Raw genomic sequence first — 576,716 nt, 5'->3', positions numbered from 1 at the left:
TTTGTATAGTTTCAGGTCTTACAGTTGTCTTTAATCCATCTTTAGTTAATTTTTGTATACGGTGAGAAATATGGGTCCAGTTTCATTCTTCCGCATATAGCAATCCAATTTTCCTAGAACTATTTGTTGAATAGGGTGTCTTTTCCCCAGTGTATGTTTTTGTTAACTTTGTCATATATCATTTGGCTGTAAGTATGTGGCTTTATTTCCAGGTTCTCTATTCTTTCCATTGATCTATGTGTCTGTTTTTATACCATGTTGTTTTGGTTACTATAACTTGTTAGTATAATTTGAAGTCAGGTGATGTAATGCCTTCAGCTTTGTTCTTTTTGCTTAGGATTTCTTTGGCTATTTGTGCTCTTTTTTGGTTCCATATGAATTTTAGGATTTTTTTTCTAATTCTATGAAAAATGGTGTTGGTGTTTTGATAGGAATTGCATTGAATCTATAGATTGCTTTGGGCAGCATGGTTATTTTAACAATATTGATTCTTCCAATCCATGATCATGGGATGTTTTTCCATTTATTCGTGTAATCTAAAATTTCTTTCTTCAGTGTTTTGTAGTTTTTCTTGTAGACATTTTTTACCTCCTTGGTTACATATAATCCTAGGTATCATCAGAGACTACTATAAACAACTATGAATTCACAAATGAGAAAACCTTGAGGAAATGGATAAATTCCTGAAATATAAAATCTCCCAAGATTGTGCCAGGAACAAGTAGAAATGCTAAATAGACCAATACTGAGTAGTGAGATTGAATCATACAATCTCCCAACAACAACAACAACAACAACAAAAAGCTCAGGATCAGTTTAATTCACAGCTGAATTTCACCAAACATACAAAGAACTGGTATCAGTCTTCCTGAAACTCTTTCAAAAAATCAATAAGGAAGTGGAATCCTCCCTAATTCATTCTACAAAGCAAGTATCACCCGGATATTAAAGCTAGACAAGGACACAAAAAAAGAAAACTACAGACCAATATCCGTGGTGAAAATAGATGCAAAAATTCTCCATAAAATACTAGCAAACTGAATCCAACAGCACATCAAAAAGATAATACACCATAATCAAGTGGGTTTCTTTTGAGGAATACAAGGATAGTTAAATATACACAAATCAAAAAATGTGATTCACCACATAAACAATTTAAAATAAAAAACTTACAATCATCTCAATAGATACAGAAAAAGCAACCGATAAAATTCCACATCTCTTCATGATAAAAATGCTCAGCAAACTAGGCCTAGAAGGAATATACCTAAATATAATAAAAACCATATCTGACAAACCCATAGCCAGCATAATACTGAATGGGGGAAAGCTGAATGCATTCCCTCTAAGAACTAGAGAAAGACAAGGATGACTACTTTCTTTTCTGTTTTTTGAATTTTTATTTTTTAATTTTTTTTAAATTTTATTATTATTATACTTTAAGTTTTAGGGTATATGTGCACAATGTGCAGGTTTGTTACATATGTATACATGTGCCATGTTGGTGTGCTGCACCCATTAACTCGTCATTTAGCATTAGGTATATCTCCTAATGCTATCCTTCCCCCTCCCCTGACCCCACAAGAGTCCCCAGTGTGTGATGTTCCCCTTCCTGAGTCCGTGTGTTCTCATTGCTCAATTCCCACCTATGAGTGAGAACATGCAGTGTTTAGTTTTTTGTCCTTGTGATAGTTTGCTGGGAATGATGGTTTCCAGTTTAATCCTCGTCCCTACAAAGGACATGAACTCATCATTTTTTATGGCTGCATAGTATTCCATGGTGTATATGTGCCACATTTTCTTAATCCAGTCTATCATTGTTGGACATTTAGGTTGGTTCCAAGTCTTTGCTATTGTGAATAGTGCTGCTGTAAACATATGTGTGCATGTGTCTTTATAGCAGCATGTTTTATAATCCTTTGGGTACATACCCAGTAATGGGATGGCTGGGTCAAATGGTATTTCTAGTTCTAGATACCTGAGGAATCGCCACACTGACTTGCACAATGGTTGAACTAGTTTACAGTCCCACCAACAGTGTAAAAGTGTTCCTATTTCTCCACATCCTCTCCAGCACCTGTTGTTTCCTGACTTTTTAATGATCGCCATTCTAACTGGTATGAGATGGTATCTCATTGTGGTTTTGATTTGCATTTCTCTGATGGCCAGTGATGATGAGCATTTTTGCATGTGTTTTTTGGCTGCATAAATGTCTTCTTTTGAGAAGTGTCTGTTCATGTCCTTCGCCCACTTTTTGATGGGGTTGTTTGTTTTTTTCTTGTAAATTTGTTTGAGTTTATTGTAGATTCTGGATATTAGCCCTTTGTCAGATGAGTAGGTTGCAAAAATTTTCTCCCATTCTGTAGGTTGCCTGTTCACTCTGATGGTAGTCCCTTTTGCTGTGCAGAAGCTCTTTAGTTTAATTAGATCCCATTTGTCAATTTTGGCTTTTGTTGCCATTGCTTTTTGTGTTTTAGACATGAAGTCCTTGCCCATGCCTATGTCCTGAATGATATTGCCTAGGTTTTCTTCTGGGGTTTTTATGGTTTTAGGTCTAACATGTAAGTCTTTAATCCATCTTGAATTAATTCTTGTATAAGGTGTAAGGAAGGGATCCAGTTTCAGCTTTCTACATATGGCTAGCCAGTTTTCCCAGCACCATTTATTAGATAGGGAATCCTTTCCCCACTTCTTCTTTTTGTCAGGTTTGTCAAAGATCTGATAGTTGTAGATATGCGGCATTATTTCTGAGGGCTCTATTCTGTTCCATTGGTCTCTCTCTCTGTTTTGGTACCAGTACCACGCTGTTTTGGTTACTGTAGCCTTGTAGTATAGTTTGAAGTCAGGTAGCGTGATGCCTCCAGCTTTGTTCTTTTGGTTTAGGATTGACTTGGCAATGCGGGCTCTTTTTTGGTTCCATATGAACTTTAAAGTAGTTTTTTCCAATTCTATGAAGAAAGTCCTTGGTAGCTTGATGGGGATGGCATTGAATCTATAAATTACCTTGGGCAGTATGGCCATTTTCAGGATATTGATTCTTCCTACCCATGAGCATGGAATGTTCTTCCATTTGTTTTTATCCTGTTTTATTTCATTGAGCAGTGGTTTGTAGTTCTCCCTGAAGAGGTCCTTCACATCCCTTGTAAGTTGGATTCCTAGGTATTTTATTCTCTTTGAAGCAATTGTGAATGGTAGTTCACTCATGATTTGGCTCTCTGTTTGTCTGTTACTGGTGTATAAGAAGGCTTGTGATTTTTGCACATTGATTTTGTATCCTGAGACTTTGCTGAAGTTGCTTATCAGCTTGAGGAGATTTTGGGCTGAGACGATGGGGTTTTCTAGATATACAATCATGTCATCTGCAAACAGGGACAATTTGACTTCCTCTTTTCCTAATTGAATACACTTTATTTCCTTCTCCTGCCTAATTGCCCTGGCCAGAACTTCCAACACTATGTTGAATAGGAGTGGTGAGATAGGGAATCCTTGTCTTGTGCCAGTTTTCAAAGGGAATGCTTCCAGTTTTTGCCCATTCAGTATGATATTGGCTGTGGGTTTGTCATAGATAGCTCTTATTATTTTGAGATATGTCAATACCTAGTTTATTGAGAGCTTTTAGCATGGAGGGTTGTTGAATTTTGTCAAAGGCCTTTTCTGCATCTATTGAGTTAATCATGTGGTTTTTGTCTTTGGTTCTGTTTATATGTTGGATTACATTTATTGATTTGCGTATGTTGAACCAGACTTGCATCCCAGGGATGAAGCCCACTTGATGATGGTGGATAAGCTTTTTGATGTGCTGCTAGATTCGGTTTGCCAGTATTTTATTGAGGATTTTTGCATCGATGTTCATCAAGGATATTGGTCTAAAATTCTCTTTTTTGGTTGTGTCTCTGCCAGGCTTCAGTATCAGGATGATGCTGGCTTCATAAAATGAGTTAGGGAGGATTCCCTCTTTTTCTGTTGATTGGAATAGTTTCAGAAGGAATGGTACCAGCTCCTCTTTGTACCTCTGGTAGAATTCGGCTGTGAATCCATCTGGAGGATGACCACTTTCATCACTCCTATTCAACATGGTACTGGAAGTCTTAACTGGAAGTCCTTAACCAGAACAATCAGGAAAAGAAAAAAACGCCATCCAAATTGGAAAAAGGAAGTCAAAATATCTTTGTTTGCTGATGATATGATCTAATACCTAGAATATCTTAAAGATTCCTCCAAAAGACTCCTAGATTTGATAAAAGAATTGAGTAAAGTTTCATGATGCAAAATTAATGGACAAAAATCAGTAGCATTCCTACACACTAATAACAATCAAGCAGAGAACCAAATCAAGACCTCAATCCCATTTACAATAGCTACAAAAATTTTGATTATTTTAGACCTATGAAATTGCTTATGATTAAAACCAACAATGATACTGGAACAAAGCATAGTGGATAATAGCATGTACTCCAGAGTCATTACAGACCTAGGTGGGAATTCCACCCTCTCCATTTAATAGAATTAATTAAAATACAGTAGATATGAGTAGCTTTTTTTGAGCAGCTGCTTTGTATGAGGCACTGTGGCTGGTGTGCTTTATTTAGGTTGCATCATTAATTGAGTTTTGGAGTTTTTGAGGGTATTGTTTCCATTAGGATTATTCTCTGTAAGGAAATCACCAGCAGAAATAGTCATGTTATAGTTTATACTCCTGATTGCTTCTTCAGTGCAGTTTTACCTTGGGCATGGGGCAAGTGCTGAATTGCCTAATGCATATAGGCAGGAGTTCCCAGGTGACCTGCTAGTCAGGCTGAAGTGCACTGCATTGCCAGCAAGAGGCTTCAGAATCACATTCCTGAGACCCACATTTGAGAGTTTAACCCCTGGGAAAGAGAGGTCCTCAGCTCCCCTAGGATCCAGCCAGAGTTGGCTGGAGAACAAGCTGCACAATGACACTGAGGTCAGCCTTAATGAGCACATTGGGAGATGGTGTTCTAGGAGCCTTTATAACTTTAAGAGATATCCCTGTCTTCTTATGCCTGGGGAAGCTGAAATTGAGCCATACACTTCAGGTATTTCTAATAAACTCTGGACTCAACGGACCCCGACTTTATTGCTTCTGAGTCAGAAAGGTCTCAGAGAGTTTTTTATTATGAGTTATCCATCCAAGGAGGAGAAGTGGAGAATTTGAAGATGCCTACAACTGACCCATAATCTGACAGGTGAGGATTTGGAAGGGGTAGAACGTGCACACACACACACACACACACACACACACACCCCTTCCTTCCCAGTCCGATGACCAGGTGACCAGGCAAAAGATTCCTGGGAAAGTGCTGAGTCAGAAGCTTCTCTATGAACCAAAGAACAAACAGAGGACTAAAATAGTTACAAAAACTTCTAAGGCCAAACTTCCACAAGATCAATATGAAATGGTTTCTCCTACCAGCTCACTAGGGCAACAGAAAAACAGACTGGTTATTTTCAAGCCAAAAAGTCAGGGCGATACCTTTCACCTTCCCTCCCTCTGGTTAAAAGTAAATACTAGACAAATGTAGTACAAATGTAGGGGTGAAGGCGCAGGTGGACTAAAATATCAGTTCCCAGAGCAGATAGAGATGCATAGCAGCAAAAAAGGGAAGAGGACAGGGATAAAGGAGAGGAAGTGATGGAAGGGAGAGGTGGCTCCCTGTCCTATTTGTGTGTGTGTGTGGGAGGGAACATCCTAACAGTGGATGGGGGAGTACGACAGCAGACACCTACTGCCCTCAACTCACATATCCTTTGCCGCTAGTTAGGAAAGAGTACAGCACTGGTTTGAATGGGTGAGGTCAAATTCTAGGGACCAAAAGGCAAGTGGGGAGGAAGTTATCTTCTCTTAAAAGTCAATTTCAGCCCCCACAAAGAGGGCTTGAGTGTGTGTGTGTGTGTGTGTGTGTGTATGTGTATGTGTGTGTTGGAGGAGGGGTAGGAGTTTGATAGAGATCATGCACCTTCTTTCCAATTGACAATAACAAATGGCTTTTCTAATCTTGCCATCAAGCTATTCTCAATTCTCACTTCCTCTAAATAGCCCATGCCAATTTCTCTGGTCAAACAAATCTCTTTTCTTTGGATTCTGCTATAGCGTAGAAAGCACAATTGAGATTTGAATGGATATTATCTTAACTGTTCTCTAAATGTCTCTTGGGTATTTCCTTGCATTCCCAATGAGATTCAGAGATTCTTATTGGCAAAGACCATTTATTTTTCTTTTTTCTCCCAGCACAGTTCTGGCCACACAGATGCATATCTGTAAATTGATCTAATAAATAAATACTGACACATGGAAGGTTTTTATCTGCACAGGTAACACGAACTACCAGGGATGGGAAAACCAGGCAGAGTGAACCAAACCACTGTTTCAGACTTCCTCCTTCTAGGACTCTCTGAGCGGCCAGAGGAGCAGCCTCTTCTGTTTGGCATCTTCCTCGGCATGTACCTGGTTACCATGGTGGGGAACCTGCTCATCATCCTGGCCATCAGCTCTAACCCACACCTCCATACTCCTGTGTACTTGTTTCTGGCCAACTTGTCATTAACTGATGCCTGTTTCACTTCTGCCTCGATCCCCAAAATGCTGGCCAACATTCATACCCAGAGTCAGACCATCTCCTATTCTGGGTGTCTTGCACAGCTATATTTCCTCCTTATGTTTGGTGGCCTTGACAACAGCCTGCTGGCTGTGATGGCATATGACCGCTATGTGGCCATCTGCCAGCCATTCCATTACAGCACATCTATGAGTCCCCAGCTCTGTGCACTAATGCTGGGTGTGTGCTGGGTGCTAACCAACTGTCCTGCCCTGATGCACACACTGTTGCTGACCCGCATGGCTTTCTGTGCCCAGAAAGCCATCCCCCATTTCTACTGTGATCCCAGTGCTCTCCTGAAGCTTGCCTGCTCAGATACCCATGTAAATGAGCTGATGATCATCACCATGGGCTTGCTGTTCCTCACTGTTCCCCTCCTGCTGATCGTCTTCTCCTATGTCCGCATTTTCTGGGCTGTGTTTGGCATCTCATCTCCTGGAGGGAGATGGAAGGCCTTCTCTACCTGTGGTTCTCATCTCACGGTGGTTCTGCTCTTCTATGGGTCTCTTATGGGTGTGTATTTACTTCTTCCATCAACTTACTCTACAGGGAGGGAAAGTAGGGCTGCTGTTCTCTACATGGTGATTATGCCCATGCTAAACCCATTCATTTATAGCTTGAGGAACAGAGACATGAAGGAGGCTTTGGATAAACTTTTTGGCAGTGGGAAAACATTCTTTTTATGATTAGACATCTAGACAGTGATGTCTAATCTTGATCAACCCCTTCCTGTCTTCCATCACTTCAGTAATTCTACTACTGTCATGTTGATATTAGGGGAAGGTTATCCATTGACTCTGAGTTAGGGATGTAAAAAAAAAAAAAAAAGTGTTTCATTCTTTTATTAGGCTGTGGAATGAGATGTTCTGTCTCAGCCTCTTTCCTGACCCCAGTGAGGCAACCATTACTAACAGCAAAACTACTATTCCTCCTCACATCTCTAAAACCAGCATATTAGCCATAGTGAACAAGGCATTTGTTATGAGGCTCTGGAGCTGAGCAATTCTACCCCAGCAAGGCAGGCGTGGGATGAGGTGAAGGAACGAGAATACAAACAATTATTGACTATCCACAATGTTCCTCATTATTCCATACATCAGTTACTTTAGGTAGAATTGTGAAAACTGTGAATTAGGATGCTACGTAACTTAATAAGTCAATTTATCCCAGTATCGACTCCCTTTCTGTTTTACCACTTTGTGAGGATCATGACAAGGAAGGTGTGAGTGCACATCTAAGGTTAATATTGAATGATAACAATAGGAGAAAAAGAATTAAATTAATATGTTATGGTATTCTTTAACTTAAAAGCACTCTTCTGTTGTAGTAAATAGATTAAAAGTAATCAACATTTGTTGTACACCTACTAGTGCCAGATTTGTACTAACCACACCATCATTCTCTGAATTCTTTCATAAAAATATTCTAGAATAAAAAATGATAAATCAAGCATGCTGGAAATTTTTAGGGCAATAATTTGATGCAAAGCAGTCTGGTGGAAACTAATATTATGGGAAGTCACAAAGCTTAACAATGGTTTTCTCTTTGCAATGAAATTCTAGGTTATCAATTTCTTCTTTATAGCTACATGTTTTAAAACATGTAGATATTTTTCAAAAAAGGAAATGAAATTTGAGGGTTGGCACAAAAAAATTTCAGTGATAACTCACAGAGAAAAAGAAGCACTGAAACAGATCTCTGAGATCAAGTTCATCCTGGGCCAAATTTTTTAAAAAGGAAGGTATGCCCTTTTGGTGTTGTACAATAAATATTGCTTAAGGATCTTCCTTTAAGGAAGATCAGGCACAAGCACGCATTGCTCTTTGGTCCTTCTACCTCTCTCCTTCTGTCCCTTCTCTTTGGATAGAAGAGAGGAATAATGAGACAACTAGGGAAACCAGACAAGACCATCTTAGCCTTGAATTAGGTGACTTGGCCCTGACCACAGCAATCTACTGCTGCAATTTCTAGTACCAAAGCAAAGGTTGGAAAAGGCAAGTTTTGTGTTTGTGAATAGTATCTCTCCTTTTTGGGAACTAATTTCTGACCTCTAATATCCCCACCTTTGCCCTCCAGTCACCCAGCTACACCATGCCATTTACAGTCTAATTATATATAAAGATATCTACTTCAAGGAATTGGCTCATGCAATTGTAGAGGGTAGCAAGTTTGAAATTTGTAGGGCAGGCTGGAAACTCAGGCAGGCATGAACATTGCAATCTTTTTTTAATATATAGACTTTACTCTTTTAGAGCTGTTTTTGGTTTATAGAAAAATTGAGCAGAAAGTTCCCATATACCTTCTGCCCCAACACATGCACAATCTCCCGAACTAATCCTCACCAGAGTGGTACATTTATTACAATCCATTATCCTCCATTGACACATCATCACCCAAAGTCCACAGTTTACATTGGAGTTCATTCTTGGTGTTGTACATTCTGTGGGTTTTGACAAATGCTTAATGGCATGTATTCATCATTATAGTATCATACAGAGTAGTTTCACTGCCCTAAAAATCCTCTGTGCTTCATGTAGTTATTCCCCTCTCCCCATAACCCTGTGGTAACCACTGATCTTTTTACTGTCTCCATAGTTTTACCTTTTCCCAGAATGTTATGTAGTTGGAATCATACAGTATATTGCCTTTTTAGATTGGCTTCTTCCACTCACAATGTGTTTAAGATTTCTCCATGTCTTTTCATAGCTTGATAGTTCATTTCTTTCTGAGACTGAGTAATATTTCATTGTATGCAATGTTCAGGGAAAGGTGTAATGTCTGTGTCTAGATTCTTTTTTTTTCATGTGGATGTCTAGTTGTTTCAGCACTATTTGTTGAAGAGACTATGTTTTCTCCATTGCATTGTCTTTAATCCTTTGTCAAAAATCAGTTGACTCTACTTATGTGGGTCTATTTCTGGGCTCTTTATTCTGTTATATTGATCTATTTTTCTGTTCTTTTGTCAATGCCACACTATCTTAATTACTGCAGGCTTGCAGTAAGTAGTGTCTACCGGGGCCTAGTTGGAGGGTAGGGGGCAAGGGGAGGGAGAGCATTAGGACAAATAACTAATGCATGCGGGGTTTAAAACCTAGATGACAGATTGAAAGGTGCAGCAAACCACCATGGCACATGTACACCTATGTAACAAACCTACACATTCTGCACATGTATGCCAGAACTTAAAAAAAGTGAGTAGTGTCAGTCCTCCAAACCTGTTCTTCTATAATGTGTTAGCTATTCTGAGTCTTTTGCCTCTCTGCATTTTGTTGATATCCACAAAGTAACTTGCTGAGGTTTTGATTAAGGCTATGTTGAATCTATTAATCAAATTGGGAAGAATGACACCATGATAACACGGAGTTTTCCTATGCATGAACATGGAATATCTCTCCATTTATTTAATTCTTATTTGATTTCTGCTATCAGAGTTCTGCAGTTTTTCTCATATTAATCTTGTATACAGATTTATATCTAACAAATTGGGGGCTGCTAGTGTAAATGGTATTGTGTTTTTAATTTCAAATTCCATTTGTTCATTGCTGCTATATAAGAGAGCAATTGGCTTTTGTATATTAACCCTGTATCCTGAAACCTTGCTATAATTCCTTACTAGTTCCAGGAGAGATTTTTGGATGTTTTGGATTTTCTGTAAAAATCATGTCATCTGAAAATAAAGAATTTTATTTATTCCTTCAGAATCTGTACACTTTTCATTTTCTTGTCTTATGCATTACTAGGACTTTCAGTGTGATGTTCAAAAGCAGTAATGAGAGGGGACATTTTTTTGCCTTGTTCCTGATCTTAGTGCAGAGCTTTTAGTTTTTCATCAAGTATGATGTTAACTGTAGTTTTTAAAATAGATATCCTTTATCTCTCTATTCCTAGTTTTCTCAGAGTTTTTAATCATAAATGAGTGTTGGATTTTTGTCAAGTGCTTTTTCTGCATCTATTTATATTATTATGTAGTTGTTCTTTAGTGTATTGATGTGATCAACTAAATTAATCGATTTTCTTTTTTTCTTTTTTTATTATTATTATACTCAAGTTTTAGGGTACATGTGCACAATGTGCAGGTTTGTTACATATGTATCCATGTGCCATGTTGGTGTGCTGTACCCATTAACTCGTCATTTCGCATTAGGTATATCTCCTAATGCTGTCCCTCCCCGCTCCCCCCACACCACAACAGTCCCCAGAGAGTGATGTTCCCCTTCCTGTGTCCATGTGTTCTCATTGTTCAATTCCCACCTATGAGTGAGAACATGCAGTGTTTGGTTTTTTGTCCTTGCAATAGTTTACTGAGAATGATGGTTTCTAGTTTCATCCATGTCCCCACAAAGGGCATGAACTCATCATTTTTTATGGCTGCATAGTATTCCATGGTGTATATGTGCCACATTTTCTTAATCCAGTCTATCGTTGTTGAACATTTGGGTTGGTTCCAAGTCTTTGCTATTGTGAATAGTGCCACAGTAAACATACATGTGAATGTGTCTTTATAGCAGCATGATTTACAGTCCTTTGGGTATATACCCAGTAATGGGATGGCTGGGTCAAATGGTATTTCTAGTTCTAGATCCCTGAGGAATCACCACACTGACTTCCATAATGGTTGAACTAGTTTACAGTCCCACCAACAGTGTAAAAGTGTTCCTATTTCTCCACATCCTCTCCAGCACCTGTTGTTTCCTGACTTTTTAATGATCGCCATTCTAACTGGTATGAGATGGTATCTCATTGTGGTTTTGATTTGCATTTCTCTGATGGCCAGTGATGATGAGCATTTTTGCATGTGTTTTTTGGCTGCATAAATGTCTTCTTTTCAGAAGTGTATGTTCATGTCCTTTGCCCACTTTTTGATGGGGTTGTTTGTTTTTTCTTGTAAATTTGTTTGAGTTCATTGTAGATTCTGGATATTAGCCCTTTGTCAGATGAGTAGGTTGTGAAAATTTTCTCCCATTCTGTAGGTCACCTGTTCACTCTGATGGTAGTTTCTTTTGCTGTGCAGAAGCTCTTTAGTTTAATTAGATCCCATTTGTCAATTTTGGCTTTTGTTGCCATTGCTTTTGGTGTTTTTGACATGAAGTCCTTGCCCATGCCTATGTCCTGAATGGTATTGCCTAGGTTTTCTTCTAGGGTTTTTATGGTTTTAGGTCTAACATGTGTCTTTAATCCATCTTGAATTAATTTTTGTGTAAGGTGTAAGGAAGGGATCCAGTTTCAGCTTTCTACACATGGCTAGCCAGTTTTCCCAGCACCATTTATTAAATAGGGAATCCTTATCCCATTGCTTGTTTTTGTCAGGTTTGTCAAAGACCAGATAGTTGTAGATATGCGGCATTATTTCTGAGAGCTCTCTTCTGTTCCATTGGTTTATATCTCTGTTTTGGTAGCAGTACCATGCTGTTTTGGTTACTGTAGGCTTGTATTATAGTTTGAAGTCAGGTAGCATGATGCCTCCAGCTTTGTTCTTTTGGCTTAGGATTGACTTGGTGATGCGGGTTCTTTTTTGGTTCCATATGAACTTTAAAGTAGTTTTTTCCAATTCTGTGAAGAAAGTCATTGGTAGCTTGATGGGGATGGCATTGAATCTATAAATTACCTTGGGCAGTATGGCCATTTTCACGATATTGATTCTTCCTACCCATGAGCATGGAATGTTCTTCCATGTGTTTGTATCCTCTTTTATTTCATTGAGCAGTGGTTTGTAGTTCTCCTTGAAGAGGTCCTTCACATCTCTTGTAAGTGGGATTCCTAGGTATTTTATTCTCTTTGAAGCAATTGTGAATGGGAGTTCACTCATGATTTGGCTGTTTGTCTGTTATTGGTGTACAAGAATGCTTGTGATGTTTGCACATTGATTTTGTATCCTGAGACTTTGCTGAAGTTGCTAATCAGCTTGAGATTTTGGGCTGAGACAATGGGGTTTTCTAGATATACAATCATGTCATCTGCAAACGGGGACAATTTGACTTCCTCTTTTCCTAATTGAATGCCCTTTATTTCCTTCTCTTGCCTGATTGCCCTGGCCAGAACTTCCAACACTATGTTGAATAGGAGTGGTGAGAGAGGGCATCCCTGTCTTGTGCCAGTTTTCAAAGGGAATGCTTCCAGTTTTTGCCCATTCAGTGTGATATTGGCTGTGGGTTTTTCATAGATAGCTCTTATTATTTTGAGATACATCCCATCAATACCTAATTTATTGAGAGTTTTTAGCATGAAGGGTTGTTGAATTTTGTCAAAGGCCTTTTCTGCATCTATTGAGATAATCATGTGGTTTTTGTCTTTGGTTCTGTTTATATGCTGGATTACATTTATTGATTTGCATATGTTGAACCAGCCTTGCATCCCAGGGATGAAGCCCACTTGATCATGCTGGATAAGCTTTTGGATGTGCTGCTGGATTCGGTTTGCCAGTATTTTATTGAGGATTTTTGCATCAATGTTCATCAAGGATATTGGTCTGAAATTCTCTTTTTTGGTTGTGTCTCTGCCAGGCTTTGGTATCAGAATGATGCTGGCCTCATAAAATGTGTTAGGGAGGATTCCCTCTTTTTCTATTGATTGGAATAGTTTCAGAAGGAATGGTACCAGTTCCTCCTTGTACCTCTGGTAGAATTCAGCTGTGAATCCATCAGGTCCTGGACTCTGTTTGGTTGGTAAGCTATTGATTATTGCCACAATTTCAGAGCCTGTTATTGTTCTATTCAGAGATTCAACTTCTTCCTGGTTTAGTCTTGGGAGGGTGTATTTGTCGAGAAATTTATCACTTTCTTCTAGATTTTCTAGTTTATTTGCGTAGAGGTGTTTGTAGTATTCTCTGATGGTAGATTGTATTTCTGTGGGATTGGTGGTGATATCTCCTTTATCATTTTTTATTTCATCTATTTGATTCTTCTCTCTTCTTTATTAGTCTTGCTAGCGGTCTATCAATTTTGTTGATCTTTTCAAAACACCAGCTCCTGGATTCATTAATTTTTTGAAGGGTTTTTTGTGTCTCTATTTCCTTCAGTTCTGTTCTGATTTTAGTTATGTCTTGCCTTATGCTAGCTTTTGAATGTGTTTGCTCTTGCTTTTCTAGTTCTTTTAATTGTGATGTTAGGGTGTCAATTTTGGATCTTTCCTGCTTTCTCTTGTGGGCATTTAGTGTTATAAATTTCCCTCTACACACTGCTTTGAATGTGACCCAGAGATTCTGGTATGTTGTGTCTTTGTTCTCATTGGTTTCAAAGAACATCTTTATTTCTGCCTTCATTTCGTTATGTACCCACTAGTCATTCAGGAGCAGGTTGTTCAGTTTCCATGTAGTTGAGGGGTTTTGAGTGAGTTTCTTAATCCTGAGTTCTAGTTTGATTGCACTGTGGTCTGAGAGACAGTTTGTTATAATTTCTTTTCTTTTACATTTGCTGAGGAGAGCTTTACTTCCAACTATGTGGTCAATTTTGGAATAGGTGTGGTGTGGTGCTGAAAAAAATGTATATTCTGTTGATTTGGGGTGGAGAGTTCTGTAGATGTCTATTAGGTCCACTTTGTGCAGAGCTGAGTTCAATTCCTGGGTATCCTTGCTAACTTTCTGTCTCGTTTATCTGTCTAATATTGACAGTGGGGTGTTAAAATCTCCCATTATTATTGTGTGGGAGTCTAAGTCCCTTTGTAGGTCACTCAGGACTCGCTTTATGAATCTGGGTGCTCCTGTGTTGGGTGCATATATATTTAGGATAGTTAGCTCTTCTTGTTGAATTGATCCCTTTACCATTATGTAATGGCCTTCTTTGTCTCTTTTGATCTTTGTTGGTTTAAAGTCTATTTTATTAGAGACTAGGATTGCAACACCTGCCTTTTTTTGTTTTCCATTTGCTTGGTAGATCTTCCTCCATCCCTTTATTTTGAGTCTGTGTGTGTCTCTGCACGTGAGATGGGTTTCCTGAATACAGCACACTGATGGGTCTTGACTCCTTATCCAATTTGCCAGTCTGTGTCTTTTAATTGGAGCATTTAGGCCATTTACATTTAAAGTTAATATTGTTATGTGTGAATTTGATCTTGTCATTATGATGTTAGCTGGTTATTTTGCTCGTTAGTTGCTATAGTTTCTTCCTAGCCTTGATGGTCTTTACAATTTGGCATGTTTTTGCAGTGGCTGGTCCCGGTTGTTCCTTTCCATGTTTAGTGCTTCCTTCAGGAGCTCTTTTAGGGCAGGCCTGGTGGTGACAAAATCTCTCAGCATTTGCTTGTCTGTAAAGTATTTTATTTCTCCTTCACTTGTGAAGCTTAGTTTGGCTAGATATGAAATTCTGGGTTGAAAAATTCTTTTCTTTAAGAATGTTGAGTATCGGCCCCCACTCTCTTCTGGCTTGTAGAGTTTCTGCCAAGAGATCAGCTGTTAGTCTGATGGGCTTCCCTTTGTGGGTAAACCGACCTTTCTCTCTGGCCGCCCTTAACATTTTTTCCTTCATTTCAACTTTGGTGAATCTGACAATTATGTGTCTTGGAGTTGCTCTTCTCGAGGAGTATCTTTGTGGTGTTCTCTGTATTTCCTGAATCTGAATGTTGGCCTGCCTTGCTAGATTGGGGAAGTTCTCCTGGATAATATCTTGCAGAGTGTTTTCCAACTTGGTTCCATTTTCCCCGTCACTTTCAGGTACACCAATCAGACTTACACCAAGTTTGGTCTTTTCACATAGTCCCATATTTCTTGGAGGCCTTGTTTGTTTCTTTTTATTCTTTTTTCTGTAAACTTCCCTTCTCGCTTCATTTCATTCATTTCATCTTCCATCACTGATACCCTTTCTTCCAGTTGATCGCATCGGCTACTGAGGCTTCTGTATTCTTCGCGTAGTTCTCGAAACTTGGCTTTCAGCTCCATCAGCTCCTTTAAGTACTTCTCTGCATTGGTCATTTTAGTTATACATTTGTCTAATTTTTTTTCAAAGTTTTTAACTTCTTTGCCATTGGTTTGAATTTCCTCCTGTAGCTTGGAGTAGTTTGATCGTCTGAAGCCTTCTTCTCTCAACTCGTCAAAGTCATTCTCCATCCAGCTTTGTTCCATTGCTGGTGAGGAACTGCGTTCCTTTGGAGGAGGAGAGGCACTCTGCTTTTTAGAGTTTCCAGTTTTTTTGCTCTGTTTTCTCCCCATCTTTGTAGTTTTTTCTACTTTTGGTCTTTGATGATGGTGATATACAGATGGGTTTTTGGTGTGGGTGTCCTTTCTGTTTGTTAGTTTTCCTTCTAACAGAAAGGACCCTCAGCTGCAGGTCTGTTGGAGTTTGCTAGAGGTCCCCTCCAGACCCTGTTTGCCTGGGTGTCAGCAGTGGTGGCTGCAGAATAGCGGATTTTCATGAACCGCAAATTCAGCTGTCTGATCGTTCCTCTGGAAGTTTTGTCTCAGAGGAGTACCTGGCCGAGTGAGGTGTCAGTCTGTCCCTACTGGGGCGTGCCTCCCAGTTAGGCTGCTTGGGGGTCAGGGACCTACTTTAGGAGGCAGTCTGCCCGTTCTCAGATCTCCAGTTGTGTGCTGGGAGAACCACTACTCTCTTCAAAGCTGTCAGACAGGGACATTTAAGTCTGCAGAGGTTACTGCTGACTTTTTGTTTGTGCACTGCCCCCAGAGGTGGAGCCTACAGAGGCAGGCAGGCCTCCTTGAGCTCTGGTGGGCTCCACCCAGCAGCTTCCTGGCTGCTTTGTTTACCTAAGCAAGCCTGGGCAATGGCGGGCACCCCTTCCCCAGCCTCACTGCCGCCTTGCAGTTTGATCTCAGACTGCTGTGCTAGCAATCAGCGAGACTCCATGAGCGTAGGACCCTCCGAGCCAGGTGTGGGACACAGTCTCCTGGTGTGCCGTTTTCCAAGCCCATTGGAAAAGTGCAGTATTAGGGTGGGAGTGACCCGATTTTCCAGGTGCCATCTGTCACCCCTTTCTTTGACTAGGAAAGGGAACTCCATGACCCCTTGTGCTTCCCGAGTGAGACAATGCCTCACCCTGCTTCGACTCGGCTGGCACACGGTGTGCTAAACCGACTGTCCTGCACCCACTGTTTAGCACTCCCTAGTGAGATGAACCTGGTACCTCAGATGGAAATGCAGAAATCACCCATCTTCTGCGTCACTCACGCTGGGAGCTGTAGACCGGAGCTGTTCCTATTCGGCCATCTTGGCTTCACACCCAAATTAATTGATTTTCAAGTGCTAGAGTAGCCTTGCATTCCTGATATAAATCCCACTTGGATATGGTGTATAATTCTTTTTGTACATTCTTGGATTCTATTTGCTAAGTACTTTGTTAAGGATTTTTACATCCATATTCATGAGAGATATTGGTATGTAGTTTTCTTTTCTTGTAATTACCTTATCCACTTTTGGTATTAGAGTATTGCTGGCCTCGTAGAATGAGTTAAAAGTTCTTTTTTACTCTATTTCCATCTTCTGGAAGAGATTGCAGAGAATTGGCATACATTCTTCCTTAAATGTTTGATAGAATTCACCAGTGATCCCATCTAGGCCTGGTACTTTCTGTTTGGGAAGGTTATTAACTATTGAGTTAATTTCTTTAATAGAAATAGGCCTATTAATGTTCGTTTCTTCTTGTATGGGTTTTAGTGGATTGTGGCTTTCCAAGAATTGGTCCGTTGCATTTAAGTTATCATGTTTGTGGGCATAGATTTGTTCCTTTATTATCCTTTCAATGTTCATGGGATTTGTAGTGATGTTTTCTTATTCATTTCTGATATTAGTAACTTGTGTCTTCTTTCATTTTCCTTAGTTAGACTTATTAATGGTATATCAATTTTATTGATCTTTTCAAAGAACTAGCTTTTGGTTTTATTGATTTTCTTTAATAATGTCCTATTTTCAATTTCATTGATTTCTGTTTTCATTTTTATTATTTTTTTTCTTGTGCTTACTTTGGATTTAGTTTCCTAGGGGGGAAGCTTAGATTATTTATTTTGGATTTTAATTCAAGTGGTGTTTTATCTCTCACCTTTTGGATAGTTTGAGGGTATTTACTTCATTGTAAACCATAGCTCAGTTCCTGTTTTTTGTTTGTTTGTTTGTTTGTTTAAAGGTTTGACAAATGCTTTCTGGGCTAAAGTGGCTTTGAGTGCTGAACCTGTCTGTTTGAATTCATACTTTCTGCAATTAGAACTTTTCTAAGTAATTTCTTATTATTTTATGTTTGTGATGCATTCAAGAACATATTTAAAACATTTCATCTGAGTTTTATTAGTTTTCCCATTGGGAAGTTTGGTCCAAACTATTAGGTTTGCCATGACCAAAAAGTTTATAATAGATGGATAGATATATATATATATACACTCTAAGAATCCCTGGGCTTTTTTCACACAAATTTGTCCTTTAAGATTCATGTAATTATTAATATATTTGTAGTTGATTTTGATGTTCCATTTCCTTTTTCTTTGTTCCTATATATCATGCTTTTAAAATTTTTTCTTTTAATTTTCTCTTCTTGTCTTTGTTTCATTCTTTCCCTTATAATGTAGAAGTTTCATATCTTTTTAAAAGTTTTATCCTTAATTGACACAATGATCATACATATTTATAAGGTACAGGGTGATATTTCGATACCTGTATACATTGTGTAATAACCAAACCAGGATAATTAGCATATCCGTCATCTCAACATCTGTCATTTCTTTGAGGTGAGAACATTCACAATCCTCTCTTCTGGCTATGTTGAAATTACAATACATTTTTTTAACTATATTTATGCTTTTGCACAATAGAACACCAGAGCTTGTTAATCCTGTCTAAGTATAACATAGATCTGTTGACTAACCTGTCCCTGTTCCCCACTCCTCCTAAATCTTCAGCTTCTAGTAACCACTATTTTACTCTCTACTTCTATGAAGTCAACTTTTTGTTGTTGTTGTTTTTTCTATATGTAATATTTATTTTTTTTATTTTACTTTAAGTTCTAGGTTACATGTGCAGAATGTGCAGGTTTGTTACACAGGTATACGTGTGCCATAGTGCTTTGTTGCAACTATCAATTGGTCATCTAGGTTTTAAGTCCTGCATACATTAGGTATTTGTCCTAATGCTCTCCCTCCCCTTGCCTCCCACCCAACAGGCCACTGTGTGTGATGTTCTCTTCCCTGTGTCCATGTGTTCTCATTGTTCAACTCCCATTTATGAGTGAGAACATGTGGTGTTTGGTTTTCTGTTCCCGTGTTATTTTCCTGAGAATGATGGCTTCCAGCTTCATCCTTGTCCCTGCAAAGGACATGAACTCATTCTTTTTCATGGCTGCATAGTATTCCATGGTGTATATGTGCCACATTTTCTTTATCCAGTATATCATTGATATGGGCACTAAAACACCAAAAGCAATCACAATGAAAGCCAAAATAGACAAATGGGATGTAATTAAACTAAAGAGCTTCTGCACAGCAAAAGAAACTATCATCAGAGTGAATAGGCAACCTACAAAATGGGAGAAAATTTTTGCAATCTACTCAGCTGATGAAAGTCTTATATCCAGAATCTACAAAAGACATGATTTAAAACAATTTTTTTGAGACAAGGTCTCGCTCTGTCACCAAGTCCAGAGTGCAGTGATGCAAACACAGCTCACTGTAGCCTCAACTTCCTGGTCTCAAGTGATCCTCCTACCTCAGCTTCCCTAGTAGCTGGCACCACAGGTGTGTGCACCACCATGCCCAGCTAATTCCTTTTTATAGCAGCATAGTATTCAATGGTATATATGTACCATGTTTTCTTCATCCAGTTTATCACTGATGGGCATTTGGGTTGGTTCCATGTCTTTGCTATTGTAAATAGTGCTGCAATAAACATACATGTGCATGTTTTTATAGTAGAATGATTTATATTCTTTGGGTATATACCCACTAATGGGAATGGTGGGTCAAATGGTATTTCTGGTTCTAGATGCTTGAGGAATCACCACACTGTCTTCCACAATGGTTGAACTAATTTATATTCCCACCAACAGTGTAAAAGTGTTCCTATTTCTCCACAGCCTTGCATCTATTGTTTCTTGACGATTTAATAATCACCATTCTGACTGGCGTGAGATGGTATCTCATTGTGGTTTAGATTTGAATTTCTCTAATGATCAGTGATATTGAGCTTTTCTTCATATGTTTGTTAGTCGCATAAATGTCTTCTTTTTTTTTTTTTTTGAGACAGAGTCTTGCTCTGTTGCCCAGGCTGGAGTGCAGTGGCGCAATCTTGGCTCACTGCAAGCTCCACCTCCTGGGTTCACGCCATTCTTCTGCCTCAGCCTCCCAAGTAGCTGGGATTACAGGCGCCCACCACCACGCCCAGATAATTTTTTGTATTTTTAGTAGAGACGGGGTTTCACCGTGTTAGCCAGGATGGTCTCAATCTCCTGACATCGTGATCCGCCCGCCTCAGCCTCTCAAAGTGCTGGGATTACAGGCATGAGCCACCGCGCCTGGCCAAATGTCTTCTTTTGAGAAATATCTGTTCATATCCTTTGCTTACTTTTTGATGGGGTTGTTTTTTTCTTGTAAATTTGTTTAAGTTCCTTGTAGATTCTGGATATTAGACCTTTGTCAGATGGGTAGATTGCAAAAATTTTCTTCCATTCTGTAGGTTGCCTGTTCACTCTGATGATAGTTTCTTTTGCTATGCAGAAGCTCTTTAGTTTAATTAGATCCCATTTGTTAATTTCAGCTTTTGTTGCAATTGCTTTTGGCATTTTCATCATGAAATTTTTGCCCATGCCTATGTCCTGAATGGAATTGCCTAGCTTTTCTTTCCAGAGTTTTTATGGTTTTGGGTTTTACATTTAAGTCTTAAATCCATCTTGAGGTAATTTTTATATAAGGTGTAAGGAAAGGGTCCAGTTTCAGTTTTCTTCATATGGCTAGTCAGTTTTCCCCAGCATCATTTATTAAATAGGGAATCCTTTTCTGATTGCTTGTTTTTGTAAGGTTTGTTGAAGACCAGATGGTTGTAGATGTGTGGTGTTATTTCTGAGGCCTCTGTTCTATTCTATTGGTCTAAATGTCTGTTTTGGTACCAGTACCATGCTATTTTGGTTACTGTGGCCTTGTAGTATAGTTTGAAGTCAGGTAACATGATGCCTCCAGCTTTGTTCTTTTTGCTTAAGATTGTCTTGGCTATATGGGCTCTTTTTTGGTTCCATATGAAATTTAAAGTAATTTTTTTTCTGATGCTGTGAAGAGTGTCAATGGCAGTTCGATGGGAATAGCAATGAATCTATAAATTACCTTGGGCAGTATGGCCATTTTCACAATATTGATTCTTCCTATCCATGAGGATGTAATGTTTTTCCATTTGTTCATGGCCTCTCTTATTTCCTTGGGCAGTGGTTTGTAGTTCTCTTTGAAGAAGTCATTCATGTCCCTTTTTAGCTGTATTCCTAGGTATTTTATCCTCTTTGTAGCAATTGTGAATGGGAGTTCATTCATGATTTGGCTCTCTGCTTGTCCATTGTTGGTGTATAGGAATGCTTGTGATTTTTGCACATTGATTTTTTATCCTGAGATTTTACTGAAGTTGCTTATCAGCTTAAGGAGTTTTTGGGGTGAGACGATGGGGTTTTCTGAATATAGAATCACATTGCCTGCACACAGACAATTTGACTTCGTGTATTCTTATTTGAATACGGTTTATTTCTTTCCCTTACCTGATTGCTGTGGCCAGAACTTCCAATAGTATGTTGAATAGGAGTGGTTAGAGAGAGTATCCTTGTTTATGCCAGTTTTCAAAGATAATGCTTCCAGCTTTTTCCCATTCTGTATGATATTGGCTGTGGGTTTGTCATAAATAACTTATTATTTTGAGGTATGTTCCATGAATAACTAGTTGATTGAGTATTTTTAACATGAAGCGATGTTGAATTTTATCAAAAGCCTTTTCTGCATCTATTGAGATAATCATGTGGCTTTTGTCATTGACTCTGTTTATGTGGTGGACTACATTTATTGATTTGTGTATGTGGAACCAGCCTTGCATCCCAGGGATGAAGCCAACTTGATCATGGTGGATAAGGTTTTTGATGTGCTGCTGGATTCGGTTTGCCAGTATTTTATTGAGGATTTTTGTATTGATGTTCATCAGGGATATTGGCCTGAAGTGTTCTTTTTTTAAATTGTGTCTCTGCCAGGTTTTGGTATCAAGATGATGCTGGCCTCATAAAATGAGTTAGGGAGGAGTCCGTACTTTTCAATTGTTTGGAATAGTTTCAGAGGGAATGGGACCAGCTCCTCTTTGTACATCTGGTAGAATTCAGCTGTGAATCTGTCTGGTGCTGGGGTTTTTTGGTTGGTAGTCTATAAATTATTACCTTAATTTCAGAATTTGTTATTGGTCTATTCAGGGCTTTAACTTCTTCCTGGTTTCATCCTGGGAGGGTGTATGTGTCCAGGAATTTATCCATTTCTTTTAGATTTTCTAGTTTATTGGCTAGAGGTGTTTATAGTATCCTCTGATGGTAGTTTGTATTCCTGTGGGGTCAGTGGTGATATCCCATTTATCATTTTTTATTGTGTCTATTTGATTCTTCTCTCTTTTCTTCTTTATTAGTCTAGCTAGCAGTCTATTTTGTTAATTTAAAAAAAAAACAGCTTCTGGATTTATTTATTTTTTGGAGGGTTTTTCATATTTTTATCTCCTTCAATTCTGCTCTGATTTTAGTTATTTCTTGTTTCTGCTAGCTTTTGGATTAGTTTGCTTTTGCCTCTCTAGCTTTTTTAATTGTGATGTTAGAGTCTCAATTTGAAATCTTTCTAGCTTTCTGATGTGGGCATTTAGTGCTATAAATTTCCCTCTTAACACTATTTTAGCTGTGTCCCAGAGATTCTGGTACTTTGTCTCTTTGTTTTAATTGGATTCAAAGAACTTCTTGATTTCTGCCTTAATTTCATTATTTACCCAGTAGTCATTCAGGAGTAGGTTGTTCAGTTTCCATGTAGTTGTGTGGTTTTGAGTGGGTTTCTTAATCTTGAATTCTAATTTGATTTCACTGTGGTCTGAGAGACCATTTGTTATTATTTCAGTTCTTTTGCATTTGCTGAGGATGTGGTCAATTTTAGAATAAGTGCCGTGTGGCACTGAGAAGAATGTATATTCTGTTGATTTGGGGTGGAGAGTTCTGTTGATGTCTATTAGGTCTACTTGATCCAGAGCTGAGTTCAAGTCCTGAATATCGTTGTTAATTTTCTGTCTCATTGATCAGTCTAATATTGACAGTGGGGTTTTAAAGTCTCCCACTATTATTGTGTGGGTGTCTAAGTCTCTTTGTAGGTATCTAAGAACTTGCTTTATGAGTCTTGGTGCTCCTGTATTGGGTGCATATATATTTAAGATAGATAGCTCTTCTTGTTGCATTGTTCACTTTACCATTATATAATGCCCTTGTTTGTCTTTTTTAAATTTTTGTTGGTTTAAAGTCTGTTTTGTCAGAGACTAGGATCACAACCCCTCCTTTTTTTGCTTCTATTTGCTTGGTAATTTTTCTCCTGTCCTTTTATTTTGAGCCTATTTGTTTCTTTGCATGTGAGATGGATCTCCTGAATAAGCACACTGATAGGTCTTGACTCTTTATCCAATTTGCCAGTCTGTGCCTTTTAATTGAGGCATTTAGCCCATTTACATCTAAGGTTAATAGTTATGTGTGAATTTGATCCTGTCACCATGATGCTAGCTGGTTATTTTGCACACTAGTTGCTGCAATTTCTTCATAGTATCATTGGTCTTTATATTTTGGTGTTTTTGCAGTGGCTGGTACCGGTTTTTCCTTTTCATATTTAGTGCTTCCTTCAGGAGCTCTTGCAAGGCAGGCCTGGTGGTGACAAAATCCATCAGCATTTGTTTGTCTGGAAAGGATTTTATTTCTCCTTTACTTATGAAGCTTAGTTTGGCTGGGTGTGAAATTCCGGGTTGAAAATTCTTTTCTTTAAGATTGTTGAATATTGACCCCCACTGTCTTCTGGCTTGTAGGGTTTCTGCTGAGAGATCCTCTCTTAGTCTGATGGGCTTCCCTTTGTAGGTGACCAGGCCTTTCTGTCTGGCTGCCCTTAACATTTTTTCTTTCATTTCGACCTTGGAGAATTTGATGATTATGTGTCTTGGGGTTGACCTTCTCATGGAGTATCTTAGTGGGGTTCTCTGTATTTCCTGAATTTGAACGTTGGTCTCTCTTGCTAGGTTGGGGAATTCTCCTAGATAATATCCTGAAGTGTGTTTTCCATCTTGGTTCCATTCTTCCCATCTCTTTCAGGTACTCCTATCAATCATAGGTTCTGCCTTTTTACATGGTCCCATATTTCTCAGAGGTTTTGTTCACCCCTTTTCATTCTTTTTCCTTTAATCTTGCCTGCCTGCCTTATTTCAGCATCATGATCTTCAAACTCTGATATTCTTTCTTCTGTTTGATCGATTTAGCTATCGATACTTGCATATGCTTCTTGAAGTTCTTGTGCTGCGTTTTTCAGCTCCATCACATCATTTATGTTCCCCTCTAAACTGGTTGTTCTAGTTAGCAGCTCCTGTAACCTTTTATCAAGGTCCTTAGCTTCTTTGCATTGGGTTAGAACATGCCCCTTTAGCTCAGCAGAGTTTGTTATTATCCACCTTCTGAAGCCTGCTTCTGTCAGTTCATCTATTTCGTTCTCCATCCAGTTCTGCACCCTTGCTGGAGAGGTGTTGCGATCATTTGGAGGAGAAAAGGCACTCTGGCCTTTTGGATTTTCAGCGTTTCTTCATTGATTCTTTCTCATCTTCATGAGTTTGTCTAGTTTCCATCTTTGAGGCTGCTGATGCTTGTATGCGGTTTTCGTGGGGACTTTTTTTGTTGATGCTGTTGTTGTTTTCTGTTTGTTTTTCTTTCAGTGGTCAGGTCCCTCTTCTGTAGGGCTGCTGTGGTTTGCTGGGGGTTCACTTCAGGCCCTATTCATCTGGCTTGCTCCGGCACCTGAAGATGTCACTGGAGGAGGCTGGAGAACAGTAAAGATGGGTGCCTGCTCCTTCCACTAGGATCTCTGACCTCGAGGGGCACCGACTTAATGCCAGCAGGAATGCTCCTGTATAAAGTGTCTGACAACTCCTGTTGCAGGGTCTCACCCAGTTGGTGGCACTGGGAGAAGGACCCATTTAATGAAGCACTTTGGCTGTCCCTTGGTGGAGGGGGTATGCTGTGCTGGAGGGAAACTCAGTCGTCTGGGCTGCTCAGATTCCTCAGAACTAGCAGGAGGAAAGACTAAGTCCGCTCGTCTGTGGAGACTATGGCCACTCCTTCCACTAGCTGCTCAGGCCTAGGGAGATCAGAGTTCTGTCCCTGAGCCCCTGGCAGGAGTTGTTGGAGTTCCCGCAGGGAGGCCCTCCCAGTGAGGAGGGATGGGTCAGGGTCTCACCTGAAGAGACACTCTGGCTGCAGTCTGCCACAGCCGGTGTGTGTGGCTGTGGGAAATATTTCTTGCCACCGAGCCTCCCTGGCTCAGCAGGGGAAAACAGTGACCTGGAGCTATAGACATGGCTGCCGCCCTTCCCCGGCCATGGGAGCTTAGTGTGTTAGGCAGCTAGCAGTCCCATTGTTGGCTGCTGCCCCTCCCACAAGGAGCTCAGACAGCTTAGGCAGAAGGCAGTCGCAGCTGTGGTGATGGCTGCACCTCCTCCCAGGAAGTCAGCAGGCTTACGCAGATTCAACCTGAGTGGCTATTGAGAATCTGCGTAGCTCCGTGGTTGGGACCCTAGGCCCTGGTGGCAGGGGCTCTCGAGTGGGATCTTCTGATCCATGGGTTGCACAGTTCTGTGGAAAAAGCATGGTTTCCCAGGCTGGGTAGCACGCTCACTCACCGCATCCCTTGGCTGGCAGGTGGGGGCTCCCCTGCCCTGTGTGGCTCTCAGGTGGGCTGCCACACCACACTGCTCTTCCTTCCTCTCCGTGGGTCATACCAACTGCCTAGTCAGTCCTGGTGACAGCATCTGGATACCTTGGTTGCCGGTGCAGGGTTTGCATGCTGTTTTGGTTGTTTTCTGAATTCAACTTTTTAAAAATTCCACAAATAAGTGAGAATATGGGTATTGGTCCTTCTGTGTCTAGCTTATTTTATTTAACATAAAGTCGACTAGGTTCATCCATGCTGCCACAAAAGAATAAAAATGATTTTATTCTTTTTATGGCTGCATGGTGTTCCATTGTGCACATAGAGCACTTTAAAAAATCCATGTATCCACGGATGGACATTTTGGTTGATTCCGTATCTTGGCTGTTGTGAATAGTGCTGTAATAAACTTGAGGGTGCAGATGACTCTTTGACATACTTATTTCTTTTCCTTTGGATAACCAGTGGTGGGACTGCTGGATCATATGGTAGTTATATTTTAATTTTTTGAGGAATCTTGACACTGTTGACCATAATGGATGTACTAATTTATATTCTCACCAGCAGTGTGTAAGTGCTCCCCTTTCTCCACATCCTCACTAGCATTTTTTTTTTTTTTTTTGTCTCTTTGATAATAGCCATTCTAACTGGGATGAGGTGTTATCTCATTGTGGTTTTAAAAGGTTTGTTTTTATTTTTAAATTTTATGGATACATCATAGTGTAGTTAACACGCATGTTCTCACTCATAGGTGGGAATTGAACAATGAGAACACATGGACACAGGAAGGGGAACATCACACACCGGGGACTGTTGTGGGGTGGTGGGAGGGGGGAGGGAAAGCTTTAGGAGATATACCTAATGCTAAATGACGAGTTAATGGGTGCAACACACCAACATGGCACATGTATACATATGTAACAAACCTGCACGTTGTGCACATGTACCCTAAAACTTAAAGTATAATAATAATAAAAAAAGAATCAAAGTAAAATGCTAGAAATAAAAAAACCCAATAATTTATTATATATTTCATTGTGATTTTGATTTGCATTTCCCTAATGATTAGTGATATTGAGCATTTTTCCCTATATTTATTAACCATATAGATGTCTTCTTTTAAGAAATATCTATTAGGTCTTTTCTCCATTTTTAAAAATCATTTGTTTTTTGTTGTTGTTGTTATTGAGACATTTGAGTTTCTTATATATTCTACATATTAACCTCTTGACAGATGCATAGTTTGCAAATATTTTCTCCCATCCTGCAGGTTGTCTCTTTGCACTGTTGATTGTTTCCTCTGCTGTGCACATGCAGTTTAGTTTTACGTAAATCCATTTGTCTATTTTTGCTTTTGTTGTCTATGCTTTTAAGGTCTTATCCAATTAATCTTTAGCCAGATCAATGTCATGAAGCATTTCCCCTATGGCTTTGTCTAGTACTTTCATAGTTTCAGGTCTTACAGTGAAGCTGTTAATTTCTTTTGAGCTGAGTTTTATATGTGGTAAGAGATAGAGATCTAGTTATTCTTTTGCATACACATATTCAGTTTTTCTAACATCATATATTGAAGAAACTGTGCTTTTCCCAATGTGTATTCTTCACACCTTTGTCAAAAATCAGTTGGCTATAGACACATGATTTATTTTTGGGTTGTCTATTCTGTTTCATTATCCATATGTCTGTATTTATGACCATGCTGTTTCAGTTACTATAGCTTTATAGTATGTTTTGAAGTAAGGTAGTGTGATGCCTCCTGTCATTTCCCAAGGTAACTGTGCATTGGGGAAAAGGAAACGATCTGATCTTTTGGGGACTACTGGACACTGGCTCTCAACTGATGTCAATTCCAGGAGACCTGAAGCATCACTGTTGCTCTCCAGTGAGAGTAGGCATTTATGGGGGTCATGTGATTAATGAAATTTTAGCTCAGATCCAACTACGTTGTGTCCACTAGATCCCAAAACCCATCTTGTGGTTATTTCCTCAATTCTAACTGTGGTTATGTCCCCAGTGCAACTGTGGTTATTTCTCCAATTCTAATATGCATAATTAGAATAGACATACTTAGCACCTGGTAGAATCCCTACATTTGTTTCCTAACTTGTGGAGTTGGGGGTATTATGATGGGAAAGGCCAAATGGAAGCCATTAGAGCTGCCTCTACCTAGGGAAATAGTAAATGAAGAGTAGTGTTGTATCACTGGAGAAATTGCAGAGGTTCGTGCCACCATCAAGGACTTAAAAGATGCAGGGGTGGTGATCCCACCACATCCCTGCTCAACTTTCCTATTTGGCCTGTGCAGAAGATAGATGGATCCTGGAGAATGACAGTGGATTATCATAAGCTTCACCAAGCAGTGACTCCAGTTGCAGCTGCTGTACCAGATGTGGTTTCGCTGCTTGAGCAAATTAAGATTTCCTGGTACCTGGTGTGTAGCTATTGATCTGGCAAATGACTTTTTCTCCATCCCTGTCTATGATGCCCACCAGAAGCAGCTTGCTTTCAGCTGGCAGGGCCAGCAGTGCATCTTAACTGTCATACCTCAGGAGTATATCAATTCTGCAGCCCCATGTCATAATCAAGTTCACAGAATTCTCGATCACTTGTCCTTCCACAAGATGCCACGCTGGTCCATTATATTGGTAACATTGTGCCAATTAGACCTAGTAAGTGAGTCTGAACTCATTGGTAGGACATTTGTGTGTCAAAAAGTACAAATAAATCTGGCTAAAATTCAAGGGACTTATACTTCCTCAGTGAAATTTATAGAGGTCCAGTGGTGTGAGACCTGTCCAGATAGCCCTTTTAAGGTGAAGGATAGGTGTCTGGCCCCTCTTACACCCAAGAGACAGGCACTATGCCTGGTGCATCTATTTGGATTTTGGAGGAAACACATTCTGGGTGATCAGGGATTTGGAAGCAACATGATTGGAAAATTGATGACAAAGATACTTGGGGAAGAGGAATGTAAATAGACCTGTATGAATGGGCAAAGATATGAAGATTATCTGTGTCCCATGTAAATACTCACCAAAGCATGACCTCAGAAGGGGAGGTTTTAATAAGTGGATAGGATGACCCATTTTGTGGATACCAGTGAGTCTCTTTCCCTAGCCACCACTGTCATCGCCCAATGGGCTCATGAACGAAATGGCCATGGGGGCAGGGATGGAGGTTATGTATGGGTTCAGCAGCATGTACTTCCACTGACCAGGGCTGACCTGGCCACTGCCACCTTTGAGTGCCTAGTCTGCCAGCAGCAGAGACCAACGCTGAGCCCCCCAATGGCACCATTCCCAAGGGTGATTAGCCAATTACTTGGTGGTATGTTGATTACATTAGTCTGCTTCTATCGTAGAAGAAACAGCACTTCGTCTTTACTGGACTAGGCACTTACTCTGGATATGGATTTGCCATCCCTGAATGCAATGCTTCTGCCAAAACTACCATATGTGGACTTGTGGAATGCCTTATTCACCTTCATTATATTCCATACAGCATTGCTTCTACAAGGAACTCACTTTGCAGCCAGAGAAGTACAGCAGTGGGCTCATGCTCATGGAATTCGCTGGTCCTACCATGTTCCCCATTATCCTGAAGCAGCTGGCGTGATATAATGGTGGAATGTCCTTTTGAAATCACAGCTACAGTGCCAGCTAGGTGACAATACTTTGCAGGGATGGGGCAAAGTTCTTCAGAAGGCTGTATATGTTTTGAATCAGCATCCAATATATGGTACTGTTTTTCCCATAACCAAGATTCGTGGGTCCAGAAATCAAGGGGGTGGAAATAGTAGTGGCACCACTGACCATCACCCCTAGTGATCCACTAGCAACATTTTCGCTTCCTGTTCCTACAATATTATGTCCTGCTGGACTTACTTAAAGAAGGAGGAGTGCTTCTACCAGAAGACACAATAATTCCATTGAACTGGATATTAAGACTGCCACCCAGCCACTTTGGGTTCCTCATGTCTCTGAGTCAACATGGTAGGAAGGGGGTTATGGTGTGGTTGGGGCGATTGATTTGGATTACCAAGGGGAAATTGGACCACTACTCAACAATGAAGGTAAGGAACAGTATGTCTGGAATACAGGAGATCACTTAGACTGTCTCTTACTATTACCATGCCCAGTGATTAAGGTCAATAGGAAACTATAACAAGTCAATCCAGGTAGGACTATGAATGGCCTAGACTCTTCAGAAATAATCGTTTGGGTCACTCTGCCAGGTAAAGAACCATCCCCAGCTACTGTGCTTGCTGTAAGACAAAGGGAATACTGAATGGATAGTAGAAGAAGGTAGTTATAAATACAAGCTGTGACCCTGTGGCCAGTTACAGAAACGAGGACTGTAATTGTTATGAGTATTCCCTATTTTGCTAAGAATAGTTTGTAGATACACGTATATTAAGCAAATATCTTTGTTTTCTCTTTTATTCCTCTGTCACACAACATAGGCTTTATTGACTTCATATCAGTATTTAAGTATTGCTAATTTTACATCTCAGTATTTAAGAGATACCAGAAGAAAAGTAAATACCACTCAAGAATTCTACCTTTTTGGGGAATGAGATTAGTGTGCTTTTGGTTGTATATAAAATAGCTGTATTACATTAGGTGGAATCATGACCTTGTTATTGTTTTTATTTGGAGATTAAATATGGTTTAAGGAGAGGCAATCTTGCCAAGGTGACAAGGGTGGACTTTTGGTGGTTAATATTATATGTCAACTTCACTGGAATGAGGGATGCCTAGTGATATGGTTTGGCTGTGTCCCCACCCAAATCTCATCTTGAATTGTAGTTCCCATAATCCCCACGTGTTGTGGGAGGGACCTGATGGGAGGTAATTGAATCATGGGGGTGGTTACCTCCATGCTGTTCTCATGATAGTGCATGAGTTCTCACAAGATCTGATGATTTTATAAGGGGCTGTTTGCCACCTTTACTCTGCACTTCTCTTTGCTGCCGCGATGAAGAAGGATGTATTTGCTTCTCCTTCTGCCATGATTGTAAGTTTCCTGAGGCCTCCCCAGCCATGCTGAATTGTGAGTCAATTAAATCTCTTTCCCTTATAAATTACCCAGTCTCAGGTATGTCTTTATTAACAGCATGAGAACAGGCTAATACACCTAGAAAGCTAGTGAAGCATTTTTTTTTCTGGGTGTGTCTGTGAGGTTATTTCCAGAGGAGATTGACATATGAAACAGTAAACTGAAAGAGGAAGACTCATCCTCAATATGGGTGGACACCATCCAATCAGCTGGGGAAACAGCTAGGATAAAGCAATTGGAATAAGGGGGATATTCAGCTTACTCTTTTTTTTTTTTAATTTAACTTTTATTTTAAGTTCAGGGATACATGTGCAGGTTTGTTACACAGGTAAACTTGTATAACAGGGATTTGTTGTACAGATTATTTTGTTACCCAGGTACTAAGCCTAGTACCCATTATTTTTCCTGATGCTCTCCATCCTCCCACCCACCACCCTCCAATAGGCCCCAGTGTCTGCTGTTCCTCTGTATGTGTCTATGTGTTCTCATCATTTAGCTCCCACTTACAAGTGAGAACATGTGGTATTTGGTTTTCTGTTCCTGTGTTAGTTTGCTAAGGATAATGGCCTCCAGCTCAATCCTTGTTCCTTAAAAGAACATAATTTCATTCTTTTTTATGGCTGCATAGTATTCCATGATGTATATGTACCACATTTTCTTTATCCAGTCTACCATTTATGGGTATTTAGGTTGATTCCATGTCTTTGCTATAGTGAATTGTGCTGCAATGAACATATGCATGCATGTTTTTTTGTAAGAGAATGATTTACATTCCTTTGGGTATATACCCAGTAATGGGATTGCTGGGTCAAATGGTATTTCTGTTTTTAGGTCTTCGAGGAGTCACCACACTGTTTTCCACAGTGGTTGAACTAATTTACATTCCCACCAACAGTGTATAAGCTTTCCTTCTTCTCTACAGCCTCACCAGCATCTGTTATTTTTTGACTTTCAAATAATAGCCATTTTGACTGGTGTGAGATGGTGTCTCATTATGATTTTGATTTGCATTTCTCTAATGATCAGTGATGTTGAGCTTTTTTTCATATGCTTGTTGGCTGCACGTATGTATTCTTTTGAAAAGTGTTCATGTCCTTTGCTCACTTTTTAATGGGGTTGTTTGGGTTTTTTCTTGTAAATTTGTTTAAGTTTCTTACAGATGCTGGATATTCGATTTTTGTCAGATGCAGTTTGCAAAAATTTTCTGTCAGTCTGTAGGTTGTCTGTTTACTCTGTTGATAGTTTCTTTTGCTATGCAGAAGCTGAAAAAAAAAAACAAGCAATGGGGAAAGGACTGCCTACTCAATAAATGGTTCTGGGATAACTGGCTAGCCATATGCAGAAGATTGAAACTGTACCCCTTCCTTACACCATATACAAAAATTAACTCAAGATGGATTTAAGACTTAAATGTAAACTCCAAAAGTATAAAAACCTTGGAAGACAACCTAGGCAATACCATTCTGGACATAGGAACAGGCAAATATTTCATAATGAAGACACCAAAAGCAATGACAAGAAAAGCAAAAATTGACAAATGGGATCTAATTACAGTAAAGAGTTTCTGCTCAGCTTACTCTTGCTTCCTCTCTCTCTTCCTTTTAGATCAGATGTATTTTATTCCTCTTGCTCTTGCACCAGACTTCAGGTTCTTTGGCTTTTGGACTCTGAGAATTGCATCAGCCTCCTCCTGAGGTTCTCGGGTCTTTGGCTCCAGACCAGTCTATGCTGTCAGCCTCTCTAGTTCTGAGGCTCTAGGATTTGGACTGAGACATGCTACCAGCTTCTCTGGGCACCATGCTACCGATCTCTCTGGAAACCACACTACTGGCTTCTCTGGTCCTCCAATTTGCAGATGGCCTATTGTGGGACTTAACCTTTGTGATCATGTGAGCCAATTTCCCCTAAGTTTTCTATTACATATATCCTATTTGTTCTGACCTTCCAGAGAACCCTGACTAATACAATTGTATTAATGTGAAATATCAGGTTTATTTATTTGTGTATGTTGAAACATTCTTGCATCCCTGGGATGAATCCCACTTGATTACAGTAAATTATCTTTGTTATGTGATCTTGAATTCAATTTGCTAATATTTTGTTCAGGATTTTGGTGTCCATGTTCATCAGAGATATTGGCCCACAAATGCGTGTGTGTGTCTGTGTGTTTTTGTCTGGTTTTGGCATCAGGGTAATGCTGGCCTCAAATAATGAGTTTGGAAGAATTTTCTCTTTTTCAATTTTTTGAAATTATTTGTGACAAATTGGTATTAATTCTTCTTTAAATGTTTGATAAAATCCAGCAGCAATGCCATCAGGTCCTGGGCTTTTCTTTGATGTTAGATGTCTTATTGCTGATTCAATATTTTTACTCTACTCAATATTTTACTACCTGTTTAGGTTTTCTATTTCTTCATGATTCAGTCTTGGTAAGTTGCACGTACTCAAGAATTTATCCATTTCTTCTAAGTTTTCCAATTTGTTGTCAAACAGTTGTTCATAATAGTCTCTTATTATTCTTTTTATTTCTGTAGTATCACTGGCAATTTTCCTTTTTTGTCTGATTTTGTTTATTTGACTCCTCTATGTTTTTTAGTTAGTCTAGCTGAAAAGGCCATTGATTTTGTTTATCATTTCAAAAACCAATTCTTCATTTTGTTGGCATTTTGCATTATCTGGTCCCTATTTCTAATGTGATCTTTAGTTCCTTTCTTTTACTAATTTTGAATTTAGTTTGTTCTTGTTATCATTTCTTGACCTTTTGGCTAAAATCAAGTGTAGTTTTTTTCTCATTTTCCTAGGTCTTTGAGGTACAACCTTAGGTTTTTTTTACTTGAGAGCTTTCTGCTTTTTTATGTATTTATTGGCATAAACTCTCCCTTAGAACTGCTTTTGCTGTATCCCATAGGTTTTGGTGTGTTGTGTTTCCACTTTTATTCATCTCAAAAATTTTTCTAATCTTTTTTTAATTTCTTCATAAATTCGTTGGTTTTCCAGGAGCATGTTGTTTAATTCCCATGTATTTGTATGGGTTCCACAGTTCCTCCTGTTATTGATTTCTAGTTTTATTCCATTGTGATCAGAAAAAATACTTGATATGATTATGGTTTTTAAAAATTTGCCATTTAAAGAACATTACATAAATAGAATCACACATTATGTAGCCTTTTGGGGGATTGAATATTTTCACACAACATAATTACCTGTTACATTGTTGTGTGTATCAGTAGTTCATTTTTTAAATTGCTGAGTAATATCCTATGGTATGGATTGCCATAGTCTAACCATTCATTTGTTGAAGGACCTGGGCTTTTCTTTCCAGTTTTGGGCTGTTGCAAAAAATGTACATATTTGTGCACATTTTTATGGGAACATAAGTTTTCATATCTTTGGAATTAATGCAATTTCTGGATTGTAGGGTAGTTGCATGTTTAGTTTTTAAATAGACTTCCAAACTGTTTTCTGAGTGGCTATATCATTTTGTAGTTTCAACAGGCAAAGTATAAGTGGTTCAGTTTCTCTGCATCCTTATGAACATTTGATGTTGTCAATATTTTATATTTTAGCCATTCTGATATGTATGTAGTCAAATCTCATTGTCATTTTAATTTTCATTTCTCAAATGACTAATGATATTCTATATCTTTTTCTGTTCTTACTTGCCATCTGTGTATCTCCTTTGATGAAATGTCTCTTCATGTCTTTCTTTTAAAGTTCCAATTGGATTGTTTACTTTTTTGCTATTGAGTTTTGAGAGCTTTCTATACATTCTAGGTACTAGTCCTTTATTGAATATATGGTTTGCAAATATTTTCTCCCACTCTTCAACCTGTCTTTTCATTCTCTTAACAGTATCCTTTACAGAACAAGTTTTTAATTTTTAAATTTCAACTTTTATTTTAAATACAGGGGTACATGTGCAGATTTGTTACACGGGAATATTGTGTGATTCTGAGGTTTGAAGTATGGATCCCGTCACCCAGATAGTGAGCATAATACCCGACAGGTAGTTTTTAACTTACCTTCTCCCCACCTTCACCTTCTAGTAGTTTAATTTTATGAAGTTCAACTTTTAAATTTTTCCTTTTATGGATCATGCTCTTTGCTTTTGATTTCAACTCTAAGAACTGTTTGCAGCCAGGCGCGGTGGCTCACGCTTGTAATCCCAGCACTTTGGGAGGCCGAGGCAGGCGGATCACGAGGTCAAGAGATCGAGACCACAGTGAAACCCCGTCTCTACTAAAAATACAAAAAATTAGCTGGGCGTGGTGGCAGGCGCCTGTAGTCCCAGCTACTCGGGAGGCTGAGGCAGGAGAATGGCGTGAACCCGGGAGGCGGAGCTTGCAGTGAGCCGAGGTCGCGCCACTGCACTCCAGCCTGGGCGACACAGCGAGACTCCGTCTCAAAAAAAAAAAAAGAACTGTTTGCCTAGTATTTTATTTTTTACCTTTTTGTTACATGTTGACACCTATGAGAAAACACACAGTCAAGAACAATGACTGGGCTCCTAAACTCAGGCTTGGAGTAAAGGAGGTGGAATCAGTGTCTGGTCTTCCAAGGCCTAAGCAGTGGCAGCATAGCCATGTTCGGTGTCAGGGATCTATGGAGTATGATCCAATGAGAAGGAAATCATTACAAAGGAACACAAATTAGGGTGACCTCTCATTTATCACTGAAAACATCCAAGGCATTGGAATGATATAGATGTATCTTTAAAAGATCTGAAAGAAAAGCTTTGGACCTAGAATGCTATATCCTATCAAATTATCAAATTGTCTACTAAAGTAAAGGTGCCAAAATCGTGTTTGTAGATATGCATGCACTCAGAAAGTTTTTCTTCAACTGGTAATTTATGAAGTCTTTCACCATTGCATAGGTCATCTTGTTTATTAATAGTTTTCAATTCCATTGGCAATAAATGTTTATTTGAAGAAATTCAGACATTACAACTGTGTATAAAGAAGAGGAAATACTCTCCCTCCATGTTTCCCCCTGCTCTTCCATTCTTAACCCAGTGGCTACACACACATGTACATTCATATTCGTATAACTTTTTAATATAATGGATTCATACTTTTACATTTGTTCCACATCTTAATTTTCCTACTTAATGGCTTTTCAAGGAAGCAGTAAAGATATTTTTGATTCTTTGAACATGCTGCATATAGTTACACTTTATGGAATTAATCATAGCATGTTTCTCCATTTCACTATTGAAAAGGTTTTAGGTTGTTGCCATTTTTACCTATTACAAACTGGGATTTCCCTGAACATCTTTGGAGATTATATATACATATATCTCACGCTATTCAATACACATTGACAATAATATTACTCAATACAAATTTATAGTAATATTTCTATAGGCTAGAGTCCTAGAAATGAAAGTTTCTGGATGAAGTATTAAATCACACATTTTAAACACATAGTTTATGGGAAGGTGAACCAGAAGAAACGTTTCAACCTCCCCTGTGTGAAATGGATAATTTCCATGTTACCACTTGAGGTTTTTGTTCTTTCTGACCATTAGCATTTTTAAATTGTATGATAAAATATAAGAGGAAATTAAAAGTAAATAAAACTACAGCAATATAATAAAGGAAGGATAGATAAAAGTAAAAGCTTAAGATTTAAGCAATAAAACATCTTTAGAAGGAGAAAAATAAAAAATTATAAAAATCCTCAAGAAGAGAAAATTAGCTAAAATATATATCCTCCTCTTCCTTCATTCTTTCTCTTTTCAATTTTTTTTGCAAAAACATTCAATGGCTACAAATTACGCATTTTTCAGCAATATACTGAAATGTGAAGAATTTTGGAGCATCCGCCTTAATAAAAAGAGAGACATTTGTTTAGGAAATATTCGTGCGGAAAGGATTAGATTAAAGCAATTTTTGGAAAATGAGAAAGTGGAAAAAATAAATCTTTCCAAGAAAGAGAAGCCATAGACAGGAAACGATTGTGATTTAAGAGATACAGGCCGAATTGGTGGGTCATCATCAATGGATGTAAGTGCCCACAATAGCCTTGTCTCACAAGGGTCAGAAGTGCTAGCTTCCAACAGCTTGACCGTTCACCAGAAACCAGTAGAAAACAGGTCCAAGTTGAGCAGATTCCACTTACAAGTTTTTCAAGAGGGTGCTTCCTAAGATCTCTTGCTCATAAGCTTCCTCAGGCCCTGTTTCAGGTCTTTGTTTCTCAGGCTATAGATAAAAGGATTGAGCGTGGATGACAAAACTGTGTAGACAATTGTTGCCATGTGGTCCTTGACAGTGTAGGTGGATGGGGGCTGTAAGTAGACATAGAAGATGCTTCCATAAAAGAGTGTCACCACGGTGAGGTGAGAACCACAGGTGGAGAAGGCTTTGCGTTTCCCAGAAGTAGAGGGAATCTTGAGAACCGTAATGAGGATTCGTATATAAGAGAAAGCAATGCATAGAAATGGAGTCACCAAAACCATAGGTGCTTCTGTCATCTGCACAATTTCATTGACAAATATGGAAGAGCAGGACAATTTCAGCACAGGGCTGAGGTCACAGAGAAAGTGGTGGATAACATTGGAGTCACAGAAGGTGAGACGATTCAGCAGAAGTGTGTGCAGGAGTGAGTGGAGGTGAGGAAATGAGCAGGAGAAGGCCACCAGGAGGACACAGCGGTGGTGGCTCATGGTGGTGACATAGTGGAAGGGGTCACAGATGGCCACATAGCGGTCAAAGGCCATGACTGCCAGAAGGCAGCTGTCACTGTTGCCCAGGGCATAGAGAAAATACATCTGTGTCAGACACCCAGCATAGGAGATGGTCTTCTTTTCTGACAGGAAGTTCATCAGCATCTTGGGGACAACGCTTGTTGTAAAGCAAATATCAGTAAGAGACAGAAAACTCAAGAAGAAATACATAGGGGTCTGAAGATGGGGGTTGAAGCGAATGGCCAGGATGATGAGCAGGTTCCCTGTTATGGTGACCAGGTACACGATGAGGAAGAGAACAAAGAGTGGCTTTTGGTCCTCAGGCTGGGAGGAGAGTCCCAGGAGGATAAACTCAGAGACACTGCTGGTGTGGTTGATTCTTTCCATTGACTTGGACTCAGTTATAAACAAGAAGTTTTGTTACTTAACTTGCTCTGATTTCATAACACCAATCATGAGAACCTACAAGTCTTTGTTTCTTCTGGTCACAATTAGCTACTGTGCTAATTGTGGGATGGCTTGTTAACCTCATGGTCCTTGATGGGGTCCTCCCTTCCCAACTCTATGGGCTCCATAAGGGCATTATATTGAAATCTGGAGGGACAGAGGGAGAGTTTTCCTTTAGAAACTTTCAGAAGTGGACTTCTCTAATTCAGACTCAGTATTTCCTATTCTGTGAAAAGCACTGTTCACCTGCCTAGGACATAGCAATAGAGCAGACAGATTCCTGCTTATGTGGAGCTTACTTTCTAGTTGGGAAGGTAAATTATTATACTACAAAATATGTAGTACAGCATCAGTTAGGGATATATTTTGTGAACAAAATAAAACAGTATTAGAAGATGGAGGTTGATGGGGAGTCAGACTGGGGGTATTTTAGATGGAGAGGTTTCATGACCCTCTTTCCCTGTCAAAGCATACTCAGTTGTGTCACGCTGAAGTTTATATTTGCATTGTCTTGAAAAAATTAATGGTTTTTCACAACAGCCAACAGGGCAAATCTAAGATGAATGTTGAACCCAGTCAATAGAGTGATTTTTTTCTGCTCTGCTGACAGAATGAAAGGTGCATCCTCCCTAGCTCATGACATGCTATCATCATTAGTTTGCACATCTCCCTTTTTTTGTAAATTGTTTTTCCCTTCTTTAATTCTCTGTCCTAAGTCACATTTGTACAGAATAAGCACCCATTGTTATGTGTAAAATCTGTTTTTAATTTATCTTTTACATGTTTATTTAAAAATATCTATGAGAAACATGTTAATTTTTTGGTATATATATTTTTCATCCCGATCCAGTTACCTACCAATGGATATCAAAGTGGCCTCCATTTCTTGCTACTATAAAAAAAAATCTCTGCAATGAGAATTTTTGTATCAGCAAAATGTTGTCACAATTTTTTGTAATTAAAGTTTTTGTGTAAGCATATTCACTCATACCTTGTGAATAGGCATAGTACATAGAGATTTTCAAGCATTTTTAGATATTGGTTATTTATACATTTTTGGCTACCATAAAATCTCTACAATGAACGTATTTGCAACACCAAGATGTTTAAAACAACTTCTTTAGAGCAGTATATTCTTTTACACATTGTGAATGGACCTTAATACACCAGAATTTTCACATATTTTTAAATGTTGGCTATTTATATATTGATGTATTAAAAATTAAATGCTTTCATTTTTGTTGTAAGTTATTAAATGCCTTTAAACCTCAGGTTTTTCACGTATAAAATCAAACACAAATATCCATATTGTCATGAGGATTTGAGATAAGGCATTTGAAAGATGGGACAAGGGTATTGTAAAAACATTCAGGACGAGCTGTTCCCCAGCCACCTCAGTGTCATCATCCCTTATGTGATATTCCTGCATGTTCTCAAAACTAATTATCACACACGCTTAAAATATCATATCTCTCACTGTCGCTCAGATTAATTTCATAATATTGCAAGATTATAGAAGGAATATTTGCTGATATATTGAGTGAATCAGTAATTAAAGTCAATAGTATTAACAAATATTTATTGAAAATTTATTAGTATTAGGTACATGGTAAGCATCTCACTAAATTCCATAATAAGGAATTAAGAGGCATATGTTATTACTATTGCCATTTTTACATACAGGAGGCTTACAGAGGTGAAGTGATCTGTTCAAGATCAGTAAGGAAGTGAACAGTAGTAAGAATTTGAACCTTAAGCCTCTTCATGTTTTGGTAAAGCTATACATATCTTACAGTCATGCATTGTGCTATGTTTTCCTCACTCTGACAAATTTCTACAGAATTACGCACTTGCCACACAAATACACAACTGACCAACTTTCTTGTCGCATGTTCAGAATCCACTCTTGCAGCTGTAAGGGTGATGACCAATCTTTCTGTGTGGTACAGATGGTGGGATTTGAAAGCTTGAACACTCGTGCGGGACTGGCCACAATCAGGTGGGTAAAATTGGCCAGGCATGCCAGGCCCGGTGGCTCACACCTGTAATCCCAGCACTTTGGGAGGCTGAGGCAGGCAGATCACAAGGTCAGGAGATCAAGAGCATACTGGCCAACATGGTGAAACTCCGTCTCTACTAAAAATACAAAAATTAGCTGGGCATGGTGGTGGGGACCTGTAATCCCAGCTACTCGGTAGGCTGATGCAGGAGAATTGCTTGAGCCCAGGAGATGGAGGTTGCAGTGAGCTGAGATTTTGCCACTGCACTCCAGCCTGGCCGACAGATCCAGACTGTGTCTCAAAAAAAAAAAAAAAAATTAGCTGGGTATGGTGAGGCGCACCTGTAGTCCCAGCTACTCGGGAGGCTGAGGCAGAAGAATCGCTTGAATCCGGGAGGTAGAGGTTGCAGTGAGCTGATCTCGCACCACTGCACTCCAGCCTGGTGACAGCAAGACTCCATCTCAAAAAAAAAAAAAAAAAATTGACCATGCATAGTGGAGGTGGGTCTGGTGTGTAGGGTTGTGGTGGTGCAGTGGACGGGGCCTTGGACTTGAGGCAGAAGATGCAGGCTGGATTTGTCCTCTATCACCCGCTCATAGGCTGATTCCTGATGTTTTATGAAAGGTGTATTAGTCTGTTCTTACACTGCTATAAAGAAATACTCCAGACTGGGTCATTTTTAAAGTGAAGAGGTTCAATTGCCTCGCAGTTCTGCGGAGTGTACAGGAAGCCTTGCAGTTTCTGATTCTGGGGAGGCCTCAGGAAACTTGTATTCATGGTGGAAGGCAAAGCCGGAGCAGGCATCTTACTTGGCAGGAACGGGACAGAGGTGGGGGGAGGTGCCAGACACTTTTTAAACAACCAGATCTTGTGAAAACTCAGTCACTATCATGATAATAGCACCAGTGACAGTGCTAAACCATTCATGAAGGATCCATCACCATGATCACCTCCCACTAGGGCCCACCTTCAACGCTGGAGATTAAAATCCCACATGAGATTTGGGTGGGGTCACAGATCCAAACCATATCAAATAGCAAGTGAGATACCATGTCTGAAAAGCAGTTTGTGAAACACAGATCATTATTCAAAAAGCAGTCATTCATGAAAAGGCTGCCTTGGGAATACAGAATTTAAAAAATAGTGGAGATTTGGGTTAAGTGGGTTTGGATGCTCCAGACTGTAGACATGAGGATCACCCATGCTTATCACTAGGAAAAAGGAAGGTTTAGGATATGAAAATCAGGGAGAATGGTTCTAAAGCACAGGGTGAGTGTATGGGGCTGGGAATGCAATCAGTTTTGGTTTTTTTGGTTTTGGGTTTGTTTTTTTTCTACTGATAAGGTTTTTCTTCTCTCAAAACTTGTGGTATAGAGGGCCTCAAGGTCAAGCTCAATGAGTCTAAATGAGTCAGATGGAGGTTATGACTTCTTAATTCATGAAATATTTGAAACTATCAGAAAGGAAAGAGAAAGTGCCAAACTGGGTTGGCTAAGTAGGTGGTTAGCTCATTGAAGCTCACCTCTGTATCCAGGGGTTTTTCTTTGCTTCGATGTGTCTCCAGAAGTGGATCTTCTGCACATCTGTGATTTCCAACTCTGCTTCTTAGCCAAAGCTCAGCTTCCTCATGTCTCTCCTCTGAACTTCTGGACTGATTAGCAAGGAGGGAAGAACTGAAACGTTACTCTAAAGGAATACCACATTTCCCTTTTCTGACCTTAACTCCCTGTTGCTTTCCTAATCTGTGGTTCCTAACATAATGCTGCCTTTCTCAGCTGCACATTTCGGAAGGCAGGGATGCCCTGAGTCAAGTGGCAAGGACTCTTTTGATTGTGGAAGCCCAATGAGCTTTCCATGGGTTTGAGTTCTGCCCTCCTGGCCTATGGGATCCTTGTTAGGCTGGTATAGCTGTGGTGTGCTGACCCCTCAGGGGAGTTTGTCCTGTGATCTCCCTCAGCAAAGAAAGCAGAATGGAAATAACAGCAGAGCTGACTCCAAGGAGACAGGGACCCCTGAGGCTTCCCATTTAGATGTTGGGGCTAAACTCAGAGCAATATCCCAAGGGAATGCTTCTCTTTCCTCAAGTAATGGTTATCAAGAGTGGATAAATATTTACGTGAATGAATGTTTTTATGTTTAGGAGTGTTTATGTTTGGCCATTCTAATGGGTATACAGTGGTATGTCATTGTTGTTTTAATTTGAATTTCCCCGATGACATGAGATGGAGCATCTTTTCCAATACCTGTTTTCCATCTGTGTATCTTCTTTGCGGAGTGTCTGTTAAGACCTTTGGCCCATTTTTAATTGGGTTGTATATTTTCTTATTGTTGAGTTTTAAGAGTTATTTGTGTATTTTGAATTACAGTCTTTTATCAGATATGTTTTGCGCAAATATTTTCTCCCAGTATGTGCCTTATTTTTTTATTCTCTTGACAGTGACTTTTGCATAACAGAAAAGTTTAATTTTAATGAAGTCTGGCTTATGAATTCTCGTTTATGAATCATGCCTTTGGTGTTGTATCTAAAAAGTCACCTCTAAACCCTAGATCATCTAGATTTTCTCTTATGTTATCCTCTATGAGTTTCACAGTTTTGCATCTTACATTTAGGACTATGATCCATTGAGTTAATGTTTATAAAGGGTGAATTTATTTTTCTTTTTGGTATGTGGACGTCCAGATAATTTAGCACCATTTGTTGAAAAAAACTATCATCTTTGCTCCTTTATATGTCTTTGCTGTTTGTCAAAGATCAGTTGTGTGGGTCTATTTCTTGGTTCTCTGTTCTGTACCATTGATCTATTTGCCTATTCTTTTGCCAATACATATTATCTTGATTACTGTAGCTTTGAAGTCAGGTAGTGTCAGTCCTCCAGTTTGTTTTTCTCCTTTAATATTGACTTGGCTACTCTGGGTCTTTTGCCTCTACATATAAACTTTAGAATTAGTTTTCTGGTATGTGCAAAATAACTTGGGATTTTGATCGGTATTGCATGGAATTTATACATCAAATTCAGAAGAATTGACCTCGATAATATTGAGCCTTCTTATTCATGAACATGGAATTACTATTTAGTTCTTTTATCTTTCATCATGGTTTTGTAGTTACCCTTGTGTTCAAATTGTACTTATTTTGTTAGATTTATGCCACCATTTTATTTTGGGGGGTGCTAATGTAAATGATATTGTGTTCTTAATTTCAAATTCCACTTGTTTGTTGCTAATATTTAGGAGAACAGTTGGCTTTTGTATATTAATCTTGCATTTTGCACTCTTGCTGTAATTGCTTATTAGTTCCAGGATTTTTTTTGTCAATTCTTTTGTATTTTCTATATAGACAATGAAATCATCTGTGAACAAAGATAGTTTCATTTCTTTTCTTCAAATCTGTATATCTTTTATTACTATTCTTGTCTTATTGCATTAGGTAGGATTTCCAGTATGATGTTGAAAAGCCATGGTGAGAGGGGGCATTCTTATCTTGTTCCTGAATGTAATGGGAAAGCTCCTAGTTTCTCGCCATCATGTATAATGTTAGTTGTAGGATCTTTTTGGGGGTAGTTTTTTCTTATCAAGTTGAGGAATTTTCCTTCTATTCCTAGTTTACTGAGAGTTTTTAGAATCATAGATGGGTGTTGGAGTTTCTCAAATGATTTTTCTGCATCTATTTATGTATTCATGTGGCTTTTCTTTGTTAGTTTATTGATGTGATGCATTACAATAACTGATTTTGGAATGTTGAACCAGGCTTGCATACCTAGGATAAATTAAACTTGGTTGTGATGTATAAATCTTTTTATACATTGTTGGATTCAATTTGCAAACATTTTGTTTAGAGTTATACATGTATGTTTATGAGAGATACAGGTTTATACTTTTCTTATAATGTCTGGTTTTGGTATTAGGATATTATTGGCTTCATAGAATGAAATAGAAAGTATTTCCTCTGCTTCTATTGTCTGGAAGAGATTATAGATAATTAACATAAATTCTTCTTTAAATGTTTAGTAGAATTCACCAGTGAACCCATCTGGGCCTGGTGCTGTCTGCTTTGGGAGTTTATTAATTATTGAGTCAATTTCTTTTATAGACACAGGTCTATCAATTTCATCTATTTCTTTTTGTGTGCATTTTGACGTACTGTGTCTTTCAAAGAATTTGTCCATTCATTTAGGTTATCAAATTTGTGGGTACAGAGTTGTTCATAGTATTTCTTTATTATTCTTTTAATGTCCATGAGATCTGTAGTGATGTTCCCTTATTTATTTCTGACATTAATAATTTGTGTCCTCTGTCTTGTTTTCATAGTCAGCATGGTTAGAAGATTATCAATTTTTAAAAAGTAAATTTTATTGCTTATATTTGAGGTTTACAGCATGATGCTATGAGATACATATAGAGAGTAAAATGGTTATAATTATGAAGCAGATTAACATATCTACAATCTCACAGTTACTTTTTTGTGATAAGAGCAGCTAAAATCTACTTATTTAACAAAAATCCCTAATACAATACAATATTATTAACTGGTTCTCATGTTGTACATTAGATCTCTAACTTGTTCATGCTTCATGTCTATATCCTTTGATCTACATCTCTCAATTTTATCCCTCCCCCTACCTGTAGTAACTACTGTTTCATTCTCTATCCCTGTATATTTCTTTCTTTTTATTTCACATATACCTGAGAGAGTGCAATATTTTTATTTCTGTATCTGGTTTATTTCAGTTACCATAATGTCCTCCAGGTATATCTGTGTTGTGGCAAATGGAAAGATCTACTTCTTTTTTAAGGCTTAATAATATTGTAAGGCTGAATAAATATACATTGCTCCTTTTAAGAACAGATAATTCATTTGTTTGCTATTGACTTATAAGAGTACAGAAAGTGTATACATATATATGTATGTATGTCTACATGTAACTTTTTCTTTTTTACTTATTTTTTATTTTTTAAGACAGAGTCTTGCTCTGTCACCCAGACTGGAGTGCAGTGGCATGAGCTCGACCCACTGCAACCTCCATCTCCTGGGTTCAAGTGATTCTCCTGGCTCAGCCTCCAGAGTAGCTGGGATTACAGGTGTGAGCCACCATGCCTAGCTAACTTTTTTTTTTTGTATTTTTTAGTAGAGATGGGATTTCGCTACGTTGGCCAGGCTGGTCTTGAACTCCTGACCTCAGATGATCCACCCACCTTGGCCTCCCAAAGTGCTGGGATTACAGGCATGAGCCACCACACCCAGCCAACATTTTCTTTATATTCACTCATTGTTGGGCAGTTAGGTTGTTTCCATATCTTGGCCCTTATGAATACTGTATATCTTCACTGTGAGAACCAGGTAGAACTCTGGGAGGTAAAACTCACAACAGTGTGTGGGCCTTTCTATGACTGGGTCCCCCTAGAGATTTTAACTCTCAGACTTGTCTACACTGAGCCTCCAGCAATTCATCAATTACAGTTCAGGTTTTCCTACCTTAGCACTGATTCCTGCAGAGGCTTCTGTTTGTGGGTTTCTGCTCCAGTAAGCTGTGATTCTTTGTTTTTTCTTGTCTGTCTCTCCAATTTGGGGGGCAGTGGGTTGCCATGTGACCTCACTTCTCTGATGGATCTAAAAAGAATGTTGATTTTTCAGTTTGTTAGGCCTTTAACTCTTACAGAAGGAGTAACAACCTCCAAGATCCACACATGTTGGACCAGAAACTGGAAGTAACTCTGATGTATAATTGGGTTTTTAAATGACAATAATTGATTCTGGGTGGAGGCAGGAAAAGGAGATGCTTTCAACTGCTGCTAGTAGCGTGAATACGAAGTGGCATATGCTTCTAGGAAATAAATTGACAGCATGTGTTATAAACATTACAAATATTTGTTTCTATGACCTAGTCTTTTTTTTTAACCTCTAAAGAAGCATTTAATCTATTCATACATTGGTGCCCTAAATTTAGTCTTTTGGTATAAGCCCGTATAGACATAGACAGTGTCAAGCAATTTAGAAAAGTCTCCAAATTGGGTTGATACTATTATTGTAGACAGACTTCAAATTTAAGGGCTTACAATAACTTTACTTAGCCAAAAGTTTTCAGCAGTTTTACACCTATGACCTCCACATACAAAAACCGTTGTGATAGTCTGTGTTTAAATTTAAAAACAGAATTATAAAAGAAGCCAGACACCTCAATAAGAAAAAAGTGCAATGGACATGAACAGGCATTTCACAAAAGAATACAAGGGTTCAGTAAGCATGTGAACAAGTAATTAATGAAACTAGCAATAATGAAATACTGGATAAAATGATAAAATAACAGTGATACAATTTTTTCACCAATAATATTATCTATCAAAGATTGAAAAGAACCATAATACCTAGTATTAACACTGAGAGTGCAGGTGGGAATGTAAAGTATCACAATAACTCTGTAGAGAATTTGACAGTATTTATTTAAATATTTTTCACTTTAAGAAATTATCCAAGTCCAAAGGAAACAGTTGAAAGTGGTACAAACATATCTGAAGAAAAATGTTCATAATTACATTAAGCCATATACATTCTTGTTTTTGTTCCCCCTCACCTTCATATCATCAGTACCAAATATAGTGTTTGGCATAGAAATTCAATATGTGGTTAATTAATTATTTATATTGTCTATGACCTAGTCTTTCACTTTCAGGAATCTGATCATATAAATACTAAAAATATTGCCAAGTGTGGATGTGGTGAAAAGGAAAACACTTTTACACTGCTGGTGAGAATGTCAATTAGTACAACCACTATGGAAAACAGTGTGGAGATTCATTAAAGAACTAAAAGTAGATATACCATTTGATCCAGCAAGTAGATATACCATTTGATCCAGCAATCCCACTACTGGATATCCACTCAGAGGAAAGGAAGTCATTATATGAGGCTGAGTGTGGTGGCTGAGGCAGGTGAATCACGAGGTCAGGAGTTTGAGACCAGCCTGGCCTACATGGTGAAACCCTGTGTCTACTAAAAATACAAAAATTAGCTGGTCGTGGTGGCAGTCACCTGTAATCCCAGATACTCGGGAGGCTGAGGCAGGAGAATAGCTTGAACCTGGGAGGCGGAGATTGCAGTGAGTTGAGATCATGCCACTGCACTCCAGCCTGGGCGACAGAGCAAGACTCCATCTCAAAAAAAAAAAAAAAAAAGACGTCATTATACAAAAAAGATACTTGCACATGCATGTTTATAGCACCACAATTCACAATTGCAAAAATATGGAACCAGCCCAAGTGCCCCTCAATCAATGAGTGGATAAAGAAATCATGATATATATATATACCATGGAATACTATTTGGCCATAAAAAGGAACAAAATAATGGCATTCACAGCAACCTGGATGGAATTGGAGACAATTTTTCTAAGTAAAGTAACTCAGGAATGGAAAACCAAACATCGTATGTTCTTACTCATAAGTAGGAGCTGAGCTATGAGAACAAAAGGCATAAGAATGATACAATGAACTTTGGGGACTCAGGGGAAAGGGTAGGAGAAGGTGAAAAATAAAAGACTACACACTGGGTACAGTGTACACTGCTCAGGTGAACCAAAATGTCAGAAATCACCACTGACGAACTTAAACATGTAACCAAACACCACCTGTTCCCCAAAAACCTAAAATTAAAAAAAATTCTAAAAAAATCTCAGAAATTACCACTACAGAACTGATTCATGTCACCAAACACCATCTGTTCCCCAAAAACCTACTGAAATAAAAAAAATAGAAAGTCGTTAAAAAATAAAAAAGAAAAATACTGCCAAGAATATATGTACAAGGATAGTACAATTAAGAGAAACAGAAATCATCCAAGTTTTAGTCAGTGGGGCTTGGTTAATTAAATTATAATATGTTGATATAATGGACTATTGTGTGGACTTTCCAATTATTTGATAGCATATTTTGAATACAGAATAATTTAATAATTATAAATTTAAATTATAATTTTAATATTATAAATTTGAATACATTTTAATTGAATTATATTTAAATTTGAATACATTGTAATTGAATTTAAAAAATTGAATACATTAAAAAATTTTGCACTAACTTTTTAAGGCAATACCTATCCTTTAATTGTCTGGGATTGCTTTGGAGATAAAGTGGCTCTTTCTCTCCTTTAAGAGAGAATTGAAGTCATTTCCTTGTACTAGAGCAAAAGGCAGCTAGAAAATTTCAGGTTGTCAACTAATAGCTGCTGGATGAGATTCTTATACATTCTGTTACAAAGGGTACAATTAAGGGCTTCTTGGAGAAAATTAAGTACTTCAAAAACAGAATTCTTTCTTTTTTATTAGATATTAGTTGTGATGTTTACATTTGAGACTGAAGGAGTTTTCTATCTATATACATGAGCATAAGGGGTATGGTGTCATAATTATTTCAGGATTAAGCCTACATTTTATTATCTATTGTATTAGTCAAGATTTGTGTAGGGAAGAAAAAATTGTCATTGATGTTTTAAGCAGAAATGAAGTTAATCCAGGGAATTGAGTGCTTACAAAGTCATTGGAAATGTTATAGAATCACAGGCTGTAGGATGAATCTCTAGGAATAAAACTTAAGCGCAATAATAATCTGACCTACCTAGAGTACTTCTCTTACCCAATTAGGAAGGAGCGGAATCAGAAGGTCGCCATTGAAACTATTGAATTCAAGAGCTTATCGATGCAACTGCAGCCCAAGTATCAGGAATCAGCATCAAAACTACTTCCTGTCTCTCACTAGCTGGGTAATTGGTCACAAAAAGTGGACTCCAGCTGCCGCTCCTAAAGCAAATGCCTGTCAGCAATAATGTACCTAGTAACTGGACAATGAAACTCTGCAGAAAAAAAGAATGTTCCAAGAATATTTCTGACAGTAGAAAAAGCAAAAACATAGGACACCTTCCATGTCATTTCAATATTCTAAATTTCATATAAGTGCACCCAACTAATTCATATTGAGAACTCTAAAGAATTCTGGGAAATATATTTTTTTTATTTCTAGCCTTTGATGTACAGGATGGCACACTAGAATGAGGTCAGAATGAATGCCGAGTGCCAGCGATCATTTACGAATAAAACCATTGAATAATAACCTTTCTGTTTCCCTTAGTTGATAGGTCTGATCCATAATAATTTAAGTTTCCATATGGTCAAAGCAGAGGAACACCAGTGCTAAGATATATAGTACAGTCCGCATTTTTCAGGGCATATGACTGATGCTGAACGTCATACAATGCCAAGAAAACACAAGAATATGAGAAAGGAATTCCTAGAAAAAGAGCAAAGGTTTCAATGACTAAGCTAATTTTTTCTAAGTCTACTGATAACATACTCCCTACCCCATCCTCCATTAATAAAAGAATGGTTGTTGTATTGTATTATGAGGGAGTTAAAAGTGTAATAAGACTGTGCTGGTGTCAGGGTTTGTTTGTGTTGTATTTGTTTTTTGTTTTGGGGTTGTTCTAGCTGAAGCTACTACACTGTGGATCAATAAAACTACTAAAGTGTTCCAAGTAACTGCTATAATGCTAATTTGCTTTCTTTTAGTAATAAGAACACACCACAGCACAGCGGCAATAAAATAAAGTCCTAGAATAAGCAATAGGCCTTTTTTATAATATTAAGCAATACTCAGTGTCTAAGGCTGGCTCTAAAAAGAATTTGATTGAATATTAAATATAATGGTTTATATTTATTTCATAATAGTGACAAATATAAGCTGAGCACAGTGGCTCACACCTGTAATCCCAGCACTTTGGGAGGTTGAGGTAGGCAAATCACGACGTCAGGAGATCGAGACCATCCTAGCCAACACAGTGCAACCCTGTCTCTACTAAAAATACAAAAATTAGCTGGGTATGGTGACATGTACCTGTAATCCAGCTACTCGGGAGGCTGAGGCACAAGAATCTCTTGAACCCAGGAGGCGGAGGTTGCAGTGAGCCAAGATGGCGCCACTGCACTCCAGCCTGGCAACAGAGCAAGACTCCGTCTCAAAAAAAAAAAATAGTGACAAATATTATATTATGATCGTCAGTCAAAGCAATTACAGTTAAGTAAAAAGAGGTAGGTCATTATAACTAGACTTCCAAAAAATTTTCAAAAATCTTTGTAGGACTCCTGTTTCTAGCAATTAGGCAAACTAAATGCATAGAACACATTTTCATTTCAAAACTCCTAGATATATATACTTCCTAGTAAGAAAAATAAAATTTAGAAGTCTAGAAATACCAAGAAAACGTGAATTCACAGAGGTAAGTGAGTGCCAATCTTCTTTAAAAATAAAGACAGAGGCCGGGCACAGTGGCTCACGTCTGTAATCCCAGCACTTTGGGAGGCTGAGGAGGGTAGATCACCTGAGATCAGGAGTTTGAGACCAGCCTGGCCAACATGGTGAAACTCTGTCTTTACTAAAACTAGAAAAATCAGCAGGATGTGGTGGTGCACATCAATCACTTGAACCCAAAAGGTGGGCGTTGCAGTGAGCCGAGATCATGCCACCGCACTCCAGCCTGGGCAATAGAGTGAGACTCCATCTCAAAATAAATAAATAACTGAATAAATAAATAAAATAAAGACAGAACTTTATTTTTTAAAGCTTCACAAGAAACAAGAGACAAAGCACAGTGTCAAAGCATGGGGAGGAGATCCTGGTATCGGAGACCTTTACCTAAAGCTAGGACGACTGAAGGACTAAGCTCATAGTATAAGAATTAATTTTTTAAGTCTAATTTATTTTGGGAGAATTTCTTTTTCTGCATTTTTGACTTAACCATATTTTTTAAAACTTCTGAGAAGTGTTGCGTTTTTGACAAGTAAATATTTTTAAACTTCTGAGAAATATCAACATCTAATGAAAGACTGAGAATACACTCAAACTGCATCCATGGTTTAAAAATAATAAACTAAGAAGAATTTGGTTTACACTGGAATTAGGTAAAAGTAAACAAAAATCCTTTCTGGAAAATGGTGTAAGCCAAGACTTCAAAGACTTTCTAAAGTTCTAAAATTTATGAGTTTAAAAAATACAAACAAGGCTCGGTGCAGTGGCTCACGCTTATAATCCCAGCACTCTGGGAAGCCTAGGCAGGAGGATCACTTGAGTTCGGGAGTTTGAGGCCAGCATGGGCAACATAGTGAGACCTTATCTCTACACACATACAAAAAAAAATTAGCCGGGCATAGTGGTACACACCTGTAGTCCCAGCTATGCAGGAGGCTGACATGGAAGGATCACTTGAGTCCAGGAGTTCAAGCCTGCAGTAAGCTACATACCATTGCACTACAGCTGGGTTGACAGAGTGAGACCCTGTCTCTTAAAAAAAAAAATTTTGTTTAAGTTAAAGGAAAAAAAGACATAATGAGTAAGAGTTAGCAGAAATAACAACAGAATGAGACTTAACTTAGTAGCCACAATCTAAAAATAATCAGGAGTACATATATATGAGAACAAAATAAAAATCTCTAGAAATAAAATGTAATTAAAATGAAAACTAAAAGCAGCTCAACAGCAATTTAGACACAGCTCAAAAGAGAATTCATTAAACAAAAATAGAGCTAAATCATATAGATTATAGCAGAGAGAGAAATAAAATAATCCCATTTCCTTATTCTTTTATATTATTATATTATTTTAACATAAGAGACTCAATAAACAGGAATAGCAATATGTTTTGATGTGTAAATTTATAAATACTTTCCAAAAGAGGCAAAAGACCAATGTTCAGGGAAACTTCCATCTGAGACAACATGCAGTAAACAATAAATGGATACGCCCCTATTCACTCTAGTCTGATTTTGCAAAAGAATCAGGCAAATCCCAACTGAGAGACATTCTATAAAATACTTCACCAGTATTCCTTAAAACTGTCAGGGTCATCAAAAAAAAAAAAAAAAGTAAAATATGAGAAACTGTCACAGTCAAGAGAAGCCGAAGGAGACAGGATGACTGAATATAATATCCTCGATGGGATCCTGGAACACAAAAAAAGCATATTAGATTTTAAAAGTAAGGAAATAGGCTGAGCGCAGTGGCTCACACCTGTAATCCCAGAATTTTGGGAGGCCGAGGCTGGTGGATCACCTGAGGTCACGAGTTTGAGACCAGCCTAGCCAACATGGTGAAACCCCATCTCTACTAAAAATACAAAAAATTAGCCGGCCATGGTGGTGTGCACTTGTAATCTCAGCTACTTGGGAGGCTGAGGCAGGAGAATCACTTGAACCTGGGAGATGGAGATTGCAGTGAGCAGAGATCATGCCATTGCACTCCAGCCTGGGTGACAAGAGCAAGACTCTGCGTTAAAAAAAGGAAAAAAGAAAAAGTAAGGAACTAGGAATAAAGTGGGAACATTAGTTAGTAAATAAATAAATAAACATCAGGAAAGCTAGACAAAATGTACAAAACAAGTGATTTTAGATATTGAAAAAGGCAGCGTGGGGAGATAGAATTTTCAGAATGAAGTGTAAGGACTTCAGAAAATCTGTTCCTAAAAAAAACAACAAGAACTGGCATGTAATCCAGCACTCTAGGAGGCTGAGGTGGGAGGTTCACTTGAGCCCTGTCGTTTGAGACCAACCTGGGCCACAAAGTGAGACCTGATAACTAGTTAAAAAAAAAAAAAAAATACCTGGCAAATGTAGCCAGAAAGATAGAAACTGTTTCTGAGGAAGTCCAGATGTTGGAATTACTAAACAAAGACTTTAAATCAGCTATGTAAATGTATTTATAATAAACTAGGTAGTAAAATATATATTCATAAATTACAGAAATCAATCAATGTAATACACCATATTAAGAATAAAAATGCAAAAAATCATATGATCATTTTGATAGGTGAAGAAAAAGCATCAAACAAACTTCAACACCCTTTCATGATAAAACACGTAACAAGCTGGGAACACTTGAAAACTTTTTTAACCTGATAAAAGGTGTCTACGAAAACCTCACAGCTAACATCATACTCAAGGGTGAAATACTGAGTGCTTTCCCCCTAAGATCAAGAACTAGATAAAGATGACAGTACTTGCCACTTCTAGTCAACTGTGATGGTTAATAGTGAGTGTCAATGTGATTGGATTAAAGGATGCATAGTATTGCTCCTTGGTTTGTCTGTGAGGGTACTGATTCATGCTACAACATGGACAGACCTTGAAAACATTGGCTGGGCATGGTTGCTCACGCCTGTAATCCCAGTACTTTGGGAGGCCGAGGGGGTCGGATCTCTTGAGGCCAGGAGCTCGAGACCAGCCTGGCCAACATGGTGAAATGCCATCTTTACTAAAAATACAAAAATTAGCTGGGCATGGTGGTGCACACCTGCAGTTCCAGCTACTAGGAAAGCTGAGGCATGAGAATTGCTTGCTTGAACCCAAGAGGTGGAGGTTGCAGTGAGCCAAGATTGCACCACTGCACTACAGCCTTGGTGACAGAACAAGACTGTCTCAAAAAAAAAAAATATATATATATATATATGTGTGTATGTGTGTGTGTGTGTGTATGTGTGTGTATGTGTATATATATGCATATATATACACATATATATACAACATTATGCAAAATGAAAGTAGTATGAAAGGGCCACATTATGTGATTCCATTTACATGACATGTCTATAAGAGGCAAATCCATAGGGAAAGAAAGTAGATGCGTTGTTTCTAGGGGTTGGGGACAAGGTAGAATAATGACTTACTGCTAATGGGTACTAGATTTTGGGTTATGAAAATGTTTCAAAATCAGATAGTTGGGAGAATTTTATAACTGAATTAAATTTACTGAATTTACTGAAATTACACTGAATTTTATGGTATAGGAATTATATGAATAAAGCTGCTATTGTTAAAAGGCTATGCAAAACAGTTATCCTCAACAAGGTTGGAAACCCAGGGATGATCTTTCTTATTTTCAGTCCTACTATCTGGAGAGCATTTCCAGGCTTCAGTGAGAAAGGAAAAATCAAAAATATTCCAGCAAACTCTTTTAGTTGAGGAGACAATGTTTGAAGACCAGGGAAGCCTCAGCTTCCCGAGTAGCTGGGACTGCAGGTGTGCACAACCACGCCCAGCTAATTTTTGTATTTTTAGTGGAGACTGAGTTTCACCATGTTGGCCAGGGAACCCAAGAAAGCTAGCTAGAATTCTTGGGACAATACCAAAAGAAGGAAATTACGCAGAGAGAAATACCAGATATTTTCTGGTGGGCTTTCTTGGGCTTTTGACTGGGTTTAGATCTGAACATGTGTGTGAATAAACTACCTGAGGCTAGAGAAAGTATCACTAGAAAAGGCTGGGTGGAACATTCATTTTGATGTACCTCTAGTAGTTTCTAGCACCACGGGGAAAGTAAATGGGAGTGACTACTAATGGGTGCAGGGTTACTTTTTATGGTAATGAAAATATTCTAATGCTAAATAGTTGTGATGGTTGCACAATTCTGTGACTATACTAAAAACAACTAAATGGAACACTTTTTAAAGTGTTATGCTGTTATAAAGTAAATTTTATTGTATGTGAATTATATGTTAATAAAGTTATTTTTTAAATTCATAAAAAATTTTCTAGGTTTTCTTCTAGTATTTTTATAGTTTCAGGTATTACATTTAGGTCTTTAATCCATCTTGAGTTAATTTTTGTACAAAGTGAGAGATAGGAGTCTGGTTTCAATCAATAGAACTCCCATGTCCTAGCAATGAACAATAGAGAATTTAAATTTTTAACATGAAATTTATAACAGTATAAAAACTAAGAAATACATAAGGATAAATTTAACAATATGTGAACCATATTGTACATTAAAAACTATAAAGCATTAAAGAAGATTCAAATAAATGAAGAGATATACCTTGCATTTAGATTAGATTACTCAATATCATGGTGTCAGTTCTACCGAGATTAATCTATAGATTCAATGCAATCTATATCAAAATCATAGCAGGCTATTTTAGAAGCTAATTATTTTATATGGATATAAAAAGAAACCAGAAGAGCAAAAACAACTTAAAAGTGGAAAACAAAACCAGAGAACTTTATATAATTTTAAACTTCCTATAAATTCATAACAATGAAGATAATTTGATAATTGCATAAGGATAGGCATATATATAAATGAAAATCTTAAAATAGACCAATATGTGTATGGTCAATTAATATTTTACAAATGCACCAAGGCAATTCGACATGGAAATGATAGTTTTTCAACAAACGAGGCTAGAACAATCACTATCAATATATCTTAAATCAAATGAACATAGTCTCTTATGCAGTACCATATACAAAAAAAAAACTTGCAAGCCTGTAATCCCAGCACTTTGGGAGGCCGAGGCGGGCGGATCACGAGGTCAGGAGATCGAGACCATCCTGCTTAACACGGTGAAACCCCGTCTCTACTAAAAATACAAAAAATTAGCCGGGCCTGTTGGCGGGCACCTGTAGTCCCAGCTACTCAAGAGGCTGAGGCAGGAGAATGGCGTGAACCCAGGAGGTGGAGGTTGCGGTGAGCTGAGATCGCGCCACTGAACTCCAGCCTGGGGGACAGAGAAAGACTCCGTCTCAAAAAAAAAAAAAAAAAAAACTTGAAATAGGCCAAATATGTAAGAACTATAACTATAGAACTATTAGAAGAAGACATTGGAAAAAAAGTCCTGGCAAACTTGGGGTAGGCAAAAATTTTCTTAAATAGGACACAAAAATCATGAATGACAAAAGAAAAAATTATAATTTAGACTTCATAAAAATAAAATGCATTTGCTCTTCAAAAGACACTCAGGCTGGGCATAGTGGGTCACACCTGTAATCCCAGCACTTTGGGAGGCTGAGGCGGGCAGATCACCTGAGGTCAGGAGTTCAAGACCAGCCTGACCAACATAGTGAAACCCCATTTCTACTAAAAATACAAAAATTAGCTGGGCATGGTGGTGGACACCTGTAATCCCAGCTACTCAGGAGGCTGAGGCAGGAGAATCGCTTGAACCTGGGAGGTGGAGGTTGCAGTGGGTGAAGATTATATGCCATTGCACTCCAGCCTGGGTGACAGAGCGAGACTCCATCTTGGGGAAAAAAAAAAAAAGACAATAAAATAAAAAGCCATGCCTCAGACTGGCAGAAAATATTTGCAAAACATATCTCTAAGGAATTATTGAATGTATAGTATCTACAGTAGGAAAACAATCCAATTATTTAAAAAACTGTGTGCAAAAGATTTGAACAGATACTTCATCAAAGAAGATATATAGTACATCAGCATTTGTAAAGACACTCAGCATCTTTTGTAATTAGATAAATGGAAGTGAAAACCACAATGAAATACCATGACAAACCCATTAGAATGGCTAAAATTCAAATGACTGACAATCCCAGCTGGTAGTAAGGACGTGTAGAAATTAGAACTCTCAATCACTGGCTGTAGTAATGCATTATGTAGAGCCATTTTGGAAAGCAGTGTCAGTTTTTCATAAAGTTAAACATGCATTTGATCCAAGCAATTTCAGTCCTGTATATTTACCCAAGAGAAATAAAATCCTCTTCACATAAAGATTCGTATGCATAGATACTTTAATCATAACAAACAAAAACTAAAAACAACCCAAATGTCCATCAAGTAGTGAACAGATAAACTGTGTTATGTCTACACAGTGGAATACTAACCAGCAATGAAAGAGGAAAAAACTGTCAATACATACAACAGCATAGATAAATCTCAAAATTAGTATGCAAAGTGAAGGAAGTCAGGTGTAAAAAAATATACTGAATGATTCTATTAATATGAAATTCTGGAAAAGGCAAAACTATAGCAACAGAAAGAACATTGATGATTATTAGGAGCCTTGAGTAGGGGAGAGGATTGGTTACAAAGGAGCATGAGGGAGCTTTGGGGATGGTGGTGTTTTACATCCTGATTGTGTTGGTGGATCTGAAAGTGTTTATATTTATCAAAACTCATCAGATTTTACACTTCAAATGGTAGATTCTATTATATGTATTATGCCCAAATAAAGCTGAGAAGAGGACGAATTTTCAGATCCATCAAGCAAATGATCCTAAATAGCTTATATGAGGGAAATTTACATCTAAACACATTATAATGCAAATGAGGAAAATGAATATATAAAAAGCTAAAAGCAGCAAAAGAGAAAAGTAATTGTATGCAAAGGATCATTATTAAACTGGCAAACATCTTCTAATCACCAGCAATGGAAGTCATAATACAGGTGAATAATATCTTCAAAGACTGAGAGAAAATAATTTTCAACTTAGAATTGTAAATTCTTTTTTTGTTGTTTTTTTGAGACCAAGTCTTACTCTGTCACCAGGCTGGAGTGCAGTGGTGCAATCTCGGCTCACTGCAACCTCTGGCTCCCAGGTTCAAGCAATTCTCCTGCCTCAGCCTCCTGAGTAGTTGGGACTACAGCTGTGTGCCAAACATGCCCAGCTACTTTTTGTATTTTTAGTAGAGACGGGGTTTCACCATGTTGGCCAGGATGGTCTTGATCTCTTGACCTCGTGATCTGCCTGCCTCAGCTTCCCAAAGTGTTAGGATTACAGGCGTGAGCCACCATGCCTGGCTGAAATTTGTTTAAGGTTAAGAGTGAAATTAAAATATTATTAGAAAAGTGTAAGAGAAAACCAACACCAGGCTCTTCTAAATGAAGTGCTTCAGTAAAGGGAGAATAGTCCAAGAAGAAAGAATTGAGAATAGTTAAAGCATGCAAATAACTGTATTTTTTTTTTTTTTTTACAAAGAAGATAAAGTATTCACTAACCTTAAAATGTAAGTTAAATATGAGTAATAAATCTTCCATGTAAACAAAAATTAAATTACCTATTTTACAAAAACTGCTGAACCTACCAAAAGAAAACAAATTAAAAAAGAGAAAATTTGATCAATCCAAAAAAAACAAAGTAGAAAATAAATGAAACATGGAAAATGAAAAAAATAAAAAGTTCACATATTAAAATATGAATATATCAACAATTAAGTAAAATACAAAAGAACCAAAATCCCTAGTTAAAATAAAGATGGACATTTAACTTTCTTGGCTGTGGCAATTATTTTACTACATAGATGTATATCAAAACATCACATTGTAAACCTTAAATAAATGCAATTTTGTTTTAAAAATATGGCCTGGATTCTTAAAAATTTAGAACTATGCAATTAGTCATATTTTGACTAACTATAGACTAATTATCAAAGGCGATGACATCTTAAAGCACACTTTGATATAGCTATAATAGCTTTCTTTTGGTTAATGTTTGCATGGCGTATCATTTTACTATCAAATTTTCTGTGCTTTTATGAAGTTCTCAAATTTTGAGATGTGTATTTTTATATATCTTTTATGTATCTTTCATATATCTATGCATAAATGTTTTCATTTTGTCTTATGATTATTTGGCCCAAGACTTTTTTATGTGTCCACTTTAATTTTCAAATATATGGAAATTTGATTATCTTTTATAATTGATTTCTAACTGAATTACATTGTGACCACAGAATGGGATCTGTATGATCTTAATGTAATCTTTGAATCTTTCTTATAAGCTAATATATCATCCATTTTTATAATTGTTTAATCTGGGAGTGAATATTCCCATGATTTTGGAGGAAATGCTCTTGATATATTTCATTAGATCAAATGTGTTAATTATAAAACCTGCTATGTTGTCTTGTTGCCTAATTAAACCCCAATATTGTTGGAAATTAAAATCAAATCTATTTAAAAACACTTAGGTTTTCCAAATGGATATTCAACTGGCCCAGCAATTCCAAGTAAAATCCTGCCAGTATCTCTGTGTACCTGCATGCACATGTGCACGTATGCAGGGGTGTGTGTGTGTGTGTGTATGTGTGTGTGTGTGTCAGAGAGAGAGAACTGACAAAACTACTTTAAAAAATATTCATGAAAATACAGAGTCAGGCCAGGCACAGTGGCTCATGCCTGTAATCCAAGCACTTTGGGAGCCCGAGGCGGGTGGATCACCTGTGGTCAGGAGTTCAAGACCAGCCTGGCCAACATGACAAAACCCCGTCTCTACTAAAAAAAAAAATAAAATAAATTAGCCTGCGTGGTGGCAGGAGCCCATAATCCCAGCTACTTGGGAGGCTGAGGCAGGAGAATCGCTTGAACCCAGGAAGCAGAGGTTGCAGTGAGCTGAGATTGCGCCATTGCACTCCAGCCTGGGCAACAGGAGCGAAACTCCGTCTAAAAAAAAAAAAAGAAAATACAGAGTCAAGATAACCTCTTAAGAAGAACAAATTAGGAGGAATTACACTACTAGATGCTAAGGTTTATCATAAGTGTATTGTAATTACAGCAGTGTCGTATTGTCACATAAGGATAGACAAGCCAATAAAACAGAACAGACCCACATATGTACAATTGCCTCATATGTAACAAAAGTGATACTGCAATGCAGTGAGGAAAGAATGGCTTTTTCAATAATGATGATGGTGTATCGATCAAAATAGGAGGAAGATGAATTGTGACTCACACCACAAACAAAAATCACATCCAGAAGTATTGCAGATATAAAAGGTAAAAAAGCAAATGCTTTTTGGAAGGAACATAGGAAAATATCTTTATATATTTATATGGCAAGGTAAAAACAAAACACAAAGTACTAACCATAAAGGACTAAATAGACAAACTGTACTAAATTAAATGTAAGAACTATTATTCATCAAAATATATCATTTAGATAGTGAAAAGGCAATTCACAGAGTGGGAGATTCTATCTACCTATCTTCAACAAAGAAATCAAATCTGAATATACAAGCACTCTTCAAACCAAAGAAAAAAGAAAATGCAAAAGAAAAATAAGCAAAAGATTTGAATAGCTACTTCACACAAGAAGATATCCAAATAACCAATAGACATATTAAAAGATGTTCATATTCAGCTGATAGCAAAGAAATACAAATTAAAACCACCATGAGATACTATAACTTACCCACCAGTGTGACTAAAATTTAGAAGACTAACAACCTGTCTTGATAAGTATTTGCAGCAACTAAAACCTTCTTGTGCTACAAATAGGAGAATGTGTTGGTAAAAACCCTCTGGGATGCCACTGGGTAGTATCTGCTATTGTATTTCCCATGACTATACACATGTTCATATGTATATGAATTATAATACATTAAAAATGGTGGCATATTTGTATGATGGAATTCTAAACAGAATGACACTAAATAAATCAAATATATACTAAATGTTGAATCTCACAAAATGTTCAGCAAAGTAAATCAGACAAAACCGATAAATTGATTTACATTAAATTTGAGATTTTCTGTTTCACAAAAGACACCCTAATTGCATGTTAGAGGGAGAAAATTACACAGAACGGTGAGAATATTGGCCAAGACACCTGGGCTAAGGCAGGGGTGTCCAATCTTTTGGCTTCCCCAGGCCACATTGGAAGAAGAAAAATTGTCTTGGGCCACACATAAAATACACTAAGACTAATGATAGCTGATGAGCTAAAAAAAGAAAAAAAAAATCACTTAAAAATCTCGTAATGTTTTAAGACAGTTTACAAATTTGTGTCGGGTCGCATTCAAAGCTGTCCTGGGCCGCAGGTTGGACAAGCTTGGACTAAGGCAATGTCAAAATCAGATGCGGAAATAGGTGCCTTATCTCTACTATCTCCATCTGGACAATTTACCCAAGTTTTTCCATCTGATTCACAAATTGAGGTTAATAAGGTGGCCCTAGATGATGGACAAGAGAAACAATCTCTGAGAATCCACAAGTAAAACAGAAATCCCATTGGAAAATACTAGTGCGCCCTCCTTTCTTGAGGGATTTAGAAACAGTCTCTGTTCCCACTAATAAGAGCTCTGGGAACTCCAAATCTGGTAAATAGTCCCACAGGAGCCCCCTTAGGGCCTTCCACTGCCACTTATTCTAACTCCAGAAACCTAATCCACAGTTACCTACAGCCCTGAATGTCTTTTCCATTCTGTAAGAGGGAGAGGCTGAGCCTCAGATGGGGCTGTGAGGTGAATTTGCCGTTATCAAAGAGGAGCGTGTTGAGGCAGCAGAACCACAGCTGAATAACCTCTGAGCCTGGTTGATGTCAGCTGGGTAAGTGCTGAATTAGATAGACCAGAGTTTAAGTCTAGGGTTTTCTACCTACTAGCTGAGTCACCTTGGACAAATTACCTTATATCTTTATTCCTGTTTTCTTATCTGAAAAAATAGTTTATCTTATAAAACAGTGAATATCCAATGAGATGATAAGCACCTTTGGCAGAGTGCCTGGGCAGGATGTTAACAGTCAATACTTATTAACTCTTCTTGCTGCTGCTGTTGTGATCATTGAGATGTTTTGTAATTTTCCACTTAGGTAATAAGTGACAGGGGCAGGATTTACATCTAAGTCTGTCTTACCCTAGAATCTACAATCCTGGGCACAGGGTCATTCCACCTCTTTTTATAGGGAAATAAAAGACTCAAGAGAATGAAATTAAACTGGAAAATCAAGAAGCAGCTATTCTGTGTCTTTCTGGGATGTCAGACCTCTTGGCTGCTCCAAGTTTTTTCCAGTGTTCTCTCTGCAGATACATCTCAAAAGTTTATGCAAGGCTGTGGTGGCCAGAACGCTGCTTCTTTTCTCAAGTCTGCATGAATTTATATCGTCACAGCTCAAACTAACTGGCTAAATTAAATCAGTAATTGCAAGTTTTGAAAAGAAACTGACTCACTTTGATTCAGCTTATTCCATGGTTCATTCACCTGCGGCCAGACAGCCTGGGTCATACTGCATGTAATTCATCATCTTCTCACTACTCTCCAGCCACCCTGATCTTCCCATTCTGATCAGGCACTGTATTACCTTGAGATCTTCACGTGGCCTGGAAAGTTTGTAGCCTTGGTCTTCTTGCTTTTACTCTTGATATAGCTAATTACTACTTCAGATCCCAAATTATATTTAACTTTCTCAACGGTGTTTTCCTTGAACTCTAATCTAAATTAGGCCATCCAATTATACTTTTCTTTTTTTTTTTTTTGAGACAGAGTCTCGCTCTTCTGCCCAGGTGAAAGAATTATACTTTCTTTTTTAAAAAATTTAAAAAAATTATTTCCATAGGTTTTTGGGGAACAGGTAGTGTTTGGTTACATGGGTAAGTTCTCTAGCTGTGATTTGTGAGATTTTGGTGCACACATCACCAGAGCAGTATACGCAGAACTCAATTTGCAGTCCCCTATCCCTCACTCCTTTCCTATCCTTTCCCCCCGAGTCCCCAAAGTCCATTGTGTCATTCTTATGCCTTAGCATCCTTATAGGTTGGCTCCCCCTTATGAGGGAGAATGTGTGTTGTTTGGTTTTCCATTCCTGAGTTACTTCACTTCGAAAAATTGTCTCAAATCCCAGCCATGTTGCTGCAAATGCCATTAATTCATTCCTTTTTATGGCTGAGTAGTATTCCATCGTATATTCCATCCACAGGTTCTTTATCCACTGGTTTGTTGATGGGCATTTGGGTTGGTTACACATTTTTGCAACTGCAAATTCTCTGCTATAAACACGTGTGTGCAAGTATCTTTTCATATAATGACTTCTTTGTCTATGGGTAGATGCTCAGTAGTGGAATTGCTCGATCAATGGTATATCGACTTTTAGTTCTTTAAGGGATCTCCTCACTGTTTTCCATAGGGTTGTACTAGTTTACATTCGCAGCAGGAATGTAGACGTGTTCCCTTTTCACCACATCCATGCCAACATCTATTTTTTTTTAATTAAGGCCATCTAATTATACTTTCTTAATGGTACCTCCTTGTCAGTGCTAATCAAACTTTCTGTGTATTTCCTTGTTTAATTTCTTGCAGTCTCATCGAGTAGCCTGTAAGCATAGGAACTGTGCTTGTTTTGATTAAATATCCAGTGCCCACAAGTATTCTTGGCATTAGGTGGCCAATCAATAAACATTTGAACAGATGATGACAAATACAACAAAGTTCACTAGACCCACTGTGGAGACATTTTAAAGAATAGATCTATTCCATAAGGTTACATTCCCAAAATAGTTCACAAATATCTGTGGTACCCATCAGAAAAATGAGTCAGCCTGTCTCAAGAGCTGGGATTGCATCATGGGCTAACTTCCAAGAAGAAATATCTTAATTTGAATGTTGACTTATCCCCTCATTGGCTGGGTGATCTTAGGCTGGTCAGTTAGCCACTCTGAGCTCCTTGTTTCCTGGTCTGAAAATGTAAGGAAAAAATATGTAGCATATGGGTTATATGGATTAAGTGATATAAAATATTGGTGCACAGTAAACACATCATAATGATTTTTATAGCTCTGATCCTGCCAATTGCCCCTGAAGCCTTTGCCTTTTTCCTTGTCTTCCCTTCTGGGAATAAGTCAGAGTTATCCACATCTCTCACATCTTTCCTCTCAGTCTTTGTGTGTCCAGGACATTCCAGGTAATCTGCCATTTGAGAAGTATCCCAGAGATCATTTCTCAGATATTTTTAGCTATGTAATTTTTAAAGGTCCCCCCACTGATGGAGGAAATCACCTGAATCCTTTAACCTCAGAGAATTTTAATATTTGTACCCCCGAGGGTACAGCTGGAGAAGTGGAAAGTGTATTCTGGGGCCCAGATCTAACCCATATGGTTCCTTAAACAAGTTACTAACCTCTCTAAAACATAGCCCACACCACTCCACTTCACTTTGTCTCCCCACCTTCCACCCTGGGTCCTGGATGTGTTTCCTCGCTGGCTTCCCCGTTTGCAGTCTTGCTCCTACTATCCTTCTCTACAGAGCAGCAGAACAATCTTTCCATGTCATAAATCACACCATGGCCATCTGCTGCTTAACCACCCACACATCCCCACAGGGCTCTGACTGTCCTGAGAATAAAATCCAGACACGAATCTGCTCTCTATGGCCATATGCAACCTGCTCCCTGCCACTCCTTCAAACTCCTCTCCCACCATGAGCCTTTGCTTACCTTTCTTCAATCACATCTGCCTGTTCCTTCTCATCCAAATGCACGTGTTCATTCCCATGCTTGCACTTACTGTTCCTGCTTCCAAAACACTCTTCTAACCAATGCTTTATTTGACCAGCTCCTTTTTATCCATTCCCCCATCGTGAGTTACTTGTTCACCATTCAATTTAAAGTAATCTGCTAGCCATCACTATATTTGGTTTCATTTTAGCACTTTTTAAATGTGTTTTTTAATTACAACTCTCCTCTGACAAAAATATTAGCTACATGAGGGAAGGAACCTTGCTGTGTTCTTTGCCACTATCTCTCTGGCACCTAAAGCAGGTACACATAGTAAGTAATCAATGGACGTGGAGTGGATACATGATTTAGTTCTACTTGCCTTATCAGAAGCAGATTAATAGACAGGTTAAGATCAAAGACTCTAATATCAGAATTGCCAAGATTATAATTTGCCTCTGCCTCTTTCTAGGAGACACAGTTCCTTCATCAATCAAATGGGCACAACAATAAGCCTCATAAAGCCCTTTCAGGTTTCAATTAGATGATGCAGTTATTAATATTTTGTTGCTATCTTTTCTTTTGAGATGGAGTCTTTGTTGACCAGGCTGGAGTGCAGTGGCCTCATCACAGCTCACTGCAGTCTTGAACTCCTGGGCTCAAGTGATCATCCAGCCTCAGCCTCCCAAGTAGCTGGTACTATAGGTGCTCGGGTTTTTAGAGATGGGATTTGCTATGTTGCCTAGGCTGGTCTCAAACTCCTGGCCTCAAACAATCCTTCTGTCACAGTCTCCCGAGTGGCTGGGATTACAGGCTCATGCCAGGGCACCTGACCCTGCTGCCATCTTTATTTCATGCCTTTGTTTCCTTCGAGACAGTATTAGGGCAAGGAAAGTTTTTGAAATGTCATCCTTCATTTTATTCTTTAGTTACACTGTGACATGAAACCAGGAAACCACACCAGTGTCTCTGAATTCCTCCTCCTGGGCCTCTCTGAGAAGCAGGAACAGCAACCTTTCCTCTTTGGCATCTTTCTGTGCATATATCTGGTCACGATGGTGGGGAATAGTCTCGTCATCCTGGCCATTGGCTCTGATCCTCACCTCCACACCTCCAGGTACTTCTTCCTAGCCAACTTCTCCCTCACTGACCTGTGTTGATCATCTACCACTGTCCCCAGGATGCTGGTGAACATCCAGGCTCACAGGCATACCATCCCCTATGTTGGATGCGTGTCTCAGATCTATTTCTTCCTGTGGTTTATTGGTCTAGATGTTTTCCTTTTGGCGGTGATGGCATATGACCAGCTTGTGGCTATATGCTATCCCCTTCACTACACCTTGGTCATGAGTCCCAGATGCTGCATCCTGCTTCTGGTCACATCCCTAGTCTTTGCACTTGCCTACTTTCTGACCCACACCATTTTCCTAGCTCAGTTATCTTTCTGTGATGACAATGTCCTTCCCCACTTCTTTTGTGAACCTCTCCCCCTGTTGAAGCTCACTTGTTCCAATGCTTATGCCAACCGGTGTGTACTGATGTACTGGGGAAGAGCATTAACCATCTTGATCCCCCTGCTAATCACCATTTCGTATATTTGCATCGTGGCTGCCATTATGAGAATCCCATCAGCAAGTGGGAAGTGGAAGGCCTCCACCTGTGGCTCCCACCTCTCAGCAGTTTGTTTGTTCTATGTGTCTGCTATTGGAGTATACTTCATTCCCTCCAACTCTAGTGCTGATTCAGCCAGCAAGGACAAGATTGCCGCAGTGATGTATGCTATTGTGACTCCCATGCTGAACCCATTCATCTATAGTTTGCGAAATAAAGACATGAAGAGTGCCTTGTGGAGATTCCTGAGCAGGAGGGCACTGCAGTCTCCATGAGGCCAGAGACATCATTTTGGGAATTCAGGGGAAATCAACTTGTAGAGTTATCTTGGTATCCAAATTCAAATCCTAGATCTTCCACTTGCTAGCTTTCCAACCTAGGGTGAATTAAGTAACTTCATTGAGCTGCAACTTCCTCACTCATAAAAGGGTTACTTAAAAAAGACCTATTGTGCAGGGGTTTTGATACATACATGTAAATGTGCTTGTTCCAGGTCTTATGCTTAGATCTTTAATATGCACAGCAATATTCAACATGTTCCTTTGAGGCAAAATATTTTCATCTTTTTCATTATACTGAAAAGAAAACCAAGGCTCAGAGAGGTTAAATTAGTTGCCTAAAGTTACACAGCTGGTAGGTGGCAGAGCCAGAGATGGAACCCAGATACCTATTCCAGTGTGCATACTCTTAATGATTACAGTGTGCCTAAGTGTACAGGAAATCTACGTATTTTTATAAATTATTGGTTTTCCTTCTTTTCTTGTTTCCCTCACATTGTTCACATATATCACTCTAATCAATGATTTCTCTCAATATTAACAAATGATTTGAAGATGAGACAAAGCAAATAAGAACCTAGAGGACAGAAGTGTAAAACCCCTCAAATATTCTGATACTGCCTCAAGGGAGAATGTCCTCTGCTTCAGCATAAATTTCTAGTTAGATATTCTGAAATGACTTATGAGTCAAGCCACATGATCAGAGATAAGAGTACTTGAACCACGTTATTCTGGGCTCCCACTGAGTTTCTTGTACTGAACCATTCTTCAACTACATATTAACAGCGTATGTTTAGACGTCTTTTAAAATGTAACTATCCATTGTATTCATCTTCCCTAGAGATGCTGCTAAGGATATATTCTAACAACCTCCAGAGGATTTTTCAATAACACATAAGAGAAAGGTGGAAACTTGCACCACAGTCTGTCAATTTTTTCCTATATGATTGCCAGTCTACTGAGAGGTCACTGCTGAACTCAGATTTTTAAAATAATTTTTAAAATAAAAGTAAGTCTTACACTGAAGTCAGCAATACTACAAGACTACTGTAACCAAAACAGCATGGTACTGGTACAAAAACAGACACATAAACCAATGGAACAGAATAGAGACCCCAGAAATAAAGACACACAACTAAAACAATCTGATCTTTGACCAAGGCGACAATAACAAGCAGTGGGGAAATAATTTCCTATGCAATAAATGGTGCTGGAAAAACTGGCTAGCTGTATGCAGAAAAATGGACCTCTTCCTTAAACCACATACACAAATCAACTCAAGATAGATTCAAGAGTTAACCTAGGAAACACCATTCTAGATATAGGCCCTGGCAAAGATTTTATGATAAAGATGCCAAAAGCAATTGCAACAAAAAGAAAAATTGACAAATAGGACCTAATCAAACTAAAAAGTTTCTGTACAGCAAAGACACTATCAACAGAGTAAATAGACAACCCACAAAATGGGAGAAAATATTTTCAAACCATATATATGACAAAAGTCTAATATCCAGAATCTATAAGGAACTTAAACAAAGGAACAAGCAAAGAAACTCCATGAAAATGTGGCACATATACACCATGGAATACTATGCAGCCATAAAAAATGATGAGTTCATGTCCTTTGTAGGGACATGGATGAAACTGGAAAACATCATTCTCAGTAAACTATCGCAAGGACAAAAAACCAAACACCGCATGTTCTCACTCATAGGTGGGAATTGAACAATGAGAACTCATGGACACAGGAAGGGGAACATTACACTCCGGGGACTGTTGTGGGGTGGGGGGAGAGGGGAGGGACAGCATTAGGAGATATACCTAATGCTAAATGACGAGTTAATGGGTGCAGCAAAACAACATGGCACATGGATACATATGTAACAAACCTGCACATTGTGCACATGTACCCTAAAACCTAAAGTATAATAATAAAAAAAGAGCAATAAAAAAAAAGTGGGCAAAGGACATGTACAGACACTTCTCAAAAGAAGACATACAGGCAGCCAATAAGCATATGAAAAAATGCTCAACATCACTAATCATTAGAGAAATGCAAATCAAAACCACAATAAGATACCATCTCACACCAGTCAGAATGGCTATTATATAAAAGTCAAAAAATAACAAATGCTGGTAAGAAAAAGGAATGCTCATACACTGTTGGTGGGAGTGTAAATTAGTTCAACCATCGTGAAAGACAGTGTGGAGATTCCTCAAAGACCTAAAGATAGAAATACCCTTTGACTCAGCAATCCCATTACTGGGTATATACCCAAAGGAGTATAAATCATTCTGTTGTAAAGACACATGCACGTGTATGTTCATTGCAGCACTATTCACAATAGCAAAGACATGGAATCAACCTAAATGCCCCTCAGTGATAGACTAGATAAAGAAAATGTGGTACATATACACCATGGAATACTATGCAGCTACTAAAAGGAATGAGATCATGTTCTTTTAAGGAACATGGGTGGAGCTGGAAGCCATTATCCTTAGCAAACTAATGCAGGAACAGAAAACCAAATACTGCATGTTCTTACTTAGAAGAGGGAGCTAAATGATGAGAACACATGGGCACATAGAGGGGAACAGTACACAATGGAACCTATCAGAGGGTGGAGGTTGGGAGGAGGGAGATGATCAGGAAAAATAACCAATGAGTACTTAGGCTTAATATCTGGGTGACAAAATAATCAGTACAACAAACCTCCATGACACAAATTTACCTATATTAACAAACCTGCCCATGTACCCGTGAACTTAAAATAAAATTTAATAAAAAACAGTCACAGGGAAACTAGTGTGAAAGTAGCAAAAACAAAACTGAGAGCTGGTAGAAGTTGCAGTGTAAATATCACTACATCCTGACCTCTGATGGAGCTACTGTGAGTTTTATATTCAGTATGGTTTCTCAGAGCATCTCTAGAAAGATTGTATACAGTTGCTCACAACATAACCCACACGTTTGCATCCTTCATAGGCTTTCTTCCTTCCCTGTCTCATTTTGTATACTCTCTAATTTATGTTTCCTGGAATCATCTCTGAAAGAAACTACCTGTATCCAATTCTTTATCTTAATATCTACTTTAAAGAAACTCAAACTAAGGCACTGGATAACCAAATTGGCCCTTAGGGAAACAGATCTTCAGTATAAGGTTCTGAAATTGGACTCCCTGTTGTACAGATGGCAGCAAGGACCATGTTGCTGGGGATGAGTGGGGCAATATTAACATCAGCTGTGTGTACTATCACAATTACTAAGACTCTCCTTAGTAGTAGATTGGAAATAAGTAGAGGTAGAAGGGGAAGCACCTAATTCTCTCATAGCTCTAGCACATAAAACAACAAAGGGCAAGAGTAATTCTGGAGGGTGGAGCCAAGATGGCCGAACAGGAACAGCTCCGGTCTACAGCTCCCAGCGTGAGTGACGCAGAAGACGGGTGATTTCTGCATTTCCATCTGAGGTACTGGGTTCATCTCACTAGGGAGTGCCAAACAGTGGGTGCAGGACAGTCGGTGCAGCACACCGTGCGTGAGCCGAAGCAGGGCGAGGCATTGCCTCACTCGGGAAGTGCAAGGGGTCAGGGAGTTCCCTTTCCTAGTCAAAGAAAGGGGTAACAGACGGCACCTGGAAAATCGGGTCACTCCCACCCTAATACTGTGCTTTTCCAACGGACTTGGAAAACAGCACACCAGGAGATTGTGTCCAGCACCTGGGTCAGAGGGTCCTATGCCCACGGAGTCTCGTTGATTGCTAGCACAGCAGTCTGAGATCAAACTGCAAGGTGGCAGCGAGGCTGGGGGAGGGGCACCCACCATTGCCCAGGCTTGCTTAGGTAAACAAAGCAGCCAGGAAGCCCGAACTGGGTGGAGCCCACCACAACTCAAGGAGGCCTGCCTGCCTCTGTAGGCTCCACCTCTGGGGGCAGGGCACAGACAAATAAAAAGACAGCAAGAACCTCTGCAGTCTTAAATGTCCCTGTCTGACAGCTTTGAAGAGAGTAGTGGTTGTCCCAGCACACAGCTGGAGATCTGAGAATGGGCAGCCTGCCTCCTAAAGTGGGTCCCTGACCCCCGAGCAGCCTAACTGGGAGGCACCCCCCAGTAGGAACAGACTGACACCTCACTCGGCCAGGTACTCCTCTGAGACAAAACCTCCAGAGGAACAATCAGACAGCTGAATTTGTGGTCCACGAAAATACACTGTTCTGCAGCCACCGCTGCTGACACCCAGCAAAACAGGGTCTGGAGTGGACCTCTAGCAAACTCCAACAGACTTGCAGCTGAGGGTCCTGTCTGGTAGAAGGAAAACTAACAAACAGAAAGGACACCACACCAAAAACCCATCTGTACATCACCATCATCAAAGACCAAAAGTAGATAAAACCACAAAGATGGGGAAAAAAGAGAGCAGAAAAACTGGAAATTCTAAAAAGCAGAGCACCTTTCCTCCTCCAAAGGAACGCAGTTCCTCACCAGCAATGGAACAAAGCTGAATGGAGAATGACTTTGATGAGAGGAGAGAAGAAGGCTTCAGACGATCAAGCTACTCCGAGCTACAGGAGGAAATTGAAACCAATGGCAAAGAAGTTAAAAACTTCGAAAAAAAAATAGATGAATGTATAACTAAGATAACCAATGCCGAGAAGGGCTTAAAGGAGCTGATGGAGCTGAAAGCCAAGTTTCGAGAACTACGTGAAGATTGCAGAAGCCTTGGTAGCCGATGCGATCAACTGGAGGAAAGGGTATCAGTGATGGAAGATGAAATGAATGAAATGAAGCAAGAAGAGAAGTTTAGAGAAAAAAGAATAAAAAGAAATGAACAAAGCCTCCAAGAAATATGGGACTATGTGAAAAGACCAAACCTACGTCTGATTGGTGTACCTGAAAGTGACGGGGAAAATGGAACCAAGTTGGAAAACACTCTGAAAGATACTATCCAGGAGAACTTCCCCAATCTAGCAAGGCAGGCCAACATTCAGGTTCAGGAAATACAGAGAACACCACAAAGATACTCGTCGAGAAGAGCAACTCCAAGACACATAATTGTCAGATTCACCAAAGTTGAAATGAAGGAAAAAATGTTAAGGGTGGCCAGAGAGAAAGGTCGGGTTACCCACAAAGGGAAGCCCATCAGACTAACAGCTGATCTCTCAGCAGAAACTCTACAAGCCAGAAGAGAGTGAGGGCCGATATTCAACATTCTTAAAGAAAAGAATTTTCAACCCAGAATCTCATATCCAGCCAAACTAAGCTTCATAAGTGAAGAGGAAATAAAATACTTTACAGACAAGCAAATGCTGAGTGATTTTGTCATCACCAGGCCTGCCTTAAAAGAGCTCCTGAAGGAAGCACTAAACATGGAAAGGAACAAGCGGTAGCAGCCACTGCAAAAAAATGCCAAATTGTAAAGACCATCGAGGCTAGGAAGAAACTGCATCAAGTAATGAGCAAAATAAACAACTAACATCATAATGACAAGATCAAATTCACACATAACAATATTAACTTTAAATGTAAATGGGCTAAATGCTCCAATTAAAAGACACAGACTGGCAAATTGGATAAGGAGTCAAGACCCATCAGTGTGCTATATTCAGGAAACCCATCTCACATGCAGAGACACACATAGACTCAAAATAAAGGGATGGAGGAAGATCTATCAAGCAAATGGAAAACAAAAAAAGGCAGGGGTTGCAATCCTAGTCTCTCATAAAATAGACTTTAAACCAACAAAGATCAAAAGAGACAAAGAAGGCCATTACATAATGGTAAAGGGATCAATTCAACAAGAAGAGCTAACTATCCTAAATATATATGCACCCAACACAGGAGCACCCAGATTCATAAAGCAAGTCCTGAGTGACCTACAAAGAGAATTGAACTCCCATACAATAATAATGGGAGATTTTAACACCCCACTGTCAACATTAGACATATCAACAAGACAGAAAGTTGACAAGGATACCCAGGAATTGAACTCAGCTCTGCACAAAGTGGACCTAATAGACATCTACAGAACTCTCCGCCCCAAATCAACAGAATATACATTTTTTTTTAGCACCACACCACACCTATTCAAAAATTGACCACATAGTTGGAAGTAAAGCACTCCTCAGCAAATGTAAAGGAACAGAAATTATAACAAACTGTCTCTCAGACCACAGTGCAATCAAACTAGAACTCAGGATTAAGAAACTCACCCAAAAACGCTCAATTACATGGAAACTGAACAACCTGCTCCTGAATGACTACTGGGTACAAAAGAAAATGAAGGCAGAAATAAAGATGTTCTTCGAAACCAATGAGAACAAAGACACAACATACCAGCACTTCTGGGACACATTCAAATTAGTGTGTAGAGGGAAATTTATAGCACTAAATGCCCACAAGAGAAAGCAGGAAAGATCTAAAATTGACACCCTAACATCACAATTAAAAGAACTAGAGAAGCAAGAGCAAACACATTCAAAAGCTAGCAGAAGGCAATAACTAAAATCAGAGCAGAACTGAAGGAAATAGAGACACAAAAAACCCTTCAAAAAATTAATGAATCCAGGAGCTGGTTTTTGAAAAGATCAACAAAATTGATAGACCACTAGCAAGACTAATAAAGAAGAAAAGAGAGAAGAATCAAATAGACGCAATAAAAAATGATAAAGGGCATATCACCACCAATCCCACAGAAATACAATATACGATCAGACAATACTACAAACACCTCTACACAAATAAGCTAGAAAATCTAGAAGAAATGGATAAGTTCCTTGACAAATACACCCTCCCAAGACTAAACCAGGAAGAAGTTCAATCTCTGAATAGACCAATAACAGGCTCTGAAATTGTGGCAATAATCAATAGCTTACCAACTAAAAACAGTCCAGGACCTGACGGATTCACAGCCCAATTCTACCAGAGATACAAGGAGGAACTGGCACCATTCTTTCTGAAACTATTCCAATCAATAGAAAAAGAGGGAATCCTCCCTAACACATTTTATGAGGCCAGCATCATCCTGATACCAAAGCCTGGCAGAGACACAACCAAAAAAGAGAATTTCAGACCAATATCCTTGATGAACATTGATGCAAAAATCCTCAATAAAATACTGGCAAACCGAATCCAGCAGCACATCAAAAAGCTTATCCACCATGATCAAGTGGGCTTCATCCCTGAGATGCAAGGCTGGTTCAACATATGCAAATCAATAAATGTAATCCAGCATATAAACAGAACCAAAGACAAAAACCACATGATTATCTCAATAGATGCAGAAAAGTCCTTTGACAAAATTCAACAACCCTTCATGCTAAAAGCTCTCAATAAATTAGGTATTGATGGGATGTATCTCAAAATAATAAGAGCTATCTATGACAAACCCACAGCCAATATCATACTGAATGGGCAAAAACTGGAAACATTCCCTTTGAAAACTGGCACAAGACAGGGATGGCCTCTCTCACCACTCCTATTCAACATAGTGCTGGAAGTTCTGGCCAGGGCAATCAGGCAGGAGAAGGAAATAAAGGGTATTCAATTAGGAAAAGAGGAAGTCAAATTGTCCCTATTTGCAGATGACATGATTGTATATCTAGAAAACCCCATTGTCTCAGCCCAAAATCTCCTTAAGCTGATAAGCAACTTCAGCAAAGTCTCAGGATACAAAATCAATGTACAAAAATCACAAGCATTTCTATACACCAATAACAGACAAACAGAGAGCCAAATCATGAGTGAAGTCCCATTCACAATTGCTTCAAAGAGAATAAAATACCTAGGAATCCAACTTACAAGGGATGTGAAAGACCTCTTCAAGGAGAACTACAAACCACTGCTCAATGAAATAAAAGAGGATACAAACAAATGGAAGAACATTCCATGCTCATGGGTTGGAAGAATCAATATCGTGAAAATGGCCATACTGCCCAAGGTAATTTATAGATTCAATGCCATCTCCATCAAGCTACCAATGACTTTCTTCACAGAATTGGAAAAAGCTACTTTAAAGTTCATATGGAACCAAAAAAGAGCCGGCATAGCCAAGTCAATCCTAAGCCAAAAGAACAAAGCTGGAGGCATCACGCTACCTGACTTCAAACTATACTACAAGGCTACAGTAACCAAAACAGCATGGTACTGGTACCACAACAGAGACATACATCAATGGATCAGAACAGAGCCCTCAGAAACAATGCTGCATATCTACAACTATCTGATCTTTGACAAACCTGACAAAAACAAGAAATGGGGAAAGGATTCCCTATTTAATAAATGGTGCTGGGAGAACTGGCTAGCCATATGTAGAAAGCTGAAACTGGATCCCTTCCTTACACCTTATACAAAAATTAATTCGAGATGGATTAAAGACTTACATGTTAGACCTAAAACCATAAAAGCCCTAGAAGAAAACCTAGGCAATACCATTCAGGACATAGGCATGGGCAAGGACTTCATGTCTAAAACACAAAAAGCAATGGCAACAAAAGCCAAAATTGACAAATGGAATCTAATTAAACTAAAGAGCTGATAAAGGGGGTGGAGCCAAGATGGCGGAATAGGAACAGCTCCGGTCTCCAGCTCCCAGCCCCAGCGACACAGAGGACTGGTGATTTCTGCATTTCTGCTTGAGGTACCGGTTTCATCTCACTAGGGAGTGCCTAACAGTGGGTGCAGGACAGTCAGTGAAGCGCACTGTGCACGAGCCGAAGCAGGGCGAGGCATTGCCTCACTCGGGAAGCGCAAGGGGTCAGGGAGTTCCCTTTCCTAGTCAAAGAAAGGGGAAACAGACGGCACCTGGAATATCGGGTCAGTCCCATCATAATACTGCGCTTTTCCAACGGGCCTAGAAAACGGCACACTAGGAGATTGTGTCCCGCACCTGGCTCGGAGGGTCCTAAGCCCAGGGAGTCTCCCTGATTGCTAGCACAGCAGTCTGAGGTCAAGCTGCAAGGCGGCAGCGAGGCTGGGGGAGGGGCGCCCGCCATTGCCCCGGCTTGCTTAGGTAAACAAAGCAGCCAGGAAGCTCGAACTGGGTGGAGCCCACCACAGCTCAAGGAGGCCTGCCTGCCTCTGTAGGCTCCACCTCTGGGGGCAGGACACAGACAAACAAAAACCCAGCAAGAACCTCCACAGACTTAAATGTCCCTGTCTGACTGACAGCTTTGAAGAGAGTAGTGGTTCTCCCAGCACGCAGCTGGAGATCTGAGAACGGACAGACTGCCTCCTAAAGTGGGTCCCTCACCCCTGAGCAGCCTAACTGGGAGGCACCCCCCCAGTAGGGACAGACTGACACCTCATTCAACCGGGTACTCCTCTGAGACAAAACTTTCAGAGGAACTATCAGACAGCTGAATTTGTGGTCTCACGAAAATCCGCTGTTCTGCAGCCACCGCTGCTGACACCCAGCCAAACAGGGTCTGGAGTGGACCTCTAGTAAACTCCAACAGACCTGCAGCTGAGGGTCCTGTCTGGTAGAAGGAAAACTAACAAACAGAAAGGACATCCACACCAAAAATCCATCTGTACATCACCATCATCAACGACAAAAAGTAGATAAAACCACAAAGACGGGGAAAAAACAGACCAAAAAAACTGGAAACTCTAAAAAACAGAGCACCTCTCCTCCTCCAAAGGAACGCAGTTCCTCACCAGCAACGGAACAAAGCTGGATGGAGGATGACTTTGATGAGTTGAGAGAAGAAGGCTTCAGACGATCAAACTACTCTGAGCTACGAGAGGAAATTCAAAACAATAGCAAAGAAGTTAAAAACTTTGAAAAAAAATTAGAAGAATGGATAACTAGAATAACCAATGGAGAGAAGGGCTTCAAGGAGCTGATGGAGCTGAAAGCCAGGTTTCGAGAACTACGCGAAGATTGCAGAAGCCTCAGTAGCAGATGCGATCAACTGGAAGAAAGGGTATCGCTGATGGAAGATGAAATGAATGAAATGAAGAGAGAAGGAACGTTTAGAGAAAAAAGAATAAAAAGAAATGAACAAAGCCTCCAAGAAATTTGGGACTATGTGAAAAGACCAAACCTACATCTGATTGGTGTACCTGAAAATGATGGGGAGAATGGAACCAAGTTGGAAAACACTCTGCAAGATATTATCCAGGAGAACTTCCCCAATCTAGCAAGGCAGGCCAGCATTGAGATTCAGGAAATACAGAGAACGCCACAAAGATACTCCTCGAGAAGGGCAACTCCAAGACACATAATTGTCAGATTCACCAAAGTTGAAATGAAGGAAAAAATGTTAAGGGCAGCCAGAGAGAAAGGTCGGATTACCCACAAAGGGAAGCCCATCAGACTAACAGCTGATCTCTCAGCAGAAACTCTACAAGCCAGAAGACAGTGGGGGCCGATATTCAACATTCTTAAAGAAAAGAATTTTCAACCCAGAATTTCCTATCCCGCCAAACTAAGCTTCATAAGTGAAGGAGAAATAAAATACTTTACAGACAAGCAAACGCTGAGTGATGTTGTCACCACCAGGCCTGCCCTAAAAGAGCTCCTGAAGGAAGCACTAAACATGGAAAGGAACAACCGGTACCAGCCACTGCAAAAACATGCCAAACTGTAAAGACCATCAAGGCTAGGAAGAAACTATAGCATCTAATGAGCAAAATAACCAACTAACATCATAATGACAGGATCAGATTCACACATAACAATATTAACGTTAAATGTAAATGGGCTAAATGCTCCAATCAAAAGACACAGACTGGAAAACTGGATAAGGAGTCAGGACCCGTCAGTGTGCTGTATTCAGGAAACCCATCTCACATGCAGAGACACACATAGACTCAAAATAAAGGGATGGAGGAAGATCTATCAAGCAACTGGAAAACAAAAAAAGGCAGGGGTTGCAATCCTAGTCTCTGATAAAATAGACTTTAAACCAACAAAGATCAAAAGAGACAAAGAAGGCCATTACATAATGGTAAAGGGATCAATTCAACAAGAAGAGCTAACTATCCTAAATATATATGCACCCAACACAGGAGCACCCAGATTCATAAAGCAAGTCCTCAGTGACCTACAAAGGGACTTAAACTCCCATACAATAATAATGGGAGATTTTAACACCCCACTGTCAGCATTAGACAGATCAACGAGACAGAAAGTTAACAAGGATATCCAGGAATTGAACTCAGCTCTACATAAAGTGGACCTAATAGACATCTACAGAACTCTCCACCCCAAGTCAACAGAATATACATTTTTTTCAGCACCACACCACACCTATTCCAAAATTGACCACATAGTTGGAAGTAAAGCTCTCCTCAGCAAATGTAAAAGAACAGAAATTATAACAAACTGTCTCTCAGACCACAGTGCAATCAACCTAGAACTCAGGATTAAGAAACTCACTCAAAACCGCTCAACTACATGGAAACTGAACAACCTGCTCCTGAATGACTATTGGGTTCATAATGAAATGAAGGCAGAAATAAAGATGTTCTTTGAAAACAATGAGAACAAAGACACAACATACCAGAATCTCTGGGACACGTTCAAAGCAGTGTGTAGAGGGAAATTTATAGCACTAAATGCCCACAAGAGAAAGCAGGAAAGATCCAAAATTGACACCCTAACATCACAATTAAAAGAACTAGAAAAGCAAGAGCAAACACATTCAGAAGCTAGCAGAAGGCTAGAAATAACTAAAATCAGAGCAGAACTGAAGGAAATAGAGACACAAAAAACCCTTCAAAAAATTAATGAATCCAGGAGCTGGTTTTTTGAAAAGATCAACAAAATTGATGGACCGCTAGCAAGACTAATAAAGAAGAAAAGAGAGAAGAATCAAATAGATGCAATAAAAAATGAAAAAGGGGATATCACCACCGATCCCACAGAAATACAATCTACCATCAGAGAATACTACAAACACCTCTATGCAAATAAACTAGAAAATCTAGAAGAAATGGATAAATTCCTCGACAAATACACCCTCCCAAGACTAAACCAGGAAGAAGTTGAATCTCTGAATAGACCAATAACAGGTTCTGAAATTGTGGCAATAATCAATAGCTTACCAACCAAAAAGAGTCCAGGACCTGATGGATTCACAGCTGAATTCTACCAGAGGTACAAGGAGGAACTGGTACCATTCCTTCTGAAACTATTCCAATCGATAGAAAAAGAGGGAATCCTCCCTAACACATTTTACGAAGCCAGCATCGTCCTGATACCAAAACCTGGCAGAGACATAACCAAAAAAGAGAATTTCAGACCAATATCCTTGATGAACATTGATGCAAAAATCCTCAATAAAATACTGGCAAACCGAATCCAGCAGCACATCAAAAAGCTTATCCACCATGATCAAGTGGGCTTCATCCCTGGGATGCAAGGCTGGTTCAACATACGCAAATCAATAAATGTAATCCAGCATATAAACAGAACCAAAGACAAAAACCACATGATTATCTCAATAGATGCAGAAAAGGCCTTTGACAAAATTCAACAACCCTTCATGCTAAAAACTCTCAATAAATTAGGTATTGATGGGACGTATCTCAAAATAATAAGAGCTATCTACAACAAACCCACAGCCAATATCATACTGAATGGGCAAAAACTGGAAGCATTCCCTCTGAAAACTGGCACAAGGCAGGGATGCCCTCTCTCACCTTTCCTATTCAACATAGTGCTGGAAGTTCTGGCCAGAGCAATCAGGCAGGAGAAGGAAATAAAGGGTATTCAATTAGGAAAAGAGGAAGTCAAATTGTCCCTGTTTGCAGATGACATGATTGTATATCTAGAAAACCCCATTGTCTCAGCCCAAAATCTCCTTAAGCTGATTAGCAACTTCAGCAAAGTCTCAGGATACAAAATTAATGTACAAAAATCACAAGCATTCTTGTACACCAATAACAGACAAACAGAGAGCCAAATCATGAGTGAACTCCCATTCACAATTGCTTCAAAGAGAATAAAATACCTAGGAATCCAACTTACAAGGGATGTGAAGGACCTCCTCAAGGAGAACTACAAACCACTGCTCAATGAAATAAAAGAGGATACAAACAAATGGAAGAACATTCCATGCTCATGGGTTGGAAGAATCAATATCGTGAAAATGGCCATACTGCCCAAGGTAATTTATAGATTCAATGCCATCCCCATCAAGCTACCAGTGACTTTCTTCACAGAATTGGAAAAAACTACTTTAAAGTTCATATGGAACCAAAAAAGAGCCCGCATCGCCAAGTCAATCCTAAGCCAAAAGAACAAAGCTGGAGGCATCACGCTACCTGACTTTAAACTATACTACAAAGCTACAGTAGCCAAAACAGCATGGTACTGTTACCACAACAGAGACATAGATCAATGGAACAGAACAGAGCCCTCAGAAATGATGCCGCATAGCTACAACTATCTGATCTTTGACAAACCTGACAAAAACAAGAAATGGGGAAAGGATTCCCTATTTAATAAATGGTGCTGGGAAAACTGGCTAGCCATATGTAGAAAGCTGCAACTGGATCCCTTCCTTACACCTTATACAAAAATTAATTCAAGATGGATTAAAGACTTATATGTTAGACCTAAAACCATTAAAATCCTACAAGAAAACCTAGGCAATACCATTCAGGACATAGGCATGGGCAAGGACTTCATGTCTAAAACACCAAAAGCAATGGCAACAAAAGCCAAAATTGACAAATGGGATCTCATTAAACTAAAGAGCTTCTGCACAGCAAAAGAAACTATCATCAGAGTGAACAGACAACCTACAGAATGGGAGAAAATTTTTGCAACCTACTCATCTGACAAAGGGCTAATATCCAGAATCTACAATGAACTCAAACAAATTTACAAGAAAAAAACAAACAACCCCATCAAAAAGTGGGCAGAGGACATGAACAGACACTTCTCAAAAGAAGACATTTATGCAGCCAAAAAACACATGAAGAAATGCTCATCATCACTGGCCATCAGAGAAATGCCAATCAAAACCACAGTGAGATACCATCTCACACCAGTTAGAATGGCCATCATTAAAAAATCTGGAAACAACAGGTGCTGGAGAGGATGTGGAGACATAGGAACACTTTTACACTGTTGGTGGGACTGTAAACTAGTTCAACCATTGTGCAAGTCACTGTGGCGATTCCTCAGGGATCTAGAACTAGAAATACCATTTGACCCAGCCATCCCATTACTGGGTATATACCCAAAGGACTATAAATCATGCTGCTATAAAGACACATGCACACGTATGTTTATTGCGGCACTATTCACAATAGCAAAGAGTTGGAACCAACCCAAATGTCCAACAGCGATAGACTGGATTAAGAAAATGTGGCACATATACACCATGGAATACTATGCAGCCATAAAAAATGATGAGTTCGTGTCCTTTGTAGGGACATGGATGAAACTGGAAAACATCATTCTCAGTAAACTATCGCAAGGACAAAAAACCAAACACCGCATGTTCTCACTCATAGGTGGGAATTGAACAAAGAGAACTCATGGACACAGGAAGGGGAACATCACACTCCGGGGACTGTTGTGGGGTGGGGGGAGGGGGGAGGGACAGCATTAGGAGATACACCTAATGCTAAATGACGAGTTAATGGGTGCAGGAAATCAACATGGCACATGGATACATATGTAACAAATCTGCACATTGTGCACATGTACCCTAAAACCCTAAAGTATAATAAAAAAAAAAAAAGAAAAAAAAAAAGAACCATAAAAAAAAAAAAAAAAACTAAAGAGCTTCTGCACAGCAAAAGAAACTACCATCAGACTGAACAGGCAACCTACAAAATGGGAGAAAATTTTTGCAACCTACTCATCTGACAAAGGGCTAATATCCAGAATCTACAATGAACTCAAACAAATTTACAAGAAAAAAACAAACAACCCCATCAAAAAGTGGGCAAAGGACATGAACAGACACTTCTCAAAAGAAGACATTTATGCAGCCAAAAGACACATGAAAAAATGCTCATCATCACTGGCCATCAGAGAAATGCAAATGAAAACCACAATGAGATACCATCTCACACCAGTTAGAATGGTGATCATTCAAAAGTCAGGAAACAACAGGTGCTGGAGAGGATGTGGCTAAATATGAACACTTTTACACTGTTTGTGGGACTGTAAACTAGTTCAACCATTGTGGAAGTCAGTGTGGCGATTCCTCAGGGATCTAGAACTAGAAATACCATTTGACCCAGCCATCCCATTACTAGGTATATACCCAAAGGACTATAAATCATGCTGCTATAAAGAAACATGCACAGGTATGTTTATTGTGGCACTATTCACAATAGCTAAGACTTGGAACCAACCGAAATGTCCAACAACGATAGACTGGATTAAGAAAATGTGGCACATATACACCATGGAATACTATGCAGCCATAAAAAATGATGAGTTCATGTCCTTTGTAGGGACATGGATGAAAGTGGAAACCATCATTCTCAGTAAACTATCGCAAGGACAGAAAACCAAACACTGCATGTTCTCACTCATAGGTGGGAATTGAACAGTGAGAACACATGGACACAGGAAGGGGAACGTCACATTCAGGGGACTGTTGTGGGGTGGGGGGAGGGAGGAGGGACAGCATTAGGAGATATACCTAATGCTGAATGATGAGTTAATGGGTGCAGCACACCAACATGGCACATGGATACATATATAACAAACCTGCACGTTGTGCACATGTACCCTAAAACTTAAAGTATAATAATAATAATAAAGAAAAAAAAAAGAAATGCTCCCCAGATGGGCCAGGCACAGTGGCTCACGCCCGTAATCCCAGCACTTTGGGAGGCCAAGGTGGGTGGATCACGAGGTCATGAGTTCAAACCAGCCTGGCCAAGATGGTGAAACCCCATCTCTACTAAAAATACAAAAATTAGCTGGGCGTGGTGGCAGGCATCTGTAATCCAAGCTACTCAGGAGCCTGACGCAGAGAATTGCTTGAACTCGGGAGACAGAGGTTGCAGTGAGCCGACATTGCACCACTGCACTCCAGCCTGGGCAACAGAGCGAGACTCCATCTCAAAAAAAAAAAAAAAATGAAATGCTCCCCAGATGATTGTGAGACACACCTTCAGCTTAAACCCACTGACCAGGGTGTGACAGTATCTATCATCATAATAAAATTGAAACCAAATGACATACCTTTTCCCCAAAGTCAATTGTTTCAAGTTTTATTAGTTTACTTGCTTAGAATATCTGGATAATTCTGAGAACGTTAATTCATGTTAATAAAATTTTATTTGGAGTCAGTGTAATTGGGCTGCATGTTTTTATTAAATAATGAAATTCCTTTATTCATTATTTAATAAAAACTTGCAACCTGAAAGTGCGTATCCCTTGGGAAAAAAAAGTGTAAACTGGAATAAATGTTACTTGTTTCTAATTCTTACTGTAAAGATGATGTAAATAAATGAATATGACAAAAATTATCACTGTACATCTGCTATCTGCTTAGCTTCTGAATCTGGACTTGGTTGCAACTAGGGGGAGAGGAGCTAGAGATACCAGGAAGGAAGGAGTCTGTTGCATTCAGGATAGCTCCATCTCAGAGTACCAATCAAGTGTAAACACTGGATCTTGTCCAGACATTGGATTGGACCAAAGTAGACTAACTCACGTCAATCACGTTCACAAAAGATTGAGGCATAAGCCAAAAATATCCACATCTTCATTTGCTGTGAGAACTGCAACTGTCAAATTCAATGGATATTTAAATTCCCTGATGGTGCATTCGCTTCTTATAGAAAATATGCATGAGACTGAACTAGAGTCAGAAAATGATTTGGTGAATATTGAAAGGCAGTGTAGCACAGTGGTTTAGAACTTAAGCTTTTGACTCAGACAAACTTCACTTCAATACCTAGTACTGTGGACTTCAGCAATTACATCGCCACCCTGAACTTCAGTTTCTACATTTTTAAATAAAGATATTCACAGTGCTGGTGCACAGGGCTATCACTTCAGTGAATTGAGAACCAGGCAATGGCTAGTGCTCAGCCAGTATTAGCTATGATTATTACTCCAACTTTTTTCATAGTGTCAGAACCAGGGCTGTGGATTGGATAAAATTAATGTCCAGTATTATCTATTTAAGAGATCCTGATATATCCTCACTATGGCTCCTACGGGAAAAAAGGAAATTCAAGTCCCAAATCAAGGTATTATTTTCTCTGAGCAGCGCTAGAGACAAATTAAGTTGCAGCTTTGAGGGCAAGTGAAGGATTTGACACCTTCTATTTAGATTTAAAATATATAAATCTCATAGATAAATGAAATAAGGCAAAGAAGGGTTCAGGAGCTGGAATAGACTATCTAAAGTTTAGGTTTTTAAATCCAAGGGGCCAGAAGAAAAGCCAAACTGAGTGGAGGAGCACCTGTGAGTGAGGAGCACCTATCCTGTGAGTGAGGAGAACCTGTGAGGAGCACCTATCCTGTGAGTGAGGAGCACCTCGGAGTGAGGACCGCCTATCCTATGAGTGAGCAGTACCTGTGAGTGAGGAGCATCTCTGAGTGAGGAGCACCTGTGAGTGAGGAGCACCTATCCTATGAGTAAGGAGTACCTGTGAGTGAGGAGCACCTGTGAGTGAGGAGCCCCTGTCCTATGAGTGAGGAGCATCTCTGAGTGAGGAGCATCTGTGAATGAGAAGCACCTGTGAGTGAGGTGCACCTATCCTATGAGTGAGGAGCACCTCTGAGGAGCACCTATCTTATGAGTGACGAGCAGCTCTGAGTAAGGAGCACCTGTGAGGAGCACCTATCCCATGAGTGAGGAGCACCTGTGAGTGAGGAGCACCTGTGAGTGAGGAGCACCTATCCCATGAGTGAGGAACACCTATCCCATGAGTGAGAAGCACCTGTGAGTGAGGTGTATCAGAGGTGTTAGGGAAAGCATGTGTCATTCCCAGGCATGCTGGGGGATACTGGAGCAGAATTCAATGCGTTACCTGTAGCTTTTCTTAGGGAAAGCTCGAATATTACTCTAAGTGACGTGACTACGATGAAAGATTCTTGCTCTGTAACTTCAATTATTTTTCTTTGCACAAAATCAAATGATTTGATTTTTGTCCTACTTACTTGCCAGAGCTGCTTTTTAGAGATGACACCCTGGTTAACTTGTCAGAATTCTGGGTCCCCAAAATCTCCATATGGGCTTCTGGACCACCATTTAAATTAATTCAACCCATCACATCCATCACACTTAAAAATCTTTTACTTTCAAAAATAACACATGCTAGTAAAAAATTTGAGTCCTACAGAAGTTGACACCCACCATTCTTCCCCCCACACTCACTCCCCAGAAGCAAACATTATCCATCTTTTGCATGTGTTCTTCTAGACTGTGTTCTTATTCATACGCCAACATTTCTGTTTCATTTTTACTAAAGTGGAACTATGCAGATACACAGTTCTGGTATTTTACATTTTACATAATTATATTATTACTAAGAGAAAAGTACTAGTGTAAACAGATAGGATATGTACAATCCAAGGCACACTTTTATGTCGTGGCTGATATGTATCATACGGACAGCTGAAATAGTTCAAAGAAGCCTTAGATATCTTATCAAATACTGACACCAATCGATAACTTGACAAATGGTCTGACCCAAACTTTTTTTTTTTCTATTCTGCCTTTTTTTTTTTTATTATACTTTAGGTTTTAGGGTACATGTGCACAATGTGCAGGTTTGTTACATATGTATCCATGTGCCATGTTGGTTTGCTGCACCCATTAACTCATCATTTAGCATTAGGTATATCTCCTAATGCTGTCCCTCCCCACTACCCCCCACCCCACAACAGTCCCCAGAGTGTGATGTTCCCCTTCCTGTGTCCATGAGTTCTCATTGTTCAATTCCCACCTATGAGTGAGAACATGCGGTGTTTGGTTTTTTGTCCTTGCGATAGTTTACTGAGAATGTTTTCCAGTTTCATCCATGTCCCTACAAAGGACATGAACTCATCATTTTTTATGGCTGCATAGTATTCCATGGTGTATATGTGCCACATTTTCTTAATCCAGTCTATCGTTGTTGGACATTTGGGTTGGTTCCAAGTCTTTGCTATTGTGAATAGTGCCGCAATAAACATACGTGTGCATGTGTCTTTATAGCAGCATGATTTATAGTCCTTTGGGTATATACCCAGTAATGGGATGGCTGGGTCAAATGGTATTTCTAGTTCGAGATCCCTGAGGAATCGCCACACTGACTTCCACAATGGTTGAACTAGTTTACAGTCCCACCAACAGTGTAAAAGTGTTCCTATTTCTCCACATCCTCTCCAGCACCTGTTGTTTCCTGCTTTTTTAATGATGGCCATTCTAACTGGTGTGAGATGGTATTTCACTGTGGTTTTGATTGGCATTTCTCTGATGGCCAGTGATGATGAGCATTTCTTCATGTGTCTTTTGGCTGCATAAATGTCTTCTTTTGAGAAGTGTCTCTTCATGTCCTTTGCCCACTTTTTGATGGGGTTGTTTTTTTCTTGTAAATTTGTTTGAGTTCATTGTAGATTCTGGATATTAGCCCTTTGTCAGAAGAGTAGGTTGCAAAAATTTTCTCCCATTCTGTAGGTTGCCTGGGATTACAAGCGTGAGCCACCGCACCCGGCCTCGACCCAAACTTTTTAACTGCACAATAATAAATCCAAGCTTACTCAAAACAGAATTATTTAACCACAGAATTTTTTTAAACAGGAGTTTGAAGTACTTTTAACACAGCATTATTTTACTGTTTTGCTACTTATAACAAAATTTATTTCACACAGAATTTGAGACATGGACAGAAGAAACCAGACCTGCATCTATGAATTTCTTCTCATGGGCTTCTCTGAACACCTGGAGCAGCAGGCTCTTTTGTTTGGGCTTTCCCTGGTCATGTACTTGATCACTGTGTTGGGGAACCTGCTGATCATCCTGGCCATTGGCTCTGACCTGCATCTCCACACCCCTATGTACCTCTTCCTGGCCAACCTGTCCTTTTCGGATATTGGCTTTATCTCTACAATAATTCCCGAGATGCTAGATCATATTAGCTCAGGAATTAAGCTGATTTCTTATGGGGGGTATCTCACACAACTCTATTTCTTTGGCCTATTTGCAGATCTGGACAACTTTCTCCTGGCTGTGATGGCCCTTGACCGCTATGTGGCCATCAGCCATCCTCTCCATTATGCCCTAACCATGAACTCCCAATGTTGTGTCCTGTTGGTGGCTGTGTCATGGGTGATCACTATTTTACATGCCCTAGTGCATACCCTCCTAGTGACCAGGCTTTCCTTCTGTGGTCCAAATATTATCCCGCACTTTTTCTGTGATCTGGTCCCACTCCTGAAGCTGGCCTGCTCCAGTACTTATGTCAATGATCTGGTGCTCATCCTTGTGGCAGGAACACTGCTGATTGCACCCTTTGTCTGCATCCTTATGTCCTACTTTTACATTGCATTGGCCATCCTGAGAATTGATTCCCCAAGGGGTAAGCAAAGGGCCTTCTCCAGCTGCACTTCCCACCTCTCTGTGGTCTCTCTGTTCTACAGCACAGCCATCGGTGTCTATTTGTGTCCTCCATCATCCCACTCAGATGGAAAGGACAGAGTCTTCTCGGTCATGTACACGGTGGTGATTCCCATGTTGAACCCCTTCATCTACAGCCTGAGGAACAGGGATATGAAGGGGGCACTGGGAAAACTGCTTGGAATAAAAACATCCTAACACCCTTTCTCTAGACCTTAGATTCCTGACTCCAAGACTCACAGCTGAGAGTGGATCAGTCTCCTGAGAGCCCAACCACTGTAGTGTCTCTCAGCCCAAGACTTCATTGTTGCCATGTTTACATTTTGAAATAGATGAAGAGAGAACCAGTGATATCAGTCATCTTTAATCATCCTGACAAAATGTTTATGCCCTGACTAGTTCATTATCCACTCTCAGAATTGTTGTTTTTACCAAATGCCTAAGAGAAGTCTGCATGTGGGGGACTTGTATGCATATAAAATGAAAACAAAAGTCTAAATTTTTGTTTAGCTCAAATTATAAAGGAATTCCAGTAAGTGGCATGAGGGGGAAATGTGGAAATGTTTAGAACTTGTGGTACATCTAATATCCTCTGAAATGCCTTAAAAATAATGATGTAGGTCCCAGAGTGCTGTAGGAGGTCCACGATATATTGATGAGAGAAACAAAGAAAGCTCCAGAACAAATGATCCTATTTTTATAAAAACAAAATTTTATGTGTACATGTTCATATGTGCATAGAAATTGTCTAAATGGGTACATGTCACAATAATAGCAATTGCTCCTAGAGAGAAATCAGGTAGGGAGTGGTGAGAAACACTCTCAGTTTTTATTCAACATATGTCTTACTGCTAATTTTTTAAAAAATGTATGTACCACTAAAAAAAGCAAATAAGACGCTGCATCTCTAAGAAAGAACTAAGGGCAGGGAGACAGTCCCTCCCTGCCTTGACCATATCGAAGTTTCTGTGGGCTTCCTTCTCAAAGCCAGATTTTGGAGCACATGTAGTCAACCCCATGTCCAGACTGATCTCCCAGGCCCTGGCTGCTTTCCTGGGATCAGCTGAGCTGCCAAGCCACAGTCACTAATACTGACACCAGGAGCACTGTCTCATGGGCCTCACTCCCCAGAGAAGTCAGTGAGGTTGGACAATGACACATTTGGGACTCCATGCTAGTGAGAACCATGGAATCCATGCAGAAGCATGTGATAAAACATCAGCTCCCAGCACCTTCCCCAGCCAGGTCCTCCTACCCCTGAAGAGCAGAAGCACCACCAGGAGTCTGGCGGCTCTACCCCTACAGCCCCTCCCAGATGCTTTTCTTTCTTCTGTGCTTGGAAATTTCCTCTGTCTTCCCTGTGTGGTCAGCTCCATGCTGCTGTCAAAACAAGACACGATGACAGATGCTGCCTGAGGCGGATTGGGAGAGCCAGGGCCAGTACAGCTGAAAGGTAAATATCTGCACTTAGGAGCCTGCACACCAGAGCACAGAAGTTTCTGGACACCTCAGACAATTCCTGTGTAGGCTTTCAGTAATTTCTGGAGGGAGGACCATCTTTCTCAAAACTGATCCTTTGTACAATACTACTGAGTATTGCAAAGTTTGTCTTTGGCTTCCTAATCTTCTTGTGTTTTTCCCCCCTTCGTCATGCCTCCTCCTCACACCATCCTCAGACACTCTATGACTTTATGGACTCTCCCATTTCCCCTTATCAAAACCTATCCACAAAAGAGTATGAACGATTTATAGGTTGGTGCAAGAGTAATTGTGGTTTTTGCCATTATTTTCAATGGAAATAATTGGAAATTATTCGCTAATACATAGTGAAGAGTAAAATTTTCCCTGAGTCAGAGAAAATAGCTAATAGATTCCAGAGATTTCCAATTCATCAGGGAGGTGTTGAGAATAATCAGTTAGGTGACCCAGAAATCATCCGCCGGACATGGTTTTTCACTGCATCTTCTCTCAGCTGACCCAGATTTTCTTCCCATTTCTGGGAATTAAGCATCAGAGAAACCCAGAGAATTTATTAGGTCGTGTTGTCCCAGGGTCTCCTCTATTTACAAAGGGCAGTTTATGGATCCGATTGCTGGCAGTTATAGAAAGCTATTCTGGGATAGCAAAGGATAGGAAACCCAGGTTCCCACAGAAATTTAAAGTAAACAACTTCTCATTGTTTCATGGGACATTTAAAGGGCCTTCATGTCTATAGTCTCTTCTGATGTTCTTTTATATCAAGCTTCTGCATTGAAAGCAGTTATTATTCTTCCCATTCCTCAGATGAAGAAACTGAGGCTCCCGAGAAAGGAAGTGGTTTTCCCAGTGTTTCAGAACATTTTCATGGCAGACCCGGGACCAAAGCCTAGATAGAAAATGGAAATTTCCTGGGTCAAGCTCCATTCCTACACACTACATTACTGTTGTATTTTTAAATCCACATCTGTTTATAAAGTAATGTTCTCCTCTAGGAGTTCCCTATTCTTAGTCTCCTGCCTCCTTGTCCACACCACACTCCTCCCCTCCGCCATAAGGGGCTGATACGCTGCACTATAGGTCAGGCAGGATGATTTCTGCCAGCCATGAGGAAGACAAGGAGGACTCTAAGTTTCCAGGCAGCTCCCCGCCATCCACTTCTGGGACTCTCTCTAGCTTCTTGGGTAGCTGTGTCACAAGAGCTACATAGATATTCCCCGGGTAGCATCTGGGCACAGGCTACTGACTGTCAAGTTGAGCTCAGTGCACTCATAGGCCATTCCCAAGATCTGGAAAGAAGGATAAATCTTAACGTTTCCCAAACCGTAAACCCAGGGCCACCTGATGCCCAGCCCTGCAGGCTAGAGATGTGAATCTTCATTTGAAGAATCCAGTTACAATGCCACATTGATAAGAGAAAACCAGCACAGGGAAGGAATGGAGTGTGGGTGTTAAATCGGTGAGGTCAAAGAGGAAGAGCATTGCTTCTGAGTTAGACAGATTGATGATCAAAAGCTGGATCCAACTGTACTCTCTTTGACCTTGAGAAAGTTAATTCGTCTCCCTGGTCCTCGGTTTCATGATCTCAGTATGGGAATAATAATATCTATGCTTAGTTTTATAATGAGGATTAAACTAAAAAAAAATAGGCACTTATCATTGTCCAATGCACAGGATAGCACAGTAGAAAAGAAGGAAACAAAGAGGAAAATAGAAACTAGAATAGCGAGAGAAAACTTGAGAAGTAGCATAGCCTGATGGTTGAAAGCATAGGCTTTGAGGTCAGGCAGAGCTGAATCTAAATTTCATTTCTATCACTTATTAAATCTGTGACCTTGAGCATGTCACAGGACCCTTCCAAGCTCCAATTTCCTCATTGATAAAGTGGAGCTGATACCTATATCACAGAATTGCTGTGATCACATGAAAAACATATATACAGCTCTTAGAATAATTCCTGGAATATCGTAAGTGCGCAGTAAATGTGCACTTTTATTTCACATTCATCATCATGCCACATTGAAATCAATTCAGGATATTCAATATCATATTAGGAATTGCCACACTTTTATAGTTGAAAAACCTACTGTTTGTTCCCTTGAGCTGTACCATGGTGGCATCCTTTAATTTGAGGCATGAAAGCAGACAGACCAGGAATGATAAATTCTATTCTGTGAAGAAGCAGCTAAATAAGTGAAATGGGCCATCAGGCACGTATGAGCACTAGAGGTATCCAGACATAAGTGTGAAGTCGTTACCACTTACTACTAAGTTATACTGAGCAAATCACTTCACCTCCCTAAGCCTTGGTATTCTCATATGTAAAATAAGGATAATAAGTGATTGTGGCTGGGACACACAGCTAGACACATACTGAGATTGCTGTAAGGATTATCTGAGATATGTGTAAAAGTGCCTTACATAGGAACAGTTCTTAACTGCTGGCACTTTTTCCTCCCAACAACCAATTGCACAGTCTAAGAATTCTTATAGCCATAAACACATTTTATTTGTGGACTGCCAACTCTGATCTCCACCTCAAAAAGATTATTTGGTTTATTATTTATGACCAGATGAAATCATTATGACTAGCCTGTGATGAAAAACCAGACTCATAGAATATTGCTTAGTTCTGGAAATGACATTTTAAGGACAGAGGCAAAGTGAACAGCTTCACAGTAGAGAGACCTGGATGGCAGAAAAACCTGGAGACGCTATGTTTAACAAGACTGAAAAAAATGAAAGAAAAAATCACCAGCATTTACTGAATAGTTTCCAGAAACCAGGAACTTTTGTCTAATCCTTGTAACAACTTTAAGTGTAATAAACTATAAAAATCCCCATTTGACAGATGAGAAAATGAAGGCTGGGCTTTTAACCATTGCACGCTTAGATTTCTCAAGGGCTGTCACGGTGAATAATAACAGGCTTGTTGTGTGAGATCCCAGAGGACAAACCTCATTCTGTAAGGCAGAAATGAGAGGCAATTATACTTTAGCTTCTCCTGTAAAAAAAAAAAAAAAATCTGACAACTAGAGCTTCCTGCCACTAAAAGCATTCAAAAGGAGAAAGGATGATTATTTCCCCAGGATCCTATAAAAAGAGACAGAACATTGATTGAGAAGTTGGGTCAAGTTCTCAATCAATGAGTTTATAGTTTTCAATGAGTTTATAGTTTTTGCTCATATATGCTTTAATTAAGACCCATGCACTTTTAAAAAGAGGCATATAAAATTATTCATTTGATGTTTAAATAGCTATAAGTTTATAATACATGGAGTATTGTACTTTTAAAACAAAACTTTACATTATTTCTTAAAATGTACCCAATGACATCTAAACACAGAGTGATTTGATAATCACATCATTCATTTTTAAAATGCAAGAACAAAGTCATCCTGAAAAGGTGTATGTTTTACATTATTCCTTCTCCATTTAAACATGTATTTCCATTCTTCTCCTATACAAATTTTATCCTGTTGTAATAAATGTAATAAATAATTACATATATTACTTTTCACAATAAAAAAGTTTTTTGATTTCTTATGACCACAAAATTTTGTGTTAAAATAATTATGAAAAATCATCTACATTGAGTTATCACAATTATTACTAGTTTAAACAACTGACCAAAACTATGCAATTGTTAGCTTCAATTATATTAAGTTGCCAACATTCACCTATTTTGATCTACAAAAATGGTAATTTCATATGGTAATATATCACAAACTTTGAAAATAATTGTTATTTCTAAATAATAAGATTTTAATTAAAGGCATCTAGTAGGACTTTTTTTAGTTCATATGTCTAGAAATGAGTATTACTTATTACTAAAGTAAGTCAAAATCAACATCAATTATATTGCCATTTAGTTTTCATATGTTACATGGGAAACAAGATTATGCACTAGGTGATATCTTAAAGATAAGAAGAGTTTAGAAAAGAGAAATGTGGAAATTGAGGATCTAGACAATTATTTTCCTAAAACCATTATCTAGGAACTGAGAAGTCTCTGGAGATCAGCAAGAGTATGTGTCCCCCAAAGTGAAAATTGCTGAACCAAATGACCTCTGACCTCCCTTTCAGCAGGAAGATTCCTTGGTTATATAGCTCATCAACAGGTCTTATTACCTTGAATAAGATGGCTTGGTTTTAATCTGGGGAATCATGTTATATAGTGGCTAATAGTATAATCTTTGGCACCAGATAAATGTGACTTAAATTGATATTTTGCTCTTTATGAACTTAAACTTTCCATGCCTGTTTTCAAATTTGTAAAAGTGAAATAATAATAATAATAATAATAGTAGTAGTAGTAATAATAGCCTCATAGAGTTATTGATTTAAATGTGATAACACAGAAAAGTCCCCAGTTTAAGGTAAATGTTCGGTAAATGTTAGCTATGGGGCTATTAGGTTGCTGCAAAAGTAATTGCAGTTTTTAGCAGTACTTTTAATAATGATGATGTTAATGAAAAATCCGTATTATTTTGGAAAAGTCATAAGCACTTAATCCCTTTATCAGCACAGTGTGTAGTTTACACGGGGGCACAACAGTGACTATATGTCCAAGTCTATAGAACTAATTCTTTTTGTTCTTATGGCAACAGATGGACAATAGCAACTGCACCAGTGTGTCCCATTTTGTTCTCTTGGGCATTTCCACCCACCCAGAAGAGCAAATCCCACTCTTCCTTGTTTTTTCACTCATGTACACAATCAACATTTCTGGCAACTTGGCCATCATCATACTGATTCTCTCTGCTCCACGCCTCCGCATCCCCATGTACATCTTCCTCAGTAACTTGGCCTTGACAGACATCTGCTTCACCTCCACCACAGTCCCCAAGATGCTGCAGATTATTTTCTCCCCTACAAAGGTAATTTCCTACACAGGCTGTTTAGCCCAAACTTATTTCTTCATTTGCTTCGCCGTCATGGAAAACTTCATCCTGGCTGTGATGGCCTATGACAGGTACATCGCCATCTGCCACCCTTTCCACTATACTATGATCGTGACTAGAATGCTGTGTGTGAAGATGGTGGTCATGTGCCATGCCCTCTCCCACCTTCATGCCCTGCTGCATACCTTTCTCATGGGCCAACTAATCTTCTGTGCAGATAACAGAATCCCCCACTTCTTCTGTGACCTCTACGCTCTGATGAAGATCTCCTGCACCAGCACCTACCTCAACACCCTTATGATTCACACAGAAGGTGCTGTTGTAATCAGTGGAGCTCTGGCCTTCATTACTGCCTCCTATGCCTGCATCATCTTGGTGGTCCTCCGGATCCCCTCAGACAAGGGCAGGTGGAAAGCCTTTTCTACCTGCGGCTCCCACCTCACTGTGGTGGCCATATTCTATGGCACCCTCAGTTGGGTCTACTTCCGGCCCCTTTCCAACTATTCAGTGACCAAGGGTAGCATTGTAACAGTTGTGTACACAGTGGTGACTCCCATGCTAAACCCCTTCATCTACAGCCTGAGCAATGGGGATGTCAAAGGAGCCTTCATGAAATGGATGAGCAGAATGCAGACTTTTTTCTTTAGATAAAACCACACGTGTACCCCAAAACTTGAAGTATAATAATAATAAAATAAAAAAAAACCCAAACACAGTTCAGAGGTTTATCTATGATTCTGGAGAAATAATGTTGTGCCTCACAGATCTGCTTTCTTTAGAACTTTGCAGAAATATCTAAATTAGCTATATATCATGTATTTTCTCACTGGATACTGCACAGAGAAATCTATTAAATCCAAAGTACATAAAACAAAAAGGAACCACCATGTACTTAGTGTAAAACACTAGCATTTCTTTAACTATAATTAACAGTGTTCTCTGCAATTAAACACTAGGGTTGTAACTCTCAGAGTTCTTAGATATAGGCAATAGAAACCGATTCTGGCTTATGCATGGAGGAAATGAGTTTCTTGAAAAGATATGTGGAGCTCATGCATTTCCAAGGCTAGGGAACTAAACTCAAGAAAAATGGACAGGAATAATAAAGGTCATATCATCAGAACCACAGTGAAAATCATATCTAAGAACTAGTCTAATGAGGACACTATTGTAGCCACCAAACTCTATTCACTGCAGCTTGTATCTCCTCCTATACTACCAGCAGTAGTCACTGGACATAGTTCTTGGAGGTCTACAAACTGGTTATTACCACTTCAGAAAGAATTGTCCCCTTCTTATTCTTTTCACTACTATGTCTAGATTCAGAATAAGGTGGTGCATCTGACTGGTCAAGAATTTGGTCACCAACACATCCCCTAGCTGCCAGGAAAACTGGGAGAGCAATATTGATGCTTTTATTTTCTATAAGTTTATAGAAGTCAGGTGAAATGGGGTAACTACTTCAATATAAGAAGAGGAACATAATGATAATGTCTACTGTTTGGAGTCAGAAGTTATATATGCTCCAGAATGAAGCACTGTCATGCTTACCAATTTGCATTTTTCTTAACCTGCTTTACCTGCACTACCTCAGGGATAAATCAAACTCCTTTTGCCTAGAATGTTCCTGATCTCTTCTGTAGTTGATATGTGGAACTTGTCTAATAGTGGGTGAAAACTGATTTGTCTTCTGACCAATCAATACTGAGCATGAAGAACAGGTTCAAGCATCAAGAGTCTGTTAAAACGTTGATTCTTCAATATTATTAAAAGACTATACTGCCCAAAGAAATTGATAGATTCAATGCTATTCCTATGAAACTACCAATGACATTTGTCACATAATTAGAAAAAACTATTCTAAAATCCACATGGAACCAAAAAAGAGCCCAAATAGCCAAAGCAATCCTAAGCAACAGGGACAAAGCCAGAAGCATCACACTATCCAAATTCAAACTATACTACAAGGCTACAGCAACCAAAACAGACACATAGAGCAATGGAACAGAATAGAGAACCCAGAAGTAAACAACTACATGTTAGCTGGTTATGTTGCCCATTAATTGATGCAGTTTCTTCATGCATCGATGACCTTTAAAATTTGGCATGTTTTTTCAGTGGCTGGTACCGGTTGTTACCTTCTATGTTTAGTGCTTCCTTCAGGAGCTCTTGTAAGGCAGGCCTGGTGGTAATAAAATCTCTCAGCATTTGCATGTCTATAAAGGATTTTATTTCCCCTTCATTTATGAAGCTTAGTTTGGCTAGATATGGAATTCTATGTTGAAAATTCTTTTCTTTAAGAATGTTGAATATTGGCCCCCACTCTCTTCTGGCTTGTAGGGTTTCTGCAGAGAGATCCACTGTTAGTCTGATGGGCTTCCCTTTGTGGGTAACTCGACCTTTCTCTCTGGCTGCCCTTAACATTTTTTGCTTCATTTCAACCTTGGTGAATCTGACAATTATGTGTCTTGGGATTGCTCTTCTCGAGGAGTATCTTTGTGGTATTCTCTGTATTTCCTGAATTTGAAGGTTGGCCTGCCTTGCTAGGTTGGGGAAGTTCTCCTGGATAATATCCTGAAGAGTGTTTTCCAACTTGGATCCATTCTCCCCATCACTTTTAGGTACACCAATCCAATGTAGATTTGGTCTTTTCACATAGTCCCATATTTCTTGGAGGCTTTGTTCATTTCTTTTTACTCTAATCTTGTCTTCTCACTTTATTTCATTAATTTGATCTTCAATCACTTATATCCTTTCTTCCACTTGATCGAATCAGCTATTGAAGCTTGTGCATGCATCACGAAGTTCTCGTGCCATGGTTTTCAGCTCCATCAGGTCATTTAAGGTCTTCTCTACTCTTCTCTACACTGTTTATTCTAGTTAACCATTCACCTAACCTTTTTTCAAGGTTTTTAGCTTCCTTTTGATGGGTTAGAACATGCTCCTTTAGCTTGGAGAAGTTTGTTATTACCAACCTTCTGAAGCCTACTTCTGTCAACATGTCAAACTCATTCAGTTTTCTTCTCTTGCTGGCGAGGAGCTGTGATCCTTTGGAGGAGAAGAAGTGCTCTGGTTTTTGGAATTTTCAGCTTTTCTGCTCTGGTTTCTCCACATCTTTGTGTTTTCTTCTACCTTTGGTCTTTGATGTTGGTGACCTACAGATGAGGTTTTGGTGTGATGTCCTTTTTGTTGATGTTGATGCTATTATTTTCTGTTTGTTAGTTTTCCTTCTACCACTCATACCCCTCAGCTTCAGGTCTGTTGGAATTTGCTGGAGGTGCACTCCAGACCCTGTTTTCCTGGGTCTCACCACTGGAAGCTGCAGAACAGCAAATATTGCTGCCTGATCCTTCGTCCCAGAGGGGCACTGGCCTGTATGAGCTGTCTCCCAGTCAGGCTACATGGAGGTCGGGGACCCTCTTGAGGAGGCAGTCTGTCTGGTCTCAGAGCTTGAACACCACCCGGGGAGAAGCACTGCTCTTTATTGTATATATTCAAAAGCTGGAAGAGAGGATTTTGAATATCTCCAACACCAAGAAATGATGAATGTTTGTCATGATGAATATGTTATTTATCCTGATTTGATCATTATATATTGTATACATGTATCAACATATCACACTATACTCCATATATATGTACAACTATTATGTGTCAATCAAAATAATAATTTTTAAAATAAAACAAACATAAACACAGAAAAAAGATTAAAGATGCCTGGATCCCTGATGCCATGGAGTGCCTCTGTGGCCCTGGACTGACCAATTGCAAACTTTTTTGAACATTAAATGTAAATAAACGTCTATATTATTTAAAAAAAACAACAACAAAAGGAAACCAAAAAAGAATGTCTCACCAAAGAGAAAATATATATAAAGAGATAGAAATTATAAAAAGGAACCAAATGGAAATCTTCAAAAATGCACCCACACAAAATAAAACAAATAACCTCTTGCAATTAATAAATGAATAGAGCTAATAAACCAGCAAAGTTTCAGCATACAACATGAACATCAATAATCAACTGTATTTCTATATACTAGCAATGAATAACCTTCAAAAGAGATAAAATTTAATTTATAATAGTATCAAAAAGAATGAAACAGGAAAAAATTTAGCCGTGGATATGCAATACTTGTACACTGAAAACTACAAAACATTGCTGAAAGAAATTTAAAAGACCTAAATAAATAGAAAGACATTCATATAACGGACTGGAAGACTTAATATTCTTAAAAAGGCAATAATCCATAAATTGATCTACAGATTCAATGCAATTCCTGTAAAATCTTTATTGACTATTTTGTAGAAATGGAAGAGCCAATCCTGAAATTCAGATGAAATTGCCAGAAACAATGAGTAGCCAAAACTACCCGGAAAAAAAATGAACAAATTTGTAGAACCTACACTTTCCTATTTCCAAAATTATTACAAAGTTATGAAATAAAAGAAGATACAAACAAATGGAAAAACATTCCATGCTCATGCGTAGGAAGAATCAATATTGTGAAACACAGGTAAGACGTTTATCGGTCATTTGATTCACCCAATAAGCTGCTTTGCCTTGGAATGTTCAGGGCGCTATCAAAGCACAACATTGGCAAGAGCCAAATCTGGAGTTCCTTATCTAGGCCCTCCCCACAGCTCTGATCTCCCTCCCTCTGATCTCCCCAAAACCAGCTCTGCTCAGAATATACCCATGACTTCTCTCACCTATTCAATATGGCCCACAGCAGGCTAATCAGGGGTCTACCTTCCCCCATTCAAGCAGCCTACGGAGTCCACCCTTGACATCCTTATTGCGGAGGCTATACACAAATGGGTTGGCCAAAGGTGTAATGGCAGTATACATTACTGAAGCCACCATGTCCTGATGCTGAGAGTTCTGGGAAGGAGGCTGGAAGTAGACCCAAATGATGGTGCTGTAGAGGAAACCAACCATGGTGAGGTGGGATCCACAGGTGGAGACTGCTCGGCAGCGACCAGCAGCTGAAGGCAAACGTAGAACAATGGCCCCAATTCGGACGTAAGAGAGTACAATAAGGGCATAGGGGCCCAGCATAAGGAAGCCACCCTCAAAGAATAGGGCCAGCTCATTAGAATGTGTGTCAGAACAAGAGGCTCGCAGAAGTGGCCGGTGGTCACAAAAGAAGTGAAGAAGGTTAACGTTGCCCCCAGCATCCCCAGTCTAGCAAAGAGGCAGGATGAGTCCCACGTGCAACATGGTGTGCAGTATGGACACCACCCAGCTCAAGGCTAGTAAGCAGGCACAACGTTGGTGATTCATTACCAAAGCATATCGCAGGGGGTCACAGATGGCCACATAGCGATCCAGAGCCATGACAGCAATGACAAGTGTATCTGTAACCCCAAATGCATAGAAGAAAAAGAACTGAGCCAAGCAGCGGGCAGCAGGAATGGTTGGGTAATCAGAGACCAGATGGGCCAGCAACTGGGGCAGTGTAACTGTGGATAGCCCCATGTCTATCACAGAGAGGCCACGAAGCAGATAATACATGGGTGAGTGGAGTCTGGAGTCCCAGGAGATGAGCAGCACCAGTGTCACATTCCCCAATATGGTAGTCAGGTAAATAGCCAGGAACAGGAAGAAGAGGAGAGTGTGGGAGATGCTAGCTCTCGAGAACCCGAGGAGCAAGAAAACCGGAGAGTGTGAAGCATTAGGGGCACAGCTCATGATGAGTGACAGTCAGCCTGCCTGAAAGACAGTTTAGGTCAAAAAGAAAGTCATGGGTCTGATGTTAGGGAACATAACATTTCTATTTAATTCTAATACGTTACTGAAGATCGTTAAAGACCTAGATTCAACTTTGACCATCTACACTCCCTCCCTAAGGTCTAGGATTTCGCTTCCTTAATATGTATTTATTTTCTCCTTTATTTCTTCCTTTTCACCCACCCTAGTGACTTGTTCCATTTAATCCACAAGCCCTACTAAAGTCCCTCCCACAGTGAAAAACTCATTCATTCTTGTCTTTCTCCAGTGGCCAACTTCATGAAAGAATTATCTATATTCACTGTCTCCAGTTCCTTACCTTCCATTCACATCTCACCCAACTGCAATCCTCATGATTTCTTCTCTCTGAACCTGTATGGAAAATAACATACCATTAAAACACATAACATACAAAGAAACAATTCTTTCGACATAGTGACTTTTTTACATTTCCTCTAAGATCTGGAACAAGACAAGGATGTCCACTTTTACCACTCCTCTTCAACATAGTAATAGAAGTTCTAGCCAGAGCAATTAGACCAATGAAAGAAATAAAAGCCACCCAAATTGGAAAAGAGGAAGCCAAATTATCCATGTTTGCCGATAACATGATCTTATATTTAGAAAAACCTAAAAAGCCCACCAAAAAACTCTTAGATGAGATACTGCTTTAGAATGTCATGAAATTACTTGTTCTTTCTCTTTACTCCCTGTATTAGTTAATGGCATTATCATTACCATCTGTCTGATGCACAAACAAAAAACTGAAGGAATTACTGCATCATCTCCCACATCCAATCACTCCTTAACTTCTATGTTTTCCCTTATGTCCATTCTTTGCTGTTAGTCCACTATGACTATTTAAGTTTTAGCATCTCTAACCAATACTAATTTCTACAACCTCATTAATGGTTTCTCTACTTATCTCTCCTGATAGGTCTTCCATACTGATACTGGAATAAAACTTTCAATATGTGACTCCATGTTTAAATAGTCAGGGACTTCAGAATAAAATCCAAATGGCTTAATCTGTCTTGTATGGAACTTTCATTATTAGTACCTAACTTCTCTTCAAATTATACTGAGTCACCTATCCAATGTTTTGTTTTGTTTTGTTTTGTTTTAGACAGAGTCTCACTCTGTCACCCAGGCTGGAGTGCAGTGGCTTGATCTTGGCTCACTGCAACCTCCGCTTCCCAGGGTCAAGTGATTTTCCTGCCTCAGCCTCCCAAGTAGCTGAGACTGCAGGCATACATCACCACACTCGGCTCATTTTTGTATTTTTAGGAGAGACAGGGTTTCACCATGTTGGCCAGGCTGGTCTCGAACTCCTGACCTCGTGATCCAACCATCTTGGCCTCCCAAAGTCCTGGGATTACAGGCATGAGCCACCGTGCCCAGCCCCAATGTTTTAAACTAGACATTTTTTCTTAATTCTCAAACATGGTAAGCTCTCACACCCCTGTACATCTTCCCATTATTTTGAGAATTTGGGCTTTCTGAAATATGAGGTACTTAATACAACCATCCACACACACCCACTCAACACAGATAGAAATTTAGAGAAAATATAATAATCATACTTTTTTTTTTTTTTTTTGAGACGGAGTCTCGCTCTGTCACCCAGGCTGGAGTGCAGTGGCGCAATCTCGGCTCACTGCAAGCTCTGCCTTCTGAGTTCACGCCATTCTCCTGCCTCAGCCTCCAGAGTAGCTGGGAGGCCGAGGCAGGTGAATCACCTCAAGTCGGGAGTTTGAGACCAACCTGACCAACATGGAGAAACCCCGTCCTTACTAAAAGTACAAAATTAGCCAGGCGTGGTGGCACATACCTGTAATACCAGTTACTCAGGAGGCTGAGGCAGGAGAATCGCTTGAACTCGGGATGCGGATGTTGTGGTGAGCAGAGATCGTGTCATTGCACTCCAGCCTAGGCAACAAGAGTGAACTCCATCTCAAAAAAAAAAAAAAAAAAAAAGAAAAGAAATACCTGAGACTGGGTAATTTATAAAGGAAAGAGGTTTAATTGACTCACAGTTCCACACAGCTGGGAAGCCCTCAGGAAGCTTGCAATCATGGCAGAGGGCAAAGGAGAAGCAAGTACCTTCTTCACAAGGCAACAGGAGAGAGAAAATGCAGGGGGAACTGCTCCTTATAAAACCATAAGATCTCGTGAGAATGTACTATCACGAGAACAGCATGGGGGAAACCACCCCCATGATCCAATCACCTCCCACCAGGTCCCTCCCTTGAAATGTGGTGATTACAATTGGAGATGAGATTTGGGTGGGGACACAGGGCCAAACCATACCAGAACCTGAATAAATATTCCTCCAAAGATATACAAATGGCCATAGGTATATGAAAGTGTGCTTAACATCACTAATCATCAGGGAAATGAAAATCAAAATCACAATGAGATAGCACCTCACACCTGCTAGGCTGGTTATTATGCGGAATAACAAGAAGAAATAACAAGTGTTGGCAAGGAAGTGAAGGAAAGGGAACACTTGCACATTGTTAGTAGGAATGTAAATTGGTGCATCCATTATGGAAAACAGTACAGAGGGTCTTTAAAAACTTAAAAATAGCATGACCAGGCGACCCAACAATCCCCCTCCTGGGTATATACCCAAAGGAAAATAAATCAGCACCTCATAGAGATAGCTGTACTCCCATGTTCACTGCAGCATTATTCACAATAGCTAAAATATGGAAACAACTTAAGTGTCTTTTAATGAATGAATGGCTAAAGAAATTGTGGAATATTATTTAGCCTTTAAAAAGGAAGAGGTTCTGCTCTTTTTTGTGATAACATAAATGAACCTGGAGGATATTATGTTAAGTGAAATAAGCCAGGCACAGAAAAAAATACTGCATAATCTTACTTTTATGTAGAATCTTACGTTTTAAAAACTAAATACATAGAAACAGTGACTAGAAGGGTGATTAGCAGGAGTCGGGGAGGGGAAAAAATGAGTAGTTAGAGGTCAAAAGATACAAAGTTACAGTTTTGTAAGATGGATATCTAGAGGTATACTGTACAGCAAGAGGACATATTAATAATATTGCATTGTATACTTCTATCATGGAAATTTGCCAAGAGAGTAGATTTAAGGTGTTCTTACCATAAAAAAACAGGTAACTATGTGAGATAATGGATACATTAATTTGCTTGACTGTTGTAACCATTCCACTATGTATGTGTACATTAAAACATTATGTTGTACACATTAAATATACACAATAAAAAATAAGTCCAAGATTAAGTATATGAGAAAATAGAGGAGAGGCAATATTGAAGAGACACAAACTAAGAATTTGCCAGACTTAATGAAGGAAATGAATCCTCAGATTGAAGAATCACAGTAACTCCCAAACAAGATAAATTTTTTTAAATTCCATACATAGACACTATGTTAGGGAAACCACTGAATAGAAAATTCAAAGAGGTTATATTAAAAGCAACAAGAAAGAAAGACAAATAGACTGACAAAAGATTTATCAGCAACAAGAGATTCTAGAAAATTAGGAAATAATATTTCCAAAGTGCTGAGAGAAAATAATGACCAAACTCAAATTTTATATCCCTTTAAACTATTGAAAAAATAAAAAACATTTTTACACATGCTATTTTCTCTTTCATGGAACGTCCTCCCATCCTCTTAGGGCCCAAACTTAGGGCCACATGCCAACAAGTGAAAAGCTACTCATGTTGAAGGTCTCAGTCAGGCTTCATTTCTACTTGGAGACTTCACCAAGTTCCTGCACAGTCATTTTAGTAGAGCACTTTTCGCTTTTCGAGTAACTTCGTAAATATTGACTTGCTTATCTCCCAATGTACACTGTTAATATGTGTGTATACACACACATATATACATATGAACCTATGTAGATACACACACTATACATATGTATACATATATACTGGCCAGGAGCAGTGGTTCACACCTGTAATCCCAACAATTTGGGAGGCCAAGGCGGGTGGATCACCTGAGGTCAGGAGTTCAAGACCCGCCTGGCCAACACGGTGAAACACAGTCTCTACCAAAACTACAAAAAATTAGCCGAGCATGGTGGCAGGTGCCTGTAATCCCAGCTACTTGGGAGGCTGAGGCAAGAGAATTACTTGAACCCAGAAGGCAGAGGTTGCAGTGATCTGAGATCATGCCATTGCACTCCAGCCTAGGCAACAAGAATGAAACTCTGTCTCAAAAACAAATAAATAAATAAACAAACAAACAATGTACATTCGTCACTGACTTCCTAATACCTAACACAGAGCTGGGGAATGAGTGGGTGCTCGTTAAACATTTGTTAACTAAACAAAAGAGATTTTCTACTAAAGGGCCGTGGTCTAGAAGTTAATACAAAGGTTTTGGAGTCAGACTTACCTGGAGCTTCACTCCATATCTGCCATTTATTAACTGTGTGACCTTAAGCAAGCTATGTTTTCTCATCTGTCAAATAGTGACAAAATTTCTCATAAGGTAGAGAAGATTAAAGGAGAACATCTTCTGTTAAGAGACTATTTTTGGAAGAAGCTGAGCTTTACAGAGGCAAAGCAAGAGATAACTTTTTTCACACGACTGCTTTTTGAAAAGTCTCATTTTTAGGTACTAAAATTCCAACACATTAGAACATAAAAACTTCAATTCTCAAGCAATTTAAACTGTGCTTTCTTCCCCAGCAGGGTTTATATTTTCATCCAGAAACCTGCATTAGGGAAAGAGGGATGTGACTGTCTTCATCATTGCACCATCTTATACATCCTTTTCTGTCTCTGGCTATTGCAGTATTGATTTGAAGAAGGGAAACGGAAAGGTAAGGTCTCTTTGAATGATAGAGCTGGTAGAAGTTACAAATACTGACTCTTTTCTCTTGTGGAGCATCATATTGGCCCATTTGAGACCACCTATAGGTAACTATTACTGCATTCTTCCCAGATAAGACTAATTCGAACCCTGTCTGATCCCTTAGAGCCCCCTCCCTTACATTGGAAATCTGACTGCACCCTTCTAAGCTTCTTCTAGGATTGCCTTACTCTAGCAAGAAATTCTCTTAGGTGGAATGATTTTCAAGATGACACAGCTCATGTACCATATCCTTGGGTCCAAGGAAAGTTAGTCTAAGGAAAACTCGTACATTTTTTCCCAACAAATTTGGTAAATTCAGTCTTCTCTTTCTCCATGAACTGGCAGGAGTTGCACTTGGCCCTTCCCTCAAGCTTTCTTTAAGGCCTGAAGTAATATTTTGTATTTCATTCTTAGTTTGCAAACGTTTTCTTAAACTATCTTTTTGTTACCAGTTTCTATATTTAATGGCATTCTGGCCAGAGAATTTAATCTCTGTGAGGTTAGTTCTTTGAAGATTTTAAGATTCATTTTGTGGCCTAATATGTAGCTAAAAAATGGATTTACAGATACAGAAATGGACAGTCCCAAAAACAAACTCACAATTTGTAGAAATTGTGGTATATAACAGTGATGGCATTCTTCAGTGATGAAGAATAGGTAATTCAGTTAAATATTGTGCTATAACTGTACATACATATTTTAACTTGTGTTTTATTCACACTATACAGCATTTGAAATCAAAACAATATGCACGGAGTGTAAAACTCCAAGACATAATGTTAACTGGGAAAGGCCAGTTGCAAAATGATAGAAAAGTATAACAACAGATATAAAGTTGTAAAACATGCAAGAGAATTGTATAATTTTTATAAAACACATATAGTGAAATTCTAGAAACATGCATGAAAATAATGAATAGCTTATTTGGGATATAGGTTTCTTTAGGAAAATAGGAAAGAGAAGCAGTTTGGGCTTTAATTGTTATCTATAGCAGTCAATTTTTTCAAGGTAAGAACTGAAATAAAAAAGGCAAAATTTAAGTTTTGTTAAATTTGGGAGTTTAGTTTATGTAGTTCATTGTTTTGGTTCCTATGCATTTTTCTACACTGTGAAGCTAGAACTAGAAATACCATTTGACCCAGCCATCCCATTACTGGGTATATACCCAAAGGACTATCAATCATGCTGCTATAAAGACACATGCACACGTATGTTTATTGCGGCACTATTCACAATAGCAAAGACTTGGAACCAACCCAAATGTCCAACAACGATAGACTGGATTAAGAAAATGTGGCACATATACACCATGGAATACTATGCAGCCATAAAAAATGATGAGTTCATGTCCTTTGTATGGACATGGATGAAACTGGAAAACATCATTCTCAGTAAACTATCGCAAGGACAAAAAACCAAACACCGCATGTTCTCACTCATAGGTGGGAATTGAACAATGAGAACTCATGGACACAGGAAGGGGAACATCACACTCCGGGGACTGTTGTGGGGTGGGGGAGGGGGGAGGGACAGCATTAGGAGATATACCTAATGCTAAATGACGAGTTAATGGGTGCAGCAAACCAACATGGCACATGGATACATATGTAACAAACCTGCACATTGTGCACATGTACCCTAAAACCTAAAGTATAATAAGAAAAATAAAAAAAAAATGATAAAGTATGAAAAGTTGAACAGAAAAAAAAGCTTTTCCTATTAAAAGTATAAACAATAAAGTCAAGGGTAGCAATGAAGATATAAGGCCTTTTATTTTCTAGTAGTTTTTATTATCGATGCCTTCTAAGATTAAGTATACATTTCTAACTCAAAATAACATCCACATCACACATTCAGTACCAGGATACTCAAGCTAGTACATTATGGGGAACCCAGAATTAGGTAATATCTATCCGAGAACTAAGATAATCAGAGATTTATCTCCAAAACAATTTGCCAAGACTTTATGAAAAAAGAAAAGGTCACAATACTTGTGAATTATAATCATCAGGCCTGTGCACTTTCCCCTAGATGGTCTTTCCCTGACCCCAGGTAGGACCCATATTTCCAATTATCATTTCTAGTTCTTTGTCTCACTATAGCAAGTTCTACAGTGAGCTTCTCATGGCAGCTTTTAGTTTGAGCTGATTGAAGGGATCTAGAGCAGGAGAAAAGTTTACACAGAGCTCTGGAATAGAAGGGAGAAAACTTCAGCAAGACTAAGAGATGGAAGGCTAATAACTGACTATATTTCCCCAGCCTCAGAAGCCCAAAATTTAACTAATCATAAGCTTTGGTTTATGCTACACTACACTGGTTCGATTATAACCTGCTTGCCTGCTTACTCACTTGGTTTCAAACACACATCAACTTATTGTCCAACAAAGAAACAAGAACATTGATGATAATTCATATCTACTTAGATAGACCTTTTTCATCACCTCCCCCTGTTACCTCCTGCTTAAGGTAACCAACCTCTAGAATCTTGATTTAATCATCCTCTTATTCTTCTTAATATGTTTATATATTATATACATCTATTATTTTGATACATCTATAGATATTCCAAAAAGAATATTGTCAAGTTTGAGACAATCTTAAATGCATTAAAGGATAACAAGCTTTAAGTAACTTGAGGTGCACATGTCTTTAGATCTCAGCATCATATTACTTCACTGATATTATTGGATATAGCTTTGGTTCATTTATTTTTCACTGCTATATAATAGCCTTCTGCATGAACATATCACAATGTATTTATACATTCTCTGTGATATGTATTTGGGTTGTTTACTGATTTCCATTATACAAAGCATGGGTCTAAGCTTATATAAGTGTATGTTTCTGTGCTTTAAGTTGTTAACTTCCATATGTGAGTACGTTTTTTGACTTGTCTTTGAATCTCTGATTCCTCAACCATAAAGTGGACATGGGAACTACTTTCACAAAGTTGTTGGAAGAATTAAATAAAATGCCTATTATTGTTTAAAAATTATAATTTATACTTTGTAATCTATCAACAAATTCAGTACAGTTTCAGTATAAAGTAATTTACTCCATTTTTGCTTCCAAGGTTATAAATGAACAGTCTTCATCCATACACAATGATCTATAACAACAGGAGTAGTAGAATAAGAAGCTAACATTTTTTGAGCCCTTTTACTGTGCCACACACTGTACGAAGCACTCCATGTGCATGATTTCGTGAAACCTGCAGTTCTGTGAGGCAGGTGCCATTTCTGATTTTACAAATGGGGAAACTGAAGCATACAGAAATTAAGCAACTTGCTTACTATTGTAGAACTAGTCAGTGGCAGAACTGGAATTTTAACACAAAGAACTGGAAATCTTGATCACTACTTCTCTCAACCCTTCTTCATTTTCCTTCTTTACTATTATTACCCACTATCCCCCACCTTCTAGATATTTGCTTTTGTCTAATCTCTACAATATTATAAAATTATTAATTTTATCCTCCTCCCTCCAAGTGGTTATCTCTCTTCTATATATTTTCCTTACTTCCTCTCCCATTGCCTTCACCATGAAGCCTCCCCAAAAGCAAACCAGAAGAACATGTCCAGTTCTAGATCCTCGTTGATCAACTTAATGCCGATTATTCTACAGTTCTTGTTGAAAATACAATACCTAATGAAGCTGAGTAAATAATGGAAGGCTAATAATATAGTTGAAGGATTCAGAGAGAATAACAGGGACTGGAAAATAAAAGGAGACAGAAGAAAAGTCAGAGGAAAAGCAAGAAAGTTGGTGAAGGGGTATGGAGTGGGCGGGAAATGAAGATTTAGTCACCATGAATCAATCGTATTGTGGATTTCAAACAATTTATAAGAGCAATTGCCAATGACTATTTCCTCACAAAGCACAATTGTTATTTTAAATAGTGCTTGGCAACAGGAATCTATGCCTCTGGATATACAAGAGAGGAGATAAAAGAAGGCATGGAGAGAATTGTTCTGAATACCTGAATTTGCCTATGGTTCCCAGAAACTAATTTTGGCTAGATTAAGTACATTAGGTATTCACATGATCCAGAAGATAATTCATTTATTTATCCATACATTTATTGATTAATTAATATGTCCTACTAATATTTATTTCTTACCTGTGATGGGACATTAGGACACATCATACAAAGACCCTGCCATAAAGAAGTCGTAGCATGGAGAGAAAGAAGAATAAACATTAGATGCAAAACAGAACAATAAGTGATATAATAAATATAAGCAAAGAGGCTTGTGAATCTTATTTGGAGTTGATCCCATTTCAGCCTTAGGTGAGGTCAGGGATGGGATGAGGTCATGAAAATATTCCTCAGTAGGTAACAAAATCATAACAGGGTATAATACATCAAAGCACTTTGGGCCAATATCAAAACCTCCCTCCATGTTACTCAAAAAACAGTTGTTTTTCTGAATAATAATGGTGAATATGACATAATGTGTGTGTGCATCTATGTGTATATGTGTGAATAAGCTCTATATATGTGACAAATTTTCAAAAAATAATTATTGAAAGGTAGAATTTACTGTTCATCGAGTGTTTCTCCTAAACTTTCCTTTCTAAAGTTCCATGTTTCCAAAAATAATTTTGTGACTTTCTTCAAGAGATAACTGAAAGTCACGGCAAGGGTTACAGACATAGAAATGAAGACACAATGGGGGAAAGAACAAACACAGTAGCGAACAAAGAAGTCAAAGTGGTGGAGAAAGAGTAAGAATGGAAATGCAGGATGGAAGGAGAATGCACACTGAATGTGAGAATTCAAAGAGCATAAGGACCCATGGAAGCAGAGAATAGAATGCTGGTTCCCAGGGAGTGGGGTTGGGAAGAGGTCGTCAAAACATACAAAATTTCACTTAAATAAGAATAAGTTTGAGAGACCTTTTATAGAACATGGTGATTATAGTTAGCAACAATGTATCCTTGAAAATCACTGACAGTATATTTTGTAGTCTCACCACAAAAAAATAAGTACGTGAGATAATGCACATGTTAATTAGCTCAATTTAGCCATTTCACAATGTATGCAAATTCCAACATTATGTTGTATATTATAAATCTATACAAATTGTAATTGTCAATGAAAAATATAATTTTTTAAAAAAGAAAGATCTTTGAAATGACAAGAGAGAAGAGCATAATTGGGGATTAGAATAAAGAAAATGATTAGGGCAGAGATAATAAGCAGAAATAAAGATTTTCAGGAAAAGAAGAAGGGCGCACAGATGATGAGTGAGAGAAGGGTAGGAATGTGGACAGAGTAGAAGGAAAGCAGAAAAGAGATGGTTGGGAGTGGTGTAAAGGAAAGAGTAATGAAGGCAGGTATGAAAAATAGAACATCAAGAATGGGAACAGAAAGAAGAAAGGATAGAAAAAGAGAGGGTAGAGTGAGGAGAGAGAAGGGAATGGCTGTGAAGGCATAAAGGAGAAAAGATAGTGTTAAACAGGAATAGATCCAGAGTGAGAGACAGGTTATTGATAGAGAAAGACAATAATTTGTCAGGGAAAAACAGGATGGAGAATGAAGGCTAGTTCCCCACCCACACATTCACCTGGCAAGAAAGGACTGCTGTGACTCTGGATTGTGTGACTCCAGCCTCCTCTTAAACCTCAGAGATCTGGCCATGGTGCTGAAGGACAGATACTCAGCAGACAGAGCAGGAAATCAGGGCTGGTGAGGCTAGGTGAGATTTAGGAGTTGTGGGGCCCCAGAGATTTTTCCTCTAGAGCCACCTGGGGGGAGGTCAGGTACAATGCCTGCCACCTCACAGATCAGGCAAGCATTGCCATACTCTCAAGGGAAGGTTAAAGGTACCACGAGTCTCTGCCAATGTCTCCATGCCACTGATCCTATTGGGGTAGAGAAGACAACTGAATGCCCAGGTACCCCAGATGACAAACGCTTGTGTAACATTACCCTAATCACTCACACAGTCATCACTTTATCTTATTCCTATGATATAATAAGTAAATCATGATGTAATTACCTAAAGCAGAGCTTTGAAGACAAAATTGAATATAATTCTAGGCTATAACACTTACACATTCTGTGAATCTGGCAATTACTTAACATCTCTGACCTCTAGACTACTTATATGTAAAGTGCTAACAACATCTGATGTTTTATAAAAGATTTTTGTAAGGACTAGAATATTTTACCTAAAGTGTGGGTATAGTGCCTGGCATGTAGTAAAAGGCTCAAATAATAATTGTTTTTGTTGATAAAAGAATGGGAGTGTGGGGCAAGATGGCAGAATAGAAGCCTACACCGTTTGTTCCTCCCCCACCACCCTCACTGGAACACCTAATTTTAACAACTATCTGCACAGAGAAAAGCACTGATACAAGAACCAAAAATCAGGTGAGTAAGCACAGTAACTGGTTTTAACTCCATATCACAGAAGGCTATTGATAAGGTCAGAAGAGACAGTCTTGAATCCCTGATGCCACCCCTCCCTGACCCCCCAGCAGTGGTCATGCTGCAAGGAGAGAGAATAAGTGCACTGTGGGGAGGGAGAGCACAGCAACTGAGGGACTTTACACTGAACTCAGTGCTGCCCTGTCACAGCAGAGAATAAAGCCATGCTGGACTCCGCTAGTACCTGCACAGGAATGGAGTATTTGGACCAGCCCTCGCTGGAGGAGAATCACTCATCCCAGTGGTGAGAACCTGAGTTACTCGGCAAGCCTCGCCACTGTGGGCTGAAGTGTTCTCGGGTCCTAGGTAAACTTGAAAGGCAGTTTAGGACACAAGGACTGTAATTCCTAGGCAACTCCTAGTGCTAGCCTGGGCTTAAACCCAATGAACTAGGGTGGCACATGACCCAGGGAGAGATTAGCTGGCACAGCTAAGGGAAGGCTGGCGCCATACCTCTTCCAAACCCAGGCAGTGCAGTTTGTAGTAATGAGAGTGACTCCTTCCTTCTGCTTACGGAGAGGAGAATGAAGAGTAAAGAGGACTTTGTCTTGCATCTTGGATACCAACTCGGCCGCAGCAGGATAGGGCATTGGGCAGAATTGTAAGGCCCCCATTCCAGGCCCTAGCTCCGGGATGACATACCCTTGGCCAAAAGGGAACCCACTGTCTTGACGGGAAGAACCTAGTCCTGGCAGGATTCATCATCTGCTGACTAAAGAGCCCTTGGGTCATGAATAAGCACCAGCAATACCCAGGGAGGACACTGTGGGCCTTGGGGTCTGAGACATGCTGGCTTCAGAGGAGATCCAGCACATTCCCGACTGTGGTGGCTGTGATAAAAGGCCCCATCTGTTTGAGAAAATCAGAGAGGAAAACTAAATGGGCCTTTGTCTTGCACTCTAGGTACCAGTTTGGCCACAGTGGGGTAGGGCAATAAGCAGGCTCTTGGGGTCTCTGAGTCCAGGCCTAGGTTCTTGGATAGCATTTCTGGACCTGCTCTGGGCCAGTGTGGAGTTCACAGCCTTGAATGGTGAGTCTCAGGCCTAGCAGCGTTCACCACAAGCTGATAGAAGAGCCCTTGGGCTTTAAGCAAAACTTGGCAGTGGCCTGGCAGAAGCCCCATGGACCAGTGGTAGTGGTGGCCACAGGAAGAAACTCCTCTGCCTGCCATAAGGGGAGGAAGGGGCAGAAAGGACTTTGTATTGTGGTTTGAGTGCCAGCTTAGCCACAGTAGAATAGAACATTAGGTAAACTGCTAAGCTGTTGAACTCTAATCCTTGGCTTCTAGATAGCATATCTAGACATGCATGGGCCTGGGTAAACTTGTCACCCTGAAGGGAAGGCCCTTGGGCAAGGCCCAGTGCTGTGCTGGCTTCAGGTCTGAGCCAGCATAGTCCCAGTGGTGATGACCACAGTGGTGTTTGCATCACCACATCCCCAGTTCCAAGTGGCTCAGCAAGAATGAGAGATAGTCCATATGTTTGGGGAAAAGTAAGAGAAAAGAATAGAGTCTCTGCCTGGTAATCCAGAGAATTCTTGCAGATATTTTCCAAGACCACCAAGGTGATATCTTTATGAGTCTGCAAAAACCATACCATGATTGGCCTTAGGGCTCAAGTCCCTTCCCTGGAGAGCTTTCCCAAGGACAGACACACGCAAGCCCAGAATGTGAAAACTACAATGACTACCTGATTCTTCAATGCCGAGACACCAATGAACATCTATAAGCATCAACGTCATCCAAGAAAGCATGACCTCACCAAATAAATAAGGCACCAGGGACCAATCACAGAGACACAGAGATATATGAACTTTCAGACAAGAATTCAAAATAGCTGTTTTGAAGAAACTCAAAGAAATTCAAGAAAACACAGAAAAGGAATTCAGAATTATATAAGATAATTTTCACAAAGAGATTGAAATAATTTAAAAGAATCAAGCAGAAATTCTAGAGTTGAAGAATGCTGAAGATTCTAGAAATTCTAGAGTTGAAGAATGCTTCTTCACATGCTGAAGAATATATCAGAGTGTCTTAATAGCAGAATTGATCAAGCAGAAGAAAGAACTGGTGAGCTTGAAGATATGCTATTTGAAAATACAGTCAGAGGAGATAAAAGAAAAAAAAAACAGAATAAAGCATACTATAAGATCTAGAAAATAGCCTCAGGAGGGCCAGTTTAAAAGTTTTGCTCTTAAAGAGGAGGTAGAAAGACAGAAAGATATAGTAAGTTTATTCAAAAGGAAAATAACACAGAACTTCACAAACCTAGAGAAAAATATCAACATCCAAGTACGAGAAGGTTATAGAACACTAAGCAGATTTAACCCAAAGAAGACTACCCCCAAGGCATTTAATAATCAAACTTCCAAAGGTCAAGGATAAAGAAAGCATCCTAAAAGCAACAAGAGAAAAAAAATAACATACAATGAAGCTCCAATGCAACTGGCAGAAGACTTTTCAGTGGAAACCTCACAGGCCAGAAGAGAGTGGCATGATATTTTTAAAGTGCTGAAGGAAAAAAATTTACCCTAGAATAATATAGAATAGTATATCCAGTGAAAATATCCATTAAGCATGAAGGAGAAATAAAGATATTCCCAGACAAACAAAAGCTGAGAGATTTCATCAAAACTAGACCTGTCCTACAAGAAGTGCTAAAGGGAGTTCTTCAATCTGAAAGAAAAGAATATTAGTGAGTGAGAAGGAATCATCTGAAGGTACAAAACTCACTGGTAATAGTAAGCACCGAGGAAAAAACACAGATTAGTATAACACTATAACTGTGGTATGTAAACTTCTCTTAAGTAGAAAGACTGATGAACCCATCAAAAATAATAACAACAACAACTTTTCAGGAAATAGGCAGTACAATAAGACATAAAGAGAAACAACAAAAAGTTAAAAAGCAAGGGGAAAAGTTAAAGTGTAGAGTTTTTATTCATTTTCTTTTTGTGTGTTTGTTTGTGCAATCAGTATTAAGTTGTCATCAGTTTAAAATGATGGGTTATAAGATAGTATTTGCAAGCCTCACGGTAACCTCAAATCAAAAAACATACAATGGATATACAAAAAATGAAGAGCAAAAAATAAAAACATACCACCAGAGAAAACCACATTCACTGAAAGGAAGACACAGAGGAAGGAAAAAAGAAAGAGAAGACCACAAAACAACCAGAAAACAAATTTTAAAATGAAATAAGTCCCACATATCAATAATAACACTGAATGTAAATGGATTAAACTCTCCAATCAAAAGACATAAAGTGGCTGAATGGATGAAAAAAACACAAGACCCAATAATCTTCTGCCTATAAGAAGTATACTTCACCTAAAAGACACACCTAGGCTGAAAATAAAGGGATGGAAAAAGATATTCCATGTCAATGAAGACCAAAAAAAAAAAAAAGAGCAGGAGTAGCTGTACTTACATCAGACAAAATAGCCTTCAAGACAAAAACTGTAAGAAGAGACAAAGAATGTCATTATATAATGATAAAAGGATCAATCCAGCAAGAGGATATAACAATTATAAACATATATGCACCCAAAACTGGAGTACCCAGATATATAAAGCAAATATTATTAGAGCTAAAGAGAGAGATTCTACTGCAATAACAGCTGGAGAATTCAACACTCTATTTTCAGCACACTGCTATAATTGTGGTGTGTAAACTTCTCCTAAGTAGAAAGACTAAATGATAAACCAATCAAAAATAATAACTACAACAACTTTTCAGGACATAGCACAATAAGACATAAGGAGAAACAACAAAAAGTTAAAAGCAAGAGGACAAAGTTAAAGTGTAGAGTTTTTATTCATTTTCTTTTTGCACGTTTGTTTATGCGATCAGTGTTAGGTTGTCATAAGTTTAAAATGATGGATTATTGGACAGATCTCCCAGACAGAAAATTAACAAAGAAACACTGGACTTAATCTGCACTATAAAACTAATTGACCTAATAGATATTTACAAAACATTTCATCCAATGGCTGCAGAAGACACATTCTTCTCTTCAGCACATGGATCATTCTCAAGGGTAGACCATATGTTAGGTTGCAAAACAAGTCTTAAAACATTCAAAAAATCGAAATAATATCAAGCATCTTCTCTGGCCACAATGGAGTAAAACCAGAAATCATTAACAAGAGGAATTTTGGAAACTATACAAACACATGGAAATTAAACAATACGCTCCTGAATGACCAGTGGGTCAATGATAATGGAAACAGAACATACCAAAACCTATGGAATATAGTGAAAGCATTACTAAGAGGGAACTTTATGGCTATATGTGCATACATCAAAAAAGAGGAAAAACTTTAAATAAATAACCTAATGATGCATCTTAAAGAACTAGAAAAGCAAGAGCAAACTGAACCCAAAATTAGTAGAGGAAAATAAATAATAAAGATAAGAGCAGAAATAAATGAACTTGAAATAAAGAAAATAATACAAAAGATCAATGAAACAAATAATTGTTTTTGTTGCTGCCACTGTTACTGATACAGTAATTGTAGATATTATACAGTCAAAGTGAATCCAGGTTTTTCAGCTGTTGCTACAATGCACTGTGTGTAACTCAATCCCCATATTTGATTATGTGCTACAGGAGGGAAGAGGCTGTGATAAATTCACATCTGTACCCACTGACTAGCATGGTGCCCAAAGCAAGCACTAAAGAAAGAATGGCTGAATAAATGGACAGTGGGTGACAACCTTTATTTCATTAACCCTAATTCCCTAACAAAATGAAATGCTCTATTTTTCCTATCATTCTCCAACAGTGTTTATATATCAAGAGTAAATATGTATGAAATAAATCCATTTTTTTCTCCTTATGTCCTTTGTTTTCACAATCAGTTAGCTAATGCATTCCCCCAGCTCTGTACTAGGGTAATTAAATATCTATTATTCCTTAAAAAAAAATAGGGATCAATGTATTGTGTTCTGGCAGAGACACAACAAAAAAAGAAAATTTCAGAATAGGAACAGCTCCAGTTTACAGCTCCCAGCATGAGCAATGCAGAAGAGGAATGATTACTGCATTTCCAACTGAGGTACCAGGTTCATCTCACTGGGGATTGTTGGACACTGGGTGCAGGACAGTGGGTGCAGCACACCGAGCGTGAGCTGAAGCAGAGTGAGGCATCACCTCACCCGGGAAGCACAAGGGGTCAGGGACTTCCCTGTCCTAGCCAAGGAAATGGGTGACAGATGGCACCTGGAAACTTGGGTCACTCCCACTCTAATACTGCACTTTTCCAATGGTCTTAGCAAATGGCATACCAGGAGATTATATCCTGTGCCTGGCTCAGAGGGTCCTACACCCACGGAGCCTCACTCATTGCTAGCACAGCAGTCTAAGATCAAACTGCAAGGCAGCACAGATCCTAGGTGAGGGGCACCCACCATTGCCGAGGCTTGAGTAGGTAAACAAAGCAGTCGGGAACCTTGAACTTGGTGGAGCCCACCACAGCTCAAGAAGGCCTGCCTGCCTCAGTAGACTCCACCTGTGGGGGCAGGGCATAGCCAAACAAAAGGCAGCAGAAACCTCTGCAGACTAAAATGTCCCTGTCTGACAGCTTTGAAGAGAATAGTGGTTCTCCCAGCATGCAGCTCGAGATCTGAGAATGGACAGACTGCCCCCTCAAGTGGGTACCTGATCCCCGAGTAGCCTAACTGGGCGGCACCCCCCAGTAGGGGCAGACTGACACCTCACATGGCCAGGTACTCCTCTCAGACAAAACTTCCAGAGGAATGATCAGGAAGCAACATTTGCTGTTCACCAATATCTGCTGTTCTGCAGCCTCCACTGCTGATACCCAGGCAAACAGGGTCTGGAGTGGACCTCCAGGAAACTCCAACAGACCTGCAACTGAGGGCCCTGACTGTTACAAGGAAAACTAACAAACAGAAAGGACACCCACACCAAAACCCCATCTGTATGTCACCATCATCAAAAACCAAAGGTAGATAAAACCACAAAGATGGGGAAAAACAGAGATGAAAAATTGAAAATTCTAAAAATCAGAGCGCCTCTCCTCCTCCAAAGGAACACAGCTCCTCACCAGCAATGAAACAAAGCTGGACGGAGAATGACTTTGATGAGTTGAGAGAAGAAGGCTTCAGACGATCAAACTACTCCGAGTTAAAGGAGGAAGTTCGAACCCATGGCAAAGAAGTTAAAAACCTTGAAAAAAGATAGACGAATGGCTAACTAGAATAACCAATGCAGAGGAGTCCTTAAAGGACCTGATGGAGCTGAAAACCATGCATGAGAACTACGTGATGAATGCACAAGACTCAGAGCCAATTTGATCAACTGGAAGAAAGGGTATCAGTGATGGAAGATCAAATGAATGAAATGAAGTGAGAGGAGAAGTTCAGAGAAAAAAGAATAAAAAGAAATGAATAACACCTCCAAGAAATATGGGACTATGTGAAAAGACCAAATCTATGTCTGATTGGTGTACCTGAAAGTGACGGGGAGAATGGAACCAAGTTGGAAAACACTCTGCAGGATATTATCCAGGAGAACTTCCCCAATCTAGCAAGGCAGGCCAACATTCAGATTCAGGAAATACAGAGAACACCACAAAGATACTCCTCGAGAAGAGCAACTCCAAGACACATAATTGTCAGATTCACCAAAGTTGAAATGAAGGAAAAAATGTTAAGGGCAGCCAGAGAGAAAGGTTGGGTTACCCACAAAGGGAAGCCCATCAGACTAACAGCTGATCTCTTGGCAGAAATGCTACAAGCCAGAAGAGAGTGGGGGCCAATATTCAATATACTTAAAGAAAACAATTTTCAACTCAGAATTTCACATCCAGCCAAACTAAGCTTCGTAAGTGAAGAAGAAATAAAATACTTTACAGACAAACAAATGCTGAGAGATTTTGTCACCACCAGGCCTGCCCTAAAAGAGCTCCTGAAGGAAGCACTAAACATGAAAAGGAACAACCGGTACCAGCCACTGCAAAAACATGCCAAATTGTAAAGACCATGGAGGCTAGGAAGAAATGCATCAACTAATGAGCAAAATAACCAGCTAACATCATAATGACAGGATCAAATTCACACATAACAATATTAACCTTAAATGTAAATGGGCTAAATGCTCCAATTAAAAGACACAGACTGGCAAATTGGATAAAGAGTCAAGATCCATCAGTGTGCTATATTCAGGAAACCCATCTCATGTGCAGAGACACACATACACTCAAAAGGATGGAGGAAGATCTACCAAGCAAATGGAAAACACAAAAAGGCAGGTGTTGCAATCCTAGTCTCTGATAAAATGGACATTAAACCAACAAACATCAAAAGAGACAAAGAAGGCCATTACATAATGGTAAAGGGATCATTTCAACAAGAAGAGCTAACTATCCTAAGTATATAATGCACCCAATACAGGAGCACCCAGATTCATAAAGCAAGGCCTTAAAGACCTACAAAGAGACTTAGACTCCCACACAATAATAAGGGGAGATTTTAACACCCCACTGTCAACATTAGACAGATTAACGAGACAGAAAGTCAACAAGGATATCCAGGAATTGAACTCAGTTCTGCACCAAGCAGACCTAATAGACATCTACAGAACTCTCCACCCCAAATCAACAGAATATACATTCTTTTCAGCACCACATCACAACTATTCCAAAAGTGACCACATAGTTGGAAGTAAAGCACTCCTCAGCAAATGTAAAAGAACAGAAATTATAACAAACTGTCTCTCAGACCACAGTGCAATCAAATTAGAACTCAGGATTAAGAAACTCACTCAAAACCGCTCAACTACATGGAAACTGAACAACCTGCTCCTGAATGACTACTGGGTACATAATGAAATGAAGGCAGAAATAAAGATGTTCTTTGAAACCAACGAGAACAAAGACACAACATACCAGAATCTCTGGGATGCATTTAAAGCAGTGCGTAGAGGGAAATTTATAGCACTAAATGCCCACAAGAGAAAGCAGGAAAGATCTAAAATTGACACCCTAACATCACAATTAAAAGAACTAGAGAAGCAAGAGCAAACACATTCAAAAGCTAGCAGAAGGCAAGAAATAACTAAGATTGGAGAAGAACTGAAGGAAATAGAGACACAAAAAACCCTTCAAAAAATCAATGAATCCAGGAGCTGGTTTTTTGAAAAGATCAACAAAATTGATAGACCACTAGCAAGACTAATAAAAAAAGAAAAGAGAGAAGAATCAAATAGACACAATACAAAATGACAAAGGGGATATCACCACTGATCCCACAGAAATACAAACTACCATCAGAGAATACTATAAACACCTCTATGCAAATAAACTAGAAAATCTAGAAGAACTGGATAAATTCGTCGACACGTACACGCTCCCAAGACTAAACCAGGAAGAAGTTGAATCTCTGAATAGACCAGTAACAGGCTCTGAAATTGAGGCAAGAATAGCATACCAACCAAAAAAAGTTCAGGACCAAGAGGTATAAGGAGGATCTGGTACCATTCCTTCTGAAATTGTTCCAATCAATAGAAATAGAGGGAATCCTCCCTAACTCATTTTATGAGGCCAGCATCATCCTGATACCAAAGCCTGGCAGAGACACAACAAAAAAAGAGAATTTTAAACCAATATCCCTGATGAACATCCTCAATAAAATACTGGCAAACTGAATCCAGCAGCACACCAAAAAGCTTATCCACCATGATCAAGTGGGCTTCATCCCTGGGATGCAAGGCTGGTTCAACATATGCAAATCAATAAACATAATCCAGCATATAAACAGAACCAACGACAAAAACCACATGATTATCTCAATAGATGCAGAAAAGGCCTTTGACAAAATTCAACAACGCTTTATGCTAAAAACTCTCAATAAATTAGGTATTGATGGGACATATCTCAAAATAATAAGAGCTATCTATGACAAACCCACAGCCAATATCATACTGAATGGGCAAAAACTGGAAGCATTCCCTTTGAAAACTGGCACAAGACAGGGATGCCCTCTCTCACCACTCCTATCCAACATAATGTTGGAAGTTCTGGCCAGGGCAATCAGGCAGGAGAAGGAAATAAAGGGTATTCAATTAGGAAAAGAGGAAATCAAATTGTCCCTGTTTGCAGATGACATGATTGTATATCTAGAAAACCCCATTGTCTCAGCCCAAAATCTCCTTAAGCTGATAAGCAACTTCAGCAAAGTCTCAGGATACAAAATCAATGTACAAAAATCACAAGCATTCTTATACACCAATAACAGATAAACAGAGAGCCAAATCATGAGTGAACTCCCATTCACAATTGTTTCAAAGAGAATAAAATACCTAGGAATCCAACTTACAAGGGATGTGAAGGACCTCTTCAAGGAGAACTACAAACCACTGCTCAATGTAATAAAAGAGGATACAAACAAATGGAAGAACATTCCATGCTCATGGGTTGGAAGAATCAATATCATGAAAATGGCCATACTGCCCAAGGTAATTTATAGATTCAATGCCATCCCCATCAAGCTACCAAAGACTTTCTTCACAGAATTGGAAAAAACTACTTTAAAGTTCATATGGAACCAAAAAAGAACCCGCATCACCAAGTCAATCCTAAGCCAAAAGAACAAAGCTGGAGGCATCATGCTACCTGACTTCAAACTATACTAAAAGGCTACAGTAACCAAAACAGCATGGTACTGGTACCAAAACAAAGATATAGATCAATGGAACAGAACAGAGCCCTCAGAAATAACGCCGCATATCTACAACTATCTGATCTTTGACAAACGTAACAGAAACAAGAAATGGGGAAAGGATTCCCTATTTAATAAATGGTGCTGGGAAAACTGGCTAGCCATATGTAGAAAGCTGAAACTGGATCCCTTCCTTACACCTTATATGAAAATTAATTCAAGATGGATTAAAGACTTACATGTTAGACCTCAAACCATAAAAACCCTAGAAGAAAACCTAGGCATTACCATTCAGGACATAGGCATGGGCAAGGACTTCATGTCTAAAACACCAAAAGCAATGGCAACAAAAGCCAAAATTGACAAATGGGATCTAATTAAACTCAAGAGCTTCTGCACAGCAAAAGAAACTACCATCAGAGTGAACAGGCAACCTACAGAATGGGAGAAAATTTTTGCAATCTACTCATCTGGCAAAGGGCTAATATCCAGAATCTACAATGAACTCAAACAAATTTACAAGAAAAAAAACAAACAACCCCATCAAAAATTGGGCGAAGGACATGAACAGACACTTCTCAAAAGAAGACATTTATGCAGCCAAAAAACACATGAAGAAATGCTCATCATCACTGGCCATCAGAGAAATGCAAATCAAAACCACAATGAGATACCATCTCACACCAGTTAGAATGGCCATCATTAAAAAGTCAGGAAACAACAGGTGCTGGAGAGGATGTGGAGAAATAGGAACACTTTTACACTGTTGGTGGGACTGTAAACTAGTTCAACCATTGTTAAAATCAGTGTGGTGATTCCTCAGGGATCTAGAACTAGAAATACCATTTGACCCAGCCATCCCATTACTGGGTATATACTCAAAGGACTATCAATCATGCTGCTATAAAGACACATGCACATGTATGTTTATTGCGGCACTATTCACAATAGCAGACTTGGAACCAACCCAAATGTCCAACGATGATAGACTGGATTAAGAAAATGTGGCACATATACACCATGGAATACTATGCAGCCATAAAAAATGATGAGTTCATGTCCTTTGTAGGGACATGGATCAAACTGGAAAACATCATTCTCAGTAAACTATCACAAGGACAAAAAACCAAACACCGTATGTTCTCACTCACAGGTGGGAATTGAGTAATGAGAACTCATGGACACAGGAAGGGGAACATCACACTCTGGGGACTGTGGGGTGGGGGGTAAGGGGGAGGGACAGCATTAGGAGATATACCTAATGCTAAATGACTAGTTAATGAGTGCAGCAAACCAACATGGCACATGGATACATATGTAACAAACCTGCACATTGTGCACATGTACCCTAAAACCTAAAGTATAATAATAAAATAAAAAATAAAAAAAAGAAAGTTGCTTTAACAATAAAAATATTGATCTGGTTTGCTTAATGTTTGTGTGTTACAACTGTAATAAAATTAATAGCTAACTCTATATATATATGCCCTGGTGGCTTTCCTGAGTGAGAAGCGAGGGTCATACACAAGTAGACTTAAGGATGCTTCCGACAGAAGAGTAAAGTTTCAAGGCCTGGGGTCTGAAGTCTTAACCCTATTGCTTATTATATTTTAAAGTTCTAAGAACAGTGTCTAGCAAGGGACTGCTTCTAACACTGGGAGATGGGAAAGTGACTGGTGGCATAAGATGTTCTAGTTGTTTTAGCTTGATGATCAATGAATTCCGAGAAAACATTATCCAACCCCATATGCTGTCTTTCAATATAAGCAGCACAGCCATGAGGCTCAGGAAGTCTGTCACTTGAGCCAGCCTCACACAGGTGGGGTGTTTTTCACCAAAAGCAGTTAGGTCAGGAGGGTGATTTCCAAAAGAGAGAGAAGGCACTGACACTCCCCAGGCTCCTTGGGGAAGAAACTCCAAAACCCTAATAGTTCTTGGCTTGTTTTCTGCTGTCTTCTCCATCTGAACTCCAGGGACTTGATGATCTCAAAGGATGCTCCCTTGACAGAGACGGTGGGGTCTATGAGTGTCTTTAATCGCCTCAGCATGTGGGAGGCCCAGAGGAGGAAGAGAGGAAAATCTTCAGCTTCATGAGGGTTGAAACCTTGTCTAGAATCACGTGCCTTCTCTGTGTGGTTTTTTGGGGAAGCATATATATAACTGAGACTGGAATTGGGAAAAGAATTACACCAAAACAGACAAGCATGCACCAACAATGACAATTTTAGCATTCAGGGGCTGGGTAACAAAAATGAGATTTATGTTACATTAAAAGAAATGTTGGCCGGGCGCAGTGACTAATGCCTGTAATCCCAGCACTTTGGAAGGCCAAGGTGGGCGGATCACTTGAGATCAGGAGTTCGTGACCAGCCTGGCCAACATGGAGAAACCCGTCTCTACTAAAAATACAGAAATTAGCTGGCGTGGTGGCACAAGCCTGTAATCCCAGCTACTCAGGAGGCTAAGGTGGGAGAATCGCTTGAACCCAGGAGGCAGAGTTTGCAGTGAGCTAAGATTGTGCCACTGCACTCCAGCCTGGGCGACAAAGCAAGACCTTGTCACAAAAAAAAAAAAAAGGAAAAGAAATATTTTTACTATCCTGTTATTTCTGTCTATCTTTTGCCTCTTCATACCTATCCTTTCACTCGAATAAGGTTTCACTAAAAAATGAGGGAAATGGAATAACTGTTGGGTAATCTCATATTTCAATGTCTTTTTACATGATTGCCAGCCTCCAGAATAATTAATGCAGACAGAAATATTCAAACTAAGGGAAATCATTATTCAATCAGCTGGAAATTGAGAGATGAAACTTTTTTTAACCTGTCATAAATTAATTACTGAAAACCCCGAATACAATAAATATATATAGAAAAAGAAGAGAATAATTTATCCAGGATTCCCCTCCTCTCTTTCTGGGAATTCTCTTGCACTCAGTCCTTCCTCTTGCCCTATATCTCTTCTTTTCTCCTTTTCCCATTTCTGTTTCCCTGTAATTTTTTTCTTTATAGCAGGCAACTGAAAGGAGATTAAAATATATATTAATTTCTAAATACCCCATATTAATGGAAAGAAACCACAATCCAGGTAACTGTAATGTTTTAAAATTTTTAATTGCTGATAAGAAGAATAAAAGGAGAAATTTTGGACAGATTGTATCAGATGTTGGAAGAATCTGTTACAGTGTTAGTTTTTCTTTAAGTGAACCTACAACTATGGGAAGAAATAACCTAACAAGACCCTCTGAATTCATCCTCCTTGGACTCTCCTCTCAACCTGAGGATCAGAAGCCGCTCTTTGCTGTGTTTCTCCCCATCTACCTTATCACAGTGATAGGAAACCTGCTTGTCATCCTGGCCATCCACTCAGACACTCGTCTCCAGACACCCATGTACTTCTTTCTAAGCATCCTGTCTTTTGTTGACATTTGCTATGTGACAGTCATTATCCCTAAGATGCTGGTGAACTTCTTATCAGAGACAAAGACCATCTCTTATGGTGAGTGTCTGACCCAGATGTACTTTTTCTTAGCCTTTGGAAACACAGACAGTTACCTGCTAGCAGCCATGGCCATTGACCGCTACGTGGCCATATGTAATCCCTTCCACTACATCACCATTATGAGTCACAGATGCTGTGTCCTGCTTCTGGTTCTCTCCTTCTGCATTCCACATTTTCACTCCCTCCTGCACATTCTTCTGACTAATCAACTCATCTTCTGTGCCTCCAATGTCATCCATCACTTTTTCTGTGATGATCAACCAGTGCTAAAATTGTCCTGTTCCTCCCATTTTGTCAAAGAAATCACAGTAATGACAGAAGGCTTGGCTGTCATAATGACCCCGTTTTCATGCATCGTCATCTCTTATTTAAGAATCCTCATCACTGTTCTGAAGATTCCTTCAGCTGCTGGAAAGCGTAAAGCATTTTCTACCTGTGGCTCTCATCTCACAGTGGTGACCCTGTTTTATGGAAGCATTAGCTATGTCTATTTTCAGCCCCTCTCCAACTATACTGTCAAGGATCGAATAGCAACAATTATCTACACCATACTGACTCCTATGCTAAATCCATTTATCTATAGTCTGAGGAACAAAGACATGAAGCAGGGTTTGGGAAAGTTGATGCACGGGATGAAATGTCAGTAAAAGACCTAAAGTCTTAAGAGAATACCACAGATCTCTTGCCCTGGACTATAGGTTATTAATGGCTATGTGATTCTGAAATGATTATTAGATTCTGAAAGGATAGTACCTTCAATGATGGTGTTTCATTCCTTATAGAAGAATGTTTATTGCATGTATTGAAGCTACTTCTCAATATAATGCCTACAAACTAAGTTGGATCACTGTAATCTCCTGAGTATCCCTTTTCATGCAGCTGGGTTTTCTTGTATAGTAATGTAAAGCTGCTTGAATGTCTTTGAGCTACTCTGTGTGTGTGTGTGTGTGTGTGTGTGTCACTTCATCGTATTAGCCCAGGGGCTCCTCAATAACGAGGTCTCTCTCTTTCTCCCATTATAAATGTCAGAACTGTGACTCCTTCCTCTGCATTTCCTCAAAGATTAAAACCTGGCTTCTATAGTTGTCATAGTCTCAACAAATAAAATCATCCCACTAGATAATTCTTAGTGAATCAGTGTCAGGTCAGGTTCCTAAGAGTATGGCATCTCAGTATTCTTCCTGCTTCCCACCTGGCAAAGCTGACTGTACCTTAAATCTCTCATTAATTTCAATTGACCCAAACTCAACCACACCGTTTTCCCAGGAGGTGTGTGTTAAGTCCCAGTAACCTTAGTAGCAGATGCCTCCAACTGCTGGGGCAGTTCTCTTCCTTAACAGACTTAAGAGAGTCTTCTAACCAGAAAAACCAATTGGGTAGGAAAGAAACACTTTTGCTCATTTGTGAGTTCTGAGAAATATTAGTCACTGCTAGTCCATGAATTATCTTGCCACTCAGAGATTTGTGAATTCATTTGCTCTTTCAACAAATTTCTACTTCTGATACACCATGCACCAGCCTACTGGACTTAAAAACAAAGATAATATGCTACATGATTTAAGTCAATAATCTGAAGGCCAAAGATCAGCAGGGTCTAAGGAAACAAAATAACACAGGCCATACAAGTATTGGGAGGGCAATTTCCTATTAATTGGATTGTTTAAGGTTTGCAAGGTACAGAGAAAAACACATACTTTTAACTAACAGGTGTCAAATAAAAATCCAATCTGGTCTTAGGTAAGGAGAGATATTACTGCAAAAGGAGGGAAATGGTCTACAGCAATAATGCAAGGGAGACTATTACACTAGGGAGAATGTCTCAATTGTGAGACCAACAAAAGTGTCAAATGTCAGACAGAAAAGGAATTTTCTTTCATAAAGAGAAGTGAACATGAATGAGGCTAGAAAGAAACAGATATGCAGAAGTGGGATGAGCTAGTAACAGTAGCAGGACTGAAGAGTTGATCAACGAATGTATTTTATCAGTTGATGTTCCAGAGGGGTCATTAAGGAGGGGTTATATGTTAACTCAGATTGAGGGTGGGACAAAGTTCATTCTTTTCTAGAACACAAAAGAGTGGAGGGATTTCTTTAACTGTCACTGTTTTCCAGGAGCACAGGGCTCAGGTAAAATTCAACATTGGCACATGGATTTGCTGTAAGAATTCACAAGGTAAAAAGAAGACATAAATCTCAGCTGCGCAGCCAGATCTCACACAGGAATAAGAACCAAAGCATAGTTGGCCCCCACAGAGTTGGAAGGTAATTCATGCTCTGGAAGGCTACTCAGGGGAAAATGCAAGATTCATGAACATGTCATTTTGATGCCCTTCCACATTAAGTTCAAACAAGAAGGCCATGATCATGAGAATCACACAAAAGATAAGAAGCGTGTCTCCAAAACCCTCTCCAATACCCTCTAATGAGGATGTATGGGAGAGAAGAGTCAATCAGCTAGAGCAAATTGGAGATTACATGGTGATAAATTAAACATGGAAACTTCCCAGAGACATGTTTGTCAAGAGGATATTTACAACAGTTACAAATATGCCCTTCATGCAAGTATAAACTCCCCCCAAAATAAACAGCCAAACATACTCCAAACATCCTTAGTAAACCATACACCACACGGGGACTGCCTTATGTAAGTAACTGGAGAAGGACTCAGTTGCACATCTGGGTCAATGTGAAGAATAACAGAAGCAAAAGCTTGCAGACATTGATCACAAAAGATTATGAGCCTCTGGGATTTGCAGAAACATTGGCAAAGAACTTAAACTTCCACCAACCAGGCAATTGATAGGTTCCTGAATTCAATCTTACTTGAATGTTCAGCAGAGGGATGCTACTGATCTTTACACTATGTAATAACAGCCACCGAGCATTGACCTGTAAAAGGCACTCCAATGCAGCACTTTACATACATTATCATACTAACTTTCTACTAACTTTTTTATGAAAGTACAAATTTATTATGTCCATATAACAGATGTGATAAATGAGAATCAGAAAGTACAAATAACTTGTTGAATATCAAACTACTCTTAACATCAGATCTGAGAACTTAAACTTGTTCTGAAAATCGTATTTTTGGCTCTTAACCCCTCTTCTACCTCCCTAAAGGTACCTATGTGTCCATAAAGACAAATTTCTTCAACTTACTATTTTCTTTAAAAAAAAAAACAAAAAAAACGAGTCTAGGTCAGTGAGGTGGAACTTTATTTTCATTCTTAAAAGCAGAAACCCAGAGGCACAGATGACCACAAGGACATAAACTTCCTAAAACTGTGCAAAATTCTCCATAATAAGTTGAACTTCTGTATGTTGTGAAATGGGAACATTGAGTCACATTTACTTAGACCTCAAGGGGCAGAAAATCCCTCAATGATAGCTATATCTGTTGAGAGTTTTTACGTGCCAGAATTAAAATGTGTTTTAATTATAGAATAATACTATGATATAATATTATCATCTGATAGTAACACTATAATCATGGCCACTTCACAGATGAGGTTGCCAAGTTTCAGAGGGTTTAAAAGACTTTCCCAGCTATGACATAATCAATATGGCAGAATAGGAGATACCAGCCTTTATCTCCCAACCCCACCACCCAAAAAACAAATATAGACAGCAATACACAAACCAAAATAACCCAGAGAGTGCTCAAGGGCTCATTTAAGAATCCGCAGCAACACAGTGGTGCAAGAAGAAGAATAAAAAGAAGAAGAGGAATGTACGCACATAAAGGATGACTTGTGAGATCAGTGTACCTGAAATACCTAGAGATGGCTAGGTACAAAGATAAAAGCCAAGGTCATTGGTATCAGGCACGTTGAGGGAGACACTACGGTCCCTAGTGACCTGCTCTGCAGAAAACTTTGGCATTTTTGTCACTAAGGTAACCAAAAGCCATTCCTGCCAGGGAATCCCAGAGAGGAAGACTTGGCTTCACACATACACACCCTCAAGAAGTAGCCAGCGTTGTGCCACTCCAGAACCAGAGCCACCACTCCTCTCAACCCGACATATGTTCCTGACCACTGAACTGCAGCTTCTCCATGAATGCCTGCATTCCAGACCTTGGCTCTGTGGCTGTACTACATCTATCCATGCCTCAGATATCAGAGCCACCACCATAGCAAGTTAGTTTACACTCTGCACCCCAGAATTAAGGTCTGTCTGCATGTCTTCACACACCAGATATCAGCCCAGCCACCATAGAGAGCTAGCACGTGACCTGGAGCCTGGAGCTGCTATAGCTCTGCACAGGTCCATGGCTCCCTGCCTGCTTCATAAGCACCCATGCCTTGTACATCATTACCAACACAACAGCAGGGGTACCTGCACCCTGGGCACCAGTGCGTTTGCTGCCCTATACCTCAGAGCCATGGTCTTTCCACACATGCCTGTGCTCTAAGCCTTGGCTCACTGGCTACTCCACAGGTACTGCTCATCAGATACCAGTATTGCTGCCAGTGTGAGCAGGCCCATGAGTCAAATCCAGTGGCAAGAGACATCCCTTCGGTCATGGTTTCCCAAGTGGAAGAAAAAGATCTCAGGAGAAATTTTAGCAGCCATAAACACCAAACACATCAAAAGCCCTCGCTGCTGCTGCAGGCACTCACATCATTGATCACTGCTCTGTAAATTTTACCAACACTGACTGCAGCTGCAGGCACTCACATCATTGATCACTGCCCTGTAAATTTTACCAGCGCTGACTGCAGCTGACATAGCTGTACAGAGACTATGCTGCTGCACCCTCACCAGAGTCAGAATTGCTGCACCCTACATAGCCAGCACCTTTGCATGTTCCCATAGAAGAAGATCCTTCCCCACCAAAAGCATCCCAGAAATCAGACAGACAGAGAGGATTATTTCACAGCCTTGAAAACTTTGAGTGTATAGTCTGGGTTGCAAGCAAATTCAAGCATTAACAGAAGGCCACAAGAAACATGAAAAACAAGGGAAACATATCATCACAAAAAGAATATAATAATTTCCCAGTAGCTGACCCCAAAGGAATAGAAATTTCTGAACTGCCAGAGAATTCAAAATAATTGTATTTAAGGAATCCCAGCAAAGTTCAAAAGAAGACAGAGAAAAAAATTTTCAACAAAATCAGGAAAACAATAAATAAAAAATGAAAAAGCCACAGACTGAAATCCTAAACAATAAGATATTCTAGAGCTGAAGAATACATGAATGAAATAAAAATACAATGGAGAATACAGTGAATGGAATAAAAATGAAATAGTGGGCCGGGCGCGGTGGCTCACGCTTGTAATCCCAGCACTTTGGGAGGCCGAGGCGGGCGGATCACGAGGTCAGGAGATCGAGACCACGGTGAAACCCCGTCTCTACTAAAAATACAAAAAATTAGCCGGGCGCGGTGGCGGGCGCCTGTAGTCCCAGCTACTCGGAGAGGCTGAGGCAGGAGAATGGCGTGAACCCGGGAGGCGGAGCTTGCAGTGAGCCGAGATCGCGCCACTGCACTCTAGCCTGGGCGACAGAGCGAGACTCCGTCTCAAAAAAAAAAAAAAAAAAAAAAAAAAAAAAAAAAAAAAAAAAAAAAAAAAATGAAATAGTGTCAATGGCAGAATTAATCAAACAGCATAAAAACCTGTAAAATTGAGAACAGGTTATTTGAAATTATACACTCAGAGGAGAAAAGAAATGAAAAGAAATGAAGAAAGTGTATAGGATTTATAGGACAACATAATGATAGCTTTCATCTGCATTATAGAATTTAAATAATGTGTAGAGAAAGAGAAAGGGATAGAAAGGTTATATAAAGAATAATAGCTTAAAACTTCCAAATCTGGGAAAAGATATAAATATGCAAGGTCTTTAATCAGATTCAATCCAAATAAGACTACCACAAGGCATGAAATCAAATTATAAAACAAAACAATAAAGAGAGGATCCTAAAAGCAGCAAGGAAAAAGAAGCATATCACATTTAACTGATTTCCCATGAGGTTAGCAAGCACACTTCTCAGCAGAAAATTTGCAGACTGAGAGAGTGGGATGACATACTCAAAGTGATTTAAAAAAAAAAACTGTCAACTAAGAATATTGTGACCAGCAAAGCTATATTTTAGAACGAAGAAGATATAAATACTTTCCCAGAAAGATAAAAGATAATGGAGTTAAGCATCCCCAGAGCTGCCTAAAAGAAATGCTAAGAAGAGCTCTCTGAGCTGGAAAAAATGACACTAAATAGTAACATAAAAACATGAAAATATAAAACTCACAGGTAAAAGTAAGTACGTTTGTCAAATTCAGAATAGTCTAATTCTGTAATGTTTGCATAAACCAGTCATAACTTTAGTATAAATGTTTAAAGACAAAACTATTAAAAATAATAACAGCTACAATAATTTGTTAAATGATACACAATAAAAAATAAAAGATGTAAATTGTGACATCTGAAACATAAAATGGAAGGGGCAGGAGCTTGAAAGTGTAGTTTTTTTATGTAACTGAACTTAAGTTGTTATCAGCTAAAAATAGCTTGTTATAACTACAGAATGTTTTAAGTAAGCTTCATGGTAACTGCAAAACAGAAACCTATAGTAAATGCAAAAAATGAAAAAAGTAAGGAATCAAAAGATACTACAACAACAACAACAACAACAAATTACCAATTGAAGACACAGAAGAATGAAACTAGACCCCTATTTCTCACCATATACAAATATCAAATCAAAATGGATTAAAGACTTAAATCTAAGACCTCAAGAAAATATTGGGGAAAATGTTCAGGACATTGGTCTGAGCAAAAATTTCTTGAGCAATATCCCACAAGCACAGGCAACCAAAGCAAATATGGACAAATGGGATCACATCAAGTTAAAAAGCTTCCACACAGGAAAGGATACAATCAGCAAAGTGAAGAGACAACCCACAGAATGAGAGAAAATGTTTGCAAATGATACATCTGATAAGCAGTTAATATTAATATTCAAAATATATAAGGAACTCAAACGTTCAATAGTATGAAGGCAAATAATTTGGTTTTAAGGTAAGAAAAGGATCCGAATAGACATTTCTCAAAAGAAGATATACAAATGGCCAACAGGTATATTTTAAAATGCCCAACATTACTAATCATCAGAGAAATGTAAATTAAAACCACAATGAGATATTATTTCACACCTATTAGAATGGCTGTTAGCAAAAAGTATAAAGATAACAATTGCAAAGATGTAAAGAAAAGGGAACAGTTACATGCTGTTTGTGAGAATGTAAATTAACACAGCCATTATGGACAACAGTATGGGGGCTCCTCAAAAAACTGAAATTATTATTATTTTTTGTGACAGAGTCTCACTCTGTCACCCAGGCTGGAGTGCAGTGGTGCTATCTCGGCTCACTGCAAACTCTGCCTCCCTGGTTCAAGCAATTCTTCTGCCTCAGCCTCCCAAGTAGCTGGGACTACAGGTGTGCACCATCACACCTGGCTGATTTTTGTACTTTTAGTAGAGGCGGGGTTTCACCATATTGGCCAGGCTGGTCTCTAACTCCTGACCTCATGATCTGCCTGCCTCAGACTCCCAAAGTGCTGAGATTACAGGTGTGAGCCACTGCTCCCAGCCAAAAAACTGAAATTATTGTGTTGGATATAAAAATGCTCTAGGAAAAAATGCTTGGTGCTGCAAAGTGAAACCAGCACTCAGGCAAAAGTTGTCTCAGCAAGGCAATTCACTTCTGCACAAGGGTGCCACTTGTGTCAATCAAGATCGCAAGAGCACGGGGAACAAAGGAGAGCAGTGAGTTTTTATCTCTGATGATCATTCTTATCTCTGTGTCACTCTGCCATGGGCTGGGGTCAGGCTGCACAATCTGAGCTGACCCAATTGGCTACTTGCAAATATTTTCTAAATATGGAAGGGAAGGGGGAACATGAGGTACAGTGGTAAAACATGTGAGACGTCCAGTTTCAGGGGAACAATGGGTGCAGGTAACCAAAGGAATAGATGTGAGTTATTGATTAGAGCTGACGGGAAGTGGATAGGCTATTTACAGTAACTAGGGGCAAGGAGGAACAAGAAAGTTGAGTTTGAAAACAATGGACAAGGAAGCTGGCAGGCTAAATCTTTGAAGAGAAACTCAGAGAAATTCATTGTATCTTACAATTGATACAGGGGTTAAAAAGAAATTATTTAGGCAGTTAGTAAAGGTGAAAAAATTCTCAGTGGGAATTTTCCTTTAATAAAAAGCAGCCCCCAAATCATTTCTTTTCTAATAAAATCAGCGTGAAAAATCAAGTTGCAAGCATAGATAAGCAAGCTGGAAACTTGCATAGGTAAATGCCAGCAGCTATGCCAGACACCAGGTATATCCAACATGGCAATTCCCTCTTCCCTTTTCCTTGTTGCCATATGTGTGGGTGTCATGGCGCCAGCCAGGTGAAGGCTCCATTTGCATAATACAAGATAAAGTGGGACGGTCCGTTTCTTCACAGGCTATGTAAATGGCACACCTGGTCAAATCAATCCCGAGTCCTATGTAAATAAAACAGTGACTCCTCAAGCCCCTCTATAAAATCGACCACAACTTGCCCCAAACCTGGAAATCCACTTGGACACCCCCTTCCTCTGCATGAGGAAGCTCTCTTTCTCTCTCTCTCTTCTTTCTTATGCCTATTAAACTTTCCACTCTTAAACCCACTCCAGGTGTGTGTGTGTCCGTGTCTTTGTTCTCCTTAGTGTGAGACAATAAATGTCCAGTATTTCCCCAGACAATGAAACCTCTTCAATATAACTACCATAGAATTCAGCAATCTCATTTCTGGGTATATATCCAAATGAATTTAAATCAGTCTTTCAAAGAGATATCTGCACCTCATGTTCATTGCAATATTATTCACAGTAGCCAAGATATAGGATCAACCTAAGTATCTATCAACAGATGAAGGGATAAAGAAAATGAGGTGGCTAGGCACATTGACTCACATCTGTAATCTTCCCACTTTAGGAAACCAAGACCAGAGGATTGCTTGAGGCCAGGAGTTTGTGACTAGCCTGGGCCACATAGCAAGACACCATCTCTACAAAAAAGTTTTTCTGTAATTAGCTAGATGTGATGGCACATGCCTGTAGGTCTAGCTACTTGAGAGGTTGAGGTGGGAAGATTGCTCCAGCCCAGGAGTTCAAGGCTGCAGTGAGTTATGATTGCACCACTGCACTCCAGTATGGGCAACAGGGTGAGGAAAGAAAGAGAGAGAGAGAGAGAGAGAGACAGAGAGAGGAAGGAAGGGAGAGAAAGAGAAAGGAAAGAAAGAAAGAAAAGAGAGAGAGAGAGAGAGAAAGAAAAAGAAAGAAAAGAAAGAAAGAAAGAAAGAAAGAAAGAAAGAAAGAAAGAAAGAAAGAAAGAAAGAAAAGAAAAGGAAAGAAAGAAAGAAAAGAAAGAAGAGAGGGAAAGAGAGAAAGGAGGAAGGGAGAAAGGGAGAAATAGAGAGAAGGAAATTTTGCATATTCCGTGTGTGTGTGTGTGTATGTGTGTGTAATATTATTCAACCATAAAAAAGAAGGAAATCCTGACATTTGCAACAACATGGATGAACTTGTAAGACATTATGCTAAGTGCAATAAACCAGATACAGAAGACAAATACCTTATAATCTCACTTATCTGTAAAATCTTAAAAAGTTGAACTTATAAAAGCAGAGAGCACAATGGTGGATGCCAGGGACTGGGGGTGGAGGAAAGGGGGAGATGTTGGTCAAAGGTTACAAACTTTCAGTTATAAAATGAATAAGTTCTGGTGATCTGAAGTAAAGCATGGCAAATATAGTTAATAATATCATATGGTTTACTTGTTTATTAAAAGAGTAGATCACAAGTGTCCTCACCAAACACACACATACACTATGTGTGGTGATGGATGTGTTAATTAATTTGATTGTGGCAATCATTTCACAATGCATGCATATATCAAATCATCAATTGTATACCTTGAGTGTACACCGTTTTTATTTGCCAATTATAATGTAAACTTAAAATAAAATCCTAACCACCCCTATCCCACCAGCTAAATGGATGCCCAGGTAGCCAACAGGACTCCAGAAAAACCTTAAAACTGAGTTCCTGGCCATGTCAGGATGGTAGGTTAGACAGACTTCACTATATACCCTCTCTTTTATGATGTAGATACAACAACTGATCGGCATCATTGTTAAAAGAGACATCATAAGGTGAACAGAACAGACTCTTTGTGGCAATAAGATACCAAATTATAAATGGGACCTACAGCCATGCCAGGCAAGGTTTAAGTTACACATTCCTGCATTTAAAGAATAAACTGTGTTCTAACTGCCACAAGGCTTTTCTCTTTCTCTAGCAGCTAACCCAACCTTGGCCTCAAGATAAGCAATATTACAACAATTTTCAGCTCCACAGATGCTGACTAACTGAACTCCAGCCCTTGTTCCACCAGCCATAACTACAGCTTTGATTGGACAAGAGACTGATTTTAGTAAATTTCTCCTGATAAAAAGATCACTGACCATGAACTGGTTCTGTCCAGTTTACAGAGACTGCACTTACGTGCTTTCTTTTCCTGAAAAGATCTTTGATTTATAGGCCCTAATTGTAATATATTTAAATGTTAAGTCTCCATCCCAAAGTGAACATGAGTCAGTCATATGTTACATACATGTCGGTTCAATACTCATGTGTCAGGACTGTCTTCTTGAATATTCATAGCTCTTTCTGTAACCTGTTGAATATGTGTTTAGCCAACCTGTTCAGCATAAAGCTCCTATCTCAACTCTTCCTCCTTCAAAGTGCCTATCTCTGGGTTTGGCTTGAGGCATGCCTCCCGGCCTCTGGATGGCCACCTTGCAAGCTGTAACCTCATAAAAATTAAGTCTCCCCTCCTCTTCCAAATGTATAATCTTTTAAGTTAACAATACCTTAATACAGTTAGGAGAGGGAAAAAAAGAAAAAGAAATAAAGTGAGGTTCTTGAAATATAAGATGTAATCAGAAATCAATAAGTGACAGAAATTGACAATATGTAAAAGGCAGGGCATTTGGGGACTCTGATATATGGATTCTATGTGCTTACATGAATCAAGAAGAGTAGGAGATATGAAGGTGGTGACTTTCCCTAGTAGTGATAGCAAGGAAAGGGAATCAGATATATGAGCAGCAGACTTGGAGATTGCCTAATACAAGAAAGGTGACCTATGTTTGGGTTCAAAGGTTTTAACACTAGCTTTTGTTGGAAAATAGAATCATAAAGTCACCACTACTAAACGAGTAGCTGCGTCTAATCCTGGAAGGGTTTGGAAAGAAGGCACCAATGATGTTGGGGTACACTTGGGGTAGTTGTCCTTTGAAAAAATGGAGGCACTGAGGAGGAGGCCAAATTGATATTTTATAGGTTCCAGGGGGAATTGGACCCAGGTGTAAATGCCAGGTACTCTGTCCTCAGTGCTACTTGGGACATCTTCCAAGCAAGCCCTCAGAGAGCTTGGAAGAGCTGGGAAAAGAAAATTATTGTCCATCTGAGATACCTACATCAAGCTAAGCAGATCTTGATGGTTCAGAGCATAACTTCTGACGGTTCCAAGAGGAGAATGTGGCGCCACTTTCTGGGGGGAGCAGAGAAAACGTGCCATTCCTCTGGATCCCTGGAGACAATTCTGCACAAAGTTAATGAATGGTTGTTTTCTTACTGTCTCCCCTACCAAACACCAGAGACCTAGTGGCACAGTCTCAGAAGGTACTCCCATGAGGAAAACAGGGTCTATAACTATCTACAACTTGTGAATGACAGTAAGAATCCAGGGAAGGGAGCATCCAGAATCAAGAAGCACTGGGAGGTTTTCAGCAATTAGATGCCTTTTTGTATGCAGTTTCTTGGCAGATTTATCTTCTTTCTGACTAATTATTTCATGGAGCATAAATGAGAGGAATGAATACATAAGGCAAGACATTAATGTCCTTTCCAGGTAAGAAATCAACCTAGAGAGTGCCTGATGAGAAAGTGGAAACTGATCTCTGGGAAATAATTAGTCGTTACTGGACATTAAATAAGAGCTAATTTATGTTCACCCTAAGTGTAGATTATCTGTATTTATACTCTAAAGTCTGATCTTCCTTTACCCTAGTCAACTCCAGAATTACATTCCCCTGACCTCAGGATATGGATTATCAGCCAGAGAGTGGGAAAGCTTGGGAGAGAATTTTCTCATACAAGTACTCTGTCCCCCTCACTCTCTCATTCCCCATGTTTCTTTTCCCTATAACTGTTTACATTCAACTCAGTGTTCTTTAAGTGAGTTTCTTGCTTCCATTGTAAATGATGTGGAAAGAAACATCTTGACTTAAAAGAAAGGCTATTCATCAATTACAAGCTAGGTGAGATAACTATCTCATTACCTAGATGTGGTTTAGCCACTCATAATCCTTAATCAGAAGATAGCCTGAACTTGATTCAAAGTCTTTATCTGTGGTTCCTGTAATTATCAGCCACAGAGTAAGTAGGAGGAGAAAAGTATCAGCCATTTGCTCCCAATCTCTTTCTTTCTCTTTCTCTCTCTCTCCTTGTATCTGTTCTCTATAGATCTTGCTATGGGTTAAATGTTTATGTCCCCTCAGAAGTCACTTAATCCCTAATGTGATAGTATTTGGAGATGAATATTTGACAGGTAATTTAGGTCATGAGGGTTGGGGCCCTCCTGATGTGATTAATGCCCTTATAAGAAGAGCCTGCTTCCTCCCCCTGCTTTCTGCCATGCAAGACTACAAGGAGAAGACAGCCCTCTGAAAACCAAGAAACAAGCCCTCCGCAGACATTGGATCTGTTGGCAACTTGATCCTGGACTTCCCAGCCTCGTGAACTGTGAAAAGTAAATGTTGTTTAAGCCACTTATTCTATGATTTTTTTGTTTGTTTTTTTGAGACTGAGTCTTACTCTGTCACCCAGGCTGGAGTGCAGTGAGGCAATCTTGGCTCACTGCAACCTCTGCCTCCCAGGTTCAAGCAATTCTCTTGCCTCGGCCTCCCTAGTAGCTGGGACTACAGGCATGCACCACCAGTCCCAGCTAATTTTTTGTATTTTTAGTACAGACAGGATCTCACCATGTTGTCCAGCCTGATCTCGACCTCCTAGCCTCAAGTGATCCACCCACCTCAGCCTCCCAAAGTGCTGGGATTACAGGCATGAGCCACCGCATCTGACCTGGCTATGGTAATTTGTTATAGCAACCTGAACTGGTTAAGACAGGTATCTACCTCAAAGATCTTTTAAAAAGTGAAAACACACTTTCAGTTCTGATTTTTCCATGCTCACATAGAAAAATAAGCAACAGAGTAAATGCTCTATTAGTAACTATTCAGTGTAAGAACAACATGGAAAGATGCATGTTGTAGATGACATAAGAATTATGACATTAATTGACAGTGTTGCTTATCTTTAGGTGAGTACAAGTCCATGGGAATGTCCAACCTAACAAGACTCTCTGAATTTATCCTCTTGGGACTCTCCTCTCGGTCTGAAGACCAGAGGCCACTCTTTGCCCTCTTTCTTATCATATACCTGGTCACTTTGATGGGAAATCTGCTCATCATCTTGGCTATCCACTCTGATCCTCGACTTCAAAACCCTATGTATTTTTTCCTAAGCATCTTGTCCTTTGCTGATATTTGCTACACAACAGTCATAGTCCCGAAGATGCTCGTGAACTTCTTATCAGAGAAAAAGACCATTTCCTATGCTGAATGTCTGGCACAGATGTATTTCTTCCTGGTTTTTGGAAACATAGATAGTTATCTCCTGGCAGCTATGGCCATCGACCGCTGTGTAGCCATTTGTAACCCATTCCACTATGTCACTGTTATGAACTGCAGATGCTGTGTGTTGCTACTAGCCTTCCCCATCACTTTCTCCTATTTCCACTCTCTCCTACATGTCCTCCTCGTGAATCAGCTCACCTTTTGTGCATCAAATGTTATCCATCACTTTTTTTGTGATGTCAACCCTGTGCTGAAACTGTCCTGCTCCTCCACCTTTGTCAATGAAATTGTGGCCATGACAGAAGGGCTGGCCTCTGTGATGGCTCCATTTGTCTGTATCATCATCTCTTATCTAAGAATTCTCATCACTGTTCTCAAGATTCCCTCAGCAGCTGGAAAACACAAAGCCTTCTCCACCTGCAGCTCCCATCTCACTGTGGTGATTCTGTTTTATGGGAGTATTAGCTATGTCTACTTGCAGCCTTTGTCCAGCTACACTGTCAAGGACCGAATAGCAACAATCAACTACACTGTGTTGACATCAATGTTGAACCCATTTATCTACAGTTTAAGAAACAAAGACATGAAATGGGGCTTACAGAAATTGATAAACAAGGTTAAGTCTCAAATGGGTAGGTTTTCTACAAAGACCAATAAAATCTGTGGACCCTGATTACAAGGGGTGTGTGTGTGTGTGTGTGTGTGTGTGTGTTAGCACCTGATGCAACGCTTTTCTTGAAAAAACATTTCTTCATCTTCACCATTTGTAGCTTCACCTCGTGGTTTTCCACCCTGTGGTCTCTATCATCCTACGATTGAACAATTAGGATGTCTTGGTTTCAATGCTCCAATCACAGACTCACCTCATAACATATCTTAATTCCAGAAAATCACATTCCCTTTACTCTTTGCATGTTTATTTGGAGCCTCTCATATTTCTTTGTGTTTATAAATTCATCCAAGTTTGGTCATTCAATTATCAGAGAATTTTCCTATATACCAATGTAGAAATTTAAATATGTGCAATGATATTATACACACAGTCACTCTCTTCTATTTAAAGCTGTCAGAAATTTTTTGCAGGTGTGTGTGTATGTATGTGCAAGTCTCACCTGCCCATCAGACTACAGGCTATGGTTCCCGCCTCCACCTTTTTAGAGACAGGGTCGTAACCCCCTGTCACCCAGGTTAGAGTGCAGTGGCACTATCATAGCTCACTGTAACCTCAAACTCCTGGGCTCAAGCAATCCTCCTCCCTCAGCCTCTCAAGTAGCTAGGACTACAGGTGTGTACCACCACCCCTAGATAATTGTTTTAATTTTTTGTAGAGACAAGGTCTTGCTATGTTACCCAGGCTGGTCTCAGACTCCTGGCCTCAAGTGATCCTCCTGCTTCAGCCTCTCAAAGCACTGGGATTATAGGCGTGAGCTACCGTGCCCAGCTTTATGGTCCCTTTTTAAAATTATCACAAAAGCTGAATATCCTGGGCTCTGCAGTCATAGATTCTCAACAACTGATACCAATTATCTGATTGACTTTTTTTTTTTTTTTTTTTTTTTTTTTTTTTTTTTTTTGAGACAGAGTCTTGCTCTGTCACCCAGGCTGGAGTGCAGTGGTGCTATCTTGGCTCACTGCAATGTCTGCCTCCTGGCGTTCAAGCAATTCTGACCCCTCAGCCTCCCAAGTAGTTGTGATTATAGGCACCTGCCACCATGCCCAGCTAATTTTTGTATTTTTAGTAAAGATGAGGTTTCACCATGTTGGCCAGGCTGGTCTTGAACTCCTGACCTCAAGTGATCTGCCCACCTCAGCCTCCCAAAATGCTGGGATTACAGGCGTGAGCCACTACACCCAGCCTGATTGACTGTTAATAAGACAACTCTATGTCTCTACATGTGTTTGGGTCTCCACTCTTTCTTCTTTTCCTATACCCAAGGGGCATTCATCCCCTGACTCTTCCTGGGGCTTCTTGTCTGTTCGCTCTTCCATCTAGAGATGCATATATTTCTAGGCATCTCTAGGTGGTTAAATAAAACACTGAATTTAAAAATCTCCACCGTCTCCTCTATCTGTCTAGTTTTTTTGCTCAGAATAAAAAAGGTTTATTCCACGTAATCATAAATGTTTCCTATGGTCACTGGAGGCAGAGTCAAAAAATCAATAAATATAAACTACTAGCAAAGGTCTCTTGGGTCAGAGTGCCTGATATAAAGGAGCCTCTCAATATAGTTGGGGAATAAATTACATGACTTAGGAAAGCAGTCAGATGAATTATTTCCCACAATATTTTTTTAAATGCAGCAATTTAATGAGTTTCTCTTTCTTTCCTAGTATTTGTATTTTAGTAGATGGAAATGTCGAAGTCAAACAAATTAATCTCTCATGGTATTTTAGACAAGGAGCAGATGGATTATCTTAAAGTGTAAAATGATAGAATAAGGTTCTGGGGATCTATTACACAGCAGGTGACTACAGTTAATAATAATGTATATTTCTAACTAGCTAGAAGAATGAATTTTACATGTTCTCACAAGAAACAACATGTATTTGAAGTGATGGATATGTTAGCCTGATTTGGTGATTCCACAATGTATGTATGTATCAAAACATCACGCTGTATTCCACAAATATATACAGTTATTATTTGTCAATCAAAAAATAAAATAAAACTTTTTAAAAAGAGTCTTTAAATACCTTTATTTTTGCCCTTGTTAATCCCTAACCAAGGGTAAGGCAGAATCAAAATAAGGATGTACCGTTCGATTTCATTCCTTTTTTACATGTATTGCAAATTAATTTTAACTTCCGTGCCAACTGCAGACTCCTGCATTGCTAATGAGAAAACTTATGTGCCTACCACTGGGCTCAATGAAGAAGGATGAAGATTGAGTATGTCTACAATGGGCATGGGAGCAAGGAGCACCAGTACATATAACAAGTGAATTTTCACAGTCACCGCAGGCCTCAAGGCTTGGACATACTTTCATTCTATAGCATAACTTTTTAAATTTTTGTTTCCATAGGTTTTTGAGGAACAGGTGGTGTTTGGTTACATGAGTAAGTTCTTTAGCGGTGATTTGTGAGATTTTGGTGTACCCATCACCCGAGCAGTATACACTGCACCCTATTTGTAGTCTTTTATCCCTCACCCCCCTCCCACCCTTTCCCTCAAGTCCCCAAAGTCCATTATATCATTCTTATGACTTTACATCCTCATAGCTTAGCTCCTACTTATAAGTGAGAATATAAGATGTTTGGTTTCCATTCCTGAGTTACTTTACTTAAAATAATAGTCTTCAGTTCCATCCAGGTTGCTGTGAATGCCATTAATTTGTTCCTTTTTATGGCTAAATAGTATTCCATCATATATATACATATATATATATCACAAGTTCTTCATCCACTCATTGGATATGAGTGGATAAAGTATTATGGCTGAGAAGTAGTCCATCATATATATATATTATTATATATATTATATATATTATATATGTTATATTATATATAAAATATATATTTTATATATATATATATATGATGGACTACTACTCAGCCATAATGGATATATATGACTATATAGAGATGTATATATATATTATATATATATAATATATACATCCACTCAATGAGTGGATATAAACTCAATGAGTGGAAAGAAATCAATGTGCTGCTATAAACATGTGTGTGCAAGTATCTTTTTTTGTATAAATTTATAGATCATTCTATAGTTTAATTTGTATAGTTTAATTTTTTTTCTTTTTGCTTTGCCCAGTTGAAGCCCAATTCTGAGTTTCTCTTATCCCAATTCAATAATTTCTCCATCATCAGGGGAACCAGCCCCAATATTTCAATGTAGGTTCTTTTCTATTTTCCCTAAGTGTCGGCCAGTCTGAGAAATAAAGGGAAAGAGTACAAAAGAGAGAAATTTTAAAGCCGGGTGTCCAGGGCTGACATCATATGTCAGCAGGTTCCATGATGCCCCCTGAGCCACAAAACCAGCAAGTTTTTATTATGGATTTCAAAAGGGGAGGGGTGTATGTATAGGGTGTGGGTCACAGAGATCACATGCTTCAAAGGCAATAAAATATCACAAGGCAAATGGGCAGGGCAAGGTCACAAGGCCAGGGCAAAACTAGAATTGCTGATGAAGTCTCATGTCCCACTGTACACGCATTGTCATTGATAAACATCTTAACAGGAAACAGGGTTCAAGAGCAGAGAACCAGTCTGACTAGAATTCGCCAGGCTAGAATTTCCTAATCCTAGCAAGCCTGGGGGCGCTGCAAGAGACCAGGCTGTGTTTCATCTCTATCTACAACTGCATAAGGCAGACACCCCCAGAGTGGCCATTTTAGAGGCCTTCCCCTGGGAATGCATTCTTTTCCCAGGGCTATTAATTATTAATATTCCTTGCTGGGGAAAGAATTCAGCGATATTTCTCTTACCCGTTTTCGGTAATAAGAGAAATATGACTGTGTCCTGCCCGGCTCCCAGGCAGTCAGACCTAATGGTTATCTCCCTTGTTCCCTGAACATCGCTGTTATCCTGTTCTTTTTTCAAAGTGCCCAGATTTCATATTGTTCAAACACACAAGCTTTACAAACAATTTGTACAGTTAACGCAATCATCACAGGGTCCTGAGGCGACATACATCCTCAGCTTACGAAGATGACGGGATTAAGAGATTAAAGTAAAGACAGGCATAGGAAATTATAAGAGTACTGATTGGGGAACTGATAAATCTCCATGAAGTCTTCACAATTTGTGTTCAGAGATTGCAGTAAAGACAGGCATAAGAAATTATAAAAGTATTAATTTGGGGAACTAATAAATGTCCATGAAATCTTCACAATTTATGTTCTTCTGCCATGGCTTCAGCAGGTCCCTCCATTCGGGGTCCCTGACTTCCTGCAACACTCCATGACTTCTATTATAATTTAGCCCCATTTATTCATTTCATACCCCTCCTGGTTGTCATTGCTTCATCCACATTCTTTCTTTAAACTCTAAGGACTTATGCAGCTTACTCCTGATGTCCCTAATATAGGGCAGGAGTTTTTTTTAGTGTGGTCTCCTTTGGTTCTCTACTAGAATCTGTTGCTAATATCTGCCCTTGTTCCATCCATTTGTCACCATAGATGATCACTAGGGCTTGCTTTGGGATTGGCAACTGGCTTTCATTACTCCTTATACTCTCTAGGGATGACCCAGTGGAGACACCACCATTTGCCATCATGAAGTGGCTAAATAAAACACTGAATTTAAAAATCTCCATTTAAATATATAGCATATAGTAAATCCCAATATATGCTCAAATCTATTTCTGAACTTTTTATTCTGTTCCACTAACCCAATCATTTCTATTTGTGTCAAACTATAATGTTTGATGGTCATAGTTTTAAAAAATATATACTAAGGTAACTCTTCCTTCTTTGAACCCTACTTTTCAAAAAAGTTATTGACAATTCTCACACATTTATTTCTTCATGTGAAATTCTCAAAAGTGCCAAAGTCTTCTACCTTTTTATCAACTATGTTCACATGTGGTGTCAAACATGAATTAGGCTTGAATTGTGTCCTTAGCTGTAAGGTAAGATAGTTTAGATAGATGGATGGATAGATGGATGATAGATAGATAGATAGATAGATAGATAGATAGATAGATAGACAGACAGACAGACAGACAGACAGACAGATAATAGATTGCCTCAACCACTCTCATGCTGTACATATAGGCATATAACTACATAAATATATGGCAAAGTTGTACATGGAAATTGTTTTGATTGCTGTATATGTTTTCCAAAAACCTACTGGGGTTCTGATTGAAAATGTATATAATTTGTATTTTGGTTTGGATAAAACTGAAATTTTCATGATATTAAATCTTCCCATCCAAGAAATTCTATATCTTTCCATATGCTCAGATCCAGATTTAAGGACCAATCACTCTTGATTTTCAGATTCAGAGCATGCACTATAAATATTTAACCAGAAGATAACTTCTCTTTCATCTCTAGGTTGTTTCTAGGGCACCATTTCTGTTTCAGTCAGCCCTAAGTTCCTGGATATCCCCAAAATCTCACCTTAAACTTAATGATTAGTTTCCTATGAAAGTTATTTTCATTCTTATTATCTACCCATTTCTATACTTTGATTCTTCCTACAAACTGGACATACTCTGTAGTCACCTAGCATTTGTTTGACTTCCTCAAATGACAGGGAACTCACAACATAATGGGGTAACCTATCCAACTGTTGGACAGCTTCTATGTTGATCAGAATCTGCCTTCCTGCTATAATGCCTTCAAATATCTTGGTAACTTTCAATGTATAGAACTTTTCAATGTATAGAAACCACTGATTATTATGTTGTCAAGTTTGTCAAGCTTTTCCCTCTAAAAGAATATAGCTTCCTATGTTAACTTCAGTTCTATTCTATTCTTTAGTTTTAAATATTTTGTAGACAGATATATACTAACTATTTCATCTATATATCTAATTACTCTGATAACATTTATAATCACTAATTTGAAATGCTAAATGCCCATATATACATTTATCTCATTTATTTCTGTTTCACTGATATGTGTCTTATTCTGCTTTATGTTGCTATAATAGTATACCCATGACTGGGTAATTTATAAAGAAAAGAAATTTATTTCTTACCATTCTGGGGGCTGGGAAGTCCAAAGTCAAGGGGCCTGCATCTGGTGAAGGTCCTCTTGCTGTGCCACCTCATGGTATAAGGTGGAAGGGCAAAAAGCATGAGGGAGAGAGCAAGGAAGCGGATTGTACTCATCCTTTTATCAGAGACCCACTCCTGCAGTAACTAACTGACTCCTGAGATAAAAGCATTGAACCATTCATGAAGACAGAGCCCTCATGACCCAATCACCTCTTAAAGTTCCCACTTCTTAACGCTGTTACATTGGGGATTCGGTTTTTAACAAATGAACTTTGTGTGACACATTCAAACTATAGCAATATGTACATTTGTTCGTATGTTTTTTTTTTTTTTTTTTTTTTTTTTTTAAAGACAGAGTCTTGCTCTGTCGCCCAGGCTGGAGTGCAGTGGCACGATCTCAGCTCACTACAAGCTCTGCCTCCCAGGTTCACGCCATTCTCCTGCCTTTAATTGCTATAACTTAAGAGCCTTTTAAAAAATCTTTTAGGGCAAGATCTCCATCATTGTTATTTTTAATTTTTTTCTTGATCATTCTTTTTTTTTTCCGTTTTTTATTATTTTCCCCATTTTTTTTATTTTTTTTATTATACTTTAGGGTTTTAGGGTACATGTGCACAATGTGCAGGTTTGTTACATATGTATCCATGTGCCATGTTGATTTCCTGCACCCATTAACTCGTCATTTAGCATTAGGTGTATCTCCTAATGCTGTCCCTCCCCCCTCCCCCCTCCCCCCACCCCACAACAGTCCCCGGAGCGTGATGTTCCCCTTTCTGTGTCCATGAGTTCTCATTGTTCAATTCCCACCTATGAGTGAGAACATGCGGTGTTTGGTTTTTTGTCCTTGCGATAGTTTACTGAGAATGATGTTTTCCAGTTTCATCCATGTCCCTACAAAGGACACGAACTCATCATTTTTTATGGCTGCATAGTATTCCATAGTGTATATGTGCCACATTTTCTTAATCCAGTCTATCGTTGTTGGACATTTGGGTTGGTTCCAACTCTTTGCTATTGTGAATAGTGCCGCAACAAACATACGTGTGCATGTGTCTTTATAGCAGCATGATTTATAGTCCTTTGGGTATATACCCAGTAATGGGATGGCTGGGTCAAATGGTATTTCTAGATCATTCTTAAACAATTTCTTTTCTAGAGAAAATTTAACAATGGTTAATCAATTTCACAAAAATTTTCTTGAGATTTTGTATTGTATATATTGAAGGTGTACAACGTGATGTTCTGATATACGTATACATAGTGAAATTATTATAGTCAAGCAAATGAACATATCCATCATCTTACATAGTTAGCTTTTCTAGTGTACTAAAAAGTACCTAAAATCTATTCTCTTAGGAAATTTTCAGTAAGCAATATGGTATTGTTTAACCCATTTCCTGTTTGCCCCAAGAATACACTTGTCTCTAATCCTAATGTAACAGAAATGTTACATTGTTTTTTATCCATAAAATGGTTTCAACATTCAAGAATTACTGTGAAGATTAAATGTTTCATGTGCATAAAATGCTTAGACCAGTGCCTGGTTCATAGTAAGCATTTAGTCAATGTTGTTGTTGATGCTGTCACTCTCTTACCTGCTCCTTTCATAATTCCTAATGTGATAAGATGGAAGACCTGGATTTGAACATCCTAAGAAGATGAACTAAAGTTGCTTCATCCAGAGTATGAATTTAATTGAAAACAGAACAGTTTAGACAAGAAAGGGATTAAGAAGGCTGACTAGATGAAGGTAGTATGTTCCTCCTCCAGGGAGAGGAACCAGAATAGAAAGTAGGTACATTTCAAACAAACCATCTAAGAAGAGAATGCTAAGATTCACCAGAGAAAATACAAGAAGCACCAAAAATAAGTAAAGAGAGGGTTCAGGACACCTTGCCTAGCCAGGGACTGACTGAGAGCTGAGAGAGGCTCCTAGATATGGGGAAATAGTAAGAGAGAAACCCCCAGGTTTCTCTGGACTTTGGGAGAAACCTTTGACCATCTAGACCTTGGGCCTGACATACAGAGCTGCCTAAAGATTGCACAGAGATGTCATTCCAGAAAAGGAACCCACACGGAATCTCACAGGCATCCGAGCCTAGACCAGCCTCAGCCAGGTGCCATTTAGAGAGCCTAGATACTGGTAATCTACATACTTAGCTGCTGCCACTGTGCTGCTACAAGGAGAGATAGGAGAATCTGGGTACTCCCATGCGCCCCTGGGAGGATCTCTACCACTCTGGTTGGAATGCTGTTGATATTGAGATATAAGCAGACCACATTCCCCACAGCTTCTTGCCCATGGTGCTCACCTGAGAGGGGATCCATGCTCTCTGGTAATAAGCCCACAGCTGACACCATTTTAAGAGTTTAATCCTGGGATTTGCCTCACCCTTGAGCCAAGTTTGAGTTGCCATGGCTGCAGCCAGCACCCAGTCAAAAAGGGACAAGGAAACCAAGCTGTCCTACACATATGTAGGACAATACTCACTGCCCTGCTACAGGCTGCTGTGAGACTAAGACTTGAGCAGACCACACTCCCCATAGTTTCTTGCCCATACTGCTTGCCTTAGGGGGTCCTGCCCTCTCTGGTCACAAACACAGCTAGCTTCATTTTGAGAGTTTAACACTGAGCTGTGCCCCACACTTGGCCCAAATTCAAAGCAATACAGCTGCAGCTACTGCTCAGCTGGGAGAGAGATAGGGGAGGCAAAGCTCTCCTAAGCACACTAAGGGTAATACCCATCACCCTGCTAGAGTGGCTCTGGGACTGGGGACTAGCCTGCCCAACCCATCACAGCTAACAAGAACACCAATATGGACCACCCAGGTCCCTGTGGTTTGCTCAACCACTGATACTGCCATCACCCACATTACACCAGCTGCCACAGGATGAGAACCCACCCACACACCTGGTCTACCAATCCCACTGCTAGCTTCTAGTCAAGCCACTTGGGGCCCAAGAACCAGCCCTCTAGGACCCTTTAACACCAAAGTCACTGTAAGTTGCTCTGGGCTTAAACACAGGCACATTAACCCCACTGCTGCCACCACAGGGACCTGGAGACTGGCTCAGTCAGTGTCCCCAGCAAAATCTTGCCACAACCTCAACTAATAACTGTACCTTAAGCCACTGAGGAAATCACGGATACCACTGACTCTGTGTACTGCTAAAGAGTTCATGCAAAGATCACACTATTGCAGGCACCCATAATCCTAGCCAAAGTATCCTACTCAACCAACAACATACACACATCTTCAGGAAAGAAATTCCCCTACCAAAGCAATTTAAAAAAAAAATTGGAACTAGCAACTGCTTCACCAGATGCTCAGATATCAAAAGAAGGACACAGAAAACATGAAAAAGTGGGGAAATATAACACCATCAAAGGACCACAACTGTCCTGCAACAGATCCCAATCAAAAATAATTCCTCAAAATGCCAAGTAAAAGATTCAAAATATTGATTTTTAAAGGAGCTCAATGAGATGCAAGAGAAACCTAAAAACTAATACAAAGAAGTCCAAAAATCAACTTAGGATATGACTAAAAAATTACCAAGGAGATAGATACCTTTAGGAAAAAAAAAAGCAGAAATTCTAGAATGAAAAATTCATTCACTGTTGAGTACACTGGCTCATGCCTAGACACCCAGCATTTGGGGATGCCAAGGCAGGAGGATCACTTGAGGTCAGGAGTTCAAGTCCAGCCTGGGCAACATAACAAAACCCCATCCCTACAAAAAAAAAAATACAAAAATCACCCAGGCATAGTGGTGCATGAAAGTCCCAGTTACTTGGGAGGCTGAGGCTGGAAGATCACTTGAGCCCAAGAGTTCAAGGCTGCAGTGAGCTATGTTCACACCACTGCACTACAGCCTGGGCAACAGAGCAATACTGTCTCAAAAAAAAAATCATTGAAGGAAATAAAACATACATTTGAAAACTTCAATAATAGACTAGAAAGCAGAAGGAAGAATCTCAGAAATAGAAGACAAGTGTTTTGAAATAATACAGTTAGACAAAAGTAAAGAAAAAGAATGAATGAGCAAAGCCTTCTAGACACCTGGGACTACATAAGATGACCATACCTATGAATTATTGGTATTCCAAGGGGGAAGAGTGATCAAAAAGTTTAGAAAATCTATTTGAGGAAATAAATGATGAAAATTTCCCAAGCCTAGCAAGAGAGTCAGACATCCAGATATAGGAGGCCCAGCTATCCCCAGGAAAAAACATTGCAAAAAGACTTCAACATGACATGTATTATTCAGAATGTCTAAAGTCAAAGTAAATGAAATAATTTTAAAATTAGCAAGACAAAAGCAGCTAGTCATCTATAAAGGAAACCTCATCAGATTAACAGCAGACTTTTCAGCAGAAACCTTATAGGTCAGAAGAGAATGGGATGGCATTTTCAAAGCACTAGAAAGAAAATAAAAAACTGCCAGCCAAGAATTTTATATTCTACCAGAAAAAGCTTCATAAATGAAGGAGAAATGAAGTCTTTCTCAGACAAGCAAATGCTGAGTAAATTTGTCACCTCTAGACTGGCTATGCAGGAAATGTTCAGAGGAGTCTTAAACATGGAAATGAAAGGTCAGTATTCATTATGATGAAAACATGTGGAAAAATAAAACTAACAATTCTTATAAAACAATCACACAAAGGAGGAGGAGAAAGGAATCAAATGGCAACATGACATCATTTGTTCAAACCATAAAAAGAGAAAAAAAATTATAAAACAATTTGTAAAAATTAATAATATGACAGAAACAAAGCCTCACATATCAATAATAATCTTGAATGTAAATAAATGTTCCACTTAAAAGATAAAGATTGGCATAATGAATAAAATAAAATCAAGATCCAACTATATGCTGCTAACAAGAAACTCACTTTACCCATAGAGACACACATAGACTGAAAGTAAAAGAGTGGGAAAAGATAGTCCATGCAATTGGAAACCAAAAGCAAGTACGTGTAGCTATATTTCTATTAGATAAAACAGACTTTAAATCAAAAACAGCAATAGGCCCACACTCAGACCCCAGCCCTGGTAGGTGCCCCCAGCACACCTCAGCCACTGGGCTCCTTCCCTCAGCCTCTTCTCTGGTGCTCCCACCCACTCCCTTACTTCTCCCCCTTTCCCTCCTCCCCATCCGCTCTCCTTCCCTCACCTCTTTCCTCCCCACCTCCCCTCTTATTTCCTCCCCCATCCCCTTGACTCTCCCCTCCCTGCCCTCACTCTCTTGCTCACCCTCAGCCAAGCCCCCACCATGATGGAGGCAGGTGCCAGTGCCATTGTCACTGCTGCCATTGCAGAGTGGGAGTCACATTCCCAGAAAGCAGCTTGATGAGTGTCCAAAGTAGGAGTGGAAGTTTGGAGGGGCCACCATCTTGGTCCCAGCTCTCCACATCTCCAACTCCAGGCTCAGCAGCAAGCAGCAGCCAGGTCCCTGATGAATCACACACCACCATCCAGGAGGCCAAGGGAAGGTGCAATGGATGAGCTGTGTAGTCTGAATCCAAGAAGGCAAGAGTTATTGGAAGCTAGATTACTGGAGTTGTAAGTGGGAGCACTGGGAGTACCAGCAGTTGCAGTGTTGGAGCTAGAGCCTCAACAAATAATGAAAGCTCTTATCACAGTCATGGAAGCTTAGGATCTTTAAATGACGAAGAATCAGAGAAACGACTGGCAGGCAGCTGAAAGGACTATACAAGTGACTGGACTTTATCTGCAGTGGGTTCCCTTGAGAAGCCAGAGAAGAAACAATCAGAATCATCCAGGGGAAGATAGAGAAAAGCAGAAAACCAGAAGGAAAATTGTCAGGGAAAAAGTACTGGGGGGACGTGGCCACAAAGTAGTGACTATTTTGAATACCAGGGTGGAAATGGCTCAAGTCCAGTAAGAGGCATACCTCCCGCAATCAGTTCTCCTGAAAATTCACATTCACATTCCACTCCTTCCTCATCTCTTTGACCAAATAGCCCTTCTCCTACTGCATTAGCATTTGGGGACCATCCTATTATACAACCAAAGCAGTTATCCTTTAAAATTATTCAGACTGACCTCACAATCCTGAAATTAGCAGCATTAGGAAGTAATAAAATCCAGGACCTGGAAAAGAAGGAAGGATGTATAGATTATTTGCTCAGGGCTCACCACGATCTCAGATGGCAAATAGATGAACAACAAAAATTACTTGAAAAATACAAACAACGATTAAATAAGTGCATATAAATGAGCAAGAAACTTCTTTTGAAAACAGTATACAAGAAAAGCTGTCAGAGAGAAGAATATGCAAGATTGATTGTGTCTCAGGCACTTTACAAGAGTTAGACATGGCGCTTCATTTACTGAATAATGGACAGATGGTTTTGCATTTCAGAATCTTGTGAAGCAACAAGAATGGGTGAATTAGCAAAGGGAAGATATTGAAAGGCAAAGGAAAATTCTAGCCAAACGCAAACCTCCCACAGCTAATAATTCTCAGGCACCCTCTTCCAATTCTGAACCAAAAGAAAGGAAAAACAAAGCAGTCAATGGAGCAGAAAATGATCCCTTTGTTAGACCAAATTTACCACAACTGTTGACTTTGGCAGAATATCATGAACAGGAAGAAATTTTCAAACTTAGACTAGGATATCTCAGAAAAGAAGAGGCAGAAATCCAAGCAGAACTTGAACGTTTGGAAAGTGTCAGAAGATTTCTGACATGACATGAGCTGAGAAGAATAAACAATGAAGATAATTCACAATTCAAAGATCACCCAACGTTAAATGAAAGATATTTATTACTTCACCTGCTTGGTAGAGGTGGCTTTAGTGAAGTGTATGAGGCCTTTGACCTTTGTGAACAAAGATATGCTGCTGTGAAGCTACATCAGCTTAATAAAAGCTGGAGAGATGAGAAAAAAGAAAACTACTACAAACATGCCTACAGTATAGAATACACAAAGAACTGGGTCACCGCAGAATAGTTAAACTATAGATTATTTCTCCTTGGATACAGATACATTTTGTACAGTGTTAGAATATTGTGAAGGCAATGAATTGGATTTCCATCTGAAGCAACACAAGCTAATGTCAGAGAAACAAGCCGAGTCTATTGTAATGCAGATTGTAAATGCACTAAGATATCCCAATGAGATCAACCCCCCATTATACATTATGATCTTAAGCCAGGAAACATCCTTTTGGTAGATAGAACAGCATGTGGTGAAATCAAAATCACTGATTTTGGTCTGTCCAAGATTATGGGATGATGATAGCTATGGTGCAGATGGAATGAATCTACCTCCTGAGTGTTTTGTAGTTGGAAAAGAGGCAGCAAAGATTTCCGATTTCCAACAAGGTTTATGTGTGGTCAGTTGGAGTCATCTTCTTTCAGTGTCTTTATGGTAGAAAGCCATTTGGTCACAATCAATCTCAACAAGACATTCTTCAAGAAAATACAATATTAAAAGCCACAGAAGTCCAGTTCCCTGCAAAACCAGTTGGAAGCAGTGAACCCGAGGCCTTTATAAGACTCTGCTTAGCATATCGAAAAGATTGATTTGATGTGCACCAGCTGGCAAATGACCCATACCTCCTCCCACACATGCGAAGATCAAATTCTTCAGGAGACCTACAACATGGCTGAGCTGACAGCATCTCCTACACTGCTTTGTTCAAGCATAATTACTTACTGACTTTCCTCCGAGATTGACATGGTATCTTTGAATTGCTTCCAGATGCACACTTGTGTTTGAGAGCATTTGAGTGTTTTTTTGTTTTCTTTTTTTTACACAGGACATGGTTAAAAACTGTTTGTGAGCTGAAGTTCCTCATAGTGTCATTTGTATGAGACTGGATCATGGACAATGAATAAATGCACACTTCTGACTACAACTTTGAGCAGTGAAGGATGACTGCCTGTTATAAAGAAACAGGAATACCATGTTAAGATAGAAGAAAAACATTTTTGGTCTTTTATTTGGGGGAACACTGTAAATAACATTTATGATACTTAAATTCATTTGGTTGTTACCAGAGTTCTAATATGAAAGGTAGTTTTTCATCATTTAAGAACACATGGAAAAATATGAGACATATTTCTAACACACGAACTACAGTGCCTGGATACATTCTTCAGCATTTGGCAGTTAATCTGCTGAAGTGAAAGTAAGAACTGAATGAGAGTGAACAGTTGGGTTTTATAATAATAGAATGTGAGAGTTAGAATCTTTGGACAAAGTTAGGCTTTGTCATTTGCCTATTCTGACTTTTACCAAGTTGTACCCCGAAATCACACATCCATTTTCTTTTACTTGTTATATTAAAGGGAGAGCTATTATTTCTAAATACGTTACACCTTTGACAAAATGAGCTGCTTGTTTTGAAATCAGTTGAATTCACTAAATTGTAGTATTGCCAGTGTTTTCAACATGTTAGAATTGATAACAGGTATTTTTCTTTTGTTGCCAGGCCTTGTTCATCAAAACAGGTGACAGTATGTAACCAAATGCAGACTGGTTCTATGCAGGATAATGATAAATTCCCTTCTAGCTCTATTGTAAAGTGTTGTACAGATGTCGTATTTCAATTACTAAGTTTCAGCAGCTTATTCTTGTACAAATGTTTAAAATATGGCTTTTCTAATTGGATATTGTATTTTTTAAGTCTTCTTGAAGGTGCTCTAATTGCTGCTAAATGATGTCACTTCTTTGCTAAAAAATTAAATGACCCCCTAGAAGGTGCAAGTTGACTATACATCATTAGCAGACATTCATTAACAATCAAGACATGTAAAAATGATCCATGTTGGACATATTGAGTTCTTTAAATCAGTTATTGGGTTCTAGGGCTGTGGAGCACATAGATACTAGATTTATACATTGTTCATTGTTATTCTACATTTCTAGAAAGTTCTTATCAGCAAGATGATCCCATAAATATGTTTCTTGTAGTTTGTTCAAATTTGTTAAAATGTGAACATTTTCTAACTGCCTTGTAGGGTAGAAACCAGTATTTTTCAGGATGCTGTATTTCACTCTTGTAAGGACTTTTTCTTTATTGTCACATTAATAATGCTGATACTTACATGTAAGTTGTTCATGTTGCAGAAAAAGGAGGTTATACTTACCATTGACTCTCTTTAATATTGTACAGTTAAACTGTATTTCATTGTACGTAGACACATTGTCTCTTTAAAATGCTGCTGAAACTGTAGAGAATATAGCCAAAACAGTAATAAACAATGACAGCTAAAATGTAAAAAAAAAAAAAAAAAAAAAAGCAATAAAAGACAAAGAAGGACATTATGTGATGATAAAGGGATTCATTCAGCAAGAGGGTATAACAATCCTAAATATATATGTACCCAATGTTGGAGCACTCAAATTCACACAACAAATATTATGAGACCTAAAGAAAGAAATAGATAGCAATAAAATAATAATGGGAGACTTCAGCACCCCACTCACAGCACTAGACAGATCATCAAGACAAAAAAATTAACAAAGAAAGACGGGATTTAAATTGGACTTTAGACCAAATTTGCTTGACATTTAAAGAACATTCTACCCAATGACTACAGAATATACATTCTTTTGATTACCACATGGAACTTTCTCCAAGATAGACCACATATTAGTCCAAAAAATAAGTCTTAGCACATTTTAAAAATGTGAAATCATATCAAGTATCTTCTCAGATTACAGTGGATAAAAGCTAGAAATCAATACCAAGAGGAACTTTGGAAACTACACAAATACATGAAAATTAAACAGCATGCTCCTGAACAATTACTGGGTTAATAAAGAAATTAAGATAGAAATTTAAAATATTTTTGAAAGAAATGAAAATCGAAACAACATACCAAAACATGTTGGGTACAGTAAAAGTAGTGCTAAGAGGGAAGTACATAGCATTAAATGACTACAACAAAAAAGTAGAAAGATCACAAATTAACAACCTAACATTGCACCTCAAGGAAAGAAAAAAACAAGAACAAACAAAACCCGAAGTTAGCAGAAAAAAAGAAATAATAAAGAGCAAAGCAGAACTAAATGAAACTAAAACCAAAAAACACGGATCAACAAAACTAAAAGCTCTTCAAAAAGATAAAAGAAAATTGATAGACCATGAGGGCGGTTCCAAGATGGCCGAATAGTAACAGCTCCAGTCTACAGCTCCCAGCATGAGTGACACAGAAGACGGGTGATTTCTGCATTTCCAACTGAGGTACCGGGTTCATCTCACTGGGGCTCGTCAGGCAGTGGGTGCAGGACAGTTGATGCAGCGCACCGAGCATGAGCTGAAACAGGGTGAGGCATCACCTCACCAGGGAAGCACAAGGGGTCAGGGAATTCCCTTTCCTAGCCAAGCAAAGCTGTCACAAAAGGCACCGGGAAAATTGGGTTACTGCCACCCTAATACTGCACTTTTCCAATGGTCTTAGCAAACGGCACACCAGCAGATTATATGCCGTGCCTGGCTCGGAGGGTCCTATGCCCACGGAGCCCCGCTCATTGCTAGCACGGCAGTCTGAGATCAAGCTGCAAGGCTGCAGCCAGCCTGGCGGAGGGGCGCCTGCCATTGCCGAAGCTTGAGTAGGTAAACAAAGCGGCTGGGAATCTCGAACTGGGTGGAGCCCATCACAGCTCAAGGAGGCCTGCCTGCCTCTGTAGACTCCACCTCTGGGGGCAGGACATAGCCAAGCAAAAGGCAGCAGAATCCTCTGCAGACTTAAATGTCCCTGTCTGACAGCTTTGAAGAGGGTAGTGGTTCTCCCAGCACAGAGTTTGAGATCTGAGAAAGGACAGACTACCTCCTCAAGTGGGTCCCTGACCCTCAAGTAGCCTAACTGGGAGGCACCCCCCAGTAGGGGCAGACTGACACCTCACACGGCCAGGTAACCCTCTGAGACGAAACTTCCAGAGGAACGATCCGGCAGCATCATTCGTTGTTCAGCAATATTCGCTGTTCTGCAGCCTCTGCTGCTGATACCCAGGCAAACAGGGTCTGGAGTGGACCTCCAGCAAACTCCAACAGACCTGCAGCGGAGGATCCTGACTGTTAGAAGGAAAACTAACAAACAGATAGGACATGCACACCAAAACCCCATTTGTATGTCACCATCATCAAAGACCAAACGTAGATAAAACCACAAAGATGGGGGGAAAAAAAAAGGAGAAAAATTGAAAATTCTAAAAATCAGAGCACCTCTCCTTCTCCAAAGGAAGATAGCTCATCACCAGCAATGGAACAAAGCTGGACAGAGAATGACTTTGATGAGCTGAGAGAAGAAGGCTTCAGATGATCAAACTTCTCCCAGCTACAGGAGGAAGTTCGAACCCATCACAAAGAAGTTAAAAATCTTGAAAAAAGATTAGACGAATGGCTAACTAGAATAACCAATGCAGAGAAGTCCTTAAGGACCTGATGGAGCTGAAAACCATGGCAAAAGAAGTACGTGACAAATGAACAAGCTTCAGTAGCTGATTCAATCAACTGGAAGAAAGGGTATGAGTGATTGAAGATCAAATGAATGAAATGAAGTGTGAAGAGAAGTTTAGAGAAAAAGAATAAAAAGAAACGAACAAAGCCTCCAAGAAATATGGGACTATGTGAAAAGACCCAAACCTACGTCTGATTGGTGTACCTGACAGTGACAGGGAGAATGGAACCAAGCTGGAAAACACTCTGCAGGATATTATCCAGGAGAACTTCCCCAACCTAGCAAGGCAGGCCAACATTCAAATTCAAGAAATACAGAGAATGCCACAAAGATACTCCTCAAGAAGAGCAACTCCAAGACACATAATTGTCAGATTCACCAAAGTTGAAATGAAGGAAAAAATGTTAAGGGCAGGCAGAAAGAAAGGTCGGGTTACCCACAAAAGGAAGCCCATCAGACTAACAGCTGATCTCTCGGCACAAACTCTACAAGCCAGAAGATAGTGGAGGTCAATATTCAACATTCTTAAGAAAAGAATTTTCAATCCAGAATTTCATATCCAGCCAAACTAAGCTTCATAAGTGAAGAAGAAATAAAATCCTTTACAGACAAGGAAATGCAGAGATTTTGTCACCACCAGGCCTGCCCTAAAAGAGCTCCTGAAGGAAGCACTAAACATGGAAAGGAACAACCGGTATCAGCCACTGCAAAAACATGCCAAATTGTAAAGACCACTGATGCTAGGAAGAAGCTGCATCAACTACCAAGCAAAATAACGAGCTAACATCATAATGACAGGATCAAATTCACACATAACAATATTAACCTTAAATGTAAATGGGCTAAATGCTCCAATTAAAAGACATAGACTGGCAAATTGGATAAACAGTCAAGACCCATCAGTGTGCTATATTCAGGAAACCCATCTCACGTGCAGAGACACACATAGGCTCAAAATAAAGGGATGGAGGAAGACCTAGCAAGCAAATGGAAAACAAACCAAAAAAAAAAAAAAGCAGGGCTTGCAATCCTAGTCTCTGATAAAATAGACTTTAAACCACCAAAGATCAAAAGAGACAAAGAAGGCCATTACATAATGGTAAAGGGATCAATTCAACAAGAAGAGCTAACTATCCTAATATATATGCACCCAATACAGGAGCAACCAGATTCATAATGCAAGTCCTTAGAGACCTACAAAGAGACTTAGACTCCCATACAATAATAATGGGAGACTAACACCCCACTGTCAACATTAGACAGATCAATGAGACAGAAAGTTAACAAGGATATCCAGGAATTGAACTCAGCTCTGCACCAAGCAGACCTAATAGACAGCTACAGAACTCTGCACCCCAAATCAACAGAATATACATTCTTCTCAGCACCACACCACACTTATTCAAAAATTGACCACATAGTTGGCAGTAAAGCACTCCTCAGCAAATGTAAAAGAACAGAAATCATAACAAACTGTCTCTCAGACCACAGTGCAATCAACTAGAACTCAGGATTAAGAAACTCACTCAAAACCGCTCAACTACATGGAAACCGAACAACCTGATCCTGAATGACTACTGGGTACATAACAAAATGAAGGCAGAAATAAAGATGTTCTTTGAAACCAATGAGAACAAAGACACAACATACCAGAATCTCTGGGACGCATTTAAAGCAGTGCGTAGAGGGAAATTTATAGCACTAAATGCTCACAAGAGAAATCAGGAAAGATCTAAAATTGACACCCTAACATCACAATTAAAAGAACTAGACAAGCAAGAGCAAACAAATTCAAAAGCTAGCAGAAGGCAAGAAATAACTCAGATCAGAGCAGAAGTGAAGGAGATAGAGACACAAAAAACCCTTCAAAAAAATCAATGAATCCAGGAGCTGGTTTTTTGAAAAGACCAACAAAATTGATAGACCACTAGCAAGACTAATAAAGAAGAAAAGAGAGAAGAATCAAATAGATGCAATAAAAAACGAAAAAGGGGATATCACCACCAATCCCACAGAAATACAAACTACCATTACAGAATACTACAAAAACCTCTACTCAAATAAACTAGAAAATCCAGAAGAAATGGAAAAATTCCTTCGACACATACACCCTCCCAAGACTAAACCAGGAAGAAGTTGAATCTCTCAATAGACCAATAACAGGCTCTGAAATTGAGGCAAGAATTAATAGCTTACCAACCAAAAAAAGTCCAGGACCAGTAGGATTCACAGCCGAATTCTACCAGAGGTACAAAGAGGAGATGGTACCATTCCTTCTGAAACTATTCCAATCAATAGAAAAAGAGGGAATCCTCCCTAAGTCATTTTATGAGGCCAGCATCATCCTCATAACAAAGCCTGACAGAGACACAACAAAAAAAGAGAATTTTAGACCAATATCCCTGATGAACATCGATGCAAAAATCTTCAATAAAATACTGGCAAACCGAATCCAGCAGCACATCCAAAAGCTTATCCACCATGATCAAGTGGGCTTCATCCCTGGGATGTAAGACTGGTTCAACATATGCAAATCAATAAACATAATCCAGCATATAAACAGAACCAATGACAAAAAACACATGATTATCTTGATAGATGCAGAAAAGGCCTTTGACAAAATTCAACAGCCCTTCATGCTAAAAACTCTCAATAAATTAGGTATTGATGGGATGTATCTCAAAATAATAAGAGCTATCTATGACAAACCCACTGCCAATATCATACTGAATGGGCAAAAACTGGAAGCATTCCCTTTGAAAACTGGCACAAGACAGGGATGCCCTCTCTCACCACTCCTATTCAACATAATGCTGGAAGTTCTGGCCAGGGCAATCAGGCAGGAGAAGGAAATAAAGGGCATTCAATTAGGAAAAGAGGAAGTCAAATTGTCCCTGTTTGCAGATGACATGATTGTATATCTAGAAAACCCCATTGTCTCAGCCCAAAATCTCCTTAAGCTGATAGGCAACTTCAGCAAAGTCTCAGGATACAAAATCAACGTGCAAAAAATCACAAGCATTCTTATGCACAAATAACACACTAACAGAGAGCCAAATAATGAGTGAACTCCTATTCACAATTGCTTCAAAGAGAATAAAATACCTAGGAATCCAACTTACAAGGGATGTGAAGGACCTCTTCAAGGAGAACTACAAACCACTGCTCAACGAAATAAAAGAGGATACAAACAAATAGAAGAACATTCCATGCTCATGGGTAGGAAGAATTAATATCATGAAAATGGCCATACTGCCCAAGGTAATTTATAGATTCATCCCCATCAAGCTACCAATGACTTTCTTCACAGAATTGGAAAAAAACTACTTTAAAGTTCTTATGGACCCAAATTGCCAAATCAATCCTAAGCCAAAAGAACAAAGCTGGAGGCATCACGCTACCTGACTTCAAACTATACTAAAAGGCTACAGTAACCAAAACAGCATGGTACTGGTACCAAAACAGAGATATAGACCAATGGAACAGAACAGAGCCCTCAGAAATAATACCACACATCTACAACTATCTGATCTTTGACAAACCTGACAAAAACAAGAAATGGGGAAAGGATTCCCTATTCAACAAATGGTGCTGAGAAAACTGGCTAGCCATATGTAGAAAGCTGAAACTGGATCCTTTCCTTACACCTTATACAAAAATTAATTCAAGATGGATTAAAGCTTACATGTTAGACGTAAAACCATAAAAACCCAAGAAGAAAACCTAGGCAATACCATTCAGGACATAGGCATGGGCAAGGACTTCATGTCTAAAACACCAAAAGCAATGGCAACAAAAGCCAAAATTGACAAATGGGATCTAATTAAACTCAAGAGCTTCTGCACAGCAAAAGAAACTGCCATCAGAGTGAACAGGCAACCTACAGAGTGGGAGAAAATTTTTGCAATCTACTCATCTGACAAAGGGCTAATATCCAGAATCTACAAAGAACTTAAACAAATTTACAAGAAAAAAACAAACAACCCCATCAAAAAGTGGGCGAAAGATATGAACAGACACTTCTCAAAAGAAGATACTTATGCAGCCAAAAGACACATGAAAAAATGCTCATCATCACTGGCCATCAGAGGAATGCAAATCAAAACCACAATGAGATACCATCTCACACCAGTTAGAATGGTGATCATTAAAAAGTCAGGAAACAACAGGTGCTGGAAAGGATATGGAGAAATAGGAACACTTTTACACTGTTGGTGGGACTGTAAACTAGTTCAACCATTGTGGAAGACAGTGTGGCGATTCCTCAGGGATCTAGAACTAGAAATTCCATTTGACCCAGCCATCCCATTACTGGGTATATACCCAAAGGATTATAAATCATGCTGTTATAAAGACACATGCACACGTATGTTTACTGCAGCACTATTCACAATAGCAAAGACTTGGAACCAACCCAAATGTCCAATAATGATAGACCGGATAAAGAAAATGTGGCACATATACATGATGGAATACTATGCAGCCATAAAAAAGGATGAGTTCATGTCCTTTGTAGGGACATGGATGAAGCCGGAAACCATCATTCTCAGCAAACTGTCACAAGGACAGAAAACCAAACACTGTATGTTCTCACTCATAGGTGGGAACTGAACAATGAGAACACTTGGACACAGGAAGGGGAACATCACACACCGGGGCCTGTTGTGGGGTGGCGTAGCGGGGAGGGATAGCATTAGGAGATATACCTAATGTAAATGATGAGTTAATGGGTGGAGCACACCAACATGGCACATGGATACATATGTAACAAACCTGTGTGTTGTGCACTTGTACCCTAAAACTTAAAGTATAATAAAAAATATATTTAAAAAGAAAGTAATTTCATTATATGTTTTAAACTGAAACTTATGGTAAGATAACATTTCTCAGCTTAACCATTACTCTGTACACATAAGTGATGAAATAAAATTTAAATCTTACCTCAAAAAAAAAAAAGAAAATTGATAGACCAATAGCAAGAAAAGGTCCAAATAAACACTATCAGAAATGAAAAAAGAAACATTACAACTGATATCATAGAAATGCAAAAGATGATCAGAGACTATTATGAAGAACTATACACTTACAACATAGGAAACATAGAGGAAATGGATGAATTCCTGGAAGGATACAACGAGGAAGACCTGTTGTTCTTGAGATGAACAAGGAAGAAACAAAACTCCTGAACAGTCCAATAATCAGTGGTGAGATTGGATCAGTAACAAAAAACTCCTAACAACAACAATAACAAAAAGCCCAGGACTAGGTGAATTCATAGCCAAATGCTACCAAACATACAAAGAAGAATTAATATCAGTCCTCCTGAAACTATTTCAAGCCTGGAATTCTCCGTAATTCTACAAGACCAGTATCACACTGATACGAAAACCAGACAAGGACACAACAGAAAAATAAAACTACAGACCAATATCCCTGATGAACTTATATACAAAAATTCTCAACAAATTACTAGCAAATCAAATCCAACAGCACATTAAAAAGATAATACACCATGATCAGGTGAGATTTATCCCAGGGATGTAACATTAGTTCAACATATTCAAATCAATAAATGTGATACATCAACATAAACAGAAATAAAGACTGAAACCATATGATCGTCTCAATATATGCAGAAAAAGTATTCAATAAAATTTAGCAATACTTCATGATAAAAATCCTCAACAAATTAGGCATCACAGTAAAATAGCTCAACATAATAAAGGCAATATACAACAAACCCACAGCCAACATCAATGGGAAAAGGTTGAAATAATTCCCCTTAAGAACTGGAACAAGACAAGGATTCCCACTTTCACCACTCTAATTCAATATAGTACTGTAGGTCTCAGCAAAATCAATCAGGCAAGAGAAAAAACATAAAGGGCATTTATATTGGAAAAGAGATAGTCAGATTTTCCCTTTTTGCTGATGATACAATTTAATATCTAGAAAACCCTAAAGACTACACCAAAAAACCTCTTAGATTTCATTAATGAATTAAATAATGTTTCAGGATATAAAATTAATGTACAGAAATCAGTAGCATTTCTATATACCAATTATGATCTAGCTGAGGAACAAATAAAGAAGGCAATCCCATTCACAATAGCTACAAAAAATAAATAAAATACCTAGGAATATATTTAACCAAGGAAGTAAAAGATCTCTATAAGTAGAACTACAAAACACTGATGAAAGAAATCGTAGATGACACAAACAAATAGAAAAACATTCTATGCTCACGGATTGGAAGAATCAATATCGTGAAAATGACCACACTTCCCAAAGCAATTAACAGACTCAATGCAATCTCTATCAAATTACCAATGTAATTTTTTTAATTAGGGAAACAAATCCTAAAATGTATATGGAACCAAAATAAGCCTGAATAACCAAAGGAATCCTAAATAAAAAGAACAAAGTTAAAGGCATCACATTTTCTGACTTCAAATTATATTACAAGGCTATAGTGACCAAAACAGCATGGTACTGGTATAAAAATAGACACAAAGATCAATGGAGCAGAATAGAAAACCCAGAAATAAAACCACATACAGTCAACCAACTGATCTTTGGCAAAGTTGACACAAATATACACTGAAGAAAGGACACCCTATTCAATAAATGGTGGTGCAAAAATTGGATAGCCATATGCAGACAAATGAAACTGGGCCCGTTATATCAAAAAGATACCTGCATTCGTATGTTTATTGAAGAACTATTCATAATAGCAAGGATATAGAACCCACCTAAGTGTCCATCAGTGGAGAATTGAATAAAGAAAATATGAGATGGATAGATGGATAGATAGATAGATAGATAGATAGAATGTGTATACACACACACACACACACACACACACACACACACACTATGGAGTCCTACTCAACCATAATAAAAGAATGAAATCATGTGTCTTCTGCAGCAACATGGATAGAACTAGAGGCCATTATCCTAAGTGAAATAACTCAGAAAGTCAAATACCATAGGTTCTCACTTATAAGTGGGAGCTAAACAATGGGTACATGTGTATGTAAAGACAGAAACAATAGATACTGGGAACTTCAAAAGGGGGGATGCTGTGGGGTGCAGGTTGAAAAATTACCTATTGGGTACAATGTTCACTATTCAGATGATGGGTACACTAAAAGCCCAGGCTTCACCACTATGCAATAGTGTACATGTAAGAAATCTTCACTTGTATCCCCTAAAGATATAAAAGTTAAGAAGATAAAAATTAAAAATAAACATAACTAGTTTAGAAACATTGTAGCTTTACAGAATTCTCTGCATTGGGATGTAAGGCCCAAAGTCCAGGTAACAATAAAATGTTACTTTGCTTCAGTTTGTCATTATTCCTTGGGCAGCTTTTCTCTTAGCAATCTCATGGGAAGAAGTACCTGGATTTTAGAGTGGAATCCAGAGTTTCTTGAGTTCCCTTGCCATAATACTCTCTCATAGTTTTCACCACCTACTAAATAGGACACACTTCTTAATCACATAATTTTAACAAATTTAAAAATGTCAACCAATGTTCACTAGGTCATCATGATGAAGGAAATATAACTGCTGTGACTATTTCTCAATCCCAGGTGCCTACCCAAACACCATGGAGAGAAAGCAGTGATACTTGAGGCCAAACCTTAACCTGTGTGAGGCTAAGGTCACCAAGGACAGCTGTGACCTCCCCCAGAGTCCCCTTTTGCTCCTATTTCAGTAGAGTTCCAAACCAGATAAGCCAATGTTCTAATCAGGAGAGAAATACGTTTGCTCTCAAGGGAGAACGTGCTTCTCTGACTAGACAGTGGGATGGGTATGCCTGGGTAATCTTGGTTTCTCTGTACCAGAGAACTGTGTTGGGATCAGCTGAGGCCATGGTTACTCTGAGACTGACTTAATGTGCTAAGAGGTTCCAAGCTTAATTCCCAAGTACCCATTCACCAAGGAGAAGCCAAACTTTTACCTCTGGATTCCATTTAATTAGGCCATCGGTAGCCCCAACCCAAGTGGTTAATTAACATCAAAGAAAAGGAGCCTAATGGTTCAATAGTAAGTCCTCCCCAGAGTCTTGTTAGAAAAGCTGAGATTGGACCTGTCCCTCAGAGGCACCTTCTGCAGTGGATGGTGGCTCAGAAACTTTTCTGACACAGCATCACGAGTGAGGCCTCCCGACTTTTCCCTTGGGCTGCTCTCAAGGGGCCGTATTCTACTTTGATTTTAGAAAGGGGAAAGACGATGCCGTAACTCAGAGGCTTTGCCTGCTCCCATCTGAGGCCAGTCCTCCAGGGCAGCATTGGAGAGAGCTGCTGAGTAACGAGTTTGAGAGAGATAGCATATTTAAACCAGTTTTAGTCAGAGCCATTTTTTCATGTGTTCTTTGAATAACATCATTTTTGAGGGATACAAATCAGGTCCCCTACTCCTTTTGATCTCCTAGTTTAAAACCCTGGTAACGGTGTCTACTTTATCTAAGGCAGGGATTTTCAGCCTCCTCTGCCCATTTAGCCACCTGGGAAGCTTCACAAAAGATTCCGATGCCCAGGCCACACCCTAGACCAATTGAATCAGAATCTCTAAGGATGCAACCCAGGTATCAGTATTTCTAAAGCTCTCAGGTGATTCCAATGCATGGCCAAGGTTGGAATTTCTTTGGAGGGTCCATATTTGATTGTGTAATTTGATAGCGCCAATGCTGTGAGTTTAGGGTTAAGCAAATGAATGACCTCCTTCCCTTATCTCCTGGGTCTATTTTTATCTATCATAAGTTTTGGGGGTTTTCTTTTTGCTTTTTCTTAGATTTTATGAATCAATATTTGATACTGAGAAAGGACATAAAGAAAGCACTATGTTAAAAATAATTTAATTCAATTTTTCTGCTCTTACTTGTTTCTGTTTTCCTTTATTCTCCTAAGTCCACAGATAATACATGAATACAGTCTAGTTGTGAAATAATTCAAACAGAAGTTATAACGTAAAACCTAAAAGTATCTCTTGATTCCCACCCACAAACCCATTATGTATAAAAATATCTTTATACACGCAAATATAAACAGCCTTGAAATCACACAGTATAAATATATTATTTTGCAACTTGAATTTTCATCTAATAAGATGTCTTGCAGATGGTTCCAAGTCACTAGTATCTACAGTCTACACTGTTGTTTTTAACTGGATCCCAGGATTTTAACAATATTTTATAATATGAAGCTACTATAATTTATTTAAACATTCCTTTATTATTGGACATATCAATAATTTCTCTTTCTCTGTTACAAAGCTGCTGTGAACATCTTGTGTGTATATATATATATATATATATACACGTGTATACATATACACATACGTATATATATATATACACATATATATACACGTATGTGTATATGTATACACGTGTATATATATACGTATGTATACATATATACGTATATATGTATACATACGTATATATATATAGTTCAAATACATTCTATGCTTTATATACATACATAAAAGTAGAAGTTCCTAGATACTATAAAATTATCCTTCAGAAAAGGCATTTCTATGCCAATCTAGTGTGTGATAACACCTGTTTCCTCACAGTCAACACTCTATAGTATCAACATCTTTTGTGTTTTCCAATATACTGATCAAAAAATAATATTTCATTGTTCCTTTAATTTGCATATCATTATAAATGTTTATTGGTCATTTTTCTTTCTTCCACTGGGAATTATCTGTTTATGTTTTTTCTCATTTTTCTATTGAAGCATTAGCCAGACTAGACTATATATGCCGCAGTAGCAAATTAATCCTAAAATGTCAATATCTTAACACAATAAAACTTTATTTCTTGCTCACACTATGTGTCCACTGTGAGTAATCAGGGGTGCTCTATGGATAGTGACTCAGAGAAAGCCACATTGATAGAGGTCCACCACCACATATCCAAATCATACGGACTCCTTAGCAGAGAAAAACAGACTGGAGAATTGCATGTGGGTTTCTTTTGCCTTAACCCAGAAATAACACACATCACTTAAATTCATATTTCTTTGGACAGAAGTAGTTATGTATTCACTCCAAACTTCAGAAAGTGAGAAATGTAAGTTTTCATATGCAATATTTGGTAAACATTACTGTCTCTACCACAACTTGGAATATTAATAATTTCCATATTGACTTATTGAAATCCCTTGTATTATATGAATAGTAATCTTGTCTGCTGTGCATACAGCCCTCCATATCTGTGGGTTCCACATGTGTGGATTCAACCAATCATAGATTTAAAATATTGGAAAATAATATTGCAACAATAAGGAATACAAATAGTACAGTATAGCAATTATTTATACGATATTTATTTTACCTTAGGTATTATAAGTAATCCAGAATTATTTAAACTATACCAGAGGATGTGCATAGGTTATATATAAATACTATGCCATTCTATAAAAGGAACTTGAGTATCATGGATTTTGGTGCCCACAGGGGTCCTAAAACAATCCCCTATGGATACATCATACATATGTGTCAAATATTTTTTTTAATCCTTGTGCGTCTCTTTTAACTTTTTTCATGGCATCATTTGTCACACACATTTTCACTTTTACATAGTCAAATCTGTCAATCTTTTAATTTAGAGCACTGGGGATTCTATTTTGCTGAGGAAGGGTTATTTCATCCCCAAGATTACAAGAAGTATTCTCCTGTATTTTCTTGTTATAATTTTATGAATTTTTTCCTTTTAGATGTCCGAATACATTTGGAATTTATTTTTACAGATAGTATTAGGTAGAGATCTAAATTTATTTTCTTTCAGTTGAATATACAATTGCCCCACAATTTTCTTTCTTGTCACATTCAAAAAGCTAAATGTCTTTTGGTATAGGTTTGTGTCTAGATTCTGTTCTGTTCCATCAGATGAATTGTTTATTTCTGTACCAATACTATGCTATTTTAATTAACATAGCATTATTGCATATTTTTCTGACTGAGAAGGAAAATCCACTCTCATTGTTTTCTTTCGTTTTATTTTTCAAAATTATTTTATTACTTTTGCACATTTTCTCTCCTTGGCAAACTTTGTAATAGATTTGCAAATTATGCATTCAACAAAGATCTAATACCCAGAATCTACAAGGAACTCAAACAAGTCATCAAGAAAAAAAACAAATAATCCCATTAAATAGTGGGTAAATGAGATGAACATACTGTTAGGGTTTTTTGAGACAAGGTCTGGCTCTATGCAGTGGTGTGATCTTGGCTCACTGAAACCTTTGTCCCCCACGCTCAAGCCATCCGCCCACCTCAGCCTCCCAAATAGCTGAGACTACAAGCATGCGCCACCATGCCTGGCTACTTTTTTTTTTTTGTATTTTTTGTAGTGATTGGGTTTTGCTGTGTTGCCCAGACTGGTCTCAAATTCATGAGCTCCAGCAATCCACACAACTTGGCCTCCCAAAGTGCTAGGATTACAGATGTGAGCACCCATGCCAGGCCTATGAATAGACATTTCTCAAAATAAGATATACAAATGGCCAAAAAACATATGAAAAAGTGCTCAACATCACCAATCATCAGAGAAATGCGAATTAAAACCACAATGAGATACCACCTTACCCCAGCTGGAACGGCCAATATTAAAAAGTCAAAAAGTAGTAGATACTGGTGCAGATGTGGTAAAAACGGAATGCTTATACACTGCTGGTGGGAATGTAAATTAGTACAACCTCTGTGGAAAATAGTATGAATATTTCTCAAACAACTAAAGTAGATCTACCATTCAATCCAGCAATCCTACTACTAGGTATCTACCCAAAGCTGAACAAGTCAGCATATCCAAAAGACACCTGCACACATATGCTTATCACAGCACAATGTACAATTGCAAAGATATTGAATCAATCTAAGTGCCCATCAACTGATGAATGGATACAGAAAATTATATATATGTATATATATATAATATATACCCCATTAAATATTAGCCATAGAAAAGCATGAAATAATGTCTTTTGCAACAACTTGGATGGAACTGGAGGCCATTATTCTAACTGAAGTAACTCAGGAATCAAAAACCAAACACATGTTCTCACTTATAAGTGGGAGCTGAGCTACAGATTGTTATAATGAACATTGGAGACTCAGAAGTGGGAAGGATGGGAATGGGGTAAAGAATGAAAAACTACTTATTAAGTTTAATGTACACTACTCAGATGATGTGTGCACTAAAATCCCAGACTTCACTTCACCACTATACAATTCATTCATGTAACAAAAACCACTTGTGCCCCTAAAACTATTGAAATAAAAAATTAAAATAAATGAAAAATAAATAAAAATAATCCCACTTTTAAAAAAGCTGAATAGTATTCCTATTGACATTTTGTGAGGATATATGGAATATACATATTAATTTAGGGAGAATCAACCTTTTTTAAAAACATAGAGTTGGACATTTCACTGTGTTGTCCAGGCTGGTCTCCAATTTCTGGCTGCAAGTGATCCTCCTGTCTTGGCTTCCCAAAGGGCTAGGATTACAGGTGTTAGTCTCCTGTAAGTCACCTGGCCAAGAACCAACATTTCTTACTATACTATCTTCCTATCCAGGAATATTGGATTATGTGGCCAGTTGGTGATCTCTGCTAGAACCAAGCAATATACAGAACTGCGAAGAAGCACGAGATAAGGAACCAAGCTACCTGGGTTTGACTCCTCTTTCTGCCGTTAATACCAGCTCAACCTTGCACTAATTACCCAGCCTAAGTTTCCTCTTCTGTAAAAGGTTAATAATAAAAGTACCTATTTTGTTGGTTTGTTGTGAAGATCAAATGAGATAATTTATCTAAAGGACCTGCAAGGATGCTTGGAACACAGTACATTTTAATAAATGTTAGCCACTACCTTCCTTTATGTCTTTTAGTAAACATAAGTGGACAAATAGACTTCTTAAACTATCTTCGCAAATTAAAAAAATTTTTTACTTGATTCTGTTTTAGTAAACATAAAAGTTTAAGTAGGTTTTGTTTGTTTGTTTGTCTTTTTAAGATAGTCTCACTCCATTACCAGGCTGGAGTGCAATGGCCCGATCTCGGCTCACTGCAACCTCTGTCTCCCAGGTTCAAGCGATTCTCGTCCCTCAGCCTCCCAAGTAGCTGGGACTACAGGCACATACCACCACATCTGGCTAATTTTTGTATTTTTAGTAGAGATAGGGTTTCGCCCCATTGGCCAAGCTGGTCTAGAACTCCTGACCTCGAGTGATCTGCCCACCTCAGCCTCCCACATTGCTGGGATTACAGGCATGAGCCACAGCGCCTGGTCTAAATAAACTTCTTAAACTCTCCTAGCAAATTTAATAATATTTTACTTGATTCTGTTGGCTATTTTGGCAATCATATTATCTATAATAATAAGTGTTTTCCCTGCTTCTTTTTCAATAATTATGCCTTATTCTTTTTTAGTCCCTCTAAAAAGTGTGTATCGGGAGAGAAAAATACTACTCAATAAATAATTGGTGATTATATTGTATTGAATTATCTTGATGTATTAGACAACATTTCTGGTAAATGTTGAATAATTGCAATATATGGGCCATGTTTGTCTCTGACTTCAGTGAAATTTCTGTGGTATTTCACCATTACCTATGACGTTTGCTGTACTTTTTTTTTTAACCTCAAGTTTATCAAGTTTATCAAGTCTCACTATGTTTCTAACTTACTAAGAATTTTTAATGAGATATTGTATTAAATTAAATAATCTTTTAACATGTATTAAGAAGCCTTATGGTTTTTCTTCTGTAATCTGCTAATGTAGTAAAATTCAATAATAGATTTTCTAATGCTGACCTTTTCTTGAATTCTTAGAATAAACCCTAATTGGTCATGATATATTTTTTATTTCTTTAATAATTTATATTATATATGTAACATGTAATGTAAGTAATGTTAATGTTTATTGATATTATAGTAAAAATTTGCATATAATTTTCTAAGTGAGACAGTCTTATTGTTCTCTTTCTTAATGTTTTCCTTGTCTGCTGAATGGGTTAAGAAGTTCCCCTTCTTGTTCTATGCTGTGGAACAACTTATATGACATTAGAATTATCCATTTCTTGGTGTTTGCTGGAACTCACTGGTAAAACTATACAGGCATGGTGTCTTTATTTGTAAGTTTTTTATTGAGGTAAAATGTGCATCATATAAATTAGCCATATTGAAGTGTACAATTCAGCACATTCCCAACATACAGTCAGCATCTCTATCTAGTTCCATATTTTTATTACCCAAAAGGAAAACATCTTTCTCATTAAGTAGTCACCCTCTGGCCAGGCGCAGTGTCTCACGCCCGTAATCCCAGCACTTTGGGAGGCCGAGGCAGGCGGATAACCTGAGGTCAGGAGTTCGAGGAGAGCCTGGCCAACATGGCGAAACCCCGTCTCTACTAAAAATACAAAAAAATTAGCCAGGCGTGGTGACAGGCGCCTGTAATCCCAGCTACTCGGAAGGCTGAGGCACCAGAATTGATTGAACTCGGGAGGCGGAGGTTGCAGTGAGCCGAGATCGCGCCACCGCACTCCAGCCCGGGCGACAGAGAGAGACTCCATCTTTTTAAAAAAAAAAAAAAAAAAAAGTAGTCACCCTCCCAATTCCTCCTCCTCCTAGCCTCTGGCAAGCACTCTGATCGACTTTCTGTCTCTCTATTGATTTACCTATTCAGGATATTTCATATAAATGGAATTCTACAATATATGACCTTTTGTGTCTGACTTTTTTCACTTAGTTTACTGTTTTTGAGTATATTATGTATACTCATAATATATCATGGTATATTATGTATCAGTACTTTATTCCTCTTTATGACAAGTAATAGTCTATTGAAAGGATATAGTGCATTTTGTTTATCTAACTATCAGTTGATGGACATTTGGGTTGATAGCACTTTACAGCTCCCATGAATAGGGCTGATATAAACATTTGTGTACAAGTATTTGTTTGACCACCTGTTTTCGGTTCCTCTGAGTATATACTTAGAAATGGAATTGTGGGTCATATCGTAATTCTACATTTAACTCTTTGAAGAACCACCAGTCAGCCGCACAACTTTACACTCCTGCTAGCATTGTGTTAGGGTTCCACTTTCTCAACATCTATCTTCCTTTTTTAAAAAAATTATAGCCATCCTAGAGGGTGCAAAATGGTATCTCATGTGGTTTTGATTTGCATTTTCCTAATGATAGAGTATCTTTTCATGTGTATTTACAAAGAGCTTATGGTTACCATTTCAAAATTTAACTAATATTGAATAGTGAAAATTTTTAAACTAGCCAGTTAAAGCCTTGATAATTAACCAGACTCTCCAGATTTTCACCTTTTTTGACCATTTCAATTATTTATATTTTACTAGAAATTCATCAGGGAATTGTACACAGTTTTTTTTATCTTTTCTTCTTATCCTTAATATTTATTTTAGTCTTCTCTCATTTTTATGAATTCATACTTACTAAGGGCTTGACCACTCTACCGATCTTTTCAAAAAACAGCTTAGGTTTATTAATTGGATCCAACATTTTCTATTTCATTAATTTTGCATTTAAACATTAATTTCTTCTTACAATTTACTGGAGTTTATCTTATTGTTCATTCCTTGTTTCTTTAATTAAATGTTTGTTTTTATTGTTTTTATTTCCTAATAAGTATATGTCTTCTGAGTTCTACTTTATTCTTAATTACACAGTAGTGAGAATCAGCTGAATGTCAGAATCCCTACCAGCACCACTGGATATTGGAAGCAATGTCTTCAAAGTCTTCATAGAAAATTATTTTGAAACCAGAATATACAAAACAAAAATGAATAGGAAGGGAGGAGATATTAAACATCCCCATGATTATGGGAGACATTTTCTTTTTTCAGAAATCATTAAATGAAGTCAAACAAAATTAAGTAAATATGTAAAAATTTGAAGTATATTTAGTGTGTTTGATTTAATAAAAATAAAAATCTGTACTCAATAGAAATATGTTCTTTTCAAATACATGAGAAATATTTACAAAATTATTATGTTAAATTAGGTAATAAAGAAAATCTAAACAAATTCCAATCATGAATTCCAGAAATCATACAAGCCACATTCTCTGTCTACACTGTAATTACTTTAGAAACTAAAACAAAAGAATAACACAAAAGTAATTCAAGACAAATACTATATGATTGCACTCCCATAAAATATTTCAAGTACATAGTCAAATTCATGGAAACAGAAAATAAAATGGTGGTTTCCAGGGAAGAGGGAATTAGCTATTTTTACCTAGCATAATTCTCTGGAAAGTAATACAGGTTGTTGTATATATCAATAATGTGTTCCTTTTTATTGCTAAGTAGTAGCCCATGGTATATATGTACTACAATTTCATTAACCATTCCCCCATTAATGGACATCTGAGCTACTTCCAGTTTAGGAACAATATGAATAAAATTACTATAAGCATTTGTATATAGGTTTTTATATAAACATAAGTCTTTGTTTCTCTGGGATAAATGCTCATGAGTACAATCATTGGGTTGCATGATAGTTGCATGTCTAGTTTTTTTAAGAAACTGCCAAACTTCTTTCCAGAATAGTAGTTTTTAAAAATTTCCTTATGTTCACATTTTTCCTTATGTCCAAATTTTAAAAATTTCCTTATGTTCAATTTTTTCAAAATTGCACTAATTAGTGCAATCAACATCTATAAGTGCTATAGGCAACCCCAAAGGAGACACAAAGAAGAACAAAACAATCTTCATCCATCTGCACTGTGAGCATGTGTGCAGAGTATTACTTGTGTTATACTAAAATTTTAAATTAAATGATGGCTCCAGCCCTTCCATAATGCATAGGCTTCAGGGAAGATAGCAGTGTTCATCAGATTGCAACATGAGGCTCAGTGACTTATGGGGCTTTGCTGTTAATTTTCTTTTGGGAGAGACTATTCTAAGTGACACATTTTAACATCATCAAATTATAGTCTAGGCACAGTGGCTCACACCAGTAATCCCAGCACTTTGGGAGGCTGAGGCGGGTGGATCACCTGAGGTCAGGAGTTTGAGACTAGCCTGTCCAACATGGTGAAACCTTGTCTCTACTAAAAATATAAAAATTAGCCAGGCATGGTGGCAGGTGCCTATAATCCCAGCTACTCGGGAGGCTGAGGCAGGAGAATTGCTTGAACCTGGGAGGCAGAGGTTGCAGTGAGCTGAGATTGTGCCACTGCACTCCATCCTGGGCAACAGAGCAAGAATCCGTCAAAAAAAATTTACCAAATTATAAGTAGAATACCTCTTAATTGCTCTGTGATTCCTGAACCAGGAAATAATTACAGAGTTTCAGATTGAGATAGTATGCATTTTGTTAAATAATATAAATGACTGTTTTCACTGGATTGTGGCATCTCTAGAGAAATTATTGGTATTAGAACCTTTCCATGGTTGCTAAATCTGACAAATCTACAGTCCTTTAATGTGTCTAGAAATAGGTTGTTAGAGAATTGAACTTGAGAAAAGAAGACTATGGAAAAGAAAACTCTCCTCTGGGTGAGATCAATGTGCCTTAAGATTATCCTGCCAGGATAAGAAAAGATCAGAATGAGTTCCCTTTAATAAAGAGGGCACTGCCAGTGCACCTAGGGACAGTGAGAGCTGCTGTCTGCTTTTGTGTTCTCTGCATTGTGATTTCCTTGTGTTACCTTTAAGTCTTGGTAGAGTCTGTTAACAGGGGTCCCCAACACCTGGGCTATGGACCAGTACCAATCTGTGCTCTGTTAGGAACAGCAGGAGGCCACACAGCAGGAGGTGAGCGGCAGGCAAGTGAGCATTACTTCCTGATCTCTGCCTCCTGTCAGATCAGTGGCCACATTAGATCTCAAAGGAGCTGGAACCCTATTGCGAACGGTGCATGCAAGGGATCTAGGTTGCCTGCTCCTTATGAGAATCTAATGCCTGATGGTCTAATGTGGGACAGTTTCATCCAAAAACCATCTTCCTCCCACCATCCATGGAAAAATTTTCTTTCGCAAAACCAGTCCCTGGTGCCAAAAAGGTTGGAGACCACTGTGTTAACACACGGCCTTGATCAGGGTGTGTCTTGAGGAATAAAGGGAGGTGGCCTCAATCTCACTTTGTGGTGAAGCAAACTAAAAAGAACTGCAATAGCAGTAAAAAGACACACTCATGGGGAGACCAGTGGGGATATTCAGTCACAGAACCTGGGGGCTTGGCCCAGGAAAGTGGACATTTCAAGGGAGGAGCAACTCTACTGATGGATGAAGAACTTGTAAACATTTGGGTTATATATGTTCTGTCACTAAAATTCATGCAAAGTTCTCATTCCATGCCATAAATATAAGACAGTATTTCCCTTGTCTCTCTTTAAAAAATGAATAAAATTGACACTCCTCCATGTTAATTCTGAGCCATCACATACCATGACAATTTGCTTTGAAAACACAGGATGTCGACAAGGGAGAGAATTTGAAGGACATTGAGCAGAGAAGGGACCAAATTATAACAAAGTTTTTTGTAACTTAAAAAGACCACTCTTGTCACCAGATGGAAGATAGAATGGGGTTGACAGAATAGAGTCCATTTGTCCATTTACCCTGCTCTCCACTTGTGTCCGCCCTGCTCTGTGTTTCATAAGGTTGAGACATGTTTCAGAAGGCTCCCTTTCCCTCCAGGCAACGCAAGGTACTGGTAAGAGATCCTGAGGGAGGGAGGCGGGAACGATCACCGTCTTTATTCCATCAACTTCCTTTCTGCTGGTCACAGTGAGTTACCTGTATGCATCTAATGAAGGCCACAGCTTCCGTCAGGCAACTTTCTGCATATGGCCACCTTGTTCAGGTTCTGAGATCTACTCCCTGTGATTTTTCCCTTCAGGTCTAGGGGTGTAATGACTCTCTGTTGTTGCCAGCCCATGAGTACTACATTATCCCTTGAAAATTTCCTTATACCCTACTCCCACTTTTGAAAATAATCCCTTCATCAATCTTCTCATTTGGAATTTTCCATCTCTTTCTTGCTAGGACTGAATGACATATGGCAAAAGACACTAGAGGCAATTAGACCTATTAGGAGTTTGAGGTAATACACCAAAACAAAGACACTGAGTCCTGAGCTAGGGCAGTGGCAGTGGAGACATACAGGGGAGATAGATGTGAGAAATTTTAAGGAGGAAGTTCTGATCAGATTTAGTTATTAATTAAGTGGGGGGGGAGAAGCTACCAATGAGAAGTTAAGGGCAGCCTTGCACAGTGGCTCACGCCTGTAATCCCAGCACTTTGGGAGGTTGAAGCAGGCAGATCACTTGAGGTCGGGAGTTTGAGACCAGACTGGCCAACATGGTGAAACTCTGTCTCTACTAAAAATACAAAAATTAGCCAGGCATAGTGGTGGGCTGAGGCAGGAGAATCACTTGAACCCAGGAGGCAGTGATCTCAGTGCAGTGAGCTGAGATCGTGCCACTGCACTCAAGCCTGGTCAACAGAGGGAGATGCCATCTCAAAAAAAAAAAAAAAAAGAAGAAGAAAAAAGGAAAACAGTTAAAAGCTGTTTCCAACTTCCTGGTTTTGATGACCTGGCAGATGATAGTGCCAGTCAGGCCAAAAGAAAGGGGCCACAGACCCCATGCAAGCCTAAAACCAAGCAGGGCAGTCATTAAATCTTAAAGTTCCAAAATAATCTCTTTTGACTCCATGTCCCACATCGAGGGCACACTAATGAAAGGAGTGGGCCCCTAAGTCCTTGGGCAGCTCCACCCCTGTGGCTTTACTGGGTTCAGTCCCTGCAGCTGGCCTCAAGGACTGGCATTGAGTGCTTACAGCTTTTCAGGCACAGGGTGCAAGCTGCAGGTGAATCTACCATTCTGGGGTCTGGAGGCTGGTGGCCCTCTTCTCACCATTTCCACTAGCAGCGTTCCAGTGGGGACTCTGTCTTGGGGGCTCCAACCCCACATTTCACCTCTGCACTGCCCTAGTAGAGGTTCTCCATGAGGGCTCCGCCTCTGTAATAGGCTTCTGTCTAGACATCCAGGTTCTTTCATAAACATTCTCTGAAATGTAGGTGCAGGCTCCCAAGCCTCAACTCTTGCACTCTGTGCACCTGCAGGCTTAACACCATGTGGAAGCCACCAAAGCTTATGGCTTGCACCTTCCAAAGCAGTGGCTTGAGCTGTATGTACCTAGGAACCTTTGAGCCGTGACTGAAGCTGGAGTGGCTGAGATACAGGGAGCAGAGGATTTTCTGTATTAGTCCATTCTTTCATTGCTATAAAGAAATATCTGAGACAGGATAATTTATAAAGAAAAAAGGTTTAAATTGGCTCATGATTCCACAGCTGTACTAGAAGCATGGCAGCATATGCTTCTTGGGAGGCCTCAGGGAGCTTGTACTCATGGCAGAAGGTAAAGTGGAAGCAGGCCTCTTACATGGGAGGAGCAGGTCCAACAGAGAGCGAGGGGGGAGGCACTGCACACTTTTAAAAAACCCAATCTTGTGAGAACTCATTGTCACAAGAACAGCACCAAGAAGATGGTGCTTAACCATTCATGAGAAACCACCCCATGATCCAACCACCTCCCACCAGGCCCAGCTCCAACATTTGGGATTACAATTCAACATGAGATTTGGGTGGGGACATAAAACCAAACATATCAACACCTGTTCTCAAGATGCATCAGAGTCCCCATCAACTAACCCTATAGAACTCAGTATGTTGGAGTAGGGAATGCAAATGGGCAGGAAGGTAGGTACTGAATGGCATGGGGACATTCACACCATCATCATTATCATCATTAATGCTTATTAAGTGGCAACTATGTGCCAGGCAGGATTGGGTACATAACTTCCAGGACCCAAGGCAAAATGAAAATGTGAAGCCCATTCCCTGGTTCAAAGAGCATTAAGAGTTTTAAGACAGTGACAGCAGAGCATTAAACCAAGCTCTGGGCCCTTCTGAGCACAGGAAGCACACCCATAAATCTAGTGCTGATACCAGGCAATCTAACTGCTAAACTACAACTGCAACCTTATTTAATAAGATAATAAGATCAGGATTACTATTGCACCTATTTTATAAATGGGGAAACTGAGGCACGGAGCTATCTAGTGAATTGCCTAATGTCATACAACTAATAAGTGGCAGCTAGGGATTTGAACACAGGCATTAACTCCAAAGCCCATTCTCTTAACCCAACATTGCCTTTCTCCACTCTGTCCCAGTTTTCTGCCCCTGTAACAAACCCAAAATTCCACGCTTCCCACATCTTCACCAAACATCCTAACAACCTCAAGACCATTCCTATCTGCCTAGAGATCAGGGAACTCCCCCAAGGTTACACAGCTAGTGAGTGTAAGGCTGGGATACAAAGTGAGATAATGTGTCTCCAAAGCTCACCTCTTACCCTCTATACCAGAGTTCAGATCCTGACTTACCACTTACCTCACCATGAATACGTTCTTATATTTAGTCCCTTTTTATAAAAGTAAAAATAGAGGCTCTCCAAGAAATAGATCCATATAGATATTGTCAATTGATCAGGGGCAAAGGAGACAACACATTTGACAGCAGAGAAAATATAGTCTTTTCAACAAATGGTGCCAGAACAACTGGACATCCACATGCAAAAAGAAATGAATCTACACATAGGCTTTACACATTTCACAATAATTCATTCAAAATAGATAATAGATCCAAATGTAAACTATAAAATAATAAGATTCCTAGAAGAAAACCTAGATGATCTTGGGTATAGCAATAACTTTTTAGAAACAACACCAAAGACAACATCCACGAAAGAAATAATTGATAAGGTATGATTAATTAAAATTTAAAATTTCTACTCTGAGAAAGACACTTCCAAAAGAATGAGAATACAATCTACAGGCTAGGTGAAAATATTTGCAAAAGACATATCTGGTAAAGGACTATTATCAAAAATATACAAAGATCTCTTAAAACTCAACAATAAGAAAATGAGTAACCCAATTGAAAAATGGCCAGAAGACTTAAACAGGCACCACACCGAAGAAGATACACAGATGGCAAGTAAATATATGAAAAATGCTCCATACATATGTTGTTAGAAAAATGCAAATTAAAACAACAATGAAATACCACTACACAGCTATTAGAATGGCCCAAATCAAGAACACTGACAACACCAAATGCTGACAATAACGTAGAGCAACAAGACTATCTCATTCATTGCTAGTGAGAACACAAAGTTCTATAGTCACTTTGGAAGACAGTTGACAATTTCTCATGAAACTAAACATACTCTTACCATATGACCCAGAATCATCCTCTTTGGTATTTATGCAAATAAATTGAAAACTTATGTCCACACAAAAACTTGCAAAGACATTTGCAGCAGCTTTATTCATAGCTGCCAAAACTCGGAAGCAACAACGTTGTCCTTCAGTACGTAAGGGAATAAACTGTGGTACATGCAGACAACAGAATGTTATTCAGTGCTAAAAAGAAATGAGCTATCAAAACCATGAAAAGATGTGGAGGTACCTTAAATGCTTATTAGTAAGTGAAAGAAGTCAATCTGAGAAATCAATCATACTGTATAATTCCAACCATATGACATTCTGGAAAAGGCAAAACTAAGAATATCAGTGGTTGTCAGAGGTTTGGGGGAAGGGATGAACAGGTGAAGCACAGAGGATTTTTAGGATTTTTAGGATGATAGAGTTATTTTGTATAATGCTATAATAGTAGATACATGACATATATTTTTCAAAACCCATAGAATGGTCAGCACCAAGAGTAAATCCTAATGTAAACTACGGTGATAATGATGCGTTAAAATAAGTTCATCAGTTGTAACAAGTGCGTCACTCTGATGGCGGGCATTGATAGTAGGGGAAACTGTGCACGTGTGGGAGCAGGAGGTATGAGAACTCCCTGCACTTTCTGATCAATTTTTCTGTGACCTAAAATTTCTCAATAATAATAATAATAATGTACCATTCAAAGGAATAAAAACAGAAAAAAGAAATATCTATCTAAGTTATAATTGCTGTGCCATTTATACATAACGAGGACAATGTGGGCTAGTGAGGCTAAATACCTTACCCAAATTAATTTACAATTAATTCTTCATTTAGTAATTGAGGAAACCGGAATTCAAATATAAGCAGACTGGCTTAAGAAATTGAAGTAATAGGGAGGTTCCAAGATGGCTGACTAGGAACAGCTCTAGTCTATAGCTCCCAGCATGAGCGACGCAGGAGATGCGTGATTTCTGCATTTCCAACTGAGCCTCCGCTGGTGATACCCAGGCAAACAGGGTCTACAGTGGACCTCCAGCAAGCTCCAACAGACCTGCAGCTGAGGGTCCTGACTGTTAGAAGGAAAACTAACAAACAGAAAGGACATCCATACCAAAACCCCATCTGTACATCGCCATCATCAAAGACCAAAGGTAGATAAAACCACAAAGATGGGGAAAAAGCAGAGCAGAAAAGCTTAAAATTCTAAAAATCAGAGCACCTCTTCTCCTCCATCTCCTCGCCAGCAATGGAACAAAGCTGGATGGAGAATGACTTTGACAAGTTAAGAGAAGAAGGCTTCAGACGACTGGTAATAACAAATTTCTCCGAGCTAAAGGAGGATGTTTGAACCTATCGCAAAGAAGCTAAAAACCTTGAAAAAAGGTTAGAAGTATGGCTAACTAGAATAAACAGTGTAGAGAGACCTTAAATTACCTCATGGAGCTGAAAACCATGGCACCAGAACTACGTGACGCATTCACAAGCTTCAGTAGCCGATTTGATCAAGTGGAAGAAAGGGTATCAGTGATGGAAGATCAAATCAATGAAATGAAGCGAGAAGAGAAGTTTAGAGAAAAAAGAGTAAAAAGAAACGAACAAAGCCTCCAAGAAATATGGGACTATGTAAAAAGACCAAATCTACGTCTGATTGGTGTACCTGAAAGTGACGGGGAGAATGGAACCAAGTTGGAAAACACTCTGCAGGATATTATCCAGGAGAACTTCCCCAATCTAGCAAGGCAGGCCAACATTCAAATTCAGGAAATACAGAGAATGCCACAAAGATACACCTCAAGAAGAGTAACTCCAAGACACATAATTGTCAGATTCACCAAAGTTGAAATGAAGGAAAAAATGTTAAGGGCAGCCAGAGAGAAAGGTCAGGTTTACCCACAAAAGGAAGCCCATCAGACTAACAGCTGATCTCTCAGCAGAAACTCTACAAGCCAGAAGAGAGTGGGGCCAATACTCAACATTCTTAAAGAAAAGAATTTTCAATCCAGAATTTCATATCCAGCCAAACTAAGCTTCATAAGTGAAGGAGAAATAAAATACTTTACAGACAAACAAATGCTGAGAGATTTTGTCACCACCAGGCCTGCCCTAAAAGAGCTCCTGAAGGAAGCACTAAACATGGAAAGGAACAACCGGTATCAGCCACTGCAAAAACATGCCAAATTGTAAAGACCACTGATGATAGGAAGAAACTGCATCAACTAACGAGCAAAATAACCAGCTAACATCATAATGACAGGATCAAATTCACACATAACAATATTAACCTTAAATATAAATGGGCTAAATGCTCCAATTAGAAGACACAGACTGGCAAATTGGATAAAGAGTCAAGACCCATCAGCGTGCTGTATTCAGGAGACCCATCTCACGTGCAGAGACACACATAGGCTCAAAATAAAGGGATGGAGGAAGATCTAGCAAGCAAATGGAAAACAAACCAAAAAAAAAAGCAGGGCTTGCAATCCTAGTCTCTGATAAAACAGACTTTAAACCAACAAAGATCAAAAGAGACAAAGAGGGCCATTACATAATGGTAAAGGGATCAATTCAACAAGAAGAGCTAACTATCCTAAATCTGTATACACCCAATACGAGAGCACCCAGATTCATAAAGCAAGTCCTTAGAGACCTACAAAGAGACTTAGACTCCCATACAATAATAATGGGAGACTTTAACACCCCACTGTCAACATTAGACAGATCAATGAGATAGAAAATTAACAAGGATATCCAAGAATTGAACTCAGCTCTGCACCAAGCGGACCTAATAGACAGCTACAAAACTCTCCACTCCAAATCAACAGAATATGCATTCTTCTCAGCACCACATCACCCTTATTCCAAAATTGACCACACAGTTGGCAGTAAAGCACTCCTCAGCAAATGTAAAAAAACAGAAATTATAACAAACTGTCTCTCAGACCACAGTGCAATCAAACTAGAATTCAGAATTAAGAAACTCACTCAAAACCACTCAACTGCATGGAAACTGAACAACCTGCTCCTGCATGACTACTGGGTACATAATGAAATGAAGGCAGAAATAAAGATGTTGTTTGAAACCAGTGAGAACAAAGATACAACATACCAGAATCTCTGGGACACATGTAAGGTACTGTGTAGAGGGAAATTAATAGCACTAAATGCCCACAAGAGAAAGCAGGAAAGATCTAAAACTGACACTCTAACATCACAATTAAAAGAACTAGAGAAGCAAGAGCAAGTAATCAAAAGCTAGCAGAAGGCAAGAAATAACTAAGATCAGAGCAGAACTGAAGGAGATAGAGACACAAAAAACCCTTCAAAAAATCATTGAATCCAGGAGCTGGTTTTTTGAAAAGATCAACAAAATTGATAAACTGTTAGCAAGACTAACAAAGAAGAAAAGAGAGAAGAATCAAATAGATGCAATACAAAATGATAAAGGGGATATCACCACTGATCCCACAGAAATACAAACTACCATCAGAGAATACTATAAACACCTCTATGTAAATAAACTAGAAAATCTAGAAGAAATGGATAAATTTCTGGACACATATACCCTCCCAAGACTAAACCAGGAAGAAGTTCAATCTCTGAATAGACCAATAACAGGCTCTGAAATTGAGGCAAGAATTAATAGCTTACCAACCAAAAAAAGTCCAGGACCAGACGGATTCACAGCCGAATTCTACCAGAGGTACAAAGAAGAGCTGGTACCATTCCTTCTGAAACTATTCCAATCAATATAAAAAGAGGGAATCCTCCCTAACTCATTTTATGAGGCCAGCATCATCCTGATACCAAAGCCTAGCAGAGACGCAACAAAAAAAGAGAATTTTAGACCAATATCCCTGATGAACATCGATGCAGAAATCCTCAATAAAATACTGGCAAACTGAATCCAGCAGCACATCAAAAAGCTTATCCAACACAATCAAGTTGGCTTCATCCCTAGGATGCAAGGCTGGTACAACATAAGCAAATCAATAAATGTAATCCATCACATAAACAGAACCAAAGACAAAGACCACATGATTATCTCAATAGATGCAGAAAAGGCCCTTGACAAAATTCAACAGCCCTTCATGCTAAAAACTCACAATAAACTAGGTATTGATGGGACATATCTCAAAATAATAAGAGCTATTTATGACAAACCCACAGCCAGTATCATACAGAACGGGCAAAAACTGGAAGCATTCCCTTTGAAAACTGGCACAAGACAGGGATGCCCTCACTCACCACTCCTATTTAACATAGTGTTGGAAGTTCTGGACAGGGCAATTGGGCAGGAGAAAGAAATAAAGGGTATTCAATTAGGAAAAGAGGAAGTCAAATTGTCTCTGTTTGTAGATGACATGATTGTATATCTAGAAAACCCCATCGTCTCAGCCCAAAATCTCCTTAAGCTGATAAGCAACTTCAGCAAAGTCTCAGAATACAAAATCAATGTGCAAAAATCACAAGCATTCCTATACACCAATAACAGACAGAGAACCAAATCGCGAGTGAACTCCCATTCACAATTGCTTCAAACGGAATAAAATACCTAGGAATCCAACTTACAAGGGATGTGAAGGACCTCTTCAAGGAGAACTACAAACCATTGCTCAACAAAATAAAAGAGGACACAAACAAATGGAAGAACATTCCATGCTCATGGATAGGAAGAATCAATATCGTGAAAATGGCCATACTGCCTAAGGTAATTTATAGATTCAATGCCATCCCCATCAAGCTACCAACGACTTTCTTCACAGAATTGGAAAAAACTACTTTAAAGTTCACATGGAACCAAAAAAGAGCCCACATTGCCAAGACAATCCTAAACCAAAAGAACAAAGCTGGAGGCATCATGCTACCTGACTTCAAACTATACTACAAGACTACAGTAACCAAAACAGCATGGTACTGGTACCAAAACAGAGATATAGACCAATGGAACAGAACAGAGCCCTCAGAAATAATACCACACATCTACAACCATCTGATCTTTGACAAACCTGACAAAAACAAGAAATGGGGAAACGATTCCCTGTTTAATAAATGGTGCTAGGAAAACTGGCTAGCCATATGTAGAAAGCTGAAACTGGATCCCTTCCTTACACCTTATACAAAAATTAATTCAAGATGGATTAAAGACTTACATGTTAGACCTAAAACCATAAAAACCCTAGAAGAAAACCTAGGCAATACCATTCAGGACATAGGCATGGGCAAGGACTTCATGTCTAAAACACCAAAAGCAATGGCAACAAAAGCCAAAATTGACAAATGGGATCTAATTAAACTAAAGAGCTTCTGCACAGCAAAAGAAACTACCATCAGAGTGAACAGGCAACCTACAGAATGGGAGAAAATTTTTACAATCTACCCATCTGACAAAGGGCTAATATCCAGAATCTACAGAGAACTTAAACAAATTTACAAGAAAAAAAATAAAACAACCCCCAGTGGGCAAAGGATATGAACAGACACTTCTCAAAAGAAGATATTTATGGCCGGGGGCGGTGGCCCACGCCTGTAATCCCAGCACTTTGGGAGGCCGAGGCGGGTAGATCATGAGGTCAGGAGATCGAGACCATCCTGGCTAACACGGTGAAACCCCATCTCTACTAAAAATACAAAAAATTAGCTGGGCGAGGTGGCAGGTGCCTGTAGTCCCAGCTACTCGGGAGGCTGAGGCAAGAGAATGGCGTGAACCCCAGGGGGCGTAGCCTGCAGTGAGCCGAGCTTGTGCCACTGCACTCCAGCCTGGGTGACAGCGAGACTCCGTCTCAAAAACAAAACAAAACAAAGACATTTATACAGCCAAAAGACACATGAAAAAATGCTCATCATCACTGGCCATCAGAGAAATGCAAATCAAAACCACAATAAGATACCGTCTCACACCAGTAAGAATAGCGATCATTAAAAAGTCAGGAAACAACAGGTGCTGGAGAGGATGTGGAGAAATAGGAACACTTTTACACTGTTGGTGGGACTGTAAGCTAGTTCAACCACTGTGGAAGACAGTGTGGCAATTCCTCAAGGATCTAGAACTAGAAATTCCATTTGACCCAGCCATCCCATTACTGGGTATATACCCAAAGGATTATAAATCATGCTGTTATAAAGCACATACACACGTATGTTTACTGCAGCACTATTCACAATAGCAAAGACTTGGAACCAACCCAAATGTCCAACAATGATAGACTGGATTAAGAAAATGTGGCACATATACATGATGGAATACTATGCAGCCATAAAAAAGGATGAGTTCATGTCCTTTGTAGGGACATGGATGAAGCCGGAAACCATCATTCTCAGCAAACTGTCACAAGGACAGAAAACCAAACACTGTATGTTCTCACTCATAGGTAGGAATTGAACAATAAGAACACATGGACACAGGGCAGGGAACATCACACACCAGGGCCTGTTGTGGGGTGGGCGGAGGAGGGAAGGATAGCATTAGGAGATATACCTAATGTAAATGACGAGTTAATGGGTGCAGCACACCAACATGGCACATGTATACCTATGTAACAAACCTGCATGGTGTGCACATGTACCCTAGAACTTAAAGTATAATAATAAAAAAGAAAAAGAAAGACAAATATTAAAAAAAAGAAATTGAAGTAATAAAATGTTTAAGAAAGGCAAATGAAACCAAAATAATTGAGGCTCAGTAAGGTTAATTATTTGCAAAACTGCATAGATCATAAGATGCCGATCCCATATCAGAATATAGTCAGTCTGGCTCCCGCGCCTGTATCTTAACCCCTTCCCCACAACACTGCATGTGTATCTAGATGCAGTCACACATGCAAACACAGAACCTTAGGGATGTCAAAGGTCATCACTTCTCCTTCCAGGTAGGCACACATAAGTGTAAACCCAGAAGTGCACAAGAGTACAGGCATGTAGCTAGAGTAGGCACACACATGTACATAGAGTATACATGTGCATGAAAAAAACACCTTATATAGGATGCACACATGTGTATGGAAACACATGTGTATGGAAACACACATGTGCATAGGGTATACATATGTGCTTGAACAAACCTCTACCCCTGCTGCTGCATGGCTCTAATTCCCTTCCCAGGTGTAAGAGACTACACCTCTGGAACCTAGGTTCCCCATAGTAATGTTCTTCACCCCTGGGAAGACCACAGGGCCAATCCCCTCAGGGCTCTGGTATGCAGAGAGGACAGGCCCCTGGATCTCCCTTTCTATCACTAATTCTCACCGCAGGTGAAGCACTGTCACATTTCTGAGGCTGTATCTGCACTTCAAGAGGCTGCCTTCTTCAGAGATTCAGAGCCCAGTTGTAAGCCTCTGGCAGCCCCCAAGCCTGTTCAGGCCTCTGAATCTCCTGTCACGGCCACAGGTAGGCAGCCTGAGTAGTCTTTGGCAATGGGAACCCTGGGGTCAATATCTTCATACAATCTTCTTCCCTTTTCCTGATTTTTTTTCCTCCATCTCAAAAACCAGGAAATATTGTCTCTCTATATATTTTTCTTCTTGCTCCCTTTGATTAAATATCAGACATTTAAAGTACCTATTCTATGCAAGACACTGTTGTAGTCATTAGCCCCTGCCCTTAAAGGGTGCAGCCCACATTCTGCAACCTGAGATCCACTGGGCTATCTCCTCCAGGGAAACTGAGTTGGCAGAGGAACAAATAAACAAGAACGTTTGGACAATAAAGAGATTGAAAGCACACACTTGGAGCTGGAATCTACCACCATCTGGCTGCGTGTCCTTAGGCAAGTCACTTTGCTTCTCTGTACTTCACTTTTGGTACCTGTAAAATGAGTGTTGTAGAAACTAAATGACTTCCTGTATATAAGGTTCTTAAAGCAGTGCTTCCATGTGTAAGTGCTATTTAATTGCTACCCATTACATTACCATTTTTGAGAATATTCATGGGAAGGAGCTGTAATAAAGTGGGTATCTCTAGACCAGAAACAACCAGATGGGGCTTTCTCAGCTCAGCTGAGGAAGACAAGATTTGTTTTCAGCAAATCCCAGTTGAAGTACCTCTGGTGGATCTGATGGCTACCAAAGGTATGTTGAGACAGAGCAAAGGCAATTATTCACAAAAAGAATCTCAATAGGCTTATTTTAATCATTCATTTGCCTAGAATCTAGAATTTTAAATCTGGGAAGGGCAAGGTAATTCCTCTTAACAACCTGACATCACTAGCATAGAAATGAGGCAGATTGCTATGGGACAGTACTCCATGAACTCATGGCGGAGCTGAAACCAGAAATGTGTCCCCTGACTTTCAGCCCTGTGTTCAGTGAAATAGCCACAGCAAAACCCAGTTATGAGGTGCTCTGCTCACCATGGGAATCAGAAATGGTTGTGAGGGAATATGCCAGACTGGATTTAAGATCAGGGAGTGCCACAAGGCACAAAGGACCAGATGGGTAAGGAAAAAAACTATGTCAGTGAAGGAACATGGCGTCTCCAGCAGAGAAGATATTCAAGCAACTAGACAATTGCTTGGAGACTCTGAAACAGAGAATGACTAATCACTGGAGCAATGGGTGAATAAGATGACCTGGAGGTTCACATTTCACCCTCACATTTCTGTAGCACAGTTAATTTTGGAGATGTCTCATTTCTACTACCTTAAGGTATCAAAATAATTTCATCAACTGTAATAAATGTGCCAGTCTGGTGGGGGGTGTGGATAGTCATGGAGTTGTGTTTTGTTTTTTTCCTGCTAAACTAGGCAGGAAATTGGAAATTAAGCTGAGATACCACCTTCTATGGAGCCAACCTCATTGAAAAATCAATTTCCCAGATGTTTTTGCCTTCTTTGAAATGAATAAAACCAAGGCTCATAGATTAAGTAACTGTTTGAAAGTTGCTCAATAGCAAAGTCAGACCTAGAACACTGTTCTTCTGGCTCCCATTTCAGAGGTCGCACCACACCACCAGGCTGACCTTTAAAATGGACATTAGAGAGAGAAGAAGATATCCAGAATTTGGGGTAGCTTTAGGGTAACCTAAGACTATTTTATTCAAACCAAGTATTCCAAGGTTGCTGGAAAAGAGGAGATGGAAAACAATGCCTGCCTTCACAACGGTCAGTCTGTTTTGTAATCAGGAACTGGATGCTGCTTCTCTGCATCTCAGTTTTCTGTGTCCCACGGCTGACATTGTGGGCACCCCCTGGTCACTGGGCTCTTCAAAGATGTGATGAATCTTCCCATATATTGGAGATGAGGGTAAGAAAAATAGTAAGGAATGAGAGACCAGACAGCCTGTCCACACCATCTGAGGAGTATTTCATTAGGTGGTGTCCATAAGGAAGGGCAGGTTAGACTTATTGCATTATGTATTAACGGATGAGAATGGGACAATGAACCACAGTTATCACATAGCAAAAAATAGAAAGGCAAACTCGAGCCTTGATGAGGCTGGATGAGGAAAACATTTTCTATTAGGTTGGTGTAAAAGTAATTGCGGTTTTTGCCATTACTTTCAATGACAAAAACTGCAATAACTTTTGCACCAACCTAATAGATCTGTTCCATGAGGAACTAGGCCACTTCCGCATATTCTGAGCTCCCTATCTCTGGAATGCTGAAAAGGCAAAGGTGGAAGGCACAGGGATCTAAAGCCCTGTGACTCCAAAGCAAGCAAAGCTCCCTGAGAATCCATATTGCTAGACCCGTCCTTATGACCCAGGATACATAGCATGTCGTTTCTGTGTTTACAGCTGCACTGATGAATACTAACTAGTCACAGGTACGTGAGGCACCAGAAAACAAACCGACAACTTGAAATTTTAACTCATTAAATTATCGAGACAGACAGAGGCAGAGCCAGGCATCCCAGGAACTAGTGATTCCAAGAAGAAAGACAAAACCAACAATGGAGTGGAATCTAGCTGAGAACAGCCTGAGCCGGAGGAACTGGGTTCAATCCCGGATCTGAGGGACTTAAGGTGTCCAGAAGAGCTTTCAACCTAAACTGAGCAGGAAATGGGAAATTAGGCTGAGATACCACATTCTCTGGAGCCAAGAGACAGGAGGTAAAGCTCTAATCTAATAGAGGAGTAAAAACTAGGCAGAAAATAAAAGAGATTTCAGAGAACTGAAAAGAGAAAGACCTAGAATCCCTAAATGGGACATACCGCTGAAAGGGGCCTATGCACTCAACACTGCCAATCTGGGTGTCTTACAGATACCTTAAGGTATCAAGGTGTTCTCAGACTCCCAGTGAGGAGAGAGTAGAAAGGGAGAAGCTGGGTTTTCAAAAACATGGGCCCAGCTGGTCGTGGTGGCTCATGCCTGTAATCCCAGCACTTTGGGAGGCAGAGGCAGGCAGATCACCTGAGGTTGGGAGTTTGATCCCAGCCTGACCAACATGGAGAAACCCCTTCTCTACTAAAAATACAAAATTAGCCAGGCATGGTGGCACATGCCTGTAATCACAGCGACTTGGGAGGCTGAGGCAGAAGAATTGCTTGAACCCAGGAGATGGAGGTTGTGGTGAGCTGAAATTGTGCCATTGCACTCCAGCCTGGGCAGCAAGAGAAAAACTCCATCTCAAAAATAAAATAAAAGTAAAAACATGGGCCCAGGAGAGATCCTAAGGTCAGGTACTGGTGCTGCAAAATCAGAGAACTGTTGTTGATTCAAGATCTGACAGAGCTGGCCGGGCGCGGTGGCTCATGCTTGTAATCCCAGCACTTTGGGAGGCCGAGGCGGGTGGATCACGAGGTCAGGAGATCAAGACCACGGTGAAACCCCGTCTCTACTGAAAATACAAAAAAAAAGTTAGCCGGGCGTGGTGGCGGGCGCCTGTAGTCCCAGCTACTCGGAGAGGCTGAGGCAGGAGAATGGCGTGAACCTGGGAGGCGGAGCTTGCAGTGAGCCGAGATTGCGCCACTGCACTCCAGCCTGGGTGACAGAGCGAGACTCCGTCTCAAAAAAAAAAAAAAGATCTGACAGAGCTGAGGTCCAAAGTCCCCTATAGCCTGTCCTCTCTGAAGTCTAGGAGGAGAGGAGAGGATATGGCTTTGTGGAATGGGAGGCAGAAATGGGAGTAGGAAGGAAGGAAATCGAAAGGATTCCAATATGTAGGAGCGAAGGATAGAGTGGAAGGAGTGGGTCAGCAAGGAGGCTGAAGGCACTTGGCAATAAGACGACCTCTGTTGGCAGAGGACACACCAGCTTAGTTCCCTATTACACATGTACAGTTTGGGGAAGAGGTGTGATAGAGCAGTTTAAAACCTAATTTGCAGTCAGTGTGCCTGGGTTCGAATCCTAGAAACACCACTCACCAGCTCTGTGACTCTCTGAATTTCAGCCTCCTTTGTTATAAAGGGGGAAATAGTGGTACCTAAAACATAGTGTTATTGTGAGTATTAAATGAGACAAATGTTAAATACAGGCTCTGTCTAATAAATGTTAGCTGCATTTTTCCAGTTTAGTCACTTTCCAACTGTCTTTGCTCATTCAGAGAAGCAGAAGCATGGATAATGGGTAGCTTTCCACCAGCACACTGCCCGCCCAGCATTGTTATCCAATTTGGGAAGTGCATTCTTGCTGCCAGTGTGTATTCCCTGGTTTCATGTGGACCAGTGGCTAAGAGAAGGACACTACACAAATGATGAGGGAGCAAGGAAAGGAGAAATAACCTGACATGACAAATGTCCACAACGTGAAAATTCCAATAGAGAAAGATGAGAAGTATAGAAATAGTCCACATTTCCTGTCTATCAAGGAAAAGAGTAAATACGTTTTCGGGTGAGAAGATGTGATTTAAAAGGCTTAGAAAGACTCCCAGTCCCTTCTGGTTCTTCCCACCACTAACAAGACTCATCATTAAAATGTCATTTCTCTAGTTTATTGTGTGAGCAATAATACTAACCACGTGTATTAGGGTTTGACAAACTGTCACTCAACTGTCACTTGAGTCTCCAAATGACAGTGGCAGGCAGGGAAGAACAGCACACACACAAAAACCAGCCTCTACCCCACACACACATCCCAACTTACTAATAGATATACAGAACTGTAATGACTTGCCCAAGGCATGAGAAAATATACAATGTTGTCAGATTCAGTTAAACGGAAAGGGACTAAGCTACTACCTCTGAGGCAAACATCGCACTGATTTTAGAAACTCCAAGTTCAAGTCCAAAGGAAATCATAGCCCTTCACCCCCAGCAAACACAATGTCCCAGGAGTGAGGCTGAAAGACACAGAGAAGAAACTGGGGAAAGAGTCCAGAGAGTCAAATAGATACATTCCCCAGGAGTAGGATGAAGGATAGTTGTCTCAGGTTGTAAGTATCGATTAAGATTTTCAATGTTCATAAATTCCCACTTTGCATTTTGTATCTCAGAATCTATTCCATGCCTTAGAAATTCTCTCATGAGTGCAATACACACAAAAACATCCATTGTAACAGTCTGTGAGGGATAGTATGGCCCCAGTACAATATATGGTGTGTATATAGATCTATGGAGAGAAAAAAGTTGGCTGGGGGATGAAATTGTTCAGAACTTTCACCCTTTTAATTATAAAATTCATGTAAAAAAATCATATGTTCATTATTTTTAAATACGAGCAATATAATCTCACCACACCAAAAAAAGATAACTATATGAAAGAGAGAGAGCACACATGTTAAATAGCTCAACTTAGCCATTCCACAATGTATACATATTTCAGAACATGTTGTGCACTATAGATATATACAATTTTTGCCCATTAAATAAATATATATGTAATATAAAGTTAAATATGGAAGCTACTTCTCGCTCCAACCCACTTCAAGAGGCAGCCACATATGCATAAACACACACACCAAAATAAACACAACATATAAGAGTTATTTTTTGTGACAAAAATAGGATTATTCTATATACATTGTTCTACAACTTACTTTTGTCACTTAGTAAAACATCATAAACAGTGGTATAATAGCGATGGCATCACTCCGCAATAAATGGCTCCAGCTCTGCCATCAGACTGCCTGAATTCAAATTTCAGCTCTACCACTTACTCATGGCGGGATCTGGTAAGTCACTTAACTTGGCTAAACTCTAATTTTTAATCTATAAAATTGGAATAATTATAGTGCCTATCACTTAGGATTTGGGGAGAATACAATGATTTTTAAAAACAGGCAAAGCACCTAGCTGAGTATGTGGCATGTACTGAGTGCTAATAATTGTTGGCTAACATTAGCCATCTTATTTCTTTAGAGAGTGCATGCTATTGAGTAACAGAAACTGCACCATAAATTGTTTAGTCTTTCACCTACATGCGTGTATTGAGATTGTTCCCTCTATGGGTTGCTTTGTTTGGTTGGTTGGTTTGGTTGGTATTACAAGCAACACATACTGTGTACTACACAAATATGACTACTTCTGAAGGATAGAGTGGTATAAATAGAATCATTGGATAAAGAGATGCAGATTTCCAACTCTGATAGAGATGGTCAAAGGGCCTACACTGATTCACACTTTCAGTATATGTGAAGGTCTATTTTCCTTTGGATATGATCCCCAAAAATGTAGTGCCAATCTCATAACTTATTTTTTATTTATGGGTTACAAAGAAGTTTAGGCTTATTTTTTCCCAAATGTTCCAATTGTCATAAATAGCATAGATAGCTCTTATTATTTTGAGATACGTCCCATTAATACCTAATTTATTGAGAGTTTTTAGCATGAAGCCTTGTTGAATTTTGTCAAGGGCCTTTTCTGCATCTATTGAGATAATCATGTGGTTTTTGTCTTTGGTTCTGTTTATATGCTGGATTACATTTATTGATTTGCGTATGTTGAACCAGCCTTGCATCCCAGGGATGAAGCCCACTTGATCATGCTGGATAAGCTTTTTGATGTGCTGCTGGATTCGGTTTGCCAGTATTTTATTGAGGATTTTTGCATCAATGTTCATCAAGGATATTGGTCTGAAATTCTCTTTTTTGGTTGTGTCTCTGCCAGGCTTTGGTATCAAAATGATGCTGGCCTCATAAAACGTGTTAGGGAGGATTCCCTCTTTTTCTATCGATTGGAATAGTTTCAGAAGGAATGGTACCAGTTCCTCCTTGTACCTCTGGTAGAATTCGGCTGTGAATCCATCAGGTCCTGGACTCTTTTTGGTTGGTAAGCTATTGATTATTGCCACAATTTCAGAGCCTGTTATTGGTCTATTCAGAGATTCAACTTCTTCCTGGTTTAGTCTTGGGAGGGTGTATTTGTCGAGGAACTTATCCATTTCTTCTAGATTTTCTAGTTTATTTGCATAGAGGTGTTTGTAGTATTCTCTGATGGTAGTTTGTATTTCTGTGGGATCAGTGGTGATATCCCCTTTATCATTTATTGCGTCTATTTGATTCTTCTCTCTTTTCTTCTTTATTAGTATTGCTAGTGGTCTATCAATTTTGTTGGTCTTTTTAAAATACCAGCTCCTGGATTCATTAATTGTTTGAAGGGTGTTTTGTGTCTCTATTTCCTTCAGTTCTGCTCTGATTTTAGTTATCTCTTGCCTTCTGCTAGCTTTTGAATGTGTTTGCTCTTGCTTGTCTAGTTCTTTTAATTGTGATGTTAGGGTGTCAATTTTGGATCTTTCCTGCTTTCTCTTGTGGGCATTTAGTGCTATAAATTTCCCTCTACACACTGCTTTGAATGTGTCCCAGAGATTCTGGTATGTTGTGTCTTTGTTCTCATTGGTTTCAAAGAACATCTTTATTTCTGCCTTCATTTCGTTATGTACCCAGTAGTCATTCAGGAGCAAGTTGTTCAGTTTCCATGTAGTTGAGTGGTTTTGAGTGACTTTCTTAATCCTGAGTTCTAGTTTGATTGCACTGTGGTCTGAGAGACAGTTTGTTATAATTTCTGTTCTTTTACATTTGCTGAGGAGAGCTTTACTTCCAACTATGTGGTCAATTTTGGAATAGGTGTGGTGTGGTGCTGAAAAAAACGTATATTCTGTTGATTTGGGGTGGAGAGTTCTGTAGATGTCTATTAGGTCCACTTTGTGCAGAGCTGAGTTCAATTCCTGGGTATCCTTGTCAACTTTCTGTCTCGTTGATCTGTCTAATGCTGACAGTGGGGTGTTAAAATCTCCCATTATTATTGTGTGGGAGTTTAAGTCTCTTTGTAGGTCACTCAGGACTCGCTTTATGAATCTGGGTGCTCCTGTGTTGGGTGCATATATATTTAAGATAGTTAGCTTTTCTTGTTGAATTGATCCCTTTACCATTATGTAATGGCCTTCTTTGTCTCTTTTGATCTTTGTTGGTTTAAAAGTCTATTTTATCAGAGATTAGGATTGCAACCCCTGCCTTTTTTTGTTTTCCATTTGCTTGGTAGATCTTCCTCCATCCCTTTATTTTGAGTCTATGTGTGTCTCTGCACGTGAGATGGGTTTCCTGAATACAGCACACTGATGGGTCTTGACTCTTTATCCAATTTGCCAGTCTGTGTCTTTTAATTGGAGCATTTAGCCCATTTACATTTAAGGTTAATATTGTTATGTGTGAATTTGATCCTGTCATTGTGATGTTAGTTGGTTATTTTGCTCGTTAGTTGATGCAGTTTCTTCCTAGCCTTGATGGTCTTTACAGTTTGGCATGTTTTTGCAGTGGCTGGTCCCAGTTGTTCCTTTCCATGTTTAGTGCTTCCTTCAGGAGCTCTTTTAGGGCAGGCCTGGTCGTGACAAAATCACTCAGCATTTGTTTGTCTGTAAAGTATTTTATTTCTCCTTCACTTATGAAGCTTAGTTTGGCTAGATATGAAATTCTGGGTTGAAAATTCTTTTCTTTAAGAATGTTGAATATCAGCCCCCACTCACTTCTGGCTTGTAGAGTTTCTGCTGAGAGATCAGCTGTTAGTCTGATGGGCTTCCCTTTGTGAGTAACCCAACCTTTCTCTCTGGCTGCCCTTAACATTTTTTCCTTCATTTCAACTTTGCTGAATCTGACAATTATGTGTCTTGGAGTTGCTCTTCTCGAGGAGTATCTTTGTGGCATTCTCTGTATTTCCTGAATTTGAATGTTGGCCTGCCTTGCTAGAGTGGGGAAGTCCTCCTGGATAATATCTTGCAGTGTGTTTTCCAACTTGGTTGCATTCTCCCCGTCACTTTCAGGTACACCAGTCAGACGTAGGTTTGGGTCTTTTCACATAGTCCCATATTTCTTGGAGGCTTTGTTCATTTCTTTTTATTCTTTTTTCTCTAAACTTCCCTTCTCTCTTCATTTCATTCATTTCATCTTCCATCGCTGATACCCTTTCTTCCAGTTGATCGCATTGGCTACCGAGGCTTCTGCAATCTTCATGTAGTTCTCGAAACTTGGCTTTCATCTCCATCAGCTCCTTTAAGCACTTCTCTGCATTGGTTATCTTAGTTATACATTCATCTATTTTTTTTTCAAAGTTTTTAACTTCTTTGCCATTGGTTTGAATTTCCTCCCGTAGCTCAGAGTAGTTTGATCGTCTGAAGCCTTCTTCTCTCAACTCGTCAAAGTCATTCTCCATCCAGCTTTGTTCCATTGCTGGTGAGGAACTGTGTTCCTTTGGAGGAGGAGAGGTGCTCTGCTTTTTAGAGTTTCCAGTTTTTCTGCTCTGTTTTCTCCCCATCTTTGTAGGTTTTTCTACTTTTGGTCTTTGATGATGGTGATGTACAGATGGGTTTTTGGTGTGGGTGTCCTTTCTGTTTGTTAGTTTTCCTTCTAACAGAAAGGACCCTCAGCTGCAGGTCTGTTGGAGTTTGCTAGAGGTCCACTCCAGACCCTGTTTTGCTGGGTGTCAGCAGCGGTGGCTGCAGAACAGCGGATTTTCATGAGACCGCAAATTCAGCTGTCTGATCATTCCTCTAGAAGTTTTGTCTCAGAGGAGTACCTGGCTGAGTGAGGTGTCAGTCTGTCCTTACTGGGGGTTGCCTCCCAGTTAGGCTGCTCGGGGGTCAGACACCCACTTTAGGAGGCAGTCTGCCCATTCTCAGATCTCCAGCTGCATGCTGGGAGAACCACTACTCTCTTCAAAGCTGTCCAACAGGGACGTTTAAGTCTGCAGAGGTTCCTGCTGTCTTTTTGTTTGTCTGTGCCCTTCCCCCAGAGGTGGAGCCTACAGAGGCAGGCAGGCCTCCTTGAGCTGTGGTGGGCTCCACCCAGTTCGAGCTTCCTGGCTGCTTTGTTTACCTAAGCAAGCCTGGGCAATGGTGGGTGCCCCTCCCCCAGCCTCGCTGCCACTTTGCAGTTTGATCTCAGACTGCTGTGCTAGCAATCAGCGAGACTCCGTGGGTGTAGGACCCTCCAAGCCAGGTGCAGGACACAATCTCCTGGTGTGCCGTTTTCCAAGTCCGTTGGAAAAGCGCAGTATTAGGGTGGGAGTGACCCAATTTTCCAGGTGCCGTCTGTTACCCCTTTCTTTGACTAGGAAAGGGAACTCCCTGACCCCTTGTGCTTCCCAAGTGAAGCAATGCCTCACCCTGCTTCAAGGATTCATATTTTAAAATATGGTCTTCCTTTTCAGGAGTATAGTTCTCCACATATTCAGATATTCATTTTGTGTTCTATTATAGTTTCTTCTGATAGGTCTTACTCATTCTTTTATTTTGCCCCTCAGGTTAATTTCCAAGTATCACTTAAACTTTCTTGCCACTATCAGTTGAAACCTTTTCTTCATTACATTTGTCTAATACAGAAAGATAATTAATACTTTTAGTTTTATAATGCATCTGGCCACTGGTGAAATTGCCATAGGTTTTAAAAGATTTTCAAATTATCTTGAATTTTCTGGTACACAATCATGCCACCAAAAAAATGACATTTTCTTTTTTAATGCTTATGCCTCCTGATGCTTTAATTATGCTTTGTTACCCACTCAGTCAACCATCTCAGCAATGTAGCTTAATAGTGGTCATAGGGCTATCTTTGCCTTCTCTTTCCATGATATTTGTGGAAATAGTATGCTTACAGTCTATGTTTTATAGTCCTGCAATGTTTGAATGTTGAGAATGAGGACTTCATAGTGTTTTAATCAGAAAAATTAATATATTCAAAGAACTAATCTTGCTTACATAGGCTATTTCTGGGAGTACTCTAATTTTAACTGGTATCCTTGGACCAAAAGATGATAAAGTATCAGATCATATTAGCCAAAGAGAAACGCTTAAATAAACATTAGAAATGTTTGTTTCTGAAGATGAAAGGAAGTATTATCTGAATTCTCAAGTACCAAGGAGCCTTGAATAATTTTGTTGCTTAGTTTTGTTCTATCCCAACTACTACTACCGTCTGTGGACCTATGAGCAAGAGAGAAAGCTGAAAGAGATAACTTCATTCATAGGATTACTTGTATGACAGCATTCTGATTCTAAGTAGAACCTAGCAACCTCTTACCCTGGGACAAAAAAAAACAATAATAAGAATAAGGAGATGGTCAAGAAACAACCTCAGAATAATCTTTACAAAAGGAAAGGAGAAGAACTCAAAGTTCCTATGTGCACATGGAAAACATTTAGTTTCTAATTTAGAAGACAGCTTGGCATCCTTTAACTTTTCCCTTGTTGAATTTTACTATCTGTTTCCATGTAGTTTCAGAATTAAATGTTCTTTCAAAGTATAATAGCTGTAAGATTTTTTTAAATAGATTTGAGGTTGGGGAAGAAGCTGTCTTGGTCAAACTGCCCTTTACATCTCTCCCAATGCTTCTCTAAACCCTATCCAGGAAGTCCAGAGACATGGAGACAAAGAATTACAGCAGCAGCACCTCAGGCTTCATCCTCCTGGGCCTCTCTTCCAACCCGCAGCTGCAGAAACCTCTCTTTGCCATCTTCCTCATCATGTACCTGCTCACTGCGGTGGGGAATGTGCTCATCATCCTGGCCATCTACTCTGACCCCAGGCTCCACACCCCTATGTACTTTTTTCTCAGCAACTTGTCTTTCATGGATATCTGCTTCACAACAGTCATAGTGCCTAAGATGCTGGTGAATTTTCTATCAGAGACAAAGGTTATCTCTTATGTGGGCTGCCTGGTCCAGATGTACTTCTTTATGGCATTTGCGAACACTGACAGCTACCTGCTGGCCTCTATGGCCATAGACCGGCTGGTGGCCATCTGCAACCCCTTACACTATGATGTGGTTATGAAACCACGGCATTGCCTACTCATGCTATTGGGTTCTTGCAGCATCTCCCACCTACATTCCCTGTTCCGTGTGCTACTTATGTCTTGCTTGTCTTTCTGTGCCTCTCACATCATTAAGCACTTTTTCTGTGACACCCAGCCTGTGCTAAAGCTCTCCTGCTCTGACATATCCTCCAGCCAGATGGTGGTCATGACTGAGACCTTAGCTGTCATCGTGACCCCCTTCCTGTGTATCATCTTCTCCTACCTGCGAATCATCATCACTGTGCTCAGAATCCCCTCTGCAGGTGGGAAGTGGAAGGCCTTCTCTACCTGTGGCTCCCACCTCACTGTCGTGGTCCTGTTCTATGGCAGTGTCATCTATGTCTATTTTAGGCCTCTGTCCATGTACTCAGTCATGAAGGACCGGGTAGCCACAGTTATGTACACAGTAGTGACACCCATGCTGAACCCTTTCATCTACAGCCTGAGGAACAAAGATATGAAAAGGGGTTTGAAGAAATTAAGAGATAGAATTTACTCATAGAAAGAACAAAATGTTGGCATGTCAAAATCAGGACATGACCTAAAAGATTATTATCAGTTTATCCTCCTTCTTAACCCTTTTCCACATGGCACTCAAAGAGGTCATGAAAAGTGGTGTTGGATATCAGTAAAAGAATTAACCTGGGAGCAAAACACTCAGTTTCTTTATATGTATATATATATATATATATACACAGACACACACATATACACACACATATATATGTATATATATGTATGTATATATATATATATATATACACACACACACAAATATATACACACATAAAGTTCTGGGGTACATGTGCAGAATGTGCAGGTTCATTACGTAGGTATACAAGTGCCATGGTGGTTTGCTGCACCCATCAACCTGTCATCTACATTAGGTATTTCTCCTAATGCTATCCTTCTACTAGCTCCCCACCCCCTGGCAGGCCCCATTGTGTGATGTTCCCCTCCCTTTGTCCATGTGTTCTCATTGTTCAACTCCCACTTATGAATGAGAACATGCAGTGTTTGGTTTTCTGTTCTTGAGTTAGTTTGCTGAGAATGATGGCTTCCAGCATCATCCATGTCCCTGCAAAGGACATGAACTCATCCTTTTTTTAATGGCTGGATAGTATTCCATGGTGTATATGTGCCACATTTTCTTTATCCAGTCTATCATTGATGGACATTTGGGTTGGTTCCACGTCTTTGCTATTGTGAATAGTGCCACAATAAACATACGTGTGCATGTGTCTTTATAGTAGAATGATTTATAATCCTTTGGGTATATACCCAGTAATGGGATTGCTGGGTGAAATGGTATTTCTGGTTCTAGATCCCTGAGGAATCGCCACACTGTCTTCCACAATGGTTGAACTAATTTACACCCCCATCAACAGTGTAAAAGCATTCCTATTTCCCCACATCCTCTCCAGCATCTGTTGTTTCCTGACTTTTTAATGATCGCCATTCTAACTGGCATGAGATGGTATCTCAATGTGGTTTTGATTTGCATTTCTCTAATGACCAGTGATTATGAGCTTTTCTTTATATGTTGTTGGCCACATAAATGTCTTCTTTTGAGAAGTGTCCATTCCTATCTTTCACCCACTTTTTGATGGGGTTGTTTTTTTCTCTTAAATTTGTTTAAGATCCTTATAGATTCTGGATATTAGCCCTTTGTCAGATGGATAGATTGCAAAAATTTTTTCCCATTGTGGGCCAGGCACAGTGGCTCACACCTGTAATCCCAGCACTTTGGGAGGCTGAGGCGGGCAGATCATGAGGTCAGGAGATCAAGACCATCCTGGCTAACACGGTGAAACCCCGTCTCTACTAAAAATACAAAAAAAAAAAAATTAGCCAGGCATGGTGGCATGTGCCTGTAGTCCCAGCTACTCGGGAGGCTGAGGCAGGAGAACTGCTTGAACCCAGGAGGCCGAGGTTGCAGTGAGATGAGTTTGCACCACTGCACTCCAGCCTGGGCAACAGAGCGAGACACTGTCTCAAAAAAAAAAAAAATTCTCCCATTCTGTAGGTTGCCTGTTCACTCTGATGATGGTTTCTTTTGCTGTGCAAGAGCTCTTTAGTTTAATTAGATCCCGTTTGTCAATTTTGGCTTTTGTTGCCACCGGTTTTGAAAAACACTCAGTTTCTGTCCATGACTTTGACCAAATACATATTTAATCTCAGGCTAGGTACTGATAGGAATCCATATTTTAGGAAAACCACTTCAGCTATCCTCAATAGACTGGCTTCCATATGGTAGAACAAAGCTTTTCTACAAATACATCTTCTATATGCCTGACAATGGGTCCCAGTCAAGGAGTTATAAATCCTGTTAGTCTTCAGAAGTGGAAATCACATGGGTTTGGTAGGAAATTGGAAAGAACTTTTGGAAAGGTGACATAAGTTTATCCTTAAAATAGACTGAATTTTGACAAAGGAAGTTCCAAAGGATGAGGAAATGGGCAACACATTTCACATAGTAAAAACCAGCCAAGCACACAGAGGCAATACATTTTGGAATATTTTTTAGAAACAGTGAAAAACCCTGTGAGTCTTATTCAGTTTGAGGGTAAGGACAATCCAATCGAAAAGATAGAATGATCCAAAAAGAGTATTTACTCCACCCCCTAACACCAAAGTGTCATGACAGTATGAATTCTCGGTAGCCTACTCTTTTCCCCTTTTTTTTTTTTTTTGAGATGGAGTCTTGCTCTATCACCCAGTCTACAGTGCAGTGATGAGATCGCAGCTCACTGCAAACTCTGCCCACTGGGTTCAAACAATTCTCCTGCCTCAGCCTCCCTAGTAGCTGGAATTACAGGCATGCACTACCATGCCCAGCTAATTTTTGTACTTTCAGTAGAGATGGGGTTTTGCCATGTTGGCCAGGCTGGTTCCCTTCTGCTTTTTTAAGAGACAGGGTCTCACTATGTCACCCAAGCTGGAGTACAGTGACACAATCATAGCTCACTGTAGCCTCAAACTCCTGGACTGAGTGATCCCTCTTCCTTTTTAATTCCTCTGTTCTCCTTATGTCCAGCATCCTCACTAGGCTACCCTTTCTATCTTGGAAAAAGCCATGTTTGTCAGTCAGGATAAGCTAGGATATACTGTGGAAATAAACAATCTCCAGTTGGATCTTAAAACTAAAGATTTATTTATAATTTGCCCTAAATATCCACCATGGAAAAATATAAGGATGCTGCTCATTTTAACCAATCAGGGATCCAAAATGGTAGATCAGGCACCATTGTGAACATTGATCGTCATTCTGTCAGAAGCTGAGAAAGACACTGGAAGATTTTACATTGCCAACTAAATATTCTAGTACAGAAGTGACCCACGCCACTTCTGACCATAACTTATCATCCAAAACACATCCCATGACCCCACTCAAACACAAGGGAGCCAGAAGCACAATCCAACCAGGTGCCTCTAAGATGGAGAGGCAGAAGTATTTGATGAATAGCATTAATGACTACTACACAGCTATATTAACACACAAACACATCAATGTGCATCAGGTGCTTTTTTAATCCTCCCTAATGATGTCATTGTCAATAACAATAGTAATGTAGGACTTCTACACTCTCTGGGAAATTTCTGCCTCAATTATTTCAGCAAGTTTTCACAACCACCAGCTTTTCTGGGTCGCAGGCTTGTTAATGGCAGGACTTAAAGTTGAATACAAGTCTTTTGGCCTTAAAGATACAGCAAGAGGTGTGTAATGGTCTAATGGAACACAGGGACACCTAGGCTCCAACATCAGCATTCCATTCTCGTCACTGTTTTCACTAAATCCTCCTAATTATAAGGAAGTAACAAGCAAGCCAGAAAAGTAATCTAATTTGCAGTAGCCTCTGTATTCATTTAAGCACACCTGACTTTTACCACTATCTCCCACCAATCACTTGATTTTGAGATGCTGACCTAGAAGACATATTTACTTTCTATTTCCTTTATTTATATGTCATAGTTTTCTCATACTCAACTAAGTGCCATAGCTACTTTAGAATGTGAGAATTCCTGGCATATATTAATAAATAAATTCATTAATTACAGCCTACAGTAATTTTTAAAGCTAATTAAGCTCTTTGACCCCAAGAATCATAACTTATATTTTTCAGTCCTGAGATCAGCCTGACTTTTTTTCCTCAATAAACACATGGCCACTAAAAAAAATCACGATTTTTTTTTTTAATGAAAAACTTTAAGATTTTCCCAGAAATTCAAACTAAAAGAAATTATAAATAACAAGTGACCATGAGATAGCACTTTGGGATAAAAAAAAGTTTCTAGTCTACCCCTTTGGTAAATCCTAAACTTCTTAGTTGGAACTGGAGTGTTGTCTCTGTCAGGATATGACGCCAGTTTCCCCAAGTCACAATAAGGGACTGTCAGTGGGTAAGAAGCATCTGAAGACTTTAATAAGATTTTTTCTTTTCAAACATGGGAGCCCAGATGTTAACTCAGAAATGTGCTAACAAGCATCAGTAAGCGGAAAAAAAAATCTTTCTTGAAGGTAGATATAATCAGAAGAACGGTCTACGCAGACCTCTGTGCATCCTGCCACATCAGGTGGAATGCTGGAATAATAATACTATAAAGCCTGTCCTTTGTTAAAAGAATTATAAAGGTAAATGTATCAAGTCCTTTTAGTGCAAGTTCATTTCGAAAACATAAATATTAGAGATTTTGATCAATACTGAACTAAAAAAAATCCAACTCATTAAACACATGTTGCCTGTCTATTAGAGCAAGTGATATCAACTAGGAACACAGTGCAGCATGAGTTCTGAGGAGAATGTGAGGGAAGAATACAAAGTATTTCTGGCATTGAAAAGTTTGATAGAGAATATGTTATTGAGGGGGACTTAATAGGGGTAGTCATAGAATCCAAGAAAAGAGGAAGCTTCAAGAGGCAGGGGCTATTAATAAGCAACAAAATATGATGAGAGTTTAATAAGCAAAGTAAACCTTAAGATTGTCCATTGGCTTTAATGATATGGTGGTCATTGATGCCCTTGGTGAATTGGCAATGGAGAAATGGAAAAGGAGCCAGATTGGAGCGTGTTAAGGAATAAATGGAGGTGAGAATCTGGAGACAGTGATTATAATTTGTGTCAATGTTGTTCTATTGTTTTATGGCTTGCATTGCTTCTAAAGAGAAATCAGCTATCATTTTTATCTTTGTTTCCCCCATAGGTAAATTGTTTTTTTTGTCATGGCTGATTTTATTTTTGGTTTTTAACAATTTCAATATAGCTCAGCTGTATATGGAATTATTTATGTTTATCTGGCTGGGGTTTATTGAGCTTCTTGGATCTTGGAAAGATATTTTTCTTCACATTTGGAAAAATTTAGTACAATGTTTATTCAAATATCATTTTGCCCCAAACTCTCTCCTCTCTTTGTGGAGCTCTAATTATATGATTCTTAGACCTTAGAGGGCAGCTTAGATTTTTTAATCCCTCTAAGTAGCCGATGAAAATGGGACAACTGTAATACTGAAACAAGAACAACTTGAAGACACAAAGAATTCCCATAAATCCCCAAATACAGGAAGCTAGAGACAAATAACCAACAGTTACATGATCCATATGTTTTTAGAATCTGAACAGGAGAAAACATAGGAAACCAATAGTATCTACCTGAGCTGAGAATAGGAAAAACCCAGATATTAATTAGCAAGTACTCACCAAAATTCCTGGTGGGCCAATTTAGGAACAGAAGTTAAGGCTTAGAAGGGTTTTGCCCATTCAACAATAGTGAATGTCTGATGATGTCAGAGCAATCTAGGCCTTATGGAGGCCAGCATCCCAGAACCAGCAAGTACTCTGCCACAGCCAATGATCATGCACCCCGCCACATGCCACTGCTGCTGCTGCTGGCACATGCAGACAAGGATGGATCCCACTGCCACCACCCATGAAATGCTTTGGCTGGCACTATCCATAGAGATGTAGTGACCAGTGGTGCAGGAGCATCTCAGCCCTCAGTGCACTGGGTTCCTAACCTCAAGGAACTAAGAACAAAGTCAGGGTCCAATACCAGTCTCCCAGATTTAGAGCATGCAGTCCAGGAGTGGGGAGTTGAGCCTTGGTCCCCTAATATCTTCTAGAAACAAAGCCAGTCACAACTGAACCCACGTTATACCACTATCAAACCCTCAAGGTCATTAAATAAGGTAAAAGAAAAAAAAACCCATCCAAAGGAAAGCAGCTTCAAAGATTGAAGGAACATCAGCCTACAAAGATGAGAAAGAACCAGCAGAAGAATTCTGTCAATTTGAAAAGCCAGGGTGCCTTCTTCCCTCCAAACAACTACACTAGCTCTCCATCAAGGGTTCTGAACCAGACTAAGATGGCTGAAATGACACAAATAGAATTCAGAATATGGGTAGAAACGAAGATCACTGAGATGCAGGAGTGTACTGAAACTCAATCCAGGTAAACTAAGAATCGCAATAAAATGATACAGGAGCTGACAGACAAAATAGTCAGTATAGAAAAGAATATAACCAACCTGACAGAGCTGAAAAACACACTAAAAGAATTTTATAATGCAATCACAAGTATTAATAGCAGAATAGACCAAGCAGAGGAAAGAATGTCAGAACTTGAAGTCTAGCTTTCTGAAATAAGACAGGCAAGAATAGAGAAAAGAGAATGAAAATAAATGAACAAAACCTCTGAGAAATGTGGGACTATGTAAAGAGACCAAATCGACTACTCATCGGTTTCCCTGAAAGAGATGAGGAGAATGGAAGTAACTCAGAAAACATTTTTCAGGATACAATCCATGAGAACTTCTCAAACATAGCTAGAGAGGCCAACATTCAAATTCAGGAAATGCAGACAACCTCAGGAAGATACTTTACAAGAAGATCATCCCCAAGACACCTAATCATCAGATTCTCCAAGGTTGAAATGAAAGAAAAAATGTTAAAGGCAGCAAGAGAAAAAGGTCAGGTGACCAACAAAGGGAAGCCCATCAGACTAACAGAAGAATGCTCAGCAGAAATCCTATAAACCAGAAGAGATTGGGGGCAGTATTCGAAATTCTTAAAGAAAAGAAATTCCAACCAAGAATTTAATATCCAGCCAAATTAAGCTTCATAAGCAAAAGAGAAATAAGATCCTTTTCAGAAAAGCAAATGCTGAGGGAATTTATTATTACCCGACCTTCCTTCAAGCGTTTCTGAAGGAAGCACTAAATATGGAAAGACTGTTACCAGCCACACTACAAAAACACACTAATGTACACAGACCAGTGACACTATAAATCAAACACACAAACAAATCAGCATAACAACCAACTAACATCATGATGACAGGATCAAATCCACAAATATCAATACTAACCTTGAATGTCAATGGGCTAAATGCCCCAATTAAAAGGTGCAGAATGGCAAATTCAATAGAGTGAAGACCCTATGGTATGCTGTCTTCAAGAGACCCAGCTCACACACAATCACACTCATAGGCTCAAAATAAAGCGATGGAGAAAAATATACCAAGCAAATGGAAAACAGAAAAAAGCAGAGGCTACCATCCAAATTATGGATGAATCAGACTTAACCAACAAAGATTTTAAAAAGACAGAAAAGGCATTATATAATGGTAAAGGGTTCAATTGAACAGGAAGACCTAACTGTCCTAAATACATATGCACCCAACACAGGATCACCCAGATTCATTAAGTAAGTTCTTAGAGACCTTCCAAGAGACTTTGACTCCCACACAATAATAGCAGGAGATTTCAACAACCAACTGACAGTACTAGATAGATCATCAAAGCAGAAAATTAACAAAGATATTCAGGACCTGAACTCAGCACTGGATCAAATGGACCTAATAGACATCTACAGAACTCTCCACCCCAAAATAACAGAATACACATTCTTCTCATCACCACATGGCATATACTCTAAAATTGACCACAAAATTGGACATAAAACAATCCTCAGAAAATGCAAAAGAACTGAAATTATAACAACCACTCTTTCAGGCCACAGCACATTCAAATTAGAAATTGAGACTAAGAAAATTGCTCAAAACCATACAATTATATGGAAATTACATAACCTGTTCCTGAATGATTTTCAGGTAAATAGTGAAACTAAGGCAGAAATAAAGAGGTTCTTTGAAACTAATGAGAACAAATACACAATGTATCAGAATCTCTGGGAAGCAGCTAAAGCAGTGTTAAGAGGGAAGTTTATAGCACTAAATGCCCACATCAAAAAGCTGGAAAGGTCTCAAGTTAACAACCTAACATCACAACTAAAAGAGCTAGAGAACCAAGAATAAACCAACCCCAAAATTAGTAGAGGACAAGAAATAACCAAAATCAGAGCTGAACAAAAGGAGATTAAGACACGAAAAACCATTCAGAAGATCAACAAGTCCAAGAGTTGAGTTTTTGAAAAAAAAATTAAGAAAATAGATAAAGCACTAGCTGGGTTAATGAAGAAAAGAGAGAAGATTCAAATAAACATAATTAGGAAAGACAAATAGGATATTACCACTGATCCCACAGAAATACAAACAACCATCAGCAAATAGTGTAAACTGGTCTATACACATAAACTAGAAGAAATAAATTCCTGAACACATACACTGTCCCAAGACTGAACCAGGAAGAAATTGAATCTTTGAATAGACAAGTAATAAGCTCCAAAATTGAATCAGTAATAAATAGCCTACCAACTAAAAAAAAACTGAGGACCAGATGGATTCACAGCTGAATTCTACCAGATGTACAAAGAGTTTGTACATCTCAATAAACTAAGTATTAAAGGAACATGCCTCAAAATAATAAGATCCATCTATGATAAACCTATAGCAAACATCATACTGAATGGGCAAAAGCTGAAAGCATTCTCCTTGAAAACCAACACAAGACAAGGATGCCATCTCTCACCACTCCTATTCAACATAGTATTGCAAGTCCTAGCCAGAGCAATCAGGCAAGAGAAAGAAATAAAGGGCATCCAAGAAGGAACAGAAGAAGACTATTCCTGTTTGCAGACAATATGATTATGTATCTAGAAAACCCCACAGTCTTGGCCCAAAAGCTCCTTAAGCTGATAAACAACTTTGGTGAAGTCTCAGTATACAAAATCAACATACAAAAAATAATTTGTATTCCTATACACCAACAACAGTCAAGCTGAGAGCCAAATCAGGAATGCAGTCCCATTCACAATCACCCTAGAAAGAATAAGATACCTAGGAATACAGCTAACCAGGGAGGTGAAAGATCTCTATGATGAGAACTACAAAACACTACTCAAATCAGAGATGACACAAAAAATGCAACAACATTCCATGTTCATGGATGGAAAGAATCACCATTGTTTAAATGGCCACACTGTCCAAATCAATGTACAGATCCAAGGCTATTCCTATCAAACTACTGATGGCCTTCTTCACAGAACTAGGAAAAACTATTTTAAATCTCATATGGAACCAAAAAAGAGCCTAAATAGCCAAGGCTATCCTAAAACAAAAAGAACAAAGCTGGAGGCATTATGCTACTTGACTTCAAACTATACTACAGGACCACAGTAACCAAAAAAAACATGGTACAGGTACAAAAACAGACACACAGACCAATGGAATAGAATAGAGAGCCCAAAAATAAGATGGCATGCCTACAACCATCTGATCTTCAACAAAGCTGGCAAAAATAAGCAATGGGGAAAGCATGCCCTGTTCAATAAATAGTGCTGGGATAACTGGCTAGCCATATGCAGAAGGTTGAAACTGGACCCCTTCCTTACACTATATATAAAAATCAAGTCGAGATGAATGAAAGACTTAAATGTAAAACACAAAACTATAAAAGCCCTGGAAGACGACCTAGGTAATACCATTCTGGATATAGGAATGGGCAAAGAATTCATGATGAAGATGCCAAAAGCAATTGCAACAAAAGCAAAAACTGACAAATGGGATCTAATTTAACTAAGTCTCTTTTTCTGTGCAGAAGCTCTTATCAACAGAGTAAACAGACAACCTACAGAATGGCAGAAAATTTTTGCAAACTAGTCACTTGACAAAGTTCTAATATCCAGCATCTATAAGGAACTTAAACAAATTTACAAGGAAAAAAAACAGCCCCGTTAATAAGTGGGTAAAGAGCTAGCAGTTTACAGGGACTGCTGCTCTGGACAGCTACTGTTGCTGTACACTTCTGCTGCTGCTGCTACACTGGGCCACCCCACCTGTGGGATAGCCCTGATCTGTCTGTGGAACACCCATTCTGCCGTGCACTGCTACTCCAATAAACTTGCTTTATTTCAAAAAATAGAAGTGGGCAAAGAGCATGAAAAGACATTTTTAAAAGAAGACATACATGCAGCCAATAAACATATGGAAAAAGCTCAACATCACTGATCATTAGAGAAATGCAAATGAAAACCACAATGAGATACCATCTCACACAAGTCAGAATGGCTATTATTTAAAAGTCAAAAAATAACATGCTGGTGAGGTTGCAGAGAAAAAGGATGCTTATACACCATGGGTAGGAGTATAAATTGGTTCAACCATTGTGGAAAGAAGTGTGGTGATTCCTCAAAGACCTAAAAACAGAACTACCACTCAACCTAGCAATCCCGTTACTGAGTACACACCCAAAGGAATATAAATTGTTCTATTACAAAGACACATGCATGTGTATGTTCATTGCAGCACTATTCACAATAGCCAAGACATAGACTCAATCTAAATGCCCATGAATGACAGACTGGATAAAGAAAATGTGCACTTTGGGAGGCCGAGGCGGGCGGATCACGAGGTCAGGAGATCGAGACCACGGTGAAACCCCGTCTCTACTAAAAATATAAAAAAAATTAGCCGGGCGTGGTGGCGGGTGCCTGTAGTCACAGCTACTCGGAGAGGCTGAGGCAGGAGAATGGCGAGAACCCAGGAAGCGGAGCTTGCAGTGAGCCGAGATCGTGCCACTGCACTCCAGCCTGGGTGACAGAGCGAGACTCCGTCTCAAAAAAAAAAAAAAAAAAAAAGAAAATGTGGTACATATACACCATGGAATACTATGCAGTCATAAAAAAGAATGAGATCATGTCCTTTACAGGAACACAGGTAGAACTGGAGGTCATTATCCTTAGCAAACTAACACAGGAACAGAAAACCAATACTACATGTTCTCTTATAAGTGGGAGCTGAACTATGAGAACATATAGACACAAAAAGCGGGACAACAGACACTGTGGCCTACCTGAGGGTGGAGCCCAGGAGAAGAGAAAGGAGCAGAAAAAATAACTATTGGATATTAGGCTCAGTACTTGGGTCATGAAATAATCTGCACAAAAAACTCTCATGACTTGAGTTTACCTGTATAACAAACTTGCACATGTACCCCTGAACCTAAAATAAAAGTTTAAAAAAATTTTTTTTTTTGAGATGGAGTCTTTCTCTGTCACCCAGGCTGGAGTACAGTGGCAAGATCTTGGCTCACTGCAAGCTCCGCCTCAACAAACACTTCTCAAAAGAAGACATACAAGTGGCCAAAAAACATATAAAAAAATGCTCAATATCACCAATCATCAGAGAAATGCACATTAAAATCACAATGAGATATCATCTGACACCAGTTCAGAATGGCGATTATTAGAAAGTCAAAAAATAACAGATGCTGGCAAGGCTTCAGAGAAAAGGGAACGCTCATACATGGTTGGTGGAAATGTAAATTAATTCAGCCAATGTGGAAAACAGTCTGGGGATTTTTCAAAGAACTTGAAACAGAACTACCATTTAACTCAGCAAACCCGCTACTGGTTATATATCCACAGGAAAATAATTCATCCTGTTAGAAAGACACAGGTGCTCCTACGTTCATCATAACACTATTCACAATAGCAAAGACATGGAATCAACCTAGGGGCCCATCTTTCCCCTCATCCCATACCTCTACTTCCACTGCCTCATTTGTCCCCCATTGAACTATTCATATTCTTCAAGTACACTCCTTCAAACATTTGGTTTTAGTCTTCCTCTCCCCTCTTCCTTCAGAGTAATCCTGTCCTGTGATCTTCATTTTGATTCATTTTTTCATTGACTAAAATACTGACTGAGGTAGGCAGAATGATAACCATCCAAAGATGTCCACATCAGAATCCCTGGAACCTGGGAAGAGTGACCAGTGCCACTGCTGAGCAGCCATGTAGATAAGCCAGATTGTCTCACCCAGCCTCAGTTTTTCTCATCTGTACAATTGGGGAAGTAAAATCTACATCTCAGAGAGATTGTGAGGCTCAGAAAAGCTAATGGATTCAAAAGAATTTTGTGAGCTGTAAAGAGCTATACAGACACAGAAGACATGCATTGTGTATTTGATGTCCTTCAAGATGAAATCAAGTAATAAATTCTTTCTGTGATTTAGTTCCGGGAAAAAACTATCTCTGACAAAAAAAATTTTTTTAAGTGTCCATGTGGTCCCTACTCTCAGAAATGGAAGATGATAACTTTAATAGGCAGGGTTCTTTTACAGCAAATGATGAAGCCCTATGTTCAAATAATTTAAGACAAAAGGAGGATATATTGTCTCATGTGACTGGAATAGGTCTGGAGTGAGGCAGAACTTAAGAATGACTGGTACTGGGGGCCACCTCAGCCATTCTCTTCCCCCTAGTTGCTCCCCTTTGGGTCTCTTTGCATATTGGCTTGTTCTCTTCACCTGCACCTGCTTTCCCCACATGCAGAGGAACATGACTTTTACACTCTTCAAATTCTCTTCAGCTCAGTAGCCCCAGGAAAAAAGGAGTCTTCCCCTCCACTTTCACACTAAAACATCTTGGGGCATCTTTGAACTAAAACATCCTTTAGGCATAAGGATAGTCATAACATGGATCATATGTTAGGTCAGAAAGCAAGTCTCAATAAATTTCTAAAAATTTAAATCACACATATCTTCTCTGACTACAGCGGAATGAAGCTAGAAATCAACAACAGAATGAAAACTAGAAAATTCACAAATATATGGAAATCAAACAACACTCTTTTTTAGGGTTTGAATTTTTTATTATTATAAGTTCTAGGGTGCAGGTTTGTTACATAGGTATACATGTGCCATGTTGGTTTGCTGCATGCACCAACTCATCATTTACATTAGGTATTTCTCCTAATGCTATCCCTCCCCCAGCCCTCCACCCTCCAACAGGCCCCAGTGTGGTGTTTCCCTCCCTGTGTCCATGTTCAGCTCCCACTTATGAGTGAGAACATGCAGTGTTTGGTTCTCTGTCCTTGTAATATTTTGCTGAGAATGATGGTTTCCAGCTTCATCCATGTCCCTGCAAAGGACATGAACTCATCCTTTTTCATGGCTGCATAGTATTCCATGGTGTATATGTGCCACGTTTTCTTTATCCAGTCTATTACTGATGGACATTTGGGTTGGTTCCAAGTCTTTACTATTGTGAATACTATTGCAATAAAGGTACGCAAAAAACACACTCTTAACCAATAGGTCAAAGAAGGAATCACAAGAAAAATCAGAAAATGCTAAGAAATGAATAAAAACAAAAACACAACATACCAAAAGCAAACCATACCATATGGGATGTACTGAAAGCAGTGCTGAGAGTGAAATGTGTAGCAATAAACCCCTGCATTAAAAAAAGATGTCAAATTAATAACTGTACACCTTAAGAAACTAGAAAAAGAATAGCAAAATAGATCCAAAGCTCACAGAAAGAGATAATAAAGATAAGGCAGAAATAAATTAGATGGAGAACAGCAAAATGAATTTTTTAGCCAAGGAAATAATATTTGATGTGTGGTAGCATGCTAACTTTTTCCAATATCCATTTTCCCCTTCTTGCTGAAACCTCCATCTTTGAGCTGGGTATATTGCTGCCTAGCTAACAGCATTTCCCAGCCTCCTCTGCAACTAAATGTGGCCATGTGTCGTCCAAGTTCTGATCCATGAGATGTAAGCATAAGAGTTCTGAAGTGTTTCTGGAAACTATTAAAAGGGAGAGGCTGCTCTTTTCTCCTGGCCTTCCTCCTTTTTACTGCTTGGAATGTGGATGCAATGGCAAGAACTCCAGCAGTGATCTGTACTATGAAGCAGCTTTTGGGAATGGGAGCTACATATGGTAGAGGAACAAGACAGAGAGAGCCTGAGTCCCTGACACCATGTCTCTTCCTTACCAGCCTTGAACTTCCTCCTCCAGCCAGAGACAGACAGAGAGCAAAAGAGGGAATAAGAGAGCACCACAATGATGGAGAAGATTGAGAAGACAATCTGGGAGGAATTGGTTTTCAAATCTGTCCTGAACCTCTGAACTTTATTCATAGAAGTCAGAGCCAGACTTGATTATAAAAGTAGCAGTTAATGTAACTGTAGCCTCTGTCAGAGATTTCTTCAAACCCCTCAGCAGAGGAGCAGCTTATAGTGAAGATCAAGCCTGCCTTTATGTGGAATTGCTTTCTCTCCCTTTCTTGGTAGTTTTCAGGACCCAGTGCACAATGAAAATATGAGACCCATTCCCTGGTTCAAAGAGTGTTAAGAAATTTAGGACAGTAACAGAAGAGCATTAAACCAAGCCCTGGGCCCTTCTGAACGCAGGAAGAACACCCTTGAAGCTAATCCTGGTACCAGGCAGTCTAAGTACTGCAAAACTAAAACCTTATTTAATAAGATAAAGAAGCCAGGGTTATTATTAGCTCCATTTTATAAATGGGGAAACTGAGGCACAGTTATCTACCTAACGTCATACAACTAGTAAGTGGTAAGCAGAGATTTAAACTCAGGCACTAACTCCAAAGCCCATTATCTTAACCTAACATCCACCTTCTCCATTTTCTGCCCTGTAACAAACAAAAACTTCCATGCATTCCATGCCTTCACCAATCATCATACCAACCTCAAGACCATTCCTATCTGCCTAGAGGTTAAGGAACTTACCCAAAGTCACACAGCTGGTGAGCTAGAGCTGGGATACAATGTAAGATAATGTGTCTTCAAAGCTCACCTCTTAACCTCTACACCAGAGTTCAGATCCTGACTTACCACTTATCTCACCCTCACCCTCACCCTCTTACTTATATCTTTTTACAAAAGTAAAAATTGAAGCTCACCCAGAAATAGATCCAGGTCTTAATCTGTTTTCTGTTACTTATAACAGAATACCTGAAATTCAGTAATTTGCAAAGAAAATGAATTTATCTCTTACAGTTATGGAGGCTGAGAAGTCCAAGGTCGAGGGGCCACATCTGATGAGGGCTTTCTCACAGGTGGGGGCTATGCAGAGTCCTGAGGCAATGCAAGGCATCACAGGGCAAGGGAGCTGAGCATCCTACCTCAGGTGCCTCTTCCTCTTCTTAAAAAGCCACAAGTCCTACTCTTGCGATAACCCATCAATCAATTAGCCCACTGATCCATGAATGAATTAATTCATTTACCTTTTAAAGGCCACATTTCTCAATAGTGTCACATTGGGGATTAAATTTCAACATGAGTTGAAAGATTTAAACCATAGAAAACCACAAAAATATAGTCAACTAACCTTTGACAAAGAAGTAAAGGTAATACAATGGAGAAAAGATAGGCTTTTCAACAACTGGTTCTAGAACAACTGGACATCTACATACAAAACAAATGAATCTACACACAGACCTTACACTCTTCACAATAATTGACTTAAAAAGGATCATAGCCCTGATGCAAAATGTAAACCAATAAAACTCATAGAAGAGAACATAAGAGAAAACCTAGATGACCTTGAGTATGGCAATTACTCTTTAGATACAACACCAAAGGCAAGATTCATGAAAGAAATAATTAATACGGTATAATTAATTAAAATTAAAAACTTCTACTCTGAGAAAGACACTTTCAAGAGAATGAGAAGACAATCCACAGACTGGGTGAAATATTTGCAAAAGACATATCTGGTAAAGGACTATTATCTAAAATATGCTAAGATCTCTTAAAACTTGACAATAAGAAAATGAGTAATTCAATTGAGACCTAAACAGACACCATACCAAAGAAGATATACAGATGGTTATCAAACATATAAAAAATGTTCCACATCATGTGTTGTTAGGAAAATTCAAATGAAAACAACAATGAGATATCACTGCACAGCTATTAGAATGACCAAATCAGAACACTGATGACACCAAATGCTGATGAAGATGTGGAGCAACAGGAATTCTCCTTCATTGCTGGTGAGAATGCAAAATGATAAAGTCACTTTGGAAGACAGTTTGACAATTTCTCACCAAACTAAAGATACTCTTACCATATGATCCAGCAATCATGTTGCTTGGTATTTATGCAAATAAGGTGAAAATTTATGTCCACACAAAAACCTTCACAGACGTTTTAGCAGCTTTATTCATAGTCACCAAAACTTGGAAGCAACCAAGTTGTCCTTCGGCATGTAAGTGAACAAGTAAACTGTGGTACATCTAGACTATAAAATATGACTCAGTGCTAAAAAGAAATGAGCTATCAAGCATTGAAAAGATATGGAAGAACATTAAATGCATATTACTACATGAAAAAAGCCAAGGTGAAAACTCAATTATACTGCATGATTCCAACTAAATGACATTTTAGAAAAGGCAAAAATATGGAGACAGTAAAAAGATCAGTAGTTGCTAAGGGCTAGAGGGAGAGAAGGATGAACAGGTGAAGCACACAGGAATTTTAGGGCAGTAAAACTGTTCTATATGATACTATATAACAGTGGGTACATGTCATTATACATTTGTCAAGACCTGTAGAATGTATAACATTGAGTGAACCCTAATGTAAACTATGGACTTGTGTGATAATGATATGTCAATACTGATGCTCTTCCACTTATGGAGTTATACCCTGATAAGCCAATTGTAAACTGAGAATATCATATGTCAAAAATGCATTTAATATACCTAACCTACCAAACATCATAGCTTAGCCTAAACTACCTTAAATGTGCTAACACATACGTTAGCCTACAGTTGGCAAGATCATCTAACACAAAGCCTGCTTTATAATAAAATATTGAATATCTCATGTAATTAATTGAATGCTGTACTGAAAGTGGAAAAAGAGAATGGTTATATAGGTACTTGAAGTGTGGTTTCTACTGAACATGGATCATTCACAGTATCATAAAGAAAAATTTTAAGATGAACCATCGTAAGTTGGGGACCATTATATAAGCTTATAAATTGTAACAAATGTTATGTTCTAGCAGTGGGTATTGATGCTGGGAGAGGCTATGTGCGTCTGGGAGCAGGGAATAAATGAGAACTGTCTTTACTCTCTGATCAATTTTGTCATGAATCTAAAACTTCTAAAAAAATAAAATCTATTTGAAAGGAAAAAGCAGAAAAAAGAAAACATCTTTCTAAAGTTTATGATTACTGTGCCATTTATAGATGAGGACAATGTGGGTTAGTGAGGCTAAATAACTTGCCCAAATTCACCCATTTGGTAATTGGGGGAACTGGGATTCAAATATGACTACTCTGGCTTAAGACATTGAAGTAATGTTTAAGAAAGGCAGACACAACAAAACAAATTAAGGCTCAGAAACCTGTGTAGTATTTGCAAAAGCTACACAGCTTGTAAGATGCGAGTCAGCCTCAGAATCCAATCAGTCTGGCTCCTGGGTCTGCACCTCCGACCCCTTTCCAGTAACACTACAGGTGCACCTAGATACAGTCACACATGCAGACACAAAACCTCAGCGATATCAGAGGCCATTACCTCTCCTTCCAGGTAGGTGCACATAAGCATAAACACAGATATGCACAAGAGTACACATACGTACATCGAATACATACATATGCATAAACATATGTGCATACATATGTGCATGCACACATCACCCTTACTGCTACATGGCTCTAATTCCCTTCCCAGGTGTAAGAAGCTACATCTCCGGAGCCCAGTTGTCCCACAGAGCTCAGTGAGGGCATCAGTGATGTTCCTCCCCACCCCCGCCCCTGCAATTCTCCGGGAAGACCGCAGGGCCGATCCTCACAGGGCTCTGGCATGCAGAGAGGACAGGCGCCTGTGTCTCCCTTTTTATTACAATTCCCACCATAGATGAGGAAGAACCATCACATTTCTGAGGCTGGATCTGTACTTCAAGAAGCCTCCTCCAGAGATTCAGAGCCTGATCTTAACCCCATGGCAGATCCCAAAGTCTTTTCAGGCCCCTGAATCTCCTTTGTCAAGCCCACAGGTAGGCACACTGAGGGGTCTTGATAATGGGAACTGTGGAGTCAATATCTTCATGTGATCTTCTTCCCTTTTCCTTACCTGTTTTTCTCTCCTCCATCTCAAAAGCCAGGAAACATGGTCTTTATTTTTCCTCTCTCTCTTTTTGGTCAAATATCAAACATTTGAAATTGCTACTTTGTTCAAGACACTTTCTCCTGTCCTTAAAGGGCACAGCCAACATTCTGCAACTCAAGACCCACAGAGTTATCACCTCCAGGAAACCAGGTCAACAGAGGAACAAGTGAACAAGAGAGTTAGGGCAACGCAGAGGCTGAGAGCACATACTCTGGGGCTGTAATCCACCACCCTCTGGCTGTGTGTTCTTAGGCAAGTCACTTCAGTTCTGTACCTCATTTGTGTTATCTGTAAAATGGAGTTGTTGTAAAGACTAAATGACTTAGTGTATGTCAAGTTTGTAGAGCAGTACCTAGCAATAACAGAAAGGCAAACTTCCACTCGTGATGTGGAAGAATTTCCTAACCCAGATGTGTTCCACCCAAGGACTGGGCCACCTCCAGATATTGTGAGCTCCTTGTCTCTAGAATCGTGGAAATTGAACAGTCACTTTCCTAGGATGCTAAAATGATGAAGGTGAAAGTCAGAGGCGTCTAAAACCTCATGACATCTGAGCAAAACTCTCTGAGAATCCACAGCCCCTTCCTTAGGACTTGGGATACCTACTCTGTAATAGCTGTATTAGCAGTTGCATTATAAATACTGGCTGATCACAGGTAGGGGAGGCACCAGGAAGAACTAATAGGTGAGAGTTTAGTTCATTGAATTACTGAGAGAGAGAAGCAGAGACAGGCATCCGGAAAATCAGTGATTCCCAGGAGAAAAAAGACAGAAACAAAAGTGGGGCAGAAGCTAGCTGAGGACAACCTGAGCTGGATGAACTGGGTTCAATTACCGATCTGAGGGACCTACAGTGCCCAGAAGAACTTTCAACCTAAACTAAGTAGGAAATAAGAAATCAGGCAGAGATACCACCTTCTCTGAAGCAAGAGACATGAGGTAAACCTCTAATTTGAGAAAGAAGACATTTCAGAGAACTGAAAAGAGAAGAAGCCAGCCTAGAAAAGACCTGCAGAATCCCCAAGTGGAACATATCTCTGCAGGGGGCCTATGCAACCCAACACTGCCAATCTGCTTTCCTTACTGCTGGAAGAGAAAAGATCGTAAGCAAGAAGAGGCTGGAATTCCAAAACGTGGACCCAGAAGACATCTAGAGATCTTAAGGTCAGGTGTTGATGTTGCAAAATCAGAGAACTGTTCTTTATTCAAGAACTGACAAAGCTGTGGTCCAAAGTCATAGCCTGTCATCTCTGAAGGCAAGAAACAGAGGAAAGCACATGGCTTTGTGGAATGGGAGGCAGAAATGCATGTAGGAAGGAAGGAAATGGAAAGGATTCCAATATGTAGGAGCGAAGGATACAGTGGAAGGAGTGGGTCAGCAAGGAGGCTGAAGGCACTTGGCAGTAAGACGGCCTCCGTTGGCAGAGGACACACCAGCTTAGTTCTCTACTGCACATGTACAGTTTGGGGAAGAGGTGTGATAGAGCAGATTAAAACACATAATTTACAGTCAGTGTGCCCAGGTTTGAACCCTAGATACACCACTCACCAGCTCTGTGACTCTCTGAACTTCAGTCTCCTTTGTTGCAAAGGGCAAAATAATGCTACTTCAAACATAGTGTTATTGTGAGGATTAATGAGACAAGTAGTGAGCACAGACTCTGTCTAATAAATGTTAGCTGCATTTTTCCAGTTTAGTCAATTCTCTACTGACCTTGCTCATTCAGGGGAGTAGGTGCATGGATAATGAGTAGCTTTCCACCAGGGTACTGCCCACCTATCATCCCAATTTGGTAAGTGCATTGTGTGCTGACAATGTGTACTCACTGGTTTCATTTGGGATGACAATGTACACTCCCTGGTTTCATTTGGCCAAGAGAAGGACCCTGCATAAGTGATGAGTAAACAAGAAAAGGAAAAACAACCTGAGATGACAAATGTTCATAATGTAAAAATTTTAATAACGTTTAGAAGTATAGAAATAATCCACATTTCCTGTCTGTCAAGGAAGGGTGTAAATATCTTTTAAAGTGAAATGATGTGACTTAAAAGGCTTAGAAAGACTCCCAGTCTCTCCTGGTCCTTCCCAATCACCACCTGATAGCAAGACCCATCATTAAAATGTCATTTCTCTAGTTTATTGTATGAGCGGTTATGCTAATCGCTTGCAGTAGAGTTTGCCAAACACTCGCTCAAATGTCATTTGACAGCTCCTAGGCAAGGTAGAAAGTAGCACACACACAAACATACATGTGTGCACCATTATCTATATGGAAGTGAAATGACTTGCCCAAGGCATGAGGAAAATACATGATGCTGTCAAATCCAGCTAAATGGGAAGGAGCTAAGTTACTGCCCCTGAGAAAAATCTCATAAATTTGGAAAATTCCAAGTTCAAGTCAAGGGTGATGAGATAGCCTTTTACCACCAGGAAAAACTATGTCTCAGGGATGAAGCTAAAAGATACAGAGAAGGAAATGTGGAACAAACCCAGAAAGTTAAATAAGTACATTGCCCAAGAGTGAGATGAAAGCTATGTGTCTCATGTTGCTAATATCTATTGACATTTTCAAGATTTATAAAGTCTATTTTAGCATTCCAGATCTCAGGATCTATTCTACACTGTAAAAATTATCTCATGGGTAAAAAACATATATATATATATATATATATATATATATATATATATATATATATATACAAAAAAAAATCCATTGTAACATTCTTGGGGTAGCGGAAGCATAATGAACCTCATTCCTATATGTAGTGTATATAGATCTACGCAGAGAAAAAGATCTTTAAAATATGCACACAATTCCAGTGGAATTATAGGAAATTTAACTTTTAAATTATGAAATGTATATAAATAAACACACATTTTTAAATACAGACAATACGATATAAAGTTAAGTATGAAAATTCAGAAGGTAACCACATTACACATAAACACTTTTTAAGGACTCTTTCCACACCACCATAAACACAACATATTTTAAAAAATACTTTTCTTTATAAAAATGAGATTATTCTTTTTTTATTATTATACTTTAAGTCCTGGGATACATGTGCAGAATGTGCAGGTTTGTTATGTAGGTATACATGTGCCATGAGGGTTTCCTTACCCATCAACCTGTCATCTAGGTTTTAAGCCTGGCATGCATTAGATATTTGTCCTAATGCTCTCCCTCCCCTTGCCCTCCACTCCCCGACAGCCCTGGTGTGTGATGTTCCCCTCCCTGTGTCCGTGTATTCTCTTTGTTCAACTCAAAAATGGGATTATTCTTTAGGCATTGTTCTCTACCTTGTTTTTGTCACATAAATTGTCTATGACATTTTGTGCTGTCTGTGCTATCAGACTGCCTGAATTCAAATTCCAGCTCTACCACTTACTCCCTGCGGGATCTGGTAAGTTATTTAATTTTGCTACACTCTAAATTTTTATCTGTAAGTTATAATTATAATAATGTCTATGTCGTAGGATTTGGAGAAAATAAAATGATAAAAGCTTTGCAAAGCACTGAGCTCAGTGTGTAGCATATATCAGGTGTTAATAAATATTGGCTAACATTACCCATCTTATTTCTTTAGAGACTGCATGATGTTGAGTAATAAAAATACACTATAAACTATTTGATAAATCACCTATCTGTGAATGCTCCATTTCTTCTATGGTTGTTTTGTTATGTTGTATTATGTTTAGTTTGCTATTGTAAGCAACATTACAATAAAATGTGTGTACATATATTTTGATATGCAAATATTACTATTTTTAAAGGATAGCTTTTCGTAAGTAGAATTATTGGACAAAGAAGTGCCGATTTTCAGTTCTGATGGAGACTACCAAAGGGCCAACACTGATTTACTCTATTACTACTAGTATACGTGAGGGTCTAATTCCCTTTGCATATTGTCAAAAAAATTTGCATAAAACTGAAGAGTGAGAATTGAATTTCAGTCCACATTTTCTGATTATCAATTATGTTGATCATCTTGTCATATATTTTATTTGGTAACTGTGTTGCAGATGTTTTCATTGAGTCAACAGTTTCTATTTTAGCTTTGCCTATGATCTCTTTTGGTATAATTTTCAAATTTTTAAGTGGGTTATTTTGTCATTCTTGCTCTTCATTTCATTTCTTGCTTGGAATGACATTCCCATCCCGAGACTGTAAAAATGTACTCCTTTAGTTTTGGCTCAAACTTACTTTGTAGTTTGGATTTTTAACTTTTAGATTGTTCATTCATCTGGGTTTTATTTCTATGTGTGTGTTAAATAGAAATCTAGCCTTATACTTTCCAAGTGTTCAACCAATTGTCACAAATATCATTAATATTCCATTCTTTCTTTGATGCTAAATTTTACTATATATTAAGTTGCAGATAAATTACTGTCTCTATATGTCTACCTATATATATGTATGCATAAATATAGATCTACAAAATTCTTTATGGTGGTCCATTGATTTTTCTGTTTGTGCCATTATCTTATTTTCACTATTATGTAATTTGATTGGGGTTAGAAAAGTTCCCTGAAATTGTTCTAATTTTTTTCAAAATTATTTTGTCTGTTCTTAGCCATTTATTCATCTAGGTGAATTTTAGAAAAACTTTCACAAGTTTCATTAAAAATTCCCCTGGGGTCTTATTAGAGGTGCATTGAATTTTATTAATCTGAGAAGAATTAACATTTTTAAAATATTGATATGAATATATCTGTTTATTTAGATCTTCATTTTGTGTTCTGTTACAATTTCTTCAGACAAATCTTACTCATTTATTTTTATTACTCAGGTTTATTACTAAGTATTTTTTAGACTTTCTTACCACTGTCAATTGAAATGTTTTCCAAATTACATTTTTCTAATATAAGTATTAATATTCGTATATTTAATTTTATCTGGCTAATTTGGTAAAGACTTCATAGATTTTAAATTTTTTCAGATTATCATCTTGGATTTTCTAGGTGGACAGTTTCATCATGTCTAATGTTTATGTCTTTTAATTCTTACTTTTTCACCGATTGAGACCACCATATCAACAGTATAGCTTAATAGTGGTAACAGGAGCCATCCTTTTCTGCTCTTTTCATGATATTGGCAGAATAAGACTCTGAATGATCAAAGTTTTATAATCCTGTAATATTTGAATGTTTAGAAAAAGGATGTTATAATTTTATAATCAGAAAAGTTAACATATTTTAAAAACTAATCACAGTAACATAGGCTATTCCTAGTAGTACTCCTATTTTGAGTGACATCTTTGGACCAAACGCTTAAATTAAAGTATTCACATCATGTTAACCAAACAGAAAGGTTTAAACAGACATTAAGCAGGTTTTGCTCTGAAGACTTAAGGAAGGCTCATCTGAATTCTGTGGACAATAAGGAGCACTGATTAATTCTGATGTTCATGATTGTACTATCTCAACTATCACCACCACCTCCAGAACTACGAGCAAGAGAGGACCTTGAATGAAAGGGTCTCATTCGTGGAGATACCCTGAAAGTATCCTCATTCAAGGTGGAACCCAGAAACCACTTCCTCTGGAAAAAACGAAAAAAAGAAGCTAAGAAGTTGGCCAAGAGACAACCTAAAAAGAATCTTCAGATAGGGAAATGAGAAGAACTCAGGCAAATTAGGCCACGTAGAAGTTCTGGCAAAATCTTTATCTTTCATTTGTATAAGTTTATGGGGTACAAGTACAGTTTTGTTACATGAATACATTGTGCAGTGGTGAAGTTAGGGTTTTTAGGGTATCTACCATGCAAATAACATACATTGTACCCATCAGGCAATTTATCATCATTCATTCCCCTTTTACTCCTGACCCCCACTTCTTCTGAGTCTCCATTATCCATCATTCCACTCACAATGATCCTATATACATATTTGTGGCACCCACTTATGAGTGAGAACACAGGATATTAGTGTTTTGTGCTTTTATGTTTTTTTATTTGTATATTTGTATTTTTGTGCCTGGCTTGTTTCACTCAAAATAATGACCTCCAGTTCCATCCATAGTGCTACAAATGACACGATTTCATTATTTATCATGGCTAAACAGTATTCCATTGCGTGTGTGTGTGTACATGTATATGTACACACACCATTTATTTTATTCATTCATCCATTGATGGACACTTAGGTTGATCTTTGCTATTGTGAACAGTGCTGCAATAAACATATAAGTGCAGGTATCCCTTTGATATATTGATTTATTTCTTTCTGTATTCTGTTCCATTGATCTATGTGTCTGTTTTTATACAGCACCATGTTATTTTGGTTGCTATAGCCTTGTAATATATTTTGAAGTCAGGTAATGTGATGCCTCCAGCTTTGTTCTTTTTTCTTAAAATTGCTTTGGCTATTCTGGCTCTTTTGGTTCCATATGAATTTTAGAATTGCTTTTTTCTAATCTTGTGAAAAATGATATTTGTACCTTGATAGGGATTATGTTCAGTATGTAGATTGCTTTGGGCAGTATGGTCATTTTAACTGTATTAATCCTCCCGATTCGTGAGCATGGAATGGAAAATTGAAAATCTTTAGTTTCTAGTTTAGGAGGCAGCCTGGATAATTTTAACTCTTCCCTTGTTGGATTTTTACTACCTGTTTCTCCATAGTTTCTTAAGGTAAATATTCTTAAAAACCGTAACACGGTGAAACCCCGTCTCTACTAAAAATACAAAAAAAAATTAGCCGGGCGTGGTGACAGACGCCTGTAGTCCCAGCTACTTGGGAGGCTGAGGCAGGAGAATGGCATGAACCCGAGAGGTGGAGCTTGTGGTGAGCTGCGATCACGCCACTGCACTCCAGCCTGGGCGACAGAGCGAGACTGTCTCAAAGAAAAAAAAAAAAAACATAACAAAGGGCTATGAGCTATTTTTACAAGCTTAAGCTTATGAAAGAAGCTGTCTTGGTCAAACTGCCCCTTACATCTCTCCCAGTGCTTCTCCAAACCCTATCCAGGAAGTCCAGAGACATGGAGATAAAGAACTACAGCAGCAGCACCTCAGGCTTCATCCTCCTGGGCCTCTCTTCCAACCCTCAGCTGCAGAAACCTCTCTTTGCCATCTTCCTCATCATGTACCTCCTCACTGCGGTGGGGAATGTGCTCATCATCCTGGCCATCTACTCTGACCCCAGGCTCCACATCCCTATGTACTTTTTTCTCAGCAACTTGTCTTTCATGGATATCTGCTTCACAACAGTCATAGTGCCTAAGATGCTGGTGAATTTTCTATCAGAGACAAAGGTTGTCTCTTACGTGGGCTGCCTGGTCCAGATGTACTTCTTTATGGCATTTGGGAACACTGACAGCTACCTGCTGGCCTCTATGGCCATAGACCAGCTGGTGGCCATCTGCAACCCCTTACACTATGATGTGGTTATGAACCCACGGCATTGCCTACTCATGCTATTGGGTTCTTGCAGCATCTCCCACCTACATTCCCTGTTCTGTGTGCTACTTATGTCTTGCTTGTCTTTCTGTGCCTCTCACGTCATTAAGCACTTTTTCTGTGACACCCAGCCTGTGCTAAAGCTCTCCTGCTCTGACACATCCTCCAGCCAGATGGTGGTCACGACTGAGACCTTAGCTGTCATCGTGACCCCCTTCCTGTGTATCATCTTCTACCTGCGAATCATCATCACTGCGCTCAGAATCCCCTCTGCAGCTGGGAAGTGGAAGGCCTTCTCTATCTGTGGCTCCCACCTCATTGCAGTAGCCCTCTTCTATGGGAGTGTCATCTATGTCTATTTTAGGCCCCTGTCCATGTACTCAGTGGTTAGGGACTGGGTAGCCACAGTTATGTACACAGTAGTGACACCCATGCTGAACCCTTTCATCTACAGCCTGAGGAACAAAGATATGAAGAGGGGTTTGAAGAAATTACGGGACAGAATTTACCGGTAAAAGGAACAAAATGTTGGTGTGTCATAATTAAGACATGATCTAAGAGATTATCAGGTTATTCTTCCTTAGTAACTATTTTCCACATGGCACTCAAAGAGGTCATGAAAAGTGGTGTTGGATACCAATAAGAGAATTGACCTAGGAGCAAAACACTTGGTTTCTATGCATGATCTTAACCAAATATATATTCAGTCTCAGGCTAGGTACTGTTAGGAATCCCGATTTCAGGAAAAGGTTTCAGGTTTTGAAAGCTGAGTATTGCCTCCTCAATAGATTGGCAATCATGTAGAAAAATAAAGCTATCTCTATTAGATTTGCAACCATATAGAAAAATAAAGCTGTCTCCAAATAACTTGTCTATAAGCCTGACAACGGCTAGCAGTCAAGGAGTTTAAATCCTATTAGTTTTTTGTTTGGCAGCAGGGGGTTGCTCTTCTTGTGTGTGCATGACTTTTTTTTTTTTTTTTTTTTTTTAGAAACATAATCTCACCCTGTTGCTCAGGCTGGAGTACAATGGTGTGATTATAGCTCACTGCAGCCTCTAACTCCTGGGCTCAAGTGATTCTCCTGCCTTAGCCTCCCAAGTAGCTGGGACTACAGGAACATGCCACCACACTCGACTTTTTTTTTTTCTTTGTAGAGACAAGGTCATGTTATCTCACCCTGTTAGGTCTTGAACTCCTGGCTTCAAGGGATCCTCCTGCCTCAGCCTCCCAAAGTGCTGGGATTACAGGGGTGACCCACCATGACTTATAAAACTCATTAGTTTTAAGAAGAAGAAACTACATGGGGTTAATAGGTCATTGGGTAAGACTTCTTGAAGGAATGGCATCTTGAAGGATGGACTGAATTTTGAAAGAGTAAGTTTCAAAAGACGAAGAAATGGGCAAAGGATTTCAAATAGTGAAAACCACCCAAGCATGTGGAGACAATAAGCACTGCAATGTGTTTGAGGGACAATGAAAAGCTGAGGCTTCATCAGTTTGAGAGAAAGGAGAATACAGCTGGAAAGATAGAAGAATCTACAAAACGCATTTATTCTCCCCACCAACACTTAAGTTTCGTGACAGTGTGAAGCCTCAGTACCCAATTTATTTTCCCTTCCCTCTTAATTCTTCCCTTCTCCATACATCCAGCATCCTCACCAAGCTGCATTTTGTATCCTAGAAAAAGCTAAGGTATCAGTTAGGAAAAAGCTCAGTTGTGCTATGGAAACAATCAACCTCGAAGTCTTAGGACCTTAAAACCAAAGGTTTATTTCTCATTCACATTGTAGGTCCACCATAGAAAAGTATAAGTGTGCTACTTTTTTTCAACATGAAGAGACCCACGATCACGGAGCAGTCACCACTGAAAACATTAATCATCACTCTGCAAGAAGCTGAGAAAGGCTCTTGGAGGTTTCACACTGGCAGTTAAAAAACTCTGGCCCAGAAGTGACCCTCACCTCTTCTGACCATAACTTACTGTGTAAAACACCTCTCATGACCCCACCCAAATACAAGGCAGCCAGGAGGCACAATCCAACTATGTCCCTCTAAGATTTTAGAAAGCCAGAAGTATTTGATAAACAGCATTAATTACTACTACCCAACTATATTAACACACAAACACATCAGTGTGAATTAGTTGCTTCATCAGTTCTCCTGGATTGTGTTATTGTCAATAACAATAGTAATGTAAGACTTACACATTCTCTGGGATTTTTCTGCTTCAATTATTTCATCAAGTTCCCACAATCATCAGCTGTTCTAGGTCACAAGCTTGTGTGGCAGGACCTGATGAATACAAGTTTTTTGGCCTTAAAGATTTAGTGAGAGGTGAATGGTGTCCAAGGAAATACAGGGATGCCTAGGTTCCAACATCAAGGTCCCTGCTAGTGCTTTCACTATGTGCTCCTAATTATAAGGGAGTAACCAGAAAGCCAGGAAAGAAACCCAAAGCGATAACCTTCATGTTTGTACAGGCACACTTGGTTTTCACCACTATCTCTCACTGATCATTTGGTTTGTGGGATGCTGGCCTAGAAGATATGTACCATTTCCACTTAATTTATGTGCCATGGTTTTCTCATGCTCAACCAAGTTCAATTAGCTACTTCAGAATGTTAGAAGTATCTATAATACACCTATTCATAAATTATATATTACATATACATTAAATAAATTATGCCACCATTAACTTACAAATCCAATTAAGTTCTTTAGTCCTGAGAACACTAACTTTTTTTTTTTTTTTTTTAACTTATTTTAAGTTCCAGGATACATGTGCAGGACGTGTAGGTTTGTTACATAGGTAAACGTGTGCCGTGGTGGTTTCCTGCACCTATCAACCCATCACCTAGGTATTAAGCTCCACATGCATTAGCTATTTATCCTGATGCTCTCCCTCCCCACTCCCACCCAGACCCCACTGTGGGTTGTTCCCCTCCCTGTGTCCATGTGTTCTCATTGTCCAGCTCCCACTTATAAGTGAGAACATGCAGAGTTTGGTTTTCTGTTACTGTGTTAGTTTATAATAGATTCCAGCTCCATCCATGTCCCTGCAAAGGACATGATCTTGTTCCTTTTTATAGCTTCATAGTATTCCATGGTGTATATGTACCACCTTTTCTTTATCCAGTGTATCACTGATGGACATTTGGGTTGATACCATGCTTTGGCTATTGTGAATAGTGCTGCAATGAACATACAATGTGCATGTATCTTTATAATAGAATAATTTATATTCCTTTGGGTGTATACCCAGTAACGGGACTGCTGGGTTGAATGGTATTTCCAGTTCTAGGTCTTTGAAGAATTGCCACACTGTCTTCCACAATAGTTGAACTAATTTTACATTCCCACCAACAGTGTAAAAGTGTTCCTATTTCTCCAGTCTCACCAGCATCTGTTGTTTCTTGACTTTTTAATAATCACCATTCTGACTGTCATAAGATGGTATCTCATGGTGGTTATGATTTGCATTTCTCTAATAACCACGATGTTGAGCTTTCTTTCACGTTTGTTGGCTGCATAAATGTCTTCTTTTGAGAAGTGTCTGTTTATGTCTTTTGCCCACTTTTTAAGGGGGTTGTTTATTTTAAATTTTTTAAGTTCCTTGTAGATTGTGGATATTTGACCTTTGTCAGATGGATATTTCTGATCTCATATTGCCATCAGCCCCAGACTTCTTTTTCTCCACAAATGCATGGCAAAAAAATCATAAAAGATCTTTTATGAATAATCCTAGAAATATTACCAAAGGTGTAAAGAAAAGGAAATTCTAGACAACAATTAACCATGAGAGTGCACTTTGGGATGAAAGAGTTCCTATTCTGGCCCTCAGGTAAGTCCTAAACTTCTCAGTCAGAGCTGGTGTGTTTTCTCTGTCAAAATATGAAGCTACTTCCCACAACACATCCTGTCACTCTTCAGAAGGAATGAACTGCTGTGAGCAAGGAGTATCTACAAAGTGTAGTAAGATTTTTTCTGTCCAATCAAGAGAGTCCAGAAGTCAACCTAGAAAGTTGCTAATAAGCATAAGTAAGAGGAAATAGATTATGAAGGTAGATATAATCACAGGGAGGGATTTCAACAGGCCTCTGGACATCTTGCCACATTGTCTCAAATGCTGCTACATAGTCCTTGAGAGTAGACAAGGAATCTCCTTGCCAGTTCCTTGTTTCACCATATAGGTACCCAGAAGGCTGGCTGAATACAATAGAGAAATAACACCATAGGTCTCTCATTTGTTGACAAAACACAAAAAGTTTTTAAAAATGTATTGGGTTTTTCCAATGTAAGCTTATTACATATATACAAATATTTGAGATTTAGCTCAATACTGAAATAAGGGTAATTTAGTTAACTGAACATATTTTACCTGTTTATCAGAGTAAGTGATGACAATTAGGAAGAGTGTGTAGCATGAGACCCAAGAAAAAAGTAGGGAAGAGGGCAGAGTATTTCCGGCATTGAAGAATCTAATAGAGAAAACAATTATCAAAGAGGAATTAAAAGGAATAGTCATAGAATTCAAGAGAAGAGTAAATTTGAAGAGGCAGGAGCCATTAACTGGTATCAAAATATGAGAGTTTAACAAAATAAGGCTGAAGATTGTCCATTGGCTTTAGTGACATGGTGGCGATTCATAACTTTGGTGAATGTGCAATGGAGAAACAGAAAAGGAGCCAGATTTTGGTGTGTTAAGGAATGAGTGGAGGTGAGACTATGGAGAATGATTATAATCTGTGTCAATGTTGTTCCATTGTCTTATGACTTGCATTATTTTCAAAGAGAAATCAGTTGTAATTCTTATCTTTCGTCCTCCTATAGGTAATATGTCTTTTTGCTCTGACTGGTTTTATTTTTTGGTTTTTAGCAATTCGACTATGTATGGATTTCTTTGTGTTTATCCTACTTGGGGTTTATTAAGCCTTTTAAATCTATGGATAGATTTTTTTCTTCACACTTGATAACTTTTAGCCCAATATTTTTTAAATGTCTTTTTGCTCCAGTCCTTCTCTCCTCTCTACAATTAGTAGATCCTCAAACAAGCTATGAATTGTTTGATTGTTAGACTTCTGATAGTGGCTTAAATTTGAATCCCACTGAATAGCCTGATAAAAGAAAGGTAAAACTAGAATACTACAAGAGTAACAACAATTCTTAAGACACAAAACATCCCTACAATGCCCAAAATACAAGCAGGTAGCAACAGAAGACCAAAAGCTATATGACCCACATGGTGTCAGATCTGAGTAGGAAGAAACAGAGGCAACCAACACTATCTGCCTGAGCTGAAAATGGGAAAAAAAATTAATTGGTAACTTCTCACAGGAATTTTTGGTGAGCCAATTTGAGAACAGAAGCTAAGACTGAAAGGGTTTTGTCCATTCAACTGTCATTTCAATGGGGCCTTAGTAAGCCCTGGTGATGCTGGAGCAGTCTAGGCCTTATTACCTCCCAAAGCTACTCATTCAATAATCTCTTCCAACACAAATCCCACACCAAGGATAAAATCAGAAAATAGAGCCAAGGTTTACCAAGTTAAAAAAAAAATCTAGGAATAAAAGGAAAGGTAGAGACATAAATGGATAAGAGGAACAAATCCAGATATCTTAGAAAGTACAGTGCCTATCTTTAAACACATTATAAAAACAACAGCAAACAACAGAATAATATGTTAAGATCCTCAAGAAAAGAAGAGATGACTCAAGATTTCATATCCAACTAAAATTACTTTCAAATATAAGGGCCACTTTCACTATTCAAGAACTCTTAAGGAACTTACCATAGAACAAGCTTTAGACAACCAAAACAACTGGAGAGACATCAACTTAAGAACTGTTGATAAACAGTAAGCATATATTTAACTGTAGAACTAACATTAAATGATGGTTACAAGGTAAGAGAATACTGTTCATGGATAAATGCTCTGACTGTAGTTACATACAACAATAAACAAAATGTGGGAATAATGAGGAGGATATAAAAAATAAAATAAGCTTGCTTATTGCCTATTAATTATTAACTTGGAATTAAGAAGTATTATTTTAAGTCAGGTATTTTAAGAGAGGCAGAGAAGAGGTAGAGAATTGCCAGCTAATTTTAATATTACTAATAATAGGGTACCAATAAATAATAACCAAAAAGGTAGGGGGCTGGTATATATTTAAAAACACAATGACAAAAGCGTAACATGTGGACATTACTTGGAGTCTGATTTGAAAAGATCAACTGAAAAGAGTAATTTTTAAGACAAGAAAAATTGAATATGGTTTAGGCATTAGATGATATCAATGAGTTAATGTCACTATTTTCAGGGATAATGATGATATTTTTATTTTTAAATTCTCATTTCTGAAAGATGCATCCTGAAGTAGGTCAATGAATTTATGCGATATCTGTAATTTGCTTTAAAATAGTCACCAGCAAATAAATGGGAGGAGGCATATAGATCAAACAAGACTGGAAAAATTTTTTAAATTACTATGCTAGGTGATGTGTCATGGGGTTCAATTACACTATACTATTTTCTGTACTTTTATTTGAAATTGTTATAATAAAGTGTTTAATAAATCACACATCATATTAGCAATACATCTTACATCAAGACCACAAGTCTCTTGGCTCCTGATCTAGTACTCCTCTCCCATCTTTTTTTTTATTTTTTTTATTTTATTTTTTTTTTTTGAGATGGAGTTTCACTCTTGTTGCCCAGGCTGGAGTGCAATGGTGCAATCTCAGCTCACGGCAACCTCTGCTGCCCAGGTTCAAGCGATTGTCCTGCCTCAGCCCCCTGAGTAGCTAGGATTACAGGCAGTCGCCACCATGCTCAGCTAATTTTGTATTTTTAGTAGATACGGGGGTTTCTCCATGTTGGTCAGGCTGGTCTTGAACTCCCAACCTCAGGTGATCCATCCACCTCAGTCTCCCAAAGTGCTGGGATTACACACATGAGCCACCATGTCTAGCCTCTACTGTCATCTTTTCTCAGTGGGTAAAAAACTGATTGTAAACTCATCCTTATTCTATAAGGTCCTAGAAGTCCCCCATGCTTCCAAAAATCTATAACTAAAATTCTAATATTAGAGAATTCACTGAAGTCATCAATAACCTTTAAAATATGCAACCTAGGAAGAGGAGTCACTTGCCAAGTTATAAATCATACATGGTGGGAATGAATGATCTGAGACCAAGTTTTATATATAGGGAAGTGGGAGAAGAGCATGTGAAGGAGCCAAGGAGGTAAAGAGAAGTGGGGAGAAATGTGGAAGCCTGCAAGAAATAATTTTTACACGGAGACCAAGAAGAAACTCTCTAACAAAGGAACACTCCCCCCAGCTGTCCATCCAGGTATCAGTGACTCTGCATTCTTCCACAAACTGGAAGCATTTAACCTTTGGTCCCCCTGAAAAAGTAATCTATGCAAGTTTCAACATGGGCAAAATGCATCCTGGATGAAAGGTAGATAAAGAGTTGCTGGGAATTATGGAAGCTAGGAAGATAAAATGTCAGTTCTGATATAAAAAAAAATAGTCCTTTTATAGATATATTTTTTTTACCTTTGGCCCCTCTGTGAATATCCTAATTCAATTCACTGTAAGGAATAGTTTTGTAGAATCTTATCCATTGTGATTCTACCATATCAAGCTATTTTAAACTCACTGAATAGCAAACATTTTGGCCATCAGATAAGTGCTATTTTTTCGCATTTTTCCTTTCTTCATTATCATCATCAATAATAATAGCATTGTTTGAGTGCTTCTTAAGACATCAGGTTAAAGTTTACGTGCCCGATTGCATGTAATTCTCACAATAACACACTGAGAAACTCTGTGAAACTCTATTTCACAGATGAAGAAACTGAGTCTCCTTTCCCAGGATAACAAGTGGAAGAGCTAAGATTCAAACCCAGAGCTGGGTGATTCTAGTTTTGCTTGTGATCACTATGTAATACTGTATTTATATTATATAGGCAAATATTACACAAGGAGAGCCCTAGATGGTCAGTATCTAAATACTATATACCTACTGGGAACTTAGGAAGTACATTTCTCTTGTTTGTTTTGTTTTGTTTGTTTTGAGACTAAGTCTCACTCTGTCACCCAGGCTGGAGTGCAGTGGCACAATCTCTGCTCACTGCAAACTCCACCTCCCAGGTTCAAGCGATTCTTCTGCCTCAGCCTCTCTAGTAGCTGGGACTACAGGTGCACACCACCACACCCAGCTAATTTTTGTATCTTTATTTTTTTTTTAGTAGAGACAGGGTTACACCATATTGGCCAGGCTGGTCTCAAACTTCTGACCTTGCGATCTGACAATCTCAGCCTCCCAAAGTGCTGGGATTACAGGCATGAGCCACCGGTGGCATGATCTTGGCTCACTGCAACCTCCGTCTCCCAGGTTCACGTGATTCTTCTGCCTCAGCCTCCTGAGTAGCTAGGACTACAGGCACGTGCCACCATGCCTAGCCAATATTTGTATTTTTGGTAGAGACAGACTTTCACCATGTTGGCCAGGTTGGTCTCGAACTCCTGACATCAGGTGATCCATCCATCTCAGCCTCCCAAAGTGCTGGGATTACAGGCATGAGCCACTACACCTGGCCGGAAGCACATTTCTCATTTGATTTTCTTTTCCACTGAGGCTAGGACAGAGCTTAGAACATAGTTAGAACTTAATATATGCTGAGATAAACTCTTCTAGGAATAATAAAGGATAAGGATACAGAGGAGGTACTCTCAGCTTTCCCAAAATTACATCCTAATGAATTGACAGCATATAGAGTTCCATACAATGCTAAGAGAGCCTGCTGAATATGCATCAAGATACACAACACTGGGGGGTGGGGCCAACATGGCCGAATAGGAACAGCTGCAGTCTATAGCTCCCAGCATGAGCGACACAGAAGACAGGTGATTTCTGCATTTCCAACTGAGGTACCGGGTTCATCTCACTGGGGAGTGTTGGAAAGTGGGAACAGGACAGCGGGTGCAGTACACCGAGCATAAGCCGAAGCAGGGCAAGGCATTGCCTCACGTGGGAAGCACAAGGGGTCAGGGAATTCCCTTCCCTAGTCAAAGAAAGGGGTAACAGATGGCACCTGGAAAATCGGGTCACTCCCACCCTAACACTGCACTTTTCCAATGGTCTCAGCAAACGCCAACACCAGGAGATTATATCCCACGCCTGGCTCAGAGGGTCCTATGCCCACGGAGCCCCACTCATTGCTAGCACAGCAGTCTGAGATCAAGCTGCAAGGTGGCAGAGAGGCTGGGGGAGGGGCGCCCACCATTGCTGAGGCTTGAGTAGGTAAACAAAGCAGCCGGGAAGCTCGAACTGGGTGGAGCCCACCACAGATCAAGGAGGCCTGCCTGCCTCTGTAGGGTCCACCTCTGGGGGCAGGACATAGCCAAACAAAAGACAGCAGAATCCTCTGCAGACTTAAATGTCCCTGTCTGACAGCTTTGAAGAGAGTAGTGGTTCTCCCAGCATGCAGCATGAGATCTGAGAACGGAGAGACTGCCTCCTCAAGTGGGTCCCTGACCCCTGAGTAGCATAACTGGGAGGCACCCCCAAGTAGGGGCAGACTGATACCTCACATGGCCAGGTACTCCTCTGAGACAAAACTTCCAGAGGAACAATCAGGCAGCAACACTGGCTGTTCACCAATATCCGCTGTTCAGCAGCCTCCGCTGCTGATACCCAGGCAAACAGGGTCTGGAGTGGACCTCCAGCAAACGCCAACAGACCTGCAGCTGAGGGTCCTGACTGTTAGAAGGAAAACTAACAAAGAGAAAGGACATCCGCACCAAAACCCCACCTGTACATCACCATCATCAAAGACCAAAGGTAGATAAAACCACAAAGATGGGGTAAAAACAGAGCAGAAAAACTGGAAACTCTAAAAATCAGAGTGCCTCTCCTCCTCCAAAGGAACGCAGCTCCTAACCAGCAATGGAACAAAGCTGGATGGAGAATGACTTTGACGAGTTGAGAGAAGAAGGCTTCAGACGATCAGACTACTCCGAGCTAAAGGAGGAAGTTCGAACCCATGGCAAAGAAGTTAAAAACCTTGAAAAAAGATTAGGCGAATGGCTAACTAGAATAACCAATGCAGAGAAGTCCTTAAAGAACCTGATGAAGCTGAAAACCAAGGCACGAGAACTACGTGACGAACACACAAGCCTCAGTAGCTGATTCAATCAACTGGAATAAAGGGTGTCAATGATGGAAGATCAAATAAATGAAATGAAGCGAGAAGTTTAGAGAAAAAAATAAAAAGTAATGAACAAAGCCTCCAAGAAATATGGGACTATGTGAATAGACCAAATCTACGTCTGATTGGTATATCTGAAAGTGACAGGGAGAATGGAACCAAGTTGGAAAACACTCTGCAGGATATTATCCAGGAGAACTTCTCCAATCTAGCAAGGCAGGCCAACATTCAGATTCAGGAAATACAGAGAATGCCACAAAGATACTCCTCGAGAAGAGCAACTCCAAGACACATAATTGTCAGATTCACCAAAGTTGAAATGAAGGAAAAAATGTTAAGGGCAGCCAGAGAGACAGGTCAGGTGACCCACAAAGGGAAGCCCATCAGACTAACAGCTGATCTCTCAGCAGAAACTCTACAAGCCAGAAGAGAGTGGGGGACAATATTCAACATTCGTAAAAGAATTTTCAACACAGAATTTCATATCCAGCCAAACTAAGCTTCACAAGTGAAGGAGAAATAAAATACTTTACAGACAAGCAAATGCTGAGAGATTTTGTCACCACCAGGCCTACCCTAAAAGAGCTCCTGAAGGAAGCATTAAACATGGAAAGGAACAACTGGTACCAGCCACTGCAAAAACATGCCAAATTGTAAAGACCATCAAGGCTAGGAAGAAACTGCATCAACTAACGAGCAAAATAACCAGCTAACATCATAATGACAGGATCAAATTCACACATAACAATATTAACCTTAACTGTAAATGTGCTAAATTCTCCAATTAGAAGACACAGACTGGCAAACTGGATAAAGAGTCAAGACCCATCAGTGTGCTATATTCAGGAAACCCATTACACATGCAGAGACACACATAGGCTCAAAATAAAGGGATGGAGGAAGATCTACCAAGCAAATGGAAAACAAAAAAAGGCAGGGGTTATGATCCTAGTCTCTGATAAAACAGACTTTAAACCAACAAAGATTAAAAGAGACAAAGAGGGCCATTACATAATGGTAAAGGGATCAATTCAACAAGAAGAGCTAACTATCCTAAATATATATGAACTCAATACAGGAGCACCCATATTCATAAAGCAAGTCCTTAGAGACCTACAAAGAGACTTAGACTCCCACACAATAATAATGGGAGACTTTAACACCCCACTGTCAACATTAGACAGATCAACAAGACAGAAAGTTAACAAGGATATCCAGGAATTGAACTCAGCTCTGCACCAAGCGGACCTAATAGACAGCTACAGAACTCTCCACCCCAAATCAACAGAATAGACATTCTTTTCAGCACCACCACACCTATTCCAAAATTGACCACATAGTTGGAAGTAAAGCTCTCCTCAGCAAATGTAAAAACCACAGAAATTATAACAAACTGTTTCTCAGACCACAATGCAATCAAATTAGAACTCAGGATTAAGAAACTCACTCAAAACCGCTCAACTACATGGAAACTGAACAACCTGCTCCTGAATGACTACTAGGTACATAACAAAATGAAGGCAGAAATAAAGATGTTCTTTGAAACCAACGAGAACAAAGACACAACATACCAGAATCACTGGGACACATTTAAAGCAGTGTGTAGAGGGAAATTTATAGCACTAAATGCCCACAAGAGAAAGCAGGAAAGATCCAAAATTGACACCCTAATATCACAATTAAAAGAACTAGACAAGCAAGAACAAACACATTCAAAAGCTAGCAGAAGGCAAGAAATAGATCAGAGTAGAACTGAAGGAAATAGAGACACAAAAAACCCTTCAAAAAAATCAATGAATCCAGGAGCTGCTTTTTTGAAAAAATCAACAAAATTGATAGACTGCTAGAAAGACTAATAAAGAAGAGAGAAGACTCAAATAGATGCAATAAAAAATAATAAAGGGGATATCACCAACGATCTCACAGAAATACAAACTACCATCAGAGAATACTATAAACACCTCTATGCAAATAAACTTGAAAATCTAGAAGAAATGGATCCTCGACACATACACCCTCCGAAGACTAACCCAGGAAGAAGTTGAATCTCTGAATAGACCAATAACAGGCTCTGAAATTGAGGCAATAATTAATAGCTTACCAACCAAAAAAAGTCCAGGACCAGATGGATTTACAGCAAAATTCTACCAGAGGTACAACGAGGATCTGGTACCATTCCTTCTGAAACTATCCCAACCAATAGAAAAAGAGGGAATCATCCCTAAATCATTTTATGAGGCCAGCATCATCCTCATAACAAAGCCTGGCAGAGACACAACAAAAAAAGAGAATTTCAGACCAATATACCTGATAAACATCGATGCAAAAATCCTCAGTAAAATACTGGCAAACTGAATCCAGCAGCAGATCAAAAAGCTATCCACCATGATCAAGTGGGCTTCATCCCTGGGGTGCAAGGCTAGTTCAACATATGCAAATCAATAAATGTAATCCAGCATATAAACAGAACCAAAGACAAAACCACATGATTATCTCAATAGATGCAGAAAAGGCCTTTGACAAAATTCAACAACCCTTCATGCTAAAAACTCTCAATAAATTAGGTATTGATGGGACGTATCTCAAAATAATAAGAGCTATCTATGACAATCCCACAGCCAATATCATACTGAGTGGGCAAAAACTGGAAGCATTCCCTTTGAAAACTGGCACAAGACAGGGATGCCCTCTCTCACCACTCCTATTCAACATAGTGTTGGAAGTTCTGGCCAGGGCAATCAGGCAGGAGAAGGAAATAAAGGGCATTCAATTAGGAAAAGAGGAAGTCAAATTGTCCCTGTTTGCAGATGACATGATTGTATATTTAGAAAACCCCATTGTCTCAGCCCAAAATCTCCTTAAGCTGATAGGCAACTTCAGCAAAGTCTCAGGATACAAAATCAATGTGCAAAAATCACAAGCATTCCTACACACCAATAACAGACAGCCAAATCATGAGTGAACCCCCATTCATAATTGCTTCAAAGAGAATAAAATACCTAGGAATCCAACTTACAAGGGATGTGAAGGACCTCTTCAAAGAGAACTACAAACCACTGCTCAATGAAATAAAAGAGGATATAAACAAATGGAAGAACATTCCATGCTCATAGGTAGGAAGAATTAATATCATGAAAATGGCCATACTGCCCAAGGTAATTTATAGATTCATCCCCATCAAGCTACCAATGACTTTCTTCACAGAATTGGAAAAAACTACTTTAAAGTTCATATGGAACCAAAAAAGAGCCCACATTGCCAAGTCAATCCTAAGCCAAAAGAACAAAGCTGGAGGCATCACGCTACCTGACTTCAAACTATACTACAAGGCTACAGTAACCAAAACAGCATGGTACTGGTACTAAAACAGAGATATAGACCAATGGAACAGAACAGAGCCCTCAGAAATAATGCTGCATATCTACAACCATCTGATCTTTGACAAATCTGACAAAAACAAGAAATGGGGAAAGGATTCCCTATTTAATAAATGCTGCTGGGAAAACTGGCTAGCCATATGTAGAAAGCTGAAACTGGATCCCTTCCTTACACCTTACACAAAAATTAATTCAGGATAGATTAAAGACTTACATGTTAGACCTAAAACCATAAAAACCCTAGAAGAAAACCTAGGCAATACCATTCAGGACATAGGCATGGGCAAGGACTTCATGTCTAAAACACCAAAAGCAATGGCAACAAAAGCCAAAATTGACAAATGAGATCTAATTAAACTAAAGAGCTTCTGCACAGCAAAAGAAACTGCCATCAGAGTGAACAGGAAACCTACAGAATGGGAGAAAATTTTTGCAATCTACTCATCTAACAAAGGGCTAATATCCAGAATCTACAAGGAAATTAAACAAATTTACAAGAAAAAAACAAACAACCCCATCAAAAAGTGGGCAAAGGATATGAACAGACACTTCTCAAAAGAAGACATTTATGCAGCCAAAACACACATGAAAAAACCGTCATCACTGGCCATCCGAGAAATGCAAATCAAAACCACAATGAGACACCATCTCACACCAGTAAGAATAGCGATCATTAAAAAGTCAGGAAACAACAGGTGCTGCAGAGGATGTGGAGAAATAGGAACACTTTTACACTGTTGGTGGGACTTTAAACTAGTTTAACCATTGTGCAAGTCAGTGTGGCGATTCCTCAGGGATCTAGAACTAGAAATACCATTTGACCCAGCCATCCCATTACTGGGTATATACCCAAAGGATTACAAATCATGCTGCTATAAAGACACATGCACACGTATGTTTATTGTGGCACTATTCACAATAGCAAAGACTTGGAACCAAGATAAATGCCCAATGATAGACTGGATTAAGAAAATGTGGCACATATACACCATGGAATACTATGCAGCCATAAAAAATGATGAGTTCATGTCCTTTGTAGGGACACGGATGAAGATGGATGCCATCATTCTCAGCAAACTATCACAAGGACAAAAAACCAAACACTGCATGTTCTCACTCATAGGTGGGAATTGAACAATGAGAACACATGGACACAGGAACAGGAACATCACACACTGGGGCTTGTTGTGGGGTGAGGGGAGTGGGGAGGGATAGCATTAGAAGATATACTTAATGTTAAATGACTAGTTAATAGGTGCAGCACACCAACATGGCACACGTATACATATGTAACTAACCTTTCATGTTGTGCACAGGTACCCTAAAACTTACAGTATAATTAAAATAAATAAATAAATAAATAAAAGTAGAATTCAGCGATAACAAGTAAAAAAAAAAAAAAAAAAGCCAAATGAAAATTCTGAAGCTAAGGAACATGATAATCACTGAACTGAAAAATTTCATAAAGAGCTTTAATAGCAGACTCAATCAAGCAGAAGAAATAATTAGTAAGTTCAAAGACAGATCATTTGAAATTATCCAGATACTATCCTCTGAATTTATCCAGTCAGAAGAAAAATGATTTAAAAGAGGATGGAAGGCCTATGGGATTTAGAGCACACCAACAAGCAAACCAATACATGGCCTATGAGAATCACAAAAGGAGCAGAAAAAGAGAAAGGAGCAGAAAGTTTATGTAAAGAAACTGATGGAAATTTTCCCAAATCTGGAGTGGGAAAGAACATTCCAATCTGTGAAGCCCAAAGAATCTCATATAAATTAAATACAAAGAGATCTTCAGAGACACATTAGAATCAATTTATTAAAAGTCAAAGACAAATGGGGGTGAGGGATAAAAGACTACAAATTGGGTTTGGTGTATACTGCTCAGGTGATGGGTGAACCAAAATCTCACAAATCACCACTAAAGAACATACTCATGTAATCAAATACCACCTGTTCCCCAAAAACCTATGGAAATAATTTTAAAAAAAGTCAAAGACAAAGACAGTTTTGAAAAGGAGCAAAGCAAAGGAACTCATCACATACAAGGGAAACTCTATAAAACTATAAGTGAATTTCTCAGCAGAAATCTTTCTGGCTACAAGAAAATGGAATGATATATTTAAAGTGCACAGAGAAAAAAAAAACTGCCAATCAAGAATATGATACATGAAGCTGGTATATTCAGAAACAACGGAGAAATAAAGATATTCCCAGACAACAGAAGTTGTGGGCATTCTAGATTTATTCTACAAGAAATGCTAAAGGGAGTTCTTGAAGTTGAAATGAAAGAACACTAACAACATGAAAACATACGAAGACACAACGAACAGTAAGGTAAGAATATAGTCAAATCCAAGGTACACCAATACTATAATAGTAGTGCATAAATCACCTTTAACCTTAAATTTTTTTAAATGTTAAAAGACAAAAGTATTAAAAATAACCATAGCTGCAATAATTTGGTAATGAATACATAATGTATAAAAGATTTAAATTGTAGCATCAATAACATAATATGGGAAAACACCTTAGTTTGCACTGAGAGACCATTTGCAGTAGAACCCAAAAGTTTGCAAGAGGAAGAGAGCATGCAGCAAGTGAGCAAGCCAGGGACAGTGGCAGCGGTGCCAAGGACCATGGTGCTACTGGCACCACCTCCACAGGCATGAAAGCAGTGCTCCCACTCCCTCCTCAGACTCCACAGTGTCCCAGGAGATTTTGCTGACAATTCCAGTTTCTGAATGAAACATTTCAGCAATGGTGAGGGCTTCAATCCCTTCTCTGATTTCCTGTCAACCATGAATGGATGGATGGATGTGATGCCTGCAAGGGGAGCTCCCACCACCGGCCAAAGGCAACAGTGAGTGATTGTGTAACCCTACCCAAGAAACCACACTTTCCCCACGGATCTTTGCAGCCCACGCATCAGGAGATCCCCTTGTGAGCCCACACCAGCAGGGCCTTGGGTCTGAAGCAGAGCTGTGTAGACTCTTGGCAGCCACTCAGGCATGCATAAAGATGTGGGAGTTTTTGCATACTCCACCCAGGGAATTCCAGTGAGGCAGGAGATCCTTCCATTCCTGTAGGAAGGGGGCTGGAGCCAGGGAGCCAAGTGGAGTCATTCAGTGGGTCCCACTCCCATGGCACCTCACAAGTTAAGACCCACTGGCTTGGAATTCCTGCTAGCCAGTGGAAGCAGGCTGGGGACTGCCTGAGACAACCAAGTTCCTGGAGGGGAGGGACAACCATCATCTCTGTGCTCAAGTCACACGTCCTGGCCTTCCTGCTCCAGGGAGTTCTGGGCAGTCCAGACAGGGAGGAATTCCCCACAGTGCAGCACAGCTGCTGTGGCAGATCGTAGTCAGACTGCTTCTTTAAGTGGGATCCCAATCCATTTATCCTCACTAGGCAGGGCTTCTCTGGAATTTCAACAACTCCAGCCAGGGTTTTATGGACAGAAGTCTGATCTCCCTGGGACAGAGCTCTCGGGAGGAGAGTGGGCCACAGTCTCTCTGCAGTTCAGTGGATTTAGCCTTTTCTGCCTGCTGGCTCTGGAGAGCCTGGGTGGTCTCGAGGGGGGTTTCCCACAGTGCAGCACACCCACTCCACCAAGGACCAGAGTGCTTCTTTAAGCAGGTCCATGATCTCATTCCTCCTGACTAGATGAGACTTCCCAACAGGGGTCTCCAGACACCTCCTATAAGAGTGTTTGGGCCAGCATTGGGTTGGTGCCCTTCTGGGATGGAGCTTCCAGAGGAAGGAGCAGGTGGCCATCTTTGCTGTTTTGCAGCCTGGCAATTAGGGTCTGGAGTGGATCCCCAGCAAACCACAGCAGAAGAAGGGCCTGATTATTAAAAGAAAAACAAACAAACAAAAAGCAACAACAATATCAACAAAAAGACCCTACAAAAACCCCATTCGAAGGTCAGCAACCCAAAAATTGAAGGTAGATAAGCCCACAAAGATGAGAAAGAATGCAAAAATGTTGAAAACTCAAAAAGCAAGAGTGCCTCTTCTCCAAATGATCACAACACCTCTTCAGCAAGGGCACAGAACTGGGCTGAGGCTGAGATAGCTGAATTGACAGAAGTAGGCTTCAGAAGGTGGGTAATAATGAACTTCTCTGAACTAAAGGAGCACGTTCTAACCCATTGAAAAAAAAAAAAAAAAAAAAAAAAAAAAAAGCTAAGAATCATGATAAAACAATACAGGAGGTGCTAACCAGAATAGCCAGTTTAGAGAGGAGCATAACTGATATAATGGAACTGAACACCACAAAATGAGAACTTCACAATGCAATCACAAGTAACCATAACTGAATAGACCATGTGAAGGAAAGAATCCCAGAGCCTGAAGACTGTCTTTCTGAAACAAGACAGGCAGAAAAAATATAGGGGAAAAAATGAAAAGGAATGAACAAAACCTCCAAGCTGGGATTATGTAAAAAGACCAAATCTATGGTAGATTAACTTACCTGAAAGAAATGGGGAGAATGGAACCAAGTTGAAAAACATACTTCAGGATATTATCCAGGAGAACATCCTCAACCTAGCAAGACAGGCCAACATTCAAGTTCAGGAAATTAAGAGAACCCCAGTAAGATACTCCACAAGAAGATCAACCTGAAGACCCATAATCATCAGATTCTCCCAGGTCAAAATGAAAGAAAAAATATTAAGAGCAACCAGAGAGAAAGGCCAGGTCACCTACAAAGGACGCCCATTAGACTAACAGTGATCTTCTCAGTGGAAATCCTACAAGTCAGAAAAGACTGGGGGCCAATACTCTATATTTTTAAAGAAAACAATTTCAAACCCAGAATTTCATATCTGGCCAAACTAAGCTTCATATTCAAAGGAGAAATAAGATCCTTTCCAACAAGCAAATGCTGAGGGAATTTGCCACCACCAGGCCTGCCTAGCAGGAGCTCCTGAAGGAAGCACTAAATATGGAAAGGGAAAACCATTACCAGCCACTACAAAAACACACTGAAGTACACAGACCAGTGAAACTATGAAGCAACTACATAAACAAGTCTTCAAAATAACCAACTAGCATCATAATGACAGGATCAAATTCATGCATAAGAATATTAACCTTAAATGTAAATGGGCTAAATGCCCAAATTAAAAGACACAGAACAGCAAGCTGGATAGAGTCAAAACCAGTCAGTGTGCTGTATTCAAGAGACCCATCTCCTGTCCAAAGACACACATAGGCTCAAAATAAAGGAATGGAGGAAAATCTACCAAGTAAATGAAATACAGAAAAAAGCAGTGGTTGCAATCCTAGTTTCTGACAAAACAGACTTTAAATCAATAAAAGTCAGAAAAGACCAAGAAGGGCATGACATAATGGTAAAGGGTTCAATTCAACAAGAAGAGCTAACTACCCTAAATACATATGCACCCAATACAGCAGCACCCAATTCATAAAGCAAGTTCTTAGAGACCTACAAAGAGACTTAGCCTCCCACACAGTAGTAGTGGGAGACTTTAACAATCCCATTGACAATATTAGATCATCAAGACAAAAAATTAACAGAGATATTCAGGACCTGAACTTGCCTCTGGATTAAGTGGACCTGATAGATATCTACAGAACCCTCCACCCCAGAACAACAGAATATACATTCTTCTTATTGCCACATGGCACTTACTCTAAAATTGATCACCTAATTGGAAGTAAAACACTACTCAGCAAATGCAAAAGAACTGAAATCATAACAAACAGTCTCTCAGACCACAGCGCAATTAAATTAGAACTCAAGATTAAGAAACTCACCCAAAATCACACAACTACATGGAAATTGAACAATCTCTCCTAAATGACCCCTGGGTAAATAATGAAATTAAGGTAGAAATTAAGAAGTTATTCAAAACTAATGAGAAAAAAAGACAATGTACCAGAATCTCTGGGCTGCAGCTAAAGCAGTGTTAAGAGGGAAACTTATAGCACTAAATGCCCACATCAAAAAGCTAGAAAGATCTGAAATCAACAACCTAACATCACAACTGAAAGAACTAGAGAACCAAGATGAAACCAACCCCCAAGCTAGCAGAAGATGGGAAATAACCAAGATCAGAGTGGAACTGAAGGAGATAAAGACACAAAATCCCCTTCAAAAACTCAACGAGCCCAGGAGCTGATTTTTTGAAAAAAGTAATAAAATAGATAAGCCATTAGCTAGACTAATAAAGAAGAAAAGAGAAAAGACTCAAATAGACACAATCAGAAATGATATGGGGGATATCACCACTGGCCCCACAGAAATACAAGCAACCACTGGAGAATACTATAAACACCTCTATGTACATAAACCAGAAAATCTAGAAGAAATGGAAAAATTCCTGGAAGCAAAAACGCCAGTCAGAATGATGATTATTAAGAAGTCAATAAACAACAGATGCTAGTGAGGTTGCAGAGAAAAAGGAATGCTTTTACATTGTTCTTGGGAATGTAAATTAGTTCAACCATTGTGGAAGACAGTGTGGCAATTCCTCAAAGATCTAGAAGCAGAAATACCATTTTAGGCTGAGTGCAGTGGCTCACACCTGTAATCCCAGCACTTTGAGAGGCCAAGGTGGGTAGATCACTTGAGGTCAAGAGTTCAAGACCAGCTGGCCAACGTCGTAAAACCCCATCTCTACTAAAAATACAAAAAAAAAAAAAAAAAATTAGCCAGGCATGATGGCAGGCACTTGGAATCCCAGCTACTCTGGAGGCTGAGGCAGGAGAATCGCTTGAACCTGGGAGGCAGAAGTTGCAGTGAGCCAAAGTCTCACCACTGCACTCCAGCCTGGGCAACAGACTGAGACTCTGTCTCAAAAAAATAAAATAAAAATAAAGTAAAATAAAATAGAAATACCATTTGACCCAGTATATACCCAAAGGACTATAAATCATTCTGTTATACATGCATGCATATGTTCACTGCAGCACTATTCATAATAGCAAAGGCATGGAATCAACCCAAATGCCCATCAATGATAGACTGGATAAAGAAAATGTGGTACATATGCACCGTGGAATACTGTGCAGCCATAAACAAGAATGAGATCATGTCTTTTGCAAGAACATGGATGGAGCTGGAAGCTGTTATTCTCAGCAAACTAATGCAGGAACAGAAAACCAAACACTGCATATTCTCACTTATAAGTGGGAGCTGAACGATGAGAACATAAGGACACAGGGTGGAGAACAACACACACTGGGGCCTGTCAGGGGCTGCAGGGGAGAGAGAGTATCAGGAAGAATAGCTAATGCATCCTGGGCTTAATACCTAGGTGTTGGATTGATCTGTGCAGCAAACCACTACGGCACACGTTTACCTATGTAACAAACCTGCACATCCTGTATGTGTACCCTGGAACTTAATATAAGAATTGAAGAAAAAATAACATAGTATGGGAAGAAAAGATAAAGCGTAAAGTTTTCATATGTAGTAAAAGTTAAGTTGTCATAAGCTTCAAAATAGACTACTATAATTATAAAAGGTTTTGTGTAGCCTTGTGGTAACTACAAAGAAAAAATGTAGTCAATACACAAAAGAGAAAGAGAAAGGAATCAAAGCATACCACTACAAAAAAAAATCATTCTATCATAAAAGAAGAAAGCAGGAGATTAAGAAAGGAAGAAAGGAACTACAAAAGAGTAGAAAAACAATTAACAAAATGTCAGCAGTGATAAACGACTTTAGTAAAGTTTCAGGATATAAAATCAATATACAAAAAGGTAGCATTTTTATACACAAACAATGTCAAAGCTGAGAGCCAAATCAAGAGCACAATCCCATCCACAATCACCACACACACACACACACACACACACACACACACACACACAAAATACCTAGGAGCACAGCTGACCAGGGAGGTGAAAAATCTCTACAATGAGAACTACAAAACACTACTGAAAGAAATCAGAGACGACACAAACAAATGGAAAAACATTCCATGCTCATGGATAGAAAAAAATCAATATTGTTAAAATGGCCATCCTGCCCAAAGCAATTTATAGACTCAATGTTATTCCTATCAAATGGCCAATGACATTTTTCACATAATTAGAAAAAAACTATTCTAAATTCATACAGAACTAAAAAGAGCCTGAACAGCCAAAGCAATTCTAAACAAAAAGAACAATTCTGGAGACATCACACTACCTGACTTCAAACTATACTACAAGCCTACAGTAACCAAAAGAGCACAGTACTGGTACAAAAACGGATACAGAGACCAATGGAACAGAACAGAGAACCTAAAAATAAAGCCACACACCTACAACTATCTGATTTTTAACAAAGTTGACAAAAAACAAGCAATGGGGATAGGACTCCCTATTCAATAAATGGTGCTGGGAGAAGTGGCTAGCCATGTGCAGAAGATTGAAAATAGACCCCTTCCTTTCACTATATACAAAATCAACTCAAGATGGATTAGAGATTTAAACGTAAACTCCAAACTATGAAAACCCCAGAAGAAAATCTAGGAAATACCATTGTGGACATCAGCCCTGGCAAAGATTTCATGATGAAAACAACAAAAGCAATTACAACAAAAACAAAGATTGACAAATGAGACCTAGTTAAACTAAAGAGCTTCTGCACAGCAAAAGAAACTATCAACAGAGTAAGTACACACACTGCATAATGGGAGAAAATGTTTGCAAACTATGCATCTGGCAAAGGTCTAATACCCAGAATCTATAATGAACTTAAATCAGCAAGCAAAAAACAAACAACCCCATTAAAAATGGGCAAAGGATATGAACAGACACTTCTCAAAAGAAGATATATATGTGGCCAATGAACATATGAAAAAATGTTAATTATCACTAATCATTAGAGAAATGCAAATCAGAAGCACAATGAGATACCATCTCACACCAGTCAGAATGGCTATTATTTAAGAATCAAGAAATAACAGATGTCAACAAGGTTGCAGAGAAAGGGAATGCTTATACACTGTTGCTGGGAGTGTAAACTAGTTCAACCACTATAGAAAGCAGTTTAAATATTTCTCTAAGAACTTAAAAGAGAGCTACCATTCGACCCAGCAATCCCATTACTGAAAATATACCCAAGGGAATATAAACCATACTACCATACAGACACGTGCATTGCAGCACTATTCACAATAGCAAAAAACATGGAATCAACATAAATGCCCATCAACAATAGACTGGATAAAGAAAATTTGGTACATATACACCATGGAATACTACACAACAGTGAAAAAGACTAAGATCATGTCCTTTGCAGCAACATGGAGGGAGCTTGAGGTCATCATCCTAAACAAACTAACACAGGAACAAAAAAACAAATACGACACGTTCTTACTTGTAAGTGGGAGCTAAACATTGAGTACGTGTGGACACAAAAAGGGAACAATAGACACCAGGGTCTACTTGAGAGTGGAGGGTGGGAGGAGGGGGAGGATCAAAAAACTACCGATTTGGTACTATTCTTATTACCTAGGTGATGAAATAATCTATACACCAAACCCCTGTGACACACAATTTACCTATATAACAAACCTGTACATGTCCCCATGAACCTAAAAGTTAATAATAAAGGAAATACAAAAAAAGCTTTAAATGTCTAGAAAACATTAAAGGGCTTAATATCATTAGTAATCACAAAAATCCTCATTTTAAAATCAGAAGATTCTACTACACACCCACCAGAATGGCTAAAATGAAAAAGATTGACATTACTAAGTGTCACAGATGACGTGAAGCAACTGGAATTTTCATACATTGCTGATAGAACTATAATTTGGTACAATCTGTTTGAAAGTCAGTTTGGCAGTACAATATATACTAAAATTGAAGATAGGGACATCCTAAAATCCAGAGATTCCACTCATATGTAAACATCCAACAAAAAGAGTACACAAGTGTGCCAAGAAACACACATAAGAATGACCATCAAGTATTACTTCTAATGGCCAAAAATTGGCTGCCCCTTCAACAATAGACTGGATGAATAATACATCATATCTTCATACAAGAGAGCATCTCACAACAAGGAAAATAAACAAATTACAGCTTTATACAACAATCTAAATGAATTTCATTTTGGATGTCAGAACTGTGGACATCATAGTAGTGTGTAGCAGTATCTCATTATGTGGTTATTAAAATCAATGAAGTAAAGATACATACAGAAAACTGCAGAAAACCTAAGTAATTGCCCAGTGAATTATTAATATTACAGAGTGAATGTCTGTATATCACTTCTCACACAAGAAGTAGAACATTGCCAGCCCTACCAAACTCTTCCTCTTGCCTCCTGCCAATTATTACTCTTCTCTCCTCCTCTAAGGTAAATAACCAGTATGCTTTTTCTCTAACAGCTCCATAGTGCTGGAGCAACCGGGCAAGAAACAGAGGTAAAAGTCATCCAAATCAGAAAGAAAGAAGTAAATTGTCTCTGTTCACAGATGACATAGATTTACATGCAGAAAATCCTAAAGAATCCACAAAAAACTATTAAAACTAATGAACAAATTAATTAAAGTTGCATGATGCAAAATCAACACACAAAAATCAGTAGCATTCTATACACTAACAGTACACTATCTGAAAAAAAAAAAGAAAGAAAATAATCCCATTTACAATAGCATCAAAACCAATCAAGTCTATAGGAATCAATTTAACCAAGAGGATAAAAGACCTGTACACTAAAAACTACAAAATATTTATGAAAGAAATTGAAAAAGACACAAATAAAGGGAAAGATACCCAGTTTTTATGGACCAGAGGAATTAATATTGTTAAGATGTCCATACTATGCACAGCAACCTACAGAGTCAATCCAGTCTTCATCAAAATTCCAATGGTAAGGCCAGGTGTGGTGCCTCACACTTATAATCCCAGCACTTTGGGAGGCCAAGACAGGTGGATAACTTGAGGCCAGGAGTTCAAAACCAGCCTGGCCAACATGGCAAAACTGTGTCTCTACTAAAAGTACAAAAATTAGCCGGTTGTGATGTCAGTCACCTGTAATGCTGAAGGAAGAGAAAGACCCTCTCATATTATGTTATATTGTTTTATACTCAGTACCTGTTTTAAGAAAAAACAACAAGGAAGTAAAACCAAAGACAGGCAGCCTCGCTCCAGGCCCAAAACCAGGCCTGGGCCTGCCTGGCCTAAACCCAGTAGTTAAAAATCAACTCATAACTTAGAAACCAATGTCATTCATAGATTCTAGACATTGTATAGAAGACCATTGTGAAACTCCCTGCCCTGTTCTGTTTCTCTCTGACCACCGGTACATGCAGCCCCTGTCACGTACCGCCTGCTTGCTCAAATCAATCACGACCCTTTCATGTGAAATCTTTAGTGTTGTGAGCCCTTAAAAGGGACAGAAATTGTGCACTCGGGGAGCTCGGATTTTAAGGCAGTAGCTTGCCGATGTTCCCAGCTGAATAAAGCCCTTCCTTCTACAACTCAGTGTCTGAGAGGTTTTGTCTGCGGCTTGTCCTGCTACAATGCCAGCTACTCAGGAGGCTGAGGCAGAATAATCACTTGAACCCAGGAGGCAGAGGTTGTAGTGAGCTGAGATCACACCACTGCACTCCAGCCTGGGTGATGAGCAAGATTTCGTCTTTAAAAAAAAGAAAAAAAAAAAAAATCCAATGGTAAACCAGGCGCAATGGCTCATGCTTACAATTCGAGCTTCTCGGGAGGCTGAGATGGGAGGATGGCTTGAGGACAGGAGTTTGAGACCAGCCTGAGCAGCATAATAAGATCTCATCTCTAAAACTAAAAAAAAAAATTAAATCAGCTGGGCACAGTGCACATGCCTATAGTCCCAGCTATTCTGGAGGCTGAGATGGGAGGATGACTTAAGCCCAGGACTTTGAGGCTACAGTGAGCTATGATCACACTACTGCACTCTAGGCGGGGTGACAGAGCAAGACCCTATCTCTGTTTAAAAAAAAAAAAAAAAATAGTGAAGCAGGGACATGAAGGCAGTGTGCAGCCTCCATGGACTAGCCAGAACCAGTCCATGGTTGGTGTTCTTTTAGTTGGAGAAAATTATTGAAATCAGTCTCTTGTCCAATCAAAGCTGTCGTTATGGTCAGTCAGCCAGCATCAAGCAGTTGGTGGAGCTGCAATTGTTTTAATATTGCTTATCTTAAGGCCAGTGTTTGTTCAGCTGCCAGAGAAAAAGAAAAACCTTGTGGCAGTTAGAACATACTTTATTCTTTCAAGGGACTTAACTCCTGCCCGGCGTAAGTCTCGTTTATAAGTTTGTATCTTATTGCCACAGAGTCCGTTGCCTCAATCTTGTGACCTCTATTTTAACATTAATGCTGGTCATTTTGTGTCTAAACCACAAAAGGAAAGAGGTATAATGAGGCATGTCCCACCTCCTGTCCCATCATGGCCTGGAAACTTTTAAGGTTTCTCTGGGATCCCCTTGGCCAAGAAGGGGGTCCATTCAGCTGGTTGGGGGTACTTAGGATTTTATTTGTAGCTCTCAATGAAAAATCTCTAGGGTCAGTCACACCTTTCTCTCCATCACTCTCTGAGCTCCAGTCCCACCTGGTCTTCTTTCAAGTCTTCAAATGCGCCATTTGCATTCCCACCCCCAGGCCTTTCCGCATGCCATTATTCCCACCTGACACACTTTCCCCCACACTTCTGTTTAGTTAATTCTGACTCTCCCTGCAGGCTCTATGAAAAAAAAAGGCCATGGCTTGTTCACTGTTGTATTCCAAGCTCTTAAACTTAAGCCCAGAACATAGTAAAATATAATAAATGCTACTTATGTGAACTAAAGAACATTTTGCTAACGTAAAGGACAAGTTAGCCAGGTTGCAGCTTCCCACCCCATAGTCATTTATTCCCCACAGCCTGAGCCACTTAGCCATCCATTCTGATCTCTTGGAGAGTAGTTCCCAATCCTAGATGGACATTACAAGTAGTTTTTAATCCTGACAGCTTCTAAGAATTGCCTAAGCCTGGGCCTGTCTCCAACAGTTAATTTCCTGAGCACTTACTCCAGGCTAAGTCCTAGCCTCAGGTTGCTCTGAGTCTAGGACAGCATCAGACACAGTCATCTGTTTCCTTACGTCAGATTCATGTTATTATATATACATGTCAAAGACGCACAGAGGGAAAGAGTACCCCTGTCGCAGAGGCAGGAAGGCTTCCTGCAGATAGTAATATTTGAGCTGGTTTTGCAACAAACAGGACCAGGTAGACAAGGAAGGGGCAAGACATTTCAGGCAAGAGGACCACTGTGACATATTAGGAGAATCGCAAGAAGAATGTGGGTTTGTGAAGAAGGGTTTCAACTATTGTAGTGCATAATAATAAGTAAATAAATATAAGACAGCGTGCTAAACAATGGATGAGGAAGGTGAGCCAGAGGGATTTCCTCTTACTGAGGAATATGATTGTCTTCCCCACACAGAGCCAAATTTCTCCAACCTCCCCAGGCACCAAAGTGTGAGCCATCCCGGCATTCGCCAGCCACCATCTGTCACAAGGTCCCCAAAAGATGTGGAAAGAGTCTCCATGGACTCTGGGACAGTGGAAAGGGAAGGAGGAGGCAGGAAGAAAACAGAAAGAGCCATTCCCTCAGGGGCTACAAAGACTATAAGTCCCCCTGCTACTACCGCTGGACTAGGGCATGTCCCGGCTACCTCCCCCTGCCAGTCTCATGCCACAGGCTGCACTGAAGCTGCTCTGCTGAAAGAACTCCCCACCCACCTCCACTATCTAGGTATGTCCTAACAATCCAGTAACCACATGCCATTGCAATGACAGCAGCTGCTGTCTGAACCAAGACATATTAAATGTCTGTGTCCAGGGGAGGATGATCTAAGGACTTGCGCTTGTTAAGAAAAGGGCAAGCCAGGCCGGGCGCGGTGGCTCACGCTTGTAATCCCAGCACTTTGGGAGGCCGAGGCAGGCAGATCACGAGGTCAGGAGATCGAGACCACGGTGAAACCCCGTCTCTACTAAAAATACAAAAAATTAGCCGGGAGTGGTGGCGGGCGCCTGTAGTCCCAGCTACTCGGAGAGGCTGAGGCAGGAGAATGGCGTGAACCTGGGAGGCGGAGCTTGCAGTGAGCCGAGATCGCGCCACTGCACTCCAGCCTGGGTGACAGAGCGAGACTCCGTCTCAAAAGAAAGAAGAAAAAAAAAAAGGGCAAGCCACATATTGAGAAATGCCAGGAGGCCAGCCCCACCGGACTTAAATGCGTTTATGAGTACAGTGGGGCCTGGAGAGCAGAGGATAAGTCAAGACAGAGTTCAGCAGAAAGCTAGCAGGAAGAGGCTAAGGAACCCTCCAGAAAGCTGAAATCCTAAGATATCAAAGCTGGAAATACTATCCAATATCACCTAGGGTCTTACCACGCAAGCGGTGCCCAGGCTGCAGCATCAACAAACACCTAGGAGTTTGTTAGAAAGGCAGAATTTTCAGAGCAGTCCTGAGGCAGGCACTGTATTTAAATACTATCTCCAGCTGATTCCTATGCACCCTAAAGGTTGGGAAGCACACTGCTTGAGGGTCCCAAATCAGCTGCTTATCAGAATCACCTGGAACATTTTTTCCAACTACAGATTTCCAAGCCCCACTCTGCATCAATTATTTAGGATATCTGGGCACTGTGTGTAGCAATCTATTTTTTCACAAAGCTCCAGTAGTAATTCTAATGACACCAGTCCACACAGTAGAGTGGGAACTGCTTATCAGTCTAAACTGCTCAATCCAAAGATGAGGAAAGACAGTGGCAACTGAGGAAAGACAGTGGCAACAACTAGCTTGGTAATCTATTAAGAGACCTAAATAGGGTTTCCACGCAGAGATAGCATTTAAGACAAGAACTTGATTTGGAGCTGAGACATCTGAGTTCAAGCCCCAACTCTACTCCTTCATAACTATGTATCTTGGGACAAATCTCTTCTCTTCTTTCTTTGGAACTCAGTTTTTTTACCTTCAAGGAAGGATACTCCTAACCAGGGAAGCAAAGGGACAGGCAGCTGGAGCTGAGGTCAGAAGAACCACGTGGGAATCCCAGCCATGCCACCCACCAGCTGCACCACCAAGTGAAAATGCTTAAGAGGTAGCAGCAGCGGTGGGAGAAATGAAGGCTAGAAGCCAACATACATTGATCCTGACTGGGCCAGGCTGTACTCAGTAAATTTTGTAGGAGACAGAAAATCAGGCATATGTGGCTGGGCATGGTGGCTCATGCCTGTAATCCCAGCACTTTGGGAGGCCAAGGCAGGTGGGTCACCTGAGGTCAGGAGTTTGAGACTAGCCTGGCCAACATGTTGAAATCCCATCTCTACAAAAATACAAAAAATTAGCTGGGTGTGGTCTCAGGCACCTGTAATCCCAGCTACTCAGGAGGCTGAGGCAGGAGAATCGCTTGAACCCAGGAGGCGGAGGTTACAGTGAGCCAAAATCGCACCATTGCACTCCAGCCTAGGTGGCAAGAGCAAGTCTCCATCTAAAAAGAAAGGAAGGAGGGGAGGAGAGGGGAGGGGAGTCCTGGTTTGCTTGGGACTGTTCCAGCTTTAGCCCTGAAAGCCATGTGTCCCAGGAAACTCCTTAGTTCCAGGCAAACTGGGGCTGTTGGTCACCATAAGTTAGGATAATTCTTCCCCAGGAATGTGAAGAGCATGCTCATTGGAAGCCTGTGTTGAGACTGCTTCTGTAGCTGAAGAAAGGTTTTGCCTTTATGTGCCTGATTTCCTTCCTTCCTGCCTTCCTTCCTTATTTCCTTCCTTTCTTCCTTCTCCCTTCCCTTCCACTGTTGGTTACTCTGATCCTAGAGGTGAGGGTGGGTGGGCTGAAGTCTCTCTGTTGCAGAATGGAATGCACTTCAGCCAGTTCTAGTGAGTATATAACGGAATTACCTTCATGATTACACAAGAATTCACTGAGCACCTGTGATGTACCAGGTGCTTGGCAATAATAGTAAAAGAGATACCGCCTCCACCTTCACAGAGCTTACAGCTGAGAGGAGGATATGCCTCACAATTTTACCATAATGTCGAACTCTGAGTAACCTTCTGCCTATTCTTTCTGCTGAATTTTTTGGTGAAAAAAAATTAAGTTGGATCCTCACTTTACAACTTGCACAATATAAATTCCAGGTAGACTAAATATTTAACCATCTAAAAAAGTGAAACTATGAAAGTACTAGAAGAAAAGCATGGGAGAATATTTTTATAATCTTAGAATGGAAAGAGGGCTTCTATGTATAACATAAAACCTAAAACTAATAAAATAAGAATTTACAAATTCAATTAAATAAATTAAAATGTACTTTTCATAAAGAAAAAGAACCATAGAGTCAAAAGACTCATGACAAAATAGAAATATATATGTAATTATATAATTTATATCACAAAGAGCTAATGTCCACAAAATGTAAAGAGTTACTCTAAATTAATAGCAACAGGCTGGGCACAATAACTCACACCTATAATCCCAGCACTTTGGGAGGCCAAGGCAGGTAGATTACCTGAGGTCAGGAGTTTGAGACTAACCTGGCCAAAATGGCGAAACCCTATCTCTATGAAAAATATAAAAGTTAGCTGTGTGTGGTGGGATGTGTCTGTAGTCCCAGCTACTCAGGAGGTTGAGGCATGAAAATCGCTTGAACCCAGGAAGTGGAGGTTGCAATGAGCCAAGATCACACCACTGCACTCCAGCCTGGGCCACAGAACAAGACTCCATCTCAAAAATAATAATAATAATTAATTAATAGCAACAAAGACCAAAAACTCAACAGATAATTGGCAAAGAATATGAACAGAGAATTCACAAAAGAAGAAATACAAGTGATTCTTAAGTTTATGAAATAATGTTCATTCTCATTCATAATAAGATAAATGTAAATTAAGGCTACAATGAGGTACTTTTATATATCATTAGGCAAAGATCAAAACATCTGAAAACAGTATTATGGAGAATGTTGGAAAGCATATACTCTTATGTATTGCTAGTGGAAATATAAATTAGTACATCATTATTTAAGAGCAATGTGATAATATCTATAAAATAAAGTACATGTACTCTTTGGCTTAGTATTTCCATTTATATGCTAACATACAAGTTTTAAAATAAATATAACATATATGTCTGTGCATTTATAAAATAATTCTGGAAGGATACACAAGAAACTGCTAGCAGCTGTCCCCTCTAGAGAGCAGGAATAGAAGACTCAGAAGCAAGGTGGGCGGAAGAGTTGTTTTTTATTAAATACCCTTTGGTGCCTCTTGAATTTTTTACAGTGCATTATATTGCTCCTAAAAATAAATAACAAAAAGAGAGCAAAGTAGAAAACACTAACTTCTAACGATGTGCTCATATTTATTATTAATATTAAATTTAATTTTTAAAGATTTTTTTCATTGGGAAATGTTATGAAAAACTCAGGATTGCAAAAGGGGAGGTTGAACTGCAGAGAAGGCATGCACCTAACCGAAGGATAACAAAGATGATGCACCTCTCCTACAAACCCCAACCCTCAGGCAGTGACTTCCACAAGCACTGAGATAAGAAGGATTCTAAGGCTAGTCCGAGTTCAGTGAGAATGAGTAGCTTGATTGACTAGCTATGTCTGCTTTGCTCACAGGATGGGGTGACAGCATCATCTTTAATACAAACTCCATCTCTCACCTAATGGCTCCAACCAATCAGACTGTGTTATAACCACTCCATTTGATGGCAGCCTATGTTCAACTGCAGAATCCAACTTATTTTAAGAGTGAATACCTCTTGGGGTGGTGAATGCATGAAACTAAAGTGATACTGTGGCAGAAAATATCACAAGTCCCTTAATATTAAGCCAAAGTAGATTGCAATGGCTGGGTATAGATTCACAGAGAAGACACAAATTAAATCGGGCTTAAATGTTAGCTAGGGCCTGGGCGTGGTGGCTCATGCCTGTTATCCCAGCACTTTGGGAGGCTGAGGCAGGTGGATCACCTGAGGTCAGGAGTTCAAGACCAGCTGGCCGACATGGTGAAATCCCGTTTCTATGAAAAATACAAAAATCAGCTGGGTCTGGTGGTTCATGACTGTAATCTCAGTAACTCAGGAGGCTGAGGCAGGAGAACCACTTGAACCTGGGAGGTGGAGGTTGCAGTGAGCAGAGTTCATGCCATTGTACTCCAGCCTAGGTGACAGAGCAAGACTCCACCTCAAAAAAAAAAAAAAAAGGTGTTAGCTAGGAACTTGAATAGGGGAACAATATGGTTTGGCTTTGTCCCCACCCAAATCTGATCTTGAATTGTAGTTCCCATAATCCCCATGTGTCATAGGAGGGACCTGGTGGGAGGTAATGGAATCATGGGGAAGGTTACCCTCACACTACTGTTCTCGTGATAGTGAGTTTTCATGAGATCTGATTTTTTTTTTTTTTTTTTTTGAGACGGAGTCTCACTCTGTTGCCCAGGGCTGGAGTGCAGTGGCGCGATCTCGGCTCGGTGCAAGCTCTGCCTCCCAGGTTCACGCCATTCTCCTGCCTCAGCCTCCCAAGTAGCTGGGACTACAGGCGCCCGCCACCACACCTGGCTAATTTTGTGTGTGTGTGTGTATTTTTAGTACAGACGGGGTTTCACCGAGTTAGCCAGGATGGTCTCAATCTCCTGACCTCGTGATCTGCCTGCCTCAGCCTCCCAATGTGCTGGGATTACAAGCGTGAGCCACTGCGCCCGGCCGAGATCTGATTGTTTTATAAGGGGCTTTTCCCTCTTTTGCTTGGCACTTCTCGTTCCTGCAATCATGTGAAGAAAGACATGTTTGCTTCCCCTTCTGCCATGACTGTAAGTTTCCTGAAGCCTCCCCAGCCACGTGGAACTGTAAGTCAATTAAACCTCTCTCCCTTATAAATTACTTAGTCTTGGCCAGTTCTTTATAGCAGCATGAGAACAAACTAATACAGGGAAGAAAAGGAAAAAAGGGATTCTAGACAGGGGCAATAATTTCAAAAGAGTTTCAAAAGATAGTAATAAGTAGGCCCAGCATCAAAGACAGCGGAGAAGAGTGAATAATAAGGAGACGGGACTAGGGCAAAGGTTTGCACAGAAGAAACAATATTAGAAAAGTGTTTTTGTGGAGACCCTTGGCAAAGTGTTCAGAGTTATCTAATGCACAGTCAGAGTAAAATGCTTAGACAAGGCTTGAGAAGCAGAGTGGAGAGGGGAAGATGTGGTCAGCATGGAGACCAGCTGGGAAGCTCACAGATGATCACATGAGTGGGGCTTGGACCAGGGACATGGCAGTCCTCGGAGTGAAGTGGACCAGCACAAGGGTACTGCAGAGGCACAACAGGTGGGTGGCCCACTGGCTACAAAAGGAGAGGGTGGGAACAGAGTCACCCTCAAAAGTAAAAGACGCTTCTCTGGGCTTGGATTTCTTCATCTATGAGTAGATATAAAAGTATCTGCTTCATAAGGATGTGATAGGTATCAAATGAGATCGTTAATGCAATCATCAATCAATCAATGACCATCGTATGCCATTCAGTAAGCTGAGGAGAAAGAGAGAAATGTGTTCCTCTCCTTCAGATCATATATATGTTAGTTTGTAATTGTACGTGCGTGGTTATTTGATTGAGAGCTCTCTCTTCCCACCAGCCTGAAAGTTCCATGAGAGCAATGACAGATGTGTTATAGTGACATCTGTATCCCTTGTGCTCATAGAGTGCCTGTCCCATAATAGGTAGTTAAAAAATGCTTGTTGAGTATGTAATTAAAAATGGATTGATATCTAAGTGATTGATAGATTGATAAACACATACATACATACATGCATACATAAATAGGTACATAGACAGACTTCATAAGCTTTAATCTCAGGGACTGAAAGAGAAATATGGAGTCAGACAGAAGTAGGAATGTGGGAACGATTCAAAAAGACAAGAGAGTCAACTAGAGGCAACCAGGAACCTAAAAGTGCAGGAAACTGAAGTTTTCCAGTTCCTTTCTAGCATTGATTAGCATCAAAGAGCAAACGCAGAAGTTGCTCCTTATGAAAACCTGAGTCCTCCTCTTTTATTAGCAAGCCCCACACTGATGTACACAACCCTAGAATGTCAATATTGCTCCTCCTGTGTAGTAAGGCAAGAGAGAGAGACGTTAATGGAGAATTAATTCTATGTTTTGTGTGCACAAGCACACATACTCCACAATACCTACTTAACTGAAGTTTGTGGGTACTTGTACCCAAAACGTTCAAAGTACCTTAAAAGTCCTGAAGTCTCATTGTCCCTATTTTACAGATGGAGAAATTGAGAGGCACTCAAAGCACCTCTGCTCCTCACTTGGTAAAGATGAGTTGCGTTTGCTTTCCATGTGGACAGACTGAAATACAAAGGGGTTGGCCACCAACTGGGTTCTGTGTGCAGAACTTCAGCCAGGTAGCAAGCAGACTTCATTCTTGGAAAACAGGTAGTTGAGTAGAGCTGGAACTCCCTGTTTCTGTACCCCTGGAGGCTGTCTGACCTCCACCAGTGACACACCAATGAGAAGGGGGAAGATACCTAAAATCCTGTATGCCTATGGACAGGGGGGTGAATTAAGCACAGTCCCAGATCTTAAGATGCTTGATCAGGTGAGAGGAGATAAACATGTAGGTAATTATACAACAATGGAATAATGATATGATGCAGAGAGACTGGTGAGTGGAGTTCTAGCATGAGAGGTTGGGCAGTTGGGTGCTCAGATAAAGATGACCCCAAGCTGAATTTTAAAAGATAAGAAGGACCAGCGCTGATATAGCAGGATGCAAAGGCCATGAAATCCTCTGAAATGCCCTCAGGTCTTTTAGCTGGAGCCCCATCTCTGTTTGGAGCAGCCAGCAGTATGTCTTATATACACATACATTAAAAAAATATATGTTGGCCGGGCGCGGTGGCTCACGCTTGTAATCCCAGCACTTTGGGAGGCCGAGGCGGGCGGATCACAAGGTCAGGAGATCGAGACCACGGTGAAACCCCGTCTCTACTAAAAAAATACAAAAAATTAGCCGGGCGTGGTGGCAGGCGCCTGTAGTCCCAGCTACTCGGAGAGGCTGAGGCAGGAGAATGGCGTGAACCCGGGAGGCAGAGATTGCAGTGAGCCGAGATTACGCCACTGCACTCCAGCCTGGGCGAAAGAGCAAGACTTCGTCTCAAAAAAAAAAAAAAAAAAAAAAAAAAAATATATATATATATATATATATGTTATGAGTTTTTTCATCAATCCGTATATTTTTTCTGAAAATTATGTTTTGATCTCAATATGTTCTTGAGATTTCTCTATATCGTTATATAGAGGTTGACTCCATTCCTGTTTAACTCCCATGAGCCTATTGATAAACATTTAGGTTTGACTAACATTTATTTAGCCATTACAAATAGTCCAGGAATGCATGATCCCTCGTCTCCTTCTGTATACATGAGAGGGTTTTCAAAAGTAAACACCAAGTAGTGGAATTACCAGGTGCTATGGACTGAATGTTTACATCCCCCAAAAATTCATGTTGAAATTCTAACCCCCAATATGATGGTATTTGGAGAAGGAGCCTTTGGGAGGTAATTAGGTCTAAACCTAATTAGGTCATTATGGTGGCATCTATGATAATGGGATTAGTACCCTTATAAGAAACCAGGGAGCTTTCTCTGTCTCTCTGTCCCCACCCTGTGACAATACAGTAGGAAGGTGGCCATCTACAAGCCAGAAGGAGGGCTCTCACTAGAACCCAACCATGCTGACATGCTAACCACAGACTTCCCAGTTTCCAGGACCATGATAAATAAATGTCTGTTGTTTAAGCCACCCAGTCTATTGGCATTTTGTTATAGCAAACTGAGTAGCTTAAGACACTGGGGCATGCGCAGTGGTCGGAAATGTCCCAATTTACATTTCCACAAGCACAACCCCACCAACGTGATATTGTCAAAATTTTTCATCCAATCTGTGCTTTGTAGGAGATTTTCACCATCCTCACTGGGCACAGGTAAGTCCCAAACGTCTAAATTTCTCTTAAAAGGAGGGAAAGAAGAACTTATTCAGCTCCGGGCCCCTTCCTGCACACCTATTGCCTCTTAGAACAGAGATATTATGATTCCTACTTTGCAAGGAGAAAACCAAAGTTAAGGAAGGTGAAGTGACTTGCCTGAAGTTACACACCAGAAAGTTGTGGAACTAGGACTCAAAAGCAAGTGTTCACGCTGCTAATGTCTATACTCTTGTTCACTGTGTGATGGACTCAACTAACATATTTTTAGCTCTGATTATATACCTCACCCTGGAGATACAAAAATGAATTATGGGGCATTCTTAGCACATAGTAATACTCAATAAAACTTTGTTGAATGAATATTGAATCAAGGAGCTCAAAGTTCACAGGAGATACACATGTAAAAGATATCTGCAATAGAATTGGCGAAGCAGCATGAGAGAGGTACAGCAGCTGTTCCCCTTTACCCACAGTTTTGCTTTCTGCAGTTTCAGTTACCTGCAGTCAACTATGACCCGAAACTATTAAAAACAGGCTGGGTACAGTGGTTCATGCCTGTAATCCCAGCACTTTGGGAGGCCAAGACGGGCAAATCACCTGAGGTCGGGAGTTCGAGACCAACCTGGCCAACGTGGTGAAACCCCATCTCTACTAAAAATACAAAAAATTAGCTGGGCATGGTAGCACACACCTGTAGTCCCAGCCACTCACGAGGCTGAGGCAGGAGAATCACTTGGACCTGGGAGGTGGAGCTTGCAGTGAGCCGAGATCACACCACTGCACTCCGGCCTGGGTGACAGAGTGAGACTCCATCTCAAAAAAAAAAAAAAAAAAAAAAAAAAAAACAAAAAACAAACAAACAATATATATATATATATAAATAAAACAAAAAGCAAGATTTTTTTTTTCTCTGAGACGGAGTCTCACTCTGTCACCCAGGCTGGAGTGCAGTGGCGCAATCTCGGCTCACTGCAAGCTCCGCCTCCCGGGTTCACGCCATTCTCCTGCCTCAGCCTCTCCAAGTAGCTGGGACTACAGGCGCCCACCACCACGCCCGGCTAATTTTTTGTATTTTTAGTAGAGACGGGGTTTCACCATGGTCTCGATCTCCTGACCTCGTGATCTGCCCGCCTCGGCCTCCCAAAGTGCTGGGATTACAAGCGTGAGCCACCGCACCTGGCCCAAAAGTAAGATATTTTGAGGGACAGAGAGAAACAGAGACCACACTCACATAACTTGTATTATAGTTCATTGTTATAACTGTTCTATTTTATTATTATTGTTGTTATCCCTTAGTATGCCTCATTTATAAATTAAACTTTATCATGGATATGAATGTATAGTGAAAAAAATCGCACATATAGGGTTCAGTATGATTTGTGATTTCACACATCCACAGGGGGTCTTGGGTCTTGGAACGTATTCCCCATAGATAAGGGGGAACTACTGTATGCTCCAGTGCAGCAGGCCACAGACAAGAAAAATGTTTAGTTTTAAGGGACAGATCAGAGAACGCTTCACATTGGAGATACTTTTTACCAAACACAAAAGGAGGAAATGGGTTCCAGGCAAAGAGGACAAATGCAAGGCACAGGAATGTGAAGCAACATCGCATTTTCTGGGAATTATACTACTTTTGATTGCCATAAAGTTGCCTCCTTCCAGTTTGGAGCCAAAGCATCCAGCTCAATTCATTTCCATTCACAGGGCCTTTGTTAAATGCCTGCGTGTGCTAGGCCCTGTGTGAGAAGCTTTACATGCATTATCTCATTGAATCCTTGCAGCTTTCCCCCATTATCCAGATGAGAACAGTGAGGCTCAGAGAGGCCAAGAATCCAGCTCAGGAATATATTCACATTCTCTGTTCTTTCTACTCCCCACTGTTTTCCCAAGATACCAGGCTACTCCTTTCTCCGATCTTACTCCAAAGGAAAGATGTCCGTCCTAGCAAACCTCAAAACCCGTGGCCGGGTGCCCCTTGGATCTGAAGATTATTTCTGCTCATTCCACTGTCTCTTTTCTTACCTGGAAAACTGGAGAGGAGAATGCATATAGAGTCACAAAGTTTTCAATCATTGGCTGAACACTAAATATCATCCCATTCATTCATTTAACAAATCTTTTTTGAGTACCAGCTATGTGCTAGGCAATGCTCTCAGTGCTGTAGACACAAAAATGAATAAGAGGGACAAGACCCCTGTGGGTGTGGTGGAGCATGCCTATAATCCCAGCTGCTTGGGAGGCTGAGGTGGCAGGAGGATCACTTAAGCCCAGGAATTTTAGTTCAGCCTGGGCAACGTAGTGAGACCTTGTGTCTCTAAAAAAAAAAAAAAAAAAAAAAAAAAAAAAAAAAAAGGCCGGGCATGGTGGCTCACACCTGTAATCCCAACACTTTGGGAAGCTGGAGTGGGCAGATCACTTGAGATCAGGAGTTGAAGACCAGCCTGGCCACCAACATGGTGAAACCCTGTCTCTACCTAAAAAATACAAAAATTAGCCAGGCATGGTGGTGGGGCCTGTAGTCCCAGCTACTCGGGAGGCTGAGGTAGGAAAATCACTTGAACCCAGGAGGCGGAGTTTGCAGGGAGCCAAGACTGTGCCACTGCACTCTGGCCTGGGCGACAAAACAAGACTCCATCTCAAAAAAAAAAAAAAAAAAAAAAAGATGGGGCAGGCACAGTGGCTAACGCCTGTAATCCCAGCATTCTGGGAGGCCGAGGTGGGCGGATCACCTGAAGTCGGGAGTTTGAGACCAGCCTGACCAACATGGAGAAACTCCATCTCTACTAAAAATATAAAATTAGCCGGGCGTGGTGGCACGTGCCTGTAATCCCAGCTACTTGGGAGGCTGAGGCAGGAGAATCACTTGAACCCAGAAGGTGGAGGTTGTGGTGAGCTGAGATCGCGCCTTTGCGCGCCAGCCTGGGTAACAAGAGCAAAACTCCATCTTAAAAAACAAAAAAGACTTCTGCGATGACTTCTAAGAGTTAGAAACAGGTTTTGAGAAGTTACGTGGCTTGCCCAAGGTCACATAGCAATTTTGTTGTGCAGGTGGCCGAAACCCAAGCCTATCTAATTCCCAGTACAGCATGCTTTCTTCTCCCTGGCCATGGCCTTGCCCTTTCTCTTACCTCCCACCTGCTTTGCCTCTTCTCAGTATCTGTCCAGTAGGATGAACTCAGAGAACCTCACCCAGGCCGCAGTTGCCCCTGCTGAATTCATCCTCCTGGGCATCACAAATCACTGGGACCTGCATGTGGCCCTCTTCCTGACCTGCCTGCCTGTCTACCTGGTGAGCCTGCTGGGAAACGTGAGCATGGCGCTGCTGATCCGCATGGATGCCTGGCTCCATACACCTATGTACTTCTTCCTGGCCAACCTCTCCCTGCTGGATGCCTGCTATTCCTCCGCCATCGGCCCCAAGATGCTAGTGGACTTGCTGCTGCCCCGAGCCACCCTCCCTTACACAGCCTGTGCCCTCCAGATGTTTGTCTTTGCAGGTCTGGCTGACACCGAGTGTTGCTTGCTGGCAGCCACGGCCTATGACCGCTACGTGGCCATCAGAAACCCACTTCTCTATACAACAGCTATGTCACAGCGTCTATGCCTGGCCTTGCTGGGGGCATCAGGCCTGGGTGGGGCAGTGAGCGCCTTTGTTCACACAACCCTCACCTACCGCCTGAGCTTCTGCCGCTCCCGGGAGATCAATAGCTTCTTCTGCGATATCCCTCCACTGCTGGCCATCTCGTGCAGTGACACCAGTCTCAATGAACTCCTTCTCTTCGCCATCTGCGGCTTCATCCAGACAGCCACGGTGTTAGCTATCACGGTGTCTTATGGCCTCATTGCTGGGGCTGTGATCCGCATACGCTTGGTCGAGGGCAGTTGGCAAGCAGCCTCCACCTGTGGCTCCCACCTCACAGCCGTGGCCATGATGTATGGGACACTCAATTTCATGTACCTGCGCCCCAGCTCCAGCTATGCCCTGGACACTGACAAGATGGCCTCTGTGTTCTATACCCTGGTCATCCCGGCTCTCAACCCACTCATCTACAGCCTCCGCAACAAGGAAGTCAAGGAGGCCCTCAGGCGGACCTGGAGCCGATTCCACTGTCCAGGGCAGGGGCCCCAGTGATTGGTCCAGGGAGGCTGGGTAGGTCTGACTATGAGGGGATGAGGAGGTCAGGGCCTCTTTCTGCCCCCTGTCACTGTCGGTAAAGATGGGATGTTCCTCTGGCTTGGATGTCTCGTCAATGTTTAAGGGACAGTAAAGAGGGAAATGAAAGCTTATGGCAGGGAGAAAAAGACTTCGGGTTCATCTAGGTTTAGACCTAGAGCCAGACCCTAGACCAGGCTAATGTTGCTGTTGCACAGCCTGTTGAATGTGCCTGTTGCACTGCTGTTGCACTGCCTGTTGAAGGTTCTTCAACATTCAAAACATAAACGTTCAGCTGGGTGCAATGGCTCACGCCTGTAACCCCAGCACTTTGGGAGGCCAAGGCAGGAGTTCAAGACCAGCCTGGGCAACACAGGGAGACCCCCCCCCCTCCGCCGCCTGCCCCGTCTCTACAAAAAAAAAATTGTTAAAAATAAGCCGGGCATGATGGCATACTATGCAGTCATAAAAAAGAAGGAGATGATATCCTTTGCAGGGACATGGATGGAGCTAGAGACCATTATCCTCAGCAAACTAACACAGGATCAGAAAACCAAACACCACATGTTCTCACTTATAAGTGGGAGCTCAACGATGAGAACATGCGGACATATAGAGGGGAACAACACACACTGGGGCTGATTGGAGGGTGGAGGGTAGGAGGAGAGAGAGAAGCAAAAAAAAATAACTAATGGATATTAGGCTTAATATCTGGGTAATAAAATAATCTGTGCAACCAACCCCCATGACACACATTACCTGCGTAACAAACCTGCACATCCTGCACGTGTACTACCCCTGAACTTAAAAGTTAAAAATAATAATAACAACTGTAATCTCAGCACTTTGGGAGGCTGAGGCGGGCGGATCACGAGGTCAGGAGATTGAGACCATCCTGGCTAACACGGTGAAACCCCAACTCTACTAAAAATACAAAAAAAAAAAAAATTAGCCAGGCATGGTGGGGGGAGCCTCTAGTCCCAGCTACTCAGGAGGCTGAGGCAGGAGAATGGCGTGAACCCGGGAGACGGAGCTTGCAGTGAGCCGAGATCACGCCACTGCACTCCAGCCTGGGCTACAGAGCAAGACTCCATCTCAAAATAATAATAATAATAATAAAATAGTAAATTAGCCAGGCGTGGTGGTGCACGCCTGTAGTCCCAGCTACTCGGGAGGCTGCAGCAGGAGAATCACTTGAGCCCAGGAGGTTGAGGCTGACATTGAGCTATGATTGTGCCACTGCACTCCAGCCTGGGTAACAGAGCAAGACCCTATCTCAAAATAGTAGTAATATAAAAGTTCCTAGATGTTACCACGTAAAGGAATACAGCCTTATTTGCCACCTGTACTTATAAGAGGCTAATCCCCAGAAGCACCAAGTGAGAGCTATGTTAGTTCCAAGTGTTCCTAGATTCTTGACCTTTTAAGCTTCTTCATGGCCAGTGTGTCTGCACCTGCCCTCCTCAGCCCAGGAGAACATCTTCAGGATCCACTTAGACCAAAGAATGGGACGGAATCTGAAGAGGGAAACATCTATCCCCTATTGCCCATGTATTCCACGTCTCAGGAAAATGGCTTAATAGCCAGAACATGCACAAGTCACTTTTAAACTCCCAACAGCTGGATTTGAATTTGGCCAAGGTTAGACTAGTTCAGGCTTATGATAGAAGTTAGGAAAAGATTAGGATTGAATGGTTAGAATTGGGTTAAGATTAGGTCTCAGGCTATGGCTAAGGATGGGGTTCAGTTATGGTAGGTTAGGATTAGGGTTAGGGAGAATTAAGAAATGATCAGGCAAATTTATGATTGAATTACAATTATGTAAATTTTGTAATTTGGGCTGGTTGTTATTAGTAGTATATTTGGGATAAATTTAAGGGTTTGGGCCAGGTGCGGTGGCTTACGCCTGTAATCCCAACACTTTGGGAGGCCGAGGCAGGCAGATCATTTGAGGTCAGGAGTTGAAGACCAGACTGAGCAACATGGTGAAACCCTGTCTCTACTAAAAATACAAAAAAATTAGCCAGGCATGGTGGTGCATGCCTGTAATCCCAGCCATTCGGGAGGCTGAGGCAGGAGAATCACTTGAACCCAGGAGGTGGAGGTTGCAGTGAGCCAAGATCATGCCACTGCACTCAGCCAGAGTGACAGAGTGAGACTCCATGTAAATAAATAAATAAATAAGAGTTTGGATAAATCTTGTTAGAAATATTAGAATTATTTTAGGGTTAGTGTTAGAATGGGAGACTAAAGATTGGAGTTCGGATTTCATTTGTGTTACTCAATTAAATTGGAGTTAGAGTTTAGTTCATATTAGACCTAAGCTGGTGTATGGGTAATGTTTGTGGTAAGTTTAAGTCACAGTCTGGTTATTACTACAGGTAAGCTGGGATCAGAACCAGAGGAAATTTAGGCATAACAATATTTTAGCTATCAAATTGGCATGCTTGTGGTCACTTTAAGATTTAGTTGGGGTTATAAATAATGTTACTTAAAGCTTAAGGGCAGGGGTTGGTTGTTGGTGAATTTCAGTTTCCTTCAGAGTGATGAGCATGCCTGGATTTCCATGTGGTTGGGTAGGGTTCATATCATGACTGTTTGGTGTTAAGATTCCAGCATTGAGGTAGGGTTGGAGTTGGAGAGGGAATGCCATAACCCTGACCTCTTGGGCAACGGTAACTACACTGCCCCAAGCCTTGAGTCATGGAGGACCTCCCAGACCCAGTGCTCTTGGAGTTTTATTTACCCCAAGTTCACAAATTTGACAGATTTCTTTTGTCTCCATGACTCTTTTACACATAGGCAAGTCCCAAGGCACTGCATTCTGCCTGGGAAGCCTCTCTCTGCAGGAGCAGACAGGAGTAGACCCTGGGAGTTACAGGCAAGAGCCTCCAAGAAGAGGTGGAGCATGGCCAGATTTAAGTGTCAGCTTCTACCTGATCCTCCCTCCAGTTCCCCTGATTATGGCTGAGGCGAGGCCAGGGGTGGGAAAGGTATAGGACTCAAACAATGCTTCACCCAATAGGCTGCCCATGGAGTCTCTTCCTTGGGTCCCAGCCAGGGGCTGGCCTTGCCCCTCTACACTCTCCCTTCAAGGAGAAATCAACCACCTGGCACGTAGACAGCAGGAAAACTGAAGGCTTCGACCCGGCTCCCCGGGAAGAAGATGTCCCTTGTTGCCAGGACCAAGACCCTCCCTCTTGGTAACTATGGCATTCTTGGAGGTCCCAGGCTAATAAAGAGAAGAATGTGGACAAGACTGTCTCCTCAAATCTTAGAGAACTTTACAGGTTTCCTGACTCACCCCAGTTTTCCCAGAACAGTCCAGTTTTAAAACTCCAAGTCCCGGCTGGGCACGGTGGCTCACGCCTGTAATCCCAGCACTTTGGGAGGCCAAGGCGGGTGGATCACGACGTCAGGGGATTGAGACCGGCCTGGCTATCACAGTGAAACCCCGTCTCTACTAAAAATACAAAAAAAATTAGCCGGGCATGGTGGCGGGCACCTGCAGTATCAGCTACTCGGGAGGCTAAGGCAGGAGAATGGCTTGAACCCGGGAGGCAGAGCTTGCAGTGAGCCGAGATTGCACCACTGCACTCCAGCCTGGGAGATAGAGCGAGACTCTGTCTCAAAAAAAAAAAAAAAAAAAAAAAACACAGACTCAAAGTCCCATGTCCCAAGACACCCTCAGTCCTGGGCAAATCAAGATAGTTGGTCACCCCCTTTCCTGTTGAAGCAGCTCTTGAGAGACAAGGTACAATGTCCCAAATTCAGCACATTTTGAAAAGACTTAGATAAAATAAAACCCCTTCTCTCATCCCAAGGCTCAACCATCCTCTCCCGGTTCCCCAACTCCTCTTGCCTCCTATCACCACAGCAACTCAGGTGCCACAACAAAAATCGGAGTCATTGTCAAAGGAGTTGGCAACCTGAGGACTGCAAATGTAAGGCTTTCCCCAAATTCAACATTTAGACTCAAAGATCTCCTCTATGATCCTTTCTCTTTTTTGTGCGTTCTTAGGCTCTCATGACATACAGTAGCTGCCACAATCAGTGGAGAAGTTTCCAGAGGGATAAGGCCCCTTCCATCACCTTGGCCCTGCAAGATGGCCATGGCTCCATTCACATATTTAGTATCCATGGAGCAGCCAGATACAATAATTACATAAATCTTATAAATCAGCTGCAGGAAATACCAAGTTTCAAGCTATTATACTGGGCCTACTTGATAGATAGGAAAACAAACAAGAGGGAAGGGGAAAGAATTGGGAAACAGTAACAGAGCCCAACCTGGAGAATGAAGAAAGAGAGATAAATCACCCCTCCTAAAGTGAGATACCCAGAAGAATGTGCCCAATTCTGATAAAGTATTTCCCTTCAACACCACTTCCTAAAGCAAGCAGTGAGGATAGGAAGCTGGGGAAGACTGGGGCACTCATTGCACAAAGTAAGTTGGGCCCTGCAACATGGGTGGAAATTGAGGGGAAGAGGCAATTGTACCAGGGGGATGAGCGGCAAGTATATAGAAAGGCATGAAAGTAAAATAAGCTCAGCATGAGCAGAAGACACTAAGGAGACCAATTTAACTGGCTTGAGGGGGTGTGCTGGGAAAATAGAGGGAAGTTTAAAGATTGAAAATTAGGGAATGAGAAGAACACTCCATGGCCTCAATATTAAGTAGGAAATTTAGACTTTATTCAAAAGGCAATAGTAGATCATTGGAAGTTTATATATTCAGAATCACTCTTTCTGGTTATTCCAACACTGTTATGTAAAGCTATTCCAACCTGGAATGGTACATACAGGTTCAGTTCCCTCATACTGCAGTACACACACAGAAACACATACCCCTTCAATAAAGGCCTAGTCTCGTATTAGAAATATTCCTTGCCGGAAATAAGGGAGAACACAAACAAATGGAAAAACATTCCATGCTCATGGACAGAAAGAATCAATATTGTGAAAATGGCCATACTGCCCAAAGTAATTTATAGATTCAGTGCTATTCCCATCAAGCTACCACTGACTTTCTCCACAGAATTGGAAAAAAATACTATAAATTTTATATGGAACCAAAAAAGAGCCCATATAGCCAAGACAATTCTAAGCAAAAACAACAAAGCTGGAGGCATCACACTACTTGACTTCAAGCTATACTACAAGGCTACAGTAACCAAAACAGCATGGTACTGGTACCAAAACAGGATACAGACCAATGGAACAGAACAGAGACCTCAGAAATAACACCACACATCTACAACCATCTGATCTTCAACAAATCTGACAAAAACAAGCAATGGGGAAAGGATTCCCTATTCAATAAATGGTGCTAGGAGAACTGGTTAGCCATATGCAGAAAATTGAAACTGGACCCCTTCTTTACATCTTATACAAAAATTAACTGAAGATGGATGAAAGACTTACATGTAAAACCCAAACCATAAAAACCCTAGAAGAAAACCTAGGCAATACCATTCAGGACATAGGCATGGGCAAAGACTTCATGACTAAAACACCAAAAGCAATTGCAACAACAGTCAAAATTGAGAAATGGGATCTAATCAAACTAAAGAGCTTCTGCACAGTAAAAGAAACTATCATCAGAGTGAACAGGCAACCTACAGAATGGGAGAAAATTTTTGCAATCTACCCATCTGACAAAGGGCTAATATCCAGAATCTACAAGGAAATTAAACAAATTTACAAGAAAAAAACAAACAACCCCATCAAAAACTGGGCAAAGGATATGAACAGACACTTCTCAAAAGAAGCAATTTATGCAGCCAACAAACATATGAAAAAATGCTCATTATCACTGGTCATTACAGAAATGCAAATCAAAACCATAATGAGATACCATCTCACACCAGTTAGAATGGCGACCATTAAGAAGTCAAGAAACGGCCAGGCGTGGTGGCTCATGCCTGTAATCCCTGACTTTGGGAGGCCAAGGTGGGTGGATCATGAGGTCAGGAGTTCAAGACCAGCCTGGCCAAGATGGTGAAACCCCATCTCTACTAAAAATACAAAAATTAGCCAGGCATGGTGGTGGGGGCCTGTAATCCCAGCTACTCGGGAGGCTGAGGCAGAGAATTGCTGGAACCCAGGAGGTGGAAGTTGTAGTGAGCCAAGATCATGCCACTGCACTCCAGCCTGGGTGACAGAATGAGACTCCATCTCAAAAAAAAAAAAAAAAAAAGTCAGGAAACGACAGGTGCTGGCAAGGCTGTGGAGAAATAGGAACACTTTTACACTGTTGGAGGGAATGTAAATTAGTTCAACCATTGTGGAAATCAGTGTGGCGATTCCTCAAGGATCTAGAACCAGAAATACCATTTGACCCAGCAATCCCATTACTGGGTATATACCCAAAGGATTATAAATCATTCTACTATAAAGACACATGCACAAATATGTTAATTGCAGCACTGTTTACAATAGCGAAGACTTAGAACCAACCCAAATGCCCATCAATGATAGACTGGATAAAGAAAATGTGGCACATATACACCATGGAATACTATGCAGCCATAAAAAAGGATGAGTTCATGTCCTGTGCAGTGACATGGATGAAGTTGGAAGGCATCATTCTCAGCAAACTTAAACAGGAACAGAAAACTAAACACCACATGTTCTCACTCATAAGTGGGAGCTGAACAATGAGAACACATGGACACAGGGAGGGGAACATCACACACCAGGGCCTGTCAGGGGTTGTGGGGTAGGAAAGGGATAACATTAGGAGAAATACCTAATGTAGATGACAGGTTGATAGGTGCAGCAAACCACCATGGCACATACATACCTGCATAACAAACCTGCACGTTCTGCACATGTATCCCAGAACTTAGAGTAAAATTTTTTTAAAAAAGAAATATTCATTGTTAAAAAAACACTCTGATAGGTCCAGCCACCCACACAGACACAGATGCAGCTGCACACTGAGACACACATCTGAGCTCATGGACGAATGGAGTTGCACAGAGACACAATCGCTCCCACAAACACCCCTCTACAAATTGAGACTGTTGATAATAGTTGTGATCACCACAGTCACCAGGGGCACAATTCCTCCCACACTCCACACATCCTACAAGAAGCCACCATGAGGTGGCGGTGACAGGTGAGGTGAGAGGAGGGTTGGCTCCAGAAGCTACAGCTGTAAACCCTGGGATCCCCAAGTCACTCTAGTCAGCTGACCCTTCTCTCTCATCTTCACAAGGCAGGGGCTGAGGAGCAGCAGCTTTGCAGTACACAGGGCTCCTGAATTCCCCTGAGTTGGAGGTGGCACCAATCACCTCCTCCTCTATCAAACTGGTCCCTAGAGAGGGAGGATAACAAGCCCCACAGCCAGGCTTCCTTGTGCCCCAGGAATGAAGGCCATGAGAAGAGGTTGTCGTCTCTGGGGAAAAGCTAAGGTGCTCCCAGGGCTCTAAACCCCATAAGCATGGTCAATCATTCCTTCCTCAGACCCTCTAGTGTCAAGTCACTCCTGGGCCCTGCTGCTGTTTCTTCCTGTGATGTGCAGAACCCAGAGGATACACTTGGTGACAAGGGGCCAGGCTGCAGACTGTGCAGATCTGTCTTCCTGTGTGTGACTGTGTGCATGAGTCATGTGTGTAAGTATGAGAGTATGTGCTGTTTGCAAGCCTGTGATTGTTTATCACCATCACCGCACAATGGTTTCATTGTAGGAGGTAGGAGGCAGTGTGTATGTGCATATGCCCCTCTAGCGTGGCACATGTCTGCCGTGATCCACCATGAGCCTACGTGAGTGCAGCCATGTATGTGAAGGTGTGAGGCTGTGTGCAAAGATGTGATTGTATGATCAGTGAGGGGATTGCGTGTGGCTGGGCATGCATGGATGGGCACTGGGTAGAGTGCTCACACACAGTAAGCAGTCAATGAGAACATGAACGTGCGTGATGGGTGACAGCAGCTGTGCATGGTGCTATGTCTCCATCAACAGGAGTATGTGAATGATTGTCACCCTTTGGCCTTAGTGCCATTTTGTGATTGCATTTGGCCACGTGTGGATGTGTATGATGATCTTGGCATCTGAATCCTGAGGTAATGGTTGTCTGCCTACTTTGCTGTGAATGCATGTGCTGGCTCTGCATTTCTGTATATGACGTGATTGTGCCTATGTATTTGCAGAGACCAGCTTGAGGATGCACATGTCTGCACGCCTGCATGTGCGTTTGCAACTACATTTGAATGTTTCTACAAACCTCTTTGTATATTTGAATGCTTCTTGGGACCAATTTAGACATGGTCAGAGCAGGTCCATTTCCCAAAAGCAATTCTATAAACAGGCTTCCCCTTCCATCCTACCCAATCATCCTGATCCTCTTCCCCTCTAGGAAAGTGAGAATTAGGGGCTTAAGAAAAGATGCTTTAGAGGAAGTCAACGCCAGAGATTCTTCTTAACCAATGGAGGAAAAAAAAAAGGAATACAATAGGGTAGGGAGGTCCTTCATTTGATTTTTTTTAATAGAGAAGGATGTGGAAATAAATTAAAAGATCATTTCCCTGTAAAGGTGGTTTCAGCCCAGTCTTCAGCAAACCTGTGCCCTAAAATTCCTCTCAGTTACTTCAATTCTCTTCTTAGAGAATTGCTCAAGATTTCCGCAATGAAATTCAGACAGGAAGAAAACTGAGACATTGAAAACAAGTTGCCCCTGTCCTTAAGAGTCAAGTCGCTAGGCCTGGGCAGATGTGTCCATCTGTCCACACGAGTTCCTCACACTGTGATGTGTATCTGCTTGGTGCTCAGTAAGTGTTTGATTTCATGGGGAAAGTTTTCAGGGATATGAGGACTCATTCAAACTCTCTTGTTCTTTTTTTTTCTTTTTTTCTTTTTTTTTTTTTTGTGAGATGGAGTCTCACTGTGCCAGCCAGGCTGGAGTGCAGTGGCACAATCTCGGCTCACTGCAACCTCTGCCTCCCGGGTTCAAGATATTCTCCTGCCCCAGCCTCCCGAGTAGCTGGGATTACAGTTGCGTGACACCACGCCCAGCTAATTTTTGTATTTTTTTTTTTTTTTAGTAGAGATGGGGTTTCACCACGTTGGCCAGGCTGGTCTCGAACTCCTGACCTCAGGTGATCCTCCTACCTTGCCCTCCCAAAGTGCCGGGATTACAGGCACGAGCCACTGCCCCTGGCCTTGTTTTGTGTTTTAAGTCTGAAAATATCTGTATTCTTTACTCACACTTGAGTAGTATTTTTGCTGAGTGGAGAATTCCAAGTTCAAAATTTTTTTTCAGTATTTGAATATTGTTAAACTATTCTATAATCTACTGTTGAATTGAAACATTTGATGGCAATTTAATTATATGGATATCATCCGTTCATTGCACCCCATGCCCTTAGGAAGTACTGGATTCTCCTCTTCATTTCCAGTGTTCTAAAATTCCACTATTTGTGTCTAGGTGTTGTGGGTTCATATTCATTTCAATGTAAACATATGTGCTCTTCAGATTTTTTTTCTAGAGTTTCTTTCTTATGTTTCTCTCCTCCATCTTGGTTTGGTTTCATTCTTTCTTTTCCAAAATAAATGTCCATTGGTCAGATCTTTCTGTATCAAACCTCTCTCTGTTTCATCTTTTCTTTCATATTTTCCTCCTTCCCTGATCTACATCTTGTGCAATATCTTTTGTTCTATTTTTGCTTAAATCACAAACTATCAAAGTTGAACGTGACCTTGAAGATGAGTTACTTCAATTCTCTTATTTCGCAGGTTGAAAGTCTAAGGCCCCACAAGGTCAGGAGATCAAGACCATCCTGGCTAACACAGTGAAACCCCATCTCTACGAAAAATAAGAAAACAAAAAATTAGCCGGGCGTAGTGGCGGGCGCCTGTAGTCCCAGCTACTCAGGAGGCTGAGGCAGGAGAATGGCGTGAACCCAGGAGGTGGAGCTTGCAGTGAGCCGAGATTGCGCCACTGTGCTCCAGCCTGGGCGACAGAGTGAGACTCCGTCTCAAGAAAAAAAAAGAAAAAGAAAGAAAATCTAAGGCCCAGAAAGGAAGAAGTCTCAGGGAGATGAAATGACTTCCCACAGTCACACCTGTGCGTAGGGCCAGGGCTACCTGCCTCTAAACTCTTGATTTTTTCCCACGGCCAGGAAGTCTTGAACAATTTATCCCCTCACCTTTTCCGTTAGACATCGGTGAGGTGACCCATCAATAGAAAGGAGCCCTTGAGGTTCCAGGCGAATAACCAGCCTGCCATGGAGGCTGCTAATGAGTCTTCAGAGGGAACCCCATTCATTTTATTGGGACTGACAACAAGTCCTGGACAGCAGCGGCCTCTCTTTGTGCTGTTCTTGCTCTTGTATGTGGCTGGCCTCCTGGGTAATGGACTCATTGTGGCTGCCATCCAGGCCAGTCCAGCCCTTCATGCACCCATGTACTTCCTGCTGGCCCGCCTGTTCTTTGCTGATCTCTGCTTCACCTCTGTCACTGTGCCCAAGATGTTGACCAACTTGTTGGCCCATGACCGCTCCATCTCGCTGGCTGGCTGCCTGACCCAAATGTACTTCTTCTTTGCCCTGGGGGTAACTGATAGCTGTCTCCTGGCAGCCATGGCCTATGACCGCTACATGGCCATCCAGCACCCCCTCCACTATGCCACGAGGATGTCCCGGGCCATGTGCACAGCCCTGGTGGGGATGGCATGGCCGGTGTCCCACGTCCACTCCCTCCTGCATATCCTGCTCATGGCTCGCTTGTCCTTCTGTGCTTCCTACCAAGTGCCCCACTTCTTCTGTGACCACTAGCCTCTCTTAAGGCTCTCATGCTCCGACACCCACCACATCCAGCTGCTCATCTTCACCGAGGGCGCCGCGGTGGTGGTCACTCCCTTCCTGCTCATCCTCGCCTCCTATGGGGCCATTGCAGCTGCCGTGCTCCAGCTGCCCTCGGCCTCTGGGAAGCTCCGGGCTGTGTCCACCTGTGGCTCCCACCTGGCTGTGGTGAGCCTCTTCTATGGGACAGTCATTGCCGTCTACTTCCAGCCCACATCCCGATATGAGGCAGAGCGGGACCATGTGGCCACTGTCATGTACACTGTAGTCACCCCCATGCTGAACCCCGTCATCTACAGCCTCCGGAATCGCGACGTACAGGGGGCACTCTGAGCCCTTCTCATTGGGCGAAGGATCTCAGCTAGTGACTCCTGAGGGCAGGACCCCACTGAGGACAGACTGCATCACCCATGCTGGCAACTCTTGAACGTGACCCTCTGTCCTGTGCTATGCTCAAAAATCATAACAGCTGTCATTTTCTGAGCACCTGCCCGGAAGCAGATCCTTGCCTGATCTCATTTTATTCCCACAGTCACCCAGGATGCAGATATTATGATCCAGTTTTACACACAAGAAAATCTGTCTTTGGGCTCAAAGGTAAGAAGTGACTTTCCAGCCAGGTGCAGCGGCTCACGCCTGTAATCCCAGCACTTTGAGAAGCCGAGGCGGTGGATCACCTGAGGTCGGGAGTTCAAGTTCAGCCTGGCCAACATGGCGAAACCCTGTCTCTACTAAAAATACCAAAATTAGCCAAGTGTGGTGGCACGCAACTGTAATCCCACCTACTCCGGAGACTGAGGCAAGAGAATCACTTGAACCCAAAAGATGAAGGTTGAAGGGAGCCAAGATTGTGCCACTGAGCTCCAGCCTGGGCGACAGAGCAAGACTCCATGTCAAAAAAAAAAAAAAAAAGAAGTGACTTTCTCAAATTCACACAGTTCTTAGCAAGCAAAACCTGCGCCCCTTCTGCCACATCATGCTCTTCTAATGATCACTCTTAGACATTTAGAATGCATTCCACCATTTCCTACAGACCGAGGGCAATCTAGCAGGGTGTGACATCTGCGGAACATGACTTGTGTGGATGAGCACTTTCTCTTCAGTCATATGGCCATGTGTTCTCAAATAAATTGACTTCTCAACTGGGACTGGAATAGAGAAATTCACACACTCATGTGTGAAGGGCCAGCCCCTGCTAATGAGCTCAGTGTGGCACACGGGAGGCCCTCTGCACATCTAAGATGAATAAATGGCTCTGTGTTCATACTAACATGCATTTAGAAGAAGTCTGTTCTTCTTATTCTTTGTTCTTTCTCTTGTTTGCTATCATGGCACCTGTTCTGCCACACTTGGCATTCCGTAGAAGGAGCACGTTGTGGACACGCACGGTCATGAATAAACAAAGCAAAGCTGAGAAGGAGGAGGCATAGGTGTTAGGGGCAGAAGGAACAGGCATTGGATAAGTCTTTATCATAGGCCAGCACTTCACTTATTTTTACCCATGAAAAGCATGGGTATTCTTATTGCCACTTTATGAATGAGGAAACTGAGGCTCGAAGCTGGTAACCTAGTCAGTGTCGGAGCCAGAACAAGCCCTTATGCCACATGGGTCATGCAGGTGTGTTTTACTGGGCCCCATAGAATCCACGTCCCAGGTTTTGGTGCCTCAGTGGAAGCACTTGCAGGAAGAAGTCTCAGACCAGGGCAGGTTCACTGCCTCAAGTAAGGACACATTCTGGGGTCTGAAAGGGCCTCATGGTGCCCGAGTTTTTACCAAACAGGTTTGTGAGGCAGGAGCTTTTAGGTCTCTGTTTCTCTAAGAAATCTGCACCCACTTCCCCATCCCCTAGTCCCAACTCCACTCCTACCCCCATTCCCCTGCTCCAGAGAGAAGGAGAGAGAGCTACAGTGGTCCTAGAGCCAGGTTAGCAACAGCCCATTCCAGATCACACAGGTGAGCTGCCACTGCCCAGTCCCAGAGCTGCTGCACTATGCTGTTTAGATCAAAAGGGACCTTAAAGGTCTTTACACTGGTAGTTTTCACCAAAAAAAAAAAAAAAAAAAAAACAGAAACACACTATTTACATAGAAACACAATCTATAAAACAGGTGGGGGAGAAGTCCTGCAGTGTGGATGAGGGAGGGTGGAAGGAGGCCCAGAATCCACCTTCAATGCTTCTCCTCACCCCCACTTTGAAAGATCTCTGATCAAACCCAACACCTTCACTTGATAAATGGGGAAACCGAGGCCAAGAGTGGTTAAGGGACCTGCTCAAGATCACACAGACTCAGTGGCAACCTTCAGGCTTCCTTGTTCAACCTGCCAGTGCCCCAAACCCTGGCCCTGCCATGACGCAGAGACCGTCCTTTCCCGGCCTCCCTTCTTCCCTCCCACGCCCAGTTTATTTGTTTGTGCTGTGATGCCAGATCCTTGCTACTCTGTCAATAACTTGTCGCCTGCCCCCATGATCGATTTCCTCCGCTCTGCCTTCCCTAAAGCTTCAAAAACATACCAGCCATGATGCACATTCACTTGTGCCTGGAAACACTTGCGCCACCAGCCCGGTCCTATGGCTTGGAGTCAGCTGCTGACCATCAGGGACCTTGCGTGAGGCATCTCTGGGTCCCTTGAACCTAGCACAGAGAACATGCCTGTGATGTGCTGTGGCCTTGTACGTCTCATGATCTCCTTCCAGGTGAGTCATCCGCATCAGGAAGGGGAAAGGGGCACGGCAGAGTCAGGGGATTGTTAGTGCTCCTGTCTTCCAGGTCACCAGCCCTGCCCCAGCCATCCTGCTCAGATTTCAGCCCAAGAACAGGCCACATCACTGAAGGGGCAGCTGACTCTCACTAGTCCCCACTGCCAACAGGGTAGTTTCTGTCCCTGGACTCTGACCACCAGCAAGCTACCTCTGCCTCAGCATGGCCAGTGCCTTCTACAGAATCACCATGACCAGAAGCACAAGCTCTTCCAGGTCTCACAATAGCCCAGTGCCAAACCCCCATTTTGGATTTTAGGAAACTGATTCTCAAAGAAGTGAGGAGACCTGTCCTTGTTCCTTCCGTCAGCCAATTTAAGTTGTAATTCACTTGTACTCGGTATCATTCTCTTTTCACCACACCATAAATCATCACTCAAGTCAAGTTAATTAATATGTATTGATCACTTGCTCTGTGCCAGGCACTGGGTTAGATGCTTAATCTACCTCCAGACAACCTGGGGACAATGAGGAGAAGGGAATGATGGAAGTGTCAATAGCCCAGTCTCCAGGCATGTGGCTCCCTGGACCACCGTCCCACCACACCCCACCCCAACTAGACCTGACGTCTTGTTTTACTTTGGCTAGCCCTAGAAGATGAAGTGATCTGGAGACAAGATAAGGAATCCATCCTTTCCCTGTCCCCAGAGAGACCAGTAAAGACTTCATAAGGTTGAGTGCAGTGGTTCACGCCTGTAATCCCAGCTCTTTGGGAGGCCGAGGTCAGCGGATCACTAGGTCAGGAGTTCAAGACCAGCCTGGCCAATATGGTGAAACCCCGTCTCTACTAAAAATACAAAAATTAGCCAGGCTTGGTGGTGCATGCCTGTAATCCCAGCTACTCGGGAGGCTGAGGCAGAAGAATCGCTTGAACCCAGGAGGCAGAGGTTGCAGTGAGCCAAGATCGTGCCACTGGACTCCAGCCTGGGTGACAAAGAGATACTCCGTCTCAAAAAAAAAAAAAAAAAAAAAAAAGACTTCATAAATCCACTGAAGTAGTTTTCCCTGGGTCTTTTACATGAAATATAAAGAGACCGATTTTTATCACCTTAAATAAAACAAGTATATCCAAATGACTGACTCCCTTCCCGGCAGTCCCCTTGGAAGAGCTTAGGCTTATGCCAGTGAGGCTGCTTCAGCTCCAGGGATTTTTACAGCCCTTCTTTGCAAGGTCTTTGAGCCACACGAGGAAATCTACCTCTTCTCACCCACCACATTCCCTGAGTTTGTCCTCAAGTGACTTCTGGCCATTTCAGAATCAATTCATCTCACCCTCCCAGCACCGATATTTTCAACCCTTCAGTTTATTCAAAATAATGCATAGTGAACCACCTCCTCCAGAAAAAATAAATAATTGCACTGCAAGAAAAGAATTTCAGAGTCTGCCTCTACAGCCTCATTTGTCATGTAATCTTTGTGCATTGTAAAGTAAGGCAGCCTTCATTTCAAAGGTATAGCAATTGGGGAGATTTTAGTAGTAAAAAAAGCTCAGATCACAAATGGTAAACTGATTACTCCTTCTACGGGTACAAAGAAAACTTCTAGAACCTAAGTCTTCTTTCATGCAAGGGCTTCCACAGGGAAAATGCAGCCATTAGGGATGCAAAATAAAAACATAAAGACTTCTTCTTGATGCAGAAATGACTGCTTTAAAATACTAGCAATGGGCCGGGCACAGTGGCTCATGCCTGTAATCCCAGCACTTTGGGAGGCCAAGGCGGGTGGATCACCTGAGGTCAGGAGTTCAAGACCAGCCTGGCCAACAGGGCGAAACCTCATCTCTACTAAAAATACAAAAATTAGCTGGGCGTGCTGGCATGTGCCTGTGATCCCAGCTACTCACTCGGGATGCTGAGGCAGGAGAATCGCTTGAACCCAGGAAGTAGAGGTTGCAGTGAGCCGAGATGGCGCCATTGCACTCCAGCCTGGGTGTCAAGAGTGAAACTCCATCTCAAATAATAAAATAAAATAACGAAATAAAATAAAATCCTAGAAATGCATTGATAATCCAAGAAGCTGACAAAGCAAGCAGTTCAGCTCACTCCGAATCATTGATGCTTCCTCTAACTCACTCTATCCACAGCTCTTCTGTCCCGCTTCCTCCACATTCTTTACCTTTACATGCCTGTACTGTTTTCTCCTTTTTTTGTCACATATATTCCTACTTCCTTCCCTTTTTGTTCTCTGCTCTGTCGCTCATCTACTATTATTTACTGGTGCCAGCCCCCATACTAGGAACTAAGACTATAAATAAAGTCCTTGTCCTCACATGCAATACAGGAACACAGTTCATGATCAAAACCAGAAGAGAGATACAACATGCTGTGGGGCAGGGGTCTCCAAGCCACAGGCCACAGACAGGTACCAGTCCATGGCCTGTTAGTAGCCAGACTACACAGCCGGAGGTAAGCGGCGGGCAAGTGAGCTCTACCACCTGAGCTCCTGTCAGCTCAGCGGCAGCATTAGATCCTCATAGGAGTGCAAACCCTATTGTGAACTGCACATGTGAGGGATCTAGGTTGCCTGCTCCTTACGAGAATCTAATGCCTGACAATCTGAGGTGGAACAGTTTCATCCCAAAACCATCCCCCACCTCTGTCCATGGAAAAATTGTCTTCCCTAGTGCCAAAAAGGTTGGGGACCACTGCTACAGAGGAAGCAATGCCTTGGGTTGGAAGGGACAGGAGAGTTAAGGAAAACTCACAGAGTGTGGTAGGTTACGTCAATTGCCCTGGTTCCTCAGCCATCCCTGATGCCACACCTTTGAGCCATGTAACTTTGCCCTCCAACCACGACTGGGGGCTCAGCCATGCAACTTGCTTTGGCCAGTAAGATATTAGGAAGCATGACTTTAGTAAAACTTGAAAAGCATCTGTGATGTTGGCTGGGCGGGGTTTCTCATGCCTGTAATCCCAGCACTTTAGGAGGCCAAGGCAGGCAGATGACCTGAGGTCAGGGGTTCGAGAACAGCCTGGCCAACATGGTGAAACCCTGTCTCTACTAAAAATACAAAAATTAGCCAGGCATGGTGGCAGGCACCTGTAACCCCAGCTACTCGGGAGGCTGAGGCAGGAGAATCACTTGAGCCCAGGAGTCGGAGGCTGCATGCAGTGAGCTGAGATTTCACCACTGCACTCCAGCCCAGGCAACAGAGTGAGACTCCAACTCAAAAAAAAAAAAAAAAGTATCTGAAATTGGGCTTGTTCACTTGTATTTCTCTCATTGCCATGAGAAGGACATGTCCACCTAGTCCCCTGGTCCCAAGACAGGGAAGAGAGACACCTGGGGCAGGGCTGCTGTAGCCAAGGTGATCTAAGCAGAACCCTCAGCTGACCTGCAGATGTACGAGCAAAGCCCAGCCAAGATCAGCCAAGCCCCAGCTGTCCCACTGACACATGAGTGATAATGAATGACTCATGTTTTAAACCACTGAGTATTGAGATGGTTTGTTACACCGTCATAGCAAACTGATGCAACTCCCATAACGCTTTCTGATATTTGCCTTTTTCACCGATGCAGTCCGGCCAGCCCCTTCAATGTCCTGGGGGCTGACTGATCCATCAACATATACTTGCTTTCTCTGTTTGCTTCTGGGGATTTATATGTGAGTATGTCTCTGCCCGCAAGAGTAGACCAATCTACCAAGGATTCTTTGAGGGTAAAATTCAGGTTTTTCCACTGGCCTAGGAACTCCTGGAATAAGAGCCCCAGCTCCCCTTTTTCGATCTCATGATCACATCCATGTCCTTACTATAGACACTGTTTCCTCTCCTGGTTGCCTTCTTTGGCAGCTGTCATTGAACCCGCACACAGATTCAATCTTCACTGGAACATTTTCAGCTCATCTCTGGTGAGAAGGAAAAATGAAACTGGAAAGGCATTGATTACTGGAAGGATGACATGAGTAAAACAAATCAAATCACCCTTTGTTTGGCAAAGAGTTCAACCTCACCCACACAGACACCACCACCTACCTCATTTTCTCTCCAAGAACCACAGAAAAACTGGCAGGTTGTGGAGAAACCATGACCAAGACCATCCCACACACATCACGAAATCACGTCACCACAGACCTTGGAAACCACAATGATATCATAGGAAGTTAACTCAGCACAGGCCAGATGTGGTGCCAGTGGCTTTACATTCCTTGTACCATTTAATACTCATAACAATCCATTGTGGCACACATTACTGTCTCCATTTTACAGATGAGAAAATTGTGGCTCAATGAGGTAATTTGCCCAAGGCTCCAAGCTAAAAAGCAGTGGAACTAATATTTGAGCACAGATCTGACTCTGGGCAGAAATGAGAGATAGCAAAAGCCCTCCCCTCACCCGTTCTGATTCCAGACCCACTCATCGTGCATGAGAATCATGTGACATGCTCATGGGAAATGAATTTTTTTTTTTTTTGAGACGGAGTTTCACTCTTGTTGCCCAGGCTGGAGTGCAGTGGCGCAATCTCGGCTCACTGCAACCTCCGTCTCCCAGGTTCAAGTGATTCTCCTGCCTCAGCCTCCCAAGTAGCTGGGATTACAGGTGCCCACCACCACACCCAGCTAAATTTTTTGTATTTTTAGTAGAGACAGAGTTTCACCATGTTGGTCAGGCTGATCTCAAACTCCTGAACTCAGGTGATCCACCAGCCTTGGCCTCCCAAAATGCTGGGATTACAAGCATGAGCCACTGCACCCAGCCAAAATTGTAAAGGAAATGGGATAAGGAAAGGCTGGATGGGCTGGAGGTGCTTCCAGGCAGGTAGAGAACTCTTTGGCATACCAAGATGATGACAAGGAACTGAGGCCTTGGGAGTAGAGGGAGAGCTACATCAAAGACAAAGCCACAGACTGTAAGAGCTGCATTTCCTGACCACCAACTGTAGTAGTCTGCTCAGCTGCCCTAAAAAAATACCACAAACTGAGTAATGATAGAAATATATCTTGCCACAGTTCTTGAGGCTGGAGGTCCACCAACACCATGGTGTCATAAGGGTTGGTTTCTGGTGAGGGATCTCTTCCTAGCTTGTAGACAGCTGCCTTCTAGCTGCATCCTAACATGTATCTGCTCTGTGCACATGCAGAGAGCAAGGGAGCTCTGGTGTCTCTTCTTTTAAAGACAGTGCTCTTATTGGATTTGGTCCCTACCCTTACGACTCATTTAACCTTAGTTACCTCCTTCAGTGGCCCTATCTCCAAATATAGTCACTTTGGGGGTTTGGGAATTTGGGCTAGGTTGAGGACAGTTCAGTCCATAACACCAACTATGGGGCAGGCACCCTTCATCTCTTTCCAAGAGCCTTTTTGGATAAACATTATTATTGCCTGTTCATGGGTAAGGCTGCCCAGACAGTGGTAAAATTCTGAGTTCTGAGCTCTGAGTTCCTAGGTTTAAGTTCTGACTTTACTATGTACTAACCGGTTGACCTTGGGCAAATCATTTAACTAAAAAATGAGGATAATAATATAGCTCTGGAGTGGTGAGAATTATCTAAGAAATAAATATAAACTGCTTAGAAGCCGGGCATGGTGGCTCTCACCTGTAATCCCAGTACTTTGGGAGACCAAGGTGGGAGGATTGCTTTAGCCCAGGATGTAGGGAGACCCCCTGAAACTATTGCTACAGAATAAAAGATGAAATGCTCCTGATTATTGTAAATACAAAATTGCATGCAGGATTGTGTAAAGACATTGCCAGGTTGGACTGCCAGAACGAGCCAACAGCACATGATGTGCTTCCCCCTGCAGAGAGCCTATGAATGGATGTGCAGTCAGGGAGGTTTCACATCACCAAGATGTTCATAGCTCTGGGAATGGAATGCGACCCTTGTGGAGGGCCTATAAACAGACACATGAGGGGAGCCTGTCCATATGGATAAGATAGGGCTATAAACGCCCTCATCTTGCCATGGCTCTTCTAGGCCTCTTTAGGGTTAGGGCATACTCCCTTCTGAGAATTTCTGGTCTAACCGGTTGTCTAGCTTCACGTCCTGTTTCTATGGATTGTTTGTAACCTGCTTTTGCTGCAACTGTTACTGCTGATTAATATATTACTAATCATAGGTTATGGAAAGATTGTGTTTCTGTTTTAAGACTGTTAGAAATTACTGAGGCACACACTATATTGTAAATTCTTATCTCTGTACACCATACTTCTACATACAAATGTACTGTTCTTCTACATAGAAATGTTATTACTTCATCCCCATGTGACCATTTCACCTCATAATCAAATGACCCCAAATCCCTCACTAACCTACCCCCACTCTCACTAAACTTAATAATAAATGCTGGTATACCCAGTGCATTGTTGGCACCATGGGACCAAAAGGCAGTGACCCCCGCTGGGACCCAGCTTTCACTATCTTGTGTGTGTCTATTATTTCTCAACCTGCCGATCCACCTGAGAACAAAGAGAGAGCCCCATTGCATTGTGGGCTGCTGGCCAGATCCCGCAATACCAGGAATTTGAGGCTGCAGTGATCTATGGCTACACCACTGCATTCCAGTCTTAGCAACAGAGCAAGACCCTGTTTCAAAAAACAAAACAAAAGACCGAAAAACAAAGTGTTTGCTTACTCTCACTATGACAGGTCTAGGGGACAGAGGTAGTAAGTCACTGGAGACAAACGGTGGGATTGGGATTTGAAACAAAGATTGTACTCTTAACTAGGAAGCTATGTCTCCTCGAGTTACCCACCTTGCAGCATCTTGGGGCTGGTGGGTGCCGCCTGCCTTCCTGTTCTCATCTGTCTGTTTTTTTCTCCCCCTTAGTTGACCATGATCTGAAAGTCAGTGTATATATGTTGTCTTCATCAAATACCATTTTGTTTGATTTGTTACTCATTATTTAAAGTGTATGTATTTAACATTTTCCCGTTCTCATTCCTAAAAACAAATTCTCTAACATTGTTCTTATATGGTGCTACGTATCTCCCTCAGGCCCCTACTCTGCAGTCTGTAGCACCGCGTCCGTAATGGGAACAAAACAATTCATTCCTTCTCCTCTGCTGCCACCGCGTGGCCATTTTGCGTTACAACCCGCACTTCTACGAAGTAACCAGGAGGTAACAACCTCTTTGGCAAGGCTGAGGATTTAACTTGATCTTGTTTGTTACCTGGTTCTCAGTGAGCATAGGTAGTAGACGTCTAATTAAAAATATGTAACATTTATGGAAACATGATATAAAAGATGATCTTCTGCCCTATTGTGGTGAATTCCAGCCTACTCATGTTGCCTTGGGGATTTTCCCCACTGAAGGAGCATATGTTAACTGATGCCAGCTCAGATCAGAGATCAGAGATGACAGGACACAGTCCCTGTCCCCAAGGAATTACTAGTCTGGTCTGCAAACAAATCCAGTTCAACTTTGGCTACCACACACGCTGAAGACGGAGTTACCCTACAGAAAAGGGAGACAGAGCTATTCAAGTCACCAGGATTTCCCACCTCACACTTCGGGAAAACTTTAAATATTTCATTAAGTTGAATTGAAATAATAGCATGATGACAACAATAGATAATTTATTGAGACATTTCTATGTGTTAAGCAAGGTGCTAAGTGCGTTCCGAGTATTAACCCATTGACCTCGTTTTTTCTGAGATGGAATCTCACTCTGTTGCCCAGGCTGGAGTGCAGTGGTGCAATCTCAGCTCATTGCAACCTCTGCCTCCCAGGTTCAAGCGATTCTCTTGCCTCAGCCCCCCAAGTAGCTGGGATTACAGGCGTGCGCCACCATGATCAGCTAATTTTTTGTATTCAGTAAAGAGGGAGTTTCACCATTTTGGTCAGGCTGATCTGGAACTCCTGACCTCAGGTGATCTGCCCGCCTCAGCCTCCCAAAGTGCTAGGATTACAGACATGAGCCACCATGCCTGGCCCCATTGACCTCTTATCCCAACTACTGTTATCCCCCTTGTACAGGTGGGAAAATGGTGGCATGGCTAGTGTTCGATGGACCCAGGTTTTGAGCCCCCATTTTCTTAACCAGTGTTGCCATCACCTGTAGGAAGACATGTCACAGTATGACTGCCTCTCTCTGAAGAGACAGCAAAGACTTACTAAGGATCCAGAGAGGGTGTGAGGTTTGAGCTGAATTTTCAAGGATAAATAGGATTTATTTGAGTTGACAAGGGGAAATTCGTTTTTTAGGGGGTTGTTTTTTTTTTGAGACGGAGTCGCGCTCTGTCGCCCAGGCTGGAGTGCAGTGGCAAGATCTCGGCTCACTGCAAGCTCCGCCTCCTGGGTTCACGCCATTCTCCTGCCTCAGCCTCCCGTGTAGCTGAGACTACAGGCGCCCGCCACTACGCCCGGCTAATTTTTTATTTTCGTATTTTTCGCAGAGACGGGATTTCACCGTGTTAGCCAGGATGGTCTCGATCTCCTGACCTCGTGATCTGCCCGCCTTGGCCTCCCAAAGTGCTGAGATTACAGGCATGAGCCAGCACGCCCGGCCGGAATTGGGATCTTAAAGCCCTTTTTTAAAAAGTGGGATCAGGGTTTTGTAGAGGATGGATAGTTTAAAAAAAAACAAAACTGATGACCTCTATGGATCTAAGGAATGTTTGCTAGGTGCCTCACCATGCTAAGAACTTTAGCTCACTGAACACTTTCAGCCACCCTGTGAGATAGTTGCTATGATTATCTTCACTTGGGAGATCACAGCTCAGAGACAGCAAGAAATTTAACCACAAGCATTCACAATCAAAAATAAATTATTTGGGTGGAGGGAATCAATGTGAGGCTTCTCTGAGAACACTTCATATTCTGTTGGCTTTTAAACTGGGTAAATGTTTTATATGCTCAAAAAGGTGGAACCAAAAAGGACACATTAAAAAAACAAAGCAAACGCTAGGTCAAACACAGTGGCTCACACCTGTAATCCCAGCACTTTGGGAGGCTGAGGTGGGAGGATCGCTTGAGCCCAGGAGCTTGAGGTTGCAGTGAGCTGCCAGCCTGGGCAACAAAGTGAAACGCTGTCTCTTAAAAATGAAATGAAATTAAAATAATGAAAATCACCTTTATGCATACCCCCAGTGTAATAATTTGGTATAGGCAAGGATGCCAAAACTATTAGGTGAAACATTATTGCAAGAAGAGGATATTCACACAGTCTCAAAGTATCACAACACAGATTTCTTTCTGCTAACAAAGGGGAAATAATTTTACAATATAAAGATTTGTCATTCACCACCTTAACCAAGTGATTAAACTTAGCATCACCAAGCTGATATCAGATACTCCCTGACTTATGCAGTAAGAACTACACAACATCACCTCTGGTTGTATTATTGCCAAAAATAAGGAAACAATCTGAGAAGTCAGAAATTAGAGCATTTTTCATGACAGTTGGCCTGGATTCTTTAAAAAGCCACAGCAGAAGGGTGGCCAGGCTGCCAGGTGGCTGGACACGATGGACCCAGCTGCTGGCCTAGCCCTTCCTTACGCCCAGGCTTAGACCCATCCCCAGTCACCTAAATGAATAAATGATTAAAAGTCACTGATAAGGCTGGGTGTGGTGGCTCATGCCTGTAATCCCAGCACTGTGGGAAGCCTAGGCCGGCAGATCACTTGAGGTCAGGAGTTTGAAGCCAGCCTGGCCAACATAATGAAACCCCATCTCTACTAAACAACCAAACAAAAATACAAAAATTAGCCACGTGTGGTGGTGCACACCTGTAATCCCAGCTACTCAGAAGGCTGAGGCAAGGGAATCGCTTGAACCTGGGAGGCAGAGGTTACAATGAGCTGAGATCGTGCCACTGCACTCCCAGCCTGGGCAACAGAGCAAGACTCCATCTCCAAACAAACAAACAAAAAAAGACTGATATGAGCCAGGCATGGTGGCTCACGCCTGTAATCCCTGTACTTTAGGAGGCTGAGGCAGGCGGATGGTTTGAGCTCAGGAGTTTGAGACCAGCCTGGGCAACATAGTGCAACCCTGTCTCTACAAAAAATACAAAAATTAGCTGGGCACAGTGTTGCACACCTGTAGTCCCAGCTACTCAGCTGACTGAGGTGGGAGGATGGCTTGAGCCAAGGAGATGGAAATTACAATGAGCCAAGCTCACGCCACTGCACTTCAGCCTGGGCAACAGAGCCAGACCCTGCCTCAAAAACAACAAGTCACTGATAGGAGAAACAAGAACAAAGGCAAGGGGACAGTACTAGCTTAAGAGACTAAAGTCACAAAAATGAAATGTGTGAACTTGTGTCTGGAATTTTTTCAAAGAATATTAAATAAATTTTGGGAACAAATAGAGAAAATTGATATGAACTGTGTTTTAGATATTGTTGAATTAGTTTATTCTCTTGAGTGTAACAATGGTATTCTGGTTATACAGGATCATGACCCTTTTCTTAGGAGAGAGTCAGCGAAGTATTTAGGAGCAAAATCAAGATGTCTGCAAACTTACATCTCAATAGTGCCGCCAGGTGCGGTGGCTCACGCCTGTAATCCCAGCACTTTGGGAAGCCGAGGCGGGCGGATCACGAGGTCAGGAGATCAAGACCATCCTGGCTAACATGGTGAAACCCTGTCTCTACTTAAAATACAAAAATTTAGCCGGGCATAGTGGCCGGTGCCTGTAGTCCCAACTACTTGGGAGGCTGAGGCAGGAGAATGGCGTGAACCTGGAAGGCAGAGCTTGCAGTGGGCCAAGATTGTGCCACTGCACTCCAACCTGCACAACAGAGTGAGACTCCGTCTCAAAACAAACAAACAAACAAAAAAAAGTTTCACAGAAAAGAGATAAACAAATGCAGCAAAATATCAACTTTTGGTGAAGCCACGTGTAGGATATACAGATGTTAATGGTAATATTCTTTTCATTTTCCTATAGGTTTCAACGTTTTCCAAATAAAAGATTAATAAGTAACTAATAAAATGTGAGAGTCTGAAGCATCTGACGAAATCATCTAGCCAGGTGCGTGGCTCACACCTGTAATCCCAGAACTTTGGGAGGCTGAGGCAGGAGGATCGCTTGAGCCCAGGAGTTTGAGACCAACTTGGGCAACAAAGTGAGACACTCACTCTACAAAAAATAAAAAATTAGCCAGGCACAGTGGCATGCACCTGTAGTCCCAGCTACTCAGCAGACGGAGGCAGGAGAATCCCTTGAGCCCAACAGTTCAAGATTACAATGAGCTGTGATTGCGCCACTGCACTCCAGCCTGGGTAACAGAGCAAGACCCTGTCTCAAGGGGGAGGAAAAAAAAAAAGATCATCTAGTTCAACTCCTCACTTTACAAATGGGGAAATGAGGCCCAGGAGAGGAAGAGATGTATCTGAGGGCACTTAACTAGTTACTGAAGGAGCCAGAGTCCACATTAACTATTCTCCCTATTGCTGTCACTTGTAGTGGGACGCGGGTGGCAGTGTGTGGAGGAAGGAGCCTAAGAGATGGATTTTGGGAGGGAGGACTCTGGAGTCATGGTAGGAAGGAGATGCCCCTCACCAGGGGCACATTGTGGGTCACTGCCACAGCTGAGACGGGAGGAGATTCTGGCTGAAACACAGGCAGTACTGAGAGACCCAAGGCTCCTTCAGCTTAACTCCTTTTTGCTCTTTAAATTCTCTTCTTGGCCGGTCGTGGTGGCTCACACCTGTAATCCCAACACTTTGGGAGGCCGAGGCAGCCGGATCACCTGAGGTCAGGAGTTTGAGACCATCCTGGCCAACATGGTAAAACCCTGTCTCTACTAAAAATAAAAAAATTAGCCTGGTATGGTGGCACGTGCCTGTAGTCCCAGCTACTCGGGAGGCTGAGGCAGGAGAATCGCTTGAACCCGGGAGGCAGAGGTTGCAGTGAGCTGAGATCAAGCCACTGCACTCCTGCCTGGGTGACAAAGCGAGGCTCTGACTCAAAAAAATAAGTAAAAACAATGAAATAAATAAATGAGTAAAAATAAATTATCTTCTTTATTTTCTTCCTCTATTCTCTCCACTGTCTTTTAATGTTCTATTTTATTGTCACTTGATCAGTTTGCTTTCTCCATCAAGAATATGACATCAGGCAAATAATACAAATGTTGGAACTTCACAAATCTGATTTTAATCCTGCCCTGCCCACTAGCTGTATAAGTTGAAACGTCACTTAACCCTGCTAAGTCTTGGTTTCTACACCTTTGAAAAGTTACTACTTCCTACTTTGAAAAGATGTGTCATTCAATGAGTTAATGTGTTCATTCTTAAATGTTTATTCATCTTCTGCCAAGTGCCAAGCACAGTGTGGGCACCAGACCAATAAAAACACTTACGTGTGTTCCAGGTACTTTATATTAACTGACTCACGTTACTATCAGCATTTCACAGATGAGGAAACTGAGGCATGGAGCGATTCAGCATCTTGCTTCCAAACATAGTAAGTATCAGCCTGTGCCTAGAGACCAAGCGCTTACTCTATGCCAGTGGTCCCCAACCTTTTTGGCACCAGGGAACGGTTTCCTGGAAGACAGTTTTTCCACAGACTGGGGTTGGGTGGGGGGAGTTTCAGGATGATTCAAGTACATTGCATTTATCGTACACTTTATTATTATTACATTGCAATACGTAACAATTATACAACTCACCATAATGTAGAATCAGTGGGAGCCCTGAGCTTGTTTTCCTGCAACTAGACGGTCCCATCTGAGGGTGATGGGGAACAGTGACAGATCAGCAGGCGCTGGATTCTCATAAGCAGCGGACAACCTACATCCCTCGCGTGGGCAGTTCACAATAGGGTTCTCACTCCTATGAGAATCTAATGCCACCACTGATCTAACAGGAGGTGGAGCTCAGGCAGTAACGGAAGCAATGGGAAGCGGCTGTAAAAACAGATGAAGCTTAGCTTGCTGGCCCGCCGCTCACTTCCTGCTGTGCAGCCTGGTTCCTAACAGGCCACAGACCGATACTGATCTGTGGCCCAGGGGTTGGGGACCCCTGCTCTATGCCATACATGAGGAAGAAAACAAAGTCCGTGCCTTCCTGAGACTTTCATTCCAAATGTGAAATCTGGAAGACTCTGGGACAGTTTGTGATAGACAAATGGTTCCTCTTTCCTTCCCCCAATTCCATGGCTAAAAGGGAGAATCACAAAATAAAACAGGAGAGAGGGGATCTGAGAGCTACCCCATTTCAACTCCTTCCCTCTTTTACTCTTAATAAGGAAACCAAGAGCAGTGAGCAGTTGTTCTGTCACAGGTGCACTCACTCACCTTAATCCATAGGTCAGTGACTCTCAAACTTGAGCAAGCTTCAGAATCAACTACAGGGCTCATGAAAATAGTTTGCCTAGCCATTCCCAGAATTCCTGATTCAGGAGATCTTGGGTGAAGCCCGAGAATTTGCATTTCTGACAAGTTCTCAGGTGATGCTGAGGCCGCCACTGCTGCTGGTGCTGCCCCAGGTACCACACATGAGAGCCACTGTCACAGAATAACTCCACAAAACAGGTTATTTTTGTTCCCATTTTACAGATGAGGAAACTGAGCATCAGGAAGGGTAGGTTTCTTACCAGAAGGAAGCTACACCACTAGACTGCCAGACAGGATTTGAACCCAGATCTGCCTGACTCTAAAGCCCATGCTGCTTCCACAACACCGAAGTTAAGAGATCTAACATTCTAGGCCCAGCGCGGTGGCTCACGCCTGTAATCCCAGCACTTTGGGAGGCCGAGGCAGGTGATCACCTGAGGTCAGGAGTTCGAGACTAGCCTGGCTAACATGGCGAAACCCCATCTCTACTAAAAATACAAAAATTAGCCAGGCATGGTGGCAGGCACCTGTCATCCCAGCTACTCAGGAGGCTGAGGCAGGAGAATGGCTTGAATCCAGGAGGCGGAGGTTGCAGTAAGCTGAGATTGTGCCACTGTACTCCAGCCTGGGCAACAGAGTGAGACACCATCTCCAAAAAAAAAGTCTAGGATTTCTCCATTACCATTACATGTTTACTTTTTTTTTTTTTTTTTTTGAGACAGGGTCTCTGTCGCCCAGGTTGGAGTGCAATCACGGTTCACTGCAGCCTTGACCTCCCAGGCTCAAGAGATCCTCCTGACTCAGCCTCCCAAGTAGCTGGGACTAGAGGTACAGCACCGTGCCCAGCTAATTTTTTCTATTTTTTGTAGAGATGAGGTCTCGCTATGTCTGCCTCGGCCTCCCAAAGTGCTGGGATTACAGGCATGAACCACCACACCCAGCCCTACTGTATTTTAGAACTTCTGTTCTTGAAAAGCAAAGTCAAGTTCCCTGTAAGTGCATAATATATTCTCATTTTCAATGAGAACAGAAGATGGTTTGTAAAAGCTATTTCTAAGTATCCCAATTTGCCCAGTAATTCCTCTTCTAGAAATCTATGAGAATAATCCAAAATATAGCCCAAAACACAAAGGCATTAAGTGTTCAGCAAAACACTGAGAATCTAAATATCCAATATAAAGAGATTGGTTAGGCCGTGCAGCGTGCTCACGCCTGTAATCTCAACACTTTGGGAGGCCGAGGCGGGCAGATCACCTGAGGTCAGAAGCTCAAGACCAGCCTGGCCAACATGGTGAAACCCCGTCTCCAGTAAAAATACAAAAATTAGCGAGGCATGATGGCATGCATCTGTAGTCCCAGCTACTCACGGGGCTGAGGCAGGAGAACTGCTTGAACCCAGGAGGTGGAGGTTGCAGTGAGCCGAGATCACACTATTGTACTCCCGCCTGGGTGACAGAGCGAGACTCCATCTCAAAGAAAACAAACAAAATAAATAAACAAAAATAAAGAAACTGGTTAAATAATTTTATATCCAAATGATGAAACATTATGAAGCCACTGAAAATTATTTATTTAGAACGTTTGAAACATCAAAGTATTTATGATACAATACTAAATAAGGAAGAGCACAGAACTAAATTCAGTAAGTACTCAATGTTTTTAAAAATACTGAAAAAAGACTGAAAGGAAATAAGCTAGACTAACAATAGTTCCCTGCTTCTAATAATTTTCAATACATTCCACCCTTTCTACTACAATGAGCTTTCTTAGTCAAAAAAAAAAAAAAAAAAATGCACTCTGTTAGTTGACTAAACACTTTCAAGACTCTTTTACAGTTAGTCAATTCCTGAAAAGCCAGGAAAATCAAAATTGTGAATTTTAAGGCTAATATTTAATTCCAGATTACATTTCCCCAGACCATAGAATATATATTTTTAAAGTTAAAAAAAAAGGAAAAAAACTCAAATGATAATTATTATAAATACATAGAAAAAAAGGCTATAAAAATGACTAGAAATATGACAACAGGGATTAATTTTGGTTGGTGGAATTATATGGCTTTAAGTCTTAACAGTGTTTATTACATTTTCTACAATGAACATCTATCACTTTTGTGATTTAAAAAAAGTATTTGCTACCTTTCTTTTTAAGACAACCATCAAGCAAATTATATCACATCTACATGATGGAATATTAATAGACATTTTTAAAAAGTTGTAGAATATTTAATAATATGAAAAAAGGTCTGACATATTATTAGCTGACCATACTATAAAACAGTATGTTCAGAATGATCCCATCGTTTTGTTTAAAAACAAACAAAATATCCGTGTATACACAGAAAACACCTTGGCAAGAAACAGACCAAAATATTAATAGTGTTTTATTCTAGGTAGTAGGATTAGAGATTATTTTAATTTTCTTATTTTTGCTTCTGTTTTGGTCAATTTTCCTCTACTGAATATGAATTACTTTTCCAATATGCAAAAAAAAAAAAAAAAGTTTTTAAAAAAACTAGGTTAAACAAAAAGTTACCGGCCGGGCGCGGTGGCTCACGCTTGTAATCCCAGCACTTTGGGAGGCCGAGGCGGGCGGATCACGAGGTCAGGAGATCGAGACCACGGTGAAACCCCGTCTCTACTAAAAAATACAAAAAATTAGCCGGGCGTGGTGGCGGGCGCCTGTAGTCCCAGCTACTCGGAGAGACTGAGGCAGGAGAATGGCGTGAACCCGGGACGCGGAGCTTGCAGTGAGCCGAGATTGCGCCACTGCACTCCAGCCTGGGCGAAAGAGCAAGACTCCGTCTCAAAAAAAAAAAAAAAAAAAAAGTTACCTTGTCAAACAAAAAAGAGACAAAGACAAGCAGGGGCATCTTACTGAAAGAACTTCCTTTACAAAGATTTCCAGCCCAACTCCAGCTTTAATGTTTAAATCCATAAACTACTTGTCTTCCAACATCACCAGGTCAGTAAGCATTGACCCTTCCTGCTGTTCCAGACTTAGTCATGCTGGAGGAAGACATGAAATCAGCAGCAGAGGCCACCCCTCAGGACTGGGTGCGGTGGCTCACCCCTTTAAACAAGACCCTGGTGGGGAAAAAAAAAAAAATCTAACCACCGTCTAAAGCTATGGAACTGATTACAAGTAAATACAATTTACAATCATTTGATTAAGAAAATGCACTATTTACGTTGCAAATAACACACTACCTACAGAATTATACTCTCAGACTTGGCAGAGACCTCTGAGATCATCTGAAGACAATTTCCAAGACACCGTCTTTAGGATGCTTTGTAAATACTGACTGGAAACAATAACAGAGATGTCATGCCAGAGAATCTTAAGTAAACAGTTCAAAAGCCTGGCTTCCTGTTTATACAATTGTAAGTCACCTTATTGCTAGCTACAAGGTTATTCAGCATTCTGATTTAATCTAAGAATTTCTCGATTTTATGCATAATAAAAGGGACTACAAAGAACGGCTGAAAAGCCAGAAGACAAAGAAGGAACAAAAATAAACAATGACATGTATTCCAACCCAAACAATGAGAAATCTATGCAACTAGACTATCAGTTCAATCTATTTCCAGGTCGCTATCCTCACTGTGACACGTGGCAGAGTTACGCACAGATGTCAGCACCAAGACTTCCTTTTCTGGGAGTAATCCAAACTCCTGGAGAAAAGCTTCAAGGTCCACAGCAAAGAAATCATCCCCCAGCTGGTCAGTAACACGAACAAAATTGCCGATCAATTCACCTCCCTTATAGATCAGCAGGGCAGGAAGGGCATTCCTGGTGAACCGACTGCTGGCGCCAATAACTGAGCTCTTCACCCTGCAGAACTTGACAGCTGGGTACTCTGCGGCAAGGCAGATCATGCAACCATTCATGGCTTCGGTCCCTGGAATGCCATCCTCATAAATATGAACCATGATAACAATGCTTTTCTGTTCTTTATCAATCATGTCTAAAAACCCTTCTCCACTGGAGATCTCAAAAACCTGCTTGAATTGGGGCCCCTTGTGAAGTTGCTGCCGCATCTCTTCCATTCGCTGCTTCCGGTACTGCTGCAGAAACTCTTCATCATCTTGGTCCTCATTTATCATGGCAAACTCCTTCAGAGTCATCTGCAGGCGGACCAGCAAGTGAGCATAAATATGAAAACTGAACACTCGTGATAACAGTTAATATGGGCCGGGCACAATGGCTCACGCCTGTAATCCTAGCACTTTGGGAGGCTGAGACGAGTGGATCACTTGAGGTCAGGAGTTCAAGACCAGCCTGGCCAACATGGCAAAACCCCATCTCTCCTTAAAAAAAAAAAAAATACAAAAAGTTAACAGGGCACGGTGGTGTGCACCTGTGGTCCCAGCTACCCGGGAGGCTGAGGCACAAGAAGAATCACTTGAACCTGGGAGGCGGAGGTTGCAGGAAGCCAAGATCACACCACTGCACTCCAGCCTGGGTGACAGGGTGATACCCTGTCTCCAAAAAAATAAAAAACAATAAAACAGTTAACATGTACTACATGCTGATAATATATAAGGCACCATGCTAAGTACTTTACATGCATTATATCTCACTGAATTCCATAACTCCATCGGGAAGGGACTTTTAATAGACCCATTTATAAATGAGGTTCCAAAATTTGACATTACTTGAACAAGTTCACCCAGTAAGCATAAGACCAGGACTCAAACTAGATTTTAAAAACCCATGTTTTTAACTACGATATCACATTTCCTCTCAATCCAAATAGGCAGCATCATATAATCTCACTTCGTGAGCTTGTTTCTTTTTGTCAGTCTTGACAATATTTTATCTACTGTTTTTTTTTTTTTTGGAAAGATAACAAGACATTACAGAATTTTAGAAGAAACTCTCATAACCCCTGCCCCACACCATCCCCAAATACACACACACACACAGAGTCATATGGATCTAAAAATTATTTTTATTACCAGTCATACTAAAATAGTTTTCTTTTATAGCAGCAGCTGTGGGTGTACCAATTAAGCTATAACCTGCTTTCGAGACTTAGCACGATTATAAGTATTTCCTCATGTTTCCAAATATTTTTATAAAATTATATATAATGTGTCACTTTGCTTAACCACTTCCCTAATTCTGCCAGACAGTTTCCAGTTCTGTTCTATTGCAAATAAATCAGCAGGACAGGAACAGCCTCTCTCAAGACTGATCCATGTGATGATATGATGTTGCCTCATTCTGACCTCTCACCTCAGTATCAGGAAGCAGCTGTGAGCAGCAGGCACAATGCCGGAGAGACAGCTTAAGCTATGAAAGCATCTTCCCCTTGCCCCCGTGCAGTAAGACATCCCCGCTCCTCTCATAAATCCTAACTCTGCCTAATGCTGCATAGATTAGGGAACAGGGAGTGGAAGATCACACTAGATCAGAACACGTTGTTACTGTATCATAACCAGCAACATTCTGAGTTCACTATTTCACTTATTGCCAATTTTCCTCCCATCTCGCAGTCCTCCACTTCAACTCAGTCTACCAGAGTGGCTTCTTCTGATCTATTGAAGTCTTTGGCTAAGCGTAATGTCCTAAAATCAGCCTCCTGGTCAAGGTGAATGATTCCCAGCTTAATCCTCTTATCTGCTCCCTGATCCTGTGTGGTATTTTAGCTTTGGGCCATAACTAAATGATCTCAGACACTCAGACATTCGTCCACAGTCAGAGGGCATCCAGGGAAATAGTGAATCCCTTTTAATACTGACAGGGTAAGAGGCCATCAGAGGCTGGGCACCACAGCTCATGCCTGTAATCCTAGCACTTTGGGAGGCTACGGTGGGAGGGTCACTTGAGCTCAAGAGTTCCGAGACCAGCCTGGGCAACATAGACCCTGTCTCTATTAAAAAAAAAAAAAAAAAAAAGGCCATCAGGGACCTACTTCCAAATATCTTCCAGAGTATCTGTTTGCTTATTATAATGCCTCCTTAGAATAAATTCTCATGAATAGGCTTCAGACGAAACAGCAACATCATGGAAAAAACAGGAGTATTTGGGTTAGAACCCTAGCGCCTACTAGAATTTACCAGTTGTATTGCCCTGAACAAGTCTAATGCCCTCTAAGCATTGCTTCCATTATCTGTAAGAAGGGGATAATACCACCACCCTAAGAGGGTTATTTCTGGCCCAAGATAAAATCTCAATAAAAGAAGGGAAACTAGGCTGGGCGCGGTGGCTCATGCCTGTAATCCCAGCACTCTGGGAGGCCGAGGCGGGCAGATCACGAGGTCAGGAGATCGAGACCATCCTGGCTGACACGGTGAAACCCCGTCTCTACTAAGAATACAAAAAAAAAAATTAGCCAGGCGAGGTGGCGGGCGCCTGTAGTCCCAGCTACTTGGGAGGCTGAGGCAGGAGAATGGCATGAACCCTGGTGGGCGGAGCCTGCAGTGAGCGGAGATCGCGCCACTGCACTCCAGCCTGGGCAACAGTGAGACTCCGTTTTAAAAAAAAAAAAAAGAAGGGAAACTAAAATTTACTGAGCACTTTCAATGGGCCAGAGACTGTGATGGGCATATTAACCACACAGTCCTGTATGGGGAGGATACATCATTTAACCATTGAAACACCAGATTCAGAAGGAAAGAGACTTTCCCACAGTCACTAGTAGCAGAACTGAGATTCAAAGCTGGGTGTATTTGAGTTTTGACAGGGCTCTATGATTTCTCCTGCACTGCACAACTTCTTGGAGGTCAAATCAAGCATCCTCCACCTCTTGAATCACTCACCCACCTCTAACAGCCACAGCAGACTCTAATAAGAAAAGTCCGGGTACTGCTAATTACCTTCCCACTGATCTTCTCCTGGAGGTCTTTCTGTTTCTGTTGCTCCTCCTCTTCATCCAGATGGGACCTGCAAGTCATTGACAGCTTCTTGATCAGCCTTTCCATCTCCCGGCACTGCTCCTCCCTCTGCTCCGTCTCCAACTGCTTGAAGCGGCGCCAGTCATTGATCACACCTTTTGGGCCTGAGTAGGGTGAACACGGATGTGACCAAGGAGAACGGGCAGGGAATTATGGACCAGCTCACATCTGTTGGTAGGAGTTCACATCTGCCTGAAGCTTGCTCCATCTACTGCACAATTATCATAGGGACTCTGTGCACTCTGCCACAGGGCAGAGTGGCCTATACACAATGATGTGCCCTGCAACAGTCTGCAACAAGGGCCAAGCTAATGCCCAACATTAGGAGATGAGTTTAAAAAATTATGATCCACCTACTCAAAGGAAAATAAAGCAACTCTTAGAGTAAAGCAGCTCTGTGTTTCCTGCCATTAAAGATATTCCAAATATATTAGGTTATTACAAAAGCAAATGTAGAACATCATGGTATAATCCTCTAGTTTCTATAAAAAAAGACCTGCATGTATATACATCACTTATGTACATAGATATGCATACATGTTTTTGTATATACTTGTGTGTTCACAGAAAAAGAGCTTGCAGGATATGTAAACTGTTAACAGTGGTTGTCTCCAGGTAGTAGGATCTAAGCGGCTGGTGAGAGAGATCTTTTACTTTTTTCTTTCTGTACTTCTATATTATCTGAATTTTTTTTTTTTTTTTTTGGCGGGTGATTGAGTCTTGCTCTGTGGCCCAGGCTGGGGTGCAATGGCGCGATCTCGGCTCACTGCTACCTCCGACTCCCAGGTCCAAGCAATCCCCCTGCCTCAGCTTCCCGAGCAGCTGAGACTACAGGCATGCGCCACCATGCCCAGCTAATATTTGTATTTTTAGTAGAGATGGGGTTTCACCATGTTGGCCAGGATGGTCTCCAACTCCTGACCTCAGGTGATCCGCCCGCCTTGGCCTCCCAAAGTGCTGGGATGATGGGCATGAGCCACCATGCCTGGCCTCTGAATTTTTTATAACAATTTTTTATAACAATTTTTTTACAACAAGATTGTAATACAACCTGTTCTGTTATTCAAGCTACCCTTAACCCGTCAAGCCCTGTGCTGCTGAAGGACTTATATGTCCTTGCCCCTTGCTATGTGACCTGTGGTACCTCCTGTGGGATGAGTACATATATCCCCAGCCCATTGAGGCTGGGCTTGACTATGTGACTTGCTGGCCAATGGGATTGTGAGCAAATATGAAGTATGCCATGTCTTAGCAAAACAAAAAGTATGCCGTGTATGAGCCATTCCATGTTTCCAGCAGCTCCTCTCTTGCTCTCTATGCTTCGCCATGAAAACGGTGTGTCCTAAATAGAGGGACACAGCCAAACTGAGGCTGTTACTCCTTCAGCCTAGCTCCTAGATGAAAGAACATATGAAACATAAGCAGGGCTGCCATTGACCTACAGGCTGCATGTAACGTGAATGAGAAATAAACCTTTGTCGTCATAAGCCACTAAAGCTTTGGAGTCTTTTGGTATCACAGAAAAAAATATACAAATCTATATGAAGACAACTTTAAAATGCTCCCAAAAGATACTTGAAAGACTTGAATAAATGGAAAAGCAATACCATGTTCCTGAACAGACATACTCAACATCACAAAAGTGCCGCTGATGCCTAAATTAATCTATATATTTAATGCATTCCCAACGAAAATACATGAACACACGTATGTGTCCGGCTCCTAAATTTCCTTTGGAAAAAATGAAGCAAAAGTTAATTGAAGAGGGTCTAGCCTTACCAAATACTAAAATATAACACTACAATAATTAAAAACAGTATGACATAGCCCAGTAAAAGACAAATCAATGGAAGAGACTACATAGTATGGCTAAAGACCCAACATAAACAGAGAAATTCAGTACATAATAAAAGTGACATCTCCAGATAATAAAGATGGCTTATTCACTAAGCGGTACTGAAACAACTGAGTAGCAATCTAAAAAAAAACTGGAGCCCTGCTGCACCTTGCATCAAAGTGAATTCCACATGAATCAATATTTAAGTGTAAAAAATGAAATCACAAAAATACTAATGAAAAGTATAGAAGAACTTTTTTTTTTTCTGGTGACAGAGTCTCACTCTGTTGCCCAGGCTGGAGTGCAGTGGCATGATCTTGGCTCACTGCAACCTCTGCCTCTGGGGTTCAAGCAATTCTCCTTCCTCAGCCTCCCAAGTAGCTGGGCCTACAGGCGCATGCTCCCACACCTGGCTAACTTTTTATATTTTAGTAGAGATGGGATTTCACTGTGTTGCCCAGGCTGGTCTCGAACTCCTGAGCTCAGGCAGTCCACCTGCCTCAACCTCCCAAAGTGCTAGAATTACAGGCGTGAGCCACTGTGCCCAGCCAGGAGAACCTTTTTATACAGCAAAGTGAGGCCCTTTATAAAGTAGGGTGAAGAAACGCCTTTTAAGTAAAAAGCGAAATTAAGAAACTATAAAATACTTTTAAGTACATAAAAATAAAATTTTTCATCCAGGAAAAGAACATAAAGTCAAAAGACAACAACAAACTGAAATATTTACAACTCATATCACAGATTTCCTTTATAGCTCCCCAAGAATAAAAAAACCACCGAATTTTTTAACTGAGCAAAGGATATAAAAATCTCTCTTAAAATTATGAAAAGAAGTTTAGGTTCCCTCTTAAAAATAAATATGGGCCCAGTGCATTGGTTCATGCCTATGGGAGGCTGAGGCAGATGATCGCTTGAGGCCAGCAGTGTGAGGCCAGCCTGGGCAACAAAGTGAGACCCCATCTCTACAAAAAATAAATAAATTAGCTGGGCATGGTGGCAAGCACCTGTGGTCCCAGCTTTTTAAGAGAGGAACCTCATGGAACCTGAGGCAGAAGGATCATTTGAGCTCAGGAAGTTGAGGCTGCAGTGAGCCATTATGGACCAAGGCACTCCAGGCTGAGCAACAAGGTGAGAACTTGTCTTAAAAAACAAAAAAACAAAACAAAACAAAAAAAAGGTGGTAGGGGCGGAAATAAACCTACAATGAATTACTACAATAGCAAAGATCAAGGAGTTTCATAACACAGTAGGAGGACAAGTGTATGGAGAAACACAGATTGCTGATTAATCTATAAATTACTGCCACCTCAACTCAACTGATAGCAATTTGACAATATTAAAATGTACAAGTGTAAATATGCCATTTTTAGGAATTTGCACTACCCATATACTCATACTTGTGATTTATGAGATATCGAACTGTTAATACGAGATGCAGGATTCAAATCCAGGCCAGTCTGTGTTCATTACCATGCTGCTATGCAAATACATTTGCATTATACACTAAAAGGCTAGAAGCACACATAATGAAAAGACTAGGTTATCTCTGAAAGTGGGACCAGAGTTAAAAGTGATCAGGAGACTTCTAATTAATATGTATTTAATGTACATTTTTTGAGCCTGTTCCCAGAGCCCAGGGTTTCTCAGTACCTGTGTTAACTGAGATGCCTTCGCCTGCCAGCTCAGCCTCTGCAGGCACAGAACTGCTGGCTGGGGCACCTCTGCCTCGGTCCCTGTCCTCGTGGTCACTGTCCTCATCCTCACTGCTGCTGTAGTAGTACTGCAGTTTCTCCCCCAGCAACTTATCATCAAGGGTGGTCATGGTGCCTGGAAAAAGAAAGCATATCAGGTTCTTTGCTGACTTGAGCCAGACAGACATCAATCTGAAGCATAGGGGGCTTGCCTGTGCTGAGATCCTACAATTTCCAGGACACTAAAGTGACTATTTTCATAACCAGAATCTTAACAAATCCCTACCGCTACCCTGTGTGTTAGGGCTTATCACACTCTTTAACAGAAGGTAAAACTGAAGCTCAGATAAAGGAAGTGTCTTCACCAAGCTTAACAGCGAATGGTGGAGCTGGGACCAGACCCCAGGGATTCCTGACTCCAACAGCCTGAGGTATAAATTAATCTAGTCTGAGTTAAGTGTACAAGCCACCTGCACCGGCTTGGAGGAATCTACTGACTAGTGGTTTTATCTGTGCTTTTAGTTTTCCCACCAGCTAAGACTGCTGCCTAATTGAAAAATTGGGTAAGTATCCTCAGGAAAAACTCCAAAAAGAGGCATCAAGAGTACAATGCTGAGTCACTATTTGTCTAGGCAATCACTCTCTGTCACCAGCCTTCAACCTCCCAGACAACACCCTGAGGGCTTGGATGGATGGTCTCTGAAACCCTACCTATTCTGACAGGTTAAAAGAAGGGCCCATACAAAGATTTTAATAACTCCCAAGGGTTTAAAGGACTATGATGGCCGGGCTCGCGCCGGTAATCCCAGCACTTGGGGAGGCCGAGGCGGGAGGATCACTTGAGACCAGGAATTCGAGACCAGCCTGGCTAACATGGTGAAACTCTGTCTCTACTAGTAAAACAAACAAACAAACAAAAATTAGCCAGGTGTGGTGGCGGGCGTCCGTTTTCCCAGCTACTCAGGAGGCTGAGGCACGAGAATCTCTCGAACCCAGGAGGCGGAGGTTGCAGTGAGCCGAGATCACGCCACTGCACTCCAGCCTGGGAGACAGAGCGAGACTCTGTCTCAAAAAAAAATAATAAAAATTAAAAAATAAAGGACCACGCTTCTGCATCAGAAGCAGCCAAGGGCATTCTGATGAAAAGATGCAGCTTAGCCCCCAGAGGCCTGCTTGAGAATTCGGCAGGAATGCGGCTGCCTTAAAGACTTATCACCGGGCCTATCATACTCCATTTACAAAGTGACTCTCTCCCACGTGGCAAGGAGTTCTTGAAAGTAGGGACCTCTACTCACTACCTCCATCCCCAACGCCCAGCACAATGCCGCTGCACAATTTACTAAACCCGCAGCCTGGGTGAACGGGAGCATCGGAGGACTCCAGCAGTCAGATGCAAAGGAGACAGGGATCATGGAGAGACAGGTGGAGGTGCCAGGAAGGAACCAAACCAAACTTAAGGGACTAGGAGGTACCAGGAATGGGCCAAGCGCGGGGCACAGCGGCGGCGGAGAGGAGGGAAGGAGTTGCGCTCCTGAGGCAGGGATCGCTGGGGGGAGGAGACGAGGGCGGGCCCCGTGGAGACGCGAGCAGAGGAGGCGGGGCCTCCGGAAGGGAAGCAGAGGGGTATGTGGAGCTTTTGGGGGAAGCCTGGAAGGGCCCGGGGGAGGTGGGGCCAGAGGAGGAAAGGGGACGAGGAAGACGCGGAGGACTTGGGGGTCGAGAGAGAGCGAAGAAGGGGCAGTTTTACCCAAGCTCGCCAACCCCACTCCCTCCCGTAGTCCGCGGCCGCTGCCGCTTCCCGGTGGACCCCAATGCAGTTACCCGGCCTAGCTCGCTCCGGATCCCTTTGGGCCAGCAGCTCCGGGTGCCGGAAGGAATGGAGCACTCACTTAAGAGAAAGAGCAGTGGCTCAGCGCCCTGAGCGCTAAAGAGAAAAGCCGCCGAAGCCCGACAGCGCGGACCAATGAGGCGGCCTTCCTGCGTCGTGGCGGACGCGCATTGTCCAATCAGAAGCCGCTACTCCCAGCTGAGGGGCGGGGGAGAAGCTACGGGTCCTACCTTGGAACAAAACAACTTGACAACAACGCGCTCCCTTGTTTTGCTTTTAATCTGGACAATGAAAAAGTGAATTGTATGACCCAGCGTCAAGCAACAAGAAAAATGTATTCACAGGCCGGGCGCGGTGGCTGACGCCTGTAATGCCAGCACTTTAGGAAGCCGAGGCGGGCGGATCACTTAAGGTCAGGAGTTCAAGACCAGCCTGGCCAACACGTTGAAACCCCGTCTCTACTAAAAATACAAAAATTAGCCGGGTGTGGTGGCCTACGCCTGTAATCCAAGCTACTCGGGAGGCTGAGGCAGGAGAATCGCTTAAACCCAGGAGGCAGAAGTTGAAGTGGGCCGAGATCCTGCCACTGCACTCCAGCCTGGGCGACAGAGCGAGACTGTCTCAAAAAAAAAAAAAAAAAAGAAAGAAAGAAAGAAAATAAAAATGTATTCACTTCCCTTCAAAGTTTCCGAAGCCATTCCAAATGTGTTTTTTATTGGTTCTTCATCGCATCACGTCTATTAGACGGAAAAGTGACTCAGAGACTTTCGGTAATTTGCCCGAGAACACAAATCCCTCAAGTACAGGGCATAGATTAAAATAATTTTTTTTTTGACGGAGTTTCGCTTTTCTTGCCCAGGCTGGAGTGCAGTGGCGCGATCTCGGCTCACTGCAACCTCCGCCTCCCGGGTTCAAGGGATTCTCCTGCCTCAGCCTCTAGAGTAGCTGGGATTACAGGCGCCCGCCAGCAGACCCGGCTAATTTTTTCCATTTTTAGTAGAGACAGGTTTTCACCATTTTAAAGCAGCGGCAGCCAGGAGTGGTGGCACGTGCCTGTAGTCCCAGCTATGCAGGAGGCTGAGGCAGGAGGATCGCTCAGCCCGGGACTTGGAGGCCAGCCTGGGTGACAGAGCAGGAACGTAATGTGAAATCCGGAATTGGCTCCTGGTATAGAAAAAGGACATGGGGCCGGGTGCGGTGGTTCACTCCTGTAATCCCAGCACTTTGGGAGGCCGAGGCGGGTGGATCACCTGAGGTCAGGAGTTCGAGACCAGCCTGGCCAACATGGCGAAACCCCGTCTTTACTAAAAATACAAAAATTAGCTGGGCGTGGTGGTGCACGCTTGTAATCCCAGCTACTCGCAGGCTGAGGCAGGAGAATCGCTTGAACCCGGCAGGCGGAGGTTGCAGAGAGCTGAGATGGCACCACTGCACTCCAGCCTGGGGGTCAAGATGGAGACTCTGTCTCAAAAAAGAAAAATAAAAAGGACATGAATGGGACAACTCACGAAATTTGAATAAGGCCTATTAATTCATATTAGTAGTATTGTATCAATAGTTTTAATAATTATACTATGTAAGATGTTAACTTTTGGAGATTCTATTAGATGAAGAATCTAGGGAAACACTACCCTATTTTCGCAACTTTGTTTCTTCTTCCAGGGTAAAGCCATACTATGATATTTTGCAACTGTTTTTTTCTTTTTCCTCAGGCATACTTTGTCGTCTGTTTTTGCAACTTTTTTAAAACCTAAAATGATTTCAAATTCTGAGCCCTTGTTGAAGTATCCAATACACAACCGTGAAGTTGCTCATAGAAAGCTTTGGGTAATATTCTAGAAAGACACACTGTTTAAAATAGGGCTCTTAATTTGGGGTAGGGGATCTTAATTTGTGGTTCTAGAACCACCTGAAATTGTCTACAAATTTCTATACCTGCCTGTTTCTCAGAGAGACTGTTTGCTGAGACCCTCAGAGGAGTCAAAAAATACCACACACAAACACACACCCATTCAAGAACATTGTATTAATAAGTCCGTTTTCATACGCTATAAATAAATAACCCACTGTCGGGCAGTTCTTTGTAGCAGTATGAAGAACTGCCCGACAGTGGGTTATTTATTTATTTATTTAAGACGGAGTCTTGCTCTGTTGCCAAGGCTGGAGTGCAGTGGCGCAATTTTCGGCTCACTACAACCTCCGCCTCCCAGGTTACAGGCGCCCGCCACCACGCCCGGCTAATTTTTGTATTTTTAATTAGAGATGGGGTTTCACCGTGTTAGCTAGGATGGTCTCGATCTCCTGACCTCGTGATTCACCCGCCTCGGCCTCCCAAAGTGCTGGGATTACAGGCGTGAGCCACCGTGCCCGGCTATATTCAACCTTTTTTTAAAAAAGTAGAAATGGGGTCTTGCTATGTTGCCCACGTTGGTCTCAAATTCAGACTTTTTAATATATTCAGGCTCCTGGTTGTATAGATATAGTGATGTCTTTGTTGGGAATGTAGCTTGCATCTGTCAGGAATATGTGTACATGAGTTAGCTATCTAATAATATCCAACAGAACCACTCATTTTTCCTGTTAGAAACGTGGAATGGGCCGGGCATGGTGGCTTACACCTGTAATCCCAGCACTTTGGGAGGCCGAGGTGGGCAGATCACGAGGTCAGAGATCGAGACCATCCTGGCCAATATGGTGAAACCCCATCTCTACTAAAAATACAAAAATTAGCTGGGCATGGTGGCGCGCACCTGTAGTCTCAGCTACTCAGGAGGCTAAGGCAGGAGAATCGCTTGAACTCAGGAGGCGGAGATTGCAGTGAGCTGAGATTGTGCCACTGTACTCCAGCCTGACAACAGAGTGAGACTCCGTCTCAAAAAAAAAAAAGAAAGAAAAGAAAAGAAATGTGGAATGATGTGGATAATGAAGTTTCTGTTTAATGAGCATACCGCATGTAATTTATAGTTTTAAAGGTATTTTACCGTGACTGTAAGGTTTTTGTTGGGCTATCAGTAGAGTATATTAAAGGTACTCCCTAGTGGGGAAAACAACCCATGAGCTGTCTTGTGATGGCTAAAGCATTTATCTTTAAGCTAAGGGAAACCTTAATCCAACCAGATTTATAGGCTATTTTTAAACATATTTAAAATTTTGAAGTAACTGAATGAAATTCATATATAAATGATTAAATAGGCCGGGCACGATGGCTTATGCCTGTAATCCCACCATTTTGGGAGGCTGAGGCGGGCAGATCATTTTAGGCCAGGAGTTCAAGACCAGCCTGGCCGACATGGTGAAACCCCATCTCTACTAAAGATACAAAAATTAGCCGGGCTAAGTGGAGCATGCCTGTAATCCCAGCTACTTGGGAGGCTGAGGCAGGAGAATCACCTGAACCCGGTAGAAGGAGGTTGCAGTGAGCTGAGATCGTGCCATTGCACTCCAGCCTGGGAGATAGAGTGAGACTCCATCTCCACAAAAAAATAAATGAATAGATAGATAGATAGATAGATAGATAGATAGATAGATAGATAGATAGATAGATAAAATAAATGATTAAATTCCTTGAAGCATGAGTTCCAAGGCTTGATCTACTCTTACAGTTTTTCCAAATCATAACAGAGGTAAAACAAGATTTGGTCTTAGAACATTGAGTTTCTCATGTTAAATTTTTTCTACCAATATTTTTGTAAATTTAAAACGAATTTATCCTTGTTACTTTATTTTTATATAAGAATTAAAGGTCCAGAGATGATTTTGAATGACATCAAACCATATGAGGACTGTTTGAGATAAACAGCTTGTCCGTCTGTCTTATCTTTTCTTTCTTTTTCTTCATTTCCTTAATTCTTTTATTTTTCTTTTCCTTCCCTTCCTTCTCCCTTCCTTTCTCTTCCCTTGTGCCTTTCTGCTCCCTCTCCTCTTGTCCTTTCCCCTCCCTTGTTTCTCTTTCTTTCTCTCTCACCCTAACTTTCCTTCTCTGGTGGTGGTGGTGGTGTGTGTATGGCGGTTGTTCCATTTGTTGCAACAGAATGTCTTTCTTATTTAAAAATCAGATTAAACAACCCTTTTTTTTCTTTTTTGAGACGGAGTCTCACTCTGTCACCCAGGCTGGAGTGCAGTGGTGCAATCTCGTCTCACTGCAACCTCTGCCTCACAGTTTCAAACGATTCTCCTGCCTCGGCCTCCTGAGTAGCACGCGCTCCTGATTACAGGCACGCGCCACCACACCTGGCTAATTTTTGTATTTTTAGTAGAGACGGGGCTTCACCATGTTGGTCAGGCTGGTGTCGAACCCCTGACCACATGATCCACCCACCTTGGCCTCCCAAAGTGCTGGGATTACAAGCATGAGCCACACTGCCCTCAGCCTAAACAACCTTTTTTTGTATTAATGAGGGGAAAACTAGTAAAGATAAGAACTACTTCCTTATATAATAGTCAGATTCTCTCTGTCTCTCATTTGTTTTCAAATTTTAAAAGTGGTATCTTGGCCGGTGCAGTGGCTCACACCTATAAACCCAGCACTTTGGGAGGCTGAAGCAGGCAGATCACCTGAGGTCAGGAGTTTGAGATCGGCCTGGCCGGTGAAACCCTGTCTCTACTAAAAATATAAAAATTAGCCGGGCATGGTGGCATGCACCTGTAATCCCAGCTACTCGGAAGGCTGACGCAAGAAAATTGCTTGAAGCCAGGAGGTGGAGGCTGCAGTGAGCTGAGATTGCACCACTCCAGCCTGGGTAATAGAGCGAGAATCCCTCTTTAAAAAAAAAAAAAAAAAAAAAAAAAAGTGGTATCTTTGATATGGCCTTTAATTTTAATTTTTTAAGTGAATTTTTTTTAGATGTTGGATTGTCTATAAGCAACAATTAAATTACTATTTTCCCCTTTTTTTCTTTTTAGAGACAGGGTCCCACTCTGTCACCTAGGGAGGAGTGCAGTGGGATCAGTGGGATGACCACAGCTCACTGTGGCCTAACCTCTGGGGCTCAAGCGATCATCCCACTCAGCCTTCAAGTAGCTAGGACTGTAAGTGTGAGCCACCATGCCTGGCCTTTTTTTTTTTTTTTTTTTTTTTTTTTTTTTGAGAGAGAGTCTTGCTCTGTCGCCCAGGCTGGAGTGCAATGGCACGATCTCAGACCACTGCAACCTCCACCACCTGGGTTTCAAGCGATTCTCCTGCCTCAGCCTCCCGAGTAGCTGGGACTTCAGGCACCCATCACCATGCCTGGCTAATTTTTGTATTTTTAGTAGGGGCAGGGTTTCACCAAGTTGGCCAGGCTGGTCTTGAACTCCTGACCTCAGATGATTCACCCATCTTGGCCTCCCAAAGTGCTGGGATTACAGGCGTGAGTAACTGCACCAGCCCCCCCTTTTTTTAAGTAGAGATGGGGTCTTGCTATGTTGCCCAGGTTAGTCTCAAATTCCTGGCCTCAAATGATCCTCCCACCTCAGCCTCCCAAAGTGCTGGGATTATAAGTGTGAGCCACTGCACCCAGCCTTAAATTTCTTTTTAAAAAAGTTTTGATTAAGAAATCAAAGAAAATCAGAAAACCTCTGCTTTCATAGTTTTAGTAACAATACTTTTAGCAACTACTTTTTTCTTTAAATAGCCCACACCTTTAAAATTTAAGGAGTAAAATCTCTTTTTAAGAAATGTTTGACGCTGGGAGCAGTGGCTCATGCCTGTAATCTGAGCACTTTGGGAGGCTGAGGCTGGTGATTACCTGAGCTCAGGAGTTCGAGACCAGCCTGGGCAACTTGGCAAACCCCATTTCTACTAAAAATACAAAAGAAAATTAGCCAGGTATGGTGGCACACACCTGTAATCCCAGCTACTCAGAAGGCTGAGGCAGGAGAATGGCTTGAACCCAGGAGGTGGATGTTAGAGGTTGCAGTGAGCCAAGATGGTGCCACTGCACTCTAAGCCTAGGTGAAAAGAGTGAAACTCCATGTCAAAAAAAAAAAAGAGTTTTTCTTATTTATGTACATATATATTTTAATTTCTACAAGCCAATCAGAATGGAATACCATTAAATTTTAAGAGATCTTATAATAATAGAATATAACCTTTACTTTGTTAATATGGTCAAGTACACAGATTGATTTTCAAATCCTAAAGAAACCTTGCATTCCTGAAATAAACACTATTTGGACTTGATGTATTATACTGATATACATAGCTAGATTTACTAACATTTTAAGGATTTTTGCATCTATGTTCATGAGAGATATTAACCTATGATTTTCTTTTTTTGTAATGTCACTGTGTGGTTATGTTTATCTAATAAAACTAGTTGTAAGTTCCCTCTTCCACTTTCTGAAGTAACTTCTGTAAAATTGGCATTATTTCTCCTTAAATATTTATTAATAATAGAATAAACCTGTGAAGCCATCTGGGCCTGGAGTTTTTTTTTGTGGGAAGGTTTTTCATAATTAATTCAATTTCTTTGGTAGTTATATGGCTATGGCAGGCAGCTTCTAAAATCGCTCCTATGCTAATGATCAATTTATTGCCCCTCTGCTCCCAATTCGCCCTTGAACATATGCTCTTCAATAATGGATAGAATTCAGTGAAGCATTTCTCCTTTGCAGTGAGCACAGTGATGAGCTTTCTCAGTAGAGGGCACTGGAGGGGCATTGCAGGAGGAGGGGCTCTCCTACTGTTTCCCACAGTTCCGTGGTAGGTCAGTGATGTGGATGTAACGACATCCAGGGGAGCTCTTTCCCAGCCATGTGTCCAGCACATATGGTCCCTTGGTGACATTGCAACCTCAGTCTAGACCAGCAACAATTTTCCTGTGGCCCTCTCAATGTGAAAATTAGCTTTCTGAAGGCTTCCTGTCCCCTACCAGTTTCCTGTCCCCCACCAGCCAACCGTCTCTGCAGGCTCCTGTGTACCTCTCCTGCTGCCTGGAGAGTAGCTTTCTGTCTGCCAGTAACTAGTGCCAGCCTGGGCCAACTAGCGGACCTCTGGGCTGAACTATACCTTCTCCGAGGTGTGACCCTCAGCCTTGAGAAGAGTACCCCTTTCCAAATTTGTGTTTCCTTAGGCACTCTCCCTAGCCTATAGAGTACTATATGGAATTTACTTTTAGCTGGTAGTCATTTATTAGCATTTAATGATTCTTTATATATTAAGCTTTACTCCATATAATGTACTGTGTAGTTTCTATCTCCTGATTGGACACAGACTGATACTACTCCCAAAGTTCCCCGTCTCCTGGTATTCATGCCCTGTGTAATCCCTTTCCCTTGCTTCTAAGGATTAGAATACCACAAAAGCAATGGGATGTTGCTTCCAAAATTTGGTTATAAAAGATTGTGACGTCTTTTTAGCACACTCTCTCTCTCTCTCACTCTCTGTTGCCTGTCTTGCTTGCTGCTTGGATGAGCCACTCTACCATATTGTGAGCTGCCAGAAACTAACAGTAGCTGAATTAGTCCTTTCTTGTGATGCTATAAAGAAATAACTGAGATGGCCGGACGCGGTGGCTCATGCCTGTAATCCCAGCACTTTGAGAGGCCGAGGCGGGTGGATCACGAGGTCAGGAGATCGAGGCCATCCTGGCCAACATGGTGAAACCCCATCTCTACTAAAAATACAAAAATTAGCTGGGCGTGGTGGTGGTCGCCTATAGTCCCAGCTACTCAGGAGGCTAACGCGTAAGAATCACTTGAACCTGGGAGGCGGAGGTTGCAGGGAGCCAAGATAACGCCACTGTACTCCAGCCTGGCAACAGAGCAAGACTGTCTCAAAAAAAAAGAAAAAACAAAAACAAAAAACCTGAGACTGGTATTTCTACATAAAGAAATACCAATACTGATAAAGAAAAGAGGTTTAATTTGGCTCACAGTTCTGCAGGTTGTACAGGCATGGCACCAATATCTGCTTAGCTCCTGGTGAGGGCCTGAGGAAGCTTACAATCATGACAGAAAGCAAAGAGGAGCCAGCATATCACGTGGTGAGAGCAGAAGCAAGGTGGGGGTAGGGGAGGTGTTACCCTCTTTTAAACAAGCAGATCTAGCATGAACTGAGCAAGAACTCATCACCAAGGGGATGGCATTAAGCCATTTATGACGGATCCATCCCCATGATCCAATACATCCCACCAGGCCCCACCTCCAACATGAGGTCACATTTCAGAATGAGATTTGGAGAAGACAAATATCCAAATCATATCATTCCTCCCCTGGCACCCACCCCCCATATCTCATGTCCTCCTCACATTGCAAAATACAATAATCCTTCTCATTAATCCCCCAAAGTCTTAACTCATTCCAACATCAAATCAAAAGTCCTAAGTCTTCTCTGAGACTCACCTTCTTTCACCTATGAACCTGTAAAATCAAAACCAGTTATTTACTTCCAATAAACAATGGTGATACAGGCATTGGGTAAACATTCCCATTCCAAAAGGGAGAAACTGACCAAAATAAAGGGGCTACAGGCCCTATGCAAGTCTGAAACTCAGCAGGGCAGATATTAAATCTTACAACTCCAAAATAATCCTTGAGCCTGGGCAACATCGTGAAACCTGTCTCTACAAAAAATTAAAAAAACAAAATTAGCCAGGCATGGTGGTGTGCACCTGTAGTCCCAGCTACTCAGGAGGCTGAGGTGGGAGGATCACTTTAGCCCCAGAGGTCAAGGCTGCAGTGAGCCATGATTGCGCCACTGCCCTGGGCAAGAGAGTGAGACCCTGTCTAAAACACACATATGGTCAGCAAAGCCTGACTCCTGTCCTCTCTCTCTCCTCCCCAGACAGCATAAGCTTCACCACTCGCTCCACCTTCTCCACCAACTACCAGTCCCTGGGCTCCGTCCAGCCGCCCAGCTACGGTGCCTGGCTGGTCAGCAGAGAGGCCAGCTGGCAGCGGGAGCTCTGGTTTCTGGATCTCCATGTCCTGCTTCACCAGCTTCTGGGGTGGCTTGGGGTCCGGGTTCTGGCCCAAGGATGGCCGGGGGTCTGGCAGGAATGGGAAGCATCCAGAACGAGAAGGAGCCCATGCAAAGCTGAATGGCCACCTGGCCCCCTACCTGGACAGAGTGAGGAGCCTGGAGACTGAGAACCAGAGGCTGGAGAGCAAAATCTGGGAGCATCTGGAGAAGAAGGGACCTCAGGCCAGAGACTGGGGCCATTACTTCAAGACCATCGGGGGCCTGAGGGCTCAGATCTTCAAAAATACTGTGGACAATGCCATCATCGTTCTGCAGATCGACAATTCCTGTCTTGCTGCTGGTTACTTTAGAGTCAAGTATCAGACAGAGCTGGCCATGCACCAGTCTGTGGAGAGTGATATCCATGGGCTCCACAAGGTCACTGATGACACCAGTGTCACTCAGCTGCAGCTGGAGACAGAGATCGAGGCTCTCAAGGAGGAGCTGCTCTTCATGAAGAACCACAATGAGAAAGTAAAAGGCCTACAAGCCCAGGTTGCAGCTCTGGGTTGACTATGGAGGTAGATGCCCCCAAATCTCTGGACGTCACCAAGATCACGGCAGACATCTGGGCCCAATATAGTGAACTGCCTCAGAAGAACCAAAAGGAGCTAGACAAGTCCCAGCAGATTGAGGAGAGCACCACAGTGGTCATGATGCAGTCCGCCGAGGTCAGAGCTGCTGAGATGACGCTCACGGAGCTAAGATATACAGTCCAGTCCTTGGAGATCAACCTGGACTCAATGAGAAATCTGAAGGCCAGGTTGGAGAACAGCCTGAGGGAGGTGGAGGCCCACTATGCCCTGCAGACGGAGCAGCCCAACAGGATCCTGCTGCACTTGGAGTCAGAGCTGGCACAGCGTATAGGGGCAGTGCCAGGCCCAGGAGTACAAAGCCCTGCTGAACATCAAGGTCAAGCTGGGGGCTGAGATTGCCACCTACTGCTGCCTGCTGGAAGATGGCAAGGACTTCAATCTTGGTGATGCCCTGGACAGCAGGAATTCCATGCAAAACATCCAAAAGACCACCACCCCCCAGATTGTGGATGGCAAAGTAGTGTCTGAGACCAATGACGCCAAAATTCTAAGGCATTAAGCCAGCAGAAGCAGGGTACTCTTTGGGGAGCAGGAGGACAATAAAAAGTTCAGAGGTCAAAAAATACACACACACACACACACACACACACACACACACACGCATCCACACATCCTTGACTCCGTATCTTGCATCCTGGACACACTGGTGCAAGATGTGGGCTCCCAAGGCCTTGACTAGCTTCACCCCTGTGGCTTTGCAGGGTGCAGCCCCTGTGGCTACTCCCCTACCAGCTGGAGTTGGGCACCTGTGACTTTTCCAGGCTCAGGATGCAAGTTGCAGGTAGCTCTACCATTCTCGGTCTAGAGAATGGCAGTCACTTCTCATAGCTCCACAAGACAGTGACCCGATGGGGACTCTGTGTGGGGCCTCCAACTTCACATTTCCCCTTGGCATTGACCTAGTGAGTAACTCTTTGGGGACTCTGCCCTGCAGCTGGTTTCTGTCTTGGCACCTAGGCTTTCCCATAAGTCCTCTGAAATCTAGGGGGAAGCTGCCAAGCTTCGTTCACTCTTGCATTCCGTGTGCCTGCAGACTTAACAACACTTGGAAGCTACCAAGGCTTAGGGCAACTTGCACTCTCCAAAGTGGCAGATGGAACCATAGCTGGGGCCCTTTGAGCCAAGACTGGAGCTGAAGCAGCCCACCGAGGTGGTGCAGGGCAGTAGTGTGCAGGGCAGCAGCACCCTGGCTTCGCCACGGAAACCATTCATTCCTCCTTGGCCTCTGGGCTGTGACTGGAGGGGCTGCCTCAAACATCTCTGAAATACAATACAGGTCTTTCTCCCATTTTCTTGGATAGTAGCACTTGGCTCCCTTTTAATCATGCTCATGCCGGGCGCGGTGGCTCACGCTTGTAATCCCAGCACTTTGGGAGGCCGAGGCGGGCGGATCACGAGGTCAGGAGATCAAGACCACGGTGAAACCCTGTCTCTACTAAAAATACAAAAAATTAGCCGGGCGTGGTGGCGGGCGCCTGTAGTCCCAGCTACTTGGAGAGGCTGAGGCAGGAGAATGGCGTGAACCCGGGAGGCGGAGCTTGCAGTGAGCCGAGATTGCGCTACTGCACTCCAGCCTGGGCGACAGAGCGAGACTCCATCTCAAAAAAAAAAAAAAAATCATGCTCATTTCTCTAGCAAGTGGTAGTTCTGCAGCCTGCTTGGATTCTTTCTCTTCCACAGGGAACAGTCTGCAAATTTTCCAAACTTTTCACTCTGCTTCCCTTTTAAATATAACGTCCAACTTTAAGTCATTCTTTTGCTCCTGCATCTCATCATAGGCTGTTAGAAGCAACCATGCTACATCTTGAATGCTTTGCTGCTTAGAAATTTCTTCCACTAGATACCCTAAGTCATCATTCTTAAGTTCAAATTTCTACAGATCCCTAGGATATGAACGCCATGCAGCCAAGTCTTTTCTAGGGCATAACAGGGGTGACCTTTACTCCAGCTTTCAATAACTTCCTTATTTCCACCTGAGACCTCATCAGTCTGGCCTTCACTATCCACATTTCTATAGCAATTTGGTCACAACCACTTAACAAGTCTCTAAGAAGTTCCAAAATTTCCCTTGTCTTCCTGTCTTCTTCTGAGCTCTCCAAACTCTTCCAACCTCAGCCTGTTACCCAGTTCCAAAGCCACTTTCACATTTTCAGGTATCTTTATAGCAATGCCACACTCCTCAGTACCAATGTTCTGTATTAGTCTGTTCTTGTGTTGTTCTACAAAGAAATAACTGAGTCTGGGTACTTTATAAAGAAAAGAGGTTTAGTTTGGTTCACAGTTCTGCAGGCTGTACAGGCATGGCACCAACATCTGCTTAGTTTCTGTTGAGGGCCTCAGGAGGCTTACAATCATGGTGGAAAGCGAAGGGGAGCCAGTGTATCACATGGCAAGAGCAGGACCAAGGTGTGTGTGGGGTGCAGAAGTACCACACTCTTTTGAACAATCAGATCTAGCATGCACTGAGTGAGAACTCACTCATCAACAAGGGATGGTGCGAAGCCATTCTTGAGGGATCGGCCCCCATGATCCAATACATTCCACCAGGCCCCACCTCCAACACGAGGTCACATTACAACATGAGATTTGGAGGGGACAAACATCCAAGCCATTATCAGTAGCCTCCAGCCTCCAGCCAGCAAAAAAACTGATGCCCTCATTCCAAAGGGCATAAAGAACTGGATGAATTCTGCCAATAATCATGAGTGAGCTTGGAAGCAGATCCTTCCCCAGTTGGGTTGTGAGATGACTGCAGTGCCAGCCAACACCTAGATTACAGCCTGTGAGAGACCCTGAAGCAGAGGACCTATTTAAGTCATATCCAGATTTCTGACCTACAGAAACTGAGGTGATAAATTTTGTGATAAGCCCCTAAGTTTTAGGGTAATTTGTTATACTAACAGATAATTAATACAAGAGTTATTCCAATTTTTATTTTCATTTTGTATCCAGTTTGGTAAACTGTACTTTTAAGGAATTTGTCCATTTCCAAGTTAAGACCTTATAGTCTAATTTATTAATTTCCTTCAGAGGTAAACAAAGTATACCAATTCATTCACTAAAAAAAAAAAAAAAAACTTCAGAAATAAAAACTTATGTCCACACAGAAACGTGCATACAAATGTTCATAGCAGCTTTATTTGTAATAGCCAAAAATTTGAAACATTCCAAATGCCCTTCAATGAGTTAATGGCTAAAGACGCCATTACCATGGTGTGTAGTATACCATGTAGTATACCATGGTACCACAGATGTACCATGGCATATTACCCAGCAACATTAAGAAAAAAACTATTAATACATGCAACCATTTGGATGAATTTCAAGGGAATTATGCTGAGTGAAAAAAAAAGCCAATCTCAAGGTTACATATGGTATAATTCCAGTATTATAACATTCCCGAAAAGACAAAATTACAAAGATGGAGAACAGATTAGTGGTTGCCAGAATTTAGAGATGGGAGAATGGGGATAAGCAAGGAAAATGGATGTGATATAAAGGGGTAGCATGAGAGATCACTGAGGAGATGGAACAGTTCTTGATAGTAGTGGTGGTTCCACAAATCTACATGTGAAAACTACATAGAACTTATACACACACGAACATGCACATGCATGCAAATGAGTGCATGGGAAACTGGTGAAATCTGAATAAGCTCTGGATTGTAGGAATGTCAAGTTCCTGGTTTTAATATTATAATTAGAGGCTGGGCTTGGGTGGCTTACGGCTGAAATCCTAGCACTTTGGGAGGCTGAGGTGGGTGGAACCCTTGGGTTGAGGAGTTTGGGACCAGCCTGGGCAACATGGCAAAACCCCATCTCTACAAAACATACAAAAACTAACCAGGTGTGGTTGTGTGCACCTGTAGTCCCAGCTACTTAGGAGCCTGAGGTGGGAGGATCACCTAAGCCCGGAAGGTAGAAGTTGCAGATCATGCCACTGCTGCACTCCAGCCTGAGCGACAGTGAGACCCTGTCTCAAAAAAAAAAAAAAAAAAAAAAAATTATACTATAGTTATATAACATGTTACCATTGGAGAAAGTGTGTGAAGCTATATGGTCCTCTGTACAATTTTTGCACTACTTGTGAATCTACAATTATTTCAAAATATAAAACTTTTAAAAAAACTTCAGTTGATCTTATCTAAAATCTTGGGTTTAAATCTCTCTTTAATTAATTAATTTGAGATAGAGTCTCACTCTGTCACCCAGGCTGGAGTGCAGTGGCAAAATCTTGGCTCACTGCAACCTCCAAATTCCAGGTTCGAGTGATTCTCTTGCCTCACCCTCCTGAGTTCCTGAAACTACAGGTGCATGCCACCATGCTTGGCTAATTTTTTGTATTTTTAGTAGAGGCGGGTTTCACCATGTTGGCCAGGCTGGTCTCGAACTTCTGACCTTAAGTGATCTGCCCTCCTTGGCCTCCCAAAGTGCTGGGATTACAGGCGTGAGCCACCATGCCCGGCCCTAAATACCTATTTTAAATGGCATCCTCCATCTGATTCTCACCAGATCTGCCTTTTGAATAAAGACCTGAAGTGAAAGATCTAATCATGAAGATATTCCATGGGTATCTGGGATACTTTGTTAATGTGCATGATAATATTTATTTCAATAGATATTATAAAGGAAATAAATTCCCCCTGGAATTTCATTTCCTTAAGTTTCCTCTCCCTTACCTGGGTCGCCCATCCATGGTTTTTCACCCGCTTCCTCCTTCCTGATCTCCACTGTCACATATTTTAGGATGTATATAACATGTTTTACAAATATTGGACTGTTCTCAGCAATGGGGTCTGGGATTTTAAGCCAAATTTAATCCCCTATATTGAGTGGGTAGATGTCCAATAGACTTCCTACACTACAAATCCTGTCAATTGCTGTCTCCTACTTTTTAAATCCATCTTTTTTTCCTCCATCCCAACTTGGCTAGGCTCTCAATACTTCTTACCTAGGTTGCTGACCTGGCCTCCCTGCTGGTCTATCTCCCGCTTTACCTTTCACCCAATGGCTAAAGGGATCTTTCTAAAATCCCAAGTTGTTTAGATTAGATAACTTGTCTCTTTAGAATAGTATTTGCTGTCCTTCATGGAAGTCCCTACCTACCTCCTCTGTGACCTTGGGCAAAATCTCTAAGATCTCTGCCTCAGTTTTATGGTCCTAAGTCATGATATATTATTGTACTTACAACTGTTTCTAGAAAATATTAAGTGCTCTAAGAGTTGGCTATTTATATTAGTCACTGAAGCACCATTCCTTAAACACCTCTTCCATTGTAACACTTACGAGCAATATAAGTTCCAATCACCATCACCATCTCCACCACCACCTCGAGAGGTAGAAAAGAGGCAGACAAATCAGAATTCTGATTCTACTAGTTTGTAGTTATAACATCTGGGCAAGTTATATAACATCTCAAACATAAGATACGGGTTATAACATCTAAAGTAAAGGATGGTAGTTTTTTTCCTTTTTTTTTTTGGAGACGGAATCTCACTGTTGCCCAGGCTAGATTGCAGTGGCGCAATCTTGGCTCACTGCAAGCTCTGCCTCCCAGGTTCACGCCATTCTCCTGCCCCTGCCTCCCGAGTAGCTGGGACTACAGGCGTCTGCCACCACGCCCGGCTAAATTTTGTATTTTTAGTAGAGACGGAGTTTCACCGTGTTAGCCAGGATGGTCTCAATCTCCTGACCTCGTGATCCGGCCACCTTGGCCTCCCAAAGTGCTGGGATTACAGGCATGAACCACTGCGCCCAGCCTGTTTTTTCCTCTTTTCTATCCAAGATAGTACTTCAAGGAATGATAGTTCAAGACTGAAAGGGTTGTTGTGAAGGTAGAGTTGGAACTCAGGATGCTTCCTCTACTTATCTCTGCTTGGTGCGATGTTATGTAGCTAAAAGTTTAGCCAGAGGTCATTTTACAGAGAAGTACTTCCTTTTGCTCACCACTACCACTAACCCCATAATTTCCTTTTGGAGTTTCCCTACACCCTACATTAGAAAAATAGCTCACTGAATTATTCTAATTTGTCTTCTGATTTTCCATATGGTGAGTTTCTAGAGAAGAAACTCATGTTTCATGGACCTTTAACCTTACTGAACAGCACAGACAGGGGTTTAAAATATATCATGAATAAAACCACTTGAGGCCCAATGAAAATGGTGTCTAAATCCACCCAAGCCATTCTCCTGAGGTCCACAGAATTGTCTTCAAACTTCTATGATACATTGCTTTGTATTAGTTATGCATCTGTCCTACTTTCTCCACTAGACAGTAAACTCAGTACTATCTACATCCTCATCTCCCACACAGAAAGTGCTGTGTTGAATGAAAGAAGTGACTTGACAGAATTAAGGTATATCTCAACCTCCTTGGATCTATTCATTTCTTTCAAATCCTTCCTTATGATATATAGATGAGGCACGTAATCATTTAAATCTCAAGGAGTGGCCTGGTAGCTCTGTTAAGCCAAAAGAGAAAATCTAGATAACTAAAATATACCATAAACTTAATATTGACATTAAACAAACAACTTTTAAGGTGGACAAATAATTTTATTTTGTGCATGCAAATACATGTCAAGTACTGCAAACTTTTTCCATCAATTTTCTCTCAAACACTGAAAATCATGATGCTCTATTTTGTGAACAGCCAAAGCTAATATCTCTTCACTTCAGTGCTACAGCAAAAACACACAGAATTCACTCTTTGCTATTCACTATCATCACAACCCTCATTGTTCCATCTCTGCCCTCCCCCCATATACAGGCCTTATAAATCCTAGTCTTCCCCCATTTAATCCTATTCCTATAGCACAAAGGGAAACATTACAATTTGGAAATTCAAATTGAAATAAATGGAATAGAATTTATTCCCATATATATTCCCCATTTCATTGTACAGAATTATTTTAAATTATAGTTTTAAATAGAAGCTGAGTATATGCCTTAAAAATGAGCATTAAATCCATCTTAGAGATGGTGCCTGCTTTTTACATGATGGGTGTACACCATCTTTAATTTCATTTACATTTCAATCGAACAATAGATTTGCAAAGAAAATGTCTAATACAGACGTAAAAATATTCACACTAGAGCTTCACAATCGGTTGTACAATTGACAAACAGGCCTCTTTTCCCAAACTTTCCAGCTAAGCAAATTTATAAAATGTAATCAATGCAACAAGAAAAACATTTCTCTTTCACTTCCAGGGAAAAGAATATGCAATAAACAGTATAAATGCAGACAGCAGTTGCTGCAAGCTAACCACGATACTCCCAAGTGGCTGTACAGTGGATATGTGCAGTACAAATAAAAGCCACATGTGTTGTATCACAACTACAGTATAATTGTTTGCCCAGCTAAGAGAATGCATGCACTTCCATGCCTTGGGTTATAAAGTGAGGCCTAATTCTCGACAGGTTGATGGAATATGTGCAAATGACCTTGGCTTTTGGCAGTACTAAGTGCAGCCAGTGTCTGTGTTCCACTGGTTTGGGAATATTTTAAAAATTTTATTAAAAAAAGAAAAAACTGCCAATTTTAGACTAGAAGGGAATAACTGCTCTTGGAGTAAAAATAAGACTCCACTCAAATGTGGGGTGTTTTTATCTGTGGCCTTGACGCCTTGTATTCCCTTGCCAGCAAAGGGATACAAGGAAGACGCTAGTATAAAGACATTACTAGCAAACTTATTCAATTTATCCAGAAAATGGGATACTCCTTGAGCATGTTCTTTTGTGTTCTGCTTGCAGAAGGGGTCCTTATGTAGAAGGAGTTACAGTAAGTGATCCCATCAAGCCTCTTCATTCACTAAAACAAAAGAAAAGTTCTTTCAGGAAACCAATGCATAGTTGCAATGCAACTTTTCCCTTTAATGCTTAGTTATCAATACTGATGACAGTCTGCTCAGAAAATGACTCAAAGAAGATAGGGAAGAAATACTCAGATTCAAAGCTCAAATCACATGCTGAATCTGATTGTTATAAATTCCGCCCCTGTTAACAAGACAACATAGGCTTTAATGTCTAAAATCCAAAAGCAAACTAGATGGTTTTTAAAATAATTTTTCAAATGTTTAAATGATCCCATTTGAAATTCCTACAAATTGCTGTGCATCCTGTAATTTTCTCAAGGCGGCATATAAAATTGGGATGTGCTTTATATACTTAACCTCAACTTGAAATCTGAAAGAAAGTGACTAGATCCATACAAATGGAAAATTTCAGTTCTTGTATAGGAAATTTCTTTTATTATCCTCTTATTAGAATAAATAGCTATGATGGGAAGGAAAAATCAGTGCCACTGGCCTAATGAACTCCCTTTTTTTTGAAAATTACAATGCACAACTTTCATGTATGACACTGGTTTATCACATGGCATTGAAAATAAGACATGGCAGCAAAGGCAAGGGAATCTGCTTTGTTCAGGTACCAACTAGAAAAAATATATATGTAACTTCCTCTGAATTCATAAAATGAAATGAAACCACAAAAAAACTGATGCTACAACCACAGTAACTGAAAGCGGCACATGGACTTCAGAATGGAACTTAGAAATTAAAAAACAAAAACACAAAAAATGAAAGAAAATAACCACCACTTTCCTGCTTTCCAGACCTCAGACTATTTTTTCTGATTAGACAATAGGTAACATATGCAGTTTGGTTACCCACATTACACATTTCCTCTCTTGTTGCTTTGTATCCTTTGATTCCAAATTTGTACATCACATCTTGTTGGTAAAAAGGCCAAATGACAGGAAATGCCTCAATTTTAAAAAGTCATATCGTAGGTCTGATTTGTAACATTTTCCTCGATGGTATCAGTAGGTACCATTTTGAAGAAGGATCAGATGAACTGCCCTTTCTTCGAAAGTGGCAGAGAACCAATGGCTTTACTTCACATTAAGCCCACCATGACAGACAGAAGGTGACCACTACATAGAGAATGGATGCAACACAGAATAATCTCAACACAAAAACAATTCCTATGTTGTTAGTGAAAAAGAGAGTAAGTTTTTAAGAACAGGGAGTTATTGTTTTATGGGATCACCTGCTGCAAGACAAGCATTGTTTTAATATAAATGTTCTGAGACATACCAATAAGGTTGGCAGGTATATACATATACTGATGCAAATGTAATTTCACTGGACAAGTAGGCAAACATCTAAGCAGTTTATCCCAACCCCCTCCAGCAGAGCACAACCAAGTTTCAAAATTTCAATTTTAAAATTAAAAAGATAAGGTTAAATACACAAGATCAATTTATGTAGTATATATTCACCCTCAGAACGTGCTGAAGATGTTTTGTGTAGTTCTGTTGCACAGAGGGTTCTTTCCCTGAGGGCACATAAGGAGCTCTCAAACTGTTAATAGGTCTCTATTTTGTAACAAAATAGCAATTTTAAAATCTTAAAAAAAAATACATTACCTTCAACATGGAAGATCTCACTATTAAATATCCATGAAATAGACAGACTGGTTTGCATATCCTTTTTGGAATTACAAACAGCAAATAAAGTACATTGGAAGCATTTCAAATGTAATAAGCACATATTTATAGACAGGTTCTGATATAAATTATATAACAATCATGTTCCTGTAATATTCTAGGCTAATTTATAATGTCAGAAATAAGTTAATGTAACATGGTTTAAAACCCTTGTTCCTATTCTTTTCAGGTTACAGAGTGAAATAAATAAAATGTCTTCATAGGGATGGGGAGCACTGGCCATGGCAAAAAAGGTACAGTACTAACCAAAGGAAACTAAGTCAAGGCTACTGTGCTGTTGTTATGCTACAAACAAACATCTTCATACATTTGAGTATTAAATAAATGTGTAAGATCTTCCATACTGACACCAGAATATCAAAACTACCCCTTTGTTTCTCAGGTATATTTACAACTTATCAGTCACCTTATGAGCATGTTCATTAAGACAGGTATCAAACACCAGTATTTACTCATTCTAATCAAGAAATTTCAGGGAAATGTCAACCCTCCCGCCCCTGGAAATGTGCACAAAACTTTTTATCAAAATCTTATCTGATACAATGCTGTGGTTTTGTAAAACAACTAAATAGCTCAGACGACCAATAACATGATCCTGTTTAAGCATCTTGCTAGCAGGAAAAGCCCTTACATACAGTACACCTGGTGAAAGATCAGCTTGGCTTAAAATATTCCAGTACAATTTTCAGAGTAAACAACTTCACAGAAGTTAATTAAAAAAAAATAATAAAAGTCAAACTAATCTTAAAGAAACAAAAGAAAAACAGATAGATAAACTATAGGTAAAGATCACCAGGAAGGAATGCCCAGCTTTCCTTTTCAAATGTTGACTGAAATTTAGGTTTCAATACAATACCTCCCACAAATCTGAGGCATGACTTGTTGAACACATTGTATACTTTCAGATGCCAACTCAAAACCATTTCAGTCACATTTTAGCAAGGCAGAAATTATTCATGTTATTAAGTATGAATAAATGTTAGCCACTGTTCTACTATTACATGGTTCAGTCTTATCAACCTAACAGTCAAAAAACAAGAAAAACTAAACCCCAACATGAAGTAACAATAAACAATATTTAACCAAGATAATGCAATGAACATCCAAATTAATTAGTTTAAATTAAAAACCCAGCAATACCATCTTGTTAGTCAGTGCAAACGCTACATACAGGGTTTTCTCAAGAAAGCTGAAAGCACCTGATTCTTTTGCCAAGTCATCAGATTCAATAATGTACAGGCTTAAATCTGCATTTTAAAAAACTGCCATTACATTAGTGCATAATTTATCAAAATTGTAAAAACGATTCTGCATAACTTAGGAGAATTTAATATCTAGTACATCAGCTGAAAGACTTAGGCACTTGGTTATATTTTTAATTAATTACTTCAACAAGTAGCCTGTGTATAAATATCAACAAAGCAGAAACTACTCTTGAAAAATGGAAAATTAAAAGAAAATTATATGCTACAGATAAAAGCACTGCACCACACTCCTACATATAATGCAGTAAAGAAAGCTAGTATATAACCCTGTAAAATTCTATGGTAAGAACATCTAACTCCACTCTTCAAAATTAAAAAAAGAAAAAGAAATCCATGCAAAGTTCCATGAAAAAGATAAATAAAGCAGCTGGAATGAGATGGAAACTTCTCTCAGTGAAACATAAAATAGAAATAAATAAGTTAACTAAGTCTACTTTCACTAGATGTATCATTGTAGGATCCTGCTAGTTTAATAACTGAGTTGTTAATTTTCTATAGAAGCCATTTAAAATAGGAAATGGCTCAGTTACTGCACCGGATTGCTACAAACTCATAAAAAGCTGCTTGAAGCTTAAGTTAAATGTTGTCCAAATTCCAATCATTTCTGGAAAGTGAACATGTTACCCTAGTAAAGTAAATTTTCTTTTTTTTTTCATAATGCTAATGCAAGAGGGCTTGAAGTATCAAAGAGTCCACAGGAAATGGATGCCCCCAGTAATATCTTTTTTTAAAAAAAATATACATTATATAATATATATTATATATATAAAAAGCTAGTGTAAATGCTTCCATGGTGTGGTCACAAATTTGAAAGATGAACCTCCTTTCAGCTGTTAACCATCTTCCCATTTGCAACAGGTTTTAAAAAGTCGTTTTTATCTTCAGACATAACATGAGTTTTCAGAATGAGGTTGCCAACACTGACAGATGTGGTGATGGGGAGGCAACTTGCATTGCTAATAGACACTGGGAGTGGCTGGCTAAAGCAAGAAGTTACCGGCAGAATTGTTTTTTGCTCCTCCCTGAGAAAAAAGAAATGACATTAAAAACAAATTAGCTTACAGTGAAAACTGTTAAGGGTAACTATACATATTTAATGAAAGCTACAACAAACTTTAGGAGTCTCTAGCAAAGACATGTCTTTATCACTAGAAGTATCAGAAGTAACTAGAAAAGTCCTATTTTCCTATTTTTGAGACAGTCTCCCTCTGTCGCCCAGGCTGGAGTGCAGTGGCATGATCTCGGCTCAATGCAACCTCTGCCTCCTGGATTCAAGCAATTCTCCTGCCTCAGCCTCCCAAGTAGCTGGGATTACAGGCGTGTGCCATCACGCCCAGCTATTTTGTGTTTTTAGTAGAGACGGGGTTTCACCATGTTGGCCAGGCTAGTCTAGAACTCCTGACCTCAAATGATCCACCCGCCTCAGCCTCCCAAAGTGCTGGGATTACAGGCGTGAGCCACCACTCCTGGCTTGAAAAGTCCTATTTTCCAAAAGTTATGATAAAAATTAAAATACTAGTTAGTTTAAGGCCATACAAACTACCAAGTTGAAGATTAAGCCCATATTTTGGCAGTAATTATTCAAAATGGCAGTATTATAGCCAAGAAAATATCTATCTATCTATAGATAGGTAGATAGACAGATAGATAGATAGATAGATAGATAGATAGATAGATAGATATATCTATCTATATATACAGAGATATATATTTTGACATGGAGTCTCAGTCTGTCGCCCAGGCTGGAGTGCAGTGTCACGATCTTGGCTCACTGTCTCCACCTCCCGGGTTCAAGCGATTCTCCTGCCTCAGCCTCCCAAGCAGCTGAGACTACAGGTGCCCGCCACTACACCCAGCTAGTTTTTTTGTATTTTTGTAGAGACAGGGTTTCACTATGTTGGCCAGGCTGCTCTTGAACTCCTGACCTTGTGAGCCACCCACCTCAGCCTTCCAAAGTGTTGGGATTACAGCCATGAGCCACTGCGCCCAGCCTAGCCAAGAAAATCTTAACATGATTTTCAAAAACAGAAACCATTAATCTAGGTTTTCATTCTCCATTTTGTAGTCTAGAAATTTGGCAACCAGATTAAAGAAGCATAACCTGATGCTGGAACACAGATTAACTTTATCTCAACAAAAAGCAAGTTTCAGGCTACCAAAATGGACTGCTTTGTTAGTTCAATTTTACTTTTTCTTCCCTAAAAATCCAGACTGACCAAATCATTGCCCATATAAGGTCTTCCCCTCACAGCATAAAGCCAAAAATGAATTTCACATTTTTTTCTCTTTATTATGTCCTATGCCCACTGTTTATGAATTTTCTGTCTAACACTCACAGAATCACATGGTCTTCACCTAAACTCTGTTTCTTCTGCTTTGCTGGCTCCTTTTGGTGCTGCTGTATTGGATGCCCATTTTCCACTGCTGTTCCATTTAGCAACTGATCATTTTGAGAACTGATACCAAGCTGTATGTCCAGGATCTCCTAAGAAAATAAAATGTTAATCCTTCAGTATGAAAGTATTTTATACTTTTAAATTTTCAATCAAACAAAGCCTCTCAATTATCTAATTGTGGCACTTACTTCAATTGGTTCACTTTGTCCATCAGGTTCATCAGTATCAAGTGCTGAAAGCTCTAACTCGATATCCCTATCAGGTTTAGTATCTGTTGCATCTTCTGTATAATCACTCTGTAACTAAGAAAAATACTGATTTTATACCTGTGGAACCTGAGGCCTCTCTTCTAAATTAAAATAAAAAATCCCAATGATCAGCCAGGCACGGGGGGGGTCACACATATAATCCTAGCAGTTTGGGAAGGTGAGGCAAGCAGATCACTTGAGGTCAGGAGTTCAAGACCAGCTTAGTCAACATGGTGAAACCCTGTCTCTACTAAAAATACAAAAATTAGCTGGGCATGGTGGTGGGTGCCTGTAATCCCAGCTACTCGGGAGGCTGAAGCAGGAGAATCACTTGAACCTGAGAGCCAGAGGCTGCAGTGAGCCAAGATCGTGCCATTGCACTCCAGGCGATAGAGCAAGATTCCGTCTCAAAAACACAATCCTGATGATCTAGTTAAAGAATTATTTAAGAAATCTAGGACTGGCCGGGCGCGGTGGCTCACGCTTGTAATCCCAGCACTTTGGGAGGCCGAGGCGGGCGGATCACAAGGTCAGGAGATCGAGACCACGGTGAAACCCCGTCTCTACTAAAAATACAAAAAAATTAGCCGGGCGTGGTGGCGGGCGCCTGTAGTCCCAGCTACTCGGAGAGGCTGAGACAGGAGAATGGCGTGAACCCGGGAGGCGGAGCTTGCAGTGAGCCGAGACTGCGCCACTGCACTCCAGCCTGGGTGACAGAGCGAGACTCCGTCTCCAAAAAAAAAAAAAAAAAAAAAAGAAATCTAGGACTACACTTTTATTTCTGTTCTAAGTTTTAAAAGCAATCGATCATCCATCAGAGATAGGCACACCAAAATGCACTCAGTAATGGTATAACCAAGATGCAGCAGCAGAAAACAAATACATTAAGCACAAAGCCGAAAGGTTCAGTTTCTTTACCTCTCCATTTCTTAGTTCAATTTCCTTGCTTAAAAGGTTTAAGGTAAGGTGACGGCCTTCATCCAGGGAATTCCACTTCTGTTGCATGGCCAAAGCATTGGCCTCTCTCTGAAGAAGTAATGAGTTGCTCTTGGCCTATATGAGGAGGGAAAAAAGTAAAGTTGGCTTCCAACTATAGCTTTCAACTGTCATTCTATTTTTCAAAAATTCATAGCTGAGTTACAGAGCCTACCTGCTGAAGTTCAAGGCTCAAAAGGTCCCCAGTACTGGAATGCTTTCTATGACCAGATAAATCAGTAACAATGAATCTGTCCCTTTAAAGAGAAACATGTTTATTGTAATAAAAGTGAAGTGAATGAAGCAACAAAAGCAGTAATAACCATATGTTTTATGTGACAGATCAACCCTGAAAACTTCAGTCATCATTCCAAATTTAAATGCAAATATTTTTCAGAAATTTGTTACATAGCTCAGACAAGCAAAGCACATTTCATGAACTGGGGGTAGGATGTGTACTCTTAAGATACATACAAGTCTGAGAATGGAGAATCACATAGAATTAAGAAAAACATTACCTTTCAATATAGTGTGCTGATGATGTGGCCTCATTGCCATACGAACTCCACCTTGAATCAACAGCATTGACATAAGGGACATAATCTACAGACATGTAGAATGAAACAATGGTCAAAAAAGTGAAAAATCAGTGTACTGAGGTGAATGTATACTTCTCAAAATAGATCTGTATTTTATCCCACTAGCCATATGATGCTGGTTAAACGACCTAATTCTGAGTTGCCCATGGTTGTTAAATGGAGGGAAATGTTTTCCATCTCACAAGTTGGGGATTAAAAAGCACAGTGCTTAGGACGGGCACAGTGGCTCACACCTGTAATTCCAGCACTTTGGGAGGCTGAGGCGGGTGGATCACATGAGGCCAGGAGTTCCAGACCAGCCTGGCCAACATGGCGAAACTAAAATACAAAATACTCTCTACTAAAAATACAAAAATTAGCCAGGCATGGTGGTGCATGTCTGTAATCCCAGCTACTTGGGAGGCTGAGGCAGGAGAATTGCTTGAACCCAGGACGGAGATTGCAGTGAGCCAAGATCACCCCACTGCACTCCAGTCTGGGCAAGAGTGAGACTGTCTCAATTAAAAAAAAAAAAAAAAAAAAAAAAAAGGCATAGTGCTTAGAACATATCAAGCTAGGTATTATCTAAATGGATTACCTGATACACTGATGGGCTTAGTCGCACTTCCTTGGGAAGCAGTGGCCTGGACAGGATCTGTGGTATGGTAACCTGTACGGGAAGATCTGGAAATCGCACCCCATTTTGAGATGATGGGTCCATCACTAAAGGGAATTATTGGATCTTCTTCTTTTGTCCTTCTCTGGGTTTCAAATAAATGTACTCTTCTCTTAACATCACCACTGTCCAAGTCCTATGTAAATCAAAGAAAATCAATAAAAGGACCGTTGGCAATTACTTCAGCTAGTAAATATATGCTATCAAAAGACATGTAATTAGATTTTTTGGTTAATTTAAAACTAGCTCTAGACTCAATGATAATCCAACAAACTACCATTAAACCACCAAACAATGTTCAAATAATTTAAATATTAAATATAATTTATTTCAGACTTACCTAAATATAACCCTGCTGCTACTAATGAGTTATAAGGCAACAATATGAACGAATGAATAGAAAACATTCATTCTACAACATGAGTGAACATGCATCATCTCTCACCTCCAACCCCTGCAACCCCAGCAAAATCATACCATTAACACAGCATTTGAATTAGCAATTACATCTTTGGGCTCTGAATCAATGGCATTTATACAGGAGCCTATGGTGCCACAAGACCAGGGAGAATAATGGGAAAGATGATCTTCTTCAAATTTTGTACCACTCACACTCTCTGAGAACTGGTTAAAAAAAAAAAAAATAAAGCCAATTAGTAAGAAGCTTAAATTTACAAGCTTGTAACTAATATAAAGTAACTATTATAGAATTCAGAGGACTTCATAGCAAACAATTATACTTTTTCAATAACTAATATAAAAAACTGTAATAAGCAACAAATGGTATTTTTACAATAGAAAATGGCATGCTTTCCGTTTTCACTTTGTCCTTTAAGTGCTCATATGGAACACTTGACTAATACTATCAAAACCAATTAACAAATATTTATAGTATGCTACTAACATGGTATGGGGTGCTCCAAGAAAAAAAAAAGTAAGAGAAAACAAATACATAGATACACACAGAGATCACAGTCCATATCCTAAAGGAGTTTATAATTTTCTTTTCTCTTTTAAGATAGGGTCTCACTCCCACCGCCCAGGCTAACATGCAGTGGGGTGATCACAGCTCACTGCAGCCTTGACTTCCCAGGTTCAGGTGATTTTCCCAGCTCAGCTTCCCAAGTAGCTGGGACTATAGGCACACGCCACTATGCCCAGACAATTTTTTGTATTTTTAGTAGAGATGAAGTTTTGCCATATTGCCTAGGCTGGTATCAAATTCCTGGGCTCAAGCAATCCACCCACTTCGATCTTCCAAAGTGCTGGGATTATTATTATAGGCATGAGCCCCTACACCAAGTTGAGTTTATAATTTTCTTGAGAAAAAGAACAACATGTGCAAATAAGGGAATATAACTGATAAATTATGCAGTATCAAATAAAGAACAAAAGGAATTCAAAGAAGGCTCTGGAGATAAAGGGGAAATGAATAAATTTTAAAGGGACCGTGAATAAGGAATACTTATAGGACCAGAATACTAAAGTTATAAGAATCATTAAATCTAGTTTACTAATTATTCAGATAAAAAAACTCAAGGGCAAAAAAGTTAAAAAACTTTTCTCAAGTCGAACTCAGCAGATCTGAGTCTCAGGGAAATACTCATTGCCTGAAGCATAATTGTATATCAAAAAAGAAAATACAAGTGGCATCTAGCAAGCAAGTGGCAGCTCTGTCACTCTGTTGTCAAGATATTTACCTGCTTTGAAGAAGTCTAAGTTTGACAAGACCAATTTGGATCTAGTTTAAAAATTCAATTCTTTATTTAAATATTTATGGGTTAAAAAATATAACGCCTAGGATTACTTCAAAACAATTCAGAGGGAAGAGGCAGTACAAATAAGACAGTACTGACTGAGTTGATAACTGTGGAACCTCGGTGTTGGGTACGTGGAGTTTATCATATTATTCTCTCTATAACTGTATATGTTTGAAGTTTTTTTATAATGAAAAGATTTAAAAAATTTTAATATCAGAACTTCTGAGGACGGGGAATAAACCAGAAGAAACTTAAAAAAGAAATTAATGGTTTTCTCTAAATGTAACAGTACTGAAAACACCATATTAAATTAAAATCATCCTGGTACACAAACTTGTTTTGTAATGCTAAGAACAATAATTAGCAGTGATGTAAAGAGCATAAATAATACTGTAGGTATTTCTGCATTTCTTGTTAAGTAGGGAAGAAATACCTCAGACAGCCCAGGATTCATATCCCAGCTATTTACAGCTGAAAGATCTTAGGCAAATTACTTAACTTCTGTAAGATTCCTACCCTGTAAAATATGGAAAATACCTGCCCCCTAAGGTTTTTGTGAGAATTAAATAAAATAGCTTTATGCAAATGCTTAGTACAGTGCTGGCATGAGTAGGTGCTCAATAAATGATAGCTATAAATCACACTATTAATAAAAAACCATAAAATAATTATACTACAGGAAAGATTTTGAATTCTTGGTAAAGGACTATGCCTTAATGGTCTTCAGAGTCTCATAATACCTAGCCGTAGTGCACACATATTCAGTGTTTATTGAACTAAATTCAACTGCACACCAAACCACTGCAAAATATCCAACATAACTATTCCTGGTTTGAATGAGTAATTTGAAGTCAGCTGTTTGACCTATCCCTGCAACATTAAGTAATTAAAACCTTTCTTACATCCGCACGAAAGTCTACACTGAACAGAGGAGAAGGTGGTGTTGGTGACTGTGTTGCCACAGGAAGAGTTGAAGAGACAAGAGGTGCTTTCTGAGTGTGGTACTGTGCCCACTGATCTGGCTTTCTTCTTATCTGCTCCTCGCAACTGGTCTTCAAATGACCACAGGGTTCCTAATGGGGGATAAAAGAAACAATCTTAATTATCTAGGGAGTGGTGAATAAATTTAACTGTGTGAAAATGATGTAAACAGTTTATGATATTGTTGGGATAAAAAAAATACAGCAGGGAAAGTCACCCTAGTCTATTCTCCATACACTTAAAATAAAAAGGTTAATATTTATTCAACTGATGTTAAAAGCAGAATCTGAGCACTCACTTTTCTTGTTTAGGGGAGTCATTTGTATGTATGTGGTGATACTGAAAAAAGGTCCTAACCTTGTATTTTTAAGATTTCTTTCTACTTTCCCAACGATTTCCTATCCAAATATAACATTTATTGAACATTAACATGTATGAGGCCCAGTTCTAAGAGGTTTGATTTTCTGATTTAATTCTCACAACAGCCTTATGAGGTAGGTACTACTATTATTTCCATCAAACGAATGAAAGAACTGAGGCATAGGGAGGTCAAGTAACTTCCTTAAGTCACACAATTAGTAAGTGGAGGAGCCAGGATATATACCTGGGTGGTTTGACTCCAGACACTGGGCTGTTAATGACTACATTATAGTAGCATCTTCACTTACCCTTGGTAAAGGCACAGTTGTCCTTGGCTCACTTGGTGGCTGACAAGCCACCGAATAATATCCATCTAATGAGTTATATCTTTCCCGCAAAGATGTCTGATAGACAGATGAGTGCATCACATCCATTGGAGGTAAAGAATTGCTTCTAATAATGTCATCTCGTTGGTACATAGGTGGGCGCCAGATGCGCCTGCTGTCGTACACAGGAGCATACATTCCAGAAGGTACTGGAGGAACTGGTCCATACGGCTGCGGAGGAGGAGGCTGGTAAGGAGAAGAATTCATTCGATCTCGAGGGGAAAATGTACTGTAATGATCGGCATATGGCATGGAAGCAGGTGGGAGGGAGGACTCTGGAACATTATTGGACCTCACAAAGCGAGGAACACAGGGAGCCACACCAGCTGGTACCGTTGGAAGTGGTGGATAGTATCCTTGAAAATTGGAAAGAGGAATATTTAATGTAATCTTAGTACAATCCAACATTTTATAATGGCTTAAATCTAAGGCAGCCCTTAATGTAGGAAAATATAATAAGCTTTGAACCTTACCTTACCCTGCTTTATAAAGCTTTATATCCTGGCTTTTTTTTTTTTTTTTTGTTAGAAACAGGGTCTTGCTATGATGCCCAGGCTGGTCTCAAACTCCTGGGCTCAAGTGATTCTCCTGGGCCTCCCAAAGTGCTGGGATTACAGGTGTGAGCTACCACACCTGACCACAAGCTACATATTTTAAAGATACCACTATATGAAAATCATTAACATTCAATACTTTGCTAAAGCGCTCCTTAAAATACATGACAGAGCTATTAACAGACGGCAGGTAAATATCCTTCTAGGGCACCTATTGCCACTGGTTTTGGATTAGTCAGTTACATCACTGATTTTTATTAACTTTTTTGGGAGCAGATGTTAAAGACCTCTTTCAAAATCTATGTAAGTTGTTCAGTCTTTCCAAAATTGTACATAAGCATACATAAATAAAACATTTTTTTACATCATTTCAGGGGACTTACAGAAAACCCCTAAAGTTCATTCCTGACCCTATTATATTTGATTTGTAGGAATGACAACCTTAAAGCTGTATTTAGAAGCACAGATCCTTGGGGAAGGAAAAAAACTTATGAGTCACATAGTCAAAAGGATTAATTTTTAAAATGTAGACATTCTAGAACTATTCATTTATCTAAGGGAAACAATGTTTCTTTTTTTCTTAGAATTGTCTAAAATTACTCACCTGTCTGTGGGTACTGTGGGACTTCAAAGGGTATCTGAGTCCTTGGATCTTGAAAATACTGAATGTTTTCAGAATGTGGAGGATATACTGGTACTCTAGTTAGAAATGGGCTGGATTTTTGAGGCACAGAATTCAGCTCTGTTCCAACATTAGAGGGCCCAGCTGAGGTAGCTGCTACATTACTTACAGGAGTCTTGGGTGGAGAACCAATTTTACTGGAGAGAAAATTTAACAAAGGGCAAAGGATAAATCACTGTCTATGACTGTCCTCCTTAGTAGAAATTTTTAATAAAATTATATTCTGAAACCACTAATAGAAAACACTTCAGATATTGCCACATTGACAAATAAGGCAATGAATTTCACTGCCACCTTACACAGCTAATTTACATGATCATCGTAACAGATGTCATATTCCTGTGTGGGCAACAGGGAATAAAAACGATTCCCAGATATTAACGTGACTCATTAGTCACCATTTACCCATTCTTTTTTTTTTTTTTTTTTGAGACAGGGTGTCACTCTGTCACCCAGGCTGGAGTGCACTGACACAATCACAATAACAGCTCACTGCAGCCTTGACCTCCTGGGCTTAATCAATCCTCCCACCTCAGCCTCCCAAGCAGATGGGACTGCAAGTGCATGCCACATACTCGGCTAATTTTTAATTTTTTTGTAGAGGCGGGGTCTAGATTTGTTGCTTAGGAGGGCCTCAAATTTCTAGGCTCAGGCAATTCTCCCACCTCGGCCTCACAAAGTGCTGGCATTACAGGCATCAGCCACCATGCCCGGCCATTACTCATTCTTTAAACAAACATTTTTCTCTACTGAAGGTTAAAAAAAAAGTAAATTCTGTTCAACAAGTTCTCAACTGAAAAAATATAGTCCATTAGTAGAACTATTTGGGACAAAGAAAACAGACATGGTAAGAAAGAGTTGTTTTCTATGAGGAGTTAGATTAGCTGAAATATAAACTCCTTGAGAAAGGTCACTTTTGTTTATTTTGATAACTCCTATATCCCCAGCACCTAAAACAGCTCCTGGAACAGAGTAGGCACTTGGTAAATATTTGTCAGACAAATAAAACAGTTCCTGGCATGCAGTAGGTACTCAGTAAATACCTGCTGGGTGAATGAAATGGTAACTCATTAAATTGAGGCAAAACACACTAACCTTTTATTATTATTATTTTTAACACAAAAGAATTTTCTTGGTTGAGTCACTAAGTAATCAGCTCGAAAGGATCTTATGGCTTTCTTAACCCCTTTTAAGAAGTCAAATTTTGGCTGGGCACGGTAGCTCACACCTGTTAATCCCAGCACTTTGGGAGGCCAAGGCGGGCGGATCAACTGAGGCTGGGAGTTCGCGACCAGCCTGACCAACATGGAGATACCCCATCTCTACTAAAAATACACAATTAGCCAGGTGTGGTGGTGCATGCCTGTAATCCCAGCTACTCGGGAGGCTGAGGCAGGAGAATCGCTTGAACCCAGGAGGTGGAGGTTGTGGTGAGCCGAGATCGCGGCATTGCACTCCAGCCTGGGCAACAAGAGCGAAACTCTGTCTCAAAAAAAAAGAAAAGAAAAATATATATATATATGGCCAAAGCTTAGTCAGCTGGATTTGTAGCTATATTTATTTTGCTGATTGTATTTGCTTATTTTAGTCAAATTTTGACAGAGCTTTAGATATGTGATGACTGAAGAAAATGATCTTGTTAATTATGCAGGAACTCAATACACTGCATCTCAACCAGATTAGAGGATTTTTTTCTCAAATTAGAACAATCATTTTAAAGGTAGGGTATAAAGAAAAAGGTATATGGGCTGCCTTTAAGTTTATCACAGATTAGTCTAGCAGATGTTTACTTCTATGTGTAACTGCGTATTAAAATGTAAAAAAACCTAAGGAACTGTGGGTAATAATATAAGTACAAACGTTAGGGTTTAGAGTATAAAGATATTTTAGGACTGTGCTTATTCTTTACATAAAGTAAAATAGAGACAACAAGGAAAATGATTAGGATTTCCTTAAAACGATAACTAATATTTATCAAGTGGTTATTTGAGTCTATTCTAGGCACTGTGCTTTACATAAATTATCTGGTCCCTCCATGTCAAAATGTTATATACCTAAAATTTGGATTAGTACTTTGAAATGGTAAACTCATAGACTTATCAACAAAAAGGCAACAAGATCCATGATAAGGTCAACATTTATTGCCTCATGAAATCATGCAAGCTATCTCAAAAACTGGAACTTACAGAAAAAGCTAATCTTCAGTCACATCCTAGTGAGAATGAGATCACTATCCTAGATGACTTTCAGGCTTCTAGGCTCTCCTCCATGGCAGCTTCTCTCACACCTTATTCATTTTGCCTGTGCTACCTTCTCCATCCACAAGGCCCTTCCTTCCTTGTTATCCACACTTTTGGAAATAGCTCAGGTATCATCACTTCACCTCTAAGAAGCCATCCACAATACCTCTCATAGAATTATTCTTTTTCCTGTGTTCCAATAAAAATTTAGATTTATTTTTTAAAAGTCTTTACCAGCTGGGCGCAGTGGCTCACACCTGTAATCCCAGCCTTTTGGGAGGCCAAGGTGGGCGGATCACTTGCGGTCAGAAGTTCTAGACCAGTCTGGCCAATATGGCGAAGCCCTGTCTCTACAAAAATTAGCTGGGCATGATGGCGGGCGCCTGCAATCCCGGCTACTTAGGAGGCTGAGGCAGGAGAATCGCTTGAACCTGGCAGGTGGAGGTTGCAGTGAGCCAAGATCACAGCATTGCACTCCACCTGGGTGACAGAGAGACTCCATCTCAAAAAAAAATTTTTTTTTACCCTAGTCTATTTTGTTAAAAAATTGAGATAGTTATTTTAGGATGTACAATTCGCTAATTTTTAGTATATTCACAACGTTGTCCAACTATCACCACTATCTAATTCTGAAACATTTTCATCATCCCCAAGAGAAACCTGTACCCATTAGCATTCATTCCCCATTCCTGGGGCCCTAAACCCCTAGAAACCATTAATCTACTTCCTGTCTCTATGTATTTGCCTATTCTGGACATTTAACGTAAATAGAGCCATATAAATATGTGACTTTTTGTATCTGGCTTCTTTCATTTAGCACAATGTTTAAAGGTTCATCCATATTGTAGCAAATAGTACTTCATTCCTTTTTTATGGCTGAATTTTCCATTGTATGGATATAAAACAGTTTTACAACATTATCTTGCCAAAACTCGTCAAAAGCTTATTTCCTAAACATGTATACATGAGGTCTCCATAAACTGGCACCAACCTATCTAACCTTATTTTATACCAGTCCCTAATATAAGCCTTCAGATCTAAAAGACTGGTCTCCTCAATATTCCATATAATTACAGATAGATTTAATCCATGTTATGTTGTTCTTTTTTCTGTAATTTCTCATATTTCTCCCAGCAATATAAAATTTTCCTGTCCTTTAATCCAACTTCAGTACTGTTTCATATGTGTAAATGCTGTCTCCACAACTATATCATAAATCCCTTAAAAGCAAAGTATCTTGTATATTTCATGTGCCAAAAACAGAGCTACAAGACTGAGTGCATAAATAACATTTGTTAACTAGACAATGTTCTCGAATATATCTTTTCTAAAATCTTGCCCAGGGAAGATTGTAAAAGTCCTTTTTTTTTTTTGAGATGGAGTTTCACTCTTGTTGCCCAGGCTGACGTACAATGGTGCGATCTCGGCTCACTGCAACCTCCGCCTCCCGGGTTCAAGCGATTCTCCTGCCTCAGCCTTCCCAGGTAGCTGGGATTACAGGCATGCACCACCATGCCCGGCTAATTTTGTATTTTTAGTAGAGACGGGATTTCTCCATGTTGGTCAGGCTGGTCTTCAACGCCCAACCTCAGGTGATCTGCCCACCTCGGCCTCCCAAAGTGTTGGGATTACAGGACTGAGCCACCGTGCCCAGCCTGTAAAAGTCCTTTAATAAACAATTTCCCCCATCATGTGCTGACTGCAGAAGTAGCAAATGTTACTGCTTATCTATCCATCATTGCTTGCTATGTGCCTAGCTCAATGCTTTTTTCCTAGCAGGCATATAACAGATACTGAGACTATTTATAGGCAACAAAATCTGAACATCAACATATTGATGAATATTTTACTAAATCTTACTCAAGATTTTAGAGTTGGAAATAACTTTTCAGATAATCTGAAAATTTAAAAACTTTTTTCTAAAGGCACCAAAACCCTCTGACAAATGAAATCTTATGCTGACACTCGATAACAATTAACGGTGATAATAATAATAACACAAATACTTACTGAGTGCTTACTATCTGGCAGGCATTGTTCAAGGCATACTGGAGTATTAATTCACTTAATCTTCGCAACCAACATATGAAGTTGACACCATTATAATTCTAGTTTTATGAATGAGTAAACTAAGGTAGACAGATTAAGTAACTGGCCTAAGATCAAACAGCTGGGAAACCATGAGCCAGAACTTGAAAGCCCAGAGAGTGTGGCTCCAAAAAGTCCCCTCCTTTTTTTTTTTTTGAGACAGAGTCTCACTCTGTCGCCCAGGCTGGATTGCAGTAGCACGATCTGGGTTCACTGCAAGCTCCGCCTCCCAGGTTCATGCCATTCTCCTACCTCAGCCTCCTGAGTAGCTAGGACTACATACGCCCGCCACCATGCCCAGCGAATTTTTTTTTTTTTTTGTACTTTTTAGTAGAGATGGGGTTTCACCACGTTAGCCAGGACGGTCTCGATCTCCAGACCTCATGATCCACACGCCTCAGCCTCCCAAAGTGCTGGGATTACAGGCGTGAACCACTGCACCCGGCCAAGACTCCCCTCTTAAGTGGTACACCTCATTACAGAGTATAAAGTGAAAGCGCTCTGACTGAAACAGAGCTGGAGGCTCAGCATTTTACCTGCTTAGGCTTCTATTTAGTTCTTTTCTAGCACCTCTATGGAATCAACACTACAGTTCAAGAAAATAAGGTGTGAAAAAAAACAATTCTGGTGCAGTCTCTTTGGGAGAGTTGAGGAAAACAAAACTCAGAGTTAAAGTCACTTTCCCACTTTCCAAGTTCACAGGGCTATTCAGTTGCAGAACCAAACTAGAACTCAAATTTTTTAGTATTTAGTGTTTCTTCTACATCACAAAATATTCTGCATAAAAATTCTGATTAACCAGTATTCATCAGGAAAAATAAAAACACTCAGGCATTTCTAAAAAGGAAAAAGAATTTCCAGTAATCATTTTTACCTAATACCTACTTTTCAGTTACAGAATCTGCAGAGGGCCCAGCAGCATTCTGACCATTAGTGCCAACCTTTCCCACTTTCTTCACGGTCTCCAGAGCTCTTAAGGTACTGTCAGTACTACGTGAGATTAGCTGGGAAACACTGTTTTCTGCATTTGAAATTCCGTTTGTACTTGGAACAATTTTCCCTGTTGTTTCAGTACCTCCTATGACAGAAATGACATTTCCGGCTGTGGTTGTGACAGTGTTGTTTACACCAACTTTATTTAGAAGAGGAAACGTTCTTACAGTGGCATTGATCTTTTTGTTCCTTAATCGATACCTGTTTCAAAAACAATCAACAGATTGGTGAATATTTCACTAAATCTTACTCAAGACAAAAAATGGCAATGGGCAATGGGAATAGATTGAAAAAGGAGGAAACAGTTTTGACAAAAAGTTTCTTCAGCTAAATAATCAAATACAGTCTATGTCAAATTCTACTGCAACAGATGCCACATGAAAATATATATGCCATTCACATATGTATATAATATACATGTAATTAATATAGCAAGCCGAGTATACATGTATTTTTTTCCCCCTCATGCCACTTTGTCCAAGAATGTATTCAAAAAAACCTTTTGAGGGAAAGAGATCATTTGAAAATTTTGTATAACTAGAATATAAGGTATGTTATGTAAAAATGACAGGAACTGGCAACAAATTTGGTTGAGAACACAGAGTAAAGAGAAAAGGTATGCAAGAGCTGAAGCCATTCTCTGTTGTTACCAAACTGTAAAAGGATTATATAACTTAAAAAAATAATTTAAAAAACTCATTCTTAAACATTACACAAAAATAGAAATTCTGTATTATAGTTTTCAGAATAGTTTATACCTAAAGTTAAAAACATTTGTATGAAAGATTTTTCTGATACTAAGTTTTGAGTTTTATTTATGGTGATCATTGGATATAATACTCTAATATACAAAAGGACTGGCAATTTGATTTTGGATTCCATTTCAGAAAATGAGGGCCAGGCACAGTGGCTCGCGCCTGTAATCCCAGCACTTTGGGAGGCTGAGGCGGGTGGATCACGAGGTCAGGAGATCGAGACCATCCTGGCTAACACAGTGAAACCCCGTCTCTACTAAAAATACAAAAAATTAGCCGGGCGTGGTGGTGGGCACCTGTAGTCCCAGCTACTCAGCAGGCTGAGGCAGGAGAATGGTGTGAACCTGGGAGGTGGAGCTTGCAGTGAGCCGAGATCGCGCCACTGCACTTCAGCCTGGGCGACAGAGCAAGACTCTGTCTCAAAAAAAAAAAAAAAGAAAGAAAATGAGTTTCCACTTATATACCAAAATTTCATTAAAATGTAACCCTTAACAATACTCCCTCCTATATATGTGTGTGTGTGTGTGTGTGTGTGTGTGTGTATTTTTTTTTTTTTTTTTTTGATGGGGGGGTTAAGTTCTACTCTTGTTGCCCAGGTTAGACAGCAATGGCGCGATCTCGGCTCACTGCAACCTCCGCCTCCCGGGTTCAAGTAATTCTCCTGCCTCAGTCTCCCAAGTAGCTGGGATTACAGGCATGTGCCTGCCACCATGCCTGGTTAACTTTTGTATTTTTCGTAGAGATGGGGTTTTGCCATGTTGGCCAGGCTGGTCTCAAAATCCTGACCTCAGGTGATCTGCCCACTTCGGCCTCCCAAAGTGCTGGGATTACAGGTGTGAGCCACCATGCCCGGCCCCTACAATATTTTTAAAGTGGTGAAAAATTAAGTTCATGAACGGAAAGAAGACTATACATATTTGGGGTCATAATTATATATGCCTAAAGTAATCTGTTATTAATATTATATATAAGCACATGGTAATTAAATATAAAGTGTTAGTAATAAGCAATGCCTTCACAATAGTTTCCCTTTTAGTCCTCTGGTATCTATAAACAGCTTCATTATTCAATCCTTCTCTTCTCCTTCTCTTTAACATGTACGCATTGGCAGAGGAAGGTGATGCTCAATAAAAGACAAGTGCTCCTAGATTAGACTGGCTAAAAGTGAAGTAACAGAATATAAAAAAAACAGGTGATGGCCAGTTTACACGACTTTTTTTTTTTTTTTTTGAGGCAGAGTTTCGCTCTTGTCACCCAGGCTGGAGTGCAATAGTGTGATCTCAGCTCACTGCAACCTCCACTTCCCGGGTTCAAGCAATTCTCCTGCCTCAGCCTCTGAAGTATAGGTGTGCATTATAGGCGCACGCCTGCCACCACACCTGGCTAATTTTTGTATTTTTAGTAGAGATGGGGTTTCATCATGTTGGCCAAGCTGTTCTCAAACTCCTGACCTCAAGTGATCCGCCTTCCTTGGCCTCCCAAAGTGCTGGGATTACAGGCATGAGCCACTGTGCCTGGCCAGCATCATCTTACAGATAAGAGGAAAACCAATAATTACTTCTTTCAAGAAGGAAGGGCATGAGCAGACCCATATTTTAGGAAGGCAATCTGGTTGTCTGGAGGGGCCCAAAGATCCCTATGCCTTCCTCCACATGCTCTTTGAAACCTCATTATTCTTTTCCTCAGAGTTCCTATACAAAATATCGTGTCTCCTTGCTTTCCATCCTCAAAAAACAAAACTTGGCCAGGCATAGTGACTCACACCTGCAATCCCAGCACCCTGGGAGGCTGAGGCGAGTGGATTACCTGAGGTCAGGAGTTCAAGACCAGCCTGGCAAACATGGTGAAACCCCGTCTCTACTAAAAATACAAAAATTAGCTGGAAGTGGTGGCACATGCCTGTAATCCCAGCTACTCGGGAGGCTGAAGCAGGAGAATTGCTTGAGCCTGGGAGACGGAGGTTGCAGTGAGCCGAGATTGTGCCACTATACTCCAGCCTGGCTGACAGAGCAAGACTGTCTCCAAAAAAAAAAAAAACTGAGATAATCCACAAGGTTGCTCTAGAAAGCAAAAAATAAAGTTTTGACTGTGAACCTCTCAAAAGAGAGTCAGGAGAAATAAAATCTTGACCAAGTGAGGTAAAGCAAGTGACAAGTAGGGATATACACTGGATTCTTAGTATTGGGGCAGCTAAAGGCTGCCTTTTCAGAGACAGGATCTCACTATGTTGCCTAGACTGCCTTAAATCCTAAATGCAAGTGATCCTCCCAGCTCTGCCTCCAGAGTAGCTGGGACTACAGGTGTGCACCACCATGCCTAACTCTCCCTATTCTTTTTAAATCCCTTCTTACCCATCTTAGAATCCACTATCTACCATTAATCCCTCTCTTGTAAATAATTTTTAACTCCCTTGATCCACTCCCTCTGTATAACTCATTTGGTAAAGGCTCAATCCAATTCTGTACTTATTTTGTGCCTGCTCCCAAGCAACTAAATGTTGGAGAAAAATTGTGCAATCACGCTGTCTATAATCCCTTCAAAATTATAAATAAGTAATTCATTAATACGCTTCTTTACTAAGTTCATTTTCGCATCTCCAACAGCCTTTTCCCCTCCACTTTCAACCACCCCTCCTACAGCTAGATGATATTGTCTCCCACTTAACCACGAAAATAGATGAAAGCAGAGGAGAATAATTTATCTTTCCACTACCAATTCCAGTAACCTTCCTGCACCTGTAGCCACATTCCTCTTAAAGATAAGGGACAATGAGTTCCTGTTCCTGACTAAAGCTAATCTCACCACCTGTGGCCTAGGTCTCAAGCCATTTGCCTTCTTCTAAGACTTCACTTAGGTAATTATCTTTTTTTCTCTTGGGCACCTTCTTCGACTATCTGCTCAAATGTTTTATCTTCTTTTTTTTTTTTGAGATGGAGTCTCGCTCTGTCGCCCAGAATGCAGTGCAGTGGCGCAATCTCAGCTCACTGCAAGCTCCGCCTCTCAGGTTCACGCCATTCTCCAGCCTCAGCCTCCCGAGTAGCTGGGACTACAGGTGCCTGCCACCACGCCTGGCTAATTTCTTCTATTTTTAGTAGAGACGGGGTTTCACCGTGTTAGCCAGGATAGTTCCGATCTCCTGACCTCGTGATCCACCTGCCTTGGCCTCCCAAAGTGCTGGGATTACAGGCGTGAGCCACTGCACCTGGCCAAATGTTGTATCTTCTAAGAGTCCTTCCTACACTATTCTAAGAGATCTCCCCTTTCTCAATCATTCTTTTTCTCCTTTGTGTATTTTTTTCATACTGCCTGTCATTACAAGATATTACGCTATATTTATTTATTTCACATCTGTCTTCTTACTACAATTTAAGCCCCCGGAGGACAAGAATTTTGCCTTTCTTGCATCTCTCTATCTTTAGCACATAATACACTGCCTCATAACATCCTAAGTGCCCAATTATTATTATTATTTTAAAAGCAGAGTCTCCACCACCCAGGCAGGAGTGAGTCACCATGCCCAGCCAATTTTTTTTTGTAGTAGAGACAAGGTCTTGCTATGTTACCCAAGCTGGTCGCAAACTCCTAAGCTCAAGTGATCTTCTTGCCTCAGCTTTTCAAAGTATTGGAATTACAGGCGTGAGCCCTCTCACCTGGCCTCCAATTATTATTTGTTACATGAATATAGAATAAGCTTCAAACTTCATATGGCCAAGAGAACCACTGATTTTCTGCCCTGATGCATTTCCAGTTTCGGTAAGAGACCACTAAGTTATACAGGCTCCAGACCTTGGAGTCATCCTTGATTCCTCTCTTTTCTTTATAGCCCACATTCAATTGGTCCATGTTGTCAGCTCTACTTCCAAAATATATCCTAAGTATGACTACTTTTCTTTTTTTTTTTTGAGACAGAGTCTCGCTCTCGCCCAGTCTGGAGTGCAGTGGCGCGATCTCGGCTCACTGCAAGCTCTGCCTCCCGGGTTCATGCCATTCTCCTGCCTCAGCCTCCCGAGTAGCTGGGACTACAGGCGCCCGCCACCAGGCCTGGCTAATTTTTTTGTATTTTTAGTAGAGACGGGGTTTCACCATGTTAGCCAGGATGGTCTCGATCTCCTGACCTGGTGATCCACCCGCCTCAGCCTCCCAAAGTGCTGGGATTACAGGCATGAGCCACCACGCCCGGCTTACTTTTCATCATTTCCATTGCTATAGCCCTACCCGAGCTACCAAACTCCCACCTGTGGACCACTATAGAAGTTTAACTTCTTGTCTCCATGCAGACACCAGAGTGATATGTCTAAGACAAAATGAAAATCTCATCATTCCATTTAAATAAAACTCTAAAATGACTTCTTATTGCAACCAGAATAAAATCCAAATTCTTTGCTATGGCCAAAATTGCTTATTTACATGTTTACTGTTCCTCTTTTTCCATTAGAAACATCTTCAATAGTTTTTTTTGAGAGAAAGTCTCACTCTGTCACCCAGGTTGGAGTGCAGTGGTGCTCACTGCAACCTCCACCTCCCAGGTTCACGCAATTCTCGTGCCTCAGCCTCCCCAGTAGCTGGGATTACAGGCGTGCACCACCATGCCTGGCTAATTTCTGTATTGTTAGTAGAGACAGGGTTTCCCCCATGCTGGCCAGGCTGGTCTCAAGCTCCTGACCTCAAGTGATCCACCAGCCTTGGCCTCCCGAAGTGCTGGGATTACCGGCATGAGCCACTGCTCCTGGCCACTATTTGTTGAGTTGGTTGATCCCTCGCTTTTGACACTCCCCAGAATGTAGCAATTCTTAGGAACATAACCCCAACATCCTAGTTCTAAAACATATCCACATATCTACATAATATTTATTCTACATATTTATGTTTACATATGATAAATACGTAGTTTAAGAAGGGATTATTGGGCATCCACATTTTGTTTGGTTAGAGGGGTGTATAATAGAGAAAGAAAATATAGGTAAAATTAATTTATTTAAGTTGAACAAACATTTGCTGAATTTCTGGTGTTATGTGAACTAAGACAAACAGCCTATCCTCGAAAAGCTCAGAGTGAGGTAGCAATATGTATTTTTTAAACTGAAAGGACAGTCACATCACCTACTTTTCTAATCCTTTGTATTATCCCTGTTTATTTAAACAGCAATAGAGTGTGAAGCTGGCTGGAAATAAGAAGTAAGAACTGTGTATTATTTGCTCCTCCACATAAATATACTGAGTTTATGTATCAGGTATTTTCTAGATGCAGGAAATATAAAGATGAATAACCCTTGCCAGGCGCCATGGCTCACGCCTGTAATCCTAGCACTTTGGGAGGCTGAGGTGGGCAGATTGTTTGAGCTCAGGAGTTCGAGACCAGCCTGGGCAACATGGTGAATCTCCATCTCTACAAAAAATACAAAAAAAATTTAGCCAGGCATGGTGGCGTGTGTCTGTGGTCCCAGCTACTCGAGAGGCTGAGGTGGGAGAATCGCCTGAGCCCGGGAAGTGCAAGTTGCAGTGAGCCAAGATCATACCACTGCACTACAGAGTGAGGCTCTGTCTCAAAAAAAAAAAAAAAAAAAAAGATTAATAACCCGTGAGATAAATGAAGTCCAGTGAAAACACACATGTAAATAAACAATTATAATACTGTAGTTTTATAACTATACCATAATATTTATTTATTTTTATTTTTTTGAGACAGAATCTTGCTCTGTCATCCACACAGGGGTACAGTGGTGCGATCTTGGCTCACCGCAACCTCTGCCTCCCAAGTTCAAGCCATTCTCCTGCCTCAGCCTCCCAAGCAGCTGGGATTACAGGTGCCTGCCACCACACCCAGCTAACTATACCATAATTTTTAAACTACTATGTATGGAGTGCTATGGCAGCACTGTGAAGGATGCAATTAACACTGCCTAGGGAAGTCTGCGGAGGGAAGGTAATATCTGAGTATGATTAGAAATAGCTCTCCAGATGAAGAGAGAAAAAATACAATATGGAATAAACAATATAGACAAGTGAAAAGAAGAGTAAAAGAAATTTATATAGTAATCAACAGTGATTAATTGAATATACCTTAAAAACAAAGTATACAAATGGCGGAGTAGAGCTAGAGGATAAAATCAGGATGAGATTCTGTGATGTACTGAGGAACTAATTAAGAATTTAAAGGAGACACACATTTTAAAAAGAAAATAGTGGAAATGGAAAAGACAGGTTGAGATATAGGAAGATACTGGATAAAAAGCCACTGAAGCAGTAAAACCAACTGGATTACCATGTGAAACACTAAAAATGTGACCAATAATTTTGCCATTATTATTTTTGAATGAGTGATATTTTATATATTTATTATTTTATTATTTTTTATTTATATTTTTGAGACAGTCTTGCTCTGTTGCCCAGGTTGGAATACAGTGGTATAATCTCAGTTCATGGCAAACTTGACCTCCCGAGTTCAAGCGATCCTCCCACCTCAGCCTCCTGAGTAGCTAAGATGACAGGCGTATGCCACTATGCTCAGCCAATTTTGTTTATTATTTTTGTAGAGGTGAGGTCTCACTATGTTGCCCAGGCTGGTCTCAAACTCCTGGACTCAAGGTATCCTCCTGCCTTTGCCTCCCAAACTGCTGGGAATACAGGCATGAGCCACCACACCTAGTTTGGCTATTATTATTTTTACTGCTGCTATTACAAGTCTGGCAAAAGATAATAAAGTTCTGAACTAGGTACTGCAGATGAAGAATGTGAAGTCTGTTTGAAGGTATGAGAGAGAAGAAAATGGATTTTCAGCCTGGGCACTAACTGAGGGTGGAATGGCAATGAAACCACAGTTTCTTCTCTGACTTTTTTAGTCTGTCTCAAAAGCTCCCCTTTTAGCTAAAAAGCTCTATTTCAGGTACAGACAAGCTGAATATATTTCCTGGAGTCTCCCAAATTATCTTGATGTGAAATTCTGTATATAGAACTAGTTCGACTGGGTGCAAACAGCATCTTTTTTCCTTAGGACTCCTGTATCCTCTTCTCTAGGCTCTTCAAGTGGGAAGAAAACTGAGAAGAGAAGCATGTTTCTGCTCTTTTCACTGCACACACACTTATCTTCTATCACACTGCTGCTGCTTGTAGAGCTCATTATGTACAGTGCCCAGGCTAGCCACTGAGGAAAGGAGACAACAATGAAGATATAGTCCATGGGGGTTACACCTATGTAAGGTAGACAAACATTTAATAAACAGATTATGGGCCATAGTTTCTGTAAAGTGTTTTTATAAATAAAGTTTACAGCCATGCCCAATTTATGCACTGTCTGCGGCTGTTTTTTTGCTACAATGGCACTGCTGAGTGGTTGTAACAGATTCTGTGGCCCACAAAGCCAAAAATGTTTGCTATCTGGACTTCATAAAGAAGTTTGTCAAGCTCTAAAATAGGCCACTAATTAATTTTATGTGATAAGTGTTTGAAAGAGGAAGCTGGTTAGTATGAAGTGTCAGGGGAATTAATTACCCTGAAAAAGTGAAAGATGAGCTAGACAAAGGAAAGGTCTCAAAGGCAAGGCTAGGAGTAACAGCATTATGTAAAAGACCTAAGGTGGGAAAGAGCACAGTGCATACCACAAACTGAGAGAAGGTCAGTGTGGCTTGAGTACAATTAGTGTTGTGTAATGAGATCAGAAAGGCAGACACAGATTAGATGATACAGGGTCTTAGAGACCACAACACAGATTTTATATCTTAATCTACGGGACAATGAGAGGCTATCAAAGGCTTAGGTAAAGAAGGGTGGTATGAAAAAATCTGTGCTTTTAAAATATTTGTTTTAAGGGAAATAATGGGAAAGGGGTGGACAGCGAGAGATTTAAGACTAGTTAGAAGGCAACAAGGGATTGAGAGAAGGAGATGACAGCTTGGATCATAAGGATGGAAAGAAGAAAGAATTGAGAAATATATAGGAAGATGAACTGGCGGAAGTTTTTGACTGATTAAGCAGAAAAAGCTGAAGGAAGGACAGCTGACAAAGATGATTATTATAACACAGCATATATAACAGGCTGAATGGCTAAACAGGGTACATGAGATGAGTACAATGGAAGGCAGGAGGAGGAGGTATGGGAGAAAATTAGCTCAGTTTGTTTAAAGTATCTAAAAACAAAATGAATGTGCCCACAAAGAGTTGATAGGGCGGGCGTGGTGGCTCACGCCTGTAATCCCAGTACTTTGGGAGGCCAAGGCAGGCAGATCGCTTGAGGTCAGGAGTTTGAGACCCACCTGGCCAACATGGTGAAACCCCGTCTGTACTAAAAATACAAAAATTGGCCAGGCGTGGTGGTGGGTGCCTGTGGTTCCAGCTACTCAGGAGGCTGAGGCAGGAGTATCATTTGAACGGGGGAGGCAGAGGTTGCAGTGAGCCAAGATCATGCCACTGCACTCCACCCTGGGTGACAGAGCAAGACTCCATCTCAAAAAAAAAAAAAAAAAAAAAAAAGTTGATACACTGGCCAGCAGAAAGTAGAAAGGCTGGGATCAATTTTTTGGTGAGGTCTCAATAATGAAAGTCTTAGTTAAAAAACAAAACAACAAGGCCGGGCGCAGTGGCTCACGCTTGTAATCCCAGCACTTTGGGAGGCCGAGGCGGGCGGATCACGAGGTCAGGAGATGGAGACCACGGTGAAACCCCGTCTCTACTAAAAATATATAAAAAAAAAAATTAGCCGGGTGTGGTGGCGGGCGCCTGTAGTCCCAGCTACTTGGAGAGGCTGAGGCAGGAGAATGGCGGGAACCCGAGAGGTGGGGCTTGCAGTGAGCCGAGATCGCGCTGCTGCACTCCAGCCTGGGTGACAGAGCAAGACTCTGTCTCAAAAAAAAACAAAAATTGGATAATAGTATTAAACCTTATATACATTAACTTTTATGTCTCGGGTAAAGGGACATAGAAAAAGGGGTTAACCATAGGAGAAGAGAAAGAATATACAGGGAAAAAGAATGTTAAAAAAACCAAAAGCCATAAAAAGGATATATATCTGCTTTACCATTTTGCCTGAGACTTTGCTGCTAGGTTTAACTGAATCTGAGCTAATAAGAATGCAAGTATTTTCATTCTACACAGGTGCTCAGTATAAATATGGATTCCAGCTATAAAATGGTCTCAAAATATGACCATTGAGTAAAGTTCTAAATCACTTATGTTAATCTTGTACCCAGATCTTATATGTTTTGTTTTGAGGCAGAGTCTTGCTGTGTCCCTCAGGCTGGAATGCAGTGGCGTGAACACACTCACTGTAGCCTTGACCTCTGAGGTTCAAGCAATCCTTCCACTTCAGCCTTTTGAGCAGCTGGGACCACAGTTGTGGGCCATACAGCTAATTTTTAAATTTTTTATAGAGACGGGGGTCTTCTTATCTTGTCCAGGCTGGTCTCAAACTCCTGAGCACAAGCAATCCTCCTGCCTCAGCCCCGCAAAGTGCTGGGACTACAGGCATGAGCTATGGTGCCCAGCCCTTAACTTGCATTTCTGAAATTCATCACAAACTTCAGGACTGTATATAACACTGCCATAAAAATCAAAAATGAAACCCATATGAAACAGAATTCTCAACACTTACTTTTCAAGCTCTTCCTGAGAATGGGCAAATGTACAATTTGTTCCTCGTGGACAACCCCCTTGCTGTCGCAAATCTCGGCACATGCTAGTCTTGTATTTGCTGTTTGGCTGAGGCTACAAAAATGGAACACATTCAATGAGTGGCAAAGTGAAGATTCCATTTGTTATTCACTCTAGGAAGTTCAGAACTTTATAATTACACCTTTAATTCTTTTTCACATTAGACAAGTAATTCTTGTGCTGAAACAACTAATATTCCATTGTTTCCTGTTGTGAGTTATGTGACATAACCCTGAGTTGGCACTTTAGATATTCCTTCTGAAGATTATTCGAAACTGGTTCAAATGTTATGTCCATTTATTCATTAGTTAACAGAATGCCCAGAAAAAGAAAATATTTTTTCATCAATTTATTGGTCTTAAAATTCTGCTACCAAAATCAAACAATTTTAAAAAGCATTAAAAAAAACCAAAAGCTTTGTCTAAACTTTCTCAGAAAAGGTAGAATACAATTCCCCCTAGAAGTGAAAAATTACCAATTCACTTGTCAGCTTGAGGGTACAACTCTCAGGCTTGAACTATTTGAGTTCACACAATGAGGCAGAATATTAAAATTTCACTATTACTTCTACAATTTGCATCAAAATCTAATACATTCTTATTCTTATGAGCCTAAGATGAAAACATGGTTTTAATATTTTAAGTTATAATATCTTCTAAGGAGAGAAGAGTACAAAATGTAGGTTTGATCCCAGCTCTGACAGCACAATCTTTTTCATTTTTTATTTTTTTTTATTTTTGAGACACAGCCTTGCTCTGTTGCCCAGGCTGGAGTGCAGTGGCGCCATCTCAGCTCACTGCAAGCTCCACTTCCCGCGTTCAGGCCATTCTCCCTGCCTCAGGGAGCTCCCAAGTAGCTGGGACTACAGGCGCCTGCCACCACGCCCGGCTAATTTTTTGTATTTTTAGTAGAGATGGGGTTTCACCATGTTAGCCAGGATGGTCTCGATCTCCTGACCCCGTGATCTGCCTGCCTCACCCCCCCAAAGTGCTGGGATTATAGGCACAAGCCACTGCGCCCAGCCCCCTAACAGCACAATCTTATGTTATTTAACCTCTTTGAATTTCAGCTTGGAAATAGCAACTACATTGCAGGTGGCCGTGAGGGTAAGAAATAATACATGTAAAACATTGAATGTAGTGAATGGCTCATAATAACTTATTAAATAGAAGTTATTAGTATAAAGGATTATATCTTAACTTCTTTTTATTTTATATTTTTGGAGACAAGAGTCACTCTGTCGCCCAGGCTGGAGTGCAGTGGTGCGATCTCGGCTCACTGTAGCCTCCATCTCCCAGGTTCAAGCGATTCTCCTAACTCAACCTTCTCAGTAGCTGGGATTACAGGCATCCACCACAATGCCTGGCCAATTTTTGTGTTTTTTTTTTTTTAGTAGAGATGGGGTTTCACCATGTTGGCCAGGCTGGTCTCGAACTTCTGGCCTCAAGTGATCCACTCACCTCAACCTCCTAAAGTGCTGGGATTACAGGCGTGAGCCACCGTGCCTGGCCAGGATTTTTTTTTTTTTTTTTTGAGACGGAGTCTCGCTCTGTCGCCCAGGCTGGAGTGCAGTGGCGCAATCTTGGCTCACTGCAAGCTCTGCCTCCCGGGTTCACGCCATCCTCCTGCCTCAGCCTCTCCGAGTAGCTGGGACTACAGGCGCCCGCCACTACGCCCGGCTAATTTTTTTGTATTGTTAGTAGAGACGGGGTTTCACCGTGGTATCGATCTCCTGGCCTCGTGATCCGCCCGCCTCGGCCTCCCAAAGTGCTGGGATTACAAGTGTGAGCCACGGCGCCCGGCCTGATTATATCTTAACTTCTAAAGTACATTGAAAATTATCTTGAAAATTCAAATTTCGGCCCGAGCACTTTGGGAGGCCAAGGTGGGCAGATCACCTGAGGTCAGGAGTTTGAGACCAGCCTGGCCAACATGGTAAAACCCTCTCTCTACAAAAAATACAAAAATTAGCAGGGCGTGGTGGCGCTTGCCTGTAATCTCAGTTACTTGGGAGGCTGAGGCAGGAGAATCACTTGAACTCAGGAGGCAGATGTTGCAGTGAGCTGCGATAGGGTCACTGCACTCCAGCCTGGGCAACAGAGTGAGACTTCGTCTAAAAAAAAAAAAAAAAAAAAAAAAAAAGAAAATTCAAATTCCATAAATTTACATATAGAAATTCAATACAGAAAAAAAATGACAATTTCCCACAGTAGAAAAGAATTAGACAAAATGTTTGGAATCAATTATCTACATTTGGTCAAAAATATTCTGTAATGAAGTACACTCAGACCCAAGATACCCTCTAAACTCTTGCTGTGCTATGAAATGTTTACCAAGTACACTAAAAACTGGGTTCCTCCCAAAAGAACAGAGATGATAAAAACTTAATGAGTCACATACGGAGTCCAATTAACAAAACAGCTTGTTAAGATGTTCAGGATGAAACTGAGTTAGAAATAATAGCAGTCAGAAATGCAATAAATGTACTTACCTGAGGGGTCTCATGGCCTTTTCTACTATAATTCTGTATGAAGTCCACAAGGCCATGAACTACTGTTTTAACAGCTACCATTGCATTTTCTAGCTGCTCCCAAGTTGGTGAAACAGCATCTAAAACAAGCCACCAAGGGCATGGGGGTTGGGGGGGAAGAATGTTAGCAGTAATTCTCTTGTGTTATTCACCTCAAAAGTAGAAAAAAATATAAGCAACTGAGCATATTCCCACATACCTGGATTAGGGTCTATGTTTGCAAGAAGCTCTAAATGAGGCCTCAGTCTATTTAAGTTAGCTGGGTCACCTGTTCGTTGCAAAACAATTGTCAATTCCTGGACACTCTTTGCAAATGACTCTGGAGACTGTAGCTAACAAACAGAAATGAGAATGCTTTTTACTTTGGTTCTTATGACACATTTATACTCAAATACTTTCAATTTATCAACATATTTAATAGGTTTTCAAGTGTCTTCAGATTCCATAGTAGGAGTATCAGTGATGAATTAAATTTTCAACTCAGAATCTGCCCTATGAAATTCATCATTAGACACTTAGAAAACTTATAAACTGCATTAACTCTCTGAGGTCGGAATATAGATAAGCTTGAAACTTTGTAAGCCTCATTGCTTTTATGCTAGTATCATGTATTTGTTTCCCTATTGCATCCCTTTATTTTGCAAGTAGAAAAATAAAAAGAAAACAAGGATAATTTATAAGAGTCTGACAATTAAAAACATAGGAATCTCCAACAGTTTGTGTATAGACTCTTTAGAATATTCTAATACTCTTCAATGTAACAGCAATGATAGAACATCAGCATCTCTAATTTCACAAACCTTATCAATGATAGACTGCATGTGTGATTTATGAGCCAAATCACCATACAAAAGAGAGGACCACTGCTCAGGTGAAATACGGAGTCCTGCTTCCATAGCAATATGAACAATTTGGGCATCATGTTCTCTGCGTAATGCTTCATAACTCCGAAATTCTTCCTTCAGCTGCATTAGGGAAGAGTCTTCATCTCTTTTGGTAACCTAAAAAATAGAAAAGAGAAAAAGAAACTCATCAGAATTGGTCTGTGTTTTCTCCCTTCAACTGATTCATTTATTCCTTTTTCAGGGAGGGTGGGGGATACTTACATATCAGACACCACACAAATAAGGTACAAAGATAATGTCCTGACCACAAATTCTTTCTGGAACAAAACAGAACTTACATAACTAAATACATAATCCTTGCCTTCAATGATTTCAGCCACTAGTAAGAAAGAGAAACTTGTAAGTAGAAAATTATAGTAAAAGTTATAAGGTTTGATGGCAACAAAGAGGAAAGGGAATTAAATTAGGGAGAAGAAAGGGATTTCAGAAACGGCTTCTCCCAGCTGAAAGCTACATGAATTGATTTGCGCACAATAAACAGGAGTTTCCAGAGCAAAGAAAGGTGAGGAGGCCAGGGATAGTGGCTCATGCCTGTAATCCCAGCACTTTGAGAGGCTGAGGTGGGCAGATCACTTGAAGTCAGGAGTTTGAGACCAGCCTGGCCAACATGGTGAAACCCCATCTCAAATAAAAAATATAAAAACTAGTCAGGCACGGTGGTGGCAGGCACCTGTACTCCCACCTACTCGGGAGGCAGAGGTTGCAGTGAGCTGAGATAGCATCACAGCACTCCAGCGTGAGGGACAGAGTGAGACTCCGTCTCAAAAAAAAAAAAAAAAAAAAAAGGAAAAAACAGAAGGGGGAGAAACAGAATTTTTAAAAGAGAAGCAAGTGGTGAAATAGAAACATGAAAAAGCAGAGCACATAGGGTTAAGGTATGATGTAGGCTAGAGAAGAATAGAGGGCATTATATACTACGACAGGAAATTTGGATATTATTATGAAGGGAATATGAAACCACTGACTTTTTTTGCAGGGGTGGGGACGGGGAGGACAGGGTCTTTGTCACCCAGGCTGGAGTGCAGTGGCACGATCTAGGCTCGCTGTAGCCTTGACTTTCTGGGCTCAAGCAATCCTCTCGCTTTGGCCTCCCAAAGTGCTGGGATTACAGGTATAAACCACTGCACAGAGCTGATTGAGGATTTTTAAGCAGAGAAGTGACATGATCAGATTTATGCTTTAAAAAACATCACTTTGGTAACAATAGAGGATAAAGATAGACAAGCAAGGAATCCAGCTAATAGGTAGGCATATATTACCACTACCACATGATAATTAAGAAATTTTCTAGGGAGGCTGAGGCAGGAGGATGGCCTACGTCCAGGAGTTCAAGGCTGCAGTGAACTATGATAGCACCACTGCACTCCAGCCTAAGCAACAGAGCAAAAGTCTGTTGCTTTAAAAAAAAAAAAAATGAAAAGAAGAAATTTTCTGCTACCAGAGAAATTATCATCAGGGTATTTATATAGCTTTAATTTCTACTTAAGTAGTAAAAAACTATACATTCAAAAAGTACAGAGTTTTACAGGGCCTAGTGAGGTTGTGTGTGGAACCAGAGTTTAATTTCAATTGTTGCCCTAAGAGCATGAAACTAAACACTATGACTATGAGGCAGATAGTGTCCAAGCCTCATTAGTGGAATTAAATGAATTCACTTCAACACATTTCTATTATCAACTACCTATTACCTCAAACTAAGTGGTCTGCCAAAGAAACATTTTTCTGTCTGTACTATTTTCACTCTTGGGGGCTATAAAACCAACAAAATAACCTAAACAAGCTTTTGTTTCAAATTTAAATGTTTTACTTTCATAGAAGCCAATAGGCCTTTCTATTTCCAAGTACATGAGCCTTTCTCAAGACCCAGCCAGCAACCTACACTCTTAGATCATAAAAACATTTTAAGGATTCACCTTGCTTTCAGTATCTGTCACTACCTGCTAGACTATTAGACAATGAAACTACATTTTAAAATATCTTGGGGTTCTTCCCTACCCTTTCCACTAAACAAAAAACAACATCTAAAAGCAGAGTAGGCCAAACTCCTCAACTTTCCATTTCCTGGTTGTATCTGAGATAACATGCAGGCCATTTTCAGATTAAAGGTGTTAATCTAATCACTACAGAGAATAAGATAACAAAAATAATAATGGGTTACAAAGTTTACATACTCCTTACGAAGTTTCCGATATAGTCTCTGATTTCCTTTTAAGAAAGACACTAAATGTAAAGAAATGAGGCTTCTGCAGTCCACTTTTACTTGATAAGAGTCAAGTTTACCAAATGATTTCCTTATGTTCTTTCTGTTACTAACATTTTCACATATATGCTCTTATTTTGCCAATAGATAGTAACGGGTACTACCAAAAGGTGGTATCACAGATGCAATCTATGCAGAAGGAAAGTTTCCTCTCAACTCTTGTAAGCATTCTGCATTGCTAGGGCCTCTAGACTGGGTAACATGAATTTCAGGAAGTCTCTGTCTCACAAACAGGCATGTCTTTACATAGATACTTAATGCTTACCTTAAAACAAGAAGCTCGATACAGTAGTTGCACAACATGACCAATACTTGTTTTTGATGCCTGAGGAAATCTTGGTTCTAGTCTCTGCACAACAAAAAGTACCAGAACTTTCCTTGAGAGGGCAGAACCATCTTCTAATGCCAGTAACACCAGCTTCAAGGCCTCTTCTTGCATAGCTAAAAATATTAAAGGAACATGAGTTCATGACAAACGAGGAACCCATCAGATCATGTGTGTCATAGGCATCTTTGGGTATTAGAGTTTATAGTGGCCCATTACCCATAATTTATATTTAATTAGCACAAAGAGGACATCACACGTACATAATTCAAAAGGTAATCAAGCAAAATAAAACATACTTTCCATAAATAAAACATATTTTCCACTAAATACCAATCAGAACACAAGTTAACAGAACTTAAAATATATTCTGTATTTAACAGTCAATTAGATGATGATAATGTTAAGGTAAAAAAAAGTCATTTATAAAACACATAGCTGGGTGTGGTTGTTCATGCCTGTAAATCCCAGCATTTTGAGAGGCCGAGGCAGGAGGACTGTTTGAGCCCAGGAGTTTGAGAACAGTTTGGGTAATATAGGGAGACTCTGTCTCTACAAAAAAATGTTAAATATTAAAAAAATTAGCCAGGCATGGAGGCACGTCCCTGTGGTTCTAGCTGCTTGGGAGGCGGAAGTGGAGGATCACCTGAGCCCAGGAGGTTGATGAGCTGTGATCACGCCACTGCACTCCAGCCTGGGTGACAGAGACCGACCCCATCTCAAATAAATATATAAAAATTAGGCCGGGCGCGGTGGCTCACGCCTGTAATTCCAGCACTTTGGGAGGCCAAGGTGGGCAGATCACAAGGTCAGGAGATCAATACCATCCTGGCTAACGTGGTGAACCCCGCCTCTACTAAAAATACAAAAATTAGCCAGACGTGGTGGCAGGCACCTGTAGTCCCAGCTACTTGGGAGGCTGAGGCAGGAGAATGGCGTGAACCCGGGAGGTGGAGCTTGCAGTGAGCTGAGATCGTGCCACCACACTCCAACCTGAACAACAATGCGAGACTCCGTCTCTTAAAAAAAAAAATTAAACACACAGAACTACTCTGACAATGATATGCAAGGGACCTACAGTAGGCTTATAATAAATGTTATTGTTTTCATGCATGAGACTGTTACTTTGCCTGTCAGAACTATTTTGTATATAATTTAAAAAATGATATTAGCCTCTGAATGCAAAACCCAAAGAAGGTATTAATTTCATTTATGTTGCTTTACAGCCAGGAATATATGGTATAATCTGAAGTTAATCATTAGAGAACATCAGACAAACCTAAATTAAGAAATATTCTGAGACTGGGCACACTGGCTCATGCTGGGATTACAAATCCCAGCACTTTGGGAGGCCAAGGTGGGCAGATCACCTGAGGTCAGGAGTTCCAGACCATCCTGGCCAACATGGTGAAACCCCTTCTCTACTAAAAATATAAAAATTAGCTGGGCATGGTGGCATGCATCTGTAGTCCCAGCTACTCAGGAGGCTGAGGCAGGAGAATCCCTTGAACCCAGGAGACGAAGGCTGCAGTGAGCCGAAATTATGCCACTGCACTCCAGCCTGGCGACATAGTAAGAGTTCATCTCCAAAAAAAAAAGAAATATTCTGTAAAACAAACGGTCTGTATTCTTCAGGAATATCAATGTCATGAAAAGCAAAGAAAAGCTGACGAACAGTTCCAGAATAAAGACAACTAAAATGTATAGAAAGTGATCTTGAACTGGATCTTACAGTTGAAGAAAATAAATACTATAAAAGATATTTTTGGAATAGTTGACAAAACTGGAATATGAACTACAAATTGTATATAGTACTGTATTGTCTCATTAATTTTTAAAACTTTAATGAATATAATATTGTTACATAAGACAGTATCCTTGTTTTTAGGAAAACTAAATACTTTAGTTTTAAAGTATTAAAAGGAAAGGAGCATAAAACAAGCAACCTGTTCTCAAATGGTTCAGAAGAGAGGGAAAGAATAACAAATATGACAAAATATTAGAAACTGCTGAATGTCAGTAAAGAATATACAAAAAATTCTCTGCATTATTCTTACAACTTTTCAGTAAATACGAAATTATTTCAGAATTACAAATTACAAATACATGGTTATCAATCAAAACAATAGAGCTTAAGAGCTGAAAGATTATCTAGATTCAAAATACAAACCCTTTTTCTAAGTGAGGCTACTGAGGTGCAGAGAAGTTAAGTGACTAAACCAAGGTAACATATCTAGTTACCAGCAAAATTGGAACTATAATGGCAAAAACCACAATTACTTTTGCACCAATCTAATAGAACCAAGGACTTTTAAAATTCTTTAAATTTTTTTTTTCTTTTTTTTTTTGCCACCCAGGGTTTCTCTGCTAGCAAGGACTTCTTTAAAAATTGAGATAAAATTAACCATTTTAACCGCACAATTCAGTGGTATTTACTATATTCACAATGTTGTACAACCATCAACTTTGTCTAATTTAAGACATTTTCATCACCCCAAAGGAAACTCATCGCCATTAAGCAGTCACTGTTCATACACTTTATACACAGCCCCTGGCAACCACTAGTTGGCTGTCTGGTTTCTTTCATTTAACGTGTTTTTTTTTTTGGGGACAAAGTCTTGCTCTGTCACCCAGGCTGGAGTGCAGTGGCACGATCTTGGCTCACTGCAACCTCCGCCTGCTGGGTTCAAACGATTCTTGTGCCTCAGCCTCCCAAATAGCTGGGATTACAGGTGTACACCACCATGCCCAGCTGATTTTTTTCTATTTTCAGCAGAGACAGAGTTTTGCTATGTTGGTCAGGCTGGTCTCAAACTCCTGACCTCAAGTTATCCACCCGCCTCGGCCTCCCAAAGTGCTGGGATTACAGGTGTGAGCCACTGTGCCCGACCTAATGTAGTTTTTTTGAAGCTCATCCACATGCAGCATATATCAGTATTTATTCATTTTATGGCTGAGGAATGGCCTATTTATAGATACACAACAATTTGTTTATCCATTTATCACTTGATGGACATTCGGATTGTTTCCACCTTTTGACTACTGTGAATAATGCTGCAATAAACATTTGTATACAAGTATTAGTTTGAATACTTGTTTTCTATTCTTTTGGGTATATACCTAGGAATAAAACTGCTGGGTCATATGGTAATTCTGTTTAACTTTTTAAGGAACTGACAAATTGTTTTCCAAAGCAGCACACCATTTTACCTGCCTACATTCTCCACGTTCTCATCAATATTTGTTATGTTCAGGCCGGGCGCGGTGGCTCATGCTTGTAATCCCAGCACTTTGGGAGGCCGAGGCGGGCGGATCACGAGGTCAGGAGATCGAGACCACGGTGAAACCCCGTCTCTACTAAAAATACAAAAAAAAAGTTAGCCGGGCGTGGTGGCGGGCGCCTGTAGTCCCAGCTACTCCGAGAGGCTGAGGCAGAATGGCGTGAACCCGGGAGGCGGAGCTTGCAGTGAGCCGAGATTGCGCCACTGCACTCCAGCCTGGGCGACAGAGCGAGACTCCGTCTCAAAAAAAAAAAAAAAAAAAAAAAATATTTGTTATGGTCCATTTTAAAAATTATGGCCACTCCTAGCATTTTGGGAGGCTGAGATGGGAGGATCACTTGAAGCCAGAAGTTCCAAAGTTACAGTAGCTATAATCGTGCCACTGCACTCCAACCTGAGCAATGGAGCAAGACCCTGTCTCTAAAAAAATGAAATAAAATAATGGCCAAGTGGGTATAAACAAGTATGTCACTGTGATTTTGATTTGCATCTCCCTAATAACTAAATACACTCAGGATTTTTTCATGTGCTTGTTAGTCATCATGTCTCTTCTTTAGAGAAATGTCTATTCAAGTTATTTACCCACTTCTAAGTAAGGGTGTCTTTTTGTTTCTGAGCTGTAGAACAAAAGAGATTTGACACCTAGTCTAGTGCTTCTTAAAGTAAACATCAGGAAATATCTAAAGGTAACATTCTTAAATTCTGTATAAAAGTAGATTTTTGAAATATTTTAAAACTTTGTATAATGGAAAATTTGCCTCACTTTTAGTAATGCTAAGATTTATCAGTGAGTTCAGACTTTATCCATCTACTATAAATTTCCCCAGTAACCTCTCATCTAATGGGTTTAACAGCTACAAATAATTCTTGCTGAAGCCCATTAATACATTTGGGGATTCAAAATTGTGATTTTTCTAATTCTATCATTTTCTAAATGTATTATTAGTTTGAATTCAGCTAAAAGAGGAAACTTTCCTCAATATATAAGAACTGTCCCTGAAATTGTTTGTACATATTGTGTTTCAATCCTTTGGAGTCATTCATTATGATGTTTAAATTGCCCCACTTACATCTAGTAGGAGCTCCTTCATGTTCAATTCTTTGTCCTTTCAACAAAATTGTCTCTCCCTCCTCTCTTTCTCTGGGGGTCAACTGATCCTCCCACCTCAGCCTCCCAAAGTACTGGGATTATAAGCTTTTTTGCTTCCCCCCTCCCCACCTAGCACAAGACTTCCTACCCTAGGACTGGAATAAGGCATTTATCAAAAGAGCCCTGCCTCCTTTTAGTGGGAAATGGTATATATGAAAGCCCACAATCTGGGTGTTATGGTTATTCATCACTTCTAAGCATTTTCAGTGGACAGACCTTGGACATTGGCATTTTTTAGAAATAGAAAAACAACTGAGTCTGTACTGATATTGCCAATTCAAATTTAAGGCTGCAGGAGTTTTACTTAAATCTTTGATTTTATACCTGTATCTTTTTTTTTTTTTTTGAGACGGAGTTTTGCTCTTTTGCCCAGGCTAAAGTGAAGTGGCATGATCTTGGCTCACTGCAACCTCTGCCCCCAGGTTAGAGCAATTCTCGTGCCTCAGCCTCCCAAGTAGTTGAGATTATAGGAGCCTGCCACCATACCTGGCTAATTTTTGTATTTTTAGAGACGGGGTTTCGCCATGTTGGCCAAGCTAGTCTTGAACTCCTGACCTCAGGTGATCAACCCACCTCGGCCTCCCAAAGCGCTGGGATTACAGGCGTGGGCCATCGCGCCCGGCCTTGTATCTTTTTTTTAAATGCTGAAAGTCTTGGCTCTGGTGGCATTAACATAATTATTTGCTTGCTTGTTTTTTTTTTTTTTGAGACGGAGTCTCGCTCTGTCGCCCAGGCTGGAGTGCAGTGGCGCAATCTCGGCTCACTGCAAGCTCCGCCTCCCGGGTTCACGCCATTCTCCCGCCTCAGCCTCTCCGAGCAGCTGGGACTACAAGCGCCCGCCACCACACCCGGCTAATTTTTTTGTATTTTTAGTAGAGACAGGGTTTCACCGTGGTCTCGATCTCCTGACCTCGTGATCCACCCGCCTTGGCCTCCCAAAGTGCTGGGATTACAAGCGTGAGCCACTGCGCCCGGCCTTGCTTGCTTGTTTTATCCAACTGTGTGTCTGTTTAAGTTTCTAAATAACAATACCAGAATTATGAACAATATGACAAATAAATATAATTTAGGATTTATTATATATTCCACTAGGGATATAAAAGTCAAAACACTGTGTTCTAAAGTAACCTGAAATAATTCATTCTCAAATGGATATGCTACCAACTTGTTTTAGCTTTATTTTTAGGTATTATTTTGATCATTTTTAATTAAATTTAAAAAATATTTAAAGTTGTTTTATAATTACATAAAACATTTATGTGGTTCCAAAGTACAAAACAAGATAGAGTTGGCAAAGTCTAGCTTCTGTCCTCGTCTGCTTTCCCTTGATTCCTCGTTCTTCTACATACTGGTATTAGTCTTCTATTTTTTTTGCCATTGTTTCTTTTAGAAAATTTAAATGAGTAAGTGGATTTTCTCCCTCTTTCTCTTACTTAGAAAGTACTATACTGAGCACATTATTCTGGACCTTGCTTTTATTTTTTAACTTACCAACGTATCTGGAGGTCACACCCTAGCAGAATATATACTTCTTCCTCATTTCTTTCGACAGCTGCATAGTACTACACTGGAAGGATATACCACAGTTTATTATACTAGTACCTTATTACGCATAGGCATTCAGGTTGTTTCCAGATGTTTGCTATTACAAATAGTGCTTTTATAACTGTATGCATTCTGTACCTGCTGTTGTCTCTTTGGGATAGATTCCTAGAAGTGGGATTGCTAGACCAAAGGGTAAACACAGAGGTAATATTTTCAGATGTTGCCAAATTCCTTTCTTTAAAAGTCTGTACCACTTTGCATGCCCATGACTACTGGATGAGAGTACCTCACACTCTTGCCAACAGAATATATTTTCAGACTTTAAGATTCTGCCAATCTGATAGGTGAGAAATGGTATTTCTTGCGTCTTTTGACAATTTTTCAACTGGTTGTTGGTCTTTTTCTTCTGAATTTTTAGACATACCTTATATATTAGTCATATTAGTCCTCTTTGTATGTTTGTTATGTAATTTATAAATATTTTCCCCAGTTGGTCTTCTTTTTCTTTTGCTTATAATTTTTTTGTGATGTAAATTAAACATAAAATTATATAGTCAAATATCAATTTCTTCCCTTATTGTTTCTAAGATTTTGAGTTAAAGTTAGAAAAATGTTCCCTACTCACAAGTTATACAGAAATATATTCTTTTATTGGTTTTTATTACCTGTATAATTTATTTTTATTTTTAATAAGGATTTCTGACACGTTTGTAATTTATGTAGTTTATAGAGAATAAGAAATGCATCTAATTTTGTTTTTTCCACATTTTGATCTAGTTGTCCCAACATCACTTATTAAAATTTTCCTTTCCAAAAATAAATTCTACCCAAACTGTAGTTCTAAATCACAAAGTTCAAACAATAAACCTTCAAGAAGAAAACATAGGAGGGAACTTCATAACCTTGGTATAGGTGAAGATTTTTTAAGACAGAACATAGATAACACTAATCATAAATAATTATCCCCTAAAAATGATCAAGACTTTAAACATTTTTTTTCAGACCAAAAAATAAGCTTACCTTTCTTTGGCTTATTACGTGTTCAATCTTAGGCCTCTAACTTGGTTTTCTAATTTGTAAAACTGTAGCTATATTGCCTATCTTGATGGCAATTGAAACTTAAATGAGAAATTTTGTTTTAAAACACAAAAGCACTGTCTATCATATAAATTAAGATTAATAAAAACAGATTTATATTGGCTGGGTGCAGTGGCTCACGCCTATAATCCTACAACTTTGGGAGGCTGGGGCAGGCAGATCACCTGAGGTCAGGAGTTCCAGACCAGCCTGGCCAACATGGTGAAACTCTGTCTGTACAAAAAATAGAAAAATTAGCCGGGTGTGATGGCGTGTGCCTGTAGTCCCAGCTACTTAGGGGGCTGAGTCACGAGAATTGCTTGAGCATGGATGTCGAGGCTGCAGTGAGCCAAGACTGCACCACTGCACTCCAGCCTGGGTGACAGAGTGAGACCCTGTCTCAAACAAAACAAAACAGCAATAACAACAACAACAAAAACAAATTTATCTTTAATTATATCAAGATTTGTACATATAAAGACGGGCTGAGTCTCAGGATTCACCGAGCTCCAGAAATTGGCATCCTCAAGCCCCAATAGCTAATAAAAAAGGTAAGATAGTAACCTATCTTACCTGGCCCTAAAAACTGGCATCCTCGAGCCCTGACAGCGGCCCATAGATTGGCAGACAACTGCTGAGGGTTCTGGTGCTGTAATATCAGTTCTGTTACAGTTCTTTCTCCAAGGGACCGAGCTGCTCGCATGGCTCTTACACGACCTTCTTCCTCCACCAGTTGACAGTTTACAAGTGTCACCAGTTTCCTTTGCATTGGACGGCTCAGTGCACTCTGGTTCAAGCTAGCTACACCTTTAGGAAAAGGGAAACAAAGGGAGCTAAAGTTTTTTCAATAAAAAATAAAAGTCAATTTTCATTATCTGTATTTAACTATTAAGCCACAATTCCTAATGAGTCCCTTGTAATGTGCTTTCATTTTTCTAACAGTATTCTGTCTCTGTTATTATTCTACAGTAATAAGAAGCCTAATTTTTAGCTACTTTAGCAGTTTAACCTAAAAGTAAAAATGACTCCTTTTTAATTGTATATAAGACATTTAGAATACTGCTTAATGGTAAGCTCTTAGATTCTACTCCTATGTACCTATGTAAGAATACTGCTCCAGCAATTCTCCCCTCTCCCACATGATCAAATTTTCCCTCTTTACTTGAACATTTCCATCATCACAGAATAAGAACAAGTATGCTGTTATTTCATCCACCTAAAATACAAATATTTTCATTGATCCTGCTTCCCCCACCAAATCTGCCCCATTTCTTTTTTCTTTGGAAACAGAGTCTCACTCTGTCGCCCAGGCTGGAGTGCAGTGGCACAATCTCAGCTCACTGCAACCTCTGCCTCCTGGGTTCAAGCAATTCTCCTGCCTCAGCCTCCCGAGTAGCTGGGATTACAGGCGAGTGTCACCACACCTGGCTAATTTTTTTCGTATTTTTAGTAGAGATGGGGTTTTATCGTGTTGGCCAGGGTGGTCTCAAACTCCTGACCCCAAGTGATCTGCCCGCCTCGGCCTCTCAAAGTGCTGGAATTATAGGCGTGAGCCACTGTGCCCAGCCTCTGTTCCATTTCTTTCTTCTCTTTTGCAGCAAATTTTCTAGAGTTGTCTATACTCGTTTCCTAGTCTATTGCCTTAACTACTTGGCCAATTGTAGATCACTACAATTGATCTATTCACTACTTCCAATTCCTTGTTTCACAATCTCTGAAACCTACCCCAATCAAATTTTTCCCAATATCACTTGACCAAACTTGCTAAATTGGTTAAATTAGTTAATTCTTAGTTCCGTATTTTATCTGACCTTCCAACAGCATTCAACACACATGATTACTCATTACTCCTTTAAAACACACTATTTGGCTTACTAATGGATCCCAACACTAGAAGAATGCCTGACACTCTCAGTCCATGCTCTTTAGATAGCTCTTCAACAAATGAATGAATGAATACGGATAAGTTTCTCAGTAAAATCACTATGGCCACATACACAACAGTGCAAAGCATTCAGCAGGTACAAAATACTCAATATATTCATTCATTCAACAATTGTTTATTACACCTATGATGTGCTAAGTATGCAGTGATAAAATTTCAGTTTTGTCATAGACTTAAAATAATTTATTACACTTGTACGTCTATCTCCCCCAGTAAACTGTGGGCTCCATGATGGCAGTGACCTTAGTCACTGTTTAGTGCTCAATAAAATTTAATGAATGACTGAATGAATACATGCATACATGAAGCTGTCTTAATAGGACTTATCAAAACTAATATTCTGTTACAGCACTATTACACAATGAATTCAAATAATGTACAAATTTCAAGATGCAGTGACTCTGGTAATTTTTTTTTTTTTTTGAGACAAAGTCTCACTCCTATTGCCCTGGTTGAGTGCAGTGGCACGATCACAGCTCACTGCAGCCTCAACTTCCTGGGCTCATGTGATTCTCCTACACTGGTCTCCTCAGTAGCTGGGACTACAGGAGTTTGTCACCATGCTCAGCTAAATTTTTGTGTTTTTAGTAGAGATGGGCTTTCGCCTTGTTGCCCAGGCTGGTCTCAAACTCCTGGGCTCAAGAAATCCACCCACCTTAGCCTCATACAGTGCTCAGATTACAGGCATGAAGCCACCACGCCCAGCTTGAATTTTTTTTTTTTTTTGAGACAGAGTCTTGATCTGTCACCCAGGCTAGAGTGCAGTGGCACCATCTCGGCTCACTGCAAGCTCTGCCTCCCAGGTTCACGCCATTTTCCTGCCTCAGCCTCCAGAGTAGCTGGGACTACAGGCGCCTGCCAAGACGCCTGGCTAACTTTTTGTATTCTTTGTAGAGACAGGGTTTCACCGTGTTAGCCAGGATGGTCTCGATCTCCTGACCTTGTGATCCACCCACGTTGGCCTCCCAAAGTGCTGGGATTACAGGCGTGAGCCACCGCGCCCGGCTCCAGCTTGAATTCTTAATAACAATATTGGTTATTTTCAGAAAATAGGACAACATAATTTTCTCAATCTATACATTTTTCAAGGCATTTCTCAAGCAAACTCCTCTTCCATAACTTAATAGGGTGTCCACATCAAGTCATTCAAAGTAAATGTACTACCAAGTCCTACTTATCAGTAAAAATGCATTTTATGAACTTACCTTTACCTCCACTTAGTGGTTTTAAGTAGAGTGCCAAATCCTCAACGCATTTCTTTGCAACCTCATAGTGTTTATTCTCACCTAGATTACTTAACTTAATTGACTGATGATCTGGTACCTTAAAAAAAAAAAAAAAAAAGGAATATGGCAGAAATACATTCATCCAGCTCACGCAACTATTATTTATGTACTTGATAATAATCTTGGTGAGTATAAAATTATAATGCATAGATAATACATGAAAGCCATTTAAGTAAAATTAAAGTCAAACACCTAGCCAAACTGCTTTCCACAAACCAAAAATAAGGCCGGGCATGGTGGCTCATGCCCGTAATCCCAGCACTTTGGGAGGCCAAGGCGGCAGATTAACTGAAGTTAGGAGTTTGAGACCAGCCTAGCCAACATGGTGAAACCCCATCTCTACTAAAAACTACAAAAATTAGCCAGGTGTGGTGGTGGATGCCTGTGATCCTAGCTACTCAGGAGGCTGAGGCAGGAGAATCTCTTGAACCCAGGAGGCTGAGGTTGCAGTGAGCTGAGATCACACCAGTGTACTCCAGTCTGGGTGACAGAGTGAGACTCCATCTCAAAATAACAACGATAACAGCAACAACAAAAAATAACATACTTAATAGCAGGAGCTGTGTGGATTAACGAACGAAGAAAAGAAGCAGAAAGTTAACAGTATTGTATCCATGCTAATTTCTTGGTGTTGGAATGTTAATATTAGGTTAAGCTGTGGAAAGTTATACAAGTTCTCTGAATAGTATTTTTTGCAACTTTTTTGTAAGTCTGAAAGAATCTCAAAATTAAAGAGTGGAGAAAAAAAAGACACAGTTGTTTTTTTTTTCCCCATAGCACTTATCACCTTTTTACTATATTATTTACTTAAGATAAGCATTGTAAGACAGAGTGTTCTCATTCAAAGGTCAAAACTTGGGTAAAAATTACAGCTCTGCTACTTCTATGAATGACCTTGAGTAAATTACTTAACTGCTCCAAGTCATAATTTCCAAATCTGCAAAATGAAGATGAAAATCTGTATTTTGTAGTGCCACTATAAAAGTTCAATATAGGCCAGGTACGGCGGCTCATGCCTGGAATCCCAGCACTTTGGGAGGCCGAGACGGGCGGATCATGAGGTCAGGAGATCGAGACCATTCTGGCTAACACGGTGAAACCCAGTCTCTATTAAAAATACAAAAAATTAGCCAGGCGTGGTGGCGGGTGCCTGCAGTCCCAGCTACTCCAGAGGCTGAGGCAGGAGAATGGTGTGAACCTGGGAGGCGGAGCTTGCAGTGAGCCGAGATTGCACCACTGCACTCCAGCCTGGGTAACAGAGCAAGACTCCGTCTCAAAAAAAAAAAAAAGTTCAATATAATTCAATAAATAATATTTATGGAGAGCTTACCATGTACTGGGCACAGTTATAGGTACCAGGGATATATCAATGAGCAAAACAGACAAAATGTTTTGCCTTTGTGGAGCTCACATTTAGTGGAGAGGAGAAGACGTAGCTAATCAATAAATTAAAAACATAATAAATATGTAGTGTTCCAAGAAGTGAATTATAGAGCAAAGAAAAAGGGGACTGGAAATACTAGCGAGGGGTTACAATTTTAATTAGGGTGGTCAGGATTGGCTCCCTTGAGAACTGTGAGATATGAATAAAGAACATGAAGAGAGAGGCTGGGCACGGTTGCTCACGCCTATAATCCCAGCACTCTGGGAGGCCAAGGTGGGCAGATCACTTCAGGTCAGGAGTTTGAGACCAGCCTGGCCAATATGGCGAGACCCCATCTCTACTAAAAATACAAAAATTATCCAGGCATGGTGGCGCACATCTGTAATCCCAGCTACTCGGGAGGCTGAGGCAGGAGAATCACTTGAACCTCGGAGGTGGAGGTTGCAGTGAGCCGAGATTGCGCCACTGCACTCCAGTCTGGGTGACAGTGAGAGATTCCATCTCAATAACAACAAAAGAGAAAATGGAGAGAGACTGAACGTTCTAGGCAAAGGTAACAGTAACTACAAAAGCCATCAGTTGGCAATATACCTGGTATATCTGAGAACTGGCTAAGAAGCCAGTGTAGCTTAAGCAGAATAGGAACCGTAGTAGAAGACGTAACAGAATTCACACTGTAAAGACCTGTAGGCAATTTAAGAACCAACTGAGATAACATTTACAAATGATATTAACTCAATACCTGTTGACTTATAGCAGATGCTAAATAAATGGTAGCTAGGTTTCTTTGTTTTGTTTATTTTTTTTGAGACAGGGTCTCACTCCCATCACCCAGGCTGGAGTGCAGTGGCACGATCTTAGCTCTCTGTAGCCTCGACCTCCTGGGCTCAAGTGAACCTCCCATCTCACCATCTCAGCCTCCCAAGTAGGTGGGACTACAGTCACACACCACCATGCCTGACTAATTTTTGTATTTTTTGTAGAGATGGGGTTTCACCATGTTGTCCAGGCTAGTCTCGAACTCCTGGCCTCAAGCAGCCTGCCCACTTCAGCCTCCCAAAGTGCTGAGATTACAGGTGTAAGCCACTGTGTCTGGTGGTAGCTAGTATTCTTACAAAAAGTCTATGATATTTTATCAAATCTAAAATGTTATTGTTTGCAAGAGGCAACATTTTATACTCCATTAACAAAAATATACTGCCAATTAAATTAAGATACACTATCGATTGTAGATGCATCTTGATTTCATAGTGTGTAACTTGATTATAAACACTGAAAAGAGATTCTGTGCTTTACAAGGAGGACTTCAAATATCAAGATACTAAAGGAATGAATGAAGTATTTTGGTTTATTGGATTTTCTATTAAATCAGAAAAATAATTCCTTTCTGGCTTTAATATGTAGTACATGATGTATAGAATTTCATCTTCTTCCTAACTTGTAAAATGGGGATAATAACTACCTGAAAAGCTATGGTAAGAATTAGTAATAATAAATGCTGAATACTTACTGTCAAACCTAATGCAAAGTAGACCCTCATTAAATATAAGTTATTTCAAATCTAGAGTCTTGCTTTGATTCAATAAAATAATTACAAACATGAATTCTATAGTACGTTATTTTTTTTTTTCCCTAATGTTCAACTAAAGCATCACATAGCTCAGAGGTGTCTTTTGGCTTCTGTGGGCCACACTGGAAGAACTGTCTTGGGCCACATATAAGATACACTAACACTAACAATAGCTGATGAGCTAAAAACAAACAAACAAACAAAAAAACTTTACGAATTTGTGTTGGGCCATTCAAAGCTGTCCTGGGCTGCATGCGGCCTGAAAGCCAGACAAGCTTGATACAACACATTCAGAAGAAATTATGCAGAATTTATTACTGACACATTGGTTTTTGGTTTTCCATATATACATCCCTACACAGACCTTATTGTTTCATTTACACTATTATATAAAAAGTCAAGTGAAGTAAAAAAGAGTAACAACAACAACAACAAAACCTGCTTCTGGTCAAAGCTTTGATTACATTTCTTTTCATATCACCTAGTGAATAAATACATATGCTTATATAAAAATGTTTCTGATCCACCAAATCACTTATATACATAAATTTTAGCCACAGAATTGAAGAAATATGTAACTATAATGTAATCTATGGTTTTGTATAAGGATATGACATTATCTTTTTTTTTTTTTTTTTTTTTTGAGACGGAGTCTCGCTCTTTCACCCAGGCTGGAGTGCAGTGGCACGACCTCGGCTCACTGCAAGCTCCGCCTCCCGGGTTCACGCCATTCTCTTGCTTCAGCCTCCTGAGTAGCTGAGACTACAGGTGCCCGCCACCGTGCCCGGCTAATTTTTTGTATTTTTAGTAGAGACAGGGTTTCACCTTGTTAGCCAGGATGGTCTCGATCTCCTGAACTCGTGATCTGCACATCTCGGCCTCCCAAAGTGCTGGGATTACAGGCGTGAGCCACCGCGCCCGGCTGTATATGACGTTATCTAAAGAAAATCTTTCACAGAATACAATCATGAAAATCAGGTACATTGAAATTTATTTTTTACACCTTAATGATCACTAAATATACTTTATACCTATTACTGAACAAAGTTCAATAACTATTTCATGTAACAAATTATTAGGTTGCTGCAAAAGTAATTGCAGTTTTTGCCATTAAAGCCACATAAGATGGCTGGGTGCAGTGGCTCACACCTGTAATCCTAGCACCCTGGGAAGCCGAGGTGGGCGGATCACCTGGTGTCAGGAGTTCCAGACCAGCCTGGCCAACATACTGAAACCCCGTCTCTACTAAAAATACAAAAAAAATTAGCTGGGTATGGTGGTGTGGGCCTGTAGTCCCAGCTACTTGGGAGGCTGAAGCAGGAGAATCACTTGAACCCGGGAGGCGGAGCTTGCAGTGAGCCCAGATCACGCCACTGCACTCCAGCCTGGGTGACAGAGTGAGACTCTGTCTCAAAAAAGAAAAAAGGCCACATAAGATACACTAACACTAACGATAGCTGATGAGCTAAAAACATAAAAATAAATCACAAAAAAAATCTCACAATGTTTTAAGAAAGTTTATGAATTTGTGTTGGGCCTCATTCAAAGATGTCCTGGGCCACAAGTGGCCTGCAGGCTGGACAAGCTGTTAAAATAATGGCAAAAACAGCGATTACTTTTGCATCAACCTATAGTAAAATCTTGAATGCTTACCTGGGCTCCAACTAACTGGAGAAGTGCGAAGTTGACAGGAAGTACATCAATATCTGTGTTGATGGCAGTCTGGTCAAAAGGACAAGCTTTTCGATGAAGTTTATTCAAGCAGGTCTTGCAAACAGTGTGTGAACAACCTAAACTGATGGGTTTGTGCACATTCTCATCAAATTCATTATAGCAGATTGGACAGGACAGAAATTCTGTCCATTGAGCTGCCTGCACAGGCATTGTGGAAGCTGGATGCTCGGGTTAGCAGTCTAGCAGATCATTATTTTGCTGTGTAGTGTTTTGTAAGCTAGAAATGGACAAAAGTATGAATTAACCACATATTCATCATTCACCTTTGAAGAGTTAATTGCTTAAGTCAACTATTACAGCTTCAGACCTAAAATACTTCTGAATAATTTTATAACCTTTGGATATCTTTTTTAAAAAACCTATTTGCTGAATTAATTAAAGTTCTGAAATTCTGCCTGGAAACAATACCTTAACAGTGTTCCTTTCAACTAAACTGTATTTATATTGGTTGCTCACATAATAAACATCAAAGCTTTTATGTATTTTTCTCAATGACCACATCAAACAAATTAACTTCCCATATTCCATTTTTAGGAACACAAATTACTTTGGACTGCTGGGCGGTTTTGTTGTTTTGTTTTAAAAGTGTTTCCCTTGGATAACCAGTACCCCAAAACATAATAAGGTATGGCCAGGAGTTAATGAACTTTGGAAACTACTGATCCAAACAATATTGTAGAGACTCCAGTGTGAAGAAAACAGCCTTGCCATCTGAAAGAGGAAATCTCTGATAAGACTTGGCTAGGAAGCAAAATGAGGTACTGAAAATCAACATATAAGAGAAGACTGTGATGACTAAGAGATGATTAAGAGAGCTGTTTGTTCATAAATGAAAGACCAATGCTGACCACAACATACGGTGCCAAAGTAAAACAAAAAAATTGTCTTAAAAATCTTGTATTGGTCATTACAATACTTCTGATAGAACTACATTATTTAGTGATTGATATATATAACCAAAAACTGTAAAGTCCAATGTGGAAGACATAGAAGAATAAAACATTATTCTAAAAAGTTATATATGCATGATTAAAAACTGAAAAGGCACAAAGAAAAAAACAGTGAGAGAATTTTTCTTATTTCTAAGATCAAAATGTTCCCACCAGGCATGGTGGCTCACACCTATAATCCCAGCACTTTGGGAGGCTGAGGCCGATCACCTGAGGTCGGGAGCTTGAGACCAGCCTGACCACCATGGATAAACCCCGTCTCTACTAAAAATACAAAATTAGCCAGACGTGGTGGCACATGCCTGTAATTCCAGCTACTAGGGAGGTTGAGGCAGGAGAATCACTTGAATCTGGAAGGCTGAGGTTGCAGTGAGCCGAGATCACGCCATTGCACTCCAGCCTGGACAAAAAGAGTTAAACTTCATCTCAAAAAAAAAAAAAAAAAAAGTTCCATAATTTTAGTAGAGTAAAAGATTTAGTAGCAAAACAATACTAATTTGAACACACTAAACTTCCCAGATTTTCTTTATCTTCCAATTCAAGACTTATATAAGTCTGACAAAAGCTCTCTGGTGAACAAGAAATCTAGGTATTTAGGGCAATTAAACAACCAATACTTTATTTCACAGGATGTTTATCAACCCAAATATATTAGTTCCACAGAAATTAGATGTTTAAAAATGTAGTCACACTCCGGAGAGAAAAAATATGTAACAGAGCCGGGCGTGGTGGCTCACGCTTGTAATCCCAACACTTTGGGAGGCCAAGGCGGGCGAATCACGAGGTCAGGAGATCAAGACCACGGTGAAACCCCGTCTCTACTAAAAATACAAAAAATTAGCCGGGCGTGGTGGCAGGCGCCGGTAGTCCCAGCTACTTGGAGAGGCTGAGGCAGGAGAATGGCGTGAACCCGGGAGGCGGAGCTTGCAGTGAGCCGAGATTGCGCCGCTGCACTCTAGCCTGGGCCACAGAGCGAGACTCCGTCTCAAAAAAAGAAAAAAGAAAACAAAATATATAACAGAAAGTATCCTCCATTATGCCAACATACAAAAAAATTCTATTAGCCTTTATTGTGCTTTTTTTTTTTCTTTCTTTCTTTTTTTTCCCCCCAGAGACAGAGTCTCGCTCTGCCGCCCAGACTGGAGTGCAATGGCGTGATCTTGGCTCACTGCAACCTCTGCCTTCCGGGTTCAAGTGATTCTCCTGCCTTGGCCTCCCAAGTAGCTGGGATGGCACCCGCCATCATGCCTGGCTAATTTTTGTAGAGACGGGGTTTCACCATGTTGGCCAGGCTGGTCTTGAACTCCTGACCTCAGCTGATCTGCCCACCTCGGCCTCCCAAAGTGCTGGGATTGCAGGCATGAGCCACCGCGCCCTGACCTGCACTTTTATATTCACAAAAATAAAGATTAAAAAAAAAAATCTTGGTAAAAATGAATTACAGGGCTTGCTATGTAAAAAGCACCCCTATACAAACTTTCTCAAACAGCTCTAATGCAAATTATCTAATAGCTTTATCTTTAAAGTAACCAAATCTTCCAAGTTATAATTTTACAACTTTCATCCTCAATTACCACATCTATTCATGCCATCAATCTAAAAACCAATTAGTTTCCTTCCAATTTTAGAGATGAGCACTGAGCAGATGAATATATCACTCCCTAAAACTACTGAACATTTTTAACATCCAGTTTTCTGGTTTGCAGAATTATACAAGAAAAGGCCTTCGAGGAAGAATGAATTTCATCTTAAATCTACTGAAAGCCCTAATTTAGTTTATAACTTGAACTGATTAAATATTTATGAAAACAGGACACTGCATGTAGTTTTTCATAATGGCCACCTGTTTGGAAACGTTAATTCTGTGGGTTAGGGTATCACAGGCCACCTGGCAGTACAAAATAAGAGCAAATACCTTTTCCTTAGTTTTCCAAGGCCTTTCTGAAATGCTTTATATTAAAGCACATAAGTGTGGGGCTTGGGGTGGGGGAGTTTCAACTATACAGAAAAATGCTATCTTTCATATTGTCACCTACTACATAGTTTTAAACCGTTTCAAACTATACCAGAGCACACTTAATAGTTTTATGTTACAATAGTCCTTAGTGTATTTCGGCATAGAAACATCAGAGGTTTTAACATAATTAATGCTGATAAGTTTAATTTCTACCACAAATTGAATTAATACCTTTAAGATATAAAGAAAAAACACTGCCAAAATTTTGGCAATAACTCTACCAAATTTTCTTCTCTGTGTCAGAGTCTAACTTTCTGACAGTAAATTATGAACTAAACTTCCCTTATACGATCAGATGTAAGAAATGCTTTGATTTTCTAAAAATGTTTTTCTTCAGTAATATTATCAGTAAATCCTAGATGCCTTAATTAAGATAAATACAATATAAAATTTTATCTAAAACATAGAAGAAACTTCATTCCTTCACAACAGGCACTTTGTAAACGTTTACCTAGAAAATATTTTTGTAACTACCAAAAATGGTAAATATCCTATAGTCTTTATAATTTAAAAAGCATATAAATGAACCATGGAGCACTATGTATTAATTTGCAAAACTTCTAGACCTATACTAATGCATTTTATGCAACTTATTTGAGTCTATGTAAGTCTAAATTGCCATGAATATTTATAGTTACTACTGAAGTTTTCTTCCCAAATAATCAAAACATTTCAAACTGAGATAAAATGGGTTAAAAGGCCTACAACTCAAGATACCTAAAGTGATTCCTTAAGAAAAACATTCTAATTATTTGTATTAACTAATTTTAGTTACCAGTAACAAAAATTAAAGAAGGATAATAAGATAAAGCATAGGAGTGAGAAATGCTAAAGGTGGGACCATAAACAATTTTTCACTCAAATAATTTTCCAGACTGTAAGTTCCTTGCTATGAGTGCTGACACATAAAACAGGAAGCATAATAGGCATCTCTTATATGATTCAAATTACAAACTGCTTTATTAAGAGCCAGCTAAATACTTTCATTTTCTCTTATTAGTCCACCATATTATGCAGCCAGTTCAGGTCTACGGCATCTGATTTTAAAATGCCAGAATAAAGTTTATGCTTCTTTAACTGTCATATATGTACACAGCATTTTACAATTCTCTTAATAAAAATGTAAACCTTAGGGCTTAGTTCTTCTAATTAAAACAACCATTGTTTTCATTCTAGTTAACCTATGTGAGGAATATAACCTACTGAAATGGACTGTCACAGTACTTCCCAGTTTAGAAAACTTAAAAATAATTAGTTTTGTTCTTAAAAAATGATATTTAAAGCATAAGCACAATTTGGATCTCTAGCTAAAAGACAAGTAAAAACCAAAACACCAATGGAAACAAATTGTAGGCTAGAAACTCAGCATTGGAGAAAAAGGAATTGAATTGCAATTTAAAAGACTGCTATAATATGTGATTTTGCTGTTAACGTGTGAAGTATATATGACTCAAATTTTACTTCTTAAATACACTATGTGGTTGAACTGTTTTAAAATAAGTATTAGTGCGATTTCGGCTCAATGCAACCTCCGCCTCCCAGTTTCATACGATTCTCCTGCCTCAGCCTCCTGAGTAGCTGGGATTACAGGTGCGCACCACCATGCCCGGTTAATTTTTGTATTTTTAGTAGAGACAAGATTTCACCTGTTGGTCAGGCTGATCTCAAACTCCTGACCTTGTGATCTGCCCACTTTGGCCTCCCAAAGTCCTGGGATTACAGGCATGAGCCACCGCACCCAGCCTCAATGCATTCTTCCAATAGGGCAATAATGAGATAACTAATACTTCTTTTTTTTTTTTTTTTGAGACGGAGTTTCACTCTTGTTGCCCAGGCTGGAGTGCAATGGCGGGATCTCGGCTCACTGCAACCTCCGCCTCCCGGGTTCAAGCAATTCTCCTGCTTAGCCTCCCGAGTAGCTGGGATTACAGGCATGCGCCACCAAGCCCGGCTAATTTTTTGTAATTTTAGTAGAGACGGGGTTTAACCATGTTGGTCCGGCTGGTCTGGAACTCCTGACCTCAGGTGATCCACCCGCCTCAGCCTTCCAAAGTGCTGGGATTACAGGCGTGAGCCACCACGCCCAGCCAACTTTCTATTTTAACAAATATAACTAATATTAGTGATGAGAAAAATACTTTCTTTGAGATAGAACTTACTTCTGCCTATCAAATAATAGCCAATGGATAACTTCATCCTTCATATTACCAAAGTCCTTAGCTCTTTATTCTGATTGTAACAGGGTAATCTATCTGGAAGTTTTGGATTTTTATACATCTACTTTTATTCCACTAACATATTTCTTGGAAGAGTAATGCTGATCTACAACAGTAATATCCGATAGAAATATGTGAGCCATTATAATCCGAGTAATTTTTAATTTTCTGGTAGTCACATTAAAAAAAGTTAAAAGAGGCCGAGAGCGGTGGCTCATGCCTGTAATCCCAGCACTTTGGGAGGCCGAGGCGGGAGGTGGGTGGATCACTTGAGGTCTCGAGTTCCCGACCAGCCTGGCCAACATGGCAAAACCCCATCCATACTAAAAATACAAAAATTAGCCTGGTGTAGTGGTGCCTTCCTGTAATCTCAACTACTCAGGAGACTGAGGCACAAGAATTGCTTGAACCTGGAAGCGGAGGTTGCAGTGAACCCAGATGGTGCCACTGCACTCCAGCATGGGTGACAGAGAGAGACTGTCTCAAACAAAAAAAAAAGTTACAAGAAAATAGGTAAAATTATTTTTAGTAATATATTTTATTTATCCCAGTTTATACAAAATATCATTTCAAAATATCATTTTTTTAATATCTCAATATTAAAATTATTGAGATATTAAAAAAATCTGAGTACTACGTCTTTGAAATCTGCTATTTTATACCTCCAGCACATCTCAATTCACACTAGCCACATTTCAAATCTTCAACTGTCACATGTGGCCACTGGCTAGTACTGGACAGTGCAACTCTAGAATATTTAAGATTATAAAGTAATACTCAAAACTTTCATCAAGAAATTGAGGTAAAACTCACACTTACACTTAAAGCTTTAGTAAAATTAGAGAATGCTGATCGTAACATTCATGAGACTGGATGCAAAACATTAACTTATTTTTAATTTTCAGCTAGCTTTATTTTACTCATGCTTCCTTTTTCCATCACTAAAAAGCGAAACTTCAACACAGTCCAAACTAAACAGTAAGTACTTACTAAAACCTTGTTATAAAGTTTTTTTAGCGTTCTTAGCTATTGCAAACAATGTAGAAGCTCAATTTTTGAATATAAAATCCGGAGTGTAAAGAAGAATGCTTTGCCAAAATGCAAATTTTTGGTTTTTCAAAGTGGAAGACAGCAAATTACAAAAGCAGAGTATGATTTAACAAAAATATATGAACAAAGGACGTAAGTCTTCTTACATGTCAGGTTGCCACAACAGAAATAACAGATCGGGGTAACTCAAAGGATCCACTAATGAACACGAGTGTAATTAAATCCTCATAGAACAAGTGCCTGTTTGAATTATAACATCTGCTTTTTCTAAACGTAACTAGAATATATGTTTCACATTCTGTCCTCCTAGCAATTTTCCAAACTCTAATATTTTGAAAACATTAATCTCCAAATCAACGAAAATGTCAATATTGAAAAACAGTCTTTAACAGGATGTAACGACCTCTATTTCTTCAAAAATTGAATGTGGAAGTAAACAACGTAAGTAAGGCATGTGAAGCTACAACAGTGGTATAGCTTTTTAGACAGCTAAAAGGTTTTTTAAAAAGAAGAATCTATTAATATTAATATTGTAAAAAGCTTTTAACTAAGTTTGTATGTTTAACCATTAAAAGGCTGCACCGGCTAACATTTGTTTCTTTGCTTTTGAGTGACATTATACCACTGTGGTATAGCAACGTTAGCTTTCTCAGGTTAACCAAAAGTTCCTACTGGAACTTAAAAGTTTGGCCAATACAAAATTGTTAAAAAGATTACTTAAAGCACTTTATTTGGGATACAAAGTCACCCACCCACAGTGGGTAGGGGGAGAGTAGAAATGAAAAAAAGAAAGGCCCTGGGTAAGGGGAGAGGAGGAATTAAAAAGGGAACCCAAGGGTTATGAAAATATAAATAAATCACTGGATTAGATTTACTTTATGCCAGTGATTACTTGAGTCAATTTTGGTGTGAAGGGTGTATCTGCCGGTATCTTAAACGGTTGCCTTAGGATTTGAAGGATGGAAATGACAGCTACCCTCATCTTCTCCCATCCTGAAAGCTAAGGATAGAAAAAAGTACAGCTGCTTCTCTGGGAAACAAAGATGCTTTCTACCATTCTTCTAAGATGGTGGAAGAGTCTCCTCAAGAGGCTACACCAAGAAGGAAAAATGAGAGAGGGAAAGAAGAAAGCCATAGCAGAATTCCCTGGCTGTGTTTCATGCCATTGCTCCTAGCCACAACCCCTGTGCAACCACTCAGGTCCGGCCATCCCCATCCTGGGAGGTTAAGCCCTCCCAGGGCATTGTTTGGCCGGGGTTCCTATTTACCACTCAGATCGCCTCCACCACCCCCTACGCTAGGGTCTCGGGAAGCCCCAGGGCAGAAAGCTGAAAAGCTAGAAGACTTGGTTTCGAGGACCTCTTCCAAACCCCCTTACTAACTGGTGTAGGAAAGGGAGAGTGAAGCTGGGCCTTTGCTTGGGTGGGTTCCTTAGGGGTCAGAGGCGTCCGCTCGGCCAGTGTCGAAGGAAGGTGGCCATTTGAGCCGGTCGCTCCGCATCGAAAAAGCCCTACCAGAGAGAGGGGCCTCCGCAGGGCCCGGGTTCCGTCCGAGTGTCAGGTGCGGCCCTCAGTTCCCAACCCTCGAGGCACCAGGGGCGACAGAGCACAGGCCCCAGGGCTGAGACTGGTCTCCCGCCCGACCGCCGGGGACCAGGCACCCGGGCTGGGGCCCGAGCCGCATCGTGCCCGCCCCCGCCCTACCTGAGGGGGCCCGGGCGGGGTCGCTAAGGGCCGCTCCCGGGAGCCCCGCGACGGCGCGGCTTGGCGACGGAGGCGCCTCGTCTCGCCGGGGCAGAGCTCGGCGGAGGTTTCACGACCTCAAACTCCATCGGGAGCTACAGGGACAGCCCCGTTGGCGGCGGCGAAGGCCGCGACGGGGCCTCCTCCTCCTCCCTCTCCCTCCACCTCCGCCTCCTCCTCCTCCTCCTCCTCCTCCTCACCACGGAGGCGGACCTGGAGGGATCCCGACCTAGCTCTCGCGAGAAGTTACTCCCCACTTAACGCGAGATTACGCAAGCCCGGGAGTCGGGAGTTGGAAGGAAAGCGTAGTAGCCCCAGCCACCCAAACTGCGCATCAACTTCCCTCTGCCTCAGCGGATCCACCCCGATCACGTGAAAAGGGAGCCCCGGAGCACTGTGGGAGGTACTGTGAGAAGGACTAGGCAAGCCGAAGGGATTGATGGGAAATTCCCTGCACATTCATCTGCGCCTTGAGCCGGCTTCCTAGACGCTGGTTTAAGCCAGTGTCTTAACTCCCTTCGTGAAAAGCGTGGAATCCATTGAGCACAATCTGATACATCTGTGTCACATTCTTATTCACGCTCCTGTAATGACATGCTGACAGGATCCCTCAATCCCTTTACAAAGATGTCAAGTAATCTCCCCATTACAAAAACAAAAAGAAAACATGTATTTGGCAGGCACTTCCACATCTCACTTCTTTATTAAAGAGAAAACTCTGTTTCTAGACAGAGTCCAAAGGGGGGGGGGGGAGAAAGCTCTGAGCTCCTCAAAAGCTGGCAAAGATAAAAAATTTAAGCACAAATTCTGGCATCATATCTCAAATATTTGTTGAAACTTTTTCCACAGCGAACTAAGGTAAGAATTATTCTTACAGCTTATAATTTATAGATGAAACAGACTTGGAATAGGGATAAGAGAATTAACATTTATAAACTACTTAGTATGTGTCAGGTCCTGTGTTAGGTGATATTTAATTTTAAATATTTTAGTTTTATTTACATTTCATTTAATTAGCAAAGTGATCCTAGAAGGCAGATACAATGTACCCCTTGTGACTGATGAGAAACTAAATAATGTAGGCTAGAAAATGACCATGACGCCGGGCGCAGTGGCTCATGCCTGTAATACCAGCACTTTGGGAGGCCAAGGCGGGTGGACCACCAGGTCAGAAGTTAGAGACCAGTCTGGCCAACATAGTGAAACACTGTCTCTACTAAAAATACAAAAATTAGCCGGGTGTGGTGGCGGGCACCTGTAATCCCAGCTACTCGGGGGGCTGAGGCAGGAGAATCGCGTGAATCCGGGGAGGCGGAGGTTGCAGTGAGCCAAGACCGCGCCATTGCACTACAGCCGGGCGCCGGGGGGCAGTGCCAGACTCCGTCTCAACAAAAAAAAAAAGAAAAAAAAGACCATGACTTGTAATTAAACTCAAGGCACTTTCCAATGTGAAATCAGATGTCCAACAACAAAAATAGCGAAGTAAACCTACAATAAATTAGAATATGGAAAGGTTGCTTCTACAGTTTTAACAAAATATATGGTTATTACTTATAGTTGTCTGAATGACAGGCAAAATCAGTGTTTTTGAAAAAAGATTCATTGGCCACATCAAAGACATTTCTTCCACACATTATCTTTTTCGTTCTCTTCTCTTTATGAAACATATGCCAAGCCTAGAGAACTGTTAACAACCAATAATTGTTTCAGTAATTTCAACTGGACAGTGATAGGTAATTTTACATGTACATATTTGTTTTAAACCCTACTGTGTATATATATATACACACACACACGCATATACATATATGTATACATATATGTATACATATATACATACATATAAGTATATATACACATATATACATACATATTATATATACATATATGTACATATATATATTTTTTCAGACAGAGTCTCACTCTGTCGCACAGGCTGGAGTGCAGTGGTGCAATCTCGGCTCCCTGCAACCTCCACCTCCCGGGTTCAAGGAATTCTCCTGCCTTAGCCTCCCCAGTAGCTGGAATCATAGGCACCCGTCATCATGCCCGGCTAAATTTTTTTTTGTATTTTTGTAGAGACAGGTTTTCACCATGTTGGCCAGGCTGGTCTTGAACTCCTGACCTCAGAAGACCCACCTGCCTCGGCCTCCAAAAGTGCTGGGATTTGGTGGCGTGAGCCACCATGCCAGGCCAAATTTTTCTATTCTACTGGATGTATTTACATTTCACTAGATGGGAGAATATATATTTCTGATAATTTGAGATTTTTCAAAGGTGTCCTGGTCACCATATTTATTTTTGAGAGGGGGTCTGGCTCCCTCACCCAGGCTGACAGCAACAGTGCGATCTCGGCTTACTGCAACCTTTCGCCTCCCAGGTTCAAGGGATTCTCCTGCCTCAGACTCCTGAGTAGCTGGGATTACAGGCGAGCGCCACCATGCCCGGCTAATTTTTGTATTTTTAGTGAAGGGTTTTCATCAGGTTGGCCAGGCTTGCCTTGAACTCCTGACTTCAAGTGATCTGCCAGCCTCGGCCTCCCAAAGTGTTAGGATTACAAGGCCTGAGCCTGGGCGCCTGGTGCTGACCACCATATTTAAAATTACAATTCCATCCCCCTTCTCTGGTACTCCCTATTCCTGATTTTTCTCCAAATTCCTTCTCAAAATTTGACATACATGGATTTTACTTACTTGTTTACTGTTTGTCTCCCTTCACTACAATGTTTCACAACAGCAGGAAGTTTTGTCTGTATACCTAACTTATACTTCATTGTAAGGACTCAGGAAGTATTTGCTAGATGAATGATTAATGTATAGTCAGGAGAAATTGTATCCTTTAAAATTCAAAGATGAAGACAAAACATTGTTCTCCATTCCCACCTCCAGTTTATTATTTCTTATGTAAACATGTAAGATAGTTACATCCCAGGAAAAAGGGCAAATGTTTTTCTCTTACAACGAAGTAACGACTACCTTTTCAAGATCTTTTATATGTAAATGGAGTAAATGAAGAGGCTGAACTCAAAACACTTTGCATTTTTCTGTCAGAGCAGAAACACAAACTAAATGTGAATATGTTAAATGAATAAATTCTATACTTTGTCATACCTGCACTTTAAAAAAAGATTCCATTTTCCTGAAAATTTTTAAACATATCATGCAAACAGACACTCTCCTAGGAATGTTTGTAGATCATTCTGTGCTACCAAACGGGAATAAATAATATAAATAATAACCATCACTTTCACAAAACACCCCTCCCCCAGCAAAAATCTCAAAGTGCTCACAAAAAATTTTACAACAATCTCACAAGGCACACATAAAACTTAAACATAGTTTCAACCAATTTTTTTTCAAATATCCAAGATAGTAGATACTAATTCCTAAAAAATCAGATTACTATTCTTTTACCCTCTCCTCCCATCTCCATCCTTCCCCCTTCCCCCCACGCCATTTTATAATAGGAAGCAAAAATAAGAAAACTACTTCAATCACTAGTAAACTATTTCTGAAAAGAAAATATTTTCACACCAACAAATTGCCAATCTTAGGTCAAATGGAAGCAATGAGCTATGAATGAAAAGTTAGCAATGAGCTATCATACTTTCCAGTGGAAAAAGATCCACTAATTAGAAAAATTATGTCTCCAATGGAGTACTTAAGTAACAAAGTTCATAAAGACACAAAACCGTCCTCTCTTGCTTTCCCCTCTTCTGTTCTCAGGAAGAATTAAATATAAAATCATGGAATTTTAGACCTGGAAATGATCTTTCAAATGACCAAGATCAAAGTTATTTTACATATAAAGTTAAAAAGTTCAAGGAGAAGTTCAGCACAATGTCACTAACTAGTAACATTGGGTTATGAAGTCGGTTTTTTCATCAAACGAGACCTGCATTCTTGAAAGTCTCTAGGAAAGTTAAAATTCAGTGGAGAATGTCTTTCCCACAAAAGTATCAAAAAAAGTTAATACTTACAACAACGAACATGTGATTCATCACACAATTTTTATAAATGGTACAAAGTATATTACATTTTAAAATATAGAAGGGCTTCAATAGAAATTGAATGCAGTAGAAATTCTACATAAAGCTAAGTTAACTAGAGGAGGACTAGAACAGCTTGAAAGAAAGATGCATCTAGTCAGTCTTCTTTACCAAAAGCAGTTCCTGTGTTTTAGAGAATATTATTTGCCCTGCAGTATATTTTAATCTTTGTTAAAATAATTTTTTAAAGTTTTGTGTTATATGTAGTTGGGGATATTAGAGAACTATGGCTCAGAACACCATCTCAAATATGACTCTCACTAAAATAATCATACAGTCATGGTTTTCCTTTTGGCATATTTTTGGAAATATAAAACTCTAGGGATGGTTAAGATTTTTATCAACACACAGTGAATGGAAATTACATTAATGTAAATGAAAAAATACAACACTAATAGCTACCCCTTTTTAAATTGCTCATCTAGTAACAGCTAGAATATATATTGCCAATTCAAAATTTAAAATGACATGGATGAACCTCAAAGTCATTATGCTGGGTGAAAAAGCATTTCAAGAGGGAACATACTATAAAATTCTGTTTATATGACAGTCCAGAAAAGGCAAAATAATAGTGACAGAGAACTGTTGCCAGGATTAGAGCTAGAAGGAGCTGACTACAAAGGGACGGCATGAGAGAGCTGTTGGGAGTGAAGGAACTGTTCTGCACCGACTGCAGTAGTGGTGCACAAATCTTTGTGTTAAAATTCACAGAACTATACACTAAGAAGAAATTTCAATTTTACTTCATGTTAAATAAAAAATAAAATAGGAACTTTTAAAACAGTAGGACAGATATCTCTGGTAAAGGTAGAATTTCTCATTTTTCACAGCTTCATGCCAATGGTATAATTTTACTGGCCACAAAATTATTAAATCCAATTGTATTAAATAAAATCAAGAAACTTGGGCCCAATTAACCATTTCTTAAGTATGTATACTAATAAGGCATGGAAATAAAAGTATTTTAAGGAATATTAACCCCTTATAAAAAAATTCTGCTATTCCCAAGTGAATCTGAATTGTTACTTTATACATTTTAAAATGAAAAGTACCTTGGTGTTTAGTTTGGAATCCAAGAACAGCTGGTAGAAAGTTAAAAAAAAATGTTTTACCGCCATCTGTACTAAAGTGACTAGAAACAGATAATAGTGTTTTTACCTTTCTCTTCTTGTTATCCTAATTCATTAAAGTTTTTATATGATTGGATTTTATACTTAAATCAATTACCTAGAGACTCCAAATCAGAATCTGCAAATACTGCTGGATCTTTTGTCACTAGAATCAAGAATATATAAGAGAGGAACACTATTTCTCTAGGGATACTACTGAGACTTATATGTAATGTATGAGATGAGACAGAATCCCATCAGCTTTACTGTGCCTCCCATAACTTTGGAACTATTAGAAGTTCAGAAAGAACGATTATGTGTAAGCCGACAAAATATAAGAAACAAAGATTGGGGGGATGAAATATTACAAATGCTGCATCTCTACAGAAAGACTTGCCTAATAGAATAATACAAACTTTATATAACAAGTCTGTGATTATAATTATAGTAGACTTTGCCTTTTGAGATCAGGCCTAGATAGCTTTTCACCACTGCTTCTGCCATGGACAGAGGTTAAGTGTTTTTTGAGAGCAGACTTGTGCTTGAAATCCATATCACAACAGTGGCATTTGTATGGCCGATCCCCACTGTGTATGTTCAAGTGGTCCTGAAGTGTGCTTTTGGCAGTAAATGTCTTCAAGCACACAGTACACTGAAAGGGCCGTATGCCCATGTGTCCTCGAATGTGTCGGTTGAGATTTTTCTTCTGTGTAAATGTTTTCCCACACTGTAAGCATAAGAATAGTTTATGCATTTTAAGGTGGCGCAGATAGTTTTCAACATGAAGAAAGCCTCGAGGACACCTGGGGCACTGGTGCCTCAGTGAATAACCTTCCTCCAGATTCTGAATCTCACTCACTGTACCATAACTTCCTTCAGTATTCTCACAAAATAAGCCCTGATCTTGATTCCCAGGAACTTCAGCCACTCTGCTCTCAACTGTAGAATTGATCAATGAATGCTGTGTTTCAGAGAAATACATGCTTGCTTTTGAAGAGGTACAAGGCTGTGAAAACTGCCCATTTTCGACACCAGCTGTACTGATGGATTCTACGTGAAGGATACAAATTTCATTGTCTTTAAAACCTATGTCTACCGTAGACAGCTCTGGTGACTTCATTTCCTTTCTCTCTGATGTCAGACTCTCTACTGTAGACTGCAAAGCATTGCTTTCCTCTTCTTTAACATGGAAATCTATGTTTACAGGACTATCTTCTGAAATTTCAATTATCTCACAGTCTTTATCAGAATTTTCATCTTCATTCTTAACATCAGGATCAGAAGACTGACACAGGTCAGTGTGTTGGTTGTTGTTTTTCATAGAAAGATCAATTTCCAGATACTTTGACAAAGCTTCTGTGCACTTTTCCACAATGTGAACCATCTGAAGGTAACTGGCAGCAGTCAAGTATTTCAAAAGCTCTTTCCTTTTAACTTCAAGTGCTCCAGTATAGCAAGACAGTAACAATTTTCTGCCAACTTCTGCACTCTGTAAGATGGTGATTCTGACATGTTTTGACTGTGTGAGTAAAAACTGATCTCTCATAAAAGTGGAGCAGGCAGCCAAAATCACCTTGTGCCCCTGGAACTCAGTGTCATTAATGTAAATTGATACATCACAAAATAAATTCTGCTGTCTCAAAAGATTCATTTTCTGCAAGACCACATCTCCTTGCTGTTCAAACTGGAAATGCAGAACATCAGACTCAGCAGCCATGATCACAATCTAAGCAAAATAAAACACAAACATTGATGTAATAATGATAGGGAATGCTTTCCCATGCTATAATAGTGAAAACAAACAAAAAACCCCAAACCTGAATTAGGAAAAAGAAGACTCAAAGTCTAATCTAGGTGTTATGACCCCTTATGCTACCATCTCAAAACCGAGAACTTTATAATGCACTTCTCTATGATCTCATAGCACATTTTTCATAACTTTGTTAAAACATTCATTACACTGAATTGTAGTGAACAGTTTCTAGCTTGTTTCTTTTGCTCAATGTTGTGTGCCTTGTGGTCAAGAACAATCTTGTCAATTTTGAATATCCAATAATAAGCACTGTGACCACCACGAAGTTGATTTAACATAATATCCCCAATTAACAACTTTAACGTAATCTCCAAACTTCCTACTCCCCACCACTACAACAGGTCCTCCTTCCGGTTCACCTGGACAACTGCAATGTCTTCCAACGGGTCTTCTTTATACCACACTCTTCTATATGCCAGATTACCCTCCTGAGTGCCACCAGGATTAACAACCCTTATTTTATTTTATTTTATTTTATTTTAATTTCCCTTTTCTGCTTTAAATCTTCTATCGCTCTCCTCTACCTCCGGGACAGTTCAGATTTCTTAGGGAAGAATACGAGACCCATCGCGATTTGGCTCTAACCCATCTTTATGGCTTTATCACCTTCTATTCTCTTTTTCATACTGGATCCTCATTCAATACTAAATTTTTCCATCATTGCCCAGACAAAAAGACACGAATACACATTTCTTACATTCGCGTTTTCAGTTCCTTTTTTCAGCTAGTGATTAGGCTACTTTAAGCCCAAATCAAGTAAAACTAATAGGACTCCACCTCCCGTTTCCACCAGAGTCAGCTGCTCTCTGAGCACCGCGAGATGGTGCCTGATTCATCTGTGTTCCTGCACCGAGCACAAGGGCCCACACAGAGCAGGAGGAGCTCAGGGAACATCTGCTGAACTGAAACCAGATCCCAGGTTCAGCACACAGGTATTCTGGAGGCAACCCTGCGAAGGGCCAAGGCCCTGTCGGCCAAGTGGTTGCAGCACCAGATTAGCCACTCCGGGGCCGAGCCCAGCTGTCCTCCTCCTCCTCCTCCTCCTCCTCTTTCTCAGGCACCCCCCACCTGAGGAATCTCCTTTGCACTCACTCACCGACTCAGAAAACTAGAGTCAAGGATTCCGCGGCAGCGTCTGCCCAGGCCGGAAGATGGACTTAGCCTGGAAGAAAACACATCCGGTGCCAACCAGCTTTATTCTTTGCTGGGGGCTCTCTAGGCGCCCCGGAAGGACATTCTGAGACGGTCTCCCTTCCTCACTTCCCCGCTCTTGGAATGAGAAAGGCTCCTGAATGCCGGCAAGCCCCGTCTCTCTTGTCCCAGTTTCGACACTCGAGCCGCCCCACCCCCACCCCCCGCCTTTTTTTTTTTTTTTTTGAGACGGTGTTTAGCTCGTTGCCCAGGCTGGAGTGCAATGGCGCGATTTCGGCTCACTGCAACCTTCGCCTCCCGGGTTCAAGCGACTCGCGCCGCAGCCTCCCAAGTAGCTGAGATTACAGGCGCCCGCCACCACGCCCGGCTCACTTTTGTATTTTTAGTAGAGACGGGGTTTCACCATGTTGGCCAGGCTGGTCTCGAACTCCTGACCTCAGGTGTTCCGCCCGCCTTGGCCTCCCTAAATGCTGGGATTACCGGCTTGAGCCACCGCGCCCAGCCCGAGCCATTTCCTTTTGTGAGTCCTCCTGAACATCCGAATTGGAGACGGGGTTTGAGGTTTGGTTACGGCACGTCTGTCAGAGTAACCAGACCTTTTATGGATTATTCTGGGACGATTCCTCTCCTTATTGGGGCCACCTACAACTTGAAAGGTGGCAGAGCACAAACTATCATAAAGATCCGTATTCGAGATTGCCTAGTTAATGCCCCATTAGGAGCTGGCCCCAACCTCTGGATCTAGCTTCACACTTAAATCCGTTCCTCCCTCCCAAAACTTTTGGCCCAGCTGTTTCCTCTGACGTGTCCTAGCCTTTTCCTCACGTTTTTTTTTTTGTTTTTTTTTGTTTTTTTTTGAGAGGGAGTCTCGCTCTGTCGCCCAGGCTGGAGTGCAGTGGCAGGATCTCGGCTCACAGCAAACTCCGCCTCCTGGGTTCACGCCATTCTCCTGCCTCAGCCTCCCGAGTAGCTGAGACTTCAGGTGCCCGCCACCACGCCTAAATTTTTTTTTTTTTTTTTTTTTTTTTGTATTTTTAGTAGAGACGGGGTTTCACCGTGTTAGCCAGGATGGTCTCGATCTCCTGACCTCGTGATCCGCCCGCCTTGGCCTCCCAAAGTGCTGGGATAACAGGCGTGAGCCACCGAGCCCAGCCTTCCCAAACGTATCTTTAAAGAACCCGTCTATAAATCTCATCATCCTTCAAGCCATCCTGAACTGCCCTAAGATAATTGGTTCCCAGTCGGAAACCTGTAATCCCTTTGCCTGCCTTCATTATTGCACTTAACACGCCTGTATTAATTTGTGCCTCATCTAGGCAGAGGTATTTAGGACAGTGGCTTACTGATCTTTGTATTCTCGAAGTCTAGCACTTGGTAGGCATCAAGTATTTGTGCTGAATGAAGACATGTCTGAACAAATTCTTTTTTCTTCTTTTTTAGACGGAGTCTCTGTCGCCCAGGCGGGAGTGCAGTGGCACGATCTCGGCTTACCACAACCTCCACCTAGCAGGTTCAAGCAAGTCTCCTGCCTCAGCCTCCTGAGTAGCTGGGATTACAGGTGCCTGCCACCACACCCAGCTAATTTTTGTATTTTTAGTAGAGACGGGGTTTCACCATGTTGGCCAGGCTGGTCTCGAACTCCTGACCTCAGGTGATCCACCCGCCTTGGCCTCCCAAAGTGCTCGGATTACAGGCATGAGCCGCCGCGCCCAGCCTCTGCACCAATTCTATTCTTTTTTTTTTTTTTTTTTTTTTTTTTGAGACAGAGTCTCCCTCTGTCGCCCAGACTGGAGTGCAGTGGAGCGATCTCGGCTCACTGCAAGATCCGCATCCCAGGTTCACGCCATTCTCCTGCCTCAGCCTCCCGAGTAGCTGGGACTACATGCGTCTGCCACCAGGCCCGGCTAAGTTTTTGTATTTTTAGTAGAGACAGGGTTTCACCGTGTTAGCCAGGATGGTCTCGATCTCCTGACCTCGTGATCCGCCTGCCTCGGCCTCCCAAAGTGCTGGGATTACAGGCGTGAGCCACCGCGCCCGGCCGCCTCTGAACCAATTCTTAAAGGCAGTTGCTCTGCTCCTCCAGCAACAGGTTCTCATGGAAGTAACTGAATCTAGTAACAACTTTCTGATTAATTCATATTTTCTTCTGAAGGCAAGCTCAGCATGCTTAATATGTATTTTTAAGACTATACATAAAGAAGACCTTCCTGTATTCAAAGTAAAGCAATTAAAAAAGAATAGAAGGAGGGGAATGTGAGAAAATAAACCAATGACACCAGAGCTTTAATCGTCACACTTTTATTAAGGAAACTTCCCCATAATAAGTGAAGAGGTAGTTCATAGTATGTCTAACATACAACAGATTTAGAACAGCTATTCGTGAGCTGAAATAAAATCTTCTGGGTTGTTTAGGACAGTATTTTAGAAGCAGTGACATTGGTCACCTTCCATTTATAGATCTGCTAATAAAGAAACTTAAACAAATTAAAATCATATCTGATTTACCTCAGAACCACTTCAGTTTGGAGTTTATCTTTAGTATTAAATAATAAATAAATAACTGACAGCGTAATTTTTTTAAACCAAACTATGGTAGAGAGTCATCTCCTTTTTAGTTCTCCTGGGGATCCATAAAATACAAATGCTGAATGATAAAAGTTTTAAAGATCTTCCTCCTCTACAGAAATATGACTAGTTTTGAAAGTCATCTTCCTCTATAAAATGTACTGGATATCAGTAACTTGACTTCTTTGCAATATAATCTAACAAACACGTATAAGCAAAGAAGGAGGAAAGTCAAGTTCCACAAAAATTAGAAAAATGTCTCACAGAAACAGAACACCTCTCCAGCCAAAAATGGAGGAGACTGTAAATCACTTCAGTGGTTTGCATTTTCAAAAGGTGAGAACTAAATGTTTTACTGATACAAAAGCACAGTTGCTGATTTTAACTGATTGAATACAGCAAGGCAGCTTTCTTTATTATTTCTAGTATAAAAGCAAATTAAGACTTTGTTTCACTAAGACCACATGAGACTATAAGCTCCATGAGGGCAGGGACTATATCAATCTTACCTTCATTATCCTCAGTATCTAGCATAGTGTCTAGCAACAGTAGGTGCTTAACTAATGTTTCTTGAACAACTGAATGAACCCAGAAATAGTCTCCAACCAAAGAGACCAATCTTATTTGAACCCGTGCCTTTTAGTCTTCAAACCAGTAACAAAAACAGGACATGAATGTGAGCAAAGGAAGCACTCCAACTTGAAATTTCCTTGTGAAGAAATGATGTTGACAGAAAATACCAAAAAATGCTGTTTGGTTGACAGGGTAGAGTCTCACTATTGCATAGAATTGGTACTCTTTGGCTGGATCATGTAAAAATCACAATGCTAGGAAGCATCATTAGACCATATAATGAGTGATGTTAGGCATAAAGTACCTATTAGTCTTATCACTCAACTGTATTATCATTTTAAATATTTGAACAAAAGACAAAAATCATACTTCACATCTGACTCACATGATGATAATTTACATATGATAACAATGATACATGTAAACGTATCAAATATAACAATTTAAGATCTCCTCTGACTATGCAAGCCTAATTTTTCAAATCTGCATGCACTCTCATAACTCAAAAATAAAAGCAGAAAATCCTGATGGAAACTAATAAACAGTTTTCCACACAAAATCAACTTCGCATTTAGATTTTTCTCACATTATTCTTGCTTTTTTCCTCCCTAAACAAACCTAGCAAATCACTCACTTGGATGGGAAGAATATAATATTCATCTAAAAAATAATTAATATAAATCCCTCTGCGATATTTTGTTGGCAAAATTCAGGTTGTCTCAGAAAGCCAACAGGGAGACACAAAGGGGAAACACAAACTAGGAGCTTTTTGCTAATACGTTATTCTTCATGTACTAAATCTTTTAAAGCCAAGGGATAGTGAGAAGAAGGAAGAAGATGCTAGCTCATATTTAGTTATACCTTGGCCAATATTGGCCAGGCCACCTCTTCAGGATTTGGAGACCCCAATTTAAAATGAAAGAGGTGGAGTAAATGACCTCTTAAGATTCTCTAAGGACTCTACTAATACTATTACCTAAATCTAATTCATGGGTGAGAAACAAATAAGACTCAGAATTTTAGGTCTGAAGTACATGTGTTTTAGGAAAAAGAGTTGTTTTGTTTTTCCTTTTTGAAAATTAACTTTGTATTCACAATCAAAGGCAGCAAGGTGGGACAGTGTACCTTTAAGAGGTATCTGAATACAGAAATTTGATTGCCCCTTCTGTGTCCAACCTAACTTTTATCATCCATTTTAGAAATTAAGGTACATGAGGAAATGAAAATTCAGAGACTTTTATAGTGCACAGGACAAAACTCTGATGGCCAAACTCACCTTTCTGATGGCTAAACTCTGAAACAAAATTCAGAGACTCCCAAATAGCCTCTTTTTAGAGAGCCTATTATACTTTAGCACATTTTTAGCGTGCCTGGAGCAGTCCTGATCTCTAAAGCATCAACAAGTTACACATTAATTATAAGCATATGGCCTCTTATGGGACATGCTACCAGAGAAACCGCCCATGTAAGTGCTGTTGTATAAGTGTACTTCTATCCCTGTTGATTATGCTCCTCATGGTCATCCCTAACTATCTGCCTGCAGGTGTTCCTCAAGAGAGGGTATTCTGGTGTATGTGAACAATTCAATGAGATGAAGTTGGGCTATGATACTGTTGAAAAGAGTACATAACAAACCAGCATACTTCTTTATAGCCAGCTCCAAGACAAGTACAAATGGTAGGAAGCAGATTCATTTACCAGACATGGAGAAATAATCAATAGGCAACCAGAAGTTCTATCACATTTTCAGGTCAATAGCAATATCACCTTTTATCTCAGCCTATTTTCTACCAAAGAAAGATTTTTCACTTCTCTTAGCATAGCATCTATTAGTGGAGAGTAGGTGATGTTATTAACTTGTTGGTACCTTCGGAATGTGCCTAGTGAAAAGCCTAAAACAGTGTCAGTCTAAGACATAAGTCAATGTTAGGTAGACAAAAGGAATTATTCCTTGGAAAAGGAAAACAGACTTTACAAGATAAATAACTCAAAACAGAAAATGGGAGAGGGCAAAAGTAAGGCAAATCCACTCCAAGTGGTAAGTTGCCTGGTCTACTAGTGCTTTGACTCACTCCCTACCACCTACGCAGAGGCTTTGGAGAAGTCAAACTAGCAAAATCACTCCTAAAAAGACTGAGACTATTGCCACATTCTCAGTCAGTTCGAGTTGTGAGCATGAAGCCCCTACTCAATTCACACAAGTACTATCATTTCTTAAGTTCAGGACAGCTTGGGCCAGTTTACCTGCATCCAGGACCTGTGTTGCATCGGGTTGTGGCTGACACCCTTTAGAGTCTGTGACTGTTGTACATGCAAAAGAATCAAAATCCACTGTGAGGTCTTGTACATTTCTCTCATTGGCATTATCAAAGCTGTTTTTGCCATGCAGCTGTTTAAGGTGTTTCCTCAAAACTGGTTTATGTGCAAAAACCATATCACAATAGTTACATTTATGGGGCTTATCTCCACTGTGAAGGTTAAGATGATCCTGTAAGGAACACTTCTGAGAAAAGGTTTTCCCACAGATTTTACACTGGAAAGGTTTAATTCCGGCATGCACACGCATGTGTCGATGAAGGTTGCCTTTCTGAGTGAAAGTCTTGCCGCAGAGTAGACACATAAAGAGTTTGTGCATTTTTAAATGGTTGGCGTAGTTCTCCAGGTGACGAAACACCCTGGTACACTTTGGGCATTGGTGATGCCACTGTAGGCCTTTGTCTACACCTCGAATATTAGGGCCAAAGACATCTTTTGAGGCCATGATGATGTTATCACTGCCTGTATAAGAAAGGGCATAATTGTGGAGATGGTTTTGTTCTATTTCACTTACTCTGTTTTCCACAGTTGAATTTATCAGGGAGTGCTGGGGCTCTGATGAATGTAAAGCAGTGGGTTCGGAAGAAATAAACTGGTTCTGATCTTTTTTACTTCTAACCTCTGATACATCCCCAATAGATTCTACCTTAACAATCTGAATATCACTGTCCTCCATATCCATACTGTCTTCAGATGGATGAATACAAGGTGAGTCCTGCTTTGGGGAGCCTCTGGCATCTCCCTGCTGTTCTTTTGACTGGGGAGAAGCACTCTGTGGTTCACATCCCTCTTTACTATCCATTGGTTGTTTTGGCTTTATAAACTTCCACAGGGCCTGTGTGCACCGTTCTACAATGTGGCTCATCTGAAGAAAACTTGCAGCAGTCAAGTAATTTACCAGTTCCATCTCAGGGAATTCCAGCACACCACTATAACAGGATAAGAGCAATTGTCTCCCCACTTCGGAACTCTGTAATATGGAGATTTTCACCTCTCTGGAATCATTCAGTAAAAATTGGTCTCTTAAGAAGGGGGAACCTGCAGCAAACACAATTTTATGTCCCTGTACCTCAATATCATCTATGAGAACTGTAACATCACAAAATTTATTCTCTTCTCTTAATTTGTTCATTTTTTGTAACATTGAATCTCCATAATTTTCAAACTTGAAGTGAAGGAGATCTGATCTTTCAGACATTTTGGCAGACCTAAAGAACAGAAATGTAAAAAGGTTGAATTTAAGGAAATTCAAACAATTAAGAAAGCTGGATCTACCTTCCAAAAACAAATCTGTGTTGTCATATCTATTTTGTATGTATTCAAATGAAATCTTCCTTGAAAGGGGAAGCCACTATAACAGGTTTCAAAGGCTGTTAAAAATTACTCCTTACCAACATCAAGTGCCAATTGCACCCAAAGAGCGGACTTGTATTTGTGTAAATAGCTTGGCATTCATTCAACTTTTAAAGATACTTAATACAAGAATAGTGCTTGGGATAGTCCAAGAGTATATTTTAACTTCTCAAATGAGAATTCTATCAGGTTTCTAAAGCAAACTAAAACATAACCCACACAAGTAAAGATGAAATAATTATCTTATTTTGTATAAAACTGTGAACCTGCTTCTTCTAAGGCAAGAGCAATTGTCTTCCCACTTCAGAACTCTAATATGGAGATTTTCACCTCTCTGGAATCACTCAGTAAAAACTGGTCTCTGAAGAAGAGGGAACCTACAGCAAACATGGGTTCCTTTGCTCTTTTTCTTTGCTCTATATTTTAAACAACTGCACTGACACTGCTTGTCCGATTCCTGGCCAAACCCTTTACTGTTTAAATTGATACGAACTTATTCATACAAGTATTTCTGCAATAAAATGAAAGTCACAGACCTAACGGGACAATGTTTAGGCAAAGACAAAGTTCTTTGTCCTGTCCATTCTGGAAAAATCCAAACTCCGTTTTAAGGAACATTTCTTTATATAGAAAATAAAATACCTGATGCAGAAAAACGACATGAGCTATATGGTGGGAATCTGAGTAGCAGTAAAATAGATAGAATCAATCCCTATTAGATTCTGTTCTTTAAACTTTATCCCTATTTATCAATCATTAGTCATTATGTGGACTACTAGAACTGATTCATAAATGTTGCCTTGGCTTCCTTATATTCCCTCTAATACAGTTTTCATGCCACCACATCTTTCAAAAACAGAGATCTGATTATACCCCACCCCTGCCTAAACTCCTTCAGAGACTTCCCATTGTCTCTTGGATGAAGACTAACCTCTTGAATATAAACTGATTAATGAAACCCAATCATAATTAAGTAAACACTGGAAAAACCCATTCAACAATGGAGAAGGTATCTTTCCCTGTCTGCATACTGATTCCGTTATATAGCAATTCCTTTGGTGAAAGTCTCCATGTTCTGATTCCATACTCTCATAAATGATTTTCTCATAACCTGGCTTCTCATTTGTCTCTCTCAAGGGAAAAGATAAATTTCCCATGCCAACAAGATAATTCCAGTCCACTAGTCACTGTAAACTAATGACATAATGAATTGACATTCTCTTTATATACCAGTCTTCTATGAGATTGGTAGGTACGTTAGGTCTGTCTTTGAGATATAGCTCTATAATCTCAGTGCATCAAGAAATTCACTGAATTTTATGTATTAATCAACCCCTTAGTTCAAAGTCAGATGAGACAACCAGCTTCTCCTGGCCACATCTGGCCCCCAAAGTCCAATCTTTATCATCTTAACTTCTGTAACAATGAATATCAGCTCCTGATGGCAGAGTCCAGGTTTTATTCTTCTTCCTTAGTGCCTGATACATAACAGCTCTCTCTTGGCCCCAGACCTAATGATACTCGTTTCCTTAGTTTAAAACACTACTTTCTAGGCTGGGCATGGTGGCTCACGCCTGTAATCCCAGCACTTCTGGAGGCCAAGGCAGGTGGATCACCTGAGGTCGGGAGTTCAAGACCAGCCTGACCAACTGGGAAAAACCCCATCTCTACTAAAAATACAAAATTAGCTGGGCATATTGGCACATGCCTGTAGTCTCAGCTACTCAGGAGGCTAAGGCTGGAGAATCACTTGAACCTGGGAGACAGAGGTTGTGGTGAGCCAAGATTGCACCACTGCACTCCAGCCTGGGCAACAAGAGCAAAACTCCATCACAAAAACAAAAACAAAAACAAAAGCAAACAAGCCGGGTGTAGTGGCTCATGCCTGTTATCCCAGCACTTTGGGAGGCTGAGGTGGGTGGATCACGAGGTCAGGAGTTCGAGACTAGCCTGGCCAACATAGTGAAACCCCGTCCCTATGAAAAATACAAAAATTACCCAGGTGTGGTGGCATGTGCCTGTAGTCCCAGCTACTCAGGAAGCTAAGGCTGGAGAATCACTTGAACCCAGGAGGCGGAGGTTGCAGCGAGCTGAGATTGCGCCATTGCACTCCAGCCTGGGTGACAGAATGAGGCTCTGTCTAAAAAAAACAAAATAAAACAAAACAAACAAAAACACCACTTTCTAAACAATTGTGACTCCTTTATTTTCTCTGAGAGGCCCTTCCCTGACCGCTTAATAGAGCAGAATTGTCTCTACTGGGCCCATTGCACATTTCTATTGTAACACTCAACACACCTTATTAAATACTTACTCCTTCCCATCCAAACTCCAAGTTTCATGGTATTAAGGGAAAGCATCTCCATCTAATGCTGGGAACTTGCATCTTCTAAGACAAAATATTCTTTCCTTTTGCTTTGAATATATTATACTTATTGCAGCTACATTGCTTGTCCCATTACTGGCCAAACCCTCTTCGGTTCAAATCAGTGTGTATTCCCATCGCCTAATACTGCACTAAATACACAGCAAGTGCTCAGTTTGCATTAGTTGAACCTATCAGATTAGTTTGACAGTGGTAAGGAAGAACTGTTGTTAGGAAGACCAGCTTAGTGTCTGCAGAAGCATTACAGGTCTGAGGCCATGATGGCCTAGAAAGAAATAAAAATGGGAATAAGAAGAAAGGAAAAATAACAAAAGATATTTCAAAGAACTTGGTAACTAACTGGATATAGAGAATGAATAAAAGGAATGTGTAAAGATTCTAAATTTAGGAGTTCATTTGAATGAGAATGGCATTGAAAGAAAGGTGACCAGCCAGGCACAGTGGCTCACACCTGTAATCCCAGCACTTTGGGAGGCCAAGGCGGGTGGATCACGAGGTCAGGAGATCAAGACCATCCTGGCTAACACGGTGAAACCCCATCTCTACTAAAAATACAAAAAATTACCCGGCATGGTGGCGGGTGCCTGTAGTTTCAGCTACTCGGGAGGCTCAGGCAGGATAATTGTTTGAACCCGGGAGGTGGAGGTTGCAGTGAGCCGAGATTGCGCCTCTGCACTCCAGCCTAGGCGACAGAGCAAGACTCCATCTCAAAAAAAAAAAAAAAAGAAAGGTGAAATTTAGGAGGGGGAACTGGTGTGGCACCAGTATAAGAAGAAGTAATAAGTATATTAATAAAAACATAAACAAAGCATAAGCTTTCCCCTTGTATGACATTTTGAATGTACTGATAATAATCACAATAAATACAAAAACTGCATTGAGAGAGGAGCAATGTAGACAAGCAAATGAAACATCAGAAAAAAGACAGTATCAAACATGAAGGGAAAATCTAGAAGATATACAGGGAAAATGTCAGTAATTTAAAGCAGCAAAACTATTATCATTGGTCACTTTTAGCAACCGCAGTAGCTTAAAATACTCATTTTGGATTTGGAGTGATGAATGTTCCAATTTGTAACCAGAGTTGTAAAAATGACTGTTTCAAGTGGCCAAACAAAAGTGGCATTTTTTTAGCATTTAGCTGGTTTTGAAGGTGACTATGAAACCCTCAGATCAGTATTTTCCTCCTCACACCCCAAAATAAGCATTCATTGGTTCTACCTATATTACAACAGTACTCACAATGCTTTAGACAACTATCCTCAGAGACAATTGTTCCTTGCTCTAAAGATGAAGAGCTGGAGTGTAGTTTCATTTAGTCATGTGTCATATGACAGTGTTTTGTTCAACGATGAACTACATATACAATGATGGTCCCATAGAATATAATACCATATTTTTACTGTACCTTTTCTATATTTAGATACACAAACGCCATTGTGTTACAATTGCCTACAGTATTCAGTATAGTAACATGTGGTACAGGTTTATAACCGAGGAGCAACAGGCTGTATCATACAACCTAGGTGTGTGGTAGGCTATACCATCTAGGTTTGCATTAAGTATACTCCGTGATGTTCACAAAATGATGAAATCACCTAATGACACATTTCTCAAAACACATCGCAGTTGTTAAGTGATGCATGACTGTGCTTCCTATCCATCAGTTCTCAAGAAAATTGTCAACAAGAGCAGCCAACCAGATAGTTCAGGGAAGTGTTTGCTTTGATCTGTCTGCCGTAGTCTAAGAATGTGAGCAAAATTTATTGGTTTTTTAAAGGATGTTTTCCCTAGGATGTGTCAGCCCACTCTATTGTCTCTCTTTGATAAATTCTTATTTCCAGGCCACACATCTTATCCCTTAATTGTTTCCTTTCACTAGTTTCTCTTTCCAATAGACTGTTAATTATTTGAGGGCAATGACCAATGGTTTGTTATACTTCATACAGCTCATTTGACAAAAAACAGAAGAATAATAAGTTCTTAATGCTCCCCCATGAAATTATTACTAGGCTATGGTACAGATGCTCTTCATTATGATATCTTCTTTTGAGTGCCTAGGGAAAGCTTTCTTTCTAGGGTTTGTTTCCAAAATAGTTTTGGCAATATAAAACCAACTTTCATCTTTTTTTTTTTTTTTGAGACAAGGTCTCACTCTGTCATCTGTTACCCAGGCTAGAATGCAGTGGCGTAACCATAGCTCACTGCTGCCTTGGCACCAAGGCTCAAACAATCGTCCTGCCTCAGCCTCCTGAGTATCCAGGACTACAGGTGCACACCACCACACCTGGCTAATGTTTTTATTTTTTGTAGAGACAGGGTCTCGCTGTGTTGCCTAGGCTGGAGTGTAGTGGTGCAATCAAATCTCACTGTAACCTAAAACTCCTGGGTTCAAGCAGTCTTCCCACAAGGCCTCCCAAAGTGCTAGGATTATAGGCATGAGCCTGCTTTAAACACTTAAAAAAAATTTTTTTTAATAGTTAAAAAAAGTTTCTTATGAACCGTCTTAATTTTATTTAAAAATAAGAGATCATATCTAATCTTCCTTGCTACATTTCAGGTATAGATGTTATACCTAAATTGACCCATTTAGGCTGAGCACAGTGGCTCATGCCTGTATTCCAGCACTTTAGGAGGCTGAAGTGGGCACACTGCTTGAGCTCAGGACTTTGAGACCAGCCTGGCCAACATGGTGAAACCCCATGTCTACAAAAAATACAAAAATTAGCTGGGTGTGGTGTCATGTGCCTGTAGTCCCAGCTTCTTGGGAGGCTGAATGGGAGGATGGCTTGAGCCCATGAGGCAGAGGTTGCAGTGAGCCATGATCATGCCACTGCACTCCAGTGTGGGTGACAGAGCCAGATCCTATCTCAAAATAAATAAATAAATAAATAAATTGACCCATTTAATCGTGAAAATTTCTACAGGTAACTATTACCATTATCCCACATTTTGTATATGAGGAAACTAAGCTTAGAAAACATAAATAACTTGTAAACCCCAACAGAGGTTGAAAGTGTTAAGTGTTAGATCTGGAACTGGTATTTACACTGCATGATGCCAAAATCCAGCTATGAAACAACTAACCTAGGGACAGTTTTTTTTTTTCTTTTTTTGAGATGGAGTTTCACTCGTTTCCCAGGCTGGAATGCAATGGCATGATCTCGGCTTGCTGCAAACTCTGCCTCCTGGGTTCAAGCGATTCTCCTGCCTCAGCCTCCCCAGTAGCGGGGATTACAGGCAGGTGCCACCACGCCTGGCTAATTTTGTATTTTTAGTAGAGATGGGGTTTCTTCATGTTGGTCAGGCTGGTCTCCAACTCCCGACCCGGGTGATCCACCTGCTTCGGCCTCCCAAAGTGGTGGGATTACAGGCATGAGCCACTGCGCCAGGCCTAATTTTTGTATTTTTAGTAGAGATGGAGTTTCACCACGTTGGCCAGGCTGGTCTTGAATTCCTGACCTCAGGTAATCTGTCTGCCTCGGCCTCCCCAAGTGCTGGGATTACAGGTGTGAGCCACTGCACCTGGCTGGTACAGATTTATCTCAAGGATAATAATTGTGTAACTTGGCCAGGCACAGTGGCTCACACCTGTAATCCCAGCACTTTGGGAGGCCGAGGCGGGCAGATCATGAGGTCAGGAGATCGAGACCACAGTGAAACCCCGTCTCTACTAAAAATACAAAAAAAAAATTAGCCGGGTGTGGTGGTGGGAGCCTGTAGTCCTAGCTACTCGGGAGGCTGAGGCAGGAGAATGGCGTGAACCCGGGAGGCGGAGCTTGCAGTGAGCTGAGATTGCACCACTGCACTCCAGCCTGGGCGACAGAGCGAGACTCCGTCGCAAAAAAAAAAAAAAAAAAAAAAATTATTGTGTAACTCTTCAGATTTCTTTCCTTACGTTTAGTATCACAAACACAGGCCAAGAAAATTCATTTAGCTGCAAACTTATGACTTGTATATTTTTGTTTTTGTTACGCTTCAAAAAAAGTTTATGTTTAAAAACAAGTTATAACTTCAAGCCAAATTTGCATGAAATTAGAAGACTTAAATGGCAAGCATATATGTATTAGTCATATTTCTGATTGCATATTATGCTTTTATCCTTATTATACCTTTCTCATCTATTTTACTTTATATCATTTTCCATCTTTTATTTATCTTTGTGGACTGAAACTTCATGCCATTTACAAATAAAGCAGAAAATAAAAATTATGAATATATTTGATTTCACGATCCCCAACTGTAGGTAACTTCTAAGTATAGCAGTAATTACTCAAAATAGTCATAAAAATCACTCACATAATTCTAGATTATAGTCAAGCTTCTTGTAACTGAAGGAAAGTAAAGAACTGATCAGGTAGATCAGAGACACAGTCATCATATTTTGTTGATTCTTTCCTCAGATTGATCACCAACTCCTCACTCCTCCATTCTTACATCATTGCCATAGTTCAGGTCTTTATTATCTATTGCGTCAGTTACTGAGATTAAATCTGAATGTTGTTGAGTTTCTATTAGCAAGTTTTGAACGATATTTCTCAAACATCAATGTAATGGGAATATTCTCACTTCCTCTTCATTTATATTTATACAATCCTTCCACAATTATAACTAATTTGAAATTTTCCCTTTGTTCAAATGGGGATAGTAAAAAATGACTAATTACTGAATATTCCAGGTGGGACAATGTTCATTGCTATACTACAGGCAGTGAGAAAATAGTTTCTTTTCTCAAATGCTTCTAATAACTACTGGCAAGTAAAATTTTTCTAGCTGTATAATAAATTCCTAAGCTATGTATCAGTTTGCTTCCTCACCTGTCTCATAAAAGTGCCCTTATCTTTCAACTTACCACTCAAAACTACTTGGAAATCTTTGCCCCTCATTGACATGGTATGTTCTTTTTCTAAAGAGATTTTATTATACTACAGCCTTTCTCTCTATAAACCTTAATCTTGTTCTTCTTTTAGGTAACTTTCATGACACGATACTCTCCAAGTTCTCAAGCTTTTCTTTCAACTTTTAAATAATATATACAGAATGTATTCTTCTTGAAAAATTTTTGAAGATTTTAGATGTAATTCCCCTTCTCAACTGCCTACCACTCAGTATTCAGTTTAAGTTTGATCCTTCCTGACTCTCCCTCCCTGCATTTTATTTATTTATGTATTTATTTATTATTTTTTGAAACGGAGTCTTGCTCTGTTGCCCAGGCTCGAGTGCAGTAGTGCAGTCTTGGCTCACTGCAACTTCCATCTCCGAGTACAAGCAATTCTCCTGCCTCAGCCTCCTGAGTAGCTGGGATAACGGGCATGCACCACCAAGCCCGGATAATTTTTGCATTTTTAGTAGAGACAGGGTTTCACCATGTTGGCCAGGCTGGTCTTGAACTCCTGACCTCAAGTGATCCACCCGCCTCGACCTCCCAATGTGCTGGGATTATAGGCATGAACAACTGTGCCCAGCCCCTCCTGGCATTTTAAAAACAATACTTCTATATGTCTAGCCACAGAAAGTATAACGTAATTAAGTTTCTTATACATAAACTATACATACTGTTTTGCAACTTACTTTTTTCACTCATTGTTTTTGAGAGCAATTTATGTTGACGAATACAGATTTAATTCTTCTTTTGAATTTTTTTTCATTTTTTGAGAACAAGTATCACTCTGTTGCCCAGGCTGGAGTGCAGTGGTGCGATCTTGGCTCACCGCAACCTCAGCCTCCCAGGTTCAAGTGATTCTCATGCCTCAGCCTCCCACCTCCCAAAGTGCTGGGATTACAGGCGTGAGACACCGTGCCTGGCCTAGTTCTTTTTTTAAAACTGTTATGTAGAAGTGGGCAAATTACTTAACTATTGATCTGTTTTCCACCATTGTTTTGCTGGTCTGTTCTTTGAGGCTTCACTAAATTGTATAAGGGTATCTCTTTCAAAGCTAAGTCTCCAATTTTTTGCTATTTTTTTTCAAAAAGCCTGTCTTCTGTTTCTCAATGTTTTATTACCTCCCTATGTTAACAATACCTAAATCCCAATCCCCATGGCCAAACTTAACCAAACTAAATCTCAATTCAAGGTACTCAAAAATACCTGTTCTAGGCTACTTCCCTATCACTTGAAATGCATGATGCCTGCACTCATGCACTGTCTAAACTTCAATAAGCCAAAAAAATTTCTTATGGAGAATGGCTTGGAGAACAGTAAACGCAGAGACAAGGAAGCATCTTAGTATGTGATTACTCTAAACAGATCAAGACAGAATGGCATGGGCCTGAAGAGAGACAGCAATAATATGGATGGAGAGGAGAAACAGATTTGAGAGACATTTCAAACAAAGAACTGATGGGCTTGGTGACCAACGTGGGGAAAGGGTCAAGATGACTCCAAGATATTTGGTTTGTGTAACTGGCTATCTTTGACTGAGTGTCATTCAGTAAAGCAGGGAATATTTGAGGGCATGATCATGAGTCTGGTCTTGAGCCAGAGGAGCCTGCATGACATCAAGGTTAGGATCCATGAGCTGGATGGATATGAAGAAAAGATCTGATTACACATGGTAAGTGATAAATGAAAGCATGAAAGTGGAAGAAATTAACCTAAATTGGCAGAGAGTGGAAACAGACTTAGGAAGAAAGAAATAAAAAACACATCAAACATAAATCCTTTACTTACCTTCTTCTCAACCTGGGTCTCTTTCCAAGCCTCTCCATTCTTATCAATGAGCCTCTCTTTGCTTAAATGTTTCCCACTCCTTTGGCTCCTATATTCAGTCACTGCATAGAGCAGTGGGTAAAACCATGGACTCTGGAGCCGTATTTCCTAGGATCAAAACCCTGCTCAACTATTTTCTGTGTAAACTCGAACCACTCTGCTTCAATGTTCCCATCTATCAATAGTAATTTATTTCATAGGGTTGTTATGGAAAATAAATGATTTAATTTTTTAAAGAGCTTAGAACAGCATCTGGTATGTACCCTATAAGCATGTGTTAGGTATACAAATAAAGCCGGTCAATTTTCTTTGTGAAATGCTTTATATGTGTCCTATCCTTATTCCCATTTAACACCAAACCAGCTGAGGTACCTAATATTTCATAGAGTATCACCGCATCACTGTACTAAATTGCTTTTTAAAAGGTCACTAATGACCTCTTCATAAAGAAATGCAATACTCTCCCCTCCCCCAAGTCTCCAGATGCTCTGCATGAATTGATCCAGTGGTCTCTCCTTGAAATTCCCTTCTCTTGATTTCCGGGTCTTCTTGCTTGCTGTAACCCTGCACTCCTACACTTTATTGCCTACCGCTGACTACTACTAGCTCCAATTCCTCTTTCTGCTTCATAAATGCAAGCATTACCCCCCCAAATTTCCTTATCTTTCAAAATTCTCTTCCTGATGCCAGCTATTCCCATGGTTCCACTTCTATGCTGATATCTCGAACTTTTACCTCTAGCTACGATGTTTAGGCTGAGCTAAAGATTTGCATTTCCAACTCTATGCTGCACAGCTCTATGTGTCTATCTCATTAGACCTTTAATTCAACATGTCCAAAAAATGAATTCATAATCTACACTAAGCTTATGGCTTTATTTCTGATAATGGCATTACCATCCTTCAGCTCAGAGGTCTAAAACCTAAGAATTAGATTTGGTCCCTCTCACTTCTTCAGTATTCAGTTAATTATGGAGTCTTGACATAATCATCTCCAGTATACTTGTCTCCTTACCAATGACACCATTATAACTGTATTTCAGGAATTCTTTGCCTCTCACTAGGCTGATCCCATTACCCCTTCAAAAGAATCTCCGATAAGAGTTCCTAACTTTTAGCTAAAGAGTCTAAATGCAGTTAACAGAAAGTCCCTTCTCTATGGGCTTTCTACAGAACAAAATGATTTCCTGCAGTGCAAATCTGACCATATCAATGTTCTGTGCAGAACTCTTCAAAAAACTACCCATCTCCTTTAGGATTACACCATTCACCATCTGGACCTCAGTCGACTTTCCCAGTCTCATATCCATTCTGTGCATAGGAGTCCCCCCATTTCCTCCTCTTCCCACACAAGTTATGCTCAGTCATTTCTCCACAGTATTGCAACTGTCTTCCCTGAAAAACTCTTCAACACTTTACTCTCTCCAAGTACAATTCAGACATCACTTTCTTTCTAAAGCCTTCTGAGCAATGGCCCCTTGAGCAATTAACACATATGTGACTGATACATATACACACACATACACACACACACACACACACACACACACACACACACACACACACACACATAGGAGTACTTATTTGTTCAGATCTGGCTCCCAAACTTAATCCTGAAAACTGGAACAGTATCTTGCGAATCTCCAGTGTCTGGTATAGCGCCAGTAATATAAAAGGTGCTGCGACCAGTGGCCAAATAGGGGAAAACCCCAGCAAAAGGGTAACCTAGCACTCATAGTGATTCTCAAAGACTGGCACTGAATGCCTGGTCTTGGGCTGGCTCCCGAGGCTCATTTTCTTAGGGCCTCACTTCTGGCACTTCTTATAAGATGCCAGAGTCAGGCCCCCAAGCCAACTGCTGGGCCCTCAGCTGGGGTCCTATGAGGCGGTCCCAGGGGCATCCTCAGGCTCCCCACTCCAGTCACTGGGAAGGGAAAGGGGCGGGGCGCAGCGTGGGCCGGGCCAAGGGCTCCTCAAGTCCCCAGGGGCCTAGGCCAGCCTCTCGGCTCCCATCCCAGTACAGGTCCCGGCTGATCCAGGGCCCCAGGGGGGGGTTCCATTTTGAGAGACCCCGCACCCCAGCCCGGCGCTCCGGCCGTCTCCGCACTTACAGACCCGGGGGAAGGCCGCCGTCAGGATCCGGCACCGCCAGGAGCTCCGGCCCCTCGGGGCTCCGGGAAGGGGGAGGGGCAGGGAACCCGAGCCAAAGGGGGACCCAACGGAACCGGAAGGGCAGCCCTGGCCGGACAAAGACAACTTCCAGGTCCCATGGTCCTCTCCGCCAATCGGAAGGCTCGGAGGACAACTGGGGCCCAGAGAGGGAATTTCTGCTTTGTGGGCGGGGCGCAGACGGAGGGCGCCGTACTCTCCGCACTAGCTTTACTGCTTACTACCCCGAGGTGCCTTAGCTCGTAAGCGTCTGCGGCTCAGGCCCTGTGCGCCTCGCAGGGACCCGCTGCTCCGGACCCCCGTCTCAGCGGCTCTTCTGTAGCTGGGCCTAGACGGTCCGCTGCCTCCTTGGGCCTGAAGGGCTCCTCTGCACTTAAACTTTGGTAAGTCCTTCTAGCCTAGGGGTGTAGACTCGTCGCGCGGGAGCTCGAAGAGCAGAAAGCCCCCCCCCCTCACTTTTGGATGTGTTTTTCAGGGTTCTTGCCTTGGGTTCTTCCTAGGGCAAACTCTTACACTTCCATGGCTTCTGTTACCTACTTCATGCTGACTATTCACAACCCAGCCAGCTACGTGGACGAGATCTCCAATTGATTGTCCTGATGTGAAAGTACCTTTTAATTATCTCAAGTTCATCTCATCTCCTATCCAGACCGGAAAACTTGAGGATCCTTCTAGAGTTCTTTTCCTTGCCAATCCGGTTTACTGGTTTTTGCCCATTCTTTTCGTTTTTGGTGGTGGCGAGGGGCTTTTTATTGTGGTAAAACATGCGTAATGTTTATTACTTTAATCATTTATAAGTGTAAAGCTCGATGGTCTTGAACTCTGGAGTTCAAGTGATCCGCCCTCCTCAGCCTCCCAAAGTGCTGGGATTACATGTGTGAGCCACTGCTCCCAGCCTTTCCCTCTTTTTAATGTAGTTATTTACAACTATAAATTTCCCTTTGATCCCTGTTTTCACTACAACTCATGTTTTTTATGTTGTGTTATTTTCATTCATTTCTAAGTATTTTCTAATTTCCCTTTTGATTTCTTTTTTTTTTTTTTTTTTGAGATGGAGTTTCGCTCTCGTTGCCCAGGCTGGAGTGCTATGGTGTGATCTCGGCTCACCGCAACCTCCGCCTCCTGGGTTCAAGCGATTCTCTTGCCTCCGTCTCTAAAGTAGCTGGGATTACAGGCATGCGCCACCACGCCGGGCTAGTTTGATATTTAGAGACATGGAGACGGGGTTTCTCCATTTTGGTCAGGGTGGTCTCGAACTCCCGACCTCAGGTGATCCACCCCCCCTTGGCCTCCCAAAGTGCTGGGATTACAAGTGTGAGCCACCGTGCCTGACCTTGATTTCTTCTTTGACCCAGTGGTTAAGAGTGTTGTTTAACTTTCAGGTATTTGTGACTTTTCCAGTTTTCCTTCTGTTATTAATTTGTAACTTCATCTGTGTGGTCCGAGAAGATGCTTTCTATGATAGCTATCTTGTAAAATATTATGAAACTTGAATTGTGGCATACAGTCTGGTGAATACCTCATGTGCTTTAGAGAAGAATGTGTATTCTGCTCTTGCTGGGTGGAATGTTCTGTATATGTCTTTTAAGTATAGCTGGTTTATTATGATGTGTAGTTCCTGTATTTCCTCACTTATCTTCTATCTGATTCTTCTCCCCGTTATTGAAAATGGGGTATTGTAGTCTCCCACTATTATTGTAGAACTGTTTATTTCTCTTTTTGATTCTGTCCATTTTTGCTTCATGTATTTTGAGAGTTTGTTCCTAGCGAGGTAAATGCCTATAATTTTTATATCATCTTGTTGTAATGAGTCTTTTATTAATATATAATGCCTTTGTCTCTTATAACCTTTTCAAATTTTAAAATCTATTTTGTCTAATGGTAGTATAACTATATCAGCTCTTTTTCAGTAACTATTTGCATGTTATATCTTTTTTCATTAAATTATTATTATTATTATTATTATTATTATTATTTGAGAAGGAGTTTCACTGTGTCACCCAGGCTGGAGTGCAGTGGTGCCATCTCAGCTCACTGCCACCTTCGCTTCCCGGGTTCAAGTGATTCTCCTGCCTCAGCTCCGGAGTAGCTGGGATTACGGGCTCCTGCCACCACGCCCAGCTACTTTTTGTAAATTATTATTATTTTCTGAGACAGAGTCTTGCTCTGTCTCCCAGGCTGAAGTGCAGTGGTGCAATCTCGGCTCACTGCAACCTCCACCTCCTGGGTTCAAGCCATTCTCCTGCCTCAGCCTCCCGAGTAGCTGGGATTACAGGTGCACGCCACCATGCCCAGTTAATTTTTGTATTTTTAGTAGAGATGGGGTTTCACCATGTTGGCCAGGCTGGTCCCAAACTCCTGACCTCCCACCTCGGCCTCCCAAACTGCTGGGACTACAGGCGTGAGCCACTGTGTCCAGCCCTTTTTCCTTGAATTATTGAAAAAAATTTTTTTTGTAGAGACCAGGCCTTGCTATGTTCCTCAGGCCGCTCTCGAACTCCTGGCCTCAAGCTATCTTTGGTCTCCCAAAGTACTGCAGTTGTGAGCCACTATACCTGGCCCTTTTTCTAACCTTTTCTTTTCTTCTTTCTTTTTTTTTTTTTTGAGACGGCGTCTCGCTCTGTCACCCAGGCTGGAGTGCAGTGGCGCGATCTCGGCTCACTGCAAGCTCCACCTTCCGGGTTCACACCATTCTCCTGCCTCAGCCTCCTGAGTAGCTGGGACTACAGGTGCCCACCACCACACCCGGCTAATTTTTTTGTATTTTTAGTAGAGACAGGGTTTCACCATGTTAGCTAGGATGGTCTCGATCTCCTGACCTCATGATCCACCCGCCTCGGCCTCCCAAAGTGCTGGGATTACAGGCGTGAGCCACCACGCCTGGCCTCTAACCTTTTATTTTCAAGCTATTTGTGTCTTTGGATGTCAAGTGATTCTCTTGTAGACAGCATTTAGTTGGATCATGTGGATTGTGTGTTTGTGTTTAAAATTAATTTGCCCTTTCTTTTTAAAAATTAAATATATTTTTAGAGACAGGGTCTCACTCTGTTGCCCAGGCTGGATTGTAGTGGCACGATCATAGCTCACTGAAGCCTGGAACTCCTGAGCTCGAGTGGTCTTCTCGCCTCAGCCTCTCAAAGTAGCTGGGACTACAGGTGTGCAACACCACACTTGACACCTTTCTTTTCTTCTCTCTTTTTTTTTTTTTTTTTTTGAGACAGAATCTCACTGTGTTGCCCAGGCTGGAGTGCAGTGGTACAGGCTTGGCTCACTGCAGTCTCTGTCTCTGGGTTGATGCGACTCTTGTTTCAGCCTCCGGAGTAGCTGGGACCACAGGCATGCGATCCCATCAAGCAATCCGCCTGCGTTGACCTCCCAAAGTGCTGGGATTATAGGCATGAGCCACTGTGCCCGGCCTTGAATCCTTTCTGTCTTTAGATTGGAGAGTTTAACCTTGACTCTTTTCTGTCTTTAGATTGGAAAGTTTAAACCATTTAGATTTAAAGTAATTATTGATAAGGTGGGATTTATATCTGTCACTTCTCTATTTGTGTTTTATATGCTTTTTAAATCCTCATTTCCGCCATTACTGCTTTTTTGTGTTAGTTGATTTTTTTATCATGAAACGTTTGATTCCCCTCTTATTTCCTTTTGTGTATATTCTATAGATATTTTATTGGTGGTTACCATAGGTATTACACTCAACATCCAAAAGTTATAACAATCTAATTTGAATTGATACCAATTAACTTCAATAGCATACAAAAACTCTGCTAATGTAAGGCTCTGCCCTTTGCTTTCTGTTACTGATGTCACAGATAACATTTTATACATTGTATATCCAATAACATAATTTTTTTTTTTTTTTTGAGACAGTCTCGCTCTGTCACCCAGGCTGGAGTGCAATGGTGCAATCTCAGCTCACTGCAACCTCTGCCTCCTGGCTTCAAGCGATTCTCCTGCCTCAGCCTCCCGAGTAGCTGGGATTACAGGCACCCACCACCACGCCCAGCTAATTTGTTTGTATTCTTAGTAGAGATGGAGTTTCACCAATATTGGTCAGGCTGGTCTCAAACTCCTGACTTCAGGTGATCCATCCACCTCGGCCTCCCAAAGTGCTAGGATTACAGACATGAGCCACCACGCCCAGCCAACATAAATATTTTTTATGCATTTGACTTTTAAATCAGAGAAAATAAAAAGTGGAGTTAGAAATCATAATTACAATACTTACTTTTATAGATGCCAGTGTATTTGACCTACTGGAGATCTTTGTTTCTCTGTATGGCTTTGAGTTACTGTTGAGTGTACTTGCATTTCAAAATGTCGGTTTCTCTTTAGCATTTCTTGAAGGACAGGAATGCTGGTGGTAACAAACTCCCTTGGCTTGTCTTTATCAGGGAATGTCTTAACTTCACCCTCATTTTTGAAGAACAATTTTGCCAGATATAGATTTTTCCATGACAGTTTTTTTTCTTTCTTTCGAGCCTCTGAGGATTCTTTATTGGCTGATAATCTTACTGCAAGCCTTTGTATGGGACAAGTTGCTCATCTCTGGCTGCTTTCAGGATTCTCTTTTTTTTTTTTTTTTGGCTTTTCACAGCTTGATTATAATATATTTGGTGGTTTCTTAGTATTTCCCATCAGGAGTCTGATATGCTTCTTCGATTTGTACATCATGTTGTTCATAAAGTTTGGAGAGTTTTGACCATGATATCTGTGCAATATTATTTCTGCCCTTTCTTCTCCTTTGGAACTCCCACAATTCATGTTTGTCCTACTGATGGTATCCCACAGGGTCCCTTAGGTTTTATTTACTGTTCACTTTTCTTCATTCTTTTTTCTTCCTATTCTTCAGATGGAGTAGGAGTCACAAGGAATCCACCTCTCCACCTAGACAACAGTTCTACCAGCAGCAACTTTCTGAAGTAACTATGTTGGAACTCTGGAGTCTATTCGAATGCTTACATCTTCCAAGGGAAAGCTTGGCTGGTAAATAGAGGTTAATTTCAGTCTCTGTCAGCTTTAGTGTGATAGCAGCTACTCATGCAGTGTTACTTAACCCTGTAGCACACAGCTGTATCCACATTCCTGGTGCGGCTTGCTGGAGGCTGGGTGGGCAATACGAACTTTGTCCTCCAAATACTGGCTGTCGACACTCTGGTTGCTGATGACTGAAGTGCAGGTGCAGAGGCAGGTTGCCACTGTTTTGACCCCCCACCAGCTGAACCTCTTTCCAAGGCTTTTAAAGGAATAGCACCTGTTTTGTTTGTTTGCCTTCCTTTTACCCCATTTATGAGTCAGATATTGAAGGATTAGGATATTCAAAAGCAATCACTTAGGCAGGGGAAAGTAGAAAGCATATAACCAGGGAAAGACACAGGCTAAGAAAAGCCCTGAGAAAACCTTAAGCTTCCACCCGAGGCTGATCCTGATCCCCAGCACAGAGACAATTACAAAAGCCCAGCAAACATGGGGACAGAAGGAGAATCTTATTTTCAGATTCACCTCATTATGAGATTCAGATGTTCAATTTTCAACAACAACAAATCATAAGGATTTAGAGTGAAGCCAAATGTGGTGGCATGTGGTTGTAGTCCCACTTAATTGGTTGTTACTGGGCATCATTGTGAGACCCCATCTCTAGTTGAAAAATAAAATTTTTTAAAAAATCACAAGACATACAAATAAACAGGAAAGTATGGTCTATTCAGCACAAAATAAATCAACTCAAACTGTTCCCACAGAAGCCAAGATAGATGTCTGACTTAATAGACAAAGGCTTTAAAACAACTATTTTGAAGTCGTTCGAAGAACTAACGGGGCTGGGCACTGGGTGGCTCACGCCTGTAATCCCAGCACTTTGGGAGGCCAAGGCGGGTGGATCACCTGAGGTCAGGAGTTCAAGACCAGCCTGGCCAACATGGTGAAACCCTGTCTCTACTAAATACAAAAATTAGCTGGGCATGGTGGCATATGCCTATAATCTCAGCTTTTCGGGAGGCTGAGGCAGGAGAATTGCTTGAACCTGGGAGGCGGAGGTTGCAGTGAGCTGAATTCCTGCCACTGCTCTCCAGCCTGGGTGACAGAGTGAGACTCTATCTCCAAAAAAAAAAAACAGAAAAAGGACTAAAGGAAGACATGAACAAAGTCAGGAAAACAATGTATGAATAAAATTAGACTATCATTAAAGAGAAATTATAAAAAGGAGCTGAGGCCAGGTGCGATGGCTCATGCCTGTAATCCTGGCACTTTGGGAGGCCAAGGCTGGTGGATCATGAGGTCAGGAGTTCGAGACTAGCCTGGCCAACATGGTGAAACCCCATCTGTACTAAAAATACAAGAACTAGCTGGGCGTGGTGGCACGCCTGTGTTCCCAGCTACTCGGGAGGGTGAGGCAGGAGAATCACTTGAACCCGGGAGTGGAGGTTGCAGTGCACTGAGATTGCACCACTGCACTCCAGCCTGGGTGACAGAGCAAGACTCGAAGAGAAAAAAGGAGCTGAAATGAAATTCTAGACCTGAAAGATAACAGTAACTGAAATGAAAAATTTACATAGAGGGGTTCAAAAACAGATTTGAATGAGCAGAAGAAAGAACCAGCAAATTTGAATATATTTCTTTGTAAAATACCCATAGAACCCTGTTCCTCCTTTTTTTCCCCTGCTTCCTTAGCTCAAGTCTTCCTCATCTTAGGCAGCCTCCAAACTGTTCTATCAACCTCCTCTTTTCCCTGCTCTAGTTTTACTAGAGTGATCTTTAAAAAAAACACAAATCTAATATTGTCACTGTCCTTTAAAATATCCAAGGGCACCTGTGTGTCTATAGAGTGAACTTCAGTTTCCTTATTTTAGCATTCAAGGACCTTCCTATTTTGGCTCCAGCCTACTACATTGCTTTATTTCACACCAGCCCCACATTCCATTCATATACTGTAACCACATTTTCTTGGGTACAAAGTCACTTACTGAAAAAAAGTTGAGCATATTTGGAAACCAAAATTCATTTTCTGTGAATGGGATATCAATATATAGCATTGGTAGGCATTGAAACAGACTATAGTCTATTTTTAAAATGGATTAGATGATAAAAACAACATGTATGTCATCACTAATCCAGTGGTCAATGTTAGCATAACTCTGTAAGATACAATAAATGTTGTATCTATTGTAGATACAATGTTATGTATCTAACATAACATCTAACATATGTTAGATTCATAACGTTGTATGTAATATAATGAAACATGAAGTATAACCTGTCACTTGTGAGGTGTACTAGTCTGATATGTTTGACTTGAATCCACTGAGTCTTCAAATGTAACTTTCTTGTTCAAGAAATACAAGGCTTGGAGGAACAAGCTCAATGACTTCATGAGGAAGCAACCACTCAGATAAAAACGTTTTGCATTTCAAGTGGCCTGATTTCTACCGTGAACAAGAATCTTTTAATTTTTTTTAAGTGCCATAATTAAAAAGTCAAGGGATGTAACCAGATGGAATGTATGGTCCTGAATTGGATAATTTGGGAATACTGGTTGTAGAAAAATATAATTTGGTCAACAGAATATTTGATTGTAGTTAGGTATTATATGAGGAGAAATTTTCCTGTAATATTACTGAGTTAAGAAAGCCAACTGTAAAAATAACTTTAGGTTGACAGAAAATGTGAATGTGATCTAGGAATTAGGTGAGAAGAAAATGTACTGAAATAAGGTAGATATTTTTAATTGAAAAAGGAGATGACTAAAGTGACCTCATTTTGAAAAAAAAAATACACACACACAGAAGGATATACTCTAAAGTATTAACATTGGCCCTGGGAATGCCATGTTTTTTTTTGTTTTTCATTAAAACATAAGAGAGAGGGTCTTACTATGTTGCCCAGGCTGGTCTTGAACTCCTAGGCTCAAGCCATCCTCCCACCTCAGCCTCCCAAAGTGTTAAAATTACAGGCATGAGCCCACACACTTGGCCTTTTTTAGTAAAAAAATTTTTTTAATGCAATGTTTTCTTTTTTGTTGTTGTTGTTTTAGCTTGTCTCTATTCTCCAAAGCATGTTGTACTGACTGTGTGTATGATTTTATTTAAAAATGTATGTTAAGATTTACATAAATATTTGGGGTGTACATGAATCAAGAAATACATGAAAATATGGGCACCAAAACGTTAAAAGTGGTTTTGTTGGACATTCAGGGGATTTTACTTTCTCCTTAATACTTTATTCTTTGAATATCTTGAAAGGGATATTTTGTAACTGTATAAGGAGAAAGGAAGCGAACTATTTTTCTGCAGGGGTACAGCCACATCTATTGTATTAGACAAATCACAGAGGGATTGCCAACAGAACACGGCTTTTTCTTACTGTTTTTTCTCTGGTTGATCGGGATGCATTATCCACCAGAAAACACTGTAGATGACTCATTCACTGGGAAAAGAGCATATGCCAGTTGGAATAAAGAAAGGGGAAGAGCAAGGAAGAGGCTGTAGAATTATTTTATAAATTATCAAGTCTTGTGAGCCAGGTGCAGTGGTGTATGCCTACATACAGTCCCAGCTACTCAGGAGGCTGAGGTGGTAGGATAGCTTGAGCCCAGGAGTTCGAGGGTGGAGTGTGATATGATCGTCTGTGAATAGCCACTGCACTGCAGCCTGGACAAGATAGGGTCTCTTTAAAAATAAGACTTAACTAGCACTTTATTAATCATTGTTTTTGTTCCCAACTGCATTGTACATTCATTGAGGACAGGGACTTTAAACTTCATTATATTGCTGTTGCTGTGTTTCACCTTTGAATTATTTTTAAATAAAAATCTCATCTTTGAGTCACAATCTGATATAACCTTGTCCATTTGTGTCCTCTTGTGTGCCTTAAATGCCTTTAGGCAGCTGTGTTGTACCAGTGGTTTTAGGGCTTGGCAGTCGGAAGTTTTGACTTCTAGACTGGATTCTGTAACTAAAGCTAAATTACTTTATAAAAGGAGAAAAATCGTACCATTCTCACGGGTTTGTGGGGAAGCTGAAATGAGATAGCCACATAAAGACCCATCACAATCCCTGACACACCGTGCGCCCTCAGTAAATGCCAAGTGAATTTTATTACACTGTGAAGTAACTGATTTTCAAACAGGACTTGCACATGAAAGGTGAGCAGGGGGATTCCTTGCTCAAGCACTAGTACTCTGGGGTTGTACCCTTTGTTAGGCTTAACAGGTACTACCCAGTCCGCTTCCATCGTCCCCAGTCCCGGCTGCAGTCACGTAGTTGCCTGTCCAACTCCAGATACACAAGACAGTCCAGGTGCAGCTCACAGCCAGTGCACTTCGCGCAGGCGCACAGTCCTGAGGCGGGCTGAAAGCCCAGGTGGGGCTCGGAGAAGAGGAAGCTCCGCCTCGTTTCCCCGTATTGGGCCAATAGGGTCGCTCGTCATGGTCGCGGACCTATGAGACAGGGCAGGGGGCGGGGCGGAGGGCGGAAGAAGTCCCTCTCACGTGAGTAAGGGGGTGGGGGGCGGGGACAGGGCGGCTTGGGAGGCCCAGGCGGCGGAGCCTCCGGGACGGCGAGCGGCGGGCGGCGGGCGGCGGAGGAGGAGACGGCGGGTCGGGTAGGGCCGCGTTTCCCCTCCTCCTCCTCCCACCCTCCTACCTACCAACCCCAGGGGTATTTTCCGACGGCCCCTGCGGGGAGCCAAGCTGTCTTCTCATCCCCCGGGGTCGGAACAGTGGAGCTGCTCTCAGCTCCCTCGACGGGCCGAGTTCTGAGGGGAGCCGTGATTGGGGGAAGGGGGGAGCTGCGACGGAGGGGAGAGGGCGCATGCGCAGGCTGGGCCGCTCTGGGAGCCCCTGCCCAAACCGGTTCCCCCTGTCTGGGTGGGTGCCGGTCTTCTGAGTCTTGCGTATTTGGCCCTCCCTCTGGTCCCCCAGCAAAGCTGGTTTGTGTCTTAACTTTAATGTTTTAGGCTTGGTCCTATTTGGGAATCCAGCCGCTCCTCCCCCCCGCCTCAGTTTCTCCCCATTGCCCACTAGGCCTGTATCTGTGACTTAAGCTAGCTTGGGCCTCAGGCTGGCCTGGGCTGCGCCTAAATTTCAAAGACTTGCTAGTTTTCACTGTCGCTTTGCCATCTCAGGTTGGTCTTTCAGTCTCATTTCCCTGGCTGCAATTAAAGCGTCCTTGGCATCCCAGTCTTCTCATCTCCTTGAAGCAGCTGCCCCAGTACCTCATCGCTGTGTCTTTTGATTATCCGCACCCTTAGGGTTTTACGTGTTGAGCCAAAGGATAACCTCAAGACTTCCAGGAGTTCGCTGTCCATTGCCTGGTAGTACTTTGGTCTCTATTCTTCTGCATCCAGACTGTTTATCATCTGCTCCTGCGTTTCACGCATCTGCATGCCTTTGGTTACTCGAGAATTCTTTTTTGGAAACAAATGTCCTAGGAGACCGTGTTAAGTAATCATGCTGCTAGTGTTCCCGCTACTAGTGCTCCGTTAGTTTTAAATCATGTTCCAACTTGAATTTGAGGTCTTTTGACTTTCGTGGACTTTTTATCAGGGGAAAAAAACCTGTTAGGGACAGGGTTTCACAATTCCTTTTATATTTACATTCATATATATTTACAAACGTGTGCCTGGAGTAGTAAGTACACAGTAAGTGAGTTTCCAGCTGGTTTTGTTTCGGAAGCAAAAAAAAAAAAAAGAAAAAAACAATGGAAGGTGAATGGAATTGTGTTTGTAACATTAAACTGATGTTTGAAAAGTAGTTGGGAAAAAAAGCTTAGGTACCCAGGAGGGCTCATCCAACTTTTTTTTAAACGAAGGACCTGTTGCCTTAGTTCAAGTTTGTATAAGGTGCTATTTAATATGTGTTGAAGACTTAACTAGAGCTTACTTATAAAAACTGAAAATAGGGGCCGGGTGCAGTGGCTCACGCCTATAATCCAGCATTTTAGGGGGTTGAGGCAGGCGGATCACAAGATCAGGAGTTCGAGACCAGCCTGTCCAATATGGTGAAACCCCGTCTCTATTAAAAATACAAAAATTAGACGGCCGTGGTGGCAGGCGCCTGTAGTCCCAGCTAATCGGTAGGCTGAGGCAGGAGAATCGCTTGAACCCGGGAGGCAGAGGTTGCAGTGGGCCGATATTGTGCCATTGCACTCCAGCCTGAGCAACAGAGCGAGACTCCGTCTCAAAAAAAGACTCCGTCTCAAAAAAAAAAAAAAAATAGGGAAGAGAAGTCTTTATAAATCTTCCTGTGTAGACTTTGTATTAATAAAATTTCAATCCGTGATTGATTTGTATGTATTGGTAACATTTAAAATTCACATGTAACTTTAATTCAAGATACTAACTCAGATTCATAATTAAAGTTGAAATATTAGCGGCGTGAGGTGATTCATGCTTGTAATCCCAACACTTTGGGAGTCTTAGGTGGGAGGACCACTTGAGTTGAGAAGTTCAAGACTGCAGTAAGCTATGATGGGTGCCACTGCACTGCAGCCTAGGTGACACAGCCAGTTCCCATCACAAAATAAAAAATAAAAAAACAACAAAAGATCTGAGGTATGTTGTGGTGCACTTTCTTTTTTTTTTTTTTTTTTCTTGAAATGGAGTTTTGCTCTTGTTGCCCAGGCTGGAGTGATCTTGGCTCACTGCAACCTCTGCCTCCTGGGTTCAAGGAACTGATTCTGCTGAGTCAGCCTGGGATTACAGGCGTGTGCCACCACGCCTAGCTAATTTTTTGTATTTTTAGTAGAGACAGGGTTTCATCATGTTGGCCAGGCTGGTCTTGAATTCCTGACCTCAGGTGATCCACCTGCCTCAGCCTCCCAAAGTGTAGGGATTACAGGTGTGAACTACCGCGCCCGGCCACACTTTCTTTTAATTGTTTGAGTGTTATGATTCAGTTTACAGTTAACGCATTGACATTAATGGGTATATATTTGTTTGGAAAGCTAACCTATCAGCTATGTGCATTTTGGCATTTTTGGCATAGTATTTTGTTTGCAGTTTATAAGTGTTGTAGTAATGTAGTGGGAACAGAGACACTTGTTTCCTACCTTTTCTGCTATATATTGAGAGAACTGTATTATGCACTTTATCTACATGAAGGGGCATGGTTTTCCACACAATTTATTAACTGAACTTTGTAGCCCAGCTTCTTTTAAAGAAGTCTTTGTTGGCTGGGTGCGGTGGCTCACGCCTGTAATCCCAGCACTTTGGGAGGCCGAGGCAGGCGGATTACGAGGTCAGCAGATCGAGACCATCCTGGCTGACACGGGGAAACCCCGTCTCTACTAAAAATACAAAAAATTAGCCGGGCGTGGTGGTGGGTGCCTGTAGTCCCAGCTACTCAGGAGGCTGAGGCAGGAGAATGGCGTGAACCCGGGAGGCGGAGCTTGCGGTGAGCGGAGATCGCGCCACTGCACTCCAGCCTGGGCGACAGAGTGAGACTCCGTCTCAAAAAAAAAAAAAAAAAGAAAAGAAGTTTTTGTTTTTTATTCAGTGTATTTCCAGCGAAAGGAAAGCATCCTTTGGAGGTCTCTTTATTTTCCAGTAGTTTTAACAAGGAATCTTTGAATACAGGTTTCAGAAAACAGTTTAAATTGGTGCTACAGGTGAGTATCTTTGTAAAAACACTGGTTTGCTAAGGTTCTGACATAGGCTGCCCATAATGTTATCTTTGTAATTTCAGTATAATCAAATATCATTAGACTTCTCAAGCATGTGGAATAAATGAATACAACACACTTTTTTTTTTTTAAGAGATAGGGTCTTGTTCTCTTTCCCAGGCTGGAGTGCAGTAGTGCTGTCGTAGCTAACCTCAACCTTGAACTTCTGGGCACCAGTGATCCTCCTGCTTCAGCTTCCCAGGTAGCTAGGACTGCAGGCACACGCCACCACACCCAGTGAATATTGCTATTGTTTGTAGAGACTGGGTTTCACCATGTGGCCCAGGCTGTTAATCAAACACCTGGCTTCAAGCAATCCTCCCATCCTGGCCTCCCAACGTGACAACACTCTTAAATAATCTTTTGTTTCTTTCTTTTTTTTTTTTTTTTGAAACGGAGTCTCACTCTGTCGCCCAGGCTGGAGTGTGGTGGTGCGATCTCAGCTCACTGCATCCTCCCAGGCTGGAGTGCAGTGGCACGATCTCGGCTCACTGCAACCTCCGCTTTCCAGGTTTAAGAGATTCTCCTGCCTCAGCTTCCCGAGTAGCTGGGACTACAGGCGCGCACCACCATACCCAGATGATTTTTTTTTAATTTTTAGTAGAGACGGGTTTTCACTATGTTGGCCAGGCTGGTCTCGAACTCCTGACCTCAGGTAATCCATCTGCCTCGGCATCCCAAAATGCTGGGATTACAGGAGAGAGCCACCGCACCCGGCCTGAATAATCTTTCTTAGCAAAACTATACTTCAGGGATCGTTCCTATAGTTTGTTAAATAATCTTTCTTGGAGACAGAACTCAAATATTTAAGAAGTGCTAATTTAACTAAGGTACGTAAAGCAGAATTTGGCATGATATTTTGGTGCTTTGTATGTAGTTGCCTTGTTTTACTGAGTTTACATAGTTAGATCCCAGTGAAAAAAAATTCAAGGCTCAGGACTTGATGCCCCGGGGCATGCCTGAAAAAACACCATATGAACATCATAGCTGTTGCTTTTTTTTTTTTTTTTTTTTTTTTTAAGCATAAACCGGTTACCCAGTCGTCCCTACCACCCTCCCCCCTCTCAGTTTTGTGTTGATCCTGAGCTCATTATTCTTTAGAAACCTTGTAACAATATTGGATAGACATTTAAGCTTACATTGTAACCATTCACTTTGACCCTAACAGCCTTGTTTCTCTTCATGTGCAAAGACTGACCAAATATGGAAGTTTGCAAGTCTTGAACACATTAGTTTATAGAATGTGGCCTGGAAGTTTCCCTCCTCTTTCCAAATCAACCATAATATTCTGAGGTACTCAGTGAGAATTTTTTGAAAATTGTTTTCTATCAGACTTTTCCCCCTAAATCCCTTTTTCTGATCACTATACAGTAAAATAAAGCCCTAAACCTACTTTCAAGTCCTGCCCGATATTAAATAGTATGTATTATCTTGGTTGTAAAGTATGAGAAATATATCTTCTTAATTGTGTACCTCTCCAAGAATTAATGCATAGTTGTTATGTCTTTCCTGTTAAGGTTGTATCAGCATTTGTGTGATAAACTACTACTCCTTGGGTTCTGTAAGTCTTTGTGGAAATAAATTTTTCTCTATACCTAAATCTGTCATTTCTGAAGGTACATTAGCAAATGAGTTTCTGTGGTAACTTTAACATAATGCTACTAAGTCAAACTTTAACAGCAATTTGACTGTTTTAAAACTTTCTCCCTTTTTCCCCTTATTTATACATTTTGGTAACTAACCAACAACCTATGGTTTATAATTTTGTTTTCCATTTTCTTAGGATGATCTTTCATCAGTTAAGGAAATGATATGCAGAATCCTTCTTTGGGAATATATTTTATTTTTTAAGACTAGTAAAGTGCAGTAGTGAGAAGGGGGAAAAGAGTAGAACAAGGAGTTCTGTAACTGACTGAACAATCGAGATAATTTACTGCCTTTGGACCAGCTTTGGGAATATTTTAACTATCATGAAGGATAATAAGAGAGCATGCTGGAAGGTACAGAAAACACGTATCTTCTGCCAAACATTCATGGTTTGCCTACATGCGTTCCCCTGAAAACCAAACAGGTCATAGACAAGACAAATTATATTACTGCATTTATCTTAGACTTTGATCATCTGTTGAATGATTTGCCTGCTTAGTTTTAAATTCATGTAGATTAAAGAGAAGTGAATAATACATTTTAGATCTGAATGTAAACAGACGCATATTCTAAGTGGAATAGATTCATTTTCTTTATTGTACATGAGAAGGAACTATATTGACTAATTTCCTAAAAAGAGGAAAAGTCTTTGGCTAACCCTGCATTGCTTAAAAATACTCTTATTTTTACATTTATTAAATGTTAATGTAAATTATACTGTAGAAATCTGAACAGTTTTTAAAATCTGTACTAGCAAGGTCAGGAATATAATCTGATCTCGTGAATGAGTAGTACATTAACATTAAGCTAACTTTCTCTGTGTTCCCAGGGATAGTTTCTATTGTGGACATGGAATCCAAATAACAATTTAAATATTTAGTTTCACAGATATTGTGTTGAAATGGCATTAAGCCAGCATATGTAGAGTTCTGGAAAAAATTAAAGTATGTTTCCTGAAATATCCACGGGAACATGAGAAAACCATTGGCAAGATTTTTTTCAGGTGTCAGCGTTATCACACTCACAATTGACAGAGTTAAATGAATAGTTTTATGCACATTTCATCCCTACTTGTTACCTCTTGTACCTTTCATTAGAAGTGTGAAGTATCAAGATACAGTGGGGAGAGTATGAACTTTGGGGTGAGAAAGACATGGATATCCCAAGTCTCTGAGAAAGTGATTAAGTAGCTTATCCTCAGAAACTCCATTTTTAAATATGGAGCTACTTATGTGTACCTCATGGAACTGTAATGGAAAACACCTGATATTCCCCCCTTTAAAGATCCTATATAGTTATAATTATTTTGAAACTTACTTTTATTGAAGGGTAAATGTGGTATACATACATTGAAATATTATTCAGCCTTAGAGAGGGAAATTCTGACACATGCTGCAATATGAATAAACCTTGAAGACATTATACTGAATGAAATAAACCAGTTATAAAATGATAAATATTATGTAATTCCACTGCTTATATGATGCACCTAGAGTAGTCAATTTCTTAGAGACGGAAAGTAGAATAGTGGTTTTTGGAGGAGGAAGAGAATAGGGAGTTAGTGTTAATGGGCACAGAGTTAAGAAAGGAAATGTTCCAAGGATAGATGATGGTGATGGTTGCATGACAATGTAAATGTATTTAATGACACAGAATTGTACACTTCTGTAGCTAAGATGGTAATGTTTGTGTTATTAACCACAATGCAAAACGATTACAACTTATAAAAAAGATTTTTTAAAGTTTTATTTTGTTTTACAATTTCCTGTATTTAATTCCGATATCTTTTCTAGTTAATGTAGAATTGAACTAAAAGTGATTTAATAGTTTAAAGAAGTAAATTGTCACAGTTATGGTAGGCTTAAATTTGCCTAAGCGTGAGTTTTAGATAAGCTAGTTTTTCTTGCCTTTAAGTGCAAGTAGGCCCAAGATGATTGTTTTGATTCTTTTGGTTTTGGTTTTTTAACCTAAACTGAAATTAATCAGAAAGCTTAAATTATTACGATTCTCTTAGCTCACTAAAATAATTCAAAGAAATAGCCTCAAAATTCAGAGTCAGAATGAAAACAAAGACATCTATTGTTTAGCGGTTAGTAGTGGTGGAAAGGAATTTATTTTTGTAAAGAAGGGATGGTGTTCCATTGAGTTTTGTTTGATTTGTCCCACCCTTTCCAGGGATAGGCTGTGTGAAATTCATGTGAAAACCAGTGCAGCGAAACAAAGTTCAGAGCCAGGAAAACACACACACACACACACACACACACACACACAAACTGAGACTAATGCAATGTGATTTTTTATAGCTTCTTTTTACCCTGCTTGTTTAATTTTAAAGAGCTACAAACCCACAGAAATTATCCTGCTACAGCATCTTTCAGACTTGATTCTTTTGCTGCATCCTGTCTTGTTCTTTTTCTAAACAGAGAGTAAACTCACCAGATTGGTGTCTTAGAAGGGTACAACTGGGAGCAGCATAGAGGATGGATTGGAATGGGGAGAGGATGGAGATAGGGACATCAAGAGGGAGAGAGATGCAATCCAGAAAAGGACAGAGACACCTAGATACTTGGATTTGGATCAAGTTCCACAATTTTCTCTGTGAACTTAAGCGAGTTACTCAGCCTGCCCAAGCCTTAGTTTGTCTGTCATATGAAGTTAATACCCATCTGGCAAGGTGTGAAGATTAGTAATAATGCATGTAAAACTTGTTCGCACCATGTTGGGCATATAATTGACACTCAAGAAGTAATAAGTATTGTTTTCTCTTTTGATTTAGCAAGATGATTTAGTCATCTTGCTTAAGATTCCCTAAAGCTGTACCCATTTCTTCACTGGTTGAGCAAGAAAAATAATGGGGATTGGGAGGGAAGTGGTTAGTGTTTGGTCCAAAGGGAACCCAAGGTATATTTTTTGTGATTGTGTTAACTGTTTTTTGGTCATGACGGTTGGGGATTTGATAAAGAGTCAGTCAGGTACACTCAAGGTTAGTTTTTTTTTTAAGTCTGTTCATTTTAGTCTTCATCCATGTCCACATCCCCAATGCATGCATGTAAAGTAGCATATTTGTTGTTTGTTTTCCTTGTATTACTTAGACCCTACTAGTTAAACAGCCATGAAGTATATTCAACCAACCAAATTTATTGAACACTGCCCGTAAGTAAGGATATGAAATTAATATGAGTAAAACATAAGACGCCTGTCCACAAGTAGTTCGGGGGACTATTTGTGCCCACTATGCTTCCAGCATTTGACATGGTGGTTTATACTCAGTAATTGCTTCTGGAATGAATGGATTGATCAATATAGTGGAGTAGAAAAGAAGCGTTGGGCTAGGTGCAGTGGCTCACACCTGTAATCCCAGCACTTGGGGAGGCTGAGGCAGGTGGATCATTTGAGGTCAGGAGTTTGAGATCAGCTTGGTCAACATGGTGAAACCTCATCTCTACTAAAAATACCAAAATTACTGCAGGCTGCGGTGGCTCACACCTGTAATCCCAGCACTTTGGGAGGCCGAGGCAGGTGGATTACCTGAGGTCAGGAGTTCGAGACCAGCCTGGCCAACATGGCAAAACCCCGTCTGTGCTAAAAATATAAAAATTAGCCAGGCGTGGTGGCGGGCACCTGTAATCCCAGCTACTTGGGAGCCTGAGGCAAGAAAATAGCTTGAACCCGGGAGGCGGAGGTTACAGTGAGCTGAGATCATGCCATTGCACTCCAACCTGGGCAACAAGAGCGAAACTCCATCTCAAAAACAACAACAATAACAAAACAAAAACAAAAATTAGCTGGGCGTGGTGGTGCATGCCTGTAATCCCAGCTATTCAGGAGGCTGAGGCAGGAGAATCTCTTGAACTCTGGAGGCAGAGGTTGCAGTGAGCCAAGATCATACCACTGGATCCAGCCTGGGTGACAAGGCACGACTCTGTCTCAAAAAAAAAAAAAAAAAAAAAAAGGAAAAAGAAAAAAGGTGTTGATATTATTTTACTGTGTGGTAAATGCTATAATTCTGTGATAGAACTAAAAAACAAAAAGCCTGAGGAGCCCTAGAAGAAAATAATGAACACTGCAGAAGGGAAAGGGGGAGGTTGAATACTTGATTGTATCACTAGGTTGTTGTTGGTGGAGAAAGGCTGATTGGGGAAACAAAAACACATTCCCAGCTGAGCAAGCAGCATATGAAAAGCTTGAAGGCATTAAAATGCATGACATATTTGTGTATATAGTATGGTGTGACAGAAGAAGATAAGACTAGAATGGAAATTGGCTCCAGATTTTGAAGAACTAAATAATATAAGGATTTTGGATTTTATTGTATTTTCAGTCAGGAGCAATAAATAGTTTTGAGGAAAAGGGAGGGATGGGATATATGACCAGATGTAAGTTTTAGAAATTAACTTTGGGGGCTAAATAATCAATGAGTAGGAAGAGTCCAGAATGAAAGACTTGTTATAGGCAGGTTGAAAGAGAATAAGATACAAGTCAATGACATGAGGGATAGTGAAGAAGGAATAGATTTCGGATATGTTTTAGAACTAAAATCCATTATTCCAAGGGAGGGTAAGAAAAGGAGGAGTCAAGATTTGTTTTGGTTTGGTTTCTTGTGCTTTTTTTCCTTTTTCTTTTTCTTTTTTTTTTTGATGTTGTTTTGAATCTGTGGCTGTTAACCAGGATAGAGAATCTAGGAAGAAGAATCTGCTGACGCGTGGGGATTAAATGGTTTAGTTTTGGATGCAAGGAATTGGTTTTGAGATGACCATAGGACACATATAGTAGAGCCCTGCTGTGTCTTCTCATAACACCCTTTACACACCTCTATTATAACAAGCACTGTATTATAATTACCTGTTTACTAGTCTGTTTTCTCTACCACTGTAAGCCTGTCAAAGGTAAGGAGTATCTTTTATTCCTCACCATAACACTATACCTGGTGTCTGGCACATATCAGACTCTTTGATACTGAATAGAAGAAAAAGAAAATATAACACAAATACCCATGTGGAATTCAGGAGAAAAGATAGTGCTAGAGTGTTATCAGCATACAATAGAAAGCTGTAACCATGTTAGCTAATGAGATAGCCAGTGAAAAGAAGGACGATGATGTGATTTTAAAAATAGAAGAAAAGGAACCTAAATGAGAACTAAGAAAAGATAGAGGTAGGAAATGGATGCAAAAGGGTAAGAGTTTCAGAATAAGAAAATGGCCAGCATTTTCATTTACTTCAGCAGGTGGAAGTAAGAAATAATGCTTTGGGTTGTGAAATTTTGTAGTATTGATGGTTTTTAAGAGGTTCAGTGAAAGAAGTAACGGGGTGGTATTTTTGAGAGGGATTGTTTAGAACAGTGGGGAGTTCCATTAAAGTGGTAGAGGTGGAGCCATTAATAATACTCTTTCAAGAAGAAAATCTCAAGAAAACCAAAGAAATAAAGGTTAACCAAGCTTTGGACGAGGCACTAGCACATTTTGTCTCAAGCATGTCAGGTTCAATTATTAGTATTACCCACACCTCTTATTAAGCTAGGTAGGTCACTTACTGGGAGGTGGTTTTGCCTCTGCTAATTGCACATTAGCAAATCCATGCCACTGCATGTCACTGTTTGTTACTTCTCAGATGTTAGTTAACTAGAAACAATACAAATATCTGATAGTACTCTGTCTCAAAAAAAAAAGTTGGCAGTTTTTAAAAAAGTAAACACTGTTCCATAACCGACTGCCTTTAAAGGACTCTTAAAAGAGGTTTTATCATGGCCAGTTCTTCCATTTCACTCTGTTAACTACAGTGCTTAAGAGGAGATTGAGAATGAATGTGAATTTTTTTTTTTTTTTTGAGACAGGGTCTCACCCTGTCACTTAGGCTGGAGCACCGTGCCTCCGTCATAGTTCACTGCAGCCTAGAACCCCTGGGCTCAAGCAGTCCTCTGGCTTAGCCTCCCAAGTAGTTGGCACTACAGGCATACACCACCACACTTGACTAATTTTTAAATATCTTATTTTAAAGATGGTATCTAACTGTATTGCCCAGGCTGGTCTTGAAATCTTGGCCTCAAGTGACCCTCCCACCTCAGCCTCCCAAGTTTTTGGGATAACAGACATGAGCCACTGCTCCTGGCTAAATGTGAATCTTTATTTAGCAATATGGAGATGCATTTTATGCTGGGGTACATAATTGAGCATAAAATTAGCACTTACAGCACAGAGCAGTGACTTTAGGCAAAAAGTTCATAGAGTTTTGGTATACAGGACTAATTTGCAATAAAAATCTGTAGTGATCTTTAGTATCTCTGTAAGAATAAAAGTAGTGAAAGAGTAGATATAATGAAAATAAAGCATAATTGAACTTTTAGGTGTGATGGAAGAGGCTGTATAAGTGAACATAATTGTCTGTCACCTCAAGTGACTTGACTTTTTTAAAAGAGAGGTAAGGCTGGGTACAGCAGCTTATGCCTGTAATCCCAGCACTTTGGGTGGCTGAGAATTTTTTTTTTTTAATTTTTTAATTTTTATTTTTTGAGACAGGGTCTCTGTCACCCAGGCTGGAGTGCAGTGGTGTGATCCTGGCTCACTGCAAGCTTCGCCTCCCGGGTTCACGCCATTCTTCTGCCTCAGCCTCCCGAGTAGCCTCCTGGGACCACAGGTGCCCGCCGCCATGCCTGGCTAATTTTTTTTTTTTTTTTTTGTATTTTAAGTAGAGACGGGGTTTCACTGTGTTAGCCAGGATGGTCTTGATCTCCTGATCTCGTGATCCACCTGCCTCGGCCTCCCAAAGTACTGGGATTACAGGTGTGAGCCACTGCGCCTGGCTGAGAAATTTAAAAAAAAAAACGAGCCAGGCGTGGTGGCACACCCTTGTGGTCCTAGCTACTCAGGAGGAAGAGGTAGGAGGATCACCTGAGCCCGAGAGTTCGAGGCTGCAGTGAGCTAGGATCACACTACCACATTCCAGCCTGGGCAACAGAGCAAGACCCTGTCTCAAAAGTAAAAGCATCCTTGAACTTGAATCCACCAACCTGCCCTGTTGGTAACTGGACTTGTTACAAGGATCTAGGCTCATTACTTCTGTAAAAGGAGGAGACAAACTGTGAGTGCTTACCTACCAAATGCCAGGCTATTCATATGTATCTTATTTCAAATGGGATAATAATCCTTTATCTATTTTACAGAATTGTTAGTATGATAAAATGAGATAAAAATGTGTACATTTTATTCCTTTCTGTGATACATAAAGGATTTTTATTCAAAGTACTATTTTGCTTTTATTTAGGTATTAACAACTTAGAATGTGAAATTAGGAAATTAATTAATTTATTTTTTCCTCAGTAATGTGTTTCGTAACTAACAACCAAATTAACTCATACAGGCACTGTAGACATAAGCCAAGAGGTAGAGATAGTGTAAGTATTTTAATTTGGATTACTTAAATCAGTTAATAACTGTTAAATTTTTTTGAATTTGAAGTTAGTTTCTGAAAAGCTATAACTATTGGGTGCTTATAATATTCTTTGTGTATTGTTAAATGTTTTATGTATAGTCCTTAGTAATTTATATAGTAGCTCTGTGAGATCGATAGTATAACATTACCTCAATGGAAACTGAGGCTCAGTGTGACAAGCTCTTACTATTAGTAGTAGAACCAGTATCTTTTTTTTTTTTTTTTTGAGACAGAGTCTTGCTCTGTTGCCAGGCTGGAGTGCAATGGCACGATCTCGGCTCACTGCAAGCTCCGCCTCCCCGGTTCAAGCAATTCTCTTGCCTCAGCCTCCCAAGTACCTGGGACTACAGGCATGCGCCACCATGCCCAGCTAATTTTTATATTGTTAGTAGAGACTTGGTTTCACTGTGTTGGCCAGGATGGTCTCGATCTCTTGACCTCATGATCCTCCCACCTCGGCCTCCCGAAGTGCTGGGATTATAGGCGTGAGCCACTGCGCCCGCCCGGAACCAGTATTTTAACTTAGGTTTTTCTTAATTCCTAATTGTGTGCTTCAGCATCACAAATATGACCTCTGTTCTTTTTGTCAATTTATAAAAGGTGGCCTTACTTTTTCCTTGGGTGGCTCTTGCTCTTTTCCATCTTTATTTGCAATTTATCCTACTTCTTTAACAAATAGTTGAGCACCTGCTGTGTGCCAGGCATTATTACAGGTGATAGGGGTTCAGCACTTAATCAGACATAAAAATGCCTGCCCTCATGAACCTTAGGTTCTAGTTTACATTATACTTAAATTACCAAAATATATGTCAAGTGGTTATAGGTGCTATGGAGAAGCGGGGTGGCAGTGCAGGGTGTTGGGGGGAGGAATTTTGGTACTTTATTGTCAATGGGAATTAGAATTAAAGTCTGAAGGATGAAGAATTAGAGTAAGGGACTTCTTATGGTAACTGATGTAAGTAGGGATTAAAAAGAAATCCCTTATGGTCTTGAGACAGAGGTTGTGAATCTCTAGAATTTGCCAGAAGTGCAGCAAGTTCTGGGGTACCTCTTCATTGTGGAGGCCAGGGAATGGGTGGTTTTATCTGTGTTTGTAGAGCTGATGGACTACTCCCTCTTCACTTCTGTCCATGGAGGGCAGAGAAAAGGAATCTTATTGTATAATATTTCCTGTACTACTTAGTGTTTTGATAAACCTCATTCCTGCTGAGTGATTCAGTTACTTTCAGTTGCCAAAACAAAAAATAAAGTATTTTATAAAGTGTATTTTCCTATCACCTTCTCAAAGAAAGTAGGTGGAACTTTGAGCTTGCCAAATCTCAGTTCCTTAGTGTAATTACCAAAGTACATTGTTTCTGAGTCCAGAGTAGTAGTATACAAAGTTGTTAGTGTCTCTGAGACCAGAGCTTTAGACCACTTTCCCAGGCCCTCTGCCATCCAACTGTTAATCACATTATAAAAGATGGATAAAAGACTTAATTGATTGAGCATGGAAACTTCTCTTAAAGTACAAATTCTAAAAAAAAAGTTAAAGACTCCTTTACCCAGTACTGAGTGTTTTGGGACAAGGCCCAAATTTGTGGCATTAGAAAGGCTTCATAATCGAACGGAAAGAGTATAGCCTTTGGAGTCAGATAACTGGGTTTAATTTTTGACTTTGACTCTAACCACATTACATTGAACAAGTTACACCATCTCTCTAAGACTTAATTTCCTCATTTGTGAAATAGAGATGTGACAAATTAAAAGGCACTCACCATTAAATTATAAAACAACATAATAGATACTGTAGAAAAATCAAATGTAAAATGCTGTAGGAACAGATATAAGGGAAACAGTTCTTTGGATTCTGGGGTGAGAACGGGCAAGTGGACTGAGAAGACTACTAAGAGAGGGAGATTTTTACATCATGAGTGAGGAGTTGGAGTTGATCAAGTACAAAAGTGAGGAAACCACTTCAGGAAGAGAATCCTGTGAGGGCAAATATCTAAAGGAATAAAGTATATTTCCTCAGCAAAGGTCTAAGTTAGTCCTTCTCCCAACATGTTCCCATAATTTTCTTTACCCTAAATCAGTACTTATTAGGTACGATTTGTCTCTGTTCGCTACTAAATTATAAACTTTGGGGCAAGAATCTATTTTCTTTTGTTTATCATAGCTTACTCTTTATACATTAACCACTGAATAAGTATTCATTGAATGGATTAAGTGAAACATTTTTCTTTGAATTTTTCAAAAGTACAATTTGAAATGTTTTTGAATGCCATACTATGTATTTAGATTTGGTCTTATGAAATGCAGATGTGTAATAGCTGTTAAGCAGGGGAATTAGTTTAAACAAAGGCAGCAGAGAGTCCAGGGTTCTAGCCTTAGGTTCTGTGCCATTAACTGGTTAAATGACCTTCCTTCTCTCGGGGTTGCCATTTCTTTATCTAACAGTATTGATTTGTAAGTTTTTTTTTTTTTCCTACTTTTTACTCTGCCATCAACTTGGTTTTAGATTTCTAAGTTTTCTTCCAACTATAATACTCAGGGATTGTGTAGTTTCTCCTGCCAGATGTTTATATGTGGGCCTTTTAGGGGAAAATTTTGTTTGACACATGGTGTATGCTCCATAAATATATAGTCAATGATTAAAAATCCACAGTCAGAGAAATTAAACAGATTTTTAGAACCTTAACATCTTTGAGGTACTAGATGAACATGAAGCCATAGTTACTTTTGTTAGTTAATGAGTATAACGTTTTATTGTTTTGTTGATGTTTTGACAACCAAATGAAACATTGCCACAAAGTTTGCAGAACTAGGTTTTAAAATGATGGTGAGTTTAAGTTTCATTCCAAGACTCAATAAATAATTGAATGAATTTTCATAAGTGACACATATTTATACTTTTTGCTGGGAATTTTTGGTATGAAACCCTTATTTGGGTAATGTTCATATTGAGCTGCGTTCTAAGAAACTGTGGTGTGGGAAGATGCAGTTTTTAATGAACTTCTCATTTCCTACTTTGTAAGGTATTTCCAAGCTCTAGAATTTATGCTAAAGTTTAACTGCCTTGAATTTTTCCTGTTGGGTGTTAATGTGAAATTTGGCCTGTCAAAACCATGTTAATATTTTAAATTTAAGTATCAATAATGCTAGGAAAACCTTATTGTGCCCTCACAATAATTAAGTGCTTTCCATTTCATTTACATGTACAACTTTAAAAATTAGAGGGTAGGCCGAGGCGGGCAGATCATGAGGTCAGGAGATCGAGACCATCCTGGCTAACACGGCGAAACCCCGTGTCTACGAAAAATACAAAAAATTAGCCGGGCATGGTGGCGGGCACCTGTAGTCCCAGCTACTCCGGAGGCTAAGGCAGGAGAATGGCGTGAACCCAGGAGGCGGAGCTTGCAGTGAGCGGAGATCGCGCCACTGCACTCCAGCCTGGGCGACAGAGTGAGACTCCGTCTCAAAAAATAAAAAGAAAAATTAGAGGGTAGAAAACAGAAGGCTAGTACTTACATATTTTTGGAGGCTAAGACTTGAATTGCAACTTAGCCCAAAGAAATCACTGTAAGTAGTTAGGGTTATCCTGAAGGGAATATGTTTTATTTATTTTTTTGAAGTCTGAAATATCTTGGCCTTGAATAGCATGAAATTCCCTTATTATCTGGAATAAAAAAAAAACCCTAAGCTATAAGTAGTGAAAGTCTTAGGAAAATATTTTTGAAGCATTTAAAAAAAAATTTCGTATATGTTGTGTAAGAAGTAGAGTGTAATTGAATATCTGGCAGACATTGTATATGAGTATCTTTATGGTTTTTGTTTTTCAGGCATTAAAAAATATTTAATCATTCATGTGTTGAGACTCATTCTTGAGTTATGGATGACAAGGCTTCTGTTGGAAAAATCAGTGTCTCTTCAGACTCAGTATCTACTCTTAATAGTGAAGATTTTGTCTTGGTTTCCAGGCAAGGAGATGAGACACCATCTACAAATAATGGAAGTGATGATGAGAAAACAGGACTCAAGGTAAAAACTCTGTAACCTAAGATTGTTTTGCTTAGCTTTTCTAAGCCCATTGCAAAACTTGGCCTTAACAGAAAACAGATACGGGAGGAAAGTGAGAACATGGAAGTAATATACTTCTTTTTCTTTAATGTTAAAGAATTTTATTTGCACCTAGTGAGTAGTTTATATTTGATTAAAGATTTTCACGCTGAGTAGCTTTTCCTAAATTTTTCAATACCCTTAAGTGTCAAAACTAGTGGTTATAGTATAAACATTTGTCATTTTAGTATTGTTTTCACTTTTCCATTGAATTACAAGTACTTGTTTTGTTTGGTACTGGTTTACATAATGTGAGGGCACTGGCAGGTCAAAGATGCTATTTACGAAAATGTGTTTTAGGATTATTGAAACAACTTTAAATACCTGGCCATTTTTTTTTATAATTTCTCAGCCACTATTACTTATTTTCTAATGCCCTATTATTGTTCTACTCTTTATTGATATAGATAAAAACAGATTATCTGTTAAAGTTGTCATTTAAAATTTAAGTAGCTTTAAAAATGTTTTAATTCCTGTTAACATCTTTTCATGCAACAAATGTTTACTAAGTAATGACTATATGCCAATTATTGTTCTAAGTACTGGGGATATAGTGGTGAACAACTCAGGCAAAGCTCCTTGCCCTTCTAGAGCTTTAATTCTAATGGGGGAAATAAGACTCTAAGCAAATAAGAAAATAAATATATCAAATAAATTTAGGTGCTGTGAAGAATAACAAAACAGGATATGTGGATAAACAGTGAACAACATTATGATTGTTCCTTGACTTTTAAAAATTTTTGTCAAAATGAGAATACTTGAACACAGGATGGGGAACATCACACACAGGGGCCTGTCGTGGAGTGGGAAGGGATAGCATTAGGAGAAATACCTAATGTAAATGACAAGTTAATGGGTGCAGCATACCAACGTGGCACATGTATACATATGTAACAAACCTGCACATTGTGAACATGTACCCTAGAACCTAAAGTATAATTAAAAAAAAATTTTTTTGTCAAAAATTTGAAAACTTGCCAGGTGTTGTGGCTCACACCTATAATCCTAACATTTTGGAAGGCCTTGGCAAGTGAATCACTTGAGCCTAGGAGTTGGAGACCAGCCTGGGGAACATGGCAAAACCCCATTTCTACAGAAGTTTAAAAAATTAGCCAGGTGTGGTGGCGCACACCTTTAGTCCCCACTACTTGGGAGGCTTAAGTGGGAGGATCAATTGAGGCCAGGAGGTGGAGGCTGCAGTGAACCATGATCACACCACTGCTCTTCAGCCTGGGTGACAGAGTGAGATCCTGTCTCAAAAAAGAAAAAACCCTTACTCTTACTCATAAATATATAGAGGAATAAATAAAAAACAGTAAAACTTGAAAAAAATTAATAAGAGTGAATGACAGGTGCTTTTTTGGAGGTCTTGAGATGACATTTGAGGTGAGGCCCAAATGAAGTGAGGAAGAAGGCCATAGAAAAATCTGAGAAAAGAGCTTTCCAGTTAGAGCAGCAAATAGAAAGACCATGAGGAGAACCACCCTTGCTAGGACAGGGGTTAGAGCAGAGTGAACAAAGTAAAAAGCAGTAAAGGATGAGATCCAATAGTGGGCATGGGCTGGATTGTGTAGAACCCTGTGGAGTTTAGTAGGAAGTATGGGGCTTTGTTAAAAAAAAAAAAAAAAAAAAGTGAGTGGAAATTTTGGAGAGTTTTGAATGGGATCATGATCTAATTTATATTTTTAAAAGCTCACTGGTTAAGAGGGACTTGTAGGATGACAGCATGTTCTACTCACCAGCAGAACTGGTGACAATTACGAAAATAAAACATTTAAGGTCTCTGAAAGTGTTTTAAAGGAAATACAGCAAATGACAAAACATTTATTCAAGAAAATTTACTAAAATTTGGTCAGGGGGCAAGAACCTGTTATTGGTAACAAGATCTGCCCTTTCCTTACCCTGTCCCAGCTGAGAGAGATGGTAACTCCTCTCCATATTGGTGCAGTGAAGAAGACAAGAATCCCTGTGCCCCACCAGCTCCCATTCTGAGCAATCTTCCAAAGCAGGAGCAAGATATCAGTATTTCACATCCTGCTTCCCCATACCTGTTTCTGGCCAAGTGTGACTAAGGGTTGGGGGCCTTGTTTTTCTGCCCAGCCCCTGCTCCTGGGACAGAGGCTTTACTTTGGGCAGAGCAACTAACCCTAGGGTGTCACTCAGTGACACACAGTGTGTCATTGTCTCTACTTCCAGCTCCAAAGCCATGTCTCAGAGATTTTACCTTCAGGGAAAAGTTGGCCTTAAAGCAGCCTTCTTAAAGGAATGGGCTTCATTCACGACAGAGTATAGAAAAGTTTAAGCCTAAGGTTACTCTAAAAAATAGTGGAGGTTGTGGTGAAAGGTAATTGGGGAAGATTGGTAGATTGATGGGACATTTAGACTTGACTGTAGATGTGCTCATTTGCCTGAGGAAACTAGGGAAAGACACAGCTGGGAGGAGATCACCAAGGGTCAAAACAAATCTCAACCCTTGACCTCTGGAACTTTCACTTCAAAGATACCCAAGTTTGATTGACTTAGACTGTGGAGCAGTTTATACTGTAGTGCATTGTTGAAATCATTACAACAATCAGACAGCAATTAGTGTAATTTAACAAGCTAGATGTGGTCAGAGAAACGAAGAGTCAGTGAGAGCCCTGCCCAAACCACTCTCATCCCAAGGTGACAGTGAGCAATCTCAAGTCTGAGCTCCCTGAGGAGCAACACCAGAGGCTTAACACTGGACAATGGAATCTACAAAAATCAACTAGCCAGTCACCCAATAAACAAGCATCAACAATAACCTTGCAGTGGGGGAGGCCAGTACTCAGCGTTGGTACTGTATATTATCTCAAGTATCTAGTTTCTAACCAAAAATTATAAGACATTCAGACAAACAAGAAAATATGACCCAGATATCCTGTTAAAAAAGCAAGCAACAGATACTGCCTGTGAGAGTGACTGGTTGGGTTTAACACAGAGCTTTCAAGGTAGCTATTATTAATATATTCAGCAAACTAAAGGAAATCACGTTTAAAGAAATGAAGGTGTGATGATAGTTTCACATGAAATAGAGATATAACGAGATAGAAATCATTTTAAAAAGAAGCAAATGGAAATTCTGGAATGGAACATCACAGTAACTGAAATGAAAAACTCACTTGAGGGCACAACAGTACGTTTAAACTGGCAAAAGAAAGTTAATGAACTTGACGATAGATCAGTAGAAATTACTCAAAGAACATGAAGAAAAACAATGTAGAAAAAAACAGGCTCAGAAAAATATGGGAAACTATTAAGTGTACCAACATGCTTGTAATAGGAGTATCAAAAGGAGAGGAGAAAGAAATGACTAGAAAAAAATTTTAATAATGTCCAAAAACATCCCAAATTTATTTTAAAACAATAATTTATACATCCAGGAAGTTCAATAAACTCCATGTAGGATAGATGCAAAGAGATTCACAAAGAGGAATATCTTGGTAAAAATGCTAAAAGCCGAAGACAAGGAAAAAATCTTGAGAGAGCAGCAAGAGATAACTGACTCATCAACTTATAAGGGAACCTGCCCGTAAGATTTATAACTAACTTCTCAGCAAAAAAATGGAGGCAAGAAGCCAGTGGGACAACATATTCAAAGCACTTAAACCAAAAAAACTGTTAACCAACAATTCTATGTCAGCCAAGCTATTATCAAAACTGAAGGTTCCTTGAAGTAAAGGCATTCTGAGGTAAAAACTTAGAGAATTTGCTGTTGGCAGACCCACCTTACAAGAAACACTAAAGGAAATTCTTCAGGCTGAAAGCAAGTTACTCCAAATGATGATTTTAATCCACATGAAAAAGAGCACCAGTAAAAGTAATTATGTAGTAATAACACTATAAATGCATATTTTCTCCTTTTCTCTTTTGTGTTGTGTATATATCATGTGTATCTATATAGGCACTTAATAGCTGTAAAGTTCCCTAAGAACTGTTTAAGCTGTATCCCATAAATCTCAGTATATTTACTGCATTTTACTGCAGTACTATATAGTATGTATATAGTATATTGTTGGGCCTATGAGATGCGGAAATGTAATATATTTGCCAATAATAGGAAAAAGGAGATAAGATAGGGACAGATCTGTGTTTGGGCTAGGAAATAACTCCATATAGTAACTCAAATTCATAAGAATAAGTGAAGAAAACCAGAAATGATAAATAAGAAGGCTAATATAAGAAAAGCTTTAAATGTACATTGGTTCTTCTTTCAACTTCTTTAAAGGTATATATAAATTATATAAAGTAATAATTGTGACAGTGTATTGTTGGACTTCTAACATTTATAGATATAATGTTTATAGCAATACCACAAAAGGCAGGGGGAAGGGAATAGAGCTATGTGTGAATAATGTTTCTGTTTCTCAGTAGAATTGAGTGAGTATAAATCAGATGCTCATTCTGATAAGATGTACATTGTTTCAAGTCCAACAGAGCTTAAAGATTTAAAACAAAACAAAACAACAAAAAAAGAGTAATCCCAGCACTTTGGGAGAGTGAGGTGGGTGGTTTGCTTGAGGCCAGGAGTTTAAGACCAGCTTGGGCCACATGGTGAAACCCCGTCTCTACAAAAACAAACAAACAAACAAAAAACCCCCCACAAATCAGCCAGGCATTGTGGTGTGTGTCTGTAGTCAGAAGGCAACTTGGGAGGCTGAGTTGGGAGAATTACTTGAGCCCAGGAGGTTGATGCTCTGGTGAGCCATGGTCACACCACTGCATTCTAGCCCAAGTGACAGAGTGAGACCCTCTCTAAAAAAAAAATAATAATAAAAATAGTACATTGTAAGTTCCTAGAGGAACTACCAAGGATACAAGTAAAAATATATGTGGAAAAAAATCATGAAAGAAATGTAAATGCTATATTAGAAAATATTTACTAAGTCCAAGAGAAAGCAATAATAGAGGCACAAAAAAGATAAGAGACACACTAAAAATGATAAAAGTTGGCACTCCTGAATCCAGCTATATTAATAATAATACTAAATGTAAATAGATTAAGCAGTGTAATCAAAAGGTGAGATACTGTTAGATTGGATAAAAATATATGATCCAACTGTATGCTATCTACAAGATATACTTTAGGTTTAGAGATACAAATAGATTTAAAATAAAAAGATGGAAAAATGTAATGCAAACAGCAATTATAAGAAAGCTGGATTGGCTATTCTGACTTTAGACAAAATAGACTTTAAAACAAAAAACTTTACTAGAAGTGATATATGAATAATGACATTTTGTAATGAGGAGGATCAGTCCATAACAAACATCTAACAATTACATACCTAATAACCAAGCACCAGAATGCATGAAGCAAAAACTGACAGAAATGAAGAGAAAATGGACAATTCAAGAATATTTGTTAGCCGGGTGTGGTGGCTCATGCCTGTAATCCCAGCAATTCAGGAGGCTGAGGCGGGTGGATTGCTTGAGCTCAGGAGTTCGAGACCAGTCTGGGCAACATAGCAAGTCTCTGTCTCATTAAAAAAAAAAAAAAAATTATTGAAGATTGTAATACACTGCTTTCAATAATGAAGGGGACAACTAGGCCAGTCAATAAGGAGATAGAAGCCTTGAATGACACTGTTGACCAACTAGAGCTAACAGATCTCTGTAGAACACTCACCCCAACAATAGCAGAATATTCATTCTTTTCAAGTGCACCCAAAGTATTAATCCAACCATAAGGGCAGAAAACTAGAAATCAATAACAGAAGTAAAACTGAAAATTCACTAATACAGGGAAATTAAACAACATACTCCTAAATAAAAAGTGGAAGAAAAAAATCAAAAAGGAAGTTAGAAAATACTTGAAATGAATGAAAATCCAGATACAATATACTAAGACTTATGGGATACAGCTTAAACAGTTCTTAGGGAAATTTATAGCTGTTAAGTGCCTATATTAAGAAAGAAGAAAGACCTAAACTTAATATTCTAACCTTCCACCTTAAGACCCTGGTAGAAAGGTACACTAAGCCTAAAACAATCAGAAGGAAGGAAAATAAAAGAACAGAAATTAATGAAACAGAATAGAAAAGCGGTAGAGAAAAATCAGTGGAACCAAAAATTGGTTCTTTGAAAATACCAACAAAATTGACAAAGCTTTAATTAGATTAGCCACAAAAAAAGAAGACAGTTTACTGGAATCATAAATGAAAGGGGATAATACTGCTGATAATACATAGAATTATGAAGGAATACTAGAGTTGTGTGCCCATAAATAGGTAATTTAGATGAAATGGACAAATTTCTAGAGTGACACTAACAAAACTGATAATAGTCTGAACAGATCTGTAACAAAGAGATTGAATTGGCAATCAAAAAAGTACCCCAAAGAAAACCCTGGACTCAGGTGGCTATACTGCTGAATTCTACCAGATACTTAAATAAGAATTAATGTCTATTCTGCACAAACTCTTCTCTGCAATAGAAAAGTAGGGAATACTTCCCAACTTACTCTATGAGAACACCATTACCCTGATACCAAAATCAGACAAAGACATCAAAGGGAAACTGCACACCAATGTCTTTAATGCATATGGACACAAAAATCCTTGAAATACTAGCAAAGTGAATTCAGCTGGTATATAAATATAAAAAGGATTACATACTATGATCAAGTGGGAGTTATTCCAGGAATGTAAGGTTAGTTTAACATCTGAAAATTATTAATGTAATACACCATATCTATAGAATAAAAAGCAAAACCCACATGATCATCTCAGTAGATGCAGAAAAAGCATTTGACGAAAATCTAACACTTTTCATGAAAAAAATGAGAAAACTCAAACTAGAAATACAATGGAACATTTCAACCTGATAAAGGACATTTACAGAAAGCTCACAGGTAAAATCATACTTGACGGTGAGAGATTCTCCCCCCCACTAAGTTTAAGAATAAGACGAGGTCTACAATCACTACCAGTCTTCAACATTGTGTTAGGGCCAGGTGCAGTGTGGCTCATGCCTGTAATCTCAGCACTTTGAGAGGCTGAGATGGGAGGATCACTTGAGCCCACGAGTTTGAGAACAGCCTGGACAACATACAGAGACTCCATCTCTACAAGAAAAAAAAAATTTTTTAATTAGCTGAATGTGGTGGCATGCTCTTGTAGTCCCAATTATTTGGGGGCTGAGATGGGAGGATCTCTTGAGCCAGAGAGGTCAAGGCTACAGTGCGTTGTGATCATACCCACTGCACTCCTACCTGGGCAACAGAGGGAGACCCTGTCTCTACTTAGAAAAAAAGATATCAAGAAAAGTGAAAAACAAAAACAAAAAAATGCAGTGAAAGAATTTGTAAATGATAATAGTTCTAGGAAGTATAAAGAACTAAACCGTCAACTGCTGAATGGGTAAACAAAATGTGGTATACAGTGGAATATTATTAAGCTATAAAATACTGATACGTGCTACAACATACATGAACCTTGAGAACATTATGCTGAATGACATGTCACTCACAAAAGACTACAAATTACATAATTTCATGAATATGAAATATTCAGAATAGGCAAATCTTTAGAGACAGAAAATTAGTGGTTGCCTAGGGCTGGTTGGAGGAGTCTGGTGGGAATAGAAAGGTGATAACTTAAGGGTATATTGTGCTGCTTTTTACAATGTTTGTACTAAAAAAAAATTTTTTTGAGACGGAGTCTCTGTCGCCCAGGCTGGAGTGCAGTGGCGTGATCTCAACCCACTTCAACCTCCGCCTCCTGGGTTCAAGAGATTCTCCTGCCTCAGCCCCCTGAGTAGCTGGAATTACAGGCATGCACCACCATGCCTGGCTACTTTTTGTATTTTTAGTAAAGATGGGGTTTCACCATGTTGGCCATGCTGGTCTCGAACTCCTGACCTCAGGTGATCCGCCTGCCTCGGCCTCCCAAAGTGCTAGGATTACAGGCGTGAGCCACCGCACCCGGCCTGTGCCACTTTTTGAGGTAATGAATTTGTTTTAAAATTGACTTTGGTAGTTGCATATATCTGTGAATATACTTAAACCATTGAACATACATTTTAAATGAATGAATTGTATGGTTTATGAATTATATCTCAATAAGTCTTTTCTAAAATCTCCCTGGACAATTAGCAGGAAAGGGGCAAGAGTGGTAGCAAGGAGAGCAGGGGTAAATGTGCTCTGATTCAGAATATGTTTTGGTATTAATGTGGGTAAATTAGATGTAGGGTATGAGGTAAAGAGAAGTAGATGATTCCTAGATTTTGGCCTGGGCTGTTTAGTCTAATCCTGAACTAAAAAGTAATGGCATTACCTCAGTAATGCCATTTACTGAGATGGGAAAGAGAAAGGTAAGTCCAGAATTGGGTCAGGAGAACATACTACATTTGAGGTGTTAGCTGTCTCTTTGGAGATGTCAGGTAGGTAGTTTGATAGTTGGAAGTATGAGAGTAATACTAAGGAAAGGTTGGTTGTAGCTGTCATCAATAGTATTTACATACTATTTAAAGCTATGAAATTTTTATGGCTGGGTGCAGTGGCTGACGCCTGTAATCCCAGCACTATGGAAGGCTGAGGCAGGCAGATCACTTGAGGTCAGGAGTTTGAGACCAGCCTAGCCAACATGGTGAAACCCTATTTCTACTAAAAATACAAAATTAGCCAGGCATGGTGGTACAGCCTGTAATCCTAGACACTTGGGAGGCTGAGGCAGGAGAATTGCTTGAACCCGGGAGGCGGAGGTTGCAGTGAGCCTACATTGTGCCATTGCCCTCCAGCCTAGGTGACAAGAGTGAAACTCCGTCTCGAAAAAATAAAAAAATAAATAAAGCTATAGAATTAGATGAGACCACTCACAATGTGAGTGTAGATATTGAAGAGACAAGTGATAACAGTTGGTTCTTAGGGTACTTCAATATTCAGAGATGAGATGAAGAGAAATCAACAGAAAAAACTGACAAGAAATAACTCCTGAGATATAAGAAAACCCAGGTGTATTACTTCGTTTTCACACTGCTGATAAAAACATACCTGAGACTGGGAAGAAAAAGAGGTTTAATGGACTTACAGTTCCACACATCTGGGGAGGCCTCACAATCATGGCAGAAGGCAAGGAGGAGGAAGTCATGTCTTAGGATGGAAGCAGCCAAGAGAAGAGAGAGATTGTGCAGGAAAACTCCCGTTTTAAAAACCATCAGATCTCATGAGACTCACTATCACGAGAACAGCATGGGAAAGACCTGCCTCCATGATTTAATTACCTCCCTCCAGGTTCCCCCCCATAACACATGGGAATTGGGGGAGTTACAATTCAAAATGAGATTTGGATGGGGACACAGCCAAACCGTATCACTAGGAGAGCAGAATTCCTTGGAAGACAAGTGAGGAAGGTGTTTCAGGAAAGCAGTAGTGATCAGGTATGTCTGATTTGGCTAATAGATTAATTTAGATAATAAGTGAAAAATAAGATGCAGGCCTTGGGGATCCTCAAGAATAATGGGTTTTTTTGGAGAGATTGGACTGTAGTAAGGTTAATGTGGATTCATTAGTAAATAGGAGATGAGAAAGAAGTGGAAATAAATACAGACAACTTTTTCAAGGACTTTTGCTGTAAAATGAGGGCAGAAAAATTGAGTGATAGCTGCAGGGGTTATGGATTTTATTGAATGATTGTAGAATATTTATATATTGGCAGGAATTATTTAGTAAAAAGGGTATATTACTAGTATGAAAGGAGAGCAGAATCTTTGATTAGGGAAAAGAGTTTTCTGTGCGTAAGTAGAATAGTTAGCCCAGGAACAGTTTCTAGAAATTAAGACAGCAGTAAATATGCAAGTAAATCCATCTTGTCTCCTTTTGGATTTCCTCCATTTGAAAATTTTCTTGTAAACTTTCAAAGTAGTTTGACTTACTCTTCCTATTTCTACTTTGATTAATCATTTATAGTACATGGGGGGAACCCTCAGGTATCTTCCAAAGAACAACTTTTTTTGCTGTCTCATATGTCTTTTTTTCCCTGAAAAAATTTTTTTTTTAGACAGAGTTTCACTCTTGTTGCCCAGGCTGGAATGCAGTGGCATGATCTCCACCTCCCGGGTTCAAGTGATTCTCCTGCCTCAGCCTCCTGAGTAGCTGGGATCACAAGCACATGCCACCACACTTGGCTAATTTTTTGTATTTTTAGTAGAGATGGGGTTTTACCATGTTGGCTAGGCTGATCTTGAACTCCTGACCTCAGGTCAGGATCTACCTGCCTTGGCTTCCCAAAGTGCTGGCATTACAGGTGTGAGCCACCATGCCCTGCCTTTTTTCTTAATTTTTAATTTTTGTGGGTACATAGTAGGTGTATATATTTATGCGTTAATGTGTATATATGCATTACATGAGGCACGAGACATTTTCATACAGGTGTGCAATGAGTAATAATTACCTCAGGGTAAATAGGGTATCCATTACCTTAAGCGTTTATTCTTTGTGTTACAAACAATACAATTCTACCTTTTTTTTCTTTTTTTTTTTGAGGTGGACTCTCGCTCTGTTGCCCAGGCTGCAGTGCAGTGGTGCAATCTCAGCTCACTGCAACCTCCACTTACTGGTTTCAGATGATTCTCATACCTCAGCCTCCTGAGTAGTTGGGACAGTAGGCATGCACCACTATGCCCGGCTAATTTTCGTATTTTTAGTAGAGATGGGGTTTTACCAGGTTGGTCAGGCTGATATTGAATTCCTGGCCTCAAGTAATCTGCCTGCCTTGGCCTCTCAAAGTGCTAGGATTACAGGCATGAGAAACTGTGTGTGGCACAGTTACACTCTTTTAGTTATTTTTAAATATTCAATTAAATCATTTTTTACCAGCACAGTTATACTCTTTTACTTTAATTTTTATTTTATTTTATTATTATTATTATTTTTGAGACAGAGTCTTGCTCTGTCACCCAGGCTGGAGTAAAGTGGCAGGATCTGGGCTTACTTACTACAACCTCCGCCTCCCAGGTTCAAGCGATTCTCCTGCCTCAGCCGTGTGTGCCACCACACCTGGCTAATTTTTGTACTCTTTACACGTAGAGACAGGGTTTTGCCATGTTGGCCAGGCTGGTCTCGAACTCCTGACCTCAGATGATCCGCCTGCCTTGGCCTCCCAAAGTGCTAGGATTACAGGTGTGAGCCACTGCCCCCAGGTAGTTATTTTTAAATGTACAATTAAACCATTTTTACTGTAGTCACCCTATTGTGCTAGCAAATACTAGGTCTTATTCTTTCTAACTATGATTTGTCTTGTTTACCAGAAAGAAATACCTGTATAGTCATGCACTGCATGACAACATTTCAGTCCACAACCAACTGCATGTATGAAGGTGGTCCCAAAAGATTATAATACCATATTTTTATTGTACCTTTTCTGTTTTTAGATATGTTTAATATACGCATACTTACCATTGTGTTAGAATTGCCTACAGTATTCAGTATAGTAACTTGCTATACAGGTTTGTAGCCTAGGAGTAACAGGCTATACCATACAGCCTAGGTGTATAGTGGGCTATGCTTCCTAGGTTTATGTAAGTACACTCTATGATGTTCATACAACAGAACTGCCCAACAGTGCATTTCTCAGAATGTATCCCTGTTGTTAAGCGATGCATGATTGTGTTTTGTAGACAAGGAAATTGAGGAACATGTTTTCCAAATTTAAAATATTTCCTCTGTGTGTTTTAATTTCAGTACATCTGTATATTATGTAAGGTTATTATGTATAGAACTGGAATTGAGGAATTATTAAAATTGTTAAATCTTTAAGGTCTGTCATCAGAGGAATGTATAACAGTATTACTGGAGATATCTTGCGCAGTGGTACTCTCCTTTTTGAAACCTTGTATCGTTTCTCAGCCCCTAGTAGAATGACTAACAAAATGACTTAAAAAAAAAAAAAAGATTTGTAGAGCGTCTTATCTATCTTCCTAACAATTTTTTTTTTTTTTTTTTTTTTGAGACGGAGTCTCGCTCTGTTACCCAGGCTGGAGTGCAGTGGCGCAATCTCAGCTCACTGCAAGCTCTGCCTCCTGGGTTCAAGCCATTCTCCTGCCTCAGCCTCCCGAGTAGCTGGGACTACAGGTGCCTACCGCCACGCCCGGCTAATTTTTTGTATTTTTAGTAGAGACGGGGTTTCACTGTGTTAGCCAGCATGGTCTTGATCTCCTGACCTCGTGATCTGCCCACCTCAGCCTCCCAAAGTGCTGGGATTACAGGCGTGAGCCACCACGCCCGGCCCTTCCTAACAATTTTTTTTTGCCATTTCAATGTGGTATAATATGGAATTTAAAACATTTTATTTTATTTTACTTTATTTTGTAGAGGCAAGGTCTTCATATGTTGCCCAGATTAGTCTCAAACTCCTGGCCTCAAATGATCCTTCCACATTGGCCTCCTAAAGTGTTGGGATTACAGTTGTGAGCCACCACGCCTGGCCAGCGTGACATTAAATAAATTCCAAGGCTCTCGAGTTTTGTTTGTTTGTTGAGACAGAGTTTTGCTCTGTCGCCCAGGCTGGAGTGGAGTGGCACAATCTCTGTTCACTACAACCTCCGCCTCCTGGGTTCAGATGACTTGTGCCTTAGTCTCCTGAATAGCTGGGATTACAGTCATGTGCCAGTGTGCCCCCATGCCCGGCTAATTTTTTTTTTTTCTTAGTAGAGATGTGGTTTTGCCATGTTGGCCAGGCTGGTCTTGAACTCTTGGCCTCAAGTGGTCCACCTGCCTCAGCCTCCCATTGTGCTAGGATTACAGGTGTGAGCCACTACGCCAGGCCCTGGAATTTTTCTTTGTTTCTGTTTTAGTGCTAACATTTATGCTTGGGACATAAACATAAAAGTGAAACCATGAGTTGGGTGTGATAGTGTGTACCTGTAGTCCCAGCTACTTAGGAGGCTGATGCAGGAGGTTTGCTCAAAGCCAGGACTTCAGGGCTGCAGTCCTCTATAAGCATGCCTGTGAATAGCCACTGCAATTCAGCCTGGGCAACATAGTGATACCCTGTTTCAAAAAAGAAATGTTTTTTTAAACTTTTATTTTAGATTCAGGGGGTACATGTACAGGTTTGTTACAAATGTATGTTACATGATTCTGAGGTTTGGGGTACAATTAAACCCAGGTAGTAAGCATAGTACCCAATAGATAGTTTTTTCAACCGTTATCCCTCTGTCTCCTTCCCTTCCTACCCTCTGTTGCAGTCCTCAGTGTCCATTGTTCCCATCTTTATGTCCATGTGTACCCAATGGAAAACATATTTTAAAGGTCTGTCACTATTCCACCCCCAAATTCCAAAAATCCCAGTTGAGTGTCTTGTTGAAAGGTCATTTGACAGCTAGTAACTATCACAGGATAAGAATTCCCATTTTTGAAAATATGATAACCTACACAGCCTAAGAAATTTCCAATATAAAATAATTAGGAAAGCTGGCTGAAATGTAACAAATACCTTTTTAATTGACTAGCTGTATTTACAAGAAAGTAATGACAGTCTTCAAGGAACAAAAACAAAGAGGGGACTGAAAGCTGGAACTATACATATGGGCTGACATTTGGTCTGCACTAGGATTTTTTATTCTTTATAACCAAAGTGCTTGGATTTTGATAACTACGTTGGGCAAGAGGTAAGGCCTTGGGTTTAGAGAGAGAGGTGTTGGAGCTGAGATCTCCTCAGAAAGTGTACTCAGGGGCTACGTCCTAACTTGAAAGGATAGGGTAAAAATTCTACCTGTAGTCACAGGAAGAACATAAGGAAACTTACATTTCTTAGCTTGGACACTAATTTGGAGGAGGGTCTTGCTGGTAATTTGTTCCCACAGGCTTGCCTTCATGTATGTTTAGAGTTTGAATTTACACTACTTGTATGTTCCTTGGTTGGTAATACTCCAGGCACCTTACAGAAGCAGTTGCAGAACTACTCTGGAAGAACATACTCGCCACTCAGGCTACATGGTATTTCCCCAGATAACCCTCTTAAAGCAGAGCACACAATCCAACATTTACAAATATATACAAAGAATTATTTATTATGAGCAAGTTAGCAAACTCCAGCAGAATTGAATCCCACTAGAACTTGGGCATTAGAATTATTAGGTATAACCTTAAGGGAAATATGATTAAAATCATTAAAGACTTAAAGCAAAATTAGAAAACATTTATGAGTTCATGTCCTTTGTAGGGACATGGATGAAACTGGAAAACATCATTCTCAGTAAACTATCGCAGGGACAAAAAACCAAACCTCATGTTCTCACTCATAGGTGGGAATTGAACAATGAGAACTTATGGACACAGGAAGGGGAACATCACACTCCGGGGACTGTTGTGGGTTGGGGGGAGGGGGGAGGGACAGCATTAGGAGATATACCTAATGCTAAATGACGAGTTAATGGTGCAGCAAACCAACACGGCACATGGATACATATGTAACAAACCTGCACATTGTGCACATGTACCCTAAAACCTAAAGTATAATAATAAAAAATAAAAAAAAGAAAACATTTAAAAAGAACAAAATATCAAAAAATTTAAAAATTAAGCCAACTAAAACTGGAATTCTGCAATTAAATTTAGAGCCAGTGAAATTAAAAGTGCAGCAGATGTGTTAAACAGCACATTACACATGGCTGAAGAGAGAATCAAATACCTGGAAAATGGATCTGAAGAAATTATCCAGAAGATAGCATTGAAAGATAAGATATGAAAGACCACTTAAGAGACATGAAAATTAAGATGAGAAGGACCAATCATCTTAAGTGTTCTATAATAAGAGAATGGTGAAGATGCAAGAAAATACCTGAAGAGATAATAGTTGAATATTTTCCAGAAATGATAAATGATATAAATCATTGGCTTCAAAGAACACAGTAAGTCCCAAGTGGAATGATAGTAGAACTGGAGAACATCATAGCCAGAGAGAAAATAATACAAGGCTGAATGAGAATAGAGATGAACTGGACTTGGTGCCTATATTTAAGATGCTTATAGCTTAGGGTAGATGACAATTATTAAAAGTCTTGTTACATTTGTTTCTATTAGTCTTTCCTTTGTAACAAATTACCTCTGCCCGTTGTAGTGGCACATGTCTATAATCCCAGCACTTTGGGAGGCTGAGGCAGGAGGATCACTGGAGCCCAGGAGTTCAAGACCAGCCTGGGCAACAATAGTGCGACCCTGTCTCTTTTTTAAAAAAAATAAAAATAGTAAGGAAAAAACTCCAAATTACCTCAATACTCAGTGGATTAAAACGATTTCTCTTGATTTTGTGGATTGACTGGTTGGTTTTTGCCAATCTTGCGCTCATACAACTTCATCTGGTGGGTCAGGTGGGGACTGGGCTTGAGTAGGATGGCTAGGTCTCCTTCCATGTAGTCGCTCATCTTAGGCTTCTTCACAGCATGGTAGTCTTAGGAAAGGAGTAGCAGCTGTAAGGCCTTTAGGGCTGAGGCTTAGAAATTATACCACGTGGATTCTCTTATTCAAAGCAAGTCACAAGTCCAGTTCTTATTCAAGATTTTGGGTAAATAGGCTGTATCTCTTGATTGGAGGTATTGTAGAGATTCTCTGGCCATATTTAATTTTCAGCATCAGTATAGTTAGATGAATGCTGTGGTATAGATGAGCAAAGGGTGCTATAGAACAGAGGATGGAAACCTGACTCAGCTTGAGGGAGGGGTCAAGGAAGGCTTCTTGGAGTTGGTAATGCTTTACGTAAGCCCCTTAAAGAAAAGTGTTATGTGATGGTGTGGTTATAGAAAACATAGAGGTATGGCCGGGCATGATGGCTCACACCTGTAATCCCAGCACTTTGGGAGGCCAAAGTGGGAGGATTGCTTGAGCTCAGGAGTTGGAGACCAGCCTAGGCAATATAGTGAGAGCCCATCTCTTTATATATATATATATATATATATATATATATATATATAAAATACATAGAGGTGTATTTCTTTTTTTTTTAACCTAGTCATCCATAAGCAGGTATTTTTCTTAATAAAATGTTTTGACAACTCATATCAAAATGTGAGAACTTTCCATAAAAGCAGAACATGTATTTTCTCCATCTGACTGACTATATGTTCCTCTCAGTTGGGAATCTTAGCTCTTACCCAAAGATACTCTATAAATACTGGTTGGGGATGCATTGATGAACTAGTGTTTCTTATGCAGAAAGATCCGTTACTTTTTGTTTTTTTTTGTTTTTTTTTGAGACGGAGTCTCGCTCTGCTGCCCAGGCTGGAGTGCAGTGGCGTGATCCCTGCTCACTGCAAGCTGTCTGTCAGGTTCACACCATTCCCCTGCCTCAGCCTCCCAGTAGCTGGGACAATAGGCGCCCAGCACCATGCCCGGCTAATTTTTTGTATTTTTAGTAGAGACGGGGTTTCACCGTGTTAGCCAGGATGGTCTCGATCTCCTGACCTCGTGATCCACCCGCCTTGGCCTCCCAAAGTGCTGGGATTACAGGCATGAGCCACCAAGCCCGGCCAGATCAGTTAATTTTTTAAACTCTTTAATCCTCATAGGGTTTTCTTCTTGAAAAATCTAATTGACATTATTTAGATGGAAGAAAATTGCCAAACTTTATTAAAATAGCAGATAACAAAAGTCACTCTATCTCAGTAATGCCGTAACTAATCTTCTGATTTGTTTTCCAATACTGCTTTTTTAGAACCTGATAATCTGCTGGACATGGTGGCTCACGCCTATAATCCCAGCACTTTGGGAGGACGAGGCAGGCAGATCACTTGAGGTCAGGAGTTTGAGACAAGCCCGGCCAACATAGCAAAACCCCATCTCTACTAAAAATACAAAAATTAGCCGGGCATGGTGGCACGTACCTGTAATCCCAGCTACTCAGGAGGCTGAGGCAGGAGAATTGCTTGAACCCGGGAGGCGGAGGTTGTGGTGCGCTGAGATCATGCCGCTGCACTCCAGCCTGGGCGGCAAGAGCGAAACTTCGTCTCAAACAAAGAAAAAAAGAACCTGGTAATCTTGTCCTCTGTAATGCAGATCTTTTATTCAGCAAAGTTACTGAACATGAGCTCAGTTTAATTAAGAGAGTTAGAGTGGTGGTGGTGGTGGAGACACATCAGTAAATATGTCATGATACAATTCATCATGTATTAGAATCTAGGTATGAGCGAACTGTGTGAGAACGTAATTGTTGCCTAAAGAAGAAAAGAAAGGTTATGTATAGTAGGTGATAGTTGAGAACATATTAAGAATGTCCTGTACAAAGAAGTGAGTCTGTAACGTGGTAAGATCCAGAAGCTTGAAAGAACATGGAGTCAGGACTACTGTATGTAGAAGAATTGATTGTATTTGCTTTTGTTTTCCTCCCAAGATGGAAATGGCTTCGTCATTTTTTTTTTTTTTTTTTTAGTTATAATAATGTCTGCTTGATATAGAAAACCAGGCAGTAAGAGAAGTAACTAAAACCCAGCCATGGCCAGATGCGGTGGCTCATGCTTGTAATCCCAGCACACTTTGGGAGGTGGAGGCAGGAGGATTGCCTAAGCCCAGGAGTTCTAGACCAGCCTAGGTAACATGATGGGACCCTGTCTCTATTTTTAAAATAAAAAATTAAATAAAACCCATCCATAGTCCTATTACTTAGTGAAACAGTCGTAAATGTTTTGGGCCTGTCTTCAGTTGACTTTTCAGGATAAATTCACAAGCTGCTGTTATTTCCCCTCCTCTTTTTATTTTAAAGTAATACTAGAAATTCTAATGGTAACTTTATGTTGTTTGGTTCTTCCTTCATAGGGTAAGATAAAGAGACTGATAATCAGAACAGCCATGGTTTATAAAGTAAATCATAAACAAATTTACTGATTTAACAAAGATCACAGAATGAGTGTGTGAGCAGGTTTGAAATTAGTAACTAAATCTTCAAATATCCAAATTGGACTTTTGGTTATTTTGTGTCATGTATTCTGACACAGCTAAGGTTATTTAGTGTTATAAGCAACATACATACTTCTTAATTGCTCAGCTTTTACACTGAAGCTCAGCAGTATTACTCAATTTGAACCATTTTCATTTGTGTTTTTACTGCAGTAGGATTAAAATAGTGGAAACTGTAGATCATCAGGAATTCTTCTTTAATTTTCTGATCATCTAGGGACTTCTCAAGCACAAACTGTCCCTTCCTAAGCATGTTGTCTTGAGGGCCTAAATATCCTTCAGAAAAGGATCCCAAACTGCCTGAAGTAGCTTTGTATAACTGGCAAATCAAGTGGGGCTGAGTTGGTATTGTTGCAGTGAAAGGAAACAAGGACTATAAAATTAGAAGTAGAAAATTGAGACCAGGAAATGACTCTGGATTTTGCCTTTGGAACATTTTGTCCTTTGGTTCCAAAATGCAATTTTGCTCTCAAGGAAACAGACTTGCAGCCAATTCTACCATATAAGATATTGCCCTTATTTGATATATTTAGAAAGGACAAATGTTATTCCAGTATGCTGCTTTTGTACATGAATAGTAGGTGTGTTCTTAGAGTTCTTTGGGCCACGAAAAGTAGAACTACTTGCTAAGTTTATTGTTTGTTTTCAAACTTCAACTCTAATAGGTGGATCAGAGTTCTTTAGAAAGAACTGAGAGTGGGGCGGAGGAATACCAACACATATTGGATGCTAACTATTTGGCAGCTACTGTGGTGTGAGAGTTAAATGAGAGTTCTGTAAAAACCACACGATACAGTGCTTGAAATATACATAAGTGCCCAATAATGTTATCAAACCCTAATAACAATCCTGTGAGATAGATATTAACATCCTCATTTTAGAGATGAGACAGTTGGGGCTCCCAGACATCAATTTGCCCTCAGTTACAGAGTTAATGTCAGAGCAATGTCCCAAAGCCAGATATGTCTTACTCGGGGGCCCAAGTATGGCTACTAAGTTCAGTTGCATAGGCTTTGCACAGTACAGTTCTAGTGAGAGCCATTCAGATAATCTATGCTGTGAATGGGGTGCCTCTTGGCATTGTGCCACAAAACAACTCTGAGCCCAGTTTTTTTTAGTACCACCCTGCTATGTAAGCAGAATTATGAATAAACAATTCATCATGCAGTCTCCATCCCTGCAGACGTTTATGTCATATGTTTACAGTAGCTGCTAAATGCTAAATTGGCCTTTTTATGTTTATTGTTTTCCTTCACGATTCAGGACTTTCCTAAAGAACTGTTCCTTTTAATGTAGAGTACATGGAAATAAACACAAATCTAAATGTAATTCTTAGTTGTACTATTCATAAATATTTGTTTTGCTTTTTTTGTCTTCATATTTGTGCTAAATTACATTAGAAGTCTTTGTGGGACTTCAAAATATATTGTTTGTGTTTTGCACTGGGGTCTTTGCAGTATTCTTATTGTAAATGTTAGACCTTAATGACACTTGCTCAGAATAATGAAAAAAGATGGTGTTTGTTTTTGTTTTTGTATTTTAGTAGATAAAGCTAAAGTCATTCAGAGTTCCTTTCTATAATTAAACCAAAATTTGTAGAATATTCAGTATCCAAGTAGGGTAAAATCATACTGCTTTGGCTTCCATTCTTTGCATTTGTAACATTCAGTTCAGTAAATATGTATTTCAGGTGTATTCTGTCCCAGTCACTATCTGAAGCTTTGGGGATACAAAGATAATTTAACAGACAGTCTCTGCCCAGTCTCGTTCAAGGGACTCTCTAAACAAATATTTTCTAAAACAAGTAGCAATGCTAGAATAAACACGTATGCTAATATTATGGTAGCCCTGAGGAGGGAGTGATTAAATCCTATCTAGAAGGGTTAAGTTCTCCCAGAGGAGGTAACAGAATTTAAGGTTGGTCTTAAAGAATACACAGGAGGAGAGGATGGCTTTCCAGGAAAGGGAACACTCTATGCAAAGTATGGGTGCTTGAAACTGTATGGTGTGTCCTGGGAAAGTTGAGTAGTTTGCTGTGACTAAGTGACTGGAAAGGCAGATTGAGCAGAGTTATGAAAAGACATAAGATATACTTATGAATTTGGGCTTTATCTTGTGGGCATTGAGGAACCGTGGAAGGATTTAAAAACAAGGAAGTGCTTGATCACAACTAAGATTGGCAATTATAAGTTGGATGGTGGCCATATGTGAAAGAGGAGAGAGAGAAGGAAGGAAGGCAGGCAAACTACTAACTTTGCAGTAGGCTTACGTAAAATGAAAGAGGTTGTACTAAGGTATTAGCTATGCAGAGAAGATAGAAGAAGGGAAAAATGGACAGACAAGGGTCAGTAGGATTTGTGAGTCATATGGGAATGAGAGAAATCAAGGATGATTGTAATTCTTAATTTGGCCATGGAATGAATGGTAGTGCAACTCATTGATTAAAAAAGGATGCAGGAGGGCTGGGTGCGGTGGCTCATGCCTGTAATCCCAACAGGGAGGCCAAGGCGGGCAGATACTTGAGGCCAGGAGTTTGAGACCAGCCTGGCCAACATGGTGAAACCCCATCTCTACCAAAAATACAAAAATTAGCTGGGCGTGATGGCGCATGCCTGTGATCTCAGCTACTCGGGAGGCTGAGACATGAGAATCTCTTGAACCCAGGAGGCAGAGATTGCGCCTCTGCACTCCAACCTGGACGGCAGAATGAGACTGTCTCAAAAAAAAAAAAAAAAGCAGGAAGAGGATCAGTGGCTTAAGTTTTGGACAGAATAAGTTTGATGTATCCAACTAAAGTTCTCTATCCAGTAGACAGTTGAGGAAGGGATTGTAGATATAGATTTGGGATTGTTTGTTGTTGGGAGTTGATGCCATACAGTGGCACAGGAGAGTCTAATAACGTGAAGTTAATGCCAAAGACAGAATCCTGGATGAGCACCTTTAGTAGAGTAGATAGAAAAAAAGGAACAGTTGTGTTCTCAAATTGCATCTTTTGTGGAAATCATACTTTTTCTGTTTTATTTTAGATCAGATTTTTTGAGGTAGAATTTACACCAATAAAATGCAGCCCTCTTAGTTGTACAGTCCTGAGTTTTAACAAATGTAAAGTCTCATGTAACAACCAGCACAGTCAAGATGGAGAATACTTTTATTACTCCCAGAAGTCCCCTTGTGCATCTATTTAGTCATACCTTTATTCCCCTTCCCTGATAACCAGTGATCTGATTTCTGTCCCTATAGTTTTGCCATTTCCAGAATGCCAGGTAAATGGAGTCATACAGTATGTAGTCTTTTTGTGTCTGGCTTCTTTTACATAGAATAATGCTGTCGAGATTTGTCCATGTTATTGTGTGTATTAGTAGTTTATTCTTTTTTATTGCTTAGTAGTATTCCATTTTATAGATCTATAAGAATCTTTTTATTAATCCACTCACCAGTGAATAAACATTTGGGTTGTATTCAGTTTTTGGCTATTATGAATAATGCATTAACATTTGCAGCTGGGCATTGGTGGCTCATTCCTGTAATCTCAGCAACTTGGGAGGCTGAGATGGGAAGATTGCTTGAGCCCAGAAGTTTGAGCCTGCAGTGAGCTATGATCGTGCCACTCTCCTGCAGCTTGGTCAGCAGAGAAAAACCCTGTCTCTCAAAAAATAATTTACAAACAGATTTTTGTGTAGACATAGGTTTTTATTTTTCTTGGGTAACTAATACCTAAGAGTGAGTCATATGGTAAGTGTAATGTTTAACCTTATAAAACTTTATAAAAAATGGATAATATGACTAGACCATTTTGCATTCCTACCAGCAGTGTACAGGAGTTTTCTAGTTGCTCCTCATTCTTGCCAGCCCTTCCTATTGTCAGAGTTGTTTTGAATTTTAGTCATTCATTTTATTTTATTTTATTTTACTTTACTTTACTTTACTTTACTTTTACTTTACTCTACTCTACTCTTCTCTACACTCTACTCTACTCCTCTACTCTACTCTACTCTCTACACTCTACTCTACTCTACTCTACTCTACTCTACTCTCTACACTCTACTCTACTCTACTCTACACTCTACTCTACTCTACTCTACTCTACTCTACACTACTCTACTCTGTATTTTGTTTTAAACAGGGTCTCGCTCTGTTGCCCAGGCTAGAGTTCAGTGGCATAGTCTCACTGCAGCCTCAACCTCCTGGGTTCAAGTGATCCTCCCACCTCAGCCTCTTGAGTAGCTGAGACCAACGTGTGTGCCAGTACTTCTGGCTAATTTTTAAAATTTTTGTAGAGTCAGGGTCTCACCATGTTGCCCAGGCTGGTTTCAAACTCCTAGAGACAGACAGTCCACCTGCCTCAGCCTCCTAAATTGCTGGGATTATAGGCATGAACTACCACGCCCAGACTATAGTCATTCTTATAAGGGTATAGAGGCATCCTGTTATAATTTCTATTTCCCTTATGGCTAGTAATGTTGAGTTTCTTTTTATGTGCTTATTTGCCATCTGTGTATCTTTGATGAAATGCCCTTTTTAGTTGAGTAGTTTGTTTTCTTCTTAAGAATTCTCTATATATTCTGGATATAAGTCCTTCATCAGATCTATGACTTGCAAATATTTTCTCCAGATCTGGCTTATCTTTTCATTCTCTTAAGAGTTTCTTTTGAGCAGAACTTTTTAATTTTAATAAAGTTCTCAAGTTTTTCTTTTATGATTCATACTTTTTGTGTCCTAAGAAATCTCTGTGTCACAAGATCAAAAAGATTTCTCCTATGTTTTATTCTGTATGTTTTATAGTTTTAGGGCACACTTAGGTTTGTAATCCTTTTTGAGTTAATTTTTTGTATATGATGTGAACTATTGAGATTCATGTACTTGTGTATAGATGTCAGATTAATTGTTCCAGCTTCATTTGTTTTATTTGTCACTTTCTCCATTTAATAACCTTGACAGTTTTGTTGAAAATCAGTTGGCCATGTATGTGTGCATCTATTTCTGGACTCTGTTCTGTGCCGTTGATCTATATATTTGCTTCTTCACCAGTACCACAATGTCTTCATTACTTTACCTGAAACTACATTTATTTTAGAGGTAATCGTGGTATCTGTTAGGAATGCTATTGGCAGCAAGGAAGAGAGCCCTACTAAGAGTGGGTTTATTTTTCTGCTATGAGAAGTCTGGAGATAAACAGTTGCTAGTTGGTTTAACGTGTTCATCCATACCAGGGTTCAACAGACTATAGCCTGGTGGCCTAATTTGGTCTGCCACCTGTTTTTGTAAATAAAGTGTAATTGGAACATAGCCACATTAGTTTGTTTACACATTGTTTATGGCTGCTTTCATGCTACAAAGTCAGAGTTGAGTAGCTACAAGAGAGACTGCATATAAGGCCTGCAAAGCCTAAAATATTTGTTATTTGGCCCTTTACAGAAAATGTTTCTTAACTTCTGATCTATACCATTAAGGACCCAATTTCTTTTATCCACTCATTCATTTTTGGCTCACTGACTCTTTTTTAATACAAGGGGTCTCCTTATGTTGCCCAGGCTGGCCTCAAGTGATCCTTCCCCACAGCCTCCTGAGTAGCTGGGACTGCAGGCACAGGCCACTGTGCTTGGATTGGCTTACTGACATTTTGTTCTGTGTCACTTCATTGTAATAGTGCATCCACCATGGTTCTACATTCATGTTCCAAGTCAAGAAGAAGAGAGAAAGGGGGTAACACCGGTCATGCTTGTTTCTTTTATTGGGAAAATCAAGTCTTCCAGAAGCTTTCCAGCCAATTTCTTTACATCTGAAAGGCTAAAATTATGTTATATGGTAAACCATAGCCGTAAGGGAGGCTGGAAACTAAATAGTCAACTTTCCTAGCCTCTCTAGTGGAGATAGGCATGTGCAAAAAGTAAAAATCATTCGCAGTTAGTCCTTTTATCATGATGAACCATTCATATTAGAAAATAAATGAACTGTGTAAGTTCCTAGCCCAGTGATTTTCAAACTTTGTTACATGTGAACATCTCATGGGGTGCAAAATATAGATTCTTGGGGCCCATGTACAGAGGTTTTTCTTGGGTGGAGTCAAGGGATTTGCATTTTCAAAAAGTACCAGAGATCATTTTGATGTCTATGTGGACCCTCTGGTAAATACTATTTTGGCGTCGTAGTTTGGGATTTAGATTTGAGGCAGTGTTTCTCAATCCTGGTTTTATGTTAGAATCATCTGTGGAGGTTTTTTGTTGTTGTTGGGTTTTTTTTTTTTTTTGATAGAGTCTCATTCTGTCACCCAGGCTGCAGTGCATTGGCACGATCTTGGCTCACTGCAACCTCTGCCCCCTGGGTTCAAGCGATTCTCCTGTTTAAGCCTCCTGTGTAGTTGGGACTACAGGTGCATGCTACAATGCCTGGTTGATTTTGTATTTTTTAGTGGAGACAGGGTTACACCATGTTGGCCAGGCTGGTCTCGAACTCCCAGCCTCAAGTAATCTGTCTGCCTCGGCCTCTCCAAGTGCTGGGATTATAGGTTTGAGCCACTGCACCCAGCAAAAAACCAACTATTTAAAGCAGAACTTCTGAAAAAAGACAAATATGTATTAATGTTGACTATGTGACAGATGCCACGCAATGTATTACATGCTTTTGTTCATTTCATACTCCCTAGTAATACTGATAATTTTTTTGGATAGTCATGGTCAAAAATCATTAATCTAAGATTGTTTCTCAGAGTGCAGTTCCCAGGCTAGCAACATCACTATGATCTGGGAATTTTTTAGAAATTCAAACAATTGAGTACCACCCCAGACTTAGTTAATTGGAAGCTCAGGTAGGGCCCAACAGTCTGTCTCAGCAAGCTCTCCTGGTGATTCTGATGCATGTCAAAGTTTCAGAACCTTGAAAGGCACTGCTGAATGTTGTCCTAGCTTGGTTTAGGCAAAATTAGTTGACGTCTTAAAAATAAAAAAGAACTTAATTGATTAAAGTATGTAGGCCGGGCGTAGTGGTTCATGACTGTAATCCTAGCACTTGGGAGGCCAAGGTGGGTGGATCACTTGAGGTCAGGAGTTCAAGACCAGCCTGGCCAACATGGCAAAATGCCGTCTCTACTAAAAATACAAAAACTAGCTGGGCATGTTGGCACGTGCCTGTAATCCCAGCTACTTGGGAGGTTGAGGCAGAAGAATTGCCTGAACCTGGGAGGCAGAGGTTGCAGTAAGCCGAGATTGTGTCACTGCACTCCAGCCTGAGCAACAGAGCGAGACTCTGTCTCCAAAAAAAAAAAAAAAAAGTATGTGTACTATGCTGTCACAGGTAGTAATTTGGAACTGGATTAAAGGTTCACAAATGATCTAACATGATAATTGTTGAGCATTGTATTTGATAAGATTATTCAAGACATTTGTTAGGTTACTATTTTTAAACCACTCTTACAACTGTTTTGTGTGTGTGCATTACTTTTTCCTAGTTTTTAAGGAGGAGTTAAGGACATTGAAGACAGTTCTTATGTTTATAAAATTTATAAAGTAGGGAAGAATGCAAGATAAACATGTATAAACACAAGGCAAATGTATAAACATGTTTTCTTTTAGGGTTAGCTGCATTTCTGTGATTGGTAAATATATTACAATGTAGGCAGCCTATCCCAACAGAAAACTTGGGTTTACTTATGTGCCAAAGAGCAAAACAGTACTTCATAGCATTTAATATGTCTTTCTCCAGTTCCAGTTGCATTCCCAGTTGTAATTACTAATTGCTTCAACAGGGAATCTAATATCTTCTCTCATCTGTTTTTGGGAAGCTATATAACTCTACTCCTATATGTTATTTCTCCCTACCCTTGGAAAAGTTAGTTTAGGTTCACTTGGGCTGTCTTTTGCTTACTGCAGGTGATACAGTATTTCTTCTCCAGTTTTGAAAAGATAAGAGGTTAATTGGATCTAAGCTATAGTTGGATTTTTAGGTGCTTTAAAAACTTTTTAAGCTGGGCGTGGTGGCACTGCCTGTAGTCACAGTTACTCAGGAGGCTGATGAGGGAGGATCACTTGAGCCCAGGAGTTCAAGTCCACGCTGGGCAACATAGTGATATGGTGTCTCTTTTAAAAAAAAGTTTTTGAGATAAGGTTTTGCTCTGTCACCCAGGCTGGAGTGCAGTGGCGTGATCTCAGGTCACTGCAGCCTCAACTTCCTGGGCTCCAGCGATCCTCCCACCTCAGCCCCCCAGTAGCTAGGACCACAGGCACATGCTACCACACATGGCTAATTTTTGTATTTTTGGTAGAGATGGGGTTTCACTGTGTTGCCCAGGCTGGTCTCGAACTCCTGAGGTCAAGCAGTCTGTCACCTCAGCCTCCCAAAGTGCTGGGATTATAGGCATGAGCCACTGTGCCCAGCAAAAAACTTTTTAAAGCAGAACTTCTGAAAAAAGAAATCAGTTGCACTTGTGTATGTGTAGAATCCGATTTAACAAAGGGTTAAAATTACTTTGCCCACTTGTAATTCCATTAGCAATAACTCCAAACATAAAATGAAATTCACAGAAACAGAAATTGTCATTGAAGCCAAGAAAGAGGTCTTTATTTCTAAGGCAAAAGTAGTTGAAGTGTTGGAATTTCCTTGGGAAAATGTCCGCAAAAAAGACTTATCTTTTTCTCAATTATAATTTGCAGCACAAGAGACTTGAAGTTTATAGAATTATAAAAGCCTGAATCAATAAAAATACTTGAATTGGATTTCTTGGTAGCCCAGAGATACCTACCTCTGTTATTGGAATTTTGCTTCCTAGCCTCTGTGTTAATTTTGCTAGGGTAGGCCTCGTTCTCTTAGCCCTGCCCAATTTAACTTTTTGTTAGGTTTTAGTCTTCAGAAATCCTCCTAAATCAGGGCTCCCTCTTTTTTCCCATGACTTCGTTTTTCTAACTCAATTCTTTTGTTAATTTTTTTAGTATTTCGTAAGCGTTTAGTGACGATACTGCATTATGTCACTTGTGGTTTTCCTTGGCATTGGGCAGGCTCCACTGGATTTTGCACTTACTTGCTTCCTTGTTGAGGAACTAGTAATAACCCATCATGACTCCATAAAATTACTTGATATTGTTGAAATAGAGTGCTTTTATTTCTCAGGACTATTTTGTACATTCATGTCAGCTTTACTCAAGTGTTTCAGAACTTTCAGAACCTGTTCATATCATATAAGTCTTCCTCAGAAATACAAGAGACTTGCATATGACTGGAGTGGTAAAATACCTGTGGAAATGTATTGCCTAATATGTATGTTTCTGTTGATATCTTTTGGAAGCAAGCACATTTTTCCTTTTTTCTTAAGGGCTAGAGGAGACACTAAGATGTTCTTCTTAAAAGCATTATTTCTTAGCAGACAAAATTATAAATCCTTTAATTATTGTTAGTTTAGGACACAGTAAAAGACTTTAATAACATTGGCAGGCTATCGCATATATTTCTGGGTATTAGTCTCAAGTTTACTATGTACTTTTTCATGAAAAACTATATAAATTGAGAGAGCAGCTGCGCCCTTACTTGTTGCAGATCTTGTTTTATTCTATTTTTTTAAAAAAACATTCAGAAGATATCTTTGTATTAAAAGAAATGCTAATGATTTTCTTTAGAATGTGGACCCATTTTAATCAATACTGGCCAATCTTTCTCACTTTGCTGATTGCATGTATTTGTGACCCTTAGATTGTAGGGAATGGAAGTGAACAGCAGCTGCAAAAAGAGCTAGCAGATGTACTGATGGATCCTCCAATGGATGACCAGCCAGGGGAAAAGGAGCTTGTGAAAAGGTCACAACTGGATGGTGAAGGAGATGGGCCTCTTTCTAATCAGCTCTCCGCTTCATCTACCATTAATCCTGTGCCATTAGTAGGGCTCCAAAAACCAGAGATGAGCCTACCAGTGAAACCTGGACAAGGAGGTTAGGATTGCTGCATTGCTTGTGTAACTGAAGGTTATTGTTTTTAATATGTGAGTGTCCACCTTGTACTAGGTTTTATTTAGAACAGGCAAAATCATTGTCTACAAAAACAGGCAAAAACATTCTCTAGAATCTCTAAATTCTTAATCTAAGGGGATGTGAGAGGAGTAAAAATATATGTACCATTCTGATTTCCTTTTAAATGTATTTCAGTTGTACCGAGGAAAGAGAAAACATGGCTAAAGGACACAGAGGGAGTCTTTTTTTTTTTTTTTCCCAGAATGCTTAAAGATTTTTCAAAGAAGGAATATGAGTATAATATTAGAGAAATGGAGGGATAATTCTGGGTGAACAGATGTTTGCTCCAGACCTATATAGCTCTATGGGAGCAGTTGCCAAGTTGAAAAAGGAAGACTAGAACATGGGACAGAAAGACATATAGCATGGGAGGAGAAGGACAACTGAAAAGACTCATTTGGAAAAGCAGGTGCTAAAACTATAGATGTTATTGGGAAAGGAAAGCCAAAGGGATTAAGAGAACATAATGAAGTGGCTAAGATGATGAATTAGAGAAATAATTGTAGCAGTGCAGGTCAGAAAGATGACAGTTATGCCGGGCGCAGTGGCTCATGCCTGTAATCCCAGCACGTTGGGAGGCCGAGGCAGGTGGATCACAAGGTCAGGAGATTGAGACCATCTGGCCAACATGGTGAAACCTTGTCTTTATTAAAATACAAAAAATTAGCCAGGTGTGGTGGCACTCACCTGTAGTCACAGCTACTTGGGAGGCTGAGGCAGGGGGAATTGCTTGAAACCAGGAGGTGGAGGTTGCAGTGAGCCAAGATTGTTCCACTGCACTTCAGCCTGGCAACAGAGCGAGACTCCGTCTCAAAAAAAAAAAAAGATGGCAATCAGAGATAGGAGTTTCAGAGTGAAGAAATACTAAATGTATATTCGACCTAAATGTAAATTACAAAATCAAAACAAATTAGAAGAGGCAGAAAAGTGAATCAAATCTGAGTCTGATTGAGACTGACTCTAACAGCACTATATTTTGAGTATCCTTTGAAATGCTTGGGACCAGAAGTGTTTCAGATTTCAGATGTTTTTGGATTTTGGAATATACATATAATTACCTGCTGAGCACCCCAAATCCAATAATTCGAAATCTGAAATGCCCCAAATAGTACTTCTTTTAAGTGTCATGTAGGTGCTCAAAAGGTTTTGAAATTTGAAGCATTTCATATTTCAGATTTTTGAATTTAGGATATTCAACCTGTACCTAAAAATCTTGGTGTTTCTGACAGAGTTCTAGTGTGAGATTTCTGGCTTTCATGAGCATTTCTTTTAGGGTGTGGCATATTATCTCATTAATACTTAATTTTAGAACCTAAATGTTACTTGCAGATTTTTACTTGCTAATCATGTCAACAAAATATCAAAGTGAAAGTAATCACTTCCTTATTTGTTGTTTCTTTCAGATTCTGAAGCTTCAAGTCCTTTCACACCAGTGGCCGATGAGGACAGCGTAGTTTTCAGTAAACTGACTTACTTAGGCTGTGCCTCTGTAAATGCTCCCAGGAGTGAAGTGGAAGCCTTAAGGATGATGTCCATCTTAAGAAGCCAGTGTCAGATTTCACTAGATGTTACCCTTTCAGTGCCGAATGTGTCTGAAGGAATTGTGAGGTGAGACTGGTTTATTGAAATCTTTTGATATTTACATCAGATCTCTGACCTGTTGCTTTAGAAAGAAGCAATAGTGAATAAAATACATATTAATAGTTATTTTACTTGTGTAATGTTTCATTTACCTGGCACTGATGTTATGTCTTCCAAGGACTGTGACCTTTGGGAAAAATGGTCACTTATTTGTAATAGTTTTTCATCCCAATCATGTGTAGTACATTAGGCATTTAATGTTTTGGGGATAAATGAAATATATTGACATGAGTCAGCCTAAAAGATTATATTTTCCATGTTCCTTTGATGAAAATACAGGCTTGACGCATTATTTCAAAATGGAGTTTCATGCTGTTTGAAAGTTACAAAAATTTATTATTAAATATTAACTATACCAATACACCCCTTAATTTTTATGATGAGAAAACTGGCTAGGTGCAGTGGTTCATGCCTGTAATCCCAGCATTTTGGGAGGCTGAGACGGGTTGATCACTTAAGTTCAGGGATTCGAGACCAGCCTGGGCAACATGGTGAACCCCTGTCTCTACAAAACATACAAAAATTAGCCAGGCATGGTCGCACACACCTGTAGTCCCAGCTACTCAGGAGGCTGAAATGGAAGGATCACCTGAGCCTGGGAGTTCAAGGCTGCAGTGAGCTGTGATCATGCCACTTCACTCCAGACTGAGTGACAAAGTGATACCTGTCTCAACAAAACAAAATGAAAAAAAAAAGATGAGAAAACTGAGGCACAGAGAAGCCTCTAGCTGTTTATACTAATAGAACAAATAACAATTGCAGATAGCTAATCAGATGTCTGTATCAACCAGCTAAATATACTGTTGCTCAATAAGTCAGATGAGTGCAGGTAAAATAAATTTTTTTTCCCTATTACCAAAGATACATGCTTATTTTAAAAAATTACCACATAAAAATAGCCTTAATTCTACTCTACCACTAATAAATACAGTTAACATCTTGGCTTATTAAGATCTTCTTTGCATATTGGTATGTGTATATGTCTATGTATGTGTGAATATACCTGCATATATATACATACATAATTATACAACTGTTAGAATCAACTTTTTTTAACAGCAATGGACCTGTACATACCATCTTGTACTTAGTTTTATATCATAAACCTCTTCATGCCAGTAAATATTATTAAAAATTTTAATTTATGATGGCATATGAATGGGTTATAAATAAATAACCCATCTCTTATATTAGACATTTTAAGGTTTTTATCTTTCAGAGAGAAAAGCATGAATAATGATAGCTAATTTTAATTATATGGGAATATCAGTGTTTTATAAATAGGTATCTTTGAGCTCAGTCTTTTTAGACTTCTGTTGATTTCCTTAAGATAAATTCCTAGAAGTAAGCTTACTGAGTTTGTCTATTTTTATTGCTTCTCATAACATTGCCAACTAGCCATCTAGAAATATTGATCCAGTTTATACTTTTATCAGCAGTATATAGAGTATCCATTTCTCAGTATCCTCAGAAGTATTTTGAACTTCATGGTGACAGAGCAATAGCTGTGTGTTGATTGTAGTAAAATAATCTGTATATGTAATTTTTCCCCTTAAGTATATAAAGAACTATTTTGCAAAGACTCACAAATTCTATTTATTAATGATAAACTATTAATAAAATGTGTTTAGCACTCATTTCTATATGTTTCTTAGTCAATACTCATTCCTCTAACTGAAGTTATACTTTAATATATATTTAATTCTATAAAAGAAGTTAGAAAGCTAGTCGGTCTTAACCCCACATTTTTAGAGTTTTCATAAAAGTGCTTTCAAACCTGTGTTAGATCCTCTTCCTAGGTATTTCCGTGATGAGCAAGGCCTTCTAGGCTTTCCCATTAATGGCTCTACCCACGTAGTGTTGAAATTGCATAGTTTCTTTTTAGACCTTTCATAGTTGTGCCTTAGTGCCCTGAACAGAGTCTGGAATGTTGTAGGTATCCCATAAATATTTGTTGAATAAGTAGATTTTTGAATGAATGCTATCCCTTTGATTTTTTACTGAATGGCATCTTTTTGCTTTTATTCATGTTTTTTTTTTTGAGGAGTTAACATTTTGTATAATCTCTGTCATTTTCCATGAATCAAAAAAAAAACTTGTTTCAGTCTGAGAAAAAGCATCAGTTTTTTGTTTTTTATTTTTTCATAACAGATTAGGTCATTTTTAAAGGAGATAATTAGAAGCACAGCTTCGCCCAGGTGTGGTGGCTCACGCCTGTAATCCCAGCACTTTGAGAGGCCTAGGTGGGCGGATCACCTGAGGTCGGAAGATTGAGACCATCCTGGCTAACCTGCCCTGTCTCTACTAAAAATACAAAAAATTAGCCGGGCGTGGCGGCACATCCCTGTAATCCCAGCTACTTGGGAGGCTGAGGCAGGAGAATCACTTGAACCCAGGAGGCAGACATCGCGCCATTGCACTCCAGCCTGGGCAACAAGAGCGAAACTTGTCTCAAAAAAAAAAAAAAAAAAAAAAAAGGCACAGCTTCAATGATGTATTTTGGTAGTCTAATTTACGTATCTTGTCTTTATTTTGTTGCAGACTATATAAGAAATGTGCTTATTGATATTGTTTATACCTTTCTGTTTGCCTCCCTAAAACATGGTACCATATGGTTTTTAGTACTATGGAATTATGTAATCAGTGGGTTCTGGAATTCACATATGACTTATTAAAATTTAAGGTTAATATCAGCATACCAAATATATGATCTTCTTACTAGAAAGAATGAGTCCCAGCCGGGCGCGGTGGCTCATGCTTGTAATCCCAGCACTTTGGGAGGCCGAGGCGGGCGGATCACGAGGTCAGGAGATCGAGACCAAGGTGAAACCCCGTCTCTACTAAAAATACAAAAAATTAGCCGGGCGTGGTGGCGGACGCCTGTAGTCCCAGCTACTCGGAGAGGCTGAGGCAGGAGAATGGCGTGAACCCGGGAGGCGGAGCTTGCAGTGAGCAGAGATCGCACCACTGTACTCCAGCCTGGGTGAAAGAGCGAGACTCCGTCTCAAAAAAAAAAAAAAAAAAAAAAGAATGAGTCTCACATCTTAATATAAACATAGTGCAGATTATTCATAATTCCTCTAATCTCTCTATATCTTTTTCTCTGAACAGACTCTTAGATCCTCAGACAAACACTGAAATAGCAAACTACCCTATCTACAAAATCCTCTTCTGTGTCAGAGGGCATGATGGAACTCCTGAGAGTGACTGTTTTGCTTTCACTGAAAGTCATTACAATGCAGAGCTCTTCAGAATACACGTCTTCCGGTGTGAAATACAAGAAGCTGTAAGTCCTCAAGAGAAAACTCTGCAAATGAAACTTCACCAGTGCCCTCACTAGGTTGAAATGATTATGGTATTTATTACGATCACTCATAAGCCAGATGAAATTCTCTGCTAGTGTTTTAGTGATTCTAGTCTCATGGGCCAAAATATAAATTAACTAAAAATTTGATTAACTAGAACTTTGTTGTTACTACTAAGAATGTCAGAGGAGACCTGTTGGCTACTTTTGATTGGGTTAAGTAGGCATTCTGGTTCTAACATTGACAGATTTGCAAACCATTCTTTTAAATCAAAACTTGTTAGGACTGTTTTCATTGTAATATCTTCAGATAGTTTCTAACAATTTAGGAAATGATTTTTTAATTGGATTTACAGTGCTTATAACCATTTCTTTTTTAAAACCCCTTGTCTGGCCATTTTTAGTGTTGCTTGCTTTATAGGCCTAACAAATTAGGTAATTTACCAAAAGAAATAAGTGGGATAAAGATAATTATTGCCCTCCAAAGTAGGTAACCTTCCAGCTTAATAAAGGTATTTTGTATCTTTTGATAACAGCCCATTTCCTAACATGTCTGGTTGTAGGTAAGCCGGATACTTTACAGTTTTGCCACTGCCTTCCGCCGTTCTGCCAAGCAGACCCCACTTTCAGCCACTGCTGCACCCCAGACTCCTGACAGTGACATCTTTACCTTCTCTGTGTCTTTAGAAATAAAAGAAGATGATGGTAAAGGTTATTTTAGGTAGGGAATCTTATTTTATTCATGTATTAACATGCTGTGGTTCAGGGGAAATTCTAGGTCAAATTATAACTTTCATACCATAAAATGATTGCTTTTAAAGGGAGGGCTTTTAAAAAAATGTGGGTGATAAAGGAAAATAAATACATAAATTTAACAGAGGCAAAGTTTGAAGAATTTTAAAGCAATTAAAAAAATTGTCATATGGGGAACATGTTGCTACCTTCTTTTAGTCAGATACCAAGTGGCTAACTGCTTATAAAAATATGGCCAAAGCACCGGGCACAGTGGCTCACACGTGTAATCCCAGCTCTTTGGGTGGCTGAGGCGGGCGGATCACCTGAGGTTGGGAATTTGAGACCAGCCTGACCAACATGGGGAAACCTTGTCTCTACTAAAAGTACAAAATTAGCCTGGCGTGGTGGCAGGTGCTTGTAATCCCAGCTACTCGGGAGGCTGAGGCAGGAGAATCGCTTGAACCCGGGAGGCAGAGGTTGCAGTGAGCCGAGATCCTGCCACTGCACTCCAGCCTGGGCAACAAGAACGAAACTCTGTCTCAAAAAAAAAAAAAAAAAATATATATATATATATATATATATATATATGTGTGTATATATGGCCAAGCTTAGCTGGATTGGTAGCTATATTTGTTTTGCTGATTGTATTTGCTTGTTTTAGTTGGTTGATTTACTTGTATTAATAATCTAAAAATCTTAAGCCTTTTCAAATCAAGTTTTCCAGTAAAGTTATCTGCATACATTGGAAGGGGAGAAATAAGGTCTGTGTCTGAAGTCTAATCTTCTGTAGGGTTAGAAGTGACTGATTTTAATTTTTAAATATAATGATAATCCTTTGAGTGGTGGAAGGAACCATGGAATAGAAGTCAAAACTTAGCTTTAGTTTAATTATTGTTACTATTAACAATGTCCCCGTTTCCAAGTTTCTTTACATCTGTCAGTAGTTTCCTCATTTATTAAATGAGGTGGCTAGACTCTAAAAGCCTTTCTCACTTTAAAATTTTATGGTTGCAAGATGACTTGATTTTTTTAAAATTATAGCCCATGTCACAAAATGATTGTATTATAATCAGTAATTGCATGTAGAAGTCTGTTTCCTCCATGACTACCTCATTAAATTGGTAAAATGAAGTTATATAAAAATATGAATATTTCTAATATTTTGCTTTTAAATTAAGCACGGTGATTGGTTTATTAGATTATGTATTAGAAAAATGGATAATTCTTAGTCTTTCTTCAGACTTTGGAGTTATCATGCCATCTGGTGGCCAATTTAGTGTACGGTGCAGCTTAAACTTTGAGGAGTAAAGTATAACTCATTGTGCTCAGTGCCTTCTAGTTAGATACATTTCTATATTCTCTCTCTCTCTCTTTTTTTTTTTTTGGACATACACCTCACGCTGTTGCTCAGGCTTGAGTGCAATGGTACAAACATGACTCACTGCAGCCTCAACCTTCTGGTCTCAAGCAGTCCTCCCACCTCACCCTCCTGAGTAGCTGGGACCACGGATGCATGCCACTATGTCTGACTAATTTTTTTTTAAGTTTTTCTAGAGACGGGGTCTTGCCACGTTGCCCAGGTTGGTCTTGAACTCGTGGTCTCAAGTGATCATCTCGGCTTGTCAAAGTGTTGGGATTACAGGCATGAGCCACCCATTCCTGGCTTTTTGTATTCTCAAAGCAATGCTGTGAGGTAGTCCTTCCTGCAGTGTACCTTCCTGCCCTGCAAAGTGAAAATTATAATCTGTATAATTTTAAATAGTTTTTTTACCTTGTTAAGCAACCTTTAAACTAAATATATTTTCTTGCCTTTTTTTTTTTTTTTTTTTTTTTGAGACAGAGCCTTGCTCTGTCACCAAGGCTGGAATGCAGTGGCATGATCATGGTTCACTGCAACCTCTGTCTCCCAGGTTCAAGCAATTCTCGTGCCTCAGCCTCCTGAGTAGCTGGGATTACAAGCACCTGCCACTATCCCCGGCTAATTTTTTCTATTTTTTAGTAGAGACGGTTTTGCCGTGTTGGCCAGGCTGGTCTCAAACTCCCGGCCTCAAGTGTTCCATTTACCTTGGACTCCCAGAATGCTGGGATTATAGGCATGATTCACCATGCCTGGCCTTTTTTGCTTTATTGAAAATATTTATGTAGTTTTGGTCTGTAAATTCTAATTATTAAATAGGAAAGATTAAGATCCCTTGGAAGTATCAGTATAACTTCCCTTCCTTCTGAAATCAGGCATATTCAAGATAGAATGATCATAAACATCTCTGTTCTATTTGTGCATACTGACAAAGTGCTATTACAGAAAATCCCTGGATGGTCAGATTTGCTTTTCACGTTTGTTAGGACTTTGTTTTCCTTTTGCTATGGCTTTACTGAATTTCTGGTTTATAATAAATACTGTTGTGTTAACTTAAATATATTATTTAAGTATAATGATCAATATACCTAAATATATTAGGTTAAACATATTATTTAGGCATAATAATAATTATATATTATACATATAAATTATGTAATAGTTGTATAATTATACCTATTATATAAAACCTAAAATACTTACTATTATACCTATTTATTTTATCTAAATATTATACCTAAATAATTTTTATACCGAAATAATTATTATACCTATATATATTAGGTTAACACAACAGTACTTTAGATGTATGAAATCCTAGCAAAATATACCTTGGTTTGTCAAATTTAAACTTGTCAAATGCGGTTCCTCTTATCCAGTAATTCTGTAATAGGTATGGGAATGTATCTGCAGAAATAATTACTGAAGTTTTCAAAGAATTATTAACATGAATGTTCTCCAGCATATTGTGTATAATATTAATAGCAAATTTTTAAAGTAGAAATTAAATGTTAAATAGAGTACTAAAACATGTTGGTTTATGGATATTACTTATGCCCTGTCCAACTCATATTTGTGTATAACACAACACAAGATTTACTATGGTTTTACCTTAACATAAATATAGACAAAAGTATGATGAGAATAATTAATGCTCTTCTCATTTCTGAAAAAGTATAATTTTTAAATTATTATTTTGAGACAGAGTTTTGCTCTTGTCACTCAGGCTGGAGTGCGATAGCGTGATCTTGGCTCATTGCAACCTCCTTCTCCCGGGTTCAAGCGATTCTCCTGCTTCAGCCTCCTGAGTCGCTGGGATTATAGGTGCCCGCCACCACGCCTGGCTACTTTTTGTACTTTTAGTAGAGATAGGGTTTCACCATGTTGGCCAGGCTGGTCTCAAACTCCTGACCTCACGTGATCCACCCGCCTCAGCCTCCCAAATTGCTGGGATTACAGGCGTGAGCCACCATGCCTGGCCAATTTTTAAATTATTGTCATTAGAAACCTGCTTCTCCATTTTGCCCATGGGAAAACTGAGCATTTGTTTGTTTGTTGTTGAGACAGGGTCTCATACTTTTTTTTCTTTTTGAGACGGAGTCTCACTCTGTCACCCACGCTGGAGTACAGTGGTGCAATCTCGGCTCACTGCAACCTCTGCCCCCCAGGTTCAAGTGATTCTCCTGCCTCAGCCTCCTAAGTAGCTGGGATTACAGACATGTGCTGCTATGCCCGCCTAATTTTTGTATTTTCAATAGAGACAGGATTTTACCATGTTGGCCAGGCTGGTCTCGAACTCCTGACCTCAAGTGATCCATCTGCCTTGGCCTCCCAAAGTGCTGGGATTCCAAGCATGAGCCACTGTGCCCGACCTAAATTGAGCATTTTCATTCAAAGTACCATTCAAAACACTTCTTTTTTGTTTTACTTAATTCACTAACCATCCTCATGAGATAAACTGGGTAGTTTATATTGTGCTTATTTATAGGTAAACCCAGGGAAATTAAGTCTGGACTTCAGTTTCTTATTTTACACAATAGAAATTAAATACTAAATTCCCTACTTGGATACATTCACATGATGTAGTTATTAGACCAGAAATATAGTCTAGGACCCTGACATTCAGTGAGGTGAACACCCACTGATTACACTCTCCATTCTGCTTCCTGTTACTGCAGCCCTGTAGATTCAGGACACCAGAGACAACTTTCTGTCTGTTGTTGTTGTTTTAAACTGCTAAACAATGGGATTATATTTACTTGAGCATCCAAAGAACATAGAGACCAGTGTATCTATTACAAGTTGAAAACTGAGACCCTTCCATTTCCTTATAGGTGAAAATTCTGTCACAAATATTTGACAGTTTGGTATGCAAAAATTTTCTTTGAACATTTTTGACATTTTTCGAGTTCTTTGCTAAGATTCTTTGATTTTCTAATGGAAGTATTCAAAAATGTTCTTGAATTAGTATCAACAGTAATAAAGTGCAGAAGCTCTTCAAATTAGTATTTCTTCAGGGCTACCTTTAAGTCTGAGTAGGTGTTCAGAGCTTTCATCTAGCCATTTACAGTAGCTACTAATGGTTCTATTGCCATTATCTTAAAGTTGTACAGAAATAAGATACAATTTAGATTTTTTGCATATTGGCTGATGGCCACAGACAGATGTTTACCTTTGAGAACAATGAGCTAGAGAAAGTGGTGTGTGGGAGAATAGGGGATTATTTTGTTAAACTGTCATTTTAAGAACTTTGCTGTGGCTCACATCTGTAATCCCAGCACTTGGGGAGGCTGAGGTGGGAGGATTGCTTGAGCCCATGAGTTCGAGACCAGCCTGGGCAACGTAGCAAGACCCATCTCTACAAAATTTAAAAAATTAGCCAGGCATGGTGGCATGTACCTGTAATCCTAGGTATCCTGGCGGTTGAGGCGGGAAGATAGCTTGAGCCCAGGAGTTTGAGGCTGTAGTGAACTATGAGATTGTGCCACTGTACTGCAGCCTGGGCGACAGATCAAGATCCTGTCTCAAAAAAAGAAAAATAATATTTTTACCTTTTTAATTAAGCTGATGTTTATTAACCTTATCACTAGTTAGTATTTCATAATTATTACACTGGTTTATAACAAAGTTAACAGTGCTTAAGGGAAGTGTTGGGCAACAGCTTATTATTGGCCATATCTTCCTCATTTCTATTACTTTTTAAAGATACCTTGCTTTGAAACTCAAAACTCAAAAGATCTGTGATCAAGTATCTTTTTCTTCATTACATATTTAAGCAAAGAAGGAGATAATAGTCTATCTGTAAAGCCCAGCGATAAATATAAAGGAAAGAATACTTTTTTTGAGTTCTGTATGTCAGATGCCATGAAACGTGCTTTACAGCAACAAAAGAGAAAATTAAGGTTATGTTTTAGGGGGCATAGGAGTGATTTTTCTAGCTTTGTAAATGCTTTAGTGGTTTACCTGCAAATATCATATTTTTTTTTTTTTTTTTTTTTTTTTTGAGATATAGTCTCGCTGTGTCACCCATGCTGGAGTGTAGTGGCACAATCTCGGCTCACTGCAACCTCTGCCTCCCTGGTTCAAGTGATTCTCCTGCCTCAGCCTCCTGAATAGCTGGGACTGTAGGCATGTGCCATCACACCCAGCTAATTTTTGTATTTTTAGTAGAGATGAGGTTTCACCATGTTGCTCAGGCTGGTCTCGAACTCCTGACCTCGAATGATCCACTCACCTCAGCCTCCCAAAGTTCTGGGATTGCAGGTGTAAGCCATAGTGCCTAGACTCAAATGATATTTTCACATCGAGGCGTACAATGATTTTTTTCTTTTTTGTTATTATTTGCAAACCAGGCACAGAAAAGAATCAGAGATTTGAGGTCTTTGTTTAAAAAAATGATTCTAGTATGTGACAAGAAAATGCTTTGCAAAATTAATGAAACATGTTGGTCTACAGTGCAGTTCCCAAAGATAAGGACAGACAGTGCTTTAAACTACGCCAAGGCATTGATAAGAAGATTGTCATCTACGTGCAGCAAACAACTAATAAAGAACTTGCCATTGAAAGGTAAGCATTTTTAGTAAGTTTAGCTTAAATATAAATTTTGGCTTTTATCAATCTAATGGCATAGTTTTACACTGTATTAAAAAATGTATTTCCAAAGTATTTTGTTCCCTAGGAAATTATTTTGTTTACTGAAGTTAGTGCTTCATTACTTTGAAATAGCTACTATAAATAATGAGCTAATATGCTCTCTTCAACTATGTGGTAATAAAAGGCAAACAGAATTAGCTGATCTTGAAGCAAGGATTATTATTTTAGCAACACAAATTTATTGATAATTCTAATGTGTTCTCTTTTCTATCAGCAAGAATTTGTTTTTAAAGTAGCGTAATTTAAATGTTCTTTTGTGTTATCTTTTTTCTTAAATTTATGTCAGATCTTTTTTTGTAGGTGTTTTGGTCTTCTGCTTAGTCCAGGAAAAGATGTACGAAATAGTGACATGCACTTATTAGATTTGGTAAGAATTTATTTTTATGAGAAAGTTACATACTATTTCCTCAGTAAAGGTTGTTTCACTTTTTCTCATCTGAATCTAGTGTTAAAACATGTTTAAGAAGGTGTTCTTGTAAGCTATAAAAACAATATACAAAGATAAGATAATTTCCTTTTTCCTGACTAGCTGTTTACAAGTCTGACTTTGGATAAGCCTTGGTCTGTTAACTGTGTGGTGGTGATAAAATTCTTGTTTAAATATTTGAGTACAGTTGATGTGATAATCAAAAGAGAAAATTTATTAAAGAATTATTTATAGACTGTCATGTATCTTACCAATAGTAGATGTTATTAGTATTATTCCCATTATCTGACAATCTTTATTTTCAAAACTAAAAATTATATGATGATAATTCACGTGAAAGAAGAATTCAACATCGGATTTAGGTTGTGGATTTTCTTAATGTGTATACAATTTGATATTCATAAGCATTTACATATAACTTCAGGACAGTTGCATAAATAATTGGCACATTTTTTACCGTAAATATAATCATTCACATACACATATCCTCTTCCATATTCTTATATTTTTGCAGCTTCTGGTTTTTAAAGGCAGCAAGATGGGGGTTAACTGTTGTTCACTCACTGTGGCATTTGGGTTTATTTTTACTCTTTTTTTCTAGGAATCTATGGGCAAAAGTTCAGATGGAAAGTCCTATGTTATTACGGGGAGCTGGAATCCAAAATCCCCACATTTTCAAGTTGTAAATGAAGAAACTCCTAAAGGTGATACAGATTGTTGACATCATGAACAGAAATTTTAGTCTCAAGAAGAGATGCAAAACTAAGGACCACTTCTTTGACCAATATCCAGTGTTTACCTAATTCTGTTGAAACCAAAGAATTTGAATAGTTCTTCAGTTTATTATTAAATTTGACCTATAAGCAAAGTATCACTTTTTCCCACTTTTCCATCCTTTTTTTCATTTTTTCCTTCCCCTTTTTCTTTTCTATTTATGTGCTTATTTACTTACAGACTTGGAAGTTTTATTTTTGTACAGAGGTAATCCATGCACATAAATGGTTAAAAATTTCAAAGGATTTATAGGGGAAAGTGAGTCTACCACAGTCCCCAGGGCTCCATCCCAAAGGAATCACTGTTAGCAGTTTCTTGTGTAGCTCCTCAAATACTCTATGCATAAAGTATCTGGAAGATACTTTATATGCTCTTTGAATAGCATTTAATAGCTGCATATTATCCCATTCTGAAAATGTAATTTGCTTAATAAATGCCCCTTATTGAGCATTTCCCCCCTTCAGTTTTTTGTTATTAATAGCACTATAGATAAATAGTTAAAGGATACAAACAGACCATTCAAATACCATTGTTAACCAAATTTAAAAGTTGAGAAGTTTCAGTGTTGATAAGGGTGACATAAAGAAGTCATATGCCACTTGTGCGGAACAATCTGACAGTACAGTGGTGTTTTTTTTTTTGGTTTTTTTTTTTTGGGGGGGGACAGAGTCTCACTCTGTCACCCAGGCTGGAATGCAGTGGCACAATCTTGGCTCACTGCGGCCTCCACCTCCCGGGTTTAAGTGATTCTCCTACCTCAGCCTCCCAAGTATCTGGGACTACAGGCATGCACCACCATACCTGGCTAATTTTTGTATTTTTAGTAGAGACCATGTTGGCCAGGCTGGTCTCATGGGCTCAACTGATCTGCCTGCCTTGGTCTCCTGATGACAGTACAGTTTTAAAAGCTTTACAGTATATACTACTGTCAGTTACTTTAAAATAATTCTCAATATGGAATTTGTTTTTGAAACCAGTTATTTGTCTAATTATTTTACGCGTTTAATTGATGGTTCACTTAAGGTATTTTGAAAGTTTATAATAAAAGTAATAGTTTTTATGGAATCTTATGAGCAAATATATTTGTGTTTCTGATTTACCTCTTCAGCCTCTCTCTTTCTTTGTTTAGATAAAGTCCTGTTTATGACCACAGCTGTAGATTTGGTAATAACAGAAGTACAGGAGCCTGTTCGATTTCTCCTGGAGACAAAAGTCCGCGTTTGCTCACCTAATGAAAGATTATTCTGGCCCTTTAGCAAACGCAGTACTACTGAAAATTTCTTTTTGAAACTAAAACAGGTACTGTATTTTTCTGTTAATATAGAAGGGGGGAATAAGAAAGGAGAAATCACGTCTGAGGCTGATTTCTAAGCCCTCAGATCTTTAAACAGTCAAGTGTATTTTAAATATATTAAGAGGAAAAATTATATTTTTCATATTTACCCACCTACTTATCATTTTCATTGCTCTTTGTTTCTTCCCAAAGATCCACATTTCCATTTGGTCTCATTTACTTTCAACCCAAAGAACGGCATTTCTTTTAGTGTAGATCTGCTAAAGATGTATTCTCTTAAACTTCTCTAGATGAAAATGTCTGTTTTTGGCTTTCATCCCAGTAGGATATTTTCACTGGATAGGATTCTGGTTGACTTTTTTTTTTTCTTTAAAGATGTCATTCCTATTCTTCTGGCTTTCATTTTTATTGTTGTTGTTGTTGTTCGTTTGTTTTTGAGACGAAGTCTCGCTCTGTCACCACCCAGGCTGGAGTGCAGTGGCGCAATCTTGGCTCACTGCAACCTCCACCTCCCGGGTTCAAGTGATTTTCCTGCCTCAACCTCCCGAGTAGCTGGGACTACAAGTGTGTGCCAGCATGCCCGACTAATTTTTTTTTGTATTTTTAGTAGAGACAGGGTTTCACCATGTTGGCCAGGCTGGTCTCAAACTCCTCACTTCAGGTGATCCGCCCACCTCAGCCTCCCAAAGTCCTGGGATTACAGACGTGAGCCACCTTGCCTAGCCAGCCCTTCCATTGTTTTTGACGAGAAGTCAGCATTCATTTATGTTATTGTTCCTCTAGGTATAATGTGTCATTTTCTTCTTGCTGCTTTTGAGATTATTTATCTTTGGTTTTCAGATGTTTAACTGTGACATGATTAGGTACGGTTTTCTTTCGGTTTATCCTGCTTGGGATTTGTTGGGGTTCTTGCATTTTTAAATTTATGCTTTTATTTTTAATTTTTTAATTTTTTTTTTTTAACCAGATTTGGGGAAAATCTGGCCCATTATTTCTTAAACTTTTTTTCCTGCCCATCTCTCTTCTCTTTGGCTCTGGGATTGTAATTATGTATATTTTAGAGCTTTTGATATCTCTGAGGCTCTATTTTTTCCCAGTCTTTTTTCTGTTTTCTTCAGATGGGATACTTTCTATTAATATGTCTTTAAGTTCACTGATTTTTATCAACTTCTAATCTGTTAGAGTCATTCAATGAATTTTAAAAACATTTTCTATATTTTTTATTTTTAAAAGGTCTGTTTGGGTTTTTTTAATCTCTGTTTTCTCTTGATTTCCTATTCTTTTACATTGAGCAGGTTTTCTTTTAAATCCTTAAGCATAATTACAGTACAGCCACTTCAGAATTTTGCCTGCTAATTTTCATGTGTGATGATGCACATTTTTGTTTCTTTGTAATTTTGGATTACAAGTTAAACATCTTAAGTGATACATTGTAGAGACTGTATTCTGTTACTTTCTTCCGAAGAGTCTTGATTTTTTTTTTTTTTTTTTTTAAATCAGGCAGTTAACTTGATCAAAGTTAAACTTCATACTCTGTCTTTTCTCTGGGTGGGTAGCAGCTAAAATCTCTGTTCCAGTCTTTTACTCTTTTTTGGCCCCCAGTTGTTCTACCACCTACTGCTTCCATTTTTACTTTCCTTTGTAGCAAAACTCCTTGGAAGATATCAAGGTCACTACTGATTTAAATTGCTAATCTGAGTCCTCATCTTGACCTGTCTGTAGCATTTGCGATAGATGATTACTTTCTTTTCCTTACTTTCTTTTCCTTACTTTCTTTTCCTTAAAGCTCCTCTTTCTCTTACTTCTCAGGATATCTCAAACTTAACATTTCCAAAAAGGTTTATTATCTCATCTCCATCTAATCACTTCTCACCAGCTAGAGTACAATAATCCTCATCTGAGTCATCATTTATAGCAATAGCCTTTTTTTTTTTCTTTTTTAAAATATAGATGGGGATTTGCCATGTAGCCCAGGCTGGTCTTGACCTCCTGGGCTCAAGAAGTCTGCCTACCTCAACCTCCCAAAGTACTGGGATTATAAGGCATGAGCCACCACACCTGGCCTAGCAGTAGCCTCTTTACCCATCATACTGTTTCTGTCTTTGTCCCCTCTTGATTTCTTTTCAACATAATAGTAGCCTAAGGTCAGATCTTATTACTTTTCTGCATAAAACCCTCCAGCCTTGTTTTACTCAATAAAAGCCAAAGTTTTACTCCGTAAAAGCCAAAGTGCTGGGATTACAGGCTTGAGTCACCGCGCCTGACCTTATTTTTTATATAGTAGAGACGGGGTTTCACTATGTTGGCCAGGTTGGTCTCGAACTCCTGACCTTGTGATCCACCTGCCTCGGCCTCCCAGAGTGCTGGGATTACAGGTGGGAGCCACCTCGCCTGGCCCTATTTTTTATTTTTTTAACCAGACTTTTACATACTGATAATGCCATGTAACATACTTTTATATTGTTTATTATCTATTTTGTATATTAGAGTCCTCTACTAAGGAGAGATTCTTAATCTCTCTTATTCGCTGACTTATCCCAAGTACCTGGAACGTAGTAGTTCTCAATAAATATATGTTGAATTGATTTTATTTACATGCAACTTCTGTTTTCTATTATATAAAATGAAAGTGTTGTATGTGGGGCTTACTTGAATATACTTTTCCATATTACATTTTTTTATTTCAATAGCAAGAATTTTGATTCTCGTGTACCCAAATTAGCCCTATTGGGTATATTTAGAAAAAGGAAATAAGCAGAGCAGGCATGGACACTTCTTTTCAGTGTTGTCCTAAGAAACAGAAAGTAAACCTGAGTCCCAGCACTATTCTTCCAGCTCTTCGTTGTAGCAGGAGCAGAGGATTAGCACGGGGTCATCATCTAGAACTTGAATTTGTAGTCAGAGCACATGGATTTTACCGCTAGCTTGTTAACTTTGAGCAAGTTCCCTCAACTCTCTGAGTCTCAGTTTACTAAATTGTAAACTGGCAGCATAATAGAATCTTCCTCATAGTGCTATTGTGGCATTAAATGAAAAACTATACAACATGCTTAGAATAGTTCCCAGTACATAGTAAGTTCTCTCTACATATTTGCTGTTATTATTGAGAAGGATTATACAACCTCTGTGGGACACCAAATTAATAAAAAAGCACTAAGTCATGAAATCAGAACAGCATTGATTATTTAGATGGAGGGTGAACCCTGGGACAAAAAAGCATCAGAAACGAAACCAGTTTACAAACATCAGTTTGAAAGTTTAGAGATTAAGAGAGAATGATCTTTAAATGTTTCTAGGCCGGGCACGGTGGCTCACGCTTGTAATCCCAGCACTTTGGGAGGCCGAGGCGGGCGGATCACGAGGTCAGGAGATCAAGACCACGGTGAAACCCCGTCTCTACTAAAAAATACAAAAAATTAGCCGGGCGTGGTGGCGGGCGTCTGTAGTCCCAGCTACTCGGAGAGGCTGAGGCAGGAGAATGGCGTGAACCCAGGAGGCGGAGCTTGCAGTGAGCCGAGATCGCGCCACTGCACTCCAGCTTGGGCGACAGAGCGAGACTCCGTCTCAAAAAATAAAATAAAATAAAAATAAATGTTTCTAGATGGTCTGTAATCCCAGCCTTTGGGAGGCCGAGGCGAGCGGATCACCTGAGGTTGGGAGTTTGAGACCAGCCTGACCAACATGGAGAAACCCCGTCTCTACTAAAAATAAAAATTAGCCAGGCATGGTGGTGCACGCCTGTTATCCCAGCTACTTGGGAGGCTGAGACAAGAGAATTGCTTGAACCCGGGAGGTGGAGGTTGCATTGAGCTAAGATCATAGCATCGCACTCCAGCCTGGGCAACAAGAGCAAAACTCCGTCAAAAAAAAAAAAAAAAAAAAGTTTCTAGATGGTAAATAGAAATTGGTTGTATATATATTTTTATTATATATATATATATATTTTTTTTTTTTTACTTACTGACCTGAGAATAGTTGTATAATAATTTTTAGTAAAAGTTGTATGTAAAAATAGTTCTGTTTAATTAGTGTTCCAACCCTTTAATCTCATTTTAGTGAGCATAAATAAGATTCCCCGATCTTGCATTTCCTTTTGACATCTAATGTTATACAACCTTGGATTCAAAGACTGCATGGGTTGAGTATAGAAGAATATTATCTTTCTATGGAAACAAATTTATTTAATTTTATTTTTAAAAATTTATTTTTTATTTTTAGCAACCATAATCAGAGCTGTATGTTAATTCAATGTAAAACTTTTAAAATATTCTCATACAGTATGTTATTCAAATAATAACATAACTTCTATTAATAACTTAATTTTTTTTTAGTTAGGCTAAAAAATGACTTGACAGGGTACACTAGCCAAAAACATACCTGAGATGCAGCCTAAGAGACTGCTCTGGACTCTTTGTTAAGGCTACAAACTAAACTTAAGCCGAGTTTTCACTGTTTTCTTTGCAAAAAGCAGAAGTGTGTACGTGGAAGCTCGGGGGAGAGCAGGAAATTCCTGATGATAATCTTTTATTTTTCTCCTTATTTGGATAAGTCTTTGTGTTTGTGTGGGGATTTAGGCGGAGTGCTAGGGAGTGGGAAAGGAGAGGTAGAATGGGAAGAATTTGAACAACTTTTCGCTGTCTTAAAGCATTTAGAACACTGTTAATCTCACCCCTTGTAACTTAATAAACTAAATTTATTCCCTCTTTTACATTCATGGCATTAAAAAGTAATTGAGGTTCAACTGTGACCATCACTGTTTTGGCTACTTCACTTTTTAAAATCTTACATAGTTTCACAGTGATTCAATGAGGATAAATAGTGTTTTCACTTTATAAATGAGGAAACTGAGTTCCAAAGATATTTAGCAGTAGATTTTATGGGATGTTAATATGAACAAAACATATATCTAAGCCTTTTAAAAGTCTCAGCCAGGACACTCTCCAGAGAAACATGCTACTTTTGTCTTTTCATCTATAAGAGTATTTTTAGGATTTACTGAAATTAAGCATAATTTAAAATTTTAACCATTTTCAGTTCTCCTTAGACTGAAAAGGAAACAATGCTACAAAGCAAATTTAAGAATATACAACATACAGCATTTCTGTTTTTTGCTTCCAGTGTAGGAAAACAATATGTAAATGCTTTTTAAGATGTGTGTAAAAATCGATTCTTTTTCCTTTCACTAAAATTATCTGGTGACTCAGCAATTCCTTTTATCCTGGAAGGCTTCCCATCTGTGAGACTGTTATATTAAGATAGCATCATAGTAGAGAAGAAACCAAAAATTAGTAGGGACAGGAGGATTGCTTTGTTGGACTTAAATTTTCTTATGCTACTTACTGAAAGAGCAAGAAAATGATCTAATGAATAGATTTTCCAATAGTGACATAAGGCGAACAAAAGACCAATTAAACATTCTTAGAACTATAGAATAATGTAATTTTTATTGCCGATTAAACTATAGGGGTCTTAAAATCTTTCATAAAATTACTGTTGTATAAATGAAGAAGCTGATATCTGAAAGACTAAGTGGTATGGCCAAGGTTGTACAGATAATTAGTATAACTATAACTGGATACCCGGGCCTCTTATTTTAATTTGCTGAGAGTGTATGTGTGTGGCACACACATTCCTCTCAAGATAAAAATGTCCAAATGCTTTCCACTCCACTGCTGAACTGAGAGGTGTGTGATATTAGGTTGTTCCAGTATTTCTGATGGGAAGTGTGATCACTTAATTAAGGTGGTGACCACTGGATCTCTCCTTTGAAAAATAGGGTTTTTCTTGACACTTAGCAAGTAATCTTTGGGGCTGACACTGGCAACTTCCAAATATCCTGTTTCTCAACAACGTCTTTTTTGGTTTTTTTTTTCCTTCACTTTGTCGCCCAGCCTGGAGTGCAGTGTCAAAAGCACGGCTCACTACATCCTTGACCTCCTGGGCTCAAGTGATCCTCCTGCTTCAGCCTCCCAAGTAGCTGGGATCAAGGTGCACCACCATGCCTGGCTAATTTTTTAATTTTTTGGAGAGACGGAGTTTCACCATGTTGCCCAGGCTGATCTCAAACTGGAGTTCAAATGATACTCCCACCTCAGCCTCCCAAAGTGCCGAGATTATAGGCATGAGCCACTATGCCCAGCCAATAACTAATTAACTAATATTTTTAGTATCTGTTGGTGATACTTACCTGATTCAGTTGAGTTCATTCACATATTTTCAATAATAATTTGACATTACAGGATTTTCTTTTAAAAATATTTATATGCATATATTTTATTTACAGTAACAGTATAATTTATTTGCCTTATCTTCATCAAAATCTAAAAAAGTCAGCCAGGCACGGTGGCTCATGCCTGTAATCCCAGCACTTTGGAAGGCCGAGGCAGATGGATCACCTGAGGTCAGGAGTTGAAGACCAGCCTGACCAACATGGCGAAACCCCGTCTCTATTAAAAATACAAAATTAGCTGGGTGTGGTGGTGCACATCTGTAATCCCAGCTACTCGGAAGGCTGAGGCAGGAGAATCACTTGAACCTGGGAGGTAGAAGTTGCAGTGAGCCGAGATTGCACCATTGCACTCCAGCCCGGGCAACAAGAGTGAAACTCCATCTCAAAAAAAATAAAAAATAAAAAAGTCTTGCAGTTAATAATAGAATTATTGGGTGAAATTTAAGATTTTATGGAACTTCTTTTTGTCCTTTGAATATGTTTCAGTAAGATTATAAAATGGTTGGTGTTTAAAAATCACTGAGAATAATTTTTTATTGTGGTTCTGTTACCATTTGACATATAGTTAGGTTCATTTGTTTCCATTTATTTTAGCTTAGGGCTTGGGATTTTTTTTTCCTTTTTATTTTTTTGAATATATATAATACTTATAAATGTCATAATTATGTAGAAATGTATACTCGGAAGTCTGCTTCCATTTGTATCTCCTTACCCCCATACCCATAGATAATAATTATTATTGGTTTATGGTTTATTATCCTGATTTCATTTTTGTGAAGATAAAATTCTATATATTTTTAACTTCCTTCTGAAATAAAAATTAGGATACTCCATATGTCTTATCCTGTACATTGCTTTTTAAACTTAATATATCCTGGGGATCATTCCACAACAGTACATAGAGATTTCCTCATTTCCGTTTTAATGGCTATTTAGTACTGTCCTATTTGGATGAACTATGGGCTTTTCAACCAGTCCGCTATTGATGGACACTTGAACTGGTTTCCAGTCATTTGCTGTTCCAAATAATGTTGCAATGTGGAATCTTATGTATGTGTTATTTTGATTTTATGAAAGTGCATCTTAGAATAGATTTCTATTAGTATAATCACTGACACATAAGGTGAATGTATATATGCTATTGTTGGCCGGGTGCGGTGGCTCACGCTTGTAATCCCAGCACTTTGGGAGGCTGAGGCAGGCGGATCACGAGGTCAGGAGATCGAGACCACAGTGAAACCCCGTCTCTACTAAAAATACAAAAAATTAGCTGGGCGTGGTGGCGGGCGCCTGTAGTCCCAGCTACTCGGAGAGGCTGAGGCAGGAGAATGGCGTGAACCCTGGAGGCGGAGCTTGCAGTGAGCCGAGATTGCGCCACTGCACTCCAGCCTGGGCGACAGAGCGAGACTCCATCTCAAAAAAAAAAAAAAAAAGTTATATGCTATTGTTATATTTGCCAAATTCCCTTCTGTAGAAGGTGTAACCATGGACAGGGTATGAGAATACCTGTTTCTCTGCAGGCTTGTCGAGTGTGTGGTCAGACTTAAGGATCTGTGAGGCAGTGGTATCTAAGAGTAGTTTTAGTTTATTCTCTGCCTTTTTAACGTATAAGGGTGACTTTTCTGTGAATTTCCTATTCATATCTTTTGCTCATTTTTCTCTTTGACTTTGGTCTTTTTTGTCTTTATTTTCAGAACCTCTTTGTATATTCAAGAGATTGAGCCTTTGAGATATGATATTCCTCCCAGTTTGTCACTTATCTTTTAACTTACATCATGGTGATTCTTTTTGGGTTTGTCATGCAGTTTCTTCTTATGTACTTGAATATATCAATATTTTCTTTTAAACCTTTCTGGATTTGGGATCATAGTTAGAAACGCTTTCCTAACTCCAAAGTTACAAAAAGAATACACTCTTCTGTTACTCTCTTGTTACTTATATGGTTTCATTTTACTCTTTTAGATTTCTGATTCATTAGTATTTTATTCTGATGTACTCTGGTATATAGCATGAAGTGTGGATTTGATTTAATCTTTTTCCAATGGCTATTCTCTTGTCCCAACATTCATTAAAAACTATTAACTTTTCTACCCAGTGATTTGAAATGCTACACTTACCATATATGAAATTTCCATGTGTGTTTGAACCTCTTTCTGGTATTTATATTCTGTTCCACTGGTCTTGCATTAGAATCACACGGTTGTAATTATGTAGACTTTATTTTTATTTATTTATTTATTTATTTTGAGATGGGTCTCACTCTGTCAACCCGAGCTGGAGTGCAATGGTGTGATCTCGGCTCACTGCAGCCTCCATCTCCTTGGTTTAAGCAATTCTCCCACCTCAGCCTCCAGAGTAGCTGGGATTACAGGGGCGCACCACCACGCCTGGCTAATTTTTTTGCATTTTTAACAGAGATGAGGTTTTACCATGTTGGTTAGGGTAGTCTCGAACTCCTGGACTCAGGTGATCCACCCGCCTCAGCCTCCTAAAGTACTGGAATTACAGGCGTGAGCCATTGCACCTGACAATGTGTAGACTTTATAATATGTTTTTATATCTGGTAGGTCTACCTTCCCTCCTCAAATACTCCTTTTTGTGGGTTTTCCTGGATTTTCTTACATATTTTTCATATAAACTTTATGTTCAACTTGTGTAGCTCTGGAAAAAAAAAACTACTGGTGTTTTTCATTTGTGGGTTTTTTTTTTTTTTTTTAAAGACAGAGTCTCGCTATGGAGTGCAGTGGCACGATCCTGGCTCACTGCAACCTCCGCCACCCAGGTTCAAGCGATTCTCCTGCCTCAGCCTCCAGAGTAGCTGGGATTACAGGCATGTGCTGCCAGGCCCAGCTGATTTTTTGTATTTTTAGTACAGATGGGCCTTCACTATGTTGGCCAGGCTAGTCTTGAACTCCTGGCCTCAAGTAATCCACTTGCCTAGGCCTCCCAAAGTGCTGGGATTACGGGCGTGAGCGACTGAGCCTGGCTTTTTTTTTTTTTTTCCAAGACAGAGTCTTGCTCTATTACATAGGCTGGAGTACAGTGGAACAATCTCAGCTCACTGCAGCCTCTGCCTCCTGGGCCCAAGTGATCCTCCGGTCTCAGCCTTCTGAGTAGCTGGGACCACAGGTGTGCGCCACCACACCTGGCTAAGTTTTTGTATTTTTTTTTTTTTTTTTTTTTTTTTTTAAGAAAGAGATGGGCTTTTGCCTTTGTTGCCCAGGCTGATCTCAAACACCTGGGCTCAAGTGATCTGCCCACCTCGGTCTCCCAAAATGTGCAGCCTCCCAAAGTATTGGGATTACAGGCATGAGCCATCATGCCTGGCCACTATTGATGTTTTTATTGGGGAAAATTGACATCTTTATGATGTTGAGTCATCTTATCCAGGAACATGGGATGTCTTTCCATTTATTCAAGTCTACCCTTTTTTTGTCTCTTCTGAGTGCTTTTAGTTATTCTATATGTTTATAACACATATATTTCATAAATATAAGATATATAATTTAAAAACCTGTTTAAATTTTATATATAATTTAAAACCTATGTTTAAATTATATAATTTAAAACCTGTTTAAATTATATAATTTAAAACCTGTTTAAATTATATAATTTAAAACCTGTTTAAATTATATAATTTAAAACCTATGTTTAAATTATATAATTTAAAACCTATGTTTAAATTATATAATTTAAAACCTATGTTTAAATTATATAATTTAAAACCTATGTTTAAATTATGTAATTTAAAACCTATGTTTAAAATTATGTAATTTAAAACCTATGTTTAAATTATGTAATTTAAAACCTATGTTTAAATTATATAATTTAAAACCTATGTTTAAATTATATAATTTAAAACCTATGTTTAAATTATATGTATAACTTAATATATAAAAGTTTTATATTTAACATATGTAATTCAAAAAGCTTTTTACTATACAAAATTCAAACATATGCAGAAATTGTTAAATAGTATAATGAATCCCCATGTACTGTTACCCAGCTTCAACAATTAACATTTTTCATAGTTAGAGTCCTTGACTTACAAGTTTGGTCCGGTAATTGACTGTATTTATCTGACTTCAAAAGGCAGCATGTCCTTTGGTCATTATGACATACAGAAGAGTTTCTAAGTGGACCACGTTAGTTTGTTTATTTTTAAGATAAAGAGCTATTGCTGGCCGGGCACAGTGGCTCATGTTTGTAATCCCAGCACTTTGGGAGGCCGAGGCGGGTAAATCATGAGACCAGCCTAGCCAACATGGTGAAACCCCGTCTCTACTAAAAATACAAAAAATTAGCTGAGCATAGTGGCGGACTCCTGTAATCCCAGCTGTTCGGGTGGCTGAGACAGGAGAATCGCTTGAACCCAGGAAGCGGAGGTTGCAGTGAGCCGAGATCACGCCACTGCACTCCAGCCTTGGTGACAGAGGGAGACTCCATCTCAAAAAAAAAAAAAAAGGAGCTATTGCTGATCTTTGAACTGTTTAGGATACCAATCGTCTGATGTTTCAAAGAGCAATTTATAACAAAACAAAAATTTTAAATTCTCTTTCTTATTAAAGTATAATTTTCAAGAGTTAAAAATCATAATTATCAATTTAGAATGAACATGTATCAAATATTCTAATTCAGTGTATTAATTAATGAGAGAACCAGAAAGGTAGCAAAACTCTGAGTACTTGAGGAACTTGGATTTACATGATCCTTCCTTTCAAAAAAAGAATGTTACAATAAGATTACTAGGTTAGAAATAAAACTGGTTAATGTCCTATAGGTAACTTTCGGGTTATATTTTCTCTTGGACAGAAATCATTTGCATATCTCCTGGACACAAATCTATAGGTTAACATGTAACTTCAGAGTCTGAGTCCTTAATTAATAGTAAGTAGCTAAGTCAAAATGGCATATTCATCTAGAAAATTAAGTAATCCTCGGGTGGACATGTTAAACCAAAGTTGACAGACTACAGCCTGTAAGTCAAACCTGGCCTGTCACTTGTTTTTGTAAATAAAGTTCTATTGGAACACAGCCAAACTCATTTATTGTCTGGCTGCTTTTGCACTGTAACAGCAGAGTTGTGTAGTTGCAATAGAGACAACTGGCCCATATAGCCTAAAATGTTTACTATTTGGCCCTTTACAGAAAAGCTTACTGACTTCTGTATTAAACACTGCTTCAGGATGATATTGAAAGAGCGTGTTGCCACTATCTTGCTTACTTCCATGATAGGGTTAATTTTTTTTAAGAACCCAAATGAACATTGCAATGATAAAAATCTGCTCTGGCTGATATTTCTATAGCTAATGAACATCTTATTCCCCCATCTCCCTTTCTGTGTTTTTACTTTGGTATGTGTGTATATATATATTTTTGTATAGCCACCTTTCTAGTTTTCTCTGTACGTTTTCCTATAGCTCTCCCTTTTTATGCTTCCTTATATTTCATGCTACCTTCCTTATATGGAAGGAAGAATGTTAATATACTTACTTACATGTAATATGGAATGTTAATGTACTTACAATATGTATTGTAGTGTAAAGTTTTATATCCCTGGTTTAAATTTTTAATTTAGGTCAGTTTAAATTATATGTTTGCCTCAAAATAAAACCAAAATACAATCAATTGGAGTAGTCAATATTTTTGTGGTTACTGTTGATGTGTTCTCTGCCATTCACCTCCCCCTGACCCCACTCCAACTCCAAGTTGTAGCTTTCAGTTGAAGAAAAAGTTCTCTACACTGTTTTAAGCAAAAGGAGTGGGGATGAAACACTGGAACATTAGAAGTAAGATAATTTTCTTAGTCTTAAAGTTTATGTTTTAGGGTAATTTAAAACACTTTTTCTGTATAGTTTTATATAGGAAACCTTGAAGGATGCCTTAACTAATTTGGGAGATACAGAACTGTTAGTTCTTTAGTTGACATTGGCTAAACATTGGTAGTTGGATATTTGACAATATGGTTTGAAGACAAACCAATATGGTTTGAAGCAGAACTAGAGTACTGCTCAGTAAATGCCCAATTTTCCTAAGAATTTTAAGATCTAAACATATGCTTTTCTATTTTAAAAAGTTACTTTTAATGTAGATACTCAAAAAAAATCATTTATTTTCACATCCTGTATGAAATCAGAAGTGATTGCAGTGAGCCAAGATCACTGCAATTAAAAACACTGCAATTAATTAAAAACATAAAGAATTTTACTGCTTAATAAATAATATTTTTTCATCTTCAAGATAAAGCAAAAGGAGAGAAAGAATAATACTGACACTTTATATGAAGTTGTATGCTTGGAAAGTGAATCAGAAAGAGAGAGGAGGAAAACTACAGCCAGTCCTTCAGTTCGCCTGCCACAGTCTGGATCACAGAGTTCAGTGATACCTTCTCCTCCAGAAGATGATGAAGAGGAAGGTAAACTATAGGGATAGCTTAATTTATTTTTGGAGGTGGAGGACCGTGCAGACTATTAAAATCATATCAGGGGATTGATAATGTGATATGGCATTTATAATTCATTTAATGAATTCCTTATGGGAGTTTACTATATGTAAGTAGCTGTGGGAGATTTAAAAATGATTAACATTGAGTTTTCTTTAAGATACTTGTAACCCAGTTGGAAAAATGAGATTTATAATTAGCTCCTTCTAAACAGTCAGTGTAGTGCTAGCTTGGTATATTAGTACATTTTTTTTTAGAACAAGTTTGACACAGCTTACACCTAAAGAAATGTTCCTATCTCAACACATTAATTTTGCAGGAACAAATTCACTTTGCCAAAATGTGGCTTGCACAAATGACCCTTTTTACCAAATATATTTATAAATATATACGTTTATATATTACTATGTTTTACACTGATAAACATTAAGAATCCACTGGTTCTTTGTTTTTTTTTTTTTTTCTGGCTAAATCTATTGAATTAATCTGTCATTCTCTATTAAAAGATATAATTACCTTTTAATGAGGCATGAAGAAAGGGGGCCACAGGAAACATGAATGAGAGTCATTTTCTAATTTCTAACTTAGTACCAGGGCTTTGAATTTAATGGAAGAAAACCTGATTACAATATGAGATCATGTGAGCCATGTATCTATATGTGAAGCTCACAGGAAATGTTCTGGAAATTCATAGAGGAGAATTCGGTTTTCATTGTGGGGAATGTTGTGGGGCATCATAAAGAGTAGTTTTTCAGTTGGGACTTTTAAGTGCAAGGAGAATCTAGTAGTCATCAGTGGAGTTCCTTGGAATTTCTAGTTAAGAAGTTGCATTAACAAAAGCATGGGGATGGCAAGAATGATTGATTTGGTTAAATGAAATATATATCCATGAAACATTTATCCATGTACTTTCTTCAAGTTTAGAGTGAGCACTGACTTTCTTCATGTTTAGAGTGAGCACTGAGTTTCCAATACCTACTGTTTGCTATAACTCCCATTGCCCTTATGATTAATCAATTGAGCATCATTTATTAGTAATACTAATGGCCACCAATTACTAAGTGCTTAATATGTATTAAGTAGGTATATAATCCTCATGATAATCCTGAAAAATAGGATTTATTGTTAACCTAACTTTGCACATAAAGAAATGGAATCTGGCCAGGCGCAGTGGCTCATGGCTGTAATCCCAGCATGGGAGGCTGAGGTGGGAGGATCACTTGAAGTCAGGAGTTTGAGACCAGTCTGGCCAACATGGTGAAACCCTGTCTCTACTAAATACAAAAAATTAGCTGGGTGTGATGGCGCATGCCTGTACTCCTAGCTGCTTGAGAGGCTGAGGCAGGAGAGTTGATTGTACCCAGGAGGTGGAGGTTGCAGTGAGCCAAGGTTGCGCCGTTGCACTCCAGCCTGGGCAACAAGAGCAAAACTCTGTCTCAAAAAAAAAAAAAAAAAAGAAATGGAATCTCAGAAAAGTGAATTTGCCCAAGGTTACACAGATAGAAATTGGCAGAGTCAGGATTTGGATCTAGGTCTGTGAGTCCACAGTCATAGCTGTAGTCTATCATCATCTCTTGCATTTAGTTCACATAAAGCATTTTGAAGTATGGAAAAAGCACATGTATTGTTTTTGATGTCAGAGATGCAATTCAGAGTCCCCCCTGGAGAGCCAATTTAAGTCATATGTTATATCTGGGAAAGGTGGATTGTTCCCGCTGTTTGAAATTGTCTGTTGTGTAACAGTCTTGAGGTTTGCAGTTTCTCTTCTAGGTCAACACTGGTTAAGATGACAGAATGGGTAAAAGTTTACATAACTTTCCTCTCTTAACACTCAGCAATAAAAACAAAACAAACACAAAAACTGAGAAAGACACTATTATGAAACCAGAGAATGCTCAAATCTTCATACCACAGATTTTGAGGAGTATCTGCTGGTTACAAAGAAATCTGGGCCCGACTAAAGGTTCCTCAGGACTGACATCAAGTTTTAATTTATAGCAGACATACCTTTTTTAAAATAAAATTTTAGGGGGTTCAGAAGGCCTGTACTGATAGTTCTTAACTAGGGAGAGATAAGGACTAATGGCAGTGTGTACCCCTTGGGGGAAATCATGGAACACTAGAACATAAGCTCTGTGAAGGAAAAGAGTGTGTTTGCTTTTGCCTCATGTTGTTCCCTAGTGTATACCACAACATCTGATATGTAGTAGGTGCTCAGTAAATATTGGCAGTATCGGTAACCCCCTAGGATTCATTTTTATAGTGAAGAGTTAATAACAGGAGAACTGGGACTAAAGAAAACTGTATAGCCATGCTATCTTTTAATTCTCCCTAACCCAATGTACAAACCAGAGAAACCATTCCTGCTGTGATTGTTTGCTTCCAGGGAAGAAATGATTACATTTCTCTCGAGAGGCTTCTTACCCATAAGACATTTGGCAGAAACCCAGAAATTATAAAGGGGACATGTTTAGAAGCATCATTCTGAAACTGAGATGCCTGTCCTACCCCTGCCTTAGGCAGATGGGTTCTTAACACAGACTTTAAACTACTACTACCCAGATTTATTGAAAGCATCCAAAATGTGGAAGAGAATTTTGTAAGAAAAAGTTTTTCTAATATTTTTGAAGAAATTATCATCCCTTCTAAATTTTAGTACATTTTTCATAGTCACCTTTCCCCAGAGTTGTATTTAGTATATTGGTGTTTTAATAAATGGAAAATTACTTGAGAGATTAGAAAGTAGGGCCAGTCTTGCAAGGTAGTGAAGTTGGGGACATTTACCTTAGTGCCCTTGAGCCTTTCTTTTTTTTTTTGAGACGGAGTCTCGCTGTGTTGCCCAGACTGGAGTACAATGGCACAATGTCGGCTCACTGCAACCTCCGCCTCCTGGGTTCAAGTGATTCTCCTGCCTAAACCTCCTGAGTAGCTGCGATTACAGGTGCCCACACCACGCCTAGCTAATTTTTGTATGTTTTAGTAGAGATGGGGTTTCACCAGGTTGGCCAGGCTTGTCTCAAACTCCTGACCTCAGATGATCCACCCACTTTGGCCTCCCGAAGTGCTGGGATTACAGGCGTGAGCCACCGTGCCTGGCCTAGCCTTTTCTCTTCTTTATTTATCCATATACAGAAGATCTCTCACATTCTGTCTATCATCTTCCATGTCTCACCAGCAAAACTGATAATAATGTCCAAAGTATTATAATATAAAGAAGTTCAATAAGAAGTATCACAGATTTCTGAGTCTTTAAAATTAGTGCTTTCAGAGAATTGCTGTCTCTGTTGGGGATGCAGATTCAACATGTAGTCATTAGAGGTGTAAAGATCCAAACTTTGTTTAGGCAAGTTAAGCTAAAAAATAAAAACAAAATCTAGAAAGAGCATTGGTAAAGATCCACGGAAACAAGCACTGTTGTAACCCAGTTAGTGGAACCGTAAATTGGTAGAACGTTTTGGAAGTCAGTTTGTCGGAAATTTTCAGTATTCTTAAAAATATGCATTCTTTTTAAAACTGAGAAAGTCAGTTTCTGGGCATAAACCTGATGAAAGCAATGAGATATATTCATCCTGATTCCGTTTGTAGCAAAAAGTTAAAAATTCTTTGAGTGTCAAACAAGAGGATTAAGTAGATATCTTAGTCCATGTTTATTCTCTACTTTTATTATGCTTTTAAGTTCCTCTCATGCCTTGATCAGTGCCACTTTTTTCACTGTCTTCATATCTTATAATCTCTAACTTCTGACTTGAATTTACTTTCCTTAATTGAATTAAATTAGAAATGATTTAATTTGGCCTTTTAAAGTATGTTTGTGTTTTCTTTTATAAATTATTTCCCATTTTAGAAAATTTAGAAAGTCATAAAAACAAAAGAGCAGAGAAGAATACCAATCATAACTTCATCACTCAGAGGGAACAATTGTTAGTGTTTGGTATAGTTTATACCTATCTGTTTTCTATTTTATAACATAGATTAGATCATAATGAATATTAAGCTCTTTGTATTTTCATTTTATACCGTATTTTGCCATATCATTTGTATTAGTCCATTCTCATACTGCTAATAAAGACATACCTTACCGAGACTGAGTAATTTATAAAGAAAAGAGGTTTAATTTTTTTTTTTTTTTTTTTTTTTTTTTTTTGAGAGAGTCTTGCTCTGTTGCCCAGGCTGGAGTTCTGTGGTGTGATCTCGGCTCACTGCAAAATTTATAAAGAAAAGAGGCTTAATTGATTCACAGCTCTGCAGGGCTGGGGAGGCCTCAGGAAACTTAGAATCATGGCAGAAGGGGAAGCAAACATGTCCTTCTTCACATGGCAGCAGGAAAGAGAAGAATGAGTGCCAGCCGGGGAAATGCCAGATGCTTATAAAACCATCAGATCTCATGAGAACTCACTGTCATGAGAACAGCATGGGGGAAACCGCCCCCATGATTCAGTTACCTCCCTTTGGGTCCTTCCCATGACACGTGGGATTATGGGAACTGCAATTCAAGATGAGATTTGGGTGGGGACACAGAGCCAAACCATATCATTATTATATAAACATAAATGTCAACATGCAATTGCATTATGTACATATATTATAATTTCTTCAACCATTCTCTACTCCTATTGTTGGACACTTAGGTAGTTTGAAATTTTTTAAGTGTTTTAAATAAGACTTACATATTTTCAGGCCGGGCGCGGTGGCTCACGCCTGTAATCCCAGCACTTTGGGAGGCCGAGGCGGGCGGATCACGAGGTCAGGAGATCGAGACCATCCTGGCTAACACAGTGAAACCCTGTCTCTACTAAAAATACAAAAAATTAGCCAGGCGAGGTGGCGGGCGCCTGTAGTCTCAGCTACTCGGGAGGCTGAGGCAGGAGAATGGCGGGAACCCTGGGGGGCGGAGCCTGCAGTGAGCCGAGATCGCGCCATTGCACTCCAGCCTGGGCGACAGCGAGACTCTGTCTCAAAAAAAAAAAAAAAAAAGACTTACATATTTTCGTGCATAAAGCTGTTTGCTTTGGAAAATAAGAGAAAATACCATATTTTGAATCCTATAGTTTTATAATTAAATAGCTCCTTTTTTTTTTTTTTTTTTTTGCAATTGACATAATATGGACCTATATGGAAAACAAGAGAATTAAAGAGGTTACAGCATTTTACCTAGAACCATTTTTATTTTCTTTGTACTTATCCACAAATACTAAAGGAGAGAAATTATGACTTTATGCTCCCAGTAAAGTCTTTCAAATTTGACTCTTAACATTCCAGTGTTCTTCTGGCTAGCATAGCCGCCTCTGTTACCGTTTTTGTGTGTTTTGTTTATTATAGATAATGATGAACCTCTCCTGAGTGGATCTGGTGATGTATCCAAAGAATGTGCAGAAAAAATTCTTGAAACATGGGGAGAACTGTTGTCAAAATGGTAAGTTATGATAGAATAGTTCTTTTTATCTACAATTCTCCTTTTATGGGTGGAGAATCTTACCTAACTATAATCAATTTTGGAACCAATAGTAGAAGCCTAAGTGTAAGGTTTGCATTCTGTGATCTATTTTAGGGATTTATATGAGTAGTAGTAGAGAATTGAAATCAATTTTCAGAATATCAGGAACCTAATAAGTTCTCATTGCTGGAGAAAATATTTATCCAAACGTGGAATTCATGTACAGAATAAATAAGAAAAGTATCTTTTATATTGAAGAGGTTAGGAACCACTGAGTGGTTCAGATAATACACAATAGTCAGTTTAGAGGATGTTCACACAATGCATAGAGCCATGGTAGAGACCCCAGGTAGGATTTTTCCCTTATCTGTGATAAGTATCTAGAATGACAGAGCGTAGTGTCATAAGCATGGTATATATTACCTGCTGTATCGATTACTGTCTCTTATAAAATTCCTACTAACACTTACAAATTTTAGGAATTTCTCATCAGCTCAAGAGATGGTTTGATAGCAGTGTTAAGAAGCACTATCCTATAGGCTATCTAAAAAGAATACATTGCCTTCAGGATGGGTGTAGTGGTTCATGCCTGTAATCTCAGCCTTTTGGGAGGTCAAGGCGGAAGGATTGCTTAAGCCCAGGAATTCAAGACCAGCCTGGGCAACTTGGTGAAACCCCATCTCTACAAAAAATGAAAAAGTTAACTGGGCGTGGTGACGTGCACCTGTGGTTCCAGCTACTCTGGAGGCTGAAGCAGGAGGATCGCTTGAGCGTAGGAGTTCGAGGCTGCAGTGAGCCTTGATTGCAGCACTGCACTCCAGCCTGGGTGACAGAGTTGAGACCCTTTCTCCAAAAAGCAAAAAAGAAAAAACACCAAACAAAAAGAATACATTGCCTTTAGGTATTTATTAACATGACCACAGATATTCTGGTAAGTCAGGTTGGTGAGACATTTATGCAGTTTCCTTTTCTCCTTGAGTAGGATGCCAGTATGTGCTGAAAAAAGCTGAGCTTGGAAGTGATCTGAACACTTCTCTATTTCTGACATTCTGGTTGCTAGGGTTGTCATATAAACTCCCTATTGGCCTGTTACTTTGGGGTTTGATTTTTCTCAGACATTTTAACTGTCGAAGTATTTCACTGCATTGTTAGAGTAAAGCTGTGTCTCAGAATTTTAAAGCATTATGTCATGCCCTTAAGGGATAGGACTACAAATGGGCATTATCTGCTTTTATATTACTCTCACAATGCTTTACACTTTTGACAAAACACTCTCCACACTGGAAAATGTCAAATGTGTACAGGAGAGAAAAGCAAACCAAAGCACGATTTTTCTTTACACAAGTTGTTTTAATAAATGAACTCTGCAAAAAAACCCAGAGTAATAGTTTTCTTATATTTTTGATATTTCTTTACATCAGGAGACAAAACTTCTGGTGCTTTTGTCACAATTATATTTTCAGTTCACTGAGTTTGGAGTGTTTGGGATGCTGCTGGCAGGAATTTTATCTGTATAAAAAGGTTTCTGCTCTAAAACAGAAATGTAATTGAGTTTTGATATGGTTACATAATAATATATTTAAAATCATGTAGATATAGCATTAAGACTCCAGTTAGATTTTATTACACGAACCCATCAGCATCTTATACAACAACTTGGAATTCGTTTTGTTATCAAGCTTTGTTATTCATTTAATTAACATGTCTTCCTATTCCCTCAAATGTATTTGTTGAGTTTCTATCTGTCTCTACTGTCTTTCAGGGTATTTAAACTATTTTTGCTTGCTTTAGTCATGTCTTAAGATATGATATAATAGTGTCTCTTCTTTAGTTCATTACATCATTATTTTTTCTCATTATTATATGTGTTCTATGGATATGTATTCTATGGATAAGAAGCATTGTAATAATGGAATGTTAAAGCCTGGTAGACCTGGTTTCAAATTTTACCTCTCCTACTTTTAAGCTGTGTGGTCTTAGACAAGTCACTTAACTCTTTTGAGTCTATTTCTTCATTTAGAAAATAGAAGTCTATAAAATTACCATTTGTAATTATTATAGATTAAAAATAATGGATGCCATGGTTGTAGTTATAGTAACATAGAACTAATGAATTTACCATATTTTAGGCACTGTGCTGTTATGTGCTCTATGTCAACTCTAACAACCTTATAAAGTATTTGTTTTTTACAGATGAGACTGGTTCATAGGTTAAGGCATTCTAGTTAGGAAATATCACAGCCAGAATTTTTAACACAGTCAAGTCTGATCCCAAGGCTGGTTTATTTTACTCTACATTAGATTTTAGTGGTAGTATTAATAGTATCTTTGAGCTCTAATTCTCCAAGTTCATTTTTTTTTTTTTTTTTGAGATGGAGTCTCCGTTGCCTAGGCTGGAGTGCAGTGGCGCGATCTCGGCTCACTGCAGGCTCTGCCCCCCGGAGTTCACGCCATTCTCCTGCCTCAGCCTCCCGAGTAGCTGGGACTACAGGCGCCTGCCACCTCGTTCGGCTAATTTTTTGTATTTTTAGTAGAGACGGAGTTTCACCGTTTTAGCCAGGATGGTCTTGATCTCCTGACCTCGTGACAAGTTCATTTTAATATGACTCTTAATGGATAAGAGAACTAATGTCGGTATAAAATAGGTTGCTAAGTTGGATATTCTGAAAGTAATTTTATCAATGTAAATTAAGCTAGTAAGGTTAGCAGGCTTTGTCTGTAAAGAGCCAAATAATAAGTATTTTAGGTTTTGCAGGCTAATAGTCTGTCATTAGCTACTCAGTTCTACTATTGTAGTGCAGAAGCTATCATACACAATACTTAGACAGATAAGCATGGCTGTGTTTCAATAAAAGTTTATTTACCAGAACAGGTGATAGATAGGCCCAGTTTGGCCCACAGGCCATAGCATACCAGGGATTGAGTTAGCAACAGAACTATGTCTGTTCTTTCTGCTTATAACTCTTCAACTTTTATATAATGTTTTTATCTAAACAAGGACAAAACTATTGAACTGTCTATAGCACTTGCATTAGGATACCAATGTCACAGAATAAATCACTTTTAAACGTACTGTGCAGAATTCTCATAGGATTCTGTGAACATTTTGAGAAAAATCACAGGCGTTTTTATAATTTGATAGTGGTTATTTTGTATCAGTAACTTCTGCTTACGTCTGATAGCCACAGCATCTTCTTAATGTCAGGATCCTGTTTTATTGACTCAGTAATGGTGGCTCTCAAGTCACAAACCAGCTGCTCTATAACAGAGCATTCATTAGTCTTAAGAATTTGAGGACTACCTCAGTCATTTAATTGACCTCCCTGAAATTTTTTCTGCATCTGTAAAACTAGAGATACTACCATCTACCTCAGATGGTTGTTCTGAAGATCAATTAAGATACTGTATGCAGAAGCACATTGTACATTTATACCAACATTTCAAGGCTAGTTTAATTTTTCCCATTTTATAGGTGACATAAATGAAGTCCAAAGATTTTGGTAACTTGTAGTGATATAGTAGTTCAGTGGAAATGTTATTAGCCACCATAAACATTCAGAAAAGTTATTTGAAGGAAGGCATCTTAAAAACTGTTGGAAACATACTTAAGATATTTTATTTTAACTTAGAACTTATAAATATACAATATTCTTGTCAATTTTTTTTTTCTAGACAAAGCCTGTCTCTGTCACCCAGGCTGGAGTGCAGTGGTGCGATCTCTCACTGCAGCCTTGAACTCCTAGGCTCAACTTGCCTCAGCCTCCCGAGTAGCTAGGAATATAACCATCATGCCAGCTTATTTTTATTTTTCTGTAGACATGGGGTTCTTGCTATATTACCTAGGCTGGTCCGGAACTCCTGGGTTCAAGGAATCTTCCCACCTTGGCCTCTCAAAGCAGTGGAACTACATGAGTCACCACGCCCTGCTGACCACTTGTCAATTTTGATGTAGAGCTAGGTTCTTGTCATTTATTATATGTCCACTGATTGGAATTTTGCTCTTTTTTTTGTTTGTTTGTTTTTGAGACAGAGTCTCGCTCTGTCACCCAGGCTGGAGTGCGGTGGTGCAATCTTGGCTTACTGCAACCTCCGCCTCCCGGTTCAAGCAGTTCTTCTGCCTCAGTCTCTTGAATAGCTGGAATTACAGGCATGTGCCACCATGATGGGCTAATTCTTTGTATTTAGACGGGGTTTCACCATGTTGCCCAGGCTGGTCTTGAACTCCTGACCTCAGGTGATATACCCACCTCGGCCTCCCAAAGTGCTGGGATTATACGCGTGAGCCACTGCCCCCGGCCATCTTTTTTACATAAACCATAGCCATAGAGCATCATTTGTGATTTCCAGTTTTGCTTTTTTTTTTTTTTTTTTTTTTTTAAAGTAGAGAAATAATTTAAAGATACTTAAGAAGCAGTTTGGAGAATCTGTGTGGATTTTTATTTTCTTCCACCCAATCTCTCATAGTTATCTTGGCCTCATCTAATTCAGAAGCACTTTTCTTTTCCTTTATTACTATGTTACCTTGTCGCGTATTTGTAAGCCATTTAGATCGACTTTGATAAAAGTAACATTCTTTAGAGAATCTTCCTTTTATGATTCATGGTTTATGGCTTTATTTTTAGGCATCTCAACTTGAATGTGAGACCGAAGCAGTTGTCATCCTTAGTAAGAAATGGTGTGCCTGAAGCTCTTCGAGGAGAAGTCTGGCAGCTGCTAGCAGGCTGTCATAACAATGACCACCTGGTAGAGAAATATCGCATTCTTATCACAAAGGTAAGGGGGTGATAATTCAGCTTCAGCATTAATCCTTTTAGAGATTTGTGATGAAAAGATCATTGTAGTTATTTGACTTATAAGAAGTTTTTATTCAAGAATAGAACTGTTAATACTTCTAGCTCTAACATGTTTTTTCTGTTGCACAAAGGAGAAGTCATAGTTTTTTCTCCTTGATTCATATCACCTCAGAGACCAAAGGTGTCTTCTAGCCCATTGTATATCCAGATTCTTTTTTGACTGTAAATAACATTTTTAGTCAAACCACTTGTGCTATGCAATGTGTAAAAATTTTCTTTTGATTATTTTAATACTTTTCACATTTTACAGAAATGTGCTCTTGGTAGGGAAGGCTTAGTTCTTCTTACTTCTTCTGCAACTGTAAGAAAATAATTCTTTAATCTTAAACCATGTTCTCTTTTAGCTCATTCCTCTAAAGTGAAAAAAATCTCATTTGTATGGTGTTCCCCTTCTGAAGTTCATGCATTCCTCAAAGTTTTGCAAGCAAAACAAGAAAAACTATTCCTTCTACAAGCATATCAGGATTTAAAGTAATTTTCTGCAAGGTTAGGCAATGTTTTATGCCTTTGTGTTCATGTTTTCGGTTTTAGTTTTAATTTTCTCAAATTCTTGAAGTGTTTATCTTCAGGAAGCAGTTTCTCCAATAGTATGCAAATCTCAAACCTGGGTTGTGAATGGATTGCTCAGAATCTTCAAGAATATAGGAGATTTTTTCAATGTGACAGAAGGTAAAACCTTGTCTTAAAAAAGAAAAAAAGTTAAAACCTTATAAATTATGAATGATATCTCTCTATAAAGCTGTTATTTAAAAAAAAAAAAAAAACTTATAAGGGAAGAGCAGGCTTTTTTTTTTTTTTTTTTTTTTTTCTGTTTTTGAGACAGAGTCTTGCCCAGGCTAGAGTGCAGTGGCATGATCTAGGCTCACTGCAACCTCCTCCTCCCGGCTTTAAGCAATTGTTGTGCCTCTGTCTCCCAAGAAGCTGGGATTACAGGTGCGCACCACCACGCCCGACTAATTTTTGTATTTTTAGTAGAGAGTAGGATTTCTCCATTTTGGCCAGACTGGTCTTGAATTCCTGGCCTCAAGCAATTCAACTGCCTTGGCCTCCCAAAGTGCTGGAATTACAGGTGTGAGCCACCTCACCTGGCCTGGAAAAACAGTATTCAAACATGAGATAGGACCTTCACCAGAAAATGACTTTTATGTCTTCAGAATATTAATGTTCTTTCTCATCATCTTATTTCCAGACAGATTTTTTTTTTGTTTCAATAAGTATTCTGATTCCTTCCATTAAGTTGATATAATTGTTTAACTAGTATTTATTGTTGAGTAACTATTACAACCACAGTGTTGGAGCTGGGAGGTTAAACACAAAAGCAAGTAGCTGTCTTATGATAGAATGTGTCTGAAAAAGCACAGTGGGAGCCATCAAAAGAAGTTATCAGTTCTGTCTGGGAGAACAGAGGAGTCTTTATCAGGAATATAACATTTGAGATGAATTCCAGGTATAGAAAGATGGGTACAGCATTGTACTCATAATATGAACAGAGCCACTGAAGAATAAGGTTATATAACATGTATGTCTAGCAGAGATACACCTAGTTTTTATTTTCTTTTGTTGGCAAATCATATTTTGGATTTGTAACACTATTTAGTTTTTTTGAAGTCCTTTGAAGTGTTTGGTCAAAAATGATTCTTAAGAGCTTATTGCTTTAAACTAAATATTTTGGTAAGACTATTCGTAAGACATGAAGTGTCTGTAACTGAATGGATTCTGTTTTTCTAGTTCCATGAAAGTGGTAACGTCTGTTGATAGAAAAGGAACCTGGTAGTTATATGTAAAAGAAAGACTATTAACAAAATATGAAACATTTGATTGATTTGTTATACTGGTGATGTGCACTTTATATTTCACATTAAACTTACAATTTTTTTCTTTTTGAGACAGAGTCTAGCTCTGTCACCCTGGCTAGAGTGCAGTGCAGTGGTACGATCTCGGCTCAGTGCAACCTCTGCCTCCTGGGTTTAAGTGATTCTCCTGCCTCAGCCTCCTGAGTAGGTGGGATTACAGGCACCCACCACCACTCCCAGCTAATTTTTTAATTTTTAGTAGAGATGGGGTTTCACCATATTGGCCAGGCTGGTCTCGAACTCCTGACCTCATGATTCACCCACCTCGACCTCCCAAAGTGCTGTGATTACAAGTGTGAGCCACCGCGCCCAGCCCCCCAGATTATTTAATGGATATATATTAATTTAAATTGCTAGTAGATGATCAGAAAATAGAAATTTAACCACCATAATATTTGTGAATTTAAAAAAATGACAGTGATAGCTAACGTAAGTTGGTATTGCTTCTCTTTTCTGTCTTCCTGGAATTAAGAGTTATCATTGTATGGGAATGGTAATTGACATTTTTTAACTTACTCTGAAATGTTTTTGGGGGGAGTAAGGTACTTTTTACAGTCTACTCTACCAGCAGAGCTATCAAAGTTTGCATATAAGCTACTTTTTTAAAAGTGTATAGATCCATGACATTTTACATATGAATACACTGCGGTGACCACTATCAAGAGCAAGAACATATCCATAACCCCCAGAAGTTATTCATGTACCTTTCTAGTCATAAATACCCTTACTACACCCCTGATTAATCGTTATTCTGGCTTTTCTCTCCTTAGGTTAGTTTTGATTGTTCTTGAATTTTTTTTGTTTTGGAGATGGAGTCTTGCTCTGTCACCCAGGCTGGAGTGCAGTGGCGTGAACTCTGCCTCCTGGATTAAAGCGATTCTCCTGCATCAGCCTCCCAAGTAGCTGGGATTACAGGCACACGCCACCAAGCCTGGCTAATTTTTGTATTTTTAGTAGAGACAGAGTATCCCCATGTTGGCTAGGCTGGTCTCGAACTCCTGACCTCAGGTGATCCCCCGCCCCCCCCCCCCCCCCCCCGGCCTCCCAAAGTGCTGGGATTACAGACGTGAGCCACCACACCCATCCTTGAATTTAATTTAAATGCAGTTACACAGTCACACAGCATGTGCTCATTTGTATCTCACTTCTTTCGCTCATCTATTTTGAGAGTGTATCAGTAGCTTGTTTTTTGTTGTCTTTTTAAAAAATTGTTTAGAGTATTCCATTATATGAATAAACTACACTTAAAAAATATATTCGGCTATTACAAATGTTTGGATTTTTCCAGTTTTAGCTATTATGAATAAAACTGCTATAAACATTCTTGCACACAGCAGGATTTGTACATATTATGCTTATTTAGAAAATATTTGTGTATATATATATACACACTACTAATTTCTAGGAAGTATTTATTCTGAACATGGCTTCTTTGCCAGATATATGCATTGTGTTCCGAAATTTTACATATAATATTGCTTTGAGATTTTTTTTTTTTGCTTAGCTTCTTCAAAGACTAGAGCAGGAAAGAGTGACTTGATTTGTAGAATGAAGATCAAAAAAATTAACCTGGCAAACAAAACTGATTAATGTCTTTGTCATCATCTTGCATTAGTTGTCAAGCCTGTCTTGTATGGGGTACATGTGGGAATTTTTCAATACACCTTTTTAACCCAAGGACAAATGACCTTTCAGTAACATAAAATACATAGTATGCTTTTAAAGGTGTTTCTTATTTCAGTAAGCAATGGAGTTAGTTTCTTCTTCCCGTTTTGCTTTTTAAAGTGAAAATTTTTTAGGCTTTTTAATTTCAGTAGGGATCCAGAAGGGAAATAATAAAACAATAGTAATAGCTACCTTTATGAGCACTAGGTATGTGTCAGATACTGTGCAGCGCACTTGGATGTGACAGTTCACAGTTCCACCAGCAATGTAGTTCATATAGTTGTACCAGCAAAGTACCTGCTGCCCCGTATCCCAACCAGTATTAGTTATTATATTTAATTTTTACTATCAGTGGATGTAAGTGATGCCAGCGTATCTTTTTTTTTTTTTTTTTTTTTTTTTTTTTGAGACAGAGTCTTGCTGTGTCTGTCGCCCAGGCTGGAGTGCAGTGGTGTGATCTTGGCTCACTGCAACCTCCGCCTCCCGGGTTCAAACGATTCTCCTGCCTTAGCCTCCTGAGTAGCTGGGATTACAGGCACACGCCACCATGCCCGGCTAATTTTTGTGTTTTTAGTAGAGACTGAGTTTCACCATGTTGGTTAGGCTGGTCTCGAACTCCCAACCTCGTGATCCTCCCACCTCGGCCTCCCAAAGTTCTGGGATTACAGGCATGAGCCACTGCACATGGCCTAGCATATCTTTAGTTTGCAATTCTCTGGCTGCCAGTAAATTTCAATGATTTGCTCTTCTATTTATGTTCTTTGTACATTTATCTATGAAGTCTTTTTAAGATAACAGTTTCTAAACACTCTCCATATATTATGTTTACTAATCCTTTTCATATGCATTATAAATATATTTTTAATGATTTTATTCATGGTTTTATGCCATACAAGACATTTTCAATTTTTATGTGGAAAATTGTGTCTTGGTTAAGGCCTCTTCTGTCTTTATATTTTGTAAATGTGGTTTCCAACATTTTCTTGCAAGATTTTTATTCTATGTGTGAATTTTTATGTCTTTAATCCATCTGGAACTTATTTTTGTATGTGGCATGAGAAAGCAGTTCGATTTTACTTTCTTCCAGATGGATAACCAGTTGTGCTACTCCTATTTTCCTACTCAGTAGAACTACCATCTTTGTCATGTTTTAAATTCTCATATATGCTGGTATTGATTCCTGGATTGTTCTTTGTATTATTTGTTTGCATATTCCTGTCCCCACACTGTTTTGATCAAAAAGGCTTTGTATTATTTCTGATAGCTGTGAAAGCAAATCTTTTTGTTTTCTATCTCATACCTTACTTGACTATTCTGCAAATTTAATCTGCCATAAAAACCTTAAAATCTTTTATCCAGTCTCACTACCACCACCACCCTATAAGGTTATGTGGAGATTCTTATTTGAATTGCATTTAATTTACATACCAGTTGGGGGTATAAGTTTAACACGTGAGAATGCAGTATGTCTTTTTATTTGTTCAGATCTTTTTTTTTTTTTTTTTTTTTTTTTGCCTTCAAGAATTCTGAATTGCCTTCATAGGGATCTTGTAGCTCTATTGTTAAATTGGTTCCTGAGAATTAACTTAGCATGTTCACACTACAGCAAATGGAGTAGTTTTGTCAGTTTCCGTTTGTAGGTGCTAACTGTTACAATAGGGAAAAAGACAATGATTTTTACATTTTTTCTATTTACCTCTTAATATTTTGATTAATTGTCCTAACTTTATATTGTCATCTTTTGAGATTTTCAGGTGTGTAATAATATCAGCAGTAAAAATGGTTTTACCTCTTTTACAATGTTTATGCAGCCTACTACATTTTCTTGGTTTTGTCTTTATATTTTATAGAAGCATTAAGACAATGTTAAATGATGATGGTGATAACTAGCACCCCCATCTAATTCCTGGATTTAATTAAAATGGTTTTAGTTTTTCAATCTTTTGGAAAACATACTCTTTTTTTTTTTTTTTTTGGTAAACAATTTGTTTTTGGCCGGGCGCAGTGGCTCACGCCTGTAATCCCAACACTTTCGAAGACCGAGGCCGGTGGATCACCTGAATTCAGGAGTTTGAGACCAGCCTGGGCAACATGGCAAAACCCCATCTCTACTAAAAATACAAGAATTAGCCGGCCATGGTGATGGGCACCTATAATCACAGCTACTCGGGAGCCTGAGGCAGGAGAATCGCTTGAACCCAGGAGGCAGAGGTTGCAGTGAGCCAAAATAGTACCACTGCACTCCAGCCCAGGTGACAGAGTGAGACTATGTCTCAATAAATAAATAAAATAATAATAAATTGTGTTTCAGTTAAGTGGTTTCCTTCTATCCCTGCTTTGGATTTTTTATTAGGAATGTTACTGAATTTTATCAGCTTTTTCAGAACTATTACTAATTTCCTTTAATTTGTTAATGGAGTAAGTTACATAATCTATCAACATGTGATAGACTTCTTATATTGAACTACTACCGTTGGCTTCATGGAATAAATTTTTATAGACCAAGCACCCCTGGTAGTCTTTGTTTTCTGGTGTTTGATTAAGAGCTCCTCAACCTTGGCCTCTAGGTAGAACTTGTCAGACTCAGAGGGAAGAAAGCTTAATAAGTAATCCACAGAGACTCTCATGGCTTCTCTTACCTCCAGTTGCCTGTAATTCTTACAGCTGTTTGGATCTTGTGAATCAAATAAGTTGGAGTTGAAAATGAAGGGGAAACAAAGGCACTTTCTTGTTTCCAGCTTCCAGAATCCTCTTCTGTCACTTCTTTCTGATGGTTATTTTTTACCTTTTGTGTTGGTGGCTTAGCTTCTTAAAATTCAGTGCTTAGTAGCAAAAATTTACAGCAAACTGCTTCTTCAGTAGATCATTTTAATAATGAGAGAATAATGAAATAGCAACCTATTCTGATGTTTTTCTTTCCTTCCATCCACTTGGCCTTGCTTATCTTTTCTTAAACTTATTTGCATCATTTTCTCTAGTTTCAACTTCAGTGATAAGAATCTTTTGCCATGAACAGCAAGCTTTTATCCAGAAGCAAACTAGTAGCAAGCTCATATAACCAATATTTACATTTCTTTTTTTTCTTTTTTTTTGAGACGGAGTCTCGCTCTGTTGCCAGGCTGGAGTGCAGTGGCACGATCTTGGCTCACTGCAACTTCCGCTTCCCAGGTTCAGTGATTCTCCTGTCACAGCCTCCCGAGTAGCTGGGACTACAGGCGTGTGCCACCATGCCCAGCTAATTTTTGTATTTTTAGTAGATACAGGGTTTCACCATGTTGGCCAGGATGCTCTCGATCTCTTGACCTTGTGATCCGCCCGGCTTGGCCTCCCAAAGTGCTGGGATTACAGGCCTGAGCCACCGTGTCCTGCCAACCAATATTTACATTTCTAATTGTTGAAAGGAGTCCCTGGAGGCCCAGCCACATTTTGCTAGTTTGGAAAAAATAATGTATTCAATTATTATGTTATTACTAAGCAGATTGTTTGCTTTTTAATTAACAATTTCTGTCTGTAGGTTTGTAATAGGTAAGAATTGAATAATATTTAATCATAAGAATATGCCTGTGGATACCCAACAATAAAAGGAGATAGATTTAGCAAAAAAGAATGTTGGCCATGGAGGAGGAAGCCTGGGTACAAGTTTCAGTTCTGCCACTTCATTTCCTCTTCTCTGAACTGAGGTAGCTGAGGTAGTCTGTTGATTTTTCCTTAAGCTTTGACATTCTGGAAAATCAGTCAGTGTGTTTGAGTCCTGCCCTCCAAAATAGGCCATAATTCCATTTTTTCACAACTAAGCACTCTTGCTGTCTTGTTCTATGTGAAAATAGTGGCTGGTGGATGTTAGAACTGTATTGTCTGCTGTCATACAGGAATTGCTGCAGTAGGTCCCTCTAAATTATACTTGTGAACATAATTTTAAGACCTATATCTTACTCCTGTGAAGTTATTTTCCTTCGTGTGAGTTTATGTAAGTCATACTTGCTGGGAGTTCTAAAGGTTTCCTGAATCATAAGACTGGAAACATATTTGGTTTGTCCATGTTAAAATTGCTATTTGACAGTTTTTGACCCACAAATAGGCAATTTCATATGCCTCGACCTAATAATTACAGGTGAGTTAAACAGTTACCATACTGGAGTTTTGCTTGAAAGATCTTTCAACCTAAAAGCAGAATTGCCTTTTGTTTCATTGGGCATTCATTGTTTATTCAATAAAAAATACCTTTTGAATGCCTACCCTGTGCCAACCCTGTGGTAGGCCTCATGGCTATGCCCATAAATAAAGTAAACTTGTTCACTGGTTTCAGGAAGTCTGCAGTCTAATGGAGGAAATAGACAGCTAACTATAAACAATCATAAAGTTGCATGGGAGTTGTAGAAGAAAAAATACATACTGCTGTACTGCATGTAACATGAAGGATTTCTCACCCAAGTGTTCTAAAAGGTCTCTTGCTCAGAAATTAGCCAGGGGTTGGATAGTTGGGGTGGGATAGGGTGCTGCATAGCAGATGTGGTCTTAAAAGTCAGAGGGAACAGCGTGTACTCAAGGGTGAGAAAAAGCCTGGCAGTTCCATAGAGTGTGAATGGAGATAAGACCAGAGAGGTGGTAGATAGGGAACAGATCTTTGAAAGCTTCGGAAGGCATATTTAAGGTTTTGGGCAATAGAAGTGAATGAAGCATTTTAAGCAGGCAGGTTGTATATTCCGGTTTATAAGGCAGTATGCAAAGTGGTTTCCATCTAAAGGCAAATTGTCTTAATTCAGATGCTAGTTCTGCTGTATTCTAGCCATTGAAATTGGGCAATTTAACATTCATAGGCTTTGGTTTCCTTATCTGTAAAATGGAATAATAATAGTTGTAGAGTTGTTAGAATTAACTTAGATAACGTGTGAAAATTCTTAGTATAATCCATAGTCCATACTAAGTGTAAATAACTTAATATTATATATATATATATTTTTTGCTTATTATCTGTATTATAGGCTTAGAAAGATCACTCTGTTACTTGGGCTTAGAGTGGAGTAAGAATAATTGCAGCGAGACCTGTTAATAATTCAGGCAAGAGATAATTTCAACTTGGATTGGGCTGTAGTGGCAAAGGGATGGGGAAAAAGATGCTATTTAAGAGGATTTCAGAGGTAGAATCCTTGGCACTCACTTGATGACTGAATGAATGTGGGAGATGGGGGCGAGGGAGGAATAAAAGATGAGTCAAAGTATCTCAAATCATTTTTGGAATGACAGTTATATAAATAAACTCACATCAGCTGCACCAAAATAATATGTTAAACAATGTTTAAAGCTCATTTTTTTTTACTTAATAAAGTTTTATTTTTCCAAATGTAGAGTTGCTTGGACCTGTTCGTGCATCTTCACCAGCAGCTGGAGCATCTCTGCCCTTGGTATTTCTGGTGTAAATTACTTGAGCTCTGTGCTTTGAAACCAGTTTGATAAGTTCTTTACTAAGGAGCTCCAGAAGGGCTGCTCTGGCCAGGGAACCTCAAATCTTCAGTCTCTTAGAGACCACAGCTGGAGTTATAAGTTTATAGTTGGGAACTTCCTTACAGAGTTTGTCATAGGTAGCTTTGTCAAACAAGACAAGGTATTGAGCTTGTCCCTAACTTTGCCTTTGGACCATTTCTTCTTTTTGGCCTTGCTCCCGGGTTTGTTCACTGGGTCTTTGTGTTTCTTGGCTGACTTTCCAGTGTCTTTCTTCTTCTTGTAGTCCTTGTGTGGCATCGTGAAGCTCGGAGAGCGGTGGTGAACACTGCAGCCTTGCTAAGATGTCAGACAAAAAGTGAAGCTCATTTTTACCAAATAATAAGTGATAGTTGACACTAATGCCCAGAGGTGAAACTTAGGAATTTGAAGAACTGAGATAATTTCTCATCTGCAAGTAGTTAAGTCTCTGAATAGGTTGGGAGAAAAAGAAATATAATTTGAACAGGTCTTTTCCTTTTTTTGTTACATTTCATTTCTCGTTCTGCTTTTCTTGTTAAGCCTGTCGTTTTGTTATTTTAATTATTTTGGCTTTTAAAGTTGTTTTAGTTTCATTAGGTTGAACCATATAGAAGTTGGCTTGTTTGCAGGTCAGAAAGTATTTAGCTAGCAATGAAATGGTTAAGTATCGGTAAGTTCATAATTATATTCTTTTTCTGTAAGAGGTTTTTTAACTGACGTTTTGGGAGTCCATTTTGAGTTAGATTGAGTACCAAAGACTGTCTGAAGGAATGTTGCTCTGATGGCATAAGAACAGGTGGAACAGAGCCCCATGAAGTAGACAGCTTCAACCCAGCATCATTCTATCTTGCTAAATCAATATGGTTCTGAGAGTATATAGAAATTGGAAAATTCAGAAAATATAGAAAGCTATAAAGAAGAAAGATTTTTTAATGACTGTTATCCCACCATCCAATAATAGTGTTGATTTTTAATGTATTTCCTTTTAGTCATATATATATATATAGAAAGTTACTCAGCCTTCAAAGTAAATATAGAGAGAATATATCATGAGACTGCATTATTTTATTTTTTATTGTATTTTTTAATCAGCATATCACATACTTATGAGGTATATAATGATGTTTTGATACATATAGTATATACTGATCAGATCATGGTAATTGTGCACATACCCATCATCTCTAACATTTATCATTTCTCTGTGTTGGGAACATTCAGTAATCTCCTTCTAGCTATTTGAAACTACATAATATTAACTGTAGTCTTCCTAGAGTGGTATGGAACACTAGAATGAGTCTATGTTATGGTTAAAGACCAAATGTACATACGGATTTTTGTAAGGATACAAATTTGTAGAGCCTCTCCAAGTTGTTAATAAATTGTCTTTTTGAAGAAAATGTTTTTCTTTAATCCAAAGCAAAACATTTAATTCCTGATTGATTCAGTTAAATGTGGCTATTAGGCTTTTTTTTTTAAGTTTCTTAAATGAATATTTTGATTTTAGCTCCTAGAGTGGTTTCACTAAAATAGAAACAAAGTTGAAAGAACTGTTACTGTACTAATGACAGTAATGTAACAGCTTGTAGTTTTATTGCAATTTTATAAATTTTTAATTCTTTCAAATTTTCAGCCATTGTATTGTCTGTTTTTATCAGCATAACTGTCTTGTTTTATACATGGGAAACCACAGAGAGAATAAGTTACATGCCCAAATTCACAAGTAGTAGTAGAAAAGCCTAGACTTTTGACTTTGGTGAACACTTTTTCTATTTATTGAAATATAGCAGTAACTCTCAAAAATCACTCCTTTATTCTGTATTTATTAAGGTGCTCAGTAAATATGGTTTAAAAATAAAGTCTATGGCAAGTGTATAGAATAAGAAGTAATCTGATTTTGGCTGGAGGGCAGGTTATTTGGGGGAAGTAAAACAATTGAGATCAGACTAGAAAGGCAATAAGGGAGCCATTGAGTCTTCTTGAACAGTGGGGTACAATAATAAAATGTACGTTTTGGATATTTAACCAGGCAGAAATGAAAAAATTAGAAAAATGAACAAAACTATAAGTTTAGGTGGTAATCATCTTCTATGGTAAGTGTATTAAAAATTGAAAGGAGGAAATGCATTTGAGAACTATTGTGGAAATATATTTTCAGGACTTGGTGACCAAGAACTAAGTGCTTTGAGGGAGAGAGTGGTCAAGATGATTGATTCCTAAGTTTCATACCGGAGTGCCTGGGAAAATGTTGGAAAAATACAGAGGCTTATTTGGTAGGAAAAAGGTTTTTGATTTTAGACATGCTGTGGTTGAAATCTCTACAGGACATCTTCCATCTACAGGTGGAAGATGTGTGACTAGCAGGCAAATTGTAGATGGAAAAGGGAGCTTAGGAGTGAAGTCAGGGCTGGAGACCTAGGCAGAGAAGTTATTTATGTTGAGGGAATAATTGACGCCGTGTCATCATTCCTTCTTTTCAGCTACCTTCAGTGCTTTGCATATGCATAGCCTCAATGTGTTTGAGTAATGTGTGACAGCACTGTATTCAGATAGCTGTTGTATGACCTAGAACTGTATAGCCTCAGTAAGAGCAGGCCCTTCAGGATTCAGAGGAGCCCAGCCTTAAGCATTTCGACATGATGGGCAGGAAAACACTGGCTCTTTAGGAAGGCTATTTTAGTTGTAGGAGCAGAAAGTGAGTAAAGTTATATACCCCCTCTGTGCTAGGTGTTGGTAAGCCTTTTGTGTATACTTTATTTCTCAGCAACCCTGTGAAGTAAGGAGTGTTGTTCTCATTTTACAGATGAGGAAACAGAGACTTAAGAGAGGATAAGTAATATTAGAGCAAGAATTTGAACCTGATTATTGTTCCTTCGATGCTCTTGGTCTTTTTACTGTGCCATACACTTTGCTCTGTTTCCCAATAAGACCTGTCAAATATTACTATCAGGATTATGGTTAAATAGGTTTTTTATTTTGGGGCTATGGCCGCGTCTGGGACTGGCCAGACAACTGCTGCTGCTTCAGATTTAAAATGTAATTCATTGCATTCTGGTTATGGGCGGCCATTTGTCTGTAATAAGAAAGCATGTGTATAAAATGAATAAAAATGAAAGTTGGATCACATGTTTTTACTCAGTTACCTACCTCTTGGAATGCCTTCAAATGCTGGCATTTGTTTATTGTCTTTTACTCTGCTGGATACTTTCAATTAATCCTTCTAAATAAAGATACTAAAATTACACATTTTCATAGCACCCAGCTGTGTTAGCTGAAAATTGTCATCATTTATGACATTACCAGGAAAACCACAATATAATGTAATACAGTTTGCATTGTTTTAAATAGGCAGAAGCAAGATTGTATATTCTAAGATACAAAGGCTTATTTGTACCATGAAACTTCCTGTAATATCCATGCCTGAGTAGAAGAAGGTACATTTACTTTTCTATCTTTTGTTTGTATTCTTGTATACTGCTCAGCAAATTAGAAGCAAGAAATGCATCTCAAAACTATAGGGTAGTGTCAATATGGGAACAATGTAATTTATCTGTGCTATTTGTGTAGTATTCAGAATGGGAGATACTTTATTTTTCTCTTGAAAAAGTGATCTTAAAGTTTCTTGGCCAATATTCAGTGAATCATGAGAGACAAAACTAATGGGGAATAGCCTTCTAGCTAGAACTTCTTGTGCAGCTGAATTATGATTCTCAGTTGCCATACGCCATACACTTAAAGGAAGTTAACATACTTCCTTTCTTTAATATTGCCCTTTGTTCTTTGGGAAAATGCCGTGAGAAAATAGAAATTACCCCTCTGGCAGTGTGTTTCAGTCTGATTCCTGACACCCTGTTCTGTTACTACCCCTTCTCCTTGCCAGCAGCCTGAATTCTGCTTATCTACTAAAAGGGGGATTCCAGACAGACGAGGAAACAGCCTTCAAATGATGCACTGCAGGCGTAGCAAGCCATTCCCACACTGTGCAGTCTGGAAATCAGGGGGCACCTCTCTGACGATGAATTCCAATTAGTTGCTAAAGATGCCAGAGTGTGTGCACGTACAGGCGTTTTCTTTCCCCTCCCCCTTTCTTCCTTTTTCCAAGCCCCCTCTTCTCCCTGTTTCCCCTCCTACTCCTTTATCCCCTCCCTCCGTGTCTCCGTTCTGCAGTACGCGGGTTGAAGCACATTCCTGCTTTGCAAGGCTTTCTGCTAAGGATGTATTGTGGCTTTTGTTTGGATTGCAGCATGCAGAATTACAGGTAACATTCTGAAATTGAACTGAACAGTAAATTCTGTTGAAATGTTTTCAAAGAGGCAAAATATTATATTGGAATCAATGAAGAAAGTAAATTATCTTGGCTAATTTTATTAGTGGTAATTGTAGTGAAAGGTTTTCCTAAATATTATAAGCAAATTCCTTTTCTCCCCCAAGTCTCAAATGAAAGGAAATGGGGGTAAATTAATCTGACTGTGATTGGTTTTGTTTTATGCTGATCTTGAAAGCTTGATGTTGCTGCTGCTCCTCTGTACAGTACAGATCAGTTATGTGGGGTGCTATTGAGAGTAGCCGTGAATAGTGGTGCCAGTAGGGGTGGAGTGGGAGGGTTGATGCCAGCCTGAGCTAGCCAGGTTCTTTGATTAGGGCATTGGATGTGAAATGTAAAATGCTCTCTCCTTTTCTTCTATCAGCTGTTCAGAGGAGACTCATTACAACTCCTGCTGAAGCTCCTAATCTTCTTCCCTTCTCTTCTACCCTTTCCCCCTACCCTCACTTGGCCTGAAGACGTTCTTCCCAGAGTTTACCTTGCTCCCCTGGTGCTATGTGTATGGTGAACCTGGCACTATGGCTTCGTCTGGGACTGGCCAGACAACTGCTGCTGGCTCTCCTTATTCCAGGAAGGATTTAAAGGGGAATTGCACTGCAGGCAATGCACCAGAGCAGCAGCATCAGGAGCTTGGGGAGTAAGGCTCCTCTGGCATTATTACACACATGCAAAGCTGACCGCAATGACAGCAGCTGCTTCTTTGAACTGTTGGCAGCAGCCAAGCGGCAGCATGAAGTGACAGATCACTCCTGAGCTCAAGATGAACTCCACCTTGGATGGTAATCAGAGCAGCCACCCTTTTTGCCTCTTGGCATTTGGCTATTTGGAAACTGTCAATTTTTGCCTTTTGGAAGTATTGATTATTGTCTTTCTAACTGTATTGATTATTTCTGGCAACATCATTGTGATTTTTGTATTTCACTGTGCACCTTTGTTGAACCATCACACTACAAGTTATTTTATCCAGACTATGGCATATGCTGACCTTTTTGTTGGGGTAAGCTGCGTGGTCCCTTCTTTATCACTCCTCCATCACCCCCTTCCAGTAGAGGAGTCCTTGACTTGCCAGATATTTGGTTTTGTAGTATCGGTTCTGAAGAGCGTCTCCATGGCTTCTCTGGCTTGTATCAGCATTGATAGATACATTGCCATTACTAAACCTTTAACCTATAATACTCTGGTTACACCCTGGAGACTACGCCTGTGTATTTTCCTGATTTGGCTATACTCGACCCTGGTCTTCCTGCCTTCCTTTTTCCACTGGGGCAAACCTGGATATCATGGAGATGTGTTTCAGTGGTGTGCGGAGTCCTGGCACACCGACTCCTACTTCACCCTGTTCATCGTGATGATGTTGTATGCCCCAGCAGCCCTTACTGTCTGCTTCACCTATTTCAACATCTTCCGCATCTGCCAACAGCACACAAAGGAGATCAGCGAAAGGCAAGCCCGCTTCAGCAGCCAGAGTGGGGAGACTGGGGAAGTGCAGGCCTGTCCTGATAAGCGCTATGCCATGGTCCTGTTTCGAATCACTAGTGTATTTTACATCCTCTGGTTGCCATATATCATCTACTTCTTGTTGGAAAGCTCCACTGGCCACAGCAACCGCTTCGCATCCTTCTTGACCACCTGGCTTGCTATTAGTAACAGTTTCTGCAACTGTGTCATTTATAGTCTCTCCAACAGTGTATTCCAAAGAGGACTAAAGCGCCTCTCAGGGGCTATGTGTACTTCTTGTGCAAGTCAGACTACAGCCAACGACCCTTACACAGTTAGAAGCAAAGGCCCTCTTAATGGATGTCATATCTGAAGTGGCTCAGTTATGGGGTTCCCGTGTGTGTGTGTGTGTGTGTGTGTGTGTGTTATCTCTAAGTATTCCTAATTTACTAGGAAATCTGGGACAGAATACTTTGACTCTAAGCAATAGCATACAAATTATTCGTACGGATACCTTCTAAGTTTGTAGAAATGGTTTTCAAAAGTGCTTGTGAATTAGAAGACTCAAGATCATGAAGACAAATTGCTCTTGCTCTCAATTTTTCAAATGTCTTGGACATGACTACAGTTCTCAGATTTAAAATGAATAAAGCCATATCTAACACCTCTTTCCAGCTGGCATGACTGAACCTGAGTGTGAAAAGCGTCAGCATTTTAAAAAGTCATCATTTTCTTGTCACTTTCTGGGTTCTTTCCAGCTATTTGGGCTACATGTGCAATTGATTTCTTCTAACAGGGAATAGTAAAATATAAATTAAAAGGTTTTAGAAATTACTTTTTATGTATGCCAAAGCATAACTACACTGCAAGTTTCAACACTGTTATTTAGAAAGCCAAATGTTCTATGTTTTATTCTCTTGAGAGAATTCTCAGTAGGGTGAATAATGTGAAAATATAAACATTAATTTTAGAATTTTACAGTGAACCATGAAGCAAAAGTGCAAATTATACAATTTATGAAAAACTGAGCTACTTTTTGTGCCGTGCTTCACAGAGATCTAAAGATATGTGTGCATAGAAGTGATCGTGTAGTATTTTTGCCCATGCCTTTGTGTTATGTCTATATTTAGAATATCCGAATTGTTAGATTTCTCTTTTACAGCAAAATGTGTTTAAGCTAAAAAATAATTCAGTGATAGGCTGTTGGCTGTCCATTTTATAATGGTGACTATTTACAAAAAAGTGTCTTTAATATTGTCTGTTCTTTCTATTCAAAGACTTCCAAAATACTAGAACATCAGGGAGAAGGGTGTGAGTCATAAGCAACTGAGTCAGAAAGTATACCGTAGTATACTGATTGTTTTTTTAAAATACAAGGGAGTTGAGACATTTTCTTTGTGGTTAAATGAAATCAACTAGTTGTTTTTGAAAAGTATTCTTTCAGTTAGTGCTAAGGAATCCACATTTGAAGAGGAGAAGGGGAAATACTAAGTCTCTTATTGCTATTTTCTTTCTGGAAAAAAATCCTTTGGCATACAGTTCTTAATGGTCTTTTTTTTTTTCATGCCAAAGTACTAGCAAAACCTATAGGATTTTATAATTCTTCTATAGAATTATTATTGAGAGTTAAGTGTGTTTGTATGTAGTAGTGATGTTTGTTCTTAAAAGTGATTATCTTTAGAGCAAGAGGTTTATTTTTCTAAAAGGAGAGAAGGAATTCCGGCAGCTCCAGGCACGAGAGTATTTCCTCTACTTTTCTGCTGTTCTGGAAATGTTCTGGAAATCTTCAGGAGACTTATTTGATCTCTGCCTTTGGCTAGAGGTTGTAATCTGAATGTGACAGTGGTGTTCAGTGAGATGGAAGATGGAAGAAACCCAGGGGACATGGGTTAAAGTGGATTTCTGAATCCAAGAAAGGACATGGATATTTATAAAGCAGGCATATAAGCTTTGGTTTTCCATCATGATGCCAGTATTCTTATGATTTTAGGCTTTAGACATCAACTTGATTTTAACCTCAGTTGTGTTCTATTTAAACTTTTTTATTTTAAGTGACTAAGCATTATATAAACATTCAAACTTCAGATTCTGGGTTTTTCCCAAAACCTTGCTTGCTCTTTATGTTTAGTGTTAGCAAATTTTATTCTAAGCTGCTTCAAAATTTAGAACTCATACTGAAATTGCAAGTTATGTTAGAAATGGCTTGGTTAAATTGCCATTTCAAATGGGAAACATTTTCTGTTAGATTCTGAAAAATGGTTGTATTGTATAAGTGGTACAGATCTAAAAAACCAAAATTTACCTTTTTTCATATATGTTAGAGAATGTAACCTGTTCACATTTGCAGTTTGCTTATGAATTTTTAGTTTAGAAAATATGGCAATTTAAAACAGTTAATTTTTGTTGAAAAATTGATGTTAAATTAGTAGGTTTGATCTTATTTTGTTGTGTGTGTATGTGTTGGGAGACAGGAGATGCTCCTGGACACAGTAATGTCCTCTTTAGTGGCTGGGGGTGTTTTCTATGTGATATGTTTGGAAAGTTCATGTTTAACTGATCTTTTCATCCTGGCATATTTAATGCAACATTTGATGACATTTAGTTTAAATACCAGTCTGACTTCAAAAAAAGTGTATTTTTAGATTCAGTTACCATGGCGTTGGCAGGATATCTCATTTAACTTTATATGGCATGTGACTGGTATCAGAGGAAACGTATACTTTTGGTGATTATGTTGAAATTATTTCATAGTAAATTTTAAAGTAGGATTATACTAATGTTATATTTGTAAACTAGTTGTATTTTTTAATGCAGTGATTTCAGTGAAAGTGTTTTTTTCCCCCTTCTTAGAGTAGAAAAGCAATTACAAATGGACTAGTGTGCTCAACTTTAGTGAGAGCATTATCCTGACACTAGATTGGATATTTGCGTTTTTCCACGGGCCTATTGACTCTTACTCAAAATTCCGTTTTGGAAAAGGTTTTCTTTAAGCTTTATTGCTGGATAAATTATTTTCGAGCCTTTTATAATGGCTTTTACTTTTTACTTGAATAATGGTCTCAGTATTTTAAGGATTGGGAAAACTTGAATTTTTTTTTACCATAAATGCATTGCCCACCTCCTTGAACTTGAAAATGAAGCAACAGGGTTAGACTCCCAGATGGCCCAGATGGTGGAGTGGTTTCTAGTAGGGTTTCCTCAGCTTTTGAGGTTTGTTTGAAAAATCTGCATGTTGACTTGAGATAGGAATTGTCTTAATTTCACTGACTATGTTTTTGTTTCATAGTGTTTGGTGAAATTATCAGCAAGCCAAAATTTATTGTTATATGAGCAAATTTTGGGAAATTTAAGAATGGGAAAACTGTGGCATTGAGATTTTTTGAAGTCCTCATAAATCATTTTGTGTGTTGATTTTTGTGTAATTTTTTTCATTTTAGGTTGAAAAACTAAATATTAAGTATTTATATTAAATTTATATATTATTAATATTATGTTGCAGACCTTGGAAATATTGTAGACATTTCTTATGGCTGTAAACGAGTCATTTGGCCTTTCTTCAAAATTTGTGTGACAAAAGGGCATCGTATAGTAAAAATGAAGTTGGAACTGAGAATAAAAAAATGTAGGCTTCTGTTTCTAATTAAGTAGTTTTGTAAATATTGCATTAGGGCAAGTCACTTCTCTAAATGCTAAATTTCTACTAAAAGGAAATATTGATCCCTTCATACCTCATAGGGTTAGTTTGAGGCTTGCGTTAGATAATAGATGTGAAAGTACTTTGTAAATTGTAAAGTGCTTTGCAAATAAAAATGATTACTGTTACTTGTATCTGCCATTCTTCTACATGTAAGGAAGCCATACATCATGATGAGTTCCCCCACACTTTGATCTTTGAAGCTCAATGCTACACCACTACTCTGTGCTACTTAGCAATCCCAGACTTGAGAAGAGAAGCAAAATAAATGCTCATCCTCCTAAAATGACAGTAGCCTTAAATTCAACATAAAATTGCTTTGATTTACATCCTTTACTTGTCATCAAACTCTCTGAAGGCAAGGGACAGTGTCTCTTATCTGTCTGGTTAATATCTTTATCCCCACAATCTGACATAGGACCTGGCTCAGAGCAGAAGTTTTAGTAAGTTTTATAGAATGAATAAATGACTCTGTAATTATTGCATGTAGTCAAACCAGCCTTCTCCCTTCTGTGAGGGATTATAGGGCAGTGATGTTTGAAAGGTAGTCCAGAGCCTCATAAGCAACCTTCCATTTGGTCTAGGTTATTCTAGATTTTAAATAATAAATAATATCTCTTTATGGTATCAAGAGATTAATGTGGTAATGTGAGTCCTCTATATGCTTAGATAACTTTAGTTCTGGAAACTCTGTAGCTTCGGCCCAGAGAGCTTCAGGCAGTGCTTTCAAATTGCCAGTTTTTCACAGAATGGATTAGGAAATATGTAGTTGGATCACACCTTCTTGGCTCTGGATCCAGATAAAGCTCTGTAAAATTGGTCACAAGGCCAAAGGAACTATAGAAAGCCTTGATGAAAGAAACTTTCTATGTGGTTTTGCTTTGTCTCCCTTTCAGCCTTTCCCAGTTTTTTAGCTCTGTCTTTCCTTCTTCCTTCCTTTTCTTACCACACTATTGGTCATGTATCCAGAAGAAGTATTTCCTTGATACTGCCATAGGGTATGGAAAATTGTATTATGTAAGAGCAGTGGCTTTTAGGGAAAGTTTAAGAAGCAATCAAGAAGCACTTATCTAGCAAGTTCTGCTGTGTGCCAGGTAGTATAACTAGCCTCAGAGAGGGATCAAAGAAGGATCATTCCTTTATTGTAGAACTATATAGTCTTTAGGTGTTTCATGTGGAAAAATTCTGTGATTATCTGTCTTCCAGGAAGCCTCACTGTTCTCTACTTTATCTGGAAGAATGTACCAAGGCTTCCTGCTGGGCCACCCCCACAGCTCTATTTTTTGTGGGGTGCAATCATATGATGCTGGTGTATAAAATCATGTCACTTTATTAGTTTAAGAAGTAGATGCTGGTAATTGAGAGCAGTCTTCTCTATTAGTAGATATTTATGGGAAGCCAAACTGTATTCAGAAGCTTGCTTGGTGGGAATGGAATCTCAGAACATGGTTCTGTAATGTGAACATTATTGGGATCATAGTAAAAGATGAAATCATCCCTGCTTCCATTATTGACTAACCTACCTTCTCATTGACATATTACGGTATTTCCTTAGTTCAATTAACTTCTTCTGTTACTTGTCTTTTAGTCAGATTCCTTGCAAGTCTTAGTAGTCTGCAAGCCTGCAACTCATTCTTTCTCTTTAAGGTAGTTTTTATATCCCCAGCCTTATCTTCTATCATAAAACATACTAGTTTTATGATTTGTTATTATTCAAAACACATCTTTATTCTTTACGTTAGTTTGAGGGAGCCACTCATCTTAGTTTTCATGTAGTTCCTAGTTAGAAAAGCAAAATACATGAAACTACCTATAAAAATTAATAGTATCAGATAATTAGGGATGTGATATTCATGTCAGATCATGTCTAGCAGAGGAGGCAGGGAGAGGCAGATGAGTTGGAAAGGACCTTAGAAATCATTTGGTCTGATTCTGTTATTTTGCAGACGAGAAACCAGCCCAGTGGCCACTGGGTTATCTATTTATGGTAATACCCAGACTTCATGCTTCCTAATCCGTTGCCCTTTTCTAGTATATCGCATTGCTTTTGCAGAGGAGTTGGAATTTGACTTGATTCAGCCATGCCATGGGGTGGGCACATGTGTATGTGTGTAATTCTAAGGGTAAGAAGTATGAGCAATAGTATAAATGTTAATTGAGACTCGTTATGTTTCAGGAGAATTTTATAAACTTTATGTTAATACTTCCAACACTGTAGGAGCTATTGACTATTATTAACCCCATTATACAGATGAAACAGATTTTGAGGTGCCAGCGTCAGACAGCTTGTAAGTGGAAGATCTGGGATTCAAACCTAGGACTTCCTGACTCCAAAGCCTATATTCTTACCTTAATTTTTTCTTACATTCTACATTTAATTTTCACAGCAACCTATCAGGTAGTTACTTTGAATTTTCCTATTTTATAGGTGAGGAAACATAGGCTTAGAGAGGTTAAGAAGCTTCTAAGGTTACATATATAGTAAGTGTTATGATTCAAATCCAATTCTTTGACTCTAAAGCTTGTATTCTGTACCATTATGTAAGCCTAGGCTTTAGAAACATATGACAGACCTCCTGCTAAATATAGCAGATTGAATATGCATATTTCTGTTAACTTCACTATAAAGAATAATATGGATAAAAAGAAGGAGAACAGAGATGATGACAGACAGTGATGCCAGCAGAATTTTGGAATATAGAAATTCAGTGGACAAGTAGTAACTGACGCAGCGGAATCAACAGAGCTGCTTTCTAAAGTCAAATGAGGAAGAGGAGCAAAAAGAAACAGGCTGATTTGTCTATTGACCACAGTAACTACTTGGGAATTGGATTCCTAAGATGTCCCTATAAGCACAGAGACTGAAAAACAAGAATTGATAGAAGCTGAAAAACAGAATAATTGATAGAAAGTTTATATAAGGAACATTTAGACATCATCACCCCTTACTCCTCTTCCCCATCCCACCTGAATCCCCATCCCACCTGAATCCCCATCCCAAGCAGGCAACTGGTTTTCACCATTGCAGCAGAAGGTGGGAGATTTACTCTTTGGAAAAGCTAAACCACTCTAGATGCCAGGCATAGCTGAGAATGGGACTAAAGGTGTGCTTTGTTGCAAACATGACTGCTATAAGAAAGTCTGTATGTTAAATAATCAGCCCCCTTACCACACTACACTCTCAGACTGTTCTAAGCAGGATATGAGAGGAGTGTATTCTGGGGACTGACATTTGAGGGCTCAGAAACAAAATAGCCACATTCCCTGCCTAGTCACTTTAAGGTGATGCCCATCAATCAACATATCCCACCCATGCACACAGAGCTCACAGTTTTTTATTGCTTCACTTTTAATATTAACAGACAGCCAGAGATAATCGCACTTTTGAGAAAAAGTTCTCACATAAAGTATAGAGCCCAAAACAATCAAGCAAATGACAGAAATCAGAAGAAACAGAAAGAATGTAGGTTGCTGAAGAAAACAACCAAAAAACCCAACTGTAACCAACATTCTCAGATAAGATTTTGTATCCATTAAAGCAGGGGAAAACAGAGTGCAGTAAAAATGAATAGGAAGAGAACAAGAAAGAACTCTTGCAATTTAAAGTATAATAAGATTTTTTTTTTTTTTAGTAAGCAGGCTAGAAAATGAAGTAGGCCAGATAGTGAAACAAAAAGACAGAGAGACAGAAAATAGATGAAAAAGCAAAACAATCGGAGGTTTAATCAGGGAACCCAACAGGATCTTCAGAAACAGAATAGAGGAAAAGAAAGGAAGAAATTATTAAATATCACAAGAAAAATTTCCAGTGCTGAAAGATACGTGTTTTCATAATGAAAAAGCCCCTTTCAGTGTAATAAAAAGATTCACGTGATGGCAAATTGTTATAAAATTTGGGAACAGTGGGGATAAAAATTCCTAAAAGCTTCTTGAATGGGGTGGGGCATGGATGGTGGAGTCTAAACATACAAAGTATAGGGATTTGAGTAGCAGAGGACTTTTTGCCACAATAAAGCTAGAAGATAATGGGTAATAGCTTCAAAATTTTGAGGAGAAGTGATTTCCAACCCACAATTTTATGCGCCAACTGTCATTCAAGTGTGAGGGTAAACTAAACTCATTTTGAGATCTGCAAAATCACAAAATATTCACCTGCCTTACGTACTTTCTCGGGAAGTTACTGAAAGATATGCTTCTCCAGAATGAGGGAGGAAATCAAGAAAGAGATACAGAATCCAGGAAGCAGGGTCTCTGACACAGGAAGATGGTGAAAAGAATTCCCACAGGAAGGAAAGCTCTATGAAAGCAACTATGCAGGAGACCTAGAGAGCAGCCAGTCTAAATAGGAGCAGGAAGAAAGAAGACACTAGGAGGTATGTCTCTAGGAAACTATAGTTGGGATTTTCACCATGGTGAGAAGAATTTAGTTTTGTGAGATTTTTAGGGGAAGAATTGGTGATAGATACATAGAAAACCAAGGAAAAGAAAAAGATAGGCAATTAATAACTCCAGAAAAAAATAGAAAATTGAAGAAAGGAAATAAGATCATGACATACTCTGATTCAGTTATATGTTGCTGTGTATAGTTTGGTGTTTAGCCAAAAATGATAGCAACACTGTGTTGACAGGGTGAGGGGAAGGGAAGTGTTTGAGGGGTGAGGGGAAGGAGGGTGGGTGTAACAGAGCTACAGTAGCATCTTCCGTAGTGTAAACTCTGAAACTGATGTCTAAAGTGGAAAAACCCAGAAAATAGCAACTTAAGCATTTTATTCAGGAATATGAATTAAAAACAAACAGCTTTAAGAAAAGGAGAGGTGAAAATGGTTGCCTCTAAGGAATAGGGTATGAGGAGTGAAGGGAATTTCATTGTAAGCTTTGTACTGTTTGACCTTTTCACTTATGTAGGTGTGTTATTTTCTTTCTTTTTTTTTTTTTTTTGAGATGGAGTCTCACTCAGTCACCCAGGCTGGAGTGCAATGGCGCGATCTCGGCTCACTGCAAGTTCCGCCTCCCAGGCTCAGGCCATTCTCCTGCCTCAGCCTCCCGAGTAGCTGGGACTACAGGCGCCCACGACCACACATGGCTAATTTTTTTTTGTATTTTTAGTAGAGACGGGGTTTCACCGTGTTATCCAGGATGATCTCAATCTTCTGACCTCGTGATCCGCCCATGTTGGCCTCCCAAAGTGCTAGGATTACGGGCATGAGTCACCGCACCTGGCCAGGTGTATTATTTTCTTTCTTTTTTTTTTTTTTTTTTGAGACAGAGTCTCGCTGTCGCCCAGGCTGGAGTGCAGTGGCGCGATCTCGGCTCACTGCAGGCTCCGCCCCCGGGGTTCACGCCATTCTCCTGCCTCAGCCTCCCGAGTAGCTGGGACTACAGGCGCCCGCCACCTCGCCCAGCTAATTTTTTGTATTTTTAGTAGAGACGGGGTTTCACTGTGTTAGCCAGGATAGTCTCGATCTCCTGACCTCCTGATCCGCCCGCCTCAGCCTCCCAAAGTGCTGGGATTCTGGCCTCCAGGTGTATTATTTTCTATGAAAAACATAGACCACATTTAGGAAAAGAGATGTATTTTAACAGAAGTAAAGGGAAATCGGGAAGGAGGCCCAGATTTAGAACATTACTGAAATAGCAAATGGGGGCATAATAGCACTATTTTACCTATGGCTCTTTACAAAGCCATTTCCTATTGTCTCATTTAATCCCCCTAGAAGTATAGGCAAAGTTAATATTGTCCCTCTTTTCCAATTATGGGAATGGAGTTTTGGGGCTATAAGACCTTTTTGGTTTCCAGTCTGCTGTATCACTACGCCTCCATAGGTGTCTGTTTGGAACTTTTCAGATTTTGAAATTTTGTTTTTTACTAAGAGAAGACAGAAGGTGCTGGAATGCATCCTTCTTTGACATCGTGGGAAAGAATATAGGAAAACGTGTGTGCATGTGTATGTATGTATATGAATATGTGTGCTGGTACATGAGTATAATACAACATATGGTATTATGAAATGATGAGAGGAATGCAAAATGCCATGTAGTGTTCAAAGGCAAGGAGGTGCACGTTAAATAGATTTCCTTAGAAGGCAGTGTGAGAGATGGGCTAGGCTCAGGGTAGAGTAGAATTCCTATAGTCTAATTACTCTCCTCACCCCAGACCCCCCCCCCTTGAATGAGATTTCATAAAGTATCCAGCTGGACAGAATTAAAGGAACCCAAAGGATCAATAGACTAAAGACCATAATGAAGTGATCTACAATTTAACAAACAATATGTGACATGAGAAAGCCCTTTGCAAATTAAAAAGCTTATCTTTACAAGAAGTTATGATTGTAGTCACTTAATGAAAGATTTGTTGGCTTGTTACAAAACGACTGAATTGTCTTTGAGCAAAATATAAAAGTAATCATATTTTCAAAGTAAAGTTTTAAGTTCTGTGTCTATCAGCTTTTAGCAAATACTTACTGAGTTGAATTGTTAAGGCAATATTTTGGGGAGAAAGACAAAAGTTATAGCATTTAAATAGCATTATTTATTTTGGAAATTTCTTCCAGAAAAACGGAGGAAACCTCCACTGCCAAAGCCATTTATTTTTAGCTAGACCAAAAAATAAAGTTTAAGAAGGCCATTTGTGGGTCTCTGCCTTTATTGCCTCTGGGGAACTGAATCAAACTAAAGCCTTTTTTCATTTATAAAAGTTCCCCTTCTTCGTGATATGCATTTGTAGGAATCTAAATCATTCCTACTTAAGTTTTGTTAACATTATATATCATTAACATCATTTTATAATACTGAGAATGTGTATTGTAGCCTATAGAACACTGGAAATAAAGTTAAAACAAAATGTAGATCCTAGTTCTGGCAGTTAATTAGGTAATCTGTCTGAATGTTAGAAGGATCTTCATCTTTGAATGAAGATGACAGCAGTATTATAGCAGTTGGTTTAAGATCAGTTGCATATTATGTTGATAGTAAGGCTTTTAAAGTTGTCACTGTGATTACTTCATACTCTTGGATCATTTTTTTCCTCTGAGATAAAGAGGAAGGTAGTGAAAAGAGCATGGATTTTTGGAGTCTTTGGCCCTTGGTCCTCTACTCTGCAAAATGGGATAATACTACCTCATTAGAATTATTGTGAAAATTAGGTACTATCACATCTAAAGTATGTAAAATTGTACTTGGGGGCATTGTAGAAACTCAGTAAAAGATTTCAGCTATTATTTCTTTGCCACACAGAGGTCAGAATCTCCCAGTGACTTCCAGGTCCTGCAAATTGGCACATACCATCAGAGGAAAGGCCTTGGGTGAATGTGGAGTGACCTGGTGTGCTTCCTTCTTTCAGGGATGGTAAATCCCTTAAGTACTGCCTTGATAGTTAGCTCCAGTTCTTCAACTGATGTTTTATGTATTTTGTCCTGCTTTTATAATACATTTTGCAGTAGGGTTAGTCCTATACAAATCTCGAACATTAAGATACACATACAATACTTGGATGTACTTCATCAAGGGAATAATAAGTCATTGGGGTTTACGGTAAGAACTTTAAATACTTTAGGAGGTAGAAAGGAAATTTGAGGCTGAAGCGGTAAAGAGGGGTCACTTTAACCAAACTTTAAAAATGAGTTGGTCTTATGCAGAAAATACAATTTTGGCAGCTCCTATTTTAAGCTTAAAAGGCCTGATGAAGGGGAGCCGTTTATATACTTAAGGAATAAGGAGACTGTGTAATGTGTAGTGGCCAAAAGTATGTGCTTGAGAGGCAGACAGACCTGGGTTTGAATCCTAGCCCTGCCACTTACTAGCTGTGAGACCTGGGGCAAAGTACATAATCGTTCTTAGTCTCAGTTGTCTTAACTAATGACACTGTTTCATGTACGTATTGTAAAGATTAAATGAGCTAATGCATGTGAAGCTCTTAGCATAGTGCTTGGCATGTAGTAAGCACTCAGTACATGTTAGCTGGTGCAGCTGTCTTGTGAATAGGGTAGTATGGATGAAGCAGAAGTTTTAAGTTGAGATATAAGGGAGAATAAATTCAGAAAGATAAACTGGTGATAGCTGGTCTGGAATACATGGCTAAGGGATTTAATTCTAATTAGGAATTGGAGGTAGACTTAAGACTTCTGAGAAAATGAATGACATAAATATAGAATCCTCAAGTGACAGAGCTTAGAAGATCCCTTAGCAGTCATAATCTGGACTCCTGCTTTCACAGACAGGGAAAGAGAGACCCAGAATAGTGACAGAGTTAATTATTTGCAGAACTAGGACTAGAATCCAGGTATTAAACCTCCTTTAGACTCAGTCATTCCACTAGAATAAGTCGTTCCAAAGGGTTATTCAACATTTGTCAAGTGCTTAGAAAATAGGAGTTTCCAGCAGGTTTGGAAAAAAAGGAAACAACTGTTAAGATTTTGGTTTGTGTTAAGTAAAATCACAGAATTGTCTTTCCATTGGTACTTTCAGCCAAACGAGTTAAGATTTTCTTTCAATACTAATCAAAATGTTCTCTTGATCACTAGTAACAACCTCAGAAATGTTTGTTCGGGGAGGTAAAAAATAAATGGGTATTTCTATAATTCCTTCATTGGTATTTATAATTGTACTGATAGTTTGAAGGGTAAAGTTTTTGCTTAAATAAAATGGAAGATCATAGGTTGTCTAGTAACTTTTAAAGTAGCTGTTTCCCAAGAATTTTAAATAGGAAAATATAAGAAGTTTAATTCTAGGAGAGTCCTTTAAGGCATTACTACATAGATACTAATACACTTTGCTTGGGATTATTTCCTATGTGCTGATAAGTTTTAAGTTCTTTAGTTAATATAAAAAGATCTGGTTTACTTACAGCTTTGTACTTTACTTCTAAAATAAGAGAGCTTTTAAGTATTTTTTTTGATACTTATTAAGATTCTTCCATAGAAAAATTAAAATCTTCAGTATGATTTTTCTTATATGTTGAGCTCAAGAAAACATTTTTGGCTAAAAGCTATATAAAAATTCAAAATTAAAATAAAGGTTGAAACTCAGAATATATACCTATAGACTTTAAATATGTGTGTGAATGCAGACCTCTTACGGAATTCTTAATACAGTGCAGCAGTTCACTGATGGAGCTGTTGCATGACTAGTATCATTCAAACACAGATTTTCATTTAATATTTGTTAATTGTTATAACAGCAAGAAACTTCCATAGAGTTAAATATATCTAGCCATTTTACAGCTGCTGTTTTTTTTTTTTTTTTTTTTGAGACGGAGTCTTGCTCTTGCTGCCTAGGCTGGAGTGCAATGGCACAATCTCGGCTCACTGCAAACCTCCGCCTCCCAGGTTTAAGCGATTCTCCTGCCTTAGCCTCCTGAGAAGCCGGGATTACAGGTTGCATCACCATACCCAGCTAATTTTGTATTTTTAGTAGAGATGGGGTTTCACCATATTGGCCAGGCTGGTCTCGAACTCCTGACCTCAGGTGATCCGTCCACCTTGGCCTCCCAAAGTGCTAGGATTACAGGTGTGAGCCATCATGCCCGGTCAACTGCTGTATATTTTTGCTACTCAATAGGCACATTTAAATCTCTGATTTGAGACTTATTTCAGAAGAAGCTAACTTTGTAAAGTGAAACTGAGTATTTGTTAAGCATTTTGAAGCATTTATAAGCATTTTCTTGGAAATAGTTTAATCCATTGATTCGATTATGTAAAAACATAACTTGAGAGCAACATGAGACTTGCTCCTCTGTGTGTGTCTGTGTGTCGTATGTTATTAGTAGGTGATTTTGAGAAGATTTTATCCATAGCATACAACACTTTACAAAATCTTTAAACAAATAGTACAAGTCAAACAATACAATACGTATTAAGCTGTACTAAGAGAGCATTTGATATGCAGTTTACTTGGTAATAATGCAATGAAATAAGTATTTGGAAGTTCATCACAGTTATCAGAAACATTTGTTTGGAATATGACTTTGCATATAATAATTTTATGTCTTAGTTCACCCATAAATTACCTTCCCCCTTTGACCATCACCACCTCTTTAATCAAAATGACATTTTGTGTGTTCACTTTTGTCAGGTAACAGTACTTGAGTATTTCCTGCTTCTTGGGCCTCTCCATGATGGATTGCTGTGAAGGAGAATCAACAATAGCAAACCAGGAAAAGGTTGACAGTGCAGTTAGCATTTATGTCTTATCTATACATGATTTGGGACTGTTTTGCCAAACATTGAATAATTTTCCTGTGGGAAACTTGAGCCCTAAAAGGAAATGAACATAGCTAAAAGGCTGCATATCACATGGGACTTAGATTTATTTTTAGAATGGCACTATAATGCCATATTTGGATTGAAACAATGTGATAGCAGTACAATATTTCATTAAATAAAAGCCATCTTTTCTGAGGAAGTCATCTGCTTTTCTATTACATGGTATGGTATAGATTGAACATAATACTTGTATAATCATTCAGCTAATATAATTCTAAAGTGTATGTTAAAGTTAGAGGAGCTTATTTGGCAAACATTTCTAGAGCCAGCTTATTGAGTCTGGTGTAGTAAAGGTTCTGTGACAGTTCAATGATTATAGCATATAGTGTTTTTTGTTGTTGTTTTGTATGTTTGGATTAAGTTGTTTAGAGGGGAAAAGAGTAAAGGGAGTAGAGTCATTTGGAATGTTTATATTATTTTTCTTGAAATGGATGAACTCCTTACTAAATTAGACAATGATAATAGAGAAACCTAGATGGATTTTTGCTTCTGAGAAATGATTTTGGAAGAAAAAAGATAATCAGCAAAGGTATTTAATATTGAGCTCTACAGTGTTTTCGTTAGTATGGTTCATAGGCTAAAAAACAAAATACTCTTATTGTATCACTTATGTTTCAAGTACCAGTTTTTCTGCCACCTGATTTCTTTATAATTTCATTTGGTTAAAATGTGATGTTCATAACATTCAGGAGATTTCTGAATTGTATACTGTCTAATTGCAGATCCCTGACAGGGCACTAAGTCCCAAACAGGAAAACTTGCCAAATACAGATTTTGTCCCTTGGCTTCTCTCCCAAGGTTGGAAATACGCCAACATCATAAATCTTAAGTCTGGTGAGAAAGAGCTACCGCTGATACACCAGGCCTTAAGCCACCAGCTTTCCATATTTGCTTCTCATAAACTGTGAGGCAGGAACCATTGCATAGATTTTATAGATAGGTATGTTAAGGTTCAGATTAGTTAAATGACTTGCCCAAGGTCACACAAATTAGTAAGTGGGAGAGGCAGTATCCAGAGACAGAAGAGCCTGGCCCTAGACTTTGTGTTCTGTTGGTTGCATTGTGATCTAAGTAGAGCACCTAAAGCCCATTGTCTGCATTCTTTGTCAAAAGTCCAACTCCAGTCTCCACACAATTGTGACCAGATTCTGAAATGCCTTTAGTTACCTCCATGTTCATGGGTATCTAATTCCTGTCTGCTCTGTGTGAGGTGTTGGAGCTTTGGAGTAGAAATTTTAAAACATTAATTACTGAATACCTAAACAATATGTCATGTATTTAAATGTATAGAGATCAGGTTACTATTTCCTTTTGGTCCAGGTTTTGAATTGTTATTAATTGTTAATCAGTGGCAGTTTTACTGCAAGTATGGTTTTTGCCTTCAAGAGCAAATCACCAGGGTAAATATACAAAGCAATATCTACACACAAATCCAACTTCCACTAAAATCCCTGCTGTTGCACTAGTGTGGAAGAACAGCACCACAGGACAGAGAGGTCCCATGGTTCCTAGTTGAAAATACTGACTTAAAGGGCAGTGTTGCTAGTAGTGTAGGGACAAGTAAAAATGTGTTTGTTTTATATGATTATGTTCTTCAGAGCTAAATTAAGATGAAGATATTTTTGTATTGTCAGTGTTAAGTGAGCCCACCAATCGATACCTATTTCTGTAATTCTTACTGATTTGACTATGTAATTGACTTTGAGAGGCTTTAATTTGTTTGATACAAATATACTATAATTCCTGTTACTGATATACAGGCTATGAGGTCCTGTATTATGTGAGATTGAGCTGCAGATTTGATTCTGAGCTTCCTGAAGGCCTAAGCAAAAATGAACATTGGATCATTTCTATGGGGAAAAATATGCATAATTTTTTAGGAGAAACGGTTTTTTGATGGGGACACTGAGTAAAGTGGTAGGAGATGTCCTCACCACCATGAAATACAAAGTTTCAATAGCAAGGTTTTCTTTGTTTGTTTGTTTTCTTTTTTTTGACAGGGTCTTAGAACATGCTAATGCCACAACTTAGTGAAGGTGGTTCTGTGAAAGGCCAAGATATTGTGGTCTAAGAATGTATCTATCTGGTGGTCAGCCTTAAAGAAAAAAACTCAGAACATTTAAAAGAATATTTTTTTTTTTTAGGATTTGAAATGGTTAAGATACATGCCTCTAGCATTCAGCGACTGTGCCTTTTCTTTGAATAACTTACAGAGGAGCCACATGTTGCGATTTTATTCACCTTGTTTTTTTTTTTTTTTTTTTTTCTTTTGAGATGGAGTTTCACTCTTACTGCACAGGCTGGAGTGCAATGGCGCGATCTTGGCCCACTGCAACCTCCGCCTCCCAGGTTTAAGTGCTTCTCCTGCCTCAGCCTCCTGAGTTGCTGGGATTACAGGCATGCACCACCACGCCTGGCTAATTTTGTATTTTTAGTAGAAATGGGGTTTCTCTATGTTGATCAGACTGGTCTCGAACTCCCGACCTCAGGTGATCTGCCCGCCTCGGCCTCCCAAAGTGCTGGGATTACAGGCACGAGCCACCACGCCTGGCCTCACCTTGGTTTTATGTTTAAGAGTGTCATGTATTTCTCTGGCTACATGTTACTAGGGCCTTTAGTTATTTCTGTTTTTCATAAACACTGAGCAGCCTTCATACAAGGAAGCATGTTCAAATGAGTAAAAAGAAAAGCTTATTTTCAAAGTCTATGTCATACCAATTTTAGTTATAAGAGTCTAGAAGAGAAAAGCATTCTATTTTATTTTATTTTCTTATTATCTTTTTATGAGACGGAGCCTCACTCTGTTGCCCAGGATGGAGTGCAGAGATGCAATCTTGGCTCACTGCAAGCTCCGCCTCCCAGGTTCATGCCATTCTCCTGCCTCAGCCTCCCGAGTAGCTGGGACTACAGGCACCTGCCACCATGCCTGGCTAATTTTTTTTTTTTTTTTTTGTATCATTAGTAGGGACGGAGTTTCACTGTATTAGCCAGAATGGTCTCGATCTCCTGACCTTGGGATGTGCCTGTATCGACCTCCCAAAGTGCTGGGATTACAGGCATGAGCCACCATGCCCAGCCACGGGAAAAGCATTTTTAAAAATATATTAGAAATTATAACTCCAACTCAATACTGATAAGAGAATATTTTCACTTTTACAATATGTTCATTTGGATTAAGAAGGTGAGCTAGGAAGCCTGACCAGTTGGGTTCCAGACCTAGCTTCCCATTTTCTAGCCAAGTGATTTAACTTTTTTCCTCATTTGTCAAGTGGGGGAGATAATAGAACCCACCTCAAAAGGTTGTTAAGATAGACCTACATGTTGTTACCTAAAGAATTATTTTTAGGTCTGTGAAAGTACAGCTGGCAATAGAAAATTTCTTTTCGATCTTTTAGATAAGTGGCTCTGAACCTTATTATGTGTCATACATCATTTTGAGAATTAATTCATTCAGTAAGTTTTTATCGGGTGCCTACTTTGTGTCAGATACTCTTCTCTGGGCTTAGAGATATACGTGAACAAAACAGAAATCTCTGTCTTCATGAAGCTTAACATTCTAGTGAATATGTTTAAAACCCTGAGCACTCTTCTGAGAAAAATGCACACAAAACTTTGCATACAGGCTGGGTGTGGTGGCCCATGCCTATAATCCCAGCACTTTGGGAGGCTGAGATGAGCAGATCACTTGAGGCTAGGAGTTCGAGACCAGCCTGGCCAACATGGCGAAACCCCATCTCTACCAAAAAAAAAAAAAAATTAGCTGGGCGTGATGGTGCGTGCCTGTAATCCCAGCTACTTGGGAGGCTGAGGCAGGAAAATCTCGTGAACCTGGGAGGTGGAGGTTGCAGTGAGCCAAGATCACGCCACTGCACTCCAGCCTTGGCAACAGAGTGTGACTGTGTCTCAAAAACAAAACAAAATGAAACAAAAAACTTTGCATACAGAGTCAGAGGATTTATGGAAACCCATAAGTCTGTTTATTAAATCTCAGGCTAAGAATACTATACACACCTCCCTTTTATTTTGTTGTAATTCTTGTGAGGCATTCCTTAGATGGGTTCAGTATTTAATTTTAAAAGACAAAGCTATTAAGAGACAACATAATGTTACTGGGTTTTTTTTGTCACTTTTCTTGGCTCTATCAAATTAGAAGTGCTTGAGATGTGACATGACCAATTGAAATAACATTTCCAGATTTTGCAGACTTTTGTAGGACCATCTTGGTTTTACCCAAACATAAGACATCTGTTTTCATAGGCTTAACAGTCTTATTCTCATTCTTTATTTTGCTCAGTTCTACTTCCAAACATATGAAATGAAAGACAAATGACATGAGTGCTATGTAATTAGGAGAGAATTATTTTACCTCAGAGAGATTTTTCGTCCTCATTTATTTTATATTACGCATAGCACACTTTCATTTTCCTTCTTTTGAATTTTTATCCCATCTGTTTAGGGGATTTTTAAAACTTAGTCTTTAAAATGACTTCTGATAAGCAGTAGCTGACTTTTTTAAAAGAAAATGTAACCAAAAATTGTTACTTTATTCCTGTGAAATATATTGTAAAGATAGGACATGGTATAATGTATTGGAGTGGGTTTTGGTGGTGTTTTTGTTTTATTCTGCTCTCTTAAATATTACATGATGGCATTAATAAAGCATCTGTAACATTCTAGATTAATCTTAAGAAGAACTAACTTTTTCTTTGGGCAACAAGCTACTTTGGAAATAATAATTTTCCCCATGCTGGTTATTTCTCATGGCAGCCTTCCACTGCATTTTCTTTGTTTGGGTACTTTCTTTTCTTCCTGCCATTCTTAGCTTTCTATTTTTCAACTTGAGTTTACAAAAGGGTGTGTATTCAAAGGGTTTCCTACACTTCCCAGTACCTTGTTAATCCTGAGAAATTACCCAGTGAGCCAATTCTCACAGTAAGGTATAAAAATAGTCATCCAGAAAGATTACAGAATGTGGTCCCACTGTGGTTTTAACTAATGGAAGACTTTTAAAACCAAGGTAGGGAGAAGAAAACAGCACAAATGTTACTATTTCCTTAGATTTTCATCTGCACAATCTATTTTAGGAGAGCCTTCAAATTTAAGAAAGTAATAGAGCTTCACCACTGCTTTATTGGATACACTCAAAGATGATCATAATTGGGGACAAGAAAGAAATCACCTGCAAATAAATCACAAGAACAGAGCCTACGTGTGATTACTATTGAGCGTATATCCACAATGTTCATTTAACCAATTTTATTCCACAAATTTAGTCCAGCATTTTATTGAGTGCTTTGATAAGTTCTGGTGTGTGAAGTTGGGTGGCTTAACTTCTCTAAGTCTGAATTTCCATATTGTAGAATAAGGAGGTAATTAACCTTTTTTATTTTAATAAACTTTATTTTTAAGAACAGTTTTAGATTTACAGAAATACTGTAAAAATAGTACAAAGAATTCCTGTATACTCTGTTACTAACTCTATTATTATCACCTTGTATTATTGTGGTACATTTATTATAATTAATAACTCAATCTTGAGATGTTGTTAACCAAATCCCAAACTTTTTTTACATTTCTTTAGTTTTTATCTAATATCCTTTTTCTGCTCCAGGATTCCCTCCAGGAGAGTGCATTAGATTTAGTCGTCGTGTTTCCTTAGGTTCCTGTTGACTGTAACAGTTTCTTAGGCTTGCATTGTTTTTGATGACTTTGACAGTTTTAAGGAATACTACTCAGATATTTTGTAGAGTATCCCTCAAGTGAAATTTGTCTGATTTTTTTTTTCCATGAAGTCATGAATTTTGAGGAGGAAGAACACAGAGGTAACGTGCCATTTTTATGACATTAAGGGTACATGCTGTCAGCGTGACATCACTGTTGACCTCAATCATCTGGCCAAGGTCATCTTTGTCAGTTTTCTCCACCATAAAGTTTCTTCTCTACACCGTGTCATACTGTACTGTACTCTTCTGAAGGAAGTCACTGTGCACAGGCCACACTTAAGGAGTGGGGAGTTTTGCTCCCCTTCCTTGAAGGTGAGGTATCTGCATAAATTATTTGGGATTCTTCTGCATGGAGGATTTGTCTCTTCTCCTCCATTTATTTATTCAATCATTTATTTATGCAAGTATGGACTCCTGGATATTTCTTTTATTGATTGATTGACTGGAAACAGGGTCTTGTTCTGTCACAGAGGCTGGAATGCAATGGCATGATCACAGCTCACTGCAGCTTTGACCCCCCCAGGCTCAAGCAATCCTCCCACCTCAGCCTTCTGAGTAGCTGGGACTACAAGTGCTGCCATGCCTAGTTAATTTTTTTGTGTTTTTTGTTTGCTTGTTTTGTTGAGGTTTTATTTATTTATTTATTTGTTTGTTTGTTTATTTATTTATGTAGAGACGGCATTTTACCGTGTTGCCCAGGCTGGTCTTGAACTCCTTGGTTCAAGCAGTCCTCCTGCCTTGGCCTCCTAAAGTGCTGGGATTACAGGTGTGAGCCATCATGCCCAGCCAGATATTTCTTCTTCCTCTTCTTTTTTTTTTTCTTTTTTTTTGAGATGGGAGTTTTGCTCTGGTTACCCAGGCTGGAGTGCAGTGGTGCGATCTTGGCTCACTGCAACTTGCGCCTCCTGGGTTCAAGTGATTCTCCTGCCTCAGCCTTCTGAGTAGCTGGGATTACAGACTCCCGCCATCACACCCAGCTAATTTTTGTATTTTTAGCAGAGACAAGGTTTCGCCATGTTGGACAGGCTGGTCTCGAACTCCTGACCTCAGGTGATCCGACCACCTTGGCCTCCCAGAGTGCTGGGATTACAGGCGTGAGCCACCATGCCTGGCCATTTATTTTATACTTATATAACCCAGTTTATTTTGTTGCTCAAATTGCTCCAGCTTTGACCATTGGGAACTCTTTCACTTGGTTCCCGTGTCCCTTTGGCATACTCCTATCAATGTAGGTTTGTTTTCTTTGTGGTGGGGGTGAAGGGAGACAATTTCCTATTTTTGGCCAATACATGATGTTCCAGGCTATCTGCCCTGGTCCTAGAATCAGCCATTTCTCCAAGGAGGGTTGGTTCCTTTTGTTAGTAAATGGTATTAGATACCAAAATATAGATGCTAGGTGTGCTCGTTGCTACTGGATGTTATTGCTTCTAGGCCCTCTCAACTGATAGAGCAAGCAAATATATGTATGGTAATGCCTTTTTAAATGTTGACAGCAAATCATGTATTGCAGTTAGAATAGGATGGAGTCAATAAACTTCATGTGCAATTTTTTGCAACTTTAGATTCAATTCTTATGGACTAGAAGGAGCATAGGACAAGTATACAAATAACTATTCAAAAACAGAGTAATTGCTGTAAGAGTGGTATCAGTGTGATTTGTAAGTTGGTACAACTTTTCATGAAGGACAATTTGGCAGGGCCACTCAAAATCCAAAAACAAGGATTATACTGTTTCTTTAGGGAAATCGAGTGATTGTGGAAACTGTCTTTTCTCCCTTAAGAATCACTGCTCTACTTTACAGCCTTGTTTATAGCAAAGGGGGTAGAATAGCTGCATATCCCAAAGCTGGAGATTTTGGCAGAGTAAATTATGGTATAACCGTGTGACAGGTTACTGTGCATTAAAAATACTAAGGTAGGATAATTGGCCAAATAATATGGAAAGATACAATATTTTGTAGTTAGCAAAAACAAATTTTCTAAAATCTAAACTCATTTTATAAAAATAAATGGTTATAACCTAAAAAGTTTGGCATATGCCAACCAAATATTAGCCATAGTTATATCCGAATGGTAAAATTATTGTTTTTCCTTCCAGTATTACTGTTACAAAAAAGCAGAACAATTTTATTAAAATAAGAAAACAAAAAGGTTTTATTATACTGGGAAAGCCAAAGTTAGATTTTTTTTTTTTCCTTTTAAAATGCAGTAAGGTATATCTTAATTTTAGGTTATGTTTGGGAAAGAGATTTGGATTTTAGCATGAGGCATTAATTCTCAGTATTTGTTTAGTGAATAAATTTTAAGAAGTGCTGATATTTTACAGTATGGTTTTAAACAGAATTACTTCCAACAATGCCCACATTCTGCCATGCCAGTCACCCCTTTTTCTCTTGAAGTTTTCAAAGAAATATAAACACAAGGAAGAGTGACAAGTAGAAAACAAGGTTTAATTTGTTAACTGGGAGCCACCAGCAGCACATTGGACTTGAATATATGTCTGGGTTTAAAGGCCTTTCTCTTCCTAATGCTCCAGTCTTCCCCCAGCATGCCCCGGGTACTCAGGATATTGCAGCATGCATTTGAGAGAGAACAAAATGTCCTGGGGGTCTTTTTCAGCAGTGACCCTACCTACTACATGGTTCAAGTGGTATTCTGAAATCAGAGTAGTGTTCACTCTACTTGTGAAGTGGTCAGTATGAAGGAGGAGGCATGAACCTCCTCCTGTATACATAGTAATAATGACTCATAAAAGTTTATGACCAGCAAAATGATCTGATTGGTCCATGCATTTCAGAAAAATTAATTGGACACGGTTGTGCCAGTAGAAGTAAAGAGATAAAGGAAGATCAGTGTTACGGTCTAAATGTTTATGTCCCCCCAAAATTCGTATGTTAAAACCTAAGCATGGCTAGGCAAGGTGGCTTACGCCTGTAATCCCAGCACTTTGGGAGGCCGAGGCGGGCGGATCACGAGGTCAGGAGACCATCCTGGCTAACACAGTGAAACCCCGTCTCTACTAAATAATTAAAAAAATTAGCCAGGCGTGGTGGGCACCTGTAGTCCCAGCTACTCGGGAGGCTGAGGCAGGAGAATGGCGTGAACCCGGGAGGCGGAGGTTGCAGTGAGGCGAGATTGCACCGCTGCACTCCAGCCTGGGCGACAGAGCGATACTCTGTCTCAAAAAAATAAATAAATAAAAATTTAAAAACAAAAACAAAACCTAATCACTAATGTGATGCTGTTAGGAGATGGGGCCTTTGGGAGGTGATTAGGTCATGAGGGCAAAGTCCTTATGTATGGGATTTGTGCTCTTATAAAGAAGAGACCTAGAGAGCTGCCCTGCCCCATATTAGAACACTGCAAGCACATGCCACGTATGACCTGCAAAGCGAGCCTTCACCAAACACTGAATTTTCCAGCGTCTTGATCTTGGAATTTCCAGTCTCCCAAACTGTAAAAACAATTCCTGTTGTTTATAAGCCACGCAGTTTGTAGTATTTTGTTAGAGTAGCCTGAAGCAACTAAGACAATCATTTAGGCTGTTGTATTAGTCTTCGTAAGATGAAGCATGGATCTGCCTTTGGGTGATGCACTAGAAGTGGAAAGGAAGAGACAGAATCCAGACTCTGCAGAGAGATCTCCAGATCAGTGATCATTCATGGTAGCTGGAATCAGAAACGAGGTGGTGAAACCTGCTGCCACTCACAAGAATAGAGAAGTGTTGAGAAACGTTGGTGGAGGGAGGTGGGGAATGTGAGATTGCAGTTTTTGTGAGTGTAGTATAATTTACATACAATAAACATACACCTTATATTTTTGACATACTTTTTGATGAGTTTTGACAACTTTTTATATTTGTGTAAACACCAATCAAAGAAAATGTAAACATTTCTATCATCTCAGAAAGTTCCCTTATGCCCCTTTTCATTTGATTTCCCTCCCACCCCCAGGTAACCATTTCGGTTTCTGTCACCATGGGCTTTTGCTCAACATAATGTTTTTGAGATTTATTTGTGTTGTTTCATGTATTAGAGGTTCATTTGTATTGCTGGATAGTCTTCCATTAGATGGATATGCCATAATTTATCACGTTTTCTATAGATGGACATTTGAGGTTTCTAGTTGGGCTATTACACATGAGGCTGTTAGGAATGGAATTGCTGGGTCATGGTAGTTAGATATATATTTAACTTTATGGGAAACTGCCATGTTCTTTACCAAAGTGGTTATGTCATTTACACACCCATTAGCAACCATTGAGAGTTCCAGTAATTTCATATTCTCACCAACATTTGGTATTTTTGTTTTAGCCAGTCTCGTGTGTCAGTTTATGTGTTTATAATTTGTGAGCTGTATATACTGTTTATTTTGCTGCTTGAAATGTCAGGGACTATATACCACTACAATTACAGGGTTTTATTTAAACATTTACTACACTGTATATACAGGAATATACAGACTTTTGCAAAATGCAGCAAACATTTTTAACATTTGTTACGTGAAAAAAGTACAAAAGTGTTCAAAGAGATACACATTTCAAGCTGTAGCAGCTTGTGACAGAGTTTCTGAAGGCAAAGCATGTATAAAATTAATAACGTTAGTATATTTGAAATCATAACAAAAATCTTCTCTCTGGTCATGCTGACCATAACAAATTACTGTGTTGTAGTATACTTATAACAAGGGTTAACAAACTACTACCTCAGGGCCAGGTTCAGTTTGCGTCTCACTTTTGTTTATTCATTTTTGTTGTTGTTGTTATTGTTGTATAAGATAGGCTCTCTCTCTTACTGCCCAGGCTGGAGCACAGTGGCACAGTCTGGGCTGACTGCAACCTCTACCTCCTGGGCTCAAGGGATCCTCCTGCTTCAGCCTCCCAAATAGCTAAGACAGGTGTATGCCAGCACACCCGGCTAATTTTTGTATTTTTGTAGAGATGAGATTTTGCCATGTTGCCCAGGCCGTTCTCAATCCCCTGGGCTCAAGTGGTTTACTCGCATTGGCCTCCCAAAGTGCTAGGATTACAGGCATGAGCTACTGCGCCTGGCATGCTCTTGCTTTTATAAATAAAGTTTTGTTAGGACACAGCAGTGCTTGTTTATTTACATATTGTCTATGGCTGCTCTACAAGGTAAGAGTTGAATAACTGCAGCACTGAATGGCTTGCAGAGCCAAAAGTTTTTACCTGACCCTTTATAGAAAAAGTTTGCAAGATGGCAATAGTGCATAATCCTATTGCATTTTTGTTTTCTTCTAGAGATTAAAGGTGTTTTTCTTGGGATAAATGAATTAGCCAAAACACAAAACCAGTTGATCAAAAAAAAAAAAAAAAACCCACCTCTCATATAACAGCAGTAATTTTCAGAACGTAACAACTGACAATACTTTTACCATTCATTCCGTGTTCTTTTAAAGTCACCATCTGCGCACTGTTGCCGTAAATTTATAAGAACTTGTCTGTTAAGCTATTTTACTAACTACAGCCTCCTTGAGAGGATGTATTTGGTTGACTTGATCAGTTTGGCCATGAATAGCGTTATATGTGTTGCATTGGCAGGCTCTCTACATCAGTTACATTTATGTTTAACTCCTTAGAAATAAAAGGAATACGGCCGGGTGTGGTGGCTCACACCTCTAATCCCAACACTTTGGGAGGCCAAGGCAGGCGCATCACCTGAGGTCAGGAGTTCAAAACCAGCCTGACCAACGTGGAGAAAACCCGTCTCTACTAAAAATACAAAAATTAGCCAGGCATGGTGGCACATGCCTGTAATCCCAGCTACTGGGGAGGCTGAGGCAGGAGAATCACTTGAATCAGGGAGGCGGAGGTTGCGGTGAGCCAAGATTGCTCCATTGCACTCCAGCCTGGGCAACAAGAGTGAAACAAGAAAGAAAAGGAATATATATTGTTATATAAAGCTTAATTTTATAAGCACTTGCTTTGACTATTTTGCAAAAGCTCTTTGCTTTTTTTCTCTTAGGGGATCATCCATAATGTTGCTGTGTTTTATTTTCAGAACCTTTTCAAATTTAATGTCGTTCTGCTAGGAACTTACTAAACTCATCATTATTAGAATTTCTGCATCACTTTTGCATGATGTGGCCTCCAGCAAATCAAATGAATTTATTCCAAGTTCTTCAGCATATTTCCTAAGGCCAAATATTTTAAGCAAATGATTCATATGGAACTCATCAATTTATTATCATTCTTGAAGGCATCAAAAATTGAGTGTGAATTTTCAAATTGACCTTCTCTTAAGGGCATTTTGCCCCTTCGGTCTGATAATTCCATGATTAATGGATATGGGATGGCAAATTGACAAGAACTGGCCCAGTTGTAGAGAGTATTTTCAGTTTTTTGTTATTTTTTACGTCCTGTGTACAGTTGAATTTCTAAATCTCGTCTCCTCTCTCTCTCTCTCTCTCTCTCTCTTTTTTAATTGAGACAGGTCTCGCTGTGTCGCCCAGGCTGGAGTGCAGTGCCACGATGTCGGCTCACTACAGCCTCTGCCTCACGGGTTCAAGTGATTCTCATGCCTCAGCCTTCCAAGTAGCTGGGATTACAGGCACCTGCCACCATGCCTGGCTAATTTTTGTATTTGTAGTCAGAGACAGGGTTTCACCATGTTGCCAGGCTGGTCTCAAATTCCTGGCCTCAAGTGATCCACCTGTCTCAGCCTCTGAAAGTGCTGGGATTACAGGCGTGAGCCACCATGCGCAGCCCAAATCTCATATCTCTAATAACTGTATCCTTTTTCAGGTTGTCATCTCCGTCATCAGTATGATTGATGTAACTGATGTAAAATATTTTGAAGGTTTCCATATTCCTCTCCGTTCTCAATTTAATTTCCTAACCTTCGTAGTTGTCTTAAACCACAGTCTATCATTCTTAGCATTTTTTAGAGCTTCTGTTGTTGTTTTATAGAATTCCTAAATTCATCTGATTCTCTCTGGATTGTTTCCAGTTTTGGCTGTTAGGAATAAAGCTGCTGTAAACATTTGAGTTTAAGTCTTTTCATGCATTTATATTTTCAGTTCTCTTTGGTAAATACCTAGGAATGGAATCACTGGGTTGTATGGTAATTATGTGTTTACTATTGTAAGAAACTGCCAAACTGTTTCCAAAGTGTTTGTACCATTTTGCATTGTATAGGAGTTCCAGTTGTTTCTTATCCTTTGCCAACACTTCTTAATTTTAGCATTTTGTAGATATCTAGTGGAATCTCATTGTGGTTTTAATTTACACTGCCCTGAGGATTAGTAATGTTTACATCTTTTCAAGTGCTTATTTGCCGTGTGTTGTATCTTCCTTAATGAAACGCCTCAATCATTTACACACTCCCACTTTTTAAAAAATTAATTGTCTTTCTCATTAATTTAGAGAGTTTTATATTCTGGATACAACTCCAACTTTATTATCAGATATGTTTTGTAGGTATTGTGTCGTGGCCTATGACTTACCTTTTCATATTTTAAACAGTTTTTTGAATAGTAAGATTTTTAAATTTTGATGAAGAGTCCAGCTTGTCATTTATTTATGATTCATGTCTCATAGGGACCCCTCTTCTAACTCTTCAGCTCTCTGTTCAGCATATTCCTCACTAGCCCTCTACCCTACAATTCTAGCTACCTTGCCCGCCCCAAAATCTGTGTGCATGCTTTCTCACTCGCTGTCACTCTCTCTCACTCTCTCGCTCACTCTTCGCTATCTCTCTCACTTTCTCACTCTCGCTCTCGCTTGCTCTCCCTCTCTCTCCCACTTTCTCAACTTCTGGAGATACCTCCAGCGCAGAGCTGTAATTCAGTCTGGAAGCTGCCGCCATGTAATTAGCTGCTGTAGTCATAGATCTCCCTTGGATTTTTTCCTTTTGTTGAAGAGCACCACAGTCCTGAGCTGCCATTAACTGTTAAGACTATGTTAATAACTAGAAGTAACATATGCCACTAAAGCTCTTTGAAAAGCAATTTGGCAACATCCTTGAAGGTATAAATAGTTTACTGTTTAAGAAAGAGCATAGGCTTTAAAGTTAGTTCAGATCCCACAACTATAAAATATTCATGGCCTTCGGAACATGATTACCCAAAAGGCTAGAGAAATTATGGGACAAGAGAAGAACATCACTTGCATTTTTCATCTTAAAACAGAGGTATCATGTTCTTTGGTAGTATACTGATTATGATGTATTCTTACCAAGGGGAATCAACTCTATTGTCTTAGCTATGAAGACACTGCATTGTTAAAGTAGAAGGTCATGTTTCTGTGTTCCAGTTCTTTACTGTGTCAGCAAATGAAATTTAACAAGGGGAGAATATTAGAAATAGCTGGGTGCTTGGTGTATTTTACAAAGGTTTGTTGACATTATTGACATTTGTTATGTTTTAGTTAACTCATTATAGTAGAGGAAACAGTTTTTGTCCATTGGAAAAAGCAAAGGATATTTTCCCATAGCCTGTTTGAATCCCTTGGCATTTGGTGGTCTTGTTCATACTGAGTAGATTGCTTTGTGCATTCTTATGCCATTTGCCTCTAGGACAAACCCCAATTAAGTAACTACTCTTTTCCATTTGAAAACTGGCATATGGGCTTCATTCCAAAGCATCAATTAAAGCAGCAGTTTTTCTACTGGGAGCACTTTACCTCCTCCTCCTGCGATTAGTTTGAGTATTTTCCTATGTGAAATCCATTTTTAATAGCACATTTTCCATCTTACAATAGAAGGGTCACCAGCTGCATTTCTTTGCAGTAAGGATGGAGTATAATATGGAAGTGTATAGAGTGAAATGGGTTGCTTTTCTTCCATCTTTTTCTCCCTTTACATGTGCTTTTACTTGAGTGGTTGGTCCCTGAAGAGGCAGTAACTATGGGCATGCATATGTGTATGTATGTCCCTGCAACATTTAAAGTGTGTAAATGAGAAGACGTTGCCTAAACCTGAATAAGAATTTACGTGATTAACCTAACTAAACCCTCTCTTTCCTTATGTTTCCACAGGAGTCTCCCCAGGACAGTGCTATCACCCGGGATATTAACCGAACATTCCCAGCCCATGACTACTTTAAGGACACAGGAGGAGATGGACAAGATTCCTTATATAAAATATGCAAGGTATTTCATGTCAGAAAAAAAAAAAAGACTCAATTCTGAGTGGTGGTTCTGCTTTGAAATTATATAAGAAAAAACTACAAGGTGTAATTTGTATTTGATGTTCAAGAATTCAAAAAAGAGAAAAGACATTGCAAAGTCAAAGGTGAGAACACAATTTTAGACTCATTAAAGAGTAGAAAATAATAAGAAATAAAATGGTAGGGTTTCCTTTCCCCTTCTAATCAGGATTTTTAGATGACAGTTCCCTGGCTCCACATTTAGACTTTCAAAATTTGTTTTTATGTTAAGAACCTCTGAGCCCTGTGACACTGCAGACTCCTTTTCAGTATTCACTTTATAAGTGATGAACTTGGCACCTACGGTACCGTCTCACAGTGGGAAGTGTCATTGCCCATCCAGGTGGACTTATAGCACTGCAGCATAGTAAATGATGAGAGTTCTGATTTCTCTCAAAAGGTCTGTACCCGAACACTAAAGGAAGTGATAGCCTGTTCAATTTCCGTATTCCATTTTCAAATAGATTTGGCACATTAGAGCTATTGGTTTATAAAAGGAGGAGATAGGACCGGAGTTTTTCAGTCTTCATCTGTCCTCAGAATTAGTCTTTAGTCTTTTCCTCCCAAAAGTAATCAAGTACTTATTTAGCGTCTCCTATGTAGTAAGTATAGGTAAGGCATGAGACATGTCCCTAATGCTATATGACAACTGGTTTTAGGACAGACTAGCAATAAAGGATAGGCTCACCAATGAAAAATTTGATGATTTAAACTACAAAGACAGTTGAGTTTAGAGAAATATTTTTTAGATTTAATTTTAACTTTTACATAGGATACATAAAGCTACGATTTCTGTGGTAATCTTCCTCTCTGATCATCCTTTTTTAGCCCCTTCTCAGTTTTATTTCCTGCTTAAGCAGTGACCCCTGCCATCTCTCACTTTGCTACAGAATTTCCTAGAAAGAAACACTGTGTCCACTGCCTCTGGTCCTTCCTCACATACTTTTGACTCCACTATATTCTAGTTCCTATTTCTATAGGAATATAGAATTCTGTATTCTAGTAGAATAGAATAGAATAGAATAGAATAGAATAGAATAGAATAGAATAGAATAGAATAGAATAGAATAGAATAGAATATATTCTAGTTCCTAGTGCTCTTCCTTGCAGAGCTTTCTGCTCTTGAGCATAAGACATGTCACCCTCTTGGGTATGGGCTCACTCTCATGCCTTCACTGACTTCACCATTTTATCTCACACTACCTGCCCCTAAACCAGAGGCCTTCCTCTGGGTGCTCAGTTGAGTAGTTTCACTAGCTCTACACTATCTCCCTGGGTGATCCTTTCCACCCCCAAAGCTTCAGCTATCATCACTATACAGATGTTCTCAAATCTACATTAACTCAAGGTCTAAATTTCCAGCAGACGATTAGTCTCCATGTAAAAGTCTGTCAATTATATCAAACAGAATGGGTTTAAAAATACAGTACATTTTAAAACATCGTTTATTATGAAAAATTTCAAACATAAACATTAATTAGTATAATGATTAGTCTAACTGATAAGTATAGTTAATATCCCCCACACTAATTATTTGTCAATGTATTGTCACAGTTGCTTCATCTTTTTTTCCTTTTTCCTGAAGTACTTTAAAACAAATCTGAGACATCATGATCCTAATTTTTTAATACTACATCTCTAAAAAATAATTTTATCCATCTTTACCAATTAATTAGTAGCTACTCCAAATATCCTTAATACGGCTAGTTAGAATCAAGAGCCAACAAGACCCACATTACATTAAGTTGTTGTATCTTTTTAAATTAAACATAGTCCTCCTTTTCTCCCATACCATTGTCCTGCTGCAGACAATCATTTCTGTTGGTTTTCAGTCCTGTCTTTGTCTAGGTTGAGTTAGATATGACTGATGTCTCTCTTAGCTTCATTCTCTCTCTTCACTGCCCTGGTACAGGCCAGTATCTTACGTTGCTGGCAGTTTTACAAAAGCTGCTCTGCCTTTGGGTTCTAGCTTGTTTATTCTTTGCTCCTTGCCTAACGCAGAATTAGATCATTTCAGTGGCCTCCACAGAAACCTTTATAACTGCTACTTTGTAACCCATGGAATTAAATGAAAAGTCCTAGTTCATTTCCCTGGATTCCTTAGCTTAGTGTTGAAGATATTTTGTATTATATCCTGACTTAGCCCTTATTGCTGCTTCTCCAAATATTGTATGCATTAACTACATTGAACTTCTCACTGTGCTCTGGTGATTCACTTGTTTTAACTTCCCCACTGAACTGTGATGTCTTCAAGGGCAGGGATCTTTCTTAGATATGGTAGCATCTGTAGCACTTGGCACAGTGCTTGGTCTATAGTAGGTGTTCATTAAGTGTTGATGAATTAGTGAAATGTCTTTTCTTCCCCCAGATTTCATTACAGCCAACATGAAACTTATACTCCAAACATTTTCAAAATGTATCATATAATTTCACACGTATATGATTCCTGTATCTTCCATCAGCCTGAAAAATATGCTCCCCTCTATTTTCTACCTGTAGAAATTCAGTACAGTTTCATCCTATTATTAATACATAATTGGTGAAGCTCTGTGCTGAGCATGTTAAATGAGAAGAATACATCAACTCTGTGTTATTAATACTAGGCTTATTCTCATATGACAAATAAAGTAAGTTACATTCTCAAGATTCATATCTAGGCTGGGCGCGGTGGCTTACACCTGCAATCCCAGGACTTTGGGAAGCCAGGGTAGGTGGATCACCTGAGGTCAGGAGTTCGAGACCAGCCTGGCCAACATGATGAAACCCCATCTCTACTAAAAATACAAAAATTAGCTGGGCGTGGTGGTAGGCATATGTAATCTCAGCTACTTGGGAGGCTGAGGCAGGAGAATTGCTTGAACCTGAGAGACGGAGGTTGCAGTGAGCCGAGATCACGCCACTGCATTCCACCTCGGGTGACAGAGCGAGACTCCGTCTCAAAAAAAGAAAGAAAAGATCCATATCTAGACATTGGGAGTTGTGGGATTTTAGCCCAACTCTGACTAAGTCTAAAGCCTCTGTTCTTTTGTAACTGATAAAACTGTTAATGGATATCTTCAAAGACATTGCCTGTTTTCCAGAGAGCTGTGTTAGCATATATTACTACTCATTTTTAACACAGTATTAATACTGGTAATAGCATTTGTTAATTGTTATTAACTTGATAGGAAAGTGGTGCCTCCTTGTATTATAAACTGATCATTTCTAAAGCCCTCTTTGCACATCTTGTCTCTGGAAAAGTATGTATGTTTCTCATCCTGTAGCCTTCTTATCAGATAAACTGTGATGAAATGGGTGTGGTATAATAAGATTACATTGAATTCTACAAAAATTTATGAATGCATGATCATAATATATATATTTTTAAAAGCTATAGTTTCACCAAAGCTAGTGATAAAACTTGGTTGCATATTAACTTGACTAGCATCTAATAAGTATTGGCACCATATTTTGCTAAGAGTTATATATTCTAAACATACCCAATTCTAAGTTGCTTTCTTGGGGCACAGAGGAAACTTAGCACAAAAAAATAAGTGGAAAACAAAGGGAGTTTCACAAGAAATAAATTTGTCAAACAAGGAATAGCATCTTGAAGCTATAGGAATTTCCCTTTCTACCACATTTACATGAGAACTGCAAATATCAGTCATAAAAGCAGAACTCTGAAAAAGAACTAAAAAACCAAAGAGTAAACCATGAAGAATGTTAGATGTCAATATTCTATTCAAAATAACATTCAGAGGAGATGGGTAATAATCATTTGCTGCCAAGAAAAATAAAAATAAGAATTCCAGAGGAACCCACAAATGGTTTCAGAGTAATCTCGCTTATCAGAAAAGTTATTACTGGTATTGTGGAAAGAATTATATTTTGGTGTCTTTGCCAAAAGAGCTTTTCCCAGAAAGAAAAATGAATAACATTAACCGTGTTTAGTGAGTGCATGCTGTATATGAGGTGCTGACTAGGTTGAATAGGACATCACCCTGTCCCTCACAAAGCCTGCCATCTGGCAGAGAAGATGGACATTTAAAATGCAGTGTGGGGCTGGGCTTGGTGGCTCACGCCTGTAATCCTAGCACTTCGAGAGGCTGAGGCAGGAGGATCACTTGAGCTCAGGAATTTGAGACCAGCCTGGGCAACATAGTGAGACCCTGTCTCTATTAAAAAAAAAAAAGAAATGCAGTGTGGGCCAGGCACATTGGCTCACACCTGTAATCCCAGTACTTTGGGAGGCCAAGGCAGGAGGATAGTCTGAGCTTAGGGGTTAGAGACCAGCCTGGGCAACATAGTTGAGATCCCATCTCTATAAAAAATTTTTAAAAATTAGCCAGGCATGGTGGTGCAAGCCTGTGGTCCAAGCTACTCAGGAGGCTGATGGGACAGGATCCCTTGAGCCCAGGAGATTGAAGCAGCAGTGAGCCATGATTGTACCACTGCACTCCAGCCTGAGCAACAGAGCAAGACCCTGTCTCTAAAAATAAAATAAAATGCAATGTGGTAATAATATAATAATAACCATGCATGTATAGCAGGTGCCATAGAGGCAGAGAAGAGAGGAATTCATTCTGGGGGAATTGAAATAAGTTTGGTGCCTGAAGGAAGAGTGCATGTTTCAGGCAGAGAGGGAAAGGACATCCCAAGGAGAGGGAACATCATGAACAACAACAAGGAAATACGAAGTTTTTTTAGTGCAGAAGTGGTTTCTGCTTAATCTTCCCTACTCCTTCGCCGCAGGAAATGGAGTGGTAGTAGCTGTATTCATTGTAAAGAAAAAGTTAAGATTGGAGAGAAGTATTGGCACCACTTATTGTCTGTCAAAATGCTGTCCCAGTGTGGGTAGCTTCCTCCAGGGTTCTGTATTCAAGGTCCTATAGTGCCACCATGGCCCACAAGTGGCTACATTCATTTACATTTCCTCTGTGTGTTTTATTTTCCAGGCTTATTCTGTGTATGATGAAGAGATTGGTTATTGCCAGGGCCAGTCATTTCTTGCTGCTGTGCTCCTTCTCCATGTGAGTAATTAGGTCTCTGTTATGACTTAACACATGGCCTGCCTCAGCTTATACTAACCTTAGGCTTGAGCATGGTTTTATGTTGGGTTTGGACAGACTCTTAAGGCATGAATTTTAACCCCTATAGCTGGAAACTTTTTCCTTAAATTAACTTAATGTCATTGTGGAGGAGATACATGATGAGAATAAACAGCAATGTTGAAAACTAGTACAAGGGTAGACTTCCTTTTTATTAATAGGACGATTGGAGAGACTTTAATGTTGGTTGAACCCTTGGGGATGTTTTATCTTCTCTAAAGCAGCCACTGTCATTAATACTTGTTTTGAGATTTATGTATTGGGGTAGGAGGAAGGCAGAAAAGTTGCTTTTTTTTTAGTACCATTTTATTCATTCATTGGCTTAGCAAACACTTTGCCCCCCATCTTTTTTATTTTCTTTCAAATCCACAGAAAACTCTAAACATTCTTAAGGTGAATAGTCTTTATCTAGTTTACCAATTAATATTTTCCACACTGCTTTTTCCGTTTGTCTCCCTCTGCATCTCTCTTTTTCTCTTTTCTGCATAAACACACATTTTCTTTTTCACTTAAAATTTTTTTGAAATTATTCTTGAAAGTAAATAACAAACATCAAGACTCCTAAATACTTGATCATATATATGCCTTCTGGGAGCAACAGAATTCTATATCATAACCATAATACCATGATCACATCCAAGAAATTCCACATTGATTCAGTAATGTCTGATACACAATACACATTCAATTTTCTCCCAATTGTCTACTCCATAGAGTCTAGCTTTTTTTCTAATCAAGATCTAATGAAGATTCAGATATTGAATTGTCATTTCTCTTTATTCTTTTAATCTAAATTACTCCTTTGCCTTTTTTTGTGTTTCATGCCATTGATAGTTTTGAAAAATTCAGACAAATTGTCATATAAAATGTCCCACATTCTTGATTTGTCTCATTTTCTCATGATTCAGTTTAAAATGCTTGGCAAGAATACCACACAGGTGATGTCAGCAAAGAGTTTTGGGTACCCGTTATGATCTGTACTGTGCTGAAGATCAGAGGTAAATAAGAGACATGGTCTCAATCCTCATGGATACAGAGCTTGTGAATCCAACTAGCTTTAAGCAAATAATCCCACAAGTATATCATTTATTACTTTCAGAGGCGCTATTAAGGTATAATAAAAAGTTTGGTGTAAGATTGTAACAAGGGAGTCTTACTTAGATTAAAGGCTTCTCAGGGGAAGTGACCTTTAAGGAGCAGCCTGGAAAATGATAAGGGATATCATTTTCTTTTGTACTTTTCTGTGTTAACTTTTCAAAATGTTGTTATGAAAATAATAGATCTATTTGAAAAGGGAGTAGAGAATAGAGTGTTAATGGGAAAGTGAATGGTACAGTATATAGAAGTCCTAAATTGGGGAAACACTTGGTGTATGGGAGGAACTGAAAGGAGGACAGTGTGACTGGAGTATCTTGAGTGATTGGGAGTTGAGGGGAGAGCTTTGGAGCCCAGGTAAGGAGTCTGAATGTTGCTTTTCTAAGCAACAGGAAGCTATTCAAGGGTACTAACCCATTTTGTGTAGACTGCAATACAAGTTTGAGTATCCCGTATCTGAAATGCTTGGGACTGGAAGTGTTGTGGATTTTGGATTTTGGAATATTTGCATTATACCGGTTGAGCATCCCAAATCCAAAAATCCAAAGTGTTCCAATGAGCATTTCCTTTTAGCATCATGTCAGTGTTTAAAAAGTTTCAGATTTTGAAGCATTTTGTATTTTCAGATATGGGTTGCTCAACCTGTACAAGTAAAACAAAAACCACTTTGGTTTTTCTTAACTGAACCCAGCTTGTTGCTATTGGTAGTCATGTAAAAATATGATAAAGCTATGACATGAATAAAGAGGTTGAGTTTTTATTTTGTTTTGTTGTTTTAATGAGACTTTTTATCTCAAATTCCCACAAGCCTGGGTGATTTATCTTCGTTCTTATCTTCAGTTCAAGGACAGTTATCCCCTTGAAAATGGGTTTTCCAATCAGACCCTCCATGTCTTGTTTTGAACTCTTGCTGCTTGCCGGGAGTGTTATAAGTGCTTGTTTAGAGTGAGGGGAGATGGGCTACTTAGCATCAGAATCACCACTGTGGGTTAGACCACATCTCCTTGCATGTGGCAAAGTGAAGTTGCTTTCCATGACAAAGACTTCAAAGATCTGGGCTTTTGCCCCAGATACTCTTAACTTTCCAGTAATGATCTGCTGTGCTTTTCTCACTTATTACTTAATCTGATTTGCTCTTTAGTTCTGCTTGCTTCTCAGTGATTTCTGTGCTCAGCCCGCCTCCATCATCTTGTTCCACAGAAGCCTGCCCACCTTCTTGACTTTTTTGAAGGCTTGCTACATTCACACCAATCCTTAAATAACATTTCCAGTGCTTCTTTTTTCTCTTTTGAAAATATCTTGCCAAGTTCTCAGGGAAATAATTATCCATAAAACTATGGAAAATGTAGGTATTATTATAAATGTAAATTGAAGTGAAGGAGGCTTTTGTAGTACTTTAAGCATTACTGCAAGCTTTAGAATGTGTAAGGTTCTTCTAAAACAAGCTATATTTTTAACAACGAGGAAGAAAAACAATTTTGCTAGAATGAAATAGCAGCTAAGGGAGGAAAAATGGTTAAACAGCGGTCCCAGGATTTGGGAAAGATGACACCTACACTGTATATCAGCCTATTTCTGCTCAGCTCAAATTCTGTCCATCCTACAAAGTCTGTTACTGACTGCCTTAGGCAGATACAGGCCTTCCTGTTCTTGTATTATCACTGATGTCTAATTCCTGTTACAGTTATTTTAATACTGGTTGTGTGAGAGACTCCTTGAGGACAGGAACCATGCTGACAAAGAGTAGTCATCGTTAACTATTCCTTGTCTGAGTGAATAAATGTTTTAAACACAACCTTAGGCCTGAGTTTCTGCATAGCACTAAATTTTCTGGTAAGACAGTAATATAAAGCTGGATTTAATATCCTGAGAAAACTTCTGTGTGTTTTGTGATTCCCCACCGCCATCCTCCCTACCCAACAACTTGCCTATCTGTTACAGATGCCTGAAGAACAGGCATTCAGTGTTCTGGTCAAGATCATGTTTGACTATGGGCTCAGGGAACTTTTCAAGCAAAACTTTGAAGATTTGCATTGCAAATTTTACCAGTTGGAGCGCCTCATGCAGGTAAAAAGAGAAACCAGCTTGTGTTTGACAACAAGAGTACAGGACCAAGGAGCACCAAATTGAGGAAATGGTGCCAGGGAGCAGTGGTAATTGCCTTAGCGATCCGCGGCTAAGAATGGGTTTCATTTTTATCGTTTATCACTATGTGATTATGATGCAAAGATTAACAAAGTGTTGAACTTTCACACCTCATGGATGTGAGCTGATAAACTCCCAAAAGATCAGATGACTTTGTAGGGGTCTTTTCCACGGCTAACTCAGTCAAGAAGTACTCCCCAAGGCTCTGAAGCTGACTGGTTAGGAATCTCATAACAAAAGTGAAACAAACTTTCCCAAATGTTTTATAATTTGGAGAGAAAAACAGACTTTCCAAATACTTGTCACCATTTTGGGGATTCCTCTTTCTTTAGAACTAGTTTGTGGTCTGGAAAAAAGAGTTGAGTGCCAGCTTAATACCAGATGATAAGTGTTCTAAGCACTTTGGAGATTTTTAGAAAAACACAAGTATTTCACTTTTTTGGCCTATTCCTGGTAGATTTATGAGCCTCCTTAGTGGGAACTGGACAGATGCATATGTGCCCAGAACTAATTGGTTTGCTATTTCAGGAATACATTCCTGACCTGTACAACCACTTCCTGGATATAAGCCTTGAAGCGCACATGTATGCCTCCCAGTGGTTTCTTACTCTCTTCACTGCAAAATTCCCTCTCTACATGGTCTTCCATATCATTGACCTGCTTTTATGTGAGGTATGTATTAGAGGCCACAGCACTTTGGCTTTTGTTTGCAGCGTACTTGAGGAGAACAAATTCTGTTTTGAGTGTCAGCTCTGTCAAAACAGAATTGGTCTCTTTAGTTATTTTATTTTATTGCTAGGAAATCTAGGTTTAAGTGACTTCCTTGGACTAAAGCTAATGATCATATTTGTTAAAGGTATACTCTGATATGAAAATACATACTGAATTAGACATTTGTATTACTTCATATTAGGTTTGGCTGTATTGAATGAAGAAACCCAAAGTAACAGTGATTTTAAAAAATAGCTTTTTTCTCTCTTGTGAAAAAAAGTCAGAATGTTGGCAGTAGCGTGCCTTCCCCTCACTGTGGCTGTTAGCCGTATGGAGGAGTAGCACACCAGCCATTATATCATATTCAAGCCAGGAGGATTAGAGGATGGGAGAGGGTGCCTCCTCTATTGTCAAAAGATACTTCCTGGAAGTTCCATCCAGTATTTCCACTTTATGGTCAGAACTTAGTTACATGACCACACCTAGCTGCAAGGGAGACTTTTTAAAAAATAAGCTGAGCAGGAATTTGCTAAAAATTAGAGATTTAATACTAAAGAGAAAATAGATAGTAGAGTAAATAACAGTCTTTGCCATGACGTAATTTTGGATTTTGTGTGGTGTGTTTATTTGTTTAAGAAAAACAGAATTATAAAAATAATATATGTTTATAGAAAATATAAGTAAAATAATTTAAAATACTTCAAATCCCACTGTCTGTAGGTTACCTCCTTTAACAGTTTGGTTAAAAGTAGTATCCTTTCAGCCTTTTTTGTGTGTTCATATATGTGTATATATAATTACTATACAGAATAGTATAGTTTCCATATGGATGGAACACTATATATATTATGGTTCTCTATGTGTATATTTAAAAATATGATTGTTACTTACACTCTTTGGTGTCCTCTTTAAATTTCATATACTTGAACATACACACCTGTACTATCCTTTTTAATTATGCTATATTCAAAACATACAAAAATTCATAAAGAATTTGTATCTACCACTCAGCCTGAAATATTCTAAGAAACAGAAGAAATAAATATTACCAAATATGCCATTTTTCTTAGTTGCTGCCAAGTATCCCATTATTTGGATGTGCTATGCTTTATGTAACCAATTTCTAATCACAAACCTTTAAATTGTTTCTAGCTTTTTACTAGTATAAACAACCATCTGTTAAGTAGCTACTAAGGGCCAGGTGGCATGCTAAGTAATTTACATAAACTTTTCAGCTAATTTTCTCAGAAAACCCATAGGAGAGTATTAGTTATGTAAACTGAGGCCCAGCAGCTTAAGCAGTTTGACTTGATTAACAGATGTTAGTGCTTCCTCTCCTTTGTTCTTAGCCCCAGGATTTGCAGAATGGAGGGAGCCATGGGCAGATTCAGTTCTGGAATATAGGGCTTATCAACAGAGTGGTTGCTGTGCATGGATTGGGACAGCACAAGATAAAGGAAAAGTTCCCCAGGAGTTATTTCCTGAAAGATCACAACTTTATGACTGATCTTTTGGTTTGGAAGCATGGAATACTTTGGAAAAGCATTTCTTATTGTTGAATATGAGAACAAGGCAAGAAAAGCTCTTCTCTCAGAAAAATGGGAAACTAGGTCTTTAAGCAGCTTTTCAATGGCCCTTTAGTTTTTATTTTTCAAGGTAGTTCTGAGATAATTCATTTCCTTCCTTAAGTTTTCACAATTTCTTTAAAAATGGGTATTCTGAGGACAAATAGCATAATAGTCGAGATATAAAAACTGACAGTGTTCTTTCTGTCTGTTCTCTTTCAGGGAATAAGTGTTATTTTTAATGTCGCCCTTGGATTATTAAAGGTACTTATTTATTTATTAGCCGAGTTATCTGTCATTCCCTGCTTTGCACTTGCAATACATTGGTTGTAGTCTCATTCTGAGCAGTCACTGTGCACTAGCATTACCCATGACAGTGGATGTATGCAGGTGGCTCTGACAAAAGCTAAGAAATATCTTCTGGGGATTATAAAAGTGCTGGAAATCTAGCATTACCCCTAACAGTGGATGTATGCAGGTGGCTCTGACAAAAGCTAGGAAGTATCTTCTGGGGATTGTAAAAGTGCTGAAAAGTGCTGAGAATATAAAAAACTTCTTGTGCATCTTTATAGCAACACATTTTTTCTATATGTGTTTGTATTTTCTTCAAGACTTCGAAAGATGACCTGCTGTTGACAGACTTTGAAGGTGCCTTGAAGTTCTTTAGGGTTCAGCTTCCTAAGAGATACCGCTCAGAAGAAAATGCAAAAAAACTAATGGAATTAGCCTGCAACATGAAGGTAAAATAATTTTGCATTAGTAAAGATTCTGTTTTTCACTTAGTGTCTCACTATTCCTGATCATTTATAATACATAATTATTTATGTATTATATTTATAACATTTATAATACATAATATTGTTAACATTTATAATATATAAATAATATTAATGATAATGTTTTCTTCTGTATTATATAACTCTTAACCTTTTTTTCCCCAAAATACTTTCCTATATATTATAATCCTATGAATGAAATCTCATTGTCCCCCCCCAACCCCCAAACTGTAGGAAGAGTATTAATATCCCTGTTTTGAAGACAAATCAAAACAAAAAGAGGTTGTAGTTCCCTAGTCATACCCCTAGTTAGTGGCAGAATTCAGGTTTCATGATTTCTTCTACTGTGCTGGGGTTTTTTTATTATTTATTTATTTATTTATTTATTTTTTTTTTTGAGACAAGGTTAGAGTGCAGTGGTGCAATCATAGCTCATTGCAGCCTTGACCTCCCAGGCTCAAGCGGTCCTCTCACCTCAGCCTCCTGAGTAGCTGGGGCTACAGGTATGTGCCACTACACCCAGCTAATTTTTAACTTTTTTTTGTAGATTTGGGTTCTCACTATGTTGCCCAGGCTAGTCTCAAAACTCCTAGGCTCAAGTGATCCTCCCACATTGGCCTCCTAAAGTGCTGGAATTATAGGAGTGAGCCACCACGTTTGGCCTTAACTTTCAACATTTGTTCTAATCAGAAATTCCCTAAAACGAAGCTAATAATACATGAAGAAAACTCAATTTTATCACTTCAAATGGCATTGTGATTTGCACAATTTTTTTAAAGTAAAAAGGTATAGGATCTTCTTGTGTTCATGTTATCATAACATTGTATTGTGTTGTGTTGTGTTGTGTTGTGTTGTATTTATTTTCTGTGGGGCTTTTTTTGAGACAGGGTCTCACTCTTGTTACCCAGGCTGGAGTGCAGTGGTGCAGTCACAGCTCACTGTAGCCTCAACCTCCCTGGGCTCACTTATTTAGGGCTCAGTTTCTGCTTCTGTAAATAATATTTTACTTCTTATTCTGGTTATGTGTCAGACTGAGCTAACTCAGATTACCCTTCTTTTAACACATAGAGAGGCTAAATAAAATATACCCCAAGAAATGTTTAAATGCCTGGAAGAACTTGAAATAGAAATGCACAGGTATTTAAAACAAAGTAGCTCAACTAGTGTGTGTAAACTGATATAACACATCTCAGGGGAGTATGGAACTATGTGTAGCTATTAGGGGTTTAATGCTTACACAGACATCAGAGACATAGTGGATATGATTTTGGGCCTTTAGGAGGCAGCTGAAAAGTGAGGTCTTTGCCTAAAGTTAGGACCTCTGAATGGCTCCCCCATCTGTTAAAGGAGGAATACAAAAACTACCTATTAGCCTGAGAAACAGTAGAAATCATGATATAAAATGAATAGTGGATTAGAAAAAAAAAGGAAATAGAACTTCTGGTAATTAAAATAATCATCAGAGTTTACATTCCATTTAAAATGTTACATACTTCATAGGTATTACAGCTAACAGTTAATGATAGTTTACCATGTGCTTGGTACTATGGTTAAGTGCTTTTATATGTGGGGATTAGCTACGATATCGTATGTACAGTGTTTAACATAGTGCCTGGTAGTAAGGGTTCAAGAAATGATGGCTACGACTATAATTATTTCCTCCCTGATCGTTAAGTAGATAACAAACATTTTACAGTAATGTTTTCGAAGAGAATAGGTTTGCACAAAGCATAGATAGAACCAAGTGAGTTCTGAGATTCTTCAAGTCACTCTTCCCACCTCAGCCTGGTTCAGCACAGAAGAGGCTGCTGCCTCTTTTTTGTTCATGATTTCTTTGCCTCCAAAATCCCCTTTCTCAGTATCCCTGTCTCAATTAGGGGTACCTGGTTGCTCAGGCCAAAAACCTTGCTGTCCTCTTGATTCCTCTCTTTCTCACACTCCATGTCTATGCCTGTCGTCAGAATATATCCTGACTCTGATCACCAACACCTTCATTATTAACATCCTAATCTAACCATCATCATCCTTTCCTGTCTCCACAGTGGCTCCCTCCCTGGCTCTTCTCTATCGCATGTCTCCTTTGCCGAAAACTCAACGTTTCCACCATCCAGAGGCATCCCGCATTCAGTTTTGCTCCTTTTCTTTCCAAATGTTTTTTATGTGTTCTTAAATAATTGAGTTCATACAGTCAGTATCATTTTTCTTCCTGTTTCATGCAATTACATGGATTTTCCTCACTGAGATATTGTGTGTAAATAATCAGTTGTAAATGGTTATATAATTTCTCTGCTTGAATTTGCCTCACTGTGCTACAGTTTATTTAACTGTGCCCCTCTTTTTTTTTTTTTTAATTTGTTTGCTTTTGTTGTTGTTTGTTGTTTGTTTTTTCTTGAGACAGGGTCTCGCTCTGTCACCCAGGCTGGAGTGCAGTGGCGCAATCTCAGCTCACTGCAACCTCCACCTCCCAGGTTCTAGTAATTCTCCTGTTTCAGCCTCCCAAGTAACTGAGATTACAGGTGCGCCACCATGCCCAGCTACTTTTTTGTATTTTTAGTAGAGACAGTGTTTCACCATGTTGGTCAGGCTGGTCTCAAATTCCTGACCTCAAGCGGTACACCTGCCTCAGCCTCCCAGAGTGCTGGGATTACAGGTGTGAGCCGCCACACCCGGCCCACCACTCTTATTTAAATTTTTGTTGTTGTGATGTGGACAGTTTTATACATAAAGATTCATTGGATTTTAGAGTTTTTCCTTAAACTCTGAATCTTTCTCCTACTACATTTCCCCCTTCTCCTTCCAATTCAGACACTCTGGCCTCCTTGCTGTTCTCAGACCTTTGCACTGGTCAGTCTGTCTGCTTGTAGTGTTCTCCTGAATGTCTGCATGGCTTCACTGTCCCCTCATCCAGTCTTCGGCTCATATATCCACAGCTTCTCAAATTGCAGTATCTAAAGTAGCAGCTCCCCCAACCTTTATGCCATTACCTCCTTACCCTATCTTATTTTTCCCTACTGGAATGGAGGCTGTGCAGCAGAAGAGACAATCTCTTTGGTTTACTGCTGAATCCACAGTACCAGGAACAGGATCTTGCTTATAAATATTGATTGAATAAGTGAATGAATAAATACACTGTTGAGTGTCTACCATGTGTTTTACAAAGAAGAATTAACATGGATTTGGGCAAAGCTTTATAGTTTCCAGCCAGAAGTTTTACCTTTTGGATTTCCATTAGCTTGAAACACTTTAATAATATATGGATCCTTTATTTCCATATATGGAAAGGTAGGGAAAGTCCAGATAGGCGGTATCTAATGTCTTTTTTTTTCTTGCCTATGCCTTCAATGAGTTAAGTCTGACAAGGCTGCCTTCACTGTGTCTGCACAGCACATATATTTTGTGCTTAGATATATAATTCCTTCTAGCCCTGGAGAACTTTGCGTGTTTGGGGTACACTTTGGATGTTTCCCCCTATTTGCACATGATTTCAGGTGAGATAGTAGTTTTTCTTGAAATTGGCTCATAGCCTGAAAAGAGTACAGATTCACCAGAACATAAGAGAATGGGATTTTTCTGCCAGAAGGTGAGATATGGTATGTACAGTTTAGTTAGTGATGATTGGTTGTCTTCTGGCAGCTATACTTAATACCAAAAAATTTTAAGAGAGATACACACAATAGTTGAACCTGTTATTGGCAAAGTGGTAATTCAGTGGTAACTTGCCAGTTCAAAATTAGGAAAAGTCATTGGCAAGTGCATCCTGAGCCCTGCATTCTGTGGCTTGCGTGAGGTATGAGTGCACATGATGATCTGTGGTTTGAGCCCATTAGACCTCGAAAGGGTGGTTCATGATATGTGGTTCCAAAAGCTTGTTTGGAAACAAGCTTTTGAACTTTTTCATGTAGAATTTTCAAAGGTAACTTTTGCTCTGCAACTCACTGAAATCCCTTTCCATTATTTTTTAAATGTTTGTAAATTGTGGCTTGGTTTACTCAGTTGTACAGTTGACCTTTGAACAACATGGTATGAACTGCATGGGTCCACTTATATGTGGATTTTTTTCAATAAAAGTTACACCAGCTATGCCTCCTGTCTCCCCTTCTACCTCTGCCTCCTCCACTTCTGCCTCTGCTACCTTTGAGACAGAAAGACCAACCCCTCTTCCTTCTCCTCCTCAGCCTACGCATCATGATGACAACCAGGATGAAGACCTTTATGATGATCCACTTCCACTTAGTGAATAGTAAATATATTTTCTCTTCCTTACGATTTTCTTAATATTTTCTCTAGCTTGTTATATTGTAGGAATTCAGTAAATAATACCTATAACGTACAAAATATGTATTAATTGACTTTATGTTTTCAGTATGGCTTCTGGTCAGTAGTAAGCCATTAGTAAGTAAATTTTGGGGGAGTCAGAAGTTACAGGTGGATTTTCAGGTGCACAGGGCGTCAGTGCCCCTAACTCGTGTTGTTCAAGGGTTAACTGTACTTCCTGATAATCAAGGTGAGAATTGGAAATACTTTGCCTCACATGCCAGTCTAGGAAACAGATAGCTACTTTTGTTGTCATTGTTGTGATATTTGGTCTTTTGAGAAGGGTCTTGCTCCGTCACCCTGGCGGCACAATCATAGCTCACTGCAGCCTCAACCTTGCAGACTTAAACGATCCTCCCACGTCAGCCTCCCAAGTAGCTGCGAGTACAGGCATGCGCCACCATTTCCCGGCTAATTTTTTTATTTTATTTTGTGTAGAGACAAGGTCTCGCTGTGTTGCCCAGGCTGGTCTCGAACTCCTGGACTCAAGTGATCAACCCACCTCTCCCTCCCAAAGTGCTGGGATTACAGGTGTGCGCCACTGCGCCGACCATTGTTGTGTTTTAATATTATAATATTGTTGTAATTTGTAGTATTGATATAGTTCTTAAAAGCATCTTATTTCTTCCTCACAATACCCTGTGAGATACAATAGGGCACATCAAGTGACTTACCCAAGTCGTACCAGCTGTATAGTGACAGAGCACCCTAGTAGAACTGAGGCCTCTGACTCTATGTTCCCAATGCTTTCCAACCCATTCCACTGTCTCTTACCATTGCAAAGGTTCAATAATTAAATTTGGTGTGGCAGTATCTGAAATGGCCACAAGATGGGTGTGTTGCTCAAAAATGTCTATATTCTTCTCGGTGCCCTTGGAATTTTTTTTTTTCTTTATAAATCTTTTTCTGTCTCTGTCCTTACTTGCCTCTCTCTACTTTTGTCTTTTTCAGGCCTTTTACTTCTCCTATTCTCCCTCTTTCTCCTTAAAGTGAACTTATTATGGAATTGAAATGTTTTACTTATTTCTTGAGGAGTTTAGATCCCCTGCTCCTAATCTAAAATTTAACAGTGTACCTCAAAACTCATTTAGCTATCCATTGAACTTCTCCCCCTTTATGGGTCAGTGACCTGAGATAGAAAAATTGTTCCACTTCTGATAGAGGATCTAAAAGGAATTCCATTCTAAATAGATTATTCTAGAAGATCATTTATGGTCCTGGGAGCCCCACAGCCCTTTCATACAACTGCACCTTGCATAGTCTTTAGAGGGGAATATTGAAAGGTCTTTTAAATTTTTGATTCAAGAAATATGCGAGGGAAGCTCTTTCTTCATGAAAGAAAAATAGGCATTTTTTGAGAACAAGTGAGACATATGAGGCTAGTTTAGAAGACCCAAGAATCATGCTCTAAGAGATGGCCCAGTGAGTTTCCTAGATCAGACCTGAAGACTTGGTCATTTTGCCATAGAATCCTGCCTAAGGTGAAATGGAATTGCTGAACCATTGCTTCGTTTGAACGTGTCATTTTAAACACAACGTGAATGTGCCAGACTTCAAACTACTTGTAAGAAAAGATACTAGTACAAAAACCAAATAGCAGTGTCTCCAAATTAATATAATTCTTAACCATTTGCTATTTGGAGAAACAGAAAACTCTTCAGCATTTGCCCTTGGGGGATATTTTTATTCCAGAGCTTAGAAACAACACTAGTTTGAACTTCATTCTCTGTTCAAATTGTTTGTGTAGTTAGTATGTATTAGATTTAAGCTCTCTGAGGGCAGCGACTTCATCAGTCTTCTTTGTTGATGGACTCGCAGAATCATACACAGTGCTCTCGTATAGTGAAATAATCCTCACAGTGACCATATGAGGGCCTTTTAGGGATGTGCATACTGAGACATAGAGAATTGATGTAAACTCTCAAAGGATATAAAGTTAGTAACTAATGGAGTTGGGATTAGATCCCAAGAGTTTCAGACTCTGAAGTCAATTCTTATGGGCATTCTGCTTTACTGTAAATGATGGATTGAATGAATGGGACAGGAGCCATTTGTGTGTTACCCTTTTTAGTGATGTTAGTAATGTAATCTCAATCTCTGTGTCAGAGTTGAAACTTACTCTCTATCCACTACACAAAGTTCAGCTTTCCTTATAACTAGACCGGAGTGTAGTTTTATTTCTTTGCTTGTTCCTACCTTTTAGAATCAGATTTTATGAGGAAAATTCTGAATGGGTGCTCTCTCTGTAATGAACCCTAAATTTTGCCAGTTGTTGCAAGGGTAGCAGTGGGCACTGCCTTCTTTTAATAAGCTGGTCTCCCTTAGTCCTTATCTGTTTGGGTTCTCTGCTACTAATTTGCTTCTCCCATTTTAGAAAAACACTCTGGTGGTAGAACCAGAATACCTAATTGTACTTAGTGATCTTTGAAGGAGTTTGAGTATTAACTGTTTGAACAAATTAAATAAAAAGGCTCAGAAATTAAATAGTATGTTTATTTCCATTGGTGAAGAGTGCAGACCTTTGAGACCCACAGACCTTGGCTTTTATCCTGGCTCTGCCTCTGCTGTGTGACCCCAGGGTAGGTTAACATCGCAGGGTTGTGACAGAATAAGATGATGCCTTTAAAGTGGCTGCTGCTTGCATCCCTCAAATACCAGTGTTCTTCTGGCCTGCCCTGTTTTGACCTTTGCCCAGGCATCCAGGGTACTTTCCTTAAGTCAGTTCAAGTCAACAAACGCTTGTAGATTTTCTTAGGTGTTCAGCACTGAGCAGGCCACAGAGATAAATAAGAAACAGGAATCACCCCCAACTTGCATTCTTATGCTGGCATTGCCACTTAACACTGGGTCCTTAACTTTGGACAAGTCACCTATCTATGATACGGTATGATGTGAGCCATCTGTGATATGATAAGTATCACCTGTGATGTGATCTATGATGAGGAAATAAGACCTAGATAGATAGGTCTAGGTCTTACTTCCTCACCAGTAAAATGAGGGAGATAATCCCTGCTCCACTCATCTCAGTAAGTTGCTTTGAGAAGTAAATAAAATAGTAGATATGTAGGCATCTTGTTATCTTGAAAGTCCTGAGTAAATCTCAGGTTCTTTTTATCAGTAACTGAAAATCAGTCCCTGTCCCGAGCATTAAACAGGAAGATAGACTTGTGTCAGATTTCTTTATTTAGCTTTCTGATAGTCCTACCACAGGAAGCAATGAAGACTTTGGAGTCAGGATCTCCTCAATGTACCAGACTCTTTCTTACCCCCCACCATCTACCCACTCACCCAACAACATGCTTCTCTCTCGCCATGCAGAGCTACTAATAGTTCAACCTCCCACCTCACTGGACTCCCTATGACTCCAGCTCAGCAGAGATTCTGATTTTTGCAACACTTTTTTAAGCCAAACTTCGAAAGCAGCTCCACTTCCAATGGTAGCCTGTTTCATGCTTTTCTGTGTTAAATTGACTTTGTTTAAAATGGCTCTTTGTTTGCAGCACATGTTCAGAGTTGTAGCTGTGTCTCTTGAGTCAAGACAAGATGCCAGGTAATAACGACAAATAGTAGCTAAAATTTATTGAAAATACTTTACTGTGTGCTAGGAACTTTTCTGAGGACTTTATATATATTTTATGTTTTTTGATCTTCATAACAATAGTCTTCATAAGGACTGTTACGATTTTTACAGATGAGGAAATAGAGGCTTAAGATTAGGCAGCTTGGCCTTGGTCACACAGTAAGTCATTGGCAGAGCCAGGACTCCAGCCTTGGTCCATTCCACCTGCACAGCCCGAGCTCTTAGTGGGCAGGTTGTACCACATCACACCTGCCCAGGTGAGCAGCCACTCTCACTCTTTCTCCATTCGTGATGCCCTTGCCGTCACTGTCTGTTCCAGGGGCTGATCAGAGACCAGCTTCCCCAGGGCAAGTGCCATAGATTTTAAGAAAGCACATTATCCAGTTCCTGTGACAGACTAATGACAAGTGAGTGACCAAAGGAGAGAGGTTTTGGACTGAATTTGTGCTTCTATCAAAATAACAAACTGGCATGTATCAAGTCTGTTCCTTCTCTCTAATTTAAGGTTTCTTAACCTGGGACAATGGACAGGCCTCAGGGGGCGCATGAGCCCTCTGAAATGGTGTGTAGAATGTTTTGATTGTGAAGGGAGAGGGGAAGTTGGCTTCTGTGCACTCTATTGGAGAGGAACCATGGCTCTCAGGAGACTTTCAACGTAGTGCTATTTCTAACGGTGTTAAGAACCCCTGTGCTAATACAGTGGGGTATAAGGTTGGTTTTACCAACAAACCCAATCTTATCCTAAGTATTTGTTAGGCTTCTTTTCCCCCCACAAAGTGTATTTAAACAGAACAAAGATTGAATTTCAAATTTAATTTTCTCCGAGGGCAAAAATACCTCTATGTGAAGCTGTGATTTCCAAAGCCTTCTGATAGGAATCAGTGAACAGCGGGTATGATTCAGAGCTCTGAGTCTAAATCCATAGCTTCCCTTGCTTCCCGAATTCAATTAAAAGTTAAAAGTAAGAGAGAGAAAAAATGAGTCTTGGACTTCTAAGTCTCTGTTCATTAAGTATTTTCATGCTTATTGTGTGAAACGCATTAGGAATTTCACAATGAATAGGACTTCCTGCCCTCATGGAGTTTGTACGTTGGCACCTTTATATATCTTTGTATTGCTAATGCCACTGCACATAGTAATGCTTAACTATTGGTTAAATAAATGTCCCTACTGCATCTTTATTAAGGTAAAAAGGAAGCCTTTGGCTTTGATTTGTTTAACATCCTATTTTTATGAGTCCCAATTACTTTCCAAGCATTGAGCACTGGAGATACAATAGTAAGTATAACAGATATGGCCTGTCTCCTGGTGGGAAGACAGACAATTAAGTAGAAACCTACGTAATCGTGAGCTTGGATTGGTGCCATGGATGAATTGACTTGATGCTGTAAGAATGTTATATAACTGAAAGAACTGGCCTGACAGGACGAGAGTATGAGGGAAGGTTTGCTAAAGAAGAGGTGTTGGAACTGTAATCCCAAAAGTGAATAGGAGTGAGCCAGGTATGAGGTTGTCCAGGCAGAAGGAACATGCTTGCGTTGTATGTCCACTTTGGTTGCCATTTCCATTCAGAAGAAAAGTCAATGCAAGGAAAAGAGAGTCCTTTCTCAGTAATTCAGCAAGCATTTCTGGGTACTCGCTATGCATGAACAGGGGACAACAATGAGTGAGAGACAGTTCTGGCCTGGAGAAGACATTCATAATGTCACAGGCAGGCTGGGAGGTGCTGGCCTCTGCCAGATATGGCCTCAAAAGGAGGCTTAAAATGTCCCTGCTGCTGCTGGCACCTTCTGGTTCCCCATTCGGGTTTCAGGCATCAGTCTTTTTCTTGGAATTGGTGCCTCAGAGGCAGCCTAAACTAGTTGGGTTTGGTATGCAGCCACCCATGTGGCAAAAGTCAGCATCATCCGTGAACCCATGAGAAGCTATGGTGTTTTTATTGATTTTGTGTTCGTGGTGAGTGTTTAAGGGAGAGAGGGAGGGTGGGAGGGAGAAAGAGAGAGACTGAGAAGAGGTGAGGGTGAAGACTGGGAAAAGACTGAGCTGGTGAAGAAGTCAGGACTCTGGACCAGCAAAGTCTGTGAAGACAGCAGAGCTTTGTGTACACCCATTCCTGAGAGGTGACCCCTGAGGAGTGATTCGGAAGTAAATGAAGACCATCAGCTAGAGAAACAAGCAGAGCTCTTAGAGAAACCCGGTATAATTATGAAAATGATACTTAAACAGCATTCTGTTTTTCCTAATTATAAAAATAATTCATACTCAGTGCAGAATACTTGGAAGTCATGGGAAAAATGAAAAGAAACACCCATATCCTATCATGAGAATGTAAGAAGCAAATGAGATGTTGGTCCGTGTAAAGGTTCTGTTATTTACCAGGTACTTATCACACACCAACTCTTGTTATATATGATACTGAGGGAGAATCAACCCTATTACTATGAGGGTGAGGCAGCTATAATAAGGGTTAATGAAACATAGAAGACATTGTTTTGTAATTAGCCTCTTAAAACATATATCTATGGGGGAAAATGTTAATTCTTCCTTACCCCAGCAAGAGAATGAAAAGTTGAAGAATCTTGAAGATTTGTGAAAATGTTTTACAGGATTTGGTATCAATTCGTTTTTTTTAAATAAAGTGCCATGGGAGCCTCATAACCACTGCCCTTCCTCTCATTTATTCAGAATGCAAAAGCACTGGGAATGAAGTGTTTGCTGTTCACAGCCACATTTATTTTCTCTTCCACTACTATTGATCTGTTAGGATTGTCTATACACTTACTGATTGCATAGACATTTTATTTAGGTGCTTTTTTTGTGAGTCCCTTAGGTACACAATAAAAGTTTACCCTAGCATTGGCCCTAAACTGCAGAAGATCTCAGCTTAAAGATGTCTTGCTCCAGTTTGTGGCCTCACCCCAGGTGTTGAGTGAGCATCTTTCTATAGAGGTCAGCTGGAGCAGAATGCTGTCTTCCTGGCTGCCTAACCTTGGGCAGCAGCCAGACTCCAGGAATAGAGCTGTGATTGAGGCAGACCTGCAAACAGCCTGACTAGGGGAGGTGTCCACAGTCAATGGGAGAGGAACACACTCTCCCACTGAGAGCATCTGGAGACACTGACACCAACACGCAGCAAACATGGGCCTATCCTGTCCCCTTTCTAGGTCTTATTTCTTCATCTGTAAAATAAGAAAGTTAGAGTGGAGTAGATCTGAGAGTCCTAGTTACCTGAACCTGGGGACTAACAGGCAGATTTCCGTGTCAGCACTTTAGTGCTGATTACTGAAGCTTCAGGAAGGGATGACCATTAGTTTTATATTCTTTTTTTTTTTTTTTAATTATTTAGATGGGGTCTCGCTCTTGTCACCCAGATTGGGACACAGTGGTGCAGTCTTGGCTTGGCTCACTCCATTCTCAACCTCCTGGGCTCAAGTGATCCTCCCACCTCAGCCTCCAGAGTAGGTGGGACTACAGGCACATGCCACCATACCTGGCCAATTTTTATATTTTTTTCTAGAGACAGTCTTGCCGTGTTTCCCAGGCTGGTTTCAAACTCCTGGCCTCAAGTGATCCTTCTGCCTTGGCCTCCCAAAGTGCTGAGATTACAGGTGTGAGCCACTGCACGCAGCCATAATCAGTCTTTAAATCGCACACATCTTTTTTTTTTTAATCACTTTTCTATTATATCTCATAATTTTTGAACATGTAATTTAAAAAAATGCCATAGGGAATGGCTAGCTGTTCAGAGGAAGGAAAGATAGTCACCCAGCCTGGGCAACATAGCAAAACTCCATCCCTACAAAAAATCAAAATCAGCCAGGTGTGGTGTCGTGTGCCTGTAGTCCTAGCTCCTTGGGAGGCTGGGGTGGGAGGATCAACTTGCCACAGGATGTCAAGGCTGCAGTGAGCTGAGATCACACTACTGCACTCCAGCTTGGGTGATAGAGACCCTGTCTCAAAGAGGAAAAAAAAAGGCAGTTGTATCTTGAAGGCAGCTTCCTCAAAGAGGAAAAAAAAAAGGCAGTTGCATCTTGTTGCCCTTGGTTATAGTTTAGCTTGAAGAAGGAGACAGAGCCAACCAGTAAAGAGGGGGAAAGCCTGTTATGTAGAAGGAAAGCCAAGAGAATGAAGGGAGAAAAGATTTTCTAGAAGAAAGCAGAGAAGATAGGTCATGTTAAAGCATGAAAGTCAGGGAGTTTTGAAGTTTAGCTGGGGAGATGTAAGACCACTGGACAGAGGAAAAAGACACCACTGGTGACCTTCAAGGGGGTTCTTTCATAGAGTAGTCAGAGCAAAGGCCTGGCTTACATTAAGGAGGGGCAGGTCTTGAAGCAACGGAGGTGAAGATAAAGGCCTGTGGTTTGCAATGGTGGGTAAGAAAAGGCTTGAGAGAAAGAGAACAATAATCTGATGGGGTGACAGGGCATCTAAGCAGAGTAGTCAGCAGAGCTGTGTTTTTAAGGGTAGAGATAACTGTCTATTTGAAAGCAGCACAGAAGGAGGTAGGAGAGAGGAAAGGGAGGGAATAGAGAGGTGCTAGTATAGTGAGGACTTCGGATGGAGTCCAACTGCCAGGGCTCAAATCCCAGATCTCCGAGTCCCTTATTGTGTGACTTTGGTCAAGTTATATAACCAACCTCCTTATACCTCAGTTAACTTGCCTATAAGATGAGGATGAGAATAGCACACCTCGTAGAGGTGCTGTGAGGTCACAGATTTAAAGGATTTAGCAGCAGCACTGGTATATGCTAAATAAAATGGTGGCATTATTATTATTAGGGACAAATAGGACCCAGAACTTGTAGGAGGAGCCATCTGTAGGGTGTTCATTCTAATACTGTCAGTTAAAGCCTTAGGAACCAAACATCTCCAACAGAACTCTAAACGCATTGAGAATTTGGGGTCCTGGTCTTATACCCTACTCTGATGATTTCCCTCCAAAAAATTAGGAAATACCACGTCCATAATGACTGAGATTGCTCAGGCCACCGGAAGTCTTGGTCTTCAGTGCAGGCACTGAAGCACCCACTACTTTCCAATACTTCTTAATTTACCCTATGATTTATCCTACAGATTAGTCAGAAGAAGTTGAAAAAATACGAGAAAGAATATCACACCATGAGGGAACAGCAGGCCCAGCAAGAAGACCCCATCGAGCGATTTGAGGTTTGTTTGCTTGCGGCCTATGTGTGAGGAGCTCCCAGGCTTTCATTTCATATGAATGTGCCTGTAACTAGCTTTATTGAGTCCTTTTTAAAATTCAGTTCCTCTGTAGGTTCAGGTTTTAGTTTTGAGTTTGCAAATTAGCAAGCAAGATCTGTTTTTGCTTCAAACCAGCTGCCTGGTTTGTTACAGTTCAGTGGCTTTTCGTCACAGTTAACAAATAGTAGCTGCTTGACAAGGTCACTTGAATCAGTTAAGTATTTCTTTATGGAGCTAGAAAATAAGAAATTGTTGATTTGGAAACACATCAGGTCCAGCCATTTCTCTTATTGTTTCCATAGGACTTAGAAATTTATTTTGAGGTTTAGCCCTGAGAAATTTTCATTTCCATCTGATTTTTATGTGTCTGTAACTGGTTTCTTTCTACCCTTCAGCGGGAGAATAGGCGTCTACAAGAAGCTAACATGAGGTTGGAACAGGAAAATGATGACTTAGCCCATGAGCTGGTGACCAGCAAGATTGCACTACGGAAGGACCTGGATAACGTAAGTCCAATGGGTCTGAAGGGAAAGATCGCACTGAGACACTTGACTTTCCCTCCAAGAGAAATCCTGGAATTTTAGTGATTGTTATTCTAGCCACCTGTAAAGTTTCCCTCTTGTGATACAACTTGCTTGTCAGTGTCACTTCCCTCCTTTCAGGAATTATCTGTTGTCTCACAAAGCCCTCCTTACCACATTCTTTTCTCATTGTGCACATGATCCTTGAGCTTCTTTCCCAAACATTTGATTAAGAGACCTTGTGGCTAATTCTTATATTACTGTAATTGGCAGGAGCATTTAATCATTATAATTACCTTAACCTCCCCCCTCAGACAAGAAGAGATTTTGTTATCCTACATATTTCGTGCCTGTTGAAAAAGCATTGCCAGTTGGAATGCAGCTCAGTACCTCAGCAACTTGCAGTTTCATCAGGAGTTTCTGTTGACAGATGTTTCATTTTTCTTTGTTTCTCCTAATCTTAACAATTTTGGAGTGATGTCTTTCCTGGCAGAAACCCTTTTCTATTTTCTGTACTGCAAACTAACCTTAGAAGAAATGGTATCATCTCTCGATTATGGTTTAGGTCAGAAGTTGGCAAACATTTTCTGTAAAGGAATGGATAATAAGTGTTTGAGGCTTGTGGCCCTACAGTCTCCATTGCTATTACTTAGCAAAAGTAGACATAGATGATATGCAAATGAATGAGCATTGCTATGTTCCAATTAAAAGCTTTATTTACAAAAACAGGTGACAGGCTGGATTTGGCCCTTGGACTGTAGTTTGCCAACCCTTTAGGTTTCCCTGCCAGGCTCCTAGGATTACCTTTCTGCTCATTGGTTTCCTAAAGTTCCAGGGATGGGTTCAGGCTGTTGAGGATTTTTACAGGGGTCTTACATTATATGCACTGAAATAGGGTCCATGAATTTCAGGATGTCCTTGACATCCATCAGAAGCTTACAAAAATTTTGTGTACTCATTCATTTCCTTGAAAGGCTATGCTTTCGTTTAGTCCTCCTAGGTGGAAAGACTATGGTTTCATCACATTCTCAAAGTGGTTAACAGGTGAGACAGAGACCACAGTATCTACCCGTTCAGAAAATGTAGGATAGACCTGGATTCTAATGCTAGCTACTTTACTTTCAGCTCACCTTGGACACCTTATAAAATGAGGGGTGGTAGAATAATAGCTATGTCACAAGGTATAGAGAGAATTACATAATTAGATGTATATGAAAGCATCATTAAACAAAAAAATCAGGCACAGGCAATGTTAGCTCCCTCTGCTTGTCTGCTTGTCATCTACAAATAACTGAATTTAACAGGGCAGGGAGAATGTTTCAAGGTCATTAGCCCTCAATGACCAGAACCTGAGCTCTCTTGACAGCTTTTTGGCTTACCACAGTCTGCTCATCAGGGTTGAGTTTCCTCCTTACGGTGCAAATTCCCAGCATATCCTCTGTTCCTCTTTGTAGAAACACTATATGGGTCATTCTCTCCCTGTTCGGGTATTTCTGCCTAGTGAGTGGAGGGAGGCAGGTGTACATGGAGCAGGGACTACTGAAGCAGGGTCAGAGGTGTGCGCCCAACACAGCCCTCATAGCAGCCGTGGGTCATGCAGAAAGGAGGAAAAAAAGGAAAAGAAAAAAATATGGGTCTTGAAAAGGAGCTTTTGTGTCCTACAGTGAAATTAAGAGGCAGCTTAGGCTAAAATTCCAGGTGGATTTTTAGTTTGAGCTGTTGCATTTTCCAGTCTAACAGGCCCAGTATTAACAGTGACACCCACTAGTGAGTCATAGACTACTTATGTTCTTAAAACCTGCCCCTAAACAGTATAAACCCTTTTTCAAGTCGTCTTATCCTGAGACAGTAGTCAGAGAACTAGGTTTCATTCCTGATATTAGGAGTGCAAAATAATAAGAATTATAATATGACATCCCATTTACTGATGATTTGTGGTGCCAGGCACTATGATAAGCATTTTACTAAACTTTGATCTCTCTTACCCTTACCTCAGCCTTGAGAGAACAGTAATGTAAGTTCCATTTATGGATGAGGATTTTTTTTTTTAACAGCTATAAAACTTGAGATTCAGTTGAAGGTACCCAGGAAGAAGCAGAGCTAGGCCCATGGAACTGGAATGCCCAGGCTTTTTTTTTTTTTTTTTTTTACAGTGCCAGCCTGTTTCCACAGTAAATATGGGACAAGGAGCTATGAATCGATGTCATAACCATATCAAAAACATGAGGACCAGGGATTGTGACATAAAAGCTAACATTTCTTGAGCACTTACCAAGTGCTAGGCACTGTTCTAAGTGCTTTCTATATATTATCAAATCCTCAGAGTAGCCCGTGTTGTAGAAGGGATATAATTATGATCCCCATTTTACTGATGAGGAAACTGAAGCAAAAAGAGGTTAAATATCCCACACAGATCACCCAGCTAGTGGCCAAGCCCTCAAATTGAAGGCCTGACACCAGAACTCACCCTCCTAAGCAGGCGGCAGGGCAGGGTCCCTGCTGATGGCAAGGCTCGGGAGCGTCACACCAGGGCCCATCCTGCAGTCATCTAAAATGCTGCAGACACACCTTTCCCACACTCACTTTCCCTCCCCAAGTTAGACTTCTCTCTATAGTTTCTTCTGAATCGTCACTGAAAATCAGCTAGATTCTTCCTCACTGAAGGGAGGAATGTGGGGCCCTTTCATTAGCTTTTTACTTTAGGGACTTAGGTTTTTGAAAGAACATCATTCCTTTGAGCTCCTTCCTTCCTGCATCTCAGAAAAGCTCTGGTGTGAGGCTTTAAAATTTCCAGAGCCCTCTTGTATTTTTGGTTGATTATACACCACTTTTGTTATTCATCACCTGTCACTTTCGCTGTTCTTCACACAGCAGCTGTGGAGAAATTCCATGTCAGCCACTTAATTCCTAGGTGACCCCAATCAAGCTTTCTGTATGAAATGGGAGTAATGACTAGACCTGACACTGGTGCTAAAAGGATGAGGGGAACCTATGGAAGGTCCCTGCAGAGCTGATAGGACCATGTCCGAGTCCCCTCTAGCAGGGTCACTCCTCTGTGTTAAGACAGACGTGAGAGTGAAGAAAACTTGCTGGTGAGCTCACCTGCTGTCCAGCAGGATGTGAACTCTGGCTCGGCTCCTTATTAAGTTATTGTGACATTTTGCAGATTGCTGAACTTGCCCCATTGAGTTAGCTTGGCCACTTTATTAAAAATCAATTGACCCTAAATTTGCGGGTTCACTTCTTGATTCTGTCTGCTCCATCTATTTCTGTGTCTGTCCTTAAGCCAGTACCACACTGTCTTGCTTACTGTAGCTTTATAATAAATCTTAAAATCAGTTCATGTGAGTTCTCTGACTTTGTTGTTCTTTGCATTTCTGTATCAGTGTTAGAATCAGCTTGTGAACGTCTAGAAGTAAAAGCCTCTGGCTTTTGAGTGAGGTTCATGGAATCTGTAAATCAATTTGGGGAGAATTGACATCTGAACAACAGTTGAGGCATTCAATCCAGAACATGTTAAAATTTTCCTTTATTAAGATCTTTTTCAGTTTCTCTCAGCAGCAGTGTTTTTTAGTGTTCAATTTACAAGACGTGCATGTTTTAATCTATTGTAAAGTGGTGTTGTTTTTTAAATTTCATTTTCCAGTTGTGTATTGCTAGTCTCTAGAGATGCAGTTGGTTTTTGTGTTGTGACCTTTTATCCTGTGACCTCGTAGAAACTCATTTGTTAGTCTGTCAGCTTTTTAAATATATTTTTTGGGATTTTCCACATATACAATCATATCATCTCTGAATACAGTTTTTCTTTCTTTCATATTTGTCTGCCTCTCTTTTTCTTGTCTCACTGCACTGACTAGCATCTTCAGAACAATGCTGAGTGGTGAGAGTGGACATCATTGCCTGGTTCTGGACATTAGCTGTAGGTTTTTCGTAGAGTAGGTTGAGGAAATAAATTCTCCTCTGTTCCTGTTTGCTGAGAGTTTTTGTCATGAATGGGTGTTGAATTTTGTCAAATGCTTTTCCTGTGTCTGTTGAGATAATCATTTGGTACTTCTCCTTAATTCTGTTAATATAGTGAAATAAATTCACTTTTCAGTGTAAACCAACCTTGCATTCCTAGGATAAACTCCAGTTGGGGTTTCTATTTTTTATTAAAGATTTTAATTCTTATTAAATATTTATATGTTCATAAGGAATATTTGTCTGGAGTTTTCTTTAATGTTTTTGTCTGGTTTTGTCATTGGTGAATGCTGGCCTCATAAAATGAAGTGAGAAGTGTTCCCTCTTGTTTTCTTGAGGACTTTGTATATGATGGTTCTTTGATTAAATCTTTAGTTCCCTAGTGAAGTCATGCAGACCTGAAATTTTCTTTGCAGGAAATTAATTGTGAATTCTTTTTCTTTTCTAGATATGGAGCTATGCAAATTTTCTAATTTTTTGTGTGTCTGTTTTTATAATTTGTGTCTTTCAAGTAATTTATCCATTTCATCTTAAGTATGTTGATATAAGGTTGTTTCTATTCTTTAATATTTATAAGATATGTAGAGATGTTTTATTTTCATTCCTGATGTACGTCATTTCTTTTTCTCACTTTTCCATAACCAACCTAGCTAGAAGTTTATCAATTGTGTTGATCTTTTCAAAAGCCAGCTTTAGCCTGGGCAACATGGCAAAAATTAGCTGGCTGTGGTGTCACATGCCTATATTCCCAGCTACATAGGAGGCTTAAGTGAGAGGATCACTTGAACCCGGGAGGCAGGGGCTGCAGTGAACCGAGATCACGCCACTGCACTCCAGCCTGGGTGACAGAGTGAAACCTTGTCTCAAAAAAAAAAAAAAAAAAAAAAAGCCAGCTATTGGTTTTATTGAGTTTTCTCTGTTGTCTTGTTTCATTGATTTCTGCTTTTACTTTCTTTGGGTTTCATTTGCTCTTTTTCTGGCTTCTTAAAGAGGAAGTTTGAATAACTCTGGACCTTTCTTCTTTTCTAAAATAAGCATTTAAAGTTATTAATCTCAGCCAGGCACAATGGCTCATGCCTGTAATCCCAGCACTTTGGAGGCCAAAGCAGGAAGATTGCTCGAGCCCAAGAGTTCAAGACCAGCCTGGGCAATATAGCAAGAATTTGTCTCTACAAAAAATTTTTGAAAAATAGCTGAGCATAGTGACACATGCCTGTAGTCCTAGCTGCTTGGGAGGCTGAGATGGGAGTATTGTTTGAGCCCAGGAGTTCAAGTTAACAGTGAGCTATGATCATACCACTGCATTTTAGCCTGGGCAACAGAATGTGACCCTGTGTCTTTGAAGAAAAAAAAATCAGAAATCTCCATGTAAGCACTCTTTTCAGCTGCATTCCACATACTCTGATGTGTTGTGCTTTTATTTTCATTCAGTTCTTGTGATTTATTCTTTCACTTATACAAGTTTATTAGTAGTATGTAATTTAATTTCCAACTATTGTTTTTCCCAGAAACTTTTCTGTTTATTTTTCACTTAATTCTGTTGTGATCAGAGATTATATCCTGCCTGATTTTAATCCTTTTAAAATATACCATTACTTATTTTATGGCTTATCATATAATCTGTTTGGGTGAATGTACCACATACACTTGGAAAGTATGTATGTTCTGTTGTGAGTGGAGTGTACTGTGTCAATTAGGCCAAATTGGTTGATAGTGTTCAAGTCTTATGTAGAACAACTTGATTTTCTCTGCTTGTTCTGTTGCTTCCTGAGAGAGCACAGTGGAAGTTTCTATGACTAATTGTGCATTTTTCTTTTTCCCCTTTTAGTTATATAGGGATTTGTTTCATGTAATTTGAATTTCTGCATACATTTTGGATTGTTACACCTTCAAAGGGTCACTCTTTTATCATTATGAAATGCCCCTCTTTGTCCTTGGTAATACCCTTTGTCCTGAAATCTACTTTATCTGATATTTCTATAGCCAGTCCAGTTTTCATGGTATTGTGTGGTATGTACATCTTTTTCCATCTGTTTACTTTTAACATGTCTGTGTCTTTATATTTAAAATGGGTTTTTGTTTTGTCCAAATGATAATTTGTTTTCTATTTGTCTTCTGCATTTGTTTTCTCTTTCTGTATTCTTTGGTTTAATTGGGTATTTTCAAGATTTCATTTTATCTCCTGTGTTGCCTGATAAGCTATTCTAGAGCTCCCTCTTCTCCAGAGCCCTGTCCCATGCCTTCCAGCCACCCTAACTTCCTGTCTCCTTAACCCTTTGAGGCTTTCATGCTCTGCTTGGAATCTAAGCAGAAAGTCAGGGTGAAAGTAGGACCTTGTTTGTTTTCTTCCTTCCAGAAACCTCAGTTCTGCATTTATTGTTCTCAGTGTTCGAAAATAGCTGTTTCATATATTCTATCCAGTTTTCTGTTTATAGTAGGAGGATAAACTTGGTCCCTGTTAATCCTTCGTGACTAGAAGTCTGAATGTGTTTATTATCACCAGATGCCCTCTCCTCATATGCTGATGTAAATAGAATGTGCAGTGGGTGTGGTGCCATTAGAGGACCCTGGTTGGGTCAGGCCAGTACCCTCTGTGCACCTTCCCATTGGCATGACTTTGAGAATCAGCTCTAGGAGTGGTGGCGCAAATGCCGGACTCAATGTCAGAAGACTTGGTTTCAGATTCCAGCTATGCCACATGCTAGTGACAGCTTGGGGAAATCACTTCCCCACCTAACTGCTTTATATAAACTGGGGAGTTGGGGTGGGCAGAGAAGATTGTTGAGTTAGAAGACACAGTTCATCAGCAGGCTCCTCCATACTCCTCAGAATCAGTCTTAGTATTAATCATCATCTACCAAGGTAGTGATGATGAGAAAAGGACAGAACATAAGTGTGTAGCACATGCTCCAGTGTAATGCTCAAAAGATGTTAACCGAGTCCAAGGGAGAGAGGATAGGTTGTTCTCTTGGTTAAAGTAAAATAGAATCTTTAACAGGACTTCATTCTCCTTACTAGTATATTTTCCCTGTTGTTTGATTCTCTTCATTTCGTTTTTTGGTTGCTTCTTGGGTTTGAGCTAGAGGAGATGATAAGCTACTCCCCATGAAGGACATAACTGCAGGGCCGCATTTAATTGCGTGCATTTGCAGTTTGCCAGTAATTAATGGCCTTTTGAATCTGCGTATCATGCCATTCTCAGTTCCTCCTTTTTTTTCCTCTCTCTTTTGAGACTGAGTCTCACACTGTTGCCCAGGCTGGAGTGCAATGGTGCGATCTCGGCTCACTGCAACCTCTGCCTCCTGGGTTCAAGCGATTTTGCTGCCCTAGCCTCCCGAGTAGCTGGGATTATAGGCGCCTGCCACCACGCCCGGCTAATTTTTTGTATATTTTTATTAGAGACAGGGTTTCAGTATGTTGGCCAGGCTGTTCTCAAATTCCTGACCTTGTGACCTGCCCACCTCAGCCTCCCAAAGTGCTGGGATTACAGGCATGAGCCACCGCGCCTGGCCCAGTTCCCCATTTAAGGGCCCAGCTCTCTGGAACCTGTTTCTTCCAAAGAAGATACAGGAAAGGAAGAAGAGTATAGTGCAAAACTCAGTGGCCCAGTTATACTACTTTAGGTGATGTCAGAATTTCAGGGAAATCCTATCCATATCAGGAGCCCAGCAGAGACCCTCTGTATTTAGTCCTTGAGTCTTCTCTCATATGGTGTAGTCAGTCCTTCAGTTATCCTTGGAGTGACCAGCACCAGGAACTCATATGTCAGGCAAAAGTATATCATTTTCACTAGGACTCACAGATACGCCCACTAGACCTTTTGCATGCTTTAGAAAAAGACTGGGGTGGAGAGTGGCCATTAAAGATAAGAAAAAGTGCCAGGAAAGGGGCAGCCTCCTTTATCAGGTAATAACAAGAGAAAAATGCCAGACGGGTTGGATGAAGCAGAGGAAACACAGTTTGGAGAAGAAAACCAGTTTATTAATAATAATAATGATGGCTACCTTTTATTGGTGTTTACTGTATTCCAGGCACTGTGCTGAATGCTTTTCTTGCCTTATCCCTCAGATGAAGAGCCGGAAGCTTAGAGAGGTTCTCAATGACTTGTCCAAGTGGCACATGGTCAGTGAACAATGGGCGATGAGCCCAGGCTGTCTGATGCCAAAGGCTAAGCTCCTAACTACTGCCCTGCACTACCTCTGAGCAAGAGACTGGGACAGGCACTTATGCATGACTCAATGAGTGTATTCTCATTGTGACCCTGGGGATATAATTTCCCCTCTCTGACTCAGAGTTTCCCCATCATCTTAAAATGGGATTATGCTAAGTAACGTAAACCCTTTGCAGTTCCCAATTCTTGTTTTGTGACAGCATATCTTAAATGTTTCAGGCTGAGGAAAAGGCAGATGCTTTGAATAAGGAGCTGCTGATGACCAAACAGAAGTTGATTGATGCAGAAGAAGAGAAAAGACGGCTGGAAGAAGAGTCTGCTCAGGTAAGGGAACTCTCCCACATTCCTCTGTCTTGCAAATGCTTGAGAACTGGGAGTTCAGCTGGTGGCTTCCTGTTGGCACTAGAAAACCTGGAGACATCTGGCTTCAGTTTCTCTCCAAAGACCTTTTTTCCTCCCCCTACTATGTAAAGTCCAATGGTTCCTAATTAAAGTCTAGGAGGAGACAGTGGGTTGAAGCCTATCCTTTGTTGGGGCAGGAGAATTTCTGTGTGTCGGCATTTGAGCATAACAAAGATGAGGGGGTAGAATTTCTGCAGAAGGAAAGCACACATCATATAATGCCTGGCTGTTTCCCTACTTGTCCTCTGCTGTCTCCCTCATAGAGCAAGCTTGGGAAATCATGTTCTGAGCCAGTGCTCCATAGTCATTGGAGACACAGACCTGCAGGCATGGGAAGAGCTCTGGGTGCTGTGCGCCCGGGAGCAGCCCCCTCCCCCGTCGCACCACGGTCCTCCAGGAGGCAGGACTGGCTGGGGTGAAAGACTGCAAAAAGCCCTTTCTACAGAAATCATGAGATGCTGAAAACCCGCAGTCCTCTTATGAGCTCTTTGGTTTGTGTCTGGTCTGTCAGTGAAAGTCCACAGGTTGGCTTGTACTGGCAGGGAAGACCTTCAGCAGAAGCCTCAATCTGAAACAGGGTCTGACGTTTTTGGTAGTTTTAACTGTTCTCTCCCTCTCCTGCATCAGGAACAGGGGATTAGTGCTGCCAAGATTGAAGGAAGAAAGTAGCTGAATTAGAGGACTTCCAGGGTTTGGTTCAGCAGTTTTTGGGAAGCCTAGCACTAAGCAGTTGGTGGCAGAACTTCCTTTATTTTTCTGTTAACATAGTCCCTTTTGCTTTTTTATGTGTGCAGTTAAAAGAAATGTGCCGTCGGGAACTCGACAAGGCAGAATCTGAGATTAAAAAAAACAGTTCTATAATTGGTGACTATAAGCAGGTAGGTTCCAGTACCCTGGGATTGGGCTGTGTAATCTGGGAGTCCGTAGTCTGGATAAAATGTATACCTGCCCCCCGCCCCCAAACCCAAATGCAAGCACTCTGGTTTCAGATCCTGGCTCTGCCCCTGCACTGACAAGTGGCTTCACTTATTCTCAGTTGCAAAAGAAGGAAAATCATCCCTGCCTGGGAAGGTTGTTACGAGGATTTAAAAAGACCATGTTTGTAGAGTGCATGGCAGTGCCCAGCACATAGTAGGTACTTAAAACCACAGTATGTTTTGGTATGTATTTCAGATTCAGAATTATGAACTTTTGTTTACGTGTAGTTTTAAACCGTTTATTTCCCTGACGGGTTGAGTTTTAAGAACATAACGGAATGGTCTTGTTCCCTCCTACACTAGGATCTCTTGCTGGCTCATGCGTCTGGCAGGTGTTCAGAAACCATTGGCCATTGAGTGTGGTGCTGCTTGGTTTTTGCAAGTCCTAGGCCAGTGAATGCAGAGGCGGCATAGCTAGAAGAACCCCTGCTTATCCATCAACTTCATATCCCCTCCTGAGCGGTAGCAGCCTATTTGCTACTATGTTAATTTCAATTTACATATTCCAGCTTCCACTACGGAATTTATGCAGATGATTACAATTGCTCAAGAGATTGTTGTTTTATATTTGTTTATTTAGATTTGTTCTCAGTTGAGTGAAAGATTGGAGAAGCAGCAGACAGCCAATAAGCTGGAAATTGAGAAAATTCGGGTAAGACTTCTCTTTATCTAAAAGATTTTATACCACCTACTTCATTTTATGGCTGTATAAACAGGTTTTGGGAGGAGGCAGTTGATTTCAAAAGTGAGAGAATCTAAGCAATAAGGCACCTGTCACAGGTCCTGGCTCAGTAGTTGACAACTAACACTACGCCTGTTTTCTCTGGAAGGGTGTACAGATGAAATCAAACAAGCTCTAGCTTTAGATCTCAAAGTGCAAGTGCCCCATGATTTCCAAATGTCTGTAAGGCAGTCGATGTCAGCAGTGTGATGCTGAGGAGAAGGAGTCATGCAAGTGATAGGTCTTGCTTGAGGTGGTGGGAGTGCAGAGGTCAGAATCATGTGCTGTGGCTTGTCACTCTCCAGTGTTGTTCTGAGTTCATGCCTTCTGCTGTAACACATCCAAGTACAATGAGGACCTTAGTTTATTTTTATTTTTTTTATTTTTAGAGACAGGGTCTCATTATGTTCCCAGGCTGGCCTTGAAATCCTGGGCTCAAGCGAAATCCCTACCTAGCCTGAGCTGCTGGACTCCAGGTGGGCACCATTGTGCCCAGTTTAGAACTTCAATTGTTTGATGTTTTGTTGGCAGCTTAGGAGTTTTTATAACGTGGTGCTTTCTTTAAGCTCTACCTGTATTGCAGTACTTGTCAGATTTTACTAAGATAAGCAATTTACTGAAAAGTGCCTCACTAACATATTTACAGCTCAGAGGACAGGAACTTGGGAAAGTTCTGTGCTCATGGCCATGTTTGCGCAAAGCAACATTATACCTAGAGCAGGATGACACTGGCCTTCGTCATAATTAATGTTTAACCAGATCTGTGTGTGTGTGTGTGTGTGTGTGTGTGTGTGTTTGAGACAGAGTCTTGCTGTGTCATCCAGGCTAGAGTGCAGTGGTGCCATCTTGGCTCACTCTAACCTCCGCCTCCCAGGTTCAAGCTATTCTCCTGCCTCACCTCCCAGCTAACTGGGATTACAGGCTTGTGCCACCACGCCAGCTAATTTTTGTGTTTTTAGTAGAGATAGGGTTTCACCATCTTGGCCAGGCTGGTCTCGAACTCCTGACCTCGTGATCCACCCGCCTTGGCCTCCCAAAGTGCTGGGATTACAGCTGTGAGCCACCGCGCCTGGCCAACCAGATCTGGTTTTTAAATAGAACTTATTTTCTGATTCTAAAACTTTAATATTCTTGCAGAAAATTTGGAAGAGTAAATAAGGGAAAAAAGCCCTTATGATACATTTTTCACATATAACATCTTTATTAACACTGTGGTGTGTATTCTTTCAGTCTTTGTTCAGTGTTTAACATCTAAAATTTCATTCATTCTGAGATAAGCATTTTTTTTCACATTTACATCTCTGAAAGTGGGATGTTTTATAATTGGCTTTTTGTGGTTTAATTGGCAGAATGTTTTCTGAAAGGAACATAAAATGACATTTCTTACAGTTAATGGCATCTTATTTTGATGAAATGTGGAATACATTTTATTTGTAATCATAGTTTATATACATTTTTGTGTTCTATTTCAACCAGCATGCATCCATTTTCCAATGTTATAAAAAGTTCCTCAAAAACCTTTTAGAGGCTGTGTACTTCCTTGTATAAATATAGCACGGTATATTTAATATTTAATTGTTTTTGAATAGTTTATCCCCCGCTTTTTTGCTTGTCTCCAATTCTACAGTGAAAATTTTTGTACATAAATTTTTATCTAGTTACGGCTTCATTTTTCATCCTGGGTTCCTAGAAGTGCGATTACTGTATCAAGACAATGATATTTTTATTATTTTTGGTGTATAATACCAAGCGGCTTTTCCAGTAGGTTATCTGCCAGTTTACAAAGAGCACAGGCTTTCAGAAACTGTAGTGCTCAACAGAGAAGCCGTCTCTTGGTGTCCCCCAAAGGAGATGCTCACACCATCCTAAAGGGCCAGTTCCTCTTCTTTCTTCACATCTCACATTCCATTTCAGCAAAAAGTGGATGACTGTGAGCGGTGCCGGGAATTTTTCAACAAAGAAGGGCGTGTAAAAGGCATAAGCTCAACCAAGGAGGTTTTAGATGAGGACACGGATGAAGAGAAAGAGACGCTCAAGAACCAGCTGAGAGAGATGGAGCTAGAACTGGCACAGACCAAACTCCAGCTGGTGGAGGCCGAGTGTAAGATACAGGTAACAGCAGCAGAGCTCAGAGACATGCCTGCGGGCTGGGTTTCCTGATGTGCACTAGAAACCCCAGAAATTATCTTTATGGTTTGGGGTTTTTCCCCACCTTTTAAACATTGGTCACAGTTGTCATGAGAAGAAATACAGGACTTGTTATTGGCCAGTGGATGTCTCATCAGTATTTGGCCTGTCTTGAGGATTTCCACTGTCATATTGAGAATGATACACAAAGCTTGGAATCTTTTGATGGGATGAGAAGACAGTGCTTTAGAAACACAGCTCTACCACTGAACTGTTTGACCTTGGGTTAGTAACCTCCCTACATCTCAGGTTTCTTATCTACAAATGGAAATGATGAGAGTCCCTATCTGATAGGTTGGTTTGTGGACTAAGTAAGATAGTGTGCACAAATGGCTTGGCAGAATGTCGGGGGCTTTATAAATGCAAGCTTTTGTTCTTCCAGTTCCCACCACTTAACTAGCTTTGTGACTGTGAATATACTACCTATCTGAGCCTCCTTTCCTGATGAAGAAGTTAGGGCTTGTTTTGGTCATCTTTATATGCATTGCTAGGTCCACCAGCACCACTAAACCCTAAGCACTGTTTATGGAGGGAACAAGTTCAGGATAAAAGCTTTAGGGCTGATTCTCCCTCATTGCACACATTCGCTGGGCATCTGCTCTTTGGCAGGCCCTGTTATAGGTCTGGGACTGCAAAGCTAAGGCCTGGTAGTGTGGCTACCCGGAATAATGAGGAAAGGCATCAACAAGGCAGCAGTAGCTGTGCTGTGATCAAAGAATGCACAGGGGTTGTAGCTACAGGAGAGAGAGAACAGTGGCAATTCCAGGCAGAGGGAGTGGAATGTTCAGCAGCACAAGGAGGAGAGTGGCTGCCCAGGAAGGAGCTTCAGGAGTTCTTTCCTTGCAGTAGGGGATGGAGGTGGCGCTAAGGCTGGAAGAGAGTGTGTGGATCCAGATTGTGAAGCATTTCAAATGCCATGCTAGGGAGTTTAAAGATTTTTGCCAAAATGAAATGATGTCATCAGAAGTAGAGCATTAGCTGTCTGCCTGGTGTGCATTAGGTGGACAGAAGAGGGAGACATAGAAAGTAGAAGACTGTTTTAATAAATAGACCAGGCAAGAAATTAGATCTTAACTAAAAGCTCCCAAATCTTTAGGCATTCCAGGCATTTCTATGCCAGTTTGAGACTGGGGGAATTTCCCGAGGCCTCTCCAGAGTAAATAGACTGCATTCTTGTCTTGGTTCTCCTCTGGGGAGCCAGTGTCATTGACAGTGAGCCCAGCATCCTCATGCGCACTGTTCCTCTTGCAGGACTTGGAGCACCATTTAGGGCTTGCCCTCAATGAGGTGCAGGCAGCCAAGAAGACGTGGTTTAACCGAACACTGAGCTCCATAAAGACAGCAACCGGGGTTCAAGGGAAAGAGACTTGCTGAGAGCAGCTGCCGCCTCCCGACACCTTCAGAAAACACGACACCTTTTGTTGCCTTCTTTGGCCAGATGTGTGATTCTGTGACTTGTCCCAGGACCAGAATGTACCTAAGTCAGATCCATAGACGCATGTTGGTAGGTCACTGGACCAGAGCTCGTGAAGCAGGCAACCTCTGGGGTAAGACTACTGATACTAACAGGCCTGCTAGCTCAGCTGATGCTTTGGACACTCTAGAAATCACTCCTCAGTGTGACCTCCCAGGCCTCTTCCCCGTGTAGGCCAACACCTCACCCAGCCTAAAGGCTGAGTTTACATGATCAGAGTTAGGGGATCCTTCAGTCTGTTGATTTTTTTTCTAAACCTTTTTTTTTTAAATATACATATTATATATATATTGTGAGGGTGGGGCAGGGGATCAGAAATTCAAATAATTCTTTTCTGCTTCAATGCCAGCAGAAGGTCCCCCAGATAGACATGGAGAGAGAAGCACTTTGTTTTAAATAGGAGGGTTTCATAGTTGCATCTGAAGCCACCTGGTTCTGTTAAACTGTATCATGTGCAGGTTTTGAGTTTGGCATTATTCATGTTTCTGATCAATTCTATGCAACTCTCATAGTTCCTGTTATTTTTTAGCATTAGCTGCCAAATGACTTCAAAAGGCCGGGGTGGGTGACTTGACTGTGAGACTGGATTATAACATGGACAAATCTTATTTTGCTTAATGTGTCGTGTGTGTGTGTATGTGTGCGTGTGTGCGTGCGTGTGTATGTATATATATATATATATATATATAAATATCTTTCCCAATATGCCCCGTTGACAGTGTTTAAATTCCAGACTAGGACTGCTGATCTGCACAATTTAATTATGTGGTTATTTGAGCACTTAATTTCACTCAAGGTTCATTGGGCTCTGCTCTCCTCCCTGCCATTACGAGAGCTGTGGACAGGGCTCCCTCACTTCAAGATTCCTAGTGTTTTTGCACAACAGGTTGTCCAAGCGAGAAAGACTGAGTGGCGTGTCTGTAAATGTCTGCGCAGGGTGCACATGCTGCGAGGTCTCCATCCTCCAGGCCTGTCCCTCCCAGATGGGCTGGGCCTTTGGGCCCTCCTCAGAGTATGCCTGGGTGCAAACCTCACTGTTCAGATGGGCTCTAAGTTCTCACTTCAAAGCTATGGAATGGAGATTTTAGCACCTTTAAAAAAAAAAACAACAACTTTGACTTAATTTATATAGCGATATGCTGACAGGCTGACACGCAGATGGTTTTATCCTCTTTTCTGCGTTTAGTGTTGAGGTGGCTGCTTACAAGAGGCACTGGTTTTGTATATAAAGACACTCGGGTTGTTTTGTAGCTCTTTTTCTTATTGGCTGTACTAGCGCTTGCTGAGGTTATCTGTAATAAGGGAGGTAATAAGTGGCAACCCCCTCCCCACCAACCATCCCCTTTGCTGCTTTCTGTGTCTTTTTTGTTCAGTTACCAAAATAGCTGTAAGCCTATCTAATGCTAGGTGTGTGGACATTGTGCTAAGGTAGTTTCAGTGTGTCAACTTTATGAACTGAAATATAAACCAGTAAAATTGTATTACTGTTTGTTTTGTTGGTTTTATTTTAACAGCATATTGATTAAATATTTTGGTACAAACAGCATTGCTTTGTAAAAACCAGTTTTGTCATCATGTACTCCTGTTGCCTCCCCTTCTTCCCTCATCCCCTGCGCACAGAAGCAGAGTCAGAGAAGACCACTGTGTGTGCTGTCAGAGAGGCATGTATGAGCGCGAGGCAGCCCCTCACCCACCTGTTGAGACGTATGGAGTGGTAGGGTGTGGCAGGCCACATGGGGCAAGAATGACTTTGATGCCTCTGTGTTTATGATGAACATTGCCCCTCTGAGAAATAGCGTGCTGTAGTGGCAGGGATGAGGGACACTTGGTGTTTTTGAGGCTTAAGGAAGCCTTATAGGAGGTAAGGGTCAAATTAGACCTTCAAAGGCAAAAGCATCTCACCAGGCAGAGATGGAAGAGGGAATTCCAGGGCCAAAATGTGCATGTGCAGGGGAAACAGCTGAAGAGTAGAAAGGCAGGCTGAGCACCTGGGGGGCCGGCTGTGGTCTGCTAAAAGCTTTAAAAGCAATGACATGGAGTTACCTTTTCAGAGCCTCTTTCTTCCCATTGC

The 576,716-nt window shown here is 39.8% G+C and overlaps 16 protein-coding genes, 2 long non-coding RNA genes, 1 other non-coding gene and 3 pseudogenes across 39 annotated transcripts; 13 read left to right on the top strand and 9 right to left on the bottom strand.

The window, feature by feature from the left end:
- The first annotated feature begins 6,252 nt into the window (after positions 1-6,252).
- OR1N2 (olfactory receptor family 1 subfamily N member 2) lies at positions 6,253-7,355 on the top strand. Its single transcript, XM_055269926.1, has one exon. The coding sequence runs from the start codon at positions 6,353-6,355 to the stop codon at positions 7,301-7,303; it is 951 nt and encodes a 316-aa protein (XP_055125901.1). The 5' UTR covers positions 6,253-6,352; the 3' UTR covers positions 7,304-7,355.
- Positions 7,356-36,245: 28,890 nt separating this feature from the next.
- Positions 36,246-51,650, bottom strand: OR1L8 (olfactory receptor family 1 subfamily L member 8). Its single transcript, XM_055269925.1, has 5 exons — positions 51,592-51,650; positions 46,694-46,815; positions 45,140-45,274; positions 41,189-41,317; positions 36,246-37,813 (listed from the first exon to the last, which is right to left on the bottom strand). The coding sequence occupies exon 5, from the start codon at positions 37,604-37,606 to the stop codon at positions 36,677-36,679; it is 930 nt and encodes a 309-aa protein (XP_055125900.1). The 5' UTR covers positions 37,607-37,813; positions 41,189-41,317; positions 45,140-45,274; positions 46,694-46,815; positions 51,592-51,650; the 3' UTR covers positions 36,246-36,676.
- Positions 51,651-92,145: 40,495 nt separating this feature from the next.
- Positions 92,146-93,090, top strand: OR1Q1 (olfactory receptor family 1 subfamily Q member 1). The gene has a single exon (XM_055269924.1). The coding sequence runs from the start codon at positions 92,146-92,148 to the stop codon at positions 93,088-93,090; it is 945 nt and encodes a 314-aa protein (XP_055125899.1).
- A 3,914-nt stretch (positions 93,091-97,004) lies between these two features.
- OR1B1 (olfactory receptor family 1 subfamily B member 1) lies at positions 97,005-98,545 on the bottom strand. The gene has a single exon (XM_055269922.1). The coding sequence runs from the start codon at positions 98,132-98,134 to the stop codon at positions 97,628-97,630; it is 507 nt and encodes a 168-aa protein (XP_055125897.1). The 5' UTR covers positions 98,135-98,545; the 3' UTR covers positions 97,005-97,627.
- A 23,668-nt stretch (positions 98,546-122,213) lies between these two features.
- On the top strand, positions 122,214-123,296 carry OR1L1 (olfactory receptor family 1 subfamily L member 1). The gene has a single exon (XM_055269921.1). It carries the CDS (start codon positions 122,214-122,216, stop codon positions 123,294-123,296), a length of 1,083 nt encoding a protein of 360 aa, XP_055125896.1.
- Positions 123,297-136,078: 12,782 nt separating this feature from the next.
- OR1L3 (olfactory receptor family 1 subfamily L member 3) lies at positions 136,079-137,071 on the top strand. Its single transcript, XM_055269920.1, has one exon. The coding sequence runs from the start codon at positions 136,097-136,099 to the stop codon at positions 137,069-137,071; it is 975 nt and encodes a 324-aa protein (XP_055125895.1). The 5' UTR covers positions 136,079-136,096.
- Positions 137,072-148,441: 11,370 nt separating this feature from the next.
- On the top strand, positions 148,442-150,779 carry LOC129478922 (serine/threonine-protein kinase tousled-like 1; annotated as a pseudogene).
- Positions 150,780-195,468: 44,689 nt separating this feature from the next.
- OR1L4 (olfactory receptor family 1 subfamily L member 4) lies at positions 195,469-196,485 on the top strand. The gene has a single exon (XM_055271204.1). The coding sequence runs from the start codon at positions 195,550-195,552 to the stop codon at positions 196,483-196,485; it is 936 nt and encodes a 311-aa protein (XP_055127179.1). The 5' UTR covers positions 195,469-195,549.
- Positions 196,486-214,129: 17,644 nt separating this feature from the next.
- LOC129478923 (olfactory receptor 1L6-like) lies at positions 214,130-222,228 on the top strand. 2 transcript variants are annotated; one of them, XM_055271199.1, is made up of 2 exons: positions 214,130-214,200; positions 221,283-222,228. In XM_055271199.1, exon 2 carries the CDS (start codon positions 221,296-221,298, stop codon positions 222,226-222,228), a length of 933 nt encoding a protein of 310 aa, XP_055127174.1. In that variant the 5' UTR covers positions 214,130-214,200; positions 221,283-221,295. The 2 variants fall into 2 exon arrangements, with proteins under 2 accessions (XP_055127174.1, XP_055127173.1); XM_055271198.1 differs by lacking the exon at positions 214,130-214,200 and having other exon boundaries at positions 221,188-222,228.
- A 38,245-nt stretch (positions 222,229-260,473) lies between these two features.
- OR5C1 (olfactory receptor family 5 subfamily C member 1) lies at positions 260,474-261,436 on the top strand. The gene has a single exon (XM_055271200.1). The coding sequence runs from the start codon at positions 260,474-260,476 to the stop codon at positions 261,434-261,436; it is 963 nt and encodes a 320-aa protein (XP_055127175.1).
- A 10,251-nt stretch (positions 261,437-271,687) lies between these two features.
- Positions 271,688-272,638, top strand: OR1K1 (olfactory receptor family 1 subfamily K member 1). Its single transcript, XM_055271201.1, is given in 1 exon segment — positions 271,688-272,638. A coding segment is annotated over 1 exon segment (951 nt).
- A 17,162-nt stretch (positions 272,639-289,800) lies between these two features.
- Positions 289,801-300,693, bottom strand: PDCL (phosducin like). The gene is made up of 4 exons (XM_055271202.2): positions 300,507-300,693; positions 298,645-298,821; positions 295,080-295,261; positions 289,801-292,382 (listed from the first exon to the last, which is right to left on the bottom strand). Exons 2-4 carry the CDS (start codon positions 298,814-298,816, stop codon positions 291,831-291,833), a joined length of 906 nt encoding a protein of 301 aa, XP_055127177.1. The 5' UTR covers positions 298,817-298,821; positions 300,507-300,693; the 3' UTR covers positions 289,801-291,830.
- Positions 300,694-309,415: 8,722 nt separating this feature from the next.
- Positions 309,416-310,549, top strand: LOC129478459 (keratin, type I cytoskeletal 18-like; annotated as a pseudogene).
- A 6,034-nt stretch (positions 310,550-316,583) lies between these two features.
- Positions 316,584-375,333, bottom strand: RC3H2 (ring finger and CCCH-type domains 2). Of its 10 annotated transcripts, XR_008656502.2 has the most exons (22): positions 375,071-375,333; positions 367,054-367,351; positions 362,366-362,483; positions 359,789-360,022; positions 352,103-352,278; positions 349,473-349,673; positions 348,872-349,004; positions 348,634-348,752; positions 346,084-346,196; positions 335,638-335,946; positions 330,347-330,561; positions 329,111-329,544; positions 328,364-328,534; positions 326,179-326,325; positions 325,624-325,837; positions 324,966-325,050; positions 324,623-324,704; positions 324,391-324,525; positions 323,413-323,526; positions 323,165-323,313; positions 319,483-321,850; positions 316,584-317,862 (listed from the first exon to the last, which is right to left on the bottom strand). XR_008656502.2 is itself a non-coding variant. In XM_055271189.2 (21 exons), exons 2-21 carry the CDS (start codon positions 367,282-367,284, stop codon positions 321,655-321,657), a joined length of 3,576 nt encoding a protein of 1,191 aa, XP_055127164.1. In that variant the 5' UTR covers positions 367,285-367,351; positions 375,071-375,333; the 3' UTR covers positions 316,584-321,654. The 10 variants fall into 10 exon arrangements, 9 of the variants coding, with proteins under 9 accessions (XP_055127164.1, XP_055127169.1, XP_063492042.1 ...); XM_055271189.2 differs by having other exon boundaries at positions 316,584-321,850; XM_055271194.2 differs by having other exon boundaries at positions 316,584-321,850; positions 323,184-323,313.
- LOC129479974 (small nucleolar RNA SNORD90) lies at positions 349,092-349,202 on the bottom strand. The gene has a single exon (XR_008656891.1). It is a non-coding gene; the product is annotated as a small nucleolar RNA SNORD90 (small nucleolar RNA).
- A 59-nt stretch (positions 375,334-375,392) lies between the features above and the next one.
- LOC134736172 (uncharacterized) lies at positions 375,393-389,626 on the top strand. The gene is made up of 3 exons (XR_010119979.1): positions 375,393-375,512; positions 389,325-389,393; positions 389,518-389,626. It is a non-coding gene; the product is annotated as an uncharacterized lncRNA (long non-coding RNA).
- On the bottom strand, positions 377,981-383,404 carry ZBTB6 (zinc finger and BTB domain containing 6). Of its 2 annotated transcripts, none has more exons than XM_055271187.2 (2): positions 383,176-383,404; positions 377,981-381,992 (listed from the first exon to the last, which is right to left on the bottom strand). In XM_055271187.2, exon 2 carries the CDS (start codon positions 381,981-381,983, stop codon positions 380,709-380,711), a length of 1,275 nt encoding a protein of 424 aa, XP_055127162.1. In that variant the 5' UTR covers positions 381,984-381,992; positions 383,176-383,404; the 3' UTR covers positions 377,981-380,708. The 2 variants fall into 2 exon arrangements, with proteins under 2 accessions (XP_055127162.1, XP_055127163.1); XM_055271188.2 differs by lacking the exon at positions 383,176-383,404 and adding an exon at positions 382,777-382,800.
- On the bottom strand, positions 385,514-401,383 carry ZBTB26 (zinc finger and BTB domain containing 26). Of its 4 annotated transcripts, XM_063636015.1 has the most exons (3): positions 401,244-401,307; positions 392,990-393,130; positions 385,514-389,893 (listed from the first exon to the last, which is right to left on the bottom strand). In XM_063636015.1, exon 3 carries the CDS (start codon positions 389,881-389,883, stop codon positions 388,558-388,560), a length of 1,326 nt encoding a protein of 441 aa, XP_063492085.1. In that variant the 5' UTR covers positions 389,884-389,893; positions 392,990-393,130; positions 401,244-401,307; the 3' UTR covers positions 385,514-388,557. The 4 variants fall into 4 exon arrangements, with proteins under 4 accessions (XP_063492085.1, XP_055127161.1, XP_055127160.1 ...); XM_055271186.2 differs by lacking the exon at positions 392,990-393,130 and having other exon boundaries at positions 401,244-401,383; XM_055271185.2 differs by lacking the exon at positions 392,990-393,130 and having other exon boundaries at positions 401,248-401,368.
- An 87-nt stretch (positions 401,384-401,470) lies between these two features.
- On the top strand, positions 401,471-576,191 carry RABGAP1 (RAB GTPase activating protein 1). Of its 7 annotated transcripts, none has more exons than XM_055271164.2 (27): positions 401,471-401,684; positions 406,160-406,293; positions 426,859-427,057; positions 454,719-454,953; positions 456,435-456,639; positions 459,784-459,958; positions 460,540-460,697; positions 466,524-466,634; positions 467,022-467,088; positions 467,750-467,852; positions 469,052-469,221; positions 481,686-481,860; positions 487,207-487,300; positions 491,944-492,094; positions 535,585-535,698; positions 540,692-540,766; positions 543,881-544,006; positions 544,613-544,756; positions 546,583-546,624; positions 546,972-547,100; positions 560,104-560,196; positions 560,628-560,738; positions 569,104-569,208; positions 570,081-570,164; positions 570,844-570,915; positions 572,899-573,096; positions 574,423-576,191. In XM_055271164.2, exons 3-27 carry the CDS (start codon positions 426,908-426,910, stop codon positions 574,543-574,545), a joined length of 3,210 nt encoding a protein of 1,069 aa, XP_055127139.1. In that variant the 5' UTR covers positions 401,471-401,684; positions 406,160-406,293; positions 426,859-426,907; the 3' UTR covers positions 574,546-576,191. The 7 variants fall into 7 exon arrangements, with proteins under 7 accessions (XP_055127139.1, XP_055127140.1, XP_063492057.1 ...); XM_063635986.1 differs by lacking the exons at positions 401,471-401,684; positions 406,160-406,293 and adding exons at positions 410,859-411,169; positions 415,132-415,256; XM_055271165.2 differs by lacking the exons at positions 401,471-401,684; positions 406,160-406,293 and adding an exon at positions 410,813-410,904.
- LOC129478917 (uncharacterized) lies at positions 410,380-411,032 on the bottom strand. The gene is made up of 2 exons (XR_008656501.1): positions 410,950-411,032; positions 410,380-410,740 (listed from the first exon to the last, which is right to left on the bottom strand). It is a non-coding gene; the product is annotated as an uncharacterized lncRNA (long non-coding RNA).
- On the bottom strand, positions 500,999-503,184 carry LOC134736167 (small ribosomal subunit protein eS25-like; annotated as a pseudogene).
- GPR21 (G protein-coupled receptor 21) lies at positions 505,354-514,379 on the top strand. The gene is made up of 2 exons (XM_055271182.2): positions 505,354-505,410; positions 505,841-514,379. Exon 2 carries the CDS (start codon positions 506,237-506,239, stop codon positions 507,284-507,286), a length of 1,050 nt encoding a protein of 349 aa, XP_055127157.1. The 5' UTR covers positions 505,354-505,410; positions 505,841-506,236; the 3' UTR covers positions 507,287-514,379.
- Positions 576,192-576,716: the final 525 nt, after the last annotated feature.

Source organism: Symphalangus syndactylus, chromosome 3, assembly GCF_028878055.3.
Source record: "Symphalangus syndactylus isolate Jambi chromosome 3, NHGRI_mSymSyn1-v2.1_pri, whole genome shotgun sequence".
NCBI lineage: Eukaryota > Metazoa > Chordata > Mammalia > Primates > Hylobatidae > Symphalangus > Symphalangus syndactylus.
The sequence above is the reverse complement of the archived record's forward strand: the minus strand, read 5'-3'. Positions and strand labels throughout refer to the sequence as shown.

Excerpts from the sequence above, each read along its gene's own strand:
- OR1N2 (XM_055269926.1), top strand. The coding sequence starts at position 6,353 with ATGGGAAAACCAGGCAGAGTGAACCAAACCACTGTTTCAGACTTCCTC.
- OR1L8 (XM_055269925.1), bottom strand. The coding sequence starts at position 37,606 with ATGGAAAGAATCAACCACACCAGCAGTGTCTCTGAGTTTATCCTCCTG.
- OR1Q1 (XM_055269924.1), top strand. The coding sequence starts at position 92,146 with ATGGACAATAGCAACTGCACCAGTGTGTCCCATTTTGTTCTCTTGGGC.
- OR1B1 (XM_055269922.1), bottom strand. The coding sequence starts at position 98,134 with ATGAGCTGTGCCCCTAATGCTTCACACTCTCCGGTTTTCTTGCTCCTC.
- OR1L1 (XM_055269921.1), top strand. The coding sequence starts at position 122,214 with ATGGAAAGAAACCACAATCCAGGTAACTGTAATGTTTTAAAATTTTTA.
- OR1L3 (XM_055269920.1), top strand. The coding sequence starts at position 136,097 with ATGGGAATGTCCAACCTAACAAGACTCTCTGAATTTATCCTCTTGGGA.
- OR1L4 (XM_055271204.1), top strand. The coding sequence starts at position 195,550 with ATGGAGACAAAGAATTACAGCAGCAGCACCTCAGGCTTCATCCTCCTG.
- LOC129478923 (XM_055271198.1), top strand. The coding sequence starts at position 221,188 with ATGAGCTATTTTTACAAGCTTAAGCTTATGAAAGAAGCTGTCTTGGTC.
- OR5C1 (XM_055271200.1), top strand. The coding sequence starts at position 260,474 with ATGAACTCAGAGAACCTCACCCAGGCCGCAGTTGCCCCTGCTGAATTC.
- PDCL (XM_055271202.2), bottom strand. The coding sequence starts at position 298,816 with ATGACCACCCTTGATGATAAGTTGCTGGGGGAGAAACTGCAGTACTAC. Across the intron at positions 295,262-298,644 it reads AGGCATCTCAGTTAACACAG|GCCCAAAAGGTGTGATCAAT; the intron begins GTACTGAGAAAC and ends CACCCTACTCAG. Across the intron at positions 292,383-295,079 it reads AGGAGAAGATCAGTGGGAAG|ATGACTCTGAAGGAGTTTGC; the intron begins GTAATTAGCAGT and ends GTCCGCCTGCAG.
- RC3H2 (XM_055271189.2), bottom strand. The coding sequence starts at position 367,284 with ATGCCTGTGCAGGCAGCTCAATGGACAGAATTTCTGTCCTGTCCAATC. Across the intron at positions 362,484-367,053 it reads TCCAGTTAGTTGGAGCCCAG|GTACCAGATCATCAGTCAAT; the intron begins GTAAGCATTCAA and ends TTTTTTTTTAAG. Across the intron at positions 326,326-328,363 it reads GTGTAGACTTTCGTGCGGAT|TTCTCAGAGAGTGTGAGTGG; the intron begins GTAAGAAAGGTT and ends TTTTTTAACCAG.
- ZBTB6 (XM_055271187.2), bottom strand. The coding sequence starts at position 381,983 with ATGGCTGCTGAGTCTGATGTTCTGCATTTCCAGTTTGAACAGCAAGGA.
- ZBTB26 (XM_055271184.2), bottom strand. The coding sequence starts at position 399,132 with ATGGAGAGGCTTGGAAAGAGACCCAGGTTGAGAAGAAG. Across the intron at positions 389,894-399,094 it reads AGACCCAGGTTGAGAAGAAG|GTCTGCCAAAATGTCTGAAA; the intron begins GTAAGTAAAGGA and ends TCTGTTCTTTAG.
- RABGAP1 (XM_055271164.2), top strand. The coding sequence starts at position 426,908 with ATGGATGACAAGGCTTCTGTTGGAAAAATCAGTGTCTCTTCAGACTCA. Across the intron at positions 459,959-460,539 it reads GGTGTGAAATACAAGAAGCT|GTAAGCCGGATACTTTACAG; the intron begins GTAAGTCCTCAA and ends GTCTGGTTGTAG. Across the intron at positions 487,301-491,943 it reads GGAGAACTGTTGTCAAAATG|GCATCTCAACTTGAATGTGA; the intron begins GTAAGTTATGAT and ends CTTTATTTTTAG.
- GPR21 (XM_055271182.2), top strand. The coding sequence starts at position 506,237 with ATGAACTCCACCTTGGATGGTAATCAGAGCAGCCACCCTTTTTGCCTC.